General features: G+C 38.9%; 1 protein-coding gene across 18 annotated transcripts; it reads left to right on the top strand.

Annotated features, from left to right (window-relative positions):
* The first annotated feature begins 44,044 nt into the window (after positions 1 to 44,044).
* PARD3 (par-3 family cell polarity regulator) lies at positions 44,045 to 496,871 on the top strand. 18 transcript variants are annotated; one of them, XM_063415018.1, is made up of 26 exons: positions 44,045 to 44,248; positions 91,740 to 91,841; positions 192,288 to 192,468; positions 203,216 to 203,305; positions 222,128 to 222,306; positions 237,021 to 237,152; positions 270,650 to 270,741; positions 273,751 to 273,834; positions 291,264 to 291,389; positions 292,785 to 293,164; positions 302,786 to 302,925; positions 304,497 to 304,625; positions 308,483 to 308,521; positions 320,292 to 320,480; positions 320,938 to 321,108; positions 331,075 to 331,225; positions 338,558 to 338,747; positions 343,587 to 343,738; positions 344,778 to 344,822; positions 351,051 to 351,278; positions 357,930 to 358,146; positions 380,104 to 380,214; positions 397,985 to 398,239; positions 482,817 to 482,934; positions 492,196 to 492,323; positions 495,665 to 496,871. In XM_063415018.1, the coding sequence occupies exons 1-26, from the start codon at positions 44,129 to 44,131 to the stop codon at positions 496,056 to 496,058; spliced, it is 4,143 nt and encodes a 1,380-aa protein (XP_063271088.1). In that variant the 5' UTR covers positions 44,045 to 44,128; the 3' UTR covers positions 496,059 to 496,871. The 18 variants fall into 18 exon arrangements, with proteins under 18 accessions (XP_063271088.1, XP_063271073.1, XP_063271094.1 ...); XM_063415003.1 differs by having other exon boundaries at positions 482,814 to 482,934; XM_063415010.1 differs by having other exon boundaries at positions 44,046 to 44,248; positions 343,587 to 343,735; positions 482,814 to 482,934.
* The last annotated feature ends 15,534 nt before the right edge of the window (positions 496,872 to 512,405 follow it).

The following is a 512,405-nucleotide window of genomic DNA, read 5'->3' as shown; positions in this document are numbered from 1 at the left end:
TGTAGTTCACAAACACTTAGGAACAGTTATCACAAACATCAAAGATAGAGTTCAGTGGCTTGTGAAACCACCTTCTTAATGGGAAAGCACAGAGCAGACTGGTAACTGAAAAATGTGTTTTCTCTAATGTATTGGGTAGAAGCACTACATGGATGGGTATCTATGTTTGTTTCCACATAAACTCATACTGCTTGTTTCTTGTTTTCCCTCCTGACTCCTATGCTTGTTTTTACCATGTTTTGTTTTCCTCTGCCCCAATTAGATTTCCAGCTGTTGGGGTGAGACAAGAAATCCACAGGCTATTTCATGTCCTGTGTTGTTCATCAGGGTTGGCATGATGATTGTTCACTCTCAAACAAGCAAACTGTATTTGTAAAAGGTACAAACTCTACCACTGGAAGTGAATGGAATTTAAGAGCATTGGGAGTTTGAACACACTGAATGCCTGCTGCAGAAGAGAGTTTCCTCATGGCTATGCCTGCAATTATGATTGACAGGATAAAAATTAAGTTTGAATGTTCTATTTTTGCCAGATTTATTTGCGTGCATATAAAATACATATGTAGATATATAGTATTTGCAATATTTTTTTAGATTGTGTAGTATCACCTACAAAAAATCCACACATCAAGAACTAATTTTAAAGAAAAAAAAACCTTTGGAGGGAGCTTCTTATTCTTTTTTTTCTTTTTCTAGTTCTTCACTGTATGAAAGGCTTCTCTCCAACTCTCAGATTGTTGCCTTTATTTCTGAAGTGGTATTGCATTCATATACTATCTAGAGGATATAGGAAACTTTCTGTGGTTAACTAGGAAATGCATCAAGAAATGGTGCTGGTTTTCTGATGTGGATTTTGCTAAGGACGAATAAAGGGCAATAAACAATAAAGGGCAGTAAATATTCCTTTCATATTTATGGAGTTTTATCCCACTATGCTAAGATCTAGATTTTTACATGGATTTGTGTCTTCAAGAAGTGAGGTTTTTCAACTAATTGTAATATGGTGCTGTAGATCATTGTCTCAAGTGTTAGAGTTGTCTCTATGTGGTGGGACACAGCACAGGTGCTTATGCTGTCACCAGGTGTAGTAAACAGGAGACACATCAGCACAGATTTTGACTGAAGTGACTTCTAATGTATTTCAGTGCAGAGCATTTCTGTGCTTTATAAAAGGAATTAATTCATTACATCTAGGACAAAAAAATAGGGACCATATTCTATTACATAATACGAAAAGGAAAAGGAAAAAAACATTTCCTGAATGCTGAATTAGCAGATCCTTTCTCCAGAAAACAAACTAACACTGACACCAAAGTTTCTGGAAACAAATATGTTTTATCTTGTAATTTGTATTTGAGTCAACAGATTTTAAGCTTGTTCATAAAAGTATTAATAAAAGCTTTATTTAAATATAGATTCCAGTAGCAAATTTTAAGGCTGAGTTTGAAGATGGCTTGACCAATTTATTTTCAGAATCATTAGGTAGGCAATGCAAGAACTTCACTGCTCTAGCCCAAACATGCAAGGTTTTAACATTACCTTATCTCTCAAATTTGGCATACCTAAACCATCATTTTGGGTTTTAGATAAGCATGCTGCTGAGTTGAGACATGTTTATTGAGTTAAAAACATTCATCTATATCAGTCCAGTTGGCATCCCCAGATGATGTCTTTCATAATTACACACAAACTCAGTCTTTTCGGTGCCCCTTAGGAAATGTTGTTATAGCTGGGAAACTTTTTGAATTCTACTTTATAAATCACACCTTCCCCCTCAGGAAAAAAGCAGTGCAAAATTCAGACCCCTGTAGCTGGGTTATGTCACTGAAATCATTGCTGGCACACAGGGATGCAGGTTATAGTGTGGAGTCTGAAGCTTCAGCCTGGCAACGAATACCTTTGGCAAGTGTAGGTTCAAAATATGAAGTGCTAAAATGGGTATTAACAGGAGGGGCAAATTGTAAAGAAGAGAAGATAGCCAAAAATGCCATACAGTTTTAATTTTTTTCTAGAAGAAACTGGTATAACTGTACTGCTTTTTAAATTTTTTTGTCATACACCTTTTGACATGTATGACATGCTAGAGTATAGGAAACCATACAGCTGAGTGGAAACATAATGGTTTCATACATTTCATACATGCCTAATATCAAAATGCTTTTAACCTGTGCTATTGAGTACTACTGATCATTCTTACACTAACTGAGAAGGTGTTTCTGTGATGTTCTAATTTGTCTTGAGACTGTCTAGTTCTAGAAAAGAAGAGTGTGTACCTGCATTTTAGTGTGTTCATACACTTAAGACAACCAGAGCAATGAAAGATATTTAATCACCATAACACAAACTGTTTGCAGAGCAGCGAGTATCATTACTTTCAATGAGTACATCACCTTTCCAAATAAGCAGAGTTCAGACACCGGTCAGATATTTTAGGACTGTCTATGCTTTACAAATATGGTAAGTACTTAAAGTTAATTTATCTAAGATATCACAATGTATGAAAACATATTCTCCAGAAACAATTGTTCTTGCGTTGATTACTTTCTCTTATTACAAATCTGAATGTGTCTTTACTTGTTTATGGTAAGTTGTACTGCGCTTCTGAGCTGATAAGAAAACAGCATTTTTCAATTTTGTCAGGGAAAAGAAGAGGAAGGGTCAAAAAAGTGTTTGAGTATAATAATTTTAAAACTGTTCAAGACTTTGATAAACAGGTGTGTGTGGTTTTAAAGTAATCAAACATGTCTATATACATATGGATGCTTGGATATGCTTTTGTTTTTGTCTCCATTCTGTGGAATTCACAATTGCATCAATTAGGGAAGAACATAACAGGCAGCAAAAGCAGAGAGGTAGATGAGAGGCTGGCTGTTTGGCATCTGGCAGTCGTGTTGGTGCTGCTCCCACCAGCTGTCCCAGGAGTACAGCACAAGACATGGAAGCTCCCTTAACTCTCCCCAGTAAGCCCAGCCTTGCAAATGCATCTGGGAAGTGAAGGACTAAGCCTCAGAAGCAGTACAGAGCAAGCCTAAAGGTATTGTTGGTTACTTCTAAAACAGTTGTAGTAATTTAGGGAATTACATCTGCCATTCATGTCTACACTTTTTTTTAGGACCCCTGTGACTGAAAGCTGAGTGGTGATTTAAGCAAAACTGAAGTACTCACTTGTTTGGTTGTTTGAGCTGGAGTAACAAGCAGCTGGCGTTAACACCATCATAAATTCTTCCTCCTCAGCTGGGGACAATGCTGGGTGCATGCATTACTAGTCTGTTACAGTATCAGACACAGAGTACACTTGAACCACTGGAAAACTTGGTGTACGTGAACCCTTTTCTAGAGCTTCTGGACTAGCTGGAAATCTCTGGTATTTTACAGAGGAGGGCTGTATTTGCTTTGTGTGTCCTTCCTTCCACTCTACTACTGAGATAAATAAAATCACCCACTGGTGTTCTGTAAAATTTGCTCTCCAAATCTGTGATGCACTTGTATACGAGGAACAGAAAATCGTGTATTTTAGGACAGAAGATAATGTAGGACAAAATACCTATGCTGTCTGTATAGCTGAGGCATCAGTTCTTTCAGTCTGACTCTTATCCAGCCAAACATTCAATATATTGGTATTTACAGGACCAGTTGATACATAAGGAGATTGTTTGCCATGTTCTCATCTGAAAGAGGCCTTGTTCTTAACATAATCACTGAATGGCAAACACTGTAATTATCACTTTTTGATGGAAGCTGGTGGTTCTGATACGTGTCAAACTGGCTTTCTCTAGCAGCTGACAACAGTAGCACTGTTGCTGTCAACAGTTAGTAAAGAGGAGTGATTTAAGGGCAGTCTTGAAACTTGGCAGATTGCTGTTGCCTGTCTTTTAATGTTGGTTATATAATCTATAACCTGCTAGGTATATATGATAAAAAGTGCAATACTTCCCTGGTAGTATTTCACATTATATTGAAGAGTTTCAGTTGAGTTTCATAAGATGTACTTGATCTGTTTTCTTAAAAACTCTGCTCATGGGTCCATTTTCATTTCTTCTTTCCAGTCACCAGCTTAATAGAATTTGTGATCATCAAAACCTTAGTTTGAAACAATTAAAAAAAAAAAAAAGTCTGAAACGCATGATACTGTGTACTCATCTGTATATTTGAAGCCAGTTCAGGATGTTTTATGAGATTTGTTTTAAGAAGTGCCAGGCATTTGTCTCCTTCAGAATGATGAGATACATGGAGTGAGGTGCTGCCTGGAGCTGATCAAGAGGAAGTTGTCAGTGGGAAGGTGTGAACGATCTGCTCATCATCAACTTTGGAAGTTGATGTAGTTTACAGAATCCAGCACATCACATGCCCTCTTCAGGGTTTGTTCTCTTTTAAAGAGAGGCACAAGCAGTGATGCCAGTGAACATTCACAAAACATGAGACTTGGCCTTTTTGAGTCTGCTTTCGTTCTTTCCTTGACCAGAAAAGTGCCCCAGTCTTAATAAGGCAAGCAAGGCCTATCACCTCTCTTGGATATGTACAAACTTAAAGTGGCTTGCAGGTGAATCAAAAAGGCCAAGCTCTTACCTGCTTCCCACATCTTCTTGTGTATTTTTCATTGCAATATTTGAGGGACTACAAAACAATCATTTACACAAGGGACTTGTAATTTAGTCATTAATATACTCCTGTGGGGGCTGGGGCTGGGGTGTGGGTTCCCATCAGTGGGTTGGTAACTGAAGAGACATCTGCTCTCAGTGCAGAGGGAAAGTGGCAGTAGCCAGAATTCTGTATACAATCTGCATCCTCAGTGCAGGTTGATGTTCATAATAGACTTAAGCGATAGCTAGTAATCGAGATAGCAGTAATGACTATTTGGACATTTAAGTTTAGGGGTTATCTCACCATCTGGTGGCTCAAAAAGACTTGGAAATTTGCTTTCAAAACTACGTTTACAGGTTTGCCTGTATGTTCTGCCTGACTGTCATCTGAAACCATGAAAAGGAGTCATGTGAACCTCATCTGTAGCCTTGTCTCAGTGATTCCAAGTGAAATTCTCCCTTCCCCCAAGTGGGTGTCTGCTGGCACATGTTTCAGTGTACTGGTAATGGTGTATCTGAGCCTTACTGTAGCCACAAATTGAAGAGAATAGATGTACACCCACAAAACCGTCCCTGCTTAAAATATGAGTCATGACTGTGAATCAGAGATCTGCCTGTTGCAGCTGGTGAAAGAGATTTGGGAAGGTGTAACATTCCTCTTGGGAACAACAGTAGTCTGATTTTGGGCTAAGGAAACTGTCCATCTGCGTGAAAATATGCTCTAGCATTAAAACCCTCTATCCACGGAGAAGACCCCACAAATTAATACCTGTCATCCATCCTGGGAGAATTCAAGGCCAGACTGGATGGGGCTCTGAGCAGCTTGGTGCAGTGGAAGGTGTCCCTGCCCATGGCAGGGGAATTGGAACTGTGTGATCTTTAAGGTCTTTGCCAACCAAAACGATTCTATTATTTTTGAGTGACGTAATCGAGAAACTGCACTAGCTGCTCCTCAAGTCTCTTTCCTCAAGGCAGTAGCCTTGCCTGGTTTGGATGCTCTCTCTCTTTCAGAGCACTGGGCATTTAGTTTTTTAAAATGCGTATTTTAAAGGATGTGTGTAGTTTGGCAGATAAGATGGGAAGGAAATGGAGCTTGTGCCACTGAGCAGGACTGGTGTAAACTCAGTGGGGAGGGACGGGTGGGGACGTGCCCCGGTCCTGAGCGACAGCCTGGCAGTTGGGGCAGCAGAGTGCCGAGTTTTGCATGTGGACTGGCAGACCCTCCTTATTCTTTCCCACACCCAGGCACAACCTTTGAAATACAGACTTGACAGGCAGAGCTGGAATATCTGCTCCTTCCCTTCCTGGTGCAGCTGCCGTGTGCTGAGGGCCGCGTGTCGGGACAAGCCTTGCTTTGCCAACGCAGCCCATGGAGAACGGCAGCGCCGTCGCCCTTTTGGCGGCGGGGGACGCGCTGGGCTGCCTGGGACGCAGCCCTGGGGATCTGCAGGTGGCAAGGGAGGCTGTCATCTGCACAGACTTAATTTTAATATAGGGACAAAGATCAGAAACTGTGCATATAAACACCAGGAAGCATGGGATAAACTTCTTAATCGTGTATTAGCGGAGGTGGCTCAGGAAACTCTGGGTTATGTGGGTCATTTACAATGACAAAGATGAAAATATGACAGGTAAAATAGCTGGTTTATGCTCAGATTTGCCTTTGACGACTTTTTTTTTTTTTTTTTTTTTTTTTTTTTTTTTTTTTTTTTTTTTGGTTGGTTGGTTGTTGGTTTATAAATCTTTTTGTAAAATAAAATACAGGCTTTTGAAAAGCAGATCTTCAAGAAGTTTGTTTTCAGAGGGGTGTTTTTGTGGAATAGTTAATCCACATTTCCTGTCGATGTGCACTCTAGACTTCACACCCTTCAGAATTCCCTTCTGCCCTGTCTAAAATGGCCATTGTTCTGTTGCACATCTGCACCAGTGGTTGGCTGGCTGAGCTCCAGGCATGGGAATGTTGTTTCTCTTTGCAGGGGCTGTTCTTGCTGCATCCACCTCCTCAATGTGACCAGCTCCTTTCATGCCTTCTAGGCACTAGTGCCTACATACTACATTTTGTATATGGCACTTGGACATAGCACTTTAACACATTTTTTTTTAATCTGTGTCTATAAAGGTGTGTCTCAGGTTTCTGCTCCTCTGTCTGCTGTAGCAAGTGGTTTGGCCTAGCCTCCCTTAGAATGTGATTTTATTATTGTCATACTTATGTGAGCTCCTGCATACTTAAACCAGGTTTTCTTCAGGATGTTGCTATGGTTGTGTCTGGTTTTTTAATTATGAAACTAAAAATCCCATTAAACGCTGTCCATACAGAATAAAGTTTTGATACCTCTCCTACAGACCACTGAAAAACAGCATTTAGTGCTTCATGTGCTAGAGAGTAGCATTTTGAATTAACTTTTTGTTGTCTTCAGAAATCCTTTGGAGGATATATTGGTTATTATTGAGTGTATAAAATGCTTGTGAAAACTTCCACTTAGGTCTGTGCTAGTTAAAGTATGGACAACATAAATACAAACTCCTTTTCAAGCTATCACCTGCAGTAATGGAGGAGACAACTGTGACAGAACATCTCTGTATTCAGACTGCTGGAGGCTACAAGGGCTTTCAGAAATTTTAAAGCAGTTACATTTGGTGACAATTGCTCTAAAATCAGTAATTTTTTGGTTATGTTGCAGCATGGAGGGGAAATAGCCTTCCCCTGTTCTGGTTTTGTAGAATGAGATTGTTCTTTACTCAACAGGAACATTGGCTGCTTGGGAAAATTTGAGGAAGGTGATAGAAAGCTACCAAACCTGCTTGTAGCAGTTCTCATCTTCCCTGAAGCCACTGCTGCAATGTGATTCCCCTGCTAGCTCCGAGCAGCAAAATTAATTGTGGCTGTGGGAAATGTGGGTGCTTTCCTCAAAGTGTTACAGCAGAATCTGTGCTGGTGTAAAGACTTTCCAACCCACGGGACCGATGTGGCCACACATTCTGCTGAAAAGGTCGAATATTGGGAAGACCAATATGCAGAAATGGAGTTGAAGCTCTTCTCCGCGGTCAGATTGAGGCGTTCGAGGTGCCTGAGGCTGTTGGTGGAGCAGAGCCTGCTGGCTGCAGCCTCCTGCCAGCAGAGGTAGCTGCGGCAGCTGAGCTGGGCACAGGGAGCTTCGCTGCGTGCTGCGGGTCCACAGCAGCCCGCAGCTCCTGCTGTGTTCTGGGAGAGCAAACGCTCTCCACTGTGGGCTCAGAGCCGAGCAGCTGCTGCAGCAGGGTGAGCTGTTCGGGGCCCAGCAAGGAGAGCTTGCAGGGCTCGGGACACGAACAGAGTCAAACTTGTGCACACACACTTGGAAGCTGGGAAGGCAGAGTCCACTGCTGCCATGCTCTTAGGACTTTGGGTAAAGGGGTTGGTATTCTTGTGACTGGGCCCTGTGCAGGGCCAGGAACTGGACTTCAGTGATTCTTGTGGGGCCCTTCCAGCTCAGGATATTCTGTGATTTCAGTGTTCTTAATGAATATTAGGACCTCATGTGATTCATTTCTGCTGAGACAGCTGCAACCTTTGAGCAAATTTGGGTGGGAGGGGAAAAAGGGGAAGGTGCTTTGCATTTCAGTCGAGTGCCTTCTCCATGCAATGACAATGCATCTTGCAGAAAAATTTACTTTGCTTTTCCACTGAAATCCTGAGTAGAGGTAACTATTTGTTGTTGCAGTAAGAGGAGGCTGGGGGAGCACTGCAGCTCTTGAAAGGTGTTCATCATCCTTTTGCCAAGAGCAGAGAGAGAGAAGGGTTAAGAAGTAAGATAGGTGTGAAGCTGTTCACAGTCAAATCACTGTTAGAGCAGGAGGGCCCTAGAAGGGTGGGGAAAGATACAGTTTTGGGGTTGAAGGGTGTATGGAATGGAGGAATAGGCAGATGCAGAAATAACAGTGCAGGAATATGTTGTGTGTTTTGATGTGTAGTACATAGTTTTGTCTCAGGCAGGAAAAATCCCTAACCTACAATTCACCAGGTGGGCAGTTTTTAAGCATAAATAGTAACCAACGAGAAACTTCATATCTCATTCCCCATAATTTACTTCTTTATTAATATTCTCATTCCTTGTGTTCCTGTTAGCTGCTTCCTCAATCCCAAACCTTCTTTCTTTGAGTTTTGTGTGGATTATCTGATGGTGTGAGTTTTAGAAGCCTTATTGAAAATAAAGGACTCCTCATCTGTGGATGTTGCATGTGAGTTAAATAGGGGATCTAAACTTGGCTTAAGGTAGAACCTGGAAAAAGTGAAAGCAATGAGAGTTACAGGTGCAGATACCAAACTTTCTTTCCCAGCATTTTGAAATGGCTTAGCAATGCTGTTATGTGAGTTCCAAGTGAGCAGGAGAGAATGGGAGAAGCCCTGAAGCAGAGAAACGGATTGGGAATGGAGCCAGAAATCTGTACTTGTCTTACCATTTGAAACAGGCTGTAGCTAATTGGGGAAAGGGGGAGGTGTGACAGTAGAAAATGAGTATAATAAATCCTGTCATTTGAAGGCTGGTCCTGCAGCACTTAATGCCTCTTACTGCTTTGAAATTTCTGTCTGAAAGCTGTTTGCTTTATTTTTCCAAAGTCTTTATGGGTTTGTGGGTTTTTTCCTATTTTTTTTCTGGCAGAAACAAATTTTAAGAAAGGATTTTTAGATGCCTGGATATAGTAATCTGGTTGGGATATATAGGGCAGCCCGACAGTAAGAAGATTTAGATATTTTAACCTTTTATATTACAGAATACTTGTCTTCATAGATTCAGCACCGTAGTAGGCTGTGGATCTGAAGAAATGTGAGCACTCATGTGGGAGCAGAAGCCAAAATTTGCCGCAGGTAGCCAGAACATGTGAGTGTGCTTTCAGTCTGGTCTGCTGGAGTCCTGAGTTCCCTTGTGTTTGGCAGCTTCAGCAGCAGGACTGGGAGGCCTCGCTCCCAGGTGAACCTTCTGCAAGGTGCCCTGAAGAGGCTGCTTTGGATTACCCCAGGCTCTGTGTAGGGAACTGAGCCTGGGTCTTCTCCTTCCTGGGTGTGTGCTCTTATCCTCAGGCTATTAAATGGAAAGGATAGGTGAGAAGGTTGCTGGCTTCCTTTGGCTCTATTTTAAAAGGAAGTATCTGCCATCAGTGCACTTCATGGGGCGCCTAATCTTGTTGTATGTTCTGAAAACACCCTTCAGACAGACCCCCTTAGGGGACATGAGGTTCTGGAACCTGCTCAGGCTGCAGTGCTGAGCTGTTTGGCCCTGCTGAGGCAGTTCTGGGCATGCACAGAGGGGAGACATCCTCTATCCGGAACATCAGAAAATCACAAAAAATTAAAATGCCTCTGTGTGTAAAATTTCAGGTTCATAGGTTTTGTCACTATTTGGTTTAGCTTGGTAATATGGTTCAACACTTTTAATTTTTAATAAACCTTGACCTAATAAAGTCAATCTCCATCTCTGTGAGAAGCAGAGAATTTTTTTTTCTTTTATAACTTGAAGCAAAGGTTGAACAAATTTTCATGGGCAACCCCATTGTTGGATTAGTGCCCTCATTCAATCAGAGCGTGCAAAATACAAACCCTAGGCAGAGCTAAACTACAAAGCAGAGGAGATTTTCACAATGCTAAATGGAGTGAAAGCACCAGGGGAAAAATATCCGAAATCCTCTTATATGATTATTAAAACAAAAACACACACACACATGAAACTAGCAAAGTCTTCAACTGGGGTGCCACAGGGAACTGGCAAGAGAACAGCCTGTTCTAGCTGGATGCTTTGTTTGATATTAGATGGAAGCTGTAGCAAAGCAAATATCCCAGGACTGCTTGTAGCTCTCTGTAGACGAGCTGACCATGGGTTTATTGACCCCTTTTTCTTCCATGACTGATCCCAGCTACCTTGCAGCTCCTGTCATTACCCCTCTCCAGTCACACTGTCCACTCCTTTCTCCCTTCAGGTTATTAGGAAACCTCATGCTCATTTCATCCTAACCTTCATGAGATGAATTTCTCGGTCTTTCCACCCAAATATCCTTTGTCATCTACAATTGCACCCATGTCTGTGCTGTGGATTCCACAGGATTAACATTCTTTCTTGGGCATCTTGCTTGCTTGCACTGGCCTTCTGTGCACACATGCTTTTAGCACTACCAAGAGACATCAATATGTGCATTTTTACCAGAGTCTAGCTAGCATTACTACAAAGTTTTAGAAATAGATTAAAAATTCTTAAAGAATACAACCTTATTTTCTGGCTTCTATCTTTAGCAGCTGTTCAAAGGCACTTTCATCCCTTTTCAGGTAACATTAGTAACAGTGGGTTCCAAGGTAGGAGACTGGATTGCTGAAGTTGTCTGAAGCCGTCTGAGACTGCATAGTTTAAATTTTGGGCTGTTTCCATTAATGTTACTCTCCACTGTGCTGTATGGCACCTTACAGGTGAGGAATTACTTCAATTGTGTGTAAATTGCATCTAGTCTATGGGGCTGAAGCCAGTGATTATACTCAGAAGATGAAGTATAATGTAATGAAATAAACATGCATAGAATTGTATGAGAATATGAAATCCTAGGTGAGAGGAGCTAAAAGGAAACTAGAGACAATGAGGCTGAATGGTGGAATGAATACTATTAGATTTGCCAGGCCAGGTTCATATGCATTCTTTTTCCCAAAAGGAAATGGATAGGAAGAGGTGAGAATTTGGCCTCCAGGCTTTAATCTGAAACTTGCTAGGCAAATCATGAAGATTTAATAAGAAACATTTATCAGGTACTGCAGTAATGTATGACCTTGCTCTGCCACATACCTGCTGGTGCTTGGAGCATGGTGGCAATCCCTGAGTGTCTTTACTCCTCTGGATGTTTCCAGGAGCAGAAGGAAATCATGGTGTTTGCCTAGCTGGGGAAGGTGGTAGTGAGTCAGACTTGGCCTCTTGGATGTGCTGCCAGCATGCAAAAGCCCCAGGCAATGAGTTACATGTTAGTTCTGACTGTGGACGAGGAGTCCATGGTGGTACCTGAGTCCATCCTGGTTTTGGAACCACTGGTACCATACCATTAATGTGAGCCAAAGCTCTCCCCTGGTTTAGCTGGGGTTTGGATTTCTCCTTCAGTGCAGCCTTACCAGGAAGAGCTCCTCATGGCTCTACTGCTGTAGCTGTCAGCTACAAGAACACAAGAGGCTGGTTCCTGAGCCCTGACCTACTTGGTAGAAAAGCTGCAGGATTGTAGAGAGTCTCCTTGAGCACCTCAGTGTCTTAAGATACATACTTTGATTTAAAAATATTTGAAGGATAAATATGAACAAGGAGGGGGGGAACATAACATATAAACAATCTGGGGACATAAAAAAGCTACAATAAGGGATGGTTGGGTGAACCAAAAGAAATTTCAAACTGAACATGAGGAAAATCTTCCTCACCATGTTTCTAGCTATGCAACAGAGTTCCAGCATTTTGGATACTTAGACCTAGAATGTAACAGTAAGAATGCAACTCAAGACAGGCATCTGGCAGAGTTCAGTGGACTAGACCTCTAACATTTCTAATGTATTTTGACTGAGATGCTGTGGGAGAACATCCACAGGACTCTGAGAAGCTTTATTCTTTGTCCTCTGCAGATATTACATGCAAGATCAAAAAGAAATTAGATTAATTGTCTTAAATAAAATTACCCTTGTTTGTGTCTTTCTAAATGGGTTGCAGAATAGTTGCACTTATTTTAGAGAACTCAATTATTTTCTAAAGCTCTATTGAAAGCAAAAGCCTCTCCTTTAATTATTTAGGTTTTGTTTTATTGAGTAGACAGTTTATAATCGTAAACAGTTTTGCATTTAATAACAAACTTTGAAATACAGTGTGTAGGAATTGTTAAAATTTGTGTTTGCTGAATTAATATATCCTTTTATCTAGAAAAAAAAATCCATTGTTTTAGCAGCATGTGTAATCCTTTTTGATGTCAAGAGATGTCTAACTTCAGAAGTCTAGAGTGTAAAGGTTTGCACCTGAGTTACTCATCTTCTGTTCTTGTACAGTCAGTAGGAAAAAGTAGGTACTTTGTGGTTTCCTCTGAGCTGTTCTGGCTCCTTTCAGATAATAAATGCTCCAGAGATGCTACTGAGTGGATCTCTACCACAGTGAGAGGAGTGCTGAATGAATAGGTTACACATAGACACATACATTTACTCTGGTGAACGCTGTGCTGGAAGCTTGGCCATAAGGAATGCTATGAGGGCAAAAACAAGGCTGGGCCCAAAACTTGGAAAAGACCTTGCAATTTCTCTGAGCATTAGGGAATGTTTAGGGTTGGAACAAGACCCAGGAGCAGCTGTGGGAAATCAATTATCAGGATGCTGTAAGAAGGGGGCTTATTGTGATTGGCTTTAGTTGTGGGGGTTGGACATGTAGAAGGGACATGAGCTGACAGATGCAGCCTGCTCCTCCCAGAGCTCAAGGCAGTAATCCTTCATGAAGCTCAGGCTGCTGCTGCCTCGATTACTGTGAGATAAAGCTTGGTTCTTTGAGCTAATGGAATAATGCAATTAGGACAAGGTACTGCTCATAAACTCTTATCCATTAAAGGGCTGGTTGATAATGAAAAAGAAACACCTGCTGTGCCAGGTATGGAACCTGCCTGACCAAGCCTTGCTGTGCTGGAGAGACACCACGTTGTATCTGTCCGTGGCTCTGGAGTGGGAAGGACAGATCTGTAGACAGGAATTAGGGAAGAGGTGGGAGCAGAGGAGAACTTCATAAAGGTCATAGCTGTGAATGGTGCAGAAATGATAAGCAGGGATTAAGTTCTTTTCAACAAAAACTATGGGATACCAAATGAAGCTAGCAGGAGCCAGGCTAAAAGCAATAAATAGTAAAGTGGATTTTCATAGGATGGATAATTAAGTGGTAGACACTTTGCCTAAAGGATGTTGTGACTGCTGAAAGCTCTTGTGTCTCAGGAGGAGACCAGACAAGTTTATGGAACTCTGTGAAGGGCTGCTAATACCAAAGAAGCTACATCTAGCCAACAAGTCCCTGAAAAGGCCTGGAGACAGGGAGAATATTGGCAGAAGTACATGTTCTCACACTCCCATCTGGCCTAGTGTTTAAGGAGTGAAGGTACTGGGTTATAGAGAAACCTTAGTGCTGACTTGTGCAACAACTCTTAAGTGTCGTCTCACCTCCAGAAAATTATTTAATCTTCCTTAAGTTGGTAACTTTTTTTCTAGAGCAACTTTGCATGTTCTTCGTACCACAGAACCATGTTTTCTTTTCCTGTCATGTTATAATAATGATTTGTTTTGCTGGCTCTACTTGTATTTATTTTTAAAATGAGATATTCATCTCAGGGGAACAAAACTTATTTAAAAAAAACTTTATTCATGCCAAAGCACTTCTGGGAGATCTGTTTTTGTACTTTAGAGGATGCAAAAGTAAATTTAACTTGCTGAGGTCAGACTTTCATCTTGTTTTCCAAAATAAGCTACAAAGAGCTGTTTACATTATTGTTACAAAGCAATGTGTGCATTGACAGCCTTCAGCTTTCTGTCCTGCCTGCTGGGACTCCTATTGCTATCTCCATGGGGAAAACAGGGTGATAGAGTGTAGAGGTGGACATAAATTAATGGAAAGTGAGGGCTGATAGCATGGCTACAGCACACTGCCCAGGATGAAGGGAAAATTTGTCAAATCTGTATTGGAAATCTGTTTTCACAATGGGAAGAGCTGAGTTGGAAAAGCTGGTTTTAATATTTCAAATATGGTGTGTAATTGTTTTGCAACTACAATTGTAAAATCCCAGGCAATTGTCTCAAAATGAAACTGTTTCTGAATGTCCAAATTTGAACCCTTGTAACAGAGATCTGGTATTCACACAAAGTTTTGCAGTCCCTGGGATGTCTGTTTTGGATGAGCAAATCCTCTATGAAGTGCAAAATTCACTGGCAGTGAGATGCTTGAATTTCTGGTTGGGAATCTAAAAATCAACATATTCTTGGTGTTTTTGCCTTTGTCATCTTCTGCTTCACAAACTCACTGAGAAATGGGTAATGTTATCTGCTCAGCTCAGGGTTATTGAGAAGAAAAGCCAATATTCAAAAAGTTTTTATAAATAATTGGCTAATACCCCACCTGGTGCAAAAACAGTGCAGGGTAAGGAAGGTTTAGGACTCTTCAGTGAATGTCTCTTTAAGGAGATAATAAGCATTTGGTGCCTCAGGAATCCTGTGACAAGATCACCATGTGGTTATGCAATCTCAGTTCTACTTACATTTGTCCTTTTTTTGTGACAGTACAGCTACATTATATTCATGCTGCCACCTTTCAGAAATGAAGATTGTACAGGCATCTGAAAATGGCACCTTGAGAAAAGCAGTCCTTCCCATGGGCATGGAGAGGCAGAAGGGTTTTCTCAGTGAAACTTTTAGGGATTTAAAATACCTCTTTTATGGGAGTGATGGTGCTCCTAGTGTTGCAATGAAAGGTATTGATTTTAGCAGTAAAGGGAGCTGTATAAATGCATAGGCAATGTAAGTACACCCAAGTCAGAAAGAAATAAACCACAGGAAGCCAAACCAAACCTATACTTGTCATGAGTCAAAAGCTATCCTCGAAGAGTGCAATGAGCTTTTGTCCTTGGTGGCAGCAGGTAATAACATACCAGTGGGGACTGATACCTGGAAAAATTATGCTGTGTAAGGAAGGTTTCAGCAGAGCGTGTGCACTGAAATGTTGTCACAACCTGCTGGCACTCCTCAGCACTCACTCCCACAGGCAGTGTTACATTACTCAGTCTGGAAATCAGGCAAGGAGAAGTGAAGACCAACCTCCTGTCCTAGAAAGCAAATGTTTGTTTCTCCTTTTCCTGGTGGAGAACACTTTCTGCCTGGTGAATAGATGCCAAAATTAGCAGGGAATGTGTAGGGTGAGCTGACTAATCTCCAGAGTAAAATGCCTTTGGTGTGACAGCAGAAAGCCAGGATGAAAATTGAGGTTAGTCCCTGCAGTGCTGTGCTGGTGTTTGTTGCAGGAGCCTGCTCCTCCAGTGTCCTCCCTGCAGGAATGCAAAGCCCCAGGTGATGTGGGGTGAGACATTTATGCAGATTGAACTTCAAATCTCTGTGTTTAAGGCTCCCGTTTGTGTTATTTGCCCTTGCACATTATTTAGTTTGTGAGTACTGGGCCAATTAACTACAAATTCCTGAAAATAACTTTCCAGAAGATCTGGCTTGTCTTTTTGGCTGTCAAAAATAGACATGGTGCACAGTTTTAAAGCCAACTGAATGTATTACTGAAAGGATTAAAATTATTCCAAATTTTTGAAGATGAATGAGAAAATTACCCTTTTTTTCAAATTGATTCTCTAGCAACTGCAGTTTGAGGCAATATGGTAAAAGTTTCTATTCATCTTCATGGTTTTTGGACTGCTGTTTTTCCTGGTTTTGAAGTAGCAATCAGTGAGACTGTTGTAGATGCATAGTATAGACTCCACTCCATACTCTTTTCCTCTGAGGCTCATGGAAAGCACATGGACTTGCTACCCAGAGATTTAACAGATGCCATGATCAATCACCTTGAGACCTTTGTGCATCCTGCAGAGCTCTGACTTTCTCACAGGCTTTGTTATTCTTCATACAATTGTATCAGACAAGTTGACATAACAAAAACAGATTTAAGGCCAAGAAATGAGATTGCTCGGTCCATTGAACCATTGCTTTAATTCCTCTTCACCACCTACCTGCTACTCTTTGCCTTATTTTCGTGTTTTGCTGTACAGCCACGAGCTGAGGTTCATGCTTAGTCCAAATAATTTAAAAATAACCCCCAAATCCAAAAGCATGAGTTAGACATTCCTAACAAACCTCACAAACCTGCAAAAGCAGGGCCCTAAAATCTCAGTAGGATTATCACTGATCTATCAGGTTTTACTCTAGGCTAAGTGATGCAATCTGGTGGAGGGACATCAGGCTTTCCAATCCTTATCTTGCTGTCAGAAGTATTTCTATCTGGAGTGCATCCTGTGCACTGACAGGCAAACACAGACTCCTCACCAGGACAAGTTTGGCACCAGGAGCATCTGGAACTGACCCTTCAGAGGCAATTCAGATTAACACCCTCTGGTATTCCATTCTTTGAGAAAGGTGAATGTTGTCTGGTTTTGTGCAAAGGAAAGTGAGCTGTATTCAAAGGCAAACCAAGATGTTCTCTGTGTTTGAAAAACAAAAGAACACAAAAACAATCCCTGAAAGCACTGCAGTAAGCAAACAAGAAAAACTTACAGCAGATGTGGTATAGTAGGGCAATCCTCATGTGGGAGATGAGACCTCTTGGATATAGTCCACAAACAAATAAACCATAGAACCTGTCTGCAGTTAGGCAGTACAGGTTCAGTGATTACTCAAAAGTATTGGGGTTTTGAATTCTCTCTGCTGGTGTCTTTCTGCTTATGCAACACTCAAGTCTCAGAAGTCATAAAAAGATCTTATATCAAATACAAATGGAAAGTAGAGGGTGCTGTAATTCACCAGCTGCCCCTGCAGTCATGCTCCGTGAGAGTCTGGAACTCCTCAGCAGAGACCCTGAAGCTGCCATTCAGCTCATCATGATCCTGATATGCTGAAAACATTTATTCAAAATATTCAAATGTAGATTTGTCATTAGTTTGAAGGTAAGTATGTTGTCAGCCAGATCATTTATTTTCATGTAATTTGTATCATTCTGTCTCTAGACGAATGTTTTCCAGGTCTGCCATATGCTGTGTGTGGGTAGCTGGGAGCTGTGCTTCACCAGTTGCTGTGTGCAGGGTGTAAGTCAAGAGAAGCTCGATTTGGAACTGGACTTTTCTAGGGGAGACTCTTAAATCTACACTTGGTAGCTGATGTCTTCTATTTCAATCCAAGGGCCTCACGCTGTTGGGTACTTGGTGCCGCCTGGCAGTAAGAGACAAAATACCAGCAAGGTGTTGTTGCTGAGGGCAGCTGGCTTGAGTTCATCACAACCTGCTCTGATTGATCAACAGTAACATAGTTAAAAATTCTGGTCTGCACTGATTCACTGATGCACTCACACTTCAGAAGGAGTAGTAAACAAATATCCAGGGACACACCTCCTTTGCTCCAGATTATCTTCAGTTCTAGGAATACCTTCAATTGATACATTAAGGTTCATCTTTTTAAAACCCACCCACTTCTGTGTGGTGCTGCAACCCATGGAAGTAGGAACCTTGTCCATTGTGGTGTCATGACCCAGCCCTTCTCTGATTTCCAGCTGGGGTATTGAAATGACAGACAATGTAAAAGCAGTCAGAAAAACCAGTTCCTGATTGTCTCATGATGATCTTTCTTTCCCCTATGCTAATTATGGCTTTCACTAATCATCTTTTTATCAGTTACCTCAAGTTCCCCCTCTGGCTTCTTTTTGTAATCTCTTACTATTACTGAAATTGGAGAGCCAAAACTAAGCTGCTGCTGTTGGCATCTCTGCTGACAACTTTGTTTCAGGAGTCTAAAACTAGGTGTGATCTTTGTCTTCTTGCTGCTCTTGAAGTTATACACCAATCACGCATCAATTAATTTGGTGGATATGTACAAATTTCCATCTTTTCTTTGTGCCCAAACTACCAAAATCTTTATCTGAGCACCGTGCCTCAAGTCCTGTAACCTTCCTCTCCTCAGGATGGAGTTATGTCTGACTGCTAAGTTAGTCTTACATCTCTTCAGCACCAAAATGGAGAAGTTTTTCTCCTGCCTGCTCCCACACTGATTTCTTCCCCTTCTTTGACCCATTCTGCCACCTGCCAGACCCTGGGTTCCGCCTGACAGAAAGCTCTCTACTGCTTGCTGCTGGATTCGTTTTCTGCCTGTTTAGTGAGTTGAATATTCTGACCATGGGGTCCAACAAGCACTAGAGCCAAAGCAAAGGGCAGCAGAAAGGAGTGAGAATGTGACAAACAGGAAGAATGTCTTCACACTGAGGATTATGAGCCCAGCTAGCACTGCTGTTGAACTTTACCTTCAGCCTCCACTGACTGATGGAGGCCTTGCACAGTCCTCATGGTGCATAGTTTCTAGAATTGTCTCCTTGCCTGTTACTTTGGGCACGTTCCTTCTTAATGTTTCTTTCTCATTTCAGCATACAAAGTTTAAGCTTCTTGTCTTCACCTTGAATGCCTTCAGAGTTCTGCTCCTCTCTGTTGTCTTCTCCTGTCCTAGCCCATAACCTTCATTTTACCAGTGATATTTTCATTTTCCACCCATTTGCCTTTTTTTTTTTAGTATGGAGAAGTGTGTATATGTTGTATATGCACACACATTTGTTTCATATTTGCCTGTACATGCAAAGATCCCTTCCCCAGTTCATCAGCAAGATGAAAACACTCTCTCCAAAATATGTATCTTTGTGTGAAAATAATTTATAACCATAATGTAGGACAAATGAAATAATCTAATTTTTATGGTTTAAATGGGTAAGGAGAGTAATGATTATTTAGTTTAAATACTCAGTCACTCTCCTCAAATATCTTCTATCTTAAAGAGCCAATTTTGTGCAACAGGGATTGTTTATTGCATGTATGTTTGGGGCCCATTACACAGTAGGTACCTGACTCTGATGTTTGTACCTAAGCAAAAATATTCCATAACAACAAATATACATGAAGGAAGTTAAATAAAATTACATCTGTCTTCAGTGCTTCAAAACAGAAAATAATTGAAAGTGTTTTTTGAAGTTTAGTTTTCTGAAAAATTATTTTGCATTTTATTGTTTTGGGTGTTTTTTTGCCTAACCTAAGCAGCAGCAGCAGCCTGTGCTGGCAGCAGTGGAGGCGTTCCCATCAGACAAGTCTTCAAAATAGAAATGCCACAGGAATTCCAGCTGTCACCCTACTCACGATGTGGCCTCTGTGGCAATGATCTGGATAGTATCTGCAGCTTCTCCTTTAGGAGAGGTGGTGGTTGCCAAAGAAACCCCTCACTTTTGCCTTGTTCCATTACTTGTTATATAAAATAATTTTTCAATGTTTATCACAGATCAAAGCATGGGTGGTTGTCAAAAATGTTGAAAATAATTTTGTCAAGAATTTTGAAAATAGGCAGTAGAGGTACAAAAGAAAAGATGGGCAGCATTTGGGTAAATTCAGGTTTGATCTGGCCTTTATGAGGGGCACAGCAGCAGAAATATGGGCAGAAGCTGAAGTATGGAAGCTTCCATTCATAGTGCTCATCTCTGAGGCTGTCAGTGCTTCTGAGCAGGGACTGGGTCACCTTAACAGGTTGGCTAAATTCCATGGCTATATTCTGTATATCCTAATGTACTGTAGTATGCACTATCTAGCAGCAGGGGTCTTTTGTATGACTTTCACTGGGTAATTGAGTGTGTATGGGGTCAAATGTTTGAGAATATCCATCAGCTCCTTTCCCTGAACGGGGTAGGAATTGAGTGCCAGCAGGCAGCTGCCCAGCTGGGACTCTCTGTTCTTCCTGACACGCCACCGATGGAGCCCACTATTTATTTTCTGGTGCCTGTTCAATGTACTTTTTTACTTTTCACTATTTTATACCACTTGTGTTGTGACACTGATAGTTAGACTTGTAAAAGAAGGGAGGTTTGTAACTGCAAGAAATAAGAATTATTAGATCAGCTGATATAAAATGTGGTCAAGCTTTCCAGTTTGTGTGCATTTCAGCAAGTTTGATGCAGATAACACTGGAAAACTATTATTCCCAGGCTGCTGATATATCTGTTGGAGCAGCAAACTACTACAACTAGGAGTCCTTCACCTTCTAGAGCTTCTGACTCCTCACCCTATCCCTGCATTGACTGTTCCCTCAGAATGGGACTATGCTGTAAAGCCAGTGAAGTTCTGCAAGTCATTTTTAAGTAACCAAACAAAAAAAAAATGTAATCTGTAATCATGTTAATGAATTAGTGCCTTCATTGGAGAAGTGATGTTACCAGTGAGTTTCAGTGCCAGGAGAGCTGACAGATTGAAATGAAGAAAAAGCATTTGCAGCACAGGAACAAGGAAGCAGGAGATGAGATGCTGAGAGAATTGCAATGAAGATAAACTTGATGTCCCTATTTATTCTGTACTACATCATATTATAGTCATATTTAAATCTAAATGTTTTGTAAGTCTCCCTTCAGAGTTCAGAGTCAGATGTGAGGAGTTACTGCTTTGCAATATGTCTTGGGGAGAGATAAATGATGATTCTGCTTTGTATTTATAATTCTCATGAGTTTGTTTTGGTATGTAGAGGTTGACAGGGAACCTCTGGCATGCTGCACAATGTGCATTACAAGCTGGCTATAAAGTCTGATGGCTGAGGAATTAAGAGTATTTCTTGTAGACCTTCTGGGGACAGGCTGGTAGCTTTTGCATTTCTGATTCTGGCAAGGTGTGGTTGTATTCAGTCCTCTGATCCTTTCCCTTGTTTTGTTTGTTTTTTTTTTTTAGTCTGAAAGATTGAGTGTTTGCTTGAAAGCTCTGAGATTAGATTCTGTCAAGGATGCCTTTCTTCCCTAATAGGCTGTATTTCTCTTGCATGTGACTGCCAGTTTGAGGCAGTATGTGACAAACAGGAGTGTCTTGTTAATAGGAGTTTTCTTATTGCATGTGGTGTTTGCTGGAGATTGAGCCTAATTACTTCTTATATTTCTCATGCTCTGACATGGAGGTAGCATTTGTGCCTATCAGCTTTAGTGGTATTTAAGCCAAAGTACTGGTGTGAGAAGATGTGAAAAGTAGAAGCTGAAGTTTATAATTTGTTTTCTTCAAAATTCTTTGCTTCCTCTGTTTCTGCCCCCTCAGAGTGGGTAGTTATTTAAAGGTGTCTAAAACTGAGACCTTCACAGCTGTGCAAATTGTGCAGCAAGCAACCGTTTCAGGTGTCCAGAAAGGAAAGCTCCTTCAAGAGCAGGGGCTTTTTTCAGAGTTGAAAAAAAGACATATTTAAAATTCTTTTGACCCTGCATCATAGCATGAGCAGCTGTCACCACATCTGACTGGGAGCCTGAAGGATTAGAAGGAAAAAAACTTTGTTCATTGCAGAAAGAAAAGTTCTTGTAGTTGTTTTGAGCCCTTTTGCCTTGTGGTGGGAGCTCTTCCTAATTCCTCTTCACCCCCTTGACCTTTATGTCGTCCCCAGCTCTCACCTTGTCTTCTGCCTTCATGGTTTCCTTAATTTTATGAAGATAATTTTGTCTTTCTAAAATACTGTGTCACAGCACTTATTTATGGAGCTCCAAGCCTGTCTGCATTAAGAGCTCTGTTAAAAATTCCAGCCCAGCCCTGGCTGCCCATCCCTGTCCCTCATGGCCACATCTCTGCTCTGGGTCTGCTTTGGGACAAGGACCTCCTCATCTCAACCTGAGATAAACCAAGACAAAGAGAAATAATTTGAAATAATAATCACAGTGCACGGAAGGTCCCTGTGTTAAATGTGGCACGTCTATCCTTTCAAAGGGGTTTTTAGACTTCATTAAGTAGAATCTATTAATATGGGCTGCATATTGCAAATAAAAGTATGTCTTGCATGAGAGAAAGCCCTAGCAGCTCAAACAAGTGGTTAAAGCATTGTACAGCAGTAAAAAAACATGTGTTGTTGTGAAAAACATATTAAAGCAAACTACCTAACTTGATTCAATCCTTATGCCTTCTTAAAGCATGTAGCAAAAATAGCCATGATTCTCTCTCTCTAGTTTTCGAATTTCAGGAAGTAGCAAGTTGGAAGGAGGGAATATCAAGTACATACAAGATGAGGAATTACAGGCTTGAGAAAGAGAAAATCTGATACCACACTGTTGTGTGTGATGCTATTTTCTTAGTTTGCTTCTTCTAAGCTAGCATTGACAGTCTGTATTTCCTTCCATATATTTTGCTAATAATGCTGGTTGGGGAAGAATTTCACTGACTGCACAGTAAGAATGTTTCCTTGACATTTTTTGGTGAAGCTTTAGCAAAAGCATTTTTAAATTTAAACTTTCATCACAGACACTACTGCTGTTTCTGCTGCTGAATTCAGAGAATGAAAGTGTATTGATAAGAGTGGACCAATTCAAAAGTGAGTCAGTTTTAATTGCTAAGCAAAATAAAATCTAAAACCTAAAGAATTTAGACATATACTGTAAGTATCTCAAGATTAAAAATTGTTTTTTAGGACTGTAGTTACAAGATGTTAGCATTAATAAAAATTATAGTTTATCTCATTTATAGTAGCACAAGATGATGCTATTAATAATTAAAAATATTTATTAATTAGGTTTTCTAATAATTGTCTAGTTTTTGGGCAGCGTCCCTGATTTGTATTTAATAATATACATATTTAAAATCAGTATTTCCATATTGTGCCACGTTATTGACATTTTCTTCTCTCTGACTTGTTGGTTACTAAAGATGTGGACATGTAGTGCTCACATAGTCAAACCTTACAGAGATTGAGGCAGACTTCCTGCCAGTGCAACACAGGCTGAGTGAAGCCTTTCAGGAGAGAATCACTAAATAATTGATCTGCTTATCTGTCTCAGTGAGCCGTCATGCTCCACTTCCCCTGGGCTGAATTCACTGCTCAGTGAAGGCTGGAGCCAGCCAGCAGAGCCTGGAGGAGGCAGCAGCAGCACCTGTCTCAGCATGGACAGGTGGTGGTGTGGCTGTCCTTGCTCCACCAGGTTCCTTGGACACAGCTCCTGGGGTCACAGGCTAGGGGCAGATCTGTCTTTTGATAGATCTACATCTACTTTTTTCTTTATTTTCATGGCAAACCAAAACAACTCTTGTTTAATCAAGACATGAGGCTCATGTAATAAACTCACCAGCAGTTCGCTTTAGCATCTCACTGATGTCTACACAGGCATTTAGAAATTGTTTCTTGTATTTTTAAACTCTTAGGGGGGTCTTGTGCTGCTCTCCAAGCAGCAGCTGGCCTGTCAAAGCAGCAGGCAGCAGCTCAATTCAGCCTGGTGAGGCATTGCAAGTGGTTTTCCTGCTGTTCCTGTGTTCAGCAGGGTCATTCCATGGGGTCTGTTTCTGGAATGCAGGATGACGACGGTGCTTATTCACCACTGGAGAGTATATTTCTAACAGAGTTGAAGGGAGCAGCTGGTGCTTGCTGAGATCCCTGTAAAACTTATTGGCAAGGGAGTAGTAGTGAAAAGTAAGTTTCATGCAGAAGTTTTGTTTCAAATACTCCACAGCTGACTGTGATACTTCCTTTAGAAAGAAGTACTTAGGGAAATATTTGTGTCCATATAGAAAATTGTCTTAATGTCAAATTACTATAGATTTTGCATGATTATTTTAACCAAATAATGCATTGTCCTCTGAGACTGATCAAAAGGATTATATCTGAGATATATGAGGATCAGTACTGAGTATCCTGCCATGAAAGGGTGACATGGAGTTCACTTAGCAGCAGCACCAGATCAACCTCTGTTCTTCCTTCAGTTGTGTCTTTCAGACCAGGTGTGTCTTCACCAAACCCAAATCCAACAGACAATAATCACGAGGGCATTAGAGATGTGAAGTTGAGAAATTTGTCAGTTCTAATAGGATTCTCCAGATACACATTAGCATTGCTGTGCTCACAGTCTGGCTGCAAACCTGCCTGAAATTACACGAACTAATCAAGAAATTTTTTTCAGATTGTATTGGTTGGTGATATTTTTACTACTATATGGAATTTGGGGTTTATTTCCAGTGGACAAGGGGGAGATCAGTTTCATTTATTTTGCAGCCTATGAAGTGCATAGTCAATACCCAGGTCTTTAGTTTTATTACTTTTCTTTTGGTTTTTATATTTATGTATATATATTATATTTTCATATATTATATATATGCTATATGTATTCTGTGTTAATCTTATCACTTTTATTGGAAAGTAAAACATTACATAAATTTGTGATACTATTTTATTTATTTTATGTCTGTGGAAATAACATCTAAAATTATGTTATCTGGATGACATTAGGGATGAAACAATAGGAGGTGGTTCCTTTTCACAGCCTCAGTATTTGTGCTCCCAGCCAACTGGTCAACATGGGCTTTTTTGCCTTTTTTATGTTTTAAGTAATGAGCTTTGATCTTGTTTAATTTTGGCTTTTTTGCTTTTCCCAGAACATTCCCACAAAGCCATGGACTTCATCCCCTTTCTACAGTGGTCCTCACCACCACCTACACTGTTAAATTTACAAACAGTGCAACAACTGCCTCATGCAGTAGTTTTTCTCATTTTGGCTAGTTTGTTCCTAGAAGGAACTTAGCAATTTCTTCTTTTTATTTTGAAAGGAGACCACTGTAATGTCCATGCTCTGCTTCTGTCAGGTTTTTTTAAACCTTCACAGTATTAACAAAAAGCTGTAATTTTTTTTAGAGAAGTTCCTGAGAAATTTTTTGGTCAATGATCATCAGATACTCTATGCTTGGCAGGACAGATGCAGTTGAGAATACGGAACCTGTGTGTTCCCAGCCTTCCTGTGCCAGGTCTCTTCATTTTCTCTGCTCCCAGTGTTCCAGGTCAGCCCTGGGCAGAGCAGCTTTGGCAGTTCCTGGGCACTGTGCTGCCTTGGCCTGCCACGGTGTCCACACAAGCTGTTCTTGTTGCTTTTAAACTGGTACTTCTGGGGTTCGTTAGTCCACTCCAGACTCTTCTCAGTGTCTGCTGTTGCTGCTGATTCTGACTACATGAGAATATTATAAAGACAGAATCCTGTCCAATTCAAAAGAGGTTTTGGTGGAAAAACAGTCGAAGGTTGTCATTCATCACCCCTAAGGCCCTTGCTGTGTGTTTGTGTGCCAGCAGAAGCTCCTTGCTGTGTGGCTGGAGAATTGATGTGTCCTGCTCTGCCTTGGGAATGCAGGGCTGCATAGCAAAACAAGGGAAAACATGCAACTTCGCAGGAAAAATAAGAAAGCTAATAATAAAAAGTAGGAGCACAGAAAATCTAGAGATGAAGGAATATTTTTGTGTTTCTTTAAATTCATCAGAATATGATTTACAGCAGAATGTGCAGTAAGGTGTGACAAGTAATAGTGACAGAGGAGACATTAGGCCCTGCTGTATTAGACAGGGGGAGAATTATATTTTAGAAGATCTAAGGTGAGCTAGGATATTAGCAGCATGATGGAAACATTTTCCTGGTAACAAAACCTGCAAAGGAGAAAACCTTTTTAAGAAAACCCATTTTCTGAAATGGGAGACAGAGTGATGATACCTGAGAAACACTAAGAAAACTCTGCTGGGTAAAGAAACCACCTGACCATCTGTACCAAGAAAAGTCATCTCTAGAGACAACTCCCTACAGAAAGGTAGGACTTGCCATTAGTTTCAGAACAGTATTTGGTTTGGTCTGATTTTAAAACATATAAAACTTTTATATACAACAAATCATTGATGTTCAACCAGGGTCTGTCTGAGGTTTTATAAAATAATGGGCAATGTTAGAAAATTTTAGACAGCTCAGAAGACATGAGCTGCTTCATTTCATGCTTTCATTTCTTTAGGAGATCCTTTCAGTATGTTTTTATGGAATAGGGAGGCATGGGATGTCCCTCTCACCCTGAAGGAGCTAAGCTCTTCTGGTAGCACCAAGCTTTTGTCCCAGCATGTGGTGGCAGGAGGTTGTCACTGTGTCATGTGCTTGCCATGCTGGGTGGAGCTGGAGGCATTGCTCCCACAAAGGAAAACAGGGGGCTTGGAAAATCTGATTTGCAAATCCCCTTCACTGCAGCTCTTTTAATTACTGGGATTTGAGATGTGCTGCAGGAAGCCAGCGCATTCCTAAAAATGTGCCATTGCAAACAAATACATGGTTATACACTGGCCCAGTTCCTTTGTTTTCCTCCATGGGGTTGGCAGTATTTTCTTGAATGCAAGACAGCCTTATGCACACAGGCTAAACTTCAGTGCCCTGAGACAAAAACACAAACTTTGACAAAGGGCTGAATAAAAAACCAGCCAAGGATTTCACCTCTGGGGCCCTTGAGCAGAAGGTCACTGGGCTGATACTTGGAAAGAGATGTCCATGTGCAGTGTTAGCTGGGAGGTTTATATGTATAAATAATGCATTAACTGTGACTATGCCCTCTTTACTATGGTTTTCCCACTGTTTTATGGACACTTATCCAGTGTCATAATCATATTGCTTTAATAGACTAAAGAAAATGAATGTGACAGTGCAGAGTTTGGTGATGAATGACAGCAGATGGGCCAATTCTGATTAGCCTGGAGGTTTTAGGTCTGCACTAGAAGTTTCTTTTTATCCTCTAGCACTGGAGGATCTGGAAACATGGAAATATGTAATATTACATCAGTCATATAAATATTTAATGTGGTGCTGGAAGCTGTGAAGAAATGCCATGTGGGGCTTCACACTAGAAATACTCTGTCTTCTGTAGTCTTCCAAAAAACATCTGCTCCTAGTTCTGAGGTTACAGTAGTGAGCTAGATGGATCATGGCTCTTGACACAGTATGGCAGGTTTTATGTCCTTGTGCACATGTGTTGGCTTAGTCTGGTTTGTGGCAGCGGTGCATTTCCAAAAGTGCTTATGAGTTAACAAAGGAGGAGTGAGCAAAACATGTGGATAGGAGGATGAGGATCCAGCATGAAATTGCTATTTAAATGTTAATGGAAAGGATGTGTGCAACACATCCATGAACATAACTTGGTAATCAAAGGCGTGTTTTGGCCAAGAAATATTATTTTACTGTTTATTGTATTTGAATCTAGGTTGTATTCATAGAATCATGTATTATGTGTTCATGCAGCTTTGGGCCACGCTTTGCTTGCACTCCTGGCATTAACCTTGGTAAACAAGGATTCTAATTGCAGTACAGGTATAGAGATGGTGCTGCTGGGAACAGAATTGCACCCAGAGTTACTTTTGAATTGGCAAGCTGAGAACTAGTAACATACCGGATCACAGCCATTGATGAAATTCAGCTGATGAGAAAGATGCCCAGCTTAGATAAGTGTTCTAAATACAGAAACCTAATTGTCAGCACGTGCATTTGTCTGTAATATTTAGTAGTTCCAAAAGTTTATAGTACTTTATTAAAGTAAAAATGTCAACTTATGTTATGGCTTGCTAGCAAGTGTGCTGACCAATTTTTTAAGTATTTCCTGTGTACTTTTTATTTCCCCAGGAAATAATAGAGGGCAAAATTTGTCTGAAGCAAAATCTCTCAACTTATATTAAACCGTGTAATCTAATACAATATAGCTGTTCCATTTCTCCCCAAAGTTGATTTATTTCCTCCTAGAAACGCTCTTCTTTGGGAAGAATGTCCTGTAAGGATTTTGGTTCTGTTGAGTACTGTTGATTCTTTGTTACCTGCTGCTCCTGACCGAGTCAGGGAGACGGAGCAGAGATACTCGGAACTGCTCAGGGAGATGCCTTCCCAGGATGCTGCTCTTGAGCACCTTTTGTTTACAGCACTGAGACATTCCCAGAGCCAAAGGAAAAAGGAGATCCAGAAAATAACCTCAAGATCAGAGTGATAGAAAAGTGATCCTCGTGTCACCTTTCCAATCTCTGACTTGCACTCTCCCATTGTGCTACGCCCAGCAAGCTGGCCCACTGCTCTGCTTTGGAGAAAGCTTGGTTACAAGTTGGGGCAGGTTAGTTTAGGCAACACTTGCTTTGAGAAGTCATTGCCTTCAGACGCCCATGCACACACCTACTGCTTTGTCTGTAAATAATTATATGTACATTAGATTACTCTGAATCCTAATTAAGACATACATTTAGTAAATTTGAATGAAATTGTGTGTCCATGTTATATTTGGAAATGGGCTTGTTTTTTTTTTCAAGTTGAAAAAAAGGCCTGAGAGAGGCTGATTTCACTGATAACTTCTACAGTTCTCTCTTTCATCCACCTGTTGTGTCTTCTTTAACACTTACGTGGCAGGAATTATTTCTATATACTTTGAAATTCACCCAGTGCAGCTGCTCATCGTGAGCCACAGACACTGCTGTCTGCAGGGCAGGAGGCAGCCAGAGAAGGGGCTGGCAGGAAGGCAGGGCACTTTATGAATGCTCCCCGTCTTGTATGCCAGCCATGCCTAGGAGACCTAGGGCATTCCTATCACCTCTTGTTTTTCCTACCTGAATAGTGCATGCAATGAGAAATATTCTTTATACTGCGAATAGGTCACAATACTTTCAGAATTAGTGTCACAGTGAGGAAAAAGGTCATACAGTTCTTACTTATAATGGAAGAATATCTTCCTTACAATTCATGTGGCGAAGGAGGTATTTTTGAGTCTAATAACTTAAATGAAAAGACAGTGATCATGGAGCTTACAGCTCTTAAAATATCTCTGGCTGTGCCAGTGACTCACTTCATGGCCCTAAATACCCCCCAGACTTCAGCTTCCTCCTCTGTCAAAAGGGGAGATGAATACTCACTTGCATTTAACTGCAGAGATGATGCAAGACTTAATTAGCTGTGTTTGTTGAGAGCTCTGAAAATGTGGAAATGTCACTGCTCTTGATCGTCTCGAATAGCTGATGGCCTGGCTTGTCAATGTGTTACTGTCAGCCCCCTCTTCAGAAGTGAATGGGACACATGAAATCTCCTGGGTTTGTTGCCTGCCTCGTGCACAGCTGAACCTTGGCTTTACATGTCTAAGTAGGTGGACAGAAACTTGGTGGTTGCAGGAGGGAGGGTCACATCCCACCTGCTCCTGGGTGCACCGGTTCCAGGTGTCCTCTGGGCCACGTTAGAGAAGGTGCTACGAGTGGCTGCCTCCTTAGCCTGGGGTTACATCTGCCTGCTCTACAGCTACGTTTTCTCTTCTGTTTTGTTAACATGACAACTCATTGGTGGAGGCTATTAAGAAATTATGGCTCCTCTGGCAGGACTCCGGTAGCAGCTGTACCAGCAGACAGCTGCCTAAACTTATAAAAACAAATCAGAGAGGAATATCATCAGAGGATGATATATTTTTTAAAAAAATGAGGCTGTGCTCATTCAATTATCCATGGGTTCATCTTATTCTGAGTTCTCTCTTCCTGGGGCTCAAGCAACCCTTGGGGAAAACCCTTGTTCAGGGCTAGAGGGTTAAGCAAGCTGCAGGAGGAGGAGGACTCTCTTCCATGAGCTTGTCCTACCACGCTGCAGTGAAGTTTCACACACCCCGGCTGTAAGATGGTTCTCAATGAACTCTTAGGCCCAAATATGGGCAGTTCTTCCTATAGATGTACAGGAAGGAAGGAACTAGAAACATGAGTTTTGGATACAACCGTAGACCTTGGCATTTCTTCATACCTCTATTATACAAGAGCCTATATACCATTTTTGAGCTCATATTTCAAATGGCTGACAGATTTCATGTCCCATGCAATTCATAATTGCACACAACTTCAGTGTTGTTCATTAATACAAGGTTAAAGTCAGACTCCTTTGCAGAACAGGTGGAGTAACTCTGTGCAAGTCACAGAGGCTTCTGGTAGCTTTAGGTTTGGGGTCCATGGACCTCTGAGGTGCTACCACTAAGAATTAGCAGGCAAAAACTCCCCACTTACTGTCAGTAGTTCTAAATTTTTCTGGAAGCATCAAAAGACGCATTGATAGTTGTTTGGGGTCTACACACTGAAAGGGATTGAAACCACTAAATGTAAGTTCCCTTAAGAAAGGCAAATGGACTGTGTGTATCAAGCTATCAAGCACAGATGGCCCACAGAGAGAAACGCCCATGCAAGATGAAATGGTTACAACCTAAAATTAATCTTTCTGTAGTTAACCTCGTGTAATTTTGTGGTCACTGAATTACAGAATGGAAAGAAATGAGGAAAATGCCTGGGGCCAAAGTATGATTTTGGTGATAAGTGATTTGGAAGTAATAAAAAAACAAAACTTTGCTGTGCCCACCTAAATACAGGTTAAGAAAATAAAATTTATTACCTATTGCATACATTTTGACAAAGTTAAAAGTATACACATGTAATTAATTGTCTTGGAGGTTTTATTTAAGTGACAGTAATAAGACTTGCAATTCTGTAACTTTCTTTTAAGTTGTATCAGCATGTCTGTACTTGAAAAATGTTAACAGGTTTGTTGGAAAATCTTGCTGTGATTGGCCAAGTTTTTATAAGCTGCAGCCTGACCCAGTTTGAACATCTAGATAAATATTAACCACTCTCAGGCAGAAAATCAATATCAGCTTTATTTTAGTTTCTTTTTCACTCTGTGACTAGCCTGCCACAGGTAGGTCATGCCACCCTTCCTACCCACCTCTAAAATATATATATGTATATACACACACCTTCACTCAGCAGCTGACAAAATGAAGACTTTGAATGGTGACCTGGCAATTCCTCCAAGGTGCAGTGCTACGTGACACACATGAACATTCATCTCCCAACCTCTGCAGAAGAGCAGAAGGGTTTTTCTTTCACAGAACTCAGTTTTATTTTTACAAGAATGCAATGCCATTGCTACTACCTCTCTTCCCTCCTCCTCAGCAGGCCAACACTTATCTCTACCCTGCTGAAGATGAACTTTCCACTTCTACCTTTCCCATATCACCCCAATATTCTCAGGCTGCCCTTAGCCCCCTCCCTGAGCTCACTCACAGGCAGCAGTTGTGGGCGGTCTTATTATTTCAAGCTCCTCAAGCTGGAAAACTTTGCCAGAGTGAATCACTTTGTCTTCGTATTACTGCAGTTAGAAGCAAGCCAAAACTTGCCATTCACGAGGTAACTCATTTTGTTCCCCACATTGTTTCTTTGCCCTTGGCTTCCAGAGCTGAGGTTTTTTCCCTCTTCTACCAGCTCTGCTTGGATCCAAAACCAGACTGAGTGAAGTAGTTACTAAAACTGTCTGAATTCAGGTTACTGCTAAGGATCTTTCCCATTTGCAGTTATCTATCTTTTAAACACGTTGGACTCTTCTGGTTGACATGAACAGCCAAGTTTAGTGCTGTGGGTTATTTCACAGTCTGATGAGAAACCAGTGATGAAATCAGGTGTGTCTGTTTATTTATAATCAAAGCCTTGTTTTCCACTACTATAGGGTAGGTCTTAAGCAGCAACAGTTTTTCAGATCTAAGTCCTATATCAGGCTCTCTCAAGCCTATTTGTGAAGCTTTTTCTTGGGTCCATACATCCTTATATGGTTCTATTGCTTGCTCTCTCAGCTTCATGAACTTCCAATCCCTCTTCATCCAACACAGCAAAATAATATTAAAGAAACTAATCCTTTTACATAGGTCTCTATTTTGGGTAGTGATACATGGAATGGAAGCTATGTCTCATAAAGCAGAGTTGCAGCTCCTCTTTCTAATCAGCCCACTTGATTACAGATATTAACATGGTCAGATGGGAAATCATTGCATTTCTAGGGAGACGTGAGAACAGGCAAGTAGGGAAGACAGTCCAAAGCCTGTGTCCAAGCTGCTTTTGGGAAGAGAAGATTTTGGCCAGAGAGAGAGATGTCAAGAGGAAGAAGAAAACTGGTCCTATCAGCCTCAGAGATCACTGTTGTTCTCTGAGATGCAGGAGAAAAAGCAGATTGTTGAGATAATAGATTGGGATTTGGGGCAGGGAGGTGTTTGGCTGTATTTTCTTGAGGACAGTTGTGCCTTATCAGGTGTCTTTCATCATCAGGTGAAATGGTTCTATAAAATAGAATATATATGCTAAGAATATCTGCACTGGTGGGAGCTGGAAGTGCAAACTGGATTAGACAGCTTATGGAACAAAGCTCTGGGTCCAGAGGAACATCTGCCCCCAGGGAGGGCAGGACTGCCTGGGTGTGTGAGTCACTCCTGGGCATGCAGTGTAATCCTCAGAGCAGATATTCAAATATGAATACGAGCCTGAGCCTCACAGTGAGCCAGATTTTCCTGTGGTGTGAAGGCAATCAGACTCATGATGGATCCATTCCACTCCACTGCAGATGCTGAAGATCAGTGGGAAATGTGCTCTCTGATAAGTGAAGGGTGCTGGACTGAAGGCTTTGTCATGGGGTCACCTTTACTGAAAATGATCACCAACACTCTCTGCTCTGGCTGATGAAACTGGTAGCTCTGATATGTCTTATATTTCACATCAGAAAAGCTTTGACTGACAGTTCCAAACAGAGCCAATGGTGTTCTTTGACCACTGGAAGCCCCAGTGCAAAAACCAATATATTCTTCTTCTGCCCTTCAATAAAATCCCCAGAGTTCAGTGACACAAAATTATACTGCATTTCATCTATTTGTTTAAAGTTTTCACTACAATTATCAAAATACTGTTGGGCAAGTCAAGAAATGAATTACGTTTCAAATAACTATCCTGTCTCTGGCTAGTAAGGTAACACAATATGCACTTTCCCCCAAGCCTTTCCAGAGTTTGTAAATACTCAAAAAGTGTATTTTTCTCCAAGAAAGTACAACAGAAGACTATTCAGAGCTCAGTTTGTGCCCTCCAATAAGAAGTTAATGGCGCCCTTGGTTTGATGTATAAGAAAGCTTATTAATTTCCTTAGTTGTGGTACCAAAGATATATTTAATAATTTTGTGTGCATGGAAGTGCTGACTCTACAGCAGAATAGGCAGACACCAGCAAAATGATGCTCTTAATCCTTTTGCCTATATAGTACTGGTTCTGTGAAGAGAAGACTCTGCCTACTCATTAGTGCTTCAAAACAAGTGTGCTAACAATTACTAAATCAACCCCCCTCCAGTCAAACCAGTAATGTTTTGTTCCACTGAGTTAGAGTAGACATAAAGCACTACACAAGTGAAATCTAGAGCAACATCTTTCATGTCTGATAAGTCTGGCACTTTTCACCATCACTAAAATTATCTCCAGCCTCCCACGCACTAAAACACGGTTTTACAATTAGTTCCACAAGTGCCAGTGAGAAGAGTCTCCTAACGATGCCAACAACTCCTGCCGAGTTTATCCTTCTGTATTTGTGGAGACAAGGGTTGGATCCTTCCTGCTTCCACTTGTGCAGCCTCAGGGAAAGGCCTCACTCTGCCCATGTGTTCGGATGTTTGGGGTTGTGTCCCTTCTGTGGGCACTGTGATTAAAGGAGAGCTTTACCTTTTCTTTAGTAGCTGAAGGAATTTGAGACCACAGAGGACTGTGGCTTGCTGCAGGGATGGCTATTTCTCAGCTCTCATGATTAGTTGCAAGCAATATTTAGAGAGGAGAAAGCTGCCAAAGGAGAAGGCAACTGAATTTAAAAAGATGAACAGAAAGAGAAATCATGATAGTGATGGGAGACCAGAGCTGCAATGTTAGCAGAAAGAAGCTCCTGCAAGGGCTTTATGTACACAGCTCTCACATCCCTCAGCTGGGCGTGTGTTTGTGTTTGCATCAGGGATGAAAAGATTCTTTTAGTAAGCAGCTGTGAATTATTGAATATATCATGGATCAGTATACATAAAGAGGAAACAAAAATAGAAAAAGGAATTTCAATATTGCATAAGCAATGCAGAAAAGCTGAAAAAATGTCAAAGAGAATAGGTAAAGTTATGAACTGATGAAACAGAGAAACATGCAACTAGAGAAAGTTAGAAAAAGTCATCCTATCCTAAAAGCTTGAGATATTAAAAGAGACCAGAAAGTATATTTGGTACATAGTAATTAAAAATGCAAGAAGATGCCGTGAATACAAAGCTGTCCTGTGAAGATGGGCAAAATGTATAAAATATTTTCATGGTGAACATCAGGAATCCAAATTGACAGTCGTCACAAGAGCAGAGAAAGTTCAGGTGATTGCTATATGCAAAACAGGGTGCCAGGCAGTATGCAAGAAGGAAGAGATCTACACCTAGCAGACGTTTCTTGTCTGAATAAAAGCCAGTCTTGAACAGGTGCATGAGTAGAAGGATTTGACTGAAGATGGAGAGGATGAGATCAAACCAAAAATTTCTCCGGAAAATATCCCTCCCTGCACACAGCTTTCTGATAAGGCTGTTATTTAGCCAGTGGGCCTTGTGGCAGAGGTGTAATCCTAAGCAAACACTCGGAGTTTAAGGACTGACTTAAGTCACATAATGTATGATCAGTCACATTGACTACCTTACCTTTACCAAATTGCTTATGTACATGGCATTCAAATCAGCCCTTTTACTGTGAATTTCAATGCTTATGTGACTGAGCTAAACCCCATTAAATTATAAGGTAAATTTGTACAATACACTTTTTAATTTTTTGATACAACCTAGGTGCTTCAAGCACAGGTAGAGATCCAAGTATATGAAAATATTCAGAGACAGTTTATTTCCAGAATTAATACACTGTAAAAAAAATAAGACATTCATAGAACATTGGTATTAGGAAAAAAAAAATAAATGTTCACATATGTTGCTTTCAGGCAGAAAAAATAAAGCAAACAAAAGAGAACAGGTGAAAGCAGAAGTCAACTATACACTAAATACGCTAAAAATTCCTACTAGATCTAAACCAGGTTGAGATCTACAGATGGTAAGTTGTGAATATTTAGTCTTTCAGAAAATTTGGATGGATAGACTTGAACAGAGGACCCTCAAGCATTGCTAACACCTTCTCTTTTGTCTGAGCCATGCATTCAAAGGGTGTGCCTGGGACAGAGTGCCTGTCTGTGATGGCTCCACACAGTGCTGAAGGAAGCAGGGCGAAATCTCAGAGCTATTAATCCTGGAGGACAAAATCAGACAGTCTCAGAGGGAGGACACCCTCACGGAACAGGCAGCCCAAAGCTGTAACCAGTGACTGCTCTGCGTCCTGCCATGGACAGGGACAAGTCAGCAACACCAAAAGCAGCTCTTGAGCTGCTCCAGTTGAGTAGCTGGGATTTTACTGTGCTTCAGCTGTTCCAGGTGCCTTTGGACACCGTGAGTGACACTGCTGTGACTCAGAGTGTGTCATCTGCCTCGGAGGTCAGTGTCCCCAGGCAGGATAAACTCTTCTTCTCCAACTTTAAGGTTGCACTTTGCAACAGTAAGAACTGAAAAACTTGGGCTCCCTCCACATCTCTGCTCAGTAGTTTTAGACTTTGAAATCTGTTTCAGGTGGGAAAAGTATGGAGAAAGCAGCATTCATTGCATTCTTATTTCAAGCTGTGAGCTGCATAGCTGGATAAGTATTGGATGCTGCAGGAAAAAATCTGAAAAACTTTAGCAGTGTATTGATACTCTGTTGAGAAAGAAAACACATTTGCAAAACCCTATGTCAAACAAATCACCTACCATCTTACCAGTTTAACAGCTTAAGAAGAAATTGTTTTCCCTGATAGAAAATAGTTGTTTCACCCCAGCAGATTTAAATGATTGAATTCTTGCAACAGCCTATATGTAATTAAGCACTTTGTTGGCTTCCCTGTGTGCTGGTTTTGGCTGGGGTAGAGTTAATGTTCTTCACAGTAGCTGGTATGGGGCTATGTTTTGGATTTCTGCTGGAAACAGGTGAAGTTGTAATTTCTGTGGTGAGACAAAGACAATTTTTGAGTCCTTCAGAGCAATTATAGCTTCTTTGAGTATAATGCACTTGCATACCACTATCAGTGTTTTATTTCCACTCTCTTTTTGTATGAAGCAGTATCCTGTACTAGTGATTCTCTGTCTTCAACTCATCAATCTGAGACATAATTTTAGTTCTTAGTAATTTTTTTTGTAACAAGTTTTGGTTTGTTTTTTTTTTTTCCAAAAGAGAAAAGAAACCTTAGATAACTTACTGTGGTATATATAATGCACACTTATTCCATATGAAGGAAGAGGTTTTAAACCTAGAATAAACTGAAATCCTAGAACAGATGACATGATAGATGGATGTGCAGCATCAGCTGGATTAGTGTGGAGCCACAGTGTGAACTTCTGGCAAATTGGAAGGCTCCTGGGTTGCTAATTCCGGCTGCAGGAAGATTGGTAGAGCTAATCTTGTCCATCTGAGCTATCTGTTTTGGTTTGGATGTATGAATTAATCTGCTTTAAATTCTTCTCTCAAATCTGAGCACACAGCCCCTGCTGACGGTAGCAGGACCTGTGCTCAGGTGTGGTCCTGAAGACCATTCTGTAATTATAATCTGTGGGAAATCTTGGTTTTTAAAGACGCTCCTGAGTGTTTCCTTGAGCCCTGCAATGTCAGTTGCTGAAGGGCCTTTTTGCCCACTGAAACAAGATCAGACCTGAGTGAAGACTCCTTTTTGGCACTGAGCAGTGGCTCTCAAGCTGTTCTACTGCTGCTCTCCACAGAGACTCCTGCAGCGTGCTCTAGTCCACAGTCAACAACAGAGTAAAACCCAAAAGATGATCTTATCAAGTGATTTTATTGTCATTGCTTTCAGCTCCTCTCACCTGTTGCACCTTGATGGGCCTGATATCCTACCTCTGCCAGGGCTAGTTAGTTGACTTTGTATGGGAGAAGACAGCTTGGCTTTGATTAGAGATTTTGAATCTATGCAGATCAATTAAAGCTCTTGGGCTTCTTCTGTGAGGAATTAAAACTTATGCTGTGTAACACTGTACTGAATTTTGGAAAAGCTACTTATTTATTGTCTTCATCTTTTCAGTCTTGAATAAAATAGATTACTGGTGGCATGTCACAATCTGTCATGTATTTTAGCTCTTGAGGATACTCCTATTTCATGTGAGTCTTCCTTTTTACTGATTTCAGCAGCTGCAAATACTTTTAAGCAAGACAGCAAGAAGGGAAGGTAATAAAAGGATATGAGATGAAAAGAGAAGTGGGACTGAGTATAGAAAAGAGAATAAAATAGAGAAAGAAGGGGAGAAGAAAGGAGATTTTGAGGTTAATGAGAGGAAAATAAGAAAAAATGTAGATTGAAAAAGATTGTGTCATCTCTTTCGATTATTTTTTTCTTATGTTGTCTCCTCTAAGTCAAAAACTGTCTTAAAACCAGTGTTCAAATTTCAGCTGTCTGCTTTTGCCCCATTCCTCTTCCAAGTATTTAACTCTGGTCATAGCATGTATTTGAAAATTTTTGTAAGTTTTCAATGAGAAGTTTGCAGCAGCAGAACTGTGTGTATCCTGGTCACACTCCATGCAAGGAAATGTGTAACTCATTCCTTGCTGGTCCTTCATGCTCTGACACTTGACTGCTGGCCTGTGCCCTAGAAAAGGCTTCCTGCAGGTGCTATGGGACTTTGTTCGGGAGCAAATATTTATGCAGGAGTGATAGCATGTGTTTGCATCAGGAGTGCATTTAACTCCATGTGTAACAGAGATGAACATCTTCCAAGTGCACGTCTGGTTCCTTATCCCTCTAAATTCCTGTGCAAATTGGAAAGTCTCTGCCGTAAGATCCTTACCCTATACAGTCCTCCCTGTTACCATCAACACAGGGGGAAGCTGAGCAAAGGATATATTTCCTTTAAACTTTATCAATGTTTTCCTGCAAACATCAAGATAACATGTTTTTGAAAGCCATGACACTGTCCCATTCACTTTCAGTCCAACAAGGATGAGAACAGGGTGTGAAATTAAACAGAGATCCCTGAAGAGGAATACCAGCTGAGAAATACGTTCTTAATATGTTTATAAACCACATGAATAATTTATGTGGTGGAATATATGTTCTATCATGTTTTGATAGGCCTTTTGACTAACATATCCCGTGGGTGTTCCTCTTCATGTCACAGGAAGGTATTTTTTCAGGAATGCTCATCAATAGATAAAACCTGATAGTGGCAAATAATTTGGCTTAGCTTCTCTTCAGCAAATGGGTTCCTCTGGCAGTGTCTGAATTTGTTCCAGCTCTGGCAAGTCCTTGACAGATGAGGCCAGTGCTGTAGCTCTGCGTTGATGTTGTTTATTCGTTATTTGGGTAGAGTAGATGAGGCCTGAGGGCTTGATCCAAAGCCCACAGAAGTCAGTGAAAAGACTCCACAAGCCTTTTTTAGTCACTGGAATTCTGTACTTCGTGTTTCAGAGCTTGGAAATCTGTGCCAAGAACTTCATTAATAACTGGAAGAAAAGGCTGGAAGAAAAGTAAAGAGCAAAATTCTGGACAGGCAGAATGAAAAAAAAAGGAGAAGGAAAACATCCAATAAATTCTCATCAAAACCAAAATGTCTCCAAGTAGCTTTCATAGGTGAGGCTTAAAAGTGAAGTAACCTCTGACATTTTCAAGGAAGTACCAGGCTTCTAAGAGCTTTAAGATAAAACTGAAAGGGACATCCTAGAGTCTTAAAATCATATATTCTACAAGTACCCTTTAGTTCAGTCTTCTGTATATTAAACAGGTTCACCTAAATTTCTGATGCTGCTTTTAAATCTCTCAGATTCTGCTGTTTTTAACAGCTTTGTTTTTACAATTTGTTAGAGTTGTTGGTAATTGAAAAGTTGCTAGAAATTTAATTTTACTGATGATATACTTATATGTTTGTGTTAAATATTGTAGGGCTAGGCAGCAATGACCCCTCTACTTAGATTATCTAGTATTTTCCATGGTGGAAGATATTGTGTTTAGTTTTTAATCTTTTAGATGTTGGGAAGCTTTGATCCCTGAATGCCTGGAACTGCCCTTTGAAATTGGTCAGAGATAAAATTCCAAATCTGTATAAGTGCTTTTTCTTTGTCCTGTGAAATTATGCAAGGATTTTCTGGTCTCTGTTGCTGACATTCATTATTCCCATTCTCCCTTTTCCTTTCCTCTGTAAAGACTGCTGAAACTATAACTGATGCTGGACTTTGGGTATAACTAGCCCCATATCCCCAAAGTCACCTGAGGTGTCTGGAGTGTGCAGAACAGCCTCAGGGGCTGCAGAACAGCTCTGTGGCATGAGAGAATGTCACAGAGCATTCTCCTGCCAGTGCAATCCCTGCGGTGGGTGTCCCTCATGGCAAGAACAGACCTACAAACTCTCCATAGCCCTAAGGGCAAATAAAGGGGTTGGCCAGCTCCAGCTTAGCTTTGTGCTTTGCAGTACAGGGACATTCAGAACCCCACCTGTATCATTATGTGAATGTAATTCTGTTCATAGCATAAATGCAGTATGTGGTATGAGAGCAGGCTAAAGCAATTGGTGTGAATGTTTTCCTTATGACATTCCATAGCTCTAGCACACATAAAGACTATTTTGGTATCTCCTGGCAATGCACCCTTGTGTGCTCTGGACACCCCCAGTATTTCACTCTTTTCATACAGATCATGTTTTTCACTTTCTAGACCTCTAATGATTCTGCTTCCTTACCTGTGGATTGCCTTTAAGGGCCCACACCAAGAATATATTTTAGTTCAGGCCTTCTCAGATCTCAGCTCAATAAGCCATTAGTTGTATAAGTTAGAGAAAGCAATTCCATTTGAACAGTTCCATGATGGCTGAAAACCACCAGAGCGTTATCAAGAAAACTGTTCTAAATCCTTGAACATAATTCTTTTAAAAACAGCGTAAGACCAGTATAGTTACAGAAAAAAAGAGTAGTGAATTTACCTATGCTCATTTTTTAGCCCTAAACACTTTCCCACTACCTGAAGTTGCTTGAGGCACAGGTTGGAGCCCCTGGTAGGGGTAACAATCTTGTGTTTTTTCTTGAAAATCATACATTGTTCTTTGCTACAATTTCCTTCCTTGTTATACCACAAAGAACTTGTCTTTCCAAATCTGTGTGTCTGCATGCGCTAAGTCTAACATTAATACGTGTGTGATTCTGTAACTATCTTTTACTGATTTGAGGGCTTTTCAGTCCCCAAATCCCAGACCCTTTTGAGAAGTTGTAAAAAAAAAGTTTTTATTCAGTTTCTTTTATTTTTTTTTCAGACAAAGGCTAGCCACAATTACTTAATAAGCTTTAATGATTTTCTCATTAATAAAAGAAAATTATGGGAAACACTCCCTTACTCCTTTGTGGAAGAGCCATCAGTATGGCAGGAAAAAGTCACAAAATATAACAGCTGAGAAGTCAACCCACTCCTACAGCAAAAAGGTTATCCATGAGAAGATCTCAGTCACAGACACGTTTACTTTGATTAGATATCTACCTCAGAGTAAAATGTAAATGATTCAATTTAAAATTTAGAGTTTTGAAAAAGAACTTAAGGCTTTACCTAATAACTCAGCAGAAGTGTTACAGCAGGTAACTATCTTAAATCATTAAAACCCAGCACTTTTTGGTTTATCCCTAAGGTATTTTTACAAATGGCACTTAAAAAACCACTGTAATTCTTCAAGGAATACTCTTGCTCTTCAGTTTGACATTGATCTGTCTACAGTACTGAATGAAATTTACTTGGGTTAAGGAAATATATTATTAATATTTAAAATAGAGTGAACTTAAAACATACTGTATGTGGAACTGGTGTTTTCTTGTGAAACCAGGGAATATCTGTATGCCATGAACAGACTAATAAATGTGAGCATATCCAGAATTATTCCATAAAAATTCTTTGATGTAGAAGAGAAAGGTGGGATAAACTCTAAAATAGACTCTGAAAATAAAATAAACTCTGGAAATCAGCAGCATTCCACTGTCTGAATATTTTAATATTCACATGAAAATTTTGATAATCTGCATTTAATTGCAAGATCCTCACTCCTTGCACGTTTGCAGTGCCTGTGCAGGGGCTTTCAGCTGTTTTGAGCAGACCTTGACTGGTGATCATTTGCAGTCACAAGCTCTGATTCCCTCCCTGCCATGCTCCACCACCTACTTCTTCCTTGAGATGATGTCTTCATGGAAATCCTCCAGCAATGTACCATTAATAAATGGATTGACAGGTTCTGGGGTATGTTAGCTCAGGAAACCTCAAAATCCAGAGCTATATGTGTGCCACCCATATTGCAGCGTGGATAGTAGGTGCAAGTTTTGTAAACCAGCAACTCCTGCTAATTCTTCTCCTGATTAGTATAATCCTTTTCTCATAATCTCTCATAATAATGTTTTATACTTCATTTATCTTACATAATTAGACCTCATACAATCTCACAGCCTTGTTACATTTGTTTTTTAAAGTTCATTCTTCCTTTTAAGGAAGAACAAAACAAACACTATATGTGGTAAATTTTATTAAAAATATTTTCAGAATGATTTATGTATAACTTGTGTGTGTATCTAGTGGGAAAGAAACCCAAATCTTGGAGGTTCTCATTCCTGTTAGGTCTATCATTATTCATGTGCAAGTCTTTAAGCTTTGGCCTAAATCAGATCCCAGGATAGATTTGTTTTGTACTTTGTTACCAAATTTTCCCATTTCACACATTTAATGGAAAAACTATCAATATTACTTTCTAAACTGTTGGTTTTTTTTCCAGGAGACTGTTAAAACAGCTGGGAAAACTGCCAAGAAACTTGTTAAAGACAGTAAGAACAGGAATTAAATCACAGAAAAACATGAAAAACCTGTAACTGTGTCTGAACAGTGAAGTAGTTGCTCTCGACCAGAAACAGTATTAAGCTTTAAAAATAAAAGAAAAAAAATCAAGTTTTAGAGCAATGTGATAAAGCTTCTAATATGCAACATCATGTTTTAGCAGATAAGTGCAAATGACAACTGAAGTATAATGTGGAACATTACAAAGTCTATGATGTCAAATTCTTGTTAAAAACAGCCTGGGAAGAGCCTCTATTGACTTATCATCTTCACAGTCCTTTCTGCAAGTTTCTTAGATGATGTATATTAAACCAAGGATTTATAGCTCTTTCATCCTTTCCCAGCAGCTCTTATGGTCACCTAGAAAGTACAGAAGCAGCAGGTTAGAGGACATTTTAATCTTTTTTCAATAATAAACTTGATGAGCTATGGCCACAGAACTGCGGAGTGTACTCAGTTGGCTGAGTCATGAGCTGTAAACTGTGTACACCAGTTTTATTTCATTTCTGCCTTTCTGAACTCCTGCATGCTGCCTTTATTCCACACAAGTGAACACTGGGGATATGACAAAATATAACATGGCAGGTGTGCTTGTTTCCTGCTTCAAAAGACAGCCTATTTCTCATATAAAATTCATATATATTCGTCCAAAATTCATATATATTACCCACTCAGGTGGGTACTGGTAATAAAACTGGCATCTAAGCTAAAAATTATCTGTAGGTCAGCAAAAGGATTCTTTGATCTTGTGAGTGTTCCAAAGCTTTCCAAAACTGCAATTAATAGAAAAGGCTCAGTGTATTTCAATGAAAATGGACAATATACATGGAACCAAATTAATACAAACTGACTCCTCCGTTTTCTATACTGGAAACTTCTAACTAGACTGCAAAGGGTTAGGGATGCCATTCTCACCCTTGACTTAACTGGGCAATAATTTTACCTTTGATGTTTTAAAAACATCATTAATTCTGCTCCTTAGCTCTGTACCTACTAAACCGCAGACAGCTTTGCCATTTGTACCAGGTTTGAAGTTCTTAAAGTTACTAATACTATTGCTGAGGGAACGAGAGCAGACTGCCAGCTGGGACAGCTGCCGGGCAGGGAGCACCAGAGGACACGTGCTGAGTTGTCCGGTGTTGTAGAAGGATGTTGACATTATGTGGAACAAAGCTTACTTGAATTTCACATCTTTAGTGCTTTGGATAAGTTCAGAAATGCCCTCTCCCCCAAAAATAAAAAAAGGGTTTTTTTTTTTCACTGTCTTCCTGTCCTCCAAACTCTGCTTTCACTCTAGCTAAATGGTTTTACCATTTCTATACAAAACATATATATTGTCAGTCCACACTGAATGACCAATGAACTGTGCAATTACATTGTCCTCAGTGAAATCCGTGGAAAAAAGTGAACGATATCCATAAACCCCTATGACATCTGACCGCTTTGAGGAGGCGATTGCTCAGCGGTTCCATTGATGCTGCTGTTACTGATGGTGCACCAGTTTCGCACAGTGTTGTTCCTGTTGCGTTAACAGAACCCGAGAGCCGCCTGATTCCGGCCGTGCCCCGCGGACACCGGAGGAACGGGAGAACGCCGCAGTTCTCTGCCGTGCCATGCCGTGCCTTCCCCGGACCCGCGTACCTGAGGGACAGCGGCAGCAGGCAGCGCCCCGAGAAGGAGCAGCAGCTGCGCCCGTTCCCCCCAGAGCATCAGCCGGGGCCGAGGGACCAGGATTTCGCGGGGCTCCTGGTGCCGGTGCGACCCCGGCTCCGCATTCCCGGTACCCGGCGGGGCAGAGCGAGCCGGGGGCAGCCGCACCCCCGCGGGCTCGGTCGGGGCACTCGCTCCGGCCGTGTGCGGGGCCCGCCGGCTCCCCCGCCCCGTCCGCGCTGCGGGCGCCCCGCGGAGCCGGCCCGCTGTCCCCGCCCCGCCGCACCGGCCCACGCCTCCGGAGCGGGAGCCAGCGCCGCGCCCCGCCCGCCGCCGCTGCACGCCGGGCAGGAGCCGAGCAGGTGGCCGCGGGCAGCGCCGCGGCATGTGAGCGGCCCCCGGCCCCGGGAAGGCAGCAGCGGCCCCGTCCTGCGCCGCCCTCCCGTCCCCGCGCCTCGCCGGGCCGGCCGCGGAGCCGGGGCGGAGGCAGGGCGCCCGCAGCGGCAGCTCGGCGGCGGCCGGGGCTGAGCGCCGCGCCCCGCCGGGGGGCGGCCGTGGCGGAGGGCGGAGGGGAAGAGGAGGAGGAGGAGGAGGAGGAGGAGGAGGAGGAGGAGGAGGAGGAAGGCTGCGCGGGGCCGGAGGGACGCGGGAGCCCCCCGGCCGCGCAGGATGAAAGTCACGGTGTGCTTCGGGAGGACCCGGGTGGTCGTGCCCTGCGGGGACGGGAACATGAAAGTTTTCAGCTTGATCCAGCAAGCGGTGACCCGGTACAAGAAGGCGATCGCCAAGGTGAGGGGCGCGGGGAGCGGCGCCCGCGATCAATATGGCGCTTCCCGGAGTGGGGAGGGAAGCGAGGGGGAAAGTCCGGGCTGCCCCGCTGCGGGGAGCGGCGGCAGCGGCAGCGGGGGCGGCCGGCGGCGGAGCCCGCGGGGAGCGTGTGCCCGGCGCCGCCGCGGGGAGCGGGGGGGGGCGCGGCCCCTCCGCTCGGCCGGCGCGGCCCCTCCGCGGCTCCCCGCGGGCGCCTGGCGGGCCTCGGCCCTTTGTTCGCCGGTGCCCGGCGGCCCCCGGGGGTGTCGGTGCGGGAGCCGCCCGAACCCGGCCCGCGGAGCAGCGCGGGGGCCGGCGGTGCCGGGTCTGCCCCGGGGCGGGTGGCGGGGCCGAGGCGCCGCGGGCCGGGCGGGAATCGCCGCGGAGGGCTGGAAATCCAGCCCCGGGCTTCCCGGCCCTCCAGGCCCGGCGGGGCGGGCGGTGCGAGGGGACCCCGCCGCAGGGGCGTCCGGCGGCTCCCCCGGGCCACCCCCGCGCCGGGCGAGGCTCCGAGGGGCCCGCGGCAGCGCCGCGCCCGCGCCGGGGGACGCTGCGGGACGGGGCCCCGGGGTGCGGGGAGCGCCGGCCCGGCCCGCGGCGGGGATCAGCCCCACGGCCGCCCGCAGCCCCGTGTTGAAATCCCTGGCACTTGCAGACTTGGCTTTCCCTCCATGGGCAACTTGTTGGGCTTTGGGTTTTTTCCCTTCCTTGTTTTAAAAAATTTTTTTTCTTTCTCTCTTTCCTTCCCCCCCACCGCACCCCCCACCGCACCCCCCTCCCCCCTGTACTTTTTTGTTGGTGCAAACTTCTTTTTAGTCGACTGGTTTGTTGGGCGGTATGACCATCGTTGGCTGAGAACTTCAGCAGTGTTCTTCCCCTTTCCCCTGCCTTATCGATCCAAGAAGTTTGAATGGCTTCTCCCCCTTAGCCCTTCAGAGACATTTTACACTTCTCATCCTGAAGTTTTGCTTTGGCAAATGCAGACTGCCAGGCTGTCCTGAAACATGCATGGAAGGAATATTGTGAACCGTTCATGAAATGGTTTGAAGTGACTCCCAAAGAGAAAATTTTTAAAATCAGTTTTTTCATAGAGAATTCCAGATGCTGGGAGGAGAAAAGTAACTGAGTTTCCCATCACCATCTCACCTTATTCCTGAATAACATGTTTTGAACACAGCAAACATATCCTGATTCTGGCTGGAAAAAGAGAAAAATGGTTCTCTAGGATATGTCTGTGGCTGCATTCCAGCTGTCATTCATATGCAGTAGTTAATGCACATGGCAGTCCAGTTGTATATAGGAGACTGGGGCTGAAAGTACCTCTCTGGTTAAGGTAAAGCAGTGAAGGGTAAAGTGAGACTCTTTGTGGAACACTGGGTGCCTCATTGGGCCATTCAGATGAGAAGTGTTTGCAGCATTTGTTCATCAGTGTTACAGCATTAATAAAAGTAATTATTTTGCTGTGTTTTGTTCCAAAACTGTGGCCCGTGTAACTCCTCCTACTTTCCAGCTATTAAATCTCATTGAGGGATGGCAGTTGCATTCTGCAGTGTAATATTGAACCCAGGAGGGATTAAAGCTGTAAGCACAGGAGAGACACACGACAGTCACCAGGAAAAGGTTATATCATTGCAAATTTCACTGCAGAAAAAAAGTGGCCACCTGTGGAAGCATGGGACGGAAAAAAAACCCCTTTGAATATGGCCAAGTACTTACTAAAAAGATGATTAGCAGAGGGGCAGCCAGACTTTGTCTGGGCCCTGGTATCAAAAGCTCTGCATCCTGGGTTAAAATGACACAGTGGTTTTATTTATTAGTATTTATATGGTGGTTATGCTAAACGCCACTGGTGTGGACTTGAGGTAGCTGCAATTATTGAGATAATTTCTATTATATGGAAATTTTGTGGTTGAAAACAGTAGCAGTGTCCATGGCCTTTCTCTGGTGTTTTGTATGGTCACCATCACACCTTACTTTTAACTTAAATTTGCTGAAGATTTTCTGTGGTGATGTTTAGGTAGTAAGGAAATGGATCTTACAGTAAGCAAGTTTTGTAAGTAGGTGTGTAGTGCTGTTTGCTGTGCTCGCAGTAGAGTAACATAGTAATTTATGGTTTGGATGCCAGAATTCCACACATGACTGTGTTTTTGTAGCAGTTAGATGGTTCCTTTCTGTGCTAGTGTAGCAGATGAGCAAATCTTCACTTCATAAAGAGACAAGAAAGGGGATAAAGTAATTCCTAACTGAGAGGATCAAAATATATGTGCTCATATGAACTTACAGGCTGGCAGCTGGTATCAAGCTGACACTGAAATCTACCTCACCACCACTATGCTTTTATGGAGAGAAGCATATCTGGTGGAAGATTATTCAAAATATTTGAATGAAGTTTATGGTTTTCATACTTACAGGAAAACCAGCATTTCTCATCCTGCAAGAATGTGTGTGTCTACTGTATGCAGCAGTTCCTTGAGGAGAACTCCTAGAGAACTGAGCTGTCAGCCCTTCCCCGATTGCCTCCCGCTTTGTCATGGTTTCCCAGTTGTGATTAACAGTAAATGATCTGCACAGTGCACTTATGATGTCCCTGTGCAGTCACAGTGAGACAGCCCAAAACTCTGCTTGCAGAGAGCCAGTAGTGAAAAACTTCAAAATTTGAACTCGGTGTTCTGGCTTGGTACTATTTAGGTTCAAGAGACATGTCGAGAATGGAAAAAGTACTTGTGGAGAACAATCCACATGATAGTACAGTTCTCCTCTCTGTAAAATTTTAGGACTTCAAAATATACAGAATAACACAATTGCAGATAACTGCAGTTAGTTCTGTGTCTTTGATCAGGATTCATAAATCTCCAAGAATTAATTATGGATTAACACTGCTGTCAATGCTCACTCTTTGTGCGTGGAATTAGTTATTAATGTGACAGGCTGTGTTTAAAGGCTGGTCTATGTAGTGTGTATAAATTTTTCTGTTCTTCTGATTGTATTCCAAGGGAAGCTTTGTGTCTGAAACGTGATCCATTCTTTCTGCAGGTTGTGTTTGCAGGAAATGAACGAGCAAATGATAAGAGATGTTTGAAATGTCCACCTTGTTCAGGGCAAGTGGAGTCAGCAAAATCGATCCTGTTTAATGAAACCCAGTTTTCATGGGGGCACGCTAATGGTGCACTCTTGTGTGCTGGATGGACTGATGCAGCCTCTGGCACAATCTCTGCCTGAGTCTTAAAGGAGCACAACTGGGGCAGGGGACAGCTGGCCTGAGGAATGGTAGATGCATCTTCCAGACCCTGCTGGTCTAGGGTGGTGCAGAGTTGGTGTAGTCCTAGCAATTAATTTAATGGTTAAAAACTTACAAGAAGGTAAGAGTGATTTAAGAGGGGACGCCAGCCACATTGGTGGCAAGAGATGATGGCCTGCACCAAAAGGGAGAAAGCAAGCAGTTGAAATGAAACATGCTTATCAAATATTGAACCAGTGTTAAAAGTGGAAAATTATTATAAAAATGATGTATCAAGCAACTATTGAAAGGAAGTAATTGTGCATCTTGTAACTTTGGTTTGATCTAGATGTAACAAGAGATGTTTCTGACTTTTTTTGTTGACTTTTGATTGTCAGCATAATCTCTCATGCTTTGGTTTTGGGGGAGAATATTGCAAGCATTTGATCTTTTTCTTGCGAGTAAAAATAAGTATGCATAAGCAATGGATAGGTATAATTAAAAAAAATTATTGTGATGTAAGTGAGCATGATAAGCAAGTACATGAAGTAGGAAATCATAGATTTGCTGGAGTTGTTCAGTGTCATGTTCAGTCCCTAGTGGGATTGTTTGGTCTCCATGATAGTTCAGGCTGATGCCCTGCTTGTAGTGGTGTTCCTAGACCTTATATAAACCCCTCATTTTCCAGTTAAAATAAGTAAATTAAGAGTTTTCCTGCTGAATCAAAAAGGTTTTAATAGAAGTCTTGAGGCATCTTTCCCCTCTCCCTTGCCAAGTGCTTAGGAGATGAAGTTTTGTGGGGGTTTTGATGTTGCATGGAACAATACTTCACTTGTTAATTTGAAAACTGCAGTGCACTAATATTTGTGAAAAGAAACTGTAATCTTCTCTTTGATAGCATTAGAGGCTGTTGCTGATAAGAGACCAGAACTCCAGGAAAGTTGGCAGTGTAAGCAAAGGTAACAGGTGTCAGATGACCATATTCTCCTTTAATTTGTACACTGGGGGCTTAGGCCACCCAGAGCTTAAAGCTCCATCTCTTTGGTAGGTCTGACATTCATCAGCAGGGAATTGTGAGGGAGGAAGGTTGTAGCCTGAGTGATTGTGTTTGTGAAGCTTGCAATTTTTTTTCTGTTTTTGATTTTATTCCCCCCAGTGCCAGCTAATGGGGATTATTTGCTTAAAAGTCAGTTCTCAGACAGTGGGTTCTGTGCCAGGTACACAGTGGCAGCTTTGATGCAAGTTATGTTCTGTAGAGCAAACAGTTGCACAGTTCTTCATGACTGTGTCACTGGGGCATCGTTTGTAGTGCCTGATTCATGGGTTGGTTGGTATGAAAATCTGCTGATTTTACTTGGGCTTTGTATTGTTCTTGGCACATTCCCTCCTCAAGCCTGACCATGAGTTTTTTGCCATGGGCTTAAATGGATCTGCCACAATGCCCATTCAGTGACCTCTTTGGCAATACCCAAGGGCAGTAGTGGCTAAATTTAGCATTAAAAAGCTTTAAAGTTTTTTTTTATGTGTGTGTGTGTTTTGATTTCTTTTATGGTTTTGTTAGATTTGGATTTAATTTTTCTATATGTGCAAATCTCAAGCCTTTTTAAAGTAGAAAGAAATCTTACAGGCTGTTTCTAAAATGCACAGGAATCCTCTCAAACCCAAAAAGGAACCAAAATACCAAAAAAATCCTGTCACCCCTGCTGCTCCTTTGGCTGTCAGTGCAGTTCTAGCAGACACCCCCAGGATGATGTTTCTGGGCTCTGCACTCGGTGTTGGCTGGGTGGTATTTCAGTGATTTACCCGAGGTCAGCCAGGATTCCGTGGGGCTCCTGGCAGTTTTCTCGAGTTGGTTCTTGATCCTTTGCTGATGCTGGGCTCCCAACAGTGAAACCCAGCTGATGGGGAACGTCATCCTGCTGAGGCTTGGTGAGCAGCAGTGGAGAGATGCTGATTTAAGGAGGATAAGTGCTGAAATGGGTCATGATTACTTTGTGTTCAGAAGCTGCTGGGTGATCCTGCAGGTTTGGTGCTGGAAATGCAAGGCTGTAGCGATAAATTCCCTCTGCTCATTATGGAAAACTTTCTTTTAACCTCTTCTCTCCAGTCCCCTCCATGTTTTCAGCCAAATCAATCTCCTGTCATTGGCTCATCTGTAAATACAGGTGACTCTCACACATTGTGAGAGGAGTTGCAGGGTGTAGAAGTGAACCTTTGGAGCGGCTGTGGCGGTGGCTGCAGAGGTGCTTTGCACGGGGACTTTGCTGTGCACCAGTGCTGTGCCCAGGGGCACCAGTGCTGTGCCCAGGGGCAGCTGTGCCTTGCAGGGCAGGGAGCTGCACAAGCCCTGCCATGCCCCCTCTGCCAGCTCCTGCCTTTGTTCCGAGCCACCCGTGCAGGGAGGGAGGAGGCTTGGCTTGAAAAGACCCGAGAGCCACGCTGGGGCTGCACCCCTGAGATTTGAGCAAGCAGGCACTTGGGATTATCCAAAGCTAGTAAGGAAGACTGAATTGTGTAGGGTTTAAAAAGAGGCTCTTGAGAAGTGGACAGTCTGTAAGGCCATCATCTTTGGAGGTGCTCTCAGTGCAGGGTGTGTGTGGTGCTGCTGAGGCTGGCTGGTGTGAGCAGCGCCTGTCTGTGGCTGGACGGGATGCTCTGTTTGGCTTTCTGTGGTGTCTCAGTGTTTCACTGTTTCACTGTTACTGAAGTGATCAAAGTGAAGTGTGTGTTTGTGGAAGAGTGGCTTGAGAGTGATTTCCCTCTGAGCAAAGCACCGTAGAGCTGCCGAGCAGTTCTTGTAGCTGAGGGAAGGACTGTGGAGGAGCCTGTGAAAGCACTCAGCGCATTCTGGGGTGTAGGGAGCTGCCAGCCTTTCTTCTCCTGGGCAATAGCCTTCCACCAGTGCAAAGCCATCTGATTCTCATAGCTTTTTACACTTTAACTTCACTTATAACAGTCACAGATGTTTTAGTTCTGTTATAAAAACACCACTGGAAGTAACACTTTCTCAGTTGTACCAGACTATGACATCTTTTGGTCGTGGCACATTTAATCTGGTAAAATAAGATGGAGTAAATGGGGGAGAAATGCTGGTGATCTTAGTTATACAGAATACGGTTCATGTAGCTTTAAAACAATTTCCTGGTCCTTCAAAGGAAAACAAACCTTTTCATCCAAATAGAAATTGAATGGATAAAACATGCAACAATGCTGAACCACTGCTTATGTATATTGAAAATAAAGTGGAATTCTTCTAACATCAATCCAGAATATAGCACAGATGTTCTCACTCAGAAATATTTTCTGAGCAGTAAGAAAATAAAAAGTGAAGCAAAAAGTATTAAAAAAATCTGGAAGATACTTTAGGGCATCTGTGCTTTATTTTTATTTCCTCCTTTTTAATATACATTATATATTTTCTTTGTTTCTTTGAGGTCATTTTGATGTAATGCTCAGCAAGTCTGGTACTGGAAAATGGATAAAAAACCACCAAAAACCAAACTGCCTTTGAGCTAAGTTACATAATCCAGCGGGGCTGTTTAAAAAACTGAGAAAGTTAAAAAGAAAACAGCAGCACAGACATACATAATACTTGTCGAAATGACTAATATTACTACTGAAAGAGAAATGAGTCCAATTTTAAATTGGGGAAAAATAATTTAAAATTAACAGCAAATATTAAGACCTTTTTGTTTTTGAGATAATCACATTATTTTTACTTGTTACAATATGTCAGCAGTGTCAGGGTTTTTTTCCTATGGGTGTCCTTAGTTATTTTCTCAAGTTGGTCCCAGGTATTTGTTAAATTTGAAATAATTTTAGTAAGTGTTTTGTTGCAGTATTTGCTTTTGTTCTCTCTCTCTCTCTTTTTTTTTTAATTTTTTTTCCTTTTTCTTTTTTTTTTTTGAAAATCAGGTAGCAGGTACTTGTTGGTAACTTATTTTCTACTTCAGTTCCCTGTGGAATAAATAAATAAATAAATAGGTGAATAAATAATCACCTATTTATTCCCAGACAAAAGGGACAAATACATTTCTGCTTTCCTACTAGAACTCTTGGATTGCATCCCACACCCTGCATCTCAAGGCTGGGGTCTGTGGTGCAGGAGGAGAGGAATGAAGACCAGAAGAGTTTCTGTGCAGGGGGATGCTCCCTGCTGCCCAGGAGCAGAGGTGAGCATCCCCTGGGCTGGGCCCTGGGGTGCTGCTGTGCTCCTGGCCGTGTCTGTGCTGGAGAATTTGGCTGCTGTCACCTCCTGGATCCTTGTGCCTCCAGCTTGTCAACACTTCTGTGATGGCAGAAACAGGGCTGGCAGAAGGAAAATGACTGGGGAGAAGGATGGTCTTCTGTGGGGGTGGAAAAAAGGATGGCATGTCCTTGGAGTGGGGTGAAAGAAAATGCTTTTGAAGAATAGTTAGATAGATGTGACTCCTATGGCTTTTTTTTTTTTTTTCCCCACAAGTGGGAAATGGGAGTTTGCATGGAAGCAAAACACTAATGCAGTACATGAAGTACAGAGAAACAGAAAACACCAAAGATGGGAAGAAATGGGTTAACTTGGTGCCCTGGAGGGTCCATTTAGCAAGAGGATGAAAAATTGACCTCAGTGGCAAAACAGAGGTCACCCAAAGGCTTTCTTTTTAAAATAAACCTGTGGAATTTACTATAGGAAGCTTTCTTTCTGGGCACTAAGCTTAGTGAAAGTAGCGTATCCCTGACTGGTAAGGAAAATAGACTCTGTTTTGGAAAAGTAATGTCACATTTTTGGCCATACTCTCCACGTTTGCTCATGCTCAGCCTGCTGCTGATGCAGTGAAATTATGAATTCGTTGTAGGAGGAGCAAGCTGGTATATCATTAGCAGTTTTCTTTTTAAGTGGCAACATTTATAGCGATTTTTTTTCCGGGTGTGCATGTCTTTACAGACACAGAATAGCAATTTAAAATGTTTCTGGTGTTGACGTTGTATTACTAGGAAAAGAAAAAAAGGTTACGTGGGTATAAAGTATTTTAAATGGAGATAGAACTTCTGGGAGTGCCTGTGTGTTTGTGTGTGCACCCACTTAGGTGTTTTCATTTGTTTGAAGAAACGTAGCCACATTTGCTAAATGGAAAAGTAGTTTCACGTTACCCCATCCTTTTTGCATGTGCTTTCAAAGTTGTTGAGTTACTGTATCTTCCCCCTAGGCAAAGGCCACATAATGGTTTTTTCTCCTCTGTTAAATGTCAAAGGCAGTATCTTACTTGTGAGAACCTTGCAGCAATACAAATGAGCAACTTTGTTCCAAGTTCTTGAAGACCTGAACAGGAAGGAGCTGAATTCAATAAATATTGGAAAAGTTACTTCTGGGGATGCTGCAGTGTCTCTGAGACACCACACAGCTGAAGGTGTTGTTATTGTTGTAACAACTTAAATAAGCTGCTAAGTGAAATAACAAAGCTTGATTTAATTTGACCTCTCCAAGAACCTGTAGGACCATATGTTATTTGTGTTGTTTTGAGTGTGCATTTGTTTGGGCTGTGAGTTTGCCCCTGTGCCTTCCTGTGAAGACCCTGTCCCTGCTGCTGTGAGCACCAGGAAAGCAGCCAGGTACCCAAAGAAGGAGAATTTAGGCAGCAGGGCTGTGGTGGCCAGGCTGTGGTGGCCATCCATTCCTGGTGAATGAACTCTGGCCTCAGCACTTTGTGCAGCCTGAAGAGGGAAGGGATTTTACTCTCCTTGAATTTGTCTCTGGCAGTAGGAGGCTGCTGGAAGACTGCTAGCCTGAAGTGTTAGGCTTTGCTAAAAGTTAAAAGGTATTGCGCAATTATAGTAATTTGGAGAATATTACAGTGGTAGGAGAGTAGTCATCTCTATACACCTCACTTACTCTGCTGGCTGTTTCTGGTTTCTGTTTCCACCCTCACTCAAACTGAGTCCTGTCTGCTGGGCACGGTGAAATTCAGAGCATTGTTGCCAAATCCTGTATTGAACATTTTAAAAATGTTGTTAAGAATACTAAATTGAGAAGATAGGTTTGATGGGTTTTGCCCTCGCTGTGGGTTTTTTAACAGCTTTAATTGCTCCTTCTAGTTTTTCTTCAAATGAAAGATAGCATAAATAAATGCTGTCTGTACTAATTCTGGAAAACTTGAAGTCTGAACTAAGAAATATCCAGAAAAAGTGGACTGGCTGAAATAAAGTAGAGCTTTTAAATTCAGAATACTGTGTTAGCATAGGCTCTCTTTGGAAAAAGGTCAATGAATATGATTTTAAATGTAAAATATTTGTATGTTTAAGAGCTTCCATTTGAATTGAAAGTCTTCTATATTTTCTGGACTTAATTAACCTGGTCTTAAAGGAAAATGTTATGCTCTGTATGTAAAACAGCATATTTGACTTGTGGTTATGTTAGGCAGTGGAGTAGTCTCCTCACCCTGTAGCAGTGATCACTCAGGAACACAATGCTTTGGGAAACTAAACCCAGATGTTAATGTGTGTGAAATGTTACTGTAATTGGTGTCTTGTAGGTCTCTCCTTTATTAGTATAGCTGTTTGAAGTAAATTCCTGATGGCCCATTGTTACTTTGGTGTTGCCATAAAATAGCTGTTGGTAGCTTGAAGCCCCTGCTAAATTGGAAGCCACAGGTAATGAACATCCTGTATTGTATCTTTTGGTGTTTATGAAATATTTAGCTGAAAAAGCTCCTGGTCCTCTCTCTGTGGAGGTAAGAAGTTTCTTTTGCTGTTGAAATTCCCTAGCTGAGGAATGGAAGCAGCAGTGAAGGGGAGCTAGTTTGTATGAAAAGCTAATTTGTGCTGAGTTAAATATTCTTTTGATATCTGAATATGAGGTAATTAGCTTGAATGTACTGCTGTTTACCTTTTAGCATCTGGAGAAGTCTAAACAATCTGCTGAAGGGAACTGTATCCTAAATCTTCTCTCAAAATATTTTTTTTCACAATTGTGTATTTCAGACTTGCCCAAATCTGCTTTTTGAGGTGGTGTTTTCCCAGTGGTTGGTGACCCGTGGGAGAACTGCTGAGCTGAATGGTTGAGGAAAGGTTAGGGCAATGCTCTAGTGTTGTCCTGGGGGCTGTTCAGGGTGATCAGATAGATCCACATAGTTGTCCCCTTTCTAAAAATGCTGTCAAGGTGGACCTGTAAATGCTTATGCATGCATACTACTCTTCTCAGGTAAAGTCCCAATATTTACCATAGCCGTCCACTGTACTTGAGACCAATTAGTATGAAATGGTCTATTCTAAATTACCTCATAGTTCAGCACTTGCTTGGTCTCATATCAGAACAAAATAAAAAAGAAGGCTTTTTAAATTTGCTTTTATGTGAAAGTTATTAAATTATTTGGAGTCTGGAAATCATAACAGCTAATTTTGTAAGATGTATTTCCTGTTTTCATAGAATCATAGAGTGGTGTGTGTTGGAGGGGACCTTAAAGATCACCTGCTTCCAGTCCCCTTGTCACAGGCAAGGACACCTTCCACTGGACTAGGATGCTCAAAGCCTGATCCAACCTGGCCTTGAACCCTTCCAGGGATGGGGAACCCACAGCTTCTCTGGGCAGCACAGAAGTTGCAGATTTTATGGGTTTTACGGGTGGTCTGTGTTACCCTTTACAAGACCATGTATTATGTCTGTGATTAGGCAGTGTGTAAAGACTGCTTTAACTCTAGCAGCCTTCACAAGCTGCTTCTGATTCAGGGAGCCAGTGTTTTGTTGCCTTCTGAAAGACTTTGTTTCCAATGATTGGTGGATGCCAGAGACATGGTGAATAGAGAGAATTAAGACACGATGAGTCCACATTTTTTTCTTGATCACTCTTGGGGATTAAAGTTGTGTGTGATATTGAAATATAAAAAATAATAGTTTTTCTGTAATTATTTAGTGTTTTAGAAACATGCTGTTTATAATTCAGAGTTTTCCTGTCACTTTATTCAAAAAATACACTGTTCCTTCTGAACTTAAGTGTGCTAATTCACCCTGTGTTTTGTGTTAGTGTTCAGTGTAAGGTGGAAGCTGAGATAGGGAGCAGAGATCTGAACTCAGTTTATAATCAACAGCCCTTTGCAGCCTGCCTTTCACCTGATGGGCTGCTAGGGAAGCCAGCCTTTGGGGAAGAGCCATGGCTTTGGGTTTATACACTGTGCCTAGATGCAATAAATAAGAGGGTTGGTTATTTGCAATTGCAAATTGTGCATTTCTCAGCACGAACAGCAAATCAGAGACAGCCTGGTGCTGCTCACTTGCTTTGCTGAGAGGGAGGGGCTGTGAAATCAAACAGTGAGCTCAAAGATGCCAAGGTCTGTCTGTTTTAACTTTGTGACTCCCCTCTCCCTCTTTCTGAATAAGTAGGACTACAAATGCAGCATGATATGTAAAAGCCAAGCTGTGGAGTCCTTCCCCCCACTGCTTGCATCTTTATATATAGTTCATTCTGCAGATCAGACTGTCACACCTGCTACCAGCCTCCTTCAGAGAGCAGATTGCAGCCTTGCAATTTAAGTGCTCCTAACATATGTTGGTGATACAGCAGCAGCAGGACAAGGCTTTTAGCTTTGATAGGCTCTGCTGGTTTGGGAATGTTGTTAAATGGATGAGGGAGAAACAAAATAACAGGGTAATTTAAAAAAAATGTAAAGTAAATTTGCAGAAGGATGAAGTTGAACTAATAAAATCTGCCACTTATTTATTTATATTTTTTTAAAGCATGGATTTTAATATATATTGTGCTTGGTATGGAAGTCTATGAATAAGGCTTTCCCCTTTGTGTCATGACTTACACTGTTGCCCTGGTCACTGCCGTGGTGTTGAATTTCCACATCTGTATCCAGACTCACTGGTGCTGGGTTTCACCTGCTGTGTCCCATTGCAGGCACCAGCTCTGTTACTGCAGGGGAGCAGAGGCTCTGATTTGCTCTGTGGTTGGGCTGCCATGGTATATTCCCCACTAGTAGATGAATAGTTTTTATAGCTTGCTTTCAATATAGAATGAACTACTTCAAGTTGCCTAATTTTAACATGGTGGTAAGGTTAAGCATACGAGTTGTGCAGGATTTTAGAAAAGACTGAACATTTTGTGTCCCTACACAGTTAAAAGATTCAGCTCTAATTCAGAAGTCAAGAGTGTCTTCAGAGAAGTTCGATGTGGCTCCAGCAATATATTGTAAAAAACTGAGAGGTGCTTTTTTGTGGAAACTATTGCTTACTCCATTTTAGCAAGTTTCCTGGTGCACAGGAGCCTGAATTATATAGAGAGATAAATGTAGAAGTGAACAGGAGAGACTAAAAATGCTGTGGTTTGGATTTAGGAAACAGTTACTGTGTCTTTCAGTTCCTTTCAGAAGCACTGGCTGAATCTTGTGGTGAAGATACAGGAAATATCTAGTTAGTTGCACTTCCCTGATGCTGTGATTTGGGAAGGAAAATGTATGTATCAATGCCCTGCTTCTTCAGGTGTGAAAGAGGGGCAGAGAGCAGAACTGGGCTCCTTTTTATCACTGCTTCCCAAAGACAGGCCTGCATTAACTGGGAAGCTGTGTAGGTTTATTCCAAACACAGATGCTGGGGTATGGGATTGCTCACCTGGGAGCAGCATTGTGCACTCCTGTGGCTCATTCTCTGCAAGGACCTCATTAAATGCATTTCACAACAGCACAACGTTAATTGCAGCAAGTGAGTACTGGCATAGAGGCCTTCTGTGGTTTTCTCTGCATCTTTCTTTGACCTTAGGAAAGAGAAAAGTACTTTGCTTTACTGATTGCCTGTGCTGCAGCAAAGCTGGGATGCACCTGTCAGTTATAACAGCGTGCAACTCCTAAACTATCTGCAAGGAGATGGCTCCTCTTAACTGGGCAGTTTTTGGCTTTGCTTTGCCACATTTCCATTCAAAAACAAAACTGGCAAACAAATGTCATGGCCTGAGGTTGGCAAGTATGGATTTATCCCCGCAGGGTGCACAGAGAAAGGAGGCACAGGAGTTCGCTGCCTCATCCAGGACCACACAAGCAGAGCTGGGAATAAAGTGCTGACCTGCTGACTCCTTAATTGCAAGGCTGTCTTTCCTCTCTAGTAAGGATGTGGTAAAATCTTGTTGTACTTAGTCCTTCTCCTGTCCTGTAGCTCAGACACTGTATGAAAAGACACACCAAGCTTCCCAAGCTGAAAAGAGAGTAGCTTGTGGTAATCAGCTGTTGAAGAGAAAGCATCTTCATTTTAAAAAAGTGTGGAGTCCATCATGTTAAACTGCTCAATAATGTCTGTTTCTTAAGTAATTTTTTTCAGCTTGGGTTGAAACTTCCATATACTATCTATCCTTGACAGTGTGGTGTGTTAATTCCAGTATTGTTTAAATGTTTGTAACTTAGAATGTATGTAAAGGAAGTGCTTATGTTTGACTTCAATTTAGCTATCTAAAAGGATTTATGAGTAGTGATTTTTTTAAAGTTCAATTGAAATACTGAAGCCAGAGGAGGTCTGTCAGTGATGTATCTGGTTTAAATGTGAGAAAATTGGAGAAGGGAGAATATTAATCCATGACAGTAGAACTTAAATCTGTTTTTTAATTTTTCTTCCCTCTTTGAAGTTCTGTAATCCTCTCCTAATACCAAAGTGTTGTAAATAAGGTGGACATGGCCTAGAAATCTGGGTAGTTGGTAAATGCTCTGACAGTGTTCAGCTGATGCTGGTAGGAAAGAACATCTCCATGCTTATGCATGGTTTTTTTTTTTTTAGATTTATGGGGTTAATTGCCTTGGTCTCAACTTAGCTTGTAGACTACCGTGCTAGAGATGCTGATTTGAAAGGAACTCAGTCTACCAAAACTTTTCAATCCCTTCTGCATACAGTGCTAAAGAAAGCATGTTTCCCCCTTGTTAGGTGTAGGCATTCATGATTATAATGTCATATTAGGATCTCTATATTATGGATAAGGAAACATGCAGGACTGCAGTAAGACCAGAGACAGCAAACAGGGGAGTGCTTGCTGTAGTACAAATTAAATAATAGTAATAATAAACCCTTAAAATTGGGGTTTTGCAGATCGTAATTCCACCCTTAACCAGTTCTTTTAAAATGATTAGTTTGAATTTAGCATGTGATTTAGCTTTTAAAAAAACATGCTACAGCATAACTGCCATTTATTAATACTGCTTTTGTTGAAGCCTTCAGGTTTTATTAACAGCTGTAATAATCATTGTGTTGTCTCCAGCATTCTGCAGATGTGTGGCTGATGGACTATGCAATTGGGGCATTTATGAAATAATTTTAGATGACTTTTTTTCATCTTTTTCCTCTAGAACCTGTACAGCTTTGATAAACATGCTGTTATAAGGCATGAAGAGCCTGAGAGATTTCCATGAAATCTTGTAGAGTGTATCTCTTAATGATTTACGTGAAGTATTTTGTGTTTCTTGTTGTTTTGACATATCCCTCTTATTTTAGACAGCTCTCTCCAGTAGAGCGCCCCTGAGAAAAGGAAAGCTTCTTGTATTTAGATGTAGCAGTCTGGAGGTAACAGTGCTGATGCTTTGCTTCCTTTACTGCCTTCGGAAACAACTGTTCCTGACCTGTTCAATGGCATCTCTGTTCCTGGCTTTTTCAGAGAAATTCGTTCTGTTCTACTACATTCTGGCCTCTGTTGTTTTCTTCTGGTGTTGTTTCTGATTCTTGCAATTGATTTTTGCACAACAATGTCCCCTTTTTTTGAACATGCTGCAAGCACATCAAAGATACTAGTTTAGAAGGTTTCCTCGTTTTCCTCCATTTCTGAGTTATGTAATGATGCTATGGAAAGAAATAATGGTACTTTGGAAACTAGTACTGTATATGTTTTATTTTATTTTTGGGCTGTCTGCTAGCTGTCTTTTAGGCTGTCTTGGAGGTTCTTTTTTAGCTGTTTTAAACTCAGGCTATTCCCTATACCAGAACAGTAATCAAAGAATTCTGTATTGTGCTATTAATGTTGCTGATGAAGTGATGGGATGGGTTGTTCCTTAGGGCATGCAGTGGCAAACAGAGGGGTGCCTGGTGTGCAGGAGTGATCGCAGCACAGTGATCTCCAGACTCCCTCCTGCACTGTCCTCACACGCCCCAGCTCGCCCTCGGAGGGGGATTCACATGCACAGATTTTTAAGCTATCAGCAATACTGTCATGGAAAGCCTGCAGAGGCTACTGAGTCAGGACTTTGAACAAAAAGTTGAGTTTTATTGAAAACATTTGAATTGCAGCGAGTGGTGATGAATGGATGTATGGTGGTAGGGCTCTGCCAATGCAGATGTTCCTTTTCTTGTTTGCCCTGTACTTTTAAGTGGGATATGTTTCCAAATTAAGATTGCTCTGATAATGACTTAAAAGGCTATTTCTGTTTCTGTTCTATCCCAGGTTGCAATTACATTGAATTTGTGCACCATTAAATAACTTTAAAATATTTATTTAAGAGCTAGTGATACTTTTTTCATGTAAACCCTTTTACTTAATGTTAAGAGGGTGTATAGTCAGCATTTCATCAACAACAGACAGAAAATGCATTGGATGAGCTTATTGCCAAGCAAGCTGGATATAGAATCAATATTAGAAAAAAAACCCCAAACCTGAACTGAGCAATGTGAAGTAGAGGAAATAATTTAGTTAAAAATGGAAATTGATAATTGTCTATATTATATATCTATGTACTTTTCACTGAAGTACAAAGCCTATAAAATCAGGTATGTTCATTGATTTACAGATTGCTCAAACATGACTGTGATCCAAGTCAACTGAACTTCTTTCCTAGGAGAAACTGGAATATCCTGAGGATCAGAAACCCTGAAGGACTCTTCTTTTTTGAAACTTATGTTTCCAGGTGGAAAGCAAAATGTTCTCATTTTTTCTCTGTCCTCTCTTTTTTAATTTTTCCCCCTTTCATCTGGAATTGATTGTAGCAGTGGGCACTGTGCTTTCACAAACCAAGCATGCTTCCATACAATTGTGCTATTTGCTTGCTGCTTTATCAGTCCAGGGCAAACTGTTTAATCTCTTTTTTTTTTGGTACCTCCTTTTTGTTACACTTGGACAGTGCATGGACATGGCTGTTAACATTCAGCTATGTTTGTACAAAATAATAAATAGGAGTCATCCCAGCTCTACTGGCCACTGAAATACCTTATCTGCTTTTCTGTTCTAAAAAGCTTATTCACATTTTCCCTGTATCTCATCTACAAAGCATAAAAACTCTGCAAGCATTGTATAGTTGATGCTCTATGAATCAATGGAGAAAATAGTCTGCTGCATGTCTGGAATTTGATATTTACATATGAAAACTGGAAGGTAGAGCACCTGAAAAAGAAAATTGTCTCAATCCTTCTTTTGCTGTACTCTGTGAGAGTGCCAAACTTAGTAAATAGACTTTTGAATCTTGGAATGAGTAGATATGGTACCAGGCCACTCAGGGTAATGGTTACTTTGTTGTGGTGTGTTATGTTATCAGTTTGGTTCGAAACTGGGTAGAAGTACCCTGAAATCAGCAGAACTGTGTCCAGGCAAAGGGATCTGCCAATAGAGCTACTTGTAAAATTCTGGAGCTAAAATTTAGCACTTTTGTGACTTGCAGTTTTTTCAGGCAGCAGCAGTTGGATACACAGAGTGTCATGAAATCTGTGCAGGGCAGCTCCCACCATGAGCAGGGCTGGCCTTGTTCCCAGGAGGTGACCCCGTGCAGTTCCCAGCTCTGATCAAGAGCTGGACCATCTGGGGCTTTGGTACGACTGGATCACTGGGGATTACAGCAGGCAGTGGGGTGGGAAGGAGAAGGCAGAAGGTGCATTGGTGTTGGGCAGTTCGTGTCTGTAAGGGACTCCCTGGAAGTGGTGAATGTCACCAGTGCCACTCGCTTGGGTCACTCTGCGGTCGTGCTCGTGGAGGGAATGACTCCGTGGGTGATTGTGACATCCAGGGACAGAGGGGACTGCTGTGTTGTCCTGACCTGTTCCAAAGTTGCCATGAGTGAGAGACCTGCCTGAGTGAGTGACAGCCCCTCCTGATCACTTGTCAGAGAGGTTCCCAGGGTTGGCTCTGCTGGCCTTGGAAGGACTCAAGTGAAGCTGAAGCCAGTGCATTTATAGGTAAATGCCCGGCTGAGCGGGTCTCTTGCTGTTGAGGATGTGCACTGTAGTTTGTCTGAATACAGAACATGACTTTTTGGCCTTGTATGTTCAAGCTGATGTGGTGGGTGTTGGGTTTTCAGGAGTAGATTATCTTTGAACTTTTCTGCATTGGAGATCCCCATGAATCAAATTTTCCTTTACCTATGGATAATTGCAGGCTCTGTGATGACAATCCTTCCTGTTCTGGATAAATATTTTGAACTAAAAAAAGAAATGATATGGAAAACTGAAGAGAAAAAGGGTAAAATAGTAAGAGACACCATTTGATCTTGCAATGGTTTATCTTCTGGATAACCACAGGATTGAATTTCATTGGATTTCAGTTACAGGAGCAGAGTCTATAATTAAGGAGTTAAGTGCATATCCTGAGAGTCAGGTTACTGACATTTTGAGGAGTTACTTAAGTTAGCTTAATTTTTGTTCAGAGGTGAAACTTCTATGGGTTTGTATTTACACTGATATTTCTTTTATTGTCACTCACACAAAGATTGTTATGAAGTAGAGTTTAGTTGCTGTTTTATCAAGAAAGAATTTGAGTTTTGTCCTCAAAACCCCCTAAAGTTTCCAGAATCTGTTTGGAGTGGCCCCCTGAAATGCTTTCCTGTGACAGAGAACCTCTGCATGGGTGACATTTCTCTTTCGTGGGGGTACATGGAACTACTCAGTCATTCAGAAGACCCTCTGTAGTAGTTTGGGATGAGCATGAAGTTTCATTTTGGAGTGATCTGACAACAGTTGCTGTAGGTAGCCTGCTTCCCCTCATGGACAAAGGTTGAGATTTCTGCAGTCTGGCAGTCAGGGGAATGTGGTTCCCAAGGGAGGGGGCTGCTCTTCAGTTGCTGATAAATTGCATGATTGTAAGGGTCTGCTGGATTCCTTTCTAGCAAAAGAAAACCACAATGATGTAAACCAGTAACTTATCTTCAGAGTTTTGCTTTCTGTAGTTCTGCTGAACCCTGTTCATACTCCTGAGCAATGCGTGTGCTTTTTGGAGTGTCTTTGCCTTTGTGGCTTAGGGCTTACAAATACTAAAACTCTTAGAGAGTAGCCCATTCACTGGTGAATGGTGTTAGTGATTCAGATACCTGTTTTCAAGGGCAAAAGAAATAACAGAAAATCTGAACATGATTTTTTTGTTGTTTGGTGATTGTTTTTTACACAAGAAATGATGCTTTTTTAGCATTCACGAGCTAAAAAAATGTAATAGAACAAATTTTGATGTCATTTATTGTAATAGAGTACTGTCATATCTCATGATCTTTACTACGTGCTGCTGGTTAAAGGTGTCTCTTGCAGTTGGAAGGAACAATAAATGGAACAGTGAATCAGCTGGGATGGCAGGTGAGTCAGGCAGCCACCCTGCCCTGCTCACAGGATGGAGTGTGTGTGGACTCTGAGCACAGCCCTGAAGCTTCACGTGTATTGAGAGAATATGTCCAACTTAGATACTCACACTTAGCTGTGGGTGTGTACCATGGTGTCTGTGAGGAAGAACACAAAGGTCACATTTGCATGGACAAGGAGAATAAAGATACTGAATTTTCATTGAAAAGGCTTGTACTTGTCAAGGTTTAGCCACAGAGAGTTTGCCACTATGACATTTAACGTCAGAGTATGTGAGAGCTGTTGCATCTAGCTGTGTATGTTGCTATCTCCAAAACCCTTACCCTTGGTTTTGTTTCATATTCTATACTGAGAATTAAAGCCCAGTTTGGGAGACTTACCTGGGTTGGTCTGTCTAACTGTCAGCTTCTTGTGGATGGTTTAAGACACTTTTGTAGCACCATTTCTTGTATTAAATGCTGTTGTTTTACACAGAGACTATGCACAAATCTCTAATTGCTGCTCTTATTGATACTAGAAATTGATATCCTCAAACTTAGGTTATCTTCCTCCCCTTGACCTTGGTTAAGTTTGATGTGTAGGGCAGAGTTGATGTAGCCTGACTGTTAATCTACAAGATTGGAGTCTGCACAAACTCTGTTTAGAGGCAGTGCAGAGAAATACATGTCTTTAAGGTGTGATTCCCCTGTCCTGAAGTAGCCATGTAAAATAGCTCAGTTTTAGAGTTCAGGAGCTGCCTGCAGCATGCTGCAATCACTTTGGCACACACATTTCCAGTGTGGACTGTCCAGGTGGCCCAGGTGGGTCCCAGTGTGTCCATTTGTCACAGGCCACTTTTACACTAGGGTGTGATCTCGCTGAGTGGCTGCTGTGTGTAAAAGTGAATATATGGAAGGCAAAACCACAGCTACCTCCCTGGAAACCACTGCTAGCTCACTGTGTGGCCATAGTTAGGCTGCACTGTCTTCACATGGGATGGAAATGTTGATGCCCTGCAGGATGGTGTGAGAGGCAGACAATGTCTGTATGAGATTGTGCTCATTAACTCATTCCTGAGGTAAAGACTTCCCTCTTATCTGGGGACTGCTTAACTCCATGGAGCTGAGCCATGTTGAGAAAAGCTTCTTTGTATCTGTTCTTGGGAAGAGGAATTGGCACACCCCAGCTTTTCCCACTTAAGGCATTTACTCCTGTTCCATCAATAATTTAATGATTTTTTTTTTAAGGTCAGCAACTTCAAATTTTTTATAGAAATCATGCATATATTTTTCTAAATAAGCTCAGAAAAACTTTCCAAACCCATAGATTTAAAGGAAAGGAACATAAATTCCTGTTCATATCTATAATCTATTTTTTCTCTCTTACTGCTTCCAAGTTGTATAAAACTTCACACTTTTTACATGTTACAGTACATAATTTAACATTGGTTATTTCAACCAAATAATATACTGAATTGTGTTTAAGATCAGTATCCCTGCTCTTTCTGCAACTTTAAAGCAGACAGCTAAGTGTTGATCACATAGGGGTAAATAGGTTTTGCACATGCTTTACTCTTACAGATGAGATGTGAAGTAAAAATATTAGGAACCCTGGAGAAAGTGCAAGAGAAGTACCAGGGTTGTGTCACCAGTTCTGTGTAGTGACAAGTGGTGTCAATCAGATACACAGGCATGTTGCAGCACATCTAGAAGCTGTTTGAAAAGGAATCAGGGCCATTGTTCCTTCTATTCTAAACATTTTGTAACTCTAATTAAAAAGTATAAGCAGAAAGCAGTTGTTCCTGCAAGTATGGAGTTGTTGTATTGTGTGTTGGGGCAAACAAAGACTATTGTTTGGCAATTTATATGTTATTTAAAAAATGAAGTATGTAGTGGAATGCCCTTATGGAAGTAGTCAATGTCAGGTAACACTAATCTACAGACAGCCTGTTACAAAGGTCTAAAATTTGCAGGCAATTACTTGCACTGTTTTGGAGTAAAGTTGATGTTAACAGCTTGCCAGTGTTGGTAAATTTGGCAGTAGAAGTTTACCCATGTTCATTTCATAGCATGAACACTATCACACACAAACAGGTTGTCACAGCATGTTGGGTGCAGATGTACAGAGAGGTCATTTGCAGTCTTGAAGGATAATGTTTCCAGTTCAGGATGGGCAGGCATCAGCAGCTTCAAACACTTCTGGGGTTCTTGAACTGAGATTTTTGTAATCCCTATTGTTATAATATTTACTGCTTGCCATTGCTCAGCAAAATACTGAGAATTGTTTCAAGGCTGCCTAAACCTAGCTCCTCTGCTGAAACTGATTTAACTACCAGAGGTGTTTGGTGTTGAAGTGAGAGGAATATGGAATATTCATATGGAGTATGAAAATATTTTTCTCTTGCTTGCTTTGCAAGTCATGTCCTTGTTTATGCAAGCAATGAAAAACCCTTCTCCAAACTAATGTTTCTTAACCTAGTGATCATAAAATCTGTTTAGAAAGACTTTTTTTTTTTTTTTTTTAAATCAGGAGAAACTTCCACAAGATCCAGCTATCCAGTTTGTTTCTCAGAACTAGATACTGGTATCTTACCAGGGAAACCTTTTGTTTCTTCACTGCTTCTCAGTGTAAAAACCCTTAGTAATTCCCTGCTGTGTATCACTGGTCTATTATTGCTGGTATTACTGTTTTTCTCAGTGTAGCTCTTACCCAGTGTTTTTCCCTGCAGTATTTAAGTGAGTGTTTGTTGGGTTGGCAGAGGAAGAGCAGGTGATGGTGGGCACTGGGAACTTGGGAGGAGAGTGAGTATTGTAAAGCAAATCTGCTCCTCAGTGCAGAGCCCTGTGAGCTTTGCCAGTTCTTCCTCAGTTTCCACGTGGCATTTTCCCAACCTTTCCTGGTGAACCCTGATGCTTACACTTGCATGTACTGAAATTCAAGTACAGTGTTGTTAACATGTTGTGGAGCCAGAGGAGCTTCTTATGTGCTGATGACACCATTAGATTTTTGATTTGGAGCTGCTCTTGTACTTTAAAAAGATGCTTCACAGCTGGGAAAGCTTGTTTCTGTGAATCCAGGTGAGAATTCTCAGCATTTTATCTCTGTCTAGTGTGAACAAATACAAGGTATCATGAACAGCAGTTCCCATGAAACAGTAAATCTGGATGTGGTGAGTTAGTGCTGAAGTGTCAGAGAATCCCTTGGTTCAGCCAAATTGTGTTGAAAGGTAGAAGATGCTTTGCCATCTGCAGTGACCTCTGAAGCAGCTGGGTTGGTGCATTCAGGACAAAAACCTGAGCACCTTCTCAGTGCACAGAGCTTGCCTGGTCAGGCCTTGCTAGCATGAGAGTTCACACCAGGTAAATCCTAAAATTTCTAGTTTATTACTTACTTCCTTGAAGTTTTTAATTTGTCAGAGTATTCACTTCAGACATTTGCACAAATTTGAGGTTCTTGAAAGTCCTGCTGTGCCAACATTGCCAGGCTGATACAAGTGGGCTTTGAACGTCTTGACGTTAATAGTGGTTTGAAATGAAGTATTCAAATTAGAAACTCCCAGCCTTAAACCAGACTGCTCTAAAATCTTTTATGTTCTGCATGGTGGATGTTCAACATAGAATTTTACTGTGAACTATTTAGAATATCTGTGCTCATTAGTTGCTGGTATCTGAGTGAAAGAAATAGGGCTATCTAGCATTGTAAAAATATGTACCAGTATTAACACTGGTCAAAAAAAGGAATTCTTCCAGGGAAAATGCATTATCTCTTTCAACTGCATTTCTTTAAATTAGATTGCATTCAGGTGTTGCTTATTCTACTGCAACTTAAAATATTGTTTTTTTGGAAAAAGCAACATAGGGAAACTCTGAAAAACTGTTAGGAGTAATTTCATACTTCATCAGGCAGGTTAGTGAACAGTTGCCTGTAATAACCATAAGTTTTGTCTTTCTCATTCCCACAGTTCCTCCTTATTTGGAATGTTCTTGTGCCTTTTCAGCCCTATAGCCAGAGTTTTGAATAGTGCTTTAAAAACTGATATCGCTTTGTGAAATGGAGTAAAGTTGCAGAACCAGTGGGTAGCTGGAGTGTGAGGGATTCTCAGTTTTTGGGGGGTCTGGTGGTGGTTGGTGTTGTGGTTTGGTGTTTTTTTTTTTTTTTTTAATAGATGCCATCACTGATGGTGAAATCGGTAGCAGTTTTAGGCTGTATGCATTTGTCATCCTAAGCATGTTTTGTGATCCTGAAACAAGACTCATGTTGATTTTTCACTTGTGCTTGGAGCCCATTGCAAGCTGAGGTGTTGACTTCGGTAGAAGCAGCAGCTCTTCTCTCCTTAATGGACATGGGGGGGAGCTTGTGCTTGGCTGTCCCCCAGGGCTGTGGGGACATTGCTTGCAGGGGGGAAGAGCCTTCTGCTGAGAATGCACTGGAGCCAAAATGGAACTTTTTGGGTGAGGCAAGCAAGTGGTCGCTGTAGGAGAAGCTTTGGAAAATGTCAGCAGTGGCAAGAATGGGGAAGAACCTGATGAACAAGTAGGTTAGCTCCCAAATGGAGAAGGGTAGCCAGAGGCAAGGAATAATAAGGCCAAGGATAATCATCCTCCTGGTAATGCCTGTACTGAACAGGGAAGAAGGTTCAGTTATGGCCCTGCCAGCAACACTTTGAAGTGGACCAGAAACTTCTGTAGCCTTTGGACAAAATTAGTGAGAAAAACAGTTGTGAAAGATTTTTTTTTTCTTTTTGCTTTTGCTTAAGAATTCACTGGAGAGGGCTGGGGGAAGGGAGAGCAGTCTGTCTTCAAGGAGTGTGACTGAAGAAGCATTTGTGTTGTGTATGAAGAAAGAGATAGGAACCAGGAAGGGAAATGTTTGAGAACTGCGAGTTTGTTTGTAATCATGGGAGAGCTGAAAGAAAGCAAAAGTTGCCTGAATATGTATGCCAGATTGAACTTGTAGCTGAAGGCAGCATGCAGTGAATTCAAGTCCTCCTTGAGCTTTTGAAGGGGTTACCATGCTGGTGCTGCTGGGGGTAACTCAAAAAAAATCATGACCAGAAATTATCATTAAGAAAGACTGTCCTTCCCTTCAGGCATCTCTTTGTTTCATTTGATTCACATTTTAGTAGTGAGGGCATAACACCTAATGCATGCTGGCAACATTTTTCTGTATTTAAACACTAGCACACTTATTTCCCCTCCCCTAGTTAATGAGAATGCTTGATATTCACATTCCTCTTTCTACACAAAGGAAAAACTGGGACAGCAGAATGCTGGCACTCTTATTTCAAATACTGTGGACCTACAGACTCCAGTGAAATCAACAGGAGGAATATATAGAGGTTTTTCCAAATTTGAGCAGTGTGTTAGCCATCTGTAATTCTTTTAACAAATATTGGAGCAACAATTTCTAGGTTTTGCCCATCACTGTCTTCTGCCTTTCTGCAGCACAGAAGCTAGTAGAGCTTCCCCTCCTCCCATCATTTGTGCTCATGTCTACTTCCTTATAAATTATTGGCATGTTCTCTAGTTAATTCTTTGACAACAACAAAAAGAAGCTTGTGTCTTGTTTCAGTAGAAAACAATTTCCCTGAGGTGAATGTCTCATTGCTTTTGCATTGCTGCATTGGCTTAGCTTCCATGTTCCCTTCTTCTTGCTTTGTAAATTGATTTAAAAATAAAATCATGAAGGACAGAGACAAAATGTTTTATTTTGCTACAGGTATTATGTTACCTAAATGATATAGCTGAAAATGGAAGAAGTACTGAAGGGACAGTGCAGAGGATATGCAGCTGCAGAAGCCTCTCTTCCACTATTTATGCTGCTGCATGTCAGACTCAACAAATGACACCAAAATGTGTCATTGCTGGATCTGTAAATGGTCTGCTATGATGTAAAAACCTGCTGTTTTCCAGGGGGGTGTTGCCCATCTCTCAGCAGTGCATGGTAGTGACTGCCCCTCTCCAGGGGGGGAGAAGGGGTTTCCTTGCATGGTCCCACTGGAATGCACACACAGCATCTGAAAGGTGGGGCCGCTCCCCATCCTGCCTGGAACTGGGATGCTTTGCCTTCATCTCAATCAATACATTAATTTATTGATTAATTGTAAACAATTGCATTCAATTTCACTGCTAATTTCTTTGAGGCAGTCTCACTGTTTGTGTAGTTACCTGCAGGGGTTTCTACTGTTCATGAAAAATTTCAAGATTTTGCTGCTAAAATACTTTGGTATAAAATCAACTGTTGTAAAAAGACTTTTCAAATGTGACTTTTTTTTCCAGTGGACTCTGTAGTTACCTTAGGCTGGGAGGAGATTGCTATTTCAACCACCGAAAAACTTGGAGACAATTTTCTGTATTTTAATTTTTTTTTTTTATTCAGGAAAACCCAAAAATTGGTAAATCCTTTCCATGGAGTAGTATGGTTTGTTTTACCAGAGGTTTTACTGTATGTCAAGGTTTACAGGTAATTACAGAAGCTCATTTGAATCCCGTGGGGACAGATAATGAGAGTGTGAAGGTTACCCTTGTGTGGGCTTCACTGCTTTGTTATGGACAGCTTGGTGGAGAGTCCTGTGCCAGTGATCCCACTGCAACACAGTTTCTGTTGACTACCCAGTGACTAAGGGACTGTCTTGCAGCACAGATGCTTGCAGAGGCTCAGGGAAGGCTTGCAGAGGCTCAGGGAAGGGTTGCAGAGGCTCAGGGAAGGGTTGCAGAGGCTCAGGGAAGGCTTGCAGAGGCTCAGGGAAGGCTTGCTGAGTGCTGCATTGTCTTCTCTGGGGTCCTGTGCACTGCAGTGGGTCCATTTGTGGCTGTGGCCCCTGCAGCTTCCCTGGGCACAGCGTGTTGGGCAGTGACAGTCCCAGCAGTGCTCCCTTACCTTACCTGTCCTGCACTGCACCCATCTCCCTGCTGGGCTGTGCTGCTGGGAGTCACCACAGCACTCAAGAGTATTTGTATTGGTGGCAGGTGGCATTGGTGTTCTTTTAAAGTTTGTGATGTGTTGTGAGCATCACTTGTGCTTCTGCACTGGTACTGTATCTGTTTCGTAACTATGGCCACGTCATTAACAGAGAAGATAAACACTAGTTATAAAAATTGAAGCTTTTGTAAGTTATTTGAAGGCACAGGATTTCGTGAAAAATTGCTTTGGGATATTTTGCTTATATTGCAAAATTCTCACTTGAGGTCATAAAAGTGAGAGTATTGCTCCAAATTTTCCGTCAGCAGTATTCCCAATGCACCCTGTAACTAGTAGAAAGAAAGCACTAAGCATCCTGCCCACTTTGTTAGAACAGAGCTCTCTAGAGTTCTTGAGAGGCAATTCTTACTATATAAATACAGCATTATGCTAAATGCACTTTGAAATGAAAAGTAGGTATTCCCAAGTCTACTGTCCAAGTACTGTTCTTGAAAAGAAAATCTGATTTGCTCCTAAATTTTCTGATACTTCAGGATAGCTGTGAAGTTAAAAAAAATCTTTCCAGCAGAACAACAAGAGGAGGTTAAAGAAAAACACAAATGAAAAAACAACACCCAAAAGAAACCCCAGCCTATCCCCACACATATTGCCCATACCCTCTGTTCCCACTGTATTCGTATTTTATTTTCCCTCTCAAATAAAGAAACCATATTCTTTCCAGACAAGATGGGTGAGGCTTGCCCATAATTTTTATTTTAGACATATGAACTTCTTTCAGTCTTAATAAATGAAAAAAAAAATACTGAGAAAGCAAATTGTTTGCATGTACTTCAGTGTGTTAGGAAGTGCATGATATAGTTTTTAATGGAGGCAGGAATATGCTGAATATGGGAGAGAGTGCAGAGTGCATGTGGCTGTTGCAGAGCCCTTTTTGCAGTGCGTTGTGGAAGGTTTCTGGCACCAGTTCTGAACACAGTCTGTCTGTGTTTCCTTTCCTAAAGCTCTGCACTGGAAATAATACTCTGGGAAGTATAAATGTACACTGAGGGACACGAGGAAGGGAAGCCTTGAGCCTACTTAAGTGTAATGCACAGCATTGATTCCTGCAAGAAGAATTGCTTAATCATAAGCTTTAAAAAACCAAAACAGCTGAGCTTGTTTAAAAGTCAAGCTAGTGAAAACAAACCTGAGTCAGGATGTAGTGGAAGGCTTATACATGTAACTAGGATATATGGATGCACCAGATTTTTAATCAAAGGAATAGTTTTATTCTAAAGAAAACACCTGGGAGAGGAGAAGGGAATTGGAAGAACAGAACAACTTACTGTCACCCATGTTTAAATTTCCTTTACTCAACCTTGCTGCCATACTTCAAACTGCATTTGCAGTGAGGTGTGTTTGTATTCACAGTCCAGCAACTCTGGGTGTTACAAACAAAATGAGATATGCAGTATGGTTATTTAAAAAAATAAAAGTAGTCTGCAGAAGGTTTTAAGACCAGAAAACCAGACAAGAGCCAAAGTCCAGATTGGATACTCATGAATGCATCATGACAAGGGGAACAGTGCCTTGGCCCTGCTGGGTTTCTTGCTGGTTTTGAGTGACTGGACTGGGGTGCAATGTGAAATACAGCTTAATGCAAAATAATTTTCAATAGAATATGGTTTTTTAGCAGTGAATTCAGATAATCGAAGGAGCTGATTTACATTCATTTTGGTTTTTGTCATTTTTGTTGTGGTTGTTGTAAACATGACGTAGCAGCTAAATTCTTGGGTATGGAGCAGCTGTCTACACTGTGCAGCAGTGCCTACATTTTAATGCACCAATAGATATCTCTCTAGCTAACCTTTCCTATTTGAAAGACTCCAGTAAATCAGACATTTTTTGCGAAGCATTTTGTGTAATTAGCTTTATAACTTGCGCATACAGAGAACGTCATGTTAGTAATACTCTTAAAAGTTGAAGCAAAACAGACAAAGTATTTTAATTGCTTTGTCCACAGATTCACTTCCCATCGCTGTCATTTGACATTTGATTTTCTTGCTTTCTAATACCTTTACCAAAGAACCCAAAACAAACAATTAAAAACAACAATAACAAAAAAAAACCCAGAACAAAACCAACAAAAAATTCCTGTGTTTCTTTGAGGACAGATGCATCATTTTGTAGAAGTGACTGCTATTTATGATTTTGTGCATTTTAGTTTTAGTTTTCCTTACTGTTTAAGAAGGTTCAATATCAACAAAATGAGTAAGTTACCAGAGAAACTTAGTGTTCTCCTGCCAGAAGTCTTGCAAAATGTAGTTTACTATAGTAAATAGTTACTTTTTTGGTGTAATGCCTGTTTGCCAGATGGTCAAGGCTTCACAGGAGCTGGTTAGAATGTTTGAGGGGCTTGGTGTGAAGTGACACTGATGCTGAAGCCCTTTGGTACGTGTTTGGGGAATACCAAGAGACTGTTGCAGGTGTGAACATTTTGGGCAGTGGTGTTGGCAGGAGAGGGAGTTTTGGAGCTGGCATGGTTGGGGGATGCTTTGTCTTAAGGATCATTGAAATAACTTGGTGCACATGACTGCAGATTGAACTTCCTTAAGCCACAGGAGGATGCCTTCCCCTCTGCATTTCTTGCCTTCCAGTAATGATATGTAAGGAGCTGGTCCATGCTTCAAGCCTCAAGAGTGCATTATGCTGGGAATAACTCCTCTTGTTCTCTCATATACACAGGGGGGATTTAATGTACAGAAATGGCTGCTCAGCAGCAGCTCAGTGTTTGGGCAGTGTATTTGTGAGGATGTTGAAGACTGCTTGTGGCCTGGTTATCTGTGGTTTCCTGGTTTATGGTGGCTGTGGCATATGGGCTTTTTCCTGCCCCAGAGACAGACACTACGGAGCCATGATTTCTGCTATGGTATCTTTTCCTTGGTCTGTGTGGTTGTAAACCTTGCTTGGCAGAGGGCTTGGAAAACCTTCATAACTTAGACTTTTTTTTTTTTTTTTCCCCCCAGTAAGAAAGGTGAGGAAGCTGGGAAAAAAAAAGAAAAATGTTATCCTTTGCCAACCTACAATGAATTTGTCTAGTGAGCCTCCTGTCCTCCCCTGTGTGTTCAGTGCCAGTCCTTGGTGAAATGGAGGAGGCCTCTGTGCCCTGTTGGTTTTGTTTACCTGAGGTGCCAGGAGCTGGCTCTGGAGAGAGGAGTTGCCGTCCAGCAGATCAAGGGTTGTTGGTACTGTTGGCCAGAGTGGCCTGTGAGTTGAATTTGAGGTTATTTTATAGCTGCTGAAGCAAATGTGAGGCAGTGCTACTGCTGGTGTTTCTGTCCCCACCCTGTTTTCCCTGCTGTGCTTTGCATTGCTGCAGAGGCAGCATTTGGGAACTGCTTACTTGCAGACCTTGTGAAAGTCAATTAAGGAGAGAAGAAATGGCAAAAAGAACGACCCAGGCTGTACTGAGGGATGTAGGAGAGAGCTTGGGGAGGCCTGGGCACATGGGCTTGCTTAGCATTCTTTATTGCCAGAGGTCACTGGTGACAGCATCCCTGGGGCAGGTCACACTGGCTGTGGGTCAGCACCAGGTGGGTGGAGAGCTGTGTCCAGCAAGCTCTGGCTCCTGTTTTGTGCCTTGCTGATGCCGTGCTGTTCCAAGGGGAATGTGATTCCTGGTGCTGCCTGTCAGCCACCTCTGCCCTGCCCCTGGCTTGGGGCAGTCCTGCTCCTCTACCCCATCCCTACAGTCACCCATGCTGCTGAGGGCCAGACCTCTGCAGGTGGTGGCAGGGCATGAAGAGATTGCCCCAAGTATGCCAGCTTTAGAATTTTATTTTGAAGACTGAATAGGTAAATACTAGATTATTACGTGTGCGATGGTTCTCCCTTCTCCTTTCTGAAAGCTGCTGAAAAAAAAATGTGTATCATGAATTACAGAATAATTTTAATCTAGATTTTTTTTTTGAAAATGAAACATTTTCCAATATTAATTTAACTACAGTAAATAAAACTCTTTTATCAAGATAAGCAGGAACAGAACCGTGATGGGTTGCTTAGATCTTGGCAGTGGTGTTTTTTCACAGGCAGGAAGTACTATTGTGCTGGGGAATAAAATATATGACTTCCAGTTGTTTCTGTCCTGCATGTTGTAGCTGAGCAAAACTTCTAGTAATACTATTATACTGAAATTCCTTTATTTATCCTTTCTTTCCTTGAAGTCATGTGCAATTTGTTTGAGAATTTTCTTCTAGTTGTTCTCTGATATAAACCAAATCTGCTCTTGTCTGCTGAAGGAGGAGGTTGTATAAACTAATGAGCTGGCTGTTGTAGGGATGTCTTTCATATTATGACACACTTTCACTATTTATGCATATGTGCCAACTGCCCTGTGTCATAGCACAGTGCCTGCTTTATAGCAAAATGACAATTTTCCTCTTTGCATGTTTCATGGGTTAGGAATCAAATGCATTTCTGAACTTCATTTATTTGCTTTGCTTCCCAAGTGCTTCTCGCAAGAATTTCACCAGAATAAAACGTGATGCTCTATGCCAAGTTAAAACGTTTTCTGAGAGTGAGCAAGAAAAAAAAATGCAGATGTGCTATACACATCTTGGCAGAAGACTAGGGCTTTTTATAGTATATCTACCATCACAGCTCGAGCTTGGCAAAACATTCCTGTAGCATATGTATATGGCTTTTCAGGCAAACAGTAAACAGAGTTTAATGTGGCTTTCAGCACAGACTGAATCTCTCTGGGGTTGGGGATGCTTTCTCCTGACTTCAGTGCCACTTGAGCCAGACCAATTATGCGGTTCCACGTTTGTCTCGGCCTTTCAGGATAGTCTCTTTTGGATTAAGTCTGTAATCAAAAGAGAATGTCAGAAACAGAAGTCTCAAATAACCTTTTCCTTTTGCCTGTAAGACTGAAACAAGAGAAACCTATGTAGGCAGAAATAATCTAAAGCTAAATACAAGGTAATTGCACAGAATGGTCATTATTCCACTGTTTCTGGTCTGCCCTGTGAAAGTTTGAACTGCAAGTTGTAGTCCAAAGGCAAACTGTATTTTCCAGAGTTTGGCTGAAATGATAATGAGTTTTTCTTTTAGAGGATGGAGATCTGTTAGAAATGACAAAGTCTAAGTTCTTCCTGCGCCCTCCTTTTTTTATTTTTTTCCTATAACATTTCTGTGCTGTGCTTAGAGCTTCTTCTGCACATCTTCAAAAGATGGATGAACATCACCCACTGAACTGATCCTGTGCCCTCCCTCCTGCTTGCTGTAGCTAGCCCATGCTTCATCCATGTAATTTAGACTCTTAAGCCTTCTTGGTGTGGGACAAAGCCCCAGAGTCTCTAAGGGATTTGTGTAATTTTCCCAAAAATTGTTTTGCTGCTGGTTAGAATATACTAACATTTCTTTCTGGTCTGAAGCCCCCTTTTATATTCTTTTTTTAGCTTCAGAAGCAACCAGGCAGAGGGAGGCAAAGGAGAAGAGCCCTTCTGCCACACAGTGCAAGCAGTGTAAGAGGCATGAAGGCTGTACTTAACTCCTATCAGGGGAGTGGAAAGTGCTTCTCATTTAATTAAACTTGCACCAAAATAGGCTGGGTGTTCCAGAATTAAAAGTAGCTAAATTAGCACTGACAGCTTATGGTTACCTCCTACTTGGGGAACACCCCTGTCCACACTTTTCTCTGGAAATAATAAAACGAATTTCAGGAAATCTGCTGAGGTACTTCAGTGAAATTTCAACTGGATCAGCTATGAGCTGCTGAGTTTTCTGAAGCAGATGGCCCATCTCTGGCAAAGCAGGACTCTGGTTCCTGCTGGAATCCTTGGCTGCTGTGGTAGTGTCAGGACAAGGTGGGTGGAGGAGGAGGTGGCGGGAGCTTCCCCGGTGCGTCACCGCATCCCGCGCGCTGCTCACCTGCGGGTGCACGCCCCACCCTGCTCCTCTGCACATTGTTCAATAACTCACCTGCCTTTGCTGCTCACTGAAAAGGTGAGCTCAGAATAAAGCTTTGCACCTACCTGTCTAATATCTGAGGTCTGAAAATCCTAAAGAAAATATAACTTTTCTTTTTTACCCTACTGGATTGTCATGGTGGTGGGAATAAAAATGCAAACACTTTTTTGGTTGTGACCAAGTCCAGATTTTTCATCCTGAATATATATCTCTGTGCAGAGTGATAAATGCAGTTGTAATTATTTATGGAACTGTCTGAACTGACTGATATCTGTCATTTCTATATTGACTTAATTGTTTCAGTGGAACATGTGTCTTCTGAACATATGTGAGAATGAAACCTTAAACACAATTTTTTAGTTTGTTTGTTTGGTGTTTTGAAGAATAGCTGTTTTGAAAACATGACTTTTTTCCTGTAAATCTTGAAAGTAGCTTGTAGCTTATCAAAGGACAAGTGCTAAACTACTAAAAATTTCAAGGAAGTCTTACTTTTAATTAGAAAACTCAAAACAATGAGTTATCCAGAAAAGTCTGATGTAAAATTCAAAGTTAAATTTTGTTAGAATTATCATATGAGGTTATAAATTACCACTTTAAAACATCAGTGTGCTAAATTCAAATTGATTTAATTTAGAAGATATGGCTTCTTCTGAATTAGCAGCATAAGTGTGTCTGCTTTTACTCTTACTTTGCAGACCAGTGCAGAGAACAGCTTGAATATGTTCTATTGTATTGTGCAACAAGGTTGTACTTCTCACAGGAAGCATGAAAAGCTCTGGAGTTCCAGAGAATGTGTACTTTTTTCCCTTGTCTTTATATTTTAGGAGATTGTTTGGTTATTACAGTATTATGTTTAAACTCACCTGATGTAGATAGTCCAAAAAGAATGTTTTATACAAGCTTTATGATTCTAAAAGTTTTTGAGTCCAAGGCAGTTTAAATTATCTTTTTTTTCCTAAAGCTAAATTAGTTTTGAAACAACTGTGGTTGTGATAGAATTAGCTAGTGAACACATTTTTTTGTTATGTGAAAAGAAGTAATTTTTTCCCCTCAACACTGTAATGAAAGGGATAGCTTTTGTTAAAAATACTTCCTAAAATGCCTGTGGGGGCTGTTTCAAGGAGAGGGAGTCTCCATGGCACAGGGATGCTCAGCTGGGAGGAGGGAGGACTGGCAGCAAGGTCCTCCAAGGCAGAAAGCTCTGCAGAGCTTTCCATAAAGCTGCAGCTTTTTCGACACAGATGTTGCATGTCTTAATCGCTGACACTGAAGTCTCTTCTAGAAAAGCTTTGGATCAAGGAAAAGCTTTGAGTAAGCTGACGTTTTTACTTGAAGTTTGGTTTGCACAAAGCTGACATTTAAGAAAGCTTTCTTCTCAGGGTAAGGAGGATTCCCACTATCTCTAAGCTGGCTAAAATATTTCTTTTTTCAAATGGCAAAATTTTACTTTATTGCTAATTTTTGCATTTCACTTTTTCTTGATGAAAGGGAGCTGCATTCCTAATACAACAACCTGCAATGTGTGTAGAAGAACAGACTGAAATGACATCAGCCTTTTAAAAAATCAGAAGAGTAGGTGTGTGAGTCATCCAGTGAAATAAAATGTTATTAAGGCTAAATTTTACTGTGTGAGGCAAACCTCCTGATGAAGTCCACGCATGTGGACTTGGAACAGAAGTTTGGCGTAGCTGAGGGTGAGCCAATGTGTGATTTCCAAAAGCTGTGAGAGTCCAATCCCTCCCTGTATGTGCTGTGTTTGTGTCCCATCATCTACCTTATAGTCATGGGATTTATTACATCTACTCATATAAACAGTCTGGTTTTTAATTTGAGGCCTACATGAACAGGTTTATTGCCTTTCCCTTTTCTTCATTGCTAATGCATGAAAATAAAGCAAAGCTTTGATTCCCCCCTTTGGTTTTACAGGAGCTGGGGGCTGTGTGTGGGACACGCTGCCTGTCCGGGGGACAGCAAAGGTCCTGGCAGCTCTGTCGGTCTTTGCAGCTGGTACAGCTCGCTCTGTGTCCTCTTAACCAGTGAAAGTTCATGACCTCTGTGCATCTGAACTCACCATATATAGACCAGGATCTTCCCTGGGAATTCTCCCTGCAGCCTGGCTGGTGGAGCAGCTCAGTGCCCAGGTGTAGGTGCTGTGTGTGACCAATTTGTCTGTGCAGTCCTTTGTCCCACTGTTGTGTGCTGGGGCTTTATTCTGTACATGGCTGGGAGCTGGGTTTCTCTAGGAAAAGGTCTGTAAAAGCAGCTGTAAGACTCTCTGCCAGAGGATTTCTCCTTTGGAAAGCAAAGCCCCTTGTTTCTAGAAAATAGAAATGATGTTATTTAATGGCATATTTTCAATTGTATAAGTGTATATAATTATTCTCCTGAATCAAAAAGAGCACACAGAATACAAGAGCAGTCTGAGAATCCAAATACAAAGACTCTGAGGTAGACTTCTTTAAGATCAGTAGTTATAGCTTTAAGAACAGGAGCGTGGGTTTCATATGTAAGAGTGTGTGTGTGTATATATATATATACATATATGTATACACACAACGTTGTTATTTTGATGCTTGCAAGCTTCTATCAGTCCAGACATCTCGATATTTAAAAAAGTATGAGGGGTTTATAATAAAAAAAATTTCTTTCAGTTATTGAAACTTCCATTGTATTTTTAACAATGCAATTATTATTAATACAGAAGAGAAGAGACGAAGACCTGTTGGTTGCTACAGGAGAACTGGCAAAGTTTAATTAATTTATTTGAAATGTTTTGCAGAAGCACATGGATAGAGCCTTGTGTTCAGATGAAATGGTTTAAAACTTTGGTTGGTTTGATGCAGTCCTGGCTGGGGAACTGTTAATGTATGCTATCTACACCATATGCTAAACCAGTCAAAAAAAGATGCCATATTTTAGTCTCTTTCTATTCAACAAGGTCTTTTCTTTTTGCTCTACCCCGTTACAGAACAACACACGTATTTTTCTCTGTCATGGAGTTTAATACACTGTCTCCTTGTACCTAACTGTAGCCTTGGTTGTGATCATTCAAAGCTAGCAAGAGATAGTACAGCCACCTTCTTCTAGCTACATTTGGGTAGGAAGCCCATTGGAGAGATCCCAGGTGCTTAAAATGAAAGGATTTTCTGGAAGAAAAGTTGTGCAGTTTCTAAGAACTTTTTTTTTTTTTTCCCTTATTAGACAGGATTTGTTGCTTATTCTTAGTTGCTTATTCTCAAGCATACTGTATGTGTTCTATATAATTAATTACAGAAAATGGAAGTTGCAGTATTTTTAAAAATACTGCTTTTCTGTGAATAGATGAGCTGCACCTAAATGAATCACAAATTTTTTCTATTTTTTAAATCCATCCTATATGAAACTTATTTTTGCCATGAGTTATGAATAATTCTTAGATTCTGTGTGTGTGTATACAATATAATTAGGCTGTTGCATTGAAAACATTTTCAATAAGGCTCTGAAAGCACATAAAGAACTAGAAACTGGAGGTTTCAAACTCAGGTTTGACTAAATAGAGGATACTCTCTAATTTGCCTAGCAGAAGAGAAGAAAGATAATTACTTGGGTTTTACCAGGCTTGAAGTTATAATTCTAGGTGGAATATTATGGTGTGCTTGAGTATATTTCTAACATTGTGCCTGTGTGTACAATTGTAGTAACTTCTCTGTACTTTCTGCTAAAATGGACTTTGTTATGAAGATGGGAATTTATGATTTAGACCACAGTAGAAGTTGTGGTTGAAAACACCGCTGTCATATCATTCTTCTATTAATCAGAACTTCTGGAGATGCAAATTGAAGTGCTCTGAGCTCAAAAAATTAAATAGTTTGCACAGTTTTGTATGTGATATACTCACAACTCAGCTGAAAAGACTTGAAGGTTTACCTCTTGTTCCAAACAGGGCTTGGCATTGCTTCACTGATTTGAATAGTTATTTTTTATTGCCTTCTTTTCTGGTCAAGAAGACTAGCTGGTTTTGCTTCTCTCTTAATAAAGTCTTCTGCTTGAGTTTTGACGAGTGCAGACATGCTGTGAGAGATTTAAGTGATTTTGAAAGATGGGTTAGAGTTCAGTGTGCTGCCGTGAGCTGCTCCCTATCGCTGGGGGTGACAAGGGAGAAGGGAACTGAGGAAGTAAAAGGAGGATTTTAGTGCTGATCACCATCTTCCTGCTTTAGTGGATTCAATCTCAGGGCTCAGCAGCAAGCTTGGCTGCAGCTGATGGGTGCTAATGCACCTGGGTCTGGAGGGGATTGCAGTACCTGGTTGGAAGGAGTGCTGCTGTGGTAAATGGAGGGGGCACACTTTTAAATAAGGTTTTCCAATAGCTGTCATCTGTGGTTGCTTTAACCCCTTGGAATGCTCTCTATTTTCTGCTGCTGGCTAGGTATGGAAGTGATGGTGAGTCATAATTAAATGTAGGAGATGGAGGAGAAGAGTGGGTTTTGAGAACCCAGAGCAAGAGGGGAGATTGTGGTGCACCTGGCAGATGATATTTTTGTATTTATACCAAATTTCTGGAACTGGAAGTGAGATTGGAAGTGAGGGAGAAGTTTGAAAATGAAATGAGTCCTCATTAAGTCATGAGTAAGGTTCCTTCATTAGGGTTGTCCTGTTATGGGCTCTCTTGACTACTCAAGAGTGTGGCAGCAGGATTTTGATTGTACTGGGGCTAGCCCCAAGCTGAGACCTGAGCTTAGTTACTGATTTGAAAAAGAGGATTACTGCTGATTTGTGAGAAGGAACTGTTACTGGTGATCTCTGAACAAAACATGGGTGTGAATTAAAATGGCAGGAAAGGTAAAATGTGGAGTTGGTAGCAGTTAGCATTAGTTCTGCCTTTATTTTCCTGGTGAGGTCTCCAGCCAGAGATGGTGCTAGGTTTTTTTCATATTAAACATGGGAATACCTTACAGCATGGTCAGTCAGTAGGACTTCAGGCACAATAAACCTTAGAGTCAGTTTAGAAAAAAAATATTTATCTTCAGAAGTAATGAATTCATTTGAAAACAAAACAAATAATCCTTGAGAGTATTGTTTATAGAAGTTTAGTTTTAAGGTACTTCCTCTCCTTCACACTAACATGAAATGCTGCCCTGCAGTTTCTGCCCTGGTTAGCAGCAATCAGCACCTTGAATTCAAAGAGAATTGCAGATCAGTTTTATGTAACCTTATAAAATAAGTATGATTATAGTAGTTGAATTTATATAGTTATTGTTCTTGAAGTTTCAGAAAAGCATTAGGCATGTTTAGAAAAGAGTTACTACATACTTAAATCAATGCCACTAGAAGGAATTGAAATTACACTCGTTCAAAAAAGATTGAGCAATTTGGAAAAGTAATAGCTAAATATTATTGCTACAAATTGTTCCCTGGAGATGAAAATAAGGCCTGCTTTGGTTAAAGTATCTTGAAAAGCGTTTAAGAGATAAATTAAGAGTATACCATGATTATTTCCACATTGCTTTTGCAGATGCTTACTGGAAACCAGTTTTCGTTGGTGGGTTTGACCTGAAGGTAGCTGCTTGTGTGTCCAGGAGTGTGTTAAACACAGATATTGTTCCACAGGTGTCCCTTAGGGGTGAGATGGTGGAGTGGTGGTGTGTGGAGGTCCTGGCCTCACGTCAGCCGATTTAGGCAGGGTAGAAAGCTCTGTCCATGAGCTAGAATGTGCACAAAGGAGAGGAGGACAAACAGGAGGCAAAGATAGTTGTAGTCTTGGGAACAGTTTTATAGAGCACAGGGGAAACTTCTGAACCTTTCACTATTAGCAGGGTTTTCCTGCAGTGCAAATCAGTAGAACTGCTCCATGTATCTATTCTGGTGTTCATTGGTAGGTGTTTTTCAGCATTTGTTAGTTTGTCTCTTTATTTGTTCCATTCCCCAGCTTGATCCAACAGCTGCAGGTGACACCTTGCTGCTCCTCTGGAGCAGACAGGGAATTGTTGTGCAGGCAGTGCCCCAGCACCCTGCTGCCTGTGTGTGCTGCAGTGCAGGGGTCTCCTCCCATGTGTACCCCGCTTACAGCAGCTGCACAGGGGCAGGGAGATCTCGTGGGTACCCCATGCGTGGCTGACAGGGTGTAAAGCACCTGGGATGCTCTAAATCCCATCAAAAACGTACAGTATCATAGCAGACCTAAATTGAGATAAATTTTTCTGTGATTAATATAACTTGTGCGTTCCTTCCACATGGTTCAGCAAAGCTGTTTATATTGCAAAGTCCTACCCACCAACCCTTGAATTTGAAGTTCCCTGAGGAATAATACAGCCATGAAGACAGAGAGTGGTATTTAATATTTTGTCTTAACTTTATATTTACAGTGTCTTGGAAGTGTGAGGCAGTGTATGTAATAATGATTTTACAACTGTCTGTATATTAATCATTGTTCAGAGTTCACATACTACATGATTAATTGACTATGCCCATTTGGGAACATATATCAGAACTGGTTGTTTCTATCTTTCATGGTATTTGAGATTAATGGCCTCCAAATGAAAATCTTATTTCAAGTACATTTCTGAAATAAATTAGGCTCTTCCTCTTAAGCTGAATGTCACTTGGTTAGACAACTCTACCCTCTTAAACTTTTCCTTGAAACATTTTACCAGACTCACTTTTTTGTTTTGTTTAATCAGTATCTATCAGGAGTAACACATGCTGGTCTACAACATACAGGTCTGTATGTACAGACGTATACTTGTGGTTGGTTATTCCAGAAAAACCCATCATTCTGGTCTAAATCTAGTAGTGTATTTGAAGAGCTGTTGTGGTAGCTAAAAAAACAATGAACTGCTTAAATCCCAGTAATGCTGCAATGATGGGTGGAGATAAACTCTTGGAAGAAACAGAAAGCACTTCTTTCATCAGATTCACTTACAGGTCAATTGTCAAGCTGCAGTCCTAAAATGTTCTGCATTTCTTCAGCATTGTTCCCCAAATTCTAAATCCCCACATACAAGATTGTGCACCATTATAAACAGTCCATTTCATTGCATATTCCTGAGCTATGGATTTGATTACTGTAATTAATATCTGTCATCTGGAGTTAATACTAATAATCAAAAATTGTAATCGAGAAACATTTTTGTTGCATGACTTGTGTTTAGATGCAGATTATGAACTAAGCTGTGTGTTACAGCAAAATAATCTGAAAAGGGGTCATTTATCTTTTCTTACTTGTGGATTTACCACAGTTGGAGTTTGTGGCAGTGCTTCAATAGATTTGTTGGATTTTCTTCACATGGGATTGAAATAAATCCCATGTAAAAACTTCATTTTGCAGTTTGGGCAGGACAGTGTCATTTGGTGCTCACAGCATGGGCATAATGGAGTTTAGAGATGTAGTGTCATATTTAACTTCTTCCCCATAGCGAACGACATAGTTGCTTACAACGTAAATTATCAGTAGTCATGGTGAAAACCATGTTAGTCTTTCATAGACAAATGTAAAGCTTTATTCTTCATGTAATGATTCTCAAATTTGGTTGCCACATGCATTCTAGTGGCAGCACAAGGGAACTTTTCCTTTTTGGCAGGTGCCTGACTTGGTGCTAGTATCAGAGTCCAGGTGCTGACCTGGGCCTGCCCTTTGGTGCTGGCACCTCCTAGTGGTTAGAGGGCTGCGTGCTGTGAAGAAATGTCAACATGTCATTGGTTTGGACAGCAAACAATGTTCTCAGTGCATTGTTTTTGGAATAGGCTGCCAGGAGACATGTGAAATGTAGCCAGAGCCTCAGGCCCTGGAGGTGTTGATCAGCAGCCGTGCTGACCATGAGCCAGGCTGTGCCCAGGTGGCCCAGAAGGCCAGTGACAGCAATAGTGTGGCCAGCAGGACCAGGGCACTGCTTGTCCCCCTGGACTGGGCACTGGTGAGGCCACACCTCAAGTCCTGTGTCCTGCTTCGGGCCCCTCACTGCAAAAAAGACTCTGAGGTGCTGGAGCGTGTCCAGAGAAAGGGAACAGAGCTGGGGAAGGGTCTGGAGCACAGATCTCAGGAGGAGCAGCTGAGGGAGCTGGGGTTGTTTAGCCTGGAAAAAAGGAGTCTTTTCTCCCAGGTAACAAGTGATGGGATGAGAAGAAATGTCCTCAAATTGCAGCAGGGGAGCTTTAGATTGGATCTTAGGAAAGGTTTCTTCTCAGAAAGGGTTATCAAGCATGAGACCAGGCTGCCCAGAGCAGTGACTGAGTCAGCATCCCTGGAGCTATTTAAGAGACATGTAGATGTATCACTTAGGGACGTGGTTTTGTGGTCAGCTTGGCAGTGCTGGGTTAACAGTTGGACCTGATGATCTCAGAGGGTTTTTCCAACCTAAGCAATTCTGTGATTCTGTGCCTAGTCCTGCACTGGAGAAGGAGTCCCATGCAGTGCCACAGGCTGGGGCTGGGGACAGTGAGTGCCCTGCTGCCAGCCCAGCATGCTGGCAGCAGGGCATACCCAGGAGACCAAGAAAGTCAGCTCAGCATGGTCCTGTCCAATTCTGGGATGTCCTGAGGTCCCTTCCAGTCTAAATTATTCCTTGACATTAAGTTATTGGGACATATAGAGATTCTATTCGATTTAATAGTTAATGAAATTATGCAGTAGGTAGGAAAGTTGATTTAAAGCAATTAATGATATGATTTCTCATGGATTGATATAGATTGCGTCTAAGTCAAGTGGATGAGTTTAAAATTTCATGATGCATGGGGATAATGCATTAATAGAACTTGCATATCTTTATAGGATAGTAAAACAGGAATTCTACTGCTACAGTAGATCTCAGACTACTTTCCTTACAGGTTAGGAAATTACCTTTTCAGAAAAGCAAGGATTTCGAATATATATTCGAAAGTTTATGTAAACTGTGAAGTGGCTCACAGCCAAATCTACCATTTTTAATAGCAACCTTTTACCACTTCAAGCAAGTTTAAATATTTCCTTGATGCCTTTTTTGTACTCCAGTATTAATGCAGCACAACTCAATATGTAGTAGTTTTCCAGCAGTTTACTGACCATATTAGTTCAATTTAGTGAGTTCTAAGAGGCATTTAATTGCTGAAGTAAATGACTGTTTGCCTCATTGTTTTGGCTATCAGACTTTTGTATGGAGGACTGACATTGATAGTGTAATGTGATTAATTTATAAGTAAGTCTTTGCTGAAACTGGACCTACAGGATGCATGCAAAGCCCAATATTACATTTTTTTTGTTGCTTCATAAACACCCTTTCTAACATTTCAGTGTGTCAGGAAGAGTGATATTTGCCATATGTTCAGATTTTTTCTTGGATGAATTTCTGGTCAGCTAAAGCCCTTTTAGCAAGGCTAGGAAAGCATTGATGGGTGCAAAAGTAGAACAAGATGCTTCAGTGACCAGGCTTGTGTGTTGCTCTCTTTTTTGTAACTGGTTGGTGTCAGATCAGTGTGCATCCCTTGGTTGAAGACATTGTGTGTAATCCAAGTCAAATCCTAGACCAAACCTTCTTGTGGCACGATGTATAACCTTCCTGGATGTGTATTCCTCTTTCTCAGTAATACAGAATAGCAAGAAATTAGCTTTAGTGTGGTGCATCTTCAGAAGAAAGAGTTTTACAGGTTAAGGATCAAAAATATGAAAGAAATAAGGCTTATTTTCTGCTGTACAACATTGAGCTATTTTCTGTTGTAGTCTGTAGCCCTTATTTTCTAGACTTTGTGGGATACAGGGCAAGTGTATGTGAATGTGCTCTAAAATTTGTGTGAGGGGAGTGATTGCAGGTGGAGTGAGGAGAAATGGAAAAGATACTGTCTCTTCAACTCATCACTTGGTAACTTAAGAGTTGCTACAGGTATCAGTTGCTTTCTGAGCCTCACCGGGCTGCTTTCATTAATGTTAACTATTTTTGTGGCTTGTTCCATTGCCGAGGCAGTGAATGTACTTGTGTTGTACCAGTCCTGCCCATGGTCTGTGCTGCAGCATCAGCCTGCTTCAGAGAGCACGCTCGGCTTTGAAGCTGATTCTCCCCCTGCTGCTCTTGTGTGTTATGCAGCAGATCTCTGTGCCTGAAATTCGAGGAGACAGATGATGGCACGGAGATGCAATTTAAACCCAGGGACTTGTTCTTGCTGGCTTCCCAGGCTGTGGAAGGGAACTGGAAGCCAGCTGACGTTGCAAGCGTTCATGGCTGTCTTTTGGCACCTGGCTGCTTGTTTGGCTGATTCCTGCCTGCAGCACAGAGCTAGACAGGGAAATGAATGAATTCACTGGCAAATTTTCAGATATATTAGGTTTTTATTAACCATAGTTTCCTTTCAGACTGTTAACACGCCCAAGTGCCATATGCTGCTGAACAGACAAGTCCAGTACACACCCCAGCCTCGTGATTTAGTTGGTTTTGATCTGTGTGTATTCTTGCCACAAAGGCTTTATTTGTTCTCAAAAACTCAATCCAGTGAAGACAGTCACACACATGGCCTTCTAATCTTGAATTCCAGATGGTTTTAAGCAGAAGCTAATCATATACACTTACTTTCCTTTTATCTCCTCATCTATAATTGAGAAGTTTTATTGACATATTTGGATATGCTTCTGCTCTGTCCTTTGTCCTGGTGGTGAGTCTGTTTTCCTTTGAGAGTTACACTGAAATACCTGTGCACAACTGTCCAGCTGATAGTGGTTTTTAAAAATCATATGAGGATCTGTGTTAAAGCAAAAAGCTATAAATTATAGCTAAATTTAAATAATATCAGTTCTGGAAACATGGTCTTGATAAGGATGGAGAGCCTCTGGGAGCTCTGCCTGGCAAAGCCAATCTATTTCCCAGGAGTGTTGTGTGGCAAAAAAATATTCCTATTTGGGCAAAAACAGATTAGAAAATATAGGAGTGTGTGGGGAAAAAACACCTGTTTTACTTGATTTCCATATGTGTTACAAATTATAGTGGCATCTGATCTGCACCCAGCTGAAGGGGAATGCAGTTGGGAAATGTGGGCAAAGTTAAGAAATACAAAGACCTCTTGGGGAGAGCTCAGTGTCCTCCCTCAGTGGTGTTCTCTGACTGGGCTTCAAACAGCACACAAGAAATTACACACACACACTCCTCTGCCATCCCAGCTCCAAGTATGTAATTGTAGCCAGGCAGATTAATGTGGATTTTCTGATGCTTCAGGACATCCTGCTGGTGACAGGTGAGATTAAATCGCAGTATGGGCACAATTAGTAAACACTGAGCACTGTTCATCAGGCTTTTAGGAGCCTGATTTTCTGCTTTCTGGTAAATAGATTGCTACTTCTCAGAGGTTTGTGGTGCTGTTCTCTTGTAAGATAGGGACAAAGGATTTCAAAGAACAATCTGATTTACTGTTACTTTTAATGTTAAATATTTCAATATATTTTTGGAAAGGGCACATTTGTGAAAACCAAGACACCTATTTAGATGTAAAGGAATAAGAAATCTTTCTATGCTGTTAATAAGAATACATTGCTGTTTCCATTCTAATTTCTAGACATTGTTTTCCACATATGGTCCTTATTTCCATTATGTGGGAACATGAAATTTTCAGCTACAGAATACTGAATGATACTACTTAAACGAATGCTTTTCTCAGTTTTTCCTTTGTGCTTTTTAGAAGTCATTTTATGTAATAAACAGAATGTGAATGGCTGCATTCTTGTTGCCCTTGTAATGTGCTCTTGCTTCCAGTCTCAGTGCTGGTGTTTGCTTAGCAAATATTTATCTCCCATTGCTGAGGATTAGAAAACGTGGTGCTCATGAGCTTAAATTATGAGTACCTTTATAATCATCATCAAGTTGAATAGTTAAATGGGTGTAGACAGGAAACAGGAGATCTGACTTGCTTAGACTTGAGCTGAGTGATGCAATATTTAAATGAAGATATTATAAATCAGGTTTAGCATTACTTCTATCCTTGTATTCAATGAAGTGAACTTGCTGGTTCTTCTACATGAACTAGTGACAAAGGCATCTATGCAGCTTTTTCAAAATAATTGTGCTTTGCTAACTTACACACTGGGGGAGCAGTGAAGCTAATGAGTTCTCTATCACCACTTGTTTTTCTGTCTAAATGCATTGCAGATTTGGAGAGTGGAATACCCTTTTACACAACCATAGCAGTGAAAGAATATAAATTAACTTTTTTTTAATGACAAAATATGAAAATTGATTCTAGTATACAAATTCAGATTTTGAAACAACAGCATCATGTCTGACTAAACCATAACTTTGAGGCAGGTTTCTTGAAAAACTTGTGGAAGATTTTAAAAATTTTGTTTCATTTTTTTTCCTTTTTTTTTTTTTTTTTTTAACAGAAACTTGACTTTTATATACTTAGCATTTTTTTCTATGTAATAACTAGAAGACATTTTCCTTTTAGCTTGTGTAAGCACCCTGTTGCATGTGCCCTGAGCAGATTGCTGTGGATAAGTATTGGTGGCAGTCCCTCGTTTTTGACATCTCACTTGAGAGCCCTGCACTGCCACCCAGAGAGGGCGATCCCAGAGGTGTTCAGGTGTCCTGATGGACCCCTGTGCCCCACAGACGAAGTTATGTCAACTCCAGTAAACACTGGAAATAGCCAATTTCCACTTCAGGAGCTGGTCTAAGCCAAAACAGTGCATTTGACTGCTTCAGAAAATGTTTGAGGACTGTATTACTGCTGTTGTGTAGGGAATTGTGAATATCTGTTTACTGGCTGAGATTGAGAAATACAACTTGACCAAGCCACAAATCGTGATGCACTTGTAAAATCCGTGTAGGAGTACTTAAATTCCAATCTGTGTCAAGTCTGGTTTGTTTCTTTCGTATTTAGCAGACAGTGCATATGAGCTGACTCTAGTATAACATTATGTTCATTTTAGCCAGATCACAGAATAGGATTTTAAATGTGAACATTTATGCAGTTTGGTTTTTTCATGTTGTTTGGCTGAATAATATATAGAAATAACTGCTAAAACTTGGAATCATAAATAGCTGTGGATTTTCATAACTTGGTAAAATCACTAGTTTCAGTGTTGTTTTCCTTTTTTGTTTGTTTGTTTCTTTTTTTCCCCCCGTATAGTGTAACTAATCTCTGCAATGTGAGTACTCCCTTCTCTCCTAGACCTCTCTTCCCTCCCAATCCTCCCCCACCGAATCCTTGATTTATGCAAAACCTTTAATAGAGTAGAAGGGCCTCAAGAGAAGACTGTTCTGATGTTTGGAGAGAGCTTTAATGAAAAGTTGCATTGTTATTTCATATTTACTTACCAAATCCCGCCAGAGTAAATCCTTGCCAAACTAGTTTTATACATTTCTTGTCTGGTCTTGTTCACGTATTGTTTTGTATCAGGACCTTGCCTGACAGGAAAAGCAACCAGAGCAGTTCAGGCTATGGCAGTACTAATAGGTGATGCAGTAAAAATGAAGTCTATCTAAAACTTCTTATGCAATATTGAGAAACTTTTAAAGGAAGTAATTAGCAGCAGTGATGCAGCTTATATATCAAGGCTATTTTTAAGTAGATTGTGCATGCTGAAATAGCACAATAGTGATGTAGAAATGGGTGTTTCTGCTATTGATTCTGTAATTGGGAATGTTTTTTTACATTTGCCTTGGAGGTAGGAAATAGTTGTGGTAGGAAGCAAAAAACAAGGAAACATGGATATTGAAGTTGTAGTTTCAGCTTGGGTGCTGTTTGTTTTGATGGATGTAGTCAGGTCACTGAGCAAGTATTGTAGTTACCTGTTTTTAATATTTCCAAGCCCAAACAAGGCTTTCCATCTATGATTCTGCAGTGAAGGGTGGCTTATGGTTCAATTCCAGCTTAGCTTTGAGATGGGGAATCTCAGCAGAGGAAACCTGGCTCAAGTCCTTAAAGAGTGCAAGGTGCTTCACAGCTTGTCTGATTGAGTCTCCTGAGTCTTGGTCTTTGCAAATGTTGTTCAGTCTTTGGTGTGGTACGAGAGGCAGAGGAGATTTTTTTAATGAGCTGGAGGATGAAGAAGGATCTTTCTTCCTTTTAATTTGAGAGCAGAGTTTACAAAGGCATCTCTTCAATGGACTTTCCTTCGAATGTGTTTGTTAAGAAATGTTGCAAGATTTCTGGTGTACACAGGTGACTTGTCCAGCCCTGTCTGTGTTAGGGGAGTATTCAAACTTAAAAGTTTATCCTGGAATTTGCAGTATGTACCTTTTTTGCAGAGCAGGTTTGTGTATTACCTGGTTATGTGGGCACCTCTGTATGCATGACTGTGTGAAATAATGTAATACTATTTTTAATTATTCCCGAATCTTTACTTTAAAAAAATGTATGCTGAGTTATCTTCTGTAATATGCTACAACAGTAAGCCTGGAGAAAGGTTGGAGAAAACCCACATACTAGAAATCCAGTTAATTGTATAATAAGTGCTTGCTTAGAAGAAATGGAAGGTAATGATATTTAATAGTTAGAGAAATCAGAGAAAAAAGTCTGTAATTTAATTTTTGAAATGACTAGCCTAATGACTGTAGAATGTAATTCTGAAATCTGATAATCTGATGATGACTTGCAGCAGTATTTAAGGAGGATGTACTTACACAAACAGTGAAGTAAGTGTCATAGTTATCAAATATCTCCAAAATATTTGACCTATGCATATATATCATGTACAAATACATAGAGTTCTAGGATATTAAAACCAAGATGAGTATCTCGTGATGTTTTTTTGTGCTGCATGTTCTGTCAGGATTTAAATACATAAGTGCTTTTAGAGGAATTCTGGTAGTCCTGTTTCTTGTTCTGGTCTATCTTTAAGAAATCAAAATATTTTCAAGCCTTTTAGGGCGGAGGTTATTTATTTATTTATTTATGACTTCTATTTTTAGTGTGGGTGGGTTTTGGTTGGGTTCAGGTTTAGCTTTGGTTGTTTTTATTATTCTTGTTTGTTTGCTTTGTCACTTTTAGACACCATACCTGAAAAGGCTGATGCTAATTGCTATTTTTAGGAAGTCAGGAACTTTGCAAGTTGATGCAGGTTTGATGGTACTCCCAGCAGAAACTTTGTGCAGCCATGCCTTCTCAGTGAAAAGCAAGGGAGGTCTTTCACTGTGAGACACTGAACAACAGCCCGGGGCGCTGGGGGTGTATTTGAGAAGCAGGATTAATTAGCATGATCAGTGTGTTTACAGGGCAACTTTCCCCCATTAGGAAACAAATCCTTTAAGAATAGCATGTTGAGTACTAACCAGCACTTGGGTCATATGCTGGAGACACTTTGTGGACACAGCCTTGCTCCCTATGGCTTCCTTTGCTATCAAAAGGGATAATAAAGACTATAAAGCCAGTCTTCCCAGTTACTGCTAGACACATATATAAACACAAAGCCACACCTACACATTCGTATGCATATATGTGTGTGTATATGTGTCTGTGTGTATATATAATTTTTTATTTTAAATGTGGAAAGTGTTCTTAGTATAAGTTTTAGATATTCCATTTACTACCTCCAGCAAAGGATGGTAGAAAGTGTTCTGATTGTGTTTAAATATCATTTTGTGCCTTTCTTAGCTATTTTGTAAAAGCCTCACACCTTTTACTTCTGCAAGTAACCTTTTGTGCCTGTCTGACATACTTTATTTTGAGGACAATGTATTTTCCTTTTATGGAAGGGATATTGGGAATGTAATGTGCAGTAATATTGGGAATGTGTCAAAGTCCTGTGTGTCAGTGATGGGATTGTGACTCATGCAGATCTGATAGAAAAGACTACGTATCTAGTCTGAGGCAGTTTAAAAAAAGAACTTGGGCTTTACATCTCAATTCATATTTATTTACAGAAATATGACCTAAATAGATGTTTGATGTCCAGCATTTGTAGGACTGTGATGCTGACTATATGGTGGGATGACATTTTCCTCTTCGCATGTGATAATCTGTGATAATCTATTTCCTTCTTCTTTTCTGCAGGATCCAAACTACTGGATACAAGTGCATCGCCTGGAGCACGGGGATGGTGGGATCCTGGATCTGGATGACATTCTTTGTGATGTGGCTGATGACAAAGACCGTGTAAGTACAGCTGGCAGTGCCAGCAGCGTGGCGTGTCAGCGGTGCGCGTTCCCTGCACGTGTCCCAAAGCAGGAGGCAGCACAGAGATTGTAGATGTTTTTTATGTAGTTTGCCTGACAGATGTGAAAAATTGGTTACTGTCATGGGGCTTTTTTAAATTGAAATCATGGGGTTTCCATCCTTTCTGGTTCTTGAACAGTTTGAAGGAAAAGGAGGCTGTAAGGATGAAAAAGTCTCAAACAGTGGAACATTAATGAGCAAAAAAACCAAAAGCATCTGTAAGCTGACATTGTAGCTTGGTGTTACCAGTTGAATGTTTGCAAAAAACCATGCTGGTTTTAAACTGTTGAGTGTTGGGGGGGGGGGGGGGTGTGGTTTATTTTTCTTTTTTTTTCCAAAAATCATTGTTGGAGGAATTGCTAGTTACATAGAACTTGAGACAATAATTATACACTGCTGGGCCTGGAGTGCTTTTATTCTAAGTAGAGATATAGATCACAGTAAATTAAGGGGTGTCTGTTTATTGGCTGTTTGTTTGAAATTATAGATACAAGTATCTTTGAATTACTCGTTCAAAACATGTAAGAAACACTGTGGCAAACTAAAGTCATGTAAATATGCCACCTTTCTCTGGAAGGCCACATGTGTTTGCTGCAGCTTTTGAAAGCATCTGAGCCTTCATTCAGGATACAGACTTCACTCTGGAAACATGTTTCAGGACCATACTCCTTCACAGACAGTATCCTAAATTGCCTCTGTTGGAACAGGCACTGTCAAGGCTCCTTGAAAACTGGCCAGAAGATGACTCTTAGGCTAATTTTTCAGAAATAGATACTTTGCCTGCAGTTATTTCTTGTGACAAAACTTAATTGACATGGTTATTTCAACCAAGACTTTATAAAGACAAATTATGTGAGGAGTCTTGGGACATGAAGACTCCTCACTGTCTGAAATGTTGGGATTACTCAAGCTGTATAGAGTAACAGTGCTGAGTTTTCAGGAATTTCTTCCATAAAAATAGTGCCCAGATAAGATTTCATGAAAAGCTAATTAAAACCTCTAGTTGGTTATCTCATACTGAAGTGCTCAGCTGCATGATCAGTTTAGCTTTTGCTTACAGGCCTCAGGGAGGCTGGTGCAAGTTGTCACTAAATATAAATATTTATATATACACACACACACACACATACAGAGACTTATTTGAATAATGCACTTCTTAGCTCCTCACATGCCCTCAGAAGTTTGAATTCTGGTGACTTCAAGACCTTATTCTTTGGATGTTACCTTGCCTTGCTGCCTTCAAGTGGGGTAATTCCTCACAGTGAAACTCTGTGGGTGTTTTTATGTGCGTGACTAATAGCTGAAAAACTCTTGACTGCAATTGAAGCAAGCAAGGTCATCATTACAATATTGTTTTTGTGTATAGATGGACAAGATACTTAGCAGTTAGTGGTATTTATCTCTGCATTTGCCAAGCTCACCTGTACTGATGGCACCTATGAGTTAAATTTCCTTTTTTTAAAGGAACTTGCAGCATTGATTAGGAAGATGCAATATAAACATGTACTGTGATATACTGGTTTATATCCTTGAATTAGTCAGTCTCACTTGACCTCCAGGTTTGGGTCTTTTCAAGTATTTTGGTCATTAGTCATTGCTTTTTAGTTTCCTGTAGTGTGTTTGACAGCTGACCTTCCTGGCTTCCTTTAGTTTCGGGTTGTTAGCTTTGCCTCCATAGCAAATGTATCAACTGTTCTCCTGTTGCTGGAACCTAATGCAGGCCCCATTAATGCAAGGTTTGGAATATATCTCCAGTTAGGGATATTTTGCATCTGTACACTTAAGCATACCTTGTAAAAAAGCATTTAAACAGATGGTGTCTAAACATGTAATTAAATGATTATTGAGGTCTGTAGGATTAGCTGTGCTTGAAATTAAACATTTGCCTATATCTCTCTTTTTTAAAATTGGGACAAAAATGTCTAGGATATTGGAAAACTGAATACTTAATGTTTTAGTGCTCATTTTCACAAAGAACTTCCTTACATTCTTGAAGAGAAGTTTGTTGTGTTATTTACTACCTGACATCTGTGTTTTTGAAAACCAGTTTGCTCTTACCATGGTTCTTCAGATTTAAGGATCAGTGATAAATGTAATTTTTGTCTTTGGTGCTGCTTTTATGCTGTAAATGTGCAGTGTCATATCAGCACAATACAGAATGCACGGCAGCTAAGGGCCACTTGTCCTCTTGATGGATTTATTGCTCTGTATGGTCAACTGCTGTAGTAAAATAAAACACTTAAGTGATGTGAAGAATATATTTACTCCTGTTCCACTGTCTCCATGGAGAAGATGTTCTGTCCTGTAACAAATACAAAGACCCTTAGAGCAGCTGTTCTGAATGGAATGAGAGAAGAATCTTTGATGGCGTCCTTCACATTAAAATGCAGCATGGTAGGGTGACTTTATTTAGCTTCTTCTGTCCCTATATTTGGTTATTCTTTTGTCACTTACTAAAACAGAATGGATGAGTAAGGGTTAGCCAGTTGCTTTCTGGAATAATTTGTGATGCTTGGTGTTGTTCCTCCTTAAAAAAAAAGGAGCAAAACATGAAGCAAACTACATGGAAAAACTGATTTTGCTAAGCTGTTGGTTCCTTTGTTCCTTTCTGAAACAGCTTTTGTTAAGCCCTTTAACATGGTTCATTGTGAAAGTGCATAAAGCACTCCAATTTAGCCAGCATAAGATGTGGACATTTATATTACACTATATCACTGCATGTGAAGTAGCTTGGTTAACGCAGTTAATGGTAATAACCTGATAAACAAAAAATTAATAAATGCTCATTTGAATAATTATTTTTAAAGAGAACTTTAAAAATTTTATTGAAATGTAGTTTTTTCCAGGTTCCACTATGGAAATATGGATAGTTTTCAGCGGAAACATATCAGTGTTTTTTGCATTTATATATATATCTCTGTGTATACATGAATGCAAACGGATTGACTTGTTACTGTTTTTGAAAAATATTTGGCTACAAGAAACAAGATTCTATTTTCAGCTAGCATTTAGTCAGCTCTGTAACCTACTTCTGTCATTTTAAAAATACAGGTTTCTTGTGTGTTTAGTGATCAGACCAATTATTTTAAAGATAGGTTAATAACCTGTTTTGTTCAGATTTCTGTAACTTGTAAAAGTAGCACTCTCTGTGAAGACTCTAAAAAACATATGTCATCTTGATAAGTTTCCAACTTGATGATAACATACTTGATGACCTCAGTTCAGTTTTTAGTAGGCAGACGTTCTCAGCAGAAAAAAAACAAGAAAAGGACCACAGAAAAAAACTCTGCAGAAAAAACCCAGAACTCAACCATCCTTAACTGTGTTTTCTTCAGCTAGACTGAGGCACGTAGACACTTCAGTAATTCTCATACCTTGGGTGTAATATGGAAGTGCTTATTCTGAGATCTCAGAGACCCTTGTTTATCCATGAAAAAATATTGGGGAAATTGTGGTGTAATCTCATTTCAAGAAAAAAAAAAGCAACCAACAAACCTAAAGTATGTGCATGAATATAACTTGTTCCCATTTAAATTCTCACTGAAATAGTAATTTGTATTCTGAACAACTTGAAAAAAAATTGTTTGCAATTATATGTATTTTTCTTTATGAATAGAAATGCTCAGACTGTTGTTCAGTGGAAAGCTTTAGGGATCAAAATCTCTGTGTTTAGTGTAGCTATATTGCTGAAAAATCAGATTTTTTTCTTTGCAAGAGAACAACAAGGATCTGCCGTTAACAGCCACTGGTTGTGGTGATCAGCTGGGCAAATAGAGCTATTTTGAAACAATGTAGGTATGAACCTGTCAATTATTTGTAAATTTATTTGCTCCAATATACTTACTTTTTTGCCAAATTATTTTGGGATTAACAATGGGTAAATGTTAAGGGCCTTGGCATCTTATAAATTCCTTTATCATTGTCCTGATAAATTCAACACTGGTTCTCAAAAATACCAACAGTGATTTGGTGTATGCTTAGATTTACAGCCTGGCTTTATTTCTCTAAACTAAGACAGGCAGGGGCTTTCTCTGCTTGCCCTAACATTTTCAAATGTTCACTCAGCTCTTCACCCTGCATAATTGATGCTTACACCCTCTGAGTGCAGAGATAAAAACCAGAGCAATATGGTTTGGTCTTGTCTGGATGAAGTCTCATGCTTCCCACAGTGTTTGTGTGTGTGGTGCTCTGTCTGGCCCAGGTCACTGGAAGTTCAAGGTGATGTTGGTGCTTGGTGCTGCTTAGACAAACTTTGAACCTCCCAGAAAGACACACAAGAGGTTGCTGGTTTGAGTGGAATAGTTCTGGTGAGAATGGGATGGAGAGTAGTTTCATGGACATGTGCTGAAATGGAATTTGTAAACATTCATGAGCTAGGGTTAACTGTGTTAAGTAAGCAAACTGCAGCTGAAATTCAGTGAAATCAATTGTGCTTCATTTGCATCTGCTTTGAAGAGACCTACAGAGATTGCATTAATATTATTATGAAGTTAATGTCTGCTTGCTTCAAGTGTGAAGAAGTGTGGAGACTTCTAGTGGGAAAAAGTCTTTGAGCAGCTTCTTCACATAGTATGAAGACATATTAGGACCTTTTCCCAGTGTAGTGGAAAGGAAATGAACTTTTGGGTTTTGTGTTAAAACAGATGGTCAGATCTAAATAATACTGTTGTTTTGTTTACTTCCTCTTGGAAAGCTCTGTTGAGTTAGAGAGGCATGTGATCCACAAAATGTGGGTTTGGAAAAGATGACTATATTCTGTTTGTAAGAATGTTAACTGGAAGCCTACACAGAAATAAGGCTATTTTGGGCAAATGCATTATGTTAAGGTTAAAGGCTAGCTAGGGACTGGAGGGCTGTGATTTCAGTATCCTGCTGCTATTGATTCTTGCTCTCTCACTGTTATTTTTTAAGCCAGTTATGCAAGACCCCATTTCTGTAGTAAATTCAGGGTAGGCCTGTGACAACAGGATGCTGTTAGAAGGAATGAGGTTCTGGTAACCCTGTGCCTGTTCATTCACTCAAAAATGTTAAAAAGCTTTTGAAGTCAATGAAAGCTGCACAGATAAAGTTATGTTATCTTTAGATTCCCATCAGCACATAATCAGAATACTCAAAGTAGTGTTGTTTATTCTACATTTCGGGTGTCTCTATCTCATTTAAGCAAACTTGCAGCTGAATTTACATGTGATATCTCTTTGATTCTGCAAGTTAAGAATTAAACCCTAAAATCATGACTAGGAAATAACAACTTTTTGTGCTTCTTGTTTCTGCCATTTCCAAGTCTCATGCAGCAAATCTGCAAAAACTAAAAATGCCCCCAAAATTACTCGGAAATATAATTCTTAGTATTTACAATGCTGATTGGTATTTTCCCCTTTTACCCTCAAAACCTTTCTATCAAATTAATTTTCAACTATTGCCATGATTATCTTCTGCCATAATGAGCAGCTTCTCTTTTCTTATTCCTTGTCTTCATTCCCAGTATCCCAGGAAAACGGGATGACCTTGGAACAATTTGTTGTTACTCACAAGTGACTTGGCAAAACACATTTTGAGCATAAGGCATTCTTTTCTTGTAACAGCTTAAAATAACTGTTTGAGCCACTGAGCTTGGGAAAGTATTGATACTGGGAAAGAAACCCATCATATAACAACCCTATGATTATTTTCTGTTCAAAAACTTCAGTTTTTGAACAGTGGGCTCTTGATGTCATCTGCTATTTGGCAGTGGTTTTTATTTTAATTATGCTTTTAGAGATTGACAATTTTATATTACTGAAATTTTGAAAAATTTGTAAAAACAGAATGTGTCTGTTTAAACCAGGTGTTTTTGCATTAGCATTTTTGACTCATTACTGGCCACATGAAGATTTTTAGGTCTGTCTTGCTGATGAATCTAAAACAGAAAATCAAAGCATTTACACAGCCTTTATTCCCAGCTGTTGTTTAATGAAAACATATTTGAAAATAACATACTCAAAATAGAAATATTATCTTTTGTCAAAGAATGGAATTTAAATGCTTGTAGTATTTCTAATAGTAAACTGAATTTTAATTTCACAGTGTTCATGCATAAGACTAATATATACTCATATATTCATGGAAGTGAGGAAATAAAGGTCATAATACATGAATATTGGAACATACATTTTTCAATCCCTAAGTGATATTAGATGTAACTAAATGTTGTCCCCTAACTGTAGTTCTTACTTTTTTACCTCTTTTAGCACTGTTCTTCAAATTGTTAATCTCATCATTACCTAGTCTTTTGTAGCTATGTGGTGACATTTTCATTCATGAAAAGCTGTGTATTTTTGTGTAAGTTGCAGTATTCCAGATGCTTTCCTGTAATGCTGAAACAGTTGTATCGATGCACTAAGAACTCCCAGGTAGGAGAGGACTGACATTTGTAAATCCATAAATCAGTTCCCATGGAGATCTGAAGAGCTGCAGGTAAATCTGACTTGTGAAAATTGAGTGTTTTGGTAAATACTGTTCTCTGAGGAACAGCAGGCCTATGCATGAGTGTGATATACTGGGGAAGATCATGACAGTGCTGTCAAGAAAGTCGTGTCTCACAAATGTGCCTGTATTCTCAGTGGAAAGACAGAAGTGAGCAAGAGTAACTGGATTAGTACAGGCAAAAATCCCCACAAACTTGGCATGAAGTAAGAGGAAGGGTTTTATGGATGTCTAACTGGTTGTAAGATGGAAAATAGAGCATGTATTGTTAAATGTATTTGCAATTGTTCTGAAAGGAGGGAAGGGAGATTTGAATACTGGAGTGACAAATTCCATTATTGTGTGGGAAACTGAACATGGATGGTGAATGCTCGTCCTGAAGAGTTGTAGAAGCATCCAGGGAGTAGACAATAATATGGTTGATGTAATCTCATTTTGGCAAAGGTGGTGTGCTTTTGAAGAGAGACTGCTTTAACTGAATACACAAACTAATGAGTTCTGAGCTAGCTCTTACATTTGGGAGAATGTTTCTGACCTCTGGACACAGTGGCTTATGTGCAAGGTACATAACCAGGTCTCAGAAGGTTCCAGCAACTTGCCCTGTCTCTGCCTCTCCCCGGTGTTTTCATCCCAGCCCTGCTGCTTGGCTTATGAGGCTCTGGCACTCTTTGGACCCCATCTCGTAGCAGATTTGTTCACTCAAGTGGCAGAAGACTCTTCCTTGCAAAACTGAGTATTCTTCTGCTATTTCATGACTATTGTAAGTTCACCAAGGGACCTGACAGGCTGAGGAGAAAAGGGAGCGGACTTTGCTGCTGGGAGTGGTTGAGGTATGAAGGAGGAAGAGGAGGAATGGGAACATGAGTGGGCTGAGACCTTGCTTTACAGTGCAGCAAGGCAGCAGAGGCTGTGGAGCTGCTGGAGAGGTCCCTGTGGTGCAGCAAGTGGTGGAGAATGGAATGGGTGGTGGGATCTCTGCTGTGTGTGCTGGTGGTGTGCCCTCTGCTTCCTCCAGCACCAAACCAAGCAACCAAAAAGATTTTGTACAAATAGCGATAAGCACAGAGCAGATGCCAGCACTGAGTCCAGGTCCAGATTAATGTCCTGCACCAGCAATGTCTAGAGGACCAGGATCTCAGTCTTGAGATGATGTCGTAAGAAGCAAACCACAGGTGGCTCTAGAATCAGAGGTGATATTGAAATGAGAAGTGGTTCTTTGTTTTTTTCAGTGCAAGATCTGGGACATCTTGTGAAACTGTCATAAGAGTAGCTGTCTGCAAAGTGTTTTCAAATTTCCTTGACATTAATTTTCATCAGAATAGCTGGGATGTTTATCAAATGCTGTAAATACTTCACAAAGTTTTGGAGGATATGTTTTTTCTTGAGATTGTGGTTTGTAAGCACATAATACTGAATTTCTGCTTATCTTAGCTCTTCAAAAAGGTGATGCTTGGAAATAATGGAAAATGGTAATTTAAGTAGGATTTCGGTTTGTGAGAAAGAAGTTTCTTTAATCTAAACTTTGGTGAAAACCACAGGGTGTATTGAAATGATGATGATCTGAGAGTATCTAATATTAGTAACACTGAAGGTCAGTATGTGGCTACGGGTAATGACTGCTACAATATTATAAACACATCGCAATTAAAAGAGACTCCACACTAAAGATGTTTAATAATGGATTTTTTCCATATCTTGTAGTATTTGCAGATTAACTGGTTAGATATAGTTGTAAATAATATGAAGCTGTGCTTTCTAATCCTTCACAGTGTAAATCCTCACAAAAATGTGCATTGAATCTAGAATTAGGCCATTATGGCTAATAAATACTTAACATTCTGATAGCTTTTGGTTAATTTTAGCATTATCACTGTGTCCTAGAGGCATATTATTCATCCTACAACAAAGGAAGAAGTTTCAGGAAAGGTTGGTTATGGGATTTCATTAACACTACTCTCTTACTCCTTGATATCAGCAAGTCCTAAAAGAAATGCTGTACCAACTTCACAGATATTTCCTAACAGAGGTAGTGAGACTCATACACCAGAGGACTGACCCATATTATAGCTTAATTATAGTAATGGATAATCCTGCAACTATAAATTATTCAGAGTTGTTTTGTACGTGAAGTAACATCATGAATAAAATAAGGAAAAGCTTCTGGAAAAGACCCTGGACAGTGCCTAAGTTTGTCAAAGGTAGTTTTCCTCTTTGTCTTTCAACATGGATTAAATGGTTTGTAGAGCTTGGTCCTTTGGATGTGTTTTGCTTAATAGAAATCAGTAGCAGCAACTCTCGGGGCTGTACACCCTTGTAGAGTTCCTTGACTAATACCTTATGTAAGAAAAACATTCCTACTAAACACAGTGCTGGTACAAAAGTTGCAATCTCAGCTGTCTGATAAGATTCCCACACTGTCACTGGGATAAGAATTCATTACCCTCTTATCCATTGATACCAACAGGTCTTAAGAGACTGCTGTAACTCCTTAGTTATTTCTCAAGAGGGATGGTGAGGTTCAGAATCAGGTACTTTATTTTGTAGTTGACTTAGAAGTTGAAGTATCTTCTAGTTTTGTAGCATGAATAGTCCTGACAAAGAGAGAGAAGGGAATATTTAAATTAAATTAAAACAGGGCCCCTAATGCATTTAATGAGGTGGTTACCACATACTGAAGGTTTCTTCAGAACGGGCCTTGGATCCAAAGAGAAGAAAATAATGCTGTCTTTTTTGGACAAGGAGAAGAAAACATGCTGTCTGGGGAGCTTTCACCAGCCTGACTTTTCAGCTGACTTCCTAGCAGTAGCCCAGAGAAGAAGGAGTTAAGAAGATGCTTTGAACCCCAAGTCTTCTGCTTCATCCCCACACCCTGCTGGTGTACTTCCACACCCTGTTGGTGTGCTGGGAACTACCTCCCGTTCACCTTTAGCGTGCTCAGCAGGATAGTCACTACGTTCTCAGATTAGCATCACTGCTGAAGCCTGTTTGAGTTCATACAGCAAGAAGGAGTTCTGCCTGCCCTGCAGTGACATACAGCATTGTGGGACCTTCGGCTTTCTTCATTTTCACAACTCTTGGAAGAATTGGAACTGCTCTTCGGTGGGCTCCGTTCCTTGCAGGCTGCTAGATTTCCTGTAGGATTGAAGACTCTTTCACACAAGCTTGGTGGCAGCTTGATGATACTGAGTTTTTATTTTCTTGGGATACTGTTTACTTGAAGGTAACCATACTTCGGATGAAATGGCAGACACACCTAAGAGGAAAATTACAAAGAAGTCGTCGTCTTTTTCATATGATCGCCGGAGAGATTCAGTGAAAGTTAGGAGACAGTCCAAGTCTCTTAGCTTTAAGTCTGCTACATTGGGTGCTCAGAAAAGGCAGGCACAGAAAAAGCAGGTTTGTATTTGGAAATTCCTCAAAAAAAAAAATCTTACCTTCTAAATTTTTATGGAGTTTGTAAATCTTGCTGTGTTAGTATGAAGCAGAAAGCCACCTCTGCTGATTTGCAATCTGTGTGTGTCAGTATGTGTATACATACAAGCTTGTGTGCAGGTACAGCTGATTTTTTTTTCTGTAATATTTCTTAAGAGCTAGATAGATTTATGGTGTTGATTTCATGCTGAGAAAAGTCTGCATCTTTTCTGCTTTTAAGATGTGATTTATAATTTCTGTTTTGTCTCAAGGAATTGCTCCTATAGTGCAATGTATGTCCTGTGAGCCTTGGTAGTGTTGTTTGTTGTGCTGAAAAACATGATGGGTCCTGAAACTTTTGAAATTATTATTCAGATTACAGCTGTTCCACTGCTTTTCGTTGTTACTATTTTTTTTTTTATGTTGAAATGTACCAGACTAAGAGCTTTAGGGAGTGAAATATCTTACTTATTCCAGAACAGGTAATGCAAGTCAACAGAAGCACCTGTTCTGGTGGGACCAGTTCTTGGGTTAGAGGGCAGTTTAATGCCTTGGCAGTGCCGCTCTGCCGTAGTAAAAAACTTTCATACACAGGTCTTTCTTTATATTTTGTTGCTAGGATCTAATTAAATGAAATTTCTCCAAAGAGAAGGTGGATTGTGAACTGTCTTAAATGGAATGAAAAGTGACTCAGTTCATGAAATATCTTTGTAGACTGACCCCTAAAATTTAATCTAATACAGGAGTACAGGATCGCTGACTCTGATCCATCTCTTGCTCTGCACTTGTTTGTACCTTCTTGAAGGATTTAAATTAATTTTACAGGGATTTTTTAATTAGCTGTGTACAACATGAAGCACTTTAACACTTTGCAAATAGTGTTTCTGCAAATGCTTTGAAATAGATTTTCAGTAGCATTAAAGTGAATTTCTTGCAAGCCAGTAGTTTTCAGACCATGACCATTCCAACTGCATCTAAATTTTGAGGGCATATATCCATTCAGATTTAAGAGAATATAAGTTATTGTGTCCAGTGTAAACTTTGGTATGAGATTAAAAATACAATGTATTTTATGTGTGTGGGATCATATTTGGTTTTATTACTATTTCTCTTGTTCTTGGAATGTTAAAATGTCTATTTACATAGCAAGAAATTAACTAGTAAAATATTAGCATGTTCCAGCTTATTGTGATTCTTTAGGGTTAATTATAGGCATAGCTGAAGCTGTTTGCTTGAATTGAAGTTCCAGAATTTCAAATGAGGAAATACTTGAAGAAATCAGAAAAACCTTCAAAAGCACTGCAAGCTCTGACAATCCTGCTGCACCTCCACCCATTATTTGATGTGTTTTTTAGAAGTAAAAATAATAAATCTCAATTTTATGAAGGTGTGAAATACTAAATGACATCTGTGAACATTCAAGTTCATTGAATCTTTTGTGGAACTGGGCTACTGAAATTAATGTCAGGATTTCATTTGTGGGTGCAAATCAGTGAGTACCCCTGTATTTTGATTTTAACAGACCATAACTTTCTTGAGTCCACTCATCTTTTGGATGTCTGCCATGGTTACTGTGTGACCTCTAGTGGTTAATGAAAAATATGCTCAATTACTGAATTCAGGCTGTTGCTTGAACAAGTCCTGAATATGATTTCTTGTTGGTTTAATTATTTAATCTTCTAAATTCTATTTTTATTGAAAAGAAAAAAGCATCATCTGCTTTAGATCAATCTTTTATGATGTCACTTACAGAAAAAGTGCTTTGCTAAAAATTCTTTTTCATAGGGATGTGTGAACTGCAATACTCATAGATGCAGAATTATGGGAGTAATTTTAAGAGACTTTTAGTGCTTTGGCTTGCTTACAATATGTTAGTGGGTGATACATCTGAAATGAAGCACTCTAGACAAAGGTCCATTTTAATCAACTTTTGTGTATTGGAAAGATCTGAATAAGGGCTTTTCTGACTCAAGAATGTGTTTTTTCCCCTTTGAAATGCTCCAGTTAACTGTAAGAAAAGTTAATTTTTCCTACAAGCTTGGTCTTGTTTCAATCTTCAGATCATTATAATTAAGTGAGACAAAACCATTTTTACCTCCTCCCTGCCCTCCCCCTCTTCCCGCAAGGGCAGCTACTTCTGTGTGTATTGGAAATGCTGTTGAACACAAAACACAACTGCATTTGTTACTTTAAAATTTGTTGAACTTTAAAAATTATGGGTTTGAAGTTAGCAGAATCAGATCAGTTTTCAACCAGCCTGACCCAGCTCTGCTCAGCACAGTGTAACGGGGTTACACAGACTCGTTCCAGGCCTGGCTTACTGAGTGAGCAGTTGTTCAGTTACAGCACCAGGAGAAATGTTACTTAAAAATCTTTTCTGTGTTGGTTGAGTTTCTTTCTCATTTTTTAAAAAACATTTTTCCAATAGATGTCTAACATCTGAGAATATTTAAAACTGTGCTTTGGTCTTTGCTGCTTTAGGAGACAATAGTAGACTTTGCTGCTCTCAATATATGTGGTTTTACTTGGGTGGTTCCCTGGAGGAACAAGACTCTGCTTCTGCTTATACAGGCAGGCAAACCAAAGTTATTTTTTAAATCTTTCGGTAGATTGATATCAATCGAAGTCTCTCAAAATCACGGTTTGTTGCAAAATCCTTTTCTACTTCCTTGGCCTTAGTATCACTGGACTCCCTTTTTTGCAGGTTTGTTATTTCTTTTCTTTTTTTTTTGGGGTGGCGGTGGTGGTAAAATTTCATTTTGACTTCTCCCCAGTGAAAATTATTAAATTACTGGTAAAATAGTAATAAGAATCTGAGAACATTTTTTAAAAAAACATTTTTTACATTTTCTGAATTACATTGATGTAAGAAAGTGTTAAGGCAAATTGCTGCATTTGTCTTGCTGTTCCGTGGGTTTTTTTGTTAGCTTAGCAAACTGAGCAGAAATGGAAAATCATAAAATGTTCAAATATATCAACAATATCAAAGATCCTATCTGATGCAGCAATGAACCTCTTTCAAGATAATCTTCTCATCGAATTGTTTATTATTATAGATCATGTTTTTATTCTGTTGTTTTCCTTAGGCTTATCTGTTCTAAGGTAGAAAATCTGATGGTAATTACATTCACTGGCTTCTGATCTTGTTATATTGATTGATCGGGATAGAAATCACATTCCACAAATATGTAGGCTGGTCTTCTTAGATTTACAAGTATTATGCAACATGATGTATAAAATATTTGATAGTTTTAGGAGAAGTGGTTGCCTCTTGTTATGTTTCGAATGAAGAACAAAGTCAGTTGCATGAAGTATAAAGAAGTAAAAATTTGAGACCAAAATCCTTATGTGCAGGGGAACATAAAAAACAGATCCAATTTTAATTTTGGCTGTTTTGTGAGAGCCTCTCACGTCTTTTTTGTCTTTGTCATTGCCAGCTGACTGATTACTGGGACATGGGCTAGAGCCTCAGTGGATTAATTAAGAGCTGAAGCTGTTTTCCTGATAACTACTTATGTGTTGCATACAGCATTTTGGAACCTGGCAAAGTTCCATGCTCATACAAGGTTTGCATACACTACAGATTTGTGGTTTATTCACTAATATTCCTGTTTTTCCTCCATGGAGTGCTACAGAATTGAGATGACAAACTTTTTTTTCCCCCTTTAAGCTCTGTAATTCCTGAACCATGTGGGGTTCACTGCCCGCTATCCCAGATGTGGGACAATACATACAAAGAGGGTGTTGTTAGAAAATCCTCCAATCCCTGTGTTTAAATATGACTCAGCTAATAGGAGTGTTCCAGATCCCTTGTTATGAGCATCTGAGAGCAGGCAAAGGCCTCTGAGTTACACTTTCTGCTGTCTTATTAAAAAGAAACACTGAGTGGAAAAATGGCACTGGGAAGGTTGGGGATGTGAGGGGATTGCCCAAAAGGATAATGATTTCTCACATCAATATGTGGTAGATGTGCCAGGATCAGGACTATTGGTGTGTGACAGGTCTGGTGAGTGAAAAGCCATAGCAGCAGCTACCAGCAAATAATTTGAAATCATTTAAGATAACTAAGCAGTAAAGAAAAATTAATTAATCTAATTTAATTTTCATATGTAATTTTTGAAAACCATGACCTTTGGTTACTTTTCATCTAGTGATTTTCCTCCTATCTTTTACAAGGGTTTGTTTTGAATTCTCTGGGGAATCTCGAATGCCTTCTTTGGGGAGAAGGAAATCAGCTTCAAGTGTGAGCCTGAGGATTTGTTGTGGAAAAATCTGATCCTATTTTTTTAAGAATGCAACCAGACAAGCATGTAAAGAGGGGAAGCATGTGATATGTGTAACAGAGCACTGGGAGATAAGAGCATTTAGGTTCCTCTGGCAGCTGGGTTGTTAGTAGAAAGTTGGCCTAGCACAACTCATTCCCTGTGGAGCCTGGCAAGCTGTTAACCATAGTGGTTAGATATTATTATTAAGACTGTGGTCACAGCAGGGTGAGGTGGGTTGTAGCTGGTGAAGTAGGCTTACCTTCAGTTCAACAGAGTAAAATCGAAGCTTAGTGGAATGATAGTGAGAGATTTGGCCATTGTGAGTCTTAAATTCATGTTTTCCTTTTCTTACTGAGGCTTGTTCATGGGGATTGTGGTAGATGTGTTGGAGTGCTCCCTACAGCAGTGTAAATCATTGTGCCTTGATGGCTGCAGTGGTGTTGGTTCATGCCCTCCTTGCTGCTGATTTCCACTACACTAGGAGGGAAGTTGTCCTCTTCCAGAGTTGTGGTTTCCTTCTCTTGGTGCCTTGTCCTGGAAGTTATGACGGTATTACATACAGTCATACCGTCTCAAGAAATATTTTGTTGTGGTGTTAAAATAACAGCATGTTCCCAGGAAGTTTTAAAATTTAATTGGTGATTTCTGTAATATGAGCAAAATATTAGGCTTTATTTTGACAACTTAGAGGTTCATCTGATCTAAATTGAGCTATTATTTTTAATTTTGCTCGAGCAATTGTTGTTATAGCTCATGTAAGAGCTAACATGATTAACCACACTTTTTGGTTCCTAAAAGTGTGGCTTTGTGGCTGATTTTAGCTGATGTAAGACTGTGGTAGTGCTGCAGATGAGTGTGACCTCCCACCTTCCCTGGCCATGACTGTGCTTCCCATCTCTGCCTGGCTTCAATTGTTGGTTGTGAGGAGTGGAGTCAGTGTGCTGACAGCTCTGCCAGAAAAAAAAGGACAGGTCATAGGAGAAGGGGTAATACAATGGCCTCTGCTGCAAGGAGTAGTCTGGATGCTGAGAGCAGCTTTGCTATCAGCTGAGCTCTGGATATTACAGGAGACAATGAGTCTCCCTTAGCAAAGCTGGGTGAAAAAGGCATTCAGGGGTCCAGCCCTGCTAGCCAAGGGAGCAAAATGGCCAACTGGCCATTCCATTTGGCAGTGCATGACCATACCCAGTGCTGAGAGAGAAGGAGGTGCAAGGGAAGGCAGGTCCTTGTTGTTGCTTGTGCCCACAAAGGGCTGGTGGTGACCAGAGATGACCGGGTTAAGTCCGGCCAAATGCCGTCTGCTGAGCTGGTAGGTTCTGGTGTATTCACCAAACTGCTCACCCTGCCTCGGGTGAGTGCTTGGATCTGCTGTTGAAATGCAGGCACTGAGGAGAGTAAGAAACAAAACAGAGTCACAGAGCTATAGGGTGGTTGAGGCTGGAAGGGACCTCTGGAGGCGTCAGGTCCAAACCCTCGCTGCAAACCAGTCCTGTGCAGTCTGGAACTGAGCATCTCCGAGGCTGCAGATTGCACAGCCTCTCTGTGCACCTGTTCCAGGGTTTGCTGACAAGGTGAAAAATTGTTTCCAAAGCCTCATCTGATGACTTCCTGGTGTTGCAATTAGTGTGATTGTTGAGATTGTTGCACCTCCTCCCACTTCTGGGTCATCTCTCAGAAGATCACAGCTCTGTTTTCTTTCTTCCCTCCCATTAGGTCACAGATGACAGCAACAAGCTTCTCCTTTAGCCTCCTCTTTAAACTGATGAAGCCCAGCTTTCTTGGCATCTCCTTGCAGATCTGTGGCCGGCCTCCTCTGTGCTGGTGACTGTCACAGGACGTTTCAGCTGTCACTGGTGCTGTCACAGCCTGGTGCTGTCACAGCCTGGTGTGCAGGAGCTGCCTTCACCACGAGGGTACACTCCTGCCTCGCCTTCCGAGCGCTGCCCAGTGGGGATCTGCCCACCCTCTGCACTCACTCAGCATCCCGCTAGCACCCAGACAGTACTGCTGCACACTGATTATTCATTGAAAATTCTTGGTGCCATTCCCTGATTAGCAAGGAAGCAGCATGCTTCCTTTTTTTGCTGCTTATTGTGCAGCATTATATCCTCAAAATGGGGATGGTGCATTTTAAAAGACACTGTTGGCAGTTGCAATAATACCTTTCTAGGTTTAGCTGTTTTGTTCCGATTAAGGGGGGGAAAGCTTGCCAAGTACAAACTAGAATGGACCAAAAAAAAAAAGATGAATGATTTCAGGATATACATATCATAACACTCCATTTCAAAATGATCATATTCTCAGCACTTTAGCAGAAACAGAAAATTAGTGTTTTAGTACCCTTCAGTACTTAAAAGTATGTTTTAAGTGCTATGCCACAGTTTTTGTGGAATGATCATCCTTGCATGGTGTAAAGCTTGTAGTTTTTTTGTGCTGTATAAACAATATTTTGACATGTATTTTGAACACTCACTAAAGTTCTGAGTGAATAGTCTTTGCTTTCATTTTCATACTGTTGGAAGAAGTTGTATTTTAATGTTACAGAATTTACAAACAGAAAAGGATTTTATCTCATTTCCAACAGAGATGTTGTCACTTTTGTTATAGCAACAAAGTTTTGCCCCCTGTTGTCCTGTACAAGAGTGAGTGAGCATTTTGCTTTACAGCAGGTTGATTTTAATATTTCTTGACAAAAAGGAAAGAGAATTATTTTTAATTATCTAAAAATATGTCCCCTGGCTCAAAGTATACTTCTCAGATAGAAAGCAAGCAAGCAATGTTTTGCTTTCTCAGCAATTTCTGTCACTTGAAGTATGAACTGATCATGGAGGTAATAGCACATGGGGAAAATCCAGTGGGAACTGTCTGATTTCATATGTGTTTCAGTGGAAACACTTACGTTCTTTTGATTTGTAGACTGTAATTTTCACTGACAGTATTAGTGGCTTTTAGAAGAACAGCCCCTGACAGATGCCATCCATCTAACCAGCTGCTGCCTAATCTGACTTCAGGCTGAATATTGTGTTATCTGACTAAATTGAAATACAGTAAATATTAATGACTGTTCATCTGTTATTTAAAATAAATAGAAAGAAGTGAGAGTGATGCTCACGTTTCACGCTTCTGCTGTAACTGGCTTCTTGTCATCTGTGATTGACAGCTTTTCTTCTAGGGTACTTTCTTTGTGAAAAATCGATGTTGTTTTAATTTTCTCTTTTCTCCCACAGGCTTCATTACTCTAGTTTTCAGTAGGGTCAGAAATAGTGAGATGTCTCGTGTGGTCTAAGTTTAAAACTGAAAAATCAAGATTTTAGTTTCCTTGTCAATCTTAGGAAAATTGCCTTTCAGATGAATTAAATGTAGTCAAGAAATGAAAAATTTAAAAAAATAGCAAAAATAGTGCATACATTGAATCATAGAATCAAAGAATCCTTTAGGTTGAGAGAAACCTCTAAGATCATCAGTCCAATTGTTAACCCAGCACTGCCAAAGCCACCACAAAACTGTGTCCCTAAGTGCCACGTACACACTTCTTTTAAATACCTCCAGGGATGGTGACACAATCACTCCTCTGGGCAGCCTGTTCTCATGCTTGATAACCCTTTCTATGAAGAAACCTTTCCTAAGATCCAATCTAAAGCTCCCCTGCTGCAATTTGAGGACATTTCTTCTCATCCCATCATTGTTACCTGCAGAAAGGACAGGCCCCCACTTTGCTACAGCCTCGTTCCAGGTGTTTGCAGTGAGTGATGAGGTCTCCCCTGAGCCTCCTTTTCTCCAGGCTAAACAACCCCAGCTCCCTCAGCCACTCCTCCTAAGATCTGTGCTCCAGACCCTCCCCCAGCTCTGTTCACTTTCTCTGGACACGCTCCAGCACCTCAGGGTCCTTCTTGTGGTGAGGGACCCAGAACTGGAAACAGGACTGAAGATTCACCAGTGCCCAGTCCAGGGGGGCAATCAGTGCCCTGGTCCTGCTGGCCACACTATTGCTGATCCAGGCCAGGATGTCACTGGCCTTCTGGGCCACCTGGGCACAGCCTGGCTTATGTTCAGCACCCTCAGGTCCCTTTCCTGCAGGCAGCTCTCCAGCCACTCTTCCCCCAGCCTGGAGTGTTGCAGGGGTAGTTGTGACCCTTGTGCAGCGTCCTGCACTTGGCCTTGTTGAACCTCAGAGCACTGGCCTCAGTTCACTGATCCAGCCTGTCCAGATCCCTCTGCAGAGCCCTCCTGCCCTCCAGCAGATCAACACTCTTGCCCAGCTTTGTGTTCCCTGCAAACTGAAGGTGCCCTCAACCTCCCCATCCCAGATCATGGATAACAATATTAAACAGATAGTAGAGATAGTACTGAGTCCTGGGGAGCACCATTGGTGACTGGCTGCCAGCTGGATGTAACTCCATTTACCACCACTGGTTCTGGGCCTGGCTGTTTGGCCAGTTTTTTACCCAAAAAAGAGCGTGCCTATCCAAGCCATGAACAGCCAAGTTTCTCCAGGAGAATGCTGTGGGAAATGGTGCCAAAGGCTTTAGTAAACTCTAGGCAGACACATCCACAGCCTTTCCCTCATCCAGTAAGCGGTCATCTAGTCACAGAATGAGATCAGGTTGGTCAAGCAGGACCTGCTTTTCATAAACCAGTGCTGGCTGGGCCTGATTCCCTGGTTGTCCTGGATTTGGTGTGTATGGCACTTAAGATCACCTGCTCCATGACCTTTCCCAGCTCTGAGGTCAGGCTGATAGGCCTGTAGTTTCCTGGATCTTCCTTCCTCTTCTCTTGTAGATGAGCATCACATTTGCCCCGTTCCAGTCACCCAGGACCTCCCTGGTTAGCCTTGGCTGCTAATGAATGATGGAAAAGGGCTCCCTGAGCAGCTCCCTCAGTACCCTTGGGTGGATCCCATCTGGTTTCGTAGACTTGAATGTGTCCAAGTGGTGTGGCAGGTTGCTTCCTTTGGATTATGGTGGTTTCTCCTCCTCATCCCTGTCTTCCAGCTCAGGGACTGGCTATGTGTAGAACTGCTCTTCAGTTGGGGCAAAGAAGGCGTTAACTACATTGGCCTTTTCCTTGTCCTTTGTCACTGTGCTTCCCTCTGCATACAGTAAGGTGTGGAGATTCTCTTTAGCCTTCACTTTGTTGCTAATGCATTTACAAAAACATTTTTATTGTCTTTCATGGCAATAGCCACATTTAAGTTCTACAGGGGCTTTGGTCCTTCAAATTTTCTTTCTGCATAACCTCACAATGTCCTTGCCGTCCTCCTGAGTGATCTGTCTGTTCTTCCAAAGGTTATAAGCTCTTGATTTTCCCCACTGAGTTCCGGCCAAAGCTCTTTGTTCAGTCAGGCCCATCTTTCTCCCCAGTGACTTGTCTTTCAGCATGTGGGGCCTTCCTGCTCCTGTGCTTTTACAGTTTTCCTTCTTGAAGAATGTCCAACCTTCCTGGACTCCTTTGTCCTTCAATGCTGCTTCCCAAGGGACTCTGTTACCCAGGCTCCTGAACATGCCCAAGTCTGCCCTCTGGAAGTCCAGGGTGACAGTTCTGCTGCCTGTGGCAGTTCTGCCTCTTTCATACTTCTTCAAGAATAAAAAACTATCCTTTTGTGATCTCAGTGCCCAAGACTGCCTCCAACCATCACATCACCCAACAATCCTCTGTTTACAGACAACAGGACCAACAGGCACCTTCCCTAGGTGACTTCCTCACCAGCTGTGTCAGGAAGGTCACCTTCCATAAACTGCTGGACTATTTCTCTGCTGTATTTCCAGAGGACATCTGGTAAGTTGAAGTCTTCCATGAGAACAAGGGCCAGCAACTGTGAGTCTTCTGTCAGCTGGTTATAAAATATTTCCTCTGCAACTTCATCCTGGTTGGGTGATCTGTGAAGGACTGCCAGCAGGGTGTCTGCCCTGTTGGCTTTCTCCCTGATTCTTTCCCATAAATACTCAGCTTTAGCATCACCATCATTTAGCTCTAAGCAATCAAAACTGTTCCTAACACACACAGGGCTGCCTGATTGCTCCTTCCTTGCCTGTCCCTTCTGAAGGGTTTACAGTAAACCCTTGCAGCACTCCAGTTGTGTGAGTTATGTTTCCATGACTGCAAATATGGCAGCTTTCCTCCTGGGCTTTTATCTCCTCTTGTTTTTTGTATTCAAGTGGAGCCAGAATTTTTGTTGGAATGGGAATGGTTTCAAAAATCTTTCCTCGAGTGGTTTCCGAAGCCTAGGATAGAATTCATGACCAAAAGTTGGAAAGAAGTAGTACACAACAGGATGGTGGTTATGGTTATTCCTACTGGTCAGAAAAAAAAAATTTACACAGCCTCTTGAACTTAGATCTGCTGTATGCTATACATAATAAAGAGATGGTTAGAAAGGTTACTATAACTTAAAAACGCTTTAGTTCCTCTGCTGATCATGTTTAAAATGAGTCGTGCAAAGTTTTCATAATGTAGTTTTCTACTTCATTTGCTAATTCCTTAAAAAAAACCAAACAAAAAAAACCCCAAATAAAACACTCCACAAAAGAAAAACCTCACAAAGCAAAAAAAAATTCACATAACTGTTTTCTGAAAAGAAAACCCAGGAACATTGAGGTGGCAATAACTCTATCATTTGTCTTTCATTGCTTTCATTCTGGTTTTATTGAGAGCAAGATCAAACATGAAGTGTTCGTGCTTGAGAGAACCACAGTGTTCCACAGTCTGTCACACTTGAAGTCAGTTTGTTCATTAAGGGCTGTTCCAAATTTTGAAATATTGTAAACTTTACATTGCTATTAAACTGCCTTAGATTCTCTTCTACAGTCCTTGCTTTACTGAGTTAATTTCTCTTCCTCTATTAGCACTTTGGCATGTTCAGGCAGACTACATTGATTTCTTTGTTTTGAATATTGTTAATCTTGTTGCTCATTTTTCATCAAAAATAGCTTTCATAAATCTGTCAGCTGTCAGAAATAGAAGTCAGCTTTGAAAACTTTTTAAATATCGCAATGCATTTTCATTAAAACAAGCTGACAGCAGAGAACACATTTCTTTTCTTGACACCATCATAGTGCTTTGATGAATGACACTGGGCAGTGCTTCTTGCACTTTGTGACATTGTTGAGGCACAATAGCAGCGTTGCAGATGCAGATTGAGACTCGCAGCTCTTCCCTATCAGCTCCTGCACCTGTTTGCTCCACAGACAAGCGATGGAGCATTGGCACCGGCGCCTGCTCACAGACATGGGCAGATTTGCATTGGGAAACAGACGCAGAGCAGTGGTGTAATGGTTTGTCTTCTTGGAATGACAATGATTTCCTGAATTATTACAAATGTTGATGGTTGCTGCTACAAAACAATTCACTGAACTTCAGTTCTGTACATGTAATAATATGTTCAGTTACTGAAATATAATTAATTCATTTTTCTTCCTCGTTCCATGCTCCATCAGAAGTTAGGTGGGCTGAATACAGACACTTAACTCAGATGCAAATGAACTGAGTAACTTGAGCATTGCCTTTGGCCTAACGTCTTGGAGTTGGTGTTTAGGCACCTGAACAGCTACATACAGATTACAGAACAGGGAATTAAACTTTTTTCCTCCTGTTATACATCTTAAAAGAATAATAGCTGACATCTACTAATTAGTAAAAACTTAAGACTTTAGTCCTTCCAAGTGGTAAAGTGGTAGTTTAGTAAGCAAATAAACTGTAGTAAACTATTTAAATCTTTGGATATGGAACCATCCTTGCTTAACTAGCTTGCAAGTTAAAGGTTTGTGACTGTAGGCAGCAGGGTCCAACCCAAGCAGGGTAGGTCTTCAGGGCATTTCTGTCTAGCCCTCGGCTCTGTTCTCTTAATTCCCATTTTCAATCTTCTGAGTGGCCATCAAATGCAAAAGAGTTGAGGGTATTTGCTAATAATGTGAAGGATTGTTCTGTAAAGGTGTTAGGGAGCTGGTGTATGATGCTTGCTTGGTGCAAAGAGCAGGACAACCATCTTGATGTACCCGTTCATTCCCTACCCACTCCCTTCCTTTTTGTGGCTTCCAAAAAGCAACTGTGTTTTCACCTGCCAAAAAAAAAAAAAAAAAGATGGGCTGTTACGTGTACATTCACTTTACTTTTATTGGGAAATAAAGTGTTTGATTAGCCCCTCTGAATGTGTTGCATCCATCTTATGGAAAGGGCAGTGTTTCCTTCAGATTTCCATAGGACCTCCTAGACACTGTATGGATATTGAATCCAGGTTAAACAAATACTTGAAACTGCTCTTACTTTTTCTTAATCATTTCCAAATGTAACAGCTTGATGAGATGGAGCTCGGATAGGCTCCTTTTAAATCACTCCAGAAGTTGATAGGTACTTATTGATGTATTCAGTGAATTTATGTTTTGGTAACTTGCAGAGATTAACACATTAATCTTCTGCTGCACTTTAGTAAACACTTCACGATTCTCATACCCTGAAATTGAAAACCTGTTGCAAATTTGAACCTAGCTTGTCTTTACTCATACTGTTTAGATCAGGATTTGGGTTGGACTCATAAAATGTAACAGCTGTATCTCATGCTTTGATCAAACAAAAAAATACAGTTAGAACTTACTGATTTTGATTCAAGTCTCTCTGTTACAGTCCTAAAATTGTACCGTAGGAATTATAACCTGAAGAAAATTGTCTGTTAAAAAAAATTCTAGTTATATTAATTTCTAAAATGCAGTATGAATTTTTAAGTAACTTGTCATTTTTGTTTGTTTTCAAGTTTCTTTTCATCACTACTTATTTTCTTAATTCTACTGCTAGGAAGCTGGTTTTACAGAGAGACTGAAGTGGAAAAGCATATGGCTTTTTGTTGGTGTTGAGGGAATTATTCTTGGAGCCATGACAAAATTAATGAGATGATGCCTTCAGTTTTAGCTTTAATATTTTCCAGATTCTGTACAGCATTAGTATATAACTCTGAACTTTCAAATAAGGTGTTAGCAAGTTCTCCTCACAGCTTAGTTAGACAAAGCAATCAATTTCCAGCCCGAAAACCAAGGACACAGTTGCAGCTTCAGGCCCAAAAAGTAGCAACAACAGCAAATTGAGGAGAGCAATCTGGGAGGATGGGGCTTCATAACCTGAAGCTGTAATTGGACAATTAATCCCAGGGTATAAATGGACCAAAACTTAATAAAAATTTGAAAACTCATGGCTGTCCATCCATCTTGGGTGGAGCCATGGCCGGGCTCTTGTACTGCCCAAGGTTTATCCTTTGAAGGCTTTTTAATTAATACCTATTTATTCCTTTAACTCTATCTAGCCTGTTCCAGGTAGCCTCCCAAAGCATTAAGAGAAAAAAAAGCAATAATATTTTTTGTTGGTTTTACTTTCTGCTTCATTATGTGTTTAGTTCAGTAGATAAATCAATAGCAACATCTGTAACACAATGAGTTATTTTAATAGAAGCAGTTTGGAAGGAGTAAATTAGTGACATGGCAACAAACTTCAATGTAGGTTGAATTAAGACAGAATCTATATATATATATTTTAATGAAAACTTTTAAGATGATAGATGGTGGAAAAAAGTAGCAAGTCTATAGATATAAAAAAAGAGCATTCCAGTACAGCATATAAGCAGAACACACAGAAATCCCAGTGATTTAACTGTGGAAGGAGAGAGGATAGACAGATTTCCCTTCTGGAAGTCAGTGGAACAACTGGAGGACCTCTGGGAAAAATATGATCTTCCACTCCTCCTGTAGCTGGCTGTGTTTTAACTCTGTCATAAACATCCTGTGTGACTTTGGGCAAGTCTGTTATGGAGAAATTGTTGTTATGGTACACCTTGGTAATGAGGAGAAGGAATGTGGCACAGCCAGCTCGGATTTTGTTATACAATACAACTGCTTGTAAGCAGGAGCAGAGCCTGAATTGACAAAGGAATAAACACTAAGGAAGACTTTGCAATTGGTTACTTTTCTTACATGCTTTACATCCTGATGTTTTTATGAATCTGATCTCGTGGGAAGGGTCGATGTGTTTTCTAACTCATATGTTTTTTAGTATATTTCATAAATCTGTTTGGATTACTCTGGTGGAATAAGGATGATCCGTATGGCATTTCTCACTTGGATGTCTGAAATATGTTTGACAAGTTCTGTCCCCAAAAGCTCTAAAGATTTAACAGCATGGAATAAGGGAGAAGTTTGTCTATAGCTAATGAAAAACAAAAGAAATAGGAAATAAAGTGAAAGGTAAATACCAAGGTTTTATTGTCAACAGTAGAAGGTCACCAGCATTTTTTTTCAGAGGTGATTGAGACTTGTGCTCTTAGACAGAACTATAAATGAGACGCAAAGGGAAGCAAGAGATGGCAACACTGGGGGATGATCCTAAACTGTTTGGAGTGGTAGAGAAGGCGTCTGTCACAGTGTTTCATGTCTGGTGATCACAAGACTGCGTGATGGGCATTACAGTGATAGATTAAATTAGTTCTGTTAAATGTTGTGGGTTTGTAGGGGGTTATTTCTCTCCTTTTCAAGTTTATATCCAAAGTAATGAGCTTGGAGATAGCTGTTGGAACTAAGGATAGATATCTTGTGCTTACAGTTTTTAACTTCACAAAAGTATCTCTGTCATCTGTAGCAGAGTTTGGTGTAATTTTTTTATTTTTACATCACAAAATTTAATGGTTTGTAATGGTAACTTCTTTGTATAGGCTTTCTGTAGAAAATAATTTTTTTGTTAATGATACCTTAGATATATTTAGCTTTCTGTACTGGCATCAATACATGAATCTGTAAATATAAGTTTATTTTTTAAAAACATAACTCTTACTTTCTACTTTTCTAAGATTGTAGTGCTGATCTGGCTATAGCTAGGTATTTTGCATGCTCAAGTAGAGATGTTCTTTGTCTGTGGATTTACAGTATAGAATCATATTCATCACCCTTTCATCAAGTGACTAGTTTATATAATACTTTTAAATTTATATTGATATTTACAGTGGTGTGGATTTTTAATAGCTATTTTAGTGGGGTTTTTTTCATACTTGTACTACATTGTAATTGTTATTGATAAGATGGAGAGATGTTTCTACCATCTAGTGATGTAGCAGCATGGAAATGGATTCACTGAGTGTGTTTATGAGCATTTGTTTGTATTCTGTCCATAATGTGGTAGAGTACTTCTTCATCTAGGATATTTATAGTGAGATCTAAGTGGATAATAAAAGAGGACTACAGTAATTCAGTTTCCTTTTTTTAAAACTGAGAAAGATCTGAAAAAGTCTAGGCAATTATATTGAAATAAGTGGATTTGTGACCCAGTAAGAACTACCTCCCTGTCCTTGCTGTCCATTTAAAACCCAGTATATTTGCCCCAACCCTGGTAGTTTTTAAAGCCAGGCTGGGTAACACCTTGAGCAATTGACCTAGTGAGAAGTGTCTCTGCACATGGCAGGGTCAATTGGGAACTGGTTAAGATCCATTTAAACCCCTTAATATTTTGTGATTTTATGATTTATAATATGCCTGATTTGTAGTGTTCAAACCAATTAATATTAGTAATTAAACAAATTATATTAAAACATTTTCAGATATGTTTGCCTTGATCAGAAACTCACAAATGTGATGGTAACACGTCAGTGTGTGATGCCCCTCTCTGAAACTTGACTGTGACTGGTGTGAGGCTCCTCTCCTCGTTTTTGGGGGACAGGGTTTGTCTCTGAATCCTGCTGGAGAGGCAGCTGTAGGTTGGCTTTGGTGGAGGTTTGGCTTTGTAGGTGCTTTGGTGGAGCCACTCTGGTTGTTGGCCAGCGAGGCAGCGTAAGCAGATCAGCGAGTGGGCTGAAGTCAGCTTCTGCTAAAGGTGTGTGTCCAGATGCTCTCAAAGCTCCAATTTACAGAGGTGTCTTGGGTGCCTGAATGCCTTTGACTTTGACAGACTCCAGATATCTTACCCTGTGCTGTAAAGCTGTTTCTCAAAAATGATTAAATTGTAGGAGCATGCTTGTTATCTCTGGTTCTCTCTCACACCCCTCTCTGATAGTGAGGCCAGCCTTGGCCATCTTGGTGGCTCCTCTTGGCAAAGGAGCCCAAGAAAGGGCTGGAATAAAGCAATTTTCAATAATAGCATGCAGTTCAGTGGGGGGTGATTCTGGTCCTGGCTAGGGGCTCCTGTTTCCTGGGCCTTCTCTGTTGGCCTTCCAGTCAGGTTACCTGTGTTGTTTTACTTGAGTTCAGGCCAAAATGAAATGGCATCCAGTGGCTGTAGTTGATATTTAATCTCCTTTGGTGCTTCAGCCTCTGTGTGTTCCAGGGTTGGATTCCTCTGGCTTGTCTTGTCAAATAAACATCAGCATTTAAGGATGTTAGGTGGGTAAGAGCATTAGTTGAGTTACCTGCTTCTCCCTGTTAGCAGTCTGGCAGTCCACACAGGTAGTGCCAACACTGTCACAGGTGCTGTACACTCAATTAAACTGGGAAAATTGTATTTTCCATTGAGCGGCTACAGCTATGTTGAAACTTGAGTCTGTTGAGCTGCTTAGGTTAAATATTTCACTAAGTCTACTTAAGTTATTTAAATAAAATTTTTTTAGAATGAATCATTGCTTCAGATGTTTTCAACAGCACCTGAAAAAAGAAATGTAGACTATAATAAATTTACAAATTATGAAATTAATATTAGTTTATGATATTATTTCCTCTTCAAAAATTTAATAATGGCATATTTTTATGTGAAGTTAATGAGTCCTGAAAGTAAATCAGGATTGAAATTAACGTCATAGTATCCTTATTTTTGTTTTCGGTAAACTTTGGGAACTAGAGTAGGCATTTATGTTTCTCAAGAACATGGTGCAGAGTTAAATAGTATGAGGATTTTATCTCCAATATACACTTGTAGTGTATTTTTTTCTTTGTGTGTTTCAGATTTGCCCATCTAAGGGAATATACATGTCTGTATCTATATATCTGTGGTTTCTTATGCTTTGGTAAATTTTAAACTGTAGAGATCATACGTGCAGTTCACTGCATACCATGCATCAAATGTTTTTGTATAATAGTTAGCTCTTCAGCATAAAAAATTAAGTGCTTTGAGATCTGTTAAGGATTCTGAGTGGGAACTCTGGGTAGTGAGATGACAGTAAGATGTGATTTGTTATGGCACTGAATATTACACATTACTGTAGCAATTGGCAAAATTCCCTCACACCATTTATCCTATAGGAAATCTCTTGTTGATATGAGCAGCTTTTATTAAAAGTAAAAAATTCTACATGATTTTCTTTGCATTGTTTTTGTGATAAAGGTTAATTGGTAGGTCCTAATTTCATCTTTCATGTTGAGTGCATTCATGTATTTGAAGAATGTTGGCTAAAACGGGGATCCTGCCATTGCAGTGGAATATCTGCCATAAGGATGCTACCCTGCAGGACAGATCCTAATCTGAAATTTATTTATGTGTGCTTGTCTGTGTCTGAGTGCACACACACGGGAGAATGTTGCACCTAACTCGAGTGGAGTCAGCTTCAATCCTACTACTATTTGTGAGAGGTTACTTGTTTCAAGTTCACCTGCAGCTGTGTCTTGGTTGAGTAAGGAACTGTACCTGTAGCATTTACATACAGGCTTTTTTTGTTCTTTTGCAAAAGACAAAATGTGACTTTAGAAAGGTCCTGGGCGTTATTTCCTGATCCTTTGGGTGAATATTCTCTTTTGGTTCTCAGCATGAGTGTAATTAATGGGAGAAACTATTTAAGAGTGAGCCACAGACAGGTACAGGGCATTGTGGCCAGCTGCCTAATCGTTGTCATTAGGAAACATTTGGAAGTTCCTGGTGTCCACTTTCAGAAACCTAACAGTGAGGGAGTTGCTGTAGGTCTTGATGGTTTTGTCCATTGTATGAAAAGATGATTAATTAGATGTCCAATGTTGAAGCATTAATTTTCTAAACATATTTATCGAGAAGAATTAATAATTGTAGTCTACTTGATAATATGATACACATCACACTCCTTTTAGCTGATTTTTTTCCTGCAGCTGTGCCATATTTTAATTAACATATTTGAAAACACGTATGAAAACATATGCACTTATAATTACATCTTCAATATCAATATCATTGTGTTTTCAAGAGGGTGCCTTTACAACACAAAAAGGGTCTGGAATTAGTGTAAGTTATGATCCTCGAGGAAATATTGGCGTTATGTGTGAAGCAGATGGCATTCCTTTTCAGTGGGGAAAAAAAGGAGCAGCCTGGATGAAAATGAACTCTTCTCTGTGGACTCAGGGCTTTGCTGTGAAATGACTCAGAGTGAGCAGGGTGCTGTGCACAGAGGTACACCCCGAATAACCCTCTCATCGCTCTCTATGAATTCTTTGAGCTCAGAAAAATCCCTTTGTCCATCTTGCTTTTAAAAATGCGTCTCTCATTGTGGCGGCTGTATTTGCCGTTCCGGTCGCTTTTTTCTTAGTCAAATGAAGAACACGGAGACACGAGCTACCTCTTGTGTTCAATCCTTTTAATTACACTCAGGGGCTTTTTCTGTGGGGTTTTTTTTTTTTTTCTTTCCTTCCCCATAAAAGGCTGGGCGATTATTAGTTTTTATTGAGATTTCAAATAGTTTTTTGAAAAATCAAAAATAGTTATATAGTTTTTTTGCTATTATGCAGAGAGGTGGATGAGGCAATAGTTCCACCTGTATGTTTTTTAGTGAGGTACATATTTTTTTGAAGATGTTCTAGAAGAGCTGGTCTTCATAACACATTGATGAAAATTAGTGTGTGTTAAAGATATCAAAGATATAAATTCACAAAGCTATTTTTTTTTAAATTTTCTACTTAAATGTTGCAAAATCTGTAACTTCTTCAGAGACATGTAGGTCACTATAAATGAAGATGGATAAAATAATCATATGTGCAGTTTATGGCATACATTTTTTAGTGTTTGTTCAATAGACAACAAAATGTGTGTTGCAAATACCAACAAATGACTGTGACTATTGGATTTTTTCCCTAGTTTTTTGGGAAATCTTTGTAATATTTTGTTAAGGGAGAATCTGACTAGCTAATTTGTAATACTTGTGTATCTGTTTTGTCTTAAAGGATTCAAATATGATTATCTTCTACAAAAGGAACACATAATGCTACAAGCTTTTATAACATAGTATGATCTAATCTATCAAAGTCATGTCATTGCCTGAAAATTCAGAGTTCTCTTTTCTCTTCAGGAAGAAGTTGTTACAGTGTACAGCTCTTCAGCCTTCTTCATTTGTGGCTCCTAGACATTTTCCTTTATTCATTTCTGAATTCCTTCTTTCTATTTCTTCACTTATTCCAACTATTGGAGATATATCACATATATGAATCTATTTTGAATCTGAAATTAAGAAACAAAGAATTTTTATAACTTTTGGAGGACAAAGACTATTAACTCTGATCTGGGGTGATAACAGTATAATTGCAAAAGTAATTTCATGACACGTTTATCTCCTTAATCAGACAGTTTAAAAACTAAAAATACCTTTATTTCTTTATTTCTAAATTAGTTCTTTATTTCTAAATTAGTTCGTTATTTCTAAATTAGTTGTCAGCAGAACAGCAAGGTACCAGGAGCACGACTGGTGTCAAGTGGAAGTTTGTTACTTGAATTCCAACACTGTACTTGATCCGAACCAATAGAGCTGCAGATTTATAAAACTGTCTAAATAAATATCTGAGAGCATGGTTGAGTGACAAAGAACTTCCTCCTGCGACTGTAGAATAGCACATAAGAGTGAAATATTCTACTGTTTTGTGTAAATGTTGGATTTGAGGGCTTCTGTCCAACTTCTGTACATTGATATGGATGTAAAACATGAAGATAGGCTCTCTGTAACTCAGTCACTTCAAAACTGAGGTTTTCTCAGTGGATATCTACCAGCTGTAAATGAGAATGCAAAATATTAACAATGTATGGAAAATATCTCAAGTATAGGGACTTTAGAGTGCAGTCTCCTCCATGATGTGGTTTAAACCCAGCAGTTCCTGTTTATGTGTGAGGTTAACTTCTCAAATGTTTAAAGCTGCCCCTGCCAATAATTTGATCTCCGTTTTATCCTTAAATTTTTGCTCGTGGATGCTTTTGCTTTCTTGTTACTGACAGGTAGCTGAAGAAGATTTTAATTTTCTTACTTTAATTTTTGGGCCCTGAAATTTTTTTGTTATCTACACTGTAGCAGGAATATAGTGGAAAATATTTCTGCTGGATCTTTCTGTGCATTTTAAAACTCCAGAGTTTCTTATAGAGAGACATAAGCATTACTTTGTTTCCCATTTCAGTAAACTGCTCCATTAAGCACAATATTCTTGATTATGGGATCTACTTTCTAGTTCTTTATTTCTTTATATGTGGTATACAGATTTATACCACCATGCAGGCTTGTATATATTTCACATGGCTTTGGAATATGCTTTAGGTGATGTTATTTTTCTAAATATAGATGCACTTTTTTTTCCTTATGCTGTCACAACAGATAGTGAACCCAGGTGCCGTCCTTGAGGAGTTTTGATTTTCTGCTGTGGTGTATCCCTGGCTCATGCTGCTGAGTGGATGAGCTGGCTCACTTGTTAGTTTTGTCTGGAGACAGTTTGCTTATGGGTTTCCCACCATTTGCCTGGTGTGCACAAGTTTTGCAGTTTATTTGTGCACAAAATCCAGTGGTGATCCCTTATGAGATTTGTGTGTGAAGGTTTATTTAGGTGAGGAGGAATGGCTTAACCCTTGCTTTCAGCTGAGGAGTGGAAGCAGTGAGCTTTCCTTGGCTGCTCTTGTCCAGGCTGTGGCAGGGCAGGAGGGAGATGCCTCATGGGCTGACCAGATCATGCAGCTGCTGCTCTTAATACTTTAAACTGACACCAGTGGTGCAACATGCCCATTTTTAAATATACACATTTTCAACTTTTATTCACAGTGAGCAGTTTGCATTTGGATGTGGATAGTTGTTTGTTTAAATACGCTGCAGTGCAGCATTGGGCTTTTCTTAACTGAAGCCCTTCACTCAGGTTTTTTTTTTGCTATTTGAGATATCTCAGTTTGAATTGAAGGCAGTGGAGTATCTGGCTCTTGTAGGGTGGCTCCTGGCCAAGCCTTGGAGATAGCATTTATGTTCCTATGAACCTGACTGTCTCTAGTAAATGCTGCTCATCTCATAGCAATATTTTCCCCTGGAAGACAGTACATTTAGTGCTGGACAAGTAGGTAAAGTCACTTCAAGGAGAAAGAAGTATTTCACTCCTGTTTTATATATTTAGGAAGCTGCTGCTTGTTTTTTCATTTCCCCCACTTTAAACTGTTTTATCTAATTCAGGATGTTTCAAGTTATTATTCTAGACAGTCACTTAAATAAAAATAAACAATTTAAAATACATCATTAAAAAGTATGTTGTTCCCAAAATGGAGTCAATGATGTGTCCCACAGGACCAGAAAATGAACCTCAGAATATTATGGACAATTTAAAATGGGCAGATTTAATTATAGCAGGAGTGTGCAATTACTGAATGAGGTATGAGAGACATGGGAAATGTTCCCATCTAAATAATGACCAGAATGTGCTTGTTCTAATAATATTCCATAACACATTTAGGGCCCTAGGATTACAACACTTTTAGGTTATTAGAAGACGATGATAATAGTGTGTTTTATTGCCAAATTACTACCATACTCTCTGAGGTATGAAGTGATATTAATGACCATTTTCAATAAGGAATAACATTTTGCAACATCAGTAGCATTTAACCATATTAAAATATGTTGTGTTGTGCAGTAAAGCCCTGGGGTATAGAGATGAAAACTAAAGGGTTTAATTTTGAGATACAGTTGGGAAATTATTTGGACATTCAGAAAAGCTTTAGGGTAAAAATACATTAATGAAGTAAGTTTTTTAAACTATGTGCAATAAATAAAAGATGCATGTATATTACCTGATTGTAATTTTGGTTTATAAAAATGTTAAAATTAGTGCACAGCTTATATTCTGTTTAGTGTGCTATATAAAATTTCAATTATCTACATGTCTGTTAAATCTAGAAATGAACCAATAAAAGAGAGAATTAGTACTTATACATAAATGAATGCTGCTTGGAATGCATATTAAAAATATTTTTCATAACAGAGGAAGCTTCATAGAATAGGTGACAAGATAACATTCAGTTTCTCTGGTAGCATATTCTCTTAATGAGGAACTCTGTGTTCATACAATTTACCAACCGCCATTCTTTACAGATTTGTCTGCCTCTTTAACTGTAAATATTGCAATATTTGTTTTGCCAAGGTCAGATGCTCAGACTTGGTGACATTATTGTCATTGATCTAATCAACTGTAACTCTCATACCATCTGGTTAAGTTATTATGTTAATTCTGAGTAAATAAGTTAATTCTAGTCACTCAGAACTGCCAAAGAGGGGAATTTTTATGATGGCAAAATATGTCTCTGAAGCTAAATAAACCCTCTGTACATCTTGTGTGTTATGGAATGTTGTAAAAACTAAAGATGTATTTTCCTGTGGGAGCATCACTTTCATTTGCTTAAAACAAATCTGAGTTTTATTTAGAGTCGTAAAAATAAGGAAATCATATTGTGGTTTTATAGTTACTCTAAAAGACCATAAAATATTTCTAAGTTATCATCTTCTGTTGAGTCAGCAGCTGAAGAGTTGCATATGATACACATACTAATTGTATGTGATTATATCCTTTTATACTATACAAATACTGTTAAATGGGCTCCATAGGATACATTAAGGATTGGTTTGCAGCCATGATCTTGCATTTAATGTCAGATCTGGAAGTGTCAGAATCACAAAGCTTGACATGAGTCTGTACAGAAATAATGTGAAGAACTTGCTGTCTGTTGACTTAGAGCTTTAGTTCTGCTTAGAGATATGAAGGTTAAATCTGTCCTTAATTCTGTGCTAGATCATGGAAGCTTCAGTTCTGTTCTCCCTTAATGTACAAAGATCACGATTTAAGTGAAAATACAAAAGGTTACCTTTTAGAAATCCTTGGAATTTGCTGGAAGTTCATCATGAAAGTATCATTCTCATGATGACAATGTGTCTTCATAAAATGAAGAAGCATTCAGGGTTTAAGCTAAAATCTATGTTTTGAAACTCTGGATTAGAATCACAAGAGTCTGATGAAAAGGACTGGAAATCCTGAAATTTTAGTTAGGACTTGAATGAATCCTCGTTCAGCTCGGATTTGATTTGTATCTTTTCTTCTCATACTGTTTTGAAGTGGTCAGTTCGTGGCTCTTAACTTGGGGCTACTCCAGCTGTTGCTGCATTTCTTATCTTACAATTATATTAGTATTTAAGATTAAAATAAAAAGTCTTGTCCTTGTCATAAACAGACAATTAGTTAGGCCATGTCAGGATAATAGAATCTGGAATCCTCCAGGTCTTCATGGTGTGGAGCTGTAGGGCACTGCAGAGGTGCTGTCTGGTAGCTTTGACACGGGAGCATGGCCTTGGGAGCTGTTGTGTCTAAATGAACAGAGTAATTTGAAGGGCTCTCAGGGAACTATTAGTGTTTGCTGGCATAATATGCAAATTACGTGCTTGGCAACATGGTGTGTAATGCAATTTGAGATGGAGTTTTAACTAGTCCAGTTTTATGCATAATAACTTAAAAGCAATAGAGGAACTTAAATATTAAGCTATTTATGTCGGTCTCACAGTTTAATATGGTTTATTTGACTGGATATTGTTTAAATAAGTTTGCATATGGAGGTGCACAAGTGGATTAAATGGCTCTTGTAAGTAGTGATAATAACTTGTTTTTGGTAAACACTGGTAAGTCTGAAATGTATGTGGTTTTCTGATGGCAGAAACAAGTAAATGAGCTCTTTTCTCTCATTCTGTATTTAGAAGTGAGGTCACCTGCTATGAACTAAAAAAGTAGGAAGTAGGGAGATGTGGGACATCTTCTCCTAGCAAAATTTATTTAAGCTAGAAGAACATTTTTAATGAATTTCATTTGGCTGGCTTTGAATAAAATGTACCATGTCTCCGTGTACAGGTTTTTCTCCATATTTCATAAGAAAAAAATAGGTGTAGTAACAAAGCAGCTGTTTATTCATTCAAAAGGTTTTTAATGATCCCTCTCAGAAGGAAGAAGCCCCTGTATCTTCACAAGAAATATATACAGATATATATATATATATATATATATACACACACACACACACACATATATATGTGTATATTTTTAATGCACATGAAGAGGAACCACATTTTTCTGTACCCCCATGTGGGATGACTGCACTGAGACCCCTCTCCTATTGTTTCTGAGTCCTGGAGTAAATGCTCTGGGATATTGTTGATTTGGCCAGAGAGACTCATATTTACTTTCTAACAAGAAAAAGAGATTAAAAAAAAGATGGACTAAAATCTGAATAGGAAAAAGGAGTCCACCAGCAGAAGATGGTTGCTGTGCCTCAAGACAGGAAGAAAATGGGAGCTATGGAGGGAAACAGAGCTGAAGTGATGTTATTCCTACCAATCTTGGAAATAGAGTCCAGAAGGAGTTCTTAATTTTTATTGAACTTGTTTTTTTTGTTATCCCTTGCTCCTGGATAGGCACAGCTGTGGCTTGGAGTAGCAGCTGGGCTTCACCCACATACCAGGCAGTGAGGGAGACTGCACAGGGAGAAGGTGGGAGAGGAAATCTCCATCCCATTGTCCCTGCGGAGCCCAGGCTGGTGTCAGACGCCCAGGACAGCTCTCTGCTCACACTGCTCTGCTGGGGGTCACAGCTGGAGAGAAGCAGCTGGTTTGGACAACTGCACCTAGCCTAGGAAGAGGATTTTGAGAAATAAAAATATTTGCAACAGACTTAAAACCATGTCAGACAGAGATTTCTGAATTTTCTTATTTATAAAATCAAAGTATTCTTAGTGTATGCAGCCAGTGTTGCTCTCACCATAGTCATTATTTAGGCCTGGAAGCACAAGCAGCCTGCTGTTGTTTAATTTACTGAAATAAGTGTAATTCCTTAGTGAATAATTGAAATTACTGGATGTAGCCAATAGCATGAAATAGTTCACAAAATTATATACAGAGCTTTGGTGAAACCTAATCTTTTTGTTTTGGCTTATCAGAAGATTCCTCTTGATACTCTGCATAAAATTTTATCTGTTCCATATCAAACAGAGCTGTGGGTTTTGTAGCTTAAGCAGTGGCATTTCTTTCAAAATGCTGCTTGTGTGACAGATTTGCACATGCTGGTATTGGCAGTGTAGCAGCTCCATTTTCTATGTGGAAGATGCACTAAGTGTTCAGCAGAGGTCACTGTGAGTTTGTGTTTGAGACATTTTAATGCAACTTATCAAAATGTAGTACTGAAAATATTAATATTATGACTAGGAAATTCTTGTGCCTGCATTAGCTTTGAAATGAAACTGTGTGAGTTTTAAGAAAGATCTTTTTTGTGAAAGTAGAAAGTGGAGGTGATTGCAAGATTTCAAAGAAACCTGAATAGCCTTAAGGAATGTGGCATGTGTCCAGAATTTAATCATCTTTAGTATTACTTATCAAGATTTATCCAAATGATGACTTCTGTAGAAGTCCCTCTTCTTCCTCCTTCTTTGAGCATGTCTTGTTTCTCCCATTTACCAAGAGCCAGGTGTGTCTGTCCCTTGCACAAATGTTTTGCACCTCCCTCAAGCTCAATTTCCCTGCTCTTAAAAGCCCCAAGATGAAGACAAAAAGGAGCGTGGTTTTCCTGTTTCTTTGTTGAATTACTAAAGGTAGCATTGAAATCAGCTGTGACTTCCATCTATTTTCCCAACTCTGTATGTTTTGTCTTGTTCCCTTCATCATCACATTAAGCTTTTTAAATTCATGGCAGCAAAATAACCTTCTGCTGCTGTTTCCCCCCCTCGACTGTGTACCTCTACTCTGCCATTGTCATGAGGGATCAGCAGTAGTTCTGATCTGCTGCTGGAGAATATTTTCAAGTTACAAACAAACTAAACCACTCTTAGAGCTTCTGAAAAATGCTGTTTTAAAGCTTTTTGTTTTCCTGCTACCAATTGCTAATTACATCTGTGAAAACAAGTCCTTGGAGAAATCTCAAGAATCCCCCTTCTTCTAAAGACAACTTCTGATTCTGATTAACCAGAAGCTAATGAGGCTTTCAAGTCTTCTGGATTTTTCACTTGATCTTAGTTCTTCAAGGGCTTGTATAATCTTATTATGGAAATAGTGCCAACAGATGCTCGCAATTTTGCATCCGCTGCAGCTCTATCACTGTAAAGGCATGGGAGACTCCAGAAGTTGATTAGCAGAGAAAAGCAGGTGGAGTTAGATTGTTGCTACATATTTAAATGGAACAAGGAGCTCCAGTTCCATTCCAGAAAATATAGGAAGGAGGAGTTCATTTGAGCATGGACCATTGCAGGGTGGAGAGGATGTTTATGAAATTTACACTAGGAGTCTTTTGTTATTGGCAAACAGAGCCTCGTCTGAATGAATATTCTCATTTTATGTTGACCCTTTATCAATTTTATTTTTTGTTGTTGCACTGAGTTGAAGTAAACTGGAAACCCAGCTTGTTGACCCTTGCAGTAAATCATGCCTGTATTTATAACTTTGGAAACAACCCGTTTTGGTGGTTGCCAGCAGTGGGAACTGTATCATTAATTACAAGCCTCTGTGTGGTTCTGTGGCTTTTCAGTTCAGTTTAGTCATAGTAGCATATTTTGAATACTAAAAGACCTCAAAGAGTGTCCTGAAGGTGGAAGGACATGTAGTGGACAATGGCATTTGTGTGCTCCTCCTTCACTCCATAGTGAAGTTTTCTGAGTATGCCTTATTCTCAGAGAAGCATCTGAGACAAAGATGGGTGGCAAAGAGGTTGTTGATCTGTCCTGCACAGGACAAAGGATTGTGGCCTCAGTTTAGCAAGGACTCAGAAACTCAGACACAATCTGCACTTAGAAGTAACCTCCTTGGGCAGAGCCCCTGTGGCCAAATAGAGTTTGTAGCCAGCAAGTGGAGTATGAAGCTCCCATACCTGTTGAGGGAAACAGGTACCACAAGGCAGGTGTGTTCAGCTATGATCAGAGCAAAAGTTCTGATGCTTCAAAATGGGTGGTTTGAAAACAGCATTGTTGGTGTGATGTTCTCATTGTTCCTTTTTCTGTAGGGTAATGAGACAAAGTCAACTAACACAAAGTGCAACAGGAGTCTTGGGTTAAACATATATGTAAAATTTGCAGCCAGAATTTTAAAAATATGCATAAAACTGTCAGTTCCCCCCTATCCCCCAGTGCTGCTTCTCTGCAGCTGTTGTCTATATGTTATGTCCCATATGAACATTAAATGGTGCCTTCCAGTTGGGTCCTCTGAAGATGAACTGTACTAATTAGGGTAACATCAAAGTAATAACTAGCTGTAACTCAGTAAAATCAATAGTTTACTTTAGACCACATTTTATCATAAATTTTCCTTTGACTAAGCTACAAAATATCCTTTTTGATTTGTCATCTTGAAATATTCATGATTGTCTCTGTAAAGATGAAGGGACAGAGGTAATGCATTTTTGGAGACGTCTACATGGGTAGAGGAAGACTTTATGCAGAGCATTCATTAGAGACAAGGGTTTGTTGTCCATAACAGGTTAGTCCATCCACAGAGTATCATTCTGTGGCAAGCCTGGGCAGAAGGATTCCTCAGCTGGTAATTGTACAGGTGTTGCTCTGCAGGTGCAGCTGGAACTGCTGGCACAAGTATTTCTGAAGTAAATAAATGTGGCTGAGCAGGTGCAAGTAGCTGATCTTCCTCATAATGACCTGACAAAATTTCCAGTTTATGGCTTATTATTATTATTATTATTATTATTATTATTTTACCTAAAGTTTGAGGACATAAAGATTGGAAACAGGCAGCAGCTCATCATATGGTCTGGGCAATGTTTGCCTGCATGGCATGAGGTGCTCAGAGAAGGTGATCCTTTCACTCATTTCTGTTCCTCTTTTGTCAGTAATCAGAACCTTTAGAAATGTTAAAACTTAATTGCCAACTCATCCTCTACTTCTGATTAAAATGTATATCAGTTTTCTGGTCCCATTCCCAAATTTGGTAAACAAAACAGAACCCCTTCACTTGTTTTACTTATGTACACTTGTTGTATATATGGAAAAATGGTCCTGATGTTGAGCTTTTCTGAATAAAATGGATGAAAAGTCATAGTAGTTTAGCTTATTCATGATAAGGTATGGAGAAGAACATTTTGACAGGAATATAATTGTAACACTGCTGTTAAAAATAAATTGAAAATGTTTCATACATGACACTAGTGGTAAAGAGCATTCTGCTTGTTAGAACTAGTACCTATTGTGTGTGTATTAGACACATCCAAGATGTGAATAAGTTTTATAGAAAAACAGCTTGTAACTGTCTTGCTGAAATGTATTTTTATAACTATTAGCCACTGTGGTGTGATTCTGCAGTCTTTTCAGTGAATATCCATAGTTTAAGACAAATATATAAGTAACAGTGAAGAAAAAACTTTCAAATTCAGCAGTAGTTGTGTGCTTCAAAGCACAGTTGTAATATGGTTGATTTTCCAAATTGGTGAATCCTCTTCCCGACCTCAGCCATGTTGTTACAGTCTTTTAACAAAGGTAAGGCAGAGTCAGAGCATCTGACTGAGCATCTTCAGAGTCTCACATCATTGGCAGCCTTTACAAGCGTGGCATTGCAGTGACTCCAGCTGCAGCTGTTTGCAATGCAACATGAAATACTGTTCATAATCCCATTCATCCCCTCGCCATATCCATATAGAGAGTAATTAGTTACTATTTTTTACAAATAAATTTGTTTACAAATAAATTATGAAAGATAAAACCAAGAACCTCACCATTCCATTATTTGGTGACCAGCTGCTGCCCAGGATTCAGCTGAAGGGCAGTTTTGAGAAGTGATGGAGCAACTTCCAAAGAAAAGGAGGCTTAGATCGCATACTTGCTTCCTTAAATTTCCCCCTCTACAAAACTGTATGTTTCTTTCAAAACGGTGTATTTAGTGGCCTTTGATATGCAAAGTATTGAAATGGTGATGAGCAGTGACATAAATAATTTTATCTCTACTTTGATTAGTTACTGACGTTTTCTCTCTGTGATCCTCCACATACTAATGTTTAATATGCAAAAGGCTAGGGGTTCAAAATCTGTGTAAACCTTCCATATTCTTCCCAGCAATAATCTTGCATAAGAAGAAACATGGGCCAGTTATAAGGAGAAATAAAAGTGCAGCTGCTCTGGGCTTGGGTTGGTTTTTGTTCTTTGTAGGTTAAATTCTACTTGGTGATAGTACTGAATGCTTTCTACATCTTTTCAAATGTACATACTGAACTGGGAGTGAAGTTAACCTTCCAAGCAATTACCTATTCTCCTTTCACAACCAAGCATCACTTTTGTTGCTGCAGTTTTGGAAGTGGCTTTGTTTATTTATCTGTGTATGTATAAGGATTTTGTAGCAGTTCTCAAACGATGTCTCAGCTTGGGTTTTGTAGCTAATTATGAGCTTTTCTGAAATAGTCTTCTGAAAAACATTTTGGATGTTACAGGTATTTAGCTCAATTGAATAGAATTTGGAAATTTTTTTGGTCCAAATTTGGTAGGCACGTGAAAACTGCTTCCCAGCTCAGAGTATCACTAATCCAGTTTGCTGATTTAAAAGATAAGATTGCTTGACTGTAAATTTAATCTAGACAAGGTCATTGGGAAAATTTGGAATCAGCTAAACTGGGAAAAGGAGGAATGTCTCTGTGTGGAGTACAGGCTCTATCTGCTGAAAATAATTTTCTCAGTGGAGAAGGTAAAGGCTTTCTTTCTTTTCTCTCGTTTTCTCTTTTGAGGTTTGTTGCCTTATTACATGCATTCTTAAGCTTTCAAAACAATCAAAAAATTGGTGATTCTTCTGAAAACCTAGAAAGGAAACCCAAAAAGCTCTAAGGAAAATGGGCTGATATTAGTGATTAATTGTGCAAATTAAGATAATAAACAGCTCAGCATTAAGGCTGGCCTGGGCTACAGTAGTATACTATGGCAGCAACCTCTAAAAAAATCCCAAAAAATTCTCTTTGACAAAGAACCACTTCCTCTGAGAAGGCTAAACAGTTCCTGAAAGTGTCTGCCACTCTACAATATGTACATACTCTTGGTGTGTTTGTCAGTACTAAATGGATTTGCTTTTAGATGAGCTAGCATATTTGTTGCCAAATTTATTTGTCCTCCTGCTGCCTCCTGCAATCAAGCATCGTAAGTGGGACTGTTTAGCATCATGAACTTCCTGACAGGAATGAGTTGACTGCTGCATTTCCTTTGGCTGGCAGGGTCTTTAAGCAGTTCCATTAATGCAGCAGAGTCTGCCCCAGCCTTGGTGGGACACGTCTGTGAACTTTCACCAGAAGGTGGAGATTGGTGTTCCTCATGGCTCCTCTGAGCCACGGCAGTAACCACATGTCCAAAGGCATTTCTTCCAGACTAGGAAGCACATACACCAGGAGTGCTACAACATTTTAGACAAAATTTTGGTGCCTTGTTCACAAAAATAACTAAGGAGCATAATTCGACATAAGGACTGAATAAGTGGAGATGAGAGCTGAGCAGATGGCTTCATACTAAGATTTATTAGTCACCTGAGATGCTGAACATTAAATACCTGCATACTTCTTCCTATTCTTAGGGGTCTGTACACTTCTAATTCCTCTAGTACCCTTATTTTGGTGTCATCTGGCCTTTTGTGACGTGTATTTTTATAAAAACCCAGTTAGGTAATGAAATATTTTTGTTACAGGTTTGCAGCTGGAGTGCTAATGAAGGTCAGCTGATCACTGTAGAAAGTCCTTTCATTTGTGTTATCTCTGCTATTAATAAAATGAGAGTCTCTGTTAATTCCCTGGCCAGCAGAAGAAATCATGTAAGGACTTAACCTGCTTCAGCTGGCCTCAGTGCTGAGCAAGGGTGTTTGAACTAACCTGGGTGCCAAGGATCAGGTCTGCAAACCACACCCCAAAACTCCTGACCTTAATGATCTCTCAAATGTCAATTTAGCTTCCCAAGTGTTGGGCCACCTTCTTTTTCAACTGTAAGGTTAGTTAATGGCTTTTTGCTTTATGTTTATTGCTTCTATTATTAGAAAGCAGTGAATTGAGTTTAACAGACTTTTTATTTAATAGAAATAATTAGTAGTTTTCTGGATGTCTTCTTTTCCCTTCTTCTTTTTATCCATGTTATGGCTTTTTATTTTGAGCAGGGTGTGGATATATTTTCGTTTCTCTTGGCTGTGTGCCCTTCCCACCCAGCCACACGAACAAGAGGGAACATCTTTCAATTCAGAAGTTGGCAAAAATAACGGAGCAGCAAAATTCTACCCTTGGGGAGAAGGTTAGGTGCTCTTTTAAGAATGTGAGAAAAGCAGCAGGTTTTGCCTTAAGGTACCCGGGGTGAAAATTGTTATCTTTGCATGGGATCTTTCATTAACACAGAACAAAGGCAACACATGGGAAGATGTACAGGAAAGTGCTATTACTTGTAGAGAATATCAGCTTTTCCATACTAGGAATTTGAGACATTTTTGATATTTCTTATCTATATTAACCTGGAGTTTTGTAGCTGGTACTGAATGACGTTTCTGCTTTTCTAAAATTTGCTTTTCATCTTTACTACCCTTTCTCAGGAGTTCTGACATCACTATGAAAAACTACTTCAATGCAATATTGCTTAAATGGAAAAATCATTCACTGATGAGGAGGTGTAATAACATGTATAGGAATATCTTCCTGTTTTCATATTTTATGAATAAACCAAATACAATAGATAATTCAATTAGGAAGAATCAGAGGCCGCACTGATTTATGCCATTAACCAATTCAAATACTTGCATTTGTCACAGATCTACTGTGGCAGATGGAGGATCCCAAGGGATAATTTGCTGAAACTCAGTAGGAGCTAAAATGTAGCTTGCAACAAAATGGGCAGCAGCAGGAGAGTGATGGGGAGAGCAGCATAAGAGGAAGATGAGCAGCAGTCTTGCATGCTGTGTTCTGGAGCAGCATGGCTTTTTGGGTCAAATTAATATTAGAGTTAGTGCTTCTGTTGCAAAGTTTCTGTTTGGCTGCACTCTTTTCCAAAACAAAGCACGTAAGACAAGTCTTGTCTGCAGGTGTTTGCAGATTTTGAATTCAAAGTTGACAGGAAGAAAACTTCTTGTTTCAAAACATCTGTTGTGCTGAGGGCTGTGGTGATAGTAGCAGTAAGTGCCTGAGTGTGTGCTTCTGTGTATCTACTTAGACATTGTAGGGAGAGCTCCTGTCATGCTGTCTCTGACAATAATACATACTTAGCTGTAATTTTTGCATTTGTTTCCAGTTTATTGATTGGAGATGGTGTAGGCTGTTGCTAGTGGGAAATGCTGGTAAGTGCAGCAGAGGCTGAGAAATGGTGCCTTGACTGCTAGGATAAAGAAACCTTCTGTATTATTGCAGAGGTCATTGAGGTTTGTAGAAATTGGCTGCTTTCTGGAGGGTGTATTTATTGCAATATTTAAGATGTGATATACTGACTGTGATACCTATATTCCCAGAAGAGCACAGTATTCTGATATTCTAATGTCTCTGTTCCTAGTCAAGCTTTGTCATTATCATTTATAGGGCACAGTCAATGAGATCAGCACTTTACAGAAATGAAGTTCCTGGTCAGAAGAGTTTTCATTCTAATTATGTAATTAACATGAATTAATTTATTAACTTGCAGATGAATGAGGATTAGCAAAATGATAAAAAGTGAAAAAAACCCCTTATAAACTCATCTATATTGTGCTTTATTTTTTTTTCTATGCACAGACCTGGACTATACCATCTCATTGAATAGTTGTTTAATTTACATACTGAATTTTCTGTATGGATAAAACTGTTGTCCCTGGTAGGATGGAAGTAAAAAAAAAATCTGAAAATAAAGCAAAGCTGAACGACATACTGTGATTGGATGGATTTAAAAAATGAAATTTCAAGAGATGTACAATGTATAATGTACAATGTATAATGCATGTACTGGTAAAATATTTAACATCTGTTTTATATTACTTGCTGTGACACCACTGCATTTTCTTGAGGAACTTAAAATTGCTAACACAGTTACATAGCTTGAAGTTACCAGGCTGTTTGGGACTTGAACATCTGTGGAGTAATTGTTTCTCTGTGATTTTAATTCTTTCCCTATTTCCTTAGATGGTTGGGTTTTGGTTTGTTTGGTTGTGTTTTTGGTTTTGTGTTTTTGGGTTTTTTCACAGTGTAGTTGTAGTTAGCTGCCTAATTGCAGAGTCATTGCAAATCTTCCTTCTTAAGAGGCTTGCTAATGGCAGTATTTGATTAACGAGAAGCACGTTAAGGTGTCATTATATAACCACTGAAACGTTTCTTTCCATTTCATGGTCAGTGGCTCTTGTTGACCCTGCTGATTAGATCATAAATGCAGAAATGTCCTACTGGAAGTTTTGAGGTTCAGCTAAGGGCAGGAAAGAAGGTGCTTTTAACGCTGTTTTACTGTCAGGCCATGTTCAAAAATAATACAGAGTTTTATTGATGCATTTCATATCTATGATATAAATTGTTCCTGGAAAAAATATTGTTCACAAAGGTAATGTGGAATATAGGCACAAAAGAATATAGATGTGTTTGTTCTCTAATTTAAAGAACAGGTATTTGTGTTTCTCTTTCATAATACATGACACATATGTATAGATGTATATATACACACCTAAAAACTTCAGACTGTGGCAAAATTTGTCTTAGTCTGTCACTATGGGGTTTTTTTTGTTTGTTTGCCACCTACACACAAACTTGAAAGTCTCTACCTTTATATGTAAATATCCTAGTAGGTAGAATGATAATAATTACAAAATATGACTAAAATAATTATGTAACCAAATGAAGCACTTCCATGATGCAGTGCTAGAATTAACGCTTTTTATGTACATTTTAAGCTTCCACCCAGTAATTTATCCTTTTTGAGTGTAATTTCTTATGGCTGTGAAATGCGAACTGGAAACCACATTTGGCTTCAGCTGATTGTGGAGAGCTTAGTTCTGCTGCCCAAAGCTCTGCTGATGCTGTAACATGTAGAAGTTGAGTATTTCCTTCAATCTCACTTTGCATGCAGGCAAGCAGGAAATAATTTCATGTTTAACCAGTGCTGTACACAAGAGGAATATTTTCAGTTTTTGACTGTGGAAGAGCTCAACTGTTGGCTGGTGAAGATTTTTCTGCCCCTTTCTACTGAATTACATATATTCTGCTTGCTTCCTTCCAGCCTCTTCCATCTTGCCTTGCTCTTATCTTGGCTCCTTTATCTATATAGTTCCAGTTCCTCATTCTTACTCAGGACCTTTTATTATCTGGTCCTAGTCTCTTCCTCCCTTTCTTGCCTTTGAAAGGATTTCTTACTTTTATCTGCTTTCCTGTTGTATCAGGACAATACAGGTAATTTCATACCATTATTAGTAAAAGTGTCTGCTGAACTTGGCATAAGAGGGAAATAAAATCAACATGCCCCGGAAACTGATGATACCTATGGGAAATTATAATCTAAATTAAACAGTGTACTAAAACTTGCTGTTATTTCTAAAGAATCCACTTCTATAGGTTCTGTCAGATTTCAAAAACAAACATTAGAAGCCTTGCATATTCAATCTGTTTGGTTTTATGGCTTTTCTGCAGCCCAAGTGAAATGTATTCAGGTTAGCTGGTTCCTGTGCCATTCTGTCTAAACTTTCTTCCGGGCCAGAAAATTGATAAGTATCTGATAACCACTGCAGAGACAAAACAGAAACATAAAGATCATATGTTGTGTAATCATCCTGATTACTCTGAGCAGTACAATGCTGCAGGTTTCACTAATCAAGATTAATTGTGATCTAGGCTACCTCAACTGTCATGTAGAGTGGATTGTAATTAAATAAAAATATAATCATTTTAACATTGTGCCACTAATATGTATTTACAATAGGTAGTACTTTTGAAAAGACTCTTTCACCATACAGTGATTAGGAAGCTGAGTTATATTTTCTAACTGCACAGATGTTGTTAAAAGCTCATGTTTCAGGCCATAAAGACTTATTATATTTGAGCTTGTACAGCAAAAGAAAAATGGTTTGTACATCTGTCTACTGTGCGAGACATTTAAACTAAAAAACCTGGAACGGTAGAGACGTATGGAAAGCCTCACTTGTGTGTGTATATATATATTTCTTTCAAATATGTGATAGATAATTTATAGTAGGGTATTGCTAAGAAAAAATGCTTGGATAGTCTTGACAACTCAGAGGAAGAATATATTTAATACAGTGTATAATAAGAGAGTAACCTCTGTTTCAGCTTTCTTAGCATGAGCTGACAGGTCTTGACTTGACTTCTTTCACATAGTGTCTTTCCATTTTTATCTGGAATGGATTGTGCAAATGCTTTTCTTTGAGGCCTAATGAACCAAAATATTTTGGGGTATGTATACTGAGGTTGTTTTGTGTCCCTACACAAAACAACCTGAGTATACATACCCCAAATCTATATTTCTGAAATTCTGTTGTATATTCTGACAACTAGAAACGTAATAAGCTGAAATATTTCTTCTTTTAATAAAAAAAAAGTAGTGCATTCTAGACAGCTATACAAAAGCACACAAAAAACCCCAGCTTAGCATGCAACTGGATTTCTGCCCATGTGCATACAGAATGTTCTTTTGGGTGACTTTCCTCTCTGCTGCTACTGTTTCTGACTCTTGACCATTGCTTTTATTACATACTGCTTTGTTGGGTGTCTGTGCCTCCATCCTTGTGCCACTCAGTGATAATGGAGTACAAACACCTCCAGAGACCTCTGAATGTGCTGGCTGGGTGTGTTCTCCGCTGTCCAAGGCTCTGCCTCCCCATGGCTTCCTGCTCACACAGGATATTACTTGGAGAAGGTTCTTTCCTGACCTTGCACGGGTTCATTGAGAGCCCTGCTGGGGTTGGGAGGGTATCAGGCACTTACAGGGAGATTGTAGCGATGCTTGCAGGGGGGAAGCCGTGGTGTCACGGGTAGAGCCGTCCTGTTGGCTTAGCTGAGATTTTATCTGTGAGCACCAGCCACGGTGGGCTTTTTCTAAATGTGATTTTCTTTCAGAAGATGTTCGTGTTTAAACCAAAGGAAATTAAATTCAAATGTGCTCTCAGATATTATTGAGTCAAGCAAATAAGTGGATAAAAGCAGGCAAGCTCTTGCAGTGTCGGGGATCTCTCCCCATCCCTCTCAGGCTGGCTGGGTTGTTGTGGGTGTGCTGCCTTAGGTGTGGTCTCCAGGATCAGGTCCTGCTCTGGGGTCTCCAGGCCTATATTACTCACTAGGAAGGCTTCAATGGAGTGACCCATAAGCAAACACTTGGGTGGGGGTCCTGTTGTGCTTGGAGGAGACATTTTTGAGCCCCATTCCCAACAGTGCCTCGTGGTGTGGCCACCCCAGCAGGCAGCACTCAGCTTTGGATGCAGGGTGACACTGGGGGCCTTCAGAGAACACCCTCTGTTTGCTTCCTCAGACAGGCTGCAGGACATCCCTGTTACTCTGTCGTTTAAGTCTAGGCAATGAAAAGATATTTCCTAAATAAATAATCTCAGAAAAAAATACTGTTTTTTAGAAAAGTATAATCATAATTAAAAACCACAAAGCATGTGGAATTTTTTTGATAATACTATCAAGAAAGACAGTATATTTCTCCTTTCTCAGAGCTGGAAGCGTAACAGAGGCACTTCTAAAATGGGCCGCCTTTATTTATTTGGTGTCTGTATGAAAATGTAAATATTCTGCGTGTCAGACACCACTGAACCTACCACACGTCCCAGCTCTTCTCCTTGGGAGTGAGTAGCTTTATGCGACCTCTGAAAATGATCAAAACTGTCTTATTTTGTGGCTGACTTTGAAGATGAGTGGTTTTAAATTGCATGTGCCTCAAACACTGCAGTGGCAGTAGCAGGGCTCTAAAGAGAGATAATTTCTTTTCCCCATTCCTGAGCTGCTGAGTGGGTCAGAGATGTGGGTCACACAGCTGAGAGAAGGTGCCCTACAAGATGGAAACAAGGAATCATCACTGTGATTAAACCCATCATTTATTCAACCTATATAACCACACACTAACAGAAATGTGTCTTTTCTAAGCAAATGTGCAATGAGTATTATTTATCCAATCATAGTAAATGGGGCACTGTTAATTTCCCAACTGAATAGAATTAAAGCATGTTACTAAGCCTCAGCAGCCACAGTTCTGCCCAAATTCATGAGACTGTGAGCTTTATAACCTTAGCTGACACACTATTGACATCTAGGTCCTTTTATGCCTTTTATTTCTTATGTAATGGTTGGATGCTTTTGGAGGGTACCCTGTTACGATGGGCACTTTCTGTACTTGTGCCTGCTCCTGCTGTCATCTTTTTTTTTTTAAGATTTCCATTTATTTCTATATACATACAATATGTGATTTCCTCCCTGTAGACACAGTTCAGTAAAGAAGTTGAACAAGGAACAGTTACATTCATTTCATTGCAACTATTTAAACTGAAATTTAACCTTGAGTATTAAATGCTTTGCGGGCTCTGGGTTTGAATGGGATGAAATAATTGCAGTAGGAAACGGATCCTTCTTGGCACTTGCCCAGGCTTCCAGGCTTGTAGAGGTGTTGCTAATGCTGTGTGTGGTTAGTCATTGAGGATTTTGAAAAAGGAGGGAGTAAAATCACCTTACAAGATAAAATGATTCTTTTTTTTTTTCCATTTTCTCCTCACTGAGGAAGACCAGATAGTTAAGTGTCCAACTCTTCTTAGCTCTATGTTATGGAAATATTGGATTACTGGGAAGTTCTAGTATTACAAGTCAAAATAATAATTTGACCAAGCACTCATATATTATTGCTAAATTCCAATTGTGGGGGTAAAGAAAAGAAAGGCCTCATTATTTTCCATCATCCTGTTTCGACCTTTGTGTTACTGATGTTTTTCATACGTCTATTTGACTCTTTTGCATTGCAAATGTTTCAATTCTGCTTCCTTTTAATGAAACTGGATAGAAAGGAAATTATAGTTTCCTTACTCCTTATCTTTAAATATGTTTTGTGATTTTTTTTTAATTGTTAATTTTGCCTTGTGTTTGAACTGTTTCATTTCTTGGTTTTTTTGTAATAACAAGGATTTCCTTACAGTTTCAAGTACAGCTTTAACTAAACGAAACAAATGTGTACAATGAAACCTCATTTGTGTGATTGTGTTCCTACATATGTTCCACAGTTTCCCCTTGCTCTTTAAGTAAGTGATAATAGTGTCTATATGACATGTACATATTTAATTTGTACAGATGTATATGCAGACCCATGTATATTCTAACTTAGGCTATTGTCTCTTCTTACATGAACTGTTGGTTGACTTGTTTCCTGGAAGATGATTTTCTTTTAAAGTTGAAGCCTTTCTAGGAGATACAGTAAAATGAGATTATGGTTAGATTTCCACTAAGTAATCTATATGGATTGACTATTGCTGAAGGCACTTTCATTTCCTGAACAAAAGAAATGTGACTTTCTCTGCTTGGGTTTATTACTTTTAAATTAATGTGACTAGTGTAAGTCAGATAGGCTTAGTATGCCAAGTATAGTGCAGCTATTTAATACTTTGATGAAATGTAAAACAGCAAGTGGCAACAAGGCATTTTACAAAACTAATCATACTGCTGAAACCACCAGAAGTCTGTGTTGTCTTTTGGTTAGGCTTTGATTTTTGTGAACAGAAGAGATGTTCTGGTCCTTAGAGATGGTTACCACTCATGTAGGAAAATTCATATGTGATCTGACAGGGGGTCTCCATTTCAGTCAGGATTTGATTTTGTTTTCTGGCCCCCTCAAAGATTCTCTGCAACTTGCTATCAGTCCTTCTGGTAACTTTGCAAGTTCAAGGAGTTAAACTGCAATAAGCTCTTTAATCTTGGAGGACTTTAAAAAAGGAGGCAATATCCACTTAATTACATATTTGGGAAAAAATTTGTGGTTTTCACAATAAAAATACTTTTGGGAGTTGTTCTCATTAAATTAGGCTTAAAACATTTGGAGTTTGGAGTTTCTGTGTAGCAGCCTACCAAAGGGGGTTGGAGGAGGTCATGTTGGAGCAGCAGCTCTGGTGTGCAGATGTTTTTTGCAGCTGGAGGCAGCTGTTCTGGCAGTGCAGGAATGGGCTGGGGACAGTGGGCACTGGTGGGGGCTGAATTGCCCTGACTCACACCACTTTGCTGCTGGGCTGCTTTACAGCCACACATGTGCTGGAACAAGGGTGGGAAGGAAGGTGCTGCCCATCTGAGTGTGTGTTTGACTAGTGGAGGAAACCAGGCAATGAAAGAAGAAAAAAGACTGGAGGGAAGGAAGAAGTGCAAATAAACAGTAATAAAAAGTTAAAAGAAGTTCATCTTGTCTTTCTCACAGAACTGTGAGAAAAAGCAGCAATGACTTCACAAAAACCTTTGGTAGTCAGAAGTGTTATTTTTTTCTCCTCCATGTTCTCGTTTAGAGTGATAACCTGTTCAAAGTAGCAGATTTTGATGAAAATTATGATTTAATAATCTTTGGCTCACCTATTAATTTTCCTGTAATGGAAAACAAACTATCAGATTCCTGCTACTACAGGGCTTTTAAGCCCTCTACAACTAAGAAAAAATGGTGAACTTTTTCCCTGTCTAAACAATTTTTATGGAGATGGCTATTAGCCAGCGAGTAGATGAACAAAGCAGTGACTTACTAAGAGTTGTTTTTACTAGTAATCCTTTTATAGATACATTTTTGACAGAGGTCTGATTGAACAGAAGTTCAATGTAGTTGAATCAGAAGCATTTCAGACACAGACTCCTTGGTTGTTTAGGAGGAATCCACACCTCCTCACTTGAGAACTGTGATCTGTTCATGTTGTGATTTTTTTTTTGAATTGTGACCTGTAATGCTGGCACTTGACAGGGGCAACAGATATGCCTCTTTCCATGGTTAGTAGACATCTAACTTTGTTGAAAAGTGTCTTGTAGCAAAACAGTAGCACTTATTTGATTAAAATGTAAGCCACAACTGATTAAAGCATTTCATCCATATCTCTCTTCAAATTAGAAAATGCAAGGAAATGAAAATCTAACTTTTTTCCCAAGCTTGTGACAGCAATTAATCAAACTTTCTGTTATGAACAGAGTCAAACTTTAATGCTACCATTTCCTATAAGCTTTCTTAAATAGTTCTTTGGAGAAGGAATTTTAGAAATAGCAAGATCAACTCAGCTGTAGTGTTGTTTTAAAGGGGAAGAGGTTTTCCATTATTATTCTCTCATTGTTTTGTTTTTTATTTTCGTAACAAGGTCTTTTGCACTATAAGTGAAGTCCTTTGTTTGAGAATAATTTGCTTTTTGCTTTAGAGAAGTGACAAGATTTAATCTCCAGTTCCATTGAGGGGAGAAGGAATTAATAGAAATTTTACAGAAAACACAGAACAACTAAAAATATGCCAGTTTTAGGCAAAAACAAACCAAAGCTCAGTCTGTACTTTCATGTAGAGAAGTTCTTCTGTTGGGAGAGAAAATGAATGTTAAAATTTACCACTGATTTTGAAGAGATATTTGTACACTGCTAATTCAGACACAAGTTGCTTGTATGTGAGAAATGGATAAAGATCTTCTAAATGTGACTTTTTTTTCTTTTTCTTCAGGAAAAATAGTGACAGATGATTTGGGGATAATACATAATTAATCATTACAGAAAATTTTGTTTTGTTTTTGATGCAGAAAAGGAAGAAAGCATTGTTAATGTTAACAAAATACACTTTTTTATTCTTAACAATTATCCATCAGTGGCTTTACCAAAAAACTATGTTTTATCTCTTTGCACACAGTATGTATATACACTTGCCAGTATTGGCCTTAAATGATCAAAGCAGACCACCAATTAGTTGTAAAGAATCCATCACAGTGTATACTAAAGATTGCAAAACAGCCACAGCTTGCATCATTATTGGATGTTTTATTGAGGCTTGTAATAAGTGCTGCTTAGCTCTTTGGAGGTGTCTTGTTCCTCTTCAGGTGGCTTACTTCAGAGTTTATAGCCTTCAATTAATTTTTAATGCTCTGATATAGGATCACTTACCTTCTTATTTTCACATGTTTAAATTTTGCCTTTTCCTTCCAAGTACGCTCCACTGCTTGTGACATCTGACTGCTTTTCATTCGCTCTTTATGTTGTTCATGTTGCTATCCAATGTACAGCTTGGCTGCTCTATTTAAATACAACATTTAGCAAAGGTCCATTGTAGATACTCAAGATCAGAGTATCAGAGTATCTACAGAAGATGTAGATACTGGTCTAATATTTGTTTTACTGCATTTTTGAGTACTTTACAATAAGTGTAATTGTCTGCAAGCCTGGGCTACTGATACCTCACTTCTTCTGTATTAAAATGCTGCTTCTTTACCTTCTTGTAGCAGTGCTTGACAGAAAAGTGACATTTTCCTCTGTTCCCCTTGGGTGGGGAACTCTAGCAGGAATAGTTGCACAATGTGATTTAACAGTTTTTATTCTTACTTTGGGAGTGTGAGGATGTGAGTAGACAGCAAACAGAGAGCACTGAGAGGTGGGCTCTGAGCTTCTGTTCCCCAAAGTTCAGCTGACAGCAGAGGGAGCCTTGACTCGCACACCTGAATTCCATGCATACATTTCAATTATGCTGATACCAGTTACAAGGGAATTTTTCCCTGGCACAAGCGTATTGGGACTCTTATGGAGTTGTGGCTGGCAGTACCTCACGTCAGCCACCAAACATTGAGCCTTCTAGCTTGTAGACTTAATTACAAATCCATGGTTTACTTTTGCAATCTGTTGTGCTCAACAGTGCTGGGACTGGTGATGAGTCTATCAGTTTTTACTTGGTTACTAACACATCACCAGCATTAAATTCTAAATGGCAGCTTCTGTGTACACTGCCCGGGCTATCTCTGATAAAACATTAATCATTTCAAGGTTCCATTCAAACCCATTGATAGAAATTGCAAAATGTAATTTAGCTTTGAGAATAGAATTAATGTTTTCTAATAGCTCTAACCTATTCTATGATTTATTGGTTCCACTGCTTGAGGGTTTTCGTAATGTAAATTGGTGATTATGGATGATACACAACATTGTGTATCATAAATAGGAATTATATGTCTGGTGAAAATGGTAATGGGTTTTTGTACCTTGTGTGTATATTAGTATGTTCAGTAGTATATTAAAGCTTATTTTAGAATTGGAAGATGATTTTGCCTACATATAGATCTTCCCATCTCGTTCATTCAGTGAATCTGCTGCTGTTTACTTGTCCTCCTTTAATTTGATAAATGTGTTGCATCAGAAGATCATAAAATTAAAGGTGTACCTGTGGAATCTCATTTTCTATGATATGCTCTTCTTTAAAATATTCTCCTTATTTTTTTGCTTGTTTTTGAGGAGGCAATTAAGGCTATAATATTGTTTATGAATCCAGAGGAAATTTCAGCCCAGTTCTGGATTGGTGATGAATGTATTTACTGGTTATAGCTGCGAGGATTATTTTTGCATAGCCAAGTAGGATGATCTTAGTAAACATGAGGAAGATGAAGTGAAGTGAAGATCTTTGTGGACAATAGAAGTTTTATATACTTTCATTGAAGATTTGACATGTGCTGTTATTTTTCTTTGTTGACCCAAATTTCCAGCCTGCAGTGCAGGTGGCTGGTGTTGGGCTGCTCTTTCTCTATCATGGGATTGGTGGGCTCTACAGTCTTTGTCAGCAACCAGTGTTTTGAAAGGCTCTTACTGTTGAAGAAATTGAAAATATCTTGTCATAAAACAAAACCATAGAATCATAGAATGGTTTGGGCTGGGAGGAGCTTTCAAAGATCATCTAATCCAGCTCCCAGCCATGGACAGGGACCTCTTTCACTAGACCAGGTTGCTCAAAGCCCCATTAAACCTGACACAGAACACTTTCAGTGATGGAGCATCCACAGCTTCTCTGTTGCCCCAAAGATGAGGTATTCATAACTTGTCTGAAAGTAAGTGTGATACCTATAGGAAGTTACCTGGAGCAACTGGTTTATAATAGCCATCTGTAAATTCTTCCCTTAAACATTTGCATTAATTTAAATCTTATGAACAATAGGTATTAGAATACCCCAAATATTGCTTTCTTTTCCTTTTGTTCTTTATAATGTGAAGATATGCAATAAAAGTTAATGTCAAATTTAAGTTAAATTAATGGTGTAGTGACTTTTTGATAGAAATAAATTATACTCTTAAACAAGGTCTTTCTTATCAAACAGTGCAAATCCATCTGTATTTCTTATTTATTGTCTATACATCTAATTATAGAGAAACTTGCTTTAGACAAGACTTCCAATGAAACAAGGAAGTAATTTATTACATTCCTCTTAGAATTTGTAAAGCACTCAGCTTTCATGGTGATGACCATTTATTATTATTTTTATTATATAAATACTTAGATAAAGAGAAATGGGTGCCAGCAGTGAATTAAATAAAATCCTGAATTGATCAATAACTCAATTTAGTTGAGAATTTCTTTAGAAAATACAGTGGTATTAATCAGGAGAGAACACTTCAAGTATAAAATTTGATTTTCGTAGTGGAAAATCAGTTTGCTTTATCAAAATCCCGAGGTCTCTTTCCCCCTTTCTCTCCCCCTCATACAATTCTTCTTCTTCAGTAAAGCTAAATCAGATTTGTCTGAAGCAGTAATTGGTGATTATCTCCTAACTGCAAGACATAGTTGAGCCTCTTTGGTTAATCCTATCTTGCTTGCCATCTCTAGTGAGTCACAGCACACAGGGAAGAGGGAGGACTGCCAAGAGATTTCATTTTTCCTATGAGGTGTAATTATGTCCAAGAGCTCTGCAAATTGTGGAGAGAAGGACAATTGGGCCTCACCAAAGAGATGTGAAATGGTTGGGGTGGAGGATGACTTCCTGCCTCAGTGTAAGGTCTTGTGGCCTGCAGGAGGGATCCCAGGTTGTGTTCACAGAGTCACAGAAGATGCTGGGTTGGGGAGGGACCCTCAAGGATTTTGGAGTCCAATTCCTGGCCCTGCAGAGCCCTTCCCCAAGAGTCACACCATGTGCCCAAGAGTGTTGTCCAAACACTTCTTGAACTCAGTGGGGATAAGTGAAAACCCTTGTGGAAAAGTTTCTATAATTTTTAAGCTTTCTTGTGTACTCTTGCATGATCTGTTCATTATTTGGACTAATGAAGTGTTACGAAATGAAATTTACCTAATGGAAAAATCCCTACTCTATTCTACACAGAAATTAAAAATGAGAAGTGAGAATTATTTATACTTATGCAATTTTCTGTATTCTATTAAAAGTCTGGGGTTTGCTTCACACTTGAGGAAGGATTTATCTGCACTAAAGCATCATTATTATTATTGTTGTTATTATTAAAATGGGGTAGTTAATAAAAGTTATGTATCACTTCAAATCCTCACTAGCTTGTTTTATTGATGCATCTTAACATCACTTTGTCAAAGATAACACAGTTTCTGTAGAAGTAAGTCTCTTCTGAGATGTGGAGAACCTTTCAAGTGACCCCGGTTGGAGCCAAAAGGGTGATTTATAATTTTATTAGCAAAGTTTTCTCTTTTAGACAGCTTCATTAGATATTTTATGGGAAAAGAAGTGTTTTAGAAGTCCAGCCATTAGTTTGTTCTTTCACATTTATATCCCAGAAAGCCTGACTGCACCCTTAGTGCCAGGTTCTTGGCTGCTTTCCTAGAGTCCCTGTTGCTATCAGAACAATCCTATGTAGTATGGGAAAAGCAAAACAGTAAAGAGATTGTGATTTCATACTTTATGAATTCATTGTGCATCCTCTCTCTATAGTCTGTGTCACTTTCAATTTTGGAGAGCAGATCAATATGATAAGTTACATATCAATATCTAGGTAATGTTGCATAAAACTAATAACTGTAAAGGAACTTTTTCATAAATTGCTGATATTTCTGCTTTGTGCCTTTTAAAGCATTTTTTACAGTATTTTGACATGCGCTTTAGTGATACTGCGGTGAAAGAAAGATTTTTTAATCTAAGTCTTCGATATGTAATTTTGTTAGTGCAAATATATATATATATGTTTCTTCCAGAGCTTCCCATTTTCAATTTACCATACATTTGAAATGATGTTTTCATATTCTTACATCAGCAGAATGCTTTGTTGTCTTACATATTGCTGTAGAAAATATACTGAAAATCTGTGCTACCCGGTAAAAAATCTATTAGTTGTTCCAAAAAAGCATCTTGAGAGTATTAAGACTGTATCTTGTATCTTGTTTGTGTAATACAGTAAACTGAATTTTCAGGCCATGGGCAAATCTTGTGTATGCAAAATCCATTTTTTAGCTACTTTGTGACCATCCTTAAATCCTGGTTCTTAAAATGTCAGTTGAGCGGAAGCAAAGCCTCTAAAAAAGCTGTAGCACAGCATCTGTGACTTCAGCAAATCTTGTGTTTGGTGCATTGCCTGAGAGTGCCTGGGATGCGGCCAGGCTCAAAGGCTTAATCTGCAAGGTGAATATGGAGACATTCACATTATCAAGGATATATTAAATAGAAAACACTTGATGGAGGTTGTGGGGAAAAAAAAAGTATTTAATTTGTTAATAATTGTATTAGCATTTTATAACTAAGTAACTTGATATAGAGCTCCCCCTCTTCTTGTGATCAGCCAGTACGTATAGTTATAAATGTATTATATGCTTGACATTCCTTGTGACTATTCTGTGAAAAACTCTTCAAGAGCCCCAAGCAGCTGCCCAGTCCTTGTAGGGGAAGCACTGTGAGCACTGACAGTGCTGAGATTCTGAGTGTGCTGGCACCTTGTCAGCTCTGGTCACCCCTGTGGACACCTGTCGGAGAATTAATCACAATTACCTCCAACACTGTAATGGCCACAAAAAGGAAATTGCTGTGGGATAAGCACAGAAGAGAGGAATTTGCAGCAGAAAGGCGCTGATTCCAAGCCTGACAAGAGGTGAGGTTTGGTTTGCACATCCTGGTTAATGCATCTGGACAAGAATTCCCCTCTGTGGCAAACTGGGAAAGGAAGCAACTGTTTATACAGTATCACTCCAAGTGATGGGAGTGGCATCTATGCTCCATGGATACCTGGAACTTGGACTGTATGAAGGTGGAACCTGTGGAATCACAGCGCTGGGACCTCCACCATCGAGAGGACCAGCTGCTTGCTGCTGGATCATGGGTGGTGGCATCTTTCAACTTAATCTCCTTTCTTTCCCCCCTCTTCTGGCACTGCCTTTTCTCCCTTTCCCCCGCTTTCCTTTTCCTTTCTCTGCCTCACATGTGCTGTTAAGTAGAAGTATTTCTTTGGCTGTTGGTCTTGTTTGCACCATAAACCAAACAAAAACATCTCTCAATAATCAAATTGCAGCAGCACCATGGTGTTCTGGCATAGGAATGAAAATTAACCTACATGTCATTAATTGTTGTATTTTCCTCTTGCTCCTCTTGCTTTCTGTACTTGGCAGTAAAATACCAAATTCCTTTTCAGAAAGTGCTGAAACTACTGATGGTGTGTAGTTTGTTTTTGTTTTGTCCTGGACAAATTGCAGTAGTAGAGAGGAGGCTGTAACTTAGGTACTAAGTCAAATACAGAGATTTTGTCCTTAAAAGACAAAATATTAATAAATGATACATCTCTTTTAGGCCAAGGGGTATGACAGTAGTCAGATTTTTCTTCTGATTTCTAGTAAGCAGGAAACTGTCAAAGCTTGCTTTATTTTCTGGAAAAATGTTCACTTTCTTGCAAGACATTTTTAGTGCCTTAAGCAGTATAATTACTGCTCTTCTAAAGAATAGGGTTTTGTTTTGTTGAATTGCTAATTGCGTAGTTTTACTGAGAATTGGTATGTGCATTTTCCTCCCATCCCCCTAATGACTGTAAAAAGACACATGGGGTTTTCCTCCCCCCTTACATACTTCTTATGTATTAGACAAAATTCAGAGTGGGTGAACAAGGAATAGTAGGCAGATTTCTGACCTGTTACTCTATCTTATAGTTTCCTGCAAGTCTGTCAGAATGCAGTTTCTGAAAATGAGGAACAGATAGGTAACTTCAAGCTACTTTTTGGGGCAGAATACCAGTATGCTACTTTCAGCATTTGCATTTTCAATACTGTTGTGTGATGATGCATGATGAACCTGGCTGGTGAGGTCAGAGCAACTAATTTCCTGCTGATGTGGGTTGGCTTTTCAGAAGTGGTAACAGGATTAAAATAAATTCTGTGTCCAAGAAATGTTGCCATCTCTATTTGTGTGCTTGCAGATTTTGAGAATGTATATGTTCATGGGTGTTATGTGCTGCATATGAAAGAAATAATTACCTGATTTGGTTGTTTGAAATCTGAATTCTCATTTCTTAGATAATTACTGAAGACAAAATTATATTTAATTGTTTGAATTTTCAGTTTAATAAGTATTTTTTGTAATTGTAGCTTCTTTTTGTTCCATTCAGAATTCAATGAGATGAGATTTTTCCTTTTTTTTGGTTAGTCATTAGTATTCACAGCTCTATCAGACTGCAGTTCAAACTCTTCACTTGTTTTTGTCACAGAAGATGATGGAGCAAGGTTGCTTAGAAACACTGAGCCACACTCGCAATGGGAGATATCAATCTGTTCTGTGTGTTCACCTGCACATGCAGGGCAGAAAATTGAGTTTTTCTGCAGATGATGTTAATTCATTGCAAGTTTGTTTTATCTGTAGTATGCTTAAATATAGATAAACAGACATTTTGTTTCATTAGATATAGTGAGAAAATGTACACTATCGACTTTTTTTAAAACTGTAATTTCAAAGCATGAGAGTTCTAATTTGCTTGCATGGTTTCCAAAAAGAAAGTGTTACTATTCTTGGCTAAGTTAATCAACTTGTCTTTTATTGACAAGTTGCATAAATTGGAGATTATTTCATGATCTATTTAAATCAATTTTTAATAAATCCCCAGCTTTAGTCTTCAGTTCAAGAAAATATGTCTGCTTGACTACCAACAGCAATTACATTTTTCCCTAATCTAGTGGAACTCTTGATCTTTTTAAGTCTGGCCTAAAAATAAACCAAGTCACTCAAGTTATACAATTTTTGATCTTTTCAGCTATGAGTAACTTTGCCTATTTTTAGACCAGCTGTAATTGTACACTAATGTGCTGGAAAAGATAAATGCAGCTTTTAATCACTCTAATTTCGAAGCATTTCAATTATTACACTTATTAAATATGCTGAAAATGCATATATTTCCTCCTGTGAGTCTGGAATAGACTTTAGTGCATTTTCAAGGGACTTAAAATTTTTGTATCACTGAGCCCCTACCTCTCTCTTTAACATACAAGCTGTTGTAAGGGGATGTTGTTGGCACAGGACCATGCTTTATTTTCCTTACCTTGTGCTGAACTCATCTTCTTTACATCTCAGGAACAAGAAAACAGGTTAAAAGTTGCACAACAGTGTTTCTGTACAGCTAGAAAATTCTTGTGGACAGTTCATACAGTAACAGAATAGAAAGTTAATAATATAAACTATAGTAGTGCCAGTGTGCCAGTGTAGTAACAGACCAGTAAAATGGCAAGTGTGAATAAACAGGAAATTAATTCTCCATTTAGTTTTCACTAAGATTTTAATAAAAATCAGGATCAAGTAATATAATTTATTAAAGCATGTTACGTGTTGCTAATAATTGAATTATTCTGATGCCCCCAGACTTAGACATTTTTAAATTGCATCCTTGACTGAATTTTTTGCATGCTTAAAGTTATTGAGTCCAGCTTTTCATATAAAATAAATACTCTAATAGAGTAACTCTAGTAATAAACCAAATACAACCCCCAAAACAAACCAGTAATTTATTATGACATCTGTCCTTTGGAGTTGTTACAGGAAAATATTTGGCAAACTTTCTTTTTTTTAATTTATTGTGAACACAGTATAGTGTTAAGGAGGAAATATGTCTAGTAATTCATAGTGCCACCATTGTCTCCTGTAGATTCTCTTTAAATCGGGTGTGGGTCACAAGAAAACAAGATCCCAGAACTGTGGTCTTTGTCTTTTTACACTTCTGTTTTTTCCCCACATTGTACTGTCACAATCCCTTTTATATTTTTGTGTTGAACACTACTTCACATTGACTAACATTGTTATATTCTTTTTAATTTGACTCTGCATTGATTTCCTAGCCTGTGCAGTTGGTTTCCTTTCTTTCTCCTGATGCAGCAGGTGGCTGTTTGAACACAGCTGTGGATGAGATGTGTAGATATCCGGGCAATTTTCAGTCCTGTAGTTTCTTATTAGGAAATAATATTTTGAAAATATGTTTATAATGCTACAAGTTGAAAACACTATCAAGTCAGCCAAATAACTTAGCAGTGGTAAGGAGCCAAATCTTTCCTGCAAGTACCACCATGGAGATGAGGTTTCAGGAGAACAGGTAAGGTGTACTCGTGTGTAAAGAATGGATGAATCTATTGCTGTGGCAAAGTGAAATGTGCATTCTTCGTTACACTTTCCAGGTTGTTCAGACTGTGTATGAAAACAATCCAGGATTAAAATCATCCATGTCAGTTGTTGCTAATGCAACTTCACTACAAAGCTCTGAATGAAATCCCAGCAGAAAATACAAAACCTCCCACACGTATTAATGAGAGGAATTCTCAGGGGAAGGTCTGTAGATTGGGTAAGGCAAATGCGTGAGGAAACAGAGCCAAAAATATTCTCAGGAGTAAAATCGAGAGGGAAGCACATTGAATATTCTCTCATTTTCTTCTGAGTTTGTTTCTCTTTCTCCTGGCTCTGTGATGAGTCCTGCCATTTCCGTACTGCAGGAGCCACCAGCATTTTGTAAGAGCAAGTGTGCCCAAGCCTCTGCCTGCAGTGCAGAGTGTGTCTTTATGCAGTGTTTGCTGTGAGCTGTTTGCATCACTTTGGAGCATTTGACACCAGATTATGAGGTCCAGGATTGCAGGTTGATTGATTGGGTGGTAGGGGAGGGATGGGATTGACATGCTGTATTGATGAAAATGGAGTTGGCTATTGCTACAGACACTTCTTGTTTATTTGTTAGTGAAGCTGCAGAAGGAATGGTGACTGCTGTTCTCACCTCCCTTTACTCACCCTAATGATTATTTCAATTCATAAATTATAACTCTAGGGTGGGTATCTTTTTCACCTCTTCTGACCTTTTTCACCTCTGCTGACCCTCAGAAACACCCCAACAAAAACAACAACAACAACAACAAAAAACCCAAGCAAAACCAAATAAACAAACAGTCCCTTTAAGATGCTGAACACCAGGCAGAGAATCCAGTTTTTGGTATGATACTGGGTATGATACTGGGTATGATACAAATTTGCAGGAGTATTTTTAATATACTTGAACAAGGTTTTGTTATCTTCTGTTAGGTTCTGTTAGGTTCTTCTTGATCTTAGTTTCAAAAAGTCAATATTTAGTTGTGGGTGTATGTCTGTAGCTTCTCATGTCTAGAATGGTCACATATAGCAAAGGCAAAATTTAATTCTAATGCTGCATTCTCAACATGTTTAGTAAAGATAATTTGGGGGCTTTTCCTTGTGCTAAAATCAGGGTAGGAATTTTTAGAGCCATCATTTCTGTGAGCTCCTCTGGAAGGTGGGTAGGACATGGTACATGGGGAAGAGTTCTGTGTCTGTGTTTCAGGAATGGGGAGAAGGGTTCATAGGTGAGAGCTCAAACACACTGCAGTAGGAAATGGATATACAGAAATTCTTTCTCTTGCTAAAGGCTAAAAAGGGAATCTATATTTAAGGATGGAAAGATTTTAAGGTCTTAAATAAAGTATAAAACTAGAAGTCAGTATTACAATGTTTAAATCAAAGTAGCTTTACTTTGTTAGGCAGAGACAGTCATTGTCTTGAGCCCCCAAGTTTTATATTTGTGCTAGGGAACCTGCCATTATCACATGCACAGTAGCAATACCTTTTTTGGTTCATTTTCTCTAATGCACAAGTTAGTTCACAAATGGAGCTTGTTTAAATGAGCTAATTTGGTGTCATTGTCAGTCAATGTATCAGTTGGAAGTGGCTTGTGTTTTGCTAATATTTGGGAGCTTTTATAAGAATAAAGGCCTCTGCCTCTATGCAAAACACACACATCTTTTATTGCCAAAGAGTTATTTAATTCAGCTTGTATTTTGTGACATTTTGCTTTTTTTTTTTTTAGGAAAACCAATTGTTTTTCTAAAACAATGTATTGTTGCAGTTTTTTTTCAAAGTTAAGAGTGATTTTTTTTTAATCCTACTTGTTTAGGACAGGGCTAAACCTATAAAATTTGCTGAAAATTTCCTTGACGTACAGAAAGGAATAATAACTTGCACATTTTTCCCCTGTATGCATTTTTCATTATAAGAAAGATTTATGATTGTAATATGACCCTGTGAATTGAGCCACTTTCTGCAGAGCGTTGTTTCAGCACCTAAAGCACCAGGAATTATTGGAATGCATGTTGTGCATTTTGATTTCCATCCTATAATGTTGACCTTTAGTTTCTCTTCATTTTTGTCATGTTTGCCTTTCTTTATGGTTAATGGGTATCAGTGTTGCTTTTTCTTCATCTTGATAATAGCTTTCGGTAACTTCTGTCTTTGTTCACTTGGAGAGATAAATAGTTTAAATCTTGATTAAATGCCATGTTAGATGTTGAATTATTATTAATAAACCCCCTGCTCTAAAATCCTGCATAAATCTGAGTGTATTCTGTATGTTCCTGTGGAACTGCTGACTGTATTCAGTATGCATTTCTGGGCAGCTTTGATTTCAGAGTGAAATGGAAACACTGTGAGAAAGGGAATATTGATTTTTCTTCTAGTTAAGCAATGGTTTTCCAGGTGACAGAGCTCAATTATATTATACTGGTTATTGGACTATTTAACATATGCCTTTTTAGTGAAGTGACTCTGAACAGTAATGTCCTATATCTTAATTAAACCAATATTTTGAGGGCAGTTGGATAGAACATACATTTGAAAATGTAAATGTCAAGTATATTGTACCACGGCTTATCTGTTAAATACTGTGAAGTTACTGCCCAGATAGGGCTGCTGGGAATAATAACAGTTGTTCAGCCATTTCTTTTTCTGTTGCTGTGTAATTGGATCACGATGTTTGTCCATTTGATAACTACTGTAAAGTGTAAATTAGAGTAAGTTGGAAGTGGATGTAAGAACATGTTATTTAAATTTTTAATTACTGAGTTGGAGTAGGTGCTCCATGGGAGGTCAGTCTGCAGGCCTCTCCCAGAAACCTTGTCAGAAAATTCCACTTAATGGTAGAGAAAAACGCTGAAACTGTCTTGAATGGCAAAGATAGCTTAGTCATTTAAAGGAATGAAATGCTCTCTTTCAGGTAGGTGAGAAGCTGGCAGTGTGTAATGCAGGCATGCTTTGTGTTCTGTATGTGCACTTCATATTTGAAGGTATCGTTAGTGCTGTGTGGGCATGTGAGTGTGCGTGGGGAATCAGTTTCAGTGGGCAGTGATCCATTCATGGCCTGTTTGGGAAGCACTGTATAGATTTAGTTATGTGGCTTGCAGTTTTGATATTGATCTAAAGCCATTGCAAATAAAAATGAAATGAATGGTAATAGGATCTCATTAACCTCGTTGATTTATACATGTTAAAAGCTCTGAAGTGCTGTCTGCAAGGTCTTTAGCTTCCAGCTCTTTCTCTCTTCTCTCATCCCCAAGCAGGCACCAGTGCTAACAGTACCATGTACAGTGAAGTTAACTACATCAGTGCAATGCAGACGTGCTTCTCTATCACCTGGAATATTTTGGTAATTGAGAAAGAATAATATATTTTTGGGTTGCATGTTTCTGCTTCTATTAAATAACAAGGACAGTTCTGAGTTCTAAAAACTGATAAGGACAGTGATTCATGCTAAAAGTACTGTAGGGACAATTTACAACTACTTTCAGATTGGATAAGAATATGATGATATGTGTATATATATATATATATATATATATATATATAAAAATACTAGTGCTATCCTAGTATAGTGTGCCAGTATGACAGAAATAAATAGCCTGCATCTTATACACCAACAGTTTTGTATTCCACTTGGTTTTTCCTACTTCAGTGTAGATTGTCTGAACTAGTCTTAAATGTAGAATATGAAAAATTTAAATCTCTTTGAAGTTAGCAGAAGAAAGCAACTTCTCATGCAGAGATGAGCAATCAAGATAAAAATATGACAGTCTTTGTCTGAGGGATAAGTAAGTGGCTGTCGTGGTATCTTAGAGCTTCTGTGTTGTTCAGCAGGATGAGACCTTCCAGTTCAGTGAGTATACAGTGAGAGTATCTGGTAGCCCTGGTTCTTTCTTAAAACAGTACAGAGAGACTGGGGAGAGGAACAAAAACCAAAGGCTTCTCCTTGTAAGGGTTGGTGGTATTTACCTTCATCCCAGCAGTACTGGACTGACAGCATACGTGTGCATGCCATGGCTGTCGAATGCTGATGCATTTCTCTTCTGGTGCAGATCTGACACAGTTCAGACTTGGAGGGGTTTTGTTCATCTGGATTAGTGAAAACTGATGGCTGAGGGAAGCTTGTTGACTGATCAGGCAGTCTGACTGTAAACCTTTTGTTGTGGAAAAAAATTAAAAGAACAAATAGAAGCTACCCCACCTTACTTCATCAAGTTATTTGAGATCTTTCAAGAAGTTTTGTTCTCTTCTATGTGGAAACAAATTAGGATTTCCAAGCAGGTTAAAAAAAGGAACCAGTAGGACTATCTTTTCTCAGAAAGATTACCTAAGGCTCTGGAATTTTTGAACACTTTGTGATATTTCTCGAGTTTTCTTTTTTTTCTAACTTAAGGGTCCCAAAAATGAATGCAGAAAACAATGTAGTTCCACATGGTTGCTGTTGTATGATCATTCTTCTAAAAATATGCACCTAAATTTTTGCCCCTTGCTTAACGTAGGCTTTGAAGATATGTCCTGTCTTAAAAATGAGATAAGGATTTATTTTAATTATTTTGCATAGTAAATGTAACCTACTGTCCTTTAAACACATACAGTTCCCATATTCACAAAAATAAGGGGAGAAATAAGCCAATTTATAACCAAGAGGTTTTTTTTTCTTTTCGCCATCAATATCTTTTGACCAGTACCATCAATATTGCCATTATAAGAGCCTGTGTTTTCCATATAGCTACATGAGGCACTGTGAATGGAATAGGTTTGCTCATGCTCTGACAGCTTTGTGATTTGTAATCTGCCTTGCTGTCTTCTGGTTACCAGAAATTCCCTCCTAAGCAAGATTCCCATTGATGTCTTGCTCCTCCACATGCACTTTGCACTGATAATGTAGCTCTGTGGAGGAAATACTTCCACACAGATGTTACATGAAAGACCTGTAGGTAAAGTAACCTTTTAATCTGATTGATGTGTTGCTGTCCCATATGAAGCACAGGCCCCAGCTCTGTTGACCTTTTTTTGCTTGCCAGGAGCTGCCAGGTGTCCTGTTGAACTTAGGTGAATTTTCTGGGCATGTAAAATTCTGTGTGCCCACATACATTGGAAGTTTGTGCTTACTTTCTTGTGCGATTCACAATTCCTATGGCTGAGTCATCTCAAGAGGGAATTATTACAGATTTTGAGCTGAACCTTGGGTTCTGAAAAACTAATATTTCCACCAGAATTTAAGTATGAAGGACATGTCTTGTGTAGCTTGTTGCTGCAAAGTGGTGCGTTTTGTTACATAGAAGCTCTTTTAACACTAAACCCTGATAACTGAAGGCAAGAAATAGTATGGCTGCATTTTCCCAACAAAAGCTCTCTGTTTTTTTGTAGTTGCCTTGGCAGACCCTTCTTGCCCATATCTCTGACAAGTTAATGCCATGAGGAGTCCAGCTCTTGCCATCTCTGGGGCAGAAGGGTGGTGCCTGGCCTGCAAGGTTACAGGGAGCAAGGCAAGGACAGCCTGTGGAGGAGGGTGTGGGCTCATATTTGTGAGCCCATATTTCTCTCATTGTGAAAGGGGAGAGGTTTTGAGCTGCAAATGGAAAGCTGGAAGGAGTCAGCAGAAACAGCAGAGAATTCTGCTTGGTATATTTTTCTTGAATTTATTTTTTCTCATCTGCAGTTTTTATTTCTCCTAAACATTACTGAGAATACTGGACTTGTATTTCTTGAAATATTAAAAAGTTTGTTGCCTCTTTAAATTACAGTGGTTTACTTTTAGTCTTAATGACATTTGCTGTCTAGGGAGATTCTGAGAGTAAAGAACTGGTAATGCTGAAACTCACAGGTCTGTTGATTTATGGGGGTTAATGTCCTGTCTCAAAATTTATAAGACCATAATCTGTTACAAGGAGTTTGAGGGACATGATTCAGACATAGCCATTGAAGAAAATTCAGACTTAAGGTGGAAAGAGTGTTCAGCCCTTCTGCGTTCTGTATGGACTGTGGCAGTGTAAGTGCTGAGTGTGCACTTGGGTCACAGCAGCCCTCCCCCATGCATCACCACAGGCTGGGGGAAGAGTCTGGAAAGCTGCCTGCTGGAAAGAAGGGGGTGCTCCTCAGCAGCTGGCTGAACATGAGCCAGCAGTGTGCCCACACGGCCAAAAAGGCCAGTGGCATTCTGGCTTGTATAAAAATGGTGTGATCAGCAGGAGAGCAGTGACTGTCCCTCTGTACTCAGCACTGGTGAGGCCACGCCTCGAGTCCTGTGTCCAGCTTTGGGCCCTGCATTGCAAGAAGATCATTGAGGTGCTGGAGCATGTCCAGAGAACAGCAACTAAGCTGGTGAAGGGTCTGGAGAGTAATTCATATAGGAACAGCTGGGAGGGCTGGGGGTGTTCAGTCTGGAGAGAGGAAGCTCGGTGGTGACCTTATCACACTTCGCAATTCCCTGAAAGGAGGCTGTGGCCAGGTGGGGTTTGGCCTCTTCTCCCAGGCAACCAGTGACAAGATAAGAAGAAATGGCTTCAAGCTGCGATAACAAATGTTTGGGTGATTTTTTTCACTGAAAGAATTGGAATGGGCTGCCCAGGGAGGTGGTGAAGTCACCATCCCTGTAAATGGTCAAGAAATGACTGGATGTGGCATTTACAGCAGTTTAGTTGGCAAGATGCTGTGCAGTCAAAGTTTGGACTCAATGATCTTGGAAGTCTTTTCCAACCTTAATGAGTCTATGAATTAAAATTAAAAATTGGTCTCAGTCCATGAGCTGTTGGACCATATGCCCTGATGTTGGCATTAGCTCCTATCTATAAATATTCTTGTCTCGCTTTACATGGGATTTGACTGGGAGATATTTGGTCATTGTTTTGTTGGCATTCAAATGTGGAAACCAGCCAGTTCAAGTAAAGCATGGGATGCTTGTTAGGGCAGACTAGAAATGAGCCAAGTCCTTGTGTCTGATGACAACAGGCAGGCAGTTGTTTTAGCTGCCATTCACTGGTGATTTTGCTGAAAAGTTATGTGTGGTGTTTCCAGATCAGTTATGGTCTTTGGGGGATGCCAGTCTTTGGTAAACTTGTCCCCTTGCTTTTTGTCTGGTATTCATTTTGTAGTTATGTGAGAGCATATTACTGGAAAAAGTGTTTTTTATTTTTCAGGCAGAGTGCTACAATTTGGGATAACTCTGTCCTTTAGTCAGTCTTCATCTCTCTGGTACTGTTCTTGTCCAGACAAATGCCTGACTTACTTGTGTCTTACGACTCTGAAGAGAAACCAGAACAATACATTCCAACTCACAGAAACTACCACCATTCTGAATCAGTCTGTTTCCAAAGTACTGTGCGACTCATACTGAGAATGTCTCAGGAGTGTGACATAGGCTGGGGCTGGTGCTGGTGCTGATGGCTCTTTCTCATCTAGAACACATATTAACTGTATTTTATGTATAAAAACATCTTTGCATACATATGGCCAACAGAACAGTTTGTTTCTGAAAAGCAGCTTAGCTGTTACTGCTGCTTGCTGATTCTGACCTAGGAAGTCTTCTTGAGGCCCAAATTAGAGTTTGTGCCTATGACATCATTTATGCAGACTGTGGGCTTCACTATAATGCCAAGTATGAAACAGCATCTTGTGAAGAATTATTTTTGAACAGCTAATTATAAATTATAAGTAAAAGCATTCTCTATTAATTTTCAGCAGACTCTTCTTTAAAGTTTCTCATCAGTTAAATTTAATTTATACTCATATCAGCCCTGGTAGTAAATAGTTTCTTCAACTGTATTTATTGCAATTTCTGAAAAAAATCCTGGTTTTTGTTTCCCCTGTTCCTATGATGTTCATATTAAGGTGATGATGTTAGGCAATTTTTCATCTCTCTATGCAATCCCTCTGCTGGATGTGGACTCTGAACAACTGTCTTGGAGACATGTTTTGCTTTCTTCTGATTAATATGTCCTAAATTTTCCTCACAGATCTTAAAAGAGGCCTTATAAATTTTTTGTCAAATACCTTTTTGTTAACCTTCTTAAAGGGTTCATTGCTTGAAAACAGCAGGGAATAAAATTTATTGCTTTCGAGACGACTGAAATTCCTCTACTTTTTTTGGGATGCATTTTCTACATACCTTTTAAAATTCGAATTCTGCAAGCATTGTGAGCAGCTTGAAGATAGAAATGGTTGCACAGGATAAGAAATGCAGGGACCAAATTTCTGACATACTGGGGCAAGTGGTGTTTTCCAAATTGTGGGTTTAGGAATGTGAAAGATGATGTCCCTGCTGAATAAAATATAGAACTGGAATTGAAGAATGTAGGTTTCTGTTCTATGTTTTACAGATTTCTGAAGTCCCTTGCATGGGCATTTAGTCTTTTAATAACCTGTTATGGACACTATGAAACATTGGCTTGCCTTGGAATGCAAAGTAATATAATCTGGATATTTATGTGGAAATGCAAACACACTTTCAATAATTTTATATTAAAGCTTACCTGTCCAGGAGAGTAGGTGTATGAAACAAATACCTTGGTAGTGTCACAGTCTCTGCCCTAGGGTTCTGTGCATTGCAGTCCATGTCTGTATTCCATTAGTACTGAGATGAGGCTGGGGAGTTACACTGCTGTGACAGCAGTTCCAGTTATTGAGGAGCAAATATAACTGTGTTTGTATCTTTGTTTCTAAGCTGAGCTGCAGTGGGTTCTGCCAGGATTTGCCAGGTTAGGTTATTCATTGGAAAGTGGAAAACGAGACAATTTTTTTTTTTGCAACATGATAATGCAAATACAAAGTTGAAAGATCTTTCTATACAAGCATTTTGTCATAGCTTTTAGAACATTTTTTCACTTTCATTGATTTGCAGAGACCTTTGGAGTGTGCTAGTGAAAATACAGACTTCCTGGCAGTGAACACTTCCTGCCACATTAACACTTTTTGATTTTCATAGTTTGTTGATTTTCATAATTTGGTTTTGCAGGCTAAGGAGTGATTCACAGACCACCAGGTGTTCCAGACCTGTTGTTTTAATGTTTTCTTTTTTGAGTACTTCAGTGTTTCTATGGTTTTGCTAAAGCCAAAAGTGTCTGAAATTTTGCTGTAGGGTGACTGGAGTATATGAAAGGAGAAAAATGAGATTCCATCTTAGTATGTTTTCATGAGGTGATCAATATACACATGTATGTCAAGTCCAAGGGTTTTAGAAAGCGTTTGATAACTCCAGTATTGAAAAGGTCACAATACAGCAGTGTGCAAACATGTAGCTAATCATGTACTCATGTCAAAATGTATTGCTGCAGATTTCCAGGTACTGGATTTATTATTAGAGAAGGTGGACTTAAAATGAACTTTGAAAGATGCCTTACGGGAGGAAGCCAAATACATGAGGACCTTCAGAAGTACAGGAGGAAGCTAGTCTTATGTCACACACACAAAGTCTTGTTCTCAAAGATGTTGTATTCTTTTGACTTTTATTTTGTACATTATTGACAGAGAACATAGAATGGAATTTATTGATGGAGAAACTAAAACAAAAAATTCACTATAGCATTTTTCATTAATATATGCCAGTGTTTGATGTTTGTTTTGCTTCAATTTTTGACTAAAAAAGAGTAAGTCTGGCATTAGGATTGAATATACCTAGTAAAATGTTGGAAGTATGTAGTCTAAGTCCTATTTTCTTCTTTCTGGCACCTTAAAAAGGTGCATGTTTTACATGAAAGTGATATCAGAAATGGAGTAACTAAAGGCTTTTTATTTCAACATTTATTCCAGGAAAGTGATTGGGGTCTAATAAATAGCTGGTAGGGAGAATGATAACGGAAGAGGAAGTCAAGGTATCATATTTAATGCTTAACATGTAATGTATTATAAACTATTTTTTTGAATGCCTCTCAAGTCAGTGTTTGCCAGTTTTAACTGGCTAGTAGGCAAACCCTCTGAGTGCTTAGCAGGCTCTGTGGACCTCATCATGTTTGGTTCTCCGTGTTGGTTTCAGTTTTAATTTAACCTAAGCTCTAAAGATCCTTCAAAGGTCTCTTGAACAGTGGATTGATACAACCTGTGTCTGGGGAAGCATAATGTGAATTACATTCTGTCATCTTGCATAGGCTAAGGGTAATTGCTTGCTACTTTTCTATGGATGTGAAGGTTCTGGATGCTTTCCATCACTCTTGCACCTGATGGTATATTTGTTGTTTAGTAATTGTGTATTTCAGCCTTTGTTTTGCAGCCCTCAGCATATTTTTTTTTTCTTTGTAGGGAAACAAAAAAGCCCATTGGTTTAATAAAAGCAGTTTCAATAATTACACACACTAATGCATGTCCTTTAATTGTGATATTAATGATACATAACCCTCACTGAATTTGTCAGCCCCAGTCAACCATAGAGATAAACTGAGGAGCTGTGATTTTCAGCAGAACATTTTGAAATTTGAGCAAACTGAAAAAAATTTACTGCTATTACAAATCATACTTCTCTGCAGAACTGGTATAAAGCTGTACTTTAATATAGAAAATCACATTGTGGATCATATGGAACACTTCTAAATGGTATCTGCATCTGTTGTGTTTTTCTGCTAGCAACACTTACTTCAGAAGTGCATTTTTGTTGTTCGTGTGTGTACTTTTAGTTTCTGTAAGTGAGCAAGGTCAAATCTTACTGCTGTTCTGGGAGCAATTTTTTTAAAAAATTGTTCATCTGCATATTTTGGCAAATGGATAAGAAAGTCTATTACAGAATAATAATTTAAATTACAGTGCAGTTCTCCTGTTAGGTGCTGTAGGAAGCATATCCTTATGGTAAAAAGTACCCATTAAGTATTTTGGGAGATGGTATCATTCCTTTGTTGAGCCCTTTTCTTTCATAGCAACGCTGTGTTGGTACTATATAATGAGCAGCAATCCTGTACTTCTCCCCCTCGTGCTAACCTGAAATAAAACATTAACCTGTGGGGTTTTTATTGCTGCATTATTCCTGTTACTTCTCACTCCATTACAAACGTCAAGCAATAACCAGGCAATGGTACATGCAAAGACTTCTGCCAAGGACTTGAACACTAAAAATCTTGCTTTGAAATTGCCATAGTTACATGTTTTCCATAAACGTAGACCAACAGACTTATAAACTTGAGAGAAAAACTTTTTCTGTGGGTGTCTGAAGCTATTGCTCATGTAAGGCCTCCAGGGTTTATTGAATTCTGGAGGCAATGATTTTACACCAACTTTGGAATGTGTCTGGACCATTTTCCCTCCTGTCATGGTGTGCTGAAGCCACCTGCCCATGTATTGCAGCCTGTTCCTCCTGTTAAGGGGTGAATTTGAAGACAACTGCACTTCTCCAGTTTGCCTGTCCTGTTAAGGGGTGAATTTGAAGACAACTGCACTTCTCCAGTTTGCCTCTCCCCGTTGTACTGTGCAGCATGAGCAGGATTCTGTGATGTGACACTTTGTGGATGTGCAGTCTGTTTGCTGCTTCAGGTGTCATTCCTGTAGCACCCTGAGATGTGAGGGAGCTCTGGCTAATCCTGGAGCTGTGAGAGACATCGTAGTTGTTTTGTTGAGCAGAGTGAACAGATAGATAAGACCCTGTGCTAATGCATTACTTCCAGAGGTCTAATATTTCTGCAATTTATTAAAATTAAAATACACATTTATGTTAGTGGAAGACTGATGATGGAAGGATTGATGTGTCCAATAGTCTGTCTTTTCAAAGAATATTTGTATTAGCTTATTAAGGAGTTTTCTCTGTAAATGTTGTTTCTATAAATTTACATTAATTGAATACTCTCGTGCTATGGAGAGGCTTTTCCTGGTTTCTTTGGTTTGGTTTGTCTGCAAGCCTTTCTATCAACTCTTAACGTTTGTCAGTGCAAAATCGATTTACTTTTAGGGGAAATCAGCTGGGCTAGAGGTAAGCAAGTGGGAGAAAAGTTTAATTTGGTGAGCTTTGATGAATATTGTATTGCTGTTTATGGCCTGAAGCAAACATCATTCAACTTAATAAGACTCATTCAAGTGTATCGAGTGGGATGTGGTTGTTTCCTGTTTTGTTCTTTTAGAGACACACAGAGTTCAATGTGTCAAATTATATCTAAATTAAGGGCAACAGTCCTTGAAAAAAAAGTATTTTTTTCTTTCATGGTTATCTTGCATTCATCTACTTTTCATTTGCCTTTTGTATAAAATACTGCTTTCACCCTGGATTTCTTGGCAATTTTCTGTTATTAAATCACTATGCTGAGATTAAAATCAATGCTGAAAGATATATTTAGGTGACACTTGTTTTGTATTTTAATGCAGCCCGTATTTTGGGCTGTTTACTATATTAAAAATGCCTAGTAAAAATACCAGAGTTGGTGATGAGTAGGAGTGTTAGTAATTGGCAAATAACATTTCAGCAGATACAGGGGTATCTGTGAATTGTGAAATGAAATACTTTCTTTTTAAAAAAATGACTGGACTTTTTATTTCTAGGAAGAGGGAGTAATAGAAAGGGGAGGCAAAATGTATTAATAATATACAAAAGTTGTCTCTCAAAGATATTGCTATCTTTGTGTATCACAATCAATACAACAGATTGCTGTTTTCAGACTTTTTATTCATGCCATTTTATCTGACAGTTGAAATAATTCAGCTAGGAAGGATGGATATATGCAGATGGACTATTTGACTGTGCATCACTGGGATTTCCATTTGGCTTGCTTGAAGTGCCATACTGAAAACTTCTTCAGCATTTGTTCTGAGATTCCTGATTGTGTATCTGTGACAACAGGATAGTATACCTAGAACAATAGAAAGTTTGAACAAGTTCCTTTTTTTTTAGTAATCTTACACTTTTTAAAGACAAAAAAAAGGCAAAAAAAAACCCTGTGGGAAGAAGTGGACTATGTTAAAATGCCCAATTCAGTGAAAGATACAGTAACAACTGAAGAAAACCCATATTCTTTCAGAAATTTAGAAATAGCTGAATTTTTTTTTTGCATTTCCCATGTAAAAAGTGCAGGAGGCTTCTCCACGCATGCAGGTATTCCTGGTTATTTCTTACCTTTCAGCATGTTTGTTCTGGATCAGGATGGCAGCTTAGATTCTTGCTAAGTTCATTTGTGAAGTGGAAACAGTAGAATAAAACCAAAAGCAAATGATTTTTCTAGAGCTAGCGTGTTGCACAAAGAGCCATTCACAAACTCCTGTTGAGCTTTAAGTAGGCTCCTGTGTCAGATCTGAGCACTAAAGAGTTTGACTATAGATGAAGGCTCATCAGTTTTCTCCAAGTAAATGAAGCTGTTTGTATGTATTATTACTTTAGGACTGCAATATCAAATTGTTCTGTTGGGGAGAGGGAGGGCAGAAATTGCATGCTCCAAATGAAGAAATTCTAGGGTATGAAATACACAGTAGGTTTGTTCTCAGGATATTTTTTTGATTATCTGAAGAATTATTTGCTACAAATTGAGCAGACTTTGTTGCATTTATAATCATATTTTTACATTTCATTATTTCTATTTTGCCCTTTTCTATCCTTTCTCTCTCATTGGAAAGTGTTTCCTGTAATAAAGAAGCAACCTCACACACTGGCTTATGCATATGATGGAAGCTAATGATATAATGATATATGCAAGAAGTATTTGTTCAGTGTCACAGAAATGTGGAAAAAAAAATAGAATGACTGTTTTTTGCTTTGGTTGTCACTCCTGCTCAGTGTCACAGCTCCTACAAGCATTGGCAAAATCTGCAGCAAGGTACATGTTGCTACTTGTAGGGCTGGAAAGAAGTAGATTGTAGGAAGAAAGACTACTTGGATCTCAACTTGGAGGAAAAAAATGCAAGGAAGTTTTGTGAGATGGTGAAGTTGAAGACCTGTGCTCATTCCCCATACCTGGAAGATAAGCAGTGACAAGGGAAGTATTGAAACCCTTGAAGGTCACTGTTTACCACATCCATTTCTCTTGTGCCAATACAGAGAAACAGGAACTAAAGAAAGAGCAAACAGTGTTTTTTCCAGGCTCCTACCTTAATGAAATTATTTTGAGGAGTTGCAGGGTAGAAATAGATAACTGCTAAGATTTACCCTCTCATTACTCACCTGTATTGAAAACCCCATCCTCTAAATGTAAGAAATTTATTTAGGCCTTTCTGTTCTGACCTGTAGTAATGTTTGCTCTAGCAACATAGGTAAACAGACATAGATTGTGACTATTGTTTTTATGGAGACTATTTTACAGCAAAGCTAGCAGGATTACTTTACTACTGAATCTTCATTTTTGAAGATTTCAAAGGTCCTTTTCAATTCAAGTTTTCAAAACTGGTTATTGTGTGGACTTTCATAGTCTGGTTTTCCATCTGTTTAACCCTCTACAAAAGTTGGGTATTTCTTGAAAGAATAAGTACATGGTATTTAGCTCTCTGGCTTTTATTTCACTGTCTGAGGAATATTTTCCTTAGTGTTTCAGAAAGGAAAGGCTACGTAAGAGGTGATTTACTCAGAAAATCAAACTTCCAGCTCAGGCCACCTTTGCTTCCTCACAGGGGAATCATGGATGTTTGTGTCCTGCAGGTGACTGGTGAAGAAGAGCCTTTCCCCAGGGTCTCCTGTGTTGGGTGCCCTTTGAATCCCCTCATCCTGGGAGCTGCAGGAGGGAGCTGTTGCTGCAAGGAGTGTGCAGGGCTGGCAGTTCCTTCTGCAGATCCTGTTCCTTGTCGGCAGTGCCATGGCAATCTTGCTCTCCTGCAGCCTCTGTGCACCCATGGGAGCTGTGTGTGCTGGCTCAGTGTGTGCTGCAGTTGGTGCAGGCTGCATTCCAGAGCCTCTGGGCAGGCTCCTCACACTGCTCTTGCAAACAGAGCCTGGAAGGACAGGCAGGGAGCTCTTCCTGCTGGCCTGCCAAAGGGCTGAGGGCTTGTGAGAAATGCTGATTGCAGAGCTTTCTGAAGCCTGGACACCTCTTCAAAACCAAACTTCCTGGTGTTTCAGATGAGGAGCTTAGTGGTTCCAGTTCATTTACTTTACCATTAGACAGAGTTCATTAATCACCTCCCTGTCCTGAGGGCATGAGTGGGGAGCTGCCAGGCATGGGGACCTCTTCTCCAGCTGTAGGTGCAGCCTGGTGTTGTGTGGGGATCACCGTCTGCACAGAGGCTAGTCTTTGATACAAACCTCATCCCCTGCTATTTTTAATTAGATCTAGTTTAAAGTATAATATTCTTCTAGTGGGAGAGACAAAAGAGGATATTTTATTAGGTTACAGCATAAAAGTGCCATCTATCATGCTGCTCTGCTAAAATAGAATTATCAAATTTTTAATGTTCCTGTGTCTGGCCTGTCTTCTGAAACATGGTATGGTTTTATAGACCTTGTTCTTGATCGTGTGGAGACTGTTTTTGGGTGGAATGAGCATTTTCTATAAATATGAGATAGATTTAAAACAGTTTCATTTATTAATTGTATATTTGTATATGTGAGGTCACCCTGATTATAGACTGGACCAGTGATGCCTTACTCATCTTGCTTTTTTTGTTTATCTTGTGTAAGGTTTGGAGAAAAAACAGCAATTGTAACTGGTTGTGGAAACTGATTATGGTGTCTTTGCATTGAATTCACTCTGCTTTCCTTCAGTTTGCTTTTGTGCAGTGGCACTGTTTGTAATGGCAGCTTTTTGTTTTGGGCTGGGTATTGCTTTGCTGGGTCCTTAGGCTGTCCCTCTTTGCTGTTCCAAGAATCCTGCAGTGGAGGAGGCTGGTGAGCCATGAGCTAAGCATGTTTGACTTCATCTGGGGAGTCAAGGAGGTCTGAAATGAGTGTCCTCATTTCTCCCTCTAGAAGTTTAGGACCCAACACTGTTGCATAAGGTAGAAGCAAAACCATTGTGTCTAATTCTCCTAGAATCTTGACTTGAACTAAGTATTTCAAAAATATTTCTAAGACTTCTTAAGTAACATCTGTTTCTTAAAGAACTAACTGCATTTTGAACATTATTATTAATATGCTATTTCTAGGTAGTGTTGGGGAAATATTGTTAACATCATTACTTATGAGCTTCTGAGGTCTAGTGTATGTTTCTTTAATTTAATTTGGATTTTCCTGACTTGGCTCATTAAAGCCCCTGAGAGAGATTTACATCAAAATTAATTATATCAATGGTTGAATTGCTTAAGTAACTCAGAGAACTCAGTTTTGAATAGGTTTGTAAGATGCTGGTTAAATAGTATGCTTGGGTTTCATAAAACGAGGTGATATAAACCCTGTGGATTTTCATCCAACATGGCTTTAATAGAAGCAATGACCTCTGACAGTGACCATAGGAATAGCTACTGCACATATATTTTATAGTTGGGGTTTTTTTTCTTGTTTTTTTTTCTTTAAAATTTAGTTGCAGAGTATTGGAAATTGTAAAAAAATAATGCAGATATTGTAATAAAAATATATACACAAGTAGGCTTCTGTGGAAAGTCTTATTTTTTGTCAGAAGAAAAGAAAACAAATGTAATGGAAAAAGTAGTGATATTTTGCCTTACTATGAAAAAACTTCATAAAACCTAATTCAAGTTCTATACCTGAATTTTATTTTTTTTTTCTTTTGTTCCTCCTGCAGCCTCTTTGGTTACTTTTAGAGCGTGGTCCTTGTACATTTTTCACTTAAAATAACCAGAAAGCTGTAAGTTTGGGGTTTGGATTTCTGTCCCTCCTTCCTCCTTTTTGTGGCAATGTAGACCTATAAAAATATGAATTCTAATATGTAAGGTGAAGTACCTGGTTTGAAAGGCATGATGCAATTACAGTTCCTGAACTTCTGGCTTTTATAGAAAGATTCCTAATCATGTCATAGAAAGTGAACATGTAAACCTTATTTGCAAAGTACTTTGATATATTTAAATGGTTTTGAAATCTTATTTAGTTATCTTTTTTTTTCCAGAAAGGGCATAAAATACAATATAATATGATTTAAAATAACAAAACCCAGAATTCCTTAGAAAACAGAACATAATAGTGTGTGGTCCTGCTGTTTTATGTTACCCTAAACAGTTGAGGGCTAAAAAATTATTAATCACTTTGCAGATGAGAAGAAAATACTTGATGATCCTACCATTTTGTGAGTGCAAAACATACTTTCACTGAAGGAACTGTGTCCCTTTTGTTGAGTGTGCCTTGAAGTGCAGAGAAGCCCATCCAAGTTCAGAGAAGCTCTTCATTGCTTTTGTCAGTGTTTGCATTACACCTGGAGCTTTGCAGAAAGGCAGGAGAGTGTTCCAGGAGGAGCCAGATGAGAGCACTGCCCAGATCTGTGTGCTGGAGGTCACCAGAGCTCTGGGGGAGACCTCCGGGGCTGCTCTGCACTGGGAGAGGATGGGGGTGAATCTTGGCTCTCAGAACCAGAACTGACTATTAAAGTGTGAATATTGGGAACTTTGGAGCTGATCCTTTAGGTGACAGTGGCACCTGGCTGATGGATGACACACACTGGCAGAAGCTGTTATCCAGGGTTCTTTCAGAGTGTCTGTAACTCAGAAAAGGAAGCAGTGCAAAAAATTACTTTGTTGGTATAATGTTTATTATGTATATATTATCTGTGTTATGTTTAAATTTGAAAATACAGAGAAGTCATTCGAATCAAATAGGGCTCTTTGGGTTATTCCCAAGGATATCACACATGCTGGATATTCAGGCTAATTTTAAACATATTTTGACATTTATGTGGATCAACTTGATACAAATCGTAGCAGGAAAAAATAGTGAAAAACTTATTAGTTTTATAATTTGGAAGTTTTGCGTTGAAGTGCACTGCTTGAAAAGAACAGATCTTATCAGGTCTGAACAAGTGACATAAATAGCACTAAATCCCAGAGCCTGGATTTAGATAATTTTCAAAACATTTGTATAAAATATTTATATTATAAATGTATATTTAATTTTGGCTTAAAGAGCCTAAACAGAAAGACCGTATGTGTGATTTAGGGTGCCCTTGAGCTGCAGGTCGTGAGACAACAGAGACAGGAAATATTTTTGCTCTGTTCTTATGGCATCTGCTCTTGCAGGTTGTTAGAAGCAGAATACTGGGATGGGTGGATCCAAGATATCAGTGTGTTTGGTGGGTGTTTGTTTCTTTTTGTGTGTGTTGTGGGGGTTTTAAAAACTTAGTTAGTAAATGCCTGATTTTCTAGAAACGTTTGAGAATTGCTTTTCTACGGGGATCTATCTTTAATACACATAGAAGCTATCAGTGGACTTATCTGCACAAGTGTCAAAATGGCCTGCTGCTGAATGCTAGTACACAGTTAATTTGTTTTAATAGCATTTTTATGTGCATGCTATCAAGGGATGTGATTTCATGATCAAACAGTTTGGATCCCTCCGGATAGCTGTAGGAAGTAAGGATGCTCAGAGGAACCCACTGAAGACAAGTGTCCCTTTGGCAGCTGCTGACTGCAGCACGGCTGCTGGGGGCTGCCTGGCTTCTCCCTGGAGATTGGGCTCACACCACACTGGATGTGTCTTTAAAATTGTAGTAAATATAGTTTTCAGCTCAGTTCTTCTCTCACTGGTGTACTGGGAGAGATGACATCTCACTGATTTTCACTTTGCGGTTTTCACTACCACTCGACTATGCAGGAAAAATAATCTGCCTTTTCTTCACTGTTGCTCCATTGTTCTATATTTTTCAATTATTATGCAGAGTAGATTGTGCTGTCTAATTATAGGTGAGCCTAGTTAAAGTAGGCAGTCTCTGTATAGGGAACATTTCAGCCATGGTATTTGTTGTCGGCTTGTTTTTAAAGTGGAGCAGGAAAGAGGTTTGAAAGGTGAATGCTTTCATTTAGTGCTTGTGGGTTGATCTGTCATATCACGAATTTTACTTGCTGTGAATTTACTGTGCACTGAAATGACATTACCTGGTTGATTTAGTGTGTATAATTTAAGATATTGAGATAATATTAATGTTTTTCAATAATTGCTCTCTCATTTATCAGTATTTTGATTAATAAAAATTAATATCCTGCATCTTCCTAATAGAATAATTAGGACGTTTCAACATAGCAAAAAGAAATCCAACTCAAACCTATTTCAACAGGAAGATAACCTAATTTTCCCAAAAAAGCCTATAAAAGTAGGGGAAATATTTTTCCTTCCCTTTTCCATTTCTAGCTTGTCTTCTGAACATCAGGCTAATAACTTCTTGCCATGTTCAGAATATTTCATTTGAGTTCTGACAGTAATAACCATGTTTTATTTGGCTGTCAGGGGCCCTGTAAGATGGAAAGATAATGTGTTCATTCTCTGTCCAGTGGGAAGAAAATACATTGACTGTCTAAAATAATATGAGAAGAATGAGAGCTAGTTAAGTTGATTTTAGGGAAAATAAAAGCAATATATATATTTGCAGAGGTACATTGCAAGCTGGTGTTTAGATGGACATGGGTAATTTCTTGGGGTTTCTGTAAAACCAAAAGAAACAGACCCACGTCTCTTTGTGAACCCAGACACCCCCTTGTTCTGGAGGTGCCATCACTTTGAGATGCTGCCCTCTTTCCTGTACTTTGAGGTTTGAACCTTTCCTTATCCATGTGATGGATGATTCAAACTACTGAAAAGTCTGCAGTGAAATATAGCCTTTGACAGGGAAATACAATTCCTGAGACATCTGGTTTAGCAAAACTGACTCGAGGAGTTCTGTTTCAAGGGATGTGGCTGCATTTCCGTCATGGTCACAGCACTGTAGCAGTAAGGCAGATGTGTCCTCAGCACCTGCTGGGTTGTGGTTCACATTGAGAATACAATCTGTGTTTGCTTACTCTGATTTTAATTTTATTTGCTTATTGTCCAGTTTCTGAAAGTCAGAATATGTTCCTGATTTCTTGCCTGGTGGCAGTGGTGTGAGTAAGGGAACTGCTGCCCGTATATCTATTGCTTTTCTTCTTTGTCACTCCCTGCTGCCTGAATCTGTTCTCCACCTCAGTCACGTAATTAGTCTAATACTGTAGACTGTAAGTTCTTAATGTAAAATAGCCTGTGCATGTGATTTTTAAGTGCTTGAAAAGATTCATATTTCACAAGGACACAGTAGGTAGATCATTAATAATGGACAGACAAATCTGGAATCCTAAATCTAAAGAGACACCTGCTTTTGCAGTCCCTTATGTCTCCCAGAGCTGCTGTGGTGGCAGCTCTGCCCTAGTTAAGATAAGAAATTCTTTCCTGGTTGATTGTCAGCGTGGAAGTGGGTGAGGTATTCCACTAAGGAAGGCAGAGTTAGACTTGGTTGCATTACTGGGTGGTATCTACAATGACCTTCAGACAAAAATTGGGCTGTGTTCCTTGTAAAAGTGCCTGTGAGGGGCAGTTTCAGCCAAGAGTTGCACAGGGCTCAGTGACTAAAATCAAAACATCACTTCGTTTTCTACTTGCAGACAATTTCAGGGAAACTGAGGCAGGCAGCCCTTTATTATTTTCAGCTCTTGCCTAGACTGTGTGTCATTCCTGAGGGTTAGCACTGCTGTGGGCCACACTAGGACCTGCAGGCAGCCAGTGATTATGGTTACATATGTCATGTAGGTGGTTTTGGGGATTATGAGTACCTTTAACAGGAGTTTTTTCTAACTCACTTTTCTGATTTGTTGTAATTAAAATGATGCTGTAGCTTTCCACAGTCCTCTGTGTGACACCAATAAACACTTGACTGATTGCCTGTCCGACTAATTCAGGTGGACACTTGTCAGAATAATCTAAGATATTTTCATATACGCAACAGTAAAGATGTCTGACCATCCAAATTTTTGTCTCTAGCCAATGCATTTTTTTACTTGAGCACAGTCAACTCCTATTAGTTTGCTGAGTCAAAGATGTGAAAATGACCTATCACATCATTTTGATGCAGTTTGAATTATTCCTTCAAAATAAAAATCAGATCATGGAATGGATGATTGTATGAGCACTTTGTAACCTTCTGTTTCTTGCTTTCAGATGAGGCTTAAAACATAAGCCTTGGTCTGGAAAGCAACTGGCGAACACTGTATTAACAGTCATGTCAGTCCCATAAACTACATTTTTGTAGCCTTTTAGTCAGTTATTCCTTGATTTAAGCCACGTGGTTAAGATGACACACACCATGCAAAACTACTATAGTAGATTTATCCTTAAATGTTGTAAATTATACTTTGTGGGAGTTCTCATATTTGTTAATATCTAATGGTTTGATAATTGGAAGTACACCTCCTAAATAGAATTCTACAATGTTCTTTTTAATTATTATTATTTTCTTCTCTCCGCTTTCATATATCTTTGCAATTGAGTAACACAGATGGTTACTTATGTTGCTTAATTGTAGGCATTGGAATTGTGCTAAAGTTAAACTGGTATCCTCATGTAGCTACACCCTCCAGACAGCCATTCAGCATCAGGCACACTGAATTCCTGCTGGTATGCAGAAACTGGTTTCTCAAAACAGAAATCTAAGGTTGTCTGAAATTATGCAAGACTTCTCCAGGAGAAAATATTACAGAAGTAATTTTTTTAATGGTTTAATATTAAGGTCAATTTGCAGAATTAAATGTGCTGCATGACAGGATCTGAATAGAAGGAGCTGAGTGTGTAGGAGACAGTTTGGTGCCCAGGTTGTAGGAAGTGTGTCTGGCTGCTGAGTAGGTGCCAAGCAATGCAGTATTTGGTGCTTCTTGCTGGTAGCTGTTCTGCTAGCAGCTGTGCAAAATCCCAGATTTTGGGGGATCAGAAAAGCATCTTCCAGAATGTATGTGCAAAATCAGTACTATGGGTTTAGCTGGCATTGGGGACTGGGTTCTGGCAGGAGTGACTGAGGTGCCTCGGTGAAGCAGTACAGCCTGGACATAGTTACAACTTGTATCTTTACAGCATCTTTTAGTTTGGAACCACCAGTATTGGTCCTGCTGCAGGTAAATTACTTAACACAGAGTGTAAAATTTATGCATAGTCTCCATTTTCTTTTTTGATGAATTAGACCTGGACAAAGAGGTGTGAGGAGGAGCATGTAAAGGATCTCTATAACCACCCCATGGCTGAAGCCCTTGGTTGTAACTCCTCTTTCTCTTGTCGTGGTGCCTCTGCAGGTGCTGATGTTGCCCAACTCTCCTCACACTGTTTTGGAAGGGTGCAGGTGCTTCTGGAATCAGTGTACAAATCTCTGCACAGTGGAATTATGTGAGTGTCCTGCCCTTCCCTGGGCAGTCAGGAATGTCCTGCCTGGCTGACACCAAGCCAACAGCTGTGGCCATTTGCACGTGTATTTTCTGAGAAGTTACCTGGCAGGCTCTGTGCTGCCCACTGGCTCCATGCTGCTTGGCCCTTCTCCGGGAGAGTTGCCCCATCCTTAGGATCCCCTTAGGATCAGGGGTTGTGGTGGAAGGAGTTGCAGTTCTGGATTTTTAACCAACCAACTCCCAGGTTTTGGGGAGCACAGCAGACAGATGGTACATTGATCTGAAATTTTTATTCCAAAATTGGTCACTGGTCCTAATATTTTTTTTTTTTTTTAACAAAGGGGTCAGAAAATGACAGGTGATCCAAGCTTTCCAAAGATTTATTTAGGGATTAGAGGAAGGAGGAAGTAGAAGGATACGTTCAGGTTTCACCACCGAGTGCCTTTTGCCAGGACTTGTACTGTTTCCTTGTCTGCCTGTGCTCTGCAGGGAAGCTTGAAGGAGGAATTTGGGAAGCTGGTCTCTGTCAGCTCAGTTTGAATCGTTTCTACCTGACAGACTTGTGTGCAAGATATACTGGACTTTGAGTGAACCTCTTAGAAAAACAAACCCCATTCCTAGTTTGATGTTATAAAGTAAAAAAATTGGGTCGAATGTGTGTTTCTGATGAGAATTAATCACAGCTTGAGTGCCTAGTTGAATGATTTTTTTAAAGTTATGTAGGCATGGGGTTTTTTGTTGGTTTTTGGTTTTGGAATTTTTTTCATTCTTCTGTATTACTACATTTCTAGGATCAAAGTGAACATGGTGAAAAGGCAAGCATGCTGTTAAATCAGTATAGTTTTATTTTACGGGATTTAGAAACTGTTCTAACAGTTCAAATTCAGGGCTTTCTCACAGGAAGTGTTTGCTGGAAGGTGAATGGAAAAGTACATTGGATCAGCAAAGTGTAAATTAGATTCCAGTGTACTTCCAATGCAATATTCAGAGTAGCCTATATTGAACTGTTCATTGCTTTTGCTCACAACTCTCAAAAGTTTTTTGGGTTTTTTTGGAGGGGCTTGGTGAGTGATCCAAGCTATTCTCTGCTTTTGAAAGCTGAGCGTGCTTTGCATTTCTTCACCCATCTTTCCCTGTGGTTTTCTACTTCTGTGCAGTCTGCTGAGGGGGAGAAACCTTCTCCTTTTGCAAATGTTATACATGCCCTTCTGGGCTGGGCACGTGCCATGGTCCCCCTTTTGGGAAGCATGGAGTGTCAAGGTGCATTGTGTGAATCCAGAATGCAGCACATGCATCCAGAAGACATGACATGCACAGTATTCTTGCTTGAAAGAGCAATGCAAAACATGGACTTGAGTTCTTAGAAACACTTGTCTTCTTGAACACCTGGTGCTTCAGCTCTGCAGTGATTCACACGAGGGCCACAGTTTGTTCTCCAAGTTATGAGTAGGTTCACCTGCTGCTCTATGACTGTAGGTATTTGGATACTTACTCATGAGTTTTAGGGATGGGAGTGGAGTGAAATGAGCATGAAAATAGCTCCAAGTGGAGTTTACTTGTGGGAAGGATTGTTGGAAAACCACAGTGGTGATGCTCAGTTGTTTTCTCAAAGGATGCTTCACATACCAAAGCCTTGATTGGATCCTCCTGGCATTTTCGGGATACAATTTCCTAAATTAGAACTGAAGGAATATAGCTGGTAACAGGCCCAAAATAAACTCATAAACTAAACTTTCTTCATGCAAGGCAACAGATAAAGAATGAACAGAAATATGTATAAAGATTGCAGCTTTCTGGCAGTGTTGGGAGAGTGAGAGGAGGTTAGGCACAGCACTGCTGCTGGGGGCAGGATTAACTGGCTTCAGAAGAAGCGACTGTCCTGCCAGCTCCTCAGCACACTTTACTTCCAGAATTTCTGCTGTCATGGCTGCTCAATCCCACCATGAAGTGGTGAGGGAGGCTGCTTTGTATGTGCTGGCTCTGAGATACATCACTGTTACCTATTCTCTGCTGGCAGCATGTGTGAACAGGAATCATGTGCTTTGATTCCAGTGCTGCATCCACTGTGCATCCCTTCTGAGCTGGTCCTGAAACCTCCACTCCTGTATGCCTTGCTGTGAGTCTTCCCTTTGCCTTGGCACCACTCCTGTGCTACTGCTTCCTGCTCCCACCCTGAAGGCCCTTGTTACCTTTTCATGCTGCCAATATACAAGCTTCCAGGGAAAAAACTGCATTACCTGTCCACTGGCTGGTGCAGGGAGCCGTGATACAGCTGTGTTTTATATAAATGCTCACACGATTCTTCCCTTACATAAATGCACGTATGTTTATTCTACACTCACCTTTGAGAAGTGTCAAGGCATCTGAGATCATAAAACATCTGTATTGGACAATGCTAAACTACCAGTGCCAAAATAAAAAAGACGTTCCAGTACAAGTAACTTCTCTTTCCTCTCTCTTTTGTTGTTTGCTTTTTCCCCCCTCTCTTCCTCTGATCTCTTCCTGATGTCTGAATGTGAAAGAATGGTGGAGACAGTCGGGGTGGTGTTTGCCTTTCCCATCTCAGAAATATCTGTACCAGAACATCCAAAGTAGATGCTTGGTGGGCATAAGAAGTGAGTCCATCTTTGGAGCTCAATGTAATTATGGCATCCTAAGATGCTGTTATTGTTGTTGTTGTTGCTGAGGCTAGTTTTGAAATACAATTATGGTTGGCAGCACGTACGGGTGGACTGGGCTGGGGGATGCTCAGCCTCTCTGCTCTTTGTCTTTTGGTTTTGCTGTGCTCACTGCCAGGCTGAGGGAGCATTTGTGGGAATTGGCATGTAGTGGGAACTGCATTTTCTTTCTCAGGGATTTCTAAGGGAAATTAAAATTTCAGTTTGGATTGAGCTTTTACATGTTAGCTGGGGCAAATGCCTCTGCATGTCCCAGTACCAGCACAGTGGTCTGACAGATTTACATTTGTTTGCATTTTTAGGCAGCTGCACTAGTCCGCCTCTGAGGACTAAGCTCCTTTTCTTCTGCATTAGTTATCTTGGTATTAAATGTAACATGGAAATATTATGTATTTGAAACTTGAGGATTTATCACTTGGAGTTTTAAAGGACTTAGCACAGGTCAAGTAATCCTGGTAAACTAACATAATTTAAAATTCTAATTTAGATCAGCTTAAGGACAAAATGCTTTATCAGTGATCTGTAAATTGTATTGGCTACAACTCAAAATGCTAAAAAAATTCTTTTCCATCCATTTGCCACTTCTCATAAGGAATTTGGTAATGATAATGGTAATTATTATGAGTAAGAAAAGGAGATGCATTGCCTCTGTTCATTGTACAGTCTCAAGCCAGTGCTTTCAAATATATGTGCCTAAAGTTAGGTCTTAACCAAAGAGTATTTCAGTACCCTGTGGTGGTTTCTCAGGAAGATGTTACAGCCATTCTTTATGTCTGAAACTTGGATCACTTTTAAGGGCTTTGCCTGGTCTTTACACCAGTAAGGTCAAGAGTGGTTGACATTGTAGAAAATAACATAGAAGGAAATGACAGTTCCTTTCCTCAAATTATTTTATTATGTTGAATATACATATACACTCATGGGCACACAGAGCAGGCTAACCATGGTTGTTAGCTCTTTTTCCAGGGGCTGGTCCATGAGCTGCTGGTTTGTACACTGCTAGTGCTGGAGCTTCACGACGAGGAGGCTTCCCTCCTCTTCCCTCACAACTGGCAGCTGACTGTTCTGCTATTTTCCTTGCTCATCTGCTCCATCAGATGTGCATGGCCTGCACGCTGCCTCTCTCACGCTCTGTGTGCTTTGCATTTGTGTGTTAGATCCCATTTTGCTCTGCGTTCTCCCTAAGACGTTTGAGGTTCCCATCTCAGGAATTCCTGCCAAGTTCTGATCTCAGTGTCTGTTCCTGACGTTATCCAGATGCTCTAGTTTGGGGGCTTTTAAAGCCATGACTTTTCTGTTTCTCTTTTTCTCTGAAACCCAAGTAACCTGAAGTACAGATACGATCATGAAAGTGTTAATCTAATTGCTAAACAATACAGTTGTTTTGGAAAGGACACTTTTGACCACAAGAGTTTTTGCAATTGCTGGTATGTGCTGAATGTAAATTAATTCATTGTGCCTGGGATAAGGTTACTTTTGTGTAGCTGTGGCTAGATGGAGCTGTCAGAATGCGTAACGTGGTTTGATTTATGTGCAAAGGCTACACGTGTTAGACTTTCCTGGTATGTGCTATTCATTTTGCCTGCTGTGGGGTTCAATGGTGATACCCTTTTACTGTTTTAGCGTAGGTGATAGAATGTTTGGTAATTATTTTGGAAAGAAAAGAAATCATTTGGGATACAACAATTAGGCACAGAGACTTAAATACGGTTTGCTTTCAGTGAGGGGCAACATTATCCTAAAGCAAGGACATTTGAAACAGTAAAAATATGCATAAATGTTTCTGATTAAACATGTACTTTTTGTTTTAGTGTGGGCAAAGTTCTTTTAATAAGCAAATGGTCTCCAGTGAGGCAGGTAATTTAAAAGTGGTCTTGCACATGAGAAAAGGTGACCCCTAATGAAAAGTATAAAAACTATTCTCTTTAGAAGCTATGCTGTCTCTCATTTTCAGTCTTTGCCTTTTAATAATAATTGCTAAGATGTTTTAATTAAAAGCAGATCTGGGAGGTATTATCTGCTTCCTCTGTTTAGTCCTTTTAAATGTTAATCACTTTTGACAGCATAATTTACGCAGCTACCTGTGTTAGCCTTATGCAGTGTATCTGCTTTGTGTGGCACCAAAATACAAACTACACCCCAAAAAGGCTTTCTAAAAATTCATGTAATTGCAAAGATTAAATGTGGCAGGAGAAATACAAAGAAAGAAGAATTAAATGAAGATTTAACGAGACAGTCAGAAAAGCTATTTCAAGATGGCTGGAGCTTCCCAAGAAATTATTCTTTCGTGAGAGGTAACCAGATTGAATTCACTTCTGTTTCTGCTGAAAGACATTTAGAGAGCAGTGGAAGGTAGGAGGCAAGATTGGGGGTAGCCTTGGAGCTTGTGGACAGTTTCTATCAAGCAGGATTTTTAGGTGCACACAGAAGAACATGAAAAAAAGGAGAGAAAAGGAAAAAAGATCTTGCCTCCTCCCCTATAAATTGCAACCTTTATCTCATAATTGTAAAAATTAAAGGAAACTATAAATTAATCAGAAGAATTTATTTGTGTGTAGGTTATAAACAAATAATCTTTTGCTACATGAGTCAAACAGCTTGTTTTGTGTGATGCTTTTGAATGGAGACTTTGGCAATCAGATTCCACACACACTTTAACCTTGTGCAAAATTTAATGAAAAACAGAGTTACTACTGAATATACTGTTTTGCCAGCTCGACAAAAGATGTTAAGTTCTGCATATTTTTGCATAATAAAGATGAGTGTTGACAGTGTAATGATCCATTTGGCACAGATAAAATCATGAATGATTTTAATAACCTTACAACAATATTTGAAGTCACTATGAAATACAGACACTTCAACCAGGGACAGGCCTGCTGGCCTGCTATGAGGTGTCAGCTGCTTTTATAACCTTAATTTTTCCAGGAGAGAAAAGAGGAGAAATATAGGCTAGATGAGCCCCGAGGAGATGGGGAAACATTAGGGGACCTACAAAATGGAAGGGATCTGTTTCGAGATTTTCAGTGCAGCCCTTATCCACAAGTTGAAGCTGATGGGTTTTGGCAATGCTTGTGTCTCCTTCCCTAGGCTGCACTACACTTTTATTATGTGTTGAAAAATGCGTTTTATGGATATGGGGTGAGTCAAGGTAAAATGTAAGAATGATTGTCTGGTCCCAAGTTTGGTAGCTTGAAATGATTGTGCATGCAACTGTAATTTCTCTTGTGGGTATTTTTTTTGACTACAAGTTTTTTATATTCATCCAGGTGGTGTAGTTGCATTGATCCCAGTTCCACAGTGATTTAGGGAATTAATTTTCAAAATTAGTCCTGAAAGTAAGTCTGGAGTCTTTCAAGCTTTCACACAAAATGATTTAGGAGTATAATTCTGTCAAAAGTCTCTATTTATCTTCCTGTTTCTTTGGTTATAATGCACTACATCCATGTGCAAAGAGCGAGCACTGCAAGGTGGAGGCTTCTGCAACAAGTAGTCAAGAATCACAGCCTGATGCAAAATTATTGTTAGAGTAGTATCAGAGATGTGCTTTACTGGTCATTCCTGCATTTCAGAGAAAGAAAAGCACCTGACTACCAGCAAGTATGTTTACAAGATGGATGTGATGATATTAACCTGCTAGTTTCCTTCTGAGGTTCTCCCTTCTTACCCTCTTATTTCTTCCTGCTGCTTTCTTTTTCCTGTTTGTGTTCAGAAAGACTTAAGGGGTAGATTTGAAAAGTTTCCAGGTGGCTTTCAAAAGCAGAGTTTCAGAAATACCCAGGCATCTGATTTCTAGCAATTTTATGGGGAGAAAATACATGGGATGCCCTTTCACAACCTTATCTGCCAAAATATTGTTAAAAAATGGCTCCAGATAATTTTGAAAATGGTTTTGGCATTGGGAGTCCAGTTTTAGTGAGTGTCCTTGGGGCTGTGCTACTAAGTCATTAAACATGGTATTTTGTGGGAGATAAACTAGTGTGTGGTAAATGGAAATCCACCTGGATGTGGATGAACCAGGATTTTTGAAATACTTACAGAGATCACTGTAATCATCTTAGCTGTAAAAAACCTAAAGGTGTTTAGGAAGGTTCTGTCCTTTTGTGGACTGTCAAATGTTATCTAAGGAGTGTGTTTTGCTTAAGAGCAGAGCGCTGTATTTGGCATAGGTTCACATAAAAACTGTGGTGAGTCAATGATCCTGTGTCTGGGGGTTGCCTCAGGATGGGACACCTCCATGGATCTCCTGGCATGGGTCATTTACAATCACCCCAGTGCTGTTGGAAGCTACCTTTTATTTTTAATTTTGTAAGGGTAGCCCTAATGTAAGTTAAGTTGCAGTGTTTTCACTATTGTTACATGTTAAAATAATAACTGTTAGTCATGAGGGAACAGCAGTCATTTGCATTTAGGATATTTTAGAACATTATTTAAAGAAAGGCAGCAAGAATTATTGTCTAATGTGCTGGTTATTTTTGTCATTATACACAAAATGAAGAATACTGTTATTGTTGTTGTAAATGTCAGAGTTAAATGATTCTCTCTGATTTTTTTTTTTTAAAATCTAGATAATGAAGTTAGTTTAAAAAAGCACCGTATCTCATTGTTTTTCAGACCTCTGAAAAGTTTGGGGGGTGGGGAGGAGATGTGTTACACAAAAGGCAAAAGGCACACAGTTTTACCTTTTGAACAGACCTTGACGTTTATTTAAAATAAGTCTAATTTAATCGGTATTGTATTGCACATTGAAGATAATTTAGGCTAGTGTCAAGGACAAGTGTTATCTATTCCTTTGTTGTAGTGAGGTATTGAAATAATGAGTGGAACAGAAGGGAATCAGAAAATGTTTGAAGTTTTTCATCTGTGTCTCTAGATGGGTATTTTTAATCACATTCTCCTGGCTTTTGCATGCAAATTACACTGAACAGCACACACTATATAAAATGAAGAGCTGTATTTTACAAAGTCTATTTTCTTGAAGTTTAATAAGCTTGCAAAGATTGTCCTGTGCTTTAACTAACTAGTTACCTTTTTGTACCTCAGCTGAAATGAAAATCTTAGAATTTAATGCTGCTGTTTTGATCCTGTAGCAGAGGAATGGAAAGCCTGCTCTTTTTTTGGAGGTTTCTGAAACCACTTCTTTCTTGGTACTCAATGACTGCAGCTCCCAATGACAGATGAGACAACTGTTAAGATTTAATACATTTTTATTTCAGCAATATATCTTGCTATGTGACACCAGCCCCTCTAATAACCCAGTGTCTGGATTACTTACTGCATAGCGTCACTGCTTAACTGCTGACCTCTGTGGCAGAAATAAAACACTGAACTCCTGTGTGCTCTGTGCTTTCGACTTGGAAATCTGCAGACCTGCAGAGTCATCCCGTACCACCAGCTCAGCTGCATGCAGTACAGCCGGGGTATCCTTTTGAGCCTTGTGCTGTAAGAAGGCACACTTTGGTAGTGTGCTCTAAAAGTGTGAAATTGTTTGGAAAGTAATACTGACATCATTGTCCTCAGTGTGGTTCACGTGCTCATTTGTGCTGAGGAGCCAAAAACGGAGGAGATGAAATTTGCTTTATTCACATGCTCAGATGTGCCCCAGCTACTTCCCAAGTACAGCACTCTCTGTTCTGAAACCATGTTTTCTTCATGTACCACTTGAAAGCCAGGATGGGTATAATTTTTTCCAGTTTCTTTTCAAAATGAGCTGAGGAGATACCATGGTAAATCACATATTGTGGTAATTTTGCAGAGTATGTCCTTAGCCGTGAACAAGAACTCTGTTGGTACAAAAGGATTTTCGAAGAAATCTTTTCTGTATAAATTGAGGATTTAAGAAAATAACAGGCCAGCATATACAGAAAAGTATTATATATGCTTTCAAAGGAAGAGTTGGTGAAGAAACAACCCATTAAAAAATACCATGATAAAAACCTTCTGATGGAAAATCTGTCCTATTTAGGCAGAGATATTTTCTCCAGCTGTTATCATAGCCCAAACAAGCATGGATTTAAGCATTTTTGTACCTGTCATATGGAGGGCTTGTAACAATTGTGGGAAGCAAACTTCTCTCTAAGCATAATACCTTAATTTTTGCTGAGAAGCATAAAAGAAAAACAAAATTGTTTAAAAAAAATCGGGATGATGTTCTTTCTTCTTGCACTCTTAACCATAGTTCTGCTTTCAGCTGGAAGCTGGAAATGTCTTTACCCCATAATCTTAACCAGACCAGTTCTGCAGTGAGATGTGTCTGCATTTCTGGTGTGTGACTCCATCAGCCATGGGAGATGTGAGATCAGGGTGCAGTGGGGCACTGCCCACCCTTGCAGCACCTGTGGGTACCAGTGCTGGTGATGCCTTCACTGAAAGGCTGGGATCAGTAGCTAGTTGCAAGAGCTTGTGAAGCGTTCCTTAGCATGGTTAGTTAACAGCAGAAATGCAGCAATCAGAAGCACAATTTGAAGTAACAAACTGTGGCTTCCAGACCTGTTCCTGGCCAGGTGAGCATGCCCTGCTGAAGAGAAATCACCCCCTGGCTCCTGTCCTTGTGCCTGTTCTGTCAGCTTCATTAATGTGGGGTGTTTCTGCATTTCTGGGTTGTCTGTCTGTAAGGGCTGACCGATGTGGAGGTGTTTGGAAGTTAGCTGCTCCTAAAGACCAAGATCCAGCCCTGGTTGGACTTGCTAAACAGTAAAGTTTAGCCAGGTAAGCACGTCAGAAGGGCTTTTCAGGATGATCTGTGTGTGCTCTGTCCATCCTTGTGTCTGTCTGTCTGTCTGTCTGTGTGGGCTGGTGGTCCAGCTCTCAGACAGTGCATTAGATGTAGAAGTGGTGTCTGGTACAGTCAGGGGATGAGGTCATGGACAACCAAATGCAGCCAACCAAGCAGGCAGCTCCGTGTCAGCTACTGCTGATAATCCTTGTAATAATTTTAATAACTGTTCAGTTTTTGTCTTATTTCTTTGTCTAAGCCTCATTCTGATTTACACCACAGAGGTCAGGTCAAGAGCAATTCAGACAGAATATACACAAATGATTTTTTCAGGGTGCCACAGTCATGCTTGCTTTTAGACTGCTGCTCAGTGGTAGAGGAAGAAGAGAAAAAAATCTTTTAAATATATGTAATATGAAATTATTATTTTAAATATTTTAACATTTTAAATATATTTAAAATATTTTAATAGCATAGGAACTTAGAGGATAGTACCTAAAACTGCATTTAATTCCTACTGGGAGAGGATTAGATTGCAATTTAATATTGATTCTAGAATTTCTCAGATCAAAGTGCCATGGGAAATGAATAATCTAAAGCGATGTTTTAATAAAAAGCTTGTATATTTACTTCAGAATCATTTCTGAGATTTAAAGAATCATGAAAGCAGAAGATTTTTAAACTACCTGTAAATTAAAGTATCTTTGAAATCAATAGATGAGTTTTGATCTTGCAGATATGATTTAACTTGGTGAGCTTTGAAAGCGAGGGTGCTTCCTTAGTCAGCAGATCTGGGAATGGCTTCCACTGAGACCTGTGATGTATATTCTGCACTGGTTGTTTTATCTCCCGGGGTTTTGAGGGGGTGCATTACGTTCAGTGTAGGTAAATGCAGAGTCCTGCATGTGGGCTGGAATAACCCCTGTCAGCAGTATGGGCTGGGAGGCTGCTCCCTGTAGGGACAGATCTGGTGGAGAACCCAATGAATGCGGGTCAGCAGCGCCCTTGGGGTAGAGATGCCCAGCTCCACCCTGGGCTGTGTGAGCAAGCCTGTAGCCAGCAGGCCCAGGGAAGGGATGAGGCTGGGCCTGAGCTGGCAATGTGCACTCACAGCCCAGAAAGCCATCCAAAGCTGCCCACAGGGCTTTGGCTGCATCTAAAGCCCTGTGGACAGCATGGTGAGGGAGGGGGTTCTGCCCCCCTGCTCTGTTCTGCTGAGACCCGTCTGCAGTGCTGCATCCAGCTCTGGGGTCCCAGCACAGGGAGGGCTTTGACCTGTTGGAGTGACACCACCAAGATGATTAGAGGGATGATGGAGCACCTCAGCAAAGGCTGAAAGAATTGGGATTGTTCAGCCTGGAGAAGAGAAGGCTCCAGGGTGACCTAATTGCAGCCTTCCAGTACCTGAAGGGAACCCACAAGAAATACAGAGAAGGACTTTTTACAAGGACATGCAGTTACAGGGCAAGGGGGAATGGATTCAAAGTGAGAGTAGGTTTAGATGACATATTAGGAAAAAAATCTTTACTTTGCGGGTGGTCAGGCACTGGAGCAGGTTGCCCAGAGAAGTTGTGAATGCCCCTTCCCTAGGAATGTTCAAGGCCAAGGTTGGATGGAGCTCTAGCAAAAGATGCCCCTGCCTATGGCAGGGGGGGTTGGAACTGCATGATCTTTAAGGTCCCTTTTAACCCAATCATTCTGTGATTCTGTGATCATTTCTCTCTGCTTCTGGAATATTTTGGCCTTCCCAGTTCAAGGAAGACATTGCAGTGATGGGCAGCCAGAGGCCGTGAGGGTGAACTGGCGGGCTGGAGGCTGTCACAGGGCAAGGGGCACCTTTAGGGGTGCTCTGTGACCGTGTGGCTCCCTAAGGCACAGCAGTCTTGAGGGAACTGCTCTCTGTCAGGGACACTGAAGATGGAACTGGACTTTTCTCTGAGGTGCACAGGAGCAGTGTAAGGCCCAGCAGACACACTGTAACCAGGGGAGTTTCAGCTCCATAGAGGGAAAAGGACCAAGAGGGCCGAATGCTGGGAGAGAGCTGAGAGAGGCTGTGGACTGTCCAGCCTTCAGGTTATTAAAATATACAACTGGATGTGGCTCTGAGCAGCCTCCTCTCACTGACCCTGGTTTGAACAAGGGCTTGCCCTAGTTCATCTCCAGAGGTCTCTTCCAGTTCAGGTTATTCTGTCATTCTGTATGAGCTTACAGTTCTTTATAATCCACTGAAAATCGAATACAAGGTATTAATATGATGGTGGAATGTGACCCTTTAAATGTCCTTATTTTTCCAAAAGCTATAATGCAGTAAAGTTCTTTGGCTCCCTTCCAGCTACTTTAAAAAGTTTTATGAAAAGTTCTGGTTTAATGGCTGAAGTGATTAATTAGGACAGGTAATGATTTTCTTGAAATTATAGAGATTTGTGTTTGTACTACAGCTTATCCTAAATTGAAATGATGCTTGTCCTTTTTCTCCATTTAAAATGCTGGGTGATGTCTGAGTCTGTAGAGGGGATGCTCAGGTTGCATGTCACATCCAGCACAGAATGACTCTTAGATGCTGCTATTTTGCTAATTGATTTTTTTTCCTGTGATATCTGTGGGCAGTAGTGTATTATTGTGAAAATACCTATTCTGTATTTTCTCTTACTAGCTCATTGAAACAGTAGTTATATTTAAATGGGTTTTTAATGAGCCATGTAGAAAAGTGAAGAAGTGAAGTGAAGGAATAATAAGAATTTGGGTCTGCCGTGGGGCTAATAAAATCAGTTCAGTCATCAGAAAACCTATGAATTGATTTTGTATTTAGTTTCTTTCATTTCTAAATAATAATTGGCTACTCCCTTGCTAGAGATTTTCCTGAATTTATGGGGTTTTTTCACTTACACTCATCTGTTCGTTCACAAGTAACTTGTATTTTGGGATGTTATAGAGTCTGAGGTGCCATTAGCTGAAATTTGATTTACTGCTGGGCCTTATTAAACAACTACTCCTTAGTTCTGCATGGTAACATGGACTAATACACAGCCTGCCTTGGGTATATGTGGTTTTTGCCAACCCTCAGGAGTTGCTAGAGAGGTGTGCTTTTATTCTGTTGCAATCTCCCTCACTTGTGCTGGTTGCACAGGATGTGTGTAGTCAGTTCTGTTGGTGCCTTGCTAGTTCACTCTACGGTCTTGTTTGAGACTGGAAATGCTTTGTGCTGAAGAAAGGATGCCAGTGATGCTGATGGTGAAATTTTTTTGCCATATCCTCTTCCCAGGCACTTGTTGGACGTATCTGAAAGCACGTGGCCATCCTGTGAGAGGGGTTGAAATCTTCCTTATCAGCAGCCCATTGCTGTGACAGTGAGTGCAGACAGAGACCCACACAGTGGGAGTGCAGAACAGGGCTGGGCTTAACCCTGGCATCCGAGGCTAAAGGAAATGCTTAAAGTAGCTACTTTAGGGGAAGATCTTTTCACAAGGCTAATTTAGATTTTAGAGTCTCATTTGAACCATCATAATCTATTTTCAAGGACCACAAGTCCTCTGTGAAAAGGTTCAGTTATTAAGCATAAACTGAGAACCAGAGATCGGTTCTTTGACAGCATTGCTGCCTCAGCAGAGGTGTGTAGTTGAGCTGCTCCATCACTTGGAGCTGTCTCAGAAAGTCTGTGCTGTGTGTTCTCCTGGAGCCAGAAAAATGACATCTTGTGTAAAGGCAGGTTTGTCCATGCATGGCCAGCCTGCAGGAGAAGCTGTGCAGCATAAATGCCAGAAGACCAAAGCAGCTGTGAAAGGGAAGATCACATCTGGAAGCTGTACAGACCAGGAGGGGAAGTGCAGGGTTCAGCCAGGGGAACCCAGACACTTTGGGTTCAGATTAACTACTGAACAATTGGCCGCTGAACAGCCAGAACAAATTAGGAATGTTCTTGTACGAAATTACCTCCTAAATGTCCTTCTGATGAGAAGGAACCAGGTATTTAAAATGGCTCCTAATAATCTAAAAAAGTGAATGATTTCATGATTTCAGTTTTACTCAGTGCTAAAAAGAGTGGGTAAGAAGTGTAGAGCTTATGTGAAACCCAGAGGGTATGAAAACCAGAGGATCACTTGCTGTCTTTCTAGCAGGAGAAGGAAGCTGTAATCCTCACTGATTTTAAAATAAACCTGAAACCATTACTGGTGCCTGCACATGAGCCAGTATCAGATTAATCAATAAATATTACCAAAGAATTAGCAATTTTTGGACAAATACTTAGGAATATGCAAAATTAAAGTGATCTTTTTGACAATCTTATCATAGTGATGGAAAAATACAGCAGAAGTTTCTAGCTTTATGAATTTCTATGGAGGAGAGGATTTCTGGTTTTGTGGTTTGGTGCTGAAGAGAAATGCCCTGATCAGACCATTTGATAGTGATGAATTGGTTTATATGATAGTAGTACTTAATGAAAATGGAAACAGCCATTGCTGGTGGAAATAGTTTTTTAATCCAGTTAATTAACATTCAAGTACTTAATCTAGTCTATTAATTAAGACTGCATATGTGTTTACTAATTTTTAATTACTTTAGAATAGACGGAAATTGTAATAATTAATGTTGGAATGCAGACTGCTGCTGCTGTGTCAATATTAAAATAAATCAATCTTCTTGCCTTTTATTTATTTAAGTAAATATAACCTGGTTAGCATCATGTGTTCAGTCCCAGACAGAGCAATAGAGAGACTCATCCTCTCTTTTAGAAAGAACAAGATGTTGGATTGTAATTAATTCAGTACAACCTGGTGTTACACAGGGCTGAATGCAGTCATAGGCTGGAATGCCTTCCTCCTGCCCCAGAGCCAAAGTAAATCCCTCAGTGAAACTTTGTTTTGCTATCTTCAGGCTGTGAAGTAATTTCTTTATAAGGCATTTGCTTGATGAAACGAACATATTTAGCAAAAACAATATTACATTACTCTGCCTTCATTGTCTGTCTGCTATGGAAAAGTCTCTTTATCAGTCAAAGGAAAAGGATCATCAAGTTGTTGGTTTTTAAACTATATTTTTTTTGTCTTCAGAGGATAAGAATGGCTATAAAAAAATCTCTTACACCTCTTGAAATATACTAATGATCACAACTGGGATAATTGTTGAGTTTTACTGCAGTTCTGTATTTCTAAAAAGAGAAAAACTGTTGGTCAAACACTGAATGATGTTGCTTTTTAAAAGAATTGTATCTTTTGTTGATAATTCACACAAAATTGCTTTTATTTCTTGCTGTGGAGTTTAAAAAGTAGTTTATGCAGTTGACCCTTTGAAGACTTACTGTAATTCCATTGCTGAAATGGGATTAACCTTCCATAAATTCTCATCTGAACAAAGCTGCTGTCTTTATATCTGAATGTGTTAATGAGTATTTGGAACTTATTTTTTCTTGAAAAAGCTGTATACACATACACTGGGGACCAAAATCTTACATTGTTCAAACTGATGACCCTTCCTGTGCCTCTTACCATGATAAATGATGATAATAAAACCTCTCACCTTTCTGTTGCTTTTACCATATTTATAATAAGAAATGTAAGCACGCCAGTCTAAATTAAGACTATTATTTATTAAATTTGTTTTGGGATGACAAGGTGTTTTGTTTTTACTTTATTTTATTTCCTGTTTGCAGATGTTTAGTTCAGTGATTGAAAAATGCAGATAGTCCTATTGCCTCAGGTGATTAAAAGTACTGTAACCTATTAAACCATATTCTCATGTCTTTGGTGCATTCAAGTTGAGGTCCCATGAAACATGGGGTGGATAAAATATATTGTAATTATTTGTTAACTGTTGTTGATATAATATTAGGTCTTTGGTGTAGGTTTGTCTTTCACAAGAATAAAATTAAACCAAATTTAATTTTACCAGTACTCACTGAATTTTGGTGGAAGTTCTTTTAAAGAGCTGATAGTGTTCTAATATTGAACAGCTAAGCTATTTTCTTTGTTAATGCATTACTGTGGTTTGTTCAGTCCTTCTGCTGTTCATTTCTGCATAAGAGTGGATATTATGATGAGTTTCTCAGGTCAGTACAGGGAATGAAATCTAAAACTGAAGGACAGAGAACAGAAGGCACAGCTCATTTCAGGCATTGAAAATACTAGAGTGATTCTTGAAAGATTAGGGTAGCTTCAGTCATTTATTTCTTATGAAAGAAGAAGATGATCAACATGGAAATAGTCTTCTGACAGTAAAGATGATATTTCCAGAAAAGATAGTCATCTTTGTTTTCTACTATCGTTGTAAATCTGACATCTAAAGCCCTGCAAAATACCATAGGCTTACCATTGACTTTAAGGCTGATAAGAGCTGGTCTAGTAATGTGTGCTCCATTCTTTTCAAAATTAAAAACATCTCTGTGGCCTTTAAACATGGCTCATCAAGAGGCCTTTTCCCTGGCACAGAGCAGTGTTTATCCCTGTGGATTCCTGCAGCAAAGGGTTCTTATAGCTTCAGTGACCTACTCCTGTGGTTCCTCCCACATTGTGTAAGACGTCTCTGAAAGTTTTTTGTTTTGTTTCTTGTTCTTGCAAGGATGGTAGTCAAGGTGTGATCTTTGGGCCTCCAGCAGTACAATTCCTCTCCTTGAATAATCTCCTTTGATTAAAATAAAGGGTGTTGAAGAAATCAGAGATAAATGCTTGGTATCATAATACAGTGCAAGATGTTTTGGCTGTCCTCATTTCCCACGAGCTCATAATGTGGCAGAATGGCACACCAGGGTCTGGAAATCAACATTCAAGAGTGTTTATTTGCATTAAGTCTTCTAGTCCCAAAGACTTTTTAGCTCATTATGAGGACTGAGCTATTGTAGTGTCCAGATGGCTGCTGTACCATTGTAGTGCTGTTTTACAATGAACTTCCTAACCTGTGTTCCTAATGCTAATTAGATTTGGAGAAGACTAACATGGCTTGTGTTTCTTCACACTAAAAAAATGTTACAACTTGGTGTGCCTTTTAATGGCACTGATGCCTTTTGAAGGTTTGATGCTGTCAAAACTGTGAATACCTGCAAAGAAAAGATAAGATCAAAAGCTAAGCTTGAAATAAGAAACATTCATTTTTAGATGTTCTGAAGTTATAGATGTAGACTGTTTGGAATAGGCAAAAAGCTGGAGGCAACTTGGAGTAGGAGATAACATATATAGAGATTTATATTCACATACCTTTTTGCATATATATAATATCTGTAAAATACTTGCAGCTGCATGCATCAAATAATATTTTTCGATCAGCCTCAAAGGAACAGAATGTAATTGGGGGATTTATCTTGATACATGACATGCAAAGGACAAAAAGATTTGATGTTTCATGCGAGGATTCTTAAATGCTTTGTTTGTCTTTTGTTGGAATACCTTACAGATCTTCACTTGTGGATTAATTTATTTTCAGTTGCTGGAGATTGGTAATTAGCTTGCTGTAAAACAGTGAGTTATAAGTAAAGTTTTAGAAGCATATTTTTGTAAGCATTGATATTTCACATTGTGTTAGAAAATTAAATTTCCAATGCTCTTGATCTACTGACATTTCGGTGTTGTCATGTCTCTTTTGTGTGTAGATTTCTCAAGCATAAAATAATGACTTTTATGGTAAAAACATGTTCCAGCTGTCTGCAGCTGCAGTCTGGTTTTCCTGCTGCTACCTACCTTTCAACTGGCACTGGAGAGAGCATGGATCCTTTATCCATTACCAGTTTCTTCTTTCTGTTTTTTGCGTGCCTGAGCCTAAAGTTGCATTAGATATGGGATTATTGCTTCTCTCTGTAATTTCAAAAAGACTGGTGAAAAAGAGTAAATGCTTGAGCGTACTTTCAAAAGCTGAATTCCCAAATGGTTTCCACTTGGGCTTAGAGTTGTGGTTTTATATTTTTTATTGATGCTTATGTAAGTTAAATTTGAGTAGAGGGACTATTATTAAAATCTTCTGGCTAAGATGATGTTGAAATTGTTCTAAAAAAAAAAAGAAAAAAGGAGAAAATGACCTCTGGTGCCTTTCAGTTACATAAAGTTTTAGCTGTTGTGCTAACAGAATAAACAATTTGCAGAGACCAGCTTAGGTTTAAGTTGATTTGCTCCATTTACCCTACCAATTTGGACAGAAGAATGTAATGCTTTCTTGGAAATGTCTTTCAAATATTATATTATAGATTAATTTGCAGGCTGCAGGATGCTGCTATCCATAAAACTTTGTTCTCCATCTTGAAAATTAGGTTCTAAAATGAAATGTGTATAAGAGCTGGTGTTATCTCTTTCAGTATGTTACCAAAGATAAATTGGGATAAATTATTTGTTTCAAATAAGTACATAAAATCATTTACAGGGGAAAAATATCTCAGGTTTATAAAGAATCACTGTGATGTTTTCCTGTTTTTCTTTCAGTGGTGAACACAGATTTAGTAAATATTTATTAAATTAGTCACTTGGCAAAGTTTGAAATGTGATTGAGATTTCAAAAGTTGTCTTGGAGAAGTTGATGGCAAGCAGATACAGAGTATCTCCATAAATCTGACTAAAGAAATTTTGGAAGAGAAGCCCATAACTTAAGTCATAATAACAGATAATAGGTGACAGATCAATAGATGATGACTGGTTGTAATTGTAACACTTCCTTGGCTTTGCATTTCATCTGTAGCTTTCAGTGTGTATCAACATAATGTCTTAAGTGTTTTTATTCTATAAAACCGTGGTTTTGCTCGTGATTTGACTCTGTAGTAGGGATGTGTATAGAGGTATCTAAGCAGAGATATTGAATTTCAGTGCACAAGCATCAATTCACACTCAGATATATCTGTTTTCTGCATTTCTGGGTAAGATGAGGTGGTTTGCTGGGGAAGGTGCAACCCTTCTTTCCTGGCTTGGTGCCATTCTTTCTGGGGCTCACAGTGATGAGTTTTGTGTCCCATCAGAGCTGTTGACCCTTTGTAGTATCCAGTTAATGGCTGCCTTTCCATGGGCTGATGATGTTGTGATCTGGGCATTGATAGAGGTCCCTGCTGACAGACACTTTGTGCTCTTTGGTGGGAAGAAACGATGAAATCCTGATCTGCAGTGGCACTTTGATGGTGTTGAGGGTTTTTTTAACAGTAGATTAAATTGTCATTTACAGCTCGTGGCTGTGTTTGATGAGCAAGACCCACACCATGGGGGTGATGGCACCAGTGCCAGCTCGACAGGCACGCAGAGCCCGGAGATTTTTGGCAGTGAGCTTGGCTCCAACGCGGCATCGGCCTTTCAGCCTTACCAAGCAACAAGTGAGATTGAGGTCACCCCGTCAGTCCTTCGTGCAAGTGAGTAAATGTTCTCAGTATCTCAATGTGCTCTGTCTAAATTTGCAAAGATGACAAGTGCTGCTACCCATCGATGCTGCTGGGAAAAATGATTCATTATCTGTCCTTATCGAAAGCCGATCGGAACTGAGAAACTGCGTAAATGCTTCTTGCATGCAAGTAAACAAACCTGTTCTGTTTTAATAAATTATTTATAAATTGCTTTTAGGAGCCATAAGCTCCTTCTATGCTGCCAGTTTAAAATTGTCCTCACACTGAAAATCACAGCAGTATCTCCAAATGTAGTCTCTACACGGTGTAATTTTTGGTATGCCAGTTTTGTTCCATTTAATGAACAAAATGGTAAAAAGAAACTAAAGATAGGAGCACTTTCTACTTAACCTGTCAATGTTGCTAGGTTATGCTGTCACCTTTCCATAAAAGTACCTGCTAAAATGTGCATTTACTGTGTTGCAAAAATATACTTTAAAAAGTGGAAACTACAGCCAGAAACATCCCTTTATTTTGTTTATTTCAATGTGGTGAACATTTGTTGTTCATGTGTTGAAAACCACATAGCAGGAATTACTTTTTACATTTCGTGCTCAGAAAAGTTCTTTGAATATTTGAGCGTATTAAGAAGAAAAATTATTTACTGTGTAATTTTCATTATTGTTAAAAGTACCATGCAAACACGATAACGTGTATAAGCCATTGTGTCCTTTGTAGTGTCTATCATTTTGCTCACTGAACTTTTGAAATAGGGACTCCACTCCAAAAAATTCTTAGCAGAAGTTAGTATTATCAGTCCTTTGATATTTTACAGATACATTGTTTAAAACAATGTGTAATTTCCAAGAGATTGATTTTGTGTAGGTGTTTTTTTAATAGATAAAATCTGTATTTAAGCAGTCAGGTAAAATGCAAAAGGAAAAGTTACCACCCTGTTAAGTTTAAGAGGTTTTGTACCAGAATGTTTTCTGTAAAATCAAATTAACCGCATTTAACAATTAGCTTACATAGAGCTGAATATGTGTCTTTTTAAGCTGTAACTATGCTTCATTGCAACACAGAATTAAATTAGGGAAGGATTAATGGCAGAATAAAGAAGTATCCTGGAATTTCAGGACCCTTCCATTTTGCTGTCACTAGAGTATGTCACTGCTAAATGCACATCTCATTTCCATGCATAAGCCAAAAAACTGTCCTCCTTGGTTCTCGACTTAGCAGGGGTTAGAGCAGGCAAATGCATACACATTTTCTCCTTAGTGTGATTATCTGGTGTATTATACAATATGTGAACCTTAGTACATCAAAATCATATATTACAGATAAAACTCAGTGATATATTGGACAGCTCACTTGTCTTTGGTGTCATTCTGGAAAATACATGGAACACTTGGTTAGTTCACTGATTGCTAAGATGACCAAAAAGGGGTTTCAGACCCTTCAATACAAAGGTCTTTAGAAACACAGAAGACTTCTAAAACTGTTGGTAATGATTGTAGCTCTTTTTTATAGAAGCATGCCCAAATAAAGTGTGTTAAACAATTTGTAATAAATATATTACCAGAAATCAGAAATGTTCTCCTGTCTATCTAATTCCTTTTTTTAAATGTTGACAGATATATTTTGGTTTCAAGTGTTCCAAACCACAGGCTTGGAATCCCAGTGCAGTAATATTATCCCATATTAAACATACCTATTTCAGGAATTTCATTTAAATATACATTGAAAATGGAAATACTATCCTTATTGTATTTCCTTTATAACTTGTGAAGTGAAGCATAGCATACAAATGGTATTCTCAGTATTTCAAATAATTATCTTCTTACTGTGTAAGTTCTATTCAGCAAATAAAACCCATCCAGTTTTGTGGTAGATGCAGATCCTGATTATTACATGTTGACAAGGTCATATATCTATTAATTGGATTGGAGATGGGATACAAAATTGCTGTAATTATTGTAATTTTCCAGCTAATTGCAGGGTTGGCGGTGAATATTTTAGTTCTAACAAATGAAAAACAGTATTCGGTCTGAAATTGGTTGATGGCGTTGGAGCCGTTTTGTTTTCCGTGGCGGTGCTGTGGCTGCCGGGGCGGGCTGAGCTCCGCTCCGGGCTGTGTGTGCCCCGCTCACCTGCACCCTCTGCTCCGGCAGCACCTCCTGCCCTGGGCTGGGCTCCAAGCCTGCCCAGATCCTCCTCGCTTTGTTCTGGTTGCCATGCTACCCCTGTTGTTTGTTTATGGATCACACCATCGCTCCTCTCCCAGCAAGGGAAAGGTTAGCTAGATCAGGCCCAGCTGGAAAAGTGATATTCATCTGGAGTCCCTCTTTTCCCATGCACAAACACAGCCTGTACTTTGCGTGTTGGGGAGGGTGTGTGTGTGTCGAGTTCAATCTTCCCATATAAACAGGGAAACAAAAATGAGGCTGGCCCATTCCCCGTGTTGTTCTGCATTGTGAAAACACAATTCATCGATACAAGCAGTTGGTTTATTTATGTTTCTTATCTAGCTCTTTCTTTTTTACTGCTTTTCTGTTACCCGAGTTAAACTTCTTCTTGTTCTATTTCATCACTTCAGCTGCATCTTTTTTCTAAGCACACAGTACACAAGGCGTTTTTTGTGTTGTGCCTGCGTGTTTTCTGGGAAGAGGTTGGAAGCTCGCTGCAGAAGATTGTTAAAGCAGACTGATGTTTATTCCCTGCTGAAATATAAACTGGAGGCGCAGGTGAAAATTGCCAAACCTAATGAGCAATTTGGCAGATAAGACAGGATGTCAGGCAGTGACAGTTCAGCAGCGGGTGCACTGCCTGAACCAAGTTGTTTGTTTCACAGTACTGCATTTAAATATTGTAAATAAAATCCCTTTTCAGCCTCATGAGATATTGTGAAAAGGGTCATCTCTTTGTCTTGTTTTCCTTTTAAATTATTTAGCTTGTTCAAGAACTAAGACCACCCTTGGTTATTTGTCTTGGTGTGATTATGTGTAACAAGTCTCTCTGAATATTTCAGCAGTTACAGTGAAAAAACATTTTTAATACATAACATTATTTGGAAAAAACATTATAAGAGAGGTAGAGAGGTTTGGAGAGCTGATGTCTTTTCCCTTAAGGGGAATAAGGAGGCTTGGAGAACCTCCCTTTTCTTCAGTTGTTTAGTGGAAGGGTATTGAGAAAATGAAGCCAGATTCTTCTCACATAGGCACATTATTGCTGGAGACAAGCACAAGTTTCAACAAGGAAAACGCCAGTTGGAAATAAGGAAAACCATTCTCACCTGGAGAGCCAAACAAGCTTCTCAGAGAAACTGTAGCATCTCCATGTGCCTGTAGATGGGCATAACTTGCCTGAACATAGCCCTGAACAGCCTGGTCCACCTGGTCCTTTTTTGTGTGGACTGATTAAACCAAATAACCCCCAGAGAACTCAGCCAACCTTTGTAATTCTGTGATTACAAATATAATTAATAAAAGTAAACTATTTGCTTCTCGAAGCTAGTGCTTGTAAAAGTGAATGATGTCTACAGTGACATATTTAGCAGACAGGTTTACAAGCATATTGTGCATGTAGAGCTTCCCACCCTGGTTTGTATTGTTGTACTGCCTTGTGCCAGTGTGACACAAATCAGCTGCCTGTGCATTTTAGGAGGCTGCTGCTTTTGTTTTCAGCATGTGTTGTAGGTGCTTCAGTTCCTTAAAAGTGAGATATGGGGTAATGGTAAGGTTCTCCTAAAGGCTGGAGGTCAGTATCTCCAAGAACACTGGCCAGAGAGCCTAAGAAATTACTGCCAGCTAGCTGGAACTGGTGCACTCCAGTGAGTTATATGCTCAGGTGATCTGTATCATATATTTTAGCAGGACTCTCAGCATCAGTTTCATATTCTGGCCACAGAACCAGACCATAAAAAAAAAGTCTAGGTGAGAATATTGTGAAGTGAGTGCCCAGCTGGCTGTGAAGATGTACTAGAAATGCAGAGAAGCAATAAAATTGCTGCAGCTTCACATCATTGTTTACCCAGAAGCGTGGCTGTTGCTTTAAGGTTCCCAGTGTGCAAGCGTGCTCTTACCCTGCAATCAGCACAAGTTTATTCCTCACAGGTAAGAGCATACATGCAGGCTTTGACTGGGAATTCATTGCTATCATAAAGTTCCTGACCTTGCTTGCCTTTGAATTTGTGTCTCTTTCTCTGCTTTCTGAGTAGTTTTGTTCACTGACGAATTAGTAGGACATATCAAGTATAGTCCCAGAGGGCTCTCTTAGTTTAAGTACTGTTTAGTATTTTAATAAATCTGAACTGGAATATAAAGTGTCGCATAAAAAAACTAAGATGGAGTTTCAGGCACAGTGTTTCAGTTCCGCCTTGACTTTTGATACATTTATAAACTGTTTTGAAATCAGTGAGATGGACACAGACACCGCATCTAGTAAGGAAAAGGCAGTTTGCAGAGCAGTACTAATGAAGAGCAAAATCCACAATACTGTTAGAAGGATCCTGGCAATGTGGTGCCTTATTACAGTGCATTTGGGCATTATGCTCTTCCATCAAAAGAACAAAAGCAAATGCTGCTGTGGGCTCACTGTTGTGAGCAGGAGGGCTTAATCTGGAGTGACCAGTTGGGGTGCCAGCCATGGCGAAATTGTAGACAAGTTGGAGAGAGTCAAAAGAGAGCAAAAAAAAAAAAAATAGATTACTTTGGAGCCTATGATGAATTGGTAGGACTGGTTTATTTAGCCCAGGAAAGATAAAAACTCGTAGGATCCAAGTCTTCAAATATGTTGGTATTTTTCTCATTCTTCCTGTCTGATAAGGGGAGTTGGCATTTCCTGAGCAAAAGCCATTTTTTGTAACCCATACGGCTAAAGAACATGTTTACACCTCATGTAGCAAGGCAGTATTTGCAGGAATGGTTCAGAGGCAGGTTCTGTGTGCTGCTGAGCACTGTCCTGTGCTGTACCCTGAGGCAGGAGGGCTGCTGGGGGCAATCTGTCCTGTCCCTGGCTGAGCTGCAGGGTTTGGTAACCCCAGCGGAGCCATTTCTTGCAGGCATTGTAACAGTCTGTATGACTTTGCATCTCAAATTTGACTGTTCAAAAAATCCAGTGCTGAGCAAACTATTTAAAGATGGGAGTGCATAAATGGGTGAATTTTAAGTACTTTAAAATTGCTTTAAATATGTCACTTCACTGATTTGATGCAATATTTATCTAGAGTCCCAAATGTATATTCTGAGAATTAATACGTAAATATTAATAAGGTAAGGGCTTTGGTTTCATGATTTGGAGCACTCCATGTTAGTGTGTTGGCAAAGAACTGCAGAGGTGAGTTCATATTTGTTCTGGTCTCAAAAATGATGATTGTTTCAGCACTCTTTCCCACATATGGCCACTAGAAACTTCTTCATTCTTGTTTAAGTTTCCTTGACTCCTAATACAACTCTGAGTCATCTTTCTGTATGGAAATAAAGATATTTTTAAATGTTGAAGAACTAAGGAATTGAGAGATTAGACATGGAGGAAGAGAAAGATGAGTTCATCAAACCCCAGATGTTAGAAGCTTTATCAGATTGAGTTATCTCTAGGATTAAATAGCTGATTACAAAATATAGAGAAAATCATCCACATTTCTAATGAAAGATAAGGGTTTTACAGACAGTGTTTGCTGAAGTCAGGGGGAGGTTTTCTACTCTCTCTGTCGAGTTTTGGATCAGCTCAGCTCTCCACAGTGTATCTCCTTGGTAACCTTCATTGGTGGTCAGATGCCTGTCATTCAAGTGAAGTTCCAAGAATGAAATACAAAGCATTTGCAAACCATCATTCCCAGTCTTACTCCCTTCTCAGGTTCTCCTAGGTTTCTTTTACTGTGTTGGATAATACAAAAAGAACTTTGAACTGAGGCTTGCACCTCAGCTATTAGCATCTGAGTAAGGAAGGTTTCTCATGCATTGCAGTTTGAGAAGATTTATCAGAGTCTGTTTCCTCACCTTTTGGTGCTCTCGCCGTTCAGGAATTCTTGTCACATTTTATCCCTAAAGCTCTGTGAGGGCTATGATTGTTTAAAAGCCAGAGTTATTGAGTCAAAAAATCAGTACCAGGTGTCGCTTTCTTGCATGAGGCTAAATTTGATCTTTGTACAGCACAGTTCTGACTTGAGTGATCTCCAGTTGGTGTTTTCTCCAAGCAGAGTGCTCTGCTGTTAATTTGGGATTGTTGAGCAGTTTAAAAACCATGTGTTTTTGATGAGACTGTGACACGTTTGTAAAAACAAATGGATTTTAAACTGCTTAAGTTTCTAAATTAACCTTTAATATCTTCAATCTTCTTGGTATACTAGCAAGCAAAATACTGTTGCTTCTTGTGGGATTAAAAAAATCCCTGAAACCAATAAAGTAAAAAAATTTAGAACTTACTGATTCTCTAGGGGAAACTTGAGTAATTGTGGTGCATTTCAAGATGTTATTCCATATGGTAAAGACTTCTATCTACAAGTAGTAATAATGAGAAGTAATAAAAATACAGTTTTGTATCTGATACCTGGTTAGACGTATCAGATAGCTAGAGAATATAGTACAAGAGACATAATAAGGAGGGGTTGTGAAGATGTAAGTATTGAATTTGAATAGTTTAAGAAGTCAGGTTTGGATATTAGTCTAAATTTGGCATCTTAAATAGATGTAATGATCACTTGAACAACAAGCTATTAAGGAAACTGGAGCTGTGTTCTCAGAATATTTCAACACTCACGTGGTAGTTGCTGGGTTTTATTTTTCCTTTCTTTAAATGAAAGGCAACCTTTTCTTTAATGGGACTCTATTTTTGTGTATGCAAAAAAAATGATGCCGTTTTATCCAATCAAATATTGCAGTGTAGCTGCTCAAGTCTGTTGTATTGTGGTATCATGGGTTTAATACTATTGAGATAAAGCTATATGTTTATTTAAAGAGTTTGTCACCACACATATCAATAAGTGTTATATCAATAAGTGTAATAACTCCTAAAATAGATACTTTCTTGATTGCTCCTGTGTTTCTCATAATTTCCTTATAAGCAAATGAGGAGAACAGTGAAGGCAAGGCAAAGAAATGTGAATCTGAAATGAGTAGAGAATGCTTTCTCACAATACAGACAACCACCCTGTGAAATTCTTTACTCTATGAAGGCATATGTACATATTACATTTTTTTAGCCTACAGTTTCTAAACCCTTATGCAGTATTTATAGATACTTGTGAAATGTGATAAAGCAGTATGCTTCATGCAGCCTTAACATCTAGAGCCACTATTCTACAAGAATAACTGGTATCCCAGTCATGTTTTGCTTTGCTTTGAGGCAACAGGAAAGGTCTTTGAAGGGGTATGAGGAGTGGGCAACTGACGTTAATTACACACAAAAAAATCTTTCAGCAGGAGAGGATGCAAAGTTTATCAAATGTGTTTAATGTTTCACTTGGTCCTAAGCAGGCTGATCTTGTGGGATTGGTGTTTTAGGGCTAATGAAGGGGGTGTGTGCTGGGGGCTCTGGGCCACCCCACCTGTGGTGATACTCTGTGTTCAGTGCATCAGCTCGTGCATGTCTGCCCCCGCCAGAAAAACATGTGGGTATTTTTGATCACAAACCCAATGCTGTAAGATATTACACTTAAAGTATATACTTTATTACGCTAAACTTCTGCTTCTGTGTGAGAACTGCTGCTTTTGTTCATAATTCACAAGGGATCTTCTTGCTCTTTTCCTTATTACATTTGCAGCACATTACCACACTCTTATTTTTTTTTTTTTTTTGGATGGGGTTGTGTTTTGGAGATAGTCCATCTCTTTGGATGATTACTGGGAAAAAGTTGCTTTAAATTCTATGTGTCCTATACATGCTCCTTTGAGGAGGATGAGAGAGAGACAGATGGCTACTAGAATTGGGTTGTTTTTTATTTACCCTCATGTCCTGAAAAGGACTGAAACATGATAATTGAAATAAAGGAGTGGGTGGGAAATAACTTTCCATTAATTTATTGCCTTATTTCATACTTGAAACAAAGACAAAATTTGCTCTTTCTCCTACCCATCTCTTGCTGTAAATCTTAAATAAATCATGCGATTAAGATGAGTGCCAGCTTCAGAAAGCTCTGGGTTGGTGCTACGGGTAGATGAAGTATTCAGGGTGAGAATAAAGTGTATGTACTCAGAAGAACTTTCCTCTTTTTACCACTGGATGCTGTGGAGGTGACAAGCTCGGCTGCAGCCCATGGAGCTGTTCTGAGCTGAGAATGAGGCATGAGCCCAGCAGTGCTCTGCTGCTGTCACAGCTTGGCCTGGCTCGGTGTAGCTCAGTGTCCCCAGTTCTCTGCAGCCAGGGACCCTCAGCTCAGCTCCCCTTCTGTGGCACTGCAAGGACAGATGGGATCTCCCTTCCTGACACAGTTGCCACCTTGCTTTTACTGCCTGGGCTGGGCTGTTTGGGGTTGGAGTGAATGTGAACTCGGGCTGTGTTCCAGGTGTGTGCTTCTAGCCTCTGTTATGGATTTAGGCAACTAATTCTATCAATAGATTTGGATTGACAGAAAGTAGAAATGATTGTATATGTAGACAGGGAGTTGGGGACCGTGTGGGTTTACAAACAAAAGCAAACAGTTGTGCTTAGGTTAAGTTAAAATGTTACTACTGCTCAGTGCATACAGTAAAGGGTTGTACAAAGACAGCAAGAATAAGCTTGCAATAACTTCCAAATATTGTGCATGTGAGTCAGAAATGAGGCTTCTCAAAGCAAACTTTGATCGACCATTAAAACCTTATCCTGAGGCACTGGATTTGTTTCAGTTCTCTGTACAGCACTGTTCATAGTCACAACTGAAAGTAAACTTGGACTCTTTTGGCAATTGCTGGACAACAGCTGATCAAAGCAGAGGTGATGGATGAGGATAATACCAACAGGCTTCAGGTTCTGCATCTGAGCTAAATGCTCAAGGCAACCCAGTTTCTTATTCTTGGGCACCTTTAGGGTGTGTTGTCTGACCTGTTTTGCAGCTTATTTCAGGGTGAAATAGACCATTGGCTACACTAGGTGCACTGGCTAATCTCTCTTGTTGGGAGAGAAATGGAGTTGACCAGTTCCAAAATACATGTCTGTGAATCCTGTTCTGCCTGTGATTTAACTCACACAGTGAAAATAAATTCATGAAAGATTAAAAAAAAAAGTTATCATGAAGTAGGATATTGCCTTTGTTGCCTTAAAAAAGGTCATTTGCAATTTGGAAGAGAAAGGCTAAGTGGCATTTTACAAAACAAGCAGCTTCTCAGTTTTAGTTACTGAGCAATCTTGCATGGCCCCAGGAAGTTCCTATACAACCTTAATTATGCTTGGGAAGTATACTTGGGTTGTTGACAGTGTGTCATGAATGCAGAAAGTTCCATGTTCAATTTTTTATCAGAGTAAGATCGGATTTGAGACACGTTGATGGCATTTTATGGTTACACCAGCAGTGCCATCTGCCTTGGGTCTGACACTGGTATCTGGTCACTTTGTGGTGCTGGTCCCTAATGGGTAAACCTCTGCAAAGGGGTGGCTGGGCATTTTCTTGCTATGTGTTGTCAGATGTTGAAGCATCAGAGGTGCCATGAGGCACTGAAAGCCAGCCCAAATCTGGAGAAATAAACATAATGTGGAGTTAATGAGGCCTGAAGCATGTGAGCTGTTTTCACTGCTCTGTGCAGTTGGGTGCCTCTGTACCCCATTCCCTCACACACTGTGCAGGGTGTTACAGCCGCCCTGCCTTTCCTGATGTTCAGGGTGTCCTGGCTCCCCGTGGACTTGGGAAAGTTTTTTGTATACACCCTCAGCCTCTGGAATGGGTGACTGTGTAAAGGAGCATCCCTCAAATATAGGCTATTAAAGTAAATGCATTTGGAAGTTTACAGACAGAATAATGATGAGCAACAACTGCTGAAACTGTTTCAAATTTGAAACATTTGAAGCAATGCTGGCAGTTCTTTTTTAGTATAGTATAAAAGAATAAAATTATGTTTATCAGTTTCTAACAAGTTGGAAAATGGACACATGTGCCTTGTTAACCAGCCATATACAATACACAAATAAGTCTTTCAGTGTTTTCATTAAGTCCTGACTTGCTCTCTCTGCTTTTGGGCTTTTTGGAGGTTTTCTGCATATGAAAGCTTTCTCCACCAAATATAAAAATGACATTAGCTTCTTCTGTTCCAGCCCATTTTGAACTCTGATGTTTAAGACTTTCATTAGATGACAGAGAGATTGTAGGTCAAACAGTGCCTAACTTTCAGAATGATTTCCATCTGAAGGGTCTTACATAGTATAGTCTCTTCATGTTTTATTTAAAATTTTAGTTGAGCTCTTGACTCATGGAAAAATAAATAAAAATGAAGGTCCTACTGCATTGAAAAAACCATGAAACTGCTCTGTCAAATGAACTGCATGACATTTATCCATGGGAAATATCCATTATGTGAGTGAATAAAGTTACTGCTGTAGTTTGACATAGTAGGCAATATTTCTGTGAGCATTGTACATGTAGATGATTTACCTCTACCTCTGTTTTAAGTTCACCTTTAAAGCAATAAAACACAAGTGGGCAAAGTCTTCCCGTAATCCTGCTTTGCCATAGCTCTTTGTTATGTTGCTTAAAACATAACATTACAGTTTAATAAGTATTTTCAGTTCTTCCACCCATAAAGGGTAGGGGGAAATCTGTTTGCAGTTAGTGCTGGTACTGAGATGTTATTTCTGGTTTGTGCTTCGGCAGTGACCGGGGGAGCAGGACGTGCAGCTGAAGGCTCGAGGAGAGGTCACTGCCAGGGTGCTGCTCCGGGAGCTGCAGGAGGAGAAGCCATGTGTAAGCAGCAGTGGAGGGAAGGAGGAGAAAATGGAGCTGTTTAAAGACCTATCGCCCAAAAAATGAAGGGTGGAAAAGCTTCAGTGAAACTGCAGCTGGGAATACTCAGAGATGTTTGTGTATTGCAGCTTGGTTGTGTGTTTCTTCTGTTAGCTGAAGAGTTTATCCCAAACTGTGTGTCTTGGCAGCTGCTGTGCAGTTGTGTGTCGTGGTGGTAACAAATCCAGAGAACCCATAGGAAATGGGGGTACCAAAGCAGTGCATGCTTGAGCCACATCCTCAGGGGTGCTGGGGGTGAGCAGCTGCCCTCAGGGTGCAAGCTCTGGCTTAGCTGTGGGTCACTATGCCCAGGGCATGCCCCAGAGTGCAGGCAGGGCAGCAGCGCTGGGGGCAGTGCATGCTCAGCTGGGCTGGGACGCTGCATTCCCTGCTGCAGCTCAGGGCTGCATTCCCTGCAGCAGCTCAGGGCTGCATTCCCCGCTGCAGCTCAGGGCTGCATTCCCTGCTGCAGCTCAGGGCTGCATTCCCTGCGGCAGCTCAGGGCTGCATTCCCTGCAGCAGCTCAGGGCTGCATTCCCTGCTGCAGCTCAGGGCTGCATTCCCTGCGGCAGCTCAGGGCTGCATTCCTTGCAGCAGCTCAGGGCTGCATTCCCTGCCACAGCTCAGGGCTGCATTCCCTGCAGCAGCTCAGGGCTGCATTCCCTGCAGCAGCTCAGGGCTGCATTCCCTGCAGCAGCTCAGGGCTGCATTCCCTGCTGCAGCTCAGGGCTGCATTCCCTGCGGCAGCTTAGGGATGAATTCCCTGCTGCAGCTCAGGGCTGCATTCCCTGCTGCAGCTCACGGGTGTGGGTATGTGCCCAGCGGGACGGGCTCCGGGAGGAGAGCCGAGCCTGTGTGTGTGGTTGCACTGCTCTGTGCAAGTTCCATGCAGTGCCCAATGGTGCCACCTCAGGGTGGATTGTAATGCAGCTGTGCATGTGCTGTTGGCCTGGGTGGCTGCTGGTGTACAAGGCAGCTTCTAGGAGTCTTCATTCTGTGTTTTACCAGAATGATTTTGTGCGTGTCAATTTTTTGCATGGGCTTCCTTTTAGGGGATGAACTGAATATTAAGTTACTCCTCAAACCCTGAAGGCACTACATCAGATTCACTCATCCTGAGCAATTTGTGCTATGCTGTATGTCCCATAGCCCAGGTTCAGTTTGTCAGATTTCCCAGGGCTGAGATTTTGCTCCATTTGTTTCTGTTTTTCTTTTTCAAAGTCGGAATGTTTTACTAAGAGTGAAAAATATTTTTAATGAAATATTTTAATTTGCTCTTGTGTTATGGGCTTGTATTCCACCCTCCCCTCATCCAGGTTTTGCCAGATGTTTTAAATATCTTCTCAGTACATATGCTTTCAAGGTTTTTCTGCAAATCCAATTGTGTTTAACAGGCACTGAGTCCTTGTGAATCAATGTTGTATTTTTCTCTACTTTATGCCTCCCAGATCTGGCAGATGTCTTGAGTTCTAGGACAGCAGATTTTCAGTGTTTTCACTATGAAAGCAGATAAGATTGGTACATAGTTAGAATTTCCTCAGAAAGGATCAGAGTTTCAGACATCTGTGGGAGGAAGGCATTTCATTGGCCACATGTTTTTACAGCATTTAGTAAGTTTAGTAATTAAATCCAATAGTTCATCTTATACTGTATCAAAAGGCTTTTGTAAGGAAAGCTGTATTTGTGGGGCTTTTTTTTTTTTTTTTTTTGCATTTCCTCTCTTTCTTTCTTTCTTTTTTTTTTTTTTTAAGTCCTTGTATGTGTAACATTCAAACCAAGTACAGTGTTTCATTTATCTTTCCTTGGAAAAATTTCTTAAAGTCATAGTTTTAGCTAGAGAGATCATAATTTTCATCAATAGATACATGTGGTTAATTCAGTGTTATTTTCCTTTTGACTGGCCCAATTAAACACATTTATTTCATTTTAGTCATAATTATTTTATTACTTTCACTGCAATGTAAACTGTTTGCTCTGTGTTTCCTTCGTTGATTTTTTCCCTCACTGTTTTTTCTGTCATTTGCTTGTAAGATACCTGAAGGATCATTTTTTACAATGAGAAGTGAGGCAGTGTCAAAGGGCTGCTGCTGAAGGCTCTTTGTCTGCTCTGTGCATTCTGTCTGTAGCTATCAAGCTGCAGAACGGGAGGTGCTCAGCACGTGTGATGGGATGAGGCTTTAACCTGAGAGAAGGTTAGCTGCTGACTTGATGTTCCTTCCTTCTGTTTCCATTTGCTGACTTCCAGATTGAGAAGTCAGTGCATCTGGGTTAACTTGATGCCCCATGGAAATTTTAGAAAGGAGACAATCACTTTGTATCAGCCTGTGATCAGAAACAGAAGGAGAATGGAAAAGAGAAGGCATGAAGAATTAAAGAACAAAGATGCATGGATCAGAAAAGGGGAGGGGGTGGGCAGGAAGAGGAGCTAGTGGCAGGGAATGCTTACCTCCCTGAGGACAAATAAAAATACATAACTGTTTCCTTGATGTTACTTTGCTGTATAAACAGTTACCCTAGGACCCATGTAAATGATCTATGACTATGAGAGAGAAAGTGAGTAGGTTGCTGCTGCCCTCCCGCTCACCCTTTGTCTTTGCAAAACTCTGTGTAAAACCTGAGACCTGGTCTATGCCAGAAACTGAAGAAAAAACCAAACAAACAAACAAAACAAACAAAAAAGTTAAAGACACGAAAAGGAAGGATAATCCCAAATGATTACACTTTTGTTAGTTCTCAGGTGTTAATCACAAAATGAAAAATGGTAGTGTGTAATGTTAGATTTGTGTAAGTGCATGATGACATTTTGAATTACCTTTCCTGAAACACAAACTGTGGATTGTCTGACATAGAAGACATTCACTGAATTGTGGAGCTTTAAAAATGACAGTCCTGGGGCTGTGATGGATTCTCTGTCTCCTAAAGTCTTAAAATTAAAGTCAATATTTTTCTGTATTTCCAACAGAAGTTAAAAGACTAAATGCAGACATTATTGCATGGTGTACCTGGGCTTATATAAGTGTTTGACAGGATGATCACAGGGTGTCTTCAGGATTTGAGTTATGAGTCTTGTTTGGAGTTTCACAGTAGTGCTGCAATGCGTGTAGCGAGTGATTCTTTCCATACTTGGACCAATGCTTTTCTTATTTTAAGATTCTTCTGTATTTGTCTTCTTAACTTTTTTTTTGGTGCCGTTTTTTCCAGCTGCATCCTCTCTTGTTGTTTACATTGTCTATTACCACCAATTCTGTAGTCCTGCCATCCTGTCTGTCACAGAAATCTGTATATACTGCTCTGATACCCCTTGCTCCTGCAAACCCTCCAGCACCCAGGTTTCCTACTCATCCATACCCTACTTTTTGTTTGTAGGTGGAGTGTGTTCACTTGGTTAGGTTTGTATTGTCTTGCTTTGTCATGTGTTTTGATTTTTTTAAGGATTAAAAGGAGCAAATTAATTTTAAAGGGTTTTTTTGCATTTGTTTTTTGATTCAGCTCCTCCTTAGTGCAGTGGAAGTGCAGACTAAGTAGGATGGTCAGCATCTGGTTGAGTCACCGTGGCTTGGGCTGGTCATGTTCTCCTGTGGGACTGGCTAGTGAATCAGCTGCTGCCTTGGAAACTGAGGCTGACAAAAATTCTGGATTAATTTTTAATGCTTTCTTGGCCCTTTACCAGAAACTGATCTGTTTCAGCTCAGCTAAAAAATTGAATGTTTTGAGCCCTTTTCTTCCTAGAGTATTTATTCTCTTTACTGTATTTCACGGCCAACTGCTGGTATAGCTGTATTACAAAAAATTCTTAAGACTGTATTTTGCAAGAATGGTTTCAAGTGTGCTCTGACTTAATTAGTAGGAATAACCAGCTTATATCTCTGGCTGTATTAGGGGCTTCATGCTGTTGTGTGTGACTGCTTATTGTTGAAGATTTAATGCAGAAGACAGTTTACCTGACAGATGTGGTGGGCCTTTTTGAGGGAAAAATAGGTTAAATATGTAAGTCACCACATAAATGCTGAGTATGGTTATAAAATGCAAAAATGATGATACAGGAATCTCTGAGGAGAGCCATGCAGGACTCCCTGTGGGCGTAGGATTTTAGTCCTTTGCTTTTACAGCAAGAGACTAGAAATGCTTATGCAATATTCATTCAGGATATACAGCAAATTGGCATTTGGAAGCATTCAATTTTCCTCATAATTGTTCTCCATTCACTTGGCCGATTATCAGTAATTTCAGGGAATTAAAGATGCTCTTTTTAGAAGTTTCTAGTGAACTCTTTAGAATTGTCAAACAATAACAAACCTGCCACTTAGGCAGCAATTTTCCCTCTTGCTGTCCTCACACTGATGTTAGATTGCTGTTTGGAAAGGCTAGACAAGCAAACTGCCATGTAGTAAATCAGCAGGAAAATTTTTTCAGGCTCATGCTGCTGAGTGAATTTTGATCCAAGAATTTTTGCGTTTGTTTTGTTCATGCAAAGACTTTAATCCTTCCGTTTGAGAACAGAGAGGTTGGTTTTCTTTGATGGCAAATCTGCTAAAGTGTATTTCGTTAAAGAACATAGTATTATATTTTTGTGGATTAAGCTTGTTATCCTTCAGTCATCTCTAGCTGAATCCCACCAGAACACAATTCAAAGCGTATGATGTCCAGTTCTTCCCCTTTCCTCTGCTGCGGTGTGAAAAGGGAAACAAAATAATTAAAAACCCCTCAGGGAGGGGGTTAGGAAGTGTCATTTACTGGAAAGGTGGTGCTCTGTCCTCTCGGTCTGTGTCACAGGACTACATAAAGCACAAAGTGTGCATGGGGACAAGAACTGCAAATGTCTGTGGTGAGAAAGGGGATTGTTTTATGGTGATCTGTGATCCAGTGACCCAGTGGAGATAGTGTGTACCTCCCTGCAGGTTTCAGATGTGCTGAGCATGATCATCTCTCAGTCTCGTGATCTCTGCCTCTTCCTTTCTCCTGGAGTTAGCAAGCTAAGGAGCCAACACCCCAGTGCTGTCCCTGTGCCAGCCAGGAGTGAGCAATGTGGACATCTCAATGCGTGTGGGCTTGGGTAGCTTTGGCTCCCATTTCCAGCCCTGCTGAGGTTGCTGCTGACGAGAAGCAGCAGAGCTCTCCAAGATGTTTAACTGCTTTTCTCCTCAGCTATGTGGAAACTGCAAAAAACTCTACATTTGTTAGGTGGTTTTAGTCCAGCATTTGTGTTTGAGATAACCCAGCTGCTTCTGAGGAACATGGGAGCAGCCTTCCTTTGCACAAATGGTTTTGGTCATCTCAGAAAAAACACACATCTGTTTGGTTTATTCTAATCTTCCCTAAATTAGAATTGCCATAGTAGTCACACAAAAAGCTCAATGATGGTTGTATTCCAAGAGGTGATAAAAACTGAGGGAGGTTGGTGGGGCCTGCTTGATGCTGGGCATGGAACAAGATGCAGCCCAGTCTGCACCCCCTTGAATGTTTGTAATACCTGCAGCCAGGAGTTGTTCCTCCCTCAGTGGAGCCTTCGTCTTGTTGGCTTTTGACAGATAAAACCCCCCACTTTTATTGGAAATGTTCTGTTGTGGAAGAGATAGATTATCCTCCATTATTAAGATTCAGGCTTCATTTCCCACATATGCAAAGTCTTGGCTCCCTTTTAAAATTTGTTGTGAAGGTTTGAATTTTGTCTGTGTTGCATGACCAAGGGGTAAATTTTCTCTTTTAAGTTTGAACTTGAGAATGAAAATGTTAAACATCCTTGGGAAATATTTGGAAAGCTTGAAAAATACATAAATCAAAATCTAATCTGACCAAAAAAAGTGAACTCTGTCATAAATTAATAACTTTTAAAATAGTTGTAAAAATTCCAGAGAAGAACACAAAGTAATGAAGTTGTCCTCAAAAAACTATGTAGTTTCAGAAATATTTACATATTTTTTTGTGTTTATGTGAATGGTATAAAAGAATGTTTCAGTTATTCTGCAGACAAAATGCCAACTAAAGATAATATGTATCTGTATGAATACAAGTTTACTTTTCTGGAGTAACTTTAAAAAACATCTGCAGGAGCATTCTCTGTTTTAGGTAGGCTTTGTATTTGTAGCATTGAGTAAGTATCTTAGATGTTATTTAATGCAGTACATTTTTGACATCTGATATAAAATATTAAATACACTAGCTCTCATACAGTTATAAAAATGATTTGCATAAAGGTAGCTAAACAATAATAACCTATTTTTCTGCTTTCTTATTTTACATAAAACACAAGATAGCTACTTTTATTAACCAGTAAAGTGGCTTTAATCAGAAGCACCATATTTAATATAAAAAGGGTGTAGACAGAACATTTTGAGTAGATTTTCAGATTTTTAACTAAGCACTTCAAAAAACAGAGGTGGTTCCTGCTGGAAGCACATTGACTGTGTGGTGCATGCTGCAGAGAAGTTGATGATCTGTGAGAGCCTGTGGGTGTTCCACTCACAGTTGTTTGTGCATCTTCCTTGTGTTTATTCTGTGAATGGCCACGTGTTTTGCACAAGCCACGTAAGGATGCATGGAATGAAAATCAATATGATAGGAAGGTCTTATTACTAGGAAGTGTTCTAAATTCTAATGTATTATAAAAATTATGATAATAAGACTTGTTCCCTAAAACCCTCTGCTCTTAGGTAGCTTAAAAAAATATCTTCATCAGTACAGGAGATGGCTCTCTTCTCTCTGTGGCTTTCTTTTAGTGGTTATGCAAGGTAACTTTCTTTTGAGGAGTGGAGAATTTTGAGGAATTGCATTCCACAGAGCCTTTGTGAAGAATTAACTTAAGCCTAAGGTGTTATTACATGGAATTTTGTTTTTGGTTATTACAGGAGCATCTTATGGATATGCAAGTACAAGGTGGGTAGGGGAAGCCCGTGGATGCTGGGGACTGGATGTTGTGGTGTTCTTACACCTCTCCTTTACACCCTGGCTGGTATCCCAGTGCAGCTGGAGCACTTAGCTGGAAAAGCAGCTCTTCCTTTGCATCTCCATGTTGGCAGTGGGATGGAGAGTGGCCCTTCCACATTCCTGCTTTGCTCCTGGATACATTTTCCCATGGACTGAGATTGTTAGCCTCAACACTGCAGGGCTGTGTCTGGGTGTGCAGCATCCCGGGAAGTGAGCACTCTGTCCATCAGCCCAAATGAAAAGCAACCCTGGCCATGGGCTCATGGGAATTAGAACAACTGTAGTTCCTTTGTTTTCCTGGTTTTCCTTCTGTCCATCCTCCGCAGAGATTTTGTTAACTTACAGACTTGAGGTCTTGGGAGAGAGTGAGGTGCACAAGTGCCCGAGGTGCTTGTCTGGGTTCAGATGCAGAAGAAGCCAGTCAGCTGCCAGACTCCTTGGAACAAGATGTTTTCTTCTGCTTAGTGTGGAATGCAGTGTGAGGGGTTTGGCAGAGTCATCTTTTCCAGCTGACCACTTACAGGGCATTTCTAGCATAACCTGTCCTGGGCTATTGATTTTCCGTGGAATCTGTTGACATTCCTCATGTTCAAACAACAATCTCCAATTACTCATGCTAATAGGTGAAGACCAAGTAAAATATACTGGTAGTCTTCTCCTTTTCACATTTCAGTGTATCAATATATTTTGGGCTGCAGAAAAATAACTACCTTATTAATCTCTTTTGAAGAATGAAACAAAATGAGAATTCCTTAATAGCATAAAATTAATAGTAACAATAACAATAATAAATTTATAGATTTTGTAGAATAAAAAATGTCAACCTCATGTGCCCTCTCTGCAGGCAGATACTTGAAATTATTGTAGCATATTCTAGGATGAGACAAGGAGGGAGCCTTGTGGTGTGGAAACAGCTTGGAAAAGTTAGCTGCTGGGAATCTGACAAATTCTGGCATGAAATATATACCATAGTATTTCAGTAAATATCTTCTGTTAGTTCTGGCTAAAGCTGTTTCTTCACTAAGAAAGATGATCTCCATCTCTGAGCTAGAACCAATCACAAATTCTAATGAAATTTGGCAACTGCAAGCATGAAAAGTCATTGATCCAAAAATTCATGAACTGTCTTTCATGTAGCAAGATTTCTTTTTGAACCTCAGTTGAAGCTCTTCCTATTGGCTTATTCTTGGTTTTGAACTTTTAGGAATAATTTTTTACTGTCTTCAAATGTGGCAATGTAAAATAAAAAAATGGAGTGAGAGGCACATAATTAAGCATGCAGTGTAACTGCATCTTTCCAGGGCTGTAGAAGGAGAGGAAGGGTGGAAAATAAAACCAGAGGGGAAATAAAAATTTAAAAAAAAACAAGAAAAAAGGATGGAAGGAAAAAAAAAAAGAAGACATTGCCAGAGTTTTTCTAAGGTGTAGAAAATGTTCTTAATTTCCAAAAGAGAACAATTTCTGCTCCTTGTTGTTGTAGGGGACTTTGAAAAGTACATGTAAAGATGCTCAACTTTGCACATACTTCGAGCAGCACTAGTTTCCTACTGTTCACTAGGCTGGTTTTAAACAGTAAGGGGATATCTAAAAAAGAATTAAGGTTGTCTGCTGGTCTGTCACCCTGTGGAGAACAGCAGGCATTATATGTTATTGTCCCACTGTGGATGTTATCTGAACAATTTAAAAACAGCTTCCAGTGTAGTCTAAATTATCTTAGTATTTGGCTGCTGGGAACACCGGAGTTTTCTGCAGAAGGTGATCTTTAACGTTAAGAATTAATGAGAAGATTTTGGCATCTTGTGTTGAAGCTGGAGCTTCTTACTCTCTCCTTTGTGGTTGGAAAGACCTTGTTTGGTCACCATTAGTTTTGTGTAGTCACCAAAGTTTGCAGCTTCCCAGACTGTTCCTGGCCTGCCCAGTGAAAGGTCAGGCACAACATCACTGTCCTGGCAGAGAGCAGCACTATCTGCCCTGCCCTGCCATGGCAGCCCCACTGCCGTGCATCCCCTGTGGATGGGGAGGGCTGGTGGCATTTCATCTCATTACCTAAACACGCAAATGTTTGATTTGTCTGTGGGGATTCAGCTTCATATGTGCAACTGAATGACAGAAAATAATATTCTTGAGATCTTTGTGCTCTGTGCTTTGCCTTTGAGCTGTGTTAGTCCCTGCGTGCAGAAGAGCCTTCTGCTAAATATTGTTTATCTGAGCACATGGGGTGGCATGACGTGGCCTTTTCCTACTTCTGCTTGAGATCTTTTGCTCATCTTGATGATCAGCAGCAGATAGGAGTTCAGTGGAACGTTAACTTACAGGTATTTAATAACGAGAGCATTTGATAATGAGAGCATGTTTCATGAATGTACCAACATTCTTCTAATAATCCTAGTAAATGTTTCTGTCGTGGAGACAAGAGCAAGTGCCATTAAAATTGCAGAAGCTGTTGGTAATTTTTAATAGAAGTTCAGGACTATGTTCACTCTGTCTTATTATAGATATTGTAAATTTTCATTGCTGTGTTGGAAACTCGGTAGTGTGCATAGAGGCTATTCCTTCCCACATGTTCTGGGGTTTTTTTTTGTATTTTATACAAGTAGCTATGCACATTTAATTTCTGTCCAAAACCTCATAACTTTAAATAATTGTGATCAAGTTTCCTCGGTTGTCGTAATTATTATGCTTCAGTTAAAAATCAGTCTAAATAATTTCTGTAATGAAGCTATCTGGATTTTGTGTAACTCAGGTTCAGATCCACCTCCAGGCACAGATATCCCCATACTGTTGCCTTCTCCAGCTTGACAGTGGCCTGTGATATACAGCATTGTTTTTATATCTCAAAAAACCCCCCAGCTCAGTTCTTGATGACTCCTGAACTTCTCTGCAGTGGAGCAAGGCTGGAGCGAGCCATGCTCACCCCAGCCTGAAAAGGAGGATTGCCAAGTGCCTGCTCATGGCAAGGGACTTCTCCACACAAGCATGGATAAGTAGCAGATTAACAGCCAGACACCTCCAAGGACTGAGCATTCATCTGATGGCTGGCAAAGAAATGCCTCTTTCCTTACTGCTTCAAAAATAGCTGAGGTAAACAACCATCATGCCTAACTTGTTTGTAGCTCTCGTAATTAAGACAGCAGTAGGATCCCTGCTTCCACCCTGAATTTACCATACCCTGTGCACACACTAGACTGTTCACTGATGGTGCCATCATGATGTCTTATTAATTCAGAAGTTTGGGGGTTTTTCCCCCCGTTCTGAATCTTGGTAGAAACGCTGCAGGTTTTCATTTCCTTCCTAGGGAGTGGCTGGTGTGTGGGATTTCCTTCACTGGCCTGCAGGCTCTGGAGCCCTCTGGGCAATGCAGGCCTTTACTCTTCTGTCAAGTTAATTTGTGGTGTAATTCATGAGCCAGTGGATGAGGCATTAGTTTTTGAGGGAGAGTAGGGGAGGAGAGAGATTCCAGTACCAGCTTTGTAAGGACTTGTGTAGTGACAAATCTCTTGCTGATTACACACGTACCTGCTGAATTGCAATTAAGCATGTTTAACTCTTTGACATCTGCAAATGATCCACATAGGAATTCTCACTTCACACACGAGGTCATGTACAAGGCTGTGTTGGCAACAGATGTTGAAAGGAGCTTTATTCTCTGCTAAGTCAGAAATGGACATAGGCTAACAAGCAGTACTGAACCCCTAATATCTGGGGCTGCAGGGTGCTGCACTCCTCCCCAGCCCTTTCCCTCCTCACATAAAAGCACAGTGGTGGCCTGGGGACCAGAAGGGGGTCATGACATTGCCAACCACAGCAGGTTTGCTCTGACTGAAGCTCACTGATGAAAGAACTGTACTGTGCATTATAGACATTATAACATTCCTTGTTCTTCCCAACTGAGCTCTTCAAGTTACAATCTGAATCCTATTGTTGCATCTGTATTTCTTCTCTTCCATCCAGGAAAACGTTGCAAACGTCTTCCTCCTTTTCTGAGCCTACCCAAAGCATTTAGACCACAAACAATCAACAGTTTTCGTAGCACTGCATTATGTTTAGTAACAGGAGGAATTTTTCCATTAAGTTTCAGGGAACGTTTCAAAGTTGTGGTAAGAAAAATATCTGCCAGCTTCCTTCCTGTGTTCTCAGAGTGCTGAAGTTTTATCAACTCAAAGCAGCCAGGAATTTGTTCCTGTCACTGTAAACTCTTTCTTGCACTGCAGAATGAATGAAGATGTATAATACTGTGTCTTCTATATTATAATATAACATTATAATATAAATATCAATCATAGTATTATTAGCAAGGTATGATCTTTAATGAAACAAAACAACTTCGGCAGCAGCAACATTGATGATGTTTGCTATTGTCATACAACTGTTTGAAACAGTAGGACATACATTTTTGCAAAAATTTTGGCATCTAGGGGACTAGAAGTGCATTTTTCTTATATATGTAGCAGTAGCATGAAAATAGGTAAAGAGGTAATTCAGCATATTTTAAGGAATGAAGAATGTACCCAAAACTCTGAGACTGAAGCTCATTAAAATATACTGAAACACAATTTTTTGACAGAGATGGGTAGAACATTTGTAAAATCTGACATTTTTGTCTTTTCTTTTGGCATGCAAAGATATTTGCATTTTAGAAAAGAGCCCAGAGAAAAGAGACGGAGAGGGTGAGGGTAATTAAATTTTAATTTTGGTTTTAAAGATCTTTCTCTAATTAGCTTTAAAAGTCAGTGTCTAAGTAAATTGAATTTCAGGGTGCAATCATAATTTTCTTCCTGGATCCTAGTATTCAAAAGTAAGAAAAAAGAATATTGGAGAAAGAGAAGGAAGATTGTTATTTTAAATGCCTTTCAAGATAAGGATTTAACATTACCTCATTATTAAAATATGACTGTGGCAGGTTGGTTTTTTTATTTCTGAATTTCAAAGTCATTGAGCAGTCATGGTTGGGGCAATGGGAAACTTAGGTTCTATTAAAAGAAACTGAAAATTATACCAGGAAAGTAAAGACTCCTCTTCTTTCTTCTGCTTTGTAACAAGATTTTTTTCCCGGTGGCTTGCTTGCGTTCTTTTCTCTGTTACCCATTCTTCCAGTTTTGATCACAGGCATGCTAACATAATGCCCTGCATTTCTTAAAGGTGTGCTGGCACGCAGTGGGCTTCTGTTTGTGTGTTTTACACAGCCAAGTGTCTTTCCTCTCTTCTGTGTGGTGGCTGGGGACACAACCTGCTGTGTCCATCTCCCACTGTCAGACCTGGCCGTGCGGTTTCAGTGCCGTGCTCTGCCCGCTCCTGCTGTGGCTCCCTGCCAGAGCTCCTGCCTGGGGCAGGGGGCAGGGAACCAGGCTCGTGGGGACTTGCCATGGTTTAACGTGCAAAGGCTTAGAAATGTGCCATGCTAAAGCCTAAGATACAAGAAAACAGAGAATATTTGATAACATTGAAAATATGTCTGTGAGAAGTACATAAGCTGTTGTTTGACGATGAATTGCTAGAAAAACAACTGAAAACAGTTGGTTTGTACATGAAGTAGTTATAAATATCTGGAATTGTGTGAAACAATGATATTTTTTTTTCTCTGTAAGAGCAGTGGAAGTCCTTGTTATTTAACCAGGAGTTCTGAATGTAGAAAAATTCTATTTTAGAAGTTTATCTTTTCTACACATAAACATATTTTCAAGTAGAGAAATGCTAATTATCTAAACTGTGTCACCTTTCTTGTAATTCTGAAAGGGAAAGTCATGAATACAAAATACTTGGCATTTGCAGGTGAGTGCTGTGTAATTCATGTAGTATTTGCAAATGTTGAAGCATTTGATAGAAGTTTAAGTGTCTTGAAATGTGACCATAAACACTTCAATATGGATTAAAAATCAGCATAGAAATCTTAAAAGTTGGAGGGCATCTTAGGCTAGAGATTTTTGTCCAATAAGGTTTCATGAGGCTTCCTGTCACTTTTGGTTTTATTTAACATCTTTAAATATGAGAGAATCAGTACTGTAAAGAGTATGTTAATTAAATTTCCAGATGTTAATAGACTGGGAAAATAGAATAGGATGAATGAAGGAGAGGGATATAACCCAACAGATGCATACAACACAACTGAATACAGTTTGATTCAGCCTGAATAAATAAAAGATAATGTGTAAGAACATTGATCTAAACTGAACTTATACTTTAATTATCAAGACAGATGCTGAAATGACACTACAGAAGAAATTTTACGATTTCTGTGGATGTTCTGGGTTGATACTATCAGAATAAAATACCCAAATATGGTTATGATTGTCTATGTATTAGCATCAAAGCTCAAAAACTGACAATGAGGATTTAAGCAGCTCTGAGGATATTTCATAAAAGACATACACTATTCAGGGTGCCTTCTGAACAAGTTAAGACTGGAATAATATTTACAAAAATGAACAGCAATAGATACTTAAAAGAGGTAAACAGTGCTGTGTAGCACTGTTTAGGGGAGAACTGAGAGGTCTGTAACATATGAAAAGAGATTTTTTTAAGGGAAGGGGTGTAACTAATGACAGGAGGATGAACCTGGGGAGAACAATACAAATAAACAAATTCTGCAGATTTTGACATTCAGAAATGCTGAATTTTTTTTTAATGGATTCCAGGAGAGAGAAAAATGCTCTGGGCCATGAAGAGAAAGTTGGTGGTGTGTGTATAAATAAATAAATAAGTATATGTATATCCTCCTCCTTTGCTGTGACGTTCAAAAGTATATTTCTGAAAAGATCTTCAACTGGTGGTAGCTTTGCAGTGCTCGTGTTTCATACCCCTCCCAGCTGCCATCTCCCTGTAGTGTGCCTGTTTCCTTCTGCAGGACAGATGGTGTTGTTTTCCCAGCAGTGGTTCTTCACCTCTTGGAATGGCTTAAGGGTGTTTTTTTCATTTCTAATTCAAGATGCCTACATTTGATTTGCACTGTTTTGTTAATCTTGTAGAGAAGTGCTGGCTTATGTTAGCTGCTGCTAGGGTTTAATGTAGTTTGTAGATAAGTTCACAATCAGCTGGGTTTTGTTTCCAACTGTTTTTATTCTACCCACAGTCAAGTCTCCAACAACCTCGGTGGTCTTTGGAAGGTACCATCACCTTGTCTTTAGAGGTTTGCAAATATGAAAGTTGAACTGATACGGGGATTTGAGCTTTTGAATGTCATAAGGGGTGTTTGGCTCTTGCTGTGTCCAACTGAGTGGAACAAGGAGATGAACTGAACCTGCTGAAATTGGAACCAGAACTCCAGGAACTGTGCTGGAGTGTGAAACTCAAAGCTAATCTAAATATTTTTAAAGAGGTATTTCAATTAAATCTAGACAAAGCCTTAACTTATAGTTCCAAGTACTTCAAGCTGAAAGAAGCAGCCTTGCTTTTCTGAGCCCCAGGATGACCCTGATTCATCCTTTCTCTTCAGCTCCAGAGGAGGATTTGAGCAGAATGATAAGCTGGATCAGTGGTGGAGATAGCAAAGCTGTTCAATTTCTATCTCCCATCCCCAGACTGTTTTTTTGATGCTGACGTAGGATCTGTGTATACAGTGCACCCTGATGTACATACATATCTATGGGATCACTTTCAGGAACTCTGTCTAAACTGAACAGCTTTTTGGTTAAAAGCTACTCTCTCCCACAGAGGTTTTTTGTTTCACTGATTTATCATTTTCCCAGAGATGTCTCCTAGAGTGTGGAAAGAAAAAAAATCCTCTTCTGCTCTACTCATCTGTCATGAGCCTGACGGTCTGTGTGAGATGGCCAGAAATGACTCAAAGATCATTTTTTCACTTTTATGCCTTAAATCCACTGCACACCAAATTGCACCAACTGCTGTGGCACTGGGGAGCTGAAGCATCAGCTGAAACCATCACAGAATAAAATTATCTTGGCCATGCTATATAAATATAACTATGTATTTTTCTAGTCATGCCCTCCAAGCTGACATGCAAGAGGAAATTGGTATAGGAAGGTATATATTAGCTCTGCTCTGGGGGACCACCATCCATTGTGCTGAGTGCCTGCAGGCAGGGAGACATACTCAGCTTTATGGATGAAATTTGCCAGATCCTCAAATACTTTTGCTCGTGAGCATATTTGAAAATCAGAGAAGGTGATGACCCTTTTAAAATAAAAATGGAATTGCTGGCAGGAAGGGAAGGTACAACTCTGTGTTCTTTACATTTAAAGATGGTTATAAAATGTGTATTGGCTGTTTTTATAATTTATAGTGAAACTGCTGTTGCTTTTAATAAAATGAGATTTCCAGTCAGAATTTCATGATTATGAATGTGAGCATTTTGTTATACAGCTTGGATCTATCCTACAAATAACCATTTTCCGGCAGAATTCTGGCTATATACACAACTTAATGGGATTCTCTGTCATCATAATTCTTTTTGAAGTTGACTCTTGGTTGAATACTTCAAGTCCTTGAATGTGGCTCAAGAACTGAGATAGTGGTAACTTTCAGGATTTTTAATTTAATTTTTCTTTATTCCTTAGGCTTTTAAAACTTCCTGTAATTCATTATTAGATTTACCATTTCAAGTGCTTATTTAAAAGGCACCTTAGCTGCAGAAGCAAATCAATATTTACAGTGCATTAGTGCCACAGAGAATTTGAAGCCTTGTGATTAGAGTTCATTGCTGTTTTATCCACTCTTCAAAGAAACCACAGACTTCAAACAGTATCAGCCATCATCCTGGAATCAGTGACATTGCATCGGTCCCATGCGTGCTTTATCTTGTGGTTTAATTATTAAGTTCTTTTCCTTTGATTTTCCTTTTAATATTTCAAAGTATATCCTCTTCAAATCTATAAATTCTAGTCAAATGCTGTAAACTAGAGGATTGTAACCAACAATATATTGGTTAAAAAAAGATCTGTTCAATATATTTTTTTATGTTGTTGTTTTAATGGAGAGTACAAACCCAATTTAGAACTTCTCTCTCAGAAGGGAATTGAAGAGAATGCAGGAGGTGATGTTTGCAGCTTGTGTTAATGTAGAGTGAACAGGGTTTACATCTTGGATTAAGACCTACTGACCATTGCCAAGCAGCATGCATTAGGGCCAACTCTGTATGCCTGTCCCCTTCCAGTGATAAGAAAATTAATGCCATATGTTTAAATTTCTTGTTAATTTGGGAAATACATAGGGGCAACACACACAAATTTTTGTCTTCTATAATTCACTTTATTGCAAAATTTGCTCAGTAAAACAAATCACTTCTCCTTACATGTGGAACCATTTACATAAGAAGAGATTAGAGTAGATAATTTGTTTCTTTAAACTGACAGAATACCCTTTTTAAAAAAGATTTGATGAAATGTTCAGTAAATGTCTGAAAATAGCTAAACTTCCTAAAATGAAACAATTCATACTAAAGGTGGCTTATCCGTGAGTAGATTTTGTAGAGAAGCTTCTCTTGTTAATGTTTTCCATGGAGCATATTAATATTTGGGAATTCTGTTGCATAATTCACTACCTGTATTTTGAAGTCTCCACTCACCATTGTGCAGACAGTCAGGTTTTCACTATGAAGCAAAAGCCAAGGCAGAGATTATGGCTTACTTCTCTCCAGAAATGCTGGCTCAATTTCTTTTCTTTCTTTGTTGGCAATTTGGCTTCTCTTCTTGAAGAAGTTCACCCAACTGAACTTTTGTTTTGTCAAGCAATTTGAAGAAAAAGTGTAAAAATACAAGAACATTTTGCTATCACCGTGCTTATATATAGACATACAAGCATAAGGAGCAAGTGAACTCATGTTTGAAAATTGTAATTCTCTGTTGTGGGGTGGGTAGTGAAGGCAAACATGATAATATGCACGGGCTGCTGCTTGGAACAAATATAGATTGGTATTTTGCTGAAGTGGCACTGCATAGCAGTGAGCCCCGTTGTGGCTCAGGCTGATCTAATAAAGGAGAGTTTGTGCTGGGGGCTGCTCAAGGTGGCAGGGTCACCTCCTCCTGGGCTGGGGCTGCAGCTGAGCCACCTCTGCAGAGACCTGTGCTGACAGGGCACTGCTTGTGTGGTGGCCATCGAGGGGAAGGGAGATGCTTTGCCTTCAGCTGCTTCGTGAAAGCTGAAATATTAAAAACTAGGCAATCAAAGAAAAACCCTCTATTAGAGTCTATGTGTATATACTGAGAAATCAAATTCTTAGCAGACCTAACTCTGACCATTAATACTTTCCTTCATAATTAGTGATCTTTCATTAAATATTCCTTTTATTAGTTCTAGTTCCATTATGTACTTGCAATGTATATCTGTAAATATGTGTATACATGTTTTTTATAAACATGTATACACATATTTATAAAAAGTGTTTTATTTGCTGGAAATTACCTTTTGTTATGAAAATTAAAAAAAAAGAAATTGAAAGCAAAGAGAAATAGGACAACAGTTGTGGAGAATAAAACATTGATTCTTTGTTATTCTTGTTCACCAGAATGAGCATGATATAGATTGACCGTTTTGATGTTTGGTCATGTAACACTTGTTTATATCTCAGCTGCAGGAGTCCTAGTGGATAAAAAAACCTCACGTTTTCATTGTGTGGCATGACTTACTATATTTTTCAGTGTCTTCATAATGCCCTGCAAAATAAGATTCTTTAATATTATTAAATGTAGCATTAAAATGAACCTGTTGTCAAGATTGAGACAAGTCATTTAACAAACAACTCCTATAACTGTGTTTTCCTGTTAGTATTGCCAGACCTGTACCCTCAGTTTCCTTGGGAACTGTTTCATCAAAGCATTAAAACCTAGTCCTGGTTTTTATTCTCAGCTGTTGCCCATTGTGCCTTTCCCACTGACTCAACTGCTTAGGTGCCATCGCTTTCACCTTTTTCCTTTGCACTTTGCATTCAGAGTTCCCAGTGCTGAAATAAAGAGAAATAAAACTGATAAATCACAGCCTCTCTGTTCTGATGCTGAGTGGGAGAGTACTAAGGTCACAAATTCAGGCAGTGAAACTTCTGTTTGGGCAAGGAGAGGATAGATGTGTGGGTATTTGTTGTAGGATAATAAATGAAACGGGAAAAAATTAAGTTGTATTTCAAAAGAAACTAACTTTAATGTACCATTAAAGTTTCCAGAATGGATGTGACCTCTACATATATTAAGAAAACCTTATCTCTTTCCCATCAGTCTACCTTCCTGCTGCATCATTTTTTACTAATGAAATATTTTTGTCCTGTCAGTCATGCCAGCTGGAAGGCTAAGGGAATCAGGGTAAATCAGCACAGATCTCGCTTGAGCTGTCAGGTAGAGGCAAAGGAAGAATGCAGAGTAGAAAACAGTCTCTTCCATAAGTTTTGAGAAAGAAATGCAGAGTGTATTTTAGAAGGTCAGGAGGCTGCCTTGGCTGGCCTGCAGCTTCCTGGCAGTGTGTTGTGCCAGCAGTGCCCAGGCTGCAGCCCTGGCACTGGGGTGGGGGACACATCATCCAAGTTCACCCCTTACTTTGCCACCAGGCTTTGGCTACTTGCTCTTTAAAATTCCTGTATGTCACCTTAACCTCCTGGTTGTTCAAGTTTATGTTGTGTCTTTTTATTTTGCACAACACCCAACAGATAGCTTTGTACTTGGAAAGCCCCTGAGCTGTGCTTGGTTCAAAGGGGGGTTGGTTTTCCCTTCATTTTCTCCTTGTGGGGCCAAGCAGCAAGGCTGTGGTTTTGAGCAAAACAGACCTTGTCCTTGAGGAGCTATGCTGAGGTCAATAACTCCTTACTCTGTGAAGCCACATTTGGTCACAGCCACCCTTCCAGAGCTTGAAAAAATATTTTTCCTTTGTCAAACACATTTTAAATCTAGTCAGTGTTTATTTACTGTCTGTTTTATTCTTCAGATATGCCTCTCCATGTCCGACGTAGTAGCGACCCTGCACTGATTGGCCTCTCCACCTCTGTGAGTGACACAAATTTTGCTTCAGAAGAGCCTTCTCGGAAAAACCCTACCAGGTGGTCCACAACAGCAGGCTTCCTCAAGCAGAACACCCCCGGCGTGCCCAGTGCTCATGAAAGAAAGGTATATTTCTTTCTCCCACTTTAGTAAATAAACGACAAATGTGCATGAATCTTGAATTGTTTTCTGCTTCTCTTATGTGCTCCTGGTTTAAACTTGTGTTTTCTGACCTCGTCCACCAAACCCCATCAGCAGCAGTGAAGTGTTTGAGTCACACGTGTCCTGCCCTTCTCAGACTCTTAGTGATAACCACAGCAGGGATCTCTAAAACTTGATTTTTGCCCTTAGCTGTAGTTGAACCTCTGATTGCTCACTATTGTACAAAATTTTTATTTTTCAACTTTTTCTTAATACTTGTAGGCCATATCTAAAATTTTTACGGATCATTATAGAAGGGCTAATGTCAGTGAATAATCTGCATGCCCACAGCTGGTCTGGTTTGTCTTGCTAACACAGCATTGCTAATTTGTACTTTCTGAGGCTCTAGTCAAGTAATACCAAACACAAACTGCAAATGATTTCTCTCCTTGATAACAGTCTTCAAAATAAAACAGTGAAATGTTGTGTATTTTATCCTTCATTTTTTCAGTGTGATTTCAGTATCTCTGCATGAATTGCATTATTTGCTAGAGAAGTCATCAAGAAGCGTTCTTCTCAGTACAATATTAAAAAATTGGAAGAATCATGCCCTTTTGTACAGATCTCACATTGCCCATAATTGTGATGGTAGCTTGCAGACAAACTCAAAAGGAAAAAATGTATATTTTCTAATAGGAACAAGCGATTTTAAAAGAATGTTGCACTTTTGGTTGCCATTCTGACTACACAGCACAAAGTTATCTTGGAAAATATGTGGCTTGTTATAGCTTTTATTTTTTTCCCTTCATTCCTGTTAACTCTGTAAAGTAAAAATGCAAACTAAGTCTCAGCAGTCACGATTCACCCCAAATAAAGAAGTCTTTATACACTGCTAATGAACCAAACTATTTTCAGTGGGCCTTTGGTCATTTCAAAAGAATCTATAAAAGCTCAGTGCTCACAGGCATTGAGGGCCCTGTTCATGCAGAGGTGTCAGTTTAACTTGGTATCATTAGGTTTCTGCATGATCAGGATTTCAGGCAGGTAATAATATGTTTTGGTGTGGCACAGCAGTGTGTGCTGTTTTGTAAATATGTTTTATACTATTCTGATTCAGAGAAGGAAAATGATAATCTAATCTATTTGAAGTATTAACATTTTCAGTTAATGTTTGTGAAATGATAATGAGATGACACTTCTTTACTCCACAAGCATAGATATGAAGGGCTATACATAGCATAATCAGATTTCTTGGAGTGTCTGAAGTTAGCAGAAATTGGAGAGAATTGAACAGCAGCTAATCTTTCACACTAGTCTTCTTGCATCATTAGTTGTTCATCATGTACTTACTCTTGATTTTTTGTGAAAATATGTCATGTCTGTTGGAGCACAGTGACCAAACTGGAAAGGAATGCATATGATCTCATGTAGGGATGGGAAGCAAGGCAGCAGAGAACATTAAATCAAGAAGATTGGAAAGAACTGAAGTTACATTAGTTAGTACAATAGATGCTGATTATTTCTTTTGTCATTTTTGAACACCCTACATATTGATTATTTGAATAGAGCAGATCACTATTTTTAATAGGTAAGATGCAGTAAACACCTGGAATGAAATAATTGCTCATGCAATGTGTGTTATGAATTAATCCTGACTTCATTTATGCTAGACTGATTTCTTTCTGTTTTCAGTGTATTGATTTCTTCATGGGAGTCAAGATTTTGTAGCCAATCCTATTTCTCTTAGGAATGGGTATTAAGAATTCTCATTTCCTTTCACAGTATTAGCAACAATTTCATTTGTATTATGATTCTTCATGGTGGCATTTTTGAAGTCCCTGTCACCCACCTCTTATCAAAGTACTAACAGTGAATTTTACAAATGCATTTGTGTTATTTGAGCTATAACAAGTCCTCAGTACTTTTGTTATGTTAGGTTGTTTTCTTCAGCTACTTGGATAACAAAGAGATGGCTGTGCTTTGTTCCAGACTGTTTCATTGATTATAGACGACACAGACATTTTGAGAAAAGCAATGAGAACAATCTTAATTTTCTGCTCAGTGCATTGGGCTTGAGCACCCATATATCTTTTGTGAGTGGTTGGCACGATGTAATGTTTTCACTGCAGTTCTCTTTCTTGACAGCACAAGAACATATGTTCTTGGGCTGAGATTTGCAGCACAGTTGTAGATTAGCAACTTTGCCCCAGCAGTATCTTGCAGAAACATGAAAAGGGTTTCTGGGAGAGTTGCCAAAAGCTTCATCCACCTACTGACTCTAAGAAGTGACATTACTTTCAGCCCGTCACCTCTAAAGAGAAATAATTGACAGGTAGAAACCCTGTCCAATTTTTGGAGGAATTAGCACAGGGGAAGCTGTGTGTGTCTGGCAGAAGGGATTTATTTCTCAGGGACAAGTGAGAGAGGACGTCTTACTGGTGTTTGTTTCATTTTGGGCATGAAGAATTTGGAATGGCAGGAAAACGGGCAGATGCCCAAGCTGAGATGAGATGAAGGGGTGAGAGTGCTGCCATGCACAGAAGGCTGTGAGGAGCCCGGACATATGCCAGTAGTTCTGGGCAAACAGAGAGGGAAAAGGGTGCAAGGGAGGAGGAAAAATACGAGCTGTTGGAAGGATGCTACTACTGTAACTAGTGCTGCCTGTAGTTACTGGCATAAACGAAATGTGACACCAGGATCTTCTGTGTCCCAAAGAAGGGAATGACCAGAGGGAGACAGAGTAGGCTTTGGAGAGGCCTGAGTTGGTGAAGATTTGGATGTATATTGAACTTGAGATGCATTTCTGTTACAATAAGTAGGATGTTGTGATGTGAAATCCTTGCCCTAAACTGGGCATGCATTCTCATCCATTTTTCAAATGATCTCATTGTAAAGAAACATTTTTTTTTATTATTATCAGGATATCATAATATATTCTGTATTCTTAGAATTGGAATATCACATAATTTCTACTTGCTGTGTTTTTCACATGTAAGAGTGACTGGAAACAAAATGATTTTTGTCCCAAGGTACTAATTTATTTGCAGAATTATTGATTATTTTCAAGTTATTTTAGTGCTGTTAACTGTACTTAGCTAGGTAATTTCTGACCTAATCCTTCCTGTGAACGGTTTCAACCAAATAAATAGGTCTTCCCATCTATGAAATACTCACAAAATTGGCTCCTGATCACCTCTAGTTGGTAAATTTGCTTCTTGGGATTTATTTTTCTAAAATTGAATATTAAAATAATTTTAATATACTTTAAGATACTTTTGTGTGTTTGTAAGAGACATGTCTGTATTACTGAGTGACTCACAGCTTGACTTAATGCTGTCTCTTGCTTTCTTGAGCCATTCTAATGAAAAAAGAGGAAATCTCTAAGTAGAAATCTCTTCTCAGAGGCCTAGAGTAATACCTGATTGGCAAGGTGTAATTTTGTTTCAATTGTATTGAACTGTACAGGTGAACAGATTGTACACAACTGAAACATATCGTGAGTGCTTTTTTCCACTGCAGTAAAATCTTTTTTGGTATTATTGTTTTCTGAATAACTGTTGATTTGAATCACATTCTTAATAATTCAGTACCAAAGCCTGTTGGTTAAACTAGCTGTCCTTAATAGATGTGAGCTGCATTAATGAAAATCATGTTTCTTTCCCCTTAGATGTTGTGTTACAGTATTGGAAGAATGTAAATGCAACAATCAGTTACATTGCATCTTACAACAACTGTGAATTAATTATCCCATATATTTTCAGTGTGTTTTTTTAAAAATTTACAACTCCATTTGTGGTGAGGAATGTTTTATCATTACAAATTAGTTACCTGCCTTGGTCCTGCTTCTCTGAAAGACTGAAGGCTTATCTAGTTAACCTGCCTTGCTCAGTGCAGGGGTACACTGTGGATAACCAGCTTATGACAAACTTCCCACTGTGACTTTCCTGATTGTGATTCATGTGTTGCCCTGTCAGAGATAACAACATTGGTACAGCAGAAAGAATTGAAAATGTAGGTTAAAAAGGAGAGGTTAAGAGAGAGAAAAATGTTTTGTGCGTGGGCTTCTGTGCCTCTGGCTCTTGGGTTCATCCACCTGCAGCAAAGCAAATGGCACACAACGTGCTCTGTGCGGTGCATCAGCAACAGCAAGCACATAACTCAGTGTGCCTGGCACATCATTTTATAATTGCTTTTTTCCTTTGCTTTTTGTCTTTGCTGTTTAGTCAACAGCCAAATTTATTTCTTATTTGTTGTTAAATGGGTTTGTCCATATAGGTATTTTGAAGTGGAATATCACTGTGCCTTGTAGGAATAATAATTTCTTCTAGGATATGCTTTCTTCCTGCTTGGAAACCTAATTTTTTGGGGCTCTATAAATGGCAGAGAAAGAATTTGAAACTTCATGTGAGTGCTCTAAGTCTCATCACTTAGCTTACCTGCAAATCATTGTGTTTCCCACATCTCCTATTGCAGGTAGTTTTGCTGCTCTTGTGGGTTAAGACTGATGAGTACAAATTTTCTGATTGCCAGGTTGCAGGGTTTTAGATTTATGTGAAAGATGCAATGCTTTCTAATCCTCTTTGTAAATGGAACGAAAAAAAATATTTCTCTAATGAAATGTGTTTAGATAGGAGAAAAGCATGCATATTTTTTGAAAAGCTTCAACTATAATGGTATTTCAGTTTCAAAATCAAATTTTAAGTGAAAATTAGTTTCATTTACCTTCAAGTCCTTTTAAACACAGCTTAATGAAGTTTGTTTTGTCACTGTCACCAAAGACATGGTATTTCAATAGAATTTAGGTATAATTCCAAGGATTGAAGAGCCCTGTATTAGAATTGTTTGTTGGTGTCATTTTATAGCCAGGAAGTCTAAATGGCAGAGTGTAAATCTATTGAATTACCTAGGGAAGGTTGTGGACTAAAAGACTGAGCATCATTCTGGGAGCCAGAGACCAAAGTGTTGCTGATGTTTCTTGGAGCCTTAATCTCTGGTTTTGTCTCCTTCAGAAGGGAGGTACTGTGGACATGGTGAACAGTACTGATAAAGGCTGTGAGAGAGATGAATGCACAAAGGAGAAGTTTAGGATATCTGCAGACAGCCTGGCATGTTTTGCATGAGAGAGAGATTTTAAACCCCCACATAATGAATACAGCTTCCTGCTTTTGACCTAAAAATGCAATGTTTTAAACAGAGGTTCTGAGGGATTCAATAGCCATAAATATTTCTTCATCCAGGTATATTTGAGCAGGATTTTTTTCCTTTTCAATGATATGCTCATGGGTTTTGTCATTTCAGATGTGATTTTGCATAGACTGAGAAATGGGAGAATGAGGGAGGGTGGGTTATTCACAGGTGATGAAATAAAGTGTTTTAATACCTAAATGTTATAGGAGAGAGATTAATGGAAAGTCAAGAAAACAGAAATTATATGCATCAATTTTCTTCCTTTGTGAGAGTAACTTGTTGCATGGTGATTAAATAGTTTATAGGAATTGTACCCAGAGAGAGTGCAATATGAAATCAACATAGTATGTGTTGTTTTTGTCCAGGGTAGTGTGTAAAATTCATGACTTTCACAGAATCACAGTTCAGCTGAAGTTGAAAGGTATCTCTGGGGATTGTTGGGTCCAGCCTGCCTGGTCAAAGCAGGGTCAGCTAGAGCAGGTTACTCAGGTCTGTGTCCAGTCAGGTTTTGAATATGTACATCTCCAAGGAAGGAGCCTGCGCCACCTTTCTGGGCAACCTCTTCCAGTGTTCGGTCATTCTCAGAATAAGAAAGTTGTTTTCTTATGTTTTGATGGAATAATTTGTATTTCTTGCTGTGCCCTTTGCCTCAGATGCTTTCATGAGTACCATGAAGAATTGTCTGACTGTCTTTAGCAGAGAAGCTGGTGATATTTTAATGCAATGAAAACTATATGAAAGAGCGCAAAATTCCTGACTCAAAATGTGAAAACAAATATAATGTTTATCATCACCAGCAGGTTGGCAATAGGAGACACATAGTGAAAAATCCTTGCTTAGTGCACACGGGTAACAGCCAGTGTGCATCATTTGATGCTGTGCTGTTCCATTTGCTGAGGACTGTGAACATGGACAGGATTCAGCTGTTGGCATTCAAAAGTCAGTCACGACCACATGTTAAGCATGGAAAAAGCCAACAACAAAACCAATAAATCAGAAGTGAAGGTGTAATTTTCTCCATCTCCTTTGTTGTTTTACCTCTTCTTGCTCCAAGTCATCCGCTTGTGGATGCCCATCTGTCAAATCTCCTTTCTGTCCCCCTAAAGAGACAGATACCAGTGCAAGATCTGACAGCTGGGGAATTTTTTCTACTTCTCCTCTCCCTGCCTTTGTTTTTCATCAGTGATGTAGGAAGAATGTGTATTTGTGTCCCAGTGCTGTGCTGCCCCGTATCTCAGTCCGAGTGATGGGTGAGCAGTGTCTGCTCCTCAGGTGAGGGACACGGTGCTGCATCATGAGCTGGGAGTGCCAAGGAGGGCCGGGATGAGCGAGTCTCTCCCTCCTGATAAAGGAGTGCTGGAATGTGCACAGGCTGTTTGTCTTTTCTCTTCAGTAAATGCAGTGTACAGCACCTCTCTGAGAGCCACTGAGAGCTATGCTGAAAACAGAAAGCTCTCAAGTATGTGGTATAGGATAATTGAAGACTTTTCCTCTGCCATTGTTCTGAGTGAGGATGTACTTTGTAAAATCTCATGTTTAATTGTTCATCTCTGTTGGTTTTAATTTTTTATGTTTTTGCAGCTCTTCCTTGGTTTGAGGGTGAAAGACTGGTCCCAAAAGAGTACGTAGATAAAAGATTGAGTAAGTTTAAAAAGAACCCCAACAGTTGGATGTTCAGGTTTAGTGGATTTTTTTTATTTCCCAAGGTTAGAAGCACATATATTTTCCTTGGTAATAGCTGGATCTGTGTTTTGATCTTCTTTCATCTATTTAGTTGTAGCCTACTACCATGCAACCATGTACACTTGTCGTTCAAGAACTTTTGCAGATTAAAATACTTGTCTGTCTTGCTTTCTGATTATCAAGGTTGTGTATTGGTGCAAAGCATGCTTGGATTTTGGATGAATGTGTAGCTAGAAAGAAAAGAAGTTTAAAGTACAGTTCAGGCTGCAGGCTGTGCTTCCCAACAGTGTTCAGACATGAACCTGCAAGTTTTTAAACAGTGAATATTTCATCATTTTTTTCTAAATTTATACCATTTTTAAATTCACGTTTCTCATCTAGCAGTGAATAAAGACAAGACAACCAAGCAGTATCAGAATAAAATTCACTCATATGTGGAATTAATCAGTGCAAAGGAGCAGTTAGGCTGAGGAGGAGATGTTAAGCTTCAGTTAGTGGGGAAAATCAGTTCCAATAAATATGGGAATTCCTAGTCACCTTTTGCACTTACTTCTGTTATGACTGAAACAGAGATCACTTAGCCTGGTTTTGTTTCACAGCCTGATGGGATGATCACTCTGTGCTACCATCCAATTTTATTGTCTCTATAAAAAAGCTCTTCAGCTCTTGTATGCAGATGCCCAACTTCAGAGCATTGCCTGCTGAGCACGTGAAGTAAATGAAATGTAGACAAAAGCTAAAAGCATAAGATGAAGAAAGATGGGAAGCAGTTCAGTGTGAGGAAGGCCAGTGGGACTGCAAGGAGCTGAGGGTGGGTGTGCTGCTGTAAATTCAGATAAAAGAGAAGCACTGCTACTAGCCCCTGGCTTGGTTCCTCTCTGGGCCTTTCTCCACAGACCCCACGAGGAATTCTGGCTGAGGCTGGAAATAAATTGTCAAGCTGGATGAGGTGATGGATGCTTTGCTGGGAGCCCAGTGGGGTTCCTGGTCCATATCATTCCATATGGAGAGGGCAGTGGTGCAGGTGACACTGGAGAGGAGTGACTGGTTGGGCTTGTGCAAAGGTACCACAGATTTGGGATGTTCCTTTGTGCTTGTGACCTTAAAAACCTGCTCTTCTCCATGCTGGCCAATGTAATGAAAATTGGTTCCATAGTTAGAGAGGACAGACTGGTTAGCTCATATCCCTGCCTCCTTTCTTCATTTCAGAACATCAGATGCAAGTTTCTAAACATATGGACAGCCAGTTGCAGTGTTTTAGTGGTATGGCCAAAAAAAAGCATCTACTCAACACTTAAAAGGCTACTGCTGGTGGTTTATAAGATACTCTTCATTTCAAGATGTAAATATAAGATCTTTGTGAAGTTTCCTAAATCCCCTTGTTTTCTGTTTCTCTTAGCTTCTCAAATATATTTAATATTGGCATGCTATTTGTTAAATCCTATTTTCAGAGGCTGCTTTGGAATTAATTAATTAGCAGCTTATTTTTCCTTCTTTAATTTCTTGGCTTTCCCAAGGAATAAAATGAATCATGTCAACACTTTAAATAAACAACTTTAAATAAACAACTTCACAAATTATATTTTCTCTAAATCCAAATTGGCATAAAACATGTAAATTTGGGTACAAAAGCAAATATCTGGTAAAAATGGCAGGACTGTGCATAATTATATTACTGCATTTAAACAGATACCCACAGAGATTCACGTGTAGGTGGATATACATAAAAACTCTTCAGATGCCTTTAAAGTGGCACAAGAAAAGAGAATACTCGAATGAAAAATAGTAGAAGGGGAAATGGTAATAGAAGTGTAATGTGTAGAGGAATCTGAACTGTAGTTTTATGACACTCTAACTTAACCGGTTCATTTATTTTTCTGTAAAATGGAACTGTGGAAGGCCATGTCTTTTTAGTTACACTTACAGAAATAAAGGCCAGATTCTGAATTATAATTACTGAATATAAACTGCTGCATGTTATTTGAATTGTTTTGCATTATCCCTTGTGGGGGTTTATTAGGAGATTAATAAGTAAAGAGTGAAAGGAAGAAGCAGCTTCTTTCCTGCCCTTCCATCTGAGAAATAACAGCGCACACTGGGAACTTCTGGCTTTGCATGTGTATTGCAGAGATCGTGACATTTTTCATTTTTGTGTTGTAAACAAGAGACATCAACAGAATGTTTTGGATAGGCAGTATCATGTTTCTTAGTTTACTCTTAATTTAGCCCATATTCTTCAGCACTGAATGTTTACATATAACACCACTTGCACAGAAAACTGTTTATCATGGCCCATAGTTACTGCTTTTTTTTAAGGTCAGGCCTTGCTTGTCAGTCAAAGCATAACATGGAATATATAAATTGGAGTAGCACAACTCTGGAAATTTCTGAATGTAAGGTGATAGAACTTTAGCAGAACACTGGCTTTTCAGTTGCTTTTTTCCTTGTTGGCATCTAATGAGCTCTTCTAGAAATATCATACATTAATTCCTTTCATGGAGCTATATAGAGGGTCATTTCTGAGACAAATCTTTCTGAAAATATCCAAATAAATGTGGAGTGGTCATTCTTCCCATCTATTTTCACCATAAATAGGGCATGCAAGTTCTTTATTAAGACTATTATATTTGTATTTTCTGCAAATCAGTTTTTACCAGTTGTAAATAACCTGTGTTCTGGGTCAGAGCTGATAAAAGACATGAAGCTTTGGTAATTCTTTAATGTGGGAATCCCTTTTACTTTATTCCTTGGAAAGTGGCCTCAGATCAAAGGTTTCTGATACTGGGTGACTGAAACTCCTTCCTTCTCTACACTAAATGGCTGGGCTGTATCTGCATTATTGCAGCTTCTGGGGTTGTGTTCTTCAGTAGACATCAGGAAAAGAGCAACCTTGGAAAACTGAATCTACCATGAATAAAAGGGGGCTCACCCAAGCAGTACTGTCAGTTTTCCTAAGACATTTGGATACTTATAGGAAGTGACTGGTACAATTAGTTTGGAGGTAAAGTAGTGACATTTGGGAGAAATTGTTTTTAAAAGATGCTGTGTTAATAGAGAGAACAGTTCCAAATCTGACATCTGTGTAAGTAGGGTTTTTTTTTTAAATGGAATTTCTGTTCATGCAATGCATCTTTTGGGTTAATTAATTTTATATATGTAATGTATTTTCCACGTAAAATAGACATTCTTTGTGCAGCCTTCTTTGTTTTTTGGTTTTGTCTTTTTTAGAGAAGGGGATCCATCTGGTCTTATCCTATATTTATTTTTCTAAAATCCAGTTAAAAAGCAACCCCAAAACCTCAATCAAATAAAAAACTCCAGGATTCCATGAAACAGCATGGGAAATGGGTCTATGTGTATATTATTTTATTTATAAACAGATGTTTTCTTCAGACAGAGTTACTTACATAAACTGTGTGAATGTTTTGGTAATTAATTACAGCTTTTAGCATCCTGTCTGAGAGTGACACCAAATCATTCAGGGTCTAACATGGTCATAGTGGAGCATGAGAAGAAAGAACAGCCTTTATAACCTTTACAGTGATTCAACAACAATAATTGCCCTTATAGGCATGAATTTGCCCAAAGTCTTTCAGGTGAATTTCTAATCTCAAAAGACTAAACAAAGTCTTTTTCTTCATCTCTCACCACAAATCCTAGCTCAGTCTGAGGCCATCACAAGGAACTAAAACCAAACAAACAAGCAGCCTTTTCCAAAATGCATAGGATGTGAGGAGGAAGACTGGATAGCAAAAAATGATCAGTGCCCAAAATGATCTCTCTTAGTGACTGTCCCAAAGGACACATGGGCTGTTTGCTAGAAATAATTAAAGTAAAAACTTGGCTTGCATTTTTGAATTGTCTTTCAGAGAATTACTTTGAAGAGGTCTTCAATGTATTTTACCCCTGTTGTAATGCTGTCTAGTGTAGTTTTGTTTTAAATAAGCAACCAAATTTTGCCATTCAGGAGGTGAAACAAAGGGAAATCCAGATTTAGCAGATGTGGAACTGTCACCACACCATGTGGAGAATGTTCTGGCTGGGTTGTGATGCTGGGAGTTTGCAGGGGTACAACTGGAAGTTAAAATCACAAGTGAGTATATGCAATGACAGCTAATAATTGAAGTATACAGATCATTCTAATGCATCATTTTATCTACGAGCTGCAGAATCTTCGATGAGACTCTTGTTATATATTGCAAATCATCTGAAATTAAAAGTGTAGCAAAATTGCTTCATTTTTCCTGTCCCCTTTCACCCAATCCTCCAGCAAAACCCCACAGGGACACCATGCTGAACTAAATCTTAAAGTGTTAGATTATGTGTCCTCATTAAAATTACTCCAGAATGCTGTAGTTAAGTGTAGTGGTGGTATTATGACTTGGCAGTTTTAGTATTATATTGATCAATTTCCATTTCAAACACGATAAAGTTGACATGGCCCGTGGTCCCCAAAGATGTCTGAGAAAGAAACTTCTTTTTAAAAAATTAGGGCATTTAATTGTAACTGATGATGCATGTCAGCTCTGGTCCCAGGAGGGCTTACAGCTGCATTTCCAGAAGAAATGGGAATTCCCTGTGTGACCCTGATGGCTTCTGTACCATGAAATCTTCTCCTTTATGGTATTGCAGCTAAAAGTGACACACACCTTTTTCAGCCGGGTGTTGGGAGCATGTGTGCTGAAGCTACATCATGCTGAAGACCAGTGAAGCTTTCTGAGTATTTTACACAAAAAATGCCCAAACAATATATATTTTAAATAGCAGCATCACAGCTGGCTCACTAAATCCTCACTAAATCAATGTCTAAGGTGCAGCGATGTTTTTCACCTGTACCTCTGTGGTTTGCCAGCACAGCTATCTTTGAATTGGCTGTGGCAGCAATGGAAACCCCTGCAAAGATGGGTTACAGGCAGCCAGGAGCACCCTGAGGCTGTGGTGCAGGTGTCTGTGGGAAGGATGGCGTGTGGCAGTGCTGATCCCCCTGCTCCCCCTCCAGCTTGGTGCTTGTCCCTGTGCTGTCACTCGTGGGGCACAGGGAGGGCTGTTTGGCAGAAAGCAGTGACAAAGAAAGCAGTGGAGGGGCTTGTCTGTGGCTGGTGGATCTTCTAACATTTCACTGTTTGGCTAACACCAACATAGCTGTGTGTGTGATTGCAGCACTTGTATTTTATTCCAGTCTGATAATAGCACTATTTTGAGCTTCTGAAGAAAGGTGAGAGGTGAAGGTGCTGAGAAACAAAAAGAGTTGCAGAATCCCTCTACCATTCCAGCTTTTATTTCTGCTGTCAGAAAAAATTGCTGAGTGACTTGAATGTCTTCTGTGTAAGATGAGCTGATTTAAGACTTAGCAGGAGAAAGGCAATCTTCTACAGAAGGGGGCTTCAAGCAGAAATATTTTGGTAGGTGGGATGAATGTACTCTTCCTGTCAGCACAGATAATACTAGGTGTAAACTCGTTGCAAAATTCTTGACATTAGTATAGTCACACAAAACAGAGGCCTAATTTAACTCTCTCAGCTTAGATAATTTCACTTACATTGAGTGCTATGATACTTGAGACTTTTTACAGCACAAATTTCCAATATAAACGTTGTGTAATGTGACTGTTCATTGTGTTTCTGAGACCTGGAGATTGAATGGTTGAAGATGTTCATCCCTGGATGAACATCTTTCCTTCTCTCTTGCTCTTGTGAAACACTCCTGTGCAGGTATAATGGATGCTGTGTGGAGAGAGGCCTTTGTGTTTCATAAATAAAAATGTCTTTCTAAAATGTTTCTATTGAACACAGTAATCAGGAATCAATAAAAATGGAATTATCTATAAAATACAGAACAGAAAACATCTTGTTTCACAGGAAGGAATTTCTGTTCATTCAGACTAGGTGATGGACTGTCAGGTAGAGGGTTATTGTTAGGTGACAATAACACGTGCACCAACTGTATGGGTGGTTTGGTGCATAAAATGGTTTTTCGTTATTTCTTTGTCAGATTCTGATTTTGTTGTTACACCTGCCCACCACTTTGAACAAGAGAAATTGTTGTTTTGGCTTATAGGTACTGTGCCACCCCGTCAGTGAAGAGAAGAATTGAATAGAGGAGCTGGAGGAAAAAATCAATTTGTACACACCATTCCCTGGCTTTTACGGCATTTGCTGTACAAAGCTGACTTCTGCTTCCCCTTTCTAAACAAGACAATGAGCAAGTTTCTAGTTTGCTGTGTGGTTAACCAGCACTGGAATTCTGGTTTGTCTTTAGTTTCTAAAAGACAAAAAGTTTTCTCCTCATTTGTGGCAGGGTAACATAATTTGTGATGGTTATTTGTTAGGCTGGTTACCTGTGCAAACATGTTTTTACAAGGTTATCTTGTGCTGGATGAATTAAAGCTTTAATGTCTTGAAATTGAAGACTTTATTTTATACTACATCTTTCAAGAAAGGAAGTTGTAATCAATTAAGAAAGCTTGGGTTTTATATGTCTGGGAGAAGACAGGTCTTGCACAGGAAGCTTTTAAAAACTGCTATATTTCACAGTTATACTAAGACATTAATTTCTTAGCAAGGTCTGTCATATATTTACAAGAAGTAAAGTTGTGAGGGACAGTTGTAAGGGAATTGATGCTGCATCTAGAATAACATTGTTCCAAGCCAAAGAAATACCAGTATGGCAAACAGGAAACGAAATACTTATGCTGATGGAATGAAGTATTGATTTAAGAGGAGGTCAGAAATCTGCTCTGTGCTATAAATAAAGAAGATAATAACTTTTAGCTGCAAATGTACACTGGTGTTTGTTTATTATTTTAGAGAGTTTTGAGATTCCTAAAAGTGGTAATATTGCAAAATATGTAGGACTACAATCCTGTTTTAAAAATAGATACTCTAAATTATCTGTTTTGGCATGAAAATAAACAAACATTGACTTGAAAAAATGCTTCTGAAGGAAGTATACTTATATTATATTTATAATCCTCTTTTGAAAAGCTAAACAGAATTTTAACTCCATGTACTATTTCAGTTGGAAGGAACTAAGCTGTGTAAGCTATCAGTAACACTGACTTAGGCTGAGGGTAACTCCCATCATTAAGAATCTGCCTCTGTGCTTTTGTTGGCTTTTAGTGATCAGACTGGCTGAGGACTAATAACCTTTAGAAGCTGAAGAATTTGTACAGCTTGTAGGAAAGATGTGCAGACAAATTCATCAATTAAAAAGAAAGAGAAAAATTACCAGTCTCAGTAGGATCAGTGTATCTCTGTCAGCACAATCTCCATCTGCTGCTGTTCTACAAATGTGACTGTATTTGTACACCTTCAGGCAAACCAGGCAAAGCATTATGATGTGAAATAGCAAATTCAAGTTTTGAACACTACAGCATGCTATTCTGGTCTAAAGGACAGTACCTGGAGCAGTGAGGCTGCTTTGATTGTAAAATTGATTACAGACAGAGACTTGGAGAAATTATATGATGGCTGTGGCGGGCTCATTTGGTACATTTGCTCTCAGTGAAAATGAACTGAGCAGTGTGATGCTCTGAAAGCCTTGCTGAGCGTGTGCTTGGGAATCTGTGCACTAGAGGTTTGAGGCTGGAAAAAGAGGAAGGGAAGCATGAGTGGGTGGAAGATCTACAACTCCACCAAGGCTTTATCTGGGCGTCCCTGGCATGAAGGAACGGGAGCTCTTGCCCTTGAGTGGCCGAGCAATCGCGCTGTCCGTGGGTCCAGGCCTTGGGTCCAGTCTTCCTTTTGTATTCGTTTTATAACCAGCTGCATTGTTAATGTGCAAGGACTGGTTGTTTTTTATAAGACACTTTTTTGTTTCTTTTAAACTAGAAAGATGAAAACTACAGAAGCCTACCACGAGATACTAATAGCTGGTCTAACCAGTTTCAGAGAGACAATGCTCGTTCATCGTTAAGTGCCAGTCATCCTATGGTGGACAAGTGGCTGGAGAGGCAAGAACAGGTAATATATATGTGCATATATATATATTACTTTATCAGTCTAATCTTTATGCTACTCCAAGCTATTACAAAATGTATTCTTACCTGACATGGGCTCTCTAAGCAGGATACAAGCACCAGCAGTATGTTGACTAAATTTGTATGAGATTCCTTCTGCTTCAAAAAACCTTCATTAAGACTGAAATGAGCACCTTAAAATCATTTAATTTTTGAGTTCATAAGCACATTCCTACAGTGTATGGATTGCTGCTGTTCCTCACGTTGATACCAACAGGGTTATTTTAATTAATTTTTTTTTGATAAATACTCTGCCATTGAAATTCAACAATAATACTACATAATAACCAAATGTTGGTCAATTTTGGCACTGCACTTTGAAATACTTGTTATTTTTAACACCATAAAATGTATTAATTATAAATTTTAAGACAATATTATATTTAGTGTATATTTATATTGCTTTTTATCTTAGGTTTTTTTGAGACACTTAGTAATTCCAATTTGTTATTGTTTTTAACTTATTTATTTCTTAATTTATTAATAAGCTGGTAGTCACAGAGGTTTAAAGGTCTGAAATTCAAATTACCTAGCAGTCACTTCATGTCTCTGTATATGCCTGAAATTTTCAAAGTGTCTTCAGATGTATACAGAAAATGCATCTTTAATATGGAAATTGGAAATACAGCAGCAAGCTCTTATGCAGGGTAGTGCATATGTAGGATTATTACCTCATTTTTCTTCTTTATGCAATGTGCCATGAAAATCCAGAATTTTTGCATTGAACAAATATTCTATTTTACAGCAACAGGACATAAACCCAGAATTTGCTTTATACAGAAGAGCTTCAAAATGAAATTTGCTATTTGATGCAGCCCAGGCTTTGTTACATTGTCTGAATGTGTGAATGGAGGGGAAGGTTTATAATCCAACATTGGGCTGGTGTCCTAGGACTGATCTTCACCCACAAATCTCTTACTGATGTTTGAAGTTTGGCATTGCCAAATCATAGCATACGCTAAATGTTCTTTATTCAAGCCTAGTCTTAGTTTAAAAGGAGCTTAAAAATATCACAAAGTATTAAAAAAACCCCTCAACCTCCTCCCAAATGTGAGTTATTAACTATTTTGTGCCTTGTAATTTTCTGCAAATTAATTGTATGTTCTATGAGAAAAATCCTGTCTTAGGTCTTTCTGTTCTTTCATCTGCACATTTAATGCTGGTGTTCCTTCCACTGCCATTTTCCCTCAAGAACACAGAGTGTTAGGCTGGGTGGAGGGAGCTGCTGTCTCTGTGTCAGCCTGTGCTGGAAGGGAAAGTCAGTGCCCACATTTGGAGGCACCTCCTGTGTGGGTTCTGCTTGTTTGATGTTGTCGAGGCACATTTCCGTGCATCATTAGATTTGCACTATAGCAGTTAATGGAACTGTTGTCTCAGCAAAAGAAGTTGGATTAGAAATCTTAATAGTGATTATCTTGTAAAATGTTTGGTACATGAAATTTTAATATATTACATTTTGTATTAAGCTTTGTGTTGAATTTAGTCTCTGAACAGCTTAACAAGTTCAATTTGTTCACCAGTTAGGTAAATAATTTGGCAGTAGTGGTAGACTGGAAGCATATTTGTTACCAGAGTTAACTGTTTGCAGTTTGAAATTGTAAATATGATGTTCCTTTAGAGTAAGTTCTCTGCTTTTGTTTGTAGGGATGTTTCATTATTAAGAGAGATGGTTTATTCTTTTAATACGTTAATGATTCTGCATTTACCTGGAAGATCAGGATCCTTTTGCAGTTTCATATCAACAGGATAATTAATTAGACTGAAACCTGTTGAGCAGGATACATAGAGGAGAAGAAAGTCTGTTGGGAGAGTGGGATGCACTATAGGGAAAAAAGAACGGGCCTGGTAGGGGATGGAGTAGCTGCAGACAGAGATATTCTTCCTCACCTTTTGGCATTTTTAATATCTTCTTCAGTATCCTCTGTGGGATGTTGTTTCCCACTGGTTAAACCTTTGCTTCTGAGAAGGGGAAGCTCAAGCAATGAAGTTGCAGCTGGCATAATCAATTAATTTATCAACTTCCAGTCGTGTTCCCTGCTTGGCAGAGCTGTGGAGGGGCTGGAGTGCTCTGTGCTCCTCGCCAGGACGTGCGTAAAGAGCAGCAGACAGCAGACCTGGCACCAAGGGTGAGGCAGCAACAGTGCCAAGAAACCTGTAGGGCAGAACATTACAGATACCAGGGGTATGAATAGTCCTGATCTAACCTGCCTTTATGGCTCTTCACAGAAGGTAGTGGAAAACATTGGGTTCATCTTGCAGACTCCAGAGACTTTTTGATGGATGTAGGCTCTTCTGTCCAGGCTCAAACTACTTCTCTCAAAGCTGGCCTCATCTCTTTCTTTTGAAAGAATTCCAGGATGATCTTGTCACCTTCTAGCATAAATGAACATTCACTGGAATTACATTTTGAAAATGTGATGTGCCAAAAGGTACAATTATTTTTGTGTGGACAACACCTCATTTCCTCTAAACAGCACAAGGGAGCAAACTGCAGTTCTGTAGCATCACAGCTCATTCTGAAGGTGAAACAAGAGACATTGTTTCTAGGAAACCATTATAAACCACTGTTGCAGGGATTAATAAGGGCATAGAATTAGTTATGTTCAAGTAGTTGTTAGAGAAGCAGTTCTGTAAACTTGTCTGGGTTTTAGCACCTAAAAATGGAGGAATGTATGAAGCCCGTTAGAATTTCTGGCAGTAATTACTTTTTGCTCATATCTGTTGAGTTTTACTTGGGCTCTAGTAAATTAGAGTGATACATCAAATAAATGGAAAAGATTGTCTGGCTTAAGAGTTCTTTAAGGTTTTCTGATTGTATGTGCTGGTTAGCTATATCTGCCTAGCAATTGTTCCCAGTTAGTTCCAGAGCCCTCTGGTTGTCCACAGGGCAAATGATCTGTGTGTTTCTCAGCAACTTTTGGTGTTTCTCAAACCCATGAGATAAGTTATGTGAAACTCTGTACCAAAGAATCATTTCACCTCTACGGAGGCAAAAATGCAGATCCAGTTTCAGAATACATTTAGAAAGATAAGGATTTTTAAGGGACTTTTTACAAGAGCATGTAGTGATAGGACAAGGGGGAATGGTGTTAAACTGTCAGAGAATAGGTTTAGATTAGATATAAAGAAGAAAATTTTTCACTAGGAAGGCAGTGAGGCACTGAAACTAGTTGCTCTAAAAAGTTGTGGGTGCCCCATCCCATCAAGGCCAGGTTGGATGGGGCTCTGAGCAGCCTGGTCCAGTGAAAGGTGCCTCTGTCCATGGCAGAGGGGTTGGAGCTACAGGTCATCTTTAAAGTCTCTTCCAACCCAAACCATTCTGTGATTCTATGACTGTATTTTTTACTCTTTCACTGAATTAATTCTTTTTCACAGATTGTCAAGGACTAGGAAAAAAAAAAAAAGTGCAATCTTTAATTTGGTTCTGAAATATCTTAAAAAAAGAAAAAGTTGGTTTTTATTCTTTGTCTTGCCCTCCACAACACCTTCTTTTTCCCCACAGCAACTTTAAAGAATAGTTGAAAAATCTTATTTTCTCTGAAATTTATTCATATATGTGGTAATGTCACTTTTATTTGAGAACTCTTTCTTCCCTCAGTTCATCTCAAGACTTGCTTGGGCCCTGATCAAATCTGGCCTCATGCTGTTTCATACCAGGGAGACATGAAAGGGAATGTGTGAAAGAGTTAAAGTTTTCACCAGTTCCTTGAGTTTAGGTACACAGAAACTTTCTCTCACATAGTCATTTTTGTTTTGTTAGTCAAATATTGGAACTGACAGCAAACAAGACACCTTGAATTGAAGCAGTCTCAGCTGGTTGGGAATGGGTGTGAGGACAGCAGGAGAGGAAATCTTAAAACAGCTTCACTTAAGTATGAAGCAGTTGATCAGATTTTCAAATAGAACAAGTTTAGTGTAGTTAAAACTTTATGTAATTATATATATATATATATATATATTCATTTATTTATTTGGTGTATATCTATATTTATTGGTACATGAAAACAAGGTAGGAGATGGAGTAGAATTTCATAGTTATTACTGAAGAACATATCTGATTCCTAAATGCCCTGTAGCTTTCTGGTATCCAGCAAAAGCCAGAGACTAGAGCAACTCAGATGCATTCTGAACCAGCAAGAGAAGCTGGTTACTACTGCTGTCTTCTTGAGCTGAGCTGTGCTGTATGGAACACTTCCCTAAGTTATTTCTGTCCATGACATCTGTCCATAGTAATCTGGTGCAGTTTCTCTGGTTCCTGTTGCAGCAGGATCAGACGTGGAAGCAGCATATGAGCCTTGTATCTCCAGCTGTAGGGTACCTGCCTTCAGCTTGTATTTTCAGCAAAATAAGGCCTGCCTTTAATACCACTGAATATGCTCTGTTCAAACACTTGGATACTATAAATTAATGCGTTTCAGCACTGTCAGTTGAAAAAAAAAATTCAAAGCTTCAGAGATAGGTTGGTGAATTTAAACCACTAATTTCATGTGGATTTGTCAAATTTTCATGTAACAACAAAACCCCTGTTCCTATTTCATGCCTTAAGAAAGAAGGCAGCAATGCAGCTCATTTATTTTGTTTATTTGTAAATGTTTCATAGTGTTATGGCTAATGTATGTATTTTTGTTTTCACTAGTGTACCTCTTTTGTGCTTCTCCTTGTCTGACAGGTGCATTTTGGCTTTTTTTTCCCCCCTAGGTTTTATCTTTTATCATTACTGTAACTGCAGTGGAAGGGTCTGAAAATTCTGTTTCATGGCCTGAAGATGGGGGAGGCTCAGGGGTGGAGGCTTTTATCTCAAACTCCTCACATGTAGTGGTTGAAACTGCAGCAAAAATTATTCTTATTATAAGGAGTTGGGCTTTAAGATTTGGAAAAAGGAATAGCTAGGCTTCAGTTAGAGGAATCATTTTTAACTGGTTTTCCATTACTCTGGAAAATGTCAGGGTAGAGTCTAATGCTTTTCTCTCTCTCCAAGGACCATGCACTTCATAATTTGTCTCTTGTGATAACAACCTCAATGAACATACAACCATGGCAGCATATACATTATAAAATAGGAAGATGGTTTTAAAGCTTATCATGCTCCCTATACAGGATATATATCATCACAAAAGTAAAGAAATGCATGTGTTTCGAGCTCTACAGAATGCAGAGAGCTGGTTTTTTTTTTTTGTTTTGTTTTGTTTTGTTTTGTTTTGTTTTGTTTTGTTTTGTTTTGTTTTGTTTTTGTTTTGTTTTGTTTTTGTTTTGTTCTGTTTTGTTTTGTTTTGTTTTTTTGTGGGGTCATCAGTGGAGGTCCCATATGAAAGGTGGGGGGTGTGTGTGTGTAACCCCTGAGGCTGCCCAGCATTTGTGAAACCAGGCAAGAACACTGAGGCTGATCATGGGAGGAGTAAATGTAACCAAATGTTACGTGTTTGCTTTTTTCTGGCTTGGCACATGATTTAATATTGAGTAATTTGGCATAGTTGTAACTGGGGGCAGGTAGAAGAAGTGACCAGTGCACTGGTGGAGGATTTACTTCAGATTTATGTTAATCAAATATTTGGTTGGAAGACCTCAAGGTGCCCCTGCAAGAATTCAAAGTCTCCCCAGTCCCATATCCACTTAGAAATAAAGGTTTTTTACTACTTGGGATGGGTTCTTGACCCCGTGATGACACTGGCTTCCCTCTGATAGGGCTGTCAACACCCTGACTGCTACAGCAGCTGTTTCTTCTGGATTTTTTACAGTGGAGATGGTGGAAAGCTTGTTCTAGCCAAAGAATATTTTCTCTTAGCTGGTGCTGCCACAGGTAATTAGTTATTGACAGCTCCCTTTATTTCTTTATATTGGCAAGATGTGAACTATTTCAGCATAGGAGCTGAAATGCTGGGATGTAATGTAAGCTATTAAGTGCTGGCTTCTCAGCTTCCACTCAGCATGAAGAGGGACAATTACAACTCAGTAAGGGCAGTGGTCTGAGGCAGCCAAATGTCCTGTCTGGCTGCCAGAAGAGCACCCTGACATCTTGGAACCATTACTAAATACACGTGTAATAATGTTTTCCTTATTTTTTTAAATTTGATTAATCACTCCTATTGAATATGGTCAAAATTTTTTTGCAATTTTTAATAGCATTTGACTTCCCTACAGGACTGTTGTGATGTTGGGGTATCACTGATCTGTATGGGACCACAATTAAGTAATTATTCTCTAGATTTGTTTCAGTGTTCTGCCTCTGTTGTTTTTATTAGATAGGAAAAATGCTGGGTGTAGTGAGCCCCAAAATAAGAAACCTGTATTTCAGTGATTTCAGTGAATGCTTACAGAAACTGTCCAAACTCCTGCTGTTTACCACTGGGGTGTGGGTGTGCACCCAGCTGAGGCGGGCTGAGCTCAGGCTGGACGTGCCGAGCTGCTCCTGCAGCTGAGCCTCTGGTGCTGCTGAAGGGCCCAGCTCCCACGGACACATCTCCACCTGGGAATGGCTGGAGCTCCTTCTGTTACATGTCAGAATGCTTAAAAAGGGGCAGGGAAGGGGAAACAAGCTCTTATGATGGGCATGTAAGTCCTTTGTTTCTGTATTTATGGTTTCTGTGTTTAGGGTTAAAATTTCCACCATGTCTTTCTGTGGTGAGGATCAGAATCACAAGTCTATTCTAGTTATAAATTCGACTTCGGCTCTAACTCTTAGATCCAGATTCCTAAATCTAATTCTCATTTCCTTATTTAAAACCAGTTTGAATTTTAGGTCTTCATCTGATTTTTTTGGTCTGTCTACACCCGTAGAAGAGTTTTTGTGTCTCCCGAACTCAAAACAATATCTGTTTTTTCCTGTATAAGACTTAGATGTGAATATGTTAATACAGATATTTGTTGAATATTCTCTGAATGTTTGTGTATAACCACAGAAACAAAAAAGCCTTAAAGAGAAAGACGTATTTTTATGCCAAATGTGTCAGTATGTACAGAGATAGAATTAAATTTCAAGATATAACCAATGCAGTATGGGTTAGTGTTAAGAAAATATTAACATAGAATTTATAAGTCTGTGCACTTCCATAGAAAGTGGACATTTCTGGACACAATCATAATTCTGGAGATAGAAGACTCTTCTTATTTGTCTTGGAGTCATGAACAGATTTGAAGTTATTTTTCAGTGCTGAGGATTTCAGTTTATATGAGGTAGGAGGTTGGAATAAACAGCTTTATTGCTTGGGGACAGCTGTAGTGGTGATGCTTTTATAAACACTGTTTCATGCTGGCATCTATCTTGTTCTCCTTTCAAAAATAATATGTCATTTCATACTGTGTATTAAATAGGTGAGACAGTTGGGGGCTACAGTCTCCTTTCAGTTATATGCTGCTGTGTAGATATGAATTCAGAGGCAGAATATAACTTCATATGTGTCCACATTAAAAAAAAAAACAAACAAAAACCAAAAAAACAACCCAAACCAAAGCCAGAAATAGCAATTTTACAAAAATACTCATGGTTGTTAATTATTATAGAAAAAGACACACATCTTGTTCAGGTGTGTATATCCTCACACTCAAATGCTCTCACTCTCAAAGATAAGTATAAGCAGACAGATGATGGACTGGTCTGAAATTTAAAGAACCAACAGCCCATGTTAGAAGACACCTGGTCACTGGGTCCAACTTTTTGTGGGAAGGAGAGCCTAGGTGAGATTACCTGGTACCCTGTCCAGTCCTGTCTTGACCACCTCCAGTGATGGGGACAGTATCAAGTTCTTAGGGAGGTTCTTCAGTGAATGATTGTTCTGATTATAACAAAATCCTCAAAAAATCCAAACTAAACCAAACCAAACAAACACCACCAACAAATCTTTCTTGTATTAAGATGAAATCTTGCCTGAAGCGACTTGTCTCTGTAGCTCCTTGTCTTCTCTTTGTGTGTTCTCTTTGTGAGGAGAGAGCCTCTGTCCTCTCCGTAGTTACCATTTAAGTTCTCAAACAATGTGATGAGGTCCCCCTGAGCCTTCTCCTGGGGGAAAAGGCTGAACTTCCTCAGTCCTTCTTCTCAGTTCATGCTTTCTAACCCTTTAATCATCTTCATGGTTCTCCCCTGAACCCTCTCCAGTGCATCCTTGTCTTTCATGGGCTGTGGCAGCCAGAGCTCGACACATTTCTGCAGGTGCAGCCTGACAAGTGCTGAGTGGAGTGAGATATCACAACTCTGTCTCTTCTACTGTCTGCTGTAAGACCCATTCTGTTTTGCAGAAACTTCTTGGAAAGTGTTGTCACACATGAAAGGCATTTTCTGACTTGCTACTAACCATAGACTGCTGTTTTTCTGCCCTTTTGGACCAAGCTATTGAAATAATCCTGTTGTTATGGTAATTTATGGTAATGAATGCACCAAACCAGCAGTATAAATAATACTCTCTAAAATTGCAGAGATATGCTGTAGGAAGCTTTCAATTAATTATTGCTTTTAGTTTTTGACTGTTTACTAAATATTTTGTGGAACAATATTATGTTGTTCTTTTTAGACGTCTGTCTGTCCATGGCAGCAGGTCAAATAATGACATCTGAAAATCCATTAATGGCCCTGGAAAAACGTTTTGTGAAAGGATGTGTCCAGTGTTTTTTCTTCTTTGTTTTCTTTCTTCATGCTGTGAGAAAGGTTTATCTCTCATATGTTTACTTTCTACTCCAGGTGTGTGTAATGCATCCCCACCATTTGTTTATAACAAAAATGCTGTCTGTTTTCCTAATGTGCTTGGTGGTGCTCCTGTGCTGTGTCTTCAGCAGTCCTGATGGGAATGTGGCAGGAGTTAGTCCCTCTCAGCCCAGCTTGGGGTGAGGATGGTCACAGCTTCCCCCTGCACAGCCCTCCCTGCCTGGCAAAGAGTGGCCCAGTGAGCAGCACTGAGCAGAAGGTGCAATTGCAGAGTGCCAGAGTAATGCAGAACTGAAATACATTAGTAAAATTAAAATTTGTCCTCATTCCCTCGGTGGGTAATACAGTTAATGAAAATAGATCTGACCAAATTAAGATAATTTATTTCATTAGTTTGAGGCACTGTAAAACTTTCCAGGGCAGTACAGCCCTTCGGTGCAAACCTGAAGTGGATGCAGTTCCACTGTTCACTTCAAAGATCACAAAGGTTAAAACTTTTAAGTGTATTAAAGCAATTCTGTTAATTGTGTCTATAGAGGATTCTCCCTTGGCCTTCTTGGTAAAGTATTCTTAATTTAAAATTCACATTATGCTCGTTCTGCATTCTAGCTTTTAACCCAAGTGTAAATATGTGATTACTTGTATCTTCACAGCTTAAAAAGAAAATACACTTTTTTTTTCAGAAGGTGGTACTGGTGGTACATGGTATTGATATTTTACCTTTTTTCCCTCTTTCATTTCGTATTCTTATTTTCTCTGCTCTACCCTTCTCTTCTTCCTATGTACCTGCTTAATGGTTTGTAATACAAATTGCTATGGAGCAGGAGCCAATTCCTTGGAAGGAAAGAGGTGCCATCTCTGCACTCCATTCCCTAAATCCCTTTCCTGTTTTATTTTGTGCAGTCCTGATGCTGTTTTTCCTATGTTCCATCAGAAAGACACCATTCAAAATTAGGTGATTATCCCAGATGCTGTGGGTTTTGTCCTTTTTTAAATTATTATTATTTTTTCCACAGAATCACAGAGTGATTTGCCTTGGAAGGGAGCTCTGCAGATCATGTAGTCCAACCACCTGCTAAAGCAAGTTCACTTACAGCAGGTTGCACATGAGCATATCCAGGCAGGTTTTGAATATCTGTGGAGAAAGAGACTCCACAAACTCTCTGGATACCCTTTTCCATGCCCTGTTACTATCAAAGTAAAGAATTATCCTCTTGTTCCTTTCAAATTATAACAAAACCCAGGATTGATAATTTACTTGTTTTTGTTGTCAAACCAAGCTTTTATAAGCCTGCATTAGAATCCAGACTGGTCTTAGCTTATGCTTTACATTAAATTAATTTTTAGTTAACCAAATTCACATTGTAGAATTTTCTTGACCTTAAATGGGAAAATGAGTTTTAATTGGTAACTCTGATTTTCTTCCTGATACAATTTTTCTTTTAAATGGCTTATGTTACTTATTTTCAACTAATACTTATATTATTATTTTTTAGTGGAAGTTTTACTCTTTCCTACACTGAAATAAAAACACTTTGTACACTGAAATAAACTTCTCTGGACTGGAAAATGGATGTGAGAGCTCTTGGCTTCTCATTCTAGTTTTTAGGGGAGGTTGAGGTAAATCACTGCTGAGATCTGTAAGCTGGTTAACTCCAAGCAGAACAGAATAAAGACAAAGTGGTTATTTTGGGCAAGGGAAAAAGACAGTTTTTATCTGAATGGGAATTCTATCTTTATCTAGTTTATTGAATAATACCAGGATGATTTTAATATTTTTTCCTTTCTGTGAATTTTTCTTGCACTAATTGTGAGGAAGTTGCTTTCAGGAAAGGGCCAAGTTTGTCCTTTCTGCTGTGGAAGTGATAGTTAATTTACCTACCATTGCTGGAAATAGGAAAGGTGCTTATTCTTTAAAATCCTGTATGGACAGGTCATTTTAATGGCATAGTTGCACTTTGCTGTAAATGGGAATGATACTGTGTAAGTTAGAGTTAATAATTGAGTTATGTGGAAGTAATTTGTCTGGGTTTTTGTTTTATTTTGGGTTTTAAATTTAATCTTGATTTTATTGCTTAAGTATGAGCATTTCATTATTGAATGTAGTACTCTCTGGCTGTATTAAGTGGTTACTGTAATTTATAGGATACTTTGAGAAATGTCATGATTCTCATGAAGCGACACAGCAAGATTTAGAGAGTGCAGCAACTGAGTGAATGGAATTACGTAATATGACCTAGTTGATGCGAGATACCATAAGATTTTAATTTATTTCCTCAGTGTAACTGGGTGAGAAAAGAAGATAGTAGGCTAGCCCCACCAGTTCATTCAATGCCTGATTTGAAAATAAGTCCGTTCTAAATTGATCTTGAAACTACCTGGAGTTGTATATGAAATGGTCAACTTCCTATCCAGGGCCAGGGAAAGGATGAGCAGGGAGAACAGGAACTAAGTTGGTTAGAAAATGGGGCTGTATGAAGAAGTTATTTACTTCTATATATGTCACATACAAAATAGAAAAACCAAAAATACCTCTCCTTTTTTGTGAATACTTTTATTTGATCTTATTTAATAAATAATTTAAAATCTTTTCAAAAGACCCAAGAACTAACTGCCAGCTCTCTCATGGCACTGGTGAAGTTTTTGCTGGATCCCTGTGCCAAAGAAAGAACACCAATATGGAACTGATGCAGTTATTGTGGATGAGGGAGCTTCCTTACTCAGAAAACACAGAATAAAAGCAAATACAGCACAACTAGTGTTTCCATGAAGAAGCAATCACTTGGATGAACAAAAGAGTTTCTGTAATAAACTGCTGTAAAAATCTTACTTTTCAAAAAAAAAAAAAGGTACTTTTAAGTTTGATCTCTTGAATGTGATATTTTAAGAATAAGAATTGTTGTCCAGATTCCATATTAAGGTATTACTTTCATGCCATCTGTGTGTTGTTACTTCAGCTTCATTTGGATTGAAGTTTTTTATTCTTCTTTTTGCAGCCAAGAGTTGACTATTTATGAATTTGAGAAAAATCAGTTGGCTATTATTATCATTTGCCATTGAAAATACTGCTTGTTTTCACAGTTTAAAAATCAGGGCAATATACATCTAAAATTCTTTCTAAAATGGGAGAGGAAAAAAATTACCCTTTGGTTTGGGTACTGCAGGCATTTTTACAGACAATGGGAATAAACACATAAAGAGTGAGGTACCCAGTATGATCAAAACCTCTAGTTCTTTTACTGTTTCTTCAAAATACTAGGCAGGAAGCCAGTGCTCAGTCACTTTGTTTCAAAGCTTAATTTCCTCTTCCTTTTGCGATACCCTCATTTGTCTTCAAAAATCTTTACTTTCCTAATGTGGAGGAACTCATGATTGCTTATAATTTCCACTCTTTTATCCAAAGCACAGACTAAATTAAATGTCCCAAAAGAAAGCAGCCATATCTGTGAGCATCTCTGTTTCAAATTATTGAAAGTTGCATTGAGTATTCCATCAGCCATTTTTATTTATCTTGGTTTTCTAGGCACTAATTGTTACAACAAAGCACAGACTTCATAAAGCAAGCCCATCAGTAATTCCTTGTAGTTATACTTTGCCACTATAAATAGCTTTCTCTTCATGAAAACTCTTTTAACTCATCCTCTCAGAACTGATGGATTTTTCTGGTGACTTGAAGGTCTTTCAAACTGTTCTCCATGCAAATGATATAATATTATATTTCAGTAGAATAGTGTGTACTGTAGCATTATGGGTAGGTGAAATTAATGTAGTTTAAGGACTCTGACATTTTTTTCTTTAACAAATGCCAGTCTTACTGAAAAACTGAAGATTGGGTGGGAGGCATTTCAGCTCCGTACTGGTGTGTCAGAGGACAGCAGAAAATACTGGGATGTAGGCTGGGAAATACGTAGGAAAAAACAAAGTTGATCTATTAGAATCAGCGTGAACCCACATATCTACCTACACCATTGCAACCCAGCTCCTTAATGATTGTTTAATTTTATGGCTTCTCATGTTTGAGACACTTTGTGTGTGTAGAAGAAAAGGAGGCGCAGTTGGAGAGCTGTGCCCTCCCATGGTGGCCCCTGGGGCTGAGCGTGGTGGTGTCAGGCACGCTTGGACTTGTCTCACTCCAAAGCCACACCTCAGAAACCCTGGGTGAAACCAGAGCAGTGCTTGCATCTGCTGAGTGCAGCTGAGACTGTTTTGGGTGGTGGGAGTCGCTTTGATACCGCCCCTGGGGCTGTTTCAGCAGAGAAACAGCAGGGGCTGGCTCTAGCTGGGTGTCCTGGTGAGAAGTGGTACCCCTCTGGGTCATCTCAGCCAGGGGACTCTGCAGAAGGTAAAGTTCATTTGATTTGTGATGCTGTCCTTGTTTGACAGTGGGAAGACACCAAACCTTCATGTTCAGCTTTATTACTGCTCATCAATATACATCAGAGTTAAATGAAGTACAACTCCACACTTCTTTTTATACCAGAAATACAGAGCAATTAGTTAACTTCTCATTTTTAGGAACACTATTTTAAAGGTTGACATCGATGACATGCATATATGTATATCTATATGAGCAGCTGTATGTTTACGTGTGTCTGTAGGTAACTTCTAAAACTTTCAGACAAAGGTTTTTCATGTAATTTTTTAAAAAACGTTCATGTTGCTGAGTTTTCAGTCATTTTCCTTATATTTTGTGCTTATCTTAATAGCATCAGTAATTGTTTTAGATAAGAAACTGCCCAGTGTAAACTTCTGCATATTGGAAGAGGTAGTAAATAAATATAATTTGGGTGTTTTTTTTTTTTTACTTTGACTCTGTTTTTTAGCCTTGCAAAAAGCACTGGTCTTTACGGTTATGTCTACAGCTAGCCTGAAGTGACAGTGATGGTGCTGGGTTTGTTCAGTCAGGCAGACCAGCATCAGCTGAACTAATGTAATAATTGGTCTTACATCATGTGTTTTAAAGTAATAATAATAATTATTCAAGTTTAGGTTCTAAGAAGATCTTTCAGGAAAGGCTGAGCTTCAAGCATATAGGTATTACACATCAATTTCTCGATTTTCAAATCCGGGATTATTTTTTTCCCAGTTTTAATACCAGTAGTCTAAACTGGGATAGTTGTAGGTAATTGTAGTGATTAAAATCTAGGAGACCCTAAATAAGGCTGGTGGTCAGCAAAGCTGTTAGTGTGGCAGTGTTTAACAACATGGAATGTGGGAAGCACTGGGAAGTCCTTCTTGCATCTGGAGCAAGAAGCTTGAATATTGTTTCAGGAAGGAATGTTTCTGAAATGCTCAAATAACCAGTTCATGCTCAGTTCCATAGTATTATAAATCTGTAAATGGATTCTGCAAGTCACCTCTCTAATCTCAGTGCCAAAGTGAATTCCCCCTCCCCCCCAAGACATTAATTTCACAGTGTGGGATAGTTTAACTTGCTCCCCTTCTGTTTTAGCAGACTGGCAGAGCAGATATCACCGTCCCTGACACATCATTTTTTCTCCATACAGTACAGTGTACTTTGGGGCTGCAGCGCAGCAGTAGACTGGCCCAGGAATCACAATCTGGGATTATTGTCTTTGTGTATCCTCAAGGAGTAATATTTTAAAGTCACTACATCTGTTGGTACTTAAGAGCATGATTTTTACGTTTAATTTTTGCCAGTTTTTACCATCTGTGTGTCTGGTTTTTGGCTCCTTGCTTTAATTTTTCAGTTTAATTTCTCAGTTGCACTGGGATTGCTTTCTCTTTCTCACACATGCTCTTTTTGAGTCATCCATGAACTTATATTAAAAAAAAAAAGAAATTATTTACAGCAGTTGCATAATAAAATTCTTGGCCTTCACATTTTGATTTTTTTAAATGGTTTTCTTATATCGGGTCTCCTAGTAAATGCACGTTGTTTTTGGAAGTGAAATAAGTTATTAGACTTTGTTTAAGTTTTAAAAAATTACTTTTGGATGAAATTGAAGCATTTTGGCGGGAAAAGCTAGCTTGATCACATTCAACACATTCTAGTCTTTCATAGTCATTTAGTTTTTAATGCCCAGGAGGGAATAATTTTCTTGAGAAATCTGTGTTATAATCATAAACAGACATAATTCAGTAATTTTCTCATGAAACATTGGCTGAAGTTCTTGCACTAATGACTTGAAACTCACACAAGCAGGAAGGTTTTTGTTTAAATTCCAAGAAAAATACTAACGAAATACATTAAAATAGAAACAAAATATACATGCAGTGTGTTACGGGCTGTTTTTAATAAAAATTATGTATCTTCATCAATTGATTATATGTCTCACAAATTCAGGCATGTTCTAGCATTTCAAGGATGTTCTGATAGAGTTGAGTCATTTTCTCTGCTTATGCCTGATATTTTTTTTCACAAAAAATTACATCCTGTAAATTAATTTTTAACATACAAGGGTAACTGTATAGCCCATCTATCAAATGTTTTGCTTCTATGTATATGTTTGTGAGTATTGGAAACTCCACTGCTGCTCTGATCTTTTTCTTGACTTATGTATTTTTTCTTTCACTTAAATATAATACATTCCTTAAGGTCAAATGTAGTGGCTTTTTAAAAGCATGCTAGTTTCTGTTTAGCCTTTTTCAAATATTTGTAACTGAGGATTTTAGAGTTTGTATTTATCTCCTGGTGTACTTGCTTGCTCTTAGTTGATTTTAAAACTAGAATATGGACTTGTTTCCCTTTTGATCTTCCCCCCACCTTGGTTTCTAATGAATATTTTGTGTAGTGCTGCACAAAACACTGAGTAAGGATTACATTAAAATACCAGCACTAGCAGGTAAAAACATGTTCATTTTCAAATATGTGGCTCCTATAATCTATAGTACCCCCTCTCCTTGTGTGGGCTGCTTTGCATTATTAACAATATTGTAGATTGTCAAAAGACCAATAAAAATAGTACTTTGTTCACCTGAGGAACTTTTTGTTCAAAGGAAGTGTTGCTGTGAATTTCCAAGGAGCAGAATTAGATGTCTTCTGTCTGCATATGCCTCTAGCTTTTCCTAAAAACACTGTAACCACCTTCTACTGTGTTACAAAACTGGAAGGGCATGGTGATTTTTTCTCTAGGTATTTGAGCTTTCATTGTTACTCAATTTTTGTTGTGTCTTTCTGTAAACTTGTTTGTTTGTTTTAGAGGAAGAGGACTCTTAGTGCTTATTTTGATTATCAATTGTCATTAAAAAAATGTAATGGTATTTGCTAGTAGATATTCAAACTATATTTGAGTGGTACCAGATATGATTTAAATTACATTTGTCCAAATTTGAATTCCAACATTTTCCCCAACTCTAAAGATTTTATTACTGTCAAGTTTAAATTCCTAATTTCCTGACAAGTATTCTGTTACTGTAAGTAAAGAGAAAAGCTGAGGGAGCAAACCAGTATCCATTTCCCAGTTTACTGAGAGATGTGCCTGTTTTTTCTAATCTGTAAAAACATGGAGCTGATTTAGAGTTGATAATATGTAATCAAGAGTCTGCTAATTATTTGTTATCCTGTGGCTTGACTCTTAAAAATTTGTGTGTTTTCAGTTGTGAGTAGAAGTAAGAAAAAGAAGCAGGATGCTTTCAGTACTATGGCCTGTTGGAAAGTGCCAGTCACCTCTGCTGTCTTTTTTCCTTGCCTTTTCCATGGAAAGCAAGTTGTCTCATATTCTCATGAGATGGAGCTGTAATACCATGAGAGCAAAACCATGCATGCATTGGTCTTTCCATAGTGTCAGTTTATTTTGGGCTGAGAGAATTCAAGTAGTATTAAGTATTCCAAATGCAATGATGAGAGCAATCCATCTGTTTTCAGCAGCATCCCCTCTGAACTGGAGCCTTGCTCTTACCTTGAATTTTAACTAACTGTGTAAATCTAAGGCTAACCTATATTTGAATGCCAGACACTCAGCTGTACTTTACTGTATATTTTAAAAGGCTTGTGGGAAGCTCGATGTAAACTTTCGCTTTAGGTAGTTTCCCAGCTGACTGGTACATTGAATTAATGGAGAATAGGAAGGGCTGGTTCAATTCATTTCCATCCCGTGTATCTCAGTCATTTTCTGCAATGATGCATAAGGATTGATTGCCATAGCAACAGTGTTTTAGCTTGTACTACTGTGAATGTGGTTAATGATAATAGAATTATCTACTCATTTTAAATCCTGTTATATTATTAGGTCATCTGAGCCGTCCTCTTGCTATGTACTGAGTTATTCCCTGTAGCCTATCTTGTAGTTCTTTGTCCATGCTGCTTTTACATGTGTTGAGCAGTGGGGATTCTGCTTCTTCCCTTGGGAGACTTTCGAAATCTGATATATCACTCCATTAAGGATTTTTTCCTGGTGTTTAGCCTCATTTTACCTTCTTTCTTCCAGCTACATGGATTTGTTCCACATGGAAGTTCTGTTCTTATCTTCTTCCCTATTCAGCATTTAATCCTTCTTATTTACCTGTATCAGAATATAACAGCTCAGTATTTGTGTATTTCTTATAGGATTTTCTTATAGGGAAAAGCAGGTTTATAAACACATCCTTTGTTCTTCTTTAGTACCTCATTTTGACAGGAAACACCCTAGTACTCAGCTACTGTTTAGATTACCTGAACTCTATTGACAAAAAGCTTCCAACTTTCCCATGTTTAACTCCAAATGCTGCTGTAGACACCACTGGATGGATGATTCTTGTGTGTGCATCTGTGCCTTGCTCTGTCTGATGTTCATGGTGCTCATGAGAGATGCTCTTTCATCCTTGCTGCAAGTCAGCAGAAGTCCCTTCTCTGTCTGTCCTTCTTGTATGGCCAGGCTGATGATGGATGAGCATTGGTTTCTCTGTTCTCCTCCACATCCACAGGCTGCACCCTTTACTCTCTGGAAATTTACTGGGTTTTTAAATCCTTTCTTCCTACATGGTTTTTCCACCATAAAACATATTTTCCAACATAAGACATATTTTCTAGGCATGTCCAAAGAGACAATCAAGTGGAAATGCAGTTGTCTGCTCCACTTCAGGCATTTCAAGCTCTTCACCTGTGAAGGTGAAGCAGACCAGGAATTAGTTTAAAGCAAATATAATACAGTACTTTTCCATGCAGTGTGGGTTAACTGCCTGTATATTGCATCATTGGCACACTCCATGTCTGCTTTCCCCAGTGTTGTTGTGGAGCTGGTAAATAAGACAGAGGAGTAATGTAATCTTTCCAGTAATCTGTTGTTTTCACTGCTACTTATGCTTTTTGACTAATTTTCTGCATTAATATTTGATGTTATACCATCGCCTATTTTCTTTTGTTTTATTCATCTACAGTATAAAGAAGTACTTTTTACATTAATATTCATCCATTCTACCCCAAGAGGGCAAAAGACTAAAGGGAATTGCTATTTGAAATTACTTCTAGAGCTAAATCTGATGCAAAATTATTTCATGCTGCAGTTAAAACCAGATATATTAAATGTACCTCAGTATTATCACAGACTAATTATTTAATGTATGGTTATTTTTGCTGGTTCATTGGTTTTTGTTTTTGAGAGGTGCTACTTTTTCCAAGATTCTTCTCTTTGAAGCTTAGGTTAGATTGCATTTCTCAGAATTCTTTATCTTGCATTTATTTGTGTTTAAATTTCTTCAGTCACCAGGATTCTCAGTCCACCAGTGTAATATAGTGAAGTCTCACAAAACTCACTGATGATGTTTTAGAAGATTGTTTTAAACCTAAGTTGTATTTCACTGGCAAATTTCATCACTTTGTTTTTCATTTACTCTCCTGCTGTTTAGAATACATGTGTGTAAGATATTTTTTTGTTTGTTTGTATTTTAATCAGACTACAAAAAGATTCTACGTATTAATACTAAGGAATCATTCTGAGCCTGTAAGCAGATGAAGATAGACCACAAAAAGGAAGAGTCAGAGTAACCTGCTGATTATATTAAATTAAAATTCATAGGTTTTGAACTAATCTGTCTTGTTTCTCCTTATTTTTTCTTCAAACCATATAATCTTATGAGAACACCATGAGCTTTATTAAGTTCAGTGAGGAGCCTTTGAGCCTTTGTCACAGAATTTTCTAATTTTTTTTTTCTAATTTGGTTTTAACTTTATAATTAATCAGTTTTAATATAAGATATCATGGCCTTTACCTTGTTTCAAAGGTTCACTCTCTGATTCACGCTTCTCATCCTGTAATGATAGAGACAGATAATTTTCTATTTCCAGTCTAGTCAGTACTGGTAGATCAGTATTGTCCTTGCACTGCCCTCTGGCCATAGCAAGGTGCTGGACTGGCCCAGCTACATTGTGTGAAACTTGATGTGTTCTGGGACACTGGAAAGTGGCCAAAGATCTTGCCCAGGGATGTAAAGAAAGGAGCTCTCAGAGCAGCTTGATTTCTTAAGTCACTTCTCACTGAAATCCCAGCACTTGCTTGTTCTTCAGGTTTCTTCAAGCTTTCCTTTCATAGTTTGAAGAAAAAAGCTTCAGAACAGAAAGGTAGTAGGACTTGCTTCCATCTGTCTGGTTTCCTAAAAGTATTTCGTTTTCCAGGTTCAGAAAATAGGTGTGAAGAGTTAAAGCAAAATAAACATTTCTTTCAGGTCTTACCCTGGACTAGCTTCATTGATTGGCTCCTCTGGGATTCAAATGTGATTTATGGGAAATTGATAAGTTCCTGTGCATTTTGAAACCTTCAGCCTGGCTTTAGCTAGTTTGTAACTGATTAAGTGACAACTAAGAAAACCTTGTCTCAAAATCAGAATGTTTAAATGTGGGATTTAACAGTGTCTATGCTTTTTAAAATCCTAATCAACAAACATTTTTCTAGTTCCTGACTGAATTTTGCTCCCCCAAATGCTCCTGTTTACCTTAAAAAGGTGCTTATGTAGACATCCATGCACAAAGTGCTGTAACTCTGATGAGAAGCAGTCGGGCACATGCTTCTCTAATGTGTTTGTAATTTCTTTATTTTCACCTTTTTTTGGAGTGGGTGGATGAAGAGGAATTCAACCATAAGGTGTGTTTTTTTTCCCTTTCTGTTTATGCATCTTAACTTTTAATATATTCAAAAAATAGCATTTAAAAGCATAGTTGTGCCTATGTCTTCATTTGATCTCCTCTAAAGAAGATGGTAAAATTTTAGTAATTCCTATGAAGTTGTTTATTAACTGCTTATGTGGTGACAAATGAAGCTCTGCTGTAGATTAGAAACTGGCAGGGAAAAAACAAATTATGGAAAATAGGTCAGCAGTGTGCAAGGGCAAGAGGGATTCATTCCTGGAAAGCCTGCTCATTTTGAAAGAGAGGGAATTGCTGATATAGCAACTTCAGTGAACTAGACACAATTATTTAGATTAGTTGAAAATAGGTAGTATTTTGAAGGAGGTAATAAAAGAGGGATGATATTAGAAGGGAGATGGACGTAGTGCAAGTTACTGAATGCTGAAATGAGTGCTTTGAGCTGTTTTGGGGACTGCAGATAAGCAGTATCCTTTCAAACAAGTCTGAGGCCACAGCAGTAGAGACATTTTCAGTCGTCTCTGTTTCTGAAAGAAGCAGTCTTGGCCATGATTTGCTTCCTCCCTTGTGCCTCCCCAAGCTTTTATGAGGCTGTTAATTAGACTGAACTGGACCAGCCTGGGAAATGTAACCAATTAAAATTGTTTTTATTAAACATTAATTTTAATTTAGATCTTTTGTATAATGATACAAACGCTTGAATAAACTGAAAGGAGAAGGTGGACAGAGGAATCCAGTGCCAGACATGACCATCTGGGGAGGGGAGAAGATGAGACTGCTGCTTTCCACAGCCCACATCTGTGGTTTGTGCTGGCCTTGCAGGATAATGAAATGCCAGCCTGAGGTGTTGTTGTGGGCTGCAGGATGGAAATACAATTGCTTGGAAATGCTGTACCACCATCACACATGCTGAATTCAGTCCAAACTGCTCTGACTTGGTGTGGAAAAGGAAGGTGAAGAATTGCAAATGGAAATAAGAGCTCAGAGAAGAAGTTTAAAATAAACTAATTTTATTGAGGAGCTGGGATCTCTCCTGCTGCCACAAATGGCACTAAATGAGTTATTTCTTGAAATGCCCTCCTTTTTGTAACAGATAGTTTGCCAAGTGGCTCTGAAAGTGTGGTTGTAGCAGTTGTGTGATGTCCTACACTTTGTTCCTTGGTACATTTTTGACAAGGAAGTTGTCTCTCTGGTCCCTGGATAGCTTAGTGAGGTGGTGATGATGAGGTTTGGCTGTTTTTTGTGTTTCATCCCCTGTTGGGTAAGGGTATTGCATGGCAGTGAGCAATGCACGTGTGCTGGTGCAGGCCCAGGACCAAACTCTGCTCCAAGGTCTCGGGGCTTTTCCCAGCCTTTCTCCAGCCACCATCCTCCAAGCGGTGATGGGGCCTGTGGTGCTGTCTTTTTGGTTAAGTTCAGGAGTACACAAAAATATTTTACATTTTTCCTTAAGTAAGGCTCGATCTGTCTCAGAGACATCACCTGAAACTGGAAGCATCTAAGTCTGGAGATGAACCTCAGAAATTGGGAAAGAAATCTTTGGTGCCTTAGTTTCCTCAAATAAATAATTTAGAGAATAACCTCTAATCTTCTTCCTGTGGGTGCAGTGAAGCTACAGTAATAATTGTCCATGAACTGCTTTTGCCATACTGTGCTGGAGGGCACTACAGAAGTACTGAGTAGTATTTATTTTAAATTTGATTTAATGCTTTTGATTAAAAAATGAATAAAATTGTCATAGACCAGATTGTAACCCTGTAGGCACTTGGAATGGAGCTTTTGTAAATGAAGCATTTACTGAGAAGTTTGAAATTGTTTTTCATGTTGATTTCAACAAAACAAATTGAGCAAAGGACAATGAAAAATGCTATAGCATTTTCTGTTATTAAAATGGTGAATTTGTTTGGTGCCTAAGGTAAAATCCATGTTGTGCAAAAGACCGAAAAAGAAAATTTTATAGCATAACAGAGAAACTCAATTGAAGCAATTTTAGTGGAGTTTCTCAGTGGAATGAGGTGGAAAAAAAAGTGGGATGCAATTGTGAATTCAGTGAAAGAGGAGTAAAAGGTGAAACTGCAAAATGGTGAAATCTCATCACTCAAAATTTCATAGGAGCTGAGAGCAGGCGTGGGTGCCTTGTCCCTCTGCATCAAGGCCAGGTGTCCTGCATCACCAGCACAGGGCTGGGGCTCCTTTCCATGTCCTCCTTCTCTGGGACTTGGGGCCAGAACCTTGCCTGGTTTTGTTCTTTTAGGGAAGGAAGGGCTGAAATAGTGGGAGTTATTGTTAAGATATATGCACATTAGGGCTCCTTTACCTCAGGTATGTTTGTGCATCTACTTGATGTGTAATAAGAAAGACCGTTTGAAACAGATGTATAGGTGTTTTTACATTTAATCACTGTGAATATAAATTTAAAAGGTCATAAACCAAAGCTATATGTTAGCAAGTCCTAGCAAATGAGAAGTGGACTTAGGTCACTGTCAAAATGAAAGGAGACTCCTGGATTTGTCTTTAAGCAAGATGATAAGATATTAAAATATCGGTGGAATTGAGGGTACCCTCGTTAAGTTTGCTGATGACACCAAGCTGAGAGGTGTGGTGACACTCTGGAGGGAAGGGATGCCATCCAGAGGGAGCTGGACAGGCTGGAGAGGTGGGACATGGGAACTTCCTGAGGTTCAACAAGGCCGCGTGCAAGGTCCTGAACCTGGACTGGGGCAATCCTAAACACAAAATTGGGCTCAATGAGGAGTGGTTTGAGAGCAGCCCTGAGGAGAAGGACTTTGGAGCATTCATTAAGGAGTACTGGACATGACCTGAAAATGTGCATTTGCATCCCAGAAGGCCACACGTGTGCTGAACTGCGTCCAAAGCACCGTGGGCAGCAGGGAGAGGGAAGTGGTTCTGCCCTCCTGTTCTGCCCTGTTCTGCTCTGGTGAGATCCCACCTGGAGCACTGCATCAGCCCTGGGGCCCCCCATCATAAGAAAGATACAGACCTGGTGGGGCAAGTCCAGAGCAGGCCATGAAGATGCCCAGAGCTGGGGCACCTCTGTTTGAGGATAGGCCAAGAGAGTTGGGGCTGTTGAGCCTGGAGAAGAGAAGGCTGTGGGGAAACCTTACAGAACCTCCTACTGCTTAAAGTGGGCTTACAGTAAAGCTGGAGAGGGACTTTGTAAAAAGGCTTGTAGTATAGGAAAGAGGGAATTGCTTCAAACTGAAAGATGTTAGGTTAGATGTTAGAAGGAAATTCTTCACTGTCAGAGTGGTGAGGCACTGGAGCATCCAGAGAAGTGGAAGCCCCATCCCTGGAAGTGCTCAAGGCCAGGCTGGCTGGGGCTCTGAGCAGCCTGACCTAGTGAAAGGTGCTCCTGCCCATGGCAGGGGATTTTAACTAGATGAAATTAAAGAACCATTTCAAACAAAACCATTCCATCATTTTTATGGTTCTTTGGGCAAAACTAACAGGGAGATTGTTAGCAACACAAAAACAAAAGCTTTGCAAGTTGCATTTTTTAAAGGAGACAGAACTCAAAGAGTGTATCTCAAGTTTAAACTCCCACTAATGTACAGACTTTCGCCTTATTGGAAAACAGATATTTTAATCAAATTTTTTAAAAACCAAGTCTTCAGTGAGCTTTCTGGTGTAATTTCTGAACAGTCCTGAGCCGTGCTGAGAAAAATATCCAGAATTGAATTCTGTTATTAAGATGCCTGTGTGAGTAAAATGATGTTTTGTGTGACGGGGAGCAGAGAGCTATACTTTTACCTTGCTTCTAAATTGACTCTTACATTCAGTGCTCTGGGGGATTGAACTGCTCTGTACTTGGCTGAAGCTAGCGAAATCCTTGCCTGCTGATACAGATCTGCAAATCAAGCAACAAGGGACCATTTCAGATTAAAAAAGAAAAAAAGAAATGAATAAGGATAAAAGAGCTATGAGACCTGTTTGAAAATTGCCTAATGACAAATTCAAGTTGCTAAATAAGAAATGCTTTTTGTGTCTTTAAAAAAGTCCTCAGAAGGATGAAAATCACGGTCTTTGAAAAGGTGAGGTGAATAGTAATATATTCAGGAGTGTTACAGGGAAAATGTGAAGTGATTAATACAGAATTGTCTCCTTTCCTTTGTCTCAATATCAAGGGGAGACTATGTGACTTATCTATAATACATCTCTGCAGAAGTCTTTTAGATCTCTAAACTTAGAGGTGGAGGCATGTACACTTGGTTTCCTGCAGGGAAAGTGTGTCCCAATTTCCTCTTTCCATTGTCTTTTTTTTTGGGCCTTTAAAAATCACACAGGACTTAATGACTTTTTTTTTTCTGATGTCTATATACAGAATAAACTAACTTGTCAGATTAAAGGCAAAAGTATTTAAAATTCTGTTGCTCTACATTAGTTACAAGCAGGTGAATTCAGTGTGGATCTATTTATAGAACTAATGGATGTGCCTAACTTGACCTACTTTAGACTTCTCCACAGAAAAAAACAAACACAGTGTAGTTGTAGAACTGCCATGTTATCTGTTTTTGTCCTACCTTAAGAACAAAACAACGTCTTTGTTGTTGTGGCCTTCTAAATACATATGTCTATTTAGAAGTATATCTATCTATGTGTGTATGTATTTATTTCCTGGATGCCATAGTAACAATCCATGTTAGGAGTATATTGTGTTTTGGTTTTTTTTTAATTCCATAAACATCAGTTTCTCCATATCAAATGTTTCTGGTACTTAAATCCCAGAATTGTATTATCTGGCATTGTGTAATTGGAAGGACTCAAGTTATAAAAGAAAATTAGACTTTATTTTGTAAAAGTTGCCCCTGCTGTGAAAAAATTCAAGTGAAGCACCTTCTGCCCAAGCAGGGGCAGTTTCCTCTCTGTGTGCAGGGATCACATGAGTTAGCAAGGGGTGGTCTATAGGAGCAGTGTATGTATCAGTTACCACGGTGAAAGGGAAAATAAATTGTGTATGAAGACATCAACCAGAGTGTGTTTGTTACATGTCAAGTGCTGCACTTATGTTGGTTCACCATGTGGGGATGTCTCTGTAATTGAGGTAATTCCTGCATTATGCAAGGTAGATGATAACCAGGCCTGGCCTTTGGGCTGAACTTTGCAGGGGAATTCGATTATACATTGACCTATAATTGTAGCCTTGTTTCAAGTAAAGCTGATAACTATTTCCTTTTAAGATACCTCCCATGATTCTAAGTAAGACTTTGAATCTGTATTTAATATGAACCCTAATATTTGTTTTACACTGGCAGATCTTGGTGGTCTGTATGTCAGTCTGTGAATCATAAGAGTATAAAATTTCAGAGATTTGGACATGGAAATATGTTGTAGATAAGCCTTATTTAAAACAAACAAAGAGCAGACTTACACCTGTGAAACAGATATGTTTTGAGTCATGAGGAAAAACAGAAGGTGGAATAAAGACTGTAACTAGGCAGTTACACCAAATGAACCCATTTTTAAGGCAACAATCAATTAGAGGTAATTTGTTATGGTTGTATGTGGGTCTATGAGAGAGTTACTTCTCTTTGTAACACAATGGACACGTCTATAATTTGTTATTGATCAGATCTTCAGAAAGCTCTTTGGACGTTTTGCTTAATATTAAAAGTGTGACAATCCATGCTTTATATATTTAAAATATGTAGCACATGAGAGGTTAATGCTTTATTGTTGCATCTAATCTTTTGGTTGATTTTGTCATTACATTTGGTTTTAAAGATTAATTTTAGTGGGCTCCTCAACAGGCAACATGAAAAGGGCTGGGAAACCTTGTCAGATCCTGCCAAATCTTTTCTGGCTATTCTTGTTAGCTGTGGTTGGTTTTACTTACAGGTTGCTCTGTAAGTGAACTGTCTGACAAATTCATTGTGTGATGAAATGCCTTGAGTTTTGTAATTCTTCATATACTTGGCATCTAATAAGTTGTTTAAAAAATAGGTTGTGCACTGCAGGTGTTACAAGGTGCTAAGAAAAGGAAGAGATGAAGCACATCTGGTATCTTTGAGCAAGGAGCCTTCTGTGGCTTAGCATCCTAAGCTGCTGCTGAGACATTTGAGATCCATTTTAATATTTCTGCTTTTCAAAGTGGCACATCAAAGAATCTTGTATTTGCCTTTGCAAACATGTAATATTATCCCCAACATGATAATAAGGAAATGCACTTTAGAGTGAATTTTGCCACTATCATATGGCAAGACAGTGTAGGAAATTAGAGAAGACCCAATATTATCTCCATTTTAAGTCTTTCTTTAATATAATAAATGTATCATCAAGGTATTTTTTAAACAGTTTGGCAATACTTTACCCAATTGCCAGTGAACAGAAACTTAGGGCACTATTTTGTCATCATTATATTATTTTGTAATGTGCTATGACTGTTAAAGTGGTGCATATTATATGTGGACTTAGAGCTGTTGCAAAATGACTGCAAAAATAGTTTTGTGTTCCAGTAATACTTGAGACTTCTTTAAAATGTCTCTTAAATATGATCTGGTGGGAACAGCTACATATTTTTGTTATCCACTTGATACTTGCCATCTGTAGAGGAACCTCGATGTTTGGATTTGTTCTGGTAGCTCTCACTTTGCAGCACCTCTCCTCCCTCTGCCTCCCACCCTGGACTGTCAGTGGTCCTGGAGAAGTCATTGAAACAACCCAGAGTGGGATGACCTCAGTCTGGGGAAAGCAAACCCTGCAGTTTTCAGTCAAACAGTAAATACAGTCTGTGAAATACGATTACAATGCACACTGTGAAATGCTGGAGAATTGGTGGGGCTTTAGACATTACTAATAGGTTTTTTTTCTGTCAGATCCCATTTGGTGCTGTTTTCCTTGTATGGGATTGCCAAGCTGCATGGGTGTTTGTGATTTTTGGCTAATAATTTATTCCTTTTTCCTTAATATTCTTTTCTCTGCTGGTAGGCAGAGACTATTCAGATGCATGAATTAAGAAGCACGTTTGATCAACAACAAAAAAACTTTTTGACTTTTAATACACTTCTTGCTGTTTGTTGATAAGCTACCACTGTAAGGACATACCCAAGATTTTCTTTACTGTGAAGAATCAGAAGCAGCAAAATGTCTCAGGTTAAATTTGCTAGCAGGAAAAACTTTTGCCTAACCTACTAAAGCTCTTAAAAAACTCTCATACTTTTTGGTGCTGTTTGCAATGCCTACTGTAAAAAGAATTAACTGCAGCATAATCTAGTAAAAATCTTCTTTAGTGGAAGCTCTGCTACATGGCCAAGCAGTATTTGTGTTGTGCTCCTGCCACTGGCCTGGCTTGCTATGTGATGGAGGTGTGTGCCACCAAACCATTACAGAACATATGTGTGTCATTTCAGTGATGCCTCACAGTTGGTGAGCCCCTAAGGCCACAGACTTCAGTGAAGCTCTGAATTAATACACAATACAAAATAACTGGGATACCATAGGATTTCTTCAGCTGTTATTAGTATTGCCAGGTTTTTAATATGTGTTTTAAGAAGTCATTATGTATGAAAAAATGCTAGTTATTCAAAATTGAGTGAATTGTCACATATGTTTGCCGAAGGAAGATTGTATCAAATTATATTCATTGGCTCTCTGGTGTTCTGCTTTTTGGACAATAAGAAATCAAATTCATCTCTCTTTAAATCTGTAAAAACATTTCCTTTTAAGGCACTTCAAAACAGAAATAGTGCCATCGTGAAGCCAACCAGGCTTAAGGCACAGCTTGATCAGTTTAATAAATGGGAAATAAGAGATGATTGCCTGTGATAGCAGGGAATGAATTTGATATTCATCAGAGACCTGAGAAATCCCTTCCATTCTGCACTCCTCTATATCTGTGTGATATCTATTCACTGATTTGACTGAGCAAGGCAAATTTCATTTTAGAGTAGTGAGGCATATAAAAATGACGTGAATATTGTCATTTCCAATTGCAGGGTGACCATCCTGCAGAAGAACGTGAGTAACATAGGGATTATTGAGATGTAAAGTGACTATATATAGATAGATAGATAAAAACCCCATATATATATAAACATATACACACATATATATACATACATATATATACACATGCATACATATATATACATATATACACACACACATAAGATTAAGTAATTTTTGGAAGCTTTTTTTTGTGTGTTTAAGTGGATGATGATTTAATGTAAGGTTTCTCTCTCTCTGGATAATAGCAGTGCATCAAGTACAGAGCTGTTGTGAATTACACAAAGCCCTCACCTAATTATTTGTGCATATATCTGTATGTTCAAGAGGGAACATAGCCTATTTTTTGTATTCAATATTTTTTGGGTTTTCCCCATGTTGTCTTTGTAACTGCTCTTCAGATTTGATTGAAAATTGCCATTCTCTGGAGATTTGGCCGGTTAATCAAAAAGTGAGAACATTAGCACAAAAGCCTGATGCTGCTGTATTTGTGCTAGTTAAGACACAGGAAAATAGGTCCCTTAGGAGCTGTTTCCCATCAAGTGTGATCATACAGAGAAAGAGAACCTACTTTATCTTGCAAGAACCAAACAAACATTTATGAAGCACAGCTGCCAGGAGACTAATAGCGAATATGTCTCTTCTTCCATAATCATTACAGAGAAGTGCAAGAGACTAAAAGGGGAGATATGAAGGGAAGGGCATATTTTAATAGCAAAAGCTTTATTTTATTTGTGTCTTAGCTGAGGGAAAAAATATTGTCAGGAGCTTGTCATTATTGATAATCTGTCATTTTCTGCAGTAAAATCTAAGGCACCTGTTGGCTGTTGGATCCTTTCAGTTTGGTATTTACAGGACTTACACTTACTATGCTAAAATTAAAAAAAAATTAAATTAAGTGGTAGAAAGCAAACAAGCCAGTGTCTGATGCTCCCTGGGGAAGTGAATCTCACTGTGATGTTGACTGAGGTGATGCTGTCTCCAGGCAGTCCTCAGGCCACAGAGCCACTACTGAGGGACTGAGCTGACTGAATACCACACTCATATATGGTATTAATACAAGATACAAAAATAACCTTATCACAGCTCATCAGCATTACATCAACTCAGTAATAACTGAAGTTTAAATCGGTCACATTCTTGAAGGAGGAAGTAGGAGGAATTTCAAAATACCAAGAAAAAACTTCTCTCTTTGCTTATCATTTCATTGAAGTCTGGGCATTGCAAGACTTCCAGAGAAGTCTGGCTTCCTGCATACTGCCAGCTCAGCAGGTAAACAGCTTTATGTCCCTGCAAGTTGTCCTTTCATCATTTTAAAATATGCAAACAGTATTGACATTGTATTTCCTTTGGATGAGTGTGATAAAAGCAATAATTCCTCAGAAAAATTACTTACAAAAGTTATTTTGCAAAGATGATTACTACAGCAATAGTGACATATCAATGCTTTCCTAATCATTATAGCTCATCTTGCCAGCTTCTTAAGGAGTTGGGAAAATGCACAAAAACTGTAAAGGAGGCCTAGACAGAGCTCTCTGTCCTGTCCTTGTGCAGATTCATTTCAGTGTATCTACATCTGTTCCCACAATCAGTTCTTTCCTCTTGGAGCACATCTACTGCAGACTGGCAGTGCTGGGTTAATGTTGGACTTGATGATCTTAGAGAATTCTTCCTGCTGAAATGATTCAATGCACAAGGCAGTTGCTATTTATATTATAGGTGTCCTGGTGGTCAGTGGAGCACACCTTTCCAAGGAGTGCTCAAGTAATTTGAAAGCAGTATTTACTCTCTTTTATACAGGCATTATCACTAAAATACCATTTTCTGCACAATAATGAATTAATTATTATACTCCCTAAACTGAAAAAAACCCCAACCAAACCACCTAAGCCAAACACCTTTACTTGCATTTTTTCCCCAGTTATTGGTAGAATGGAGATGTTGCTGTTGAATTTGAGAGATGGGGTTAAGTGTTCAAAGAAGATGGATTTATACATGACCCTCACAGGCCTTCCAAGCCCATTTCCTGTTGTGTCTGCCTGGGGCAGATTGTGATCCTCTCCTCAGAGCAGGCAAAGGCTGCACAAATGAAACATGTAGGAATTGAATGGTCAGACTCGTGACTGCTATTGAATTTTCTTTGGAAAATTGTCAAAAGACAAGGGAATGTGAAGTTCTGCTTCTATTTGGGGGAGTTCATGAGAAGTGTATGGAGCAGCAGAGATGAGTGGGAAAGTGCATCTTTGAAGATGAGGTTGTGGATTCATTGGAGGCAGCTGATATTTTGAGGATGGACATTAAAATTTCCAGTAAGACAGGGAAAGTGTGGCTGGTTTTGAGCTTTGGAAATTACACTAGGCAGATTTCATTCAGAAATTTTGGAGAAAATGTAATTAAAAGAACAGTTTGGGTTCATATATGTATTGGATAAGGTTCTTTTTGCAAGAATACTGCTGACATTCCTTAACTCTTTTTGTAATTGTAAGTGATGGTAGAGAGACTATCTTCAAAAATAAAAACCCAATTTGCAACTTTTCATATGTATTTCATTACCACTGTGCAGGTGAACTGTGAAATGGACCTTTTTATAGGTAGAACTTTTAGCACTAATAGTCCATTTTGAGCAGTTAAGATAATTTTTCAGTTTTTGAGTCATTAATTTTATTACAGAACTTAGAAAAATAATGATTTCTTTTAATTTTTCAAACAGTGGGAAATTTTACACTGAGCACACCAAGAAATGGAGAAGTACATTGGAAGAGACACTTTAAATTTTCCTCTGTGCTGTAAAGATGAAAGGATCATTTAATTACTCTGATTTCAATTTTGGGAAAAAAACACATTCTGTCTTTACTAGCTGTACATTAAAAACTGTATCTTTTTATATATAACAGATATCAGTGGTTTTATACAGAGAAAAGAAACCTTGCACTTTTGGGAGCTAGCTCAAATCGGGTATTTCTGAGAAATACCTGCAGTAATATCCATGTGGGTTCACAGAAAATTTCTTGCTCTGTTAAATGTCCTTTTCCTTGTTTACCTCATCCAGGTCGAATTTGCCTTTCAGAAGAAAACTGCTTTCCAAATGAAGAAATAATTTCTTGATGCAAAGATTTTCACAGCTAGTTAGTTACTTTCGTAGTAAATCAGAATTTTAAGTAAAATCCCTCTGCAGGTGTCCAATTTTTCTCTCCGTTCACTTCAATGTAAATCAAAATCTGTGTTATTTTGAGAAGAAAAGAGAGGCTGATTACTGTAATATTAAAGATTTTTAAAAGGGTACATCATACATCTGTTGATCATGGCAGTAGTGCTTTCATTAGGATTATGATTCCTCCTCTAAGCACCTATTTATGGGCACAGGCATGTTTCTGCTGCAGAGCTGTCTGCTGTCCAGGAAAAGCCAGACAGAGGCGTGTGGGAGCTGCTGTTTCTTAATTGCTTGGATAACTGACAGCCAGTGTGGTTCCAAAACTTGCTGTGTTTGTGATTCTTGAAACAAAAGGCACAAAATGTTAGATGTGATGGTGCCAGATAGCATCTGTTTTACGTAGCTTTCGATTTGCAGTTTCTGATTTGTTATACCCCAGTATTGAAAGGTGCCTAGAGGCAGCAGGCAGCTAAGTTGTGTTTCCTTTGACCTGGCTGCACTCGAGGTCAGGCAGGGGATGCTCCTCTCCTTGGCAGGAGAAACCTCTGGACCACAGGGTGGGACAGAAAGAAAGGAAACAAAATGTCCAACAAGTGGTGGGGCCTAAGTATGGTGGGAACAAGAGCAAAGATGATCTCAGGGCTGGAAAGGGTGGAAGGAAGGATTTGTACAAGGATTTATTTCAAGCATTGCACAGGGGACTATGTCCAAGGAGGGCACTGAAGGCAGGTCTGTCAAGAGCAAGCCCAAAGGACTCAGTGCTGCAAACACTGAATGGGGCAAGGGGAGCTTTGTTTACAGACTTAAAGTAGCCAAGAGGAAAGCTTTGGGGGCTAAAAAGTGATGAAGTGTAGGACCCAAGTGTTACTGAATGAATGATGCTTACACTGCACATATATAGATGTCTACTAAAATGACACAGCATAAAGCTAGACATTTATTTTTTGGCAGAGGCATATCTACAAATAGATAGGATGTTATTTCCATCTCTTCTTTCATATATGTATCTATTTATAAATATATATACACTTCGTGCATGTTTGTTTGGAAAAACCACACATGAAAATTGCCAAAACCCATAGTATTAACAAAGTCACATTCATCTGTGATGACCTTTTGTCATAAGTGAGATTCAAAATTGGGTTTCATCAGCAACTCTGATGAAAAGAGTTCTTTTTAGGCTATTAATAGGTTCAGTGAAGTAAAAATACATGGTTTTCTACAATCAGCAGTGTCCCTAAGTTTAAACCAGGAAACCCATGGCAACAGTGATTTGCAAGATGCTGCATGAAACAAGGTGTGGAATGACAAGGTGTTTCAGTATGAAACAACTCCAAATGTTCTGACTTTCCTTTATAAACCTTTTTTTTTTTTATGTGACTTTAGAATTGGCATGGAGATTTGAATAAATATTTTATTTTAAACTTTATGCAGTGGTACATATAGAACTTCAACTGAAATCAGTAAATATAGAGTTCTAGGCATGTTCAAGATGTTGTTTAACCTTTGAAATTTTTGAAAGGTATTACTCACCTTGTGCTTAACAGAGACAGATGACAAGGAGGTGCATATTAACGCCTCTTGAGACACGGGATCATCAATCTTCCAAGTAGTTTGGCCTCACAAAGCATGCTGCTTTCCAGGATGCACAAAGGCATATCCATAGCCCAAGGGAAGCCTGATGCATCCAGTCCCTCCTTTTGCAGATTCCCTGTGGAAATCTCAGTTGGACATTACCAACTGTCTCTGCCTGCCTTTAACATCTCTTAAATACTTTAATCAGTTGTCTGACTCTATGTGCTAAACTCAAAACCTTATCATGTGTTATTTCACTGACCTGATAGCTCTGGCTCTAGAGTCCATCTGTGTTTGAAACCCACTGTTCACACTCTGTAATATTTTCTGTTTGATTACATGCATATTTAAAAGTATAATCTTCCAATAATTAACATACACATAAGAAGGGGTTTAGATGTTCTTACTGGAAGTCCTTGAATTACTGTGATCTAAACTTGGAAGTACAGCATTCACAACTTTGACATTAAAGTTATACATTCGGTGAATAATGTATGTACTTTTTGGAAAGTGAAATTAAAAATAAAATCAATTGGTTAGCATTAGAGCCTCATGTAGCTCTTTGATGTCAGCCTTCTCTGGCAGCTATTAATAAAGGCCATGACAAAATGTTTGAAAAGCTCTTGGTACTTCAGGGAATTATAAAAGCTGCGTTTTCTTATACTGTTTTTAGGTGTTTGCAAATGAGCCTCAGTGATCTGCCTTGTGTGCTCAGTCAAGCCCCCAGTAACCTGCCCAGGGAGAGCCTGGGAGGAGCTTCCCCAAACGCTGCTGACCATCAGCTGATTTTGTGCTTTTGCTTGTCAACCTTTTAAAAAAATGCTGACTGTGATAGCTTCTGTAGCATGGCTTGTATAACTGTAGAAAAATTATGATATAACACTGTCCAAATTATAAATATAATTGCAAAAATGCATAAAGTGACAAAAACCGTTTTAGAACACTTTGATACAGAAAAGGAAAGACTTTTGTAGTTGTGGAAGGACAACATTTCCACTGCACATGTGTAACCTCAATAATCTGAGAATGATAAAATGTCATTATTAAAATGAGTTAATAAAATTAAATGTAGGTTTAAATAATTTTTTTTTTAATATCTAGGATGAAGATCGAACAGAGGAGGACAACAGCAGAGTTGAGCCTGTTGGACATGCAGACACTGGTTTGGAGAATGCTACCAATTTTTCCCTGGAGTAAGTTACTGGCAGAACATATTGTTTTAACGAGTCTTGAGACTGAACACAGACTAGGGAAGTACTCAGAATAATATGAGTGATACTGCTCTTTCAGAAAGTGGGCCAGTCTTTTTTAGGTCATGTGTCATTCTGGTTTTAAACAATGGACCTTTTTAAAACAGATTTTAAACACTAAAAAGCTTGTGTTAAAGATGAGCATCGGAAACTTGACATTTGTAAGGGCTGATGCTACAGTAGATTTTCTGCCTCAAAGAAGATGCTTACTTGATGGAACTTTGAAAACTTGAGAGAAGGAATAGGGTCAGTGCTAGTACAAATAGATCAACAGGCAAGAATTTCAAAGGGGAAAATCTTAATTCCAATCACTAGTTCACAGTCTCTAGGAAGATGTGTTGGGGTCACACGTTGTGTGGTCAAAAACCTCATACTTAGCAAATGGATCAAAAGTGGTGTTTTGTTAGCTCCACCTGATTTAAAAATACAGTCACTGAATGATATTCTATGTGATCCAAAGATGTAGCAAACTTGACCTTTTGCATTTCATTGAAAAGACCTTATCCATACCTTGTTATGGAATGAATGGGAAAATATCCCTTCTATCTTTAAATTAAATCTTTTAAATTTATTAACTTAAATTTTAAATAAAATTAAATTATCTGCTCCTGTTATTTTTTAATTAAATTATGAATTAGGGACAGAGGGTTTAGATGTTAGATAAAGATCACGGTGACATCTATTAGGGAGTAGAACATGCATTTTACTCAGTTCCATTTACAAAAATCTGTTACATTGTAAATTTCAAATGCTGTTTCCTAAATACAATTTGCAGAACTTCTGTCAATGTAATGCTTCCTGGTGTTGCTTTTAAGTAACTTACTGACTTCTCATCATAAGCTACTTCATTTATGTTTTGTTTTCATCTCATACTTCTGTGCATGTTTGTTTGAAGCAGTTGGCCCAAAATTCTGAGAAAATCAGGAAGCCAGATTGAAAGAATTTCTCTTAGGAAGCGATCATTTCCTCTTGTTTTCTGGTTTACAGAATTTATCATTTGAATTTGGGATAGTTTTTTTTTTTAAGAAAAAGTGTAAGAAAAAAGAGTGCAAAGATGTTAAATGTGAATTTTGAACAAATGGAAAATGACTGACTCAAGCACTAGAACAAGCTAATGGTGTACGCTGGATATGGAAAATAAGTTGGGTTTTTTTTTTTTTTTTTTTTTTAGTTTAAGCTGTGTTTCCACTAACACAGTTCCAGGTGCATCACACAGATTCTCACTTGTTCTCTTTCTTAGCCCTTAATTTTCATCTAAGCTAATAGCAAAGTCAGAAAAAGTTAGAGAATCACAGGCCTACCAATAGCAAGCAATGTGTTTTAGATTTCCTTTTGGAGGTTGGAGGAGGTGCTTGAATCCTGAGAGCTGCTTTGCACTCCGGTTAATGAAAACTTAGCCTTAACATACAGTGAGAAGGAACTGAAGTCAGCCTATACAGAAACTGCACATGGAACAGTATGAAATGCTGTATTGATCTCAGTCTTAATACTGAGATCAAGTATTAATAATTAATACTCATAATTGGTCCATGTCTCAAGAATAACACATTTTCAGCTGAAGTCTCTCAGCTCTCCTGTTGTTGCACTACTTTCTTGAGCTAACAGTGACAGTAAGGATAGAGACCTTCTATTCATGTTATTTAAAAATCAAGGTAAAAATTCATACACCAATTGAAGCATACAGAGAATGTAAAGGCTACCTTAAAAATATATTTCAAAATTTAATATAAGAGAAACATAAACTGTAACCCAGGATTTGTGTAGACTTCCCAACCATATGTGGTCTGGTTATTCTCAAATTAGAGATTGAGAGCTGCAGGCTTTCATGAAGGGCCACCATATGATCAAGAGCTTATTGAAGGAAGTAGAAAATCTTTTACTGCTATCACAGGGCATTTGTCTTGCTCTTTGCTCTATTTCAAGATTAAATTTTATTTGTATTCTTCTGAGGAACAAGCTTTTCAATGATCTGTGTGTTTATATCTCTAGTGCCAGGAAATATGGAAAAAGTATGTAATACGAGAGAGAGGCATAAGCCACAAATTTAGATTGTGGCTTCTGTTCAGATCTCTCACTTCCAGTTTTACTGAGAGGTTCAGCCTTTGCCTATTATTTTCTCATTTGTGTATTTATAGCTCTTTATGGTTCATGGGCTATATTCCACCTCTCCAGATGTGGGCATGTTTCAAACGCATTAATAGATTTGGTCTAAATCTATTTCTACAATTTTTGCATGTCTCTTTCTGAACCTGTATTTTCTTCTGCTGCTTTTTTTCCTCACTACAGCAAAAATTATAATTGAAACCTAGATGCATGGTTGCTTCAGGGGACGTCTGCTTGGTTTTGAATGTTACAGTTAAATCTTACTTTGGAAACTTTGCTTAGTAAGGAGGTGCAGAAACCTTCCAGTAAAAGAAATGGAATTACAATAAAACAGATTAATGTGTTTTAAAACTGGAAGGATTTAGCCAATTAAAAATTTAATAATTCTCATTTGATTATGAGGTAATTATGGGAAAGCAAATGTTAAAATTTAGCATTGACTCTAAGATAAAAAAGTAAAGCATGCTAGTGCTATAATGAACTTGTGGATTTCTGAGGAAAAGTGATGTGTGACATTTCAGGTATTTCTGCTCAATGTTCAGTTTAACTTTAGGATAAGAAAGAAATAAAGCAATAGGCATACAGTGAGATGATTAGACCTATTTTTATGTATTCAGCTAAATTTAAAAAAAATCTTTGATTTCTCTTGGTTCTATTGCTTGAACTATTTTTGATGATTGATCTCCTTTCATGCCATCAGATTAATCGTCAGGTACGTAATACTCAATAATGCTCTCATCACCATGGCTTGGTTTCTGGAATGGTTCTGTTGTTGTGTGTATGTTTGTGTGGGGTTTTTGGTTCCTCCACGGTCCATGTTCACATTCCTCATTGGTCATTGTCTCACAGTGAAATGGTAAAGCTGGTAGAAGTCTCCAATGACGGCGGGCCTTTGGGGATCCATGTAGTGCCTTTCAGTGCCCGAGGCGGAAGGTAACGTATCGTGGAGGATTTTACTTGCATTGTTATTTGCCCTGCTTGTTCTTGGTTGTGCTGATTTCTGTATTGTGTGCCTTTGCCCTCTGTAGAATATTGTCTGTTTTTAAAGAGGCAGTCTCACTGATTAGGAAAGGAAGAAATGCAAGTTTGCTGACTCTGTGCTTGGAATGGACCCTGTAGTTCAAAGGCTCTGCTTAGAAGGAGTTGGAATTGAGTGTTCTAATCTCGGGGGAAGGATAAATACATTTCCTTTTGGACTCCTAAAATTCATGAACTTCTGCCCTAATTCAGGCAGATATTTGTGCAACGTTTCCCCGCTGAAATGTGTTGTTTAACGCCACAAGTTTCCAAATAACAGCAGGAGTCTAAACCAGTCTAAAAGTCTAGAGGCTTTTGCTTGTTAAGAATAGGAGAGAAAACAATCGCCACACTTTCAAAATTTCATGTTGTCCCATCTCTTGGGGTTAAAATGAAGTAGCAAAACCAGTTGAAACATTCTGGTTTGGGGAAAATGAACCTGTTCTACAGGCTGAAACTCCTGAAGTTTGATTGTTTAAAAAAAAAAAAAAAAAAAAAAAAAAAAAAAAAATTGTGAAGTAGTTTACATTAAAAAATACAGTGTAGGGGATGTTATTAATGAATAAAATACATGATCTCTAATTCTTACTTTGTTAATGTAGAGCTTTAGTGTTTAGGATCATGAAGATAATCTCAGAAAAAAGTGAAATTTTTATATTAATTAGTAGTGGATTTGAAGCTTTTAAGTACATTGAAAAATGATATTTTTTTCAGCAATATATGCAAATTTTATTTTGGTGCTGCATATTCTAATACACACTGTATTTTCTCTCTTTAAGGAAAAGGAGAACAAATACATATGTATATATATAAAGTAATCTTTGCACATGAAAAGGGATTTATGTTCTCATATCTGTTGTCTCAGTAGCAATTTCACTTTTATAATAAAAACTAACAAAATAACAAAGCTAACTTGCTCTACAAGTGTATCTTTCAAATATTAATATACTATTTTCAGAAATACTACATTATTTTAGGTTTTTTACTTCTATACCAAATATCTTCATGGGATTTTAAACACAGTATAAGAGCTTTATTTGCAGCTGTTATTTAAAACCCAGTGCTTTCATAGTCATACTGACATGTATTATTAGAAAATGTAATTTGTTTCACTGTAAAGCTGCTTTTTCTGGGGACTACAAGCATTAAGAGCAAACTTCTGTTAAGTGGAGAATTCTTCTCTTCATAATCTGAAATTCAGTAAATTCAGTGTGGAGATGGAAAGGGCATGAGTGAACCATACTTCAAACATAACTCTGAAGTAAATCCGATAGAGTTAGAAATGGTTGAAATTTTCACACACTTATGTGGGATTTTGACAGTGTGAAGGCCAAGGAAAAGACCACTTTAAGAATCTCAACTGCTTACTAAGTACTTGTTTAATAGAACTGATGTTAAAATATATATTTTGACATTTTGAATATGAATTTTAACTTGAATAAAATTCGCTTCCAGCCTTTTAATGTGGTTGTCAAGTCTGAGGCAAAGCTTAAACTGTTCATACATAATGAGACCACGTTAAAGAAAAAAGCCATAAATACAGAAATAAAATATATAATTTAAAAAAAAGAAATTTAACTATATCATGCAAAATTATATGATAATGTTTTACTACAGGAAAGACAATTTTAAATATAGATGTTTCAAAACAGAACATTGGAAAAGCAAATTACAGCGGAAATAGTTTTTATATGAAAATGTATCCTCTTTTTCTTCATAATACTAGAACTCACTTCATTGAGAAATGGGCCACTTGTGTAGTTGCTGAGTTTTTTCGACCCTCCACAAAATAGTCTGCTAAAAAGGGGAAACACTTGGTCCCATGTCTTGAAAGTGAAGTGGAGAAAAGTTGGTGAGGATCTAGAATATTTCCAAAAGTTTTCTCTCATGCCCTGTGTGTTCTAATGAAGGAAAAGCAGAGTTCATTGCTTGGGATTGATTTTAAGTGCTTGTGTTGTGCTGCTGCTTTACTGTCTGCATACCCACACCTCTGCATGCCTTCAGGTAGGATAAACACATTTTCCCCCAGCTGCCTCCAGTGTGGCCAGGGAAAGGAACCCACCCAGGTTCAAGTTTGAAGCAATTGATGGGGACTTGGTAATTTTTCCCCCCTCCTGGTTTCTTTTGAGCAGATAAGACACACTTTATGCTTCTCCTTTTGCTAGATTCAGAGGGAGGGCAGATGCATGGCGGGGATCTTCTGGTTCCCACTCACTTCTCACTGCAGTACACGGCTGCTCTTTGCTCCTCCCTGGCTGCAAAAAAGAATTCTCCCTGCAACAATCAACCTACAACTCCCTCCTTAGAATAACTTGAGCAGGGGATTTGCTTAGTAGAAATCTAATTATAGAAGACCAAACACAGGACTGAGTAAAGATTTTATATGTCCTACAGGTTACTCCACTGCCCCATAGTTGTTTTATATTTGCTTGCTGTTCAGTTCTAGTTATACTGTATTTTCAGTTACTTTTCTTGGAGTTCCTTTGTTTTGCTTTTGAAAATGTGACTCAATAAGCAATGGTTATTAAATCAATAACTTGAAAAAGTGTAAAAAACATATTATGCAATTCATCTTTTTTTCCCTTATGCAATAAGCAAGAGCCTTCTCCCCCCAAAAAATTCACAACAGAAAATCTTTCCCTAAGGAAACAGTCCAAAACTACAAAAAATTATGTGCCATAACTCTGTTCTTTAATTCTATAGAGAAAATACTTGACTTTTTCATGGTCTTTTGAGGGTTTGGAATAAGAATCTTTTGAGTACTGGCTTTTGAGCGTAAACAAAATCTGTAAAGGTCCCTGCCTCATCTGCATAGATGCTACAAATTATTTCTGTATCCAATAAAACTGAGACTTTTTAAAAATTAAAATCCCTGTATTTCTCTGGGAAAAATACTATTGAGTTGTAAAGACATGGTGAAACTTTATTCTGTGTATATGTTTCCTTGTTATCCTTCTGGTTTTGCCTCTAGAAATGTATCAGTCTTTTATTGGCCTATTTGATCATATGATTTTGTTGACAGATTTTTGTCCACCTTATCAAAAGGGAGGAGGGTATACATATTCATCACCTTATGGTTGTGCATTTTTTAAGGATAAAAGTTTTGTTTGCAAACCTGCTGGCACATTTTTACAATTGCCTAGATGCAATGCTGAGCAGAAAAGGAGGCATGGAAATGAAAATAGAATGAAGGAAGAAGACAAATAGTAAAGTGTTCAGACAAGAATAGAAAAAAGAGGAAATGAATGAGAGAAAAATAGGAAAGAAAATTCTAACGCTGTGCAAAATTGCCATACCACCAATCCTTCCTTCTTATTTGGTGCACAGGGACAGGAGCAAACAGTCCCTTGAGAATCTCATTTGAGCAGCCTGGATGATGTGGGATGTTTTGCTGATGTTTAATTGAGGATGCACCGAGTTCTCTGCAAGCTCAGCAGTAATTATAGTGTAATTTGCCATTATATGGCCTCTTCTACTTTTGAAATCTTCTCAAGCTCTCCACCCTAGCTGCTCCTCTGAAATCTGCCATGTCTGTCTTTGGAAAGAGACAAGGAATATATTCAATTGACACAAGGAATATATGAGATAACATCAGAAATCTCTGTGAATAATGATATGGAAGTTGGAGTCTCATAGCCCTGAGACTGCTCTGAAGTCTACTTAGTAAAGCAGAACCAAAAAGGATTTGGATATTCATGTAAAACCCCACAATGAACATCCACTAATAAGTGTCAGACATGTTATTTTGATACAGACAGATATGCACAGCTCTGCCAGCTTTTTTTCCTGTTGAAATATGCCACAAAATCTATGATTAACCATGCATCTAAAACCTGCAGCTAAAAATGTTGTTTGTTATATATCCTAAATGTCTTAAAATATTAAGAAGTCTCAAAAGAAAGGAAAAAAAAGAGGGAATTTTTGTCAGTTTAAATGACAATTTTAACAGGTTTTGTTAAAAAGAAAGAAAAACCTCAAATGAAGGTGGGTATTTAAACATACACAAACCCTAACTACCCTTACTAGAAAACCAGAAATTTGAATTTTTTTAACACTTTTTTTTCTTTTATTGGAAGTATCCTTCATTTTCTAGAGTTTATAAATTCCTGTCATGTGTCACTGTAAAAATTTTAGTCTTGTACTCAAGGTACAAGGAAAACTAAAGTAATATCTATTCTCCATTGCCTATACTGAGAATCCATAGTATTGCCTTCAAGGTGCCTCTCTAATGATGATATTCTCTTTGATCAAATAGGAGGTCCATGCTGTCTGCTCTCCATTTATTCTTCTGCATTTCCAGCCTTTAAGTCTTAAGGGTACCCATGGCTTTCAAAAACACATGTATGGGGAAAAAAATTCTCCATGGAGTGAATGTACCATTCCCTCACTCTTGTATCTGAATTCAAACTGTCTGATCTCAGCCTTTAAGAAGTTTTATAAGCATAATTTGAAGTATTACTCAAGCTAAAAATCTGAGGAGTGGTTACCAAAGATTGGGAATTGGTTCTGGGGTTCAGGCATGAAATTTAAATGCCTCCACAGCAGTGCTGCGATGCCAATATTGGGTAATGGAGTTTATGTGCAATTCAGCATTGAGTAGCTACAATAATTTAACTTGAACAAAGAAACCAATTTGGCTACTCTGACCTGTGAATCTAGGAATTTTATTCTGTGTTTATGTTCTTGTAGAACTTTTCAGAGATCTTTCATAGCATGAAACTGCTGCACATCAGCTTTTCATTCAATCTTTATTTTTGTACCTTAATCTAGTTTTGCCTTTTCATGTTAGTGACTTAACATAAACATTTAAATTGGCTATTTTCTGTTCTGTCTGATTTGATTACACTACAGTTAGCTTGCAGGTAAATAGATAAATAACTTCAATGTGTACATACAATGGGCCATGATGGCCAAATCATATTCTAGATGCTCAATGTCAGTTTTCATTTTTACTTTCACTGTCAGTTTTTATTAAGATAAATTATCATCATTTCCATGCATCTGCATTTTTGTTTTTCCCCGGTAGCTTCAGTCGGTGTCTCGGCTGCCTTGGTTGGTCCTGGTTAGGGGAGCACTTACGTACCCCCCTGTCCAAGCAACTCCGGCAAAGCTCCCGGGCCCAGGCAACACTTAGCAAGCTTAGTTATAGTGATATTCAGCTCTTAGCAGTGATCAGCTCTTTAGCAGTGATTCTCAGCTCATAAGCTTGCTAAGGTGCCTTGGCAGACGCAGGGAGAGAGAGGAGAAGCGCCGTATGGAGTTCCACAGATGAATCTTTATTAGCTTCTTCGGTGAAGGGTTCCAGGGACAGCGGCTTCTACTGAGCTGGGGGAAAGTGGGGTTTTTATAGGGTACAGAGGTTTTGAAAAGGTGTCCAATGGTATGGTTCGGGGTACAAAGTAACCTATTGTCTTACAGGGAGATAAGCGAGGGTCCAAGCGCGGGAGAAGGGTTATTTTGGCCTAGTCACCATGACTAGGCATTTCTGCCCTTAAGCAACTGACCGCCACGGGAGCCTACCAGGCTTCCCGGCTGCAACAATTCCGCTTTCTGTATTTAATAAAAAAGCGTTCCCTATAGTTCTTTTAAAGCAATAGATAAGGCATGAGAACATAACTAATACAATGACAACTACAATGAAAATCCACAGAATTCCCTTAACAAGAGATGCAACCCATCCTGTTAATCCCCATTGACCAAAAAGGTCATTGACCCAGTCTGGGTTCTTTTCTATTTTTAAGTCCTTCACAAGTTCTCTCAGTTTTTGGATGTTTGCATGGATGGATTCTGAGCGTGATGAGAGATTGAAGCAACACATCCCTTCGAAGTCTTGGCATCCGTGTCCGTGGGCGAGCAGCAAGAAGTCAATCGCGGCGCGGTTCTGGAGAGATGCATGTCTTGTGGTTTCCTCATCCTTTAAAAGATCACTCAGGGCAGCAGATGTAGCGTTGGCTTGCTTACTAAGCCAGCAGCCTAAGTGATTTATTTCACCAAGTGCCTTAGCTGCAGCTACCCACGGTAAGAATAGGGAGACAGCAATTCTTTTTGGTTTATTCCAATTGTATAATTTGGGATCACAGGTTTCGTCAAATTCTGTATAGGATCTTTTGTGGCGATTTGCTTCACTTTCTTTTTTCCAGTTATGTAACAAGGTAATATTTGGTGTGAGGGTAGAAAGTCTCCCAAGGCTACAGGGACCTCCCTGCAGGCGTGAGGGGATCCCAGCCCATACTCGGTCACCACAGATGAGAAACATCCCTTTGGGTAGTACTTTGGGATGGATAGAGGATACAGATATCACGCGAGTGGTGTAATTGCACCAATCCGGATAGTTATAGGCTTTGTTAATGGGTGATATGTCTTTTCTGTATGTGTTTTTTAACTGGTTAGTTTCTGGCCCATTATTCCTTGGGCGTCTATAGTAAAATTTAACACAGTATGCTGCTTTTGTGGACCCCAGCAAGTCCAATTCTTGGGGTTCCTCTAGGGCATTAGGTAACATTTTTGTCCAATCATCCCAAGTATCTACTGCATTGGGTCTCTTACCTGTGGTGCGGAGGAGCTCAGAGTTATAGACGGGCCAGTCCTCTGCTACAAAAGGAATCCCTACTAGACATGTGGAAAGTGGGTTATCAACGCTGCCCATGGATAAGCACATGTTATCCTGTTTCAATGTTTTTGCTAAGGTTACCCAAACATTATGACTAGGCTGGGGGCTAATCCAGCCGCAGGCGTACGGTACGGTGAAGAGCATCCAAACAGAAGTGAGGAGAACACCAGTTTTCATCTCTGGACAGGGATAAGGCTTCTGATAGGGAATATAAACAAAAAGTTGTTATCTTTCATGATGGGAGGAAAGGGTTTGGGTTTTTTCCTTCATTCCATTTCTCTGTTCCTTCCCCCCTCCCCCCTCTTTTTTTTATACAAGGGATGGGTAAGTGGGTGTGAAGTTAGGGGTTTTTGGTAAGAGTTGGGAAAGGGAATAATAGGGGTTTTTGGGGTAAAAATTTTCTAAAAAAAGATAATGACATGTAATTCAGAGGACAAGTTTGTGTTCAAGCTATGTCTGGCTTATAGCTTGACTGATGCAGCAGAATGTTGTTCATCTTTTCTGTTTCTTCTGCTGTCGTGGGATGGGTCGGTTTTTTCTTTGGTACGTGGATATTCGGCGACGCCTTCGTCTCCAGGCAGAACTTGTCTGGTTTTGAGGCGGTCTTGTATTCAACTCAGAAGAACTCTTGTCAGTGTCTGACTGAGTAGTGTTTGTAGTGCCTAGGTATGGTTTTATGTATTTTCCTGGGTACCATCTTGGACCAGATGGTAGTGAAACACACGCATATCCTCTCCCCCAAGTAATTAACTGGAAAGGCCCAGAAATTTGATGAGTCTCTGGGTCCTTCACTAGCACAGGTGGTTTCTCAGCAAGCTTTGCTTGGGTGGTATTTGCGAAGTGGCGAAGTACTGGAGGGTCGGGCTCTGATGTTGTACCATTTAGGAAGTTGATGACATAGAGAGCCTTGCAGAGTCTTTCAACTGGAGATATGATTTTTGTTTCACTTCGCTGCTGATTGAGGACTCTTTTGAGGGTTTGATGTGTTCTCTCTATGATGGATTGTCCTGTGGGATTTGCAGGTATGCCTGTCTTGTGTTCTATTCCCCAGTCACTGAAGAATTCTTTTAACTTACGAGAGGCATAGGCAGGTCCATTATCTGTTTTGATCTGTTTTGGTACTCCCAGGGTAGCAAAGGCAAGGAGGAAGTGCTTTATGGCATGCTGTGTAGTTTCTCCTGGATGAGATGATGCAAACACAGCTCCAGAAAACGTGTCAACCGATACGTGCACATACTTTGACCTTCCAAAAGGTGGGAAGTGAGTGACATCTGTCTGCCACAGCTGGCAGCTGTTAAGTCCTCGGGGATTGACTCCTGTCCCCACAGATGGTATCTGGTAGCTTTGGCAGTTCGGGCACGTGGCAACAATAGCTTTTGCTTGATCTTTTGAGAGCTTGAACATTCAAATAAGGGCAGCTGCATTTTGGTGATAAAATGCATGTGACAACTTTGCCTGGGCAAAGATGTCAGGGATGTTAGCAGTCTCTAGTGCCATGGCCAAAGCATCTGCTCTCCTGTTCCCTTCTGCAATGATACCTGGGAGGTCAGTGTGTGACCTCACATGCATTACATAGTAAGGTTGTTTTCTGTGGGAGATTAAACGTATTAATGCAGAAATCAATTGGTGTAACTTTGGATTGGAAACGTCTTTGAGAAGGGCTTGTTCTGCCCTCATAGCTATACCTGCGACATATGAAGAGTCTGTAATGAGATTAAAAGGTTCGTCTTTGAATTTCTCAAAGGCTCTGACAACAGCTGCTAACTCTGCAATCTGTGGAGATCCCTCCACAATTTGGACATCAGATTCCCATTTTTGGGTCTTAGGGTCTTTCCATGTCATTACAGACTTGTGGGATGACCCCGAGCCGTCTGTAAAGACTGTTAGAGCTTTGAGAGGTGTTCTACTCTGTACTAATTTTGGGGTCAGATTAAAGGTTATATTAAAAAGTTTATGTTTTGGGATATGGATGGAAATTTGGCCTGTATAGCTATCTAGGGCGTACTGGAGATTTTCATTGGTCTGAAGCAAATGCTCCAGGTCTCCGCCGGTTAATGGCATGTATATGCATGTGAACTCACACCCTGCAAGGGAACGGAGGCGAGTTCTGGCCTTTTTTATTAGATGTGCCATGATTTCTTGGAAGGTGGTAATTGTCTTTGTAGGTTGGTTGTTTGTAAAGATCCACTCAATTATCAATAAAGGGTCTCGAAGCTGAGTATCCCATTGGAAAATCAGTCCATGGAACCGGGGTGCTTTTCCCAGGATGACAAACTGGAAAGGCAGGCTAGGCTCGAAGCGATGGGCTTGGTGTGAAGATAGGGCTTCTTGGACTTTGGTGATGGCATCTCGGGCTTCTGTTGTAAGAGTGCGTGGAGAGTCCAGGTCTCCGTTGCCACGGAGAAGGTTGAACAGGGGAGCGAGGTCCTCTGTTGTAATTCCTAGCAGAGGACGTACCCAATTGATGGATCCACACAGACTATGTAAGTCTCTCAGAGTTTTTGGGTCATCTCGGATGACGAGCTGCTGGGGTACGATGGTCCTTTCCCGGATCTGGAATCCAAGATAAGTCCATGGGTTGGTGTACTGTATTTTGTCTTCACGGATCTCGAATCCTGCTTTTTCTATGGTTTCAATAGTCTTTGTAACCGCTTTGTCTAGGTAGGCTTTGTCTGATGCACAGATCAGGATGTCATCCATATAGTGGTAGATGATTGCATCTGGAAATAGGCTCCGAACGGGAGACAAAACACGAGCAACATACCATTGGCATATGGTAGGTGAGACCTTGAGACCTTGGGGAAGAAAAAGCCAATGATATCTTTTGAGTGGAGCCTCTCTGTTAAGAGAGGGGACAGAAAAAGCAAACCTTGGAGCGTCCTGGGGGTGCAGCGGGATGCTGAAGAAACAGTCTTTAATATCTATGATGGCAAGTGTCCAGTCTCGAGGCAACATCGATGGTGAAGGCAGTCCAGGCTGAAGGGGGCCCATATCCTCAATTACCTCATTGATTTTACGCAGATCCTGGAGGAGCCTCCACCTGTCCGTTCCAGGCTTTTGCAGTACAAAGACTGGGGTGTTCCAAGGGCTGGTGGTCTCGACGATGTGACCTTTGGCAAGCTGTTCTTCTACAAGTGCTTGTAGTGCGCACAGTTTTACTTTAGGGAGGGGCCACTGTTCAATCCAGATTGGGGTTTGGCATTTCCAGGTAAGCTGAGGGGTATCTGGTAGTGTGCGCTCCTCAGTGGCCCCAATTAGAAATCTCGACTGGGAATTTGTAAGGAAGCTCCCCATTGGGATAGAACATCCCTTCCCCAAAGGGTGATGGGGGCCCTTACCACAAATGGGCGGATAGTTGCTAACTTGCCTTCAGGCCCTTCGATGAGCACGTTGTGCTTGCTTCGCATGGACATTGTGGCTCCACCGATCCCTGAAATCATACCTGGTACCGGTTCTAGTTCCCAGTTTGCAGGCCATTCTGAGCGTGCGATGAGGCTCAGGTCTGCGCCTGAGTCCAGGAGTCCCAGTCGGTGGATCTTCTCACCTTTGCAGGATAGGCCACACTCAATGGTAGGCCTATTGGATCCCAAAATTTGTGCCCACATTGCTATAGGGTTGAGAGGAAGCTGTTCCTTGTGATTTTTTGGGAGTAGAAAGGCTTGTGCAATTGGAGTTCCCTTTAAAAGAAAAAATAGTAAGTCTGTGCAGCACAGTTGGACCAAGATTTCTTGACCTGGGTGCACTGTTTGTACTGCTGGAAAAACAAAAATTTCATCCGGCCCATTAACGGTATCACCTATAATTAAAATGTCAAAAGGACCTCCTTTTGGCCCATACTTGCCAGTAGGGACACGATAAACATCCCTCTTTTTTAAGTCAATGGATAAAGCAGTTACCAGCTGGCGCCGGGTTCCCGTCTGTATTGCTCTGTATGTTGGATCCCCTTCTTGTGACGTGGCATCTCCTGGAATGATGCATGGTTGGGTCTGGATGGCTTTTGATTTGTTGTCTTGGCGTGGAGCCTGACCACGCTCCGCTGGCAGTTTCCCGAACGCTGCTGGAAGCGCTGCTGATTTTGGGGTCTGTGGTAAGTGTTACGGGGAATTTGCATAGGTGACCTATGTGGACAGTCCTTTATAAAATGTCCAAAGTCTCCACAGTGGAAGCAGCGGGTCTGGTCTTGGGAAGTCACTACTGCAAATGCACCAGAAACTCCTTCTGCAATACCCTTAGCAACTGCTTGGGCTACTGTGTTTTCAGTGGAGAGGTGACGTGTACAGCTTTCCACCATTTGTTCTATGGTAGGTTCTGTATCCAAGGGTAAGGCTCTCAGAATAGTTTTACATTGTTCATTAGCATTGCTCATGGCAAGTTTGCATAACAGTTCTTTTCTTGCCTCTATGCTCTCTATCTGTTTATCTAGAGCATCTTTAATTCTGTCCACAAATTTTATAAAGCTTTCATCTACTCCTTGTTTAATATTAGAGAAGTGTAGGGTAGGGATAGAGTCATCTGGGGTAAGAAGTAAGGAAGTCTTAGCTGCAATAGCCAAATCTCGTATTGCTGCCTCAGACAAAGTTTTAGCTTGATCTGAGGGTTTCTGCAAATTGCCTTCTCCAGCCAGCTGTTCAACTGAAAAACTTTGCCCAGTAGGATCTTTAGCGTATGTGTCTGATAATGTTTTTAATTGTTTTTTCCAATGCCTTTCCCATAGCATATATTCTGCCGGGGATAGGAGGCAGTGAGCAATATTCTTAACATCATGGGGTATTAAAACATGTGCCGAGAAGATAGCTTCTAGGAAATTTTTAAAAATATGTGAACTTCTGCCGTGTTCTTTGGCTACTTTTCGAAGTTCTATGAGCTCTTTGTTTGTATTAGGTTCCCACATAATTTTAGTGGAGGCACCACCTCTTTTTCCCTTTATATAAGTTACAGGGAAGGCAGAAATTTTCTGAGCCAACTCCCAGTTACCTGCGTGAGTGGCTTCCATTTTAATTAAAGCCCATGGATCAATGTCATCTTCATCAGAACTGAGCTCAGTATCACTACTATCCTCAGATGAGGAGTGCTTTTTCTGGCGTTTTGGAGTGGCATTTTGCAGGGCTGTGGGGTGCTGTAGACAGGGCTGCAAGAGCTGGCTACGGGAGGCGCAGCTGGGACAGGGTTGCGAGGCCTGTAAAAGCGTTATGCTACCATGGGGTGTCTCAGAAGTACCATGAGGGTTTAGTGGCTGCAGGGTTTGGGGATAAGGTAGCGACGGGTGGGTGGGATTGCATGGGGCCGCGTTCGCTACAGAGGGAGTGGGGGGGGTGAGGTGTGGGGGTGCAGAGTCTATAGGAGCAGGCACAGTTGCATTCGAAGATACTGCGGGGAAAGGGTGATGGCCACACATGAGATAAGCAGGTCCTGCAGGCTTTGCAGGCACACAGGAAGGGTTTGGGATCAGCGCGAGGGAGGGGAAAGGTGGGGGCGGCGCGGAGAGGGGGGGTGGGGACAGCACGGAGTCCGTGTTCTCCGTCCCCGGGGGGGCGGCTGAAGGTGGAGGAGGGGGGGCCGAGGGGTGGGGGCGGGGGCCTTGGGGAGAGGGCGTGGGGGTGCCAGGGGCCGCGGTGGTCCCGGGGGCGCAGGGCGGGAGCGGGGCAGGAGCGGCGCATCCGCGCCCTACCCCCCTGTGGCCGGCATCTGGAGAGAGGGGGAGGAGATTAGCATCTGAAAGGACACAGTCTGGCGGGAGAGATAAGGATGGACTGCTCTCTCCGGGGGGACTGGGAGACTTCTGAACATTTACTTGTTCTACTACTTTGGTAATATTATGAAAAATGGGCAGAAATCGTGTAACAGAGAAATCTCCATTAAGTTGGGAAGTGTATATTTTTATCCCCACCGAGTCCCAAAAAGAATCTAAAGTGATAGATTGTGTATTAGTATCAGGAAACTGGGAAATGATCCATTTGATAAACTTTTTCAAGTTAGTTTTTAAGATTTTACTTTTAGAGAAAGAAGGGTTGTTAAGAGATAGAATTTCTAAGATTTCTAAATATAAGTCTCTCTCGTTCTGGGATCGTTTAAATTTACTATTTTTTGATCCCATAGTAATGTGGTCCCGTTCCCCTCCCAGCAGAAAAAGAGAAAAAAAAATAAAAAGAAAAAGAAAAAGACCCGAGTAAAGAATTTTTTGCGCGCAAAAAGGCTGTAATCAACTTACTCCTCAGCCGAATGTGGGTCAAAAAGCTGCTGGTAGGGTGGTCTGCCAACGTCTGACTCCTCAGAGCTGGACTGAGAGGGTCGTCAGACGCCTTCTGCAGAGAAATTCTTCTATAACGGAGAAGTTGCCTTCAGAAGGACTCTGAGCGAACCAAGGCAGTAACTCTTCGCGGTGAAGGCTGCTCTCCAGGGGTTTTTCACCCACGTTGGTTCGCCAGGTTTTGTTTTTCCCCGGTAGCTTCAGTCGGTGTCTCGGCTGCCTTGGTTGGTCCTGGTTAGGGGAGCACTTACGTACCCCCCTGTCCAAGCAACTCCGGCAAAGCTCCCGGGCCCAGGCAACACTTAGCAAGCTTAGTTATAGTGATATTCAGCTCTTAGCAGTGATCAGCTCTTTAGCAGTGATTCTCAGCTCATAAGCTTGCTAAGGTGCCTTGGCAGACGCAGGGAGAGAGAGGAGAAGCGCCGTATGGAGTTCCACAGATGAATCTTTATTAGCTTCTTCGGTGAAGGGTTCCAGGGACAGCGGCTTCTACTGAGCTGGGGGAAAGTGGGGTTTTTATAGGGTACAGAGGTTTTGAAAAGGTGTCCAATGGTATGGTTCGGGGTACAAAGTAACCTATTGTCTTACAGGGAGATAAGCGAGGGTCCAAGCGCGGGAGAAGGGTTATTTTGGCCTAGTCACCATGACTAGGCATTTCTGCCCTTAAGCAACTGACCGCCACGGGAGCCTACCAGGCTTCCCGGCTGCAACACTGCATGGCACGTGGAGGGTTCGCATTTCACGAACTACCCCAACTAACTCAGCCAATTTAGATGTCAATAAAAAATTCGCTGCTTATTTCTGGTTTTATCATTGGTTGTAATTTATACTGAGAACTGAAATGTTAACACATGTAGCTGAGTTTATTTTAGTAGTATAATTAGAGTAATGAACCTTGTGGAAATACAGTGGTGCAAATGCTAATATAATCTCAGCTGCTTACATTCCCAATTAGGTATTTAAAACAAATACAAAGATTGAGCTCTGTGCTTTGGCAGTTTCCCTTCTGTTTCCGTGTCAGCTAATGTTAGTCTAAAACAGCACAGGTACCGAATTTCTATTTATAATTTTTGTTTCAACAGGATTGTAGATTTGCAGAGTGTTTTGCATAGGTTTATGTGATATTTAATCTCGTTCTTGAAAAAGTTGGGAGTTCAAAAGATTTGTAATGGAAGAATTTATATTAGAAACTGTATTTACTTACTTTAACTGGACAAAATTAAGCAAATTCAAATATACCCATACGTTTGTATGCTACATGGTTGTGTTTAAAAAAATTGTATATACTGACTTTGGTACTTTATACCAGATGAGTTTAGATGCTTTCAAAATTTATATCTTCCTAATGTAGGAAACATAATACTGAAGCTTTAGTAGAGCTCCACTTCACAGGATTAATGATGGTGGCATATGGCAGGGAAAAAAAATCCAATTTGTTTTTAGGTTACTTCATACTTGCAGTATCAGGTCTACTGTGTTTATCTCCAGTTGCTGCAACATGAATTCCCCTAAAGTCTTTCTTACATCTAACCATAATATGCTGAATAAATACTATAGAAAATTGATATGCTTTTGTTAATTTTTGAAGAACCTACATTTTTCGTAGTTCTACTTTTCTCTGCTACGCAAACCCTCATTTGGGAAATTGTTTCTGGAATTGTGTCTAAAGGGATCTTTTGTGCCATGTGTTTATGTAAAAAATTAAATAAATTAAAAGGCACTGTGAGGAGCCTGGTTTCAGGTTTGACTCAGTCTGTTCATCCAGCCTTGAATTTCCTCTCGGTGACTTTAGCTTTATATGCCTTGGTTAACCTAACTCTTAACATTTGTTAAAAAGCAAAATCCTCACGAGCACCATATGCCATGTTAGAGATGAGCAGTCTTGTATTAGCAGAACTTGTAGCCTTTGTTTAATGAGATTATTTACAATTTTGACCGGTGGTTTATTTATCTCTTACATTATTCTGCTATAGGTTAGGATTAGTAATATTTTTACAGATTGGAGAGCCTAAGTGGAATAAATTTAAGAAATGTCAAACCATGCATAAAGGTGCATCTTGCATTAATAATTTGATATAAATTCAGAATGTGAGACAATAGAAAGCAACATTTCAAGAAAAATGGTATGTCAAAACTATTGATAGAGCAATTATTTTGTAATCATAAGTATATGGAGACATTGGGATGAAATAACCACATTATTTTGAATCATGTATTGTCGTATTAACTTAGATTGTTGTTCTTTGTGTAGATATTGTTTTGATATTTTGATTTTTTTTTTACATTTAACCATATAAACCAAACACCTGTTGTTGCTATTATATGTACTCTTGTGCAAGCATTGCATGCACATCCAAATTCTGAATTGTCTTTGGACATTGAAGTGGAGTACACTTGCATCAAAGAGCTGCTGGGCATCAAGTGAAATAAAGGAAGCGTAGACACAACTCCTCACTTTCCTGCTCAAGTATTTTGTTGGTTTTCCCCTAAATGTAGCATTCCCTGTTTTATATTTGCTTTGCCTATCTCTTCCCCGTTTATAGTTATGCACTTCAGTAGCTTCCCTTTGTGGCTCAAAGACAATCTTCCCCAAAAGAAAATCATCAACTCACAAGTGAAAAAGGCAGAAACTTGTTTTCTAACACATCAGTTTTCTATGTGTCAAAACTATAATTCTGATTAAAATAATGTAGTGAAGCCATACAAGTATTCTTCCTTTCTACTATGAATGTAACTGTTTGGTTTTTCATGCAACTATCAAACCATATATAATTTCTTTATAATTATTTATCAGTATTAAAAATCTGAGACTGTCTTCCACATTTTTTTTAGTGAACAGAAGGAAAACAGGAATTGGATCAATATTTTAAAGTTTGTTTTGTTTTATTTCCTGTGACTGCATAACCTAATAATGATCAGAAAATTGTAGTACAATAAATGGAGCACAACATCGTCATTAGGATAGTGTGCCACTGTTGTGGGCTTGTAGAGTCTTTTTGTCATGTAAATATGTGACTCAAGCTTCCTTTGACGATTTGTGTTGTCAGAATGCTTTATGTTGTTTTTCTCCTCATGGTCTGTTTACATGGTTTAGATCCTTTCAACATCATATCTTAATGTCTCTAGGTGGTTCCAAAATGGAAATTCTACTATGATCGTTCCTCCTACTCCTTCATCTGCCTTGTAGGAGACAATGTATGATTGTTCTGTTAAAAAAATGTATTATTTGCTTATGCTGGCAATAGATTGGTAAATGAAGATTTTAAAGTGGAAGAAATAAGTTAATTCTGTTTTTCTGACCGTTTTGATGAAGTGCTCAAGTGTGTAGGTAATTTTTGAGCACATGAGGAGTTATTTTAGGCACCATTGACTCCTCATTTACTTTGGGGTATTATGTGGGAATGGAAGTGCTCTGATCGCTGAAAGGTTTTGCTTAGAAGACGTGTGTGGTCTTGCAATTCTTGCTGATTTGGACCAAGTATTTTTCATGCCATGCCTTGAAACGAATTCTGAAAAAAGTAATGCTGTTGACTTGGGTGGTGTGATTTTGACCCATTGATACATTCTGTGGGATTTCACTGTAAAGCTGATCTTTAACAAAAACAACAAAAATAAGTGCATTGTCTGTGCAGGAATAATCCTGCAGATTGAGTGATACTCCTTCGGGTAGAGAGTTCAGGTATGGAAACGTCAATGAGTTTTCATATTATCCTGCCAGCACCTCAGAAGTCCATTCTTCAGGATCCTTTTTCATCATTTCAGTAGAATACTTGTTTACCTTTTCTTTCTAAAAATATCCTTAAGATGATACTGTGAGTAAGCGTGAAATAGAGGGGACTAGCTCATTGCACAGAGGCTATCAAATGGAAATTGTCTTTGGTTAATTAATTTAAGATAAAATTCTGAATTTAAAAAGAGCATTTAAATTTTGAATTTCCTCTTTTTTATTTTATTAAAAAATGTTAAGATTTAAAAATAAAAACATTTGGTTCACTGAAATTATTGAATTATCTATGCATCCCCTCATTACAGGCTTCTTATTACATGAGATGACCCCACATTTCACTTGCACAGAAGGAGTAGTGAAGACTGTGGCATTCTCTGCTAATTCAGAAACTCAAATTTTAAATTGAACCTATTCAGCTTCAGTTAAATAGCAGAAAAGGTCTTTTCTCAGATGTGTGGTGGTTCTTGGAGTTTTTACTACACAGAAATCTTGGCCTTTTTCAAGACTGGATGTGCTGTCATCCCACAGCCTGTTCATTCTTACTTTTGACATGTTTGATTCACCTAGGCTTTTTGTTTTATGGAAAAGAGATAATAAATCAGGTAATTCTTGAAATTATTTCAAGCTGTACTATCCTACTTCAAGGTAAAGATGGTTTAAAATATAATATCTGTAATGATCATGATAAAATACAAAATCAACAGGATTTTCTACATTGGAAATTGTTCAGATAGTCATAATTGGTAATCTTAACGTTCCAGAACCCTGGGGCTGCTGGTGAAGCGATTGGAGAAGGGTGGGAAAGCTGAACAGGAAAACCTTTTCCGTGAGAATGATTGCATTGTCAGGATTAATGACGGAGACCTGCGGAACAGGAGATTTGAACAGTAAGTGTTCTTACCACACATTACACTACATTATTTGATTTTTAACACTGCACCTTGGAATAATTTTAATTGAGAATAATAATAATAATGGAGGGAGGTTAAAAAAAACCCCTCTAAGCTTGTCTTTCTAATAAGAAAAAGATACACTTAGGGACATTTTTGGGTTTTATATAGCCAGACTAAGAAAAAAACAGGATAATTATTGTTGGTAAAGTATACGCAATTCTTATTTGATTGTTTTTATATGATAGATTTTTTTTCTTCTTATACTGGTAATCTGTTTTTCTTGAAATTCCCATATTACTTTTGATCTTACGCTTGCGATGCACCGTGTTCAATGTAAATGGACAACTTGAAGACCTTATTTATAACATTTTAGAAATATGTGGTTTTTTGATTGTGTAAGAACTAAAGGTGCTGTATATGCAGCAACTTCCTGGAGAAGTTTGAGAGAGAAATATTTGCTTAGTGGTTGTCTGGACTTGATAGAATCTCGAAATTAAGCAGAAAGACTTTTAAGAGGGAAATTAGAGGGCAGTTCACACTTCAGGTAAGAGAGAAAACTAGAAAAGAGGTATGCAGGTAATGACTGACTTCATGGATGATAATATTGTTCTGAAATCTGTAACACACTGAGGGCCAAATATCATTTGTTCTGATCATCTTATACTTAATATATATTTGAAATATGGTTTTAATTTCTTTGAGTCTGACCTGAATTGAAACATTACCCTGTACCATATGGTTGAAAGCAGCTTTTCTCTGCTTGTTCTAAGGTTCTGAATCACAGTTTGTGAGGTTTGTGAAGAGACTTTGTTGACTTTGTATACTTTGGATTGTGACCTTGAGCCCAGTGTCTGTCTGTACAGGACTGAGCATTTTTTTCTTATTTCTTAATGTTGTATTCTGATAGACTACTGGCTGAACAAAATTGAAGTGTAAGTTAGACTGGGAACAAGACTGCATATAATCAGAAAATTGTAGAATACGTGGTCTTTTCATAATTAGTAATTTTCATTCTAATAATTCTGTTGTCACTGTGGTAACAGTTATCCCAATTATTGCAATTATCAAGGTTCAAAACAAAAGGACGCTGCAGTCCTGCTATGGAACTGTCTGCATTTCAAGACCGTGGCTGAAATTTTTGCTTTTCTGAATCCAGCATTTGCCACATTAGTCGTTAAGCATATTTAACCATAGTGTTGCCCTAGAGCAGTAAACCTTAGCAAAAGCAGACCAAATAGGCTAGTGAACAGATTCAAGTTTTACGGTTTATGCTTGAGTGCAATGTGTCTGTCAGCTCGTGTTGCTTAATTAACATTAGTAATTATGCTTCTAATGTCTCCTAGTCTGCCAGTCCTAATCTGCTGCTTTTCTGTTCATTCTGAAACGCAGAGCCCAGCATATGTTCCGGCAGGCCATGCGCACGCCGTTCATTTGGTTCCACGTGGTGCCCGCGGCAAGCAAGGAGCAGTACGAGCAGCTGTCCCAGAGCGAGCACGTGTACTACCCCAGCCGCTTCAGCCCCGACTCCCAGTATGCCGATGGCAAAAGTGTCAACAGTTCTGGCCTCCACACCTTGCAAAGGATGTCCAGAGCGGGCAACCACTCCGATCAGACAGACTCCTACTCGCAGCTACCTCACAGTGTGAATTCGTCAGGGAAGCCACCCTCCGGCCTGGTGCCGTCACCTCAGAAAGTGCTCACCTCCACTGCAAACAGTGGCTATAACACCAAAAAGATAGGCAAGAGGCTCAGTATACAGCTGAGAAAAGGTAAGGCACCAGAGTGCTCCTCGTGCAGCAGGAGCTGTGGTGTAGGGTGTGTGTGTGTGCCCAGTGCCCTGTCCTGGGCACTGTCCTGGGCACGGGCGGTGCGATGGGTTGATTTTGGAAGGCACTGAGCTGTCCCTAAGAGCAGGCCAGGACACCCACCCTGCGTTCAGCATGTGCAGCATCCTCACAAAAGGCCATTTTAAAGAGCACTTCAACACTTTTTTCTCTTTCTCAGCAAGTAACGTAGTGCAGTAAATGCCTCAGATTCTGTTGGCCAAGACCCAGGGAGGGGTGAACTATTAAATATAAACAACTAAGCTAAAATGGCCCATGTTCTGTACTTCACAGTTATGACTTTTCAAATTGAGTTTTGGCTTTAGATTTTAAGAGTGTTTTGGATCCGGTTGGTAAATTGGACATTCTAATTTCCAGCTAAAGCTTTCATTTTTTCCACTGAGATGTTAGAACCTTTGGTTGAGATGTAATGTGATATTTCCTGTCTTGGCCCTTATGCTAATATAATTTGAGTGGGGTGAGAGACACTATTTAAAGTAGTGTGTGCTTATCTCAACATCTGTGTTATATGTGCACATGTCGATGCATTGGTACATCCGTGAAATTTTTATGGTGTGAGAAAATTTGGTATTTTTTGTACTTAATGTGTAGATGCTTTTAAGATAGTTTGAAGTATAATAAAATGACATTTAGATGCCAGTATTCTTAGCTCTTGAGAAATGATTTTTTTAAAGGATTATACATGCTGTAAGCTTGATGGTATTCAAATGAGCATGTTTAAGATTAGCTATAATTCGGTCTCTAGCAACAAGAATAGTATTTACATTACACAGCAGAACGTTTATCCATATGACAGTATTCTCCATGAACTTGGGGTACATGCCTCTTAAAATACATGTGCTTAATGTTAATAATATTTATTAATTAATCTTTTTATTGAAAGCCATTGAAGACAGTGCATTGAATGGTAGAGATTTTACAGTTTCACAGGTACCAGGCTACTTGTCACATTATCATTATGCTTTCCTTTCTATGAACTTCACATGAACCACCAGATTGCTTCTTTCTGGTTGCTGAATTTTAAGCTCTGCAAACTTGGATGACATAAGGTTGAGTTGACAGTTTGCTTCTGTTGTTGATGCTCCTTCAAGAATTTCTCTAGGCCATCAGCTCAGATCAGCCTACTTGGAAAAACTTGCTGTTATTGGTTGAGTGAGGAATCAGTGTGCTTATAAATATGCTCTCAGTCACTACAGTGATTTTTACCTGGGTTTTTTATGACTGTGGAAATCTTCAGAAATATTACTTTGACAATACATAAAAGAATATTCAACCAGAAGTGGAAATAAACATTTCATATAATTTAAAAAGCACCAACAAAAAATATATTATTTGGGGCCACAGTTTTTTTGTGCCCCAAACAAATATGGTGTTATAGCTCCTCATTAATGCAAGAATATAGTTTTGATGTATTGCAGATTTTTGACTGTGATATGATGTTATATTTGGTCATCTTGCACTGGATATTGTTTCAAAAATACTCCCCCCAAGGCTATAATGTAATTTATCCTTGCTGGCAGTAATGTCTTAGGTGGGTTTGGAGTAAAGAAGATGCATTGCTACCTGTTGATGAAAAGTGATCTCTAAGATACTTTAACATCTAGTTCATACCAGAGGAGTTTGATAGCTCTTACAGTAGTAAGAATTTTGAAATAGATTTAGAATGTATTTCAGAAGTTTAGAGGGGATATTTGTTTCTAACAGTCAGCTTATTTGAGAATACTACTTATGGTGAAATGGCACCTAGCTCAGGTTATAGGTAAAGGTAGAAACTGTGTTTTATCCATGGTACAAATAAAGAAAAATGTGGATAAGGCAAGATGCCTTTTTATCATTTCTGTCTTTCATTTGTTCATATCCACTGTAGAAAGAAGCATCATTACTTTAAAAACTCATTGTGGGGTGCATTAAGGCATTCAAGGTGTCGTCTTGAAATTCAGTTTTCATTTAACCTGTACATTCTGATAATGGATGTAGTATATGAGAATTGATTCTTTTTCAATACAGACAGACCTTCTTTATTACAGCTGTATTTTTATATATTGCATAAGCCTTATGATATAGGAAGACAATCTGGAATAACCCTACAGTATGTGCTTCTGTAATTATGATTTCTTAATATTTATTGCTGATTTGGCATTTTAAAATAACCTGAACTTTGATAGGATTTAGCTGTTTAATAAAGTCAGAAGAGAAGGTCAGTCATATGTTTTAGTCCATGAGGAATGTTTATTGGCTTTTCTAAATGAAAATGGATATCTGTTTATCTTGCCTTAAAGGTCAAGGCCTGAACTTTTAGCATATAGATGTAGGGGTTATTGCTGATATTCTAATGCCATTAAGGCTGTATAGCAGTCTAGCTTAATAGCTCACACAAAATAAGATAATGCAAGACATGACAGCGAGCCCATGTTTATATACATTTCGATGTGAACTGACAACACAGTAAGTATAAATAAATAAAAATAGTTCTTTGCAGCTAATGAATAAAGAAAATAAGACCACTGATACAACACCCAGAGTGTTAGGACAAACTTTGACCTCATAGGGACCAGGACACTCCCAGAGTGTTCCTTCTTTGGCTGTAAGTGCTTGAGCCAATGCAACTGAGAGGAATTTAGTCCAACACTTATAAATAATAAATAACCAATTATACAGCAAATGACTGTAAGGCTCAGTCTTTGAGCACTTAGTAACTCACAGCATTTAGCCTTATAGTCTCTAAAGCATTCAAAAGACTATTTTTCCATAGGACATTGTGCTACTCAGATTTCATATCTACTGCTTTTGATACTGCTGTACTAAGACAAGCCTGAAGTACTCAGTCTGGAAATTAGCTTAATCTTATTCAATTGCCCTTCAGTGTAATGCTCATTGCATCATATGATTTCTATCTATAACTACGTGTTTGTACAGCTAAATTAAATATAAAATTCTGGAAGTAAAATGTCAGCACTGAGCTCATGTTTCTTAAGTTGGTCTTAGTTCCACCAAATATCTTTCTTGCTAATGTTTTTGTCTGAAGTATTCAGTGCATCAGGACTTCAGTCCACTTCTCCCCACTTCTAGAGGCTGGAATGACTAATGGAATGGCTAATGGCTTAGCCACTAACCATGGGAGTTGTGATTATCTCTTCCTTTTTGGTCTCTCTCTTGCAAAAGAAGAAAAGGAAAGGGAAAGAAACGAGTGACAGAACTGTCAGGAAAGCTGTAGCAGTTACCAAGTCCATCACAAACAGCACATAGCAGCTCTGTTCTATAGGATGAAACAAAGGAGGCACCTCTGCAGGAGAGGAAGATGGTTAAATTGTAGATGTGAGCAGGATTATGAGACTTTGCTCATCAGTCTCTTGTGTTCCTGTTTGGCCTGCTGGCCTTGCTGAGGTTAATAATGCTGCATCTTGCATACAGAGCTGATCTGAAACTCTGCAGTCCCCCCAGGGGACTGGGCATTCCCTCTATGGCACAGTGGCACTCAGCCCTGCTGCACCCAAGTTTCTGTCTGCAAGAAGTCCTTAGAGACACAAATAAGTTGCCATGGATAGTTTGGGAGTATTTTAATTTGAAATGGCATCAAATTTGCTCTGGAGTGGAGGACATCTATGGACAACTACTTGTTTTGCTTGGGTTCATATAGGAGAGTGTACAACAGAACCCTGAACTTGTCTGTAAGATATCCTGCATCATGTATCTGAAGTGTACAGATTTATATGCATTTTTCATTATACTCTCCTGTTTTCCCCACACAGTTTCTTCAGCCAGACTTTGAACTGACATTTAAAATTTTTGTTTAAAATTTCTTTTGAAGTGATATGTTCACTTAAAATTCCTGTTCAGATGCAGAAAGTGTGTTTGTCACTTTTGAAGTGAAGCATGTAGATGCCTAAGTTACTTCAGTGACCTTGAGAAATGAGATTCAAAAGTGAAGCAAATAATTTTGTGCATTATTAGTCACTGAAGAAGTATAAACTGCATGGAGTTTCATCTTTCCATTTTTAAACCACTTCTGATCATCATTAGCAGGCTGCAGCATAAGGGGAAAGGAACGTTTCTATTAGGTTGATCAAAGATCTTCTTGAGTGGTCTGAGCTTTGCTTGGAGAAAAAAACCTCACTTGTTCCAAATCACTCAGCTACATAAAAATGGGCATGCAATTGGTCTTGATTGTGCATGTGGCTGCAGAAATTTTGTAGACAGCCAAGCAGTCAGCCTCCTAAGCAGTCATTTGCATGTACAGTAGGCCTGACCACACATGCACAAATTCTGAAAATATGGCACCTAAACTAGGAGCAGTAAAATGATCTTGGTTAGTTTAGTGATGCCCCTTACAATAAGAAGGTATTTGCTGTCAAATATTACGTGAGGTTCAGTCCTTAAAAAACCCCCTGGTTTCCAGTGTGGAACACTAGGATAATTAGCTCAACAATCATCCATCTGTATGTGGATCTGCAGAAAGAAGCTCCTGTGAAAAAACAGGAGGTTGAAGTGCTTGGAAGGACAGTGTCTGCTCTGACTATTGTCACAGCATTTGGCCTTTCTGCTTGGTTCTATTATTTCTCTCCTTATTCTCCATCCCAGTATAATCTACTACGTTCATTAAGTGATGATGCTTTATTTTTCAATTTTTGTGTCACACACTTTTTCTACCTGCAACCAACTTTGCCTATTGTTTCAGGAAAGGGACAGTGTGTTCTTTGTCTTGCATGAAGGATCTACACTTTCACCTATAACAATCCTTTATTCCAGCTGAGGACTGTTCACCCACATGAGTTCTCCTTGTTAAGGTTGCTCTGAAATGTTCTTTGCCTTTCTTGCATAAGTACTAAAAAATGTGGTGCCCAGTTGTCAGTTTTTAGACATCTTCTATTGTTTTAGAAGTGAAAATTTCTGCGTTTCTTGTTGTTGTTTGTTTGTGGTTGTTTTGTTTTTTAATTTAGAGAGATATGTATTGAACTCCCTGAGAACTTATATGCATTTTCTTAAATTAGACATGAAGGAAGAGCATGATTTACTTTTAGCACTGCTTACAGTGCTGAAGGGCAAGACAAGAGAAGTATCCTAAGATGTTGACAGTGTAGGTCCTTCAGTTGTTCTTTACTGGTCTCTGAACCAGCGTCCTTTTGAGAGGGATGAAAACACTACAGAGGTGATCCTGCCTTTTTGTATCATATCCTGTCTGTATTTCTACCCAGGAGCACATTTTACTGCTAAGAATTTAGACCTGCACTTGGTGCTGAATGAGGAACACACAACCTTTTGTAAAGGATAGCCTCAGAAAGGCAGAAATGTTATGCCAGGCACATTCTTTCCACAATCAAGAAGATAATCCCAGCCCTAGCGAGAAATTAAACACTTCTCTGGGAGATAAGAGTCTAGTCACCTGTAGTAAAATTTAATAAAAATTTTAACATTCTGTCAGTTTATGATCAGACTGCTTCCAAATGAAATTATGATGTTCGTTTTGAAAATATGTTTAATTAAATTATAGGAATGGATTTCCTCTCCCCCTTCCCTTAAAGCTACCAGAACTTTTTTCTTCCAAAACAGCAACTGACACATCAAATCTGCCACTTTTCTGTTTGTGCAAAATAGATCTTTTACCATTGTAACTGACCTTTTTATTCATTTCAAACTACTTTGTCTTCAGCTCAGAGCTGGCTGAGCTCTTGAGGGCAATGAGACTTTAGAAGGTGGGTTCAGCATCACATTCAAGAAAAAAGAACTCTAACTTGTCGAGAGAGCTGTTGATTTCTCAAAGAAGCCTAAAAATTTGAATTACACAAATTAGAGGGTAATTTTTAAATGGTATTAACACTTGGTGTAATTTGGTCATTGTCAGAGATGACATCTATAGAAGGAAGAAAATGTTTTCTACTCTTTCAAAAATTTACCCTTTTTAAAATTTTGAAGAGATTAAGGTGAAAATAGCTCAAAAAATCTAAACATTGCAAAGCAAAGCTCCTAGCTTTCTGTAGGATGACTCCTGTGTTTTCTAAAATATGGAAATTTCTTCTGTTTTCTGTTCATTGTGGTTCTGCCTGTGTATGTGTCCGGTCTCTCCTGTATTACTAGCATAAATCAGAGAAGCCTACAATATGTTTGCACAGTTCACTCATTATTATAATGCAGTTTTACACCCTAAGAACTGAAAGCATTTTAGCAGCAGGAAGATATTAAGATTTTATATGTATTTCTATCAACAGGAGAATGGAAATGAATGGAGTGGAGAGAACTAAATCAAGTTATGTGTATAAAAAAGAAAAAATTAAAATCAATTCTGTCACAGAAGTCATATTTATTTTTGTCCTCGGTTGAATGTATCCATTTATTTCCCAGTGTTGTGAACATCTAATTTATATATAATAAGCATAGTAGCTTATGAAGCTGTATCATCCAGCAAAGAGCAGCTATGGGGCATGAATAGCCAACTGAAGCAGAGAAATGGTAAAAGGAAAATTGCACCCAAAAGCTGCCTCACGCAAAGCTGCACACAGCAGCACAGTAAAACACAGTTGAGGCCCCTTCTTTCTACAGAAACAAGTAATTAGAATTTTCTTCTGCTAATATCTGGGCTCAGTGTGGATTTGTGACGTTCTGCAGGCTTTGGTAAAGACTTTCTGGAGATTTGACAGCAGAAAATGCCACAGTCCAAATATATATCCTGTGTGCATTTGTAATGTGAACATTTCAACTTCTGTTTTTTCCATGGGGGTTTGAAGTGCTGTGTGTGAACCAGACATCTGTAATGATGCTGTAATCAGGCAATAGGGATTAAGCTTATTAATAATGAAATATTGTCCTGGGAGTGCACTCGTGTTCTGATTTTACTTTAGAAATTTTAGCAGACAAAACCTGTACTCAAGGAGAAATATTCAATGCTGATCCTTATAATAAGAAAAAGATAAATTCCATAAAAAGCTGAGATGTGATTTAAAAAAAACCTTATTGAGATCATCTTCACATATTGCAGGGAATTAAAGAGCTCTATGAATGTTTGAAGCATCATTAAAATTGGGAGGTCTCCTAAGTAAAATATGGATGTTACGAGATCTAGTATATCTTTTTATCTCTATGTAACAGCACAGATAAATATATTTGCCTGAAAGTGGATGAAGACTTTCAAATTCAAATGTCAGCTGTCTTGAATGCTGCAGAAGGAAGTTGTCCCAAAATACTTAGCATAGAGGAGCTGATCCATGTTTCCTGAACAATAAGATCTACATGCCCTGCCTGTGTATACAGGAGCACTTAGTTATGTTCAAGACGAAGATTTTAAAAGCTTGTGTCATGCCCAGTCCTGTCACCTGTGTCAGTTTACTTCTTACCATGATTTCTGTCTTGATAATAAAATATATTGTACTAAATTTTAATCAAATGCAGTTGTGCGGATTTCAGAAATCTGTATGTTGAGTGCTGGTTACTATATTTGACTTCTGTTTTGTTTTCATGTGTGAATATTAATCTGCTCTCTATGAAAGCAGGTCTAGCAATTAAACAGAAATGAATTAATTTATAGAAATTAAGTAATATTATGGTGAGCTGACCTTGGATGGACACGAGGTGCCCACAAGCAGCTCTATCAAACCCTCCTCAGCTGGACAAGGGAGGCCAAACACAGTAAAAAGCCTGTGGGTTGAGATAAGACCAGGGAGAGATCACTCACCAATTACTGTCACTGAAACCAACTTGACTTGGGGAAATTAATTTAATTTACTGTCAGTCAAATCAGAGTAATGAGAAATAAACCCAAATCTTAAAACATATTCCCCTGACCCTTCCCTTCTTCCTGGACTTATCTTTACTCATGAATTCTCCACCTGCTCCTCCCAGCAGTGCACAGGAATGGGGAATGGGAGCTGCAGTCAGTCCATTACAGGTTGTCTCTGCCACTCCTTTCTCCTCAGAGGGAGGACTCCTCACAATCTTGTGTTGCTCCAGAGTGGGGTCCTTCTATGGGAGACTTCCTTTGCTGGCATCTCCAGGGTGAACCTTACCCACAGGCTGCAGGTCTCCAAGAGATGTTCTAGTGTGGGTGCCTTGCATGGGGCCAGTCCTTCAGGAATGGGCTGCTCCAGTGTCAGTCCCCCATAGGGTCACAGATCCCACCAGTAAATCTCTGTCGGTTGCAGGGAAATCTCTGCTCCAGCACCTGAAGCTCTTCCCTTTTCTTCTGCTCTGACCTTGGGATCTGCAGAGCTCTCTTGTTCTCTTGTCTCTCTGTCTGCTATTGCACAGTTGTTTTCTTTTTCCTTCTTGAATACATTAACGCCTCAAATGGTTCAGTAGTTGTGTGGCTTTCACACTGATTGTGTTAAGCTTCCCTGGGCTCGTAGCTGGCGACTGTTTCCTAGAAATTTGTTTTCTGTCCCCATGATGTTTTACAAAGGTGTGTGCTGTATAGTTTTTAGGGACCTACCTGGTATTGCTGAGTCCTAATTGCAGGTTACCATTGTAGGTCAGCTTCAATGTAGGTTGGGCCTAGGTATGTCTAGCAAGGCAGCTGGAACTGTGGACATGCCTTGAGAGCCTCTGAGAAGAAATGCAAGCTGTGGTGCTAACGCTGTGTTGGGATGCTCTCCACTGGATGGCTTGCTGTTTTCGTGCTGTTTTAAGTGTCCCCAACAGAGCTGATGTTGTGGGGAGAGTGACAGATTTTTGTAGAGTTTCAGGGGTTGTGGTTAACATTGGATAGGTTGTATCTAAGAGAGGATCACAAACGAGCTTTTTGTGTAGTAGGAAAGGTTTCTATTTGTCCTCAGCTTGTGAATCATGGAACTGATGATATACTTCATTTCTCTGAGATACAGACAAGTTTCATTTGCTGTATTGAGTGGACTCCAACTCTGGATTTCTCCAGGCCATTTTCAGTGCCTCTGTTTTGCTGCAGCCTGTCTTGGGCAAGTGTAGTCAGTCACCTGCATGTGTACAGGACCTCAGGCGTGGCAGCCTGGGTTTGCTCCCTGCCTGCACCACAGACACTGGGGTGGAACCCAGCGAGAGCTGAGGTGAAGCTGGGGGCAGAGGAGCTGTTGGGTGAAAACAGCCTGAGGTGCCCAGAAGAGGAGAAAAGAGAGCACTGAGCTGCAGTACTGTCACCTGCCAGGGTCCACAAGGGAGCTGACACAGCCCCATCCCAGCAGCATCAAAGAGCTGAAAGAGCTGCAAAAGAGAAGGGAAGGATCATTGATGAGATCCAGATTGACAAGGGGGAAGACAGTGATAGGATATCAGATATGCTTTGTTCTGATTCCTTGTCACTCAGCTCATCTGAAATAGAAAGTTGGAAATATGGCAATGACTTAGAAGTCATCAGAACAGCAAGTTACAGGGAGTGCCTGCTGAGCCACCTGTGCCCAGACCCAATGCTTCAGCTACAGCTTTCTTGTAGATCTTTTGCTTTCTTTTTTTTTTGACATTAAGTAATTCTTGCATCTTATATGTATTTTCATGGATTGTATCAGTGAGGTATACATACATTCTGCTTGGTAAAAATAATATGCAATATAAAATGTGTATTTTAACTAGTATTGTACATTCTTTATGCAGGTACAGAAGGCTTGGGATTTAGCATTACTTCAAGAGATGTCCCAATTGGTGGCTCTGCTCCAATTTATGTGAAAAACATCCTTCCGAGAGGTGCAGCTATTCAAGATGGGAGATTGAAAGCTGGAGACCGATTAATTGAGGTGAGGAGATATTACATGTTCCTTGTCTGTGTTTTGGCATGAGCCCACACACTATATCACTTCCAGAGGCTGATAGTATTTTATGTTACAGGAGAATTTTTCCCTCTTTTTCCCTTTTTTGGCTTTATTTTTTAGGTAAGAGATCAAGTTGCTGGGCATTTTCAGTGCATAACTGTTTGAAGAGCTCAACCCAGTTTACGTGTCCCTATGTGAATGTGGTGTCATAGTCATAGTTGCTGTTTAGGAATACATTGAAGCAAAGTGATTATAAGTAGAATTAAATTAGCATGAAGTGACAGACCAGAAATTATTGAAGATGTTGCCAAGGATGGGAGGCAATACCCTGAAAAGGTTCAGTGAATTAACTGAAAGGGACATAAGAGGAGGGGAGTCCTACAGAGAGACAATCAAGGCCACTTCCCTCCTGAAGTAAGGATGTCCTCGAGGGAACTAAATTTCTCTTAGATAGGTGCACTGCAGAGATCTTTCTGCAAACCTAGCTGGAGTGATAGAAGATGTTACCACCCACAGCTCTTCATTACTGTCCCTGAGCCAAATGACACCGGGGGTACAGCTGAGTCTGTAACAGCCTCTCAGTGCTCTGACTTCACTTTGCTGCAGAATTGGCCAAGTCAGTTTGAATTGCTGCTGGAGGATAGCCCCCTGTAATTACTGTAATTCAAGGTAACCCAGATGACTTGAGTAGAAGGGGACTGAGAAACATTTAGGATGACAGCTATGGCATCTCAAATGTGTGAGCTGCCCTCTCTTATGAGGGGAAGGAAAAAGATGGTTTGCTGACTTCTGAGCACCATGCTCCCTTGCTTAACACTGTTAGTTGATTTGCCTTCATTTCCAAAATGTTTCTGAGCAGGCAAGCTTGAGATTATGTCTTATTATTTCTTATTATTTCTTATTATTTCTTATTATTTCTTATTATTTCTTATTATTTCTTATTATTTCTTATTATTTCTTATTATTTCTTTCTCTGGCTTCTCCCTTACTGAAGTTAGCTCATACAGTGGGAAATCCTGCATGTGTTCCATACCTGCCTGTCCTGATCAGTGGCATGTGGAGGCAAAAGAATTGGACTACTTAACAGAGGCAGGAGTAGCAACCCCAAGGTTACACAGAGAAAGAATTACTTTCTACTTTTGCCAAAATTTGTTGTGTTAAATATATTTGGAAGGTATTTATAACACCAAGACACGTGGAAACAGGACCAGTTTGGGACCGTATGCTGATTTTGCTGAAAGATATTTATGCAGTCGTTCTTGTAAGAAATATACTGGTAGATGGGATTAGTTGGATTTAGAGTGTAGTGGACTATACCATTGCTGATGAAAAGGAGGGAAGTATAAATGTCTGGCTTGTTATTTGTGTTTGTATGGGAAGGATGACCATTTAATTAGTTCTATTAAATGAACTGTAATGTGAGCTAATAAGCCAATTGCTCAAAGGAGAGTTTTTTAATGCTGTCCCATATGATTCATGTGACTTTTTGCTCTAAGTGTCTGCCGGTTTCTCTGTTTTTGGATTCTTACTGATGTCTAACATTTCCTTTGTTACAGGTAAATGGAGTTGATTTAACAGGCAAAACTCAAGAGGAAGTTGTGTCCTTGCTGCGCAGTACCAAGATGGGAGGAACCGTCGCCCTTTTGATTTTTCGACAGGAAGAAACATTCCATCCAAGGGAACTGGTGCGTAAAATAGAGAGCAGCTAAGAGATTTAGTATGAGCAAATGATTTGATCTTGTCTCCTGTTAGTAAACATGCATGGCCAACACTGAATATAAGAAAAAAAAAAAAAGCTATTCTGCTTTTTGCTAGAACATTTTACATGCGTGTTTTCTATTTTCTTCAAGATCTGCTATTGGAATTAAGTATTTGTTGATAATGTATAAGTGAGAGCTTTATTTTGAGTGAAAATGTTTATTATAAGAGAAGCTATTGCATAGATTTTGTTTGGATGCATGCAGACAAGTAGATTATTTCATATCTTTCATAAGGATAAATCTGTGTTTGAAAGCCTGCCATTTGTCCCACTACCTACTCACTAATATGTTCTCAAACATATAATATTATTCCAAAATAGGATATGTAAATACTTTTCTATCAAAAAGTCAAAAATATAAGAAGTAGTAGCCTTTTTTGAATATAAATGCAATCTCTGTGGAATGGAAACCCTGCAGTTATTAATTTAGCAGGGCAATTCAGAAGATGTGTCTAAGGAATTTACATTAAATAGGAATAAAATTATGTTTCACACTCTACCTGATCCACTTGCATAGTGTATATTGATATTTCTCTGATAATTATTCAAGATAACTTCTGTTATGAAAAGGTAGACTCTGAATGGTAGATGTTTTACTTTGTTCTGTACTCGATTAAACTGCTGAAGTTATTTATTATTTGTATTATTGTGGCTATATACAACTCTAAAATAACTTACTTGGCTGCATTATTGTGAGAAGATAGACAAATATAAGTATGATGAATTAATAACTTCATTTTTCTATTGGATTTGTGTTATTTTGAATGCAAATAAAATGAATTTTTGTTTGGCCATTTCAAGATATTAAACATTAGCCTTTTACTTTTCGAAACTACTATTAAACCTAGGAAGTCAAAGTGGCAGGGAAGGTTGCAAATGAACCAACTTTTACCTTAAAATTCTTGGAACGTGCCTTCAAGTGCTGAAGTAAAAGCTGTCATAAAGTGAAGAGAAATAAAAAATTGAAATCCTATTACACCCTTATCACTGTAACAGTGAAAGCAACCTGTTTATAAGTTCCTGTGGTATAATTTTCATGGCATTGCTATCTTTCATAAAGGTGAATGAAAATGCTTTTTGAGATTTCTAAATAAACTAAGAAAATGTCTTAATTTTGTGTATATTATTTCTGTGGTAAAATGAGGAAGTTTTAGTGCATAATTTGACATGAGATTTTGTTTAAGTAGTTGTAAACAAATATATGGTGTAAGTAATGCAGAGATTTACTGGCAGTACATTATCTAGTTTTAAAATAACAGCAAGCCAGCACCTTTGAGGGAGTTCAAGCTCAGTTGCTGTGGCTCAGGCAATATTCTCTCACACTTTGGCAAAGTCCAGTGCAGGGAGGCCAGACCTTGCCAGGCTGTGGCAGGTGAGATCAGGTCTGAACTGGTGTGTTTTTCTGAAGCTCCAGCTGAACAAATGGTGTGGTGAGGATCTGACAGTACATGTGAGTGATGATCCTCCGTTGCATAAGGATTTGTTTGTTTGCATTCTGACATGAAGAGCTCTTAGGTGTGCACTGCTGACTGCTGTCAAAGAGCAGGAGCAGGACTGCTGGGGAAGGTGTTGAACTAACAGTCAGCATAAAGGCTGTTCTTTCTTCTCTGGTAAGAAATAATCCTTAAAAAAATATAATCAAGTCTTTTCAACCAGTTCCTGTCACTGACTTTTACTGGCTTTTTGAAAAAACCCAAAACAAATGAAAAAAACCCCCAAAAAACAAAAAAAACCCCCAACAAACCAAGCAAACAAAAAAGCCAAGAAAAAAAAAAAAAGAGAAAATTAATATTGAAGTAGGGAGGAGAATGACCTGAAATCATGTCCATTCATCTTTTTCACATGCAGACCATCTCTTGCCACTTAGGAACAATTTGTGTTTGTATCCTTCCCCTATTTCTCTCATATTTTCTACATTTGTGTGCTTTAAAATATTAACTGAATGAAATGTGTCTCAGAAACGATATGTACAAAGTCAGGTTATTTGATGTTATCCATCTTATTAAGGGCAGAACTTGCTATTGCTTACTGAGAACACTCAATATTAAAACCATTTTATATTTGCCAATGTTTGTATAGATAGTAATCCCAATAAAACAGGTGTTTAGATTTTATGTTTCATGTTTTGGGTTATGGCTTGTTGAATGACTTCTGAAAAGAAATTAAACATCTTTGGGTTTCTTTTTAAGTAAAATGAAGATATTAAGTTTCGGGAAAATTAAGGAGTTTAACATTGCTGTTATTATCTGTAAGGGGCTTATGAAAATGTGTAATTGCAACTAAAACTTAGGGGATTGTTAAACTGAGCCCAGTTAAGTTGGCATGGGATCTCTGAAGCTTGTGTGGGTCAGGTCAGGTGTGTGTGTTTGATGATTCAGTGCAGCAGAGCATGATGAAAGTGAGGAAAATGTGGAAGCAGAGAATAAAGTCAAATTGGCAGAAGTCAGCTTTTCCAATTAGTAAGATCTGGGAGAACGACTGGAATGTTTCTCCAGAATACTGGGCATTTTATTCCTTCCACAGTTACCTAGTGCCAGAGAGGCAATGTGTTAGGGCTTGTCCACACTGATGTGAGCTAGAGACACACCATCTCTTAAAAGCCTTCCCTCCCTGCCCCCTCTTTTTACAAAAGAGCTGAGGATCACTCTGGTTAAGCAGAGCTCCTGGAGCACTGTGGTCACCTCACTTAGCTTGTGAAGCATTTGCTTAGAGCTACTACTGGCTGTGGGAATACTCTGAAGGATTGACTGAGGTTATTTAGCCTTTGAGCCATATTCTCAGTACCAGCAGATACTGGCTGGCAGCATCTGTCTCCAGTACCCTAAGAATTAACATGCCCATTGGTACATGGGGGACCTTTACACTTTCCTTGTAGTTGTCTTCATTGTTTTTCTTACTGGCTTCAGGTTGAAGCTTACTGGATGTTTGTGTTACTGCTTTGCCACTGCATTTTTGTGCTTTATCATTTGATTATCCTGCAAAACAGCCTAAAGCAAAAATGTCCATTAATCCCTAGTATTTCATTAGGGCCCAGCAGAATGGAAAGAAATAGCTGGTTATCCCAAAAGTTACCCCAAGATCAGCCAGCCAGCACCAAGGTGTCTCCTGAGTTCTCAAATGGGTTTTAATATAGGTGGGTGTGGGCTTGGAAGAGCCATAGTTCCTTATGTGTGTCTCCAGAACTGGCTGTGGGATGCATTTTCCAGTGATGTGTGTTTGCCTTATGTGCCCTGAGACACAGGTGAGGAATGCAAAGAACAGGAGGGTCCCATCTGTGGTGAACTGAATGCATCCTCCTGTGCTGGGGTATGCAGAGCTGCAGTTCTAGTTCATCCAAACATGCTCAAAAGGGGGATCCCTTGCTAAAATGAGAGTGGATTTTTTTAAAAATAGGTACTTATTTAAAATATTTGGAAGGATTCATCTAGATGTTCTCTGAAAACTTCAAAGTACAAGGGAAAAGCCAGGGGAGAAGTTCCCTGAATGAGAACGTTCCACCAGCCAGAAAATGGTGCAAGCAGTTGTGGTTCTTCCTTGGCCAGCCAAGGAACCCTCATAGCCAGGTAGAGTCAGGTGCATGTACCATAAGGACCCTGGAATTATTTCTGTTCACTTCTCATGTAGTGGTTGTTTAGACAAATTTCAGTCAGGGGTGTGATGAACACCCTTCATTTTTTATTACCACTTCATGTCAGAATTAGAGCTCTCTGTTTATCCCCTTGCTGTTAGATAGTACATGTCATATGTAGTTGTGTTCTTATTTATTTTTTTTACTTCCTTTAGAATGCAGAACAAAGCCAGTCACAAATTCCAAAGGAAACGGTAAGAGCTTTGTCTTTTCCATACTGGAAGACTCCCAAATGTTTTGAAATTGATATGGCACTTCTCCATCAAAGTTTCACAGATCCTTCTTTCACCTTATATACTGTAGATGGCTCTCTGTAGCTTTACATTTTAAATGCATTTTTTAATGTAATTTCAAATACTGATTGAAAATTATACACAATTCTCCTACTACATATGTTCAAGTGCTATTTGAAATTGCATCTCTTATGTACAGCCAAAGGCCTAAAGTTAAATGATAAGAGTAGACTTTAGCTTGGGTTACATATTGAAGCTAATTGTTTAAATCATGATTATATAACAGAAATCTGAGATAGAAACACAGAAATTAGCCCACTAGGATTTAAGTCTTGTATCCTTGTAGCAAACCATTGTTAGTTATTTTAAGAAACTGTATGGAAGTAGTATTAAGTTTAACCTGTTCAGGTCTGTATCTGGAATATCTGGATATTCCAGTGAGGCACTAGATGGAGGTTGTGTAATGCTAATATATCTCACTTTAGTCAGTGGAACATGATCCAATATACAATATACTAAATGCATCTAAAAAGTTTATCTAAAATAAAAGGTGTATTTTCTGAAATACTACCAGAGAATGTAACAATAATGTATTACCTTAAAGATATACTGGATATAAGTTAAAAACATACTTCAAGAAACTCTATTCAGTTAGGTACCTATTTAAAAATTAAAATAGATTATGGAGAAATTGAGAGGATTCATGTTTGGATTTCAAATGAGTTACGCTGCTGAGAAACAAAAAGAGCTTGTCTGGATAATTCAGAATGTCCTACCAGCAATGGCAAGATAGTGTCTGGGATAAAAAGAAAGTCAGGACTAGGTAAAGATATGCAAGAGCAAACTCAGTGAGATAATCAAGGGTATGTGGTTTGACACTATCAATTTTTCAGGTCAGTGGAATGTAACTGTAAAAATGGGAATTTGGGTTAAATGTTAGCAATATTCACTTCTATCCTTCCAGCTTTTAGTGGTGTTCTCTCTATGAAAGTCATCTGCTGAAGGGCTCTGCAGAACTGTGGGTGTATCATTGTTTCAGACGTGCCTTGTGGTATCTCTTTCCTGCATCTCATTAGAGGATGTATGTTTTTATCTTGATAGTTTCTCACCACGCACTGCTGATATGTAAGGAGAGCAAAGATCAAAGCCCAGGATAGTATTTCTGTCTGTAATCGAATACCACTGAGAATAATTTGTGGGTGCAGCCTTATAAAAGTATCCTGGTTTTAGGAATTGAAATTCCAACCTGAAAGCTCATTAAGATAAAGCAGATTGCCTGCAAGGTGTTTATAGAAATCAGTTGCTCATCTGTTGCAAAGTTAATGTTCTGTAGCAAATTCCGTGGTGAAAACCCTTCTTTGGCATTCTTGGAACCAACACCTTAACTTCATCTAAGGAAAGAACAAAATAAAATAGGTATCTGCCATTTGTTCTCTTTAGATGTAGGGTAAAACAGGCTTGTTAAACAGGAGATTATGCAGGAGGAACAGGGAGTGTGTGAGTACCTAGGGATTTCTGAAAAAAACAGCTAAGAAGGCCTAGCAAGCCTTGAAAATATGGAAGTGAACTGGAAAACATGTGAAGACTGAGTAACATATGGTTACTGAGAGAATGAAGCTAGAAACCTGATCAGTAGGAAAAAATTTGCCTAATGTCTTGAGTTTTTCATTCATTACACATTGGGATTTTTGGTTATTTATTTAAAGGCTCAGAACAATAGTGATTGATAGTAGGAATGCTGGGTCTCTTTATATTTACCTACTCCAGTATGTGAATAAAGAAAGGGACTAAATGTGAAAGGTTTCAGTGGGTATTTGTAATGCACAATGCTTTTGCACTGATATCCCTTGGTCCAATCTACTTAGCTTTGGATAAGTGTGGTACTTCAATTTTACAGAACTTAATTTTCCTGAGCTGCACATTAATAATATAGTCACACCTTCTTTATTATTATTTTTGAAAGTATTTCTCATTGCTTTCCTTTATTCTCCTTGGTTCTGCCTCAGTAACCTATTTATTTCTTCTCTTTCTACTTTTCAGGTCTTTGAGATTTCTAATTTCGCAATTTCTATTTCTGTGCCTGCTCTGATCTTTGTGCTGTTAGTAGTGAGGTTTTAGTCTCCAAGTGTCAAGAACTTGATAGTAGAAAGCAAAGCAAAAAAAGACCCATAAAACAACCCAAACCAACAAAAGAGCATGATGAAGGCAGTGAAGTTACAGAAATGAGAGAGGTGGAATGCAAGTCTGTTTTCCATTTAAAGGCAAAATGATTGTGTTTTTTTTTTGTCGTTGTTGTTATATCTCTGTGGAGAAATAGAAGGAAAATGCACCTTTGAAATTAAAAGAAAAAAGTAAAAAAAAAAGTCCCTTGAAAGTAGGAGACCTGAAATAAAATCACAAAATATCAAGCCTAACTTATCATTCTTTACTCAGGGGCTACCTTCATGTAACTGTTACTTTGAAATGGTTTGCATGAATATTGTGATACTAGAATGCTGTAGTTAGTCATCATAGAGGTAATAAAAGGAAACCTTGAAGGTAATGTTTTCCTAATTTGTGGCCTGAAATCCTTGACAGAGTTATTAATTACAACCCATATAAGAAAGCATGTGAAATCAGTTTTTTTATGCACCATCACAGAATACAGATTCTCAATCTTAAGCTTCCATATGACAAGATTTTGTAATTTGATAGGTTCACACAATTTAAGCTCTCCTCTCCAGTTTTCCATAAGAAATGCAAATTGCTGATGCAGTTTCAGCTTCTATCCAGTGACTATGCCCTGGTGAAAACAGGACTGATGTTTTTACCTTCTGCTTTGGTTGTGGACAGAGCCATTGCTCTGTTTCCTCGTGAAACAAGGAAATCTCCTGTATCTTGGTTGAAAGCTTGTTTCACCCAGCCACAAGTTTGTGCCATCTGTGTAGCTGATGACAGCATGGAACAGATGCACCTATTGCTAAACAGGGTGATTATTTGGAATGTAGGAGATTGACCGTAATATGAAAAATGTAGTAATTTATCATTATTATATTTCTGTTTCTAAGCATAATTATCTTCATACTGTTACAGTGCATTGAAATTAACAGTTAATTATGCTATGTAAAACATCTGCCAATTAATTTTTCCTCATACTCTTTGAAGCTTGATAGTGTTTCAGTAATATTTTGTTTTTACAATTGTCATTCACTGTTTATTTTCTGAATTCTGAACCAGCAAGTTAACTTTCATGTAAGCATAATGCTAGAAAAATAATAATTATCATATGGGTAGGTATTTTCTAAGGAGTGTTATCTATTGATAAGAGATTCAGAATCAGAATTAGAATTCAGGATTTCATTTCATGACTGTTGCACTCAGCAGCATGGAAAAGCTTCAGTTTTCTGTTCTCATTTGTTTTTCTGTCAAATTGCTGTAAGTGAGCAGAATATTATGAATTTAAGTGAGTGCAGGATTCATAACAGTGACATAACAGGAGTGGTTGGTGTGTTGGAATGGTATATAAATGATTAGCAGCACTGATAGAAATTGCAAATAGGATTGCTTTTTATATTCTTCTGAACTCAATTATTTGATATTCCAGTTATTATCTAAACTTTGTTTTGATCACTGTGTTTTTTCAGATCCAATTGCTGTTTTTGCTGTATTCTTCTGTGTGTGATTCTGAGTAAATTAGGTAGCTACCCTGTTTATGCAAGAATTCATTGCCTATAGGGGAGGGATGATATTGGTCAGAGGCATTTTGTAACAACTACTAGTTACTTTTTACACTTTTTGTTTGTAAGTTTTCATCTTGTGAGTGTGAGAGGCAAATACCAGCAAATGCCTAGAAATACATGATTTGTATTGGTTATTGGATGAAAATTCTTGTGGGGAAAAAAGCACAGTCAGTGCTGAGCTTGAGGAGGATGTATTCTGAGTGCATGTGTGTTGTCTTTTGCTCAAAGGCTGTTTATATTCCTTGAAGATACCTAGTCACTAGGGATGTATCCATAGATATTTTTAAAAGCTGTAATAAATTCCCACCACTTCCTGTTTAGCAGCTGTATAGAACTTCAGCTTGGTGATCCAAATGTGTAAACACTGAGCCAAGATGATAGATGGACTAATGTCAGACTGTATCACCAGCAGTGCTGTTATCCATAGGTACAGAACGAATTTATTGAAAGAGGATATGTCTGACTGATGATTGAGCTGATGCTGTTATTTCCTCCATGGTGCTTAGGAATGCTGCAGACATGTTTTTGTACCTTTTTATCTTCTAATGGTGTGAGGCACAAGGATGATTACAATGTTTTAAAAGCATTTTTAGTGCAACTTTGAGTGGTTTCAGCTAATAATTTTAATAAAGTTTTGACATAAGAAACAGATCACTGCCCATATGAAAGAAATAGGTAGTGAATGTGTGATTTCTGCAAGGTACTGTTGTAGTTTCAGTCTTTTACCATAGGAAATACTTTAAATAGCATGATCTGGCACATTTATGACTGGAGATAAGACATTGATGCCTAGTGAATAATTAATACAGCAGTGAAGTGGCTGTGATCATGAATGCTTTTTGACCAATCTGAATTTCCTGGAATGTTCAGTGATAAGCCACATAAACTTCTGCATAAAGCAGTGCTTAGAACTGACCCTCAGGCTCAGTTTTGGCTATTAGTAGCCTGTGATTTACCTGGGATGTGGTGTGGCACATTTAAACTGTCTTTGTGCAGCACCATAGGACAGCTGTGGCTGCTTTCTTTCAGAAAGTTGAAGATACTTGCTGAAAAATTCCCAGTTTCATGGAAGACAACATACATGTCCCTCCACTGTGACAGGGTTGTGCAGAGTCATCCAGAAGCCACACCCATGTGTGCAAAGTTGTTGATTTGGTGCAAACCTTGTTTTACTGCATCATTGCCTATAGACTCTTGATGTCAATTCTCACTTGATATTAAATGCAGGGAAAATAGTGAGATGAAATGGTTTGCTGTGGTTGCCTGAAAGCTGGCAGCAGAAGTGGGAGTGAGACACAGGTCCCTCTGAGGTGCTCCACACAGGCATTACTTCATGGGGAATGTGTTTCTTGCTATGGATTTCTACAAAGGCATTATTTCTCTTTCAACTTGTTTTTCTGTCTGTCTTTTCCAGACACTGCCTCTCTCTTTAGTCTTTCAGGTCTTGTAAATCCGACAGGCCAGTGAGAGATGTGTAAGGATTTTTAGGGAGCTCTGTCATTAGTGTATTGGGCATTGAAGTTTTTCTTGAAGAAGGGATGGGCAGAGAGCTGTAGCTTTATAGGCTTCTTTGCCAGAACAGACACCTGCTGTGTATGTAATCCCTTGGTTTTCACTTCTCTAGGATAAGCAAAGTGTAAAGAAACGGGGTTAGCATTACAATCACATGTTTTTGTTTCAGGACATACAGCAGGAGCACAAAGTTTGAGTAGGAGCAGCAGTTTTGAACAGAGTATGTTGGCCTGAATAAAGTACAGCCATTATGGTACCTGCAACAGACTAGTCCCTGTGAGAAGTTCTGAGATTACAGAATGTAATTTTAATGGTCTGATCAGTTTTTGAAATATAGAATCTCATTTGATTAAGCCAGTTTCTATGACAGCCCAGATCAGAGTGTTTGCATTAGGGAGAGTTATGTAAGTATAGACAAGCAATGGACTTCTTACATAGAGAAGTAACAAACATGTGGATGTGCTTAAACACAGGCTTTTGCAGAGCTTTGATTTCCATTCTAAATGAAAATCACATGCTAGAATTTTTGTGCTTTGGAAAAGCATTTAATTTTTTCCTAAATCATAATCCATCCAAACCTTTAAACTGAAGTTATTTTTGAATGTGGAACATCTTTTTTGATATTAAATTAAATCCTTAAAATGGACATAACAGGAAATGCAGTGGGGCTGTTTTACAGTACTTTCATGAGCTAGCATTTTTGCCTATAAATACTTACCAAAGTTAATCCACATCTAATACACAAGAAACTCTTCCTTGATGGGATTAAGATTAAAGCAGAGCACATTTCCCATAAAATCTCAGAATTCAGATCTAGTTTTTGATATTTAGCAGCTGCTGTTTGATTTGAATGAATGCAATCTTTGCCAGATGTGACATATTAACTTTGCTAATATGAATAATGAGTCTCTGTATACGAGCCAATAAGATTCATTAGTGTTTATCTAACATATGACAGATATTAAAATTCTTAGTCTGGGAAAAGCTAGAAAAAGAAAGCAAGCATAAGAATTCTGGTTGTTTAGTTGGCTTAAGCCCATTTTATAACCATTTTACAGCCAGGTAGGTAGACACTGTACGTCCTCAAAACCTACAGTGCAGCACAATCATTGGATTGGGGGGGGGAAAGGAAAAAGTTTTCAGGAGAAAACTGGGTTGGAGTGTGCATGCCACTGCTGGATCAGTAGGCAGTATTTTCTCTGCTGATTGGGTTGCTCTAGTTACATTTTTCTGGTGTGTGTATATATGTACACATACAAGGTTGTGTTATATGTGCACATGCATGTATGTGTGCATTCAAGAGCTCTGTAAAAGTTTTCATGTACATGTGTTCATTTATATAACTTGGAAGTACAAGTTACCCTTCAAGAGTGGAGGTGCAGAGCTTTATTTTGTGATTGCTCTGTGAAAGGGAACAGGAGCCCATTTTTGTGTACAGAGTCACAGAGTAATGTGCAGACAAGTTTCAGTGGCTGAGTGACTGCTGAGAAGGCAGCAGGTCTAAGCTTGCAAGAGAATGAACTCCGCTGGAGGGACTGCTGCCGGATTTGTAGCAGCAGCGAGTCGCTTAGGAAACCTGTCCTAACTTGACTGAAAATTGCATCCCCTGTTAGGTGGGAGGAAGGTGTTCCTTGCTGTTCAGTTTCTGTTTTCACTCATCCCATGCTGCTTACTCAGCAGCTGAACCCTGCTGAGGTCCTGCAAAGTGAAGAAGTCCCAAGCAATAGTGTGTAAAACATGAACACCCATCCAGTCCTGCTCTGCTCCTCACTGGAGCAGCCTCACCTTGGAAATGGTGTGAAGTTTTGGGCACTGCAGGATAAGAAAGTTCTGAAACTATTAGAGAGTGTCCAAAGGAGAGCAACAGGAATGGTGAAGGGCCTTGAGGGGAAGCTGTGTGAGGAGCAGCTGAGGTCACTTGGTCTGTTCAGCCTGGAGGAGACTGAGGGGAGACCTCACTGTGGTCTTCAACATCCTCCTGAGGGTAGGAGGAGGGCAGGCACTGATCTCTTCTCAGATCTCTGTGGTGACCAGTGACAGGATCCAAGGAATGGCCTTAAGTTGTGTCAGGAGAGGTTTATGTTGAATATTAGGAAAAGGTTCTTCACCCAGAGGGTGGTTGAGCTCTGTAACAGGCTCTCCAGAGCAGTGGTCACAGCACCAAACCTGACAGAGTTCCAGAAGCGTTTGGACAATGCTCTTAGGGACAGGGTGTGACTCTTGGGTGTCCTGTACCTCCTCCTGTAGGACTTCAACTTGACGATCTTTGTGGATCCCTTCCACCTCAACATATTCTGTAATTTTGTGATAAAAGGATAAAGAGGAGATGCTGTTACTAGTATGATGAGAAAACTAATGGCACTCTAACTGCTGAAGGTCTATTTTAATGTTGTTTATAAAATTAAATTAGATTTTATGATCAGATCACAACTTATATAGAAGATAATGTTATGTGGAAGAGAAAAACAATCCCCCCCCCATTTATATTATGGCTTTTTAAAATCTCTGTATATATCAAAACACTGCCGTAAGTCTGCTCTAGTCAGGAAGTTTATCTTGAAATTTACAATATATTTATGTTGTATTTAAAAAGTGAAAAACTTATCTCAAATGTAGTTTAGCATAAATTGATGCTAAATATGATTTTGAAGCCAAAAAAGTCACCTACATATTTTATCACCAATTGAATTTTTATTACAAATTATGTACTTGAGCAGCTTCATTCATCCAACTGAAGTTATTTCAGATGACCTTTTCCTCAGCAGCCTCTGTCTGAACGGAATATTGTTCTGCTGTTAATTGTTTTGGACATAGTGTGTGAAAAATCTTAAGGGAGTTGAATTCTGTTGTTCAGCATTCACAGTACATAATTTTGCTTGCATGTTTACTCCTGGCCTGTCAAAATATATGACGGAATAAGTTTCTCCTACAGATCAACTAATCAGGAAAATAGTGTTGAGGTGTTTGATTGACATAGTGAAGCTGTTAATTTAGAGAGTATCAAGATCAAATGGAAGCTGCTGCAATTAAGAAGTGACTGTGTTCTCAGCTGAAAAATTTGAATGCTGCATTTTAGATTTTTTACACATTTTTATGCTGTCTCATGGACATATTCGGGAGTTTTTGTGATTTGTGATTTTTGTGAATTTTACATTTAAATGCTTGATGTTCAACACAATTTCAGTGCAGATTTTACTCTTTTATAATATCTGTTTTTATATTGATTGGGGAGAGTTTCTGTACATGTAACGTTTCTGAACTCTAAAGGGCTTTGAAGAACAAAGGATTCAGTCATTATGAGATTTTGCTGAGTTTTTTTGTTTTGTTTTTGTCTTTACAACTTTGGTTCAAAATATTATGGTAGCAGGCTAAAAATCTTCCTGCTCATTTCTCTATGAATGGCTCCTTTATGACATACTTAGAAGTTCCTTGTCACTATATGGTCTCATCCCAAGGTTTGTATTATGAAATTATGTTCAGTATATCATACATAGTAAGACCTTCTTTGGTACCATGGTGTGGCACAAATGTTAAATTTGCTACTTTCATATCCATAGCCCTTGAAAGTTAATAGTTCTGGGTTTTTTTTTTTTTTTGAAAGCCACATTTTCCACATTTGTTCTACATTTTGTTTTGAACTCTACATTCAAGCATGTAATATTGACAGGTGTCACAGAGTCTAGAGGGCAAAAGGCTTCTTATGTCCCTGAAATTCCAGACCAGATATGGTGGTAAAGCAAGTGTGCTTAGGTGGGAAAAACCATAGATACCCTATAAAGTCTCTAAAGAAACTTAGCCATAGCCTAGTAATAGTAATTTTCTTCCTTGGGTGGCTTGAACAATTTTCTGATGCCTCAGTACTTCTGATCCAGTGCTGAGGCTGCTGGTTTTCATTTTTTCATGAGCATGATCTGCTCGCTCATGTACAGCTGCTACAGAGTAGCTTGTTCCAGGTTTTGGCCTCACGTTTCACCTGCACACTCAGGTGTCTGTAGCCTTTTATTATTTCCTTATTCAAGATTGCAGGAAACAAGCAAGCATAAACCTCACATTAAAACCAGTGCTGAACTGATGATGCAGCTCTTTGGTCTTGCTGAAGAGAAGTAGGGTCGAGGCCATTCACCAAGTCTTAGGGAATGCTTGGGAGATGCTCACTCCAGCTGACCCTTTGTCATACAAAAATGCACCTGACAGGCTGTGCAAGGTAAATGGTTTTAGTTCTCTGCCCTGGAAGGGAGACTGCTTTGCCTGAAGTTTTGGTAGATTTTTTTGAAGATTAGAAAATACTGGAGGAAGAGGGCAATTGATTCTAAATTTATGTTAACAGTAGTAAAGAAAAATTCAGTAAGCATATCTGCTTTCTTGGATAAGTCACACATCCTACCTCAGCTTTACCTCTCTTTTGGCTCACAAGCTTTATTCCTAGTACTGCTTATTAAGGATATGAAAGTGATCAGTGTTACAGAAAGGATTAGGTAAAATGCATCTGTCTCAGATGGTTTTATTCTGCAGCCACTTGACAAACAGTGGATTCAAATGTATGGTGGAGCTAGTGCTTCTGTGAGCCAAGCAGGGTAATTAGGGTGGTAATTTTCCCATAATTTGGGAAACATCTTTTAGGTAGACTGTTTTACAATAGACACAATACACCTTTCATTCCTCACAGCTAGCATTGATCAAGGTGTTTCGTGTGGCCAAGAGATGTGTTTGAATAGTGAGATTCACAAGCCAGCCTAGCTATGGCACATTGATAGGGGGTGTTAATTTTGTTGTTGTTGTTTTTATGTTTTAAATTGATGAACCATTGTTCTTAGTTATAAACAAAAGGAGTCTAGTGCAAAGGGAAGGGCTGCTGAACACACGAAGGTTCACGCTTTTAACCAAGTGGGAAAAGACAGAGCTCCTGTTTTTCTTCCCTCAGCTGCTGCGGCTCTCTCAGCAGTCTGACTGCCTTCCCATGTGACATTTTTGCACTGCATTTCTAGGTCAATGGTGACACAACTAGCATGCTTGTGCCCAAATTGATCATCTCAGTCTGCTGTACTCCACATGGCTTTCACATCTATCTTTGCCATAGGCTGTGTTTGCATTTCCTCAAGTCTTAAGAAATAGGGACAGCTCAGCAGGCACACATTAACTTCTCATACATCTTTCTCACTCATATGAGTGAGCTTTGCAAATAGATCAGTGATGTGGGAAAAGCTGGTATAAAATCAGTGTCAGAAACAGAGGTGACTTGCTAATTTTATGAAAATTCGCCCAGATTAATTCTTCCAGAGAAGAACTGGTGATGCTGGACGTTAGTATGCACCTTCTGCTGTATGTTCTCTTTCTCCTTCACGTGAGTGAAAAAAATCCAGCACAGTCAGGCTCACAAGCATCTTTTTGCAGAGAATTTAAGGGCATGACTTTTTTCTTTAATCGATAAAGGTATAACCAAAAGTGGTTATAACCACTTTGTTAGATTTGAAGGAAGATCAGAAACAAGTGAACAGCATCTGCTGTAAGGGACAGGGCTGGTGAACAGCCTGTCCCTCCCGTTCCTCCCTTTGGCAGAAGTCTCTTGCCCATGAGCATTACTCCTCAGGGCATGGCCACTTTCATTCCTGGGTGTTGTGCCCATGCTGCTGCCCCATGAGCGTCACTGCTCTGTGGGGACACTGCAAGGCCTCTGGTCCCAGCCTGTTGCCACCCTGGATTTGGCAGGAGGTGAATTGTGAGGCTGATGAGCTGTGCTCGTATGGTTTGTGTGACATGCAAAGGTGTCACTGAGCAGCTCCTTGCTAGCAGCTGTGGCAGGCCTGCAACAGTAGTCTGGGGTGCTTAAAGCTGGGATTTTCCCAGACAGGCTAAAAGTGGGTGTTGAGGACAACAAAGATCCAGAGAGGTGGGTGAGAGGACAATGGTGAAGGGCAGAGCTGTGAAGACAGGAAAATTGGCCCTCAGAGCTGGATTTGATGATAAGCCTGGCAATAGCAGAGATACGTGCTGTTGCAGATGTCAGCTGTGTAGTTTTCTGTTTTTTTCCTAACACAGATAGTTTTAAATAAAATGAGGTGAACAAGTGATTTTTTAAATTTAATTTTCTTGCACTTAGTTTCTCCCAAAGACTGCAAAGCTCCATAGATGATGATGGTATTTTAAAAATTCTGCAGGTTTGCAAGTAGGAAAATATTTCTGATAAAGCTCTCTTCTGGCTAATGAAATAGCAGCTTATGTGTGAGTTAGTATTGATGGCAGATTCAGTAATGACATGTGATTCAATTACTTTACTAGAGAGAGAAGCACTTAGACACAAATTTAAGATATTTCTGAACCTAGGCGTCAGCTGGAGGTGATTGAAAATACACTATTTCTGCACATTTCTTCACATAATTACTGTGGAAAATATTGTGGCATTGTAGTAAAAAGCAGAGAGTGTTTGAATGCTAATAGCTGTAGGGGGAAGAGAATTCCCAGAGAAATGCGATTCTATAAACCCATGCTAATCTCCCCAACAGAAAGCAGAAGAGGAGGAGCTTGTCCTCACACCTGATGGCACCAGGGAATTCCTGACTTTTGAAGTTCCTCTGAATGACTCTGGCTCAGCTGGGCTTGGCGTGAGTGTCAAAGGTAACCGGTCAAAAGAAAACCACGCCGATCTAGGAATCTTCGTCAAGTCCATTATTAACGGGGGAGCAGCATCCAAGGTAAGAGGGAATATCTGTGTACTTTGGTCTTCCTCAGTTTGCCATAATAAGTTATTTTGAAATCGAAGAATGAGCTCTCTAGTGTTCTCCAGTTATACCATCAGAGGTAACATTTAGATTTCTGCTCTCATGTTTTCACATCCCAGGATTTAAACAGCCCCAGCAGATTTGGGAAGGAGCAAACCATCTCTGGTACAGTCTCCATTAGTATGCTGTTGGAGCAAACAGGTTATGATAATAGCTTTCAGTGCAAATGTGTAAATGGAAAAGACATTTCCTATAGTGGCTTCAATGGGAGCTTATGGGTTATTGCTGTGTTCATTTGGCCATAAACCCTTAGGACTAAGTATAGCTGGTTGAATATTTTTCTTTTGATTTTTTTTTTTAATTCTCTCCAGTAGACAAAGCTTCCTTTGTGTGTGTTTCGTGTAACTATCTATAATTTTTACTTTTCCAGGATGGCAGGCTTCGAGTGAATGATCAGCTAATAGCAGTTAATGGAGAATCATTATTGGGCAAAACAAATCAAGATGCTATGGAAACCTTAAGGAGGTCCATGTCCACCGAAGGAAACAAACGAGGAATGATTCAGCTTATTGTGGCGAGGCGAATAAGTAAATGCAATGAGGTAATAAGCCCTTGATATCGGGATTGGCAATTTTCACTTCTGAGGTATTTGTGTTTACAGGAGATGTCGTGTTTCCTCTGAGACTTGAAAAATAATATCTGAGAAGCTAAAGAAAGAGAGAATTACAAAATGATCTGAATTTCAGTGTTAGACATGCTAACGTTATTACTGATCAATAAAGTTTTTCTTTTGAGTATTTTTGTCAATGAAAGCAGGAAACACTGAATAAAACCATATTGATTTTGTAATTGGATCTCACTGTTTATGTGATTTTTGTTCAGCGGAGTTTTTTATAGAGGTCTATTAGATCTTTCATTTATAGACTTTGTGTTAACTGACTTGTTTCTTTGTCACTTCCAGTTTTTAAAATTAAGAGTAGAGCTCTTATATTTCTTTATTATATTTTAGCTAAACAAAAATTTTATTTTGTAAAGATTATGCAAAACTTAATACAAAAAAATCAGCTGTTTTGGGTTTTAACTGTGTTGTGTCTTGGCCTTAACTGCGGGGGAGGTTGAACTACTGAATTCAGGGTGAAGTGGTGATTCTTCTGATGATTTGTGACTTTTGTCTTCTGTAGTCCAATGTTAGTGTGTTGATGTTTTGAAATACATTCATGATTTCTAATAGCTTATCTTCTATTTAGTGTAAGTATACATCCAGACATTCCTGTGTACTAGGAATGTCTGGATGTATACTGAGAAGGACTGTAGATGCTGTGGAGGACTGAATTAGACTTCAGAAGAAATTGGAGAGAGGACTGAGTTAAATAGGATACAGCTGAATGGCGTGTCAGAAAAGCATGTCTTCTTTAGAAATCTAAAAGTCAATTCTTTCTTTCTTTCTTGCTAATATAGTAAAGTCTTATCAGGAATGTTATTTCTTGATCATCCTGCTTCAAAAATGATGTGCACTTATTGGTTTAGTCTTGCTGTTCCTGCCTAGGGGAAAAAAATGGTTTACTTTTTAATGCATAAATCTGATCTTCAGAAAAAATCAGTCCACAGTGTATTATAAAATAATTTCTGAAAAAGACACTAAACTTTTTAAAAGTGTTAAGCTCCTCTTGATTAGCTGCTTATACAAAGTTTTAGTACACATACATTTTTATATATGCACACTGCTAGAAAGCCAGCTTGAATGTACAGCATTTCTTGCATAGTATTGAAGGAATTATGACCTTTCTGTATGTGGTGATGTCCTTACCTAGCCCTAATTCAGACTGTCTTTTGGAGACTGTTCCTTATTTTTACCCAATTTCAGATGCTACTACATGTTGCTACATAAAAAGGATGAAATATTTTAGACTATTTCTGTGTTTAATTTGATCCCTTTTCTCCTAGTGAAAGTCTTCACGATTGAATTCAGACAGTGTCTGTAAACATGAAGAAAGTAATCCAGCAGTGATGAAACAAAGACATTTCTCCTTGAATCCAACGCAGTTTTTACTCATTCAAGAACAGCTGGGTCCCCTATAACTGCTTGACATTTAGTATGATTTATTTTGCAGAAATCACATGCCAAAAGCAGCGCAGCTGACTGAAGTAGATGTGCTCCAAGATAAAAGAACTGATTGTGGGAACAGATTTAGATACACTGAAATGTACCTGCACAAGGACAGGATAGGCCCTTTTTTCCTGGGCCTCCTTTACAGTTTTTGTGCATTTTCCCAACTCCTTAAGAAGCTGGCAAGATGAGCTATAATGATTAGGAAAGCATTGATATGTCACTATTGCTGTAGTAATCATCTTTGCAAAATAACTTTTGTAAGTAATTTTTCTGAGGAATTATTGCTTTTATCACACTCATCCAAAGGAAATACAATGTCAATACTGTTTGCATATTTTAAAATGATGAAAGGACAACTTGCAGGGACATAAAGCTGTTTACCTGCTGAGCTGGCAGTATGCAGGAAGCCAGACTTTTCTGGAAGTCTTGCAATGCCCAGACTTCAATGAAATGATAAGCAAAGAGAGGGTTTTTTCTTGGTATTTTGCAATCAAACTCTATTTCCTCCTTCAAGAATGTGACCGATTTAAACTTCAGTTATTATTGAGTTGATGTAATGCTGATGAGCTGTGATAAGGTTATTTTTGTATCTTGTATTAATACCATATATGAGTGTGGTATTCAGTCAGCTCAGTCCCTCAGTAGTGGCTCTGTGGCCTGAGGACTGCCTGGAGACAGCATCACCTCAGTGGCTGGCCATGTCTTGCAGCCTTGGCCATATTATGCTTAATTCAGCGACAGAGATTGCTTAGACATGCTGGTATACAAATCATCCCCTTGGAAGATTCCAGAAACAGCCACCAGGAAAGATTTTTACCATTAGAACATGAAAAGAAATGACATTTGATTGGCAGCAAATTTGGGAGCTTGCAGATTAGAAGCAAAAGCATGAAAAGGGCAGACCCTTTATCTTAATGACTCCCACCTTTTATCACCATAGAAGCACAGAATCATTTAGATTGAGGATGATTGACTCCAACCATTAACCCAGCACTGCCAAGTCCACCCCTAAACCGTGTCACCAAGTACATGTTTTAAAGACCTGCGGGGAGGGTGACTCAGCCACTTCCCTGGGCATCCTGTTCCAAAGCTTGACTATACTTTTCATCTAATATTTTACTTAATATCCAGTGTAAATCTTCCCTGGCACAACTAGAGACTGTTTCCTCTTGTCCTATCACTTGTTACCTGGGATATGAGTCCAATCTCCCTCCAGCTGTCGAAATTCTCCTTTTAGGCAGTTGTAGAGAGAAAAAAGGTCTCTCCTCAGCCTTCTCTTTAATTCAGCCTAAACGCCCCCATCTCCTCAGAAGTGGGGGTTTACTGGTTTCATTAAATATAAAAAGAAATGTTCAACTTTTGAGAAAGTATATCCTGGTGTTTTCTGTGCTCTTCTCCCTCTTTTTGTTCTCCAAAGGAGTTACCATAAAAAACCAAAAGATAAAAATATCCTGTTCAACTGATTTCTTTTCCTTTGTTGATTCAGCACTGTATGTGCCCACTTCGTAGACGAAAACATAGCTTTATTTCTTGTTAGTTTGAACTACAGTTAAGAGGAACTGGCTTGGTTATATTCCCTTTTGTGTGTCACCAAGAACAGTGTTCACTCTGCTCAGTGCCAGTGCATGGTCAGTCCTGCAAGGTCAGGTCTGGGGAGGTTCCCTGCCACACCATGGGGCACCCACAAGTGTCTCAAAAGGGAAACCCATACGAGAGGTGATAATGCCAGTACAAAAATAATTGTGCTAAACATCTGGATGATAAAAGCAGTTACTGTCTGGATGATAAAAAAAATCCCACAACAACAGCAAATAGAACAAAAAAAACCCCAAGTCTTTTTTTTCCCCTGCCTTCAAGTCCAGTAATTGTTTTGCATTTGCAAAGTCAAACTGACTTCCTTTGAGCTAGACTGCACATTCTGCTTCTTTCTTCAGTAAAACTGAGTTGGAATTTTTAAGGCAGTTAGTGTTCTTTTGGTTTTAATGTCAATTTTCATAATCTGCTCTAGGAATTGCTTAGAAGGGAGAATTAATTTTGTAGCACAGTTCTGCAGATTGTTGTTTTTGCATGTTTCAATTTAAACTAGGATTTTAGTGTACTTTTTGTGCTTTGTTTGCTGTCTAGAAGTGAGTGACAGCTCAGCCTCTGTTGTCCTGGGTTGAGAGAGGCAGGAACAGTTGCTTCTGATCTGCTGCAGAGGCACTGTCTTTGTCAGAGTGCTTGCTTTGGCTTCTTGAACATGAAACTGTTTCAAAACTTGGTGAAGTGACCTCAGATACTCCTTTCCCATGTCATCATTATTCTCAAACAGCTTCAGAAGTTCTCATGTTGTAAACTAAGCCTTCAGAGCAATTATAGTAACAATATAAATGTACATAAACACCATAAGAGTATTATCTTGACTTCAGAGAGGGAGGGAAGAGATAATTTATATCATCAGCCCTTCCATAACTAGTGTCAAAAGAGACCACAAACTTCCCAGAAGGTAAAAAGAGATTTTGTGCTGCTGTGGTTTTGCTGAAGATTTGCCTGTCGCAAGAATTTTCATTGACTCACCAGGAGATAGTGTGTAATCCATCCAGGTTTTCAAGTGAATTGTCTTGTAGTAAATATTGATATAAGCATGGAGTGTTAGTTATGAATGAACTCCAAGCTAAAGCTGTGCATCTGAGTTTTTCTCTTGTTTGCATTATGTCTATACAGAGTACAGCAAAGTAGAATTCTGCAAGCTGCACTGCTACAAACCTTGCAAAACTGTTTAATATCTCAGCCACTTCAGACAAAACTACACACTGAATATTGGATGGATGTTGTTAGATTAGTGTAGCAAAAACATTTAATTTGGGATTTGTCTATATCTGAGGTACCCTTGCTCCCCATTTCAAAAAAGTTAAACATTCTGTTCTGTTCTGTGTTGTCAGCTTCCAGTCTTGTGTGTTAACTCATCAACTTTCCTACACAAGCACAGGGAGACTCTTTAAGACACGTTTCCAAAGCTGTGAAAACAGTGGGAAAAATGGAGAGAATAACAATAATATTGACTTGATATTCATTTATGGCCCATTTTTAACACCTCATTTTTCAGATGAGGCAGCCATCAGCATTTTAGATCTTTAACTCGGGGTTGAAATGTTTTAAATTGCTCAGATTTAAGGAGAAATAGAGGAGCTCCTTGTGCCATGTTGTGTTAATTAGTGATGCTGTTATGATTAGCCTGTATGGGCAAACAGCTGGCTGCTGCATCGCCAGAATGTGCTCAGAACTCAGGCACGACTGCCAGGCACATCCCTGCAGCTGGTGGCTCCATGTGCTGATTCAAGAAAATAAAGGTAATTGCTACTTTTGGAATCTTGTGCTTTTCAGTCCTGCAACCTGGACAGCTTAGAGACACAGATTGCTCGTCTGCACTCTGTTCATGTCACAGGCAAGCAGCACTTGTCTGCCATTAAGTGAGAGAGCATCACCGTTTTCCTCAAAATGAGAAATTTCAGGGGATTTTCTTGTCTACACCTCCTTTTTTCTTTTTTTGACAGAATGAATATTTTGCCAAACCTACTTGAAATGAAGGTTTGCAAATGCTTTGCAGATCCCCAAATTTCTTCATGCATGTCTGTTCATTTTTTTCTCCATTTGATCAAACTGTGGAACAGAGTCCTGATTCCAGACCATATAAGGACCTCATCATTCAGGAAATAAATTGACTGATAGATCAGTGAGAGACTTTGCAAATGAGTGGTTTCATTACAAAAGAAACAGGCAAGCGTCTTTTCCAGTATGTGTGCAAGTATAAAATATTCAGCATCATTTTCCCCTGCATGCATTACCTAGTTACCTACATTGAAATTTATGTGACAGGTTTGTTTTTTTCTTTCTCACTAGATTAGTCTTGTGATGACCTTTTGGAATTTAACTGTCAGAAAGTCTTTAGCATCTTCTCCAAAGACAGTGATTTCCCTGTTCATTCCCATCTCCAACTCATTGATAAAGCTGTTCATCAACTTAAGCTATTCCCAGCTCTGATTCCTAGGGGAATCTACAACTCTCCTTCATTCTGAAGATCATTCTTTGTGTCCAATTCTTTAGCCAGTTTTCAACCCAGAAAATGAAAATTTAGTCCAGTCCTATGAAAACTTTGTTTATTTAATGCCTTTGATATTGATGCCTTGCAGACTAGTAGTATTTTAAAAGTATCTATGTTGGAAAAGGAAGCTGTAGTATTTTGGACATCTTAACCACAGTACACAGATAAGAAGGAAAAAAGAAGCCTGGAGAATAATTCTGGGTGACAAAAAAGAGCTTCAGCATTCTGGATGCAGTGTCATATATAGCAAATTTGTATACTGACTTCTTTAACACCCGTAACACTTGCATGCCTATATTTGGATAATTTATTTTCTGAAGGAAAAAGGAGGGACTCTGATTCTTGTTTCATTTAAAAAATAGTTTGTTTATGCTTTGAATATTTTGGCACTCTTCTTGTGCATAAACTTTTTTCATATTTACATATATAACTTCATGTAGGATGGATGGTGGTGTTTAAGTAAAAGGGACCTCATTATTTGTCCTTTTATCATCTAGATAAGCAGCAGCTGGGCTAGCTAGTACAGATAGTGCTTTAGCAAACAGCTGGTTTTTATCTGAATGACAAAGGGTCAGGGTAGAGACCTTTTTTATTTTAAAAAAACATTTAATCTTGCTTCTCTTTTTAATTTAAGAGAATGGAGAGAAAAGGAGCTACAGGCAATCTGTAGTATGGGAGGTTTTATTGCATTTTTACAAATATGATCATTTAGTATAAATCAGTGCTAGGATCCAGAGGGGGAGCTCTTTCTTTTCAGTCTAGGGAGAAGAAAGATCAGGGGATCTTACCAGTCAGTGTCTATAAATACCTGACAAGAGTAATAAAGAACTAATAAAGAATACTGATCCAGACTCTTCTCAGGGCTGCCCAGTGCCAGGACAAGAAGCAACAGGCCAAAATACAAGAAATTTCTTTACACATAAAAAGAAAAAAGTCCTCCTTAGAGGTCAACACTGTCCCAACTTGCCCTGAGAGTTTGAGGAGTCTGATTGTGAAGATATTCAAAACCCACCTGGGTATGTACTGTGCAACCTGCTCTTACAGACCTTGCTGTGGGCAGGAGGTTGGGCTAGATAATCTCCAGTGGTTTCATCCACCCTCAGTTGGTCTGTGACTCTGAACTGGCACATCAAAGGGTGCTCCAGCAGCTGTTGATAGGGGCCAGTTGCCACACAGATTTCTTTCCTCACCAGTCCTTTAATGAAGCTAGGAATTTGTACAGCTTTGTTTATATTACCCACTCTTTATCAGTTAATCAAATCAAATTATACCAGATCACACTGAGAGTGGCTAGTAGAAGGAATTAGAATGTGTAATTCCAGCTCTTTATTAGAAATGCATCATGAAGAATAAGTCTATTTGAACTGCAATCTTGCTTTGGATTGTTGGACTGTTTTTCTTGCCCACAACATAGTTTCAAAATTCTATGGGTTTTTTCTTGCACAAACTTTCTGTTAACAGTGTAGGAAAAGGCATTTTGAGGGTTTTTTGTGGCAGCCAGTTGTCTAATTTTTGGTGTTCTATAAAAGGTATTGTATCTTTTGTAAAATATTTGTGTGGCTGGCTGTCAATGCCTTTGTGTAAACCCATCTTTTGAGATGCTAATTAGAAATGGAAAAAGTTTTACTCATGGAAATTATAAAATATGTGATCCACTTTACAAAACACGGTCGTATAAATGCAACATTCCTGCTATTTTTTTTATTTACTCTGTACTTTACTGTATTACCAGGAGTGAATTTCTATCTATTTCTCTGCTTCTGAACCATCTTCTTGTCAGTGTCTTTCTGAAAATCCCTTGAGATCTTTCTACAAATGAGTCTGAAAGTTGATGGCTTGTCACACTAAGAAGGACTGTGTGATATGGCTCACTAAAAGCTGGACACTTGTTACATAAAGTCATCAATATAGCACTGGGAGAATAAATCCCAAAGCACTTTGATATTTTCACACCTTATTTAAAGGCAGTGAAATAAAGGGTAATTCATAATTTAGTACCTTTATCATGCAAGTTTAAGCTCTCAAGCAGTCTAATGTTGCTATGCTCTTTTTTGGTAAAGTGTTTCAGAAGTTAGCATTTCTTTTCAAATGTGCCTTAGATTCCTTTATAACAGAGTCTACAAATATTGTTTAATTTACTATTCAGTAAAGCTGTCAGTTGTAATCTGCAATTTAAAAAAACTAATAAAACAAATCCTCATTTCACAATTTGAACCTTATTGAGGCTAATTCACTTGCACTGCAAGTTTATTATTCTCCTGCAGCTTGACGTGCCTCCAATTGTAATTGTGTTGACCCTCCGATGCAGTAAATCTCCCCGGTGCTTATCAAACTGGGAGAGATAAGTCTACAATTTGGAACTTCATTAAATATCTCATTTGTATTAAGCAGATGATGGCTTTGAACAGAAATAATGATTTCTGCAGAGTCTGTGGCCTGCTGATGGCGGTCTCCTTGACCGTGACGCGGCGTTTCGCAACCCTCCACCCCTGTGCCCCGGGCGTTGCGCCAGCGCCCGCGTGTCAGGAGCCATCCGTCCGTGGGCTCACTTCAAAGCCTCTGCTGGGGAGAGGGGGGACGAGTGCTGTGCAGCCCTTGAAGCAGACTTTTAAACTCCTTCATAGCATACATTTCTTAGCTGTCTGGGGAGTGCGGGTGGAGGGATTAATAATGGGCAGCTGTTTGAAAAAGAAGAAACAACCGACAAACATGTTGCTTGTTATTGTAATTCCTGAAACGATGAACTACGCCTCTCGTGCTTGTTTGGAGATCAGGCAGTACTTGGAATAAGCATTTCCAGTGGCTGCAAATAGTTTCCAGCATGCTCAGAATCTTTCAGTATCTGGTTCCCACTGTATTTCAATATGTATGAAATCAATGCCATGGGATTTGTGTAAGGACACTTTTTAAGATTTAACTACATGCTTCATTATGAAGAGGTGTGTTGGTGAGAAGAGCTAATGACTTAGCTGAGTTTATACTACTTTTCTACAAAATGCATCTATTTTTTAATAGTTGTTTATTTCTTAATAGAGCTGATTCAGCTCACAATGTTCAGGTGAATTGGTTTAGTGGTCTTGGCAAAGTGCCTTGGTAGCATTACTGAGAAGACAGCAAGGTGCTGGAGCCCAGGTGAACCAAGAGATTCAGGGGCAGCAGGAAGGCTGGATGGTGTGAGGATTGGGCCATGGTGTGGGGAGTCTCTTATCTCTGCAGGGAGCAACTGGGCCCTGCTACATTGGGCATCCACAGTGACCTGTGAGTACACAGGTACTCATTTTTCTCATTCCCAGGTGCTATGCTTACAGTAGAGCTGTGGCTGATGGGGTTGCTAAGTCCAAGTAGATAATACCAAATTATTTTCTTTGCCTCTCATGGGTGCTGCGTTCCCCTGAGCTCTGATTCTCTGGGGCTCACCAAGGAGAACGTGAGTTTTTCCTGTCCTCTTGAAAAATCTGAGAGGCAGCTGTAGGAAAACAAGGGATGACCAGTTTCTGCAAGCAAAGGCTGGGCTGGGAAGACACTCAGGGCAGTCTTCTGAAGGAGAACAGCTGGGATGTGCAGGAGGCTGTATATGCAGCCTTTCTGCTCTCCTGTGCACGTGGCCAAGCAGCCTGTGTCTGTCACTTCCACCACATACTTCATCTGTCTTGTGATGCCCTGGAGAGTCTGGCTGCAGTTATGGTGGGAGGGGACCTGGCAGCTCCAGGGCTTTGAGGGCTGGGGTGGAGGGCACCCCAGGTCTTGCCAGTTCTGCTTTTTGTGCAGCAAGAGATCAGAGGAGCTTCCAGGCTGAATGAAGCATGTAAGACCTCTTTACTCTGCAGTCAGGAAAGACAGAGCAAAAAACTCAAAAATAAAATTATAGTGAAGACTCACAACTTTTGTGGTTTTTTTTCTTTTGTTCCTCACTACAAAACTTTGGAGTGTGATGATTTCATTTCAAAGAAAGTTGCACCACTGTGGCAGCAGCAGCCTAATTCCAAATAAATAGTGTTCCATGCTCCTGACAAGGGCCTTGTTATTTTCAGCTGTTAATGTGTGGAAGATGGCCCAGCTGTCCGCTGATGGTATTGAAAACAGCCTAACTGTCTGTTTAAGAAATTATCCAACAAAGAGACACCAAAATGGAGTGGGTTTTTTCACCAATTTTCTGCTGAAGGATTTGAAATTTGACAGGGCACCGTGGGGGGTGTTGTGTGAAGGGGTTAGAAAGTTGGTCATTAGGCAGAGCTGTCATTGCAAATTATCTCTGTCCAGGATGAGGAGTTCTAGCTCATTTGGTGCTCAGACAGGTCTAGGCCTTAGGCAATTTGTTGCAGTTTCCCCATGTGGTTAAGGGGACCCCGGGCACTAATTTTCCCCTCTCTTTGCAGCTGGAATCACCTGGGAGCCCCTCCGGGCCGGAGCTGCCCATAGAGACTCTGCTGGATGACCGGGAGCGGAGGATTTCCCACTCCCTCTACGGCGGGATCGAGGGTCTCAGCGAGTCGCCCACAAAGAACGTGGCCTTGGGCAGGATAGTGGGTGAGCCGAAGCAGCTCTGCTAAGCAGGGCATGTTTTTATTTCTCTCTGTGATTCATTGAAGGGTGATTAATGTGTTATGTGGGAATTGGGAGCATGGAGGTTGCACTGACCAACTTAAAACGTGCCTTAAAATTCTTCTGCGCAAGCTTTCTGGATAGTTAATGTGAGGAAGAAGGTAACTTGGGATTCTAAAGTGAATTTTGTATCCTGTGACAGGTCATAGAATGAATAATAGTAGCATTTAACATGGTCTTTCAATGTCTGGTTTGGGACAATAAATTATTGGTCGGTCTAGGCTCCATGTTGCATCAAAGTCAGTGACTCGTGGGAATTCATAATTTTTTTTCAACATTCCTTCTCCTCTGTTTCAGTCCTACTAAAATACAAAAATAAGTAAGGCAAACTTGCATCTATTAATGCTTATTAGGAGACTTATTAATTTATTTGTATTTTTCTTTGTGGGACACCAATTTTAAAACCTCATAAGTAATTTTAAGCATCCGTTGTGTAGATTCTGTGCCCTACCATCTGCATGGTCCCAGTGGATAATGAGGTTATTAGCACTTGCTTTGCAGCAATTCAACTTCTGATGTACAGAGCTACGTAATAAAGACTTGCCTTGCCACAGGAGTGGTTGGATTTAGTGACTAGGATGGGATTAGTTTGAAAGGATTTTCAAGTTTAAACACAAAAGGCAGCTTGATGAAAATAACACCTGACAGAAGACGTGATGATTGCTTGCTTGAGTTTGCAAGTTTTAAAAAGAAGACATGGCTATTAAATCCAGATTTTTTTTTTGTGTATTAGATATATAGAATGTGTTAGAGTATGCTGCTATAAATTTGATACGAAGTAAGGCTTAACTTAATTTTCAATTGGTTTAGATTAGTTTTTCAGCCTTAGAAAATTAATCTGCAACTTAGGCTTTTCCAGTCAACAGTTTGTATATAGTTCTCAACCTGTATTTTTTTATTTGGGATTTAGTTTTTTTCCCCAGGTTTTCTTTTTTAAATAATATTTGTGTTTTGGGGTTTGCATTTTCTTCGTGGTAGCAAAATAGGATTGTTGTTAAATTCTCTGAAAATCCACAAGTTTGCTATTTAGGGTATTTCTTCCAGTAAGTCTTCTGTCCTTTTTTGTGCATTTGGGCAATAGTAATTAGAAACATATCATATTCTGTTCTATTGCACTTTATTTTGTGTGGCTTGGAAGAAAAAATGTGCACATGAAAATCAAGGCAGTGTGAAGCCTTGTCACCCAAAGTCATATGCTTTTAAAGAGAAAAAATGAGAAAAAATTGTATTTGTTTGTCAACAAATTTAAGGAGTGATAAAATAATTTGAAGTCTTTAGCACTACTCTCCCATAGAAAGAACTAGTTCTTGTGGTGTCAAGGCTTTAGATAAAACATTTACAAAGCACTGCCTTCTGCTTTTTCCATCAGTGCTGCAGAGGATTTACACACAGAGCTCATATTAGTGTTAACAAATTATCACTTAAACACGTTGCCCATTGATGGGAGAAGGAACCCTGAGAGAGTCTGGGTGCACATATGGCAGCAATGCAGTTTACTTTTGTCTTGGTTTGGAAAGACAGGTATCTGTCAAGGCAAAACTGCAGCTTTCCTTTGAATGGAAAATGTAAAACCCCTCCCTCCAGATTATTATAATTTTGCAATTAGGAGTTTTCAGGCAAAAAATAGGGGAATAAGAGTAACCGTTCTTTACTAGGAATATTAAAAATGCAAATGCAGTAATAAAAAGAAAAAACAAGCAAACAAACAAAAGTCCTAGGAAACCCTGACGAGTCAGGAATGTGACCTGACACCCTGTTGGTCGGGGTATTGGAGTAGTCCAATAAATCCTCCTGGAGTGACAGATGTGGTTCTGTTGGAGTAGAGATGATCCTGTAGTAGCAGTGAGATGAGTCCAGTCTTACTCTGAGAATCCAGTGGAAAAGAGGATGCTTGGTGTTCCTACATCTCAGTTTTTATCTTGGTAGGAACAGTTGGCTCCTCCCCACTGGGTGGAGCATCTCACAATGGGATGGTGCAATGTGTCATGACACTGGTGAGCCTTAATGGCCCATTAACAGAAGATATCCCCAGAGGGTGGACAGTGGTGGAAGAGATAAGAAACACTGCCCCACCTGGTTTAACAGCTGGCCTATTATCAGAAGGCATCCACCCTCCTCCCCCTGGAGATACAAGAGATAAAGCAAAAAAAAAAACAAAACATCTCCCCAGCTGGTTTCAACAGATGAAATAGAATACACTTTTTTTTTTTCTTTTTTTTGTTACATAACCCAAGAGAACTTTGACATCAGAGAAGCACAACACTTGCCATGCCGAACTGAACTGGTAGTTCATCTGTCTGGTATCATCCCTTTAGTAGTAGCCAGTAATTGATGTTTAAACTACAAAAAAAAAAAAAAAATTCCAAAGCTCTTAACATCTTTTAGATACCTTTGCATCGTATACATAGGCAGAAAAAAAAATTTCTGTCCTTCATTTTTAAGTTTCTTACAACCTGAAGTTAATATTTTGATTTCCTGTGAATCATTGTTTTTCTGAATTGTTTTCAGGGACCAGGAACTGTGTAGAAAATTGGTTGGTTGTGACTTTAGTCCACTGAATACACTTAGTGTATTGGAAACACTTTAGTGGAATATCAAATTGTCCCTGAATCTCATAGTAAATGTGGTCTGGTGGCATGTAACTAAAAACTGGTCTTTCCATTGTATTAGACTGTTCCCTTCTGTAATCATAGCAGCTTCACATACCTATGATGTTTAAACCCAGTTTTTGGGGAATGGTCAGTTTTCTAGTACACTATTTTTTCTGAATTTTTTCTGAACCAGTACCGCTATATTAAAAATGCAGTGTTCATAATCTTTCACGTGCAGATTTTCTTGCAGTGCCATACAACAGAGAGGTCTTGCCTGTTGGAAGAGATAGCTGCAGTTGCTTGTTTCAGAATAGCTAACATTTTTAAGACTCGGTCGCTTTTTATGCAGTGGAATCCCTGTCTTTTTTTGGCATTGGTAATGAGAAAGAAAGCAGGGCTTTTTTTTATTTTCCTGAGAATGTTTGTGTGGTGTTACATGACTCTTCCTCTCTTGAAAATTGGCCTAAAAAGTGAGGATTAGTCCTAAGAACAATCTGGATGAAGAGCACTGGAGGTCTGTACCTTCCCACACCAGTCCTCCCCATGAAAACAAGCCCAGAGGAGTGCTTTATGCAGACCTGCATCCCTTGAGTTCTCAACCCATATCAAGAAGCCCTCTGATGAACTCTCTGAATCATCTGATGTCTTTTGATTTACCCCTCAATGGATTTAACTGTGTAAACCTCAGTACTTTTTAGTGAGGAGATGGCAGTTTGTTTTCACAGATGAAGGAGTAAGTGTTCCTGCTGCTTTTGCTCTTGGATGGGTTTGAGTCTTCTTCCTTCCTAAGTTAGACTATTCAAAAGTAACAATCTCAAAGTCTGGAAGGTGCCTGCTTGTTTCAGTCATTGCTTGAAGTTGGAACAAAGATTTTAAGAGTGTTTTGTTTTTTTAAATACCATTAATGTAATTTCAGGAAAAGTATTTAAGACAATTTCCTTACTCTTTCATAACTGACAAGCAAGAACTGGCTGTCAGAGCCTTGCTGTGAGAGTGGGAATAAAATACCAATTTTAGGATGTGATTTAAATTATGTAAAATAATGTTTGCTTACTGCAATAAGGCTATGTGAATCTTTCCATGTTTCTGATGATTCTCATGTTGATCTGCTTTTCTAGGTGGTTATTGCTACTATAGATTTTCCTGCGCTTTTTCATTTGATAACATTTCACTGAAAATTTCTAATGGAGAAAAGATACAACTTTCTGTATTCAGGGAATACTTTTGATTTGGAGGAGATGGGATATTTTATTTATATAAATTGGGTCTTCTAAGAATTAGAAGGCTGTAATAAACCCTTATATTTATTTATTTTAATAATTCCAGGGTGCATATTATTCAGAATAACAGCTGTGTTTTACTGGTTTGCTTGACTCTATAATTAAAAATTCAAGTCTTCTTCTGACATACCATTCTTGTATAGCATGCACTGTGCTCCGGAGTTTTGCAATACACAAATACATGTCTGTTATCTATATAAATTATTCTTATTCAACAAACAGCTTAGTAGAAAGTCCTCTTTCATCTCCTTTTTCTAGTTGCTGATATTTTTTTTATGAACATGGTGGGTTTTGTTGCAAACAGTGACTAAATAGAAGTTATTTATCCAGGGGTATACAGAATAACAATCTCTTGCACTAAATCTGCTTTTCATCCTGAAAGATCCCCCAGAACTTTGTAAAATTTAGTGGTTCCTACACAGCAGGAAATTCTCTCTTCTCCACATAAATAATTGCTGTCTTAAGGGTAGAATCAGGAGGAAGCCCTACTGACAAAAAATTATCTAGAGATGTAGAGTGTGTGTCTCAGTGAAATGAAAATAACCCTTTACAATCAGAATGTAGTTGATTGGCCAGCAGTCTCATCGAAATGGGGTGCTCTTCTACAATAGTTGACAGATCTGAGCACTTTCTTGAAATCCAAGGCTTGCATACAGTGGAGAAATTTCTGTTGTTAGTCATTCTCCAGGCACTTGTTGTACCATTGGTCTGAATCCCACAGCATCAATGTGCTCATGGGTCGTTCGTAAGGTAATACTGGGTTTTGAACATAGGGTGAGAGTGTTTAACAGATTTTGTAGACCATCCTTTAAAGAGAAAGCAATAGCAAAAGCACAAGGATTAAGCCAGAAAGTTCCATGACAATGCAGTGTCAGTTTGGGAACCAAGTTATCCCAGCAAACATATGAACTGAACTTCAGGCAATTTCAAGATTTGAAAGGACATGGAGCAGTTTAGTTCTTCATGAATAAACCTGTTATTCATGTGTACTGTGTGTACTCAGGGGTTTTTTTTTTGGAGTGCTTTATGTTGGTGGTTTAATTCAGGTACAAACTATTTTCTGGTGTATTATAGGTATATAATAGGTTTGAAAGTGTATAATATTTTTTGAAATATGCTAGTTGGCATATTTTTCCCTTAGGATGAAAATCATCATAGACCTGGAGACCAGCCATTTGGTGCTGGAGCTCTGAGGCTTCTTTTTCTGCACAGAGAGATGGGAACCCTTCTTATCCAATAGTTTGGTGTGGTCCTCAGGCTGTGCTTCTTTAGATTGGTATCTTGTCCAAAAATTTTGAGCATCATAATCCTGAGATGGGAAACATTTGAAAGGGAGAATGTTTTACATTGCTTAGTACAGTGTCCGAAATACTTTATGTTATTACAGATTACCTCACTGAAGTTGAATTAATATGTGCAAAACTGGACTTGAAGTGTAGTCAGAGGCTAAATTTCACAGAGTCTAAATAGCAGTTTTCTAGCCTGAGGGAAAATTATTTTCTTGAAGAGGTTTGTAGACAGGCTGAGCAATGCCTTAGATTTGTAGATCAGTCAAATGTACTGAAGATTACTGGGTTTGAAGTTTCTTTGATGTTTCCTTGTAAGGTTTCTCACAACACTTGCGGAATTAATTCTCCAGGGATCTTTTCTGTCCACTTCAGCTGAGTTCTCTACAAAGGATGTATTGAGTCCAGTGCTGAGGTTTGTCCAACCATCTGCTGGAGGTGAAGCCTTTCACCTGTTTTTAACTTCATCTGCAATGAAAAGCACAGACACGTCAGATGGGTTTTCTCCTAAATTCCAAAGCTACTATTAAAATGTCAGTCTTCACCCTTGTCAGGTATAAAGAAGGGCAGTGAAAAGTTAAAAGTGTTACTGTAGCCTCTCAAATGGGAAGTTCAATCTGCCAAATGCCATAAGGTTATACCTTTCCACAATCAGTTCTTTGGAGACATTATTAACTACAGAGTTAACAGTCTTGTAGGCATTATGTTTGGAAAGAAGTACATTACCAGGCTAAACATTAACCTGTCCATCAAAGGAGCTATTGCTGGGCAGAATCAGCTGTTATGCAAACTGCATACATTTGTTTCAGTTTGACAGTGATGAGATGTTCATCATGCAGTACTTTTTCTTTGAGCCTCTTTTTCAGCCTTCTTTAATGATCCCTTTTGAAGCCACCTTTCCCCCCTTTGGAAACATTACTGTTTGTATTATCTAGTGCAGTGAGGATTTTAGCCACCTCTTTACACATGGGGTTTTGTTTGTTTGTTTATTAATGATTGCATGCAAAGGTAGTGATGATAACTACCAAAAAGAGGAAAACTTTATTTTTCCCTAATTATTCACATTTTTCCATATCTATAGTGAAAGTAAAATGTGGAAATAATTGCTATGTCCATAGAAGCAGTTTAAGTTATGGAAATAGAAGTTTTGTGATACATTATTCTGGTGCATCATAGTTTTACAATAATTTTGAATTTAATTGTTGATTAAGCTAGTGTGTTTCTTCTCATGAGATGTGACAATTCTAATTGTTTTAGTAAGATCATATCATCTTTTAACTTGTACTCTCACAAATTTACCTGATGAAGTCTGCCACTGAATAGATTAGTACTGAGTCTAGTCCCTATCATGTATGTGATGGTTCTTGTTTAAGTGTTTTAACAAAAGCGTTAAAACTTAGTTGAATTTGTTGATAATAGAATTTGGTAAGTTCTCCAAATTTTGCATGTGTCCTCTTCCCAGCATCACTTGAACAATTTCTCATTTCATGAGGACCAGGCTGATCAGGAAAAGTGATGGTCTCTGTTAGTCCTTGTGGAACACATTCTTTGTTTCTACCAAACAAGGTGATACAAGGGGAGATAGTGTCTTCTGGGAGAGGTTCTTTTGAGCAGTTCCTCAGCCAGGACAGGAGACCATGGGCACAGACAGAAACATGGGAGGTTCCCTCTGAACATCAGGAGACACTTTTTCAGCGTGGGGGTGACCATGCTGTGGTACAGAGTGCTCAGGGAGGTGGTGCAGAAGCAGTACTCAGAAGCAATTTGTTTGGGTCTTGGGCACATGCCTGTAGGTGTCTCTGCTTGAGTGGAAAGGGTTGGACCTGGAGAGAAGTCTCTTCCAAGCCTCAACCCTTCTGTGACCCTGTGGTCTTGCAGTAGGCCACAGAAACAACTGGTGTGCATCACTTTTCAGACCTCTGCACAGGAAGATGGGTACAAAGTGAGACATAATTAATTTTATTATCTGCATTGTGTCACTCTTATCAGTAGCACTGCAGTTTAACATAACTTTTTATCACCTGTGATGAAATATTTTTCAAGGCACTCTCTGCACACTGTCATTATTTAGTTTTGGATTTTTTTCTCCTTTTTGTCCAGGTAAATATCAGCTGTCTCCAACAGTGAACATGCCCCAGGATGACACTGTCATTATTGAAGATGACAGGTTGTCAGTCCTTCCTCCTCATCTCTCTGACCAGTCATCATCCAGTTCCCATGATGATGTCGGGTTTGGCACTGTTGATGCTGGTGGATGGGCCAAAGCTGCAATTAATGAGTCAACAGACTGGTAAGAGCATGGTTTAGTGGAAGGAAAAAAGAGAGCTCTAGTTGCATCTTTTCCTTTAGTTACATTTTTGGCTAATGCTAGTTTAATTCTTTTTTGCCACATTTGGATTTTACTATTTTCAAACTGGTAATTGTCCCTGTGTCAGAGAGGAAGTTTGTACAAATACTTCTGTTTGGTGCTGTGTTAAAGCATATTTGTGGAAATGTTACTTAGTACATAGCTGTGTTATTTTGATGATCTAATTTTAATTTAATTGCTAACTGACCAAGCTTTTGTGAAAAAATAACTTAGCAAAATTTAAACACTTGCGTTTGTGAAAGATGGAAGACTGATTGGAAATTGTAATTTGTAAATCTCACTGTAAATATTTCAAAGTTTATAAAACAAAGATTTAATTTTTATATTCCATTGTATATCTAGGAGTATCTCAATACTTCTGTATACTTCCTTGCTTTTCCTAATAGTGGTCTAATCTTTTAAATCTACTTTGAGGTTAAAGCTCTTTGTTTTGCCTCAGTGTTAATGACTGTGCAAAAAGAGGTAGTTAAGATTTCTTCATTATGTGAGAAGAACTGCTGTTCCTGTTAGATGATTTGCAAGGACCATGTTCTCTAATAGCTCTACATTTAAATCTATGGCAAGTAACAGTTCCACATTTAAAACTATGAAAGTAACTTTATATCTTTAACCCATGATAAAACTAATTTTGGTGAGTCTTAGATTGACTCTCCAATTCCTTTAACACATTTTAACGTAAGAGCCTTAATGAGAAATGCATTGAGCTCCATTATTGACTTGCTTAAGTTCCTGGCAAAGAAATACTGTTTATTGCTTAGTTAGTACAATTAATACAGATCTAAGATTTAATTTACAATTCCTGTAATTATCTATAGTAATAGCAAAATAAAAGCCCACCTCTGCATGCTGCTACTTCTTGAAGCTAGATAATTACCACAAATGGTGTGAAGTACATGAATTTTCTTATTTTTCTTGTCTCTTGAGCCGGTTATGAATGTATCAGCAATATCTTAATAAAACAGCAATAGCACCTGCTGGCTGATATGCACCTGTCAGCTTCTTCTTTGCTTTAAACTAGTTTATTTCATCTTATATCCAGGAATTGAGTTCTGTATTTTAAGCTCTGTTTTAATGATTGTATGAAAATGTAATTTTTTCATTCTCATTTACCCTTTTTTTTTGATGTTGCAGTTCTTCTTATGGACAAGTCATACCTGTAATCTGGGTCCATGAAAAGTCCATTTGTCTTTTGTAAAAGCTTTTAGAGCTGAGACTCTGACACATTTAAATAGAACAGAATAGTACTCAAGCCTGCACATAATACCTTATTTCTGAGGGAATATTTTTAGCTGAATGTGAGCAAAATCCTATGAAATAAAGTTAAAGCCCATTTGAAATCTGCAGATGCTTTTACATTGACTTCTGCAGTGTGTCTTGCTATTCATACACTTCTTGGTAAATGAAGTAACAGTAAAGAAACCAGGAATTAGATATTGTAGAATTGATCACACTCCAAAAAAAATTAAAGTGTGTGTGTGAGAAACTGTAAAGGTCTTCAGATCCAATGGCACTTAAAAGAGTTAGATCAGTGTAGTGCTTTAGTATCTAATCTATTTTATTTGTAAAAAAAGTAAATAGCAATGGAATTAGATTGTTGCTATAATTTCCTGTTGCTAATGGATGAAAGAAGACTTGTAAAACGAAGGTGCATTGTATGATTTTGCTGGAAGGCACAAAGGGTAAAACTAACAATATGGATGAAGGGTTATCCAAACAAGAATGGCAGCTGTTCTGAATCACAGAAGAAAATGTAAGCTTTTTCAGCCTCACAATATCTCCCTAATCCTTGATGAAAATGTTATGAAAACAAAGGGGCAATAAGACAGGATTAATAAATGGAATTTTAATAACATTGAGGGTCAGAAGACGGTTACATTCTTTCAAGGATCAGCTGTCATTCCAGAAATCTTAGTTGTTAAATATTCTAGAATATAGTAAATTGTATTTGGCATTGCTTAATGACTTGCACTAAATTCACCTCTGTCTTTTATTGATGTAGTTGAAAAATATTAAAATGAGGCATTTTTAGGGGCATTAATTTCTCCTCTGTGCTCATTGGCTTTTGCAGTTGTGGCTCTTCACGGGGATTTTAGAATACTTTTAGACAATGTACATGCGTTCAGACTCCTGTGATCCACTCCTTCCTTAATTACTAAAACACACTCATGGGTCATTAATAATAGAAGTCCAACAGGACATGAAAATTCAGAACTCTACATAAGGCTCAAATAAAGGTGCAAAGTACCACCTTTAGAGTGCAGGATGCTGTGCAAACATGTAATAATAATTCCCTTAATAAGTATCTGTGGAAGGGAGGTGTGACACATCAGGGAAGCAGAAAGAAAGTCTCTAAAGGTGGTGCCAGTGGAAATGCTGGGTTCCAGCCTCCCAAATTCCCAGTTGCTGATGCCATGTCCAGACCCTACTGCTCTCTGTGGGAGCTGGGGTGCCTTTGTCAAGTGATATTTGACACTGGAGTTTTAGTCTGTTCTTAGGACTTCAAGTTCAATATGTAAGTGTGTGCTGTGTTTACATGGAAATGATATTCTGCACTACTAAAAGTTTTATATAGGTGGATCAAAGCAAGCTTGTGTGAAAAAAGAAGCATACAGCCAAAACAAATAATTTTATAAGTTCACCTTTTTTGAAGAAAGTGTCACAGGATACATTTTGTTCAGCAAGATGAAGCCAGTCATTTTAGCAAGCATGAGCCTGTGCTAACAGATGTTGCTGGAAAAAAATTCTCACTTAGTAAAACCACATTTTTCTGGCCTTCAGAGACAGGGCTGACTAGCAAGGAGCCAGAAACTTCTGTGTGGCCTTGGGAAAGTCAATTATGATCTGATTATGAAAGGTGTTGAAACCCTGTAAGTTCAGTTTGAGTCACTTTGGAGGACGTTTTCAGATTTAGGTGGTTCTTACTCAGTTACGTGTTGCACTGCTATAAATGCTAGAAGTGTATATTGGCCTTGTCTGTTTTATCTTTCTATCATGTGGAGATAATTTTTTCCCTATTTTGTGGGAGTTAATGTTAGGACTAAATAGTTATTTTTGAGTATGGTCTCTGATTCATCAGAGCTTTTAAGCATATGCTTGAGAACATTGCTAAATTGCGCAGACATCTCTGAAATAGTTGCAGTAATTAAATGTAAAACATTATGAGCCTGAGCCAGAAACATTAAAGTCAAAAGGCACTTGACATTGGCTTTATTCACATAAGCTCTGATCCTGCTCACACTGAAGTATTAGATGCCTGTCACAAGCACATATCTTATTATTTGTAAATCTGCCATTACCAGACTGAATTTTTTTTGGCTGCCTGGTAATGATGATAGTGATTTTCATCCTTTATAGTACTTTGTGCATTTGGAAACTTTTCCTTACCTCCTTTTCACTGTTTTGCCTAATACCCAGGTGTTTCTTGATCAAAGATACTTCTGTAAATTAGAGCACATGCCATACATAAATATATGCATGTTACAGAATTTAAAAGTATAAGTTGTTTTTTGCAGAAATTCACTATTTGCCTGTTTCTCACTAGGAATGAGAGGTGTATTATACTTAACCCTTACAGTAAAAATAATTCTTTAGAAACATGGTACTAAACACAATATCTTGAGTGGCATTTAGTGGTCCATTTAGAGATCTCAGTGACAAAATATTCGACTTTTTTGATCTTGAAGTACAACAATATTCAAAGAGGGGATTTTGAGGCATCATTTACCTGTAGGATAGATAACAATGGTCCAAAATACTATTTTTTCCAAAAATAGTATTTTCCAAAAACATATGTTTTTTCCTACTGTTTTTTCAGTATTTTATGCTTTTGATTTCTTTTGGGACCAGCTGAAGCAGAAATCTATATACTATTCCTTTTTCTACAAGCCAGAAGATCTTTCTGTGAATTGCCTTTCATATTGTTTATTAGCAGTATGCAATCTTTCCTTTTGAAAAAATGTTTTTAGCTTGCACACCAAATTTTGCCTGTATTCTTGCACTCAGGATTCTGCCAGTGTTTGAGCACCATTAATAAATCTATCTTCAGCATGTTTCTGAGGCAGCTCACTGAAAACCTGGCTCACTTTCTAAAGTGAGCTGAGGTCACTTCAGAAACCTGAAGAAAAAACAAAAACCAAATACAGTTCCCCCATTTTTGATTTGGTGGTGGATCCATTGTGGCAAATATTGCTTGCTCTGTGGGGAAGCAATGAGTAAATATATGGTTGTTTGTCATAGCCAAGCCAAAAACAGGTGAAGCTGTGAAAAATCTACAAGAAGTTTCACATATGGAGAGAAATTTTAATGCAAAATTTTTAAATTAAGAAGTTTAAAGTTCTTGGGCTTCAGGCAGGACACTGTCTATTTATGCTTTACTAAAAACATTTTCTGAAAAAGACAAACCAGATAAGTTTCTATCAATAGAAAATAATTTGTTTCTTAGGAAGAAAAAATAACTGTTTTATTCTCCCACAAATAATTCCTGTGTTGGACTTTATGTCCTGATAGAATATGTATAGTGCACCAGGTGTGTATGTCTTTCGTTAAAACTGTAAGTGAAATTCTTGGTACTTTTTAATTAGAATTGCTTAATGCAGTGAAACAAATCCATTGTGTGTGTAACTGAATGTTTGCAGTGGTGTATTTAAAACTGTGCACTTAATGGTTGGTAGAAGTCACGTGCTAAATAAATGATTTTCTCTGAAGAGTGAAAGGTTGCGTGATCTTGACAAATGTTCGCATGATTTTTTTCCCTTCCTACAGCACTCTTAGTCCAGATGTTGATCCAGTACTTGCCTTCCAGCGAGAGGGTTTTGGACGCCAGAGCATGTCAGAAAAGCGTACAAAGCAATTTTCAGATGCCAGTCAGTTGGAGTTTGTTAAAACACGAAAATCCAAAAGCATGGATCTAGGTAGTGAGTGATGTTTTTTCAATTTTTTTTATTTGAACCTGATTTTCATGTTGTAAGTATATAGATTTTATAATTCCAAACAGATTGTGTATGTGCAGTAGTACTGCACATAATGTCTACTTGTGGGTAGTAAAATTCTAACTTGAATGGCCAAGTGGCCTGGGTGTTGTTTGTTGTTTGTAAATGTCCATACATTCAAATATCATAGCCCTCTGGAGATATGGTTATACCTAAACACAGTAAACAATGTTTATTAAAAATGGAGGTGAAAAATGCATTTACCAATCTGTAGAGAATAATTGTGTAAAGCTGTACTACTCTGTGATTCTGCATAACTGGGTTTATTCTCAGTCCATGATTATAATGCAGTTAGCCTTATAGGTCCTTTGTAGTCTCTCATTTTGTAGATGAATTCAGAATTAGAGAATGGGACCTAGTCTGACATCTGTTTGAGACCCAAGTTTTAATATTTATATCAGAAGCCCTATGAAGTAGCAGGGGCTAAGACAGGCAATCGCAGTGATCATTTTAACTGATAAACCAACTGAGAATAAGTAATTCCTAACAAGCCCATCAATTTTTCTGCCACTGGATTTAGATTCTGAAGTGCAGACTCTAGTAACCTCAAACATTGAGTATTGATGGTTTGAACACACAGAATTCCCTACTCAGAATAATAAAATAGAATGCAATTCCCCCCTTTACAATAGTTGTGAATGTCTTGCCTACAGTCCCTAGTTCCCAAACTTCCTCAGTCAGGTTGGAGGTGTTCCCTTGTCTTGACTGGTTGCCGTGTGCTAACGTGTCAATAACACATTGTACCTGCCTGTGATGTGAACATGACTGACACTGCATGAAGGTTACTGGTTTGCTGCCACTTCCACCAGAATGTTTGCTTACTCTTGCAGTTTATTTGCATGAAGTAGGACATTTCTAAGGTCCCCTAACTTGACAAGGAAATGTGCAAACCAGAAGGAATGTTGAGTGCATGTGGGGCATGGGCACTAACTGGGCTAACCGTTATGCATTTACCTTTTAACAGTAGCTGACGAGACTAAGCTCAGTACAATGGATGACCAGAAAACAGGTAAGAATTGACAGTAAGGCTGTTGCTATAGAAACCTTGGTCAAAGCAGCTTACCACAATTACAGAACTGCCAGTCAAATTGCATGAAAACATGAATATTCCAGTACTTGCATGGCTGCTTTCTATTGTGAATAATCAAGTCGCACAGAAAAAGAAAATTTTTCTATAGAGACAAGTATCTAGAGTACTATATTCAGCCAGGTCATGCATGTGATTGTAGCCAGACACCTGTTTCTACACTTTAAACTCATAAATATTCACAGTTGTTTGGGGTTTTTTTGTTCTTTCAAAAAACCTTGGGAAATCTCCTCCTAGCTTCAAACTATAGTGCACAGAGAGATGATTTAGAAGAGTCGAGTGTTTGGCTATTACAGTGCTAACACAGTGCTTGAAAATAATTATTTTAATTAGAAAACTGCTGCCTTTGCCTTAAGTGGTCATCAGATATATGTTGTGCACTGAGTTGAAGATTATTTGTGCAAGTTGATTTGCTTTTGGAGATGAAACGTGAGCACTGTAACAGAGCAAAAGAATATGTAAATAGAATCTTTTCCCCATACCATTCATTGTAATGTGTCACAAAATGATAATGAGAAATAGCTTTCAAGGCATATTTTTTTATTAGTAATTAAAATAATGCACCAACTGCAATTATGAACCTTTATGATTTATTAATATAAGTTAGCTTTTGACCTATGGAATGCTATTTTAATTAGGCTAGATCCAGAGGACACCATAACATTACTTAGCTCTAATTAGGAACAATTCACCTTTTTAACCTGAAAATATTACTTATTTTGGCATGATTTGAGGAGTAATGCATTCCATACAGAATTTACATTTACTAATTCACAACTGCATCTCTGTTTAACTGGATGGTATAACATGAGTATAACGAAAAGCTGTAAGTAATCAAGTGATAAAAATATAATTTTTATTTGAACAGATAGGTCTTCTAGCTTTTAAAACATTGCAAAGTATGGCCACAGACTTGCAGCTTTGCAAAAAAGAATGAGTAAACAAAATCAAAATGTATGAATGCTTTGGAGGATTAAAGCCATCAGAGTGTGAATGTATGAATTGTGTTAATGGTTGTGTTAATAATTGGTGCTTAGGAACTGCCTTCACCTCTGAGCATTATTCACATAAAAACAAGCTAAAGACCAAACTCAAAGTTATTGTAAATTATTTTTCATTTTCTTATTAACCTGTGTAATTGAATGGGATGTGATTATAATGGTGTAAAACCCGTGTTTTAGTAAAATACAATCCTTAGGTTTTAAAAGTGCATAGTGGTTTTGTGGTATCAGTAGAGGGTGGTATGAATTGAGGTGTAGTTTTCCTCTATGTATAACACCTGGATTAAATTCCAAAAAAAGAGACAAATTGGACAACTTGGGTGAAAGATCATGACCATGCCATCTGGACTAGGCAGTTACATATTTTGTGCAAGCAAATGTGCTGGAAAAATTTTTCAATGGCTGGAAAAGAGGAGAACACCTTTTGCTATACTTTTATTTTATTTATCTTGTGTGCTTTTAACCAGGTTTTGTATATAAACACTGGATATCTCCCATTACTGATGATGGATGTTGCTGTTAAACAAACCACTTACTGTAGTTTGGCTTAAAAATTGTCTGGTCATAAGAAAAAAAATGTTTCAAATGTGTGGTGAACTATGCTTTAATGAACTCTAGAAGCCAGAAAACTTCAACATGTATTTACTTTAGAAAAGATAAAAAACAAACTCTGTTACTATCACAGTTGGATTTAATGGTATTGGCTGAAAAGGAGAGCACAGAACTCTCCAGCCCTGGTTACTGTAATAGTTTTTAAATTATTTTTCTTTCTATAGTTCACTTGAAGTACCTAATCCTTGCAGTGTTTACAGTTCATCCTAGAGGTTAGAAGTATATTCAGTAGCAATTGAGCATGGCTCATTTGTAGAGTCCCAGGCATACTATAGCTCTAGGTGGTTATTTTTCCATGTGCATGTTATGGAAATGAAAAAGAAAAAAATCAAATAACATTTATTTAAATTATTTATTGATTTATTTTTACACAATGCTTTTTAATTAAACTTTCATTAAATGGAATCAAAATTAAACTTGTTTTGATGCAGTTTCTTAGCGTATTCCTGCCCTGCCCTCCTCTCCCCAGAGGAAGTGTTAATCTCTTAGTGTCTGCACTGAATTAGAAATGGAAAAATTTATCAAATGTAACAGAGCAGATGTTACTAAGTAAATAAACTCACTGATAATGTCCTTCAAGAAAGTGTTTAGAAAGTAGACTTTATGCCTTTGCAAAACCAGTTTAATGAAATCCAGAGAAGTTTTTGGCATCAGTTGCAGGTAGCATTCCGCTTGACAGCTCATAAAAATAAGGATTCAGAAAGAAAAAAAAAATGGTCATTTAAAAGTGATTTAAAGGAATGTGCTGATGAAAAATTTGCTTTATAGACTAAAATTAGCCACTGGACAAAACACCATGTATCGCTTGACACCGTGGGCTTTGCCTTTGCAAATCGCCCAAGCGGATTTGTGTCACTGTACTAATAATTACCTTAGGGTGGGATAAGGGGAGGCACAGTGAGCTGTTAAACAGTGTCAGCACAAGGGAGAAACAAAGGGCTGGGGTAGGGAGCAGCACCCAGGCTTCTGTGGTGTCTGTGTGTTCCGTGTCTCGTAGGTGTCTGTGCCCTGGGGAGGCACCTGCGCAGTCACACATGAACAGGGGGTGCCTGCAAGGCTGGGAGGGCAGGGCTTGGCCCTTGTCCCCAAGGGTTGGGGACACAGGGAGGGGAGAGGCACGTGTGGTGGGCAGGGGCTGTGCTTGGCAGGTCACAGAGCCCTCAGGAGATGGACAGGCTGTGGGCACTGCTGAGCTGGGAGGATGAAGCATGGTGGCAGTCACGGCAGGAGGACTGCTGGCATACAGAGGGATGAGTCTACCTCAAAGGATATTTGTTAAGAAAATCATTGAAAAGGGAGATTTTGATAAACTTCAAATTTTAAAAATGATAAAAGAAACCCTTTCATCCTCAGTCATATAAATATGCTTTAGGTAGATGTGTCTTTTCCTCTCCTTTTTTCTACTTTAAATTCTGGTGTCAGAATAGAAGTAGAACTCATTCTGAGCAGATAACGCTTCTGATGATTACCACCAATGCTGTAAAGGCTGCAAGAAAATGCTGACATTTTTGTGTTTGGAAAACAGTGTTTTGATGTGGCTCATAAATTTTAAACAGAATCCGTTTTAAAGAAAGTTTGCTGGTTTTTACCAGATTATGGGTAAACAACTGACTTTCTGACTGGTGAATTCTAGTAATAAATTCTTAACACACAATTTACAGGCCCACCTAACTGTATATTTTGAGAGTAGTAGATTTGCTATGAAGTAGCCATAGAAGATAGTGAAGGCATTAAAATATAAATAGCTATGTGATCACACTGATAAAATTGCTTGTGAAAGGAGATTTCCCCATTTCAGATTCTGCAACCTGTTGACATTTGTGTTCATGGCCACCCAAATTCAATAAATATTCTTATCATTTATGTAATCCATTATTAGTTTTACAGTACTCAACATTAGGTCATATCCCAGATGGGATATCCTTTGGGAAAACACAACTTACATAAATACAGCTCTCACAGAGATCTGTATTGGGTGTCAGGAAATGGAACTTTTTAAATGTTCTTTATGAACACAAATGGGCACATAAATGCCTTCTTTATAATTACTGTTTACAAAAAGAGCCACTCAGTAATTAGGAAAAGATATATGAGCATTTCATTTGGAAGGTTGCAAAGCAGAATGTGGAGTAAGGAAGTTTACAGTAAGTTGCTATGTAAGAGGACACCCTTTCCTTTTGTATATGAAACTGGATCTGTCAAACAGCTGGTTTATATATGCTTGTCCCATTTCCTCTTTTTTTCCCTCCAAGATGTTGCATTCTTTTTTTTCTGTCTCATAGTCAAGAAAAAAAGTACAATCCTGAAATGTAAAAAGCAAAATAAAGTGTCATTTCTTGTGTACTGCAGGCATGAGTGGAGGAATAGCAGATTTGACCATGGACTAGAAAGTGGACAGTTTTACAGGGCACTGTCTAAATTGGAGTGCTTTTACTTAGCAAAGAAAATGTTCTGTAGAACGCTCACCTTAGCCTTTGGGCCATTTTCAGAAGTTTGGTGATTCCAGACTGCAGCTTGTTTGCACAGCTGGGAAGCCACCAACCCTCCCTGGTCCCAGCTGGCCCTGTGCTCTGCCCCAGCCATCCTCACAACCCTCAGCCCTCTAATAACTACAGGCTGTGTGTGAGAGGGTGGCTTCTTCTAGGAGGTGGGAATTCATAAAGATAAATTTTCTCATTTGTTGGGGTGCACTTATTTCTGACCAAGGGTCCAAACAGCAGGACTACAGACTGCTGAGGGAACCAAACTGCAGGAGCTGTGTAGACCTGGGTGGGTAGATTTTGGGTTTGTTTCTGTTCACAAGTTAATCTTATCAGTAGGGCAGCTGAAGGGAAATACTTTGACAGTTGCTGTTTGAATTTATTTGATCTGAGGGATTTCAGTTTAATGCAATTGCTCAGACTTTTAATAGCTGAATAGAAAATGATAGCATTCACTGCTTTGCTTCATCTCCTACCAAGGTAACAAATGATGTGGAGAAAATTTGCCATGCTGCTATTCAGCATCTCCTCTGTGGGGACAAACAGCCCCCTTTTCTCCCCAGCTAATACTGAATAGTTTTAGTAGTGCAGTAGCAGTTTTCCCCAATTTAAGGTAACTTCACATACCTTTCATAAAGAGCAGTGACAGATGTTGTCTCCCTTCTGTCTCCTAATATCTACCAGAATAGGGATCATCTTCAGAACTTGGTATTATTCTGAGATAAATACTTAAAAGAGGTAGTTTTCCTTTATTGCACCTTTATTCACCTATGCCTACTAATGTACTATTCATAGTTTTGATACTCCTGGGGATTCAAGCCTTGGCTTTCAGTGGTGGTGTGAAATTTATTTCTGCCAGATAGGGATACTGATCTCAACTGGATAACAACCTACCACCTGGGACTGTTGAGGTGCCACAACAATTCTTTTTGTGGTCCCTTTGGGTAGAGAAAAAGTATGAATTTCATATTATAGGTGAGGGCTCTGGTCTCATAATTTCAGGAAATGTAGCCATGATGCTGTTGTCCCACCTCATCTTTCCAGTCCCAAGTCCTATAGAAAATCTAGCTAAGACTGTACTTGCACTTTTGAATAAAATCAATAAAATGTGGTGGGGTTCTTTTTCCCTAGAAAGACTCTTCCAGTTTTAACTTTAGTATGAGATCTAACTGTGCAGTTGTGAGGTGATTTGCAGTACGAGTGGTTGTCTAAGAACCAAGAATATACATTTAACCCACAAACCTGAGAAGTAAAGTCTGGATGGAGAAAGGCTTTTGCAGAACCCTGCCTGAGGCTTCCTTGGCACATCTCTGGACATGCTGCAGTGATAAGAGCTGCCCTCAGCCCTAGCTGTAGTCAGTCCTCATGCCCAAGCAGTCACTCCTCGTGACTGCCAGGAGTGTGTTTATTTTCCAGCTGGGTAACTGGTATTGCCCATTTTATTGGGTTCTTTCCATAGATTGTTGTTAAGCAATTTCACAAAATCTGAGCAAGTCAGTTGATGCTTCTCAGAAGCATTTAATTATGAAATTGTTAGCAACTTGATGCAAGTCTTTAAAACTCAGACAAAGCTAGAGGTCAGACTACTTTGCAAGACTGTTACACTAAACACAGTAGGATTCATGCCCATAATCTACTCTCTGTTCATGAGTTGCTAGTACAGAGCAAATTTTCTGCTCAAACCAAAAATAGTTAATTGTTTTGTTAGTTGCCATTAGATATGCATCTGTGCTGGTTGTATGAGCTAAGTTTTTAAAGCCCCGTGATTTCTTTGTAATTTAAATAGTGTAAAACTATAGCCATGGATGTTGGTCTCCCTTCAGTGATTTGAAAAGCCAGTCATAGCTAACATTGTCGGTTTAGCTGACTGTGACTTGACATACTCATTTGCTTCTGAGACCAACAAATCTGTGGAGAATTCCCTACAGATTATTGAGAGATGATGTGAATAATGTTAAGCGTGTCCCCAAAGACTTTCAGGATGGATATGCATAATCAAGCATGCTGTTCTCAATACTAATTCTAATTACGTTTTTTTCCCCCTTTAAATCTCTAAGGTTCCCCAACCCGAGATGTGGGGCCTTCGCTGGGTCTGAAGAAGTCCAGCTCGCTGGAAAGCCTGCAGACAGCCGTGGCTGAGGTGACTCTGAACGGGGACATCCCTTTCCACCGCCCACGCCCGCGCATCATCCGGGGACGCGGCTGCAACGAAAGCTTCAGAGCTGCCATTGACAAATCCTACGACAAACCTGTAGCAGATGATGATGATGAAGGCATGGAGACTTGTAAGTAAACTGTTATTTACATAATGAGTGTTAATGGCATAGGTTAGTTCCTTTAGGAAGTGACTAAAGTAATAGAACATAATTTTACAATTTAGAAGAATAGAACTAACTTCATCAATATTTAGGCTTTTTCACTTCATTTGCTTTAACAGATCACACTCTGCAGCTTTCTTCCTTTCTAAAATAAGAGAATAACATTATTTGGAATATGTTTACTTAAATTGCTATGAAAATATTCTGTAAGATGGCTAATTAATGTACTAATGTAAACTAAAAAAAAAATTTAGGCAGAAAGGCAAACCCACTATTTATGTTACAAAAATATAGGCATCTAACTTTGAAATAGTACATTTGTAGTGTTGGGGGGATAAAAAGAAATCACTGTCCTTTAATTAGAGTGAGTAAGGTTGGCAGATCTAATAAAATACAAAGTTAATGATCAGCTATTACCCACCCTAATGGGCATTCATTTACATTTTCAGTTCTTTAACCTGAAGTATGACCCAACATGTGGAGAATGTCATTAACATAAAAGAATCACTTCAAAGCTAACCTTATCATTATTGAACTATGTAAGAATGGGCTGGTAAAATGACAACTCATATTGAATGAAAATAGTATGAATGGTAAATTACTTCAATCAGGGGTTGTATTAAAATCATTGAATTTTTAACCTTCATGTTGTACTACTTTCAACTTGTCACACGCCAGCAGATTTTTTTAATCAACCTGCAGCTAGTTAGAAGTTTATGAATGAAGATGATGGTGGGATGGTTGAAGTAGAAAGTATTTAGCCTGAATTTAACACAGACTTGAAAAGGAGTTTTTCACTGTCTTTAAATTTTTTTTTAGTTTCAGAAATTCTGTTTCATAAGCATCATTCCCTAATATTCTTTTATAAGTTACTTCTCTAACCACTCTTCTATTTTTTAAAAAACTCCTTGCTTTTTTATTTTTAATCTGCCTCTTTTTAAGAGTGTTCTGAGGCCTCAAGAGAGATCATTTTGCCAGTCACTTTTCTTAAAGGTAGCTACAGATGGAATTAATTATGCTTTGCTTTTCCAGCACCTAACCATTTCACACAGCAGTGAGGCTAAATGCTGGTATGGTGCTGCTGGCTCTCCATCAATTTCTGACCAGTAGAAGAATAGGTGTGAGAAAATGTGTAATGATCCTGCTCGTTCTTACAAACTGCATGCCTGTGGTCTTTTGGGACATAAGACCATGTTTTTATAGAAGGCATTGTTGGTATGAGCTGATAGAAATATACTAGTTTGAAGCTTCAGATACCCAAGGTTTATCCAGAAGTTAAAGATGGTTTAACTTCAGTTGATCAAAAATATAGCAAAACTGTTGTCGTGAAGCACTTTCAAGGTGAGTATAGGTTTATGAGATTCTGGTAAGGGGTTCTGAGCTTGTTGATGAAATGCATAGAGAGTAGCAAGGCAGTATTTATTTATAGCAAGGAGCCCTTTGCATCCTTTGCTTCAAATGGGAGCAGCAGTGTTGTGGCTTAGCTCCTGCAGCAGCCCCAGGCAGCTGCCTGCCTACCAGTGGGACTGGGGAGGGAATTGGAAGGGTAAAAGCTGGAAAACTTGTGGGTTGAGATATAGTCAGCTTCACAGGGAAAGCAAAAACTACACACACAAGCAAAGCAAAACAAAGAATTAATTCACCCATGGGTGGGCAGGTGCTCAGCCATCCCCAGGGAGCTGGGTCCCATCACGTGTGACTGTTACTTGGGAAGACAAACACCATCACTGGAAATGTCCTTGAATTCCTCCTTCTACCCACAACTTAATATACTGAGCATAACACCATGTGTTTGGAATATCCCTTTGGTCAGCTGGGGTCGTCTGTCCTGGCTGTGTTTCCTCCCAACCTCCTATACCTCCTCAGCTTCCTCTCCACTGTGGCAGCACAAAAAGTAGGAAAGGCTTTGGCTCTGTGTAAGCTCTGCTCAGCTTAATAACAAAAACATTTCTGTATTATCAACCTTGTGTTCAGCACAAATCCAAAACACAGCCCCATACAAGCCACTGTGAAAAATAACCCTATGCCAGCCAAAACCAGCACAAGCAGGAACCAGACAAAGCCTTCTGGCTGAAATCAAAGTGTCATGGGGTTACTCTTTGCCCTCATCTCTCTTTGGATGTTGTCTCATGCTGGTGGACCAAGAACCATCGATGTCATGAGAGAGCAAGAGCAAGGCTTGTCAGATCCCACATGATAAAGAAGGGCTGGGCTGAGTGTGACCAAGCTATATGTGTAGAACTATGCATTTTGTTGTCTTCTGATAGCTTCCACATATGGTAATGAAACATCTAAGAAGTATTCCAGAAATTTGAAGAGGCATATTCATAGAAGCAGATGAGTAGCAAAGCAAATAAAATAAGTTGATTGGATAGAATTCAGTCCTTGAGGATTTTTGCTTCTCATGGTGACTGTGGGAGCTTAAGAGCTGTCCCAGCCCTATGTTGCCTGTCTTCCTGAAAATGTCTGTATCTGCATTAAACCTCAAAGCACTGCAGTCTGCTCCACTTTGTGTAAATTGTATATGGATTTAGGTTCCAGAGAGTTTACCAAATGGTGTCTTCAGCTGGACAAAGTTTGGGCACATACGAATATGTAGGAGTTTAACAATCTGGTTCTAACGTAATTAATGCCTCACTGCTGCCATAACGACGTTGCCTAAGTTTCTTTTTAATTGTATTTAATTATTCCATAATTGTTTGAAATTAGAATGTGACTTTCTCGCATTATAAAACCCAGGCAAACATGCTGGTGGTCAATTTGCTGATGCCCTTGAGGTTGGATCCATTTGTCTTACTTGAATTTTTTTGCCTTTCTCCATGGGTTTCAGTGCTAGAAGTGTTTCTTTGCCTATCAGACAGTGACCTACTTTGGAATAACAAATAATAACACTGCAATGTGTTGTATGGAGGAATTCCTAACATGCCATCATTCCATATGCAAAAGCCATAAAAAGTACAGGTAGCGTATGTGACAAAGGGGCTGACTCTTCAAAAAGTCCTTGGAACAATATGCTATTAAATTACTGAATGTAGGATTAAAATCAGATGGCACTGACTAGTTCTGAGGTAACATTTTAAGTATTTGAGAACATGTGTGTGAGTTTTAATGGCTGTAAAGAAGGATCATTTGTGGAAAGAGGTGTGGGTATTCAACTTCTGCAGATAATTTTTCCTGTGGTTTTTTTATTTGTTTTTTTCTTCTTCTTTCTTTTTTTTTTTTTTTCCTTAATACTTGAAATAGCTGACTAGAAGCAAAATGTTTATCTTTATGGCATGAAGAAGAACAAGACATTTTGATTGGGAGAGATCAACAAAGCTTTCTAATCTTTTGCTGAATCTTAATTGCTGGAATCTAGGGCTGTATTAAATATCACAATAAGAGGCCTAGAAGCTTAGTGGCAAAATAGTTTCACGTTAAGTAGCTTTGATTCCTCATGTGCATCTTTTCCATTTTATGGGCTAATTAGGAGAATAGCTTCATAATACCTGTTTGTGTAGTTCTCCGTACTGCAGTGTGGTTCACGAAATGACACTAGTGTTTAGTTTAATTGATGTTTAAAGTATACTCCAATTTAATTTTTTGGCTTCAGCATCCTGAATGGGGAGGTAGGAGGTTGCAGGAAAAAAAGGAAATAACAGCACCAAAACAAATACATCCTGCATTTTGCAGTAACCTAATGTCATTACTGCAACATAACAAAAATTAGAAGTTTCGTTTGTAGCCTGGGTTTGAATTTTAATTGAGCAGCATTTGCATTTGTTCTAAACACTAGTAATTATGTGTATGTTAATTGCAGGATGACTCCACTGCATGAAAGTGAAACAAGCTTCTTCATGTTGTGTCCTTTTAAGAAAACTGGAAATCTGTTTAGTTCAGTAGAGAGACCAGTGTTTTCTCCAGGACAACAGGCGTCCCAGTTCACAGGCCTTGGTCTAAGCTACTGAGTTAATTGCAAGCAAACTGTGTATGATAGCCAAATATTAATTGCAGCACAAATGTAGAAAGGAGACAATGTTCTCCATGGAACGTGCAAAATAAGGAGTAAGCGAAAGCTTTGTGTCCTGGTTCTGGCCGGGACAGGGTTGACTTTTGCAGTAGCCAGGAGGGGACATGGCCAGGACCCAGGGTTATTCCAGACCACCTCACATCATTTTCCAGGGATGAGGGAAGGGGTCTCTACCAGGTCCTGTAGAGTAGTGGAGGGAACAGTCAGCTGTTGTCAGGGGTGAGAATTTGCGTGCCAGTCATTCTTTCCTTGCACGCTCTTTTATTCGTAGCGTTGCTGTTGGCATTGGTTTATTTATCTAATTGTTGTTTCCAGTAAATTGTTCTCTTCTCAACCCATGATCTTTACCTTTTGTGCCTCCAACTTTACCTTTTGTCCCCTCCATCCTGCTGTAGGGGCAAAGGGAAGGGAGGGGGAGCACATGTTTTGGAGAGTCTGAGTAGGAGCACTAAACCGGGGAGTGCCCTCCCTAAACCACGACACAGTGTTATGACAAGTTGTTCCACAACTCAGCATAGCACAGTAAACAATGCATATTTATGATTTATTTAATGTATTGTTATATGAGTATGAACCAACATAGGTTAAAATGGATGAATCTTTAAAATGCTAGCAGTGAAGTTCCAAGTAAACAGTTGACTTCAAAATTTGTCAGAAATTTTTTTTTTTACTAATTATATTCGTTTGCAAGTACAGTCTTTTAAATGTCTAGTTAGAACAGATTGTAGCTATAAATTAACATGTAAAAAATTAACATTTCTATTCCAAAGTGTTTTTCCACAATTCTTTTAATAATAACTAAATATCACTCCAGACACTGATTAAGAAATGCTGGGATCAAAAAAATTACAAGAACAGCTAGTACAGAGGCATATATAGGACCTATTAGTTTCCTAAAATACAATAACATGAATATTAAAACTATTTCTGCAGTGGATATCATCTGCTTTACTCATAGCAGTCCTGAATTAAATGCCAAGGCTTGGCCACAAAAACTCTGGTGGATTGTACTTCAAAGTACTAGTTAAGATTCAAAACCAGTTATTAATTTTGAGATGTATCTGACATGGTGAATTTTTCTTGAAATATATCTATGTGATCATCCGGGGCTGGAGAGTATTTACAGAAAACTTGATATTTGTTGAATAAGTGCAAAGTCTATTGGATATGTCTAGGGATTGTAATATTAAGGAATAAAGAATATTTTGCAAGCAAGTTTCTGAGAGAAAGAAAACATTATATTGAATGGCTTTCAGTCAGTGATTTGTAGACTTTTCAGGTTCAATGATTTACATGTAAGGTGAAGATGAATGATGACTAAGAAAAGCAAGTTTATATTCTGCAGCAGTCTATATATGAGAAATGTTGGAGGAATTACACTCTTCTGTTGGCTGTAGAAGAGTTGCTGAGATCTTGAGCAATATTAGCAGAATAATATTAAGAAGTAGTAAACGTAGAGGAAACTTAAAACCAGGGGTTTTTCCTTCTATAAGACATGATCATTTCAAAATCTTATTGAGTACAAAAATTGTTTTCTTCTCCACAGACTGTGTATATATAAAGCAAAATTGTGTTTTTCAAATTCTACTGCCAAAAGTTGTTTGGAGCCTTTGTGTTCATTGGAACTACAGGAGGCAGTACTAAGTATGCATCTGTGATCCTAATTGTTGCTTTGTGCAGTCTCTTGGAAAGCTGGGAGATGGTTGGAACCCTACATAAATGTGATGATATAAAATGTTAGAGCTCATGGAAAGTCACAGCTTCACGAGCCATGCAGTGCAGTATTCTGACCCAGCAGCTTGAAGTGTTTGTTTCTTTCTTGCTAAACTGCAGTTTTCAGTGGATTTTTTCCTGTTAGTCGTTTTTCTTTCAAACTTTCTGAAATGCATGTGGGCTGTTAAATCTAGCCTTGGGTGTGCTTTGGCACTCCTGGTCTTGGATTAAAAACAGAGAAGAAACATGTTATCTGCCCTTAAAGGATTTGTTCCACTGGATGAAATCTCCCCACCTGAACCTCCCTGGCCGCCCCATCTCAACCAAGAATAACAGCAAAAATAACAATCATAGTGCATGATGTGTTATAAATGGCTCCAGGAAATGAAGAAGCATAATAAAACTGTTATTTTACTTGCAGAAGAAGAAAAAGTCTATTATGGCTTGTGTTGAAGGTTAACACTCCCTAATGACTTTCATATTTTTATGAGAATATTTCTGAGAATTTATGGACAAGACATGCTGCACTGCTGTTGTTACTTCTTGCACATATTTTTAAATCTCTCCTCAACTGATTCAGATACTGAAACAAAACGGGCCAAATTAACATCACTTTGGTAATCCTCTTTATTAATCCATACATTATCCAGAGTATCCATGAAGTGCAAATTGTGTTTTGCAGAATGGCCTGCAAAGGTGAATTCCTTGCTTTTGTGAGTTTAATACTTCTAATAAACACTCCTGGAAAACCATGTGAGCAGATACTGATTTAAAAAAAAAGAGTTTATAGTGGTTTTGCATATATCCTGTTTCAAAATACATTATGGAAAATACCAAAAAGTCTGCACTTGTTGTTTGTTCTTATGTCACTGATGTTTCTTAATATGTGCTTTCAGTGGAGGAAGACACAGAGGAGAGCTCAAGATCTGGCAGAGAATCTGTGTCCACAGCAAGTGACCAGCCATCTCACTCATTAGAGAGACACATGAATGGAAGCCAAGATAAAGGTGACAGAAAAAAAACTGGAAAGGAAAAGAAGAAAGATCGAGATAAAGAGAAGGATAAAATTAAAGCAAAGAAAGGAATGCTGAAAGGCTTAGGAGACATGTTCAGGTAGGTGCTTTGCAATCAAATGTGAATTATGAAAAGAAGCTTCTTTTTCTAACCAGTCATTATATTGTAAATTCTTGCTGAGACTAGATTTTACTATGCAAATCCATACACGGTGTATACAGGCTGATCTCCCAGTTTTTGAGTCTATGGGTGGTGTCATAAAAGGAAGCAGCTCAGCATAGAAGAGAAGTGGATGGGTGGCAGACTCAAGGAAAGTAATTTTAAGACACAGCCTTCTTGGTTTTGAAAGAGTCTTTGGTCATGTCTAAGTCATGCACATATACTTTTAACAATTCAAAATATTTGGGGCTTTGTTTTAATTTTCTTCTTTAATACTGTACCCAAAGCCTATTATGTTACTAAATGAATGTTTTTCTTTGCTTTACTGTTAAGATTATTGGTATCATGGGGGCATGATGTGAAAGAGATGAATCAGTTTGAGATTGAGATAGCGTGCTCCTCTCAAGGAAGAGAGGATCTAAGGTTGTGTGCTCTGAGAGCCCACAGAGGACGGGTCAGTGAAAGGCCTGATTTACCAAACACTGAGTTCTTTTTAAAGGAGTCATCTCTCCAGCAGACATAAGTGATCTGAAAGGAGCACACTGCTGAGGTACATCCTGCTGTTGTGGGTAAATGTTGTAACATGACAAACATCTTTGATCACTTGTGGAAAGTGGTGAGAGAGCAAGAAAATCAGTCCTCCTTTTAGCTAGTTATTGTAAATAAATGTATTTCAAAGAAAAAGCAATATTAAGGCAGGTTCTGTTTTGTTATTTAATTTTAAAGTGAGGTACTGGTATTATTTTAAATATTTGTTAATGATTCTGCTCTGAAAGCATGTAAGGGGAACTTCAGTTAACTTTCATCACATTACTTTCTTTATCCTGTAAAATACTAGTTTAAGGTGTGTTTTAACTGCACAGGTTCTTGAGAATTGTTCTGTTACTGAGAATCATATTACAAGAGTAGTAAGTAGAAAAAGTAGTTAATTAGGAAAAAAACCAATTTAATTTGAAAATACATTTTTGAAATCTTCTTTAGAAAACACTAAATTATACCAGGCTGTTAGACAGTGTAGACAAGACACTGAAGACAGCCATAGAACACAAGGAGAATTATAGGAGACAGACCCACATGTCAGGTAGGAGGAGGGTCCTTCAGCCTGCGAGACCCATGGAGATGCCCTCATCTTCTGGGCATTTGCCTCCTTTAATTCAAGCTTGGAGCAGAGCATTGCACCCCACTCTGGGAGAGTGTGGAAGGCAGAAGATGTGGAATGCTGACCAGTTCTTTCCTGCTCTCTGTCATTTTTAATGGCAGGTGAAATTGAGAAACAATATGCATAATAAATTCTATAGGCTCTAAGCAGTAGCACCTTGGATACCTTGAATGTTGTCTTGTGAGTTCACTCAGAAAATGTTTACAGCGTCTAGAAAGCTTGGGGAGCTCCGTGGTCCAGACAAGGTAACCTTTTCTGTGTGCTTGATATAACACTTCTGAAATCTCTAATCTCGAAACAACACTAATTTGAGTGATAGGATGATCCAGTGCTTTGTTGTTTGCTCTTCATAACAGTCAACATTTTCTTGATTTTTTTTCCTTCACTACCATTTCTGAGTGAACTTTACTTTTCAGTCTCCTCTTAATTAATGTGAGAGCACTGCTATCTGGATATAGCTGACTCCTCCTGGATCTGTAAATTAGCTTGCACCTTGTCAGCCCGCACAAGAGAGGTGTTCCTGGCAAGCAAGAAAATGCTGATTGAGAGAATTAAGCATTGTGCCTCATTTCCACTTGGTGCTTGATTTGCTTTTTTGACAGGCTTCTCAATAATGTTTGAGAGATGGGCTTTGTTATGTCTGCAAAATAACCTACTACTTCTACCTATAACATGCTTTGTTTTTCCGTACATTTGGCATATATCATAGGTATCAAGTAATCACTGGAAGAAGTTGTGTGATAGAAAATAATGACAGTAACATTTAAAATTCAAACCAGGATCAAAGCATAATTGGATGTTTTAGTTCTGTACAACATTGTGATTTCTTTGTCGTTCTTTTTTCACTTTTTTCTTCCTTTTCAGCGCTGTAATCTTTAAATAATTTTTCTTCATCAGGTTGTATGGGCAAAAGCACTTGCAGAATGAAATTTCTGTTCACTGACACTTTATTCCAATGTCTGTATTTAGCCAAAGGGCTTTTTATTGCCTATATGCAAACTGGCATCTTACGAAGTAGAGTCTGTGTGATGTATAAAAATAAGTATCCTTGTGTTCAACTAAAATCTTGGGATTTGCTACTGGAATCTTCATTAAACTCTACTGTGAGCTGGAAACTCCCACTAGAGAACCCTAGGTTACCTTTATCCTTCAGCATCTAGTCCTCATTTCCAAGAAATCCCTGGATGATTCAGATAAGAAGTTAAAATCATGAGTAAATCCTCTAAACATCTCCGTTGTTTTACTGCTTGTATCAAACATAGTAAAGAGGATTGACATAAGCTTGGCAGAGAACTGCAAACTGAAAACTGTGTGGCTCTGACACACACAGCTCCTGTTATTTCCAGAGGACCTTTGCTGTCATTGGGCTGTGGACAGGCTGGAAGTTCACCCTTCTGACTGTGACATAAATCTGTCTGAGCATGTGTGTACTTGTTTTTTCAAACTGACATTTCAGGACACAACAGATCAGTTAATTATGGCATTTGGCTGAGCAGTCTCTTCACAGATGAAAATGGGACAGCAATTAGCTTAGAAAAGTGTTGAGCAGAAATATTGGTCTGTTGGAGGAGAGGCAGGTGCTGCAGTGCTTTGCTTTCACCTGAATCTGTTTGTTTTATCTGAGTGTAGTGGGATCATTCTTGTCTTAGCCTTTCAAGAGGATCATGTGCCTAAATCCTGTGGCCTGTGAAATGCTGTGCAGTTCCTGCTTCTCCTGGATGGCCACTGCCAGCTGAGCAAACAGGTTCCAGGAAGCTGATTCGAAGTTCTGCTCGTTTTTTGTTTCACTGCTGGGAAGGCTTCAGTGGATATATGTTTTGACATCAGGAGTTTATAAAAATCTCTGTGCTTCTCCAAATGCAATATGGAATATGTTTACTCATTTTGAGTCTGATTTTGTTTATTTTTAAGTAGAGATTTTGTTTCTTGATAAAAATTAACCTGACAAAAGCAGACAGTAGTTGAAGAAGTCATTGTAGTGCTGCATTAAGAAAGAGCCTTCACAGTTTCAAAGAGTGTGCCTGTAATTAGTGCTGGTAGACGTACATTAATTTAATGGGTCTCTGTGTTGTGCAATTCTTTGACATGTCTCTCCTGAGAGAGGAAAATGGTATATGGTGCCTTTCCCCCCTTCCTTTTGCCCCTGTCATGTACAGAGTATTTTTATGAAAGTGGATCCCCATAGGATATGAGAGAGGAAGATTTGAGATGTTATATTTGAAGGTTCTGGATGATGATGACGAAATGACACATCTGCTGTGGTGCTGCTGATCACTTATGTTCCCTTTACTTAATTCATGCTTCTTCCCAGTGTACAAGCTTGGATGTAGTTGTCAGATGGGTGACTGGACTGATGATGTAAAATATGTCCAGCAAGTGGCCAGTCTCAGGAAAAGATGTATCTGAGGAAAAACATCTCTAGGAGAAAATGAACCTCCAAGGCATTGAGAATAATGAGGAGAAAGAAAGCTAGGTAGTCATGTCTTGCTGAAAATATCAAGGAACAGTCACTCACTGCCTGATAAAAACCCCAAATCTACTGAAACAATTGACTATATATATTCTCTAATATGATTAGAGAAAAATGGCTTTGAAAATTCATATGGTATGTTTAGATTTGTGTGAGGAGCAGATGATGAGAACAGAAGATGGGAAATATGACTTGTACCTTAACCTGGGATTTAAGCAAGAAATATCTGCATCAGTTTTAGAGGTTATTTATGGAATAGGTGTAATGTAATTTGAAGCATCTGTGGATAAGTATGTTATATGAAGTAAATAAATTTTCTACTGTAGGAATTAATACCTGAATCCCACATAAACATGACTTTTCAATGGAAAACATAAGCACTGTGTATTGAGCTTCACAGAGCCAGAGAGTATGGTCAAAATTAATCATATGCATAGGTGTTTTTTGTATTGGAGGTTGCATATTTTAAGATCTGGCCTGTAATGTTGATGGAGATGTAAAGTCACAATGTATGGTAGCTGATCCTTAATTCCCCTTTTAAGTGTTGTGCCATATAGGTGGGTAAATCAATGCACTGAATAACCAATGCAAATGTAATATTCCCAGATTAGCATTAAAATCTAATCCTAATTAGATTTAATTACATTTAAAATGATTACTGGGAGCCTTGCAGTGCTGTATCTTCCAGTTCTGTGAGAGGAAATAGATAATTCAGTTTGCAACCTTGTTTAGCTGAAATCAGATATACTGCTGGCTATTCTTTCCCCCCATACAGCTGTTTCCAAGGTGCACTGGACATGTCCAGATTTATAAACATACTATTTGCAGTTCTGAATTACACATTTCAACCACATTAGCTATCTGAGACCACTGACAAGGCATTTGGGAGAAAAACCTACGTGGATTACTGTTACTTGTTACATGACTTGATCGTATTGCCTGTTCTGGTTTTCATTTAAGTTTTCTCATTGTAATGTCTGTGAGGAGATGAAAAGCAACTCACAAAGGTTACACCACTGATTTAGTAGTAACCTTCTTTCTCTTTCCTTTAATAGCAATCTTCAGACTTTTAAATAGGCACAATAACTAAAATGTGTCAGAGTTGTGTAAAGTACTGTTGAATTATATCCTAATCAGCAGGACTGGCAAATACCTCAAACTTGATAAAAGAAAATCTGTGGTCTGATTTCTATCATCCAGTAGCTTAAGAAGCAGCAATAATGACATTTTCCTTGGAAGCATGACTAATAGGACTTTGTATTGGTGAATGACACTTACTGATATATGGACTTAATAGAAAACATAGGAATGAGCTCTAAAAGTTAGAGGGGTTTTTTTTCTTTAGTGCTCATGGAACAAAACACCATAAATCTTGAGCCTTGGAACACAGAGGAGGAGGTTAGTGCTTAACCACCCATCAGCTGCATCATTTCAAACTTGGAAGCTCATTGTGTGCAGGCTGAGTTGTGCCTGGGTTTGCTAATGCTCATATGAGAACGCTGCTGACAGCTTGTGGTGCTCGTGCCGATCCTTTCATCAGAAACGCTGAGCTGGGTCGTTGGTCAGGTAAATGGAATCTGGGGCTGTCTTGCTCTGGTTTTTGCCTGCTGCTATTACAAGCCAGCTGGCACGACTGACATTAAGTCCACATCTGCTTCCCCCCTTCTGCCACCAGCTGGAAAATGCATGGCCTACTATAATCCTGGATGCAGGGTCTAAGCAGGATATCCTTTCAAACCTAAGGGGAGGAACACCGACCTCATCCTGTCTGCAAGTTGGATGCTGTTGATGCACCTTTTCTGTGCTCCTCTGGCCTACTTTGTCCTGATCCATTTTCAAAGTTTCAGCTGGCCACTGGGACACACAGCACCAGAAAAACCTTTCAAATGAAATCAGCCATGCAGCAAATTGTCATCTTTGATGCACACGATTACCCAGGAATATTACAAGGATCTTTCAAAGCATTTTCATATTCTTCACTTCCTTCTTTCCAATTAAAGCTAAATAAGGAACTGGAAGGAATAAGCTTTGTTGGAAATAACTTTTCTTTTTTGGAAAGTCAAGCCGTGCTCCCTCCTTTCTCTGTGCATTTCCTTGCCTTGCTGTTTCCTGCTGCTCGATGGGGGCAGCTGCTTTGGGGAGAGGTGAGTTTCACTGCCTGCAGCCCCGAGCACACCAGCCTTTGACTGAGATGTCATTGGGCTAGGGGGCAGTGGAATGGCAAATTTATGTTTCTAAACCAAACAAGTTCACATAATCTGTCAGGGATTTAAGGAATGCAGCTTCATTAAGTGGTTAGTAAACTCTATGACTTTTAAACGAAACACAGAAAGCAGTGGTATGCAATTGTGCAAGGGAGATTTGAAGTGGGAGATTAACATAATCATATGTGGCTTTCTGGTTTGTCACTCTGACAGAAAGCAGGGCTTTGCTGTATGTGTTCTTAACACTGGATTTTCCCAGAGTAAATCTTGAACTTATAAATCTGGTGGTGGTATAGTGTATGAGGCTTTGGTTGTTTTGGTTTTTTTTCCCTTTAATTTCAATAGAATCAGGGTTCTTGTTTCTAACATCCAGAAGTAAGTGTCAGGATGACTTGTTACTAGAGACGAGTTCATAGTGGCTGCTAACATATTCTCCCAGTGTTCTTCCTTTGCTTGTCAGCGCCTTTAAATAGAGAACCTTTGACACCTTCAGCACTGTCTTAGCCTGCAAAGCAAGCGAGGGAGGCAGGCAGGGTGACAGCTGAGCCCTCCACCATCCTGCCCAGCGTTCTGCACACTTCTCTTCCAGGCCTGCCGGATGAATATAGAACGCAAGTGTCAGGGATGACACCTCCTTTATAATCTCTGCAAAGCCAGCCTTTTCAGGGAAGAATTTGTTGACAGTTCAGAGATTTAAAGTCAATTTCAGTTTAAGCTCATATAGAAATAGGATTTTTTTCCTCCAGCTCATGTGATAATTGAAGACTAAACAGGCAGTGCACTACTCCATAACAAAGCATCATAAATAAATACTGTCTTGAGACGTGAAGTATTTGTTAGGTGAAAAGCTCTTATTAATGACATTTGTTTTCTTATCTCTTGGAAAGGTTTTTTGGAGGTTTAATAGCACCTATATATTGGTATATATTGTGGATGCTGTAGATTATGTTTTTAAAACAGAGTAATCTTTGAAAATCCTTTTTTAAAAACAGGAATAGGAATGTTGACTTAGAGGAAAATGAATGCAACTTAATATACTTTTGTATCTGGGATGACAGAGGTGGTTAAGTCATATTTTCTTAAGTTACTTAAGTTGACAGCTGCAGGACAGCTGATCCTTTTCTAAAAGGCAAAGCTCCAACTTAGTACTGCATTTCAGTTCACAGGAGCACTGCTCTGTATTTGTGGTGTGTTGGCAGGCTGATGCCTCCTGTTAAGATGTTAACATGTCCTACTATTGTGCAAAGAAGTCATTAAAGATATAATTATGCAACCCTTCAGTGAAAATGGCAAAATGGGATTAAACCAGTGTATAATTTCTGGAATAGAATACACTGGCACAGGAATAGTTGGTGAGCACCTGTTTTCCACCTGCATTCCTTGAATGCAGCGGGAAAATAGTAGGTATAAGGCTTTCAGAGGCCTTATTTAGACTTTTAAATTGTTACTTCAGGAAAAACTAAGAGAAACAAAACTTGTTGGAAAGACTAAGAGAGAAGGAAATATTAAAAACATAGTGGCAATGGGGTATAGAAGTAATATTTCCCTCACTTTGAATCTGTTGATGACTTCTGGGGGGGAAAAATAATTAGAAGGAACTGAAGAGATATTCAAAATACTGCACTGTTAGTGATTTGGGCAAGAAAGGTTTTCTGCTTGGTTCAGCTCCTACTCACAGCAGCCCAGCTTCAAATTTTCACCAGTTGAGTGTCACGCCCAGTTTGGTTTCAAATATCTCCAAGGATGGAGAGTTGGCAGCCTCTGTCAGCAATGTGTTCCTCTGCTTAACCTGGTGAAAAGTATTTGTCCTTGGTAAGATAGGAATAAGAGACACTGAATAATTGCTGGTACAAAAAATGTGAATTGATCAGCATGTACTTACCTTTCTCATGAATCAAGAACATGTGGATGCACAATAAGATTTTCATGAAAAAATTTGACATTTTAAAGGACCTTTGTGATATACTGTTACCCTCAGGGATTGCTGCCCTCACAGGACCCCAGGAGCATAGGAAGTAACACAACTGAGCCTGAATTTGAGACTCATGACATTCATGACATGCTAAGTGTTAAGGAAGAACTTATCTATAAAGAGGTTTTTTTTTCATTGTGCTTCCAAGCATCTTGAAATTGTCTTGGACTGGCGACTATTAAGATACTGAGCTGATTGGCTGATGTGGTAATAGTGTCTTATGTGAGCCACTGAGCTAGAAAAGGTGATTATTTTCTGTGAAACTGAGGAAGAAACAGTTGACAGAAATCTTCCTTTCTACCATTTCATGCTACATCAGAAAATCCCACCTGTTTTTTATTAAATATCTAAAATCAATGTTGTATTAACGCTGATACTTTTCATTTTCATCCCAAAGTACGTACATCAAGTAAAACATCAGGCATTTGTAGTTCAACCAGTCATAAAAGGAGGAAGTTAATTTTAGTTTTGGAGGAGGAAAAAGTTTTTTTTTTTTTTAATTCCACTCATGTTTGGTTGATTCCTTAGCATTTAATGTAAGAGCAAAAAAGTTAAATGATGCCCAGGAAGTCCCTGTATCCCAGTGCTTTGACACTGAGCAGTGGTAGCTCCCGAGGGTGGGATACCAGAACTGGGTGACCATGAACAGTTCTTCTCAGGTCTGTCCTCCAGACTTTCAGTGATCTGTAGCTCGGGGGTTTCTTGAGACAATGCCTTTGTGCTCAAGTACAAAATACAATGTGTGTGCATATTCTGTTCTGGGAAATTGGTCCTGTTACTGATAATTTGGGGTATATTTACCCAATTCCGAAATACTACAAAATTTGAAGTATGCCATGTACAAAGATGTCTTTTAGAGATTGACTTTTGTAAATGACTTTTGTATCAAGGAGCTGCTTTTGCATTTCAAGTGCACAGGCCTGATTGCCTTGCACTGCAGTAGATCTGACTCATTATGTCAGCAGTTTATGGCACTCAGGTAAGCATGTTTACAAAGCAGCAGTAAACCTTTTTGATGTGCAGTAACATTGCAGTAGTTAATGTAGTGTTCCACCATGCATTAAATTTTACCACTTCTGTGCAAACTTACAGTAAGCAGAAGTGCAAGAAAGGGCTGTAGATGTTTATAAAATAGACCCTGCTGGAATGAATTCAAGAGCTAGTTTTACAGTATATGTTTGGTCTAGCTGATGATGTGGTTAACAGTAAATTTTGAAGTGTTTGCTTTTGCAGAAGATAAATTCTTAGTTTCTACAAATGTTAACACTTTTTTCAGGACTTTGTTGCTATCAGTCTTGTAGCTCCTAGTCCAAAAAGGAAAAAGAAAGTAGTATAGTTTCATGAAACTACTTCATGAACTAATTTCAATAAATATAACAGCATACTACTGATATGGCTGTTTTAAAGCATTTTTGTTTTATGTTGAAAGTATGTTGGAAATGCCGTATTGGTAGAGAAATTCCCTGTTATAAAGAACTAGTTCAGTCAATGTTAACTGACTATTAACTTCATAGATTTAGCTTTGTCAATGAAATCTGCATAGTTCTAATGTTTTTTGTGCTTGCAATACAAAAAACCCCTGGAGTTTGGCAAGCTGCTTAAACTGTCATGAGGAACTATTTTCTATTTTAAAAATAGGATAGTACCTGGCCCATACTAGTGTCTCCAGGAGTTTTGACGTCCTGTGGTGTTTCCCATACTGTATAAATATGCAATATATGTATGCTAAAAACATATGCTAGAGCTCCCAGATACTGGTGTTGAGTTTAGTTTGTAGGTGGATGAATGCTGGATGGATGTTGGATTGATGAATCACTGAAAATATATGTAATTCCTTTTTTTAATACTGTTACAAGTAGTGCTTGGTGAAAAAATGTCTAATAAGTGACAAAGTTTATGGATTAGCTTTAAACAATCTGAAAAAGAAGATTAAATAACAAAAATGCATCTAGAGTCTTATCCTTATCAGCAATTTTGAGTACTATAATAACAACAGTAGTATATTTTTATACCAGTTGCAAGTGACTCTAGCATATTCAACACCAGGTGTGTTTAGTATGCAAGCTGAACTGCTATTACACCTTTCAACAGCAGCATACCACAAATAAATCTCAAATATTTCACAATGTTGTTATAGATGCTATTGTTGTCTTTAACACATAGTGCTAAAATCCTGAAATTCAGAGCACAACATGCTGGCACAAGCAGGAGTTTCAGATGTAGTGTGACAATTAAAGTATTTCTTTTCTCTGATGTTGCTGAGCAGGTAATGATACCAACAATATTATAATCTGTAACCATTAGGAGTCCTGGTGTCATCTATAGAGCTCCAAATACTTTGCTAGTTCTATTTGCTTTTTATAACCTCAAAGGAAGAAAACTGCTTGTGTAAGTTAAAGGAAATGTGAAGAATCAGTGCCATTTTCATTGTTGGGTTTTTTTTTTAAGATTTATTTTAGGCTATATATTCAGAAGACATAGTGAAATGGCAGTGATAATTGCTGTATACTGTGTGCAGCACTGAGCATGAGCAGAGCTGTTATCATTTGAAGAAGAGCATCTCAAGAGCCAGATATCTTTGAAGTCAAGTCTGGGTTTATTTTAAACATCATATGTCTGGCTTTCTAAATAAATACAGGCCTAGTCATTTGCTTCCTATAGTGCCTGAGCATGTAGAAATGAGAACAAAAATGTCAGTGTGTATGGGGCTGGTCCAGATCTGAGATTTTCTGTGCTAGGAACTTATTTATATGGTGTCTGGAACAAAAAAACCTAAAACAAAACAACCAAACCAAAAGAAAAAACACAAACAAACAAAAAACCCTAATAAAAACACCAAAAAACCCAGTCCCCCCCAAAACAAAACAAAAAAACCACAACAAGACCAAAACCCGCTACACCAAAACCCTCCCCCCAAAAACACACATAAAAAAACACCCAAAAAACCAAACCAAAACAAAAACCCCCCACCCCAACTAAACTCACCATCCCATATCTCTTGCCTGTGATTAGTTTTGAGCAAGTCCTGCTTTGTACATCTTTTGAATCTGAAAAAATCTCAGCTCCCAGCTCGGCCCTAAAATAATGAGCAGTGTAAATCACAACTGATATAGTTATTTCAACTGCACTTACCATGAAGACAGCTCAAGCTCTGACTACAGGCAGCTACAGGATGCCAGGCATCTCCAGGGCTGCAGGTAGCTCTGGGCAAGCCCTGGCAGCAGCTGCTGCAGGGACTTGCTGTCAGACTGCTGTCCCAGCAATGATGCACCTGAGCCTCACTGCATCTGCTCCAGAGATGGTTTGTTCTGGTGCTGCTGCTGCAGTGCAAAGTCTTGCTCTTCATTTTCCACCCAGAAGATACAGCATGTGTAAAGTAAATTTTCCTGCTGCAGGGCAGAATATCAGCTGATAGAAGAGATAGAGGTATGTGAAGCCAGCAGTGGCATATTAATATTTATCACCCAGAGCCTTGGTTCAGGCTCAGTCCCTGTGCCATAGCCCTATTTTTGTAACAAAATTTCAAAGTAATGTGCCTGTTATTTTTTGCTCTCTGCTTTTTATGATAATATAGATTCATGGAATCACAAAATGGTTTGAGTTGGAACTTAAAGACCGTCTAGTTCTAACCCCTACTGGTGGAGATATCTTCCACTAGATCAGGTTGCTCAAAATCCCACCCAACGTGGTCTTGAAACTTCAAGGGCACGTAAATAAATTGTGTTCTAGGGTACCGTGTAAAGGTGTCCCGTTGGCATTATTAATTTGGTTATAGAATTAAACTTTCTTTTTTAGCTACAAGGAGATTTGAATGACCCTGTGATACCCAGAATGAGACAGGAGACCCTAAACTGTAACCTGCAGCCATCAGCACTAGGGTGGGGAATTGCTTTTTGGTGTTGTAGGCATCCTCTGAGAAGAAAACTTGCCTAGCTTTAGGAATATTTTGTTTAGACTTGTCCCACAAATCCTACAGTGTTGACTGTGGTCTTCTGCTGGAAACTGTGGCTTCTCTGCCTCCTGTAAGTAAATATGTGAATGAGGCTAAACATACAGAGACATCACCTATTGCTTAATTTACCCTGCAGAGGTTATTTTCTAGGAGGTGTGTATCAACAAAGCTCTCTAGTAACTGACAAAAAAGTGCTGACTGACGTATTAACATTTCTAGGTAATGAGATCTGTAGGGAAAATTTATTCTTTGGAATGTTCCAGATGAACTGCAACTAGTTTGATGAAATTTTTGTGTGTCTATTTTAACTTTGGCTGATTTTATACACTGTAATTGCATGACTGCAAGACTTAAGGTCTTGGAATAATGCTACTGCAATTCTAACTAGCTTGTGTATTATATTTCTGTCCTAATTTCTCTGCTGTTGCATGTGCTTAGTGAGCATTTTTAGTGATTTTCATGTTGTAGCTCATGTTTACCTAAGGCAGGCCTATTAAGCAAAGCATTTTGGTTGTAAAATGGAGCTGTGATGTCTCTCAGCATTACTGAGGGATTTTTTTTTTCTTTTCTGTCAGGAAAGCCTTGAAGCAAATTTCCCTTGCAACTTTTTCTTTTTATTCTCTTTTTCTTTGGCCATCTCTTGAGTGCTGGTAAAATGGGTGGGTTTTTGTTTCATTAGCATTTCTTACAAGGTCTGCATTTACCACCAATACCCATTTTCTAAATTGTACTTCTGTAGGGTTGCAAAAATCATGGTAACCAGATGCAGTATTTGTCTCTGGCCTGGCAAAGTGTTAGATCTAACAAAAGAAGCTAATAAAAATGTTCAAATTGACCCTTCTCATCATTTGGACTTCTTGGAGCTCAATCAATCACTCATTATTATCAGAGTTATTCACACAGAGGCAGAAGTGCTAGTGTTTCTCATAATCAGCCCTTGAGCCAGACATAATTTGCAATTTGAAGCATTGTATTTGGAAACAATAATGCATTAAAATGAAAGAGCAGGAATTAGAAGTATAGCTGTGGAGAGGACGCGTTGCTGAGTAGCCATGGCTTAGACGCTGTCTGCACGGATCCTTAGTGGACACCTGTAATTAGAGGCATACAATTTAACATTGTTCCTACCTGAATGGGTCCACAGTTTCTAAACTCCTCTGTGGAGTGTGCCAAGGGCAGCAGCAGAGGTTCCCCACCTTGCTGTGTGGCTGCAGGGCAGCTGTGGGCAGGTGGGCTGGGGTAAGGCACAGTGTGAGCCAGAGCGGGGCTGAACCTGGCACCCAGGAGCACTGGGATGTAGGATTTGACTTCTTCACAGAAAAGCTGCTTATGTTATAGAAGAACAACATTGTACTTTAGATTGTCAGGGACTTGTTAATAGTGGCTGCGGCTGATGCTGAGAATTTGGGGATTTTTTGTTATCTCTGTGTATGGTATTATGTATTTCAAAGTAGAGAGTTGTGTGGGTGCTTTTATGTATGCAGTCTGAGTTAGCATACTGCAGGCCTTCACTCAGGCTCTTTCAGGAGCCTGCTCTGTACTCTGTGAGTGAGGCTGTATTTTGTTTTTTGCAGTTTGTATTTACAGTCTTTCAGTTACTGTTTAGTGTCTTACTGCCCAGCTGTGCATTTTAAAACAGGGCACTGCAGTCCTGAAGGGCACATTCTGTGTGAGAGGGGTGACAGGAGAATTTCTACGAACATCAAATCACAGTGCAAAAGGATATGTTGCTGATTGAGATTACATATTTATAAAACATATATTAAGAACATATATATATTAAATAAGAAGACTGAATTAGCTTGTCTGGGTCACGTGTATGAGCTACTTTCTTCAATGACAAGCAGCACACAGAGTATCAAATTTAAGCTTGGGGCAAGTAACTGTGTCAATAACTACTCTCTTTTGAATACATACACAGCATTAAAGAGCTTTGGTCACAAACTATGAAATGCTTAGACTGTTATGAAATGTCCATTAAAGTGTCTACATACATGTACTACTTCTGTGGTTGCTCCCATCATTGATGACTGTTGACAAAATTGTACCTAAGCAGATTTTTTTTATATTTGTGACTCCTTCAAGGGTGCCACAATCCCCAGTTTAACAGATTTTTGTCTGACAACCATGAATATGAATTAGTTGTGGTGACTTTTACTATGTTGTGATATTCCTTACTGAGTAGATTTGGACATCTCTGCAGTCTTGCTGCTGTCTTTCCAATAGTATCATTGTAAAATTTTTTATACTTTCTCTGAACTTCTCAGCCTGCTTTTCAACTACAGTAGTTTGAAGTAGTTCTTAGGGCTTTTTTCTGATTTCTGTCATTTATCTATTTATTTATTTATTAGAGCTGTCCATGGCTCCAGTTAGCTTCAGGCAATCATGAGTACCAATGCAAGAAGATGATCTTCTGTTTAGAAATTTACAACCAGATGGTCTTTCCATAAAAGAAATCTGTTTTTAAAAGTTCCACCATTTTACGCTGGAAGTAAATATTACAAATGCTTAAGTTGTGAAAAGAGAATGTTGGTGTGAATAATATTCTGCCTGTTGTGTCATGCCTTTCAGGAAATGTTATCAAAACTGTTTATGAAAATAATTGAATGAAACCTCAAGACATGTCTCTGGTTTGGCATCATACCCATTTTCTTCGAAGCTGGGGTATGGCTCACCAAGGCAGGCAGATTCCATTTCACTGGCTGGAAGCAGCTATGGATCACATATGTTGTTTCCACGTCTTCCCAGGAATTTGTTGTGGGAGTCACCGGTGCTGTTGTACGTGAAGTGTTGCGATACAGGCGCCGTCCTGTCTGTTCCTTCTGAGTAAACTCAGTTTGGTGACACCTACTAGAACACCCCCTTGAAGGGGGCTGGAAAATGGTTTTTTAACGTTTGGAAAGTGATATGGAGGCTGCTGGGAGAAAATGTGTGAACAGAACACAGAAGACCTTCACATGCTTCACAGTATTCAGGCCCAAGGTGGGCATTTCAAAGGGCTGATATTTTGCAGTAATAGCCACTTTGGTTCTAGTGCTTTAAATTTCTGTGTTTGTGGCTGAGCATGTGAGTTTCTTTATTGCTTGAAGGCAAATATCACTGGCCTGAAGAGATACAGGTGTACCTTTTTAGGGTGTTCTTCATTTTTGTGAGTTACCTATGACCTTTTGTCATGGGCTTTTCTTGGTCTGTGACAGCAGAGTTCTTCAGGAGCCCTGCTGGCAGGTGCTGAATGTTGCACCAGAAGGATTGCTGCGTTATCAGTTTTAACGTAGGCAAGGAAATCGATGGAAAATGAAGTTATCAGTGTCTGTTTTAATTATGCCTGCAAGCTCCTGCATCAAGGTGCTGGCACATCAGTGCTTTTGTGTCATCTCAGGACAGTGCTGCTGCTGAGTCACTCCAGCAGTCATTCCACTCCCTCTCAACAAGTAAAATTTGATCTACTAATTAGATTAGTAACATGTGATAACAGGCTATTTCTAGAAATCCATTGCCAATATGTAAATGTTTGCACTTGAAAACATGCTTTCAAAAACATCCCTCACACAATTTTGCTTGGAATGGAAGGTTTCTAAACCTTCAGGTCATCACTAAAGAGGGTGGCTTTGTTTGTGTGCTATGTTAAATCCTTGGCTTTGTTTTTGTTTTTGTTTTTTTACCAATAGGGTGGTTTTGTGTGTCCCAATAATATGTTGCAATATAAATCTTACGATTTTGCTGATACAGCAGGGTGAAAAAGAAATCATTGCAAAATCATTCAAGCAGTGTTTAGGTTATGTGTGTCTGTGTGTGTTTGCTCCTAGGGGGAAAAGAGCATGCCTTGAAGCTAGAAAACAGTGACAAAATAGCTCAAGACACTTACCAATTGTTAATTTTTAATGATGGTCTTTTTCCTATTAAGGAACATAATGCTACTGAACTTCTGTCTCAATCAATTTTTGTGGTTTTTTTCATTAATCAACTAATGCATGTTTCTTCTGTAGCTCTTTATTCTAATGAAATATGTGGATGATTTGGCAGACGACAATGATCTCATCAGTAACGCATCAGAGTAAAACCCATTTAGCAGATTACATGTATATTATTTTTGTTGTATCAAGGATGCTGATATATATTCTTTTAAACTGAATCTATTTTTGAGATAACTTGTAAATGTGGAATTTCTGCTGTTTCTCATGCATCCTTCTTGTTTTATTTGTTCTCTCGGTATTTCTGTCTATTTATGCAAAATGATTTACATGTTCTTTACGTCTATATGTGTATTTTATGTACATTTCACATGGGTTTTTTTATATATATGGCATCATGTTGTAGTTTGAGCCTGTTCTGCTGTGCTGTCTTCTCTCTTGAACTTCATACAGCTCAGTTGCTCTGATTCACTGGCCCAAAGCCACTGGAGGCACTTGTTAGTCAGTGCCTCTCTGTTCAGTGTGATAGACTTTGGATTAGGTCACCTCCTAGCTGCTGACAGTCATTCAAGCAAGTAAGCTTGAAAGTGAGCCAGCTGACAGAGAGGTTTGGTTATTCATTTTAGTTTGATGAGATTATCCAAAGTTCATGAGATTTCCTGTTTGAGGGTCAAGCATACAGCATACAGGTCTGTGTTCTCATCTCTTTATTAATAATAATGTGACAAACCAGTATCATGATGTCTGAGGATGGTCCTTCCCTCTTCTGTGACTTGGCTGTTGTGTACTAGAGATCATACATTTAAAAGATGGTCCTTTTACAATTTTTGGTTTCTTCACTTACTGGGATTCCTGTTGTTGGCTGAATTTGGGGATTAAGTCTGTGGATCTGTGCATATGACTTTGAGCATTTACACTTATCTTGAAACTTTCTCCAATCCTTAATGTAAAAGGAGAATTAAGACAATATAAATTAAGTAGAACTACAAAGTGTCTTGGCAATTAGAGTGAACAAGATTTCAGCTGCTCTCTTTCATCAATTTCTAACACTCTTGGACAGAAGAGGTATTTTTAATTTACAGCCTGTATTTCAATTTGTCGTGGAAGTTTTTTCTTTGCTTGTGCAGCTACAAAATAAAATTAAACTACTTTTCATAGCAGGGTTTAAATGAGAGAGCTACTGAATAAACAAGCTGTTACATGAAGTAAACACTGTTAGTATTATGAACAGATTATTCTATAACCATACAGTTCATGTCCTCAAAGAAGTATTAAGCTATATCTGTGAAAGGATATTTATGAACAGAATGGTAATTTTTTTTATTTCTTGGGATATGGAGGAAAATGTGCACTTCTTTATTTTTCTTTTATTTTCTACTCTGAGTGATAATAACCTGTGCTCTGCTTCTAAGAATTGAGATAGAGGGAAGTGATGCCCACAGGTCAGTGTTGTGCCTCTGTAGCTGCAGGTGCTTCAGAATAGCTGGTATAGCTCAAGCTTTCACAACAGAACTGTTTTCCTCATGAATATGATAACTTGAGGAGGCAGTAGAGTGTGTAATTTGGTTGCACATCATGTAGTAGCTTGTGTCTGTACATTGGTATCTTGTGCAGCGATTTAGGCTGGGCTTTTATAGTTTGCAGTCAAATTGCTGGCACCAAACACTGCAAAAGAAAAGAGCTTGGGATTAGATTCTCAAGACTGTCTGAACATCAGTGCCACAGATGCTCCTTTTCTGCATGGTTTCAGGTTTTAATCTCAAAATTAGTAGTTCTTGCCTTTGCTTTTAAGCACTGTCCTCCTTTTCACTAATGCAAGTAGCATTGCTGTGCACAGATGCTGAGCGATGGAGTTTTCATGTCTGTATCAGAAGGAAAGTTGTCATTTCATTTGCATTTGTAAGAGCTGCAACAAGTATCCCAGCAGCCAGCCCCCCAGCAGTGAGCATGAGACCATCTCAGGTTCAGACAGGAGCCTGAAAATCACCGAGTGCTGGAGGCACTCTCCAACCAGCTGCACACACAGAGAACTGCTCCTGCTCTGGGGAGGGAGTGTGAGGGCTGGATGGCAGCACTCGTGTCCTCAAGGCCTTGCAAAAGTCTCGATTCTCCCTGACACAGCACAATTGAAAGGTGATTTCTGCTTTACAAGGGAGATCTCTTTGATTGCACTTTGCAGCTTTCAGTCTTAGGCTGTTCTCAGTAAGTGGGCTGTCACTTCAGTGGGAGAACTTATTATGTGGCTGTGCCTGGCCTTTCAATATATGGATTATGAAAAAAATAGTATTGGAAACAGTGAGGTGCCAAATTTGCCATGGGACATACATCCTGATTCCATCTCTCCTTCCTTTTGAGTACCTGAGCAGTAAAGGGGTAAGATTCACAATGATGCAAGCCTGGTGGCTTGCAGGGAAGGTGTCAAACACAGAATGTTCATGGGGCAACTCAGGGACTAGGTGCACTTGTAAGGAGGTGAAACTTTCACATAGGTGAGCCAGATCTTTGCATTGAGCCAATGCATTCCCTTCAGGGTGTTGAACATACTGGGAGTAAGTCTGGGGACCTCATCCAGACTTTTGACTCACACAGCTAAACAAGGGCCACCAAACAGCAGCAGAAAGGGCTTTACCTCTGGCTGTGGAGTAACTGTGGGATGTGTATTTGGTGTTTTGAAGGGATATTGCATAGACTGCTTGAATTTCAGTGATGTGAATAGTCTTATTGCTAAGTTTCCTGTTTTGGTTAATACTCATGAATAGGAAACATTGTTTATATGAGTAGGAAACATCTACCTGAAGAAATTAGGACAGGTGATTTTCAGTAGCTTGTCATCACTGTAGTCACACCACAGTACAGCTGACAGAGTTTTAACAGCTGGCTTTAATGGTGTGCCTTAGCATTGCTGGATGTTGCATTTCTGTAGTTAAACTTAGCTTGAATATGACTGTTAAATAAATAATTTATAAATGTCTGCTATAAATTTGGTGGAGAGGATGCTGACTTGGGCTGTGGGTTTCATTATAACTGTAAATCATACTTCATGAAGCAAACACTTCTAATAGAAGTAAATAACAAACACATTTATTGCTAGCAAAAGCAATCTTAGCAAAGACTCTAGAATGATGTTTGTAGAGGGGTGTTGACTGCCCCATCAGAAATAAAGGAGGTGTGGGGGGGTGTATAAATTTATCTCCATCAGTCCTTTTCAACACCTTTCTCAAGTGCTTGGTGGCTCCCTCAGCTTCTTCTTGAGATGCTATCTTAGCATCTTCTCCAAGCTTTGTGATTGTTGAGCCACAATTAATGCAAAGGTGCATTGTGCTGGACACATGAAGCCAGGTCAGGGAGGGGGGAGGATGGTGCTTGTTTCTCTGGGTTCCAGTGTAGGGATGGTGCAGTTAATGTTGCTGAACTTGTTACAGGCAGTGGTGATTCTGGCAGATAGATCACTTCTGCGGGTGACAAAGTCCAGAGAAGGCACCTGTGCAAGACCACCATGGTTCATGCTCTGCCAGGCTGTCCGCTGCTGGGATGACCACTGAGCTTGTCAGAGATGGGCACTGGGAAGTCTCCAGTCAGAGTGGGAACAGTATGGCCATGCTCTGAAATACCTGGGAAAGAACCAGAGCTGTCTTCCAGAGACTTTGATCAGGATGGTCCTCGGGGGCAGAAGGAACATTGATTCCCAGATGATCGGAAGAAAACCCTGAAAGAGAAGAAGAGTTGTTGCCACAACTTGCTCGTGACTCAAAGCAAACCGAGCCCTGGTGCTGCTCCAAGTGCTCCATGTGTGGTGCCCACCTCTGCCTCTGTGGGACTGCAATGAGCTCTGGACTTGTGTGGCTGGATCTGCAAATTCAAACCATTGAATTCTGCTATGTTTGCATTACATGTTAACATTAGAAATTCTCTCCTCACAATCATGCAGCCTGACCAGACATTTACTAGATTGCTTACAAGGATTGTTAGAAATTTCCTGTGTACTTTATTTTTTTAATAAGGTATTGATTTCACTATATATCTGTTCATACTTGCAATGAATTGATTTATGGTGGCAGAAATTGTATTTTGCTGCCAAAACCTAATGGGCAATAACTAATTCATTCTTTTTCTTTCTCCCCCTCCATTTTTTTAAACCACAATTTCTTTTTCAAAAATAAACTCCGTACTCCAGAATTCGATTCCTTTGCTTTGCGTGGCATTTTAAATGAGTTGAGGAAGGACAAGAGACTGAAGCAAATGTGAGCATCCCAGAGATTCTGTGCTAGAATGCCACATATGTTGCTTGTCTCCTCACAGCTCTGCATGTTCTGTCAGTCAGACCCATGCTGCCACCTCAGGCACTCTCTGTGTATCAGGGTAGAGTGGCTCAGTTCCACTGCTTTTCTGCCAAAACTCCTCTCTGGGCTAGAGGTTTTAGGGCTATTTTAAATTAAACAATCTCTTTTGTCTGGTGTGCAACATCCAGAACTTGATTTGAATCTCTTGTGTCATATATGTAAATGCTTTGTATCATGGTTTTGATTACTCTCTAATAAATAGGTGGATGTTTTAAAAGATACATGTTGGTGTTCTGAATTTAAGTGTCAGTTTTACATTTAACATTATAAAATTAGAGATTTTAACTTTACACCCTATTTTGCATTTCTCAACCCCGTCATGTCCTCTGCCTATCCCCTTTCAGGTGGTTATTAATGAACAGTTTTAGTTTTCAGATGCCTGAATTACTTTGGAAATGAGCAATCTGTATGGAGAACAGGCACGCACTTTAAAGTTTATGTAGATGCTCCTGTGCTGTATTTTTGTGTTTTGGTTTTAAAGGACTGCCCTAAGAGCCACAAACATGATTACACAATATAAATATTTCTTGATTGAATGGCCAGAAATTAATCATTCTGCAGGATGGCTGCATGGTGTATCTTCAACCCACAGAATGGCTTTGTCCTAGAATCAAAAGGAACAAATGGGAAAAATATAAATGCCTGCTGTGCTCTAAATATTTTAAAGATGTTACATTAACAGGTCAGAAGCAAGCTTTAAGAACTCTGTGGTTTATTTCACTGTCCATGAACATTTGTGGTGTCCTGTCAGCACTATTCCTAGACATGTTTGATTGCAAGTCTCAGTGCTTTAATTTCACTTTTGATGTGAACCTGAGTGTGAAGTGCACAGTGTCAGTCAGCTCTCAGATAAGTGTTTGGTATAACAAAAGTAAAATTCTTGCTGCTTTTGGTGTGATAAATGATGCTACATTTAATTGGTATAGATACTGTTTAACACATACGTGTTAGCCCTTCTGCCTTAAATAGAAATTTTAATCTAAAGTTTAGATCTATTTAAAGTTTATATTAAAGTGTTTGGTTCGCTCTATATGAAAGTCATTCCTTCTAGAACAGATCAGAAATGTCTTAAGAAACATGAATAATTTTGTCCTAATCATAACTGAGTATCTCAAATGCCAAATTCTTCACTCCCTGAAAGTTTAAAGAAAACAGTGGAATGTGAAAATATGGAAGAAACCTAATATATTTGAAATGTAGCCTTTAGAGGGGAAGAGGAGATGTGAAGAAGGCAAATTCTGTGTTGGCAGCACCCATCTCTGTCTAGGGCAGCCCAGGCAGCTCCATCCCTCCATTCACCCTCCCACACTGGAACACCACTGGGGAAAGAGTCATGAGTAATAAAGTTTAAATAAGAACCCCTGGTGCTGAAAAGGAATACATTGGCACTTTTGCATGGTGTCCTCTGGGTGGTGAAATGCCCCTGTGGGGTGCTGTCCTGGGAGCTGTGGGACCTGCAGCTCCCTCTCTCCTCTCCTTCACCTGGGGAAGCCTTTGCTTAATGCAGACCTGAGCTGAATCCTTGGGCAGAGATGGTGTTCTAAAACATTGTTTGACTGTCTAAAAATTGCTGCTCCAAAATCCTGGCATAAAAGAGAAATGTGGTCCAATTACTATTTTTTGTTTGTTTGTTCTGTTCTTCAGTGAGGAATTCTATAAACTTTTAAGAGGAGTGAAATGAAAATAAAAATTAAAAAAAACTTGTGTAAAAGAAAAACCAACCCAGAAGCAGCCTGAAAATGCAAAAAAATGAGATTCTGAGGTCTATGCTCTTTCCCTTCCTGGTTTCCCAGCAATCCTTCTTGGAGAACTCTCTTTGTCATGGAAGAAGGAAAATACAGTTTTGTTCATGTCACAAGTTAGATTCTTTTTTTGTGTGTTATTAACAGGTTTGGCAAACATCGCAAAGATGACAAGAGTGAGAAAACTGGTAAAATAAAAGTGCAGGAAGCTCTTACTTCAGAAGAGGAGAGAATACGAATGAAGCAAGAACAGGAGAGGTAGACTTCAGTATTTGCTTAAACCTTGATAGAGAGAGTTTGTTTTTTAAATTAAATAACTGAAGTTCAGTTTTCACTGATGAAATATTCCACATTTTGATATGTTTATATACTTTAAATAACAAGACAAAGCTGGATTTATTTTGGACATTAGTATGAGCAGCTCCTTTGGCTGTGTTAATCATCTTTTATAGACACAGAGCTCCCTTGTTTATTGAGGAGACTGAAGTAATAAAATGAAATTCTTTCTCTATATATTCTATAACTGATTTTATTGACATTTTCAGAAAAGAAATATTTATATAGAATGAAGTATGTTTTGTATTTTTCTTCAGAGTTTTGCATATATAGATTTTCCATTGATAAATTTAGGAGAAACCTAAAAATTATACTTACCAGTATATTTGTCACTGGAGTTCAGTCTATTTATGTGTCATGCAGTCTGTTTATGGAATGATATGTATATTAAACTGCAAATTGTAAAAATGAGTGGTGAGTACCTCTATTTTCCCTTGTCAGCTTCCCGTAACATAAAAAAACCTATATAATATATATGTCATATGCTCTTCTCAATATTTCCAGTCTACTTTTCATCCTGTCTCTTGTAGTCCTAGATATTTGGGGCCTAGACTCTGGTGTCTCTCAGATTAATTTAATCAAAATCTTGAAAAGCTTAGGTTATCAGTTAACTTTTACTGGGAGACGTGAGTGGAGAGACAACCGCTTTGAGTAGACATCACTTCAGTAAGGAGACAAACTTTACAAAATTGATTGCTGAATGGTAAATAGATTCAGACACATTTAGCAGTGAAAGTGAACTATGCATTATAATTGTTTATCCAAAAATCATGCTATAGCTCAGCCATAAATTTAACCATCATCTCTGTGCACCTTGGTCTTCTGCAAATAAAAACAAAAGTTCATGCATGGTGGCTTCATCATTAGCAGTTCAATGGAAGAGAGAGCCACTGTACCTCTTGTGTAGAGTCCTCAGTTAAACCTGAAATAGTGTGCTTCCAGTTCTTTTAGGGTTGAGTGATTTACAGTAAAGGCAGGCTGGGGGTGTGTGCTTCTTGGTTTAATTTGTTTAACTTCAGACACTTTATAATTTGTGACCGTCTGCTTAGATTACATCATGGGATTTTTTTTACTCTTTAGCAGGTATACTATCATAAATTGATGTAAAAATTTATTCTTCTATCCATCCATTCCGATTGTAGAAGGTGGCTGGATTACAGTGCCTGGATGTTTTTTGCTAGTCTGATTGGTTTTTAGTTTCTCTTTTTTAACAAAAGTGAGGTAGGGTCATTAAATTTGTTCCTGTTTTTAGAAGTGAAGTCCTTGCAGATTACGTGGTAAAGAGGAAGGCTGGAATTGAAGGAAATAAGTGATGAGGGTGTTTGTGCAGCCAACTTCCCTTCACTTGGATAGAGCAGGCACAGAGCTCACGGCAGGGGCGCAGAGCCATGGAAAGCTGCCTTGGTTGCTCTGCCCAGCTCAGGGCAGGGCATGGTTGGCCAGACAAGCATCATGCTGTGCCCTGGCTTCACACACTGCTGAGCCCCAGCTGGCCCTTAGGGTTTCTTAGTAACACTGGTCCCCAGAAAATCAGCCGTACACATTTATAAAAAGAAGAACGAGTTGACGCTTGAGTTAGTAACGTTTTCTCTCTCTTCATTCTCTCTCTCTCTGTCTCTCTGTGTCTCTCTCTGTCTCTCTCAGTAAGAATGGTCAGAGTATAGACTGTCCATGTGATGATGTAAGAGAGGTTGCAATAGTCACGCTGGGTACCAAGGTAGAATTATGAAATTATTTGTATAGCCCCCAATGCATGGAGCAAATCCTAATCCCTGTCCATCAAGTTATGCTAACTAATTTGACTCTTTCCTGAAATCTCAATCCTTGTGTGTCATAAAAACAATTTTATATGTTCACTGAAACTGCAGAAAATGCATGTGCCAGAGCTTCATAACAGCTTGATGTTATAGTAACATGGGTCCTTCTCCTCCCATTATTCTCTTTCCCTGTGAATTTGCTTTCCTTTGTGTTATGTCTATAAGAGAATGCAACTTCTTTGGGGTAGTCGCATGTACAACTAATAAAAGATAATAAAATAGAAACCGAATGTGTGAGGTGCTTCCTTATGTTTCTGAAAAATTCAGATGTTGATTTGGTCCATAGAGACAAAATATTTTTGCAGTTAGATTGCAGAGTTTCCTTTTGATCCTGTAAAATAATGATGTTAGATACATGCTGTTAATGAAGAGTACTCTTGCAAATTAACTGAACAATCCCTCAAAATGCTTACTAGGACACAGAGTAAAATATTACTGTCAGTGTTGGCTCATAATGGCTGCTGTTTTCATTTTGTTTTCTGTGGGTTTTGTTTCTCAATTTTTTTAGCAGTGCAATTCACTTGTTCTATTTTACTTGGTATTTGATACTATATACCTCTAAAGTGATGCAATGCTTTGGGGAAATAGTTTGGATTTAATGAATTTACTATGTATGAGAGGCTAGGAGCAAAAATCCTTAGGGGGGTCAGAGAACAAGTGAACAGCCCATTAAAAAATCAATCATGCCCACCATTTTATGGAATTATTAATTTTAATAGTATTGTGCTTACAGTAGTATTTTCTTTAAAACCTAGCATTCAGATGGATTATGAGACAAATAAGAAAATTAATGCTCTTCAATTTACCATGATTAAATTAATAAAATGGCATTTTATAAATATATTATTAATAATAATTTCTTGATTCTGTGATTCTTTGATTAAGGAGTCTATCTATTAAGCTGTGTATCTCTTAATCAACATCCTGTATGTGTTGGATATATATGTATATGGTGCATGTTTATTGACAGTCTTAAGTAATTTTGAACAAAAAATGAAGTTATCTATTTGAAAATACAGCCAGCTTTCAATGACAAGGAATACTGGGACAATTGGGAGTGTATTTGATGAGACCACCCACTAGTCTTACCAAAAATTCTGTAAAATACTTGCTCTTTGTAAATCCTTCAAATGCTGGAACAACAGTTCATCCAAGGCCATAGAACATTGCCCCATGTCACTATGGTTTAACACTGGTTTACTGCACAAAAACAAGTCTGCTTGCATTATCCTTGAGTATATGCCAAGCACTGATCTTAAAATCTGGCTGGGCTCTGCTGTGCTGTTAGAAAGGGTTCTCCCCAGCAGTGGCACCAGACAAAAACTTGAAGCAAGAATAGGCAATAGGCTTTCTGACTGTGGCCTTGAGTCTCCTGAGGAAGAGTCTGTGCTGTGGTATTGAGGAAGCTGAGTAAGAACCAAATTCAGTTAGCTCTGGTCCTGTGCCTGATCACAGCTCTTTCACCTATATGCTGATTTGAAGCCCCTCTTTGCTATGTGGTCATCTTGTCTGTCTATCACTTGACTGCTCAAACTGAGCACCTCTGTGAATGTAGCCAAACTGGCTGCATTCACACGGACAGGCTGAGAAAACAGCCTGGGTCCTTTGTGGTTTTGTTATAGAAGGTCTTTTATCAGATCCAGAGCCTCCTGACGTACTTGTGGTTTGCATATCTTACTGAGATCTCTTGGATTTTGCAGACTGGAGGTATGTGGAGTATCTTGAGCTTTTAGAGATGCTTCCAACTGCTTATAGTTTTACACAAGCATTGCAACAGATAGACTTAAAAGGAGATTTTGAAACTTTTGTCAGTGATCAAGAGGAATCAGTTCATATGGGTGGTCATCTTGTGCTCTGTTGCTGCATCTAAACTTCTGGAAGCTCACAGACCTTTCCAATCTAGAAATCCCCTACATCTGATCTTTGAGGGCCTCCCAGAGAAGGTTTGCTCAATATTTAGCCAATGTGTCCATTGATATCCTGCAACCTGATGGCCCTGAAATGTTTTCTGAATTCTTCAAGGCCCTTTCGTGTAGTCTCTTAGGAGATGTGAAGACAGAATTGTTCAAAAAACCTACTGCTTTTGTCTTCTGGTTGTTATTGGTAGTCCTTGCTGGAGAGAGACATCCCTCTCAGCATGTTCTGATACCCCTTTGTTTCTCCGTCTTCCACAGCCTTGCATTTTTCTTTCAATTTCATTTTTTGTTGTTTCAGGCTTTTTTTTTTTTTTTTCTTTTTTTTTCTTTTTTTCTTTTTTTTTTTCTTTTTTTTTATCCTTCCATTTCAACTTTGTATTCATTACAAAATAAATTGTCAGCAAATCCATCATCTTTCCAAAACCTTTGCCGTGGTCTTCCCTTCTTTAGCACAGGCACATGCAGTTCTTGGCACATAGGGCGAGGCTGTGTGTGCTGGTGATCTTCAGCCTTGGACTGACTTCTCCAGCAAAGAAAGTTCTCCCTGACCTGAATAACTTTACTCTTTGTACCTTAGTAGATAACAGAGGAATGAACTAAACGTACCTCTTTGTGAAGTTTTTAAGAAATTAATCTGAATCCAGCATGCTTCACTGCTGGATAATGCTTAAAAGATGGAAGTTGCTATTCTCATGTAATCTCACGATTCAGAGTTCAGTGATCCATCTATGGGTGAACAGTGCTTATGCTGTAATCCGCCTCTAGAGGCACTTCCTCCTCTTGGAAGCAAAGTCTACAGGATATTTTCTCTGTTTGGTTAATACACTGATTTAGGAGCTTTACTAATGTTCTATAAATCTCTATGTTACCATAAACGTGTTTTAATCTTAGTATTGTATTCCTGCTCCACTGAAATGGATGCAAAGTCAAGTGCTTAAACACCTGTGTTGGGAGGCTCAGTCTTGAGAAGATAAGGAGAAACCTTTTGGGGGAGAATTAAAGTGTTGTGCTGGTGGAAGCGCTGTGACAGCGGCTCGGGAGGTGCTGGGAGGGCGATAGAGCGGTCAGATGGGTTCTGTCCCAGCAGCAGTGCAGTCCCAGCAGCAGTGCAGTCCCAGCTGTGCAGTCCCAGCAGCAGTGCAGTCCCAGCAGCAGTGCAGTCCCAGCTGTGCAGTCCCAGCAGCAGTGCAGTCCCAGCAGCAGTGCAGTCCCAGCAGCAGTGCAGTCCCAGCAGCAGTGCAGTCCCAGCTGTGCAGTCCCAGCTGTGCAGTCCCAGCTGTGCCTGCTGCAGAACAGTTCAACACGGCAGAGCCGTGCCGCGCTGGGTACGTGCATCCGAGCAGTTCCCGTCCGCGCCAGAAACCTCCTGCAGGGCTGATTTCCCCCCTTTCTGTTTTGGAAAGCATGACCTTCTGTTCCTCCGGGTTACAGAGGGAGCTACATTGACAGGATTCTGCCGTCGCTGTGCCCCCAGTGCCGCCAGTTCGCGGCCGGGAGGTGCCTGGGGAGCGGCGGGGCCGGGAGGGGGAGCTGCGGGCCCGGCCCCGCCGGGACGGCTCCGTGCGGCCGCGCCGGTGTCAGCTGGGGACAGCCCTGTGGGGACAGCCCTGCTGGGACAGCCCTGTGGGGACAGTCCTGTGGGGACAGCCCTGCTGGGACAGCCCTGCTGGGACAGCCCTGTGGGGACAGTCCTGTGGGGACAGCCCTGCTGGGGACAGCCCTGCTGGGGACAGTCCTGTGGGGACAGCCCTGTGGGGACAGTCCTGTGGGGACAGCCCTGCTGGGACAGCCCTGCTGGGGACAGTCCTGTGGGGACAGTCCTGTGGGGACAGCCCTGCTGGGGACAGCCCTGCTGGGACAGCCCTGTGGGGACAGCCCTGCTGGGCGGCCGGGGGTGGCTTTGGGCGGCCGGGGACGCGGCGATGGTGCCGGCTTTGCCGCGGAGGCGCTGCCCGGGGAGGCGGGCCAGGCGTCTGCCCTGCCCTGGCAGAGCTGCTGTTGCTTTTGGAGCTCAGTCAATAGGCTGACAGCACTTTTTTTGTGCGGATGTAAACAAGGCTGCGAGTAGAGTGGGTGTCGTTCACGCATTATTTGTCCTAATTTTAGAGGGAAACATTCTGCGTGTTCATTAATAGTTAAAATAAAACTGATTTTTTTCCCCCTGAAGGATTCGGTTATTCCATAAAATGCTTCCTGTGTTATATTTTCCTAAGGGTCTTTATCTCTAACATGTAATAAACTTCTCTTCATCCTTCTCTAGCACTATTAAAGCCACAAGCCCTTTGTTGTAAAAGTATACTAATGAATAGAAATGTTACAACAAGAACAGAAGTCTTGTGTTTTCCCTTCATCATGCATCATCCATTTTAATTAGACGGGAGGGTGGTGAGTACTGTGACAAGAGTCTGGAATTAAAATCATTAATTGATGTCAAGCTGACGAGAGACTGCTAACATGAATTTACTGACAGCAGGAAAGAAATTAACCTTATTACTTTATTTAGTACATTGGGACTATTTATTATATTTTCCTATGTATGTTCAATGTGTTCTGTTAGTGATGATAAAGACAAATAATTAATAAAACCACATAAAGTTTTATTGCCTCCTATCAATGACATTGGGATGAAAACCACATCAATAATTTACAAAAAACAAACCCACTACATCCTTCTAATCAATGTAACTCCTCAAAACTGTTGCAGCAATATTTTCAGTATTTTAGATGAGTATAACAGGCTGTGCTCTCTAGCCAAGTAGGATTGCAAACCTGATTTGATTTAAAACTGTGCCTTAGTTTCCTAATGTCAGTGTTGCAAAAAATGAAACATATTTTCTGCAGCAATGACATTGATTGGAATAACTGTCTGGTTTGATCATCATTGGAAGGTCAGCCTAACAAAGATGAGTTTTAATGTTAAGCATCTTTATTCTTTAGATGAAAGAGTACAGCAGTGTCTTACAGAATGACAGCAGCATCCTATAGATAATTTGTGACCCAAAGGTCATAATAAAAGAATAGAGGGAAGGTCATCCTGTAGTAAAGGCCATCTGGAACTGTTAAAGTATCATGGGGTAGGGGGCTGAACAGCAGGACACTATTGGTGTCTTTCCAGATTTCCCAGAGAGACCATAATATTTTTATTGGAAAACCCCAACTTTCTTCCCCTTTAAGCAAAATATTTTCATCAAGCAGTTTCATCTTACTTTAAGGAACAAAGACAACATACTGTGATAAGGAAAGGATTTTTGTTTCTTAGGTTGTCTAAGAGTTATCTGTGTTTTTGAAATATCTCAAAAGTTCAGCTTTCCTTTTGCTGCTGCTGTATTTTGATGCCACTTTATAGCTTTCAGAAAACTGTTACCTCTAAAACCATTACTACTGTAAATAATCAGAATGTAAGTAATTTGTGAAGTTTTCTGTTAGAACTTTCACCTTCTTCCCATCCCATAATAGATCCTCAGTGATCAGAAAATCAGAGCAATATGTTTCTCATTCTCACTTATTTTGTGATAGGATCTGCTTGTCTCAGTTTCATTGAGATTTGTAGCTTTTTTTTTTTGGCAGTGGTTTTTAACATAATGGATAAGGGTGCAGGATATGAAAAAAAAAATCAATGGCAATAATTTTTGGAAGAGAACATAGAAGTGAAGCATGTGAATATTGAGCTTTGGAAAAACATTTCAGGCCAGTTCCATTTCATAAAAATACAGATTTGGGAGTTATGTAAATTGAAGCCTTTGTAGAATAATAGTTACTAGAGCAGTTTTTCAAAAACACCACACATTTTCTAGCTACATATTGTAATTATTGAGATTTTAAGACATCATGCTAAAAGCATATTTTCTCTATTATTTTTCTATAGTGATTCAACACATTGCAGTGGCTAAGGTCTAGCCAAGTCCCTTGCAATATATTGAAAAAACATAATTTACGTGGTCTTTATAATATTCTATGTTACAAATTAGTTTAAGGTGTCTTGTAGATCAAATAAATTCAGTGCACTCTTAGACATATCAGTTCAAAGTAAGAGCTCTAAATTGTTTCATTTTAGAATGCCAAGAGCTTTAGGCTAAAGCAGCAGCATGTCCTCTGATGTCATATGAATTCTCCTTTAGTGGCAGAGTCAGTGTGGCAAAGACTTATTTGAGGTTTAAAATAGCTCTACCACAGTTACTAACTTACTGAATTTATTCTTGGTGAATTGATCAGAACTCAAAACCTATCAGGGTTTCCATACTGCACTACAGGACTCTGTTTGACAGTAAAACAAGGCAAGAATCCTGCTCCTTGTTCTAATTCTTAAATGTAGCAGCAAGTATTTGACTAGGGAGAAAGATACATGATATATTCATAACAGGCTCATTGATCCTCCTTCCACACCACAACCTTTATTTTGTAACCAGTTCCTAGAAGAAACCTTTTACAGGCTGTGAGACACCTGGCTCTGTTTCTGGCCACGCTAGAGATTTGTGCTCTCAGTACTGTGACCCAGTAAGGTTCTGAATCCTCAGGGGTGTTGGAGGTGTGAATTTGAGGGTCCTGAGCTAAGATACTGACTTATAAGCTATATTCTTTATTGGTTTGTTTGGTTTTTTTCTTTTCCTTTTCTTTCCTCTTCAGTGTATGAGATTCACATAATCTGTGCTTTGTTGTGAGGTTTTTCATTGCTTTTTTTGTCACTTCATACTGTTTCATTTTCCAACTTCCAGATTAGGCTATTTTATATGTAGTACTCTAGAAACTAGACTAATGATGGACCTGAAACACAGCTAGCAGCAGAATTTTGTGCCCACTTTTGTTACTAGACTTCAGCTCGAGGAGCATGGCTGGTGGATAGGCACAGCTCAACCAGCTGATAACAGAATTGTAGCTCGAGCTCCAGCTGGTGCCAGCAGTATCTGGGAATGACTGATTTGATTCATGGTATGATATATGGTACCATTTGAAATATGGTATGCCTGTGTCATTTGTTTCTTGCACACATGGGAACAGCTGCTCCTTACACATCTAACTGCAGAATTCAGATGTTACCCACCAGTGCTGCTTCTTGAAATTGTTCTCCAGTTGGGGAAAAAAGGTATGGAAAGAAATGGTCCAGGCAAGTCTGCGTGAAGGAGGAAACCAGAGCTCGTAAAGCAAGGAGGGATGAAAGCAGGAGCTTGTGTTTCAGCAATGTTGTGTTTCAGCAACAGTTGAATATCATGATCTCTTCCTTTCTACTTCAGCAGAAGAGCTAAATAGGAGATTAGAGCTAAAATAATCTAATGATCAGGAACCTGTTGTCATAGGTGTAAATATTGACCTTTCTGGCCAGTTTTGTTATGCAAAAGAAAAACTTTTACTTTCAGATAGCAATGATGTTCTTTGATGCAACACAGTTCCCAGCAGGGTAAGAGTCTCAGTTGCTCATTTGAGTGATCCTGCACTGCTGGGGTCACTGATCCTTGGATCAGGCACAAAAATAAGGACAGAAAATTTCAGTCAAGGTAGTGTTTGTTTTGGAGAGAGGAGGACCTATGCTGCCTGTGTGCCTGCAACATCCTCCTTTGGTTGAAACATATTTTTTTAAAAAAACACAGCACCCTAAAATGTGGCAGACTTAACTGCAAAGTAGGCTGAAACTCCATTAAAGTGTAAGAAAGATAATTTGCAGATTTTTTAACTCAAAAGTAAGCAAGGATTTTCACTTGTTTACTGCAACATCCAAGAAAGCAGGTTTGAGATACTCTGCTGGGGGACATGTCTTCACTTTGGAAAGACAAAGGGTGAATCAAGAAGGTCAGGTGATAAGGAAGGATGGGGGTGAAATATGTGATAGATTCCACAAGGTTAGAGGAAATAATTTTAATATCTCCTTTAGTTTCATCAATGTCACTTGATTTCAAATTGGTGTTTGCACTTCACCTGCTCATATGCATAATATTTACTTTCTCTCCTGCATTTTTTCATTTCTTTACGTCTTCATTTGTATTTTGCTGCCTTCTTTAATAGCCTTCTTTAATATAACTCCTTATAAAAATGAGCATAATGTTCTCTCCTTAATATATTAGGGCACTTAAAGTAATCACCTTATCACCTTTATCCTTCACCTTTTTTTCTTTTTTAACTGCAGCCCTCCTGGGTTGTAGCTCATTAAACGTTTTTGAAATTCTCATGCATCTCTTCTGATTTGAGGAGGGGGGATCTTCAGAGAAACAGTAAGTACTATCACATATTCTAATTGGCAGATAGGCTGTGATTGTTGAAGGAGAAAGAAAATTAAGGCTGTCTGATTATGTAGATACATTTCTTTAATTTAGAGATGATGGGCAGCTTTTTAAATAAAAAAACGTAGTCCTTGTTATATTTCTCAGCTGTTGTAGAACCAATACATAGGAAATATATGTATGTAAAATTTCAATGTAGGTGCAGAATTACAAATCTTTAAGAGAGACCATGCCACTTTTTCAAAGTAGGATCTGCAGGGTGGGCCATTCCTGCAAGATGTTTGTTTCATCCTGCTTTTTTAGGGTTTTTTTTCAGTTTGCAATAAACTCTACAGCTTCCTGTGGTGGTCTTTTCCACTGCCTTTTGTTTAGGAAGTTGCCCTGCTCACAGTATCTTAATTCAATTATTCTTGCTTCAGTTAAATACCTAACACATTATTCTTCTCCTCTGGTGTTTGCAGACTGCTGTTATGTCCCCACTCTATCTTTTTTTTTTCCTAAACAGCTTGATGTTGCTGACTCATATGTGTTACCCAGTAGAACTTTCAGATCCATTCCTGAAAAAGCACCTCACAGATTTTTTTCTGTACTTTTCACTGATCATTTACTTATTTGAACTGTGAAAATTACCTTTTGTTGGTGTTATTTAAGTTAATTCTATTTTTGAAGTCTACTCTGTAGTTCAAAAACATTTAAAATGTTAATCCTTTCCTCCAATTTTCCTTCATTTGTGTTTTCTGCAGATTCAGTAGTGTCCTAATTAATAATAAAAACCCCAGATATTTCTGAGTGATCCACATAGAAAATATCTCAATTTGTTCATTCTGGTGACTGTGAATCTATTATTCAATGGATTCAAGTGAATGTTCTCTAGACACTCTGTAGGTGCAGCCTTGTTCAACCTATTGCATCCATCCCAGAGCTGTTTTTCTTAGCCTGGGACTGTTTCTGCTCTGTTCAAAAGGCCATTTCCCGTGTTTTGGAAGGGAATTTAACTGACTTAACCACATCTGTTCTTGATAACTCTATGGTGGCTACTGCTTGTCCCATTATCTCCTCTGTGCTTACCAATAGTTTGCTTAAGAAGAGATTGAAGTTAAACTCATGAGTCTTTATTTTTCCTCTTTCTCTGAGGTATGTTTGACCTTTTCTAGTTTTTTAGTATTTTAGCTGTCCTCCACAAGTTCTCCAAGTTGCTGAAAATGTTTGAGGTTGCCTCAGACAGTTGTGTGTGTCAGATAAACTTCAACTACCTTAACCGGCTTCTAGCTACTTTTTTTTCTGGTATATTGAAGATATTTTTGTTTTTGGTGGTAGTCAATTATGCTGGTCATCTGCTTGCAGTCAACCATTTCAGTGAAGACAGATGCAAAGGGAAAAACCATTAAGCCTTAGGTCTCCTCAGCATCATCTGTCAATATCCTTCCCTCAGTGCCACGCAGGGGAGCAACCTTTTCTCTGCTCTTCCTTTTACTGCTAATGCAATTACACAATGATTTATTGTCATCTTTAAAGCTCCCTGCTACTTTTATTTCACATTATGCCTTGGCCTTTCTGATTTTGTCCCTGTATGCTTGTGCAAACTGACCACATTTTGCATGTGTTCCCTCATGTGTCTGAGGTCAGAGGACGGTCATATTTCAGTCAATTGGCCACACATGTATATCTATAGCTGGTAAGGCAGAACTGTTAATATTTTTCTTTTAATGACTTGGAAAAGGTGGGTCTCTGGCCTTTCAATTTAAAAATTCTATTTACCTATCAGTATTTTGTGACTTTTTTCAAAAATGGGCTTAAGTTTTGAATGAAATGGGGGGAAATGAGGAAGAGGAGGTGTCTTTCTTATTTACAGGCTGTGGCTGTTGGTGGCCAGGATTACCCATTGTGCACAGTGATCCTTTGGAATGATTTTCCCAGGAAAGCAGATGGCTTTTCTGAGAGGTGGTTATAACTGTGATAACTGACTAGCTCTAATCATGGTAAGAAAAGCTAAGTGTCATATGCCGGTTCAGAGTGAAATTCACAGTAATGCTTATAATCAAGGTACCCTCATTAGAAGGGTAGTTGTCAGAAAAATTCTACTTGGCTCCAGACAAAGGTCAAAGAAAAATACAGGAGAGGACAAACTCCCATATTGATTTGATTGCCAAAAATTAGAAAAAGGACCATTAAAGCCCTGAAGGCAGTTGAGGAGGTTGGGGGAGGAACAGTGAGACCTGGTGTGCTGTGCCTGCAAGGTATTTTTCACTAGCAAAGAAGGAGGGGACAAATTTGACAAGATCTGGCTGCTGGCCAGTGCACTTTCTGACCTCTTTATTAGAAACGATATCTGGCAAAAATTGGACTGAATGTGTTCATCCCGCCGGACTAACTTGAACAAGCTGACTGGCTTTATAAACGTGTTGTTGTTTTTCTCTGTTTCCAATCCATCATCCCAGCGCATGCCAGTCTGATGGTGGAAGAACTGAGAACTGGCAGCCGTGAATGGCTTGTCATTAAGCTTCTGTCCTTACACAATGCTGTTTCTATCTTTAATAAACATTGTCAGCCATCTCACATATGTGGAACTGCAAGCGTTCAATACTGATTTTGTAAATGAGTGAGTCTCAGTGGAAAAGATGAGGGTGTGGATTATCACTTGGGCAATAGCTGGATCCTGGCAGCAGCAGCAGGATTAATTGAATTGACCAAGCAATTGCACACTAGAAACTGCAGCCAACTTTTTTTCTGCTCTTAGGGGAGGGCATTGCTGCCATTGCAATGGCAAATGTAATGTACTAGCCATGAATATCCTTCCCATGCTGTGTTCATCAATTAAGATAAGTAGTGATATTTTTGCTAGGACTTAAATCACTAATGTGAAAAAATCCAAACAAAGGAGACTCAAGGTCCCAAGGGATTTGGGATATATTTATATTTTACTCATAACTTTAGATGAAGTTAGGGTTGTTTTCTTTTGACAGTTTTGCGTATTCACTTTTACCAACAATAGCTCATTCAGCTCCACAGATTTGACTGTTCTGTTGCTGAAAAAAATTAAAATTTAATTCAGAGAACTGCTGTAAACATTTACCTCAGAGTTGAATTGAATCCCAAATTCATATGATTACTTAGTACACACATATGAGTTTCATGGCTAAATGCCCTTTCTGGTCAAGGAAGGCTACTCAGCACAGTTGGTAGAGCCTGGGGAAGGGTTTGGTTTCACCTTAAAATGTCCACGTTAAAGGTGTCCACCTGAACTGTGGGCTGGACCATGCAGCAGCTGCCTGATATGACTGAATCTTGACCAGCTCTCCTGAGAGTTCAAAGCATACCTCGACACCTAAATTTAGGTGTCTAAACTGGTAGTTGCCTTCATCTGAAAGCTGAATATCACTCACAGTTTTTAAGAAGGGAATGAGGTAGCTGCTGTTTGCTGGGGGCAGCTGTGCAAAAGCTTTTGCCTTCGTTTTGTGACCACTATATCATGTGCATAGGAATTGCTGTACAATGGGTATGTCTATCATTACTGGATTAGCTTGCAATGAAAAGCTCTTCTAACAATTATAGGAAGTTCTGCAGCTAACAATATTGTCATTTGAAGCAGTTATCATTAGCTTTTGAATTGAATGGCACACAAATGCATGAGGATAGTTTATACTGAACATTATAATTTGAGTCTCAAAAGTATGACAGTGCATTGTTGACATTTTCAGTATTAACACTTCAGCAGGAAGGGTTTAGAAACTTCTTAGGATAGCTTTTGTATTTTTAAAAGTTCAGTTTAAACACTGAAAAATTGATTAGCAGTTTTTGCAAAAATTCTTTGACAGTGAAAAGAGTTATGTGAATGTTAAGCATTAGCATTATTATTATCAACCCCTCACAAAATCCTTAGAGAGGCCATAAATCCTCAAAATTAGCTGATCTGAAATCTCAGACATACGCATTTTTATTGTGCCGTGTCATGAAGGAATACAGTTCAGTGAAGACAGCTTAATAGACTTATCCACATTATGAAATGGTGGTCAAACACTTCTCCAGATACTGGATTTCATTAGTAGGGGTGTTGCTAGGGCTGAAGCACAGGGTGAGTTCTAGGTTCTCATCTGTGCTGCACAGTGTGTTTACATAACCATTTTAATCTTCCCCACAACAGCCTGCACTGGCATTTCCCGTACAGATACTTGATGTGGTACGTGCTAACAAATGATTTAGGGTGTACCAAGCATATACACAACGAGCACACAGAAGGGCCAGCATAAAATATAGCATCACATTAAGTTCAGGTCCTTATATAAAAATATATTCAGAGTTAAAAGCTATTAAAATTCAAAAGGGATAGTGCAGTATTCAGCTGAGAGCTCTTATTCTTTTCAAGAATATGCCTACAAATTTTTCCCTGGTTGTTTGGTTCCTTCAAGCTGAAAGACATAAAGTTTAAATGTAGTATGTCCTTGAAAAGACAAACCCAAACATATTTTAAGCAATGTTCAAAAATATGTTAAGCAATTGAAATGCTGATACTTTTGTCATGTGAAAGTGGTAGCATTTTCACACTGGCTTAAACATAAAGCACAAAAAAATAATTAAGAGAAAAAATCTGAACATTTCAGGTTTCAGTATAGTCAGACATCTTATACCTTTAATTTTAGTATTACTGTTTGTTAAATGTTATTGCAAACAGTACTGTGTACTTTGTTAATAATTAACAGGAAGATTAATGCACTTAGACACTGATTTTTAATACTATGTATGTGTATTAATACATTGTATTAGCAATTGTAGAAAATACTCTAAAAAATTTCCTGGTAGATGTGAACATAATTACTTGCATAACACTTCAACAATCAGTTTTTTCCCACTTGAATGGGAATAAGTATCCCTCATGGAGCCGTGTGTGGGAAAACCTGAATGCTCTGGCTGCAAATAGCTCAGCATCCAAACTACTGAAGAGCCAATAGCAGATACAGGAGAAAAGGTGGTTCACATGAAACAGGGAAGCACTCGTGTGCACCTGTGGGAAGTGATGTGATCTTCATGGTCAGAAGTCACAGAAGTTCACTGCAGTTTGTGTAACAAAGGCAGATAACACCTTTAACCACCAGCTAATTCTTTTTTATAAGCATTTCAGGTAACAATGTTTTCTTCTGATTGAATTACTCTGTGCCACATTATTGTTATACTGTCTGATTTCATGCACTGAAATTTTGCTTACCTAAAATACATGGATCTTTTTCCTTCAAATTGGTGTCAGACAGTGTTCCTCTATGTGATGATAAATTGTCCTTTTGAAGGAGAATTAAAGCTACCATTGTCTAAGAAATTTCTGATTTCCTTTGCTTCTCTCATTCAAATGATAGATGTTAGTAGATAAATACTTTTCTTCACAGAGTAATTAATACTGGACTACAAATTGGGGGGTAAACGACAGTGAGAGGAATCAACATGCACAGGTGATTCTCAGACCTGCTTTTCCTTCTACATAGATACCTTCCACGTGATTAAAGCTGTGACACTTCTGAATTAACAGCTTTGGGATATAGGAGAATGTAATATATAATTTTGTTTTAAAATAGACCTACAGAAACCCTTTTAAGTTTGAAATTAGTTTTGAATTTAAATTTAAGTCCCTCTCCTCTGTAAATTAAATAAAAACCAATTCCAGTCTGATGTTGCTGAAATTGTAGAGGAAAACTTTCTCAGCTGACTAGTTGTTATAGTTTTTACTTCCATTTTTCCATATTAAAATAAAAAGCAACCAGTAAAGAAAAAAATTTTGTATTTGCAAAATTAAAAAGATGTTAGTTTAAACTGAACTTTAAAAAATTTTTTTTCTTTCCACTGAACTGAACATGGGGCATGTAAATGGATCATTGAACCATCAATGTAGATGGCTCTGTCTGTTGAAGGTAATTCAGTCAATCAGTTGTATCCCAAATCACTATCTGTGGTCGATACTTTCAGGATTTGTGGGGGGAAACATGTCTGTGTATCCATACCATTCCTGTATTCCCTTGTTTTTTATGGTGATCTTTGTTAGTGTAAAATAACAGTTTGCTTGGGACTCAGTGTGAGGAAGAGACATTTCTGATATTCACATACCAGCTCAGGGCTGGATTCACATGCTTGAACACAGGTGACTTGTGTCATTTGGGCTGTCACAGTCTCTGAGGCTTCAGCATGACCTGGGGGAGTCCTTGCCCAGCAGCTGCAAATCCGTCAGGATTTCCTGGGGTGGAAATTATCAGGCAATTATCAGGATTATCAGGATTATCAGGTGGCCAGAGCTGCTTTTGTTTGAGCAGCTCACCCAAGGCTGGGTATCCAGGCTCCCGAGGAAGACCTAAGCAACAGCATCAGAAGTGTCTCTAGAGTGACTCCGTTCATTCTCTGGCACAGGGATGGTTCCTGGCTCTGGAGTCTGCTGCCAGCAGCTCCTGGCCACCGTAAGGGGAGCCTGCACACGTGGCTGCTCTGAGCTCACCTACTGCTGGCACTGAGATCTCATGTCTTTATCTGCAGTCTGAACCCCATCTTTTGTGTATCCCCTTTTGTTTTTGCAAATCTAATCTTGAAGGGGCTGTTTTAAAATTTCCAAGAATGTCAAAGTTACCTAACTTAAAAGCTTTTCTATTTGAGGAGAGTTGAGGCTTGCTAACAAAAGAGACAGAGGCTTTGAATAGGCTGCCCTTGTTAAAAGTTGGCAAACAAGATGTCTTTGGAAATGGCACTCAGCAGAGATGCACAGAGCTGTAGTCTGCATGGATGGGTGCTGTCACACTGTAGCCGTGGCTGTATTAGATGAAAAAGGAGCACATTTTACTAATGGAAGGGAGGAGACAGCTTCATTTTGCGATGATGACAGAGCATTAAATTGGTCTGGGGCGACAGTGTAAAGGGGGGGTGTGGTCAGTTCTCTATGCATGTGTGTGTGCAATACATCAACTTCTATAAAATACCAAAGAGACTTTGAAGCCCAGATCAAATTTTTGTAATAGCTTTGTGTGCTTTTGAAAATATGACCTGTGCTCGATTTGTGCTTGTCAGATTCCAAAATGTCATCTGCTTCTATCTGTCACTTTTTATCATACAGCTAAATTCGTGCACATGGATATAAACCCTGTCCAGCATCACCTTTAATTTGTAACTTTAACACAAGGCACATGTTTTTACTTTCTGAGAAGATGCAGCCTGCTTTGAATTGTTGTTTATATTTTTTAAAAAGCATGCACATCTCAAAGGAATCATACAAGAATCTACTTCTCCTGTTTACTGCATGCATGCAAACATAAATATATTCGTGTATCCTATCCCTACACAGTTTTTAAATTCTGAAAAACCCATGATTTTTGTAGTATTAAGCTGAAAAAGTACATTAAATTCCCCTCTAAATACATACATTAGAACCATTAAATCTGGTAAGTTTAAATGGAGTACAATACAATATGAATGGTGTCAGGCCAAGTGATAGCACAGGCATCCTAGGAAGCATGAAATGACAGATGGTTAACTGTTTAGCAACAGCTATGGCTAGTCATTATTTAGCTAATAATGAAATAAAAGACAGTGGATAATCAGACGTACTCCTTAAAGACCAGTGTTGATTGTAGCATTGTTTCAATCTAGGCTTCAATGTCCAAGGTAAACTTGAGACCTCATGGCAAACTGAAACTGGAAGATAGGCTACCTAAAGTGTCCGCTACCTGCTGCTTTCAAATGCCTCAGGGGGGCATCCATCAGTTTCAGCCCTCTTTTAATTTTTCAGAATCCAGGCGAAAACTCGAGAGTTTCGGGAGAGACAGGCCCGGGAGCGTGACTACGCGGAGATCCAGGAGTTTAACCGGACGTTCGGCTGTGACGCGGATCCGATGTACGCGGGCATCGCCGCCTACGACGCCCCGGGCAGCGGCACCGTCCCGCTGAGCGCCCGCCCGCAGAGCCCCCGCGAGGGGCACACCGTGGAGGCCTTGTACGCCCAAGTGAAGAAACCACGCAGCTCAAAGTCTTCACCTGTGGACAGGTAGGCGCCACGCATCAGTCAATACACCCTCGCAAAATCTGCCCTTGTGTTGCCTTTGTCCTGGGAGATGCTTGTCCATGTCAATTGGAAAGGCAGAGCTGCATTTTTATTAATGGCTTTTTAAAGTCTTTATGTAGAGCAGTATTGAACTCACTGAAATAAACCTGTTACAGAATGGGACAGGAAAGTTGTTTCCTGCAAAGCAACTACGTTGCTTCTGTTTCTTCAGATGGTTTGGAGTTTTGGAATCACTGTTGGGTATCATTAGAATGAAATTCAAAATTTTAACATAATCAGGTTTATTTGTCAAAGCTCGAGTAGATACGTTTGTGGAATACAACATTTCCACTCTATTTACAGCTCTTATAAAATCTCTAAAAGGTTACTGTTGTTGCAGCAAAAATGGGTTAAAGCTTACATGGATTCCAGTCCTATTGTAGTCCTGAATTTCAGTCTAACAAGTTGAGCTTTTTGATCAGGTATAGACCAAGTGAGCAAATTCTAAGCTTCACTCATGAGTTGTTGCATTGTAGCTTGTGATTTGTACTCTTCCTGCAGTTACATTATCTGAACTGTGTCTTGCTTGTTTTTATGCTGAAACTGGGCAAAATTCTGGTTTCTGTTGATGGAGTTCTGAGTTCATTTGAAAACCCAAAGCTAAAACAGGCATGTAAACTAACATAAAGTAAAAATAGTGAAAGGCAAAATTCACAGGGGTTTTTTGTGCTTTAACAGTGAAAATACACCTGTTTTCTTCGCTTATTATTATAAACTTGTAGTTCTGCTTTTTCTCAAGTTTACAAAAATTAACGCTAAAATCCTAGTGCAAGAGATACTGTTCACTCATTTGGAAGTTATTTATTTGGTTCATAGTAAAGCCATTCATTTTGTGTTCTACCTCACTCTTTCCAGCAGAAGAATATTGAATTTTCAGTTAAATCAGCTAAACAGTGTCTTTGTGTGCAGTGTTTGAGATCTGTATAGCTTCTACATGAGCATGTTCTTGCATATTCTGTTCTTGGTAGTAATGGAGTCATGTTTCAGGTAAATGTCTAAAACTCTTTGAGGGCTGAGAGTATTGTATTTGACCCTCAGTTTGATCTATTTTGCAAGGTTTCTTTACATGCTATTGATACCTATAAATCCTCTAATATGACCAATCAGAAAATCTCAGATGCATTGTGGAATGCATACATTTTTACTAAAAATCAGTTGCACAGCTGCCTTCTTATTTTCTCAAACACACTGTTCTCTTGCATTGTGTAAAAGGTCTACTTTTCATAGTACATGAAAATAATTTATCTATTGTGGATGTATGTACATTATTTCAGTGAAGGAAGCAAAATAATGTTAAGAAATGACAGCTTCATCTGTGTCCTTGAAATTTTGTATTCCTTAGCTTTATATTGGCTGGCACTGGTGTATACCTAGGTGCCTGACATTTTTGTGCCTTTGGAAATCAAGATAGCTTGGTTGGATATGTCTGCCACGTGGTGATTCTCATGGCTGTTTTTGTTAGACCAAAGGCACTGTTTCATGCTGGAGTTGAATGGCATCAATGTCACATCAACAAAAAAAAAAGTTCTTTGATACAAACCTGGCAGAGCAAAATAGGAGACCTGTGTGACCCAGCTAACTCTGTGTGGTGGCTGATAAAAGAGCCAGGAGAGAGTGAGTAAAGTGGAAGATAATGGAGTACCGGGGGAATCTGATGTTAATCAGGTGGGTAGGACTGAAGAGTAGTGGAGTAGTTCTGTACATTCAGGCTGCTCCTGGAGCATGGAGGGTCCTGTCTCTCACAGCTGGATCACGCTGTGACAAAAGGAAAGACCCAGCACACACAGTGGGCCTGAGCAAAGGGATAAAATGCAACTAGGGTACTGGAAATTGGGCATGAAAAACCCGCCCTAGTCCTGTCATAAAGGGGGACACATTTGACAAGAAATACTCAGAAAGAAGTATTCAATTCAGATGTAAAAATATTATTATTTGCTGTAAGTGTACTCTGAAATACCTGTTCAGGGGTCTGAGGTGTGAAGGTCTGGTATATAGGGTTTTCTTTCCACTCTCTCCTCACATCTTTATCAACAACCAAACTGTGGAGATGGTGCATCCCACCCGGTTCCAGGAGACCCTCTGGGGAAGGTTGCAGTGATGTGCACAATCTCAGGCTCAAAGTTACCTCTCCCAGAACCTGGGTCTGTACTTCGGGCCTAGTGCTGAGAGTGTGTCACAAAATCATATAATAAATAGTTTGGATTGGGAGGGATCTTTAACATCCCTGGTTGGGCATGGAGGAGGTGTAAGAGCTGTGAGGGAGCAGCTTTCAGCCGTCCTTGAGGAGTGTGAAGGATGTCTGGGAGCTTGACCTTTGTAATGTTCAGCGTGAGAGCCTGGATTGTGGCTGAGGTACCTTCCCAAAGGCTGCTCTTTTACAGGCTTTATCTTAGATGTACTGAGAAAGCATCATCTGAGCATTGTTCTAAGAACCAGTTGTGACCATGTCGACCTGAGGTGCTTGTTAGCTGTTTGTCTCCTTGTCTGCAGAATCTCTCTCCTCACCCCACATGCATTGCAACCTCTTTCTTGCTATCCCTTTCCAGCAGTGAGACCTTCCTCTTTCACTTGGCATCTCCTATGATGCCCCTTTTGACACCAAGCATCCAAGTGCCTCTGCTCAAGGCTCTTCTCCATGGAGCTCTCTTCTCTGCAGCCTGATTTATTCTGATAATGCTACAAGAAATTTAATGAGAAATAGTTTGTTGCAGTTCTGCATCCTTAAAATATTGTGTACATGAGTGTTCACCTGTGGTGAGTGTTATTTTCAGTGTGTTTTACCTCTTTGCCTTCCCATCCTTTCTTTTCTTCTGGGTGTTTCAGAGGTTACCCAAGTAGAAACAATTGCTTCCAGGAAAGGGAAATCACTCACAGAGTGTAACCCCTGTGCTGAACTGCCAGGAGCTGGTAATGGCCAGGCTGTCTCAAATCTTTAGCACATTCCTATTAAAAGCAGCATTGTTTATATGGGAAATGTTATTTCTATTGAAGTTTGGTGCTTAGTGCCAAACAAAATTTGACATTTAAGTATGTCCAAAAGGTTATTTAAAAGTCTATTACAAAGGAGTATATAACAAAATGTTCTATAATAGTTTGCATACCATTGCAGAATACTTATGACAAATTTTTTTGTAACTTGCAAGAGAATTACTCTGTGTGTGAGGCCTTGTCAGGGTTTGTTTTCCTTTAATATTCCCTCAACTTCTCTATTCCTTTCATCAACACATGCCACCAACTGTTGTAAGTTTAACTGTATCATGGCAAATAGTGAATAGCAAAGTGGAGGACAAGTATGTGAGCTGCTCATCAGTGTAGATAGATAGTACAGAATGGTAAGCACATGGTTATTCCTTAAACTTTGTCTGTCCATTTCTCTAAATAAAAAGTAGATCATATAATGTCAAAATACGGCAAAGGAGAAAAAAGATGTTAACTCACTCACTGGAGACATGCACAGCTAGATGTGTGTAAGTGATGATGTTTTATTCAATGTTACTGACAATGGCTATTAAAAAAACCCAGCCTGTGAATAGTAAATGCTACTCAAATATATCCTTACAGGATTTGAAAACAGTTTAGAATTACTTTAATGCAGATTTGTTTTGCATCAGAGTTCAGTCATTGATGGATACTGGTGGGGTTTAGAGGGGAAAGGGTTGCTTGCTTGGTTGGTTTGGTTTTTCAGTGATTGTATCAGTTACAGATGTAGCACTAAAAAAGTTGTTTTCTGTTCTCTATCCTAGAGAATCAAAGCAGACTGTCTTCCTCAACAGAGGAGTTTATTGCTTAGAAGAAAGGAACCTCTAGCAGTACCTAAATAAACAAATAAATAAATATGTTGGAAGAGATTGATGGTCAGCCTAGCTCCATATACATGAGCTGGCCTTGTGACACCAGCTCCATCCAATGTGCTGATGGCAAATAGAGACAGGCTGCTAAGATGTTTTTCACTTCTTTGTTAGGCATTGATGGAGTGAGGCAGAGGTGGAATGTATAATCTATGTTTATTTTACCATTTGGGAAAGAGGTGTCTCAGGAACATAGTTCCCAAGAATAAGGGTTTCAGCTTAGCTGAAAAATGTCTCTAGTATGTTTTGCATCACAGAGAAGAGAAGCTGAATGACTGATCAATACTGCTTTTCATGTAGATGACAAGGATGCCATACAGTGGGGCTTTATGGCAATCACCTGACATCCATAGCTGAGCACATAGCTGAGATGTAGAAAGACAACTCCTAATGGCTGTCGCTCTGTAATCATTTCCCACCAAGAGTGCATTGTCCTGAAATGAAATTGAAATAAAATTGAAATAAAATAGGCACTGTGCTGCTGTAAATCTAAATAGCCTGAAAATAGTAGGTTAGACTCCTCCAGCTTGCTGAGGACATTTTAATGGAAACATAAATACCATAATCATATGCTTTTTGCATGCATTTTGCCATTAAAAGAAAAAAAAAATCTTCATTTTAGAAGGGAGACCCTTATGAACTGGTTTGTTTTCCATCAGGAGTGGAATCAAGTTATGTCAAAGGAATATCTGGGAACTGAAAATAACCCCACTCCTTTAACTGTCATCTGCTCAGTGCAAAGAGGCAAGATTGTTTTTTTTCAGGTCGGGTCACATACTTTGCTTGCTGCTTTTCCAAAAAGAAAGGGAGAACATTTTATTAAGTTGTTAACTTTGATTCTCTCAGTAATATCTTTGTGCTTAAATTGGCATGAGAGTAATGAAACCTGAAAACTGTATAGAAACACTCTAATATAATAAAAGAATATGTAAAAAGTGAAATAAGCGGACTCAGTCTTTCTAGTGTGTATAAAATAACTCTTAGCAATAGCAGAATGGGTCATGAAAGCTATGAAATACTATATTGCTCTGCTTGGATAAATATTTGTTAAAAAAGCAGGCTCTTGTGCAGCTATATTAAACTGCTTTATTAGTAGTGTCAGTCACAGGAGTGTTCTTAAGTCTGTAGGATCATTTATGTGTAGGAATCTGAGCTTACTGCCAGGCCCACCAGAGATAGAGATAGGAGTTATTACTCAGGGTGATGCATCCTGTAAATGCTAGGATGTTTCTTAGATGAAGAGATTTTTTGATGGTTCTGGAAGTTGACTTGAAGAGCTCTTTCATGAAGGGAAAGGCCACAGCACTGCAAACCATCTATCTAGTGACATTTAAAACCTGCAGAGCTGTGCAGAAGGCTAACAACCTGTACTGAATAAGGCTGTGAGTAAGCTCTTTCCTCCTACATCTATTTACTTCTCTTTGTTGATCTGGAAGTGTTTTCCTATCTCCTGGATCTCTTGTTCTTCCCTGTTTATCACCCTCTGCCATCAGAGCCCTGCAGATACCGTGCTACAGAGGAAGGTACCACTCATGCAGGTAAATATGTTGAGAATACTCAGGTTGCAAGCATTTCAGAGCAAGGACCTTCTTGTTTTGCAGACTCCCTAAGTAATCGGTAATGTTTCAGAAATTACCAGTCACAGGTTTTAAATCCTTACCTTCCAGTCAGTGTCACTCTTTTGTGGCGTTACAAAGCTTCATTCCTGTGGGAATCTGACTTGTGAAAAGACTTTCCTGGCCTAGGAAATGGCACATATGCCCTTATGGAATAATCAGACTCTCCAAGGCAACCTGCCTGGAGAGCAGTGGGTTAATGAACTATTTGCAGGTCTTTAATGTGTAAAACTGAAAATAATACTTGGAAGTCATTGTGGTATTTTTCCTCCTCTGTCTGTTATAACCCAGAAAAGGATTAGTTAGAGCCTCTGTGAGACTCTTCATGGGGTTTAATTTCACTTTAGCGCTAACACATTGGGTTTTTTTGTTTCTCTACCCTTCATCCTATAAGCCAGTAATCCTTGCCCCCAGGACTGCCTAAAAATTAGCTTGGTCTCTCGTAGACCCGTATATTTAGAACCCAATAGACACTATTAGCATTGGCATTTTATTATCTTAGGTTGGTTGTTTTCTTTTGTTCTTCCATCTTGATAGAACGTAAGACAAGTTTTAATATAAATTCATGAGGATTTATGTAGGCTCCCTATTGTGAAAGTATGCAATTGCACTCCCCTGTTTGGGTTACCACTTTGGTGGAATAAATGGCAGACTTACAGTGAACTCTATTCAGGTCTCCCATTTTAATTACTTGAAGGTCCTGGTCTCTCTCTGAATAGATACCAAGCACTGATACTGTTGTGAGAACCACATCTTCCTCCATTTACCACAGCCTCACTGAAACCCCGGTGGTTCCCCTTCCCCTCTCCTCGGGCCGGCTTGCCGTGCACTCTGAAGTGTGACAGCTTTTTGTTTGTTTTCACAGAAGCAGCTGCAGTTAGCAGCTCTACAAATGGTTGCAGTGGGCAAGTGCACAGGGAGATAAGAGAGCTGAACTTCCTTCTCTGGGTTACAGGAGCAGAGGTGGAGAGGGGCCCGCCCAGAGGTGCCCTTGGTGCTGTGGGACTGCGGGTGGGCCTCGGCGCTGGAAGCTGGGAGTATCTGCATAGATGGGTGATTTTCAATTCCTTTAAGTGCAGATGAGAGACTGTTTATAAAAGGGGGGGTCAAAGCCTGTCACTGCCATACAATATATTAGTAATTTAAATATATTGTAACTGAATTATGCATGGTATTTTTTATTGGTATATTAGTACAGTTTGCACACAGATATAGATCGTTTGAGTGTTTTGTTGGTTGGATTAAAAAAGAGAAAAACCTTTACTTTTTTTTTCAGATGGTAGAAGTTAATATTTAGTTTAAAAAAAATAGAGAAGGAAAAAGAAAACTCTAATTATATATCCCAATATGAAAAAAAAACATAATGCAAAAGCTAGAAAAGGCCATGTCTCGGGCATCAAATGGTTATTGTATGCCTTGAGATTGCAGTCCAAAAACCCAGCTGTGTGTGTAACATGCACATCTTTTTTTCCCACTAATGCCATCAGTGGAACTTGAAGTTCTTCATCCTGAGAAAATTATGGGGAATATTTGAGTACACAAAGCTGAAAAAGCAGAGGCTTTCCCATTCATTAAATCAAGTGCTTTGATCCTGCCGGTGTAAACTGCTAAAATCTGTTCTTTGCAAATCCTACTAACCAAAATTTGGATTGCAGACTGATGTTGTGCCTCACTTGAACACCATAATTTAATCAGTTTAATTTGTTGTTGCTGTTGAATGTGGCCCTTTCTAAATAGAATATAAATTTATGATCTTTCTGTCTTTTATGTCCCTCCAGTCAACCCATCTGTTCCTCTTTGGTGAAGGATTCAGGCTTCTCCTTTCCAAGCATTTGAAGAGCTAGGAGTTTTTCATTTTAGATTTTTCTGGTTGTGGGAGAGGGGTGCACAGGAAGAGCTCGGAGAGAGTCCTGTGTTTTCATGAAATCTTGGCTTTTTACTTTCTAAAATTAAATATGCAATATGAAGCTAGATCTTTAATGTAATAGATTAATTTAATAGATGAACAGTAAAATAATGTTATAAAATTGAAGGGCTTGAAGGGCTTTTCCTTCTTTATTTTTATGAATGATAACTCCTTCACAGATGAGACAAACTATATTTAACTACACTGTTTATCCTTATGGCCAGTCTTGTTTGTTTATGTGACTTACAAATCATCCTGCTTATGGTCAAAGTACTTTGTCACTGGAGGAAGTGGTGGAGTCTGATTGTGGGGAGGAATCCTCTGCAGTGAACTCCAGGAAGGAAAATAGCATCACTTCATATAGATTGCAGGGGGAAGTGGTTAATTCCTTTTAACATATTGTAAACTCATTGAATGAATGCATATGAAACATACCACACTGGCAGCCCTGGGAACTGAGAAATTGCTGAAAGATCTCATTTCAGTTTGTTCTTGGTTGGAAAGCTGAAAAACAGTGCTTTTCCACTCATCACTCAGAAAACAGTGTATATTCCCACAGCCTTGTACTTCATGATATATTGTTAAAGAAGTGGTTTATAAGGTGTTTGAAATCTTTTTCCTTAAGGCTCAAACACTGTGATGTGAAACATTGAAAGGTTTCTTGTATGACCTATTTTATATGATTAGGTATTTCTGAAGAACTTCAGACTTATTTCTAAAATCAGAGTCACTTGCCATGAAATTTTTTTCATTCTTCAAAATACTAGTGGCATTTAAATAGCTTTTCAATTTGATGTGTTCATAGCACTCTTTCTTACATGATGGATATATCAAATGTTATTATGGTAAATAGATGACATGTTTGTAATGGATAGGTAATTTCATCTACCCAGAGTTTAGACAGTGATATAATGTATAAGACTTAATTTATGAAAGAAAAAGCAGAGGAGCAGATTTTGCTTCATTTTAATTTGTGTGTATAGTTTTGTAACAATAACGCATGGCATGCCTGAGCTACATTGCTTTCTGTAATGAAATGTCTTCTGTGTGCAACAATTCATTGTTGATTACAGCCTTCCCTCGTTCCTAGGTTTCCATTTAAAAGGAAACACACTACAAACTGGGATGAAAAGAGAACACGTAATTTCTACTCCCAACACTTAAAAAAACCAATTAGAATTAGACTTCAAGGGATGTGAGAACTAATGTCCCTCCGACTTTTCATTTCCACTTATCTTTGGGATGGGAAAAGCTCTGACCTGGCAAACAAAGAAGACAGAAAATATTAGCATCTGTCTTTATTTCCCAAGACATAGTTCATGGCTCATTAACAGCGGTAGTATATGTTACTATGCTGCAGAGAAAACAAGCAGAAGTTGCCTTTTGTTACTTTGTAATTGTGTTAGTAGATATTGTGTGGAAAAAAAAAGAAAAAAGGAGAGAAAGAAGGTTTAGCTGTGTATTATTTTGTACATCATCCTAAACTCTTCCAGTTTAAGACAAACTCTTTGCATATTGGCTAGAATGTCAAATTAACCCATCCATTTTTAGGATTGCTAAATGCCCATCAAGGAATCGAGGGTTGTGCTGAAGCTATTTTAATTAGTGAAGTGTGATTTAAAGGTTGCTAAAATCAAAAAGAACTTATTCATTTTTCATCAATAATAATTTTTCTTAATATTTCATCAAAACCTGCTGATTCGGAGACCACCTTCTGGGCTTTGATTCATTAGGACTGCAGACATAATTTAATTTTTTCCCCTTTCCTCATTCTGTGATATGCTCTTTCATCTTTGAGACATTGTTAAGATGTTTCTAACATTCACAGATTGCTAATTGATCCAACTTTTTTTACAACTGTACTTAAGATGGAGGCTTCTTTTCTGTGGAAACAATTTTCCATGCATTTGCTCTTATTAATGTTTTTTTCAATATCTGTACCTGATAAAGTATAAGTTCTCAAACAGACATAAATAATGGAAGACCTGTATGGTTTTATATATGGCGAGTGAGGCAAAAATATTAGAGACATGCTAGAGGGAATTTAAAAGGGTTGGCAGAGTTATTAAGATTGTGCAGTTACTACATTAGGCCTTTATAGTTCATCTAGAACTAACCTGGTATTCAAACAGTGCTGTAAGTAATGTTTTTTTTGTCTAAATCTTTGGGGGATCATGGCGAAGAGCAATTATGGGAATTTATGCAAAAGCATTTTGTGAAAGGATGTACAATTAAAAGAAATTGCTCCTTTCACTTTAGTAGGGCTGTTCATCTAAGTTTTGTCTACATTATCATACTCTGGTAATTTCTAGTCCCCAAATGCATTTCTGTTGCTATTTTAAGTTGAGCTTCATAACCTGTTTCTTCTTGAAAGATTTCCCTGTAGAGTAGTATCTGGAAAACTTTCCTTTTGGGTACCCTGTTAAAACAACAAGTGGCTGGTTACTCAGCATAGTGGGTTGGAGCAGTCCAAGTGCCGTGGGCTGTACCCTGATCCTTTTCTGTGATTGCTTGGAAAACTGTCACAATCTTCATTTTCCTTTGCTCATCTCACTTGTGAAATGTGTCATACTAGGTGGGTGAACCTGATGTCCATTCTGTGAAGGAGCAGTGAATTAGAGAAGGGCCATCTTTTTCTTTTCTTCCATGAGGCCATTTTCCTCAATTCAGTCTAATTAGAATTTCAGAAACATCCTCTGCGTCTTGCTTAGATGGCCAGAGCTGTTTGTCCTGTGAAGCCAGGCTGAACAGTTCATGCAGACTGAATTTTATTAGCTTTCCTTGGTTGTGCTGTTCTGCTGTAGTTAAAACTGCTGCAGCTCAGGATGTCAGAATTCAGCAGGAAAAAAGGTAAAGCCAACATACCATTCAGTGTCAGAAATAATCCTACTTTACTGGAGCTCACACTTAGGTTTTTATTGTTCCTTCTCATGGCTTAGATGCCTCCATCTTTTATGTAGCATGTCATACGTGTGCGTCCACATTCAGTAGAGCACATGGCCATGTGCAGAATGAAATGCAGATACAAGAATGTGTTTATCTGTGACAGAATTTTTATGTGCATGTGTTTATGTCTGTCTGTGTGGTTTTTATTCAGAAAATCTCTAAAAATTCCTCTGCTCCAGAGGAAGTGACCTCCAGAAGTCATCTAGTCCAACCCCCTGCTCAGAATGTGTTTGGTCAGGTCAGGTTGCTCAGGGCTGCAGTTGTCCTGCATATCTGAGGATGGAGATTTCTTTTAGCTCCCTGGGTGTCTGTTCCAGTATTTGATCAGCTTCATGCTAGTTAGAAAAACAAAGGCAAAAAGAGAAAGCTTTTTATATCAGAATTTCCTGTGCTCCTGTTTGTGTCCATTTTCTCTCATTCTAATGCTGTGCAGCTCAGAGAGGAATCTGGTGTGTGTGTAAAAAATAAACTAAAAAACCTAGCCAAAATTAACAAATCACTTCATTTAATATTTGGAATATGAAACAAAAGATTCAAATTTTTCAAACATCAAAAGAAAATTTAAAATAATAAGAATTACCTTACAAAATAATTGTTATCATTGAATTTCTTAAATGGTTGCCAGTGTTGGCTTTTTTACCTATTGTATTTTTATATTTCAGAGTATGTTTAAATACATATCTTGTTTCTCCCAAATTATTTTGAAAACATATATTGTCTTTTACTCTACTACACTCTCAAAACTTGAATAATAAGTCTGAGGACTTAACTGCATAGGAAGTTGCCTTTTCTCCTTTAATTCACAGAGTTTGTATTATACTTACAGCATTCAGCTCCACCAAAAATGATGCATCTTGAAGTACCCTTAAAAATGCCTCAGAGCTGTGTGTGTTGGATTGCTCCTTATACATACTTAGTTCTGCTAGGGCAGGGTTGCTGCTGTGTGGGACGTGTGGCTCTGGCAGCTTTTCTTTTGCTAAAGGATTTTCTGTGTTTCTCTTTTAACTGAGATTCTGCAGCTCATCTGCACAATTTCCTGGACAAAAAGAGATAATAACTCCCAGAGAAGTGATGCTGTGTTGGCAGTGAACTCTGAAACAAAGGCTTACGAGCACTTCTCAAAGTCCTGCTTGCTGTGTTCATTCTGGGCTGGAATTTGCCGATGGCGAGTGCATTGCAGGAATGGAGGCTCAGGAGACACAGGATCTCCCGTGGAGCTGAAGGGACTCACCAGAGGAAAGAGGGGGAAATGAAACAACTCTCCTGTGGAGATGAGGGAGAAGAAGGAAGAGATCCACCTGCAGGGTGGGGATCGTGGAGATGAAGCTACCTGCTGAGCTTGCTGGGACAACGGGGAGCCAGCTATCCTCTCACCTACAGGGAAAAAAATAATAGAAAAATCAACTGCCCTCCTTGTAAGCACAGATGAGGAGTAGGATGGTCTGTTCTGGGTTTTCTTTCATCTAGAGAGTATATTTGCAAGGGCCCTGAAGAACTCCGTAACCTTTAGTGGGACTTGTATTTAATATACTTGTATTCAATATGTATTTAATACTCCTTCACCCCTCAGCTGATCCCCTCACCACTCCCTGCACTGACACCTGGGCAGTGACACACTGCTGCTCTTCAATTGCACATAAATCAGGGGCAGAGATGGGACACAAGCCAGGACAGTATGGAAGGAGAATTTAAGTGTAAAAGGTAATTACCTGGGCTGGAACATGGCCAGGCACTGACTGACACCTGTATGCTTGTGAGAACTGCCTCCTGGTATTCTTCCAGAAACTATTTTCTACAGAGTTACAGAGAAGACCTTGCTGGCCACTTGATCTGATCTCCTCTGTACACAAAATTGGTTCATACTGTGGTGTATTCTATCACTTGCATAGTGCACACTGAAATGGGATGTGTTCAACAGCATTATGTGAGCTCTTTCTCTTATACCTCTTGTTTGAGAAGACAATTGCCTTGTATTCACTGTAATTTTTTTTCTTTTTTTTGCCTTCATATTCTCTTAAATGTACTGAGGTATACAACAGAAAGACATAAACCATCTGAGAATCATGGTACCTATCTGAGAGTGTCCCTTGAGATACTAAGAAAGGAGGGAAAAACTACTTTGATGTTTCTCAGTCACAAAACAGCAAGTTAACTGCTGCTGAGAACTGAGCAAAGCAAGCTCAGCTATCACCACATCTCACCAGAAAAGACACAAAGCACTACCATCTTCCTTTCCTTCTTTGTTTGTAGACTAATGCAACATCACACTTTTTGTGTGCTTAGTTTAATAATATTTTTCATATTTCACCCTCCTATTTCAATACTCCATCCTCAGTCAATTTAGATTCTGTGGGTAGAACACAGGAGTGTCATTTCAAGCAACCCAACAGTCACATCCTTCATCATTCTCCCTGAGCTACTCTAACCCCTTCACTGAGGCAGTACTGAGATCAGAGCTGCCTCAAGTCATTCAAGAACTCTGAGAAGTGGTTTTCCATTTCATTCTCACTCAGATATTTATCTCATCTTAAAATCCTCCATACTTTCATCTGAAGGTAGCTGTCTCTTGAATAGCTTGAATAGAGGTAGCTGTACCTCTCTAGTAGGAGGAGAAATAAATTTTGTTCTGCTCTTGACCTTGTTTTTGATGGGTGTTTTTAATTTGTAAGAAATCTACAGCATTTCACAAGGTTCTGCACAGTCTCTCCTGATTTCGTATTATGCCTATCAGTGTTACCTGAGCATCTTTTCAGAGGAGGTCTACAGGACATTGTGTCTATTTGTCATGTGAGGCTGAATGTGGATGTCCAGAAGGAAAACTGTCATTCCTACAGGTTGAGCCAAGTCTTGGAAGCTGTGCCTGCAATATTTTTTTCCTTACAAACAAACACTGAAAAGGACTCTGCACATTCATCAGCTGGGTACACAATCTAGCATTCAAGCTAGGCAGTGTAAGATCAGATTTTTATTTTTAGTTGTTGTATTTTTATGATTGATAGCATAATGATCATTAATATTTCACTGGAATTTATTGTAAAAGAGAATTATATTGTAATGTTAGAGGGAAATGTTGAAAGTTTTATGTGATTTTAAATTACTGTGTATCCAGTCTGACAAATTTTGCTAGTGTATAGGAAATAAAAGAACTAAGAGAAGTTTAAACTCCTGTGAGCAGAGGAAGGCAATTTTATATAGTAAAAAAATACATTATTAAGAAGGATGACACAAGGGAAGTGGTTGATGTGAGAGTAACATGTCAAAATAGGAGGAAATGAAAGTTAGAAGCATCAGGCTGAGGTCTAAGGATGGGAATGAGGTTGTGTGCCCCAGGCAAAAAGAGCTGCCAGACTTTGGACTTGGAAATGGCAAGAAGGGTGGATGAAGATGGTTATAGGCAGTAAAGAAAGGTAAATATTACATAATTATTACATTCCAGCAATCCTTAATGTATGTCAGTATGGTCCTTGGCTATGATATAATTCACACACAACTCACCAGAACACAACTAATTAAATTCTGCTGTAATACTTTTTCCCCCCATATGAGCTCTCTTCCAGGATTCACCTGAGATTAGGTAAAGATATCTGAGCTCATTTATTCCCACCCTGCAACTTCAGCACTGCTGCAGATACAAAGATGAAGCCTTGACTGCTGCATCCCATTTGATACCACATCAGAACAATTTAAAGAGGCATAAAACAGCAGGAGCTGCAATGTAGGTGTTCAGGTTCTTGCTGCTCACTCACATTACTATCTTGCTGTAACTGCAAGGGTGTTGCAAACTTGATTAAAAAAATTAATGATGAGAAACAAAGGGATGAGCAAAGAGACCAAAAGAAAAAAGTGAAGAAACCGTGCAGGAAGTTTATTGCACGCAAGTCATCCAATTATCCCTCAGAGCCCACATCCCTTGTCTAATTGCCTAAGTTGATCCTTTTTCAGGACTGAATGGATTAAATGAAATAGCAGGGCTGGTGGAAAGCAGCCTATGGGAGGCATTTTGTGAACAGGCTTGCATGAACAGCAGAACAGAGTTTCTATTTGCTTCTGTTTGTCTGGGCCTTCTGTTATCAAAAGAGGAGCAAAGAAGGAAAAATATGAGGGCTTTTGATTAGGAAACAGTCCCTTTGGCCTGGAGCTGAGATGCTGGGGGATGCTGGAAAGCCTATCCTGATACTTTTTATGCTGTACTAGTCTGTATGGCATATCTTTCACTGGGATCATAAACTCTCACTTTACACTATATTAACTTCATTTGAAAAACTAAGGGAAAAGGAAAACTTCTTCAGAATTCTCACTACAAATTCACTAGACACTGGAGAGTGTCAGGATTGAGCTGGCATTGAAATGAGAGTGAGTGGCAGCCCGGATCCTTGTCTCACAGCAGTCATGTGAGGCAGACTCACAGAGGAGGAAAGACAACTGTCAAGCTTAATGTACCTTAAAGGACTTCTGTTTAATACAGTCCTCTGCAAACACACCAGATAAGAAAGAGTCTTGTCTAATAGTTTAGTATCTCACCCTGTTATGCAAAATATCTCCTGCAATTATCCCCTCTAGACAACATCCACCCCCTTTCCTCCTGCAACATTAGGCATGGAAATATTAGGAAGGGAATGAAATCAAGAATATCCTGTAAAAGAATGAAAAGGAGAGGAAATCAGTCTTCTTCCAGTCTTGTTTCCTGTTGGCCAAAACCTTCAGTTTTGCCCAGTACATTGCCCTGTGAAAGAGTACATTTAGAGCACAAAAAATCCTCGAGTGATGTTATCTTACTTTTATTTGTACAATTCTGTAGAGCGTGGTGCAGTATTTTATAGAGTTTGTAATAAGATCAGGTTGTCTGTCTTACAGTTGTGTGAAATGTTAAGATGTAACAGAGCATTAGAAAGAAAGGAGGTTACAGAGATTGTAGGTGGTTCATTTGGATGTCCTCAGGTGACATCAAGCTAAGAAATTAATTTTCTGAGAGGAGCCTGCAGCAGAATAGGAACATTATCTGAACTGGAAAGAGCTTAGCAGAGGGGCAGAAAAAGAGATGTTTTGTGAGCAGTCCTAGACCTGACTTATATCTGCTTATGCCTTCCTTACTTAGACCTCAATTTTTATTTAAAAGCAATAGTTTTAAAAATTTGTATGCAGTTATTTCATCAAGACCATTTTCCAACTTGCTCTGTGGTGAACACTGAAATGATTCATGCAGTCATACTGTTCTGACTGAATAATTAAAACATTTTGACAGGCAGAATGTACAATGGATTACATATGCTTCTCTCTCTAGATATAGATATATATATGATGATTAACAGGACTAGCTCTTATGTCATATTATTTGATGGTTCAATGAACTGAGCTTTCATACTGCACTTAAGAGTGTTGATAGCATTAAGAGAGTCTTGATGGTTTATGGATCTAGCTGTCAAATTAGAAAATTTCACAGAGTTAAAGAGAAAATGTTTGTGAAATCTAGAGAACTTAAAGAAATGCCACTGGTGTGTTTAGATCCAAAATTTTTCATTCTAAATTCTAGTCTTAGCTCCTGGAGGATGAATGGATATCTCTGAAATACTGATTTAATGTGGTTCCTTTGGGCCTAAATCTGTCGGGATGTGTCCCAGCCAAAGCTACACAGACTCCACAGAAATATAATGCAAAGCTTTCAAAGGGAGCTTATTCATGCCTAAATTAGAAAGCCAAGCTATCTATATAGCCAAAGGAGAGAGCTGGTATCCTCAGGAGTGCAATTCAGAGCATCCAAGTGAGATAGCTTTAGGCAGAGTTGCAAGTGCTCCCTACCCATACATATTAATCCTGCCCTGAGGTCATTTAGTTACCAAGTTGATATGAACTCTTAAAGTCCAGAGTCAACCAAGCTTCCTCCCCGGACATGGTTCAAATGGAAGTCCATTCAGTGAAGGCTTGGCCATCTTTAGCTCTCCAGGGCATTGTCTGGTTTGCTCTGATGGGGTTCTATAATCCTGATGTTGTGGTGAATCAGCATCACTTTTGCATCTGCCTTTACAGTCTTGACATTCTCATTAAATGGAGGCACTGAGGAAAATGTTCACACACAGTGTAGGTATTAAGAGAGTAAAATCTATATAGTGCATAGATAGAGACACCCCCACAGGGAGAATCAAAGCACTCTAGGAACATGCCTTTCTCTAATGTCTGGGACATCTGATTTGCATAACATATGTACTGAAAATTAGATGTGTGAATATCCCGTGAAAGGCAGATGCAATGCCTAAATGTAAATATTTGGAGCAACCTTGGATATCCTAAAGGTCACAAGTCTGGCCTATAGCTCCAGTCAAGAAGGACCTGCAGCTGCTGTAGGTCCATTTCATATTTGCCATTTCAATAGGAATAAGTCTTTGGGTCACTAAAATGACACTTAGATTTCCATGTTTAGACATCTGAGTTGATGATACTCACCAAGTGACTGTTAGCTACAATTACAGTAGTCGGGGGCAAAGTTAAACCTGATTCATACACGTGCAAGATCAAGCTTAAAACCTCTGCACTTTCCTGCCCTTTCCTGTTGGTTAGATCAGTGGCTGTCCTCATTCCTGTGCATGAAAAGGCAAAGTATTATGTCTGAATTTGACAGTGTCTGGACAGCTATTGTATACTTTCAAATACTCCAATGTGCTTAAATGTTACAGGGTTTTAATACGTGTAAATTCTAAATATTTGTATGTCAAACAAATACTATGTAAAGGAATTAATTTATAGGATTATAATAATCAAGTACTTGGACTTTTAATTTGCATCTCCTCCTTTCATCATAAAGTGTTTTCTGGGGCATGAATATGTGCAAGACAAAAAGCAGTGAAGATTTAGCTTGCTGAATCTGGCCAATTTTAGAATGTTTCTGGGCTTATGTTCTGGAGACTCAAATATTGGTAACTAAACACTGCCTGTTTGCTGTTTCAAAGCTTATTTTTTCTTGTTAGGTGACTTGAATGCGTGGATGTTTGTTATCCTTAACTAGCTGTCTGTTTTTGATGGGTATTTAAGTATCCCAGAGCCATAGATATGAATACCAAATTGATAAATGACTAGGGTTTCATTTTTAAGAAAGGTATTGTTTCCATATTGTACTATAAAATTTTATATGCTTCACTGAAAATAATGGCTGAATTGTTGAATAATGTCTATTTGTAGCTTTTGAGTAAACTCTCCCATGCAATCTCTACATGCTTGAAGTTGAATTTAAAAGCTAAATGTTGTTTACAGACATTTTCTCAGCAATTTGAGTTGCATGTGATAGCTCTAATTTGGCTGCTAGAGAAGAATTTGCCTTTCAGGGACAAAACAGCAATTGTATACAGTCATCTACTTTTACATGTTCCATTAACACCATTTACTCAAGCGAGACAAGAACCAGTTTTATCATGGATTCTGAGAATCTGTAAGAGTATAAGACTTTTTGCATTATGTAGATAATATAGTATATGATAGATTGGGGGAGACATTGTTCAAAGAATAATAAGTATGTGAGAATTTTGATATCTCAGCAACTGTAAGATTGCTTAAGAAGTCATGGCATTATGTAGTCAACCCTTAAAATGTAATAATAGATTATTTTAATATTTGTAATGGAATTTTTCTCACTTGATTATTATAATTGGCTCAATAAGTAAAACGTTATAAAAATTTTATGTTGGCAGTGCCAGCATAACAAAGGACTTACTTAATATGAGAGTGTGCAAACAGATGTTGTTTAACTTCATAGGCAGTAATTATCAATGGAAAGATGTTTCATAACTGATTTTCAAAAGGATACACATCTTTTTAAGAGGTGATCTTTACTGATGTTGAACTCTGACAGCCTGATGTAATAGGTCTCTCAAAAGAAGGAAATAGTTTATTCTCCCTGTTTGCAGTGGATGGGACAAAAATACTGGATTTAAAGGGGAAGTTAAGATATTTTTATCTAGTGAGAAGGAGGATGAAGCACAGGAGTTAGATTACTTGCCAAGACTATGGATTTCTCCAGCATCAGAGGTCTTCATGGTCACGTTAGATTGGCATAACCAGGTAAAGCTCATTTTTATGAGAGCAGGACTTTCAGGTCTCTTTCAGCCTGGGAAAACCATTTGAATTCACTGAGTATTTTTGTGTTGTCTATTATATGGTATTTTATGGAGGCCCCAATGTAAACTTACTGATTTGACTTTTTTTTTGTAAGGACATTATTATTTTTTCTGCTAGTCATGTGAGATTGTGTGATTTTTTAGGAATATTTGTCCTGGTAGAATAATTTTTGTGGCATGCTGTTAGGTTTTATTGTTAATAATATTATTAATATTATTTGTATTTACTAGTGGTATTTACATAGAAGTTTGAATAGTTCAAATATAGAAAGAATAGTTATAAGAATAGTTCAAAATATAGAAAATCACCTTGCCTTAACATAAGTTCAATATGCTATGAGAAGTTGGAAGTTCAAAGCTAATGCTTTGAAAATTTGTACAAAAGTAGCCTTGCCAGAGAGGCAAATGTTTAATTTTTGTGTGTCTGAAAAAGAAAACTATAACTACTATGTTTAAACTGCTGTTATAATAAATATTTTTAAATAAGTATATTGCTTTAGCTTCTTTAAGAAACACCTCATTATTACTGCAGTGATCTTCAGGGTGCTTTTAATCAGAAAATCATGTAAATTGGTAGACTAGTTGGCAGCTAATAGGCTTCAAGCTTTGGATGAATTATTTTGTGCTCATACAAGTAATAGGCGTATTAAATCTGAGCATTTCATCATCAAATCTCTAATAAAAGTGAACACATTGAATAGTCATATTTAACACTGGTAACATGCTTTGCTGCTCTGAGGCATTGCACAGGCAATTGCTATTGGAACCCTGTGTGTTGTTATTGCTGCCTCAAAAAAAAAAAAAAAAAAATGAACCCACCTAAAGCAGTCAATAATGCACATTGCATTGATGGGAGGTGTGTGTCACAGAGGTTTCTTTGTACATTTGTACTCCTCCCTGGATATTTGCTGTTACAAGACATGGACAGATGGACCTTTTCTGTGATCCACTCCAACTGGTTTTGTTTCTTTAAGGTGAAAAAAAATTAGGTTAAAAAAGAGCATAAATAAGAAATCTATAGTTTTATGTGCAGTTTTGCATGCATTTGCATGTGCAGTTCACTGACTGCCTGACTTCTTGAATTCACTTGCAGGCACTTTGTGAGGCAAATAGGAATCATCAAGTCCAACTGTTAACCTAAAAGTCTTACGTATCTCAATTGACTGACTGACACAAATATAGATGTCTTCATTTTATTAGGTGGATCCCACTCTCTGTCTGACTCCAGATACTCATGAAGTTGCCATTTAAATCTGAGACAATATGCTCTTGACTGACAGTGGTGAAAAAACAGTGCCCTAAAACTGCATGTAGTTACCATGCAAATACCCAAGTTTTATTCCTGGGGATGGCTGGGTGGGTGGGGTGTTTTTATTAAATCACAAATGAAAGTAGGTGGTAGAAGATGAAGATGAATTTTGGTGTTGGCTGTGGGGGCTACCAATTTCAGCAGCTGTGGTAAAAATTACCACCACTTGCAAGATATCTAGTATTTTTTAGCACCTGACTTACTGCTTAGTGTAGCACTGTTTAGGGCTATGGAGGGGAATGTGAATTATGCAGCTTGTATTCTAAATTTTTCTGGCCAAATATTGTTCACTTCAGTTTTCTGACTGCTTCATATTGAACTTCTCTAGCCTCATTTTCAACTTGCACCACTTGTCTGTGTCAAGAGAAATATTCTCAAGGCAAACATGAGAAAAGCAGGGCATTCAAAAACATCAACCACTTCTGAATCTTTTTCCCTGAATTTGCTGTCAGATTGTTGTGTGAAGGCTGTGTTGGAATCCCAATGCTGAACACATCCCATGTGCAAAGTGTAGCTTTGAGCTGTTCCTGCTTCCAGATTGCACCACAGGATCAGGCTTGTGTCACACGCATAAGTGGTTTGTGCTAGTTTATATTAAATTACATTGCATCAGTGCTCTAGATTTTATTATCATCAAAAGAAACACTCAATTCACCTGCCATTTAATCTCGTCTCTTCCTCCTCTTCTATTCAAGACTGAGAATAAATGTTGAATGAAATTATTTTAAACCCACACATTTGAGACATACTAAACTTAATCTTTCTTGTCCTAGGTTGTTTGAAGTTGTCTGCTTTGTCAATTATCAACATCCTGGCTTCTGCTGGACTTTATTCAATACTCTTCTGTTTCATTATAGAAAAGTAAATTAGAATTGTGGGTTTAGCATATATTTTTTCTCTTTTTGTGCAGTCTAACAAATATAAGTTTTATGTTTTTGAATATTCAGATTTTTAATCTTCAACCTAAAATTTGTCTTTCGACACAATGGCAAGACACATTTGCCTATGGAACTCAGCAATGTCTCATCAAGACAATACATCCTCTACCCTAATGTATTGGTATCTGTCTGTTAGATTTCTCAAATTAATAGGAATCATTTTAACATTCACTTTATTTATTTTTTTTTTAATCATGTATCTAACAGCAGGCAATGTTATTTTTCTTCCATGGACTTTATCCACCCACTTCCTTTTTTGTCATGATGAATTTCCTTTGTAGCTGATTATAGTGATTTTCTGGTTTGACATCCCTCAGGCTCTGCCTTCTAAATCAATATCATCTTTCAGTGAATGTTGTTGTGATGAGCTCCCCCCCCTCCAATTTAAAGAATACTTAAGAATAACCCAAGTGAAGATTTTTTATATGTCAGTTTTCCTTTCTCTTCTAATGTCTGTTTCACAGTCAAATCTAAATAAATTCTTGTCTAAAGGTTGCTTATTTTCTACTCTTATAAATTGCTACAGTCCAGATTTTTGTTTTCCAGGCTGGCATTTATCTTTGTCTTGTAGCTGTCCACATTTTGAAGTATACAAATACCATAGACCCCTGATGTTCCTTCATTAAATGTATTTGAGGTTTTGGCCAGATTATGGAAGTCATCAATTCCCTCTCAAGACAGAAAATGCATCTCAAGCTCTGTGGAAGAAGGGGAAAAATAAACTCTTTGTTTGCTTACTCATCTGGGAAGCTACAGTCTGTTGCCAAAGCCAGATATCATGAGCTTTGATTAGAAACCAGCAAAGACAGCTGCTGAAAAGCATAGTGAGAAAGATTTTATCCACTTAGAGAAGAGTTCCTTTGACTTTGGAAGAGCAGAGGGACATTGCTTAGGGAATATGAATATGTATTCCTTTTAATATGTTGATGGCTATGGATGTAGATATTCTAGCTTGCAGTGGTTGTTGTTGTTGTTACAGTGTCACTCTGTCTTTCTCTCTCAAGACTCTTTTATGACCTGAGGGTGCTTTTTTCTTTAATTTTAATTATTTGTGTTGCGTCCATATGTGCAGCCTTCTAGTATATCAGATTTTGCAAAATGTGCCCATGAATTCGTTTGGCTTTAGCTGAGTGATCACAAGTTTGCTAGTTTAAAGTCTTCCAAACAGACAGAAGGAAGAATTTTGTACTGGTTTAGAGATACATGGTTAGTTGCTACATTTCTGAGTGGTTTTATCCAGGTAATTCCATTTATCTGGTGATTTTCTCTTCTCAGCATAAAATTTCAACCATACATTTTTAATTCAGAATCCTGGATACTTTGCTGGAAAACCAACGAAGCTTCTTGACTGCAGCAATCTTGGAGATTTTCTTGATATTGCAGTTATTCCAAGTTGCTAAAGGATTTTGTATACAGAAATATTGTGTTGTTGACAAAGTGAACCTGAGAACATCACTACTGATAATATTTCCATACAGAGCCACTTCCCTTTCCCAGAGCTCTGGTGCTCTGCTTCTGTAAACAACTGGGCTCCTGTAGTGTCTCATAGCCACTAAAAAGAGGAATGTTTTGTTGCCTTTCCAGTTTCCTCCATTTTTGATGATGTGACCTCCTCCTAGTTTGGGAATCACAGAACCATTTCCTGAGCCAGATCTGCTCACTGGCTGCACAGAAAATTCTCTTTTCTACCCAGGATAATTTTCTGCTGAGCCTGAGGCGTCACTGGTGTCATGAAGTGCCTGGTGATTACCAGAGCTGGACTTAGGTGAAAATGGTGTTAGTTTATGAGCAGGGGGGTGGAAAGGGAAGAAGTGCCCGTGGAAGGGGCATGAACAGATAATTCTATGTACTTGGATAGCATTACTTTTTTGTCAACTGGCAGTTGAAGGTGGATACATGTTGAGCTGTGCCTTTTCCACTTGAAACCTAGAATGATACAAAGAGCTTCACAGTCAGGAGTCAGACCTGGCTTCTTCCCGTCATAGTTCTATGATATTTGTACTTACTTTGTTATGTTAATAGCTGACCCTTAAGTAAAATACAAAGTAATATTGTTTTAAATCCTGTGGAGTTTTGCAGGTTTTTGATAGGATTTTGGTGATTAGCTCAGTTGGTTAGAGCAGGATCCCAGGAACATCAAGGCTGTGGGTTTGATTCCTGTACAGGCCAATCACTTCAGAGTTGGGCTCAGTGATCCTTGTGTGTCCCTTCCAACTCAGAGTATTCAGCGAGTATGGGTGCAGACAACTGGTCTGAATTCAGGCTTCAGGCTCTGGCAGTGTCTGTGTGAAAGGCAGGCAAGCAACTTTCTCATTCTAGCCTAGGAAAATCTTAAGGAGGAATTTAAACAAACCTTGAGAAGTGAGAAACCATCCACAGGTGGTGTTTTTCCAACATGTTTACTGGCAAAAGATGTTTATGAAAGGGTGTAGACTCCAATAACCAATCATGTTCTTTGTACTGAACTACTCTATAAAAGTAGAATTTAGAAGAATAAAGTCTGCTCTCATTTTCACCATCATATCGAGAGTCATGTTGTTATTTCTGTGCCATCCAAAAATCATAACAACATGCAAGTCTGCAATTCATTCTCTGTCATTACTGCAGTTGACAAAATATCTTATAAGAAAAAAATATAAGAAAAAATCTTATAAGGCTTGTTTCAACATTTCAATTCAAGAACTCCATGTTTAGAACAACATTTTCCAGTTTAGGTACTTAAATTTGGACTGACATCCATTTCCTATAATCCACTATGTCTTATTTTCAATGATTATCTATGATTTTGAGATTTTCTGCATTTTAACTTTGGTACCTAAGAGGAGGTTTCATCTTTAGAAAACAAATATTGCTAGACCAAGAAAACTTTGGTTGGCTGCATAGTGTGCAAATATTGCTAGACAAGATTAAAATATACATACACATGTTTATCCGAGGTGAACGAAAGGTGTTCTTAGCATCTGTGAAAGTGGATTGTATGAAAAGAGAAAATGAAATTACATGGGAAGAAATAGGGTAGTAACTAATTATGAATCTTCTGATATTTGAAGTTACTGATACAGCACGGTAGCAGTAAAATGCAAATATGAGGATCAGCTTTGGCAGAATGACTGGAGGAAAGCTCTGAGAAGGGTGAAGAGGTTATTGATACTCAGACGAAGAAGGGCAGCCTGAGCAATTTCTGTGACCCCAGTGGGAGGAGGTATAAAAGGAAGATTTTGGACACCTGAACCTGGGTTGCTCAGGCAAAGCAGATGTTTTTGGTTTCACACCTGGCTTCTGCTCAGGAATGGCAGTGTCCATGGTGTAGATGCACAAAACCAATGTGAATGTAGCTGACGTGTTTTTATCCTGTTATTGTAATTGCTTGGTTTCCTTTACTCCTCTCTTTGAAACATTGTTTAGAGCAGAGCAGCAGTAGTTCAAATTCCTTTTTTAATTTGAAAGCAATGGGATTAAGTTACCTAGCAAGAATTCAGTGGTCAGAGTCTTGACATTTAAAACTGTTTATTTTACAGGATTAGACAGATTTCTTTTTCATCTCTAGTAGCTGAAAAAAATAAGCACATTCCTTGCATTAACATAAAAACCACTGCCTACAGAAGTGTTTAAGTAACCCTTAGTCTCTTTCATGGCACCTTTAATTCTGAAGTTAGGAGATTATGATCTACTTTATAAAAACACAACTTCTTCCAAAATTATAGTAATTTCTTACAAAATTGTATTTCTGTTTCACTTAATTTGCACTCTGCCTTGCAGTATCACTGTCAAAAGCAAACATAAAATGTGTTTCTTGTATGGTAGTGAACAGTGTTGTGTGGGGTGCTGCAGTAGAAATGAATGTAATGTCAGTATATTTTGAAGGTCAGACATTGTGTATCAGCTACAACTGTGAGGGTACCTCACTCCAGGTAAGGAGAGCTTCTGGAGAGGAAAAGGAGAAATTGAGCAGTAAATTTACCACACTGGGTCCTCACATCCTGGTACACACTTCCCTGTGTTCACAGAATGCTCAGGGGGACCTGGATGAGCCTTTTTTGAATGCCTTTGCATAGACTTTGCTCCTGTTTCATTTAACATGGATACTGGAGAAGCTCCATGTGGTTCAAGCCCCGATGTGTTGGGTGTAACTGTACAGCAAATAACTAATTTTGACTCCTTGCTGCTTATACTTAGGGTGAGACAGAAGCAAGAGTAAAGCCAGAATGAGAGAGAAGGGAAAATACCAGATAGTCACAATTTTCAGCAAGGTTCACGTAGTGGAAGATTGTAACAGCATATTTTATACTGTAGAATGAGAGTGTATAAATAGGGATTATATGTATTTTGTAATCAGGGGGTGTGATTATGTGATGCATTTTGTTCTTTCAAGGACATATTAGGCATTAGATAATTATACACCAATGATGCCAAATCTGACATTAAAATTAGTACATTGAGATTTATACTTTTTCTTTTTTGTTTTTTTTTTTTTGTTTTGTTTTGTTTTGTTTTGTTTTTTGTTTTTTTTTTTTTTAAGGAAGACCTTAAACAGTAGGGCCTTCAGATATGTTCAGTGTTTACTGACTTATTAGGGGTTAAGATATTACTGTACCCTTTCCTGAATCTGCTAATTTCAAAAGCTTAACCCTTTAAAATATTCTATTCAGCTCAATACAATAGCAAGATGGGACACTTAAATAAAACAAAGATTACATTCTCAGATCAATGACAGATCACATTAAAATGCTTTCTTCCATCTCACTCCTGACCATATGTTTAAAAAGTTGCAGGAAGCCAGCCTGTAATCTGTGGTTAAGAGTTTAAAATCACATGCATTTTTTGTGACACGTACATGTAGAGTGCTGTAATAGTTTGTATTAACTCTAAAGGCTCTGTGATTTGACCTTGACATCTGTCAGATATCCTCTCTCTCACACATCCCACCAAAAAGAAAAGAAAAAACAAGAAGGGAAGGAGCGTTTTGGAGCTCACATATGTGTATATAATTTTACTTCTCTTAAAACTACTTCCCTCTGGTTACTTTGTAATTTAACTGCTATTTTTTAAAGCCATCCACATATATTTTGGTGTTATTTCCCAGTGTGCTAAAATGTTACATATGATGTATATGAATATGCTTTTCTTTTTGAATAATTTTGGTCTGAGAAGTCATATTTTCACACTGATTCCTCAATGCCTTCAGCAGATAGTCTTCAAACCTAGAGTGATGCTTTAACTGGTAGCTTCTACATGGAGGTTGAACAGACCTCGTGCAAAAATTTCTCATGAAATCCTGAAGCATGCGGCAAGGAGGAGAGAAAACTGTACAAAACGAGGCTGCAATACCTGTAAGGATATTTGAGGGGATTGTTTCTGTGACAGATGAATGTTGTCTCTGCAGCACTGTTCTCCATGGTATTATTACCAGGGTAACTTTAACCAACTTAAAATTGAATGCCTGAAATAATGGAATATCCATTCTCATCCTAAGAAAACTTTTGCATACTAAAATGCATGTGAACAACCTGATTTTTTGAGGCTGACTGTATCTGTCTTATATTATAAGACAGCACAATACCTGCAAAGCTGCATCAATCCCACTGAAATAATCTGTTGTTCTGTTCAGTGTAGACTGTTAGTGTTTAGAGAGAATTGTTTTGCAGTCATTTTTTAAAGACAGAGGAGAGGGAAAGATGTCTGTAAATGTTCTAGGCATATTCCAGTCTTAAGACAGTGTTTTGACCCTTGAGAATATTCACTTAAAATCTCAATTTTTAAACTGTTCCTTTAGTTGCTTGTACTTCAAGGATACTGGTTTCTCTGATTTGGCTGTTTGTGTAAATTTTATGGATGGACTGCAGTGACATAAAAATTGTCAGTAGTTTTTGGCTCTTTGATAGATAAAAATAGATAAAATAAGAACATTATATCTTACAAAAAATCTGAGAAATTTCAAGAAGTACGTTTGCTCAAAGAAAGAAGCTGATTTAACAGTGCTGTGATTTATATACCAACAGTGGGAGGTGGCATGTTTAATATTGTATAGAGGCATAAGGCTCTTATTGTCTGTGATAGTATTTGAAGTGTATTTTTCTTTTCTAAATTTGAAATCCATAGCTATAGTAACAAATAAATATAGCAGTCACATTTACAACACAGTTATTATGTTTTACATTTACTATAAAAGGTATATTTTAAAATAATTCTCAGAAGATAGATTATAGCAGTTTTACATCAGGGTTAGCTTCCTAATGGGTCCTCAGAGTGAGAATGTGCAGCATTTGCTGTTTATTAAAATGAACCACTAAGTTTTCTAGACATGGTGTTAATGTCATGAATTGCATTAGGAATTAGATCTTCAAACTATGCACGTGATTATATTTCAGAATACTCTTTTTTACATCAATTATCTCAGGAATTTCATGGTTAACTACAGTTTGCCACAGTTATAAAGCAGGAACTCCTATTTATTGGTCAAGTACTATATTTATGTTTAAACAAAACACCTTTTGTTTTACTTTGCTTATCAACAATCACTACTGTTTTCAGCTAAGGTTACATTTAATAATTAGGTTTTCTAGGGGCAAGAAGTCAACTATATCTTTAATGAGTTCCGTGACATCACTAGGGCTGCTTATGCTCCTTGGCAATAGTCTGCTTTGTGTGAGCAGATCACATTAGCTTTAAGAGAGTAGCACAGATGCCAAGGTCAGGGCATTGGTAAGTATGAGATCTTTGAGTAAAATAAAGGCCTAAAACTATCCAAGGCAAGGGAACAATGAACTGCTGTTTAGCAATATGGTAGCAGCTCTCTTAAGTTATTTTGTTCCATGTTTGAGTGTGTCCTATGTATCCTTTGCCTGTGAGAGTTGGGTGAGGAGCAAGGAAGCTCTGAAGGTTTGGGCTAAAAATGGTAAGAAGGAAAAATATGCTGATGCCATGGTAGTACTGCCTTTTCTGCTGTTTTTCATATTTGAGCACTTCAAGCATGGTGGCACCTTTAGTCTATGATGCAACCACCATATTCAATTGGAAATTTGCAAAAGGAGAATTCGTGGTGGAACTCTTTTTTAATACCTGGTTGAGAAGGTCTGCTTTTGTAGTTGATCTGTGGTTTAGCATTGACAAACAAGGATAGTGCAAAAGGCTTTTGTTTTATCTCTGTTCAAAAGGTGAAATTGGCAAATTCTCACCCATGTGTACTTCATATTCCTATAGATGGTGTATAGAGGAAGAACTGGACCTGCTTTTTGCCTGAAGTCAGAGAGAAGACCAGGGAACAGAATTAGTACAAAGAAAATGGAAAGGAAGGCAGTGAAACAAGTCCCTGTAGAGAGTGAGAGCCAGTAATGGGTGTTATAGCAGGTAGAAAAGACAAGAGAAAATGCTGAAGAAAAAGAGTCTGAACTGGAAATAGCCTTCAACCAAAACCAGAGTGTTCACAGAGAGAAGTGGTGGCAAAATACACAGATATTTGTACGAGATTTAAAAATTGCGCATCCCATCAGGCTGACTAACATTCATCCATGTGTTGCGTACTGTTGGAAATGTTAATTTTTTTCCATGGCACTTGCCAGCTTGCTTTTATAGATTCAAAATGCAGCCTCTACTGGTTGTGTTAGAACTAGCTGAGGAATAAACATGCCCAATTACTGAAATATGTCAGACAAAAAAGATGCCATACATAGAATGAGAGGAATAGGAAGATTGCTTTTCCCTCAAGGGGATTGGCAACAATAACAGTAAAAGTTAACTACACTCATGCATTCCAAGTAATTTAAAAACTTAAAACGTCATAGCACATTTTTTATGTGCTGGCTTTATCTCATTGCCAGGGCAAGGTACCCTTACTGCCAGGATGTAGAGCTATGAAAGCAAGCACTTAAAGCCACAGCAAGACCTACCAGCTTGGAAGTTCCTCAGTGACTAACGCCTGAAAAACGAGGTGCCTGGACTGGGGAGGAGGGTTTGTGTTTAATTTAGGATTGTTGGGTGCCCTGAGCTCCGTTTCTGTGCGTGACCAGAGCCGAGCTAATCCAAATCTCTTGACATTTCTCTGCCTACTCCCATCTGTGTGCAGAGCACAGCGAGCGAGCACTGACTCAGCTGGGGGCCTTGCACAGTGTGTTGGAACAAAGGGGAGCCAAGCTCATCATATGACACCAGAGTGGGTACAGCAGCATTTAGCAAATGAAAGATGGAAAATTGTTTTTCACCTTTTCGTGCCTCATTTCTTCCTTTGTCACAACTGTGCTATCATAGAACAAAAAAATAAATTCTCAGGGACAGAAGAAGAGACTATGAATCTTTCCCTGAAGTGTATGAGGGCTTGCTGAGGATTCCCAGCTGCTTATGCCCTCGCCTCTTTTTTTTATTCTGGCTGGTGACTCTTTTAATGTATATTGTATAAATGGTTCTCCAAATTGTTTGAACTATATCTTTTATTACATGAATCCCAATTCTACAAAGCCATGGAATGGCAGAGCTGAAATGATTCCTCCTGTCACATAATGTCATACTCAGTTTTTCAGGTGCTGTTGCCTTGTATATTTAGAGAAACAGCTGGTTTCTAGGGAATGGGTTGGAGGCCTGAGGAAGAAATTGTTTTCCTCTAAGCAGGTTTATGGGAGCTAGTTTGCTGTGATTGATTGTGAGATTCTAGGTGTCTGAACAACAAAACAAAGGCAGGAAGAAAAAGGTGGGGGAAAGGAAGAAAAACTGACATCTGAGAAAACAAGTTGTTCGATAAATACAAGCCCTAAGAGCTCCTGCATTCTGTATGCAGCTTGCTCAGGTTTCCATGAGAAAATCTTGCCAGTAGGAGATGGCAATACAGATTTTAATCTGTAGGGAAAAGCTAGAGTGCCAGATCAAATACAGCACAAATACCCACACACTGCTGTCATCTGGCTCAGACTCAGTTACTGCCTTCAGCCACTGCCCCAGGTTAGTCCCATCTGCCCTCTCAGCACCCTGTGCTTTCCCATGCAAAGCAGTGAGTTTTGCATCTCACTGCTTTCCACTGCTGCTGAGAGAATGCTTTTCTTCTGTATGGAACGCTAAATGGAACTAGTACCTTACATCCTGAACACAGGAAAACATCTTTGAGATGCTCTTCTCGTGAAGAAATCTCTGTTGATTAGCATTATTGACCCAAAAATGCTATCTCAGGTGGTCATTTCAGTGATTCTCCTGGAGCTCTTGGGATGCTTTACTGAAGCTTGCCACACTTTAAGGTTTTCCTGCTCAGCATCCTTTCCTGACAGAGCCCTCAGTGTCTTGTCACTGACCTTGTTCCCTAGAAAAACAATGCACACATCACATACCTTGGGGTTAGGAAGGACCATTTCTGTGCTTTTGACTCTTAATAAAGTGTACCAAATACTTGGTTTGGACCTGTAACAATAGCCTTACAGGACACCTTGTTCATGCAGTAGACTTTAAATAGTGCATCCATGAAATAAAAGAGGAGCTGGCCCAGCAGACAGTGCTACTATTTAATGAGAGCTCAGTGCTTCCCTGAAACTTCATAATAAATGTGTTATCAGACATTGATATCAGATATCATTAGTATCAGATATTAAATAGTGTAGCGTTAGCACCACAGGCTTTCTTCAAAGCCTGTTCAGGCTGGTGTTTTAACTCCAGTGCAGGGATTCCACTGCTGGACAAACAAACCTCTTACTGCTGTGGCATATGTGCAGTAGCTGTGTGCCAGCCTAGCAGACCATAAATGTGTAGCAGCTACAAAATCCAATGAAAACTGAAATGCAGAAATTTGCTTGGTTTATTCTCTTTTGGAGTATCAGGAGCTCAGATCTTGAAAACTTGGTGATGGATCATCCTATACTCTGCTTCTGAAAAGCAGCATTAAGAAAGTTGTTGTTTGCCAACTTTTCAGAAGTGTGCTGTCAAATAAACCCATATCTTATCTAAGATAGGAATTGCATTAGAAACCTCACTAAAATGTAAATTAGATTTTACTTCCTTCTAGACAGAGTTCATTCCTTGAAGGTGTGTCTTTTCCCTCAGAAGTATTCACTACAGGTTTTTATTAGACCCTTGATCATGTGTTCCTTTATGTTTCCAGCTGCCCACAGAGTGTGGGCTCTCTGTGAAGGACCTCAGCAGTGCTGTGAACTGTGCAGGTTGGAGCTGGGAGAAGGTCAGATGTCCCCAGACTAGCCATGTGTCACGGCTCTTTATGCCTCCATATATGCACCAAATGCAGTTATGCAATGGAGAAGAATATCAAAGATGTTTTGAAGGTTGCAAATGGGTTTTATGAGTGAGAATCATCCTTTTTGTTGCTTACAAAGATGAAAGCGCTCAATTTTCACACACATGAAAAAAAAAGACTGTCAGATGTTTTAAATGTAAAAACTGCATAATGTGGCATCTTGTCATATCTGTGGTTCCCTTGTGGATGAAAATTTTAATCAGATGGTTTTGTACTTTAAAGGCTTTTCATTTGATTTACAACTTGTAGGAGTGGAGTAGCAGTAAGCAATCAGGGAAAATGCCATGAAGAGGACAAAAGGAAGGTGAAACACAGCGTTAATAATTTAGTTTCAATAACCTTAAAAGGTTTGCCAGTCACTTTTAACCTTGTATCAGAAATGAGAAGAGCACAGAAAGAAAACTATTGCAGTGAATCATAAAAACGTTTCTTTTAATTTGTTACTCATTTATCTAAGTCTGGATAGAAAACAATCAATATATTTGTTAAACACAAGGGCCGGAAAGACACCTACCCATCAATTTGACTTAGTCCTTTTGGAAGGACTGCCTGCCATTTCACCAGAGTCAGTAAAGTCATGAACTAATGGTGGTTGTGGCTGTGGAAATGTAGCAGTCTTACGACTGTTTCAGACTAGCCAAAGCAAGATTTTAAACAGGCAGTAGGGTTTTCAGAAGTGCTTAAGCAAGTTAGGCACTTAAATGTTATTGATCTCAGGGGGAATTAGATACCAATTCAGAGCTTCACATGCTTTAAAAAAACGGGTAAGCACCCATGTTCTGGTTTTTTATCTACTGACCTGCGGGGTCTGAATCTCTATCTGGTCTCATATAAGCCAGGGTAACATAAAAAATGACATCTTCATGTTGGTCGTGTGGGAGTTTTAAAAAAGGAGTGTAGTTTTGGGTTTTGTTACAGAGGATCAGGACATCATAAAAATTCATGTGGCGTTTGTATACATAACTTCTCAGCTGAACAGTTGTGCCTCCGTCTCTTGAACATGTACATTTCAAATTTTGCCGCAAATGTGCTACACGTATTTCAATTTTTGGCACAATACTTTGAAACCATCTTTGTAACTCTCTGTCTTCGTGGTATTAGGCGTTTGTACAACACTGATGAAAATGTTTCTAATTAAAAATTGAATTCCTGAGATTCAGGGTGGGGAACCCAAACTTCGGGACCTGTTATGATTTAGTCTAATTTTAATAAAAATGGTACAACGATTAAATGTCCAGATATCTGGACTGTATAATGAATTATAGACTATTTTTTGAATATACATACCAAATATGGCACCACAATAATAATATTTTGTTATTTATTTATAAGGTAGTTATATTTTTTTATACGGAAAGCCTTAAATACCCATTTATCTATCTTCTGTGTGTTTTTCCCTCAGAAAACCAAGCCTTTAAAACCCTTTAGCATTAATTATTCCACTCAAAACTGTGAGATGTGCTCTCCTTTTTTTGTCAAGTAGACTTGTTGCCATTTGACAGCAAGATTCTGTGCATGCTTTTGTTTTGCAATTTTATGTTAGAGTTGGAAAGATTTTGAGCTCCCTGTATACTTTTTTCTTACAGATCAGAGGGAATAATCATTTATTTGCATTGCAGAAATCATCAGTGACTTCACTTGTAGGTATAAAAGAAATGCATGTGAAAACAGTGTCCCTTCTCCACAGAGATTACATATTCATTTATATTGAGAAGTGTCATGTAAATGTGGAAAATAGTGATGACTGTATCATTTTCACTGTTGTTGAAGCCGATGATTGCAAAGAATCAGGTTACTTTTTAAAAAAATGTATGAGCTGGTAAAATGGATTATTTCCATCTTGTGCCATTGTTAATTGGCTAATTACTGTTTCCCACTATAGTGGTATTCTTTTTATGAGAAGTTGAGTGAACAGTGAGGGATGAAAAATTCTAGTTTAATCTAGAGAAAGAGAAGATTCATTAGAACAAAGTCGACATTACAAACACTGAGAAATCCACAAATGGAGATCTCCAAGAGTGGGTCACTAGGATAAGAAGTGTGATCCTGCTCTTAGCTGCTCTTGGGTACGATGGTCTCTGCTGAGACAGGTAATGGTGTATTAGGGATTATAGTAAGGTCTTTCTGATTTGTTTGCATTTTAATGAGAATGTAATTTCTTAGTCTTACCTCCATGTAAAACCTCCACACTGTCAGATTTGTGGGGATATTCATGAGTTTAAAAGGAATGGTAGTTAATTAGCATTTGGAATATACTAGAGCTTTGAAAATGTGGACTGGGGGTGGGATAAGTTTGAAACCAAAATAGACTAGCACACCATAAGTTTCTATTTGAAGTGAACTAATTGAACTAAATTACTGGGTTTTACATTCATGGATAGTCTGTCTCCTGATCTTTATTATTTTACTAAATTGCTCCTTATTAGAAATGGCTGTTGTTGAGTCCATGAATTGTTGACAAAAGAATCTCTTCAACTTTGCCTTTGATTATTCATGGTATGCTGTTGAACTTTGGAATAATATTTTGTAGTTCAGGCTTTTAGAGCACAAGAGCAAAACTTTTATAAACTGAAAGAAGGCAAATTTGAAGAGATTTTAGGCCACATATGCAAACTCTTCCCCTCTAAGTCTTTGTTCAAGAGACTTTTGTTCACAACTAAGCCCACAGATATTGAGTTGATTTTTAAAAATTTTACTCAAAAGACCTTCATTTCCTCATCTGACATATGCAGTGTGTTGTAAGACTTTCAGTAGTAAACAGCTTACTTGTTAAGTAGTGTACAAGTATCTAAATAATAATTGTTTCTTTGCTATTTCTTAATCTTAACCTCAGCTGTATTATTCCTGGAATCTTTGCTAAATTTATTTCCAAGGCACTAACTCCTGGGAGCAATCTCATGATTTCAAGCTGGAAGACTCGAGTGGGCTTTTGTAACATTTTATTTATGGAGTTCATTTATTGACTTTTCTGTCATGCTCAGCACTGTGGTGTCTGAACACCTCACAGACACTAATGCTTCAAGTATCTCAGCACTCCAGAGCAGTTGGGAAAGTTTTATTTTATGGATGGGGAGTTGAAGCACTTAGAAACTGGCTGGCACAATCACACTGGCACTTTGCAGCAGAGTTGAGGAAAGAACCTGTATTGTCTAATTTCCTCTCCAGCACCTTGAGCGAAACACCATCTTTCCTCTCTAAACAAGTTTGCACTTGTTTTCCAATGACAAATAGATGGTCAAAGTGGTTGAAAGGTCTGTCATGGTTGGAAAACATCAACTGTGATTCCAAAGTTAACCAGGAGCTTTAATTTCCCCTCTGCTGGCGATGGCCATGGCCCCTTGAATTGCAGGCACCACAAAACCCCGGGGATGCACCATGACTCTGTCATAGTTCAGCTGAAATTGAAAACTCTGTGTGTTTGGAGCCATGGAACCAGGCACCAGTGAACTGTGAATTCTATCTATATGTATGTCTATATTTTTGCAGGGAGATCACTGAAAATGCTGTGAAGGAGGAGGAAACAACATAGTTGCTAAAAGAGAAGTGTTTCCATGTGGGAACATCATCAGAGTGAAGGAGGGGTTGTTGGGAAAATTATTCTGATCACCAAAGTTTATTTGAGTCTGGTACATCCGTACAAATGCAATTTACCTTTAAGTGCAATTGGCTGTCGTGTTAAGCTCCCTGTCCACTGTGAGGAAATCACCGTTATGGCTTTCATATGGGAAGGAATTCAGGAGTGCCTTGTTTACATTGCCACCATTTATAAAACATTTAAAGCAGCTATTCTGCTGAATAAACATTCAAGAGCCCGAAGGATAAGCATATCGCTTAAACTTCTTAAGACTAAACTTTCCAAACCATTTCCTGCCAGAGGGACCTAGCAGTAAAATTGCAAACTCTGTGCTCCAAGATGAGATAGACAGAATTAGATTAAGCAGCTTACTGTTGACATGTCTATTGATCTGGGTTCAGCGCCGTTTCCTGTCTCTGCTAGCAGTTAGATTGCTGTGTACAATAACACAGTGGCCTGGTTTATGTGAAACTGGGGGACTCCGAGCATCAATTACTCCAGGAAGGCAGTGGCACTGGGAGATAAGGTTAAGCCGCTCACAGTGTTTAAGACTGCTGAAACCCAAGCAACATATTTGCTGTCTAAATTACTGCTTATAAATTTGACAGCGTTCCATTTATGTTGTTGGTTTTTTTTCCCCTCTCCAAAGAGAGATCATCCTGTATTATTCTCTGCAGGTAGCGGTTTGGTTCTCATTATAAACACACATTGTTCATTGGCCTTCAGTTCCTGTCAGCCCTTTGTTAAAAGTTGCAAAGCATCACCTGGATATTTGAATAGAAAATACTTAGTCAGTAGAGAAAAAGGCATGAAATGTTATAGAAAATACCCATAATAAACTAAAAAAAATTTAATGGTCATATTGATTCAGGTATTGCATTAAAGGTATTCTTTCTTTGTATTATTTTTCCCTGCTATTTGGGAACACAGCATTGAATAACAGTGGCAAAAAGGAAAGAAGTCTGGTACCCTTGAGTTTCTCATTTAGTGTTCTGTTTTCTTCATAAGCAGTTCTCTCTTATGCTGTGTGACTTTTTTGTCTTTCTCAGAGACTGTTAACAGAATCAGTTAAAAGCAAAATGATGCTTTTCACATTTAAAGAAGCCTGTAGAGAATTGTTTCAGGGGTCTGCTTGTGATTAACTCAGCCTGGATTTTTTTTTTTTTTCTTCTGGAAGAGGGTCATGCAGAAGAGGTTTTCTCCAGGGGGCACCTTTTAAGTCTCTTTACAGGTGGCTATCTCAGTTTTATGCCACACACATTTCCATTGTCTTAAAATCAACCTTCAAAAGGAAATTCAGTATTCCCATAGAAGTATGAGCAAAGTTGTGTCAGTTCTGGCATTGTGATGGGAGATCTGTGCTGTGAAACTGATGAAAGGAAATATTTTAATAGTGACATTTGAGTTCATTTATCATGACATTTTAGGGACTTGGTGGTACATATTTTTATCTTTGAACAATCTCCCAGCAGTCTACTGCCATTAAAGTGGGGGAGGGCACTTCTTCCACACAGAGCACAATGCTATAAAAGTCCAAAACGATACAGCAGTCAGCTGTGATGAACTGAAGTAGTTCTAACTGGTATGTGACAAAAAATGGAATTGTCTCCTTTTATTAATTTTTAAATATCTTGACATGCTATAATTAACATTGCCCTATGCTAAAATTACAACAACATCTGAGCTTCTGTATATTGGCTCATACCTTGGTGCTATAAATGAATATAGGAATATGGGAAAACTAACAGAACATATTTCAAGTGTGTTTTAGCATTTCACTGGCATATTTTTGAGTTTTATTTTAATGAGTTGCTGATTGATGTTCTTGTTGGCAATGCATAAGGGGCACTAAAGCACTACCAGCAGGTGGGCACTAATAAATACTTTATATTGCTGAATATTATAACTATCAATACAAAACCTACTCCAGTTATTGCAAGGAGGCTGAACCCAAAAAGTCCAATGTCACTGAGGTTTATAATTCTGTCCTCATCTAATGCTATTGTGCAGGTACATGTGTGATCTTTACGGGGAGTATCCACTTTCAGACACTGCACTGCCTCATCACAATAGGTTTCTGTCATTTAGTGATTTAAATTACATCCTTTTATTTTGTTAACTCCTTTAATAAGTGTTTTAAACTGCTGCCTTTCTGCTCTTTCTTTCTCACACCTTCTCCCTCCTGCAGAGGCTCCTTGCAGGCTTGCTAATTCTTCAGGGGTTTTCCTGACACCTTCCTGTCCGTCAGTCCTGTACAGTTAATCAAGGGAGCCAGTGAGCATGCAGGGGTTAGCCTGGAGCAGAGTTAATCGGGGTGGCTTTGACTTAATTGTGCCTATTGTTATAGGGGAAATCAGCACCTGGTGCAGGGGGCCAGCGCTGCTGATTGCTCGAGAGGCTCAGCTTGCAGCACTGTGTACAACATGATGACTTGCCCCAGAGTTGCTTCTAGTTGCAAAGAAAGAATTCCGAAATTTTTAGCCTAGAAAGACATGAATGTAATAGCTTAAAAGTAGATAAGCTCATACCCTGGTTATTAAAATGAAGAACAAATGAATAATACCCATTGCAGCTACTCTTTTTGGCTGCTAAAATTGTATTGGAAATGAATTGGTTGTAGCACATATATATTTAACTGTGAGCACTGTCTAGCACATCTGTACAATGTCTAGCATAGCCATAGAGTAACAAGGAATTATAGGAAAGTCATGTGACGTGACAAATCAGTGTCTGAAGACATCAAAAACCCAGGTCCAATATTTTTAAGGTCCAATGCAGCTTTATCACAGACTGCCACTGATTGTAGTTTAGCTTGTTTTCCACAAAAAAAAAAAAAAAAAAAAAAAAAAAAAAAAAAAAAAAAAAAAAAAAAAGAAAAACAAATGCTGGATTCCCACTGAAAGTGAGCTCATCTTACATGAAGAAAAGTTGCATTTGTTTCTTGCTTTGACTGAAAAGCAAGCTAAGAATTAGGAGATATGGACAAAATAAACCTTTCGATTGTTGACTTGAAGATACTTAGATGACTACAGACCCTGCTATAGCTCTGCAGTTGTGTCTCTTTGATGGTGTTGGTATTACAAAATGAACTTTTACAGAGTAAAAACGTATCAAGCCACTAAAAGCCAGCAGAAAGCAGTGCAAAACCCAGGCAAATTAGAAAAGGATAGAAATGGTTCTGCAGATGCTGTCAGATGAGCTGTCACCCAGTAGTATATCAGCAGAATATTTCCAGTTCAGCCTTACAGACCACATTTTTATATCACAGATTTTTCATAGTTTTTAAGTTCTGTGTTGGGGTAAGATCCAGAAGCCACAATGTTTTCAGCTGTATGTGAGATACCTGTAGTAGGGTGATAAATACTTCATGTAGGCCACAGGGTGGATGCACTTTGTATTTCATGATACTAGTGATACACTGTTATTGTTCCAATATAACTGTAATAAAAAAATCACATAAAATTATTATTTCCCAATATTTAATATTGTTTTCCTAGTTAAGTACAAAGGGAATGGAATCTTTTTGAGGTTTTCCAGATGACAAACTGCCAAATGGTATCAGGGCTTTCAGCATTCAAAGGAATGTATTGTAAAACGTTAAGTAATGATTTACTAAAACTGGATTTTATGAAATTCATTCAAAGATGAATTTGTAACTCTCTAAATAATGAGAAGAAACACTCCTGAAATTATTTACATTTTCTTCTCATTGGTTTCATATGACCAGAGCTGTAAACTGAAATAAAATCATCTTTTTTCTCCTCAGATTTCTGTTTCATTATATGTAAGACTTGAAATCCAGTGTCATTTTCAGAGTTAAAAAGAATTATTTCACACAATCAATTTGATTTTAAACCTGTATTTAGGACATCCTACAACTTTTAAGTTCTATCAAAATAATGCTTAGTTATTTTTCTTCCATTTGAAACGGAATTGTTTCTTAAGAGGCAAGTTTCTCCTGTTCCAAGGACATGGAAGAATCGCACAAAAGACAGTGCTCTTCTGACAGTAGCTTTGTGCCTGAAGCTCTCATGATGGAGTCATTTACAATTTTACTTCTTCATTGATAAGCCATTATCTCTGGACTGTTTTTATAACTGCAGGGTTTTGCACTTTGCCACAGAGGAGTAGGACTAAGTTCACAGCAATCTATTTCCCTAATTTCTCCATAATGCACTGTGACCTTTCCCAGGATGGTGTTTCTTTGTAGCAAGATGAAGAGAAAGAAAAATAAGAGTTTGCCCTTTCCAACTAATTGACCAATGTTTTGTTTTAAAGGTAGTGTTACCTTTTTAATGCAATTGTTAAGGATATAATTTCTTCATTCCTTTGTTCTATTGACTCGTCCAATACTCTGGAACATACCATAACTGCACTCTGAAGCTTATTATGTAGAAATTTCTAGTAGAGTTCTATTCAGTCTATTATTCAGTCACAACACTTGTAAGTAATACCCCAGTAATGTTTGTTACAATATGGTGATAACAACTGAAGTAATTGTTTACTAATTTGTTCTCTTAGGTGTGTTTTAACATTTTAATCTTTAAAGGATGTCCTATGGGCGGAGGAGTAGTTTTTCGAGCTATGTATTAAAAAAGAATAGAAAAATCTTTTATTTGTACGTAATTCATTTTAAGAATAAAAGTTAAATAACAGTCTATGAATAAAAACATAATAGACTATAAGAAAACTTCAGGGTTCTTTTGTTTTCATGAAGAAAACTTATTTTTGTGAAATGTTCTCGGGAAGATGTGTGATCTGGATTGCACAAGCAGCTATAAAGTGGGACTCAATGAGGAAATAAAGGCACTTTGCATTTACTGATTCCACTCCCAAGCCATATGTTTTAACATGCATGGGGTTTGTTTTGCTGTTTCAGGGCGGAGAAGCAGTAAAAGCAAATACTCACATATACACGCGCATCAGACTCTAAATTCAGCTCTTTCTGAACATAAATTTGCTGTCTCCCAAGTAGGAATGGAAGGTTCCCTGTGATGTGGCAGAAGCTGCCGCGCATAAGGAGCAGTCGTACGCTGGATAGACAGACATTCCCAGTACGTCAGACTTCTCGTGCTCAATTGGAAAAGCTATTAAGCAGTGACTGCAGGGCAGTGTTTTTACTTTTTCCATGTCTTGGCTTGTTTATGTTAAATCAGACTGCAGGAGGTCTGTTGCGTTTCTCTGGCAGTTATTGCAAGGCTTGCTGTGGCAAATTCTATTTGTGACACTTGCTGTATCCTAGGTGCAGTGAATCTTGGCAGACAATCTGGAAAATCTCCCATCTTTGTACATGCAGAATATAATATCTCAGTAATGGTGTGACTTTGGTGACTCACTGTGAAGGTCCTAAGTTCAACTACCACAGTAGCCAAAAAATCTAGACACATTTTAATTGCTGGCATGACATTTGAAGTATTTGCTTCATCACTGGATGAAAAATATAAAATTGGAACTCCTCCTGTTTTGGCTAGAGTATATTCAAATTGAAGAGAAGATCCAAGAGCAGCATTTCAGAGGTGTAGGTTAATGGCTTCTGGCCAGCATTTTTTTACCAACATGATGGTCATGTCTATTAAGAGCAAATAATCTTACATGTGTGTATTTTGGCACTTCAGCTGTTCTCACTGTTGTGTGCACTGTCAGTCATATGATTATCCTATAGAAATAACATATTGATGATTACAGAGATCTGGGGTTCTGTTATGGTTCTGCAGGAATGTAAACAAGTTGTCAAAAATCATTTATCCGTACACTAAATGCCATTGGTTATTCCTTTGTATTCCATTGTATTCCATTTCACTTTAAAACCGCCAACCAACTTTTCTTAAGGCAAAAGTGAACCTTGCAAAATCAGAGACCATTGCAACCTTTTGGTAATATATTTATTTTAAAATTAGGGAATGTAAAAATACATGCAGTTTATTTACAAGAGAGTAAAACATCATGACAGTGAACAGTTGAGCTATGCTCAATAACTTTCTTCTGGGGCTTTTAGAGTCTTCTGCTTTTAAAACCTGCATCTCATGGTCAAACAGGTAGAAACAATTAATCTTCTATTAATGAAACAAACCAAGTTACTCAAAACCCGTTTTGTAGAGCGAGAATGATGATTATATAGATGGGCATCAAAGGGCCAGTGCTCGCACAACCGCTGGGTGAATAATAAGGCTTCTGTGGGGTTTTTGGTGTCTTCTCTTTGTGTTGGGCTGCTGATGTGGTTTGATAAATGTGTAGAGCTCGAGGATCCATGGGATAATTGGCACAACTGCCACAGATCTCTGGGAGGTTGCCTGGAGCATCTGCCCTGAAGCTGAGAACCCCAGCTCTGGCGATGCCACAGACCTATTTGCCATCTTGCCATTAGTTTCCATGTAGTGACAGAGCACATGGGTCCACTCAATTGCTTGTGGAGGCTGCATCAGCATGGAAGCACGGACTAACCTTTTCCTGGCATCTCTTTTTTTTGTGCCATATCGGATTTCCAAATTCTTATGCAGTTTCACGTCTGTCATTGGCATGGAAGTGTTGACAGCTGCTACATGATGGCAAAGCAAATGCATCCTTGCCTCCTTGCAGTCCTCCCACTTGTGACTCACATGGGTTTTTTTAGAGGGAGAGTATAAAGACTTCAAGGACAAAGGATTTCTTTCAGCATTTTGGGAGGCTTTTTCTTTCTTGTGCTAAGAACCATCAGAATAAAAATTTTTGCAGTAGGGGACATACCTGCTTTATAAGACCGACACCTGTGGACTGCCATAATTAATGTGTGAATCTAAAAGTGGTAAGAGAAGACAAAAGAAGTGAAAGAGAGCTCAGTCTTGTGCTTCCCAGCTGCTGATGCTGGTGACTTCAGGATCGAAGGCGATCATGCCAGAAATGCAAACAGCATGTGGACGGGTTTGTTTCCATTGTAAAGAGATAGGATACTTAATTGATTTCATGAGGCCTCTGGGCTGCTGTTGACAAAAAGTGCTTACACCACAAAGTTAGGTTGCAGGTTAAGGATAGGGTTAGGGAAGGTTTGAAGTGCTGATCCCTAGACTCAAATTACCTTTAACATTTTCTTTAATGATACAGATACACTAGCTTTGCTTAATTACACTTTGCTGTCTCAAGCAATCTGTCCCTTGAGTCACTGAAAGTTTTATTACAACACTTTAATCTGATTATGAAAATTAATATAGTTGTACCATCTTTTAATTTGCATGAGTAAAATCTCCTTTTTTCACATTTCAACCAGATTAGAAGCATATAGTAGAGACTTTGGAGTTTCATAGTCTAAAGCCTTCCAGTACAATGTGTTGTAAAGACAATATAATAAAAAGCAATATGTTACTGACCTGATGGAAATCAGTACAAAATTATTTTAAAAAATATTTAGCGGTTGAAATCATGTAAGTCAAACTTAAGAAATGCATATCTTGAATCACCCAGGAACTGGGATGGAATATAGAAAAGCACAAATATAAGAAAAAAGAGGGAGAAGAATCCTGAACAATGATCATGAGAGCCTGAAAACACACATTTTGTTTCCTAGCACTTGTGTGTTTAGGTTTAGCTGAAGCAAAATGTATAAAGTATCTTCATTTTACTGTTAGCTTGAGGCAGCCCTGCTTGTGGGATATTGGGCTGTGTCCACAGCAGCCCTGGGTTTTGCCTCCGTTGCCTGTGCCCTGCAGAGATGGAGAGCCCCAAGTGCCCCTGCAGAGTCTGAGCCCTGCCTCAGGAGTGGGGTCACTGGAGGATGTGCCCAGCACACATCCTGCTGCCTTCACCTGAGCTGAGTTCTCCCTGATACTGTGCTGTGAGTTACTGACACTGGGGATATGGGGAAAGCTGATACAAGTGTCACTGTGGCTGACAGTAGGATGTTTAGCAAATCTGGCCCATGATTATTTCCAGACCACTTTTGCACTGCAGAATTTCCTAATGGGCTGCCTTAGAAAGCTCAGCTGTAGGATAGCGTCTGCTCCATGGTTTTACCTTTCTTTGCCTTTTCTGCAGCTCCTGATTTTACTTGTGTATTGCAGAGGCATGGGGGTGTAATGGGGCACAGGTTGAATGCAATGGAGAAATAAACTAAGAATTAAACTGTGTGCAATCTCTAAGGAGTGAGAAGCCATTGGCCATTAATGCTGAGAACAGATATGGTTTAGCAGCAGCTGACTAGGGGTGCAGCTGGCAGCCAGAAGGGCTGTGGCTGCCTATGAAAATGGTATCTTTACAAGACTAAGAAAATCTGCTGAATGTAGGTGTGGAATTACCGAGAATTTATTTGGACACATTTTAACATCATCTAAGAGATAATCCACAGACAGCACAGGACTTAAGAACACTTAAATTTGTACATGCATGTTACATCATTAGGAAATCTGTGCTTTTCCCCTCCTGAACCTGGCAAAGATTGAGGCTTAGAAAACTAGTAGACTAAAATTCAGAGAACAACCAGAATATATCAGAAATGTGATTCACCTTGCTAAGAAATTAAATGCTCTTAGGCAGGAAAATAGGTTGCGTTTTGCATCTCTCCATATCAAAAATGTTGCTGGATTATTTTCCTAAACCTACTAGGTGAAAAAGTCACCATTTCTGAGAAATGTCATTTGATATTTATGAAGATATTAAAAGCGGTGTTGTAAGTAAAATAAAATAGGCATTCAACATGTTTTTTACAGAAATAATATTTTCATTTAAAGTCAAAATGATGGATCTCCTTACTACCCTTTTTCAGCTTTTCGTGCAAATTGTATGTAAATGAATGCAAATAAGCAGCCCTCACTACTAAGTTGCTTAGAAGTATAAAAATGCATAAAATTAAGGTATTCAGACAGAGCTGTGCATCTCATTTATTTAAAGAATATTTAAAATTAAATATTTTGGCTAAAATTGTTAATGTTTCAGGTAATAAAATGGGGTTTTGTGCATTACAGAGGAAGTGCACAGAAATTTTGTTACCTTCTGAAGACCTGTTAGTGTGTATGGGAGTCAGTCCTGTGTCAGCCAACCTAACAAAACAAACAAACAAACACACAAGAAACTAGGAAATAACTAAGAGGTCTGCAATTTTGAATGTTTTCCACCCAAGTGTGGTCCCACCAGCTTTCATGACCTGTTTTTGTCTGTCCTTGTAGTTCCAGCTTCTGCAGTGGATAAACCTGAAACCTAGTGGAAAAGAAACCTTGAAAATCAGGACCACAGAAAATCTTCTTTTTTATTCAAACCTGCTTAAAGCCTGGTGGTACAACCAGCAGGTTCTAACCCACCCAATTCTAATGGGGCTCTGCAGGATGAGAAAGGAAAATTCTGCTTGGTTTTCAGTGAGATACCAGGCTTGAGTAACGCCTGTGGTGCCGTAAGGGATTAACGATCTCTGTGCTATTTATAACGAGGCAAACTAAATTGCAATTTTTAGAGAATTATTGGAGTTTTATTGTGCTGCCTGGCCAAATTCAGTGAGTAGGACTCATTAGTGTGTAAAACAGAGTTAATTTATACTGAGTATCTCCCATCTTTAGATGGGAGCTCTATGTAAATCATCTTTTCTGGTCATTAGTTTAGGTTGTTTGCATTTCCTTTGCTGTGGGAGCATAAGTATGAAATATTAACTAAACTTCCCTGGTGAAAGTGCCCCCTCATGCCTCATTCTTGATGTGGAAAATGTTTGCTCTTCTTGCAGAACTCCCCTGTAACTGAAGGGTGAGAGCTGTATTATGCAGTTGAAACACCTAGTGATAATTGGCATTTAAAACAAATTTCCGTAGCTCTAGAAACAGGAAACCAAGGAACCTCCAGAAAGTTATTTGATGAGCACTTCCGAAATATGGGGAGAAGGGCAGTGAATCTTTCAATGATTGCTTCTATCATGACTGATCTTGGAGTTTTTTGAAGTAATTGATGGTATTTCTTTAGTCCAGTCTGTTAGTGCAAATAATTATTAATCAATATGCACTCAGCTCTTACTTTAGAAGATAATTTTAACACATGATTTATTCTGAACATTTCAATTGAACTACCTTTACAAGGAAAAAATCAATTGGCTAGTGGTCTAAAGCACTTTAATTATCTGAAGGGCCATATTCTGGTTTAGGCTTTTTTTTTTTTTTTTTTTTTAATACATTGTCCCATTGTGATATAATCCTTCTGCTGTGCTGTACTGTGCTATCCTCAGAAATACAGTAATTCTCTATTTCAGGTTATTTAGTCTTGGAAATTTTCAGTTCAATACTGAAAATACACTAGGATTAAACCTTAACATTGGAAATTAAATAATGTGCAAAATGAAGTAAAAATATTGCGTTTTCCACATGAGAAAACAGTTGGTTGGGTTTGTTGGTTTGGTTGCATTTTTTTGTGAATGTGTCAGCACATTTGTAATTTCTTTAGATGTTTTCTCATTCATAGCAAGCATAGCAGTGGAAAATTACAGTTAATTTGAAATGATAGCATGATGCCAGAACTTATACAGAGGTTTGAAACATTATAGGACAAAAGGTGAAATCATTAATTCATTTGCAGTGAATAATAAATTCCTGAAATATGCATTAGTCTCTCATTATATTTATATTTATGTGTTTTAATATGCCTGTAAATATTATTGTGAGTCTGAAGGAGCATTTGTGCCGTGTCCATGAGCATGTCAATACAGCCTTTCAAAGTAATTTGCACTTGGGCTGAGGCATAAGGTTATGGAGCCATCTGTCATCATGAAAAATCATTAGAATAAAGAGTGTGGTACAATTCCACTCATGCTCATGATACGTTGCATTTCAACAACACCAGTACAAACACTTCTCTCAAATGCCCTTCATAGGCCTAACAGGGAAACTTGAAAGGAGTCTTGTGAATAAATAGATCAAATGCCAGTGGATTCACACTGATGTGAGACTTCAGCCTGCAGACAGTCTTGTGGTGGCTCTTTGGGATCTGGGGTGGGTTGCCCTGAAAGTTCCAGGGAGACAGTTTCTGTCTCTAACAATAAAAGGAGTTGATGTTCTTGAAATGGCCTGAAGTTAACATTTGATTAAATATCTATTCTTTATTGCATTTCTTGTATTTCTCCCAAATTAGACAATGAACATATAATCGTAAACATCCAGTTTGATATTCAGTGAGATTATAGTCATTGTTTGTCAGTTCTCGTGGCTTTCTATAAAGCTGCAAGAGATGAATCATTTGTTCCTTTGGAATAGTGAAGGGTTTTTTGGGGTTTTTTGGTAGTTTGTGGTTTTTTTTTTTTGTATACCAGCTATATATCTTCAAAGTAGAAAAGTTTAGATCTTAGGGTTGTGTTTTGCTGGAAACATTCCTTAAGAAGATTCCTTGGAGGATGTAAGTAATGTAAGATTTTTAAAGAATCCAATAATAAAGAGACAGCACTAGAGTCTGAGGACCCAATTACTGAAACACTTGTACATATGTTTACTTTTAAGTCATTAAGTACTGTGCATATGGAAAACATCATGTCCTTCATTTCTGAGCCTTGATCTTCAAATGTAAGTGTTGTAGAAGCAGGGTTTTTGAATTTTATCCTGTTAGGTGCTGAGTGCCTTATTTACTGTCTGATCTAGTGGGAGATCTGCCTGCCTGATGGCTTGTAGCAGGTAACTTTGTTATCAAAGCAATCGGAAAGGAAGGAGTGAGTTTGCTTTAGGGTGTAAAAATATATTTTACTTGATGTTAATTCCTACATCTGACGGGATGACTGGCTCTGAATGACCTCCCAGAGGATGTCCTAGGAGGAATGCTATGGTAGTGTGTATTTTCCTGCTAAGGGCCCATGATAGATGATCATACTTTAAATTAAGTTTCAGATGAGACAGACAGAAGCAATAACAATGTGAATATTAGAATAAACCTTTGCTCATTTCAAGTGGATAATTAACATTGTCAGTGGCTTGATCTGAGATCAAGATTTCTGTAGGAGTAGGAGAGGGGTCAGACTTTAGACACATTTGCTGCTGTTGTTTGGTCTCTGAGACTCTGTGTGCTATCTCCCCTTCTGCAGAAATAGCAGCTCTTTTGTTTTCCTTTATAACAATGCCTGTAATCTGAACTTTTGCATTAGTGTATGTAGCTAAAGTTATTAATGAGAATTCTGACCTGGTTCAAATCAACCAGATTTTTTTCCTTTCAGTTCAGTTAATGGCCTTTCTATTTTTTGTTCAATAGCCTGTTTGAAGAACAGCTTTTAAAAGCCTGGGATTGGAAGCAGAGCTATATCATCTGCCTTATGAGAAAACAGATGAAGAAGATGTGTTCATGTAGCCAAATCAATAGTTTTTTAACCTAGCTGTTTTAACTATTTTTTTTTGAAGGCGATTATCTCCTACACCAGATAGTCTGTCTACTGCGTATAGTAAAGGTGATACCTTTTGGATTATTTAGTTCCATTTCCAACAGCAGTGAACTATTCAGGAAGTGTATTTAGAGAAGTCTATTTTTCAGGAGTTCTAAGGCTGGAACAAAGGACAGGAGATCATGATGGTGTGCTGGTAGGGCTGCCACACGCAGAAGTACAATAGCGAGCACCTCTGACTGCGGAGGAACTGCTGAAGCACTGTAAAATCAAGTTGCTGTGTGTGAAAGATCAAGCAGGTTAACTCCTGGGATTTTTTTCTATCAAGATGCTTTCTTCCTTCCATTCTGTTGCCTGCTGTCTTCAGAGCACAGTGGTATTGAGACTCTGCAGATTTAAAACATGTCTTTCCATCTCCAGTGTACTACAGAAGGATAGCTCTCAATTTAGTCCTAAAAAATTTCGCTGCATGTTGGGGTGCCTTTGCTATTAGGAATTTTTATCCTTGAGTCTAGAGGCTAGGCAGCTATTTTCTATAGCGTTTTCTATATCACGACTCTACTGTTATTTTTTTAAAGAGTATTTTTAGGCATTATTACAGAATTCAGATCCATTTAATTATGTCCAGATTAGGAACTGAAGTTATTTTGTATTGCCCAACTGAGTGTTTTCTTATGTGTCTAAATTCTGGTTTTGAGATGCATGAAAACAATGACAGGCTCAGTATTGTTGTAAGGAAAGATACCATAGTGCTATTTTGAAACAACTTTGGAAATAGATACTTTTATTAATTTTAAATCATGGATAATGCACTCATATAAAACATGGGATTTTTGTATTGTGATGAATTTGATTAATTTGGCTCATTGGGTACAAATAAGTCTGAACTAAAAATGCAAACACATTCAACATCATATGAAGAAGTGGGCATTAAAAGCAGGTCTTGAGAAAAATGATAAAGTTATATTTTCAGGTTATATGATGCAAATACAATTCTAATTTCTTTATAGTTACTCACCACAGGCTTAAGCTTTCAGGTTTGAACTCACATAAAACTGTCTGAATTTGTGAGCTATGTTGTGTTAGTGTCGGATAACTAGCTAGAGGATAAATCTGTACTTTAATACAAATCTGAGTTGATGACGTTGAATATAATTTATATAGAAAGTAAAGTTCCTTTGTGAGAAACAGAGCAGTTTTATTTGACAGCTTTAGTTGTAGGCATGGTTATTATCCTCTATTGTTGTATATATTATCAGGAACATTTTTCACCTTTTGGACTTCATTTAGCATTTGAGGATTTTATTTTTTATTTTCATTTTCTTCTTACTCACAGTGCATTTTTATGCTACAGTTTGGAGGTTTCTTTTGTTTATAGCCATTTTTGTAATCATAAAATCATAGTACTGTTTGTGTTGGGAGGGTCCTTTTAAAGGTTATGGAAGCCACCCCCCTGCAGTGAGCAGTGAAATCTTCAAGTAGACCAAGCTGAGATCTTTGTTTAGATCTCAGGTGTCTGCTGGTGTTGAAAAAGGAGGAAGGAGCCACTGTCTGGTGATCACATAGTATTGGGCAGCCAGAGATGACTCCTTCATGTCGTGTTTTGGGAGGGCAGGAGCAGAGGCTCATGGCTTATTTCAGAAGTCCTTCATTAGCTGGATGAGCCACGCTCATAACTGATTAGCGTGGTGTGCTATTCATAAATAACATGCAATTAGCATACATTAATAATAAGCAATATTCAGCTGAAATGTCAGCATCCAAGCAGCTCAGACAACATCTCTCTGAGCAAGACATGCAGTACACATTCTACACCTGGTTTACAGAACATCACTAACCAAAATTCTTGGTTAACCGAAGTTTGCTTATCTCTCCCAGGGTTTACAGCATACAGACATTAGTCAGCTTTGCCGAGCATGCCCCTGTAAAAATGGCATTTAAGCCAGCTGGCATATTTCTACTGTATTCTGGGACTGAGAACATGAAACACAGTTTGTTTGGAAGGAAAGAAATCCAGTGAGCCTTGGAAAAGCAGAGAAAATCTCTTCCTAACTGATAAAATAAATGGAATTTTAGCTGAAGGTTTTGATGCTCTCTAAGACATTTGACTAGGCACAAAGATGGAGGTGTAGAAATGTGTCACTGTGGCATATCTGCAAATCTCTCTATGTGATGTGTGTATGTATTCCCATATAAATACTGATATGTGGGTGAAAATCACATGAAAAATTATGAATACATTTCTAAATATAATATTCTGCCAGGATATTAAGTCCCTTTTTCAAGAACACCATAAGCTTCTTTTCACTAACAATTTATGTGAGAAATTTAATACCTCTGCTCCATGTTTGTGGTCATGTGCAAACCACCTATTTTTTGTAGGGCCTGTTTTCAAAGTTAACTTTTGTTTCTGATTTAGGACCTTCTTCCTCTCTACTGGTCAGTGTCCAAAGTATTATTTATTCGTTCTTAATGCTCAGGCCATGGTTCCATGGACTGGTAGCAGTTCTGCAGTCAGTAAAACAATTCCTTTTGTTACCAAGCCTATTTTTCCCACTATTACCTTGACTTGAAGAATGGATTTGCTTCATTGTATAAAAGAGAATATTTTCTGACAGCTTTTGAGTACAGATCATTAAAAAATTGCCAGTTTGAAATGTTGACTTTTGTCTCTCTTCTTTTTTTTCCTTTTTCTTTTTTCTTTTTTTTTTGTCTCAAAAATAGCTTATTACATCTTTCAACTTTCTAAATAATTAAATCTCCTTGAAAGTTCATGCTAATTCTGTGTTGGATAGTACAGGTTGTAATTAAGCAGAGTTATTAAGAATTTTCTTGTTGATAAAGTTGGGCACAGCTCTGCTCTTGCAGTTGCCAGTTGACTTTATAGGTCTGATCTTTCTGCACAGAGAAAGACTGATGTACTCTGTGTAATGCTGACAGCTTTACACTGTTGTAAAACCAGAGTAACAGAATACAAAACTGTGCCAAAATCATGTGGTAGCTATATGAATAGTAGAAGATTTATGGTATCTTTAACTGCCCATTTCTTTACATTTAATGGCTCCTGTTCTGTAAATGATGAGCTAGACAAGTGTTTTGTTGACACTTGACAATTGACACCTGATTTAGGAAATGAATTATATTTACTCTTCTCAAATAAAACAGGAACTTTGTATACCCTGGAGTTTGTCCAAGTCCAAGCCATGCTAAAAAAAAAAGACAAAGTCCTGCTTAGGAACTGTCTCTGTTGAGCAAAAAATGTCTTAGGATGTTTAATCATAACCATCAGTATCAGAAAAGAACATCACCATTTCCTAGCCATGTTCTTAATGATAAGCTCTTAATAATGGATTTCAAAGAAAATCCAATGCATGTTATTGTTTTGAAGTTTATCCATCAGCTACCTTAGAGCCCCAGTTATTTGCATTTTAAGTTACTTATTTTTGTTGTCTTTCTCTCATACCTGTCTTTGTTCACTTGATTTATCTGTATGAAGATCTTCCTGGTCCATAATTGAAATTACTGGGTAGGGTTTTCTGTGACTGTTTAAGTGACAATATTTTGTGGAAGAGCACAGCTGCTAATTTGAGGGGATGTTCCTCAGTTGTATCTCAGTTTTAAGAGGAAGTAACCAAACCCAAATCACTTCACTAGAGCTTTGCATGTTACTTTATTCAAGTCTAAAATGATGCTCCTGTAAAAGAAGATGTAAAAAACTGCAAAGGCTGCAGCCTCTCATATTTATATTTTTACGTCTTATATTTCTGACAGAGTCAAACCAGGCTACAAAACAGGACGTTTTATGCTTTTGAAAGGAGAGCTTTTGTGCTGCAGAAATGTGAGCTGTGCATAGAAATGTGTTCTTACCATGCCAATTAGAAAGGTAACCAGAGCTTCATTGTAACACAGGGGGCAATTCTTCATCCTGAACTTTCAGTGTTGAATACTACACAGAAGTTAGTCTTCCTCAGCTGTTTCCTCAGCAGAGAAAGAACTTTGCTTCCCTAAAAGCCTGTTTTCTCCTCCATTGACAGCAGCCTGCTAAGGAATTTGAATGGCTGTGTTTGTGCTTCTGCCTCCTGCTCTCCTTATCCCAAGGCAGTAAAAACAGGGTTAGTGCAGCTCAGGACAGAGGTGTAAACACTCTGAAAGTGTCACTGTGAGGGCAGAGAGGGGCTGCCAGAGTGCCCCTGGTGTTCTATTGAGCAGCTTGGCTTCCTGCAATTTTAGAGGGATCTTGTTGTTCATGCCATGCTGCTAAGTAGGTAATAGCTGGATTGCAGGTTAATGCAGGGGGCAGTTTACTTGCCTATTGGATTAAAGCTTGCAGAAAATAGATGAACAGAAGAGGAAAGATCAGAATTAGTGGAGGAGAAGAAGTGACTTTGGGAGCTTTTAATCATTTTGCCTGAATTAAAAACCATCTGGTATTTTAATTTTTTTTAAAATACATTAGACAAAAAAAGAGTCAGTTTCTATCATGGATTTATTTTTCTGCTTCAGCAACCAATAGGCTTGTATTCAATTATTTATAATGACGTATCAGTAGCTGTGGAGGGTTGAGATTTAATATGGTAATGGCAGTATTATATCAGCATGCAAACTTTAAAATGAGGTGGAATGAAACATTTTAAAGTAATGTTTTAGTCTGTTCTTTCTATTAACCCCTCAACAGCTTCAGCTCTTCTGTGGAGATGTGAATTTTTTTAAGGAACAGTTGAACATGAGTCTATGGATGTTCATTCTTTCTGTAGATGCCCTATAACGTTCTCAGGCACAGAGCCATGAAAATTACAAAATAATTCTATCAAAAGGCTGTGTGTAAGCAATGCATGTCCATGCCCCATCTGTTCTGAGCAGTAAAGCAGGTATCTTTCTGATTCCCAATGTGTTTCACAGTGAATCAAGTCATAGTAAATGAGGGCAATTTAGACCCAATTCTCAATTCCTCGTTTATATTCTCTATGGGGGAAACTCCCCTTCTGTATTTCTCTGAGCATTGCATCTCAGATGTGTTCCACTTTTAAACAAGGATTTGATGCTGTCATCTTTTTGATGCAACTTCTTACATCATGTTATCGATGCTTGCCATTCCAAGATCATGAGGGTGCTTAAAGAAGTCTTAAGATTAAATTTTTTTCTATTCTTTAGATGCATGTTATTGATTTTTGAACCTTTAGAGATTTAGTGGCTTGTGTTTGCAGGCTTTTCTGCACCAGTCATGTGAGTAGATCTTACTTTAAAGGAGAAAAAATATTTTTTTGAGTAGCAGAACTGAAAGTCTTATGTCCTACAGATTTTTGTCCTGCGTTTTCTAAACTCTTGTTTCCAGAAAGATACCAGCTCCCTTCCCGTTACACTTCCACCTGAAAAAAAAGGCACCAGTTGTACAAAGTTCAGCAAGTCTAAAGCTACACATGTGCTGAGTAGCCAGGATAAGAATGTTGGTCAACCAGCTGGCAGCTCCACAGCACTGTCTTAGGGCTGAGTTACGACCACAGTCCCAATGGAGGGACCAGCAATTTCAGTTTCTGTCCTTGACCCAGACAGTGATTTGTATAAAACTATTAGGAATTTAATTATTTTTGATACTGTTATCCCTAATTGTATCTTAAATCAGGCTGTAGTTGGAAAGATATTCATAGTTTGAAATGCAGACCAGCATGATCATAAAAGCTTCCTTTTCTTTGGCAACTAGATTAAAAATGCAAGGGATGTGTAACTTCCATCACTTGGCGCTTTGGGAAAATACATAAATGTCATAAGAGTAAGGATTAAATTGTGAGACTTGGATAACAGAACTGTTATATTCTGCTCATAAACTGATCTAATTTCTCAGATATAAAATGTGTGATCGGGCTGTGCAGTTTTGAGAACATTTTTCCTATTTACCATGGCAGACTATTGGCAGGAAGAAGCAAAACTGCCTATTACATAGGCATGATGAAGCTGCAGCAACTAAATGGAAGTTGAGGTGGAAACCCCAGACAGAGGACTTTCTTTAGGAGAGTAACAACCTCTGCTCTCCCCCAGCATTACTATTCACTTCGTATTGGTGCTTTTATACCCACAGAAAGCTCTGTGAATTTAATTGCTGGAAGTTAGCTTTTATTTCTTTTACCAACATCTAAAATTCATGCTCAGGGGCACCAGTCAGTCAGGAAACAAATCTTTGCTTCGAGTTAGCCTTTGCAGGTGGCTTAAAGAAAATTTAGTTTCTTCCCACTTGGCCATGCCAACACCTTTATCCTCTTGATGAGTTCAAAGTGAAAGTCTCCTCTGAGCTCACTGTCGGTGCTGCTGCAGCTGATTGGCAAGCCTGGGGTGCTAAACAGTTGTGCAGGTGGCAAGCTTTGCCCCTGAGAGAAAGCACATCACCTCTGTGCCTATTATTTTGCCTGAAAATATGTAACTGCACCTTTCCCAGAAGTGGCAGCAATGAAAAATTGTACCACTTTCTGCATCAGCAATTTTAAATGCTAATTGTACGTGCTAGTAGATAAACATGGGGGCTCTTCTAACAAGAGCATAATTTATCTTTTTATCCCTTCATTGTCATGTCCACAGTGTTCTAATTAATAGGTTTACTGAAGTCTATTGTGGTAACTTTATGGTATTTCTACTGTTTGGTGTATTTTCTACAGTAATGTGCAACTTTGTAATGTCTTCCTAGGTTTTCTGCTTCTTTCCTCTGAACATATGTTATGCCATTTGTCAAGTGATTTAATAGCGCCCCTTGACCTTAAAAATAAAATAAAGCTAGATCAGTGTATAAAACCATGAAAAACTTTAAAAGCAGCCTCTGCTGCACCTTCTCTCACTCAATCCTAGAGCCGTGAGACAGAATCATTCATTACTTATTGTTCCTGCAGTAGGTGAAATGACGTGATATGTATCCTTATTTATCATAATGATTAGTTTATATAATGGAAGGTTTAATTTTTGGTAGGAAGTTATTTTAAAAAAGCACAAAGAGAGTGATCTGTTGCAGTAATGGATTATTTATAATATACTGAGTATTAGCCAGAAACACTGACTACTTAGCCCATTGCAAGTACCACTATCTTATGGTGTTCTTTATCATGGAACTAACAGAGATCATATTTACATTAGTGCTTAAATTCAACAGAAAAAAACAACGTGGCATGAATTTGACAGATGTACCATAAGAACTTAAACACCTGTTTTCTGTTTAGTCATTTAAGAGCTTTGGAACTCACCAGCACAATGCAGACCTGGGGCATGTGTGACGAATATAATTTCTCTTTAAGATTCTCAGTCATCATATAAAAGTGATTTTTAAAAAATGTTTAGGGGCGATTTTTTTGCAATATTTCAACTTTACTTTTCTGCTATTGTGAAACCGATAGTTGTTAGTAATGTCTTAAAATTTAAGCAATTCCTCTATCATGTAGCATGAAATACTGCAGTGCTTGAATGCTTGACTTTCCCAGCTCAGTAATTTGCAGAGAGGGGCTGCTCTATCTGCTCTTCAAAGGGGAAATTCTTTAGACCTATATGCAAGTGTGAATCCGGGGTGGTGTCTCAGAGGTCACTGCGTTGCCATATGGAAGCATATTTCAGTCTAACTTTCATCCTTTCTGCTTGTGCTGGCATGATCTGTATATAAGAAATAAGAGCAGAAAGAGGTAGGTGGAAAGGGAGAGATAATATCCTTACCATAGCCCTGATATCACAAAAGATGGAAACTTAGAGTGCATTGTTTTAAGAAAGGATACTCTGCTCTATTTGCTGAAGTGGCTTTTGCTTGGCATCTGACAGACCCTTCTCTAATTCTTTGTATTCTTCAATTACAATGCCACCTTCATGTGCAAGACACAATTTTTCGCAAAATCATGGAGAAGGTTCTGTGGTCAAGTTCAAGAAGTTGTTTCTATCTATCTGTGGGTCATGTTTTTATTTTTCTAAGATTGCAGTTGGTAAAAAAACAGATAAGACTTGCTTGGGACCAGCTGTAATCCTGTGTCCCTGAGACAGCCAAGACCTTGAGATGCTTTCCTCCTTCCTTTCCTCTCCCCAGAATTCTCTCTGAAGAGGGAAGTTCAAGGAGAGTGACAGCCTAAGAGTTTGGCTTGTTGAGGAGTCTGCCACACTAGACATGATTTGAATTTACTGCTGTCCAGTACAAAATGGAATAGAGCTAGAGATCTCCCTCATGTCAGCTAGAGAGTTCTTGTTCTAAAGGGAACTCTGCAGTGCTGCTGCAGTTGCACAGACCTAATAGTGTGTGTACAAATATGCAGCCAAGCACATACATGCTGAAGAAAGCAATTACAAGGCATAGCAAACAAAACATTTTTCCTTTCCTTTCCTTTCCTTTCCTTTCCTTTCCTTTCCTTTCCTTTCCTTTCCTTTCCTTTCCTTTCCTTTCCTTTCCTTTCCTTTCCTTTCCTTTCCTTTCCTTTCCTTTCCTTTCCTTTCCTTTCCTTTCCTTTCCTTTCCTTTCCTTTCCTTTCCTTTCCTTTCCTTTCCTTTCCTTTCCTTTCCTTTCCTTTCCTTCCCTTCCCTTCCCTTCCCTTCCCTTCCCTTCCCTTCCCTTCCCTTCCTTCCCTTCCCTTCCCTTCCCTTCCCTTCCCTTCCCTTCCCTTCCCTTCCCTTCCCTTCCCTTCCCTTCCCTTCCCTTCCTTCCCTTCCCTTCCCTTCCCTTCCCTTCCCTTCCCTTCCCTTCCCTTCCCTTCCCTTCCCTTCCCTTCCCTTCCCTTCCCTTCCCTTCCCTTCCCTTCCCTTCCCTTCCCTTCCCTTCCCTTCCCTTCCCTTCCCTTCCCTTCCCTTCCCTTCCCTTCCCTTCCCTTCCCTTCCCTTCCCTTCCCTTCCCTTCCCTTCCCTTCCCTTCCCTTCCCTTCCCTTCCCTTCCCTTCCCTTCCCTTCCCTTCCCTTCCCTTCCCTTCCCTTCCCTCCCTCCCCTCCCCTCCCCTCCCCTCCCCTCCCCTCCCCTCCCCTCCCCTCCCCTCCCCTCCCCTCCCTTTTCCCTTTTCCCTTTTCCCTTTTCCCTTTTCCCTTTTCCCTTTTCCTCTTTCCCTTTTTTTAAATTCTTCCTTTCTGAATTTCCTTTGTTCATTTAAAATACTACATATATTTCTTTTTGTAATGAGTGGGTGCTATGTAAATTCCACATTTATTAGCAAATCTTTCATCAAAAAGAATTAGTTCTTACCTTACAACTGCTCTTGGTTGATTCATAGGTGAAGTAAATGAAGTGGGCACTTGCATACTCAAGTGTCTCTTTGACTCCAGAAATTCTATGTTAGCATTTCTCTGTTGTAGCTGGGAACTCTTGGACTGGTCTGCACCAAATGATTTTCCAAAGCTGAAAGTGCAGGGTACAAACTGCTTTACCCACTGTTACACAGAGCTGATCCAGGCTTGTGCCTATTGTTACAATCTTGTTTACAATTTGGGTTTCAGTCTCTCAGTGAGATTGAGGCTGCCTTGGTCCCTGGTAATGTCAGTCGTGGCTTGAACTTTAGTTTTAAATAGTCTCATTTAAAACACAGTAGAACTAATGAATAATATTGAAATGTAGGAGATAGAATCAGTAAACAAGGAAGAACATGTGTTTATTCTCTAATTTTTTGCATTGAAATAATTTTACAAAGAATGTTAAAATGTATTTCAGCCCCACACCTTCTGTGAACTACAAAGGCATTATTGACACTGAAAGGATATTTTTCTCTGTGCAAAAATGTATTCCCTATGCAAAAAAAGGTTTGCTGGTCTGAATTTTCTTAATCGGTTCCTCTTTGATTTGTTCAATGTAGTATTTCTAAGTCATCTAATTTCAATTTAGGGTTTCAGATGAGAGAAAAAATAACTGCATATACTGTAAATGATTCCAAAGGTTTGTCACTCTTACGGAATATTCTGTTCTTCTAGTAGACATTCAGTTGAAAGTGTGGTGACAGAAATTGCAAATTGCTTTCTTTTAATGTTATCCATGTCACATGCAGATATATGTGACTTCCCTGCTCCTACATTGCACATCCAGGTGCAAGAATATTCCATGGAATATGCAAGCTCTCAGAGTCACTGTGTAAGAATCCATTTTCTATTGGTTGTTTATCAGGACTGCTAAGATACTTTTAGTTATCACTTGTGCTCAGTTTTGTTCTGAAGTGTGCAGGTTTTCATACATATCTTCAGTTGCTGTTCAGTCCTGTTGGCTCTTCATAATGCACATCTTTACAATGTCACCAAAGATATTCCCATTACCTGTTGGTTCTTTATTCACGAATTATTTTTCAGATTCTCAATGTTCTTTGGTATGTTTAATATATGAGCCATGTTGATTTTGTGCCATGCTACTTTTTCATCAGAGAGATAATAGGGAGAGGTATTTATACAGAAATTAAAGCAAGTATTTTCAAAAGTTATCTTTATCTACTGAATTTGTAATATCATCACAAAATGGTATGAAATTTCCCAAGAAGACCTGTTTTCTATTAAACAGTGTTGATTGGTATTAATCATGCTACCACTCCATCCAACTGATTGCCTCTTTTAACACTATTTTCACAATTTTTCCTTACAATGAAGTCATGTTGAGATGATCCCATTTATTTCCTTGAAATGTTGACACATTGTGGTTTTGATAGATTTTAGAATTTCTGCTGTATTACAGTAGATACTACACTTCAAAATCCAGAGAAAACCCTCAGACCATCCCTTACAAATTGTAAACCACAAGTAATCTCCTCTTGCAAATTTGAGAAAAAATCATGTAGATGTTTGCTATTCAATAATCTCCTTATTTGCAATTCAATTGACAGCATTCTTTTTCCCCAAATATAAAAAAAAAATTTCTTTGCATTGTTGGTAATAATTTCTGTGTAGTAAGGGACATGAACATAATTCTCATTTCTTATATTGTCTGTAATTTTTTTCATTAAAAGATGTCCCTTTTACATAATTTAAAACAAAAATGAAATGGAATGGTGACAGAATTCTCTTTTCTGTGCTTCCATGAGTTTGGGGTGTGAAGGATATTGCTGTGGAATACTTAACCCACAGTAGAAAGTGATGTTTGTATATTGTGAAGTTTAAAATTAATGTTACTTCATCATGATTTTTCTGTGTTTCAATTAACCTTAATACAAAACTGATCCAAATGGTTGTAAATTCATGTCCTAAAGAAAACTCTGAAAAAGAAGAAAGTGGTTCAAATGCATTTTTAAATTATGTTGCCCAACGTTTGGTAACAGTAGCATCTTAAGTATTTCAAAACGCGTCTTGGTTACCATTGGGTCTATTTTGTTTTAAAATCCATTTGAGTCTACAGTTCTGCTTTTCTGGTTTCTTACATCTTCTTTAAAATTTTGTTTTGACATTGACAAACTGAATGTACAAATGCCAAGAGAATTCTCATACTGTGAAGATTTTCAGTAGCCCAGACCACTGTTTGCCAAGAGTTTGAAATGCTGGAGACTTTTTTTTTCCATTGAACAGGACATTTTCACACTCTGAAGAATTAGAGCATAATTTTTTTTTAGGGTTTTTTGTTTGTTTGTTTGGGGTTTTTTGGGGTTTTTTTAGGTTTTTTATTTTTGTTTTAAATAAAAATTCAACATATTTGAAATTTGCAGCATAAATTCTATTTCTTTTCTCTAGCAAAATGAGCATGAAGCTTTCTTCTTGCCTAGGTTAGGAAAGAAAAAGTTATGTCATTCTTGTTTGCTTTGAAGAGCTATCTGGAGTTTGAAAAGGCAACACTTCCAGATTGCCTGGTTTCTCAGAAAGGGTAATAATGCTCTTGTAGTATTGAAAAAAATAATCAAAGGACTCCTAATACTTTTATTGTTCTTGAACTTGTTCCTTAAAGGAGAATCATATCCATACTTTGCAACATTTTGCCAGTTTCCTTAAGGCTTTTTGCAGCTGCATTGATTGTTGCTGCTAATTGGAAAAGTAATTGGAACATGCCTGCCTCTTGTGTTTTACAGCCATGCCCTGTCATTAGCAAAAGTGATGCCCTCTGACCCTGACTGCTCTCAGAGGTCAAAATCTATCATTATATTGGAGTGCAGTATTTCATAACAAAGGCCATAGTAGAGGAATAGCTTAAACATTTGGGTGTTTTTTTAGTGAAGAGAATAGCTTATCAAGGGAAAGAATGACCTGCTAACTATATTTATCTTACACTTTGAGTAACTGCTGGCAAAATACAGGGTCCTGAGACATGCTGTGTAAATATTTTATGAAGGAAGCTTCTCCAGCAGAGATGTTAATAATTTAAAATATGATGTACTACATACTGAGTTTTAGGCATAGACATTTAGTAATAAATTTGTATTTTGTATGAAAGACTAGAAAATTACTCCCTTGCCACATATTTTGTGTTACAATTGTGTTTGCATGTCTTCCTTCATAAATTATGCCTATGTATATATATGTCACAATAAACTTGGATTTTTCGCATGATTCCAAGGTCCACTTAGAAAGGATTATGAGTCACTCCTAAAAATTATGTAGCCTTCAAATCAGTAGTGTCTGCCTCCAAGAATATTTTGTTGGAGTTGTACATTTCTTTTGGTTTTCCTTGTGAAACTTCGTGTGCCATTCAAGGGAGAACAGTCCCCCAGACATGCACCTATGGTTTTTAAGTCAGGTTTTATTCTGTGGAGCATGGCTGCAGCAAGAGTAGCATTCCTTTTTGCCTTGGCAGTCAGTCAGTTGGGAAAGTTGGCCAGGAAACTGAAGACCTACTTTGTAGATACTTTCCTGTCCTCATGTGATTTAGGCACATAACTCCTCTGGATTGAGTTTTAAATGCACTTTGTTTAGAAAACTAATTTATGGTATTTGCATACTATTTGAGTGCTTTGAGTTGTTTCAGAATAATGTTGTGGTGATAAATATTCACATTATATTTCCAATTGTCACAGTATTCATGCTGGGCAAACAAAATAGACCACATAACAATAAATCAGTGTAAGGACAGGCTTATAAATGTGTCAGTCAAAATATCTTTTAATTCTTCAGGTTTAAATTTTTATTTGCCAGTTCCGCTGTTTGCATTGTACTCTTATCTTTCTGTCCTTAGTTGCTCTTGCTGTTTTATTATCTCATGTTTTTTTAATAGGAAATTAAGTCTCTGTTCTATGTAGAATTAACCAGAGAGAGCATCCAGAGCATGCAGTTATTTTCCAGTTAGTCAGAATAGGTTTGCCATTTCATACATGTATGGTATTTATGACTGCAGTATAATAAAATATTTAAAGTTCAGACTATAACTCTTCTGTACTAAAATTCAGAACATCTTCTGTCAGGTAGAAGTATTACATCTCAGCATTAACTCTATCTCTCTGCATCAGATAATGCTCTCTTATTTGTATTTGTTAATAAGTGCAGACATTCATACTTTAGTACCTGATGGGGATGTAAGAGACAGAATATAGATTTTTTTCCCTAAATTAGAAAATTATCTGGATGGATGGTTGATTAATAATCATTCTAAATTGAAGTGCTTTCATAAGCTACCATACAGAACCTCACTTTTAAAAAATCAATCTTTCAAAGCTGTCACTTTTGTCATTTGTTAAGAATTTGTTGAGGAGGAAAGAGAATATTTGTCCTAATTCTGAGCTCCCTAAGCTGTGCCAAGAAAAAGAAAAAAAAAATTAGCCATCCCACTAATGCACTGTATTGCAACAGAGATTAAATTGATCAGTCTGCTTAGGCATTTCCAGGGTGTCCCTTGCTGTAATATCTGGGCTCGGTATTGATGTGCTAAGAGTGCACTAATAGGTAATAGAAAATACTTCAATAGCTAGCAATATATCTAATTCCACAAATGACTTTTACCGTGGTGGATTATTGAAATCGTAAGCCCGGCGTTTGAAAGGGCTGAGACTTTGGTGAAATGCTAAGCAGACAGGACGAGCATATTTCTCAACTTGTGACAGCCTATTCTGAGTACGTGATGGCTCCGAGCCGGCCCAGGAAACTTTCCCGCAGAGGTTTATTGCAGGGCTGGGCTGAGAGTGAGGGTGAGAGACAGTAATTTATAAGAACTGATCCTGGATCTGTCATCGACTCTTTGAGTGGTTTTAACACTGAATTCTGCCGCAATTTCCTCTTCTTAATGAGCCAGTGAGGATGAATCACTTAATGTTTGAACATATCTTTTAAAATGTTACAGGCTGTTCTTTGTCGACTTTCATTAAGCTTTTATTTTAATCTGAGAAGACCAGTCAAACACAAAAGACATGCAAAATACTTCATAGTTTGGCAAAGCCTCTTGAAAATAGTCTACATGGATAGAAGTAAAGAGAGAAAAAGAGAAAACTGGATCAAAGTGCATTTAAGTACATTCTCTGAGCTCATGTCTCCTGGTATGACTGACCTGAAGTACCTAATGCTGAAGCTTCTTGCAGAGAATCTGATCCTGGGTCTTGAACAACATGCAGCACAGACTGGGTAGGAATTTGTACTTTTGCTGCAGGTGAACTTCCTGTCATAATGGATGTGTTCAATAAGCTCTAGTTATTGAATTTAAACAGAGTCTCGGTTCTTAGAGCAATTCAAGGAGTTTTGAACACTGAGACCCAGCAAATGCCATTTTTGACCTCTTAATAAATTATAAATACATGACTCAGAGCATGGATGCATTGCGTTCTCTCTCTCTTGAAAACAGGGAAGCAGACTCGGGGAAGGGGCACTCAGCTGGGGAGAATTGTTCTTTGTTACTTTCTTCCTCTGTAGGTTCTTTTATTGCCTTTAGACATGCTGTAAACAAACACCAATCTCTCTCATCTGTCACATTAACTCACAAGCTGCTCCGCAGTCCTCAAAGTCTCACAAAGGTCGTAACATTTCTTTAATCATATCTAGTTTACTTTTCTTGTGACTGCCCAGTTTCCATGCTGTTGTCTTGAAAATAAGGTATGTGATATTAACCTTTGGGTATTTGATTTGTTGGTATTGCCAAGAGGAAGTTGAAAGCAAACAAGATCACAGTTTGTTGTTTGTATCTGTTGTTCTGAATTTATGGTGTATTTAATTAATCCCATGCTTCATGTCACCCATTAGTCACCTGAAAAGGCCAGAATTACTTTGACTTTTCAAGGCAGGTGGTTTGGGGACAGGGCTTTTGTCTGAGGTTTCAGAGCTTAATCACGTCTTGGGAAATGCTGACAGTCCTCGTTGTGCTAACACAGCTCAAGTACTTCCCACTAAAACTCAAGGATGGCCTGGACACTCCTTTTGAAGTCAGGACACGTTTTCCTAATGTCTTATTGTTGGAGACCTCTGTATGAAAGGGGAAGGTTTGTTTTCTTTGTAATGTGAAGAGTAGTTCTCAAAGGACCCACGTAGGCATTTTATGTAGCCTGTCTTGCTGATGTCTGTAGTCTCTGTCTGTGGCACAATGAGTTTCATATATTTTTACTGTCTTTTGTATGGAGAGTTTTAATTTTTTTCTCAGAATATTTTGTGTCTTTACACTGCTCCCAGCTAGGAGATGGAAAAGGAGGATTTTTCTGGAGTACAGTCTTGCTAAGCCTGAGGCTACAGGGTGGAGGGGTTGGTGGATTTTCCTGAACTTTCAGTCCTACGCTGTTAGATGTTCGTCTTCTGAAAAGGAAAAACTGCTTTTATGCACATACTGTTTTCAGACTAAAACCAAAGGAACACTGTATTTCCAAGTATAAAGGCTGTGATCTCAGAGGTCAAACTTTCTTTATTTCACTGCGTACTCAAAAGTTGAATGAAACCAACTTTCTATTAGATCTCTGCTCCTCAAGTGTTTCTTTCCTCCACTAACTTTTCCGTCTCTGCACTTGTATGATTTGTCCAGGGGTTTGTCTCCTCTCTACTTCTTCTTGTCTCCTCTCTACTCTCTTCTTGTCTCCTCTCTACTCTCTTCTTCTCCTTCACCCACCTGAGTCTGGTTCTGTCTCAGTTAAAAAATTTGTCTTCACCTTCTTAGTTTTATTCTCATAGACTTGGGAAGTTTGGCTTCTACCAAAGTCCTCAAGTAGAAAGTAACCTTTCTAGGGGTCATGTCCTCTGGGATCCTTAGGTATCTAAGGTAAATTTTACACCCATCATTCATAGTGTCTGTGTACTGATTTTTCTCCCTAGAATAAAAACTGACAAGCTTGCACTCAGACACTTATCTTCAGATGTCTAAATGTTAAGTGAGATGATGCTCACATTGTAATTTATAGCTTCCTTATAGAATCCCTAAATCCTGTTCTTTTTTCCATCTTTTCCGAGTACCTTCTCCAGTAATATTGTCACATTTTATTATGCTATTCTCTATTTCCCCTTCAGATTTATGCTTAAGTACTTCATCAACATTTAAATCTCCTGCTATCTCCATAAACATATGTTTGCTCCCCTTCTTCCCTCCTTGAAGTTCCCTTAGCTCTCCTCTATTTTAAGTTTGCTTCTCAAAAAAAATTGTTTTCTCCCATATGAGTTCTCCACAATCTTTTTCACTTCATTTCTTTAATAGCTGGTCTGCAGAAGAAAATAAGAGCTGAGAGGCAGAGGTGTCTTGGATAATGTCTTCTTTCTTGCTTCTGTTCCAGCTAAAACAGGATTAAGGAGTACTCAGCCAGTTTTCACTGCTGTGCACTCCTCGCTTTTCCCTCCCCAGCATCCTCACAACCCAGTTCTGTTGACTTTCTTCCTGCAGAAGGCAGGTGGTTGGATGCCCTCAAAGGAAAAACCATGGGGCTAAACTCTTGAAGAGCAGATGTGTGTACTGACCTGCAGTAATAGCCTGAAACCTCTAGAAATCCTTTACCTTTACTTAGAAACAGCTCTTTCACACTATGGTCATTAACATTTGCTTCCTGCAGTGGCCTATTATTGTTTAAAGTCTCTGACACATAAAACCAAAGTCTTTGGGAGAAAGTAGGTGGGGGAAAAATATACATTCCGTTCAGCAAATTTGGTCTACTGCCATATGTTTTTACTCATCAGCTCCTTTTCCTGACTTTAAACGCCGTTGTTGCAGCAGCAGCACCTGCCTCTCCCAGGCTTCCCGTGAGCACTCCTAATCATCTCTGCCTCAATCTCAGACACCCTTTGCTTGCTAGTGGAGAATGAAGCAGGAGGTGAAGTGTTTCTTTCTTGTTTTTCATCTCCCTTACATGCATTTTACCTGTACAAAACTCTCCCATTGTTTGAACACAGGAGGGAAAGATCTTTGTGAAGGGGTCAGATCTTACACAGGTTTCTTCTCTGAATTCTTCTTATCAGCCACCAGCTTCATGGTGCTCCCCATGCCACTAGAGATGAGGGTTGTAGTCCTTTAATCATAACACACTTCTTCTATCAATTTGGTCAATAAATGAACGGTATGAAGGGTCAAGGTTTACAAACTACTGAACTCTGTTCTTGTATACTATTGTTCTCTTACTTGCTTTTCCCATTGGAAAGTGATTGCTTTGAGCACCAGAAGTGATTACAGAAGGTGACACCTTTATAACCAGCCTCAGCATCTTGTTCTGAGGAAAAACTCAGCCTATAAAATGCTGTATGCTTCACCCAGCAATTATGCTGTTGTAGCTAATTTCAGAAAGCATAAATTGCCCATTATTTCTGAGGAGGATTGGGGTTTTTTTACCGGTGGTACTGAAAGTGGATGCTTTTCCAGTGGATTTTTATATGGCTTCCACAGAGTTGTACAAAAAAGAAATAAATGCTTTCTTTTTATTTCTCACAATTTTTTCTTTAATTTAAAACTTAATTATTTTATGATAAAATTTGTTGATGAGCAAACCCTTGGAACTTCCTAAAATATAGGTTTTAATTTTTATGTATTAAAATATTTCATTATGAAGGTGTAATTGTAACATATGATAATTGCAGATCAGGCAATTCAATCCACAATAAAATATTTTAATATGTTAGTTTTTTTTCATGTCACTACCACCATGTAGCATGGATATGTTCTGCTGTGGCAACTTATTACTGAATGTTTTCTCTCATAAGGCAATATATTCTTACTTCTGCTTGAATTTTTGTGGTGTACACCATGAAATACCTTGTTTTCCTGAAAAATCCAGTATTGGAAAATAACTGCATAAACTGCCTAAATTGCAGTCCATGAGAGCCTGTAGCAATTTGGGAACAGCAAAGGTGTTCCTTGAAGCGATCCCAAATGGAATATGTACAGTTCAGGTGAATTAAAATGAATGTTATGATTTAAGGAGTAATGAAGTATTTCATTTTGGTAGATAATTTTAGAGCAATGTTTTCCACCATTTCTGCATCCTAGCTTTTTCAAAGTTACTTCTTTCACGGAAGAATTCAGTATTTGTCTTTTCACTTGAGTCTGAATTTTGTACGTCATAGAAATTCCAATTCTCCACTGGTCTTAGAAATCAGTAACCTCCAGTGCATATTTCAAAGGCAGGAAATATATTAAAAGGACTGTCTTTGGTATGTGTAGCCCTCAATGTGGTCTATTGTTAGCACAATGTTGTTTTAAGAAATTTGATTAGATTACGCAAAAGGAGTTCCCTTAAATTATTAAAACCAACATAATAGATGTTGGATGAAGAAACTGTGGGGCAGTGCTGAAATACATAGTATTCTGCCCTCTTCCATGCCCATGTGAGGACATAAAGAAGAAAGAATTTCTCTTCCTCTCTTCCACATGCTGCTCCTATTTGTACTGCTCCAGGGTGGCAGTGACCATCTCACAGAGCCTCTCTGTGTTCCACAGGGAAATGGGCCAGATTCAGGATGTCCTGGTGTATCTTCCACCACAGGCACTAAGGAACCACAAAGCAGGCTGATTCCATTCATCCCTGTTTGCTTCTTGGACCCCGGCTGGGGAGGTCTGACCCCAGAGCTTGCGGCAAAGCAGGAATCTGAGAGCGTGGTAGATTATTTGCTAGATATGCTTATTTAGATAAGAGGCACCATTGAATCTTTCTAGATGAAACTAGAATAGTTGTAATGACATTTGCTTTACTGTGCAAAGTGGTCGGTCTGTCTTTCATGGAATATTAAAGGGAGAAGACAATGTCAATTTTCAGAGCAGGTCTATTTGGACAGCAGTCAGATCCAGAGTACTAGGAGAACAAGAAAATTAAATTGCAGCTAACTGTAAGGGACCATTGTGTTAACATTGGAAAAAAAGCAGTGTCTGCAATGAAATTGTGAATAGGAAGTTCTTGGGTGACTGAATATCTGAACAGTTGAGCACAATGTAAACAAATAGCTTTGTGTTCCACATGCCAAAGCCTGATTTCATTTTAAAACAGAGTGCCATGATTGTTCAAGCCTTTCAGCTGTCTTCATGTGACAGGCCAGGTGTGCATGTCCTCATTCATGTGTGGCATTGTGCATTTCCTACGTAACTGTTGAGATCATCCCATTTGTTGGATCTGTAACCCCATACTCCACCATAATAAAAGGGGAGTCTCTGGGGACAGTGGGGGAACTGAAAGAGGTGTATTCCTCTCTTCACAACAATAAACCCACCTAAGCTCAGTGGGGTTTCCTTAGCCAGCATTATTAGGAACTGACTGATCAGCAATACTACCCACTTACATCTGGCATTCAATTTCCCAAAGATATAGCTTTTTCATTATCTTAGGGAAAAAAAACCAAACCCTTGTATGCTTATAGGGTAAATCCTGCCCCTTTAGTGCACTGTTCAATTGTACAATATATAATCTTTTCTGCCAGCTCTCTACACCACAGCATTGAATGCTATGGATCTAAAAAGTAAGTGCCTGAAGCAGAACAACAGAGAAGTGTAGCAGATACTTTCAAATGTAGCCAGTGCCTTACAAAGTAATTCAGTTTTCAATTAATACACAGCAGCAAAGTACAGATAGATAAAAAATTACTGGAATTACATGTACTTCAATCACCATGAAATCCAGAAGAATGCTGGCTGACTGCAGATGAAATCTGATTTCTGAAGTAAGGTGTATTAAACAGAATATACCTTCAGAAGCTGGGGGGCAGTGACTCCTGATTATAGAAAGAAGTAACAAAACCCCTGCTGCTTTTTTCCCAGTTCCCTTATGGAAAAGAGAAGAATGAGGCAGAACCCATGAAAAGTGACAGCTTGTGTGAAGTCTAATCCTGCTGGTTTACCACTGAGGATAGTTTTAATTTCTAACTGCCAATGGCATTTACTCTTCTGTATATAAAATTGCCCTTAGCTGGTATTTTTTGACTGCTGATGAGCTTTATTCAATTACTTTCTGGATACTCCCAGCTCCTGTTGGCTGCTGGGGGCACTGGGGACACTGCAGCTGTTAAGAAGGGCTCCTCAAAACATGTAAATGAAGGGATGTGAGTACTGGTTCCCCTGCACTGCTTGAAGTCAACTTAGAGCTAGGTTGGTTACCTGGGAAACAGCTGTCAGCACAGTGGAAAGGAATCTATTTAGTGTGGTGGATAGGTGACAGTTTTCCAAAAAAATTAAAAAAAAAAGTGAAACCGCAAAAAATCCCACATTGATCCATAATTTAGATTTTTAAGTATATCATGAAAGGAACAGGAGATAGGGTGTTCTTTTAAAGTTTTTTAAAAATAAATTATTCCCTAAACTAAATAGTCTGGAACTGTAGAAATGTTTAATTACTGGGAAGAGTATTTTTATAAGGGATTTAAATTTCTGTAGTAGCTGAAATTTTGTTTGTAACAACAATATTAAAAATAACTTTTTTTTAATTTGCCAGTTACCTTCAATTAGTATGCTGCAAAGATACAAAAATGGAGAATAGTTACTTAGATTGTTGACATTTTTTGTCTTCAGGATTCTTCCAGAAACACTAGTCTTTGGATCAGTCCTCCACTGAAGTTAAATATTGTTGAATTTTTCAGATAGTGTTTCCTGCACCTGCAGCAGAGACAGGTTAAGAATAGCTTTTCCAAAGTGGTGAGAGTTAAGAATTCCTGGCTTATGCGCTGTGCCCAGATTCACTGACCCATGTCACATCTCAAAGACAAAAGCAGAAAAGACAGTGAAATGAAAATGCTGGGTGTCTTGGCACCACTTATACATTTCTGATGGCCAAATGATAACAGCACCATCAAAGCTCCAGTTGTCACCTGTATTGTTGTGCAGTTTCCCTCTTTTTAGAGGTGGTTTCATGCTGCTGTTTTGGCAGAGGATAATCACATCTCTTTGAACTATAAAATGGGCAAAAAGTACATGCCTACCTATCTTCTTTGCTCAAAAATTTTTGCTTTAGCTGTTAATGATTCAATCTGAGAAGGACTCTGAGCATCTCACCACTGATTTGTGTTCCTCATGTGACCAACTGGATTTCCAGACTCTCATTGCAGAGGTACTTTCTTAGGTTCCTCTTCTACCTTACCCTGCTTTCCTTAAGGCTGCATGAGGATCTCTTGTGCTGATACACAGTGAATGCAGGACACTCTAGAGATCAATTTCTGTTGAAAACCCCCTACCCCTGCCTTTTCCTCTGCCCTGCATCCTGACTGTGGTAGAGCTCATAGAGGGATCAGGGCACTGATCCTCCTTAAAGCAAGTCCATTTGAAGAAAAGAATAGAACAGAAATAGAAAATAACATGATTTTTCATTCAGCTCTTTGATTTGGATAACTGTAATTTCATGAGTGCTTTGTGGCTCAAAAGTTGGGACAGGAACATTGTGCTCGGAGAGCAGAACTTCAACATCAGTTCAAAGAAAGAGTGAAACACCCTGCAGTTGTCTTAGACAGTTTTGAGAATCTTAGCCTAAAAAATTTTGTGGTTATTTTACAGTAATAATCTCCCTGTCACGTAATTTGATCCTGTAGAAACCAACATGTCTGTACCCTACACATAGTTAAACTCTGATTTTTTTTTCAGGACTTTTAGTCTAACCACTTAGTCCATCAGATGGAAGATTATCATCTTAATTACCCATGTATCCTTGTCCAAGATCTAATATTTCTGAGGCTTCCAACATGCTACAAAAATGTATCAAATACCATTAGTTGGGAGCACTACTGCTCCATAATGCTCAGTTTCCAGTGCTAATCTTGCTGATCAATATCCTTAAAACCACAGTCTTTAGCTTAAGTTAAATGTAATTGTACTATAGGAAAGATAGAAAAGAAGGAATAATATCCTGGAAGCTATTTGAAGGCAACTACAGCTAACTGGGAGCAGATGATGAGAGGAAATGATGCTAGATGAACACAGCTTGTTCCATGAGTTCATACTTGGTTCCAGAAATAAAAGTACTCATTCCAAACACCATGTATATGGCTTTACTTTTGAACGATCTCATGTCAGCATTCTTGCCTCAAAACAATTAAGCCCACCTAAAGGAACCAGGCCTAGGCTGTGTTTATTCCTGCAGGAGGAGAAGCCAAATTAAGCACAAGAGGTGTCTATGAATAAAATGACAAGGCATGAAAAGGTTCCGCCTCAGAAAAGGGAATTTTCACATGGTTATAAGCATACGTTTATGTTAATTAAGGACACATCTAGGATTGGAAGGCTTGAGAAATTGATATTACTGTACAGAATATATATGATCACTGTTAAGTATGTTGTGCCTGTAACTGCATATTACTGTATGCTCCACACTATACTTAGCAAGTCTGTCTGTCAGAAAGCTCTAATTGCTTTATGTGTGAGAACATTAAGCTGCAATAAATTTATATACACAGCTGTTCCATTACTGTGGAACAAGTTTTATCTCCTAATAAATTGATGTTTCTTTTTAGTGTCAACTCAAACCAAAATTTACACCCAAGAAGGTGAACCTTAACATCACATAATTAGTTCAGTGACACCAGTGGTAATAGAGGGTATACACTGTGTGTCTCTTAAACATATTGATGGAAAAAAGTTTTGACTTCTGTTAATTGTTTCTTGAAAGCTTAATTGTGATTAAGAGCAGCTTTAATTGGAAAAGGAAAAAGAATCACGACCTTTAAACATGCACTGCAAATAGCATGGCTGCATTTACAACGAGTTGCACCATAACGGGAAAAAACCTAAAAGCCTTCCTTAAAATAGAGCAGGGGGAAAAAGGCATTGTGGTTGTGTGGAGTCACATTTAGGTTAATGGAACAGAAGCTTAGACTGCCCCGGACTTTTGATTAATATTTAATTAATCTTCTGTAGAAGACTCTGATTTGAATTAAACTGGGTATTACTAAAGGAACCAATTCACCAAAGAGTTCACATAAATTTGACCTGCCATTATGAGAGTTGAAATTAAAATGGCCAAAGTTTTGTTTTCTACTCGTTTTATGCCTGGTCTACATCACGTGCAAATAATTTACTAGGGGTGATGTAACTAGAAAAATGCAACTGGAGTTGGTCACTAGTAATGGAGCCATAGCTACAGTATGAGATGCCATTTGGTTTGTTTTAAGTAAGTACCATGAGCTAAAGAGTTGTATTGTTTTCTCAATACTAGCTTTTACAGCTGTACACAACAAAGGGAAGTATCATTTGATCAAAAAAATGCCCAGAATCGTTTCTGGAAGTTGCTTATACTTCTACATTGTACCTTAATCAGAGTGGCAGTAAAAATGATGCAAATGAAGTCAATTCCCCGGGTGCTGTGACTTCCTTGACCTCCCCTCCCATGTGTGTAGGGGTGGCTGGAGTAAGAATTGCCTACTGTGAAGAGAGGGAGGAATTGAACTGTCTTGTGAATGATTCTCCTTTTTAACAATTGTGATGGATTGTAAAAAGCATCTACTCAACTTCAACATAGGAAAAATGAGTTGTAGTTACCTCACTCTCAGTTTTTTCTGCCAGCTCTTTTCATAGTCAGGGTAGGCACCATCACCATCTTGTGTGCTAGACAGCTCCCGACCTAGTGAGCAACTTTGACGTGACCCTCTCCATTAGCTTGGATGACACCTAAATCCCACAGAATTTCTTCAAGTATCATTACTAAGTTCTCATTCAGGTACTCTGACTTCAGGAGCCTGCTCTAATATCTAATTCATTTGGTTTCAGGTGTCTCCAGGGTAGTCCTGTATAGCTTGGCTCCTTTTGCAGTCAGTCAGTCACTGAGCTGAGCCCTCGCTGCATGCATTTGTTCTGGGGAAAAGGAACATCTCACAAATGTGTGTGCCTCCATTGTGCAAGAGCAAATCTGTTCTTAAGCTGTGAAATCTTTGGCTAAGGACTGGTTGTAGGCAGTCTGTGCAGTGTCTGCTGCAGATAGGGTTCTGCTATTTGAGTAATGCTTAATGATGCAGAAATCTGGCAAAAATTATAAAAAGTAAATAGCAAAAGTGCAGCAAAATCAGATCTTTGTGGGTCCTGCTTACTAAGGATATTTGTCATTCTTCCCTTACATAGCCTCTAATTCCTGGTTTTGGTTTCCCTGGAAAGCAAATTACTGTGTAGCTCAGATGTGAAAATTCGTGGGAACTGAACCTAATCTGAGCTAGCAGCATAGCAACATAAACTGCTCTCTGGAAGCCATGTCTGCCATTAGTTCTTCTTGGAAATTCCAGTAGATACTCATGGAGTTCTCTTACCACTTGTATGGGAGAAGTAATTTATAAAGAATGCTGGTCCTTACACAAGTGATGTGCAATGTGTGGTACTGCTTCTCTCTTTACAGGATCATGGCAGTCACACATGAAAAAAAATAATGTGACCTGTTACAATATAACCCTTGAATTACAAAGTCAGTGCTACATTATGAACTTATTTCAGAGATTAATCTTAAATACCAGTGCAGTTTTGAGCTGATGTTTCATTAGTCTGTCACTTAACAGCTCATTGCATTAATAAGCCTCATTGTATTGAAAAAGACTTTTAAGAAATTAATTGCAATTCTTATTTTTTATGATAATTTAAGAAGCTGCACTGAATTTTAAAATTGAGGTAGAAAAAATGTGGTAGAAAAAATAGTTTTAATACCTTTTCAAAATAAATATATTTGTTAAAATTGACATAGTCTTATATATGTGCATCTCAGACATTTCAGCCTACTAGGATTTTGCCTAGTGAAGAATGGTCGATGCCAGTAGAAACAAGTCTGTAATTTGCATTAAATGGAACTGGCTTTGCAGTATTGCTTATGATAATAGCTGCAGTTACTTGCTTGTAATATTTCATCTTGTCTTCTGAGAGCATGAAAGAGCATTTTGTAGGTATGTATCAAATTCTTCAGGTCAGTTGGGTTCATAGTTATGTATGCTCATAGTTCTGTAGCTTAATTTTCTTCTGCTGGCAGAAGTTCTCCTTTGCTGGAAATACCAAAGAAATACCAGACTCTTAAAAAAGATGTGTAATGTTGGAATGTCAGGGTACAACTTCTGTCTTCTGTCACTTCTTTAATAATTATACATTTTCTGGTGTTGTAACAATTAATTCCTTCTGTTGGAGAGGGGTTGTTTATGAACTATAGGTGGCCTGATTAGCTGTTTCCCTGGAATATAAGTTGTTGCCATCAGTTGTTTGAAAAATTCTGGTTTTATCTCAATGCAAGTCTGTCATCCCATCAATGCCTTCAGAGTCTTAGTCCTGAATAAGAGAGGAAGGAAGGAAAATATCTTAAATAATGAGTTGCAATGGCAAAATTTTTTTGGTTTGTTTTGGGGGGTTGGTTTTCATAGATATTTGTTTACTGTATAGATCAAATGCTTAGTGTGTCCTTTGACAAGTGCAGTCCATTAAATGCTTTATTCATGAACTGGGATCAAGGGATTGTCTCAGTTCTAGCCTGCTCTCTGAAATAAGATAATACAAGCAATTTCTGTTAAGTATTATGGTTTAGGAAAGTGCAGGAAAAAGAAAGTTCTTTAATCTCTTTGATCAGATTTGAATGGCAGAAAAATCTTATGCATTAATGCTTAAAATTACAGATTTTATCAGCAATCATTTTAGTAAGTAGAACTTGAGCTGCTGTGCTGAATAAATACAGTTCTCAGTATATGTAATGTGTTGATTTCCCTGGAGTTGCTCTGTAATTCATTGTAGAGAAAGAATGAAGAAATAGTAAATAAAAAAAAGAAGAAACGGAGTGATATAGCTGTAAGTGGACATGTTCCAGTTGGAATGATGTGCATCTTTCTGGCAGCAGGGATAGCTTACCAGATAATTTCTGTAGCAAATTGTTTTAGAATTAATCCCTGAATATCATACTGGTAACAAGAAGCTTAGAGATGAAAATTATTATTATATAATAATAATATATTATAATATATAAAATTATAAATATATTATAATATATAAAATTATTTCTTCCCTCAAAACCTTGGTCAGATCTTCACATGTCCATGATTCTGAAAGCTCTGTTGGATTCAGTGGGTCTAGACAGGTTTTCACTAGCTAAAGCTCAACCCCGAGATGCATTTTAGAGCTCTGTACAGGAACTGGCATTGCTGTTCTTTAGTTAGAATCACATATGTAGCAATTTCCATTTCAGCAAAGCTTACGAATTAGAAATCTCACTTTTTTAATAGCGTTCAGGAAATATTTCTGGTTTCCATGCAGGGACCCATGAAGGGAGTGCACGTCAGACGCTCCAACGGCAGCAGAAGGTTCTGGTTTACAGCAGCGTTTTGGCTGCTGGGCCTCCTGCCTCAAGTGTCTGAAATAGAATTACAGTACAATTTATTACATTCACTATCATGCTGTAGAAGAAAAGGCATTTTCATGTTTTATGATCTGAGGCCCTGTACTGTGTGACTAATCTGTTATATTTTGGAATATCTGGCCAGTGCAAGTTTGAGCAGTAGTAGTGTGTGCTACACACTCGTGTTTCATATCTGCAAAACTTTTTTTTTTGGCACTTGCCATTTGGACTGAAATCCTTCTGATTAAAGATGTCAGAAAAAAAGCAGTATCTTAGGAATCCAACTAGGTAATGATGACAAAATAAAGTGATATCAGTTTGGATATATTTTAACATGATGTCAAAACACATTGTCATCAAAATCCCCAGAGACACCATTATGGTGTCAAAATGAAACGTTATCAACCTAAGACTACAAGAATAACAACGAGAAATAATACTACTGTAACTTTGTAATGTACTGCCAATATCACACAAAATAAATTTGACGTGCTAAGTAGAATTACTTATTATGTATGTTTCATTTCTTCCTGTTTACTGAAAAGCATATGGCAATTATGTTATGCAAGAAAACCTTACAGCATTTGTGTGGCATTTACTGAAGTAATGTAAAAGTTTAGATACAAATTAGTCATACTGATGAGACCTTGACCACAAAAGCTGTTGTGTTGCAGTCCTTGGCTTATCTCAGGCATGCCTATACACTTCTATATGCTTCAGAAACTAAGAAATTTAGGGCTTTTTTTTATTTTTTCATAAAAGAGAATTACAAACAGTAGCATAGTGTATGCTGTAAAGAATCCTTGAATTGATACTAAAGTAAATGAGATCTGTTTATTGTGTGAACTATATACAGGGCTTTAAAAAGGCTCTTGCCCATTTGTGGTTGTGTATATGCAAATACAGGGAGGCTGAGCAACTTAGTTTTGCTGTAATGAGATTTTCTACCAAAAGATTAAAGTGTTTGGTTATACTGCTGTGCCAGTTGACCATCACCTCCTACAAGGCATTCCTATTACCAGATTTCTTAAGATGATTCGTTTTCCACCTACCTTGAGCATAATTTAGCCATCTAGAATGGATTCACCTGCCCTAATATAATTAGGATATAAAACTATCCTGAGCTTATCCTAATCTTCTTTGTCAATGAAAAAAAAGTAATGACCTCTTGAGTGTAATAATTGCATCCAAAGAAAATTGTAATTGCCCTCTGGGACAGTTTCTTTCTCTGTATTTCCTGTAGAAAGTGTCCACGTGAGTAGTTTGAACTACTTACTTGCCTTTTGAATGATTCCGGTTGCAAAAAATCACATCTTACCTTCTCCTAGTAAATAAATTAGCTTTGCTACAGCCTTTATCAAGTGAATTGTCTTGGCAAAATATTGAGGTGTTGTTACAAGTAAATGTTGTATTTTGTCTGGAGTAGGAGAGATACATGCTTTTGAGTTTCTGAAGGCTGCACTTGTGATGAATTTCTGCATGAGGCCAGCATGTTATTAGCCCCATGAAGATTCATCACACTCTGAGGGCTGCCAGCAACCTCCCAGAAATGGCTTAAGAATAATTTGCAAGACGGCATGATCAGAAGTGTTTTGCAAAAGCAGAAAGGTTTTAATTAATGCAGAAATAACAAACTATACAAAAAAGAGTAAAAGCCGTGCACATTGAAAGGAAGTCCCTTGCACCTGCTAAGACACTCCAAAAAGCCCTGAGAATCTCTGTGCTCTCTCTTAGGTATTTAATGATCTAGGAGGGATTTTTGGCTTGCTGCCCAATAGAAAATAGCTGCATTCCTTGAGGAACAGCTCCGGGGTCCAAGAGGTGCTTTTGTCCTGGCACTGGGCCAATTACAGTGAGAGAGGTATAGAAGTTTCTGGTTCTTCTTCCTTAAAAGTTCAGGGGTGAGGCTTGAACTCTTTTCCTGATATAGGAGCACCTGCTCGGGTGTGGAGGTGCAATATAACACACTTGGGTTGAGACTAAACAGTCCAATGGCAGGAAATATTAGAGCTCAGGATTTCTAATCCAGTGTTTCAAAGCACAGCGAGACCCTCAGCAATTACTGGGCATTCATCTGAATGCCCAGTAATCTGAAAAAGAATTCCTGAGGAAAAGACATATTTAGCATTTCCAAGAGGAAAAATAAGTGAAATAACTTGAAAATATCTCAAGTAGTAGAAGTTGGGTTCTGCCTAGCTTACTAAATATCCAACTGAATTTTTGGATAAAAGGTAATTCCTTTTTTTTTTCCTGTCCTTGTCTGGAACTGATTGGTTTTTTTTTTAATACAACTATAATTTCACAGCAATTTTTAGTTTTAAAGTCAATCAAACCATGATTAAACCATCTATTTACTAAAATCTTCATTTTTAAAGGGCAATGCTGAAAGGATTTATCCAGAAATCATTTGTTTTGCAAGGTATAATACTGAGATTTGTTTCTACTCTCCATATGCATATAATATTTAATTAAAAAATCTTAATTAATTTTTATGCTAGTCAGTGTAAATCTTAGTGATAAACTTCATAAGAAGGCAACAGTCGAGTGAATTTAGGCATCAATTCAAGTAATCAATCTTAGCTTTGATTTTTTTTGTTGGTTGATTGAGATTGTGTGCACAGGCACTGAATGATGAGATGTTTAACAGTAGGTTCAGATTTGAAGTTTAATTTAGAGATTGAAAGTTATCTAATTTGAAAAATAAAACAGTGATCCCACAATTTTCTATGTTTTATAGAGAGTTTCCAATTCTACTCCTATCAAAGGGAGTCTCCCCAACTTTCACCAAATTTGATATCCTTAGGCCAAGTCATTTTGGTTTGTTTGTTTTTAATGGAAAATTTCTCATTCTGCAGTTTGAAATCAGCCCATAGTTAAAGCAAGATGTAATGTAAAATCAATCAAAATATTATTTGAAGATTTATAATGCAATATCCCCTCTGTCAAAGTACTGAAATAATTATACTATAATTATGTTAGAGACTGGTAAGGATAGGGGAAGACATGTGAACTTGGTGTAGTGCATTATCCTTTTTAATGTTCAGGAATTTAAAAGAGATGTCCTAGTCCACACATCAGTGTTTGTCTAGCAATGTGTTGCTTAATACTGTAGTTTAATGAATACTTTAAAACAAGATGTCGTTTTTATTAAGGGCAAGTGTTACAAGAGTCAAAAACATTCTATTTTGTTTTGTTAGTTGCAACACCCTGGAACCTATTTATTAAGTGTTTTCTGTAATTAGAGAGAAATAAACAACATAAAATTTTGGGGTGTTTCCAGTACGTAAATGCATTAAGCAAGATCTAAATACTTTTAATATGAGGTTTTGCACTGAAACAGAGTTAAACTCCATTTACACTATATTTTTAATGGTGCATTATTTAAATAAACTTTTTTTTTCCAAATCTGTTTTCAGATTCGAAAATTTGAATAATTTGAATAATTTGAATATCACTCTTGGTTTGTCCTTCTAAAGGTGCAATCAGGAGGGTTTTTTTCTGGTTTTTAATGTTACTAGACTCTTCCTATGAAAAGCCACATGCTTTTTCTGCACTCCAGTGTTGGCTAGAGCTGGGCTCTGAAGCAGATTTTATAGCATGAAGCAGTGTCAGAGCAGAGCAGAGGCTGAGTCATGTAGGATGTGCTGGAGGGAGCTGGGCTGTGCCTACATCACAGCATTCTCACCTCACAGGTGGTGCTGGCCACGGGCAGATGTTCCTTTTTGCAGATCCTGCTGTGCTTTAAGAAGTGGCTGCTCCCTGGTGTTACTGCTGCCCCTCTGCTGAAGGCTTCTGCCCCCACGTCTCGTCCCCAGAGATCAGAGGGGCTCTCCCTAAACAGCTTCTGGCAAAGCAGCTGGATTAGCTTAAATGGAAACAAAGGCTGACATGGCCTGAAGCCCACTGGGGGTCTTCTGGATGATCCCTTCTGCTGGCACAGCAGTGGGCAGCTGGGTCCAGGAGGGGATTTCTTCTCTGTGGGCTTTGTTAAATGTCTTTGTATTGCTGTGCCAGGCAACTCTCACACTGACACAGAATAGCCTGTGATGCCTAATTGTGGATGTTCATCAGACCTAACAGCACTGGAGCCATCACTGTCCCAGTTAGGACAGGAAGATTCTTAGGTCAGAGCCCATTTCTCCCCTCCTGACTTTGAAATAAATTTGTATTTCATTTGGAATCAAAACTGCAAATTTTTCCCTTACTTGATCACTGGTATGCTTTTAATATTCTTTTTTTTCATTGTTTATTAAATCTTTCCCTGTGTATTTCTGCTATTTCTTTAACATTCTCATAAGAAATTCACAGTGAGATGTCTTCTATTTTCTTTTAGGTTTTGTGGCATTCTCTTTTTTCATTTCCTTTTTTTTTTTCTAACTCAGAAAATGCAACACCCTATGACAACAGCTGTAACAAGTTGTGTGTGGCTGAAAATTGGCTTGGCTTATATCTGCAAAATCTAACAGCTCTGAAGTAAGGCTTAGACTGTGTGATAACCCAGTAGCTGAGTATCTGTTCTCAGATGTTTATAGCAAGCTTCTAAAATCTCTGCTTTTCCTTTTAGTGGAAGAATTCCACTGAAAAGACTGGATTTCAGTCTCCGGTGTGCAGGCTCTGACAGGCTAATAAGGAAGAGTGATGGTGGCAATAAAAAGGGTCTTGGGTGCATTCTTCGTATTTCACTGGTTGTAAAATGATGGCCCTGCTACAGAAGGGCCACAGAGGGACTCAAAGTGAAATCTAGTCTGGAAAGTTTGGAGAGACTATTGTGGTGAAGTGACCTCCCCTCAGCCCCACCTCTCCACATTGTTTATGGCCATCACATCAGAAGCAAGTGGTGAATTTAGAGCATTTGAGGTTACCTTTTTAATCTGGAGAAGAGAGGTGTAGCGTTTTAATTTTTAATTATTTCCTCTGTTGAAATTGTGTAAAATTATAATCTAAACACAATGTCAAAATTTGGGAATTAATTTTATTCACTGAAGAAGAAAATGAGTGCATTTGGAGACTTATGTACTTCATAGTATTGCAGTTGATGAACTTCCCCTGTGAAAATAAACTGGAATGACACTAAAATTCCCAGTGAGCTGATTTCACATGCATACATATTGACATAAATCCTAAAGTTTAAGTACTGTTTTGATGGAATTAGTATGCTGAAGTATGGAGGTATGTGTACAGGTAACATGCTATATCTTACCTGTCACATTAAGCCAATCCCTGAATTTAACTGCCCTTAAATCTGCAGACTTTAAAGGATATATAATGCTCTGTGTTCAAAATGGCAAGAGGAGATGAGTTTTATAACTGTATGAACAGTAGAAATAAGCCAAAAGTGTAAGAGATCTGGGGGAAAAAAATCTGGTAGAATGTATACCTTCAGCATGCAAGGAGCTGCCCTTGTTAGAAACTAACTTTGCATGCATAATTAATTTGAGCTGCACATTTCGTTCCTTACAACTAGAAGAGAAATTGAATTCAGGTGTTTGGTGAACATATGGGGGATTTACTGTGAATTTATGACCTGTGGTTTGAGTGTAAAAACCCAAGATACTAGCTGATAAAACTTAATGAAGCTTGTGCAGAGAAACTATTTTTATTTGCACTTTTGTAATTCATACGTTTTTTGGTTTTTAACACCTCTCCCCTACCTTTTTATGCCTTATTCCAAATAAATTCTTTGACACTTGAGAAAAAAAAAGTAGTGTGGAATAAGGCTTTTTATGCCTCTTTCCAGGTTACAACCACAGTACAAGTACTTTTGTAGTCGAACAAATTTGATCTCTTGCTCAACTAATTTTTTCTCAGACTGTAGCAATTCTGCAATCATGTAACAGCTCCTTTCTATGGCACTGTCCATGGTTGCTCCTGTTTGTGTACCATGTCTGTATGTGTTAATATCCATGTGTTCATGAAATATCTGTTCCCTGATGTCTCAGAAAAGGACCATATGTAGGGCACAATGAAGGAGAGGACCAGCCAAATTGGTTACACTAACTTAAGTCTGAGGAGTGGCATTTAGATGTCAAAAAATAAACCACAGAATAAAATAGTAGGAAAAGACCAACCTGCTCTGGCAAGCTGTGGCAGGAAGGAGATGGTACAAACTGTGCTGCTGCTCAGCCCTCATCACCCTGTGCTGTGTGGGCACAGTCGTCTGTGTCACTGATGATTAACAAATCTGCCTAACGTGAACAAACCAGCAGACTGTGCATTGGGATGTGGTGGTAACTTTCAGGCTGGTAAAGGGCATGCTTTCATTTTATTTTATGTCCATGGCTTTCTGAAATAACTTGACAGTTTTTGCTTATTCACCCTCAAGGGCCATCCAAAACAGACAAATCCATCTGCTTGGGGTTAAGCACTGTGGTGAGAGGGTGCTGGGGTTCCAGTAAATGTGGCAGGAGTTTTTAGATTAGATTATGACCACTCTGCTTTCAACTGGGCTGTTGCATCCTGCTCAAGTGATGAAGAAAGGGGCCAATTTTGTAGACATTCAGTTAGTCCTGTACTTTGGTAAGGATGTGTGCCACCAACCATGGCATGGCCACATTGTCATTCCTCAGTGTGATGGAAATAAATTTGTTTCCTGCTCCTCTCTGTGTGTAAGCAGAGGTAGATACAAATTCAGACCTTAATTTTTAATATGACACAAATAATCTGTTCAAATGGAAAGGAATTTGTATCATACAAATGGGTGATAGTTATTTGCCAGCTTGAAGCAAATAAGAACCCATCTGTGTTTTATTACTGCTATCCAGACATCTAAGCAGCCGGTCAGGCCAGCTCAAATGTGTGATAGATTTCAAGGTGTAAAGAACACTTTTTGTTTACTAACCTTTTGGTTATTCTAGTCAAGTTGCAACTGCCTGGTAGTGTTGTTAAGACCTTTTTCCATGCTTTTTCAGGCCAATATTTTTTTTCCCAAAGCTTCAGATGTCCCTGTTCCGTGGCTTGTTTGTATCTACTTTATCACACTGAAAATCTGACTGTTTTGAAAGGAATGCAGCTCTGCACATCAGTGCATGACATCACACCAAGACATTGCTTAATGATCTGAGACCCTGATGGCCATTGCTGCAACTGCTTGTTTCTGGAAATTTGTGACAGCCCTGGCCTATCTAAGTCTTGCTTACCACTGCATTTTTAGCCTGTGCTGCTGGTGGTGTGTTTTGAAGCAGCACTCAAAAAACAACTGATTGTGAAATGTGCCATCTGCAGATGGAAGGCAATGGGGTGCCAAGCAGAGCTGTGATACAAGAAAGCACAGATGCTTTGCAACCCAAGTAAACTTTGGCCCTAAAAGCTTTTCCTTGAATTTTATTTATTTTAAGAACATTTAATATTGAGAGCACTTCGATAGAAGAACATCACTGGTATCTGATGCTAGGAGGTGCTAATTGTCTTCTGTAAATTCACAGCCATCCTGTTATTAAGTAGGCACAAGGGAAGGCTGTCTGGGCAAGCTGTGGTTACTGTAGAGGGTTGTAATTCCAGTTTTGCTAAAAAAATTAAAGCTAGCATAGGTCAAATTTTCAACAGACTTTGGATGGAGTTCCAGGTAAACTCCTTCCTGCCTGCTAATAGTCCGGAATTCTTTGAGGTGGATGTACCTTCAGATTTTCAGTGCATTTGAACGAAGGATGCAAACAAAACATGGCACATTTAATTGAACTTTTGAGGACATGCCCCCTACACCCACAATGGGGAATTTAAGCAGCAGGAACACCTGCAGCCTGCATCCTAGTAGTCTATTGATATGACCCTATCTCTCTTGGGTCAATTCATCCAATAAGTCAAAATTCATTTTGCTTTAGACTGGCTAAGGACACTTCACATGGGATATAATTTGTTTAGCTCTGCCCCAAGGGATAATGATGTGACTTACATAAAGATTTGTAGATAAAGCAGAACATCTCGGGATCTGAAAAGGAATAAAGTTAGGTTTGCACTGTTGACTCCAGAATTTTATTGGTGTCAGTTTTCCTTTGTGATTATGATTTTTATATTTCCTTCCTTCTAGAAGTACTAATTGGGAGTTTATGAGATACCAAGTGGGTGTACCAAGTGTCCCCTGAGTGCAGAGGGAGTGCAGTGGGAGACATAACAACCAGCAAAAAAAGCACTGATGATAAGAGTTAACTGGATGAAGAAAGGCGTGAAAAGAAAGAGGTGACAGCATAGCAGGCCAGGACAGAGATGTGCAAGCCCTCAGTAGTGAGAAGGTCAAGGCAGCAATAATTTAACCTGGAGAATCAGAACAAGGTTGAAATGAAAATAGAAACCAAAGGAGGTGAATCTAAGATATAGTCTAAGCCCTCAAATAATCTTTTAAGAAATGTATCTTAGTGCCTCCTTAGCTGTCTGCCTTTTCCTCTTCTAAATAAAAATATTTAATTCTTTTATTATTATTAACCCACTGACTTGATCTCACTTTCTGTTTCTTAGAGACCTTTTGAGCTCAAAGAAATTTGAGCAGATATAGAAATGCCTTTTCCTAATTTTGCTCTTTCTTTTCTGTGAAATAGTCCCTTTTATAATTCACTTCTTTTGCACTTTTCTAAATCTGAGTCATGTCCCTTGCTTTTCAGATAAAGTAGAAATATTGTTAAAAGATTTATCTTCTCTGCTATTATCAAACCTTTAATAAGTTTGAATAACTTTTCTTAAATCAGCTTGACTTCTTTTTTCTTTTCATTTTTTGTAAGGTTTTTTTTTGGCATTAAGATAGGTTCTTAGGTCTGGAGACAAGTTGATTATAAATCCCAGGATCCTCCTTGTCCTTTGTTATTCCTCTCTGCAGTGTAGAATGTCAAGTTCGTGCATTTGCTGTTTAAGAAAAGACACATTTTGGCTTCATGGCATGGACACCAGGCATTTTCTAGCTATTCCTCTGATAAGGAATTGTTTTAATTGTTTTAATGAATAACTATCGCAGAATGTGCAGAAGCCCTCGGATCTGCAATAACCCTTCCAGTAGCCCATTTTGGGGCTGGTGCAGTGTATCCTGTATAATGCACAAGGTTTAGTGCAGTATTTTGGGGTTTACCCTCTGTCTGCAGTTGGATAAACTGCTTCAGTGTCACTTTTGCACTGTGATCCCTAAAATCTGAAACAACCTTGATTATGGAATGCTGATTATTTACCTGTCATCTTGAGTACTACAAGGTGTCTATGGATGGCACTTTTCTAGTAATTTTTGCACAGAAGTTCACTGACTTTTCTCTTTCAGACATACATTTCTTGTACCTGAAGTTTTAATATTTACTATAGTTTTGTTTTTTTAACTGCAGTTTATCATGTAGGAAATACTTGTCTTGTGTAGAAAGCAGTGGACTACTTGTTTGTTGGATTAACAATAGCAGTTTTAAAAATCAGCAGAACATTTAAGTGTTTTGAATGTATTATATGGGATTGTGATGAATCCCTTTAAAATGTGCAGTGGGGAAAAAACCAAGTGGTCGTATAGTAAAGCTGGGCAGAATTTGACAATAAGAAATAAATTTACAGAAAATAAAACTGTAAATGGAGATAAGCTGTTTCACAAAATGCAGTTGAATTAAGGAAATAAAATTAGCAACACACCTACAATGAAGTGGAAATTTTGAAAATACCAGTGTTTCATTTCCACCTGTTCTAAATTAAGCTTTCTTTTAATTGTTCTTTTCAAAAGGGTAATTTGCACATAGAAATTGACTTACCCTACAAATAAAGCATTTCCTCAAGCTCCAATTTGGGTTAAAAAAAAACATGAAAGAAAACACTTCTCTAAATTCCTTCCTTTACTTTGCCTTTGGTTTCAAATAAATTAATTAAAAAAAAAAATCAACCCAAACCACTTCAAATATTAGCCTTTGTGTAGAACCATACTAATTTTTCTGTCTGGCCAACCAAGCACTGATAAACTCTATTTATTGGCACTGAAAAGAGTGGGAGGTAACGTCTCAAACATCTACAGCTTCCAATCTCCTGCACCTACCAGTCCCGAAAGACATGGAAAACAGTCACAAATGGACTCTAGAATTGTGTCTTTGCATATGAAAAAAGACACAGATATTAATTCACTGTGTTTTATTGTACCCCATGTCCAAGAAAAGAAATCTAGGAAATTGCTTTCCATTGTCTCTCTGCAGATTTCTCTTTTGAAACAAAGTAATAGCTGCCCATTCCTCATCAGCTCTTTTGAAATAAACAACAAAATGCAGGGCAGAAGAAGCCCACAAGAATACATTAAAATGCTTCTGGTTAGTCTTGATATAACATATTTGTTTGTCAGGCTTTCTGTGATTCCCACATTAACATGTTTGAAAGAGTGGGGTTGTAGGGTCTGGTAGGAGCTGCACAGCTGGAAAAATGTCAACAAGATTAATAAATACTCACTTTTCCTCTTCTCCATGAAATAAGCCATTCCCGTGCATATTTCATTATGGTTTCACATGCACCTGTGCCGTGGAGTGTGGATTACTGGGCACTGTGGAAGAATGGATGGGTTTGAAGGATTGAAGGTTCTGGGTGTGCTGGTTTGTATCAGTACCTCTGGGACTGAGCCCTCCCCGGTGTCTGTGGGGCCAAGTGAAGCCAGCTCTCATCTGCTGCCCACATCCATTCCTGCCTGTGGCCCTGTCAAATGGATGGCTTTTTACTACCCCCCAAGCCTTTTAGTGCTTTTAGACTGATCAATTTAAAAGACTTGTTAAAAACAGAACTAAGGGATGACAGGCTCTTATTGATTGGAGAAAATAACCAAATTTTATATAGGTAGAGCCTCCAGACATTGTAATTAATTTGATGTGAATAAAGATTGGACAGTGCTACAGTTTATTGATTAGGGAAAAGTATTTTTCTTGTTTATTCAGTAGCAGAGATCATTAGGACTTAAAACTTCCCTTTATGTTAAGTCTGACACTACTATATCTACTGCTCTTCATTTTCTAGGAGTGACATACTGAAAAGGTGCCAGCAACTTGTGATATTTTTTAGAAATATTTTTATTTGTCTCATCCTCGCAATATCTGACATTTCTTTATAAGACAAGCAGCATTAATAATCTTTTAAAAGACTAAAAATCTTTGTACTAAACACTTGTAAATTATTTTTAGGCCTGTAGTCCTGAACTGTAGTAGCAGTCCAAGTCACAGTCGCAGGTGGCAGTTCCCAAGTGTATTGATCATTTCCATCCTTTATTGATCATTTCCATCCTATATTGATCATTTCCATCCTGTATTGATCACTTCCATCCTTCCTCTTTCAGCAGCAGATCGACCCCCAACAACCACGACCGGATACAGCGCCTGAGGCAGGAGTTCCAGCAGGCGAAGCAGGACGAGGACGTGGAGGACCGGAGGCGCACCTACAGCTTTGAGCAGCCGTGGGTGAGTGTGCAGGGCCTGCCCAGTCTGGGAAGCTTGGCCGACTCCTGCCCTTCCTGGGTGGCTTGGGAGCAGGCCAAAAGGGAGGCAGGGTGCTCTGCCTCCACACTTCTGCCCTTCTGCTGTGATCCCCATTTTTGGTTCATTGATGTTTACTTCATTTCTGAACTTCTTCAGCCATCTGTCATGTGTGCAGATAGCGTTATTTGCTCCGTGGTGAGACCCTCGGCTCTGTGAGTTACTGCTTGGATTAGTATCAAAGGCAGTATCTATTGATCTGAAATTTTCAAGGAGAACCAGAATAAAATACATACCAACAATAAATAATGGAAGATGTAACCTTGTAAATGGTATTTTCTCTGAAGCAATATCACTGCATTTAGTTATTTTCATAAAGGTGGAGATTTTTACTGTAAAAGAGAGATGTGCCTGCTTTGCATTAGTACCACTCTGACTCTTATATTTGATGAGACAGTTCTGTATTGAGATATATGTCCTAATTGATCTTTTAAATCCTGTTCAAACTGATCTAGTAATGTGATACAATTATTTAAATACATATGCTTATCCTGATTAGCATAATTGAATGAATTAGTGCTGCTTTTTAATCAATTACATATCCTAAATTAAGATCCTTTAAACATGAGACAAAAACTGTAAGTTTTTTGAAAATTCCATGATAAAGACAGTGAACAACTTGTGTTTCCAAAAAAGTGGGAAGTGTGTGATGACAACAGCAGAATCTCTCACAGCTCCCTCTGAAACAGGTGAGGGTGGTAAGTTATTGCTGCTCAGCATTGCCATGCACACGAGCCCAAGGTGAGAACCTCTGAAGAGCCACATGTCTGTGTATGAAGTCACTGAGAACAGCAGTATCAGGATATAGGCTTCTCTTTTCCTTTATTAGAAAACATCTAACTTCCTCTGAAATCTAATAAATAATATAAACTTTCTTTTATGACCAGATGCTCTCAATTTGAGGTGGGGAAGATAATGTGATAGCTCATGACAGGGGTGGTTTAGCTGTTTGGGGTAGACTGGGGCTGGGTGTAGCTGATACCTCCTGTTACCCATGTCAGCTACTGTTTGCTTTCCAAATGAGAGATTTGAGTAACATTCTTGGGAAAACTGTGTGTGAGAAAAGCTTGCACTCTTGAAGACTTGGGAACTTACTACTGAAGGTCATGGGCCAAATTGTTGTATATCTAAATGCCATAGCAACTTTAGACTGTCAGCTTGGCTTTTATTATAGTTTCTTGTAATGAGCGAGAAGGGAATTATTTGGATGACAGACTGATTACCTTAGGAATGGAATAATTTCCTAAATTCTGGGTCAGAACATTGACCTTTCTATTTTCTCTTATTCAAACAAATGGTATCTCTCTGTTTACTCCCTTTCTGCAGATCATGCAAATGAGCTTGAAGTGACTAATTCAGCTTAACATATTAATATTCATTCTGAAGCTTATTGTTGCTTTTGTAGGAGCTGCTCTGTTGTTAAATACATAGGTGACCAAATGTTTTATTTTAGATAAGTACTTTATAAAAAGTTGCCCAGAGTCTATTTGACTTGTAATTTTATTTTTCCATCATATACTCCAGCCTTTCAAGATTGCAGTGCTTGGAAAGGATAAAGCAATGATCTCATCCATTTCAGCAGTTCACAGCTATTTCAGTTTTAAAGAGCTGTAACCCTCTTTTTTTGAGGAGTGTGTTGTACTTCTTTAATACGTTAGTCTAAAATGATGGACTTTCTTAAGACAACCTCTCAAAACAGATCCAGATGTATCATCAAATATCAATAACACACAGAAAAATGCAGAATTAGTTTACAATATACATGTAGGAAAATACTTAGATACATTCATCAGTGTCTTTTCAGTCTTCTCCATCTGTGAGCTGTTGGTTCCAAACCACAGCAGTGCAAAGTGCAACTGTACGTGGGCCATTGTTGAAAAGAGCATTTTACCTGAGGGAGATGGGTTGTGCAGCCTACATAAATAAAAGGCTTTGCATAAAGAGAAGCCTCTGAGCCGCAAGGCAGCAGCCAACTCTGACCTGGTTTGGATAGAAAGAGAGGAAAAACCCATCCTTGGAGAAGTGTGTGCTACGAGGTGATAAGTAGTTTGCATTTCTCATTACCAAGCTGATGGGATGGTTGAGGATAGGGAACGAAGTGCTGATGTGATGTGGGACTGTTGGTTACTTTAAAGAAGTATAAATGGACATGGAGTTTGCAGTGGAAGTAATGGATGCCGATGGAAATCTGGCAGCTCTGAGGATATTCAGAGGAGCTCAATGCCTCAGAAACCCACTAATATATTATGAAAATGGTTCTGTAAACCTCAACAACTCCAGTTCCTCCCAGATTATTAATGGCCTGTGATATAGGAGTCCAGTTACCTGTGAAAGAAACCTTCAGTGTCCTCCCTGGGTGGGAGGCAGATGTCATTCCAAGGAGTACAGAATCTCCCTGGCTCTGTGTGGTACCTGTGGGTGCCTGGCCCATCCCTTTCTGCTGGGCCATCAGCTCAAGGTCATTTCTCTGTACTTGAACAATGCAACAGAGCTGGACTTTTTGCCCCATCGTGTTTGTCCTGCCAGTAAACAAAGTACTTGTCTGCCTGTGAGTGTTCAACAGCACCAGGCAGCTTTAACAGACACAAAAAGTGATAGTGCTGGAATGAGATGACACTGTCTATTAAGCAGCATAACATTTCTGCTCAAGGCCATTTGAATGACACACTGTTAGGGTTTAAATAACTGCCTAAATGCTGCAACATCGAGCCATCTCTAAAATTCACTCATTCTGCAAGCTGAGTTAAAGCTTTAAGGAAGAGATTTTTGTATTTGTTTATTTTAGGATGACTTTCTCAGGCTTCATAGCTGTTCTCTTTTTTCTTTTATGTGGCGCTTTTTATGTGTGTGTATTTCAAAAACAAGGTACAAGAGGCTTTCAAGGGCAATACTATAGGCCTGTTGTTGCATGGAAAAAATATAAAAATAACATAAAGTATGATTAATCCATTTTAATCCTGCTGGTGTTAATTCCAGTCAAGGTTTGCAGAAATATGTATCTGGGCATGCAGAATTGTGTGGAATTAGTGTGTCTGCTAATGCTTAAGGCCCTTGATGTTGCTATGACACTTTTATACCAATGAGGATTCTTTTGGGGATGATTTTTCTGCTTGGTACCAAAGTTGAGCCTTTGTTTTCTGTGCTTTTCTGGATTGTGTTAGGTCTGCTGAGGCTTTGGGGGACCTCGTTGTAATCTGTTCCACATCTCATATTTTTGCCTAGTCACATCTTGATTAACAGATACACCCGCCCCTTCTGTAACAAAACCACAGCTCTGTAGCCCTAAATGCCATGGGAGTGAACAATCCAGTTTTATAAAAGAGCATTTAAAATCCATGGAAAACACTACAGCTGCTTGCCAGTCCTGATTGTGGAAGCACATCAGTGATCCAAAAAAGCCCACAAAGAGGCTTGAGGGACAAAAGTTGGTGCTTTATTTCATCATATTCAATACAATAATTGGTGCTGAAAATGGGAAGAGGCAAATTCCATTCACAAATACATTCATCTCCAGTCATCCTGGATCTATCTGAATGATGGGAAAAAACTGGTGTTGAGAGAGCAGCTGAGCAAAATGTACTTTAAATATTTAGGAGTTAAATATAAATATACTTTATTTTCCAAAGGTAACAGCTAACTGGGTCATAATGTATACACTATTTGACTTGTCTGACTACAGCTTTAATTACATGCACAAATTTGTGAAAAGTAAGTAATTACATGATTTTCATAGAAGAAAGACTCCAGGAGTCCTAGTAATATATTTATACATGGCCTGATAAATAAAGGCTCAGAAGATCTGGGGACTATGCTTGGGTTTTTTTCTGCTGTTTGTTGATATGTAGGTCTTGTCTGTATAGAAAAAAAAACAAACCCTTTTTGTTCTGTTTAAGATACTTATTTCTCATCCCTGTACTCAAGTCCTTGACTTTCTCAAAGCCATACTAAATTTTGAATAGCCTAAATTTTTTTAGGAAAAATAAAAGCCTAATTTTTGTTGCTATAACTTTCACCATAGCATATTAATATTACCTGAAAAAATGAAAAACAGATTTTACTCAATACAAACATTGTAAAGTTTATATCAGGCTATAACTTATGTAGTTACTAAACACATTAATGAGAAAGAGAAATATCATAATAATTCTTTCTATTCTTAGTCCATTTCAATCATCTATTTTAGGATATTTTATGCAAGATATTAGGCAATATCTAATGGAATATTGCAGTAAACAAAAACCTTTGAAGCTAAATTGAAGTTTCTCCTATCGCACAATCTGTTTCAGAGGGGAAACAAAAGTTATGCAGGAAAGTGTCTCCATAGGTAATTTCTCTTTAGCTGTGTATTAATAGCCATTTCATATATCAAATCTGCAAAGGATTAGCGTTTTTGCTAAGATTTAGGCTCTAACTTTAACATTTTTTTTACTTCTTTTTACCCACTAGCTTTGATTTACTAATATATTTGAAATTAAAAAATGAAGATATAAGATTTTTAAATGAAATTAAGTCATTTTAGTTAGTAAACATACATATTTATAGCTCACAGGCATACAGTGAGCATAAATAACCTCAAGCAGAATTTCAGGGCTTTGTGTTTGTTTCTGCCATACTGAAGATTTTCTTTCTGCTGCTCCTAACACAGAACAGAAGTCATTGTTCCATACTGCTCAGTTTCCTGTATATACAACGTAGAAAGGTACAGAAAGGGATAGGATTTTCTTATTACATGTTGCTTGAGTTAATACATGCACCTGTTGGCAATTTTTAAGAGACATACTGCTATATGTTCTGTTCACCATAGCAACATAAACACAAAGATGGAAGTAAAAATCATTTTCAAGGACATCTCCCAGAGACAGCAAATGTTTTTCATCATTCTGAATTTTGATATACACAGTTACTGGATTGTCTGTCATCTGTGCCAAGTACATTTACACATAAAGCAGGCAAGGTCATTTAATCTTATCTGTTTCTAATTAGTGCTGCACTTTGAGAACCACGGACTTTTGCGGGTCCTTGTGCCTGCCAAGTTCCCAGGTGAACTTGAAACTTCTTGGTTAAACACAGAGCTTAATCTGGAAAAAAAAAATTAGCACATTTATTTTAATTAAGTAGTGGTCGTTTTTAATAACTGGGAAAATACCAAGGGACCTGCTCCTGTAGTAATCTCCCTGTTAACTATTTCTTTATCACCCCAAAGAGTTTTATGAGTCTGAGTAAGCACTTGTCCCAGCTTGTCCCTGTGGCTCTAGGCTGTCAGATAGGTATGTCACTGCCACTGGGAGATCTCCTGTCACCTGAACTAGTTGGATCTCAGTGAAAAGTCAGTGCCATGGGTGGCCCCCATGGTCTCCTCTCTGTGTGTTGGTGGCAGCTTTGATCTGTGCTGTTCCTGAGGGATCCATGCTGCCACCACACAGAACTCCCCTGTGTGGGTAGAAATGCCACTGTGCAGGGACAGAAGCAGTGTGGGCAGCCCCAGGATAGGTAGGAAAAGAGAGGAGGAGCTTTGTCCCTAAAATGTGTTGCCCTGGGCTGCTGATAATGGTCACTGTAACATGAGCTATGGTGGTTACACGTTCTGTTACAGAACTGTTCACTGTAACATGAAAAAATGTTGTTTGCATAAAGTGAGAAACTAGGAACTTTTAACTTTGCAGCCCTGGATTTAAATTAATGCATCTTTGGGAAGAGAGCTGTGTAATTTCATCTATCTTAAAGCACCATTTTACGTGCTGAATATTGTTCAACAATGCTGAATGCACTATCGTTGCCACTCCAAATGTATTGTGGAAGGCATGAACATACATTTATTTGTGTAACTCAGCCTTGGTTGTTATTGTGGCCTTGACCACATCCTAATTTAAAAGGTCAGTGCTTGTCATACATCTCATTGCAAGCGAGGCCAGGGTTCTTATCAATCTGTTCTGTGAGCACCGAGCTGTTGCCAGCTTTGTTGGATGGTTTCAGGTTGTTATAATTGTACTTAGCCTTGTACTGGTATCAGTGTTATAATTACTGTGTAACGTGTGTTCCTTGTACACCTTTTTTTGCTGTTGAAAGTTCTGAAAATAGTGCACCTTTCTTTTCCTAACCTTCTCCATTCCATGGTAATATAAATGGGCTAGACATTTATATAGATGTGTGTTTAGGAATGTATTTTATTAAAATATATGTGTATAAAAGCATACTGTGAGAACTGAGACAAGGTTACTAATTAGTTTTTGAAGACTAAAGTTACTTATTCTATAAATATTTTTTGTTTAGTCATTGTAATCAACAGCACATTGTTATATCGCTGTATGGAGATTTGCACTTTACTGAGCAAGTTAAGGATCCAAAATGGAATATGTTAAGTCTTTATATCATCATAACCATCTATCAGGGGCATTCACAATGGTAGCACTGAGGTTTTGAATGAAAAGTTTTGAAAGAAAAGCCTTTTCATTAATAAGATGGCTGAATGTATCTGTCTATGTGTATGTATGTTATGATATGGAACATGTGATTGTATACAAAGAGAGTATTTTTATGTCTTGTTGACATATTTTTGGATACTTGAAATGAGATTATAGATTCAATTATATGAACAGCTTATTGTAGATGTGAACAACACTCAAACTAAATAAATGTCCTTTGCAGGTTAGTTAAGTATTGGAAATCATCTTAGTTTAACAGGGCATGCAAGTACTCATACCTTCAGCAAATCAGATAATGGATTTGAGATGTTTGCCTTTAGACTCATCAAATTATAAGTATTGTCCATTAGATGAAATTCTTTGTGAACTGCAGAGAATCCAGACCTGACTCCTCAGATCCTGTCATTCTGGGCATGCACTACAGCAGGCAGACAGGAGTGACAGCTCCTGCCTCTATTGAACCATTGGTTCCTCTGTGCATTAAAAAGAAATATCTCTGAAGTTACATTTTGATCTTAGTCCGTTCATACTCCATTAGGACTTTCAGAGCCTCTGTCACTTTACTGCAGGCTTTTGTGGTAACTTCATCTCTCCACATGTGTGTGTGTGCTTTCTAGATGATGCATTTTATTGTCTTGTATAAACCTTTATTGTATAAACCAACTGAGCAGCAGCTCAATCCTATCCCCACCTGTTTCGTGATTCTCTGCACTGTCAGATTCTTTAATCCATTATATTTACAGCCAACTGAAAAAAGTGAAACTGTTTTCAAATAAAGATAAGCAATTCTGATTTCATGTCTTATCTGTGGTAACTACTTTCCCACATATGACATAATGTAACTTCAAGCTTTCCAATGTTGTTGAAGTGAAACCCATGAAATGAGGAGATTTGCTGTAAAATCTTAGTTAAAATGTTTTTATTCTTTATGGGGAAGTTGATATGGGAACTATTGAGTTTCCCTGTGGTTCACTGTAAGCTGCTTATAACCACACAGGAGAGAATTCACAAATAAACCTTGTGATTTTCAGGTAATCACTCCCTTCCATAAGCTGAGCCCTTCAATAAAATACCAAATGTCAGAAGACTCTCAATAAAGTCAAGAAAGTTAGAAATGTTGACATATGCAATAACTGAAATGCTGCTCTGTATGTGTTGCCCTTATTTAATATAGCAGGAAATCTCTGTGGGGGTTGTTGGTTTGGACATACATATGTACAGCTTATTCATCTCTAAGAAAATTTCCCACAAGGCTGACACATGATTCTGTTTTCTCAATTTGTTGCTTCATCTCACCATTCCTAAAGCATTTTTCATTAAAATACTGGTTTTTTACTGAGGTTTTTACAGAGTAAATCTTTTCTGAAATAGACATTACTGTTACATTCAGGATTCTCTTAAATGAGTGGGCTGTTATTCCTAGTCTGTGCTGTCACATTCTTTCCCCCATAATCTCCTTATAATGGGAAAATTGTATCTCTTTAATTCTGAGCTGAGACTGATACTCTGTCTGAAGTGTATTTTCATTGACAACAAAGTTTCTAAAAGTTGTATACCTGTTTTAAACTTGTTTCTGGCTACCTGCAGGTACGTGACTATAGTAAGACACTTAGGTCACAAATGACAACTCTAGTTTCTGTAACTTGTCTTTTATGTGCAAAGCTTTTGAAAAGCCTTTTATCTTGCATATATTTGTGAACCATTAGGATCTCTTTCTGCTGCAGAAATTATAATGGAAAAAAACAAGAGATGTTTGTTTTGAGGAAAAGCAGAGATAAAAAGGCAAAACATGCTTTTAAAAGTAAGTCTGAGACAGGCTGTTTTCAGTTGCAGGCTCAGACTAGTGGTGATGCTCCCTCACCTCCCCATATTTAAACTTACATATTTCGAATAATATTGGTAATTTTAAGGAGAAAAAAAAAAAGTAATGCTCTGTTTCTTTGTAGGAAAAACCTTATTAGTAAAACAACAAGAAAAGGCCATAGCATTCTTTGATTTTTGTGACACTCTATTTTGCAAAATGAAATCACAAAATCTGAAGAAAGTGCTAGGGTGAAATGAAAAATGGTATCTCTACAAAAGGGAACTTTTCCGTGTTCCAAAGTTTGAATCCATCCATTCTGTCAGATCTTGACCTGTAATACTCTCTGTTCCCAGAAAGACCATCCATTTTCACTTGCTCTTAGTACTGGCTTCAACGTTTCAAATTGTCACCTCATTAAGATCCTGCTCAGAGATACAGGAGTCCTCATTGTCCACAACACACTTGCTGAATTTATCTACTTGATCATACTAAACCAGAAAATGTTTTCCCTGTCTCTGGGCCAACTGTGGAACAGGATGGTTCCACAAAGGTAAAGCATCTCTTGAGTGTATTGGTGAAGTTCCATGGAGCTGCTGTGCTCCTTCCCTCCTCAAATCCTTAGGAGGGTGTAGAACTTAGCATTACCATGGCTAGGCTTAACTTAAAGAGTCTGAAAATCTGTCCCACTGACTTAATGTAAATTACAGCATTGCCATAAAAGCATAACCCATTCTGGATGATTGTTTGCCTCATACATCTCAGAAATAGCAGGTCAGAAAAAGAATTTGTATCACAGGCCACTGTTACAGGTCAGAATTTAACCTAATTATTGTGAAAGATCTCCCTGAACTGCATGTTGAAACAAGCATCGCCGTATTTGTACAACAACAACTGAAATGATAGCTGATCTGTGGGCATTTTTTCTGCCTTGTTTAGGACACTCTCATTTTTGTCTTGTAGCCAAACACCAAGACGTACTCGCAGAGCGGCCGGCACTCCGTGTCCGTGGAGGTGCAAATGCAGCGGCAGCGGCAGGAGGAGCGGGAGAGTTTCCAGCAAGCCCAGCGCCAGTACAGCTCCCTGCCCAGGTATGGGAACTGCCTGGGGCTCTTCCTGAGGAGCCCAGAGCTCATTTCATTTCTGGAGGAAAGTGTCCTGCTCCGTGCAGACACTTTTGTTCAGCGTTGATATCAGGTGGAATGTATTCACTGTGGAAGAGGTGTAGAATTTCCTAAGCGAGAGCATGTGGTAGCTGGGAGTTGCTTCAGAGAATTTCTTCAGAGCTGATTTCAGGGGAATTTGATGACGTTCAGCACCCAGTAGAATTGAAATATTAAAACAAACCTATTCTTTGTGGGACACTATCCAGTTTAATTTTCTGCAATTGCAAAAGTCTCCTGAGCATGTCATGAGGTGTCTCCTTTTCACATGTCAGATTTTTTTTTTCTGTTGCCTAATTCCGTACTGGGTAGAAATTTATCTTTGAGATGTTAATGTGGAAAAAATTAAAAAGGAAAAAAAAATGAAGATCTTCAACAAAAAATATGGAACTGAGAAAATCCAAGAAATCAAAGGTCTTTGAGTTTACATATATACATTTTTTAATATATAAAGAGTGCTGAAAATTAATACATTTTTTTGTGTAAACAAAACTGTTTTTTTTTAAATAGTAGGGTTTTTTTTAAAGATTAGTTATTTGGGCAAAATGTGTTCTACTTGATATTTAGTTTTAAGAATTAATAGAGTTTAGCCAGCTTGTATTACAAATTAACTCTCACAGTTAAACATTATGCAAATGCATTTTGAAATATCAGCAGCAGTGGTTGAATGGAGAATAATTTACATTGGAGCTTGGTGTCAAATTGCTTTCCAATAAGGCTGTATTATTTTTATGACTTGTGTGGAAATGGTGTGGAAAAAAATGTGTTGTGACAAGATATGTTTTACCAGGTGTATTATAACTCTTGTTTTGGAAACAAATATAAGCCATCTAGCAAATTTATTTAGCCATGAACTCTTATCTTAGCAACATTTTTGAAAATAGAACACTTTCAGATTTTCAAATGCTTTAACACCTTTCAATGTAGAATTTTTCTATTAAGTTTGGAAGGTGGGAAAGGGAAATGTAAAGTTCCTGTGTTTTCTGAGATCGTTAGTTTCTCATCTTGAAAATCTTTATATCCCCTCTTCTTTTTATCTCTGTCTTCCTTTGGAAATGACCACACCTAATAATACCATATTGTTTCTCCTGAGAAATTCTCTCCCAGTTATGCTAGCCCCACTAAACCATGTTCATTTATAGTTTTAAAACTATGATTCATAGAACTCTCTTCCCCTGTTCACAGTCTCTGGTACCATTTAAAGGCTGGAATCAGTTGCAATGCTGTTCAGTGGCAAAAATTAAAAACTCCAAGGTGAAAATTAATCTACAAGAAATATGAAAAATAGATCATAAAACAGCTCATAGAAATGCTTGTTTTAAAAAGAGTTACTGAGAACTTTACTCAAGGTGGTTTTCAACATGAGAAATGGCTAGCAATCTAGCAATGCATGTTACTGTGTAATTAATGATAATTTAATGGCTTAGTTTGAACTCTCTGGGTGTTTCAGCTGTGCTGAGAGCAGACAGCACTGCTGTTCAGCACTGTAAATACCACAATACTCCTATAACAACCTGGGGCATTGAATTTTCCAGCTTTTACAACAGCTTTCTTACTATTAATCTGAAACCTAGGTCCCAGGCCTAATGTTGCAGCCATGACTATGTAATGATTGAAGTTTGTACACTGGCTTCATTCTTGAGCTTTGCTGCCTTTTATCCTGTGTATTCTCTAAGAGCCTCCATTTTCTGCCCCTTTGCACATTCAAATCTTTAGTACTGGACGCAAATAAACTCTTGAGTCAATTTTAAAGGCACTTCCCAGAAACACAGGGAAAGTGTGCCAACTAATTTTGAACAAGTACCAGAAAACAGTCAGTAAATTAAATTGTTCAACTAGTCATCCTCTTGTCCCATGTGAAACTGTAAGAGCAAGTTTTAACTCCACGTTAATTTTCTACTACTTAAAATTTATCTTGCTCTGGATCAGGAACCTGACGGTTTCGTAGCCTACAGAGGTTCGTTCAATTTGCTCTTGTTCCAGGGAGTGATAAAACATGACTCAGAAGCATTGTTGTTTCGGCAAAGCTGCATATGAGAATACCAATAACAGCTATAAAAAAATTTTGCAAGAATTTACATTATGTTGTAATTTTTGCTGCAACAATTTACATTCATCTTGCATAACATTTTTCGTCCAGAGGTCTCAGAATCAGTTATGAAATAAGGTAGATATGGTAATTTTCAAATTATACCTGTGGAAGGAAGATTGAAAAAATATTAGGTGACTTTTTACTTTTAGTAATGGTAGAAAATTTTTCCTGTTCTCCTGTCTCTCTGCTGCGTATTCATTGGATGAGGTCACGGTGTCATATGTGATGACAGGAAAAACCAAGCCATATATAAACAACTATATTATTTTCTTATTGATTTATGTCGCAATATATTTTATTTTATTGCTTGATTCTCATACTCTAATTTTAATCTCAAAGTGGGTATCTCTTTTGCTGCAGCACAAAATTGTTTTACTTTATCACCACCAATCTTATTTTAAATTCATACAAGCATCTAGCAGTTTGATAGTAAATTAAAGTTATTTCAAAACCATAATCTTTCTTCAAAATAATGTGGTGATTTATTGTGAAAAGAGATAAGAATTTGTAATTCCTGTGTGTATTTGGCCTATTTATCTACTCCCTGGAGTCAAAAAATGAGCAAAAAACTTTATCTCTGCCTCTTCTTTTATGAAAGCTATAGCAGACTGGGAAACATTCCTTATAGCACAAAATTCCTTAGGTCTGGAAATGGGAGGAAGAAAGTGGAACTTCCTCTCAGTAATGTGCTTTATCTTCTGACTTGTGCAGTGTTAGGGCAGGCATTTTAAGGATCTGCCTGTTGCATTTTTAACTAAGTGTCAGTCTAGATTCAAATCTTTCATGAGTGGCTTTACAATTGCTAGCTGTTACCTGCATTCTTAGGAAGCACAGCAACATGTATAATCTTTCCTAGTCTGCAGCTGAATTGTAACACATTTTTGTGAGAAGATGAGGGTAATTGTGGCTGGATGGGTTTTCATGGCATAGTCCTCCCGCAGAGGCCTAGAAATACAGTTCAACTCTCTAGGAAATGTTTTGCCAGCCAAAGAGACAAGATTTCATTTTGGGGCAGAAGAGAACTATGACTCTAGAAAATGAATTCTAGAGAATACCATAGCTGGGCAAAAGCTGATGGCATGGCAGAGGCTGCCTTCTTTCCAGTGATCGTTGTCAATAACAGTGGAAGGTGAACCAGAACATTTGTCTTAAAAACCTTTTCCATTTTTCTTTTCAGGCAAAGCAGGAAAAATGCCAGTTCTGTATCTCAAGACTCCTGGGAGCAGAGTTATTCCCCTGGAGAAGGGTTCCAGACTGCGAAGGAAAACCCCAGATATTCCAGCTACCAGGGATCAAGGAATGGCTATATGGGGGGACATGGCTTTAATGCCAGGGTGATGCTAGAAACACAAGAACTGCTCCGTCAAGAGCAGAGGCGGAAAGAACAACAACTGAAAAAAAAAACTTCTTCTGAAGGGCCTAGCAACTATGACTCATATAAGAAAATTCAGGACCCTAATTATACCCCTCCTAAAGGTCCTTTCAGACAAGATGTACCACCTTCACCATCTCAGGTGGCGAGGCTGAACAGATTGCAAACACCAGAAAAGGGAAGACCATTCTATTCTTGAGGTGAAGAAAACGAGGATCAGCTCACCATGCAATAAGGAACATTTTCATACAAAGACTTATATTTTGAAAACTTTTTACACTGCTGGTACTAAGGAATATACCCGTTCTCTATTTCAGTGCCTTGGTGGGCCCTGCCCGTGTCTTTGCCGCTCTGTCCTGAGCGCTGAGTCCGCGGAGGGACGTCCCACCCTTTGACAATTACAGTGGAAGGGAGCAGCACTGCCCCTGCCTCCCGAGCCCCCAGCCCAGTCCCGTGCTGTCAATGGCTTTTTGCTAGGATTTGTTGTAATGTGTTTTACTTTGCAGTGACTTATTACACCAACATGCAGCTTTGGGGCATAAAATTAATGAATTTGAGTTTGAAGGAAGCATTGACATGTCCTTTATTATTTCTCTTGGGTCAGAAGGAGGTGTACATATCACTCTTGAGTGGGTAAGGCTGAGCTCTACTCTGGATTGCAGTTGGAGTTCTGATATGTTTTATGGTGGAGTCATTACCAGTCTTTGTTGATCAATATTTAAGTGTCTTTATGCTGAAAAACTATCCTTCTTCTATTATGCACATATGCACTCTTTTTTTCTCTCTCTCTCCCCACTCTGAGCTTATTAAAAAAGCCTTTATCCTGACTCATGAGGAAAACAATATTAAGCTTTCAGTTATCCTGAGAATCCTGTTCCAATTGCCTTATAATCTTAATGCACAGCCCATTACAAATGAAATAACTGGAGAGAGATTATTTATACAGACACAGCCAAACCTTTGATAAGTGTATTTTACTATTTTATTAAAGATGGGAAATTATGAACACACATGCAATTGAGTTCTACTTTGCTTTGCTTCTAAATTAATTTGGTCTTATGACACATATCTAGGAAGAGAACTAGGGAGGGTGTCATGTCAGCTCATCTGATACACAGTAGTCTTTGGGCAAATTTTGGAGATAGCTCAAAGCAGGAGCAGAGGAAGTCAAAGTTTTTCTTCAGATCAAATAGCTGTAAAGAGAACAATCTCTTTTTAGACATTGTGAAGCTTTGTGGACAATTTCCTTTGTGCTTCCATATACCATATTGTTGCATCATGACATTAAAACATTAAAAAGAAACCTTTAAGTTAATGAATGAGAGATAAGTGGAGACAAACTGTTACACATCATCCTGAAAACATATCAGTATCCAAAAATTACTAAAGCAAAATAATTGCTCTAATAGAGAGTAATATTTGAATGTGCATATGGGATATGAGAATTTCTTTTGCAGCAGCTGTTTTTATGTTTGCTGGTCTGAACTTCATGTATTGTACAAAATATAGCTGGGTTGCTGAAGTGCCTGCAAATCCTGATGTGAAAAGGCTTGAGAATGGATCTCAGCATATTGTGTACAAAAAGGAGAGAAAGCAGGAAAAAAAATCATGTATTGCGTGATTAAAAAAAAAAAAAGCCTATTTTTTTTTACTGGCACATTTTATTTTTGCGCCAACTCGTTTCTAGAATGTATGTGAAATATCAGCACACATATCAGTGTCTTTTATGCCTGTTTGTTAACAGTTTTTGTTGTTAATAATGTACTCCATGTTTAAAAGTTCTTACTAGTCTAAGCACAGTGACGTTGGATGACAATAGCATTTTTTACCCAGAATTTACAAAACTGTGTAAAATGGCTTTACTTGTACATATGAAATTTAGAATAAAAGGCTGTTTCCATCCTTGTCTTGGTATTGCCTGTAGACCCCTATGAAAACTGCTGCGAACATTAAGTTTAAAAAATACTTAACAGATGTTGTTTTATACTATTCCTAATGGTTTGTGTGTGTTGTCCTGTGAACAGAGAAGAGAAGAGAAGAGAAGAGAAGAGAAGAGAAGAGAAGAGAAGAGAAGAGAAGAGAAGAGAAGAGAAGAGAAGAGAAGAGAAGAGAAGAGAAGAGAAGAGAAGAGAAGAGAAGAGAAGAGAAAGAGAAGAGAAGAGAAGAGAAGAGAAGAGAAGAGAAGAGAAGAGAAGAGAAGAGAAGAGAAGAGAAGAGAAGAGAAGAGAAGAGACAAAAGAAAAGGAGTTCACAGGCCAGCTGAGGACCTGAAGACTATCCTCAAAGGCAAAACCCACATTGTTTAATGTGCTGAGTCACTTTAGGCCATACCCATAACATTTTAGAGGCACATTTTAAGACTAACCTCTATGGCAAAAATCTTCTCTGCTATAGCATGGAGTCCTCTGCTCAAGGAGAGCACTGTCAGAAGCACACCCACTGCAAACTGGCCAAATCTAGGCATGTGTTAGGAACCTCCTCTGCACTTTGTGTGTGTTTTGGGGTCTGATGGGAGCCCTTCACAGGAATGTTGGCACGGTGAAAAACTGGAGAAGGCAGATTTATGAATAAGGCAGTATTTACAGTGCCAGTGATACTTTGTTTCCCCCATTAGTATTGGAGCTGAGTCTGGTTTTCTCCTTCTTTCCCTCATTTCTCATTTTGTTGGTTGCTGCAGGAATGTCAATCATGATTCTGTGTATGCATGACATCAAGGTGTTGCCATGGCAATAATAGTGTCAAATTATTCACTGTGACTTTAGAGTGGGATCTCAAGGGGAAGAGTAACAGGAGCTGTAGGGTGGACAGGCAGCTTTTAGTGCCCAAATAAAGTAAAGGCAGGATTTTCCAAAAGACTTAAATTGTAGTATCTTGCATTTGAGCATGGGGAGATAATTGCATTTGCAGTTTTGCAGGCCTTGCTGTCTCATCTCCTGACTGCATTCCCAGATTACATAGTTTGACATTTCTACAGATTTATTTGCACTGGCAAATAATTGCAAGCACTAAAAAATGCATCCACAGGAATAGAAAACAGGTTAAAGTCCTTTTCAAAACAAGGCCTTTGATAAACTGTTGTAGGAAAAAGGGCATGTGTTTGGAAAAGCATGAAATACAGGATGTTTTATGTGTGAGGATGGCATATGTTAAAGTTTACTCTTCTATGAAACTCCTCTTCAAGGTGTTAACAATTTACCATAATTAGATGTGTTCATGAAAGAAGGCAGATGTTCTCTTTGGGCCGTGTCTGTGTTATGTTAGTAAAGAATAAGGTCTTTTTCTGGCTTTGTCATCCTGTCTTCTTCCTGACATAGTGTAGACAGGATTTCTAATATTAACTCCCATAAGTTGCGAAGGGCGATAAGGAAGTGGGAGGGAGATATTTTAATAGAAAATGACCTTTAGTTCTGCCTAGTGAATAGATTCAAAAGTTAATTGAGCTAACTGCATTACTACAGTAATTTGTGGACGCATTACCATTATGAGATTAAATACGTAACATCAGTGTATTTGAGAATGGTCACAGGACAGACTGTGAGGGAGCTTACAACATCGAGGAGTGGGTGTACAGCTTGCACATTTTGCTCTGTTGAAACCATGAGAAAACCATCTGCAAAGCCTCCTGTATTTTATCAAAATAATTTGTTAATGCTATTGAAATTCTTTGGGAACGTTTTATATTACTAATGCAGAATACTGCTGCCTTTCTCAAAAACCCTATTTTCCCTCTTCATATGGGCCTCCTTGGAAGCATGAGTGCAACCCTAGTGAGTTATTACATGGGCCAGATAGTTTAATGCTTGTCTTTGAGAACTCTGCCATCAAAAACAGTGAAAAATGGCGTAGAGCCCAGCTGAACATGACTGGAAAGTACAATTGCCATTTATTGCTGGCAAACAGCTGGGAGAACAACAGAACAAAATTTCAGCCCATCATGACTGTAGATACGTGGCCATGAGTGTAGATATATGGCCTGCCTTTCAAAGCTGCACTGATGTTTTGGTCACGTTGTCTCTATTAATGAGTATCTGTAACACTGCGTTTATCTGTTCTGGATATTTTGAGAAGGGAAAGGTTTGGCCAGACAAGGAAGAGATGTGCCAGATTAGCAGTGTTGGCTAAACATAGGATATTCTTGAGTAATTCAAACCTTTGAACTTGAGTTGTTGAGACTTAAAGTGAATTTGGCTATTGCATGTCCTGGCTTGCAAGACTGTTTTCAAAATATTTCCTAATTCTATTTGCTGTGCCTGACTGTTTCTACATCTTTCTCTCCCAAGTCCTCAGTCTAGTTAATAATAAGCATTGTGAGGAATCTGTCAGGAATGCAAATGCAGAAAAAAACCTCATCTATTTCTTATGCTGCCACTCCATCCTAGCCTTCCAGACTCAATGTAAAATTCAACTTTAGCATGGTGGAGGAAGGGTGAGGGTTAGAAATCCACACTGGGGGCTGACTTTCTGAAAGTTCTGTCTGTGTGTGTGTCTGTGTGGGGGGCACAGACTGGGTTAATGTGCCTTTAATTCCTGTCCCTCTTCAAAAAACAGTTTGTAGCTTTTTTTTGGTGTTTTTCCTGTCTGTGCAGAAAGCAGCTATGATTTGATGCACATGGACATTTTTTTACACCTCCTTGTAATCTCTTCTATTTTGTATCAGCATCACACTCTCTCTTTTACATCTGCTGATTAATTCTGTTGCATTTATTTGTTTCTCTAAATGACATGCAATTCATTCATATCCTAGGCTACTTCTTGCCTGTGATTGATTTTTCTCTCTTAGATTTGTAAACTTATTATAATATTTTTCTGTCCTTGGGAGTAATATTATCTTTTGTAATTTGCACTTTAATCAATTTTAAAAACTGAGACTGGAAGCTTGAGTTGGGATTACACAAAAGCAGACTAAAGAACATGGCTTTGATTTCTATGCTGTGTGCAGTGCACACTTCCTAGGCCCTTGTAGGGACTGGGCATAATACTCACTGAATGAGATGAAGAAAAACATCAAGCCCAGGATCTTTGGAAGGAAAAAAAAAAATATAGGGCAAGTTTGGAAGATATTTATGCCCACTGTCTTCCATCTACTGTGAAAAAACACAAAATTCCTTAGATGTATCACTCTGCCTGACTGATGGTTTTAGAGCTCAAACTGATATGATTGTGGTTCAAAAGCAGAGGGATGGAAGAGGAAGCCACTGCACCCTTCCAGAGGATCCCAGGACCCATTTCCCTTGCAAATAGGCTCCCAAAATTCTGTTTTCAGATGCACATCTTACGTCAGCCAAGGTCTGGAATGGGCTTACAGTCACAAATTAAACTCCCAGTGCAGTGGCTGCAGTGACATCTGTCAGGAAGGGAGAGATGACAGCCACAGGTGATAATGGCTTCAGGTGTCTGATTTTTATCTGCTTGTTTGTTGGAGCAATCCTTGTCTTAGAAAAATAAGGGAAGAAATGAAGAGTGAGGGAGAGGTGTAAAATGTGAGTAAAAAGGTTCTCCCCTTACACTCTTGTCACCTTTACAGCCACTGGGATTTGGCCACTTTTTCTTCTTCTTTATGCCCCAAAGACATAAGAAGGAATAAACTAGGTAGCAGTAACCTCAGCACAAAAATCACTACTCTCCTAGAGAGTGTAGGGCATAAGATGTGAATTAACAAGGCGACAAAGAGAACAGCATTACTGTCCCTCTGTTATTTCCTCTGTGGCTTTCCCTGGGGAGTGTTTAGATTGTCAGTCCTTGGGACAAGGAGCTGTGTTTATTTTTTATCTACAGAACAGAATAGTCTTGTTGGCAGTAAAAACTAGTCATTATCTGGTGGCAGAGGGGAAGTTGATGTGAAAGGAGTTTTTAAAATTTGGTTTATATGGACTTTTGCAACAACTGCATGATGTATTCCTAGTCATAACAATATTCTCCATTATAAGTAGAGACCATATTGCAAGGCTCTTTGCTACAGCTAAAATGAATTCCTCAGGTCTCTTCATTTATCTAAGGCATCACTTCTTTACAGCTTTTACAGTGAGTGAGAGAAAGATCTCTTTCTCATGGAAATAGGAGACACATTCCCAAGGTCACTGTTTGAGGACTGCAAACTGTCTAGAGGGATTTTGAGAGATTTTCAGGAGCTGCAGCCTTCTGCCAGAAGCCCAGAACAATTATCACCTGTGTTCAGAAAGCTGGTGAACACATTAGTTTTCACTGCTCCACCAAGGTAATTCTTATTCCCACTTAGAATATGCTGAAGTCTGAGACCCCCTTCTGGGTACTCACCACATTTTGTATCTTCATTAGGAGCAAAGGCAAAGCTTTGTGATAGTTCAGCTGTAGCCAGGCTATTAAAAGCCTGTAGGTTTTTAGGAACAGGAATGTCTTTGCCTAAAACTTTGCATCTGGTGGTGGTGATGCACGTTTTGCCTCGTTCTACCAACCATCTGTTGCTTCCTGCTGGTGACACTCGTCTTCCTCAGCTCTCTCAGTGTGTGGCATTCAGGCTCTGCTCTGTGGTCCAGCCTAAAGTGCAAGAACCATTTTAATAGGTGTTTATAAATAATATTGATGATAAGTTATTGCTACAGCATCAGTTGTTTTCTGGGCTATCAGCTACAAAGGCAGGCAAATTTACACCAGAGGAAGCACTTTTGCATTTGTAAAGGAAGGTTAAGGCTGAGAAGTCTTTTCTTGCTTTGGCTTCTGAAACTCAGTGAAGGTTAATATAATCCACTGCAGCATAACAGGGACTGGAAATGGCAATGTCTTGTTTTAGTGCCTGGTTGATGATTTGCAAAAGTCTGTTTTATAATCTGGACTGAGTAATTGTAATTTTCCACATATCGTTCCTCACTTTGAGAACTGAATAAAATCATATTAAAAATGGAAACTACTAAATAATGCAACCTGTTGCTAGTCAAAAGCTCAGTCAATACTATAGCCAGCAAAGTAGAAATAATTTGTCTTTGCACATCTCATTCTTTTTTTACAAAATAATGCACAGAATTCTTTATGAATAGTAGTATACAGAATTTAACAATTGTTCATTCTTTTTTTTAAATTCAGTTTGCCTGAATAATTTTCTCATCTTTATGCAGAAATTTTCCGCATTTTTGTTGACTAAAATATTACTAATCTAATTTCCTATTAAAAAACTCATTTCCAGCATTGCAGAGCTGAAAGGTGCTACCAAGCATTTAGTCTTCAATTTACATACAACAAACCCTGTAATCTGATGGGGGATTTCACACAAGGATGGCTGCATGCAATTACGTGGCAAAGAAAAATTTTCATCCAAGGATCTGCTCTACAACAATTTCATCTGTTGGTCTCCCATTAAGAGTTCTATTGTTAAATTGCTTATCAGTGTGGACTTAAGAGTAGAAAAATCTACACAGTGTTGTCATACCAGGTTTTCAATGCTGTTTGCATTTTCCTTTTCTTTTTCCTTTTTAGTTATAATTTGCATTTGTTAGAAAGGGACAAAGTAAACAGATTGGAATAATTCATTTGAGTTAACACTCATTGACAAGAAAACATTAAGCATTCTCCAGATGAAGCATCAGTCATGAAAGACAGAAGGATAATCCTAACATTACAACTCAAGTAAATTAGTTTTTGGATATATATTCCAGCATTGCATGAAGCTGTACCAATTCTTAATACTGTCATAATAATATGCACTTTTAAATGCTGCCAGAAATCATCATTACAACAGAGAGAGGATTCACTGTTTGTGTTTATTAATGTGGGAATGTTGGAAGAGTATTTAATATTAAATGTCACAGTCTACAGTGATTGGAGCTAAACTGTAAAACTGATTGGGAAGGTTTGGGCAGATGAATACAAATGGCAAACAGCCCTCCAGCACTGCCATGGTGGAAGTACATTCTGATATTGTTCCTCTGAACAAGTGCAACCTTGTGAGCCTGGTGCCACCCCTCTGGAAAGGTGGTGAGAGAACATGGAGGGTGCAGGACCGGGGTAAGCATGAGCCTGAAGCTCCTCCTGAGTACAAGAGGGCCATTTTTACCTTGGCTGGCCTGCTTTATTTCCCAGCTCAGCTGTGTTTGTCCATAGGTGGGCAATTGGGTTGTTTTTTCTGGATTTGCTGAGGGCACATACAAAATTCTGCCCCACCCCGCTATGCCAACAGCGCCATCACTGTTCCTTCTTAAAAGCTTTGGCTCAAAATCTGGCAATGTTTCCTTCGAGCAGGATGGGGGGAGAGCAGGGCAGGGAGCTGTCTTGCCCTCTCTGTGTGTTAGCGAGTCATTACCACAGAAGAAACCTTTGCAGTAATGTTGGTTTACTTAGCTGTTACATTTCTCTTGAATTAACTGGTGTGCTGTGAATTTCACAGTAGTGTCCTCTGCTGCACAAACTTTAAGATGCAGGACTCAGGCTGGGAAGAGCATATGGAAACCTGACTTGTAGCTTGGAAGATATTAAACAAAAATTACAAATTAAAAAAAAAAAAAGTTACAGAGTAGCTGATTTATCTCCTAGTGTCACCATGAATGTTGTACCAGTCCACACTAAACCATAAATTAAATGTAGTTAAGGGTTAATCTCCCTCTAAATACTGTGTATATTTATTACATGGTGAGTAATTTGCAATATTATGACATTTGATAGGTGATATTCAGATCCAGCTGATACAGTTTCAGCAAAGAGGTGAGAGAACAGCAACAATCCTTCAATTGTCTTGAGCTGGTGTTGTGAGGCAGCAATGAAAGCAGTAGAGCTGGCAGTGCAGTAACCTAATACAGAACACAGGCTTTTTCTTTTGTTAAACATCTCCTTCTAAAAATGCTGGCAAGTACACATTGTTTCCTTATCGTTTTTTCCTCTTGAGAGATTTCAATTCCATTTACCCCACGGGCCCAAATCCTTCCTGAACACAGGAGTTAGACAGTAAGGAGGATTATCAGAAATAGCTCAGACAATGACCAAAAGCCATCGCCTGTGCCTTTTCTTTCCAGCCAGCCACCCAACTTTCATTATCAAGGGGATGGATACCATATCTGACTGCATAATCAAAATCCAGTGACCTGTCAGAGCAGGCACTCTCTGCTGGTTCCCTTTGACTCGGCTTCAGTTCTGACACCTTTTAACCCAGATTTCCTGACACATTGTAACTTCTAGACATTTAAGGATACAACCGCTGAGCAAATACATTTTAGATTGTGCCCTTATATGCATGGTATATTTAGTGTCATGATTTCTAGTAAAATTGGAGCACCCTGATGCCAAAGAAATTGCCTTTTATTGAAAGAGCATCAGCAGAGAGGAGTGAAAGCATATTGAACAATAGAAATCTCTGCCTATTTTTTCCAGCAATTTTTTTGCCTGCGATATTTGCCAGCACATTCCTGATGAATGTCTAAGGTAAAATGACTGCTCATTTGGATCTTGAATGTCATTCAACATATGGAAAGAACCACTGACTTTTCTTTAAATATAGTCCCATGTAGTTACCATTGAAAAAACCTTAATTTTTCTTCTTCTCCTCCTCCAAATACATTACGATGCACTTAGTGGATGAATGCTCGGCAAGGTTTAGAGAAAGTCATGTGAGGTCCAGAAGGGCACATTCTCCTGTTTCAAAGTCTAAGCCTAAACTCTGTTCCTTAGAGCCAACTCTAGATTTTGTAAAGAATGAGGGAGAGATTATTTTTAAATGCTTTCCCATACAGTATGTTTCCCTTTTTCCTTCTTGGCTGAGTCAAAATAGCAGCACAGCTCAACACAGACATAATACACTTTTTGTGGATTGGTAAGGGGAAACTGAAGGGCTGGTTTCCCACCTCCAGGATAACTCTGCTACCAGAAGGGGTCCCAGAGCAGGTGCCCTGGCAGATCCTGCATTTCTCTATGGTCGATTTGTCTCTGGGCTTAGAAAGCAGGAAAATTTCTATGAGAAGTCCTCTCAAGGTTTTCTCCAAAGGTTACAGTATAGAGCTTCTCCGTAGTCATTCCAGATTTCTGGGTGTTTTACTAAGTATTAAGTACTGAGCTGACTTATTTTAACAATAGATTTTCTGCTCTTTTTAGAGAGGACATCTCAAGGAAAAAATCTAGGATTCCTTCCTGGGTTTTTTTTCCTTTTCTTTCACAGAGGTGTGAAGCTGGTTACCTACCCAACCATTTTGCCTGGGGAGGATAAAAACTGATACCTTTTGCAGCAGACATTCTAAGTCTCCAAAACTGAGAAATGCAATTTGTCCCATTTATTAGCAAAATGTGAAAATTACAAAAGACAGCTTATGAGCATGGTAGCAAACCCAGTAGCAGGCAGCAGACTGTCCCATGTGTGGTGTTAGCACTAGACTTAGATCTGTCTAATAACTTAACCAACTGTGTCTTGGCATCAGGAGACTTTAGTTACGTTTTTAATCTTTGAACTGAAAGAAAATTCAAATTTTTAGTGCTGATAGCTTTCTAATTAGCTGATTCTTTTAGTATTTTCATATTAGGCTGTGCTTCTTAGCAAGCAGACTTTTATAGACAAGGTTTTCACAGCCAGAGTTGCATCCCTACTTAGTGTGCAAAAGTAATACTTTCTAGACATCTATTTTGTGTGACAGAAAAGCATCATAAGCTAGTGGAAGTTATTAATTTTTAATATTTTATTTCAAATTTTAAGGTGTGCAGTTACTGGATAATGAAAAATACTTGGAAGCAAGCATTTTGGGGAAAATGTACATGAATCAGAAGGATGCTTATTTTGTATTTTCACTTCCTATGATCTTCAGAAAATGCTGACTGCAGTCAGCAACGTTGGCAACAGTCCTTTTTCACAGAACCCTTGAAGTATTGCAATACTTCATTGCCTGCAACAGCCAGCCAGGCTTTTAATAAATTAGTCCTGAAGGTAGAGATAGATTCTGGAGAGATTCTGAGGTCAGAAGAGACTGCTATAATAATCTAGTTTATTACCTAACTTCCTTTTTAACACCGACTGTAGAATTTCGTTCAATACTTCCTACATCAAACCCAGTTTGTGGCTGAAATCAAGAAAATCTTTCAAAGACATCCAGTTTATATTTAAGATGATAAGGGGCAGAGAATTTACCACATCCTTTGGCAATATCATTAGTTTTTAATTGCTTGTACTGATAAAAATGTATGGTATAGTCAGTCTGAAGTCTGCTATCTTCATCTTTAATGATCTTGCTGTGCCTTTTTGTTTGCTCAGTTGAAGGCAAAATTATACAGACATAATTTTACACACTGAACATGACTCAATAAGACCTGGTTTCTAAATGAGAAACATTAGCCTTGAGTCTCAGAAATTCTGATCATGGAAAAATGAGCACCCAGATGGTACAAGAGGAGGGAGAGAGAGAGGAAGAGTGAAGCCCAGAATGATGATACCTGCTGAACTTCCATCTGCAAACTGGACGCAGTCAAGAATAGAGATGGATTTTGAAAATCTGGCCTGTAAATACCACAACTAAAAAATATACTTTCAAGATACTGGCTGCTGTCAGGTTAACATTCTCTTGATGCTTCAATATCTTCTTTTTAATGTGTTGGGGTTGGGCTTTTTTTTTAATGTTTCTGTAACTTAAACCAGGCTTGTGTAACAAAGAGATGGTTTGCAGGCTGCTAGTCATTACTGTGACCTAGAGATAATTGTTAATGTGTTTTCTGTTTGGTATAAAATCATGATGCATTGTCACCTTGAACCTACCATCCTCTCGTAAAGGGCTTTAATCTTATTTTCCCTGTTGAACAGAGGCATTCTCATATCCTTTTGTACTCAAATCGTAGGATCTGACTGAAGCTGTTTTCAAAGAAAGCAATGCATCTGGTAACTGAAAATCTAAATTTGATTTGAAAACCGAATATAAATATTTTGTATTCTAATAAATTTTTATTTTTTTGTACTGAGGACAAAAAGAAGAACAGGAACTTCAGCTTGAAGATTAAAGTAATGATAAATACCTAAACCAGAGCCAATGCTCCAAATCCATTTTTTCCTTTTCTTTGCTGCCAAGTTTTTTCTCTAAACTAAGAGGAATATTTGCCATTGCAGTGATAAAACTGAGCAGCAGAGTTCAGTCACGCCAGGGAGAGAATATGATACTTTACATGAGCATGTCAAGGTAATGTCAATTAAAAAAAAAAAAAAAAGAGAAGGGGGAAAAAAAGGCACAGAGTGACTTTTTAAATCTTTCACACAGATCTTATCTATTCATAACCCAAATCAAAGCAACTCTGATTGCTCTATCAAGTGTAATATATAATTAAGGCAATTCAGTCCTAAGGTTTGGGGTTATCGCAGTTCTTTTGATTTGCGTCGCTGATTGTCTTAGTGAAAGAACTGGTGGGGAGTTTTTTGACAGAGAGGTTTTCATCGTAAAGAAAAAACCCCATCTGTCAAAAGGAGAACTTTACAGTGAGGATAAAGCCTGCAGAATAATCAATAGCCCAGGACTTACAGCACTTCAGAGCGTGGTAGTGCAAGCCCCCGGTCTCTCTGGAGCAATGCCCAAACCCTGGAGCTGCTCTCTGGCCAAGACTGGGCCAGGCACTCTCTCCTCTGGCCTCCATTTAAATTGTATTGCAACAGACACCCAACTTCTGGGCTGCATATTGAGCCCTCTGGCCTGTCTGTCTGGTGTTGGCTTGGTACAGGGGTGAGAAGGGTTTGAAATGTTAAGAAAGCTCTCTCTAACACAGCACATGTAAGCTCTGAGATCTCTGTGAACTCGCCTGCCCTGAAGCTTGACCTCTGCAAGTCTCTTGGAATGTTCATTATGCGAGAGGCCCGGAGCACACGTGAATTCCTGCCTTTCTGTGGCACCCGTGGGACTGGAGGGGCTGGGCCTGTGCTCACACCTTCTGTGCCCGTTCCTGCTGTCATGGGCCGGGTGTGAGGCGCACGCGCGTTTTCGTGCCCGTCATTGGCGAGGGTGCAGACGTTTTGAGGAAAGGATTGTGCTCGCCTGTTACATCTACAGTGTGCTCAGAGCTACGTGTTAGCACGATACAGTCAGGCTGAAAGGTGTTAGTGGCTGCCAACAGGGATGTTCTGGCTCCAGAGAAAATAACAATCCTCGTTAAAAATAATGGGTGTGCCAAGCAATCGGCCAGGCTGCGCGAACAAAGCAATCAAGGCCCTTTATGAGGTAAAAGCAGCTGGTGGCTGAGGAAACACCAGCGGCACTTGGACGTGCCTTTACGACACAGGAGCTTTGCAGCCAGGAGCTGATGGAGTTGGTTCCTTCCTGCCCTCCTCCCTCCCTCCAGCCCCTTCCCAAGGCTGCTGCCCCCGGTCACTGACTCTGCTGCAGGCTCAGCTGGCCTCAAACAGGGTAAACAAAGCAGGGGCAGAGAGGCCTGGGGGGACAGGGTCTCCCAGAGCTGTGGCTGCTACCAAGAACCCATTGACTGAAGTAACATTGAATCTACAGCCTTACATTGCATTGATTTCTTTTTTTCTTTTATATTTCTGGTGGTTCAGTATGATTTCTTTTTCATGGTGAATGTAAAGTAATAAGATAATACAGGTTCTCTATTGTCTTTAGTACAAGAATTTAGTGCCTCATAACACATTTTACAGAATGTAAGGCAGAGAAAAAGGAAATCATAAATTCCTATCCCAGCTATGCTGCTTGCTAGGAGGTGTGTCTTTATCATGTGCACTCCATTCAGGGTGGGATTTCCATTCTCCAACTTGAGTTAGTCAAAAGTGTGTAGGGCAAGCCATTCATATAAATGTATTTCTGAGTACCTGAGGGAGAACTGCCTACACAAAGAACTTCTGCCTGCCCTAAAAAAGGGTTCAAAACTGGGTGCTGAGATTGGCCTAGCCTTAAGGAAAGCCTATATATATGACTGACAGCTAAATTTTAGAGTATTGAAGATAAGTGTGATGAATTCCACCCTTTTAATCTTGAATTCTTTTCTTACTTAAATTTAAACCAAGATTCCTTTGTGTTTCAGTGGGATGAGGGTGTGTTCTTTATGTGTCTCTTTAAGAGAATTTCTTTCTCATATTTCAAGAGAAAAGCCCACTAAAGTCCCTAGACCCCCGATCCAGATGAACACCTTTCTGTCTGTCACAGGTTACACTAGCAAGGGCTACACTGGTTAGTGATAAGTGGCAGAAAAAAAAAAGCTTCCTTGCTTTTTGGTAAATCCCTGATCTTTGTCTACCTCACAACTCTGGTCCTTTGGAAATGTAATTAATAGTTGCTAAATGCTTCCTAGGTGGAGGATATGAAAATCTCCCTGTTTTTTAATGACCAACACTTGAAAAATGAGTATTGAAAGCTCACTGCTAATCATATTGCTACTGATGTATTATGGAGGAGATAGAAAACAAACAAATAATTACCTGCCTGACAAACCATGCAGCCCCAATCACAGAAATTGCACAATTCCAGCAGGAAACCATATTAAAAAAAAAAAAATTAAATTAAGTCTTTTGTTCCAAAAAGTTATACTGAAATGCCTGCCATCTCCTTTAACCTCCTCACTGTGAGGAAATTTAGTGTCTGAAAATCTCTCCTTAACTCATCTCATTGTGCCCTGTAAATAGAAAACTTATTTGCATCTAATAGAACAAGGCATGCCAATAGAAATCTCATCTCTATTGGCAAATTGTGTAATTCTTTATAGCTATATAGTAGATCTAGATGCTTTGGCAAGGGATATCTTCCTTCAGGAGTACTCCTAGAGGGAGCCTGTATTGATTGTCTTTGCAATTATAGACAGACCATGGCAATCACTAAAGACCGGGAAACATTTTAATTCTGCATTGTGTAGGCTCATTCTTGCCTTTAAAAAGAAACAAACAAAAATCCATCTATTTTTCTAGTCTGTGTAATTTTAGGTGTATCATTAAAAAACCCCAAGTATTCAATGGCCTATTAAGGAAGCTAGCAGACATTCTCAGTCTTCACACAAGACATTCAACAATTAAAATTATTTAAGGAATATCCAGTCCAAAATTCCAATAAATAACTGCAGATCAAGACACTGATTGTCATTAGGCTCTTCCCCCAGCCCTCTCTAATAAAACTTTGGCTACCTAGGTTAATCAACAGGCTGGCTGCCCCTTCAGAGCAGACCAAGAAATCTGCCAGGTCACTGGTGGCTGTTGCTCCAGTGCATACACAGTTGCCTTTGTGTTCAGAGCCTGTGACTAGACACAACTCAGACTAATTTGTCTTAATTCAGTTCAGTTAGAGGGGGCAGGTTGTAGATGGGCTTATATTTAACATTCAGCAAATCAATTTATCATGAGCTTGTGGCTTTACAGGCACATCTTAAACTGACATAAGTAGATGGCCCATGCTGTGGCTTCTTCTGGCACACACAGATCCAATTCAGCGTAATAGCATCAAGTCTCATTTCAAGATATTTGTAATAATCTCTTAAGTTTTAAGTGGTAATTATGATATTTAGTAGTCTTTTAACCTAGATCTCTAGAGTTCAGTAGACAAATAGAAGAGGGTTTGTCATCAAGATGCTTGGGGAACTGGTATTTAATCTTATCTCAACAGAAATGCTCAAGGAAACCAGAAGACCTGTGGACATTTCCTATCTGTTCCATCCTCATTTTATTCTGCTTCACTGATATTTATTCTATGATTTGAATGCACTCAGTGATGGCAATGAGTTTGGTGTACACAACCCTAACTTTGCCTGATTTTTTTTTTAGTGGTATAATTAGCATAACGTTTAAAAGCTATCAGCCTGACTCTTCTGAGTTATTTACCTTGGAGTATGCCCTGACACAAGGAAGTTTTGCTCTAACTTGAAGCCTCTCTAAAAAAAGAGAGCCTCAGTTGAGGATAGCATTCCCAGCCTCAAGAGAATGTAGCCATGGAAAAAAGGATAGGAGGGAGAAAAAAAGGGAGAGTTACCTTCTTTACTAGACTGAGAAAATGTGTCACTGCTTTAAGTCTTGCCCATGGAGCTTGAAATATGAGGTCTTTCCCTTAGATAAGTTAGATATACAAACAGAAGTAGTAATGTTATAGAATTTTCTGTGGGCAACTTTCTTATTTTGAGAAACCTTGAGTTCTGGTGTGTCTTTTAGATAGTGACAGTTTGCTATAGGGAAAATACTGAATTCTACAAATAATCAGAGTGTGCTGGATACAGTTTATTGGCTTGATCTTTCATATTTAATTGATGTTTGCTAGGAAAATAAAGTTCAGCCAAGCAGAAGAGGAAAAAAGTATGTTGTGCCACATTAATTTTAGTTGTACAAGCACATAAATGGCCATGTGATCATTCCATAAGTTAATTTCATACCCCTGAGAAAGGCTTAGTCTGTTTTCTTTCCTTGTTAAAATTTCACATCAGTAAATAAAATTGAGTGTTCATGCTTTGCTGGACAGTCGAAACCCAATGATAAGAAGCTACTACTGCTTGTCTTGACCACTCTGCCTTCATTTTTCTCCTGAGCACCTCCTAGGTAAGGTGGAATACTGTGCCCCTGGGGCTTGAACCCCGTGTTTTCTAAAATATGATAGAGAGGAGTGCTTTTCAAATGGAAAGATGATTTTGCTGCTGTATTCCAGAAAAAAAG

The sequence above is a fragment of the Prinia subflava genome, chromosome 1 (assembly GCF_021018805.1).
Source record: "Prinia subflava isolate CZ2003 ecotype Zambia chromosome 1, Cam_Psub_1.2, whole genome shotgun sequence".
Taxonomy (NCBI): Eukaryota; Metazoa; Chordata; class Aves; order Passeriformes; family Cisticolidae; genus Prinia; species Prinia subflava.
Note: the sequence above shows the minus strand (reverse complement) of the source record. Positions and strands in the feature narration are given on the sequence as shown.

Excerpts from the sequence above, each read along its gene's own strand:
- PARD3 (XM_063415003.1), top strand. The coding sequence starts at position 44,129 with ATGAAAGTCACGGTGTGCTTCGGGAGGACCCGGGTGGTCGTGCCCTGC. Across the intron at positions 293,165-302,785 it reads CAGTATACAGCTGAGAAAAG|GTACAGAAGGCTTGGGATTT; the intron begins GTAAGGCACCAG and ends TTCTTTATGCAG. Across the intron at positions 302,926-304,496 it reads CTGGAGACCGATTAATTGAG|GTAAATGGAGTTGATTTAAC; the intron begins GTGAGGAGATAT and ends CCTTTGTTACAG.